At 37.4% G+C, this 576,716-nt stretch overlaps 4 protein-coding genes across 7 annotated transcripts; 2 read left to right on the top strand and 2 right to left on the bottom strand.

Annotated features, from left to right (window-relative positions):
• Positions 1-22,174: 22,174 nt before the first annotated feature.
• Positions 22,175-218,455, bottom strand: PIBF1 (progesterone immunomodulatory binding factor 1). 3 transcript variants are annotated; one of them, XM_059144436.1, is made up of 18 exons: positions 218,230-218,450; positions 216,888-217,183; positions 210,500-210,600; positions 207,342-207,540; positions 204,934-205,053; positions 177,599-177,732; positions 172,365-172,473; positions 171,921-172,102; positions 170,688-170,813; positions 158,589-158,687; positions 108,784-108,949; positions 102,583-102,733; positions 96,947-97,037; positions 85,392-85,494; positions 57,664-57,794; positions 50,154-50,238; positions 30,728-30,901; positions 22,175-22,468 (listed from the first exon to the last, which is right to left on the bottom strand). In XM_059144436.1, exons 2-18 carry the CDS (start codon positions 217,137-217,139, stop codon positions 22,418-22,420), a joined length of 2,274 nt encoding a protein of 757 aa, XP_059000419.1. In that variant the 5' UTR covers positions 217,140-217,183; positions 218,230-218,450; the 3' UTR covers positions 22,175-22,417. The 3 variants fall into 3 exon arrangements, with proteins under 3 accessions (XP_059000419.1, XP_059000420.1, XP_059000421.1); XM_059144437.1 differs by lacking the exons at positions 22,175-22,468; positions 30,728-30,901 and adding an exon at positions 47,200-47,620 and having other exon boundaries at positions 218,230-218,455; XM_059144438.1 differs by lacking the exons at positions 22,175-22,468; positions 30,728-30,901; positions 50,154-50,238; positions 57,664-57,794 and adding an exon at positions 71,242-71,293 and having other exon boundaries at positions 218,230-218,455.
• Positions 218,456-218,572: 117 nt separating this feature from the next.
• DIS3 (DIS3 homolog, exosome endoribonuclease and 3'-5' exoribonuclease) lies at positions 218,573-249,929 on the top strand. Of its 2 annotated transcripts, none has more exons than XM_059144435.1 (21): positions 218,573-218,987; positions 219,256-219,323; positions 221,334-221,527; positions 222,105-222,178; positions 229,097-229,264; positions 230,251-230,415; positions 231,552-231,665; positions 231,794-231,931; positions 232,469-232,615; positions 233,181-233,297; positions 233,556-233,657; positions 234,574-234,638; positions 234,726-234,810; positions 236,853-236,980; positions 240,393-240,479; positions 242,264-242,420; positions 243,951-244,165; positions 244,277-244,445; positions 244,578-244,736; positions 245,417-245,539; positions 246,185-249,929. In XM_059144435.1, the coding sequence occupies exons 1-21, from the start codon at positions 218,760-218,762 to the stop codon at positions 246,266-246,268; spliced, it is 2,787 nt and encodes a 928-aa protein (XP_059000418.1). In that variant the 5' UTR covers positions 218,573-218,759; the 3' UTR covers positions 246,269-249,929. The 2 variants fall into 2 exon arrangements, with proteins under 2 accessions (XP_059000418.1, XP_059000417.1); XM_059144434.1 differs by lacking the exon at positions 219,256-219,323 and adding an exon at positions 219,605-219,762 and having other exon boundaries at positions 218,576-218,987.
• BORA (BORA aurora kinase A activator) lies at positions 248,598-273,200 on the bottom strand. The gene is made up of 12 exons (XM_059144439.1): positions 272,984-273,200; positions 271,872-272,039; positions 269,467-269,573; positions 267,002-267,047; positions 263,998-264,079; positions 259,713-259,778; positions 258,770-258,826; positions 257,922-258,145; positions 257,229-257,361; positions 254,389-255,002; positions 250,198-250,311; positions 248,598-248,908 (listed from the first exon to the last, which is right to left on the bottom strand). The coding sequence occupies exons 2-12, from the start codon at positions 272,022-272,024 to the stop codon at positions 248,882-248,884; spliced, it is 1,623 nt and encodes a 540-aa protein (XP_059000422.1). The 5' UTR covers positions 272,025-272,039; positions 272,984-273,200; the 3' UTR covers positions 248,598-248,881.
• A 77-nt stretch (positions 273,201-273,277) lies between these two features.
• MZT1 (mitotic spindle organizing protein 1) lies at positions 273,278-293,907 on the top strand. The gene is made up of 3 exons (XM_059144440.1): positions 273,278-273,475; positions 283,472-283,617; positions 292,116-293,907. Exons 1-3 carry the CDS (start codon positions 273,400-273,402, stop codon positions 292,137-292,139), a joined length of 246 nt encoding a protein of 81 aa, XP_059000423.1. The 5' UTR covers positions 273,278-273,399; the 3' UTR covers positions 292,140-293,907.
• The last annotated feature ends 282,809 nt before the right edge of the window (positions 293,908-576,716 follow it).

Below are 576,716 nucleotides of genomic sequence, written 5' to 3' on the forward strand. Positions count from 1 at the left end.
ACGCCAATCCCAAGGAGTTCCATTCTCTTCCTTCTGATAATTTTAATAGATGAAACGATTTGGAAAAAAAATGCATTCCTGTTTCTGAGGCTCTACCTTTGAAATAGATGTAAATAAAATGTGCCACCTTATTAAGTTTGAAATGGCCTGGTACCTGTTTTTCCTTATTAAGTTTGAAATGGCCTGGTACCTGTTTTTCCTGGTACCTGGTACAAGTGAATTAACCAGGAGAGGGAGGTTCCTTGAGGGGGGCCAGTAACACTCTATTGTGTGGGCTTGCACCTAGCAAAGCATTTAGATTAGGCTGCGGAGGGAACAAAGCGAGGTATACCCTCTCCAGCTTCGGGTAAACAAGATTATTGTCCCCCATCCCTGCTGCTTGGAATGAATGCAATGCTGCAAAGCTAATTGCTGCCATAATTAGGAAACACACACACACACACACACACACACAACTTGGAATGTGCTAATTCAATATGGCTTAGACCTCAGAGATAGTCCTCCTGTATACCGGCGTGATTGGCCCTATTCATAGTTTTTAAATGGTAAGTTTAAATGTTATCACGATCCTGGAAAAAAAATCCTCCAAGTGGGAAGGAGTCTCTGGCAGCAGGTGTTCAGTGCTTTGGGGTCTCGAGCAGTCCAGCCAGGTGAGGAGAAAATCCCATTTGGGAGCATAATACGATGTAAGATCACAAGCACAAATTGGTGGAAAGGTTCTCTTCTTAGACCAGGCCTTGCTTGGCACACGGGCTTTGCCTCACACCATTTCATCAAATACGCAACTTTCAAACCACCTCCCCATAAGGAGATTTCTTTTTGCTGTTGAGAAATCCTTCCTCCTATCTAGCTAAATCGCCTGATCTGCATTGTAGCAATCCCATTTCTTCACATCTTCAGCAACATCTAACATTCTATATTAACATGTGTTTTCGTCCAACAACAAAATTAAAATGGAACAACTTAAAAAAAAAAGTATTTTCTTCTCTCCATAATGCAGTCCTATACTGGGATGGGAATCATTTAGTTGGTCTCAAATGAAAATAAAACATTTTAGGACTCAAACATTAAGTGGTGGATTCCCGTGGGGATACGTCTTAAATGTAAAGACTGGAGAGGACAGACTTCTGAGCTCCCAGCAAAATTGTGATGAGCAGGTTAGCCGGTACATCTCAGTCAAGGCCTTACCTTCTGTTGTGTGCTTTATAGGAAAAAGAGGACATTTTAAAGATTTAGATCTTGCTCTTCAATAAGGTAACTATTTTGACCGATGTGCACATTAATCAAAACACTAATAATTATAGCTTTTTACTGCTTGGCCTAGAAAAATTTTTCTACTGTAATTAGATTTGAAGGGGAACTAGAGCAGACCGTCAGTAAAATGCTGTCACAAATTCCCTCCAAAACTGATTGCCTGTAATTAAGGTGCATTTACAGATCTGATATTCCTTAAAAGAAGCATTAACATTACAAAGACCAATTATTCATGGTCAAACAAAGGAGATTCAGATTCTCTGATCAAAGCAGTAATCTCTTTTACAATTGTTATTTTTGAAGTATCTTCAAACAGAACAAACACACATCGACTGTGTAAACAGGGATAGCTGTGGGCTAATCTGCTGTTTCCAGGATCCCATGGTTTTCCCACAAGGCTCAAATTTGGTTGGTATATACCCCACTTTCCATGCTGAGGAACAGTAACTTTTTACGAGGGAAAATTCCAAATATCATTTTGAGGACTGAAACCGTCATAGCATCAAGGTCATCGGACATTGTTAATGTCACCTTGTTCATTTTTCAAAGTTGCTTGCTTGGAGCACGTCAACAAGCTCGTTAAATGATCAAAGGCAGAGAAACAAAGACACTCATGGAGTGCAAGAGAACTGACTTCAGTGTGAGAAATCTGAATTTGTGTTTGGCCCCTTCTCTTGCTGTATGGCACTGGAGCCAATTCTCTTAACCACTCCAGACCTTTCTCTGTAAACGAAAAAGAAGGATCCCAGCACAAGTCTAACCTTGTTGGTTGTGAAGGCCAAATGGTCCCTCAGGCAGGAGGAAGCTTTCGGTAAACCTTAAAGCACTTCCAAAGACAAGCATGTTACTTGAAATAAGAATATATGTTTTGGGGCAGCTGGGTGGCTCAGTTGGTTAAGCAACTGCCTTCACAGCTCAGGTTATGATTCTGGAGTCCCAGGGCTCCCTGCTCAGCAGGGAATCTGCTTCTTCCTCTGACCTTCCCCCCTCTCATGCTCTTTCTCATTCTCTCTCAAATAAATAAATCTTATATATATATATATGTTTTGAAATCTCGTTGTATTTTTGGGTAAACATCCTTGGAGTCCCAAAGAGTAAAAATTTTAAAAAGACAAAAACAAAAAAAAACCCTAACACTTACGACACTTTAAGCCAAATGTGTTTCATGAAGCTCTAGCTCTGTGGTTCAAGAGAGAGGGAGTTCTTTTCTAAAGCGTTCCTTAGAACCCTTGGGATCTCGGACAGAACCTCAGTAGTACGAGACACAAGACGTCTGTCAAACATTTGACAGAACTGCTTTCTCCTCGGGCTGTTGGAGGGACGAGTGCTCCTTTGAAAACACTTTGGGAATTATTGCCTTCTGGTGTGCTGCTGATTTAGTTGGGTGGGGAGTGCTTAGATGCTCAAGCAAATCTACTTTTCAGTCTCAGCAGAGTGTCCTAAAATAAATCACAGCAGAAGGAGTTTGCAACAATCTGCCACTTTGAGACCGTAGAGTTAGCAGTTCCCCCATTTATAACCTGAGCGACTTTAGGTAGGTTTGGAAAGCTCTCCATGTCTTACTAGTTTCATCTGTAAGATAGAGGTAATATTTACTGCATTAAGTTGTGGCCCAAATCAAATAAATCCCTTTAAGAAATGATAAATGGTAGGTTCAGTGTTCTCATTCTTTTCTTCAGAAATGTCTAGGTTAAAAGAGTGACCTTCTCTAGGTCACATAGCAACTCAGTGACATTGTTAGAAAGGGACCAGAAGTTTAGATACTACTGCGTTTGGATTCACCTCTGTTGAAATTCTAGAATCATTTATTAAAGAGGCGACTTGTAAGAAGAAAAGGAATGGTCACTAGGGACCAATATTATTTCAATATAAACAAGCTGGACTCAAGTAAGTGGTGTTATCAGATTCATAGCCAGGGGGGAATGCCAGAGGCAGGAGAAAAATATATCTTTAGTTGTTCTTGTGGATAAGATGGTTATATGTAAAGCAGCCCAGAGTTCAGCAAGATTTATTTATAGGTATTTGAAAAAACTGTACCCAGAGAGTGACTTATTTCAACTTGGAAGGAAATGTTAGCATTTATCACAGGGTTCTCTCTTGGAACATTTTAATCAATGACTTGGAGGAAGACAGGGGAGTCATAACAAGATCTCAGTTGGGAGCAAAAGCTTATACATTGGACGGCAAAATCAGGAATCATGAAAGTTCCAATAGGTTAGAATGATGAGTAGAAATTTAAAATTACACTTAACACAGAAAGAAAGACTTTTGGACAATGTTTATTCTTCCAATCCATGAGCATGGAATGCTTTTCCATCTTTTTGTGTCTTCTTCGATTTCTTTCATGAGCGTTCTGTAGTTCCTCCGAGTACAGATCCTTTACCTCTTTGGCCAGGTTTATTCCCAGGTATCTTAGGGTTCTTGGTGCTATAGTAAATGGAATCGATTCTCTAATTTCCCTTTCTATATTTTCATTGTTAGTGTATAAAAAAGCAACAGATTTATGTACATTGATTTTTGTATTCTGTCACATTACTGAATTGCTGTATGAGTTCTAGGTTGGGGGTGGAGTCTTTTGGGTTTTCCATATAAAGACTTCTCTTAGGTTCTGAAAATTCAATTTGGGAATGCATCCCAGCTCTCTCACTTATATAAGTCCTGTGAATCTGTTTCCCCATCTCTAAAATGTAGATAATAACTACCTCATGAGTTGGGAGAGTTACATAATAAAAAGGGCCCACTTAAGGAGTCTTCCAGTACAGATCCTGACACATACAGGTCAGGTTGACAAGTACTAGCCCTCGTAGGTGCATCAATCATGACTAGTACTACTAGTAATCGTCAAAAAGGTTATGCAGGAAGAGGTTTAAGGGTTTTAACTGACTACAGGTTCAAGAGTAGTGTATATATGTTTTGATGAGGATGACAATTATTTAGGTGAGTTCTAAGTAGTTCTAGAACCCCATATTTAGAGACCCAAGGGCAAATGAGAATGCCTCTGTGTAAACGGGGCTGGGTGATAAAGAGTTGAGAAATCAAATCACATGAAAAGCAAATGACTTTGCGACACGCCTTGGGTAAATTCCTTAAAAACGACAACAAAAACAAAGACTTTATCAAAGTATGATTGGTGTACAAAACGTTGTATATACTTTATACATACAACTTGATGAGTTTGGAGGGTAAATTCCTCTTAAATATATTTATAGTTCCTTTAATCCTCTCTATAACTCATTAGGTATATATAATTGTCCCAGTTTTTACTTTATATTTTAAATTATCCCAGTTTAAAGATGAGGAACTAAGGCTTAGGGAAGTTAAGTGATCACACATCTAGGAAGAATTGGTGCTGGAATATGAACACAGAAAATCAAAGTCGTATTTAGTTGAAGGAGAGTCTACAAAATAACTGGCATGTACTCTTCAAAAGAAAACATCAATGTCATAAAAGACAAAGAATGATTGAGGAACTATTCCGGATTAAAGGAGATTTGAGAGATAGGACAAGTGAATGCAATGAATAATTGGAGATTTTCTTAGCATAAAGGCCATGATTGGAACAATTGCTGAGGTCTGCATAAGGTCTTTAGATTAGATAATTGCATTGTATCAATGTTAATTTCCTGATTTTGATCATTGTCCTGTGCTTCTGTGAAAGAATGTTCTTGGTCTTCAGAGATGTTCACTGAGACATTTGGCAGAGAAAAGAAATCATATCTTCAAAGTATTTTCAAAGGGTCAAAACACCAACACCCCCAAAGATGTAGGGGGAGGATGAAACAAATGTGATGAAATATTAATATTTGGAGAATCTGGGTAAGGGGTAAATGAGAATTATTTGCAGTATTCTTACAACTTCTCTGTAAATCAAAAACGTTTCAAAGAATTTAAAAATAGGGCGATGAAAACAATAATAGATTTAGGAGGAAATATTCCATAGATAGTTGGTAAAGTGGGACTGAAAGTAGAAGACTCCAAATATTTACACAGGCTGCAGAGATAATATGAAAGTCATATGTGATGACAGTTGATTCACTTCTTTCACCCATTTTCTCAGAAAAATACTTTTTATCATTTAGAATGTTGAAAAAATATATAGTTGTACTATTAGATTTTACCAACACCTTTTTTCCCCAAAGTGGTGAGGACTTTTCTAACAAACTTATTATTTTAAAGATTTTATTTAGTTACTTTTTATTTCATTTTACTATTATTATTATTTTTTAAAATTTTATTTATTTATTTGTCAGAGAGAGTGAGCACAGGCAGACAGAGTGGCAGGCAGAGGCAGAGGGAGAAGCAGGCTCCCTGGGGAGCAAGGAGCCCGATGTGGGACTCGATCCCAGGACGCTGGGATCATGACCTGAGCCGAAGGCAGCTCTTAACCAATTGAGCCACCCAGGCATCCCTCATTTTATTATTTTTTTTAAAAAAGGTTTTATGTATCTATTTGAGAGAGAGTACAAGTATAGGGAGGGGTAGAGGGAGAGCGAGAAGCAGACTCCCTATTTAGCAGGGAGCCTGATATAGGGCTCAATTACAGGATCCTGGGATTATGACCTAAGTCAAAGGCAGATGCTTAAGTGACTGAACCACTATTTTAGGTTCCCCTATTTCATTATTTTTTTAAAAGTAGGCTCCTTGCCCAGTGTGGGGCTCAAACTCTCTATCCTGAGATCATGAGTTGCATGCTCTACTGATTGAGTCAGCCAGGTCCTCTTGATCAAATAAAGTGAGTCTTCACTGACTTGGGGAAAACAAGTTCTGTATGTTTGAGCAGAGACCAGAAAGGTATTTCAGGAGGAGAAAGGGTAAAAAAGGGCATTTTACACTATATTATGATATGATTATACAGATCTTAAAAAATAAAAAAAATCTGGGGTGCCTGGCTGGCTCAGGTGGTAGAGGATGTGACTTGATCTCAGGGTGGTGAGTTTAAGCCCCATTTTGGGCCGAGAGCTTCCTTAAAATAAATAGAATACACACATAAATGTTTAATGTTGTGGAAATGTGAGAGGCTCAATGAATAGCTTCTTGTCTGAACAAATAGGTTAGGAAAACAAAAACAAAAGTGGTGGGTAGAGATTTAAAATATGTTTCTGAAAGAATGTCCAATGGAAAAAAGACAGTCTCTTCAACAAATGGTGTTGGGAAAATTGGACAGCCACATGCAGAAGAATGAAACTGGACTATTTCCTTACACCACACACAAAAATAGACTCAAAACGGCTGAAAAACCTAAATGCGAGACAGGAATCCAACAAAATCCTTGAGGAGAACATAGGCAGCAACCTCCTTGTCCTCAGCGGCAGCATCTTCTTCCTAGAAATATCGCCAAAGGCAAGGGAAGCAGGGGCAAAAAATGAACTACTGGGACTTCATTAAGATCAAAGCTTTTGCACAGCAAAGGAAACAGTCCATAAAACCAAAAGACAATTGACAGAATGGGAGAAGATATTTGCAAATGACATATCAGATAAAGAGCTAGTATCCAAAATCTATAAAGAACTTATCAAACTCGACACCCAAAGAACAAATAATCCAATCAAGAAATGGGCAGAACACATGAACGGACGTTTCTGCAAAGACGACATCCAAATGACCAACTGACACATGAAAAAGTGCTCCTCATCACTCAGCATCAGGGAAATACAAATCAAAACCACAGTGAGATACCACCTCACACCAGTCAGAATGGCTAAAATTAACAAGTCAGGAAATGACAGATGCTGGTGAGGATGCAGAGAAAGGGGAACCCTCCTACACTTTTGGTGGGAATGCAAGCTGGTGCAGCCACTCTGGAAAACAGTATGGAGGTTCCCCAAAAAGTTGAAAATAGAGCTACCCTATGACCCAGCAATCGCACTACTAGGTATCTACCCCAAAGATACAAATGTAGTGATCCGAAGGGCCACCTGCACAACAATGTTTATAGCAGGAATGTCTACAATAGCCAAACTATGGAAAGAACCTAGGTGTCCATCAACAGATGAATGGATAAAGAAGAGGTAGTACACACACACACACACACACACACACACACACACACACACCAGAAATATTATATAGCCATCAAAAAGATGAAATCTGGCCATTTGCAAGAACATGGCTGGAACTAGATGGTGTTATTATGCTAAGCGAAATAAGTCAATCAGAGAAAGACAATTATTATATGATCTCCCTGATATGGGGAATTTGAGAAACAAGACAGAGGATCATAGGGGAAGGGAGGGAAAAATGAAACAAGATGAAACCAGAGAGGGAGACAAACCATAAAAGACTCAATCTCAGGAAACAAACTGAGGGTTGCTGGAGGGGAAGGGGGCGTGAGAGATAAGGTGCCTGGGTGATAGACACGGGGGAGGGTATGTGCTATGTTGAGTGCTGTGAATTGTGTAAGTCTGATGAGTCACAGACCTGTACCCCTGAAACAAATAATACGTTATATATTAATCTAGGAAATAATTTTTAAAAAACCTTAAAAAATGAAATATCATCTTTCTTATTAATAAATAATATATTGGAAGAAGTAGTTTAATGTGAAGGTCAAGTGGGCCTTCAGCCCTTACCTCTCTTTTTTTTTTTTTTTTTTTTTTTTTTTTTTTTTTTTTAAAGATTTTATTTATTTATTTGACAGAGAGAAATCACAGGTAAGCAGAGAGGCAGGCAGAGAGAGGAGGAAGCAGGCTTCTCCCAGAGCAGAGAGCCTGATGCGGGGCTCGATCCCAGGACCCTGGGATCATGACCTGAGCCGAAAGCAGAGGCTTTAACCCACTGAGCCACCCAGGCGCCCCCCTTACCTCTCTTTTAACTCTGTGTCTGACTTACCTGCTCTGCCACAAGGTGATGCCTGTGACTTAGAAGAGGTACAGGAAACCGTTCCAACAATAGAATAGGTTGGTGCTTTTGTTAAAAAAAAAAAAGAAAGAAAAGAAAAAAAGAAAGAAATGGAAAGGAGGAGGAAAGTGATACAAAGCACACTCCCTTAAATAAAACATACCAGTCAGGAGGTGGAAAGAGGCAGGAATATTTGGGGAAATTCCTCCTTGTGAAAGATGTGGAGAGGAGGTGGCAGGAAGGCGAGGGAAGATCCATTTATTTCTTTGTGATACTTTTTTTCCTCAAAAAAGAATGGAGAAAAACAAAACAAAACACAAGGCTCTTGAGTGAACATTGAAGCATGACTGTCCCAGGGGCCAGAGGGTTTAGACAGGAAGTAGTAAGAGATAAAAGCTTAGAAATTCAATCATAGGAAGTGTAGTAAACCCTTTTTGGGAGGGAGAGTCTTAATTTGGTGATTTAGGCAGAAAACAGATGGCAAGGGATAAATGAGAGGGAAGGAGGTTCTCCTTTTGGTTTTTCCCTTCTTTTGTCCTATCCGCACATGTGGGTATTTGTCAGTATTTTGCCTCTGGAGCTCTGCATTTTATACTCTGCACTCTTCTTGGACCCTCCTGTGCCCACCCACGGACCTCAATATAAAGTAAAGAGTACAGGTATAATGGTGTTAGCTTGGAAGGGAGAAACACCTCTTCTTTTGAGATCAGGGCAAAAAGAAGATGTAAAGATAAAGAGATGAACAATGACCTGTTTTTCTGGGTAACACGGAAGAAAGGGTATCTAATGAGTTAATAAATTTTTTACTGCCACAGGTGTTTTCCCCAAAATTCATATGTTGAAACCTAATTCCCAATACATTGGTTTTTAGAGGTGGGACTTTGGGGAGGTGACTAGGTCATGAGGGTCAAGCTCTCATGAATATGTTTAAGCCCAAGAGAGCTCCCTAACCCCTTTTGCAGGCAAAGACACAGCAACAACACACAGGTACCCAGGAACCAGGAAATGGGACTCCGCCAGACATTGAATTTGCTGGTGCCTTGATCTTGGACTTCCTAGCCATCAGAATGGAGAAATAAATTTCTGGTATTTATAAGCCACTGTGTATGGTATTTTGTTATAGCAGCCCAAATGGACTAAGGCATTTTTCCAAACAAAATGCAATATGAATTAAAAAAAAAATCAAGAAGCAAATGTCATGTACTTTCTCTTCCTCCTTTCTTCCTAACATCCAACAAAATTTTGGGGGGCAATTTTTCTGTGCCCGGCACTGTGCTAAGTGCTGGGTATACAGACTGTCTGTTTTAGTGGTATGTAAATTCTATTTAGGAGGGACAGGCTATGAACAAATAAAAAATAATTAAGAATTTCAGATATTGCTCTAAATAAAATAAAGCAGAGATGGAATCTAGAATGGCCAATGTGTATGTGATGAGGAAGGGACTGAACCCAAAGCTTCAAAATACAAATTTAAGAAATTATAAGTCTATATACTGTGTAAGCTTAAAAAAAACCCTTGTATTTAAAAATTAAATTCAAGAGTATTTACAAGATCAAAGATCATATCAACATCTGTGTAGTTGTGCTGAAGTCACTAACTCCTGATTTTATAAAACCAAAACAAATCAGTATATATTTTTTTAATTTTTATTATTTTTTATTTATTATTATTTTTTTAAAAGATTTTATTTATTTATTTGACAGAGATCACAAGTAGGCAGAAAGGCAGGCAGGCAGAGACAGAGGAGGAAGCAGGCTCCCTGCCTGGGATCATGACCTGAGCCGAAGGCAGAGGCCCTAACCCACTGAGCCACCCAGGTGCCCCTAATTTTTATTTTTTAATTGAAGAGTTTCATTTATTTGAGAGAGACAGAGAGAGCAAGCATGAGAGGGGGAAGGTCAGAGGGAGAAGCAGACTCCCCGCTGAGCAGGGAGCAAGATGTGGGACTCCATTCTGGGACCCCAGGATCATGACCTGACCTGAAGGCAGTCGCTTAACCAACTGAGCCACCCAGGCGCCCTCAGTTTAAAAAAAAAAAAACCCACTCAGTTCTGGGGTGCCTGGGTCACTCAGTCATTAGGAGTCTGCCTTTGGTTCACGTCATGATCCCAGGGTCCTGGCATCGAGCCCCACGTCCGGCTCCCTGAAACTAGGGAAGCCAGCTTCTCCCTCTCCCATTCCCCCTGCTTGTGTTCCTTCTTGTGCTGTGTCTCTCTCTCTCTCAAATAAATAAATAATATCTTTTAAAAAACAAAAAACCAAGAAACAAAAACCACTCAATTTTGCATGAATATTTCCTAGAACGATTACATGCTAAATTTTATTTCACCTTTATTGAAACAACAGGTATCCAATGAGCCTGCAACTTAGGATCCCACATGGAGATGTGGGGTTTTGGGCCGTATAATTTATTTTGATCAATGTATACATCTTAATCAAACTGATAGAAACCGGACTGTTAATTCTACAATTAATTAAAATACATACATATTTGGGGCATCTGGCTGGCTTAGTCAGCACAGCATATGACTCTTGATCTTGGGGTTGTGAGTTCAAGCCCCACATTGGGAAGAGAGATTATTTAGAAATAAAGTCTTAAAAAAAAGAAAAAAAGAAAGAAATATGTATTTGTGGGCATTCAGCACCACATGAGTAAAGACATAGCTGTTTTCCCTGCTTGTCCACAGACTCATTGATAAAAAACATTCTCTGTTGAGTATTTCTGTGTACGGAAGGGGCTGATAAAAGCTCTGAAGGTACCGGCCATAAGCTTGCCACTGTAAAGATTTTTACTCTCCTCAAGTTCGCTGTAATGGACATAGTGTCTTATTCTTTAGTCACAAAAGGTCATAGCTTTGTTCTAGCTCCAGGTGAAGGCCTTGTGGGGGGAAAGTGCTTTTTAAAATGTATAAAACACTAAAAGGAAGAAAATAAAGTGGAGGTACCATTTCACAGAGCAGACAGTATGTTCCTGGAACTGTACTAGTAACCAGTAATAATAATGATCCAATCACGCCAGTAATAGTAAATCAAGATGATCATAGCAGAAATAAACGGAAGGAACTGGAAGCAAAAGAAGCAGAATATTTACAACTCAGTGCAGTATTGCAGATAAGTGAGGAGAGTAATGAGAGAGAAGTCATCAGTAGTATAGAATGTGTGAACACATTTTAGAGCACAATTTTTAATGTCAGTGACATTTCTGCTGTATAATATGAACAGTTCGCTAACAAAAGCACTCACAGTGTTTAAGGAATTACCAATGCTATGAACTTTGAAGGTTTAGGGGATAGGTATTTAATTTTAGATTCTCAGTAGCTGTTTTAATTGTTCTATGGTTATTAAACAGGATAGAGCATGATTATAGAAAATATATATTCAATAAACTAAAGGAAACAATAAAGAGAGCTTTTTAAAGAAAAAGAATGGCAAAAAAAAACCCCAAACCCAAAAACACTCCCAAAAAACAAAAGGCAAGATGAAGGAGAGGGGGAGGAAGGGAAGGAGGAGGAGGAGAAAACTTAAGTACGTGGCCATGGAGAATTTCACAGTACTTTCCTGAAAATGATGTCAGTAGGACTATATACCAGTAGAAATAAGTCCCATTACTTGAAGACAAAGTTTATATGATGATTAAAATGATTTATATTTCCATTGTATTTATTTTTTTAATTTTTAAAAGATTTTTTAGTTTATTATTTATTTATTTGAGAGAGAGAGAGAAAGAGAGTGAGTACAAAGGCAGAGGGGCAGAGGGAGAAGCAGGAGCCTGATGTGGGGGTCCATCCCAGGACCCTGAGATCATGACCTGAGCTGAAGGCAGATGTTTAAATGACTGAACCACCCAGGCGCCCCTGTTTTGATTATTTGAAGGATAAATTATAATTAATTTTTTTCTTTGCTCTTAATCCATTTATCCACATGAGAGGGCATTTTAGAAAATTAAAAACAATATCAATACTTTTATTCTTTTTCTGTGCTTGAAACTGTTATTTGTTTTTATGAAGCTGTCTGCAATAAGGAACACAACTGCTAAATGGTATGGAATTGGATGATTTAAAATGTTCGGAGCTTAAAACTTTTTTCCCCCAGTAAGTGATACATAAGCATTTCCATTATTATAAGATAAGAAACATTTTATATTGTATCTGGGTTAAGAGGACAGTCATTTTTATTTCATTCCACCTCATTCCATTAAGGACAATATGTGAGATTCTAAACTGCTTAATACAGTTTGGAGCCTGTTTCATTAGTCACAGAAACGTATTAGGTAGTGTTAGGTATGTGAATTGGAAAGTGCTTAACTATAAAATAAGAAAAACAAAGAGTAAAGTGCCAAAGACAAAATAATATATCCATATTTGTTTAAAATAAATTTATGAAGATTTTTCTAAACGACAGATATTCTGAAGCATGACATACTTCTAGTACAAGAGAACTGGCTAATTTAGGAATACTTTTAAGATCTATAGAGGGGGTAATAAAATATATTTTTTTACCCATCTATTTAGAAGCCTTTATCTTAATAATGTTATGTCAACACAGCAATCTTTTTAATTTAAATATATTTTTATTTATTATTGAACTATAATTGACAATGTTATATTAGGTTCAGGTGTACAACACAGTGATTTGACATTTCTATACCTTACTCAATGTTCACCATCAGTCACCATACAATGTTATTACAATATTAGTGACTAGATTTCTTTTGCTGTACTTTTCATCTTCATGACTTATTTATTTCATAACCAGAAGTTTGTACCCCTTCACCTATTTTGCCCATCCCTCAACATACTTTCTCTCTGGCAACTACCGGTCTGTTTTCTGTATTTAAAAGTCTGTTTTTCGGGGCGCCTGAGTGGCTCAGTGGGTTAAGCCACTGCCTTCGGCTCAGGTCATGATCTCAGGGTCCTGAGATCGAGTCCCGCATCGGGCTCTCTGCTCAGCAGGGAGCCTGCTTCCCTCTCTCTCTCTTTCTCTGGCTGCCTCTCTGTCTACTTGTGATTTCTCTCTGTCAAATTAATAAATAAAATCTTTAAAAAAAAATAAAAGTCTGTTTTTCGTTTGTTCATTTGTCTTGTTTTTTATATTTCACATATAAGAGACATCATATGGTATTGGTCTTTCTCTGTCTGACTTATTTCACTTACCATAATACCCTACAGGTCCATCCATGTTGCTGGAAATAACAAGTTTCATTCCTTTTTATGGCTGAGTAATATTCCCTTATATATGCATATACCACATCTTTACCCATTCATCTATCAATGGACATTTGGTTTGCTTCCGTATCTTGGTTACTGTAAATAATTCTGCAATAACCATAAGGGTGCTTTTATCTTTTTGAATCAGAATATTTTTGTTTTTTGGGGGGGATAAAAACCCCATAGTAGAGTTACTAATTAAATGCTATATCTGTTTTTAATTAATTAATTAATTCTTTGGTATTCCTATTTTTAACTTTTTGAGGAGCCTCTGTACTGTTTTCCACAGTGGTTGCACCAATTTATATTCCCACCAAAGTTCCCTCTTCTACACAACCTCGTCAACACTTGTTATTTCTTGCTTTTTTGATGATAGCCGTTCTGACAGGTGTGAGGTGATATCTCATTATGGTTTTGATCTGTGTTTTCCTGATGATTAATGATATTGAGCATCTTTTCACGTGTTTGTTAGCCATCTTATGTCTTTTTTTGAAAAATGTGTATTCAGGTCCTCTGCTTTATTTGTTTTTTGTATGTGTTTTGAGTTGTCAAAGTTTTTATTTTTTTAAATTTAAAAAAATTTTTTTAGGTGGGCTCTATATCCAGCTGGAGCCCAACTCGGAGCTTGAACTCATGACCCTCAGATCAAGACCTGAACTGAGGGCCACCTGGGTGGCTCAGTGGGTTGAGGCCTCTGCCTTCGGCTCAGGGGCTCAGGTCATGATCCCGGGGTCCTGGGATCAAGCCCCTAGTCAGGCTCTCTGCTCAGCAGGGAGCCTGCTTCCTCTTCTCTCTGCCTGCCTCTCTGCCTACTTGTGATCTCTGCCTGTCAAATAAATAAATAAAATCTTAAAAAAAAAAAAAAGACCTGAACTGAGATCAAGAGTTGGACACTTAACTGACTGAGTCAATGAGGCAACCCGAGTTATGTAAGTTCTTTATACAAAAACTGGATATTAACCCCTTACACGATAGTCTTTTTTTTTTCAATTTTAAAATTAAAAAAAAATTTTTTAAATACTATTTATTTGAGAGAGAGAGAGAGAGAGAGAACACAAGCAGGGGAAGGGGAAGAGAAAGAGGGAAAGGCAGACTCCTCCAGAGCAGGAACCCTGATTTGGGGCTTGATCCCAGGACTCTGGGGTCATGACCTGAGCCAAAGCACATATTTAACTGATTGAGCCACCCAGGTTCACCCATGGTGGTCTTTCAAGTTAAGATAATTCTCAGGGGGTAAAGAGGTGGTTCAGATGGTTAAGCAACCAACTTTTCATGTCAGCTCAGGTCTTGATCTCAGGGTCATGAGTTCAAGTCCCAAATTGGGCTTCAAGTAGGGCAAGGAGCTTACTTAAAAAAAAAAATTTTTTTTTTTTTTTTTTTTTTGATAATTCTGGGAACTTGCCTATGGTTCACTGTAGTTTTTTAGTCCCAAACTGCAATTTATCTGCTATTCCAGAATAAACTCATTTTGCTGGAGGGGAAAAAAAAAAAGGAAGAAAGAAAAGAAAATTTTGAACTTCTGATCTGTGAAGGCAAAAGTGAAATACCTTTGGCAACTATTGCAAAAAAACTTAAATTGATCAACATAGTCAATAATTTAAAAACTTACCAATGATGTATGACTTTATCATTAAATCTGTCATGATTGCATTAAATAAAAAATAATTCTCTAACTCATAAGAAATAAATATTTAACATGGGTTTAGTAAAAAATAAGGCTCATCTATCTGGTCATTTAAAATTTTAAATTTAAAAATTTTGAATTAAATTTATTGAAACATGGCACCATGCTCTTAGCTTATAACTCATTGCTTTTTGTTGGTTTGAAAGTTCATGACTTACAAATACCTTATATAAACTATAGATTACATTCTTTAATACTTTTTAAAGATTTTATTTATTATTTGTCAGGGAGAGAGAGCACAGCACGGGGAATGGCAGGCAGAAGGAAGCAGGGTCCCCACTGAGCAGGGACCCTGATGTGGGACTGGATCTCAGGGCCTAAGCTGAAGGCAGACACTTACCTGACTGAGCCAGCCAGGTGTCCCTGGATTAAATTTTAAATAAAAAATTGCAGTGTAAAAAAACCAAAAGATTCTTGTTTTGTGGAGAGTGGTTTGTAGAGAGGCATGAGTAAATATATGGAGATCAGTTAGAAGACTATTGACCTAATTTAGGTAAGAGGTCATGAAGGCTTGAACTAAGGTGGTGACAGAAATTCACATACAGGAAATTAAATACAAAGTGTAAAATAAAAGAAGCTGAAATCTTCAGAAAATCTTAAGTTAAAACGTGTATATATCAAAACTCATGATTTCCCCCCTCCTTTTAAGAATACTTCACAGCTCTGTCAATCAAAATAGCCTACCAATAAGAAAGGCCTAGAAACATCAGACATTTCCAATTCCCAGAATGTTCTACATTTTGGATTTAGTCAATTCCTTCTTCATAGTGTTATTCAGTTTGACCTATTTCTTATTTTGTCTGTAGACTAATGTTTGATCTGAAGACTTGATTTGATTCAAACAACATTATCTTTCCCCCAAGGATACTACATAGGTGGTGCTTTCTACTTCACATGACAACACATTAAGAGGCACATAATTTCTGCTCACCCCACTTTTAGTGATGCTAAGGTTGATTAGAAAATTTAGGGGGTACCTGGCTGGCTCAGTTGGTAGACAATGCGACTCTTGATCTCAGGGTTGTGAGTTCCAGCCCCACAATGGGTATGGTGCCTACTTAAAAAAAAAGAAAGAGGGGCACCTGGGTGGCTCATTGGGTTAAGCCTCTGCCTTCCGCTCAGGTCATGATCTCAGGGTCTTGGGATTGAGCCCCGCATTGGGCTCTCTGCTCGGCGGGGAGTCTGCTTCCCCCCTCTCTCTGCCTGCCCCTCTACCTCTCTTTCTGTCAAATAAATAAATAAAATCTTGGAAGAAAGAAAGAAAGAAGGAAGGAAGGAAGGAAGGAAGGAAAGAAAGAAAGAAAGAAAGAAAGAAAGAAAGAAAGAAAGAAAGAAAGAATGAATTTAGGTGGTTATGGCCTGATACAAAATTCTCTATTATCCTTATATCTTGTTGCTTTAGGATTCACTGGTGATTGATGCCCGAATCATTTATTTCATCAGGGGTTACTAAGTGATGATTTCCCAATTGTTTTTCTTTCTTCTTTCTAAAATTAAAAAAGAACATTTTATTTATGGTTTGTTTTTTTTTTTTTTTTTTTTTTTTTTTTTTTCAGAGAGAGACCTCTAAACATGGGAGCTCACACGTCAGGAGGGAGGGGGTAGAGGGCAAGAAGACGGAGAATTCCAAGCAGGCTCCATGCTTAGCTCAGTGCAGAGCTGGTGTGGCTTGATCCCATGATGAGATCATGACCTCAGCCAAAACCAGAAACCAAGAGTTAGATGCTTAACCAGCTGAGCCACCCAGGCGCCCTCTTTGTTCTTTTTAGACATCTTTATTAAGGTACAATTGACATATAATAAACTGCATATTTAAAAAATGTACAGTTTGATAAGCATTAACACATGTAAAGACCTATGAAACCATTATCACAGTCAGTGAACATATCTGTCTCTTCCTTTGCACCTGCCACTGTCCTTTTGTATATTTGGAAATTTTCATAATCAAAAATTTTTTAAAGGAGAAATATTTATGAGGCACATCAATAAGGTTTGGTGATGGACTGCTTGAGAGTTAATAAGAGAAGGGTCTAGTATGATTCCTGGGTTTATGATGGGAGTCCCTGAGTTAGGTGCTGGTACCATTTATTGAAACTGAGAGAGTGACGAAGAAACTTGAGTTCAGTCTCGTACATGTCAGGTTTGAGGTCACAATGGAACAACCAAGTAGAGATGTCTAGTAAGCAGATATTTAATTAAAAGGAACAGTTTGGCTTTAAGAGGTAAAAATTTGGGAATACTGGCATATAGTAACTAAAGCCAGGGAGTAGAAATTATCAAGACATTAAGTTCAGAATAGGAAAAAGGTTTAAGGGGAAAAAGAAACTCGGAAAAATTCTCATGTGTTATGATCAGCTAGAAGAGGAGGAAGGAGGAAAATGATGACTCTACAGTAAAGCAGAAGCCAAGGAGGAATAAGGAGAGAATCTTCCATCTGCGTTGATCCCAGGGTCACAGTCTGTAGTTTTACATTTTGCTCAAAATACATGATTTATACACCAGTAAGTGGGGGCGTACTCTTCAAAGATGTCACCTCCAATACACTAAAAAATTAAGTTTCCGAGTCTGGAGAACTGAGGCCTAGACTAAGGACTCTTGTAAATCAACCAAAGAAAACAGTATCTAGGGAGGAGTCTTGCTAGCTAAGCAGTTGGCTTTGTCCGGTGACCTCCAAGCCTCAGGAAATCTTTCTTTGAAACATTTATAGTACTTATTACTTTCTAAAATAAGTAAGATTAAACTATATTCCCCCCTTGTTTTTCTTTTGCATATTCTTAGCCTCTCAAGATTTTAGAGTAAAAGGGCATGTGGCACATTAACAGCTTCAACTTTTAAGTGCGGGAATCTTTTTTTTTTTTTTAAATTTATTTATTTTCAGCATAACAGTATTCATTGTTTTTGCACCACACCCAGTGCTCCATGCAATCCGTGCCCTCTCTAATATCCACCACCTGGTACCCCCAACCTCCCACCCCCCACTGCTTCAAACCCCTCATATTGTTTTACAGAGTCCATAGTCTCTCATGGTTCACCTCCCTTTCCAATTTCCCCCAACTCCCTTCTCCTCTCTAACTCCCCTTGTCCTCCATGCTATTTGTTATGCTCCACAAATAAGTGAAACCATATGATGATTGACTGTCTCTGCTTGACTTATTTCATTCAGCATAATCTCTTCCAGTCCTGTCCATGTTGCTACAAAAGTCGGGTATTCATCCTTTCTGATGGAGGCATAATGCTCCAGTGTATACAGGATCTATAAAGAACTCCTCAAACTCAACACACACAAAACAGACAATCATATCAAAAAATGGGCAGAAGATATGAACAGACACTTCTCCAGTGAAGACATACAAATGGCTATCAGACACATGAAAAAATATTCATCATCACTAGCCATCAGGGAGATTCAAATTAAAACCACACTGAGATACCACCTTACACCAGTTAGAATGGCCAAAATTAGTAAGTGTGGGAATCTTGCTTTAAACTTTCTGATGGGTGATTATCCAACCATAGCTGGTGCCAGATAGCGAACTGGACTCTGGGTCACTGTGATAGTTCTTTTTAGAAATTCATATATCAAGGTTGATAAGAATACAATGTGTCCTCTGGTGTTTGAGACATCATAGAGTTCCTTTTTCAAAGGCCTTTGAGAAAAAGATGAGGACAAACAATTCCAAGTTTAAATGCCTTACACATTCTAGGTTTTCCATGCTTGTTGAATAAATGCTTGGATTAATTAACACATAGAGCATTTAGCTGGTTCTGAAAAGTTGACTATATACTATTAACTTAGTAAGAACTGTTAGAAGAACAGGAATTCTTTCGTGTTAGAATCCTTTATCACTGCAACATTATCTTTAGGAATAAATCTTAGGTCCATGAATTTTAGTTGTATGAAAATCCAGCTATGCTAAGTCCTATATATGTATTAAAAAATATGTGTGTGTGTGTGTGTGTGTGTGTGTGTATTCCCCCCGCCCACAAAGAAAGCTGATAAATCAAGATTCCCTTCCTCCCTTTCCATCTCACTGGGGTGGGGACAGAAGCAGTAGAGAATACTGGAAAGAGCATAGCCATTAGAATTAGTCTTGGTTCAGATCCACTTCCACTATTTATTATGTGTCTGATCTTGGGCCATTAAGTTACTCTGAGTCTCAGTTTCTTCATTTTAGAAATGAAGATAATGCTTACTTGGCAAAGTTACTGTGAAGATTAAGTAAATGAAGGAGTAGAAAGCATGTAACGCAGCAACTGGCTGATAGAATGAGCTTGATAATGGTAGCTATTACTCTTACATTTGGACAACATTTCATAAAACATTTAGCAAGAAAAAAAAAGAATTTTATGCTAATTTTGTTTTTATTTATTTTTTAATAAGAAAATGCCAAAGCCAGGAAAGGAAATGATAAAGTTAGGAAGCAAGGAGATTCACAGCTAAGACCTGGAAGCAACCCAGATGTCCTAAAGGGATGAATGGATAAGCAAAATGTAGGATATACGTACAATGGAATATTACTCAGCCTTAAATAAGAGGGAAATTTTGACATATGCTACAACATGGATGAACCTTGCGGACATTACGCTAAGTATAGTAAGCCCGTCACCAAAAGACAAATACTGTATGATTCCACTTTTATGAAATCTAAAGTAGTCAAATTCATAGAAATATAAGTTTTTCCAGGAAAAAAAGGAAAAGTGAAGTTGTTTAATGAGTGTAGTTTCAGATTTGAAAGATGAAAAAGTATAGAGATTTGCTGCACAACTATGTGAACATACTCAATACTACTGAACCGCACATTTTAAACTGGATAAGATAGTCAATTTTATGTTCTGTGTTTTTTACTGTAACAAAAAAAAAAAGTGAAACAGTAAAGATCTGGAAATCTGGAGAAAAGGCAAAGGTTGTAGTAACATTAAGAAATGAGCTATTAGGGGCTGCCTGGGTGGCTCAGTGGGTTAAGCCTCTGCCTTTGGCTCAGGTCATGATCTCAGGGTCCTGGGATCGAGTCCCGCATTGGGCTCTCTGCTGGGCAGGGAGCCTGCTTCCTCCTCCCTCTCTCTCTCTCTCTCTCTCTTTTCCTGCCTCTCTGCCTACTTGTGATCTCTCTCTGTCAAATAAATAAAATCTTAAAAAAAAAAAAAAGAAATGAGCTATTAAAAAAAATCTCTAATTTTTAAGACAATAAAATAAAACTTTAAATCACTGCATCACAACTATGCCCAAATTCATCCAATAAACATTTGCTGCTTAAATTCAAGGCACCGTGCTAGATACTATGGGCCAAAAAAAGCACAAGAAACGATTCTTGCCTTCAAGGAAATGGACAAGTATAAAATAATTATTATAAAATATGGTAAACAGAATTAAAGAGAGATAAAATACAGAGAACTTAATACAGATTATTATGGTAGAACAGACAAGATTTTCTGGAAGGAGTGGCATCTGAATTAGAGATCCACAAAGGCCTTCCAAGAAACTTTCATATCACAATCTATCAGAAGATTAAGGGACAGGTGAAACAGTCAACGAAGATTAAGAGGTACAAATTTACAGTTATAAAATAACTCCTGGGGATATAATGCACAACTAGGAAATACAGTCAATAATGCTGTATTAACTTTACATGGTGACAGAGGGTAACTAGACCCTATTGTGGTGGTCATTTCATAATGTTTTATAAAAAGATGAACTGACTATGTTGTACATCTGAAACTAATACATTATGATAAGTCAAATATAATTCAATAAAAAAACCCAATCTAACTTTGAGATTTATTAATAGATATTACGGTAAAAAACGATAGTAGATTTTTTTTTTTAAGTAATTACATCTAGAAATGACACGAAGGAAAGAGGGAAGAAAATTAAGGATTCAGAGGGGGAGAAGACTTTCTTCATCACTGTAGTTTTTATTTGTTAAACGAGCTCCTAATTTTCTTACTTCTGCGCCCTTGTCCACACCATTACTTTAACCTGGATAATCAATCCATATTTCTTTATATTAAAATACCATATAATAATGAACTGACTAAAGTAAATCATAAAATGCTTTTAGATTAATAGAGTTGAAAATAAAATAAGACATTTTCTTCTATCATTTTAGAAGGAAACAATTTATGTTCACAAGTTAATTTAGTTTTAATGAATTATACATAAGCTTTCTGGATTTTAAATGCACGCCTAAGAAAGGTCATATTCACAAACCTTTGTTGAAGAAAGTCTTATGTTAGAAGATGTTTAGCTAAATGAATAGAGGAGGGGGAATGGATTAGGGTCTTCAGGCCAATGATAGATTTACAAGTATATATTACTATCAAAGGCTTTTTCTCTTCTCTCACTCAACTAATGGTTCTGTACTATTGTGATTTTCAAAGAACACACTGAACAGATGGTATTCTTATTTCATATCCACAAGGATAATCACTGATATCACTGGTTCTTCATTAGGAGGCAGGGGGTGATTTTGCTACCCCAGGGGACAGGATACATTTCTGGTTATCACAACTGGGGGGAGGGGGGTGCTACTGTCATCTAGTGGTAGAGGCCAGAGATGCTGGTAAACAACCCACAATGCCAAGGGCTGCCCCCCAACTCCCACCTCAAGCAAAGAAGTACCCAGCCACTATGTTCAATAGTGGTTGAGAAAACCTGATATATAAAAATACATTTCATTTCTTTTTGTATTTCCTTTCTTCCCCTCTTCTGGTCTTCTGAGAAATGGAACATATTTTGAGAAAAAGAGAAAAATGCTAATCTCTTTAACTTCACTCACTAGAAATTTGGTCCCTCCTGCATCTGAATCAGCACTGTTTTGCTCAATGTAACGATAGACTTTCCACCAAATCTTTACTTGACCAATGGAATAACAGATTTTCTACTAGATTTTACTAATTAATGATCATCTGAAATAGAAGGAGAAACAGAGCCCAAAGAAATAATCAGCAATTCATATCCACCTATGTATATGATATCTGACTACTATTACTGGGCATCTGCAGTAACTTTAGTAGATTTCACAAATGATTCTAGGTTTTAAAAAATGTACAGTGTCTTGGTATTTCTGTTATGACATTTAAATGTAGTATTTATATAGTTAGAAAATATACTCACCAATATGACAATATTTAGCCAAATATTTATAAGTCTTGTACTTTAAAAATGCATTGAGAATTATGAAAACCCTAAAATTTAAATCAGAAGAGTATATATTTATTTTGTAACAAAACAGATAAAACCAAATACAAAGTGTACTATTATTGTTTGCTCTTCATACATTTTGATTATCCTGCTAAAATCTGTTAATTTAACATTCAGTTAAAATAAACTTTAGTCATTTAAAAAAACACCAAGTACATGATTATGACAAACTTTTTGTTCATCAGAGAAAGAACTTCAGGAGAAATAATGATTGAGCAAATCCATCCAAAACACTAGGTCTTCATCTTTTCTTTCTTAGACCACTCTGGTGCTTCTTTTTTGGTCTGTTAAAAAAAACAAAACAAAACAAAACACAACACAAAAATTAAGTAAAATGCTTATAAGGAAAATAAGAGAGGCAGTTCAGAGTACTAAGTATTGGGGCTTTGTATGAAAATTACAGTAAATAACTGCTTTTCTTAATTCAGAAAGACACTTATGGCAAAGATTCTGTCTTTTGTTAGAAATAATCTCCCACCTGGTATGTCTGCAGAAAAAATATACATCTTTGTTTTCTGGCTCAAAGCCTGTATTTAACATATTGCATACAGGTAAGCATTTTTGAACTGACTTTATTTTCAAAGAGACTTATAAAAAAAATTGAGGACTTGGATCTTTTTGTCTTATCTGTCTATATACGGATATTTATTCACGCAATGGATATTTACTGAAGAATTAGTAGATCCAAATCACTGGACTTTGAGCTTCTGAATTGCTAAGGATTTGCTGGAGTCCTTCTTGGCTTTACTGCTCAGTCATTTCAATCTAAAAAGAGCCTTGCTATACAGAGTAGTAACAAAAAAGCAGGGGAGGTGGACGGAAGAAAGCACTCAGAACTCCTTACGTAAGGCACTGATTCAGATCAAAACGTCCTATTTCATACAATATGTTACAATAAATTAAATAAGCAGTTTACTTCTTTTCCACTTAGATCTGGTTTAAACTATGAAGGACCATATTCCTAAATATATATACATACGAGTAGGCATATAGGTAAGTATGATATTTAAAGATAAAAAGTAATTTGATCTTTTTTATTTATTTTTATTTTTATTTTTAAGATTTTATTTATTTATTTGACAGAGAGAGATCACAAGTAGGCAGAGAGGCAGGCAGAGAGAGAGAGGAGGAAGCAGGCTCCCTGCTGAGCAGAGAGCCCGATGCGGGACTCGATCCCAGGACCCTGAGATCATGACTTGAGCCGAAGGCAGTGGCTTAATCCACTGAGCCACCCAGGTGCCCCTAATTTGATCTTTTTTAATATATTGTTTTATAGTAAATAGTTGATGTATAAACTGTTGGAAGTGACAGCAATGATCAGCTCCTCTTGACCTTATTCATGCTGTGGCCAGCTTCATCACCACTGACCAAGCTGATAGCCTCTCCTTCACTCCCGTCTTTCACTACGGCTCTAACTTGAGCTACAGATACTTTCACAGGATGCTCTCCATGGGTGACTGAAATTCAGTATGTCGAATGAACTCTCCCAATCCTCCATAGTCTCTGTCTGGGTGAATAGCATCATACTTTATTCAGTCATCTAAATCAGAAATATCTGATTCTTCTCCATCCTAGATTTCTTCTTTTTACTTACTACACTCATTCTAAGTAGTCTGAAACTTAGCTTTTATTGAAATCTCTTTGTAACTCATTCTGTTCCTATCTTGACCCCACTGGGCCTTCCTCTTTTCTGGCTTGATTCCTGTTAAGACCTTCCTAATTCTGATCGGGCTCTCTCTTCAATTAATCATCCACAATTCTTTCAAGCTTGTCTTTCTAATATGTAAATCTGCATTAAAACACCGCAGTATTTTCTTCTTAAAAAAGAAAGTTCAAAGTCCTTTGTATTAAAGGTAAAAGAGAAGCCTTGGCTGGCTCAGTTAGTAGAGCATGCAACGCTTGATCTCAGGGTTGTGAGTTCAAGCCCCATACTGGGCATGGAGCCTACTTAGGGGGGAAAAAAAAGATGGGGCACGTGGGTGGCTCAGTTGGTTAAGCATCTTGCCTTCAGCTCAGGTAATAATCCCAAGGTCCTGGGATCGAGTGCTACATCAGGCTCCCTACTCAGTGCAGAGTCTGCTTCTCCCTCTACCTTCACCCCGTGTTTGTGATATGCACACGTGTCTATGGGTGCACACACTCTTTCTCCCTCTCTAATGGATGAACAAATATTAAAAAAAAAAAAAAAGTGGCAGAGGCTAACTAAATCTAAAAGAAACCAAAGTACAGATCAGAATGTTAATTTGTAATAGGACATATAGTTGTCATTTGTCCAGGAATGCCTACTAGTTTTACCAGCACACTTTCTTTTCTTTTTCTTTTTTTAAATAGTCACAGACCATAAGAAGTCACAGTAAAACTGAAAAATTGCATGGTTCTCATATAAACAGATGGAGAGGTTTTGGGTGACCGGAAAAGGTGAGCCAGCTAAAGTCTAAGGTTCACACAATCAGTCTCAGAAGCACATATATGCCAGTGTTTTTGAAACTGTAGGTCTCGTCAATTAAATTGCAATAAAAATGAAAGAACAAAGAAACTGTAGGTCCCCACCCATGGGTGAGAAAATCAATTTAATGGATAAAGACCAGAATTGGGAGAAAAAAAAATCAACAGACTAGAATAGAATAGAAAACATCAGAGTACCTGCCCTAGGACTGGGGTAAATTCTGTTTTGAGAAAGTGTGTGATCGTCACGAGGTCACAGTGTGAACTGGTTTTTTAACTGTGGCTCCTGGACCAAAAAATCTGAAAGCAGCTTCTACAGACCAATTTACAGATCTTCAAGCTTAAAGCTAAGCGTAGAGAATCTGTACATCTTGTGTTTTCTCAATCGACTGATAACAAAAAATATTCCTTCTCTGTGTACATGGGGAAGAAGAGAAATAAAACTTCCGATATTAAAAAGGAATTTTATGACCCAAACAAAACAGGACAAGAATTTCAGTGGCCGACAATTCTTCCCGACTCCTTTTATCTGTGTTTGGTTCACTGCAGACCTCCCCTCCTCCCCCCCCTCCTCACAAACACAGTCTCTATCAGATGTGTTAATGAAGCGGATTTGCCCCAATCAATTGTGCCTCTTTCCAGGGATTAGCTGCTTTTCCACTGTATAAATTGACTTTTGAGATATTTGATCTCTTACAGGTTCTATTATATGAAACCCTTTTTATATGTATATATGGCATGTAGCTTTAATTCTTATGTGCTGGTTTAGGTTAACTGTATTTGTGATTTTATAAAGAAACAGTACAAAGTAGAGAAAAACTGGATTATCAGTTGTGTTAACAAACCCTCAAGTAAACTGTATTCCAGATTTAGGGAAGCGCCCTGAGGGCTGTGTTAGAAACCAATGACAGGATTAACTGGAAACTGACCAGGACTAATCTACCAGGTTACAATGTGATTCTGGAGATAAAGAACTGATAAGATAGGTACCTTTGTGTCCTGGAGAAGCAGTCAACTCAAACATTAATATATTACTTGGGGATTCTAACACATTGAGAAAGTATGTTGAAAGGAGAAAGAATGATGATAATACATATATCATAAACCTGGTGGATTAGTCCTGGAATCTAGAAAAAGAGCTAGAAATTAACAATCTATTTGTGTTCAACCACCAGAAAAGAGCCGCTTTTCTAAAGAAAAGAAAGACACTGTCTAGTAGATATAATAACTTTGTTTTCCAAAAAAGATGGAAGCTGGGAATCACAGAAATAAGTATTTAAAGAGTCTTCTCAGGCAGAGCCCTACCTAAGTGAGTCTAAAACAGCTAACCTGGCTCTCCTACCAATTTAAATGAGAGACTGTCCCAAATCATTCCACCTTCACTGCCCTCCCTCCACGCTTACAAAGAAAGGAATAAAGTCTTGATATAAACAATATATATTAGACATCCTATTACTGAATAATGGAAAGAAGCACAAATTAGAAAATAATCTGTGAATACTGTTCTCTTTCTGCCTTTGGAATTTCTCATTTTCTAAGCCTCATTGTCACCTTTAAAATCTTCTTCAAGGCCTGAGCCTCAAATACTCCAGGAGCCCATCAACATCACAGTATCTATTCTTTCTTTAAATTTCTACGGCACTTAGCATTTTCTTTATTTTTAAAGTAGTCCAACCCATTTCATCTATATCAAAATGATCAAATATTCTATCATGTTTAGCAAGAGTGCCTGCATGTAGTCAAGACAAATTTGTTGAACCAAATTGTACTTATTTGAACATTTTTTGTCTTCCAGATTACCACATGTAGCGTTCTAAATCACTTCTACACAGAGTCATGTCATCATAAAGTCATTTATGTAAAAATTACATAAATGTAATACGCCTGTCCAATAGATGACAGCCATTGAGATAGCCAATCTAAGTTAAGGCCTGAACCCTACCATCAACTCGAATTTGGAAGCTTCATTACAATGTACTGGTGCCACTATTCTTACGATGTTTCCTGCCCTCCTGGAGTTTGAGCCTCTTTTTGTTTCAATGCTTACAATCTGCTTGGAGAAAAGACTGAGAGCAGGACTGCTAACATCTGCACTCTTATTGAGAAAATGGTGACAATGATATGAATCTTGAGTAAAAATGCTGGTTTGCAAAAGGCTGGTAGTTAGTCCTATGGAGCTCTGGAACGAAAAGGGAAAGTTGCTCCAAAGAGGATGAGAACAGCTCCAGTTTTTTTTCTAGAAAGGAGCGACTTCAGGCAAGAGAAAAGGGCTAGGATAACTAAAAGCTACCTTGAGAGAGAAAGTAGAGGATGAGCTGGAATGTACTGGGTGTTTATGAATGAAAGGGAAGAGATGGTGCGGGCTGTTGTAGAAGTAGCACAAACCACAGCCTTGGGCACTACCCCCAGCCTGGGGGAGTTGCTGCTTTCCCTCTTCCTGTCCTTTAGTGTAATACTCAAGTTCCCCACCCAATAAAGTTTTAACAGCTAAAAAGGTAAGTAAATCAGGAAGGCACATAATAACCTTTTTTTTAAAAGCCCTCAATTAGCAAATATTTATTGAGTATCAACTTTGTTCAGGAGCTGTGCAAGGAATGGAAACACAGCTCCTAACCTTACAGCACTTTCATTCCGTGACTCAATCAAGACTGGGTTGGTATGTTGAATGCCTAAAAAACAACTCTGCCCTATCTGTAATTTCAATGGCCAGAACTTGAGAAAGGTGTCTATCAAATGCACCTTTGGAGTCCTCTTCATGTATAAATATTATGTGGGCCCTATAAAAGTTTCTTTTGAATATAAAAGCACATAAAGACAAATGTCTCAAGCTCTTATCCTTCATTCTCTTCTATATCACAGCTCTCCTTCTACCCTACTGCCCCACTGACAGTAGTGTTGTTTCCTCATCCTTTCAATGCATATATGATACACACATCCATCCACCTATTCAGCATAAATTTGTTATCAGGGAAAAATATCAATAGCAAATAATTTCAGCCAAAGGATCTGGAAGCAAATTAGAAATGTTTCCATTTTAGTTATAAAACTGTAAGATTATGAAATAATTAGATCTTATTTTTACATATTTGCATCATAAATTCCTTGTTAACAAGATCAGACGAGATGTTAAGAAAAATGTTGCTATGGAAAATTGAAAATATTCAAAATAGTAACTGTAAAAATTATAATGCTTGAAAAGAGTAATAGCATGTTCGTATAAAAAATATCTAGACCTCATTTCATACTATCTTCCCCCTCATTTTACAGATTAGAACCAGCTCAGAGTGTTTATGTGACTCCCTCCAGGTTACCCAGTCAATTCACATTAATAATTTTGCATTAGATCATAGTCTTGATTTGACTGGTTTCCAGTATTAGTTCTCAGTTTTCATTAGTGTATGCTGAGTTCATACCTTTTTTTTTTTTTTTTTTTTTAAAGTAGGCTGCACCCCCGACATGGGACTTGAACTCATGGCCCTGAGATTAAGAGTTGTATGCTCTACTGGTTGAGTCAGCTAGGTGCTCTTGAGCTCATTCCCCTTTTGAAAAATTTTCCCTTATTATAAAAGAAATTAAGTTTATTATAGAAAAAGCCCCATGAAACACATATGGGTAAAAAGAATATAAAAGCCACTCAATTAATACTTTATATTTTGAATCTTCTTAATTTTATTCTCACTGCAAAGACTTATTTTGAGGTACTGGAGAAATTTTACTGTTAATTATATACTGGTTGCAGTCTGGATATCAGAATCAGGTTACCAGCCAAAGTTAGAAATGCAGGAGGTTAGAATCAGAAGGAACAGTTCACTGCTTGGAACAGAGAAGGGTCAGAAAAGCAGCTCAGAGGGTGTACAGGCTTTAAGTATTTGGCTGTGTCTTGTGATTTTTCATCTGACCTTACTTATCCCATCAACATCTATGTATTCAGTCTGCTCTCTTCTGATAGATTATAATATAACAGACATATCATATTGTCTGCCATCACCTTAGCCCAGTTTCTGAGCTATGGTCCTTTGGAATAAATAGCTCTAGGCAGCTTATTTGGTACCATGGGATTCCTGTTCACTAATAAGAGTGGCCATTCAGTGGCCTGGCTAATAACCTTAACAACTCTTGCTACAAAGGCATATCACCTAACAAAAACAAGCTGCACCAATTGGATTCCTGTGTTTGGAAAATACACAGAGAACTAGGTTAAAAGAGAGTCGATGTGGGAAGGAAGCATGTCTCAAGACAAGGGGCCAGGAGCAAATTAATGAGGAAGTGGAAACTGTGAGTAAGCAGAAACTGGGAGAGAAACAAAGAGAAGCTGGTGTACCACCAGAGGAAAAGATCCCAGGACACAGCTGTGGAAACCCGGAAATCCGTATAGCTGTCTTGTTTCCTGGCTGGTCAATCTAGGCTTCCTGTTTTCTCTCTCCTGTCAGCTCAGTCTCCATTACCACCACATGGATCCTTACAATAATTATCCCTTATTCCATCTAAATTGTAACTCACTGTCATTTTTTTAAAAAAGGATGTTGAACCATGTAGTCACCAAGCAATCTCTCATATCACGTTGCTTTCCAGTGGCATTATCCAAATGTATAATGAAGTAGCTTAGATCAGACGCTCCCATACTTGACTGATTATTATAATCATTTTGGAAGCTTTAAAAAACTAAAATTTGGGGTGCCTGGGTGGCTCAGTGGGTTAAACCTCTGCCTTCGGCTCGGGTCATGATCCTGGAGTCCTGGGATCGAGTTCCTGAATTGGGGGTCTCTGGCTAAGCGGGGAACTACTTCTCCCTCTCTCTCTCTCTGTGATCTCTCTCTGTCAAATAAATAAATAAAATCTTTAAAAAAAAAAACCCAAAACAAACAAACAAAAAAACCCCTAAAATTCTGGGGACTCACCAAATCAGAGTATCATAAAGAAAATCTGTATGGTTTTGAGTCTCTGTTCAAATTGTAAAAATTATGTTTCTTCTGGGAAATTAATGCAAGGATGGGAAGCCATGTTAAAGTGTAGTATATATATTTTTAATTTTATTTATTTACTTGACAGAGATCACAAGTAGGCAGAGAGGCAGGCAGATAGAGAGAGAGGTGGAAGCAGGCTCCCTGCTGAGCAGAGAGCCCGATGCGGGGCTCGATCCCAGAACCCTTGGATCATGACCTGAGCTGAAGGCAGAGGCTTTAACCCACTGAGCCACCCAGGTGCCCCTAAAGTGTAATATTTAATACTGCTACTATTTTCATTCTGTTGCCTTTTAATTTTTATTCATAAAAATGATATTAAAAATTATGCATCAAAATTAAAACATCATTTTCAGTATTTTCTTTTTTAATCTAAATTTTTCTGATTTAGTTTTTTGAGTGATTCCTATATATGTACATGTCTATCTAAAAATGTATTTGTTTGGGGCGCCTGGGTGGCTCAGTGGGTTAAGCCACTGCCTTTGGCTCAGGTCATGATCTCGGGTCCTGGGATGGAGTCCCACGTCGGGCTCTCTGCTCAGCAGGGAGCCTGCTTCCCTCTATCTCTCTCTCTGCCTGCCTCTCCGTCTACTTGTGATCTCTCTCTGTCAAATAAATAAATAAAATCTTAAAAAAAAAAAAATAAAAATGTATTTGTTTATGCTAATATAATTTTAATATTATATTAAATATTAATTGTATGCTAATAATATTGATTTTATGCTAATATGATTGGTTCTATACTTATGAAGAACCTCTTAGAACAAAGTATACTAATTACCAATAAGAAGGGGACGGAGATATTTTGCATGTCTTTTTATTCTTAGATAAGTTGAAAAATTATACAAAATGTCCCTCTGATTCCCCTACAAGTAGTCCTGAAGATAAGAGGAAGTAAATGCTAGATTAAGACTCATTTCTGGGCTAGTCCATTATGTTAACTAAAAACCAACTATCAGTTGTAAGGTAGGTAATACATACATTCAGGAAAGGGATTAATATAGATCTCTCAAGACCTTTAAATAAAACTGAAAATTAGTTTAAAACCAACATGAATAAGACGTAAGAAACATAAGTAAAATATATTTATGAAAATCAGAGATATTAAAATTCTAAGTTAATTTTGGTTGTACTTACAAAGAGTGTTGGTTTGGGTATAAATATATTGTCTTCGTGTCCTCTAGGCACATTTAAAGTCTTTGACTTATGATTCTCTGTCATATTTTTTGCATCTGTTTTAGTAAGAAGTAACTGGTCCTCAGAATGCTTACTACGCATATTGGTGACAATCTGTTTCATTACTGCCAATTCCTGTTGATAGACGAAAACAGAAGATAATGGCAAGTATGATTTTAGCAAGCAGACTAAAAATTATGGATGTTAAAAAACATTTATTTTTATTCTTGAAGTAGAAGAAACATTTGAAGCAATCACTATATGAATGAGGAAAGCTGTGAAACTAACAACATGTCAATGTACAGTGATGCACATAATTATCGATTCATATCATTAGTATTTTTAGGATGGTAAGTGATAAATATATCATTCCACGCTCTAGTGGGTCCCTGATTTTTCTGCATATTGGGATCACCTGTGGCACTTCAAAAACTGCTGATGTCTGTGTCCCACCGGCAGAGATTGTGAGTAATTGGACAGGGAGGTGGCCTTGGCTTTGGCATTTTCTAAAGCTCTCCAAGTGATTCTAACAGACAAACCTGAGAACCACTGGCACAGCTACTTTCCACCGAGCTTTTCTATACCGGGTTTGTTGAACAGATGATTTAGGCACTTAATTTTCTCTCTTCTACTTCTTCAACGATCTTATTCCCTTTTGAAGTCTTATAAGAAGATGATAGGGAAGAAGAGTCCAAAACATTTCTTCTTGCCTACTAATCACCAGCTCAAACCTTAAGTTTAATACAATTTCAGGATTTCTTTAATCATGCCATTCCCTATTTTTTTACAAATGAAAACTAGACTTGGCTTTAGCAGTTGCTGTTTGAACTAAGAGTTAATTATGTTGAACTTGTTAAAGAGCTCCGATCACAATTTTCAGGCATTTACTCTTCTAAGTCTGTTTTGTCTTTTATTTCTCCCCACAGTCAAACCTTCTAACACTAATTAGTTGATATTTGTGATTAATTGCTAAATTCGTTCAATCAAATAGAAGCATATGAAGAGAGGACAGACTAAACTATCTCCTTTACCTTAGTATTTGTAGAATAGTGGTGGGCTATGTTGCAAGTCATTTTTTCCCATTATTTTATTTCATTTTCATGCCAAGACACCAAAGCTACGGTGACAGATAGATGTTCTGCTCCCTTCTACTAATCTGTTTATAGACATCAGCTCTGGCTCAGAGCAAGTTCCTACAGGCCTTCCCCCCGCCCCTCCCCCCGCGGCTGTCATTAGTTCTATTTAGAACCATCTAGCTTGAGTGGGTATTTTAAAACAGAGCTGTTGAGTTCAAGCCACCAAGCCTTAATAAATCTTAGGGCAAATAGAGTAGCTGGGAGAAATGGTGCTGGAATCCGTCTTCTCCCTTCTGAAGTCCTGGGGTTGACTGGGCCGCTGCACGTGAGAATGTGGACCTCTTCAGACACGGCCAATCTGACAGAATAGCATCTGAGCCTTTTGAGGGATCTTTTGGCTTTCAAGATTGTGTTATTTCATGTATGTGGTCTCCATAGTGAAGTCCATGATCACCGACTTGAGGCAAACATGGCTGGTATTCTGGCAGACTTCAGCTCCCGTTCTACTAACTGTTTAAGTCGAAGGGGAAGGAGAGATGATGGTCTCTCAGGCTATTGACAAAAAGTTTTTCTATCTTAATGAACCTATGTTTACTTGCCGTAAGTTTTGTATCTTGGCATGAAGATAAAATAATAGGAAAAAATGACCTTTAACACAACATACTGCTTATCTACAGATCAGTAAGGTAAAGGGCATTGTCTGTGCTGGGGAAGGGGACAGGTGCGGCAATGAGGATGAGGAGGGAGAACGGGCAGGAGGTGCAGGGACATTAGGCAGGCAGAGGCCTTTGGCTCCTGAGTGCCCGGGAGGAGGCCGGCATTGCGTCTCTCTTTGCCTTCCTTCTCCTGCCGGTAGAGGAGGAGTTACAGGAAACAGCTCATTCCTGATGCTGGTCAGGAGACAGAAGAGAAATTCACAAGTCTTTGCTTCATCCAGACTAGGATCCCCTCAATTTAGGGTGTGGTCACAGTCTGTTCTCGTTCTTCTGGCTGCATTAGACAATGTTAGCACGGTTTCTGAAATGCAGGTAAGGAATACTGTACAAACAACACAGTTCTATAAAATGCCTACTAAAAAAAATATAGCTACGATGGATCCCAAAACAACATGTAGGAATTTTTTTTCAGTTTTATTATGTTTGGTCACATAAATGATCCATTCCTTTTTTATCAGTGGTAAATCTAGGCAAAGAAAATTCCACTTTAACATCAGAGAGTATCCACAATACCATCATGTACTAAACACACAGAAAGCCAAGCACATGTACTGGAAATATTTTAGCATTAGGTTAGAAGTCAAAGACACATCTATTCCTGACTGTTACTCACTGTGTAAACTTAGGCAATCTACTCTGGTTCAATGAGCTTCAGTTTCCTAATTGATAAAATGTATGCTTGTGTTACCTTTTTGGATAAGCCAGTGTGATAAGCGAGTATGTTTATTTTGCATTTCTTCTATTGTGAGGTTGAGCAGCTTTTCATATATTTAAGGGTATTTGATATTCTTGGCCCATTTTTCTCCTGGCTGATGGTCATTTTCTTACACATTTCAAGGAGCGCTTTGTGTTAGAGATCTGACCCTTTGTAAAATTAGTGGCAGTCTCCCCTGCCCCCTCTACCTGTTTATCTTTTATCTATGTTCATGATTTATTTATTATTATTATTATTATTTTTGGCTATGCTGAACTTTCTGATTCTGATGTGGCTGAAGATCTTAATCTCTCATTTTACAGCCTTCTCTGTGTCTTCTTCATTTTCCTCCAGTTACATTTATGCTTTCTTTTTCTTTTCCTTTTCAAATGTTTAGACCTCTGATCTGTCTAAAGTTTATCCTGGCTTAATGAAGGGTGTGGATTCGACATCTTTCCCCCATAACTATTCTGTGATAACATTATGTACTCACCTATTTCAGATGCTTATCTTTATCGTACACTAAACTTCCATAAGTAGATGATTTATTTCTGGACTTTTCAACTCAATTCCAATAGTCTGTCAGTTCATGCACCCTGTCACACTGTTATGTTTAATGATTTGCATACATTTTAATTCTATCCTTAGAGACAGGGGTGGACTTAGGTTAAATTAAAAGAAAAACTTAGAACTGACTTTTATGATACTGAGTCTTTCTAACCATGACAATATTTTAATAGATCTTTCACTGACATTCTGGGCATAAATTGTCATGTCCTTAATGGTAATAGTATTACAAATAAATGGTTGTAATTATGAGATTTCAATCCTCAGACGGACAAAAATAAATAAACCAACATTAACATATATGAGCTAGAAAACTTACTTTTACTACAAAACAGAATCGTTTGGTCAGATGAAGTCACCTTGAAATCTTCTGGTTTGTTCCTATCTGGTTTGGGTTTTACCATGTTCTTGTCTGGCTCCTGATGGTGGCTCCATCTCCTATTTAAGATTCTGCTCTGATTGTTTGGACTTGACTTTTGCATTTCATTTCCCTTGCTTTTTTTTTTTTTTTTTTTTTTTTAAAGATTTTATTCATTTATTTGTCAGAGAGAGAGAGAGCACAAGCAGGCAGAGTGGCAGGCAGAGGCAGAGAGAGAAGCAGGCTCCCTGCTGGACAAGGAGCCCGATGCGGGACTTGATCCCAGGATGCTGGGATCATGACCTGAGCCCAAGGCAGCAGCTTAACCTTAAGACTGAGCAACCCAGGCATCCCATTTCCCTAGCTTTTGATTCTGCTTTTCCATGTCCTTAAACCATCCTTTTCTGATTGGTCAGTAGAGTTATTTGTCCTCGTATTTAATGACTTACAAATAATGTTCACTGCAGAGCAGAGAGTGTGATTAGATGCACAAGAAAGGATCCTCTGATGTTTGAAGGAGAATATTTCAGTATCATGTTCAATTGAATTCTTTTTCTTACACTGCATCTATTGCTCAAAATCATGCCCTTTACTTAGGTTCCTATTTGTACTCTGATTTTCTTACAGAGATTTCCCTCCTCCTTAGAGTTCTGCCTTTTTTTCTCTCATTGATGGAAATAATATATGCCTTTTCCCATATTACCTAAGATTAGCTTCTTAATCATGCTATTTATTAGCTGCGTTCAATTTTGTAGACTGTTTTTAAGACTGATGCACAGTCATTATTGTGAATTTCTTTTTATTACTTTATTTCTTATCTATCTTGGTAAGTTCCATCATTTCTGAGAGGGTATTGTGAAAGAAAGTATTGTGCTTTCCTTCAGGACTTTGATGGTATTATTCATTGTTTCCTAAGTCAAATTTCCGAGAACTATGGTGCCAAGCTGATTATTTCTTTGCAGGTATTTTTTTTTCTTTCTGTGATCTACATTGTTTACCTTTTCTGCATTAGTTTCCATCTTTTTACCTTTTTCTAAGTTTTAGGAGAGTTTGTTGACCTTTCCTCACATCGTTCTCCTGACGTTTTTACTTATAATAATTTCATGATTTGTATTTTAGCTATTTCTGAAAATAAAATATCACCAATTTTTTTTGCTTGCTATTTCTCATTTTACGGAAATACTACTTTTCAAATTTTCCTGAAAAAATGAATTATAATATCTTGTAAATTCTTTTCTGCTATGGAATTTTGTTTTTGTTTTCTTTGGAGAACAGGATCAGTTTCTTTGTTGTGATTTTTGTGCTAATTATTCCTTTTCTTGCAGTTTCTGACAGTCTTTGGTGTGTGTTCCAAATTACGAACAAAGAACCAGATTAAAAGTTTTCTTTCTGTTTTTCATTTCATTCATGGGAACAACTGAGTCTTCCCTCTGCATATGTGGATGAGAAAATCTGTTTAATAGGCTTCATTGTATTGCTCATGCAACAAGCAGGCTCTCTTCTCCAAAATGACAGAATGGGGAGTTCCCTAATCTGGAGCCCTTTATTCTGGCTGTGTTAGCCTAATCTTGGCAAATGCTCTGTTAATTTCTCAAAATAGTTTTTAAAATTCCCATTTTTAAAAATTATACAAGCAATACTTATTCATTGTAAAATTCACATGCTGTAAAAGTGACATGCCCCAATTCTCTTTCCCTTTAGCTACTAGTTTGAGAATTTTACAGACTGTTTATATACAGAGTCTGATTTATAATATTAGTCATTAATTCTGGCACTTTTATGCTGATTCTCAAAAAACTAATAGTATATATGTCATAATCCAGTATATCAAATACATAAAAAAAATTACAATGACTTCAAGAATGAATGAACCATTCATTAAAATTAACAGCTCTAGCACTGCATCTGGCTATACAATGGAGACTTAGGATACAACTGAAATAAAATGAAATAATAAAAACCACATTGCTGTAAAATAATTACTATTCGGAATAGGAAGAATTAAGGGCCAAGTTCTTACGAAACTTGATGAGGAGGAGAAGGTGATGAGGAGGATGAGGATGAGGATGGGGACAACGGTTACTGCATAAATAATCTCTATAAGAGAGAGGCTGCTGTCTTGACTCCCAAGCACATAGCTCAGCCATTTAATATAAACTCGCGGTGGTGTATTAAAACAGCTCAACTGCCGAGCAGCTGCGTAACAGTACAGCAGAGCTGATGCCAATAAGTTGCTGAAAGTTGTAAACTCGGCAAAGATGTTGGCAAGGGGACACACAGATGGCATTTCTTGATGAAAATAGCTCTGACAAGTATAATGCAAAGTATGTGCTCCACTGGAGGTCAAATGTAATGTTTTTACATAGAAATAACAACGTATCATGGCTAACAAGTCAGAGAATTCTGTGCATCTTTCCCACTTGAGGTAAACAGGAGGTAAAAACCTCCTTGTTTTAAACCAAGTGCATACATATTTTGGATATTTAAACCTCATCAGAAGGGCTATTTAAAAAACATTCTATTATGGAAACTTTCCAATATACAAAGAATAGATGAAGCTCTCAGTTCTACAGCCCCACAGGAACAATGATGAACGTTTTGCCAATATTGTTTTTTAAAACAGCTTTAGTGAGATATAATTCACGACCACACGGTCATCCATTTAAACTGTATAATGCAATGGTTTTTAGTATATTCATGGATATGTGCACATTAGCAAAGTCAATTTTAAAACTTTATTACCTCAGAAAGAAACCGGGATTCCTTTAGAAATTACTCCTCGATCCCACCTTCCTCTCGACTTCCCAGCCTGAAGCAACCACTAATCTATTCTCTCCCTCCTTAGACTTCCCTGTTCCCGACATCTCATATGAACAGAATCATGATGTATGTAGTCTTTTGTTACTGACTTCTTTAACTTAGCATAATGTTTTCAAGGTTTATCCATGTTATAACATATATCAGCATCTCATTTCTTTTTATGGCCAAATAATATTCTACTGTATGGTTATACCATATTTTGTTTATTCATTCATCAGCTGATAGACATCTGGGTTGTTTCCACTTCTTGGCTGTTGTGAATAATGCTTTCATAAACATTCATGCACAAGCTTTGTGTGTGTGTGTGTATGTGTGTGTGTGTGTGTGTATGCTCATGTTTCATTTCTTTTGGGTATATACCTAGGAGTGGATTGCTGGGTCATATGGTAACTCTGTGTTTAGTTGTTTGTAGCACTGCCAGACTGTTCTGCCAACAATGTTTTATCTGTTTCTTTACCAGTTTTTCTGAAATATTTCAAAGCAGATTACAGACCTCCTGATCATTTCACTTACAAACACTTTAGTAGAGATTTTTAATACATGATTTTTGAGGAAGTTAAAATATACTTTGAATGTCAATGCTACTACACCCTATGTATGGCAGAACTGTTGGAGAATAGCCTCAGTAACTACAACTGCCAACTCCTATTTTCCAGCCCCTCCCTCAGTCTTCCTGTCTAAACACTTGTTTCATTTGTAGGCTAACCTTTCCCTGGGTTTGTTCCTTTGCCTCAAGGTGAGAATATAAAGTTTTTAGGTTTGGAGAGAGAAAGAGTGAGGAAAAGAGCTAACGTTCACTGAGTATCTACTATGTGCTAAGCTTTGTGTTATGTATCTTATATGCTAATTTAATCCTCTTCTGGGGTGCCTGGGTGGTGCAGCTAGTTGGGTGTCTGACTCTTAGTTTCAGGGTCATGAGATAAAGCCTCATGTTGCTGTCAGCTGCTTAAAGCCCTCTCTCTCTCTGCCCCTCTCGTCCCCTGCACGCTCTCTCTCAAATAAACCTTTAAAAAAATAGTAATTTAATCCTCTTCTAAATACCAAAAGGTAAATATTACTTTAATTTCGAAGATGAAAAATAAGCTTAGAAGGTTATAAGAAATGTAGCCAAGTCCATTAGTTACTAAAAAGTGAAACCCGTTTTTAAATGTAGATCATTCTGTGTTCAAAGCTGTCATTATTTATAAAATAGTTCATCTATCTTCTGTCAAAGGTTCTGATACACACACACAATTTCAGGTTTGGAAGGGATCTTCAAGATATTTAACTAGGCCTCTATACAAAACAAAACAAAACAACAATAACAACAACAAAAAACCAGAGCAAAACAAAATAAAACATGTCTCCTTATAATTTCTATTTCTACTCTTAGGCTTTAATTCCAGCCTTTGGAGACATGTATAACAAGTCTATTACTGCCTCCTTCCATGCTTGCTTTGAATTTCTTACATCTCTCTAAATCATTTCTTCTGTAAACATCCCCAGTTCATTCATTCCTTTTATGACTGAAAAGAATTCTTGAGTTCTTTCACCATCCTGATGGTTTTTCTCACATTACCTTCTAGTATCGGAAAGTTTGGAACCTAGAACAGAACAGAGAAGTCTTGGCCAGAGCAGAGCAGAGTAAGACTAGCTACTCCTTATTCTAATGCACGGAAGATGACATTCACGTTTTTGGAACCCTACCTTATCCACAATTGAAAGCTTAGCGAGAGCTCTAGTATATACATGAAAGAGAGACAACTGTGCTGTCATAGCCTAAGGGACATAACTAGTCACCTGGTACATTCTTTCCTGAACTTGGATATAATCTTAAGGTCATGCTCAACAGTGATCTAAGTACAGAAAGAGGCTAGTATTAACACAATAAAGTAGGCCCCTGAGTTGAAATCACTGCCGTGGTTGACAAAACAGAAGTGTGGGCCCTTTGATTCTGTTCTGATTGGCTTGTACACACCCTTTACGTAGTCTGATTGCTGGATAGTGTATCTTGGAATTCTGACTGCTCTGCCTTCCCGTAGGCATTCTCTCTTGGTGCCCTGCTCCCCTTCTGTAGCAGTATTTGTTTAGCTGCTGTCTAGATTCTGGCCTTTACTATCTCAGTATAACCTGATAGGTTTTGATGCATATTCTAGCTGATTTCCATGATAGCCATCAGACTCGAAACACTGTGCTCTATCTACTTTGAGGACTGGTTTCCAGAGAGCGGCTCACTCCACTGTCTGTACTTTCTTGCCATGTTGTATTCCCAGCCTTCCCGCAGTGGTAGCTCCCTGATGCGTAATCAGTGACTTTAGTTTATATCAAAATACTGCCAGTACAGTACCTGACAGGATTATGATATAATTACCTCATATCTAACAATTTCTCCTGGCCACCACACATTTCCAGAGACTTATTTTATAGCTATGCAGTTTTGTGTGTCTCCTCATGTTCTAGAAATGTTTGGTTTGTTATAAACTTCTATGATTCCAAGAGAATCATAAAAACAGAGGGATAGATATGATAGCAAGAGGTCTTTACTTGTTCCTTATTGGTAAAAAAAAAAAAAAAAAGGTCAGAGAAATGTACTTACTATTTAAAAGAAAATATGCCAGACTTCTAAAATATAGTGGGAAAAAGTACATATTTCATTCTAAAATACAAATTCAAGAAATTAGATAATAATAGGCCTATATGATACCTAAGAGATGTAAAAAAAGTTAAAAGGACATACATACACATCTAAAATATTATGATGAGATATTTTATTGCTTCAAATAAGAGTTTTATTTGCCAGGTACCACAAAGATATTTGTAATTTTAAAGATGATGAGAAAGACGAACTAAGCCAAAACACTTATGAAAATCAAAATAATTTAACCTAGTTGTACTAAGTGCTATACAAGTCCACATAAACAGAGGCCCACAGAGTACAATCTAAAAGAAATTCATGTGTCTTTTATGCAACTCAAAATCGAGGAGAGTTAACATTCCACAAGATGGACAACTGAGATTTAGCTGCTCCTTCTGTGAAATGGGTATAAGATCATCACCAGTTCCTGTGAGGCTTAAAGAAATCAGTATTTTTTTTAATGAAAGATTCTATTTATTTATTTGACAGAGATCACAAGAGAGGCAGAGAGAGAGAGAGGAGGAAACGGGCTCCCCGCTGAGCAGAGAGCCTTTTGCCAGGCTTGATCCCAGGACCCTGGGATCATGACCTGAGCAGAAGGCAGAGGCTTAACCCACTGAGCCAAACAGGAGCCCTAAAGAAATGAGTATTAAAAAATTCCAAAGTCGGGGTGCTCTCTGCTCAGCAGGGAGCCTGCTTCCCCTTCTCTCTCTGCCTGCCTCTCTGCTTACTTGTGATCTCTCTCTGTCAAAATAAAGAAGTAAAATTAAAAAAATTCCAAAGTCATACATAAATATTAAACATTCTTATTATTAACTGAAAACTCTAGATGGCACAAGCATGGAGGAATAATTTAAAGCTTTTCCTTTCTTTGATTTCTTAGTTCCTAAATATACTTGGTTGAAAGCAATCTATAACTGATTTGTAAGTATGTTAGTATAACATAATTGATCTGAAAATTTTTAAATATTAGGGAAGAAAGAAGCCATAAAAACTCAAGATACTATTATTACTGATATATAATTGGCTTGGTTTTGGCACACTTTCTTATTAAAAAGTTTTCTTAGAAAGATTTTATTTATTTGAGAGAGAGAGAGTCATTGAGAAAGAGCACAAGTTGGGGTGGTAGGGGAGAGGCAGAAGGAAAGGGAGAGGCAGAGTCCCCGCTGAGTAGGGAGCCCAACAAGGGGCTCTATGTCAAGACCCTGGGATCATGACCTGAGCTGAAGGCAGACGCTTAACCCACTGAGCCACCCAAGCACCCCTGGTTCTGGCATACTTTTAAAAGTATAGGTAAATTCGACATTAGCAATGAGTTATTTTTTGCAATATTTTACTCCCTGAATTTCCTTGGACTTGAATTCACTTACCTTTATATGGCAAAAATAAGCATTCTAAAACTTTATAGAGAAAATATGACTTCTCTTGTATGTGCATTTTAGGTTTTCATTACAATAACTGTCTTTTTTTTTTCTTTCTTCTTTTTTACTTGAGAATGACTTTTTAAAAATTATTTTATTGACATAATAATATATTATTTGCCCCAGGGGTACAGGTCTGTAAATTATCAGGCTTACACATTTCATCGCACTCACCATAGCACATGCCCTCCCTAATGTCCATAACCCAGGCACCCTCTCCCTATCCCCCCACTCCCCCTAGCAACCCTCAGTTTGTTTCATGAGATTAAGAGTCTCTTATGGTTTGTTTCCATCCCAATCCCATCTAATAATTGTCTTAAGGGGCGCCTGGGTGGCACAGTCAGTTAAGCGTCCAAATCTTGGTTTTGGCTCAGGTTATGATTTTAGGGTTTTGATCTTAGGGCCCTGATCTCAGAGTCATGAGATTGAGCCTTGTGTTGGGCTCATGCTCAGTGCAGAGTCTCCTTGGTCTTCTCTCTCTCCCTCTGCCACCACCCCCCGACAACCCACACGAGCGGGGACTCTCACATAAGTAAATAAATCTTTTTAAAAAATTCACCTAAACTCACTAAATCAAAACAAATTTTAACTGGAAGAGCATCACTAAGGTGAGAAATGTATAAATCTAAGAAACAATTACATCTTCATCTAAAGAAAAATTAACTTAGGCCATCACTATTTTTTTTTAGTCATGCTGATGTAAAATTTAACTACATAGGTATATAAGAAAAACATGTAAAAGGTATCCTTAAGAAAATGTCAAAACAGTTAAGTATGAACCAAAAGGAATGACACACATATAGAAATATGTAATTTGTTTGAATTCTTTATGAAGTGGATTGCCTAAGGGGCACTTGTGGTGCTGAAACGTCCTGAAACTTTCCGAGAAATCACAAAGAACATACAAGTTAGGATCTGGGAACATAAACATACCATAAAAGAATGATAATTATACTGTGACTTCACTTTTAGGAAACCTGGCTAACCGCATGTTTGTGATACACAGTGCAGTACAAGGCAAGTATTCTGGGCTAATGGGAGCCCAACATTCAGGCAAAAAATGGGGCTTTGCATAGTCTAGAAACCTTAGTAGGAGCAGTTAGTTAATTCTGGTTACATACTAACTGAAATGCCTGTAGACCCTGAAAGATATTATCAGAAGCACTAAGTAAAAGGGTAGAAGAATCTCAGGTCTTAGAAATAGATATCTCTCACAAATGTGTATTATTTTTGAGAGGCTCGCTACCCATAGAGGTTGCTTGTGGGTACAGGTACCATGTCCAGGGTTTTGGAAGAAGCTTTGTTTTAGAGAAACTTGACTTCCTAGTGGTTAGTTTTAGATAAAATGAAACTGTTCTTGGGTATAAAGAGTGTCTTTAGTTAAAATGATATCAGTTGTCAGAGGGTATTTTACTATCTGAGGGAAGGGGATGAGGCTATACTAAAGGTTAGTTCCTCAAGTTTTCTATTTGACTATTCTATTTGACAGTTTCAGGTGCAGTTATAATTGAAGATGGTAAAGGACCATAACAATCATTCAACTGAGTACTTACTACGTGCTAAATACTGGGCTAACGGCTAATATGAAAAATGAGGCACTTTACTGGCCAAGTCATATGCATAATTATATAGTGATGTGAACATTAACAAATATTTTAAAAATTATTGGAAAGAAGTAGAAAAAAGGGATGAATTTTTCTTTGTCGAACTTTGAGAGAACTTCAAAGAATACATAACATTTGAATTGACTCTTGACACAGAAGGAAAAGAGAAAAAGGAACCATGACCATTAAGTTATGTGTTGTTACACACCAGGAATGTTACTATAGTATTTAATTCTCATATAGTCCTGCAGAGTAGACATTACCTTTACACACAAGGAAATGGGGTTTAGAGGGGGTAAATTATTGTCACAAGAATCCATAGCTACGAAGTAGTAGAGCTGTGATAGGACAGCTGTGATAGTCTTCTTGTCTGACTTTGGCTTTTCTCACAGTATTTAATATGGAGGTGACATAAAGAATATAAAAATTATTCCAACCTTACAATTTAACAAGTGCCCTGAACACATACATACACATATATACTAGAAGGTAGAATGTAATTCTGGACCAATCCCATTGTCCATCTTCTCCATGTTTATACCTAGCACACTGAATGCTACTGGAGAAAAATTGCTCAAAATGGTATGACTATAAACACATGGTGTTTCAACTTGGTTGTTATTGGATATTTCCATAATACATATCACTCATTTACTGTGAAGCTGTTTTTTTTTTTTTTAAGATTTTATTTATTTATTTATTTGACAGGCAGAGTTCACAAGCAGGCAGAGAGAGAGGAAGGGAAGCAGGCTCCCTGCTGAGCAGAGAACCTGATGCGGGCTGGATCCCAGAACCCTGGGATCATGACCTGAGCCAAACAAAGGCAGAGGCTTTAGCCCACTGAGCCACCCAGGCGTCCCACTGTGAAGCTGTTTCAAAATTCTATTTTCTTCAAAATTCTGATGCTAGCAAATCTGTCATTAGAGCACAGCCATTGGATGGGAACTGCCTAAATTCTTACCACCAAACCTAGAAACTCATTTTTATCTTTACATAATCTTTATTTCTATCTTCAAAATGGAAAAGGCGCCCTCCTGTCTAAAATTAAATCCCATAACTTGCACTCTGGATCTCCTCCTCCCCCAACACTTTGCTCAATTGGTATCTTTCTCTTGCTTGTCCCTACAATGTCTCTCTCCACCTGGCTCCTTCCCATCACTGTTTAAATTGGATACTCCCTAATGGTGAGAGGTTAAAGCTCTTGACCTCATGCCCCTCCCCCCATCATCCTATAGTCTCTGATTTAAACAACTTAAGGTTTATCTATCTTTCCTATGACCACTTTTCAACTTCTATTCATTCATTAATTCACTGCAGTCTGCTTTTTGGCTCCAGGAAAACTGATGTACCATCTCGTTAAGTTCAGTTGACACTTCCTTTTTCATCTTTGTTTGATTTGGCCCCTTTACAGACCATTGTCACTGGTCAGATTCTACTCTCATTCTGATGTTCTTGCCACTTCTCTGGTTATGGCACCTTCTAATCTGTGTAAAATTTTTCCTCTGCCCATCCCTTAAATGTTGGTGTTCATCAAGATTCTGCCCTAGACCTTTTTCTGCTCTCATTCTATGTAGTTCATTTACCAGTTCATTTAATTCCTTCCACATAAAGCACTATCTTTACTGGATATATCCACTTAGATATTTTTTTGAGCTTTTCTTCTCCAACTCTATTTCTCCCACATGCTTTGTGGCACCACCAGAAACCCAGGATGAAAGCCGAAACCTTGGGCATCAATCCTCATACCTACTACTCTTTTCAGCATTCCCTAGGTCCAGTCACCAAGCCCCATGATTCTCCTCTCTTTCTTTCTTTCTCTCTCTTTTTTTTTTTTTTTTGGATTTATTTATTTGAGAGAGAGTGAGAGAGAGCAAGAGCTCTCAGAGGCAGAGGGAGAGGCAGACTCCCCACTAAGCAGAGAGCCTGATGTGGGCTTGATCCGAGGACCATGGGATCATGACCTGAGCCGAAGGCAGATGCTTAACTGACTGAGCCACCCAGGTGTCCCTGATTCTGTTTTCTAAACAGCTTTCAAATTAGTCCATTCTTGGTGGGCACCATCATCACCAGTCTGGTTCAAGACACCATCATAACTCACTGAAATACTGGAACGGCTTCCTAATCGGGGCTCTAACAATTACCCTTAATACAGTTTCAAAAGAAATCACAAAAGGGCTTTTACATTAGCTTCTTAAAATTAAGCACAGTATTCTAGTAGACATTTGGCTGATTAAAGATCCTTTTCCTACTCTTGAAAACTTATATTCTGAAGGCACATGATGAAATATATACACAGAAAAGCAGAAAGAGAATTTCTAAATCAGCAAATCTTACTTCAAAAAAGCAAAGATGAGTGGATAAAAATGGATGAAAAATGATAGCCACTTAAGAAGATTCTTGAGAGGTACACTCAACAAGAAAGAAGACATTTTAAGGAATTACATTTCTTATATTCAAAACTGAATGCTGAACTTGAAGCTCTGCTGCTGTTCTCCAAGAGCAAGATCCTATCAGTTGCTCTTTGGCTTTACCTCCTTTTTACCTTATTATTTAAGATTTATATTATTTTATATTTTTATACCTAAGGGGTCTTAGCATAAGTGAAAATATGTAAGGGTAAAAAAGATCACAACCTGCTTAAAGGAAACCGAAAAAGTTATTTGGAGGCATCAAAAAATGAAAGGAATAAAATAGACTATAACACCTGGATAAGATATTCAGCTCTGAGGTTTTTTGGCAATTAAGATAAAAAGGAAACACATTAAATTACATAGTTTTCACTTTCTGACAAAAAGAAAGCATATAACCTTCATCTACAGAGGCAAAAACTTTCCTGGAACTAATGCAAGCAATAATTCATCATGAAATTCTTGTCTAAATGGGACTAAGGAAAAAAATCATAAACTTTTGCTTCAGAAAAAAAAAAAAAGCATTTGCTTTTAGTTTTGACAGTAAGTATGTAATCATGGTTGAGCTCCTTAACTCTTATCAGCTTCAGTTTTATCTGTAAGAATGGGGACAATAAGATTTAATTTTGTGATATTTAACTTTGCTACTTTTAAAGTGAGTAATTAAGCACTAATATAGAAAATAAAACCCTTTAAGGCCATGCCTTAATGTCCTAGAACTGTCAACTTAGAATTATCTCCTGTTTTTTTTTTTTTTTTAATTTAACACATACTTGATAACTATGTAAATGAGTGGATGATCTCATTTCCTATTACATGACCACCTAAAGTCTTATCAGAACTAGATGACACTGCTTAAAAAGGTAGAGACAGTGGTGTCCAGTGCAAAGAAGACAATAAAAAATTCAAAATTTTGCATTTGATCACATGTGGATTTAAACTCAGAAAAATTTAGCTGATTAAAGCAGTGACTCATATTAGACAATTTTCCCAGGGACCTGCCTAGTGTGGGGCAAGCTCTCATGTGCACTGTGCATGACTCTGAGAATGGGCCTCTCCTACATTTTGTGCCCTAGGTGTTTGCTTGCCTCAGCTTAGTCTCAGCCCTGATTTTCACTTTTAAAAAAATTATATTTATCAGAGGTATTCTTATTCAACTGTTATTGGCTATTTTAAGCATTTGACTTTCAGAGCCATAAAATGAATAAATTAATTTTGCAGACTCCTCCTTCTCCTCCTCATGACCTGAGCCAAAGTCAGATGGTCAACCAACTGAGCCACTCAGGCACCCAGACTCTCCGTTTCAGGTCAGTACTTAAGTGAATAGTCAAGCACTGTCCTGGGTCATCTACCATTCTTTTTCCATAAAAGCAGTTTACACTTGCTTTTGTAGCTGCATGTTCTATTTAAGTTGGCTTTAAACTGTTTCTTGGAAAAAGATAAAAAATTTGTATTAAGTTTGTTTTATTAGACTTTAATTTTTATTTTGCTTTGAAAATAAAAAAGCTCCTTTTCTTTAGATGTACGGCATTAAGAAAAATCACAATGTTAGATTATTAAAATATAATTGTCAAAATGAAGATACTATCAAATATATGAAAATTAACTGATAATTAGATATGCATCCTTGCAAATTTCATTGATGTCATTCAGTAGATTTATCTTGCTAGTACTTAATTTCCATGTTTAAACATACTTCCTTCTAAACTCATGTAATTCTCAGCCTACTAAATAGAACTTTTAGTTTTTATTTGGACTCATGAATAATGTGATTCCAAGCATGATGCACAAAATATAGAAAGTTGCTCATATATTTTTCAGAGTCTAGCACAATCTTCTAAAAACAAATGAGAATTGCCACTCTAAAAAAATACTTGTTACGCAGCTTTAGAAAAAAGTTGGTATGCCTGAATGGACATCAGCAGTTTCTTTCTATCTATCTATCTATCTATCTATCTATCTCTTTCTCTTTCTCTCACTCTCTCTCTTGCTTTCTCTCTCTGTATCTTTCTTCTCTGAGAGTGTGCGTGAGTATGCGTGCAAGTGGCGGGCACGGGGGAGAGGCAGAGGGAGAAAGAGAATCTTTTATTTTTTTAAGATTTTATTTATTTATTTATTAAAAAGATTTTATTTATTTATTTGGCAGACAGAGATCACAAGTAGGCAGAGAGGCAGGCAGAGAAAGAGGAGGAAACAGGCTCCCTGCTGAGCAGAGACCCTGATGCGGGGCTCAATCCCAGGACCCTGGAACCATGGCCCAAGCTGCAGGCAGAGGCTTTCACCCCCTGAGCCACCCAGGTGCCCCAAGAGAGAGAATCTTAAGCAGGCTCCACACTCAGGGTGGAGTCCAAGATGGGGCTAGCTCTCTTGACTCTGAGATCATGACCTCAGCTGAAATCAAGAGTCAGAGACTTAATTGACTGAGCCACCTAGACGCTCCTGTGATTACTGTTTCTTAAATATTCAATTTTTAAAGCATCTGTGAAAATCCACATAGTGAATGAATCAGGCTTCCCCAGTGAAGAAATAATTATTTGAGGGCAGAATCTTAGGGTCCAAGTGGTAGCAGATAAGGCCTGAAAGTCAGAGAAAAAGAATAAGTATCTTCAGAGAAGCTCTTCCTAGTTTGTATCACCTGTTGTTAGATCTGGTTATCTATGCAAAAGTCATCTCTCAAATCTAGTCCAGGGACACCTTCTTATCCCTTTTGCCTGTCATATAAAATACACCTTTAAGAGAACCTACTTCAAAGGCAATTTCTAAGACAGAGACAACCCTACAATTCCCTTGACACCATTTCTAGGATATGCACCTTTGAACTGCTTCTAGTAATATTCCCCAGTTCGTTTCTCTCAATAATATCCTTCCAATAATTTCTTCCCAAATTCCCGATATATCTTTCCCAGTCTAGGAAACAGTGTCTTCAGGATACTCATAAACAAATGATCTGTTTCGAGCATTTCTTTCTCTGTTAGGATAGCAAAATGGTAAAAACATTGCCAAGACAAGGCGTAAAAATGCACGAGACTAAAAAACTAGGCTTCACAATACCAACTGCTGGTGAGGATGCTGAACAGCTGGAACATTCATTCACTGCTGACGGGAACGCATAATGTATAGTCATTTTGGAGAACAGTTCGGCAGCTTCTTATAAAGTTAAATATACACTCTCCATAGGACCCAGAAATCCTGCTTCTGGGGTATTTACCAAGAGAAAAGGAAACATCTATATCTCTATCTATATAGATAGTGATATAGATATACTTTAAAGATTTTATTTAGTTGACAGCGTAAGAGGGAACACAAGCAGGGGGAGGGGGAGAGGGAGAAGCAGGCCTCCTGCTGAGCAGGGAGCCCCATGTGGGGCTCCATCCCAGGACCCTAGGATCATGACCTGAGCCAACGGGAGACGCCCAATGACTAAGCCACCCAGGCGCCCCAGGAAACTTATATTTACACCAAAACATGCACACAATCATTTATACAGCTTTATTATTTATAGAGGTCTCCAAATGGAAACAACTCAAATATCCATCAACTGGTGAATGGATTAAAGAACTCTGGTACATCCATACAATAGAATATTACTCAGCAACAAAAAGGAATAAATGACTAATATTTGCAACAATATGGGTGAATCTTTTTTATGGTAAGTGAAAAAAGTTGAGTCTGAAAAGACTGGTAATTTCATTTATACAACACTCTGGGAAAATGTAATATGGTTTGTTGGAAAAGGCAAAACTAAAGGGATAGAAAACAGATCAGTGGTTTCTAGGACTGGAGTTGGGGAAAAGAGTCAATATTAAAGGGGCATGAGGGGCACCTGGGTGGCTCAGTCATTAAGCATCTGCCTTTGGCTCAGGTCATGATCTCAGGGTCCTGGGATTGAGGCCCACATCAGGCTCCCTGCTCAGCGGGAAGCCTGCTTCTCCCTCTCCCACTCCCCCTGCTTGTGTTCCCTCTTGCTATCTCTCTGTCAAATAAAGAAAATCTTTAGGGGCACCTGGGTGGCTCAGTGGGTTAAAGCCTCTGCCTTCAGCTCAGGTCATAATTCCAGGGTCCTGGGATTAAGCCCTGCATCGGGCTCTCTGCTTTGCGGGGAACCTGCTTCCTCCTCTCTCTGCCTGCCTCTCTGCTTACTTGTGATTTCTCTCTGTCAAATAAATAAATAAAATCTTTAAAAAAAAACTCTTTAGGGGCACCTGGGTGGCTCAGTGGGTTAGGCCACTGCCTTTGGCTCGGATCATGATCTCAGGGTCCTGGGATCGAGTCCCGCATGGGTCTCTCTGCTCAGCGGGGAGCCTGCTTTCCTCTCTCTCTCTCTGCCTGCCTCTCTGCCTACTTGTGATCTCTCTCTGTCAGATAAATAAATAAAATCTTTAAAAAAAAATCTTTAAAATAAAATAAATAAAATGGGCATGAAGGAATTTTCTGAAGTGATATAACTATTTTACATATTGACTGTGGTGATGGTTATAAACTGGGTGTGTTGGTAAAAAAATCATAGAAATGTATGCTAAACAGGGCATGAATTTTACTGTATGTGTATCATATTTCAGTAAGTCCGCTTCAAAAAATAAGAAAACTGGGGTTATCTCCTATTTACTAACTAACTGGCTTTACTCAAGCCACTTGAAACACATTTCGCCTTTTATAAAATGAGGAATTTTATATTAGCTCTAAAAGATTTCTAGGAGAAATAAGAAAAAAATGCTTCATGGACTCTAAGCATACATAGAACATATGGGCAATACAATGATGAATAAGACAGAGATACACTAAAGAAATTTACTGTCTAGTGAGATAAGGAGGTAAAACAAATCATTATTAAGTAATATGGAAATTCAGTGACAGAAATTGAACAAGGCAATAAGGGGGCAACAAGAAGGGGCATTCCAGGAGTAAGAATTAACCCAAAGAATAAAGTATAAATTAATTCATAAAGAATAATGAAGCATATCACATATTCAATATAAAGGACCAGATGACAGTGAGATGCAAACATGAGAAGTCATTAATGCACACGGACAACTGGGATCTAGTAACCTTAATGCAATATGGACTCTGAAAAAGCTGAAAGTAAAAATTATGACAAAATGAAAAAAGTACCTCACGATGATTTAGAAGTTGTTCTAAATCTAATGCCATTTGGTTCTTCATCTGTAATAGAGCTGACTTTTCTTTATTTAAATTGCTGAAAAAAAAAAACACCAAGTTTTTAAGAAGTCATCATATTGGTGTAAATTTCATTAGTAAATAGTAAATAGCAAAAGGCTAAAGACAAATCTAACAAATCTGTTTGAATTAAAGAGAAATTAAATTTATAGTCCATAAAGATAGCAGACCAGCCACCATAATGTTTGATTTCATCAACAGCTAATTATTTTCTAAGAAGACTTTTTCTTTTAATAATCATTTGACAGTGCAAATGAGATATGTTCTGAGAATCCTTTCCTGCCTGGTAAGGGCATAAAAATTGGTGTTTTAAAGATGATTATTTACTCCTGAAATGTAAAAATGATGAAGTGGGATTTATACAAAAGCTAAAAAGTATGTTTGGGGAAAATATTAAAACTCAAGACACTGGAAGTCAAATTAAAACATTTATCCTTAAAACAAAAAGTAGCATTTTATAATTGACCATGCACTAAATTACAAGGCATATAATTAAGTTAGACAAATGAATCAGATATTCAGTCTGTGATTAACAATTTTTGCCTCCAAATTCTTAGCTCTATCTTTAATTTCTAAGTCTGTGTCAAGAGTTTGCCTTTGACAGGACCGATTTTCTGATAGGAAAGGGTAAGAAGCCTAAACAGAAGAACACATTAGGATTTTAAGAGAGAAATATTTGAGGCCTGTTTTGTACTGTCTGGAGTTTTATTATTCAACATATAAAAATTAATTAGAAACACTGAATGAAATACTCTTTGAAAGTCACTGGAATGAATCTCCTCAGCACCACATCAAGACTTAAGAAAAGCAACAATGAATCAAAACAACATAATTTCATAAATATCAAAACAAAATCTGTGAAGGTAAAATTAGTGAGGATTGTTTTGTTGAATAGGTAAGATGTTTTAAATTATTCTTTAAGAAAATGGAAAGCCACCAATTTTTAAAATATCAGGCAGTTTTTTTTAATATTCAAGAACAGTATTAAGTATTCTGAAAGAACTGGTAATTCTATGGACTTAAGAGGAAAAAACTCACATTCTCCTTTTTCCTAGTAACTGAACTTCCCCAAGGAAGCACCATAATTTGTCCTCTGAGAGAAAAACAAGATGCAGTTCTGACTTCTGCTTCCAACTGTGACATTGACTCAAGTGTGTGCTATAAAGCACAGCACACAACCACCCTACTAAGCCTCAGTTTTCACATCTGTAAAAGTGGAAAACAATACTCATGTATGTCAAAGGGATATATGAATTACCTAATGAATGAGTAAATAAAGAATCAAACATATAAAACACAACATAAATGCCAAATGGTATTACTAATTTAGATGAAATACAGGTATTGGAGAAAAACAGTAATTAAATGCCACATAGGTTAGCAGCTCAGCAGAAAAACAGACTGACTTTCAGAATTAGGCATCAGAGAGCCTACTGAGCCTTGGACTTGAAAAGAACTAAATGACATAAAGGTAACTGAGTATCAGATTCTGCCAGAGCACTGCAAAGTATGGTAAAGATCAGATGTTTCTGAACTGTAGCATTCAAATATTTTTAAAAATTAAATTAAACATCCAGAACAGAGGAATAGGATTTTTGAGGAACAGAAATGTATTAACAATATGCATGTATACATGTTAATGCTCATATACATGTTACATACATATACTACGTAAACATACACTCACAGGCAGTACACACACACACTCTCTCTTTCTCTCAAATACCAATAGGACCGTAAAGAAAATGTGTGCAGGGGCTTCTGGGTGGCTCAGTCCTTAAGTGTCTGCCTTCAGCTGGTGATCCCCAGGTCCTGGGATCGAGCCCCACATTGGGCTCTTTGCTCAGTGGCAAGCCTACTTCTCCCTCTCCCACTTCCCCTACTTGTGTTCCCTCTCTCACTATGTCTCTGTCAAATAAAGAAATAAAATCTGAGGAAAAAAAAAAAGAAAATGTGTGCAATAGGAACGGAATGTTGATGAAATAAAGGATCTGACTAGGTAATCTGTTAGAAATGCTTCATATGTAGTGCTTAATTTTTTCCAGGATAAAGGAAGTATTCCATATTTAAATAGCAAAAATATCTGTACAATACAGAATATAAGGTGGGTGGATAAACTGGTTCACAGAGCAACTCTGTTCTATCTGTAAGACGTGGGTTTATTGCAAACAGTACAGACGCCTCAGACAGTACTTGGGTATATATTTTCAAAGTCTCAGCCTTCTCTATAATACACTCTTAAACCACAAGGGAGACCATCTTCAGCACGCGGGTCTCTAAAACTGCATATGATGATTATTATACTCTGTGTTCTTCCAGTGTGTATGTAATTACTCAACTGAAGTTTAGTCTCCATAAGACGTATTTCATAACAGTGGAAATTTACCTTTAAAAATACAAAGCTTCCATGCGTGACTCATAAAGCAACTACAAAACAAATCTCCTTATAAGCACATCTACCGTGAATGGTATATTACACCCATAACTGTTCAATTCACTGTTAATTATTACTCAGAAATTCGTCTTTATGGCTCTGTGTCACCTGCTATATGAAAACATATTCCTGATATAATGTACTTTAACTTCCTGGATCAATATACCCTGGCTTAGCCTCACAAGGCTAAGTAGTCTTTTCTTCTTAAACTACTAGTTAAGAATAAACTGAGAACTGACAATGGGAAAAGGAAATTTATGCTAAGTATTCTCTTTCTGTGCTTCCTTCAGTTCTGGGCCATAGATCAAACTACATAACTCAGACGGTCTCTGGTGGCTCGGTAGAGGAGAGTTTAACAGTACTACCTTTAGAATGGATTATTACTTTAATGATAGGGAAATTTAAAGTACTTCATAGTGATAACTCAAATGCTAGCTTTTAATGTGTTCATAATGATTTCATTTTGGTACCTATTTACTCTAACCTTTCTAGACACTGAATATAAATAGGTAAATTTGCAAGTTGGGGTTGGTATAGTGGCATTGTTTTATTTTCTAAGACAATGATAAAATTATTCAGTTCCTTAAAGAGCTTCTATTGTATAAGCTAGAGACATATTTTAAAGAGTAATCATTTAACTGAAACCATAAAACTCCTAAGAGAAAACATAGGCAATAAACTCTGGGACACCGTTTTTTTTTTTGGATCTGTCTCCTCATATAAGGGGAGCAAAAACAGACATAAATAACTGGAACTATATCAAACTAAAAAGCTTTGAAATAGTGAATGAAACCTTTGACAAAACAAAAAGGCAACCTATAGATAGATGAATGGATAAAGATGTAGTGTGCACATACACACACACACACACGGGAATATTAGTCTGCTATAAAAAAGAATGAAATCTTGCCATTTGCAAGAAGATGGGTGGACCTAGAGGTATTATACTAAATAAATTTAGTAAGATAGAGAAGGACAAATACCTCAGGATTTCACTTTCACATGCAATCTCCAAAACAAAACAAATGAACAAACAAAACAAAACAGAAAGACTCATAAATACAGAGAACTGGTGGGTGCCAGAGGGAAGGGTGGGTGGTTTGGACAAAACAGGTGAAGGGGATAAAGTGGTGCAAACTTCCAGCTATAAAATAAATAAGTCATGGGGATGAAAAGTACAGCATGGGGAATACAATCAATAATACTGTAATAAGTTTGTATGGTGACAGATGGTAACCACACTGGGGTGAGCATTTCATAACATATATAAATGTTTAATCCCTGTGTTGCACACCTGAAATTAATATAATATGGCATGTCAATTATACTTCAATTTAAAAGGTAATCAATTCATGTAAATATTCCTTACAATTAAAATCAACACCTAGCAAGAAGGATAGGCCTTTTTAAGACATGATTACTTGGTAATTGTTTTGAATGGGACATCTGATGTTTAAATTTCAAATTAATGAAGGGCAAAAGGAAAGGAAGTAATATTTACTGAGTTTCTCCCATGCACCAGAAGCTTTGCATATGTTATTTCATTTAAATTTCACATCTAACCCTTGATGTTCATACCAGTAGCTGTAATTTACAGGCACATCTACCATGAGAATAGAAACTGGCTGATGTGTATTCAAAGTCCAGGATAATTCCTCTACATTTGAAATGTCATTGGCTCCAAGTAAGAGAGATGGTAGACAGACTGTGGACTGTCAGGTAGACTGACTTGTGGACTGGGCTATTTCATTCATGTCATGTGGGTACGTTTAACAGCATCTCTAGGGCCATAATTACACTACTAAAAGCACCTTAATTTTTCACATTAAAAGGTAGTTGATTCAATTAAGAGCAAGATTTCATATCCTGTGACATACTAGTTCAGAATCGATTAAAATATTTATATAGCGAGTTCATGAAACGTAGCTTTAAAGGATCCAGATTTTAGCACAAAAATATTTTTTATAGTTACTTTTGTAACTGACATAGCTTTCATGATGATGTTGCTGTTATTAAGGGAGTCTTAATTTTTGTCAAAATTCAAAATATTTTGAGAAATGTAATTTCTCATTTTTAAGATAACTTTCAACATAAACATTTGTTTCATGTAAGATAAATACTAATAATAGCAAACATTTACACAGCATTCACAATGTGTAGGCACAGTGCTATACATATTACAAAGATTACATTGTTTAATCCTCAGAATAACTATATGAATTAAGTGCTGCTAGTACTAGAGTATCACTCGCATTTCACAGATAAGAAAACTGGCTCTACTGTCCAATAACAGAGCCATTAACTGGCCACAGGTGGCAATTAAAATTAACTTAATTAAAATAAAAAATTTAGTTACTCATATGGGTAGTGGCCATACTGGACAGTGCAGAAGACATGGAGTATTTTTACTATTACAGAAAGTTCTATTGAACAATGGAGGTTTAGCGAGTTTAATGGACTGGCTTTAACTCAAAACTAAGTATTGAGCTAGATTTAAACCCATGTAACCTATCTATAGAGCCTGTACTCCCTTTTAAAATCTGTTTTTTAAAAACAACTTTATTTGGAATATTTCGAAAGAAGAAGGAAAATATAACAAACCCACAATTATCTACCACCTACCTTTAGCAATTATCAATTCATTAAAGCTCCACTTAAGGCACTCTTCTACACTATTTTTTTTTTTTTCCTTCTCTTCCTCAATCATATGAGTTAATGAAAAATTCTCCCTTATTCAGAATAGAACATAGGGAGGCAGTATAACATAATGGTTAGGAGTATAGAATTAGGAAGCAGACAGACCTGGATTCAAATTTTGACCCTACCACAAAGCTGTATGTACATTCTTAGATAACAAGTTGCTTAATTTCTTTAGGGCTGAACTTCATCTTGTTTCCTCCTATAGGTATTATTTTTCTCTATATTAAATCTTTTCAACTCTTAAGTCTTAGTAAAATAAATACTCAAATTTATTTGAAGGTAACTGTGAAAAGGTAATTTTATCACAGGACTTTAATGTTCCTGCTCCAAGATTAAAAAAGTAAAAGGAGATTCTATCCAAAATTTCAAATATATTATAGGAAGAAATACATAATATAGGAAGCAAAATTTCTATTTAGGGTTCTTCCCTCAATTTCCTTAAGATAACCAAGTGTCTAGTGAGTGATAAAACATAATTTCTATTGCCCCCAATAGCTACTTACAGAAGAACTGCTTAAGTGATTCACTGAATTATTTTAATTAATTTCTTAATTTGGTTTATTTACTATTTAATAAATTTAATTAATGTAGGTTATATATATTCTAAATCTAATTTTTAACTTTAAAATTAATCCAGGAGTAAATTATTATTTATATTGACATTTGCAGAAATATGATTTAAAAGTATTTTATCATATCATCCTGAAATTAAAAATTAGGAGTAAAGTTTTGAATCAATTATTTTGGTTGGGTTGAAACAAGAGAAGGTAATTATTCTGATTCTTCAGAGAGAACACCCACTCATACATGGTTATATACCTTAGGAAATCTGAATTTAATAACTATAGTCTCCTAATTATTTTTCAGTTCCTTAATTTAACAGTTTCTATTCCCATCTATTTCTCTGCTTCTACATTTATGAATTGGTTAATAATTTATCTAAGTTATTCTAACAATCTTAAAATCCAATAACTGAGCCAATTAATCAACAACCCATGAGTTAAAACATCTTTCTGTATAACATCATTCTTTCACTTCAACTTAAAAAGACTAAAATGATTATATAGGTGAACAGGTAAGGAATCTGAATGACTATTAAATGGAACAGGTCTTTTGGGTAAGGGGTCATGTAAGAAAACAATTTCAGTTGAAGGAAGTGAAAGGGATTTATTTACATTTAGGTAATTCATGGGCTACCTCATGTAGAGTCAGGGGAAGAAAGGCCTAAAAAATTGCTTGGCGAAGTCAACAGAATCTAAGCAAATGTGTATATTTTGTGTGTTTAAAAAGTCATTTTTGGGGGTGCCTGGGTGGCTCAGTGGGTTAAAGCCTCTGCCTTCGGCTCGGGTCATGATCCCAGGGTTCTGGGATAGAGCCCCACATCGGGCTCTCTGCTCAGCTGGGAGCCTGCTTCCTTCTCTCTCTCTGCCGGCCTCTCTGCCTACTTGTGATCTTTCTCTCTGTCATATAAATAAATAAAACCTTAAAAAAAAAAGTCATTTTTTGGGGGGGTGCCTGGGAGGCCTAGTTGGTTAAGTGTCCAACTCTTGGTCTGGCTAAGGTCATGATCTCGGGGTCCCTGTTCAATGTGGAGTTTGCTTGAGACTCTCTTTCCCCCTCTTTCTCTGCTCTTTCCTCCTGCTTTCTCTCTCTCTCTAAAATAAATAAATAAATCTTAAAAAATAAAAATAAATGTCTCTGTAGAGAAGACTCAGGAATTTTTACTTCCTATAAAGTTCCCTAAATGATCCTGATGTATCTTCCCTCTGCATCTCCCCCACCCAATGTGCGCGCTCTTTCTCTCTCAACTATACAAATCTTAAAAAAAAAAAAAAGGTCATTTTTGGGGTGCCTGGATGGCTCAGTCAATTAAGTTTCTGACTTATAAACTCAGCTCAGATCTTGATTTCAGGGTCATGAGTTTGAGCCCTGTGATGGGCTCCACACTGGGCATGGACCCTACTGAAAAAAGAAAAAAGTCATTTTGACTCCACAAATGGTATCTGATTATATTCCTCTTCTTCCTTTGGTCAAGAATTCTAGGGAAACGAGGACAGAATAGCTGCTTATATTTGAGGGCTGGTGGAGTGCTTTGTTAATAAGCGCATTATTATTTCCAGGCTAAGACTTCTGATTACAAGGTGGAATGTGAATAACTAATGTGACCCAGTTTCTCGAAGATAAATTACATTTAAGACCATGTTCACTATTTACATTTTTTCTTCATAATTCACAAACTTAATTCATGGATAGCAGTATTATGCTTACATTGCCTTTATAATTCAAATAAAAGATTTATAAACGATTTACCTGACATCCTTCTCAAGTTGTGTAATACACTCCTTCAGGGAATCAATCTTAGAATCTCTCTGACGCACTGATTCAATGAGGTATCTGTAAGGCTGTTGAGTCTGGTTTAACAGAGAATTGGCCCTGTTAAGCTAAAGAAAAACAGATTTCATGAAAATCTAAAAAATTTTTACAAGAAACTAAGGTTATCCAAAATGCTGTAGCATGGACACAGTACTCCAAAACTCCCTTACACGAATTACTCAGAAAAGTGTTTCCTATGTAACTTTGAAGGTTTTAAAACTTATTAATCAATATAACTATTCTTTATGATAATAACAAGTAATAAATTAATAGGAAAGAAAAATTTTATTTTATTTTATTTTTTTTAAAGATTTTATTTATTTGACAGACAGAGGTCACAAGTAGGCAGAGAGGCAGGCAGAAAGAGAGAGAGGAGGAAGCAGGCTCCCTGCTGAGCAGAGAGCCCGATGCGGGGCTCGATCCCAGGACTCTGGGATCATGACCCGAGCCGAAGGCAGAGGCTTTAACCCACTGAGCCACCCAAGCGCCCCAGGAAAGAAAAATTTTAAATAAAATATGAATTATTACCAATTTTAGGGATGGGTCACCTCAATGTTTTGCCATTTTTTGGTGTGAGAAGATATGTAACATAAAATTTCTCTCTTTTAATAAATATTCTTTAGCTAAAATAAAAATCTTTTATTTGAACTTTCTTTATTAAAAATAACATGACATTATAATTTAGCATTTTTCTCATGTCTTCATATTTCCTTCCATCTTTATTTATAAAATTGAAGAACTGTAGCTAAATCATTATGTATAATGAATTTTCTAAGAAATTATAGTTAAAATATAAATAATATAAAATTTAGCATTTTAACCATTTTAGTGTACACCTTCAGTGGCATTAAGTACATTCACAATGTTGTGTAACCATCACCAGTATCTATTTCTGGAATATTTTTATCAGTTGCAACAAAAGTATCCATTAAGTAAAAACATGCCCCCCCATTCTACTATCTGTCTCTATGAGTTTGCTTATTCTAGATATATAAGGGGGATCATATAATATTTGTCATTTTGTCTGCTTATTTCATTAATGTAATGTTTTCAAGATTCATCCATTCTGTACCATGTGTCAGAATTTCATTCCTTTCTATGGTTAAATAATATTCCATTGTGTGTTTTTTCACCTGTTGATGAATATTTGGGTTGTTTTCACTTTTTGGGTATTGTAACTAACGTTGCTACAAATAGTGTTGTATAAATATTTTGAGTTCCCACTTTAATTCCTTTGGTGTTCTACTCAGGAATGCAATGAAACTGCCAGGTTCTATGGTAATTATATATTTTTTTCTATATTTTACTTTCTGAGGAACTGGCAACTGTTTTCCACAGAGGCTGCCTCATTTTACATTCCTATTAACAATGCACTTGGTTCTACTTTCTTCACATCCTCACCAACACTGTTATTTCATGTGCCTATTGGCTGTTGTATAGCTTATTTGGAGAAATATCTATTCAAGTATTTCACCTATATTTTAATTAGGTTGTCTGCTTTTTTGTTGTTGGGTTGTAGTAGCTCTTTTATGTTCTGGATATTCCTTATTTGACATATGATTTGCAAATATCTTTTCCCATTCTGTGGGTCTTTTGATCACAAAACTCTTTAATTTTCATGAAGTCCAACTTTCCTAGTTTTTCTTTTGTTGCCTGTAATTTTGGTGTCTTTTTTTTTTTTTTTAAAGATCTTACTCATTAATTTGAGAGAAGAGAGAACATGAGCAGTGGAGAAGGGCAGAGGGAGAGGGAAGCAGGGAGCCTGAGGTGAGACTTGATACCTGAGCGGGAGGCAGAAGCTCAACTGACTGATCCACCCAGTTGCCCCTTTTGATGTCAGTTTTAAAGAAACAATTACGAAACTCAAGATCATGATTTCCTCCTGTGTTTTCTTCTTTGAGTTTTATATTCTCAGCTCTGAAATTTAGGTCTTTGATCCACTTGGAATTAATTTTTGTATATAGTGTAAGGTATGGGTTCAATTTCAATGTCTTACATGTAGATATCCAGTTTTATCATTTCTTGAAAAGACTGTCTTTTTTCTCATTAAACGGTCTTGGCAATCTTGTTGAAAAACCATTGACCATATACATGAAGGTTTATTTCTAGGCTCTATTCTATTCCATTAGTTGTATCTATCTATTCTTATGCTAGTACCACACTGTTTTGACTACTGAAGTTTTGTAGTAAATTTTAGAATCTGGAAGTGTGAGTCCTCCAACTTCATTTTTCCTTTTTAAGATTGTTTTAGTCATTCATTGTCCCTTGAAGTTGTATATGAATTTTTGGATGGGTTTTTCTATTTTTGCAAAAGATGTTGTTAGGATGTTGTTAGGGATTGCATGGAATCTGTAAATTGTTTCAGGTGGTATTGTCACTGGGTCTTCTAATCTGTGAATGTGGGATGTCTTCCATTTATTAGGTCTTTTTTTTTTTTTTTTTTAAAGATTTTATTTATTTATTTGACAGAGAGAGAGATCACAAGTAGGCAGAGACGCAGGCACAGAGAGAAGGGTGGGGGGAAGCAGGCTTCCTGCTGAGCAGACAGCCCGATGTGGCACTCTATCCCAGGACCCTGATATAATGACCTAAGCGAAGGCAGAGGCTTAACCCACTGAGCCACCCAGGGGCCCCCCTTTTATTGGGTCTTTTTACATTTAAATTTCTTCAGGAATGTTTTGTAGTTTTCAGTGTACAAATATTTCTCCTGTTTGATTAAATTTATTCCTAAGCATTTTTCTCTTTTGGATGCTATTACAAATGGAACTGTCTTCTTAATTTCTTTTTGGATTGCTTATTGCTAGTGTATTATGTATAACTTTATATTATGTCTTTTCACTTTACCTTATATAATTATTCTCCTCAGCTCTGAGAGTACCTTAATATATGATTTTCGTGGTGACAAAACTGTCTAGGAAGCCAAGGTCCCATAATTATATTGCTTATAGTAATAAACATTTAGGATGTTATCCATTTTTGACTAGTTTAATATTGTAACAGACTTCAAAATTAATTTTTTTATTTAAGTTTTCCTTGTCAAGTTTTTTCAGACATAAGTTGCACTAAGGTTAAGGACTATGTAATGCTCTCAATATGTAAGACCAAAATTCTTTCCCTAAGGATTTTATTTATTTTTTAAAGATTTTATTTATTTGTTTAACAGAGAGAAAGAGAGAGAGAGAGCACATTAGCAGGGGAGAAGGGCAGAGAGGGAGAGGGAGAAGCAGGCTCCCTGATGAGCAGGAAGCCTGATGTGGGGCTCGACCCCAGGGCCCTGGGATCATGACCTGAGCCTTAGGCAGACACTTAACTGACTGAGCCACCCAGGTACCCCCCCTTAAGGATTTTATTAACTTCTATACCCAACCAACCTTAGTTCTTTAAATTTTTTTTTATTGTGTTTGCTCTTTTCCTAAGCAAATATAAAATGTAGGTCAGTATAGGACTAAACACAGCACTGTCAGTATCCGTAAGCCCATACTTTGGTACCTAATCTGTTCTCAGTAAAAGTATTCTGAAGTTTGATATGTGAAAACTGAATAATCTCTATGAAAGTGGTGGATACCTATTTTAAAACTGGGGGGTAGAGAAGGGAGTATTTTAACACAGAACAAAAATACTACAAAATTCCTACTTTATGACCTTAACATGGTCTTTGACAATAAAATTCTAGCCTTTTATATGTTTAAATATTTTTTTCTTCTTTCCTTCATAGTCACTAACAAGTTCAGTGGAGGCTAAAAAGATTTGCTCTTTTTTTCTGGGACAAGAAATGATTTCTATTTTTTTTTTCAAGTGAATTACATTTATGATATATATATATATAGAGAGAGATAGATATTATATATATCTATATTATAAGATCTTAATAATATCTATATATATAGATAATAATATCTATATAATACCTATATATATATAGATATTATTAAAATCTATACATAAAACTTATTTTGTTACTGCAATTTTTTGGTGTTCTACTCACATAGAAGAAATGAACGATTAGCAACCTAGAAGCTGAAGGTGTAGAGAACAGTAGGAAGGGTATAGTGGAAGGTACAGTGGAAGGCAGGAAGAATCAAAGGCAGAAAGAATCATTGTTAAAATCATCGGCCATGAGATCTAGGTGGGCAAGGAAAAAAGGGAATCCAAAAGGTGATTGACCAGCTAGCTGTTAAAGAATATCTGCTTGCTGATTGAGGACTACATTTTAAGTTACTCAAATGATTCAACTAAATTATATTAGAACACTTCCTTTTGGTTACATTAGCCCAAGAAAAAAATTCCTCAAAGAAAAGGAAATGAACAGTGAAAGAAAAGACGACTTCATTTTTTGGACATGATTCATTACAGCAAAAGCAAAGCCATAAAGAAAAAAAATACCACAAATATTTTCTATAGTTTGGGTTTTAGTGTCTTTTTTCCTTGCTTTGGTAATCATTCTTTTAAATCTATTACAATGTCACCGGAATCTTATTACTTACTCTACTAAGTTACTTTATGAACATTCAAATATGCAGCTGGATAAAAATAAAGCTAAGTTCTACTTACCTGTATAACCAGTTTCACTAGTCAATTAAATCAAATAATTGCCTTGACTTTGTTTTCACGGAACTGACCTTAACTGAATAAACTGAACTGACAAGTTGCTTTGTGTTTCAAAGTGCAGAATAGTGGGGGTAGGGTGGGGAGAGCCGTGGTGGGCTGGTGTTGCTTGGGGTACAACTTCAGGGAAGCACTAAAGGCATTTAGAAATTGTAGTTAGCTGTAGTCTAGGATGAGCTATGCTTGAAACTTATCAGATCTAAATTCAACTGCATAAAAAGCGTAACAGCAGTCATTAGTATTAATTATTTTGGTTCCATTTTTATCCTCACAGCAATTACATATGTTAGGTTTTAGTATTATAAACAAAATTAGGGGCCCCCACAGCCTTACTTTCAAAAGGTACCTCTAATACACAACCTACAAACTCCTCCCTCTCTGGATAATAAGGACTTACTATAGTAATGCCAGTCTTATGAACCTATTTCTCTATAAACCTGCAAGATTTTAAATTCCAAAATTTATTTTTATTTTTTAGGGAAAATACATGTCTGTCAATGAAAAGTAATGCTAATACTGATTCTTGAAATAACTGTAATTTGACATAATTTAATTCCCATGTATGGTTTTAAAAAGTCTTTCTGTAACTATAATACTTAGTATTCAAAAGGTTACACAATCATTCCCTTTGCCTATTGTTAGTAATCTTTTCCTTATAGGAAAGCCTTAGTAATTAGTGACTCAAGAATCATATACGTAATAAATGACTCAGGAGTAAACCCATGACACTACATTTTACAGAATTGTTATCCTTTGTTTCAATAAATTGTACATATGATTCAGAGAAATGCAACACCTGACTAAAACATAATTACATATTTTGATTCAAATTTTAACTTACTCTTGGATGATAATCTAAAATGATATATTTTCTCTTAAAATTAAAAAATATATATACAGGTGACCATATTTCGTTGTAATTTTCCTAAATGTGGGATTTTTTTTTTCTAGTGGAGATTATTTTTAAAGAAACTCCTAGAAAAGGAGCTCTTTCTTGCTAGAGACAAAAATGCATTTTGTTGAATAGAATTTAACATTGAGTTAGTTTCTGTGGATAAAATATATACAAGTGATATTTTCTAGTACTGGTCCTGATTTTTTTCTTTTTTTTAAAGATTTCATTTGTTTATCCAATAGAGAGTAAGCAAGAGAGAGAGAGCAAGTATACAAGCAAGGGGAGCAGCAAGCAGAGGGAGAGGGAGAAGCAGGCTCCCCGCTAAGCGGGGAGCCCCAGGTAGGACTTGATCCCAGGACCCTGGGTCCATGACCTGAGTGAAAGGCAGATGCTTAACGACTGAGCACACAGGCACCGCTGGTGGTGGTTTTTGTGAAGAAAATTCCACATATCATTCTCTAATCTTTTTGATTGTGCCACGGAATGTAAAATGTCTATTTGAGGTCCAATATGGAGCAACACTTTGGTACTAATTCTCTGTGTTCTCAATCTGTAGGAGTAGTTCTCACACCTAGTTAAATCATCAGATCACTGGGGAAAATGTTAAAAACCAGTGATTTCTGGGCCCCACCCCAGTCCCAATGAATCAAAATGTCTCAGGGCTAGTCTTAGATTCTGGTAATCAGTCAAATTTGGAAAGGACAGCTGTTGCAATCTTGGACATGCTGCAGGACACTCCATCCAACTATTTTAGCAGACTTAACACTACACATAAATCATCTTATCTCCTGAATTTACCATCCTTCCCGTTAAAACCACTTTCTTATCCCATGTCTCACATGGTGAATAACATCATCATCTTTAAGAGGAATGATATTTAAGTGACACAAATCAACCAATTAAGATGCCAGGTTTGCACTGGAGCAGGTTCCTGGAGAAACTGTGGTCCACAGGTATCTCTTTGTTGGTGGATGGTGAGGAGATCCAGGGGCTTTCAGGAGAGGCACAAGGACAGACAGGAATGATATGCAGGGGCTTAGGGCAACAGCCGTGTACGGTGTTCTTGCAAATATTTTATTTTATTTTTTTTAGGTTTTATTTATTTATTTGAGAGAGAGAGAGAGCAAGCACGTGCTTGGGCAAGTGGGTGGGGAGCAGATAGGTTGGGAAAGAGACAAGCAGACTGTGCAATGAGTGTGGAACCTGATGCAGGGTTCGATCCCAGGACTCCAAGATCATGACCTGAAACTAAGAGCTGGACGCTCAACCAACTAAGCCACCCAGGCACCCCCAAATATTTTCTTGTTTTAATAACCAACAGCAAGGGCATGCTAACTGATCACCAGCCCTGCTCTGATCCTGAGACTATCAAAGTATGGTAATAAGGTGATATTAACAAGATAAAAGGAGAAATAATAGATAATAAGAGGAAATTCTTGAGTAGAATGTTAAATATTTCAGAGTAATCAGCATGGCTGTGACAGACTATTTACTCATAAGTCACAGAGTACACAAGACTGTAGTGTATTATTTTTTTCAAAGTGTGGCCATGCATCACTTTTATTAGAGTCACAAGAAGAGCTAGTTAAAAATGCGGGTTCATGAGTTTCATTCCAGACCTACTTCATCACAATCTCTGAGGGCAGGATCTAGAAACCTACATATAAAACAAGAATCTTTGGTGATTCTTATAGTCACTACCGTTTGAGAATCCCTAGTGATGTGTCTGAACAGTGCAAAGCGGCAGATACACGAGGAACACCTATAAACCAGGGTTGTAAGATGAAGACATCTGAGGGAGAATGGTGTCGTCATTCAAAGAGAAAACAGAATTTCTAGATTATCTATAAAATCTATAATGTCATGCCACAGATCAGGAGACCAAAAAGAGAATACTGACAATTAGGAAGTCAATGATGATCACTGAGGATAGATGACATTAGTGATCACGGAACAGATGATAAGGGAGGATAGCAGAAGGAATTAGGTACAAAAGAGAGGGGTTTACTTTAGAAAGTTACTGATGTCCACCCACCCAAAGACAACACCCACACATAGTCTCTCTCATTTTTTTTTGGAAGAGGGACCAAAAAGGGTGGGCAGGGGGCAGGAAGAGGAAGTGAAGATACTAAAGAATCCCTGGGTGAATGAGATTAAAGGAAAAGAAATTTAGATGACCTAGTTGTAACAATGAAGCTATGAAGATGATAGCAGATGATGGACCTGATGGTTTTGAGGAGTGAAAGTGACCTGCAGTAGGGATAATGAGAAATAGGACAAATACAGAGAAATAAAAACACTGGGCCATAGGAATGAAGGCCTGGTTGATGTTCAACAACATGAATTTGTAATGCTTTCAAGCAGCAAAAGTAATAGGTTTCCACAAGAAATTTTCAGCACATGACCACAACACCAAAGAATTTTCTCTCCCTCTCTCCTTCTTTCCATTAAGCATTTATAGGGTAACTATCAGATTGTAAGGTAATACGTGAAAGGTAGGGAACGTCAAGAAAAGCCTGATGGATGAATTTAGTGACCAACCAATCTGGGGTACTGGTGAATGTTGTGATTCGATGGTTGATAAGGCTGGGGAGGAAGAAAAGTGAAGCCAAGAGGGGTTTGATTGGAAAATACGAAGTGTTTATGAATGTGGAACACACAATGAGTGCAAATAAAGCGCAGAGTTAGTGGGAATGAAAGGACTGGGAGAGCTGGACGGACAGGAGATTAGAGTCAGAGAATGGAATTTTCAAGTTCAAGTGTTTTAAATTTCTTGCCCCTGAGAAATTCATTTTAATGTGGTTCAATTGTATAACAGTCCTGACAGCAGTGGGGAGGGTGTTGCTGTGTGAGTTGTAATAGCTCTTAAAAAAAAGTGTAGTCATTCATGAGTTATCAAGGCAAACCAGTAAGGTAAAAAGTTTAAACAATTTGTTTGATGTGTAAATAGGATACAATTTATAGATAAATCACTGTTTTCCTTTACTTTGGTGGTGGCCGGCATTTGGTACCTATACACACACACACACACACACACTCTCTCTCTCTCTCTCTCTCTCTCACATGAACTGGTATGTGAACCTATAAAGTGCAGGCTTACAGAACAAATTCTAGTATATTGTCTTGAATCCATGTAATTGAGTTTTTTCCAGAATGAACCATACAAAGACTTCTTGGCTGAAGCACTTGGCAAGGTTAGACACAGAGCTGTTAGAAAAATGAAAGTGAGTGTTTTGTCCATAAAACATTTTGGTCATTCATATGGTAGATAAATATATGCTCTTCACTAAAATAAAAAGTTTAAACCTTATAGGATTCCACATCAGAACCTCGAAAACTAAGAGACAGAATGGCAATAATTAGCCTCTTCACAGTAGGTCTTCTTCACAAACTTTCAATTTAATTTTCCCTCACATCCAGTTACAGGATATCTCGAGCCTCCACAAAATACATGAGAACTTCTACTAACTTCCCAAGGGGTGAAGCGCCACATGAAATACACAGTAGCACAGAGAAAATGAAGTCTATGCCGAATTTTTCAACATTACAAAAAAGCAAGTTGTTACCTATTTCAAAAAGTTGACTTCTCACTAGACCAAGTTACTTTCCGGGGGGGTATTTTCCTGCTCCCAACAAAACCAGCTGCATGGACTGCCAAACTGTACCAGTGGCAAAAGGTGGCCCGAGTTATCTGCAGAGAAAAGGAGCCACTGACATCGTCTCCCTCCTTTTCCTTTTCATCTATTTCTTCTCCGTGGTATTCCGATTTCATTCCCTTTCTCATCTTGGTTTTTAAGACTCTGTTATAGCAATTTTAGGTTTGCAGCAAAACTGACTGGAAACACAGGGAGATCACATATACTTCCAGCTTCCCCATCCCACAATCTCCCCCAGCGTCAGCGTTTGTGACAATTGATGAGCCTACACTGACACCCTGTTGTCACCCAGAGTCCAGTGTTTACATGACGGTCCACTCTTAGTGCTGTACATTCTCTGCGTTTGGACAAATGGATAAGGACACGTGTCCACAGTTACAATATCACAAGCAAAAGTCGACCCTAAAAGTCCCTTTGCTCTATTTATTCATCCGTTCCTCCCTCCTAGCCCCTGCAACTGCTGATCTTCCTACCGTCTCCATTTTGCCTTTTCCAGAATATCATATAGCTAGAGTCATACAATATGTAACCTTTTCAGATTGTCATTGCCTGTTTATAAAAGCTATTTTTTCACCTTCTGCTTTGCTTTTCTGTTTCTTCTACCAAATATAAAACATATTGTTTTTAAAATGAATGAATGAATGAATGAATGAATGAATTTATTTATTGTGTGTGTGCACACAAGCGGGAGGGGCAGAGGGAAAGAGAGAACTCTGCCCTGCTGAGGGCAGAGTCTGACTCCCAGGGATTGATCTCATAACCCTGAGATCATGACCCGAGCCAAATGCTTAACTGACCTCGCCACCCAGGCGCCCCGAACATACTCTGTTTTAAAAACTAAAAGTAATCTGCTCATTTGGTTGGAAAATATTTCGATGCAATTATTTTATTTGGAACTTTTTACAACTGAGAACACTGAGGCACAGAGAGGTTAAACAACTTATCCAAGTTTACACAGCAAGTAATTACCAGAAATGGCATGTCTGGCTCCAGAATCACGTGCTTAATAGCCAATATTCATTACCGCCTCTCAGTAACAGGAAAGAAAGCAACAATATGTAAGAGTAGCACAAAATGTGAAGAGCTAAGAATTCCTCTCCCCTCACAATAATCAATGTGCACTAAAGGCATGGGTGTACATGACAACACACAAACACTAAAGAAACGGGACCACTTATCTACACAGAAAAATGCCTCATGGATCTTCTTCTGTATTAAAGCTATCTAACTGTACCTACTGAGGTGCTGTGTTCCTGTGGGACTTACGGGTTCTACAGCCCTTCCCTTGCTGCTTTGGTTACTTTCAGAGGAGATGTAAGAACAATGGTGCTCACTCTGCACCTTCTGTGGGGTCATTTGGCTGGGAATTACAGGCAGTGATAATTGGTTGTTATCCTCTGCCCTGCTTTACTTCTTTCTTAAAACTTATCAAGTTCTAATTGAGTATATATCTTACTTGGGGAAAAAAAAAAACACCTTTTTTTCCCTCTAATTAGAATATAAGCTCCAAAGGGTAGGTAGGAATTTATGGCTGTGTTATTCAATGATTATCCCAAAAACCTAGAACAACACCTGCCACACTGGTCCTGAATAAATATTGACTCAAACACTGAATTTCATATCAGTACTACCTAACACTTCACAAAATTTATTTTCTAAGTATAATTTATTTCTTATGCTGAGTTAAATGATACAGCATGGACTAGAACTAAAATTTTATAGACTGTTCTTACCCAAGGTCTTTCTGTATGAAGAGCCAATAAGGAAATAAAATTTATTTGGGAAAAGTGACATCGTTTCTACAATGGGAAATCTTGCTATTTACTGGAGTTCCTCAAGAATATGTCCATGTCGGGGCGCCTGGGTGGCTCAGTGGGTTAAAGCCTCTGCCTTCTGCTCAGGTCATGATCCCAGGGTCTCTCTGCTTAGCGGGTAGCCTGCTTCCTCCTTTCTCTCTGCCTGCTTCTCTGCCTACTTGTGATCTCTGTCTGTCAAATAAATAAATAAAATCTTAAAAAAAAATGTCCATGTAATGAAGTGATAAAAATATTAACCCAGAGATTTCAAAGAAACTCAATACAGTTGAAAACAAGATTTCCTTAAAAAAAGGAATCACTACAGGGGCACCTGGGTGGTTCAGTCAGTTAAGTGACTGCCTCTTAATTTTAGCTCACGTCATGACCGCAGGGTCGTGAGAATGAGCTCTACATTGGGTTCCATGCTCGGCCTGGAATCTGCTTGAGATTCTCTCATTCCCTCTCCCGTTGCCCCTCCTGCACCTTGTGCACACTCTCTCAAATAAGTAAATAAATGAGAACTAAAACAAAAAGGAATCACTATAGAACTAGAGGGATTTTTGTGAAGATGAGGCCTAAACGCTTTCTATAGATGAAGAAGAAAATAGTAGAGTTCTCAGACTCTTACTCATATATAGATACATATTATAAATAATTTGCAGGATCAGAGTTACAGACTAAAATTATGCAGATCTGTAATGGTACTAATTCCAAACAATGGGAGAAACCACAGTAAATTTGTTCAGAATTGTTCAGTGGAACAGAAAAGAAGCACGACAAAAAATATGGGAAAATAATAACATTTGCTTCAGCAGCACACTGTGTTAATTCAGAATGATAAAGAGGTAGGATTAACATTGCTTCTATATATGGTAGACACAACTGGGAAGCATTATAGGTTTTCCCATGATAGTCATACCAGAGGACTGGTATGACTTTTCTCTTTTCAATCTCCATGCTGATTTCTCAAGAAGGCTTCCGTAAGGAGAAGAAAACATGTTACCTATTTGTCCAGCTGAGTGTTTCCACACTGTGGGTTGCAAGCAGTATTAAAAAAAAAATATGCCACATGTCATAACTAAGAGAATATGCTATATGTCATAAGGGTATTCATTCCTGTGAAAATTACTTCAAACACACCCCCCCATAGATCTACACACACACAAATATACACACATGTATATATTCAGTTACTACGTAAGGTGTACTTCTTATTGTAGGTAGTGGTAAACAAACAAACAAACAAACGTAAAAGCTGTTTGTCCAGGTGAAGTTAACATTTTTAATTATAAGGGACAAAATTTACATTCAAAGCAGTCCGTATTCAAATCAGCCTCAGGTCAATTTTGTGGCAATTTTTCTGTGGGGTTTATCACCTGCTGAAAATTTCAGATCTGAAGGGTGGGGGTATCCTTTATTATAGTTTTCAATATATTAACTATGCCAATAGTACATCCATCAAAAACTTAAGAGCAGACTGAGCAGAATTTGCATCTGAGTCATTTTTTTTCCCTTTGATTCTTCCCTGATAAACATGCCAATCTAATGGAAGCCCACTCAAACAAAAGAGCTTCCTTTAGGCCTCAGGAAGCCTGGGCAGCTGGTAAACTCAGGGAACTCACACTTTTAAGAGCCCAGTTAGCCCTAGCAACATTCCTATAGTTTCATAAAGTTGTATGACCGGTAATTAAGTAAGCACTCAAAACTGCTAGCTATTATTAATGTCATTTATCCACATAATTTTGATTTTAATGAAATATTTACTCAAAAATTTGAGACTATGTTATCATTGATGTTAAATAATGTTTATCTTTGTTATCTTATTGCATATTATTATTGCTTACCTTTTGCTTTTCAATACAGATTCAACAAATTAGTTGAATTTTATCAGTAATTCATGTTCTCTAATTTAAATATAATAATTCTGGTTAATTTGAAGTTTTTATTCATCTTAAGATATCCAGGTTTCCACACTTTTCCTAAAATGCTTAGTTTGTATGCAATTAAACATACTTTTACATTTGAAAACAGCAGGTGACTACTCTCCAGAACTGCAGTTTGACTATGGAGTTCCTTTTTAGAAAAATCACTTAAATTGCTATTATAAAATCTTACTATATTGTGCTAAAATTCATTTGGATAGTTCATTCTGAATATTTCCACATAAGCAAAATAAGCATCATTTATTCCAATTCTGAAACTACTTTCTTTAACATGCTGAGTTTGTTAATAAAAAATACTTATGATACTATTGCCATTAGCAGAAAAATAAATGAAATGTAAGACCAAAAAATCTATCTGCATTTATTGAGTGATTAGTTTCTGCCAGTTAGTACAGTAAGTGCTTTTCTTAGATTAAATCATCTCTAATTCCTGAGGCAAATATGTATATAATACTATTACTCCCACTTCACAGGTTGAAAAATTGAGGCCTACAAAGGGTAAAGAACTTGCCTAAAAAGTCATACGAGCCAGTCTGCCTAACTTGAAAATCCAGTTTCAGATCCCAGCGGTTAATGACTATAATAACATATGATTAAGTGCTACACACATGTATTCTTACCTTTATTATCTCCTTTTACTACTCAACTTTGTTCTTAGGGTTTTCCTTTACACTAAAATAAAATCAAATAAAAAAAATAATTCAAGTATTTCTGGGAAAGGCTGATGGATCCTACTAATTCCATGTAACTAGAATTTTTTTTTTCATGGTGGTGGCAAGTGGCGCTAACACGTTCCCTGAGCTGGTTCCACATGTGACCTAAAGCATATGATTGAGTCTCTGACACTTAGAAAGAAACTAAAGCTTTCTTTCTAATTAGCGGGTCTGATTTCCTCCTCATCCTCAGCTCCTCTTAGTTGTGACTTTCAATTTGCTTCAGGTTCATTCTAGTATCCCCCACTTCTCATATACTTTGACCTATCACAAACAGAAGTTATTCCTTCAACTAACATCTATTTACTGTGTACTAGAAACAGGCAGTGTGCTAAGCAGTGAAGATAAAAAAGACCAATAAAAAAGAATTCTTGTTCCTAAGAAGCATCTAAATAGCTATGCCAACAAACATCTCTCTCTAAATATAACTTGGTATATATGGTATCATGGGGATAAAGAAGTCATTTTTTTGCCTGGGGTTCATAAAAGCCTTAATAGAGTAAATGACACTTGATATTAAAAAGACAAGTACCTCTGATGCAAACATGGGCACACTGGGCAAAAATATCGGAGTGTGCAGAAGCACAGAGGCATGAAATAGCACAGAGTGCTCGGAGAATTCAAGTACTGCACAAGAAGTTATGTATGTGAGAGAGAAGCACAAGTAGTTGTATACATGGCCGTGTGTATGTGTGTGCGTGCGCGCACGGCGCATAATGTAAGACGGAACTGGATATGCAGGCAGTAGTATGGTAATAGAAGGTCTTATATATTATTATTCTTAGCAAAAAGAGATAAGGCTAACTGTGGGAGAAACAAAAACAGATTTGTATTTGGAAAGGTTATTTGGGCAACAAGGAGGATTAAATAGAGATGATGTCAATCAGCTGGTTCCTAATTTATTTCACGTGATAGATAAGAGGCTGTACCAAGTCAGTACCACTAAGGCAGGAGACTGAGGAGAGATGCTCAGAAGGTGGTATGAAGACAGTAGGGAGCACCTGGTACTTGCTGAACACTCCCTTTGCCCTCTTTGAATTCTGATGATAGACATGCTTACTGCTTACCATGTAAATCTCGGACTTACTCAAGAAAGGCTACCACGAGAAGCTACTGTAGCTGGTAGTTGAAGCTATGGGACAAGATGAAGTAAGACACAGTAAGAAGAGAACAGGGCCAAGATAGATGGGCATGTCCACACTGATGGAACAATCAACAACTCAACAATGGAGACTGAGAATAGGGGGGGATAACAAAGTGGTGGAGCAGGAGCAAAAGACACACTACTTGGTGTAGGAGGGGTTGCAAGTGAGGACCTGGGGAGAGGGGAGGTGGAAGATGAGGACAAGAAGTGGGTTAGGATCAAACTGGCCTTCTCTGCCATGCCAAAGAATATGGGCACTGTCTGGTAGGCAGCAGACCTTTTAAAATGAAATCATGATCCACATTATGGAGGACAGTTTGTGCTAGAAGAAAGAATTGTGATGGACTGATAAACTTCACTTGCCAAATTTCAAAAATATTAGGCAGCATAGTAGTACCCTATGTGTTTATGTTTTAAGCCTTGTATTTTTAATGGTGAAATAAAAGCACTGTTGTTTATTAAAAGAATTCAAGCATCAACAAACTTTTAGGAAAATACTTTGGAAGGCAAAGGGACCCCGTAAATCATACCATTTTTCATCTTTTCCATGAAAATGGATGCATCTTACAATTGCTGTTGATCAAGTTTGCACATGTAAATTTGATCTTAGCTGTTTCTATTCTGATTTCAATTGGGTTCTGAGTATGGCTAATCTGTCATAAGTTAAGTTTAAGTGCCATTTAAAATGTCTCCAAAAAAACTCCAATGGGATTTGGCACATTCAGCACAGTTTGTGTTAGAAGGATAGAAACGGAGTTAAGTAATAAATGATAAAAATCATTGCCTAAGGTCTAAAGGAATGTGTGCTTAAAACTAAAAAAATTAAAGTGATAATAAAGCACCATAGCAAAGTTTAATTGGAAGCATTCCTATTCTTCTATTCCTTGGTGGCACACCAATAGTGGATTTTTTTTCCACATCAATGAAGGCTTAGAAATATGGAAAGGAAGATTGGCTTTGAAGTTGAAAAAGATTTAGTTCTTTTAGGGTTTGTGGCTGGCAAGTGAGTCTCTATTTAAAATACCAAGATGAAAAAAATAAAATAAAATAAAATAAAATACTGAGATGGAGTTGTAGGTATTGTGGGCTATAGATTCCTTCCCAGAGACTGGATACACTTGTTCAGGTCAGGTAAGTCAAAGGACAAAGGCACACGTTTTACTCATCTAGATACTTCTACTATGATTGCAGAAATCATGTATCCCAATATCACTGTATACAGTAGAACATACTGGCAAGTATTTCAAAGACTCCATCAAGCAGAAAGTCCCGCCCCATCTTTTCTCCTTGGCTATGCATATTGCCTCCTGTTTGCTTTCTCAGTCCTAAAACTTTCAAACGCATGTTATGTTTTCAGAGGCTTCTGAATTTTTCCCATAGCAAATCCTTTCTCTGATATTCTGGAACACTTCCATATTCTTTTAAATACCCGCTCCTGATAATGAAATGGAAGGAAGGCAATGAAGAAGAAAGGGAGGGGCGAAGGGAATAGCACATCACATACTAGGTAATCTAAACTATAGAGAGAGAACATACGCTGAAAGGATCTCTTCCATCTAGAACTTCAGTGTCCCCTCCACAATGATAATCATCAACAGTGATGATTTCTTGTCTTTTATTATTCCAGTCATCTCTATGCATACATCGAAGCATACATATAGATCTATGCATGGGTATCCATGTATATATATGTCTATATTTCCTTGGCAATAAAATTTTGGGTACAATAAATATTGCTGGAATGTAATCTCTGTTTATAGATATATTTTAAAAAATACCATTTTGCCACTTATTTCCATCTTTAAAAATCGACCTAAGTTTGGTGGAGTGGCTAGGTCAATGATTTATCTAATGAATCAACATTTACTTTATACATACTATGAGTCAGATACTGTGTTGATCACCAAATCTATGCCTTTAAAAAGAAATCTCATGTGAGTTGGAATAAACTTAAGCAACTAAAAAATGCATTAAGGCAAAAATTAGTCATTCTGTTCTTCTCTACTCCCAATCTCAGAGGTAAGCAGTTTGCTGTTAGATAAATATGGATGGTCCTGGGGGCTCATTTCCTATTTTCTAGAACAAGCTCATAGAGATTAAAACCTCCAAAGGCTCCTGTTCCCATTACGACTTAGGCAACCAGATGTTCCTAAACCTTCTCTTTCAATGCGTACAATGTTTTGGTGTAGAGTCCCTCCCTCTACCAGATCCCTTTCCTTGGCACATCCAGAGTGCCTATGCCAGGCCTAAGCACACCTTTCTGAGGAAAAAGAACTTGGGGTTGGTATATACTCTGATAATTCTTTGTCTGTAAGTTTACTCCAGTCAAATGTGTTTATACTCATGTGACAAATACTAGTGGTATTTGTGTGCCCTTGCCATGACAGTTGCACATTATGTAAACTTTTTTCTCTATGCTTAGAAACACAATCCCAACTCTAGAAAGACAGACAGACAGACACACACAGACACACACATTTTCTATCTTTCTCTCTCTCTCAAAGCCAAAATTGAGAAATACAATACAAATTATCCTGCAATTTTCCTTTTTAGAAAAAAATCTATCAACATCGTATGGGTGTCTTTTAAGGTTAGTACACAGAATTCTACTTTATTCTACCCATGCATCTTATAGTCTCTATCAAATCTGGCAATCTAAAGTTTTGTAACAAATTACCTGGACTCTGCTAAATGCCTCCTAGCTAGAGAATTTCATGTAACTAAAACCTTGCCACATGGTCACTTGAGATTGTGCATACCTCATTTTCTAGATAAGTTTTCTAAAATTAAGTTTTAACAGATAAATCTCTAAATGCTTATACTAGAAGACAAGGCCTTTGTGAACAAGGTGTCCATGTTAAAAGGGCAAAAGCATGCCTCTTTGTTCATCAGTGGTTAAAGACAGTATAAGTCTGATTAATATTTACTGAATGGCTATAAATAGAAAGAGCAAACACCAAGATTCAAGATAGCTAAGACATAGCAATTCTGGTGGTAACATGGTATGCTTCATGATGTAGCTTGGATTTTTTACCCCAAATCAACACTCCTTCCCCTCTTTTTCTTTTTAAAAATTGAGATATAATTGACATACAATGTTATATTAGCTTTAGGTGTACAATGTGATGCTTTGAAACTGGTATAGACTTTGAAATAATCATCACAGTAAGTCTAGCTATCCATCTGTTACCATAAAAGGTTAAAAATTTTTTTTAAAAAAAGATTTTATTTATTTATTTGACAGAGAGAGAGAGAGAGATCAGAAAGAGAATAGGCAGAGAAGTAGGCAGAGTGAGAGGGGGAAGCAGGCACCCAGCTGAGCAAAGAGCCTGATGTGGGGCTTGATCCTAGGACCCTGGGATCATGACCTGAGTCGAAGGCGGAGGCTTAATCCACTGAGCCACCACTGGGCTAATCCTTTAGCCCAAAAGGTTAAAAATTGTTTTCTTTTGTGATGAGAATTTTCAAGATTCATTATTCTGGCAACCTTCAGATATGCACAGCAATACCAGACTATAGTCACCATGTTGCACACCACATCCCCATGACCTACTCATTTTGTAACTAGAAGTCTGCACCCCCTGACCTCCTTCACCCATTTCACCCACCCCCAACCTCCCTTCTGCTGCCAACTAACACTCTTTCCCATACGATGTATTTTTGTTTTGTTTGTTCATTTGTTTTGTTTTGTTTTGTTTTTTTTTTTAGATTCCACATGTTAGTGAGATCATATGGTATTTGTCTTTCTCTGCCTGATTTATTTCAAGTAGCACAATACCCTCTAGCTCCAACCATGTTGTTGCAAATGGCAAGATTTCATTCTTTCTTATGGTGGAGTCATATTCCATTGTATACATATCCTATCTTCTTTAACCATTCATCCATTGATCAACACTTAGGTTGTTTCTATATCTTGGCTATTATAAATAATGCTACAAGGAATATTGCAACCCTTTTTGAATTAGTGTTTTCATTTTCTTTGACTAAATATCCTGAAGAACTGTTGAATCACATGGTAGTTCTATTTTTAATACTCTGAATAAACTCCATACTGTTTTCCATAGTGGCTGTACCAATTACCAACAGTGAATGAGGGTTTCCTTTTCTCCACACCTTGCCAATACTTGTTATTTCTTGTCTTTTGATTCTAGCCATTCTGACAGGTGTGAAGTGATATCTCATTGTGGTTTTGATTTGCATTTCCCTGATGATTAGTGATGTTGAGCATCTTTTCATGTGCCTCTAGGCTAGCTGTAGTCTTCTTTGGAAAAATATCTATTCAGATCCTCTGCCCATTTAAAAAAATTTTTTTTTTTTTTTTTTGTATTGGAGCTATAGGAATTCTCTAAATATTTTGGATATCACCTCTTATTGGATATATGATTTCCAAATACTCTTCCTCCTTTAGTAGGTTGAATTTCTATTTTGTTGATGGTTTCCTTTGCTGTGCAGAAGCTTTTAGTTTGTAGTCCCACTTGTTTTTTTATGCTTTTGGAGTCAGATCCAAAAAAACATCACCAAGACTGGTATCAAGGAGCTTACTGCCTATGTTTGAATACTCCATTCTTAACCCATTGGTGGTTTCTTGAGAATTAGGTGGTACACACATACAAAAAAGAAAGTCAGTAATTTTACTCTTTTATATTGAACCAACTAAAGAAACTACAGTCTGAAGACACTGTACATCAAACAATAAAGAACAGTTAACCCTGAGGCCCAGGAAACAAACAAAGTGAGCCCAACCCTATAAGTGTCCTACTTGACTGTATGGAAAGAGTTTTCAGGCACTAGTTCAGGAAGGGGGAATTGTGGCCCAGTCTGCCAAGCTCCCTGAGTTAAGGATCTGTAGAAGTAGAAACCAAATAGAAACTAGAGTTGTTATGGCAGAGTACTGAAGAAAAGAGTTGTACACAGACAAAACTCTCAGAATTCCTCCTTTAGTATGCACCAGGGCACTGAACAGCGCATGTATGTAAAGAAATTACCAAGACAGAGATCGAACCACTGAAAAGATTAGAAAGAACAATCTCTGAAGATCACATGGACCAGGAATTTACCTATTGCCACAAGCCAAAGTAGAAAACTTAGTAATTCATAGGACAGGGGGTAGATTATTAAAAAGGCATTGGTTCCGGTAGGGGAGGGGAAAAGTGACCTTAGGATGAGCCCTTCTTTACTTATAAAAGCTAAAAGCAAGACTTGAAAGAATGAAAACTTTTCCCAGAAACTTAACCATGTCTGAGAAGAAAGCTAACAAAAACTAAAAGTAATTCAAAAATATTTAGGGGGTACTTGGGTGGCTCAGTGGGTTAAAGCCTCTACCTTTGGCTCAGGTCATGATCCTGGGGTCCTGGGATGGAGCCCCGCTCTCTCTGCAGCTCTCTCTGCCTACTTGTGTTCTCTGTCAAATAAATAAAATCTTTAAAAAAAAAATTTAGCAGTAAGATAAAATTCATATCTGGCATCTAGTAAAAAATTAGTAAGCATGCAGAAACATAGGACAATATGATACAAAAGGAGATCGATCAATTTAACTGAAACCAATCAGAATGTAAAACAATAATAAAATTAGTAGTCAAGAATGTTAAAATAGCTATTGAAATTGTATTTCATATGCTCAGGAAAATAAAATTTGAAAAGGTTAGGTAGACCTGGAAGATAGAAAAGAGACCCGAACCGAACTAGAAATGATAACTACAATATCTGAGATGTAAACCATACTAGACTGGATTACAGGCAGATAATACACTGGAGAAGAAAAGATTAGTGGGCTTGAAGACTTAGTAAGAGAAATTATTCAAAAGCCTCAGCAGAAAAAGACTGAAAACAATGAAGAGAAGAACGTTTGTTCTGTTGTAGGGCAACTTCAAACAGTAAAATACATGTCTAATGGAGTCTCCAAAGGAAAGAGAAGTAGGACAGAAACACCTATAAAGACATAAAGGCTGAAAAATTTCCAGATCTGATGATCTTACATATATGTAAGAAGCTTGACAAAACCTAACAGGAAACATGAAGAAAACCATAACAAGCCACATTATAAATTGCTTAAAACTATTAAAAAAAAAAAATCTTAAAAGCTCCTAGAGAAATAAGACACATTACCTAGAGAGACACAAAGATAAATATGACAGCATATTTCTTGACAGAAACAATGCAAACTAGAAGAGAGTGGAGCAACATCTTTCAAGTACTGAAAAAGAGAGAGAGGAAGAAAAGAGTCAGCCTTTACTTTTCTGCCCTGGGAAAATTCTCTTTGTAAAACAAATGTGAACTCAGCAATTCCACTCTTAGGTGTTCACTCCACAGAACTGAAAGAGGTAGTTAAACCTAACGCTTGTACTTGAATATTCATAGCAGCACTATTCACAAAACGTGGAAAGAATCCAAACACCCATCAATGGATGAACGCATAAACAACACATGATGCATCTGTACTACGGAATATTATTTAGTCATAAAAAGGAATTAAATACTGACAGGTGGTATAACAGGAAAATCTTGAAAACATTATGCTAAGTGAAAGCAGCCAGATATAAAAGGTCACATACTGCATGATTCCATTTTTTATGAAGTGTGCTGAAAAGGCAAATTCACAGAGACAGAAAGCACAGAGTGATTGCCAGGGATTGGGTGCGGGGAGAATGGGGAATGACAGCTTAATGGGCAGAGTTTCCTTCTGGGTAATGAAAATGTTCTGTAACTAGATAGTGGTGATAGTAGTACAATATTTTAAACACACCAAAAACCACTGAATTGTACAATTGTGTGTTTTATGTTATGTAAATTTTACTGTCATAGAAGAGTGAACCCTTAAGTGTATACTTCCAGTTTCTTTGGCCTGTCAGAAATATATTTCAAATTCTTAAATTTAAAACATATCTTAAATTCAGCTAAGAATTATAAGAAATGTAAAAAATGTAAAATGTAAAAAATAAATGTAAAATGTAAAAAAAAAAAAACCCAAAAAGAGATGAAATAACTTTTTGCAACATATAGAAGCAAAAAGGGACGCCTGGGTGGCTCAGTTGGTTAAGCAGCTGCCTTCGGCTCAGGTCATGATCCCAGCGTCCTGGGATCGAGTCCCACATCGGGCTACTTGCTCCGCAGGGAGCCTGCTTCTCCCTCTGACTCTGCCTTCCACTCTGTCTGCCTGTGCTCGCTCTCACTCTCTCTCTCTCTTACAAATAAATAAATAAAATCTTTAAAAAAAAAATATAGAAGCAAAAAGACATCATCACCTGCAGACCTGTTCTGTAGGCACAGTTAAAAGAAGTGCATTAACCAGAAACTATAAGATAGCAGATGGAGATTCAGACCTACACAAAGGAGTTAAGAACACCAGGCATGGTAACTAGTTAAATATAGTATCTTTTCTTCATATTTTTTTATCTATTTAAAAAACTGTCTATTGCTGGGGTGCCTGGGTGGCTCAGTCTGTTAAGCATCCGACTCTCAAATTCAGGTCAAGTCATGATCTCAGGGTTGTGAGACTGAGCCCCTGGAGGGTGTCCATGCTCAGCAGGGAGCTTGCTTAAGATCCTTTTTTAAAAGATTTCTTTAAAAATAAAATATTCCCAATTTTCCATCTTGATCTATAGATTCAATGCAATCTAAATCAAAATCACAGCAGCTTTTTAAAATTATTTGTAGAAATAATTACAGAATTCATACAGAAGTGCAAAGGACACAAAATAGCCAAATTTGAAAATAAATAGGGTTGGAGGACCACTAGTATCTAATTTTAAGACATTGTAGTTTCAGTAATCAAGAGAGTATAGTATTGGCATAAAGATAAACACGTTAGATAACTGGAAACAGAATCCAGAAACAGATTCACACATTTATGACTGATTTTCAACAGGGTCTTTTCAATAAATAGTGCACAAATTATTTGATTTTAATATGCAAATAAATGAATTTCAATCTATACCTTGCACACAATATACAAATTAACTAAAAACAGATTATAGACTTGAAACTATGAAACATCAAGACAAAAATCCTGTGACTTTGGGTCAGGCAAAGATATTTTAGATTCAATACTATCAATGAAAACCATAAAAGAACGAACTGATAACACTGGATTTGATAAAAACTGCTCTCCAAACACTGCGAAGAGATGGGAAAACAAGCCAAAGAGTGGGAGAAAGTATTTGCAAATCATATCTGGTAAGGGACTTGTATCTAGAATATATAAATAATACTCAAAACTCAATAACAGGAAAACAATGTGATGAAATGGGAAAAAATTTGAAGACGTCCCAGCAATAAGAAGAGCAGAGGGCAAAGGAGCACATGAAAAGATGCTAAATATCACTAGTCATTAGGGAAATGCAAATTAAAACCATAATGAGAGATCACTATACATACCCAGTAGACTGGTTAAAATTAAAAACACTATGTCAAGTCTTTTTATTTATTTATTTATTTATTTATTTATTTTACAGAGAGAGAGAGAGAGATCAGAAGTAGGCAGAGAAGCAGTCAGAGAGAGGAGGGGGAGCAGGCTCCCCACTGAGTAGACAGCCTGATGCAGGGCTCCATCCCAGGACCCTGAGATCCTGACCTGAGCCAAAGGCAGAGGCTCAACCCACTGAGCCACCCAGGGGCCCCTATATCAAGTCTTTTGCAAGGTGGTAGAAGAACTAGAACTTTCATACACTGCTAATAGAAATGTAAAATGGCACAAACGTTCAGAAAACAGTTTGGCAGTTTCCAAAATGTTAAGTAGACACCTAACCATATGGATATGATCCACCTGGTTCACTCCCAGGTATTTACCCCAAAGAAACAAAAAGCACCTGTTCATAAAAGGACTGTACATGGATAGTCAGATCACCTTTACTTGTAATAGGCAAAAACGGAAAGCTACCCAAATGTCCATCAACAGGTGAATGAATGAACAACAGTGGTATTTCCATAAATGGAATGTTCCTCAGCAATGGGAAGGAAAGAACTATGGATGAATCTTGAAATAATTATGCAGAGTAAAAGAAGTCAGATGAAAAAGAGAGTACATATATATATACACATATATGTATATGTATGTACGTGTATATATATTTGGTAATGGTTTCATAGGTATACATATGTGTCAAAAATTATCATATTAGACACTTTAAGTATGTGCAGGTTACTGTATGTCAATTATATTTCAATAAAGCTAGTATAAAAGAAATATTTTGAATATTTTTTATCATTCTCATTTTGGCACTTCATTTATGTTTAGTTTTAGATATATTCTCAATAACATATATAACTCAATGGTTATACCTCTAGTAATTTGTTTCATCTGTGTATTATATTCTTAAAACTCCAAGCTAGTTTATTTTTAATTTTCTAAAGATTTTAACTAATTAATTAATTTAGAGAGCATGAGTGGGGGGAGGTGCAGAGGGAGGAGGAGAGAGAATCTCAAGCAGACTCTGCACTGAGCATATGGGGCTTGATTTCACCACCCTGAGATCATGACCTAAGCTGAAATCAAGAGTTGGACGACCCTTAACTGATTGAGCTGCCCCTCAAAACTCCAAGCTGCGTTAAATAAACTACTTAAAGACTATAGATCTTAAGGAAATTTCCTTCTCTCAATCTCTCTCTCTCTTTCAGCTAATTAGTTTATATAATTATTTTCAATTTAAGCAACGTAACTTTCATGGGCAGAAAACAGATTTTTAAATCCATGGACTATTTCAAATGATAATACTTTATTTTCAATCTTAAGGGAAAAGTTATATACTATTATAGCAATAAAAATTTCAGTATACGGTTATTGATTTTTTTCTCCCAATTCTTATGAAAGATTTTCAAACATACACAAAAGTACAGAACTGAATAACAAACCTATACGTAACCTTTACACAGCTTCAAACATGATCAATACTTTGAAATTCTTCTTTTATCTATGAGCCCTATCCCCCCACTTTTTATGGAATATTTAAAAGCAAATTCTAGGCATTGCATCATTTCATATCACACATATTTCAGTATTTATTTTTTAAAAAAGATTTTATTTATCTATTTGAGAGACAGAGAGTGTGAGAGAGAGAGAGAGAGCGCGCGTGAGCAGGGAGAGGGGCAGAGAGAGAAGCAGGCTCTCTGCTGAGCACGGAGTCTAGTGTGGGGCTCATCCTGGAACTCTAGGATCATGACCTGAGCTGAAGGCAGACCCTTAACCACTGAGCCACCCAGGCACCTCCATATTTCAGTTTTTAAATCCTTTTTTTCAATATAAGCCAACAGCTTATTTTAAAATTGTTTCATAAAAAGTCAAAAAGTTAAATTATATTTCATTACAAGAACACTTAATTTAATTTCTTACATTTACCTGTACAATTTTTACGGGGCTGTGTGCCATTTAGAAACTCCTGTTTCAAAGGAAAAGAAATTCCTATTTCAATTAGCTGATGTGCTCAGGAAGGTGGTTTTATTTTTTTTAAATAATATTATGATACACAGACACACACATCCAACACAGGTCTATATATAGTTAAGGATTTTTTTTAGAAATATTTTTGATATGTCATTAAAAGAAATATGAGGGATATGAGGGATCTATAAAATATTAGCAACAGATATTTCTTTAACCTCTCATTTGTTTCTCTAACTATTTATCCTTCCATAGTGTGCTGGAGCTGGCTTACCACAGTTAGTGATGGCTAACCGGCCAATTTTTAGGAATTTCGTAAGCCGGATGTTAAACACAACCATTATGAAAAATTATTTAAATGCACAATAAAATCAATTTTATTTAAAAAAGGGAACAAGTACTCAAACTCACTGATTTTTAGTTATTTTACTATTAGCTATGCTCTTGAGTTTATCCACATCTGTCATACTTGTGCAGTGGAAATTTTATGTAATGGTGTGTTACTGAGCATCTTTACTTTGTGTTCAGTACCATATGCTGGCAGCTCAGAGTTAGTCACAGGGGCCATAGTTATCCCACTGACACAAGCCAATGCAGCCAATCAGGGCTGTCTCTCACGCTCCTGCCTGGAGAGCTGGTGGTTAACATCCGCCAGCGCCACACTGCTTCCATCCTGAGTGTAACTACGTGTCAGGCACTGGAGTGACAGGTAATATTTTGGGTCTTTGGGAATTTAAGCATAAAAATCCTCCTAATGTCGCACTATTAAAAGTGTTTTAATATGATAAATACGAACAGGTTCTTCAGAACACAAAGAATACATGATATATATTAATAGTTTTTAATATACGTCTTTAAAAATCCCTTTATTTATAAGATCCAAGTTTTAAAATATTAACATAAAAAAGCTGTTATTCTGAAACTCAGGAAATAAAAGGAATCCTAATGAGTTGGCATCTTTGGTTTGAATTGTTTTGTTACTTGAATTTCAGAAGTACAAAAAAATGTAATCAGGTTAAATAAAAGGATTAAAACCACCATGTAAAAATGTATTTGTTTTTTAAATGATGTAATATAAGACTGAGGGAAGTAAGAAATACGAATCTGAATTTTAGAAGATAATTTGGGAACTATCATGTAGCATATAATGTGAGAGCTTGAGAACAGCAACTTAAGTATGTTTAATAGAAAAGTAATTTAACCTATTTAAAACTGAGGTTTTACATGGTGCTCTGAAGGGGCACGTGCACCCGAATGTTTATAGCAGCAATGTCCACAATAGCCAAATTATGGAAAGAACCTAGATGTCCATCAACAGATGAATGGATCAAAAAGAGGTGGTATATAAACACAATGGAATACTATGCAGCCATCAAAAGAAATGAAATCTTGCCATTTGCAACGACGTGGATGGAACTAGAGGGTACTATGCTTAGCGAAATAAGTCAATCGGAGAAAGACAACTATCATATGATCTCCCTGGTATGAAGAAGTGGAGATGCAATGTGGGGGGGTTGGGGAGTAGGAAAAGAAAAAATGAAAGAAGGTGGGATTGGGAGGGAGACAAACCATAAAAGACTCAATCTCAAAAAACAGACTGAGGGTTGCTGGGGGGAGGGGGGACGGGAGAGGGTGGTGGGGATACGGACATTGGGGAGGGTATGTGCTTTGGTGAGTGCTGTGAAATGTGTAAACCTGGCGATTCATAGACCTGTACCCCTGGGGATAAAAATACATTATATGTTTATTAAAAAAATAAATAAATTTAATAACAAAACAAAATAAAACAAAAAACAAAAAAACCCTGAGGTTTTAGGGTTGCCTGGGTGGCTCAGTGGGTTAAAGCCTCTGCCTTCGGCTCAGGTCATGATCCCAGGGTCCTGGGATTGAGCCCCGCATTGGGTTCTCTGCTCAGCGGGAGGAGCCTGCTTCCTCCTCACTCTCTGCCTGCCTTTCTGCCTACTTGTGATTTCTGTCAAATAAATAAATAAAATTTTTAAAACAAAACAAAACAAACCCGAGATTTTAAACTCATGGTTACCAGAGGGGAGGTGGGCGGGAGGATGGGTGAAACAGGTGATGGGCATTAAGAGTACACCTACCATGATGAATGCTGAGTAACATAAGGAATTGTTGAATTACTATATTGTACACCTGAAACTAACATAATACTGTATGTCAACAATGCTGGAATTAAAAAAAAATTAAAAATGAGGTTTTATTTAAAAACTCAAAATGCCATCTGAAATTGCCAAACTTGTTTTGCCAGTTGATATTCTCAGAAATCAAAGCTTTGCCTGTCTAGTCTGCATTTATATTTAGTCTGGGTATTTAATCTCTTTTTTTGATCTTAGTTTTGCCATACACTAAGAGCTGTTTTATAAGGCTTTAACATTAAGTTAGTTTCGTAAGTTGTAAAATCATTTTGTACTAGCAAACAGCTTATTTTAGAACTGCTCAGAAAATATACAAAGGAGTGACAAAGAACTAAAATGAACACTGTGATTCTTTATTTGAGTTTCTTTTGTTTAAGTTATTTACCTCTTGTGAAAGCTGTGTTACTTGCTCCTTTTGATGTTCCAGGTCTTTTAAAACCAACGAGTTTTGTTTTTCTAACTGAAGCACTCTTCTTGCCAAGTGGACACTAGGTAAGTGAAATAAGAAAATGAATGCTTAAAAAAGAAGAATGCTTTCTAAAATATTAATAATGTGTTTGTATGCCTTAAAACTGACTTACCGTTTCCTAGTAATACTGCAATATTTACAGAAAAAATATGGAGTCAAATATTTTCAGGTGTCAACGTGGAAGACCAATATCCCAACAGCTCAGAATTTTGAAAGTAACATTAAAATCTCCTCAATAATATAACCGTGATATATTGATTACTACAGTAATGGTTTCTAGCCCTTGCTATAAAAGTAGAGAGTTACATTATTACTTGCTTGAAAAGACCACAAGATAGCAATTTACAGTTTTTCTCCATTTTTATAGAAATTTCCCATTTACAAACAAATCAGGCAATTAGTTGAAATAATAATAAGCCTGCACTTAGAAAAGCTTCAATGTTTGCCTCAGACAACAAAATGCATTTTATAAGGCAAAAAACAACTGAATACATTTTCTGTTGAAAGTCATGCTGGAAAAGATGCATGAAGAGTGGGAAAGTCTATAGTAAAGTCAGCTTCAGTACTAAACAATCACACTTGGACCATCTAATGATGATCACGACTTGTATTGAGTGTAACCTCCAGTATTTAACATCACATTAAATGTGAAATAGCCCAATTCCACTTTAAAGACACACACACACAAAAAAAAGACTCAGCTATAAAAATCATTCCTCCTATCTACTAGGGAAAGAAACATGGTATAATTCTTTAAAGCACTGCTAATAATGTTGGGAAGACATGATGTTCCAAAGACCTTCTTTGTGATTCCAAAAAACTAAAACTTCCCTATTTATAATATCTTCATGTTTGAAGGAGTTAATCTATTACTGAGTTGCAAAATCTGTGGAATCGGGGGAGACAAGATGTTATATAATGACATGGAGTAAAATATTTTCACTTTAAATAAAATTACCTTATTTGTTTATGGAGCAGGAATAATTCCATTATATTTTTAATATTTCCTAACAGTGGATAAAGGAATGCAGATAAAACTCAGGAAGTAATGCTAAATATCATCCTACACATCCATTTCTTTCTTTCTTTTTTTTTTTTTAATTTTATTTATTTGACAGAGAGAGATCACAAGTAGGCAGAGAGGCAAGCAGAAAGAGAGAGAGAGGAGGAAGCGGGCTCCCTGCCGAGCAGAGAGCCCGATGCGGAACTCGATCCCAGGACCATGAGATCATGACCTGAGCTAAAGGCAGAGGCTTAACCCACTGAGCCACCCAGGTTCCCCCTACACATCCATTTCTAAGAACTTGTTATCCCAAATGAAAAAGAGGAGTTCTGGTAAAAGTTTATGTAGTGAATTGCTCAGCTGGTGTAGATATGCTCATATCTACATTTCTACTGGCATAAGATTTTACCTTAATAATCAGCTGAAATAAGAGATGGAAAAGATACTTTATTTTTTGACAATCATTTTTTGTAAAAAACAGCTTTAATGGTACAGAATTTTATTGCTATGTCATTTATATAGCACAAAGTCCACCCATTTGAAGTGTCCAATTAAGTGATTTTTAGTATGTTTAGAATTATGCAACGAATACTCTAATTTTAGAATATTTTCATTCCAAAAAATCTTTCTCCATTAGCATTGTTCCTCATCTTTCTGCCCAGCTGTTGGGAATCACTTATCTACTTTCTTCTATAGATTTTTAAGATATTTACAGTTATGGCTACCCCATTTTCTGTCTCCCAATCTAAGATTAATGCTAAGTTCTCTCAAATTTGACCCTAAAATAAGATCACTACAAATAAGTTTTAATACTAATTTTATGTTATGTTTACAGTTTTAACCCGCTGGATTTATTGTATATTTGTAAACAGTAATATTTTATTTCATGAACTCTTTTTTATGAAGTTAATATAAAATCCTTTGAGTTATATTCACTCATATTTTCATTTTCTTTCTCATCCTTCATATATGTTAGGAGTAAGTCTTTTCATCTTTCTCTCACAGAACTCAGCACAAGGGTCTTCTGTGTACACAGTAATTTCTCAGTGTATGTTGAAGGTACAGACCATGTCTGTGTAATGCTCAGTATGGAACAATGAACACAGTCAAATGCTATTACACTGAAAACAGTTGCAAATGATACAATATGGAAGAAAAGGGGATGCAAGAAAATAATCAGATGCAAAGGTCACCCATTACCAACATTTTGAGGAAGATAATGGCTTGAAGACAGCATGTTTAATGAAAGTAAGTAGCTCATCTGATTTGGGTGCTTTTGTTTTGTTTGGCAATTGCATAACGCTCTTAGGCAGATATGGTGTGCTACCACTTATCAATGCCAAATATCACATGACATAAACTAGTGAATTCAAGAAATTCTTGGTATGTTGGTGCTTATGCCCTAATACCAGGGTTACCTCCTTCTAAGAATTGCCCTGATTTTAGTTGAGGATTCTAAGAAAGGAAGATCAACTCTACATAGAAGGAAGTTATCTTATGATGCCTTGAAATGCTCATAATGTGTTTTATGGTGTTCTAATTACTAGTATTTCGGAGCATTTTACTGAGAAGAACTGTCTAGGAACTGACGCTGACAAAAATGACTGACTTTTATTATGAATGTTGATCTCATTTATGATACATGATGCTTATAATGTAGAAGACACTGCCGTACAGTCGGTCTTCAATTGATGCATTTTTATTCCTAAAGTCACTGTACAGACAGCAAAACACATCTCTTCATAGACATTTCAGAAATAGTATTAAGATCCTCGGGTTGCCCTAAATGACCCATTCAGCCCATGGATTATAGATGTTACAGAGAAAAAGGGGAAAAAGAAAGAAAAATTAAAAATATTGTGAAGTCTAGAACACACAGGAAAAACAGGACATATAATTTTTCATCATTATCATATTGTAATTAAACAAAAATGATTATAATATTAGCATTTTTTTCTTCATCATAAATATCAGTGACTACTAGAAAAGCAGGATGAATTAGAAGAAACATTATTTATTAATTCATTCAACAAGACATCCAAGAACATTTTCTTTTAACAGAATTTATAAAAAGTCCATAATCTATATAGGCACTGGGAACACACAGTTTCTACCTGGAGGATCTAATAGTCCGCGGAAGAAGATGAGCAAGTAAATTACCACGCAGTGTGCTGAATGCTAAGGAGCACACCGAAGGATGAAAACTGAAACTGATGAACCTGATGAGGAAGCAGAGAAAGAGCATTCTGGGTAGAGGGAACAGCATGATGTGTGGGAGTGTGATATGGTCTGATAAAGCACATGGCGCGTGGTGAGAGCTGAAGCTAGAGACAAAGGCAGGGATATATGATGAAAAGCCTTAAAGGTTAAGCTGAGTTTGGATTTTACCCGTAAATTGGTTAGGCATGACATGATCAGATTTGCACTTGGGAGAGTTCTCTGTCAACACTGTGGAGAAGGAAGAAGACTTGAGCCAATTATAAAGTTAAGATCACAGTCTACAGTGGTGGTCTCAAAAAGCAATTATGGGCAAAATAATCCATTGAAGTATGAGAAATTTTACTGACATTTATTTTAATATTAAATGTCTTTAAAATTTTATTATTGTTTTAAGATTTTATTCATTTGACAGAGACGGGGGGTAGAAATAGAAAGAGAGCACAAGCAGGGCAGAAGTGGCAGAAGCAGGCTCTCCACCAAGCAGGAAGCCCAACATAGGGCTTGATCCCAGGATCCCTGGGATTATGACCTGAGCCAAACAACGCAAACACTAAACTAGTTGACTGAGCCACCCAAGAGTTGCAAGTGTCTTTAAAATGTTAATTTTCTATATAGGTTTTCTATTTCAATGTACATAATATGTTATTCATATGATAGTACATATATGTAATTGATAAATAAATACATGTACATGGATTGGTAGGTGAATGCTCATGTTTTTTTCCCAATAGGGAGTCATTAAAAAGTCTGGAGACCATTGGTCTAGGCCAGTTTTTTCCAATAGAAATATAATGCAAGCCACACATGTAATTTAAAAATTTTAGGGGCCACATTAAAAATATTACAAAACACTTACCTCACATGATATCAAAAATTAACTCAAAATGGATAAAAGACCTAAATGACCTAAATGTAAAAGCTAAAATATAAACTCTTAGAAGAAAACACAGGAGTAAATCTTCCTGACCTTGGAATTTGGCAAAGGATTCTTAGATATGGCGTGAAAAGCACAAGCAACAGAAGAAAAATTAGATAAACTGCACTGCATCAAAATTAAACAGTTTTGTGCCTCAAAAGACACCATCAGGAAAGTGAAAAGACAATACATGAAACAGAAGAGAACTTTCCAAAATATGTATCTGATAAGGGACTTGTATTTAGAAAATATAAAGTATTCTTAAAAAAAAAAAAAAAAGGTTTTATTTATTTATTTCAGAGACAGCGAGAGTGAGAGAGCACAAGTGAGATTGAGGGGGAGTGGCAGAAGTAGAGGGAGAAGAGGCTCCTTACTGAATAGGGAGCCTGATGCCAGACTTGATCCCAGGACACTGGGATAGTGATCTGAGCTGAAGGCACAAGCTTAACCAACTGAGCCACTCCAGGTACCCCTTAAGAACTCTTACAACTCAGTTATAAAAAAGACAATCCAATTACAGCATTTACAACAGTGCCTTATGCTACAGAAAATTCTAAGTGATTACATAAATGTATCTTTGTACTCCTTGTACTTCCACGTCCTCTGAAAGCATAATGATAGGGTCAGACACATATATATCACAGATTTTCAGATATTCCTCTTGAAAGGTTGGTACAAATTTTAATTTTCATGAACTAGAATGAAAGTCCTCCAAAGACTAGGATTTTTATTTATTTTCTTCTTGAATGTAGTCAAAGTACATTGAGTAATACCCGGTACAAAGGAGGTGCTCAGTAATAAACCACTGAAAGACTGAACTTTATATAAGACCTCCTGTTTTGGGGCACCTGGGTGCCTCAGTGGGTTAAGCCTCTGCCTTTGGCTCAGGTCATGATCTCAGGGTCTTGGAATCAAGCCCCGAATCAGGCTCTGTGCTCAGCAGGGAGCCTGCTTCCCCATCTCTCTCTGCCTGCCTCTGCCTACTTGTGATCTCTCTCTCTCTGTCAAATAAATAAATAAAATCTTAAAGAAAAAAGAAAAGAAAAGACCTCCTGTTTCTTCATACCCTAGCTCACCATGGGCATAATCAATCTTTAAAAGTTTTGCTAATATTACCTTTTTTAAACAATAGAATCTTACTTTAAATTTTTTCATTTGTGAGGTTAAACATATTTTCATATGTCTGTCAGACATTTGTATTTTTTTAAAAGATTTTATTTATTTATTTGACAGAGATCACAAGTAGGCAGAGAGGCAGGCAGAGGGAAAGGGGGAAGCAGGCTCCCCACTGAGCAGATAGCCCCGTGTGGGGCTCGATCCCAGGACCCTGAGATCATGACCTGAGCCAAAGTCAGAGGCTTAACCCACTGAGCCAACCAGGTGCCCCACATTTGTATTTCTTATTTAATGCAGTGATGTTTATTTTCTTTTCTTATCTACTTCAAATCATAACTACATGGGTAATTCTACTGTGTCTAAATTATTTAAAAATATCAAGGTCTTCTGTAATCTCAACTGAACCAACCTTATTTTCCACCAGTCTACTCTACTTAATGTCCAATGAAGATGCTTTGTATATTTCTTCCTCTATACCTCTGTTGGTCCCCCAGTCTGAAGAAGACAGGTTACTTCCTTGCTTGACAGATTCAACTTCTTCTTCTTCTTTTTTTTTTTTTGAAGTAGGCTCCACCAATGTGGGACTCAAACTCAAGACCGAAGACCTGAGCTGAGATCAAGAACCAGATGCCTAACTGAGCCGCTCAGGCAACCCAGACCCAACTTTTTCTCAAAGTCTCTCTTCAAGATCCGCTTCTTCCATTTCTGACCATTCCAGTCTTCACTGATCTCTATTCCTCTGACTGATACAGTCTGGCATACAATATGGCATTAAATTACATACTTTTTGATCTTTTTTGATATTCTTTCACATGTGTTAATCGTTTCTTTAACGAGAGATGGAACTTACATGGAGACCCGATATTACCCCCTGTGGTGTATGCTAAACAGAGTAGACACTTAATAAATCCTTCTTTGATTTTGTTTTAAGTGAATTTTGTTCCTATAAACACACTGGTAGAAACCATATTCTTAGCTCGCAGAGTTTCAATATTAAAGCGTGACAATGCTCAGAATCTAAGCACTGAACTTGTAATAAAAACGTGCATGAAGTTAGTAAAGGAAGGCAAATATTACAGATACCCATTCATCTCCCCTTCTGTATCTTTAAATGTGGCATATTGTGGTGCATGAGTGGGTGTCATAAGTGGATTCTGTGTAGAAATCTGGGGTGTTAGAAGTGGGAAGAAAGAAATTCACTTTAACTGAAATCCAAAGCAAGACGAATGAAGAATTTCTCATCGATGTTGCTGAGTTTCTGTCTCTTTAAGCACAATGCACATAGAATGAAAACAAGTCCTTCCCAAGTTCTCTATAAAGCGCAACTATGACTATAGTCAGGAAAAATGACTCCTGCTAAAGGTTATTATTATTATTTTTTGTACAGAATGTACTGAACTCAAGAAAGCACTGCTTTTACTGGCTATCTGTTGGACATTAAGGTAGGTACAACAATATTTCTTTGTAATTATATTTATTGCCATGTGATTTTTACCTGCACCAAGATTAAGTTCAACATCAACTAGAAACTACTACTACAGGAGTGCAGTTTTGTATCTAAATATTAAATAAAAATTTCACCTGTTATCTGGTAAAATTTTCCCATCTGAGTTTTCTCTTAGTTCCCTCAACAACTTCTCGACTCCAGATAAAAGTTATTCTCTTAGATCTGTCGATGGAAGTAGCACTGCTCATTCTTACATATAACTTCATAATAGTATAGCCCCACCAATGTGGACATGAGAGATTTCCATCTCTATTGGAGATGTCAAAGCAGAATGGAGAAGTGATGTTCTGTCCCAATTCCTTCAATCTTGGGTATGATTTTCTAAGTACTATCAAAACTTCTTATAAGTAAATATTTACTTAGTGACTTGCTAATTAGTTACCTGTTTGAAATGACATTTGGCTTTTCGATCTTTATCAATTTTAGCAGTTCAGAGGTCTGTCTCTACTAGTATGGCATAAAAAAATAAATTGTTCCAAAAAAAGGGCACTAGTGCCAGAATGATTCTGGCTTCAGAGCTCTTCAGGTTGGTGATGCCTGTACTGCCTGTTCTGTTGGTAATTCTTGAGAACCAAATAATGGTCTCATGCTGATGACCTATAGTCATATGAAACTTGCCCTAGTTTCTTCTATAGGTTTCAACTTTCGAGTTGACCACGAATAGAACATCAGTAACTTTTTAAAGGGCTATTCCTAAAACCAACCCAAATGAAATCAGTACAACTTTCCCCAAGGACAAAAATGATACTTCATCTCCATGAGAATAACAAGAGAAAAGCAAATTTTCATTATGCACCAAAGTTTACTAAAGGAAAAACAAGTTTCCTCTGCTTTAATTTTTTCCTTTATTATAAAGCTCCGTCTACTGTGAGACTTTCAACTTTCAACTCTTTATAAAACTAGACGGAAACTAAAACAAAAGGTCTATAGTATGCAGTAAATCTTGCAGTTCGAAAGGTTTAAGAACCTTCAGAAAAGGCTACCCATTCAGATCTGCCAAAGCAAACAGAGAAGCACACACTGAGACCATGTTACTGCCTGGGTGTTACCCATTTAAGTTGCAGGTTAAAGAGCATAACCAAAATATGTAACCAGAAAATCTTGTTTGCTATTTTCAAAACAGTCATGACCGAAACAAAAACATTACTTCAGATTTTCAAGTTTCATCAAGTCAAGAAGAGCCCATTTCATTTTAATTTACTTTCATTATGTAAGCCCTTTTCACCTACTGTAACTTTGTCCCAGAAAGAGTTTGATGTGATATTTCCTTATTGTTGATTATCTCCACTGAAACTCTGAAATATAAATAAGCTGATTTGAGAATTATAATGTGTTTAAGAGACATTTTGAGGAGTTACTTTTCAAAGCACAAAAATTAACTTTGCTACTTTTTTATAGGAAATTGGCATTACAATATGTCTTAATACTAGTAGCAAAGAAAGTGCATCTCAAAACCGGTTTCATGTCCAGGGGAGTGTCTTGACTAATTAAGAAGTCTCATTAAAATTCTCAAACAAAATTGTTTTAAGTGAAAACTTAAACTGGGACTAAAGTTTTTGGAACACTAGCTTTTCCTTTCAAATCAACTATGTAATGTACTCTAAGAAATATTAAAATATTAATCAGTCTAACAAACGAGCCTTTACTGAATGACCCGCTACATGCCAGGTGCTGTGTGATGAGCTCTGCATTCATGTTCTCACTTTCATTTCATAACATACCTTGAGTAGCAACAGGCAACCTGTGAAAATTTTCAGTGACTATCGAATTTATTAACATGAAACTCAAAAACCAAAGGTCTAAAAATTAAATTTTTGGATAACCATTAAAAACTATGGGGCATCTGGGTGGCTCAGTTGTTGAGCATCTGCCTTCAGCTCAGGTCATGATCCCAGGGTCCTGGGATCGAGTCCGACATTGGGCTCTCTGCTCAGCGGGGAGGCTGCTCTCCCTCTCCCACTTGACCCTACTTGTGCTCCCTCTCTCCCCGTGTCTTTCTCTGTCAAATAAATAAATAAATAGAATCTTAAAAAAAAAAAATCTTTTTGAAGACTATTCCATGACATAAGAAAATGTTCAAGATGGAATTGTAAGATAAAAAATTAAGCTTCCATGTTACATATAATAATACCCTAACTATGCAGGAAAATACATGTATCTATATAAATTCTGAATAGTTATCTTTGGATGGTAGGATTACCAGCAATTTTCTAAAGTAAACATATTATTTTTATAATCAGAAATTTACTTCAATTAAGCATTACTCTAATGTACCTAAATCTGATTGTTGAATGTATAAGATTTTATATCAAACACAGTACGAATGGAATGTATAGTGTAGCAGTTGAAAATAAGTTCCTTTGAAATTTTAATATAGTTTGGTATAGACTAACACGTAATGAAAACTTTATTACGCAAACATTTCATGTGCGGTTGACTGAGTTGTTTTATAATGTACCTTCAGTTTCCATTGCTTTAATTTTAAATGTGAAGAATTCAATACAGATTCTCTTAAAAGCTACATTGCTTTCATCTTAAATAAGTTAAACTTAAACAGAGCATGAAGCCATTGACTTCTTTGCAAATATCTACTAAAAAATGAAATACAGACTTTGTAAACTTTGGAAATGTCTCAGACCCTGAAAGAGGGACCCTCTTTGCTACTGCTCAATTTCATGCATACAGCAGGCACTCAATAAAAGATGTTGAATGAATGGATGAAGGAATGCATAAATGTCCTCTTTGGATATGTAGACTTACTTTCCCTTCACTTAGTTTAGATGACCTGAGAAGCACTTCCTCAAAATAACCCTCTGGTTCACCATGAGACGAATGCCTGGCACCAGCTGGTAGGAGATATTAATAGTATGCCCATTAGGCACTTGTTCAAGGCACATAGATAGCTCAGTGATAAAATCTTTAGAAATATTTGGATAGTTAAGATTATTCAGAATATGAATCAGTTGTGGTTCCTTAAATCTTCACTCTAAAATTATTAAGAAATCAACATCTGTTTTGGGAAATTCTTAAAAAAAAGTAAGGTAACAGCAATAATTACTTTCAATTTTAGAGGAACTCAGCATTTAGGGCTAAAGAAAAAAGCTTGCAACAGCAAAATTCTTTTTCCCCCTTGTGACAAAGATTCTTTTGAAGGATTCATATTGCTAAAAAAAGAAGAGAATAGACCTTTCCCTTCAAATTTCAATTTTTAGTATTTACCAATCATTTACCATTGACAAAGAAGTTTTACCCACAAAAGTACTTTCTATTCCTCCCTAAGCAATAGAATGCTCCAAAACAGTGATATGATGATAATTACAAAATAGCCGAGGTCACCCTTAGTGACCTGTGAAGAGAGTGGGCAGAGAATGGGAATGGGACGGGGCTATAACTGATTTTTCAAATAATACTTAATTTAGAAATACGTGCATCTTCACCAGACAGAATTAACCATTCCAGCTAAAAAATGACACTTGACAGTCATTCATCCTTGATCTAAAATTTTTCCAAATATTTCTTTAACCAGTAAGGGAAATAAAGTATCCATTTGTTTTGTTATAAAATGGTCTATATCTTACATCATGGCCTTAAAGACATTTTATTCTCTGAGCCATCACCTCAAAGTTTCTATGAAAGTATTAGAATTCAGATAAATTGTATTTCTTACTTAATGTGTAATGTCTCTAAATGTTTCAATCAACTCATACAAAGATAAAAGATAGGCAGCTCTGAATCCTCACTCAGAGAAGAGACAATTCTACTAGGTATCTCACATCATGCTACAAAGAGAAAGAGAATAAACAAGAGTAAGATACAGTTGCTGACCTTGAGAAACCTTCCATCTGGCTGGGGAAATGACATGGGAAACAAGAGTTAATGAGATAAGAGAGATGCTCTATTGTGTAGTATGGAGAAAATAGATGTTTATAGGCATAAAGATATACTGCCCTCATTTTGGGTAGAGAAGCAAAGGAGGCTGGAGAGGTGGGACCACGTGGAGAGGCCTGGAGGTCTGGCAGAAATATTTAGGTTTGATAGAGTAGCAAACAGGGCAGTGAGATGTTTTTGCACAGAAGGATGAACTAAAGTGGAGAAAGGAATTAGGTAAAAAAAAAAAAAAAAAAAAAAATCAGCTAGGTCAATTAGAAAACTGATTAAAATAGATACAATTTTTTTATTAGTGTACTTTAAGAAGTATCTCATGAAATCACGAATGGATCTCCCCCCAAGTTTTCTGGGCTTCACAGTCTTCTATACTTTAAATTATAATACACGTTCAGTCTCATCTCTTTCTCTCCCTGCCTCTCTTTTTCTTTTTCTCAAATATATGTCAAGGAATATACACAGCTGAATTAAAAACAAGAGGAAAAAAAGGAAGCATAATCAATTAATTTTAACCTGAAAACTGTTGGTACAAAAGCATTTGTAACTCACTTGAAATTAACATGAAAATAAAACTAAAATGGTGTCATTATCACTAAATCTAATTCTAGGAAAGTTCTAACATACACTTCGTTTTATTGACCATTAAGCTCACTTAAAAATACATGAAATGCATGATTATAACTTACTGTGCTTTATTCTGTGAGCAATTTAATATTTATGCATACTAAGAATAAAGTAACTTTACTTTGCACATTATCAAAAAAGCATAATGTAATTACATTTAGCTTGAGTAGATAAGTAAAACAAATATATATTGATTTTACCTTTGCTTTAGTCGCCTTTTGGCTGTTGTGGGAACATTAGCACCATAGCCATAGGAAAAAAGAACCCTTTCCGCCTCATCTTCATTTTCAACTGGAAAATATTAAAGTGTATGATGTAAAATAAGTTTTTTTTTTCCTTAAAAAGCACGGCAGAAGTGAAAATAAAAGAGGTCATACTAATGAATCAGGGAGCATAAGAGCATTAAAAAGGGCTAATGCATAATCTCAAACAGTCCATTTGTAAGTAGAAGCGTATTTCTTCAAGTATAGGGTCGCTTAAATTTGTTCCATTTATTTTTAAAAGGTGTAAGGGCTTGCATCATAGTTAAAGTTTCTTCTTATAAAGCATAATAATATAGATGCTGTGTTATTCTGAATGATTCTAAGGCTTTTTTTGTGGAATGTGTTATGTAATTATAAATAAGTAATGATAACATCAATTTCATTACTTCTCTTCTTGATAAAACAAATGATTATTTTTAATTAGGAAAGATGTCCATTATTTTATCAGAACAACTTTATCTTAACTTGCAATCATGATATTGTACATTTAAGTAGGTTACTCTGTGATAAAAAATGCACACTATGAACAATGTATTGACGGCCTTTTTTTTTAAGTAGAAAAAAATTCAGTTTAACTGTTTACTTCTAAATCCCGCCACTGTCACACCACTCTTTTTCAGGAGGAATTTTAACTGACAGGTTAGCATTTCATTGTTAAAAAGTTTGAAGGCAATGGCAACTTTATTGTAGGTTGGGATTAAAAAATAAAGTCCCCAAAACTAAAGGTTTACTAGCTCAAATTAAGGCAGTCAGTGATATATAACAATTTTTATAACATTATTCAACAACAACCATTATTTTAATATTAAAAAGAGAAACCTTTCTCTTTCTTTTTTAGAAGATTTTATTTATTTATTTGTCAGAGAGAGAGAGAGAGAGCACAAGCAGGGAGTGGCAGGCAGAGTACGCAGAGGGAGAAGCAAGCTCCCTGCTGAGCAAGGAGCCAGATTCTGATCACTGCCGAGGGCCCTGGGGTCATGACCTGAGCAGACGGCAGACACTTAACCGACTGAGCCATCCAGGCGCCCCCAAAGACCTTTCAGAAGTGTTCCAGATTTAAAACAAAGCCACAGAGTTCACATTAGTGAATGAAGCTATTTGCAGGTCCATTACTGTAATATGCATATATTTGTTGACTGATCTTTTTATGGCATAATAAGAATTTTAAATAAATTTTCCCTGTTTTCCTTTAACTTTATTCCTATTTTTCATGGTGAGCCAGAGTCCATCTTCAGAGGTAGATTTATTAGTTTTCAGGTAAATGTGGAAGCAAGAGATGACATATGCCATTGCCAATACTATTATCAGCTGTCATGGCTCCAGATCCAAGATGAGTTCTTCAATTTGGCTCTATCAGAATGGTAGAATGGCTCTCCAAGAGCTGGTATTTACTTTATTTATTTATTTAAAAGATTCTGTTTATTTATTTGACAGACAGAGATCACAAGCAGGCAGAGAGGAAGGCAGAGAGAGAGAGAGAGAGAGAGAGAGAAGGAAGCAGGCTCCCCGCTGAGCAGAGCCTTGATCCCAGGATCCTAGGATCACCATCTGAGCAGAAGGCAGAGCCTTTAACCCACTGAACCACCCAGGCACCCCCTTGAAAGTTGGCATTTTGATACCTATCTGACTCTTGTCTCTAAATTCAGAAGGAAGAAGGTAAATGTAGTTAAAATCTCAAAAACCCATCAGTTAGATATTAATGGACATCTTAAATTTGAGGGTTTTTTTTAATTGTTCAAATTTTTATTTTGGTGCACAGTATAAGAAATGAACTTTTAAATCAACTGAATTTTATGGAAAATGGAACATCAAATAAATTAGACCCATGTTAAAATAGAAGGTCAGTTAAGTGTCCAAACTTAAGGATTTAAGAGCCACAGGTAAACTTCAATTCTATAATCTTCTTTAAAAGGTCAAAGTCTTTCAAACACAACTTTGCTATGTACTGCACCTAATAAATGAAGTCTAACCATCTTCATCTCAGCTGAAATTTCCTGTATTAGATGGTGATCCTTTGAAAATTGTACACAATGTAGTACTAAAAAAGAATGTTTTTTTATTCTTTAAAGTTTATTTATTTATTTGACAGAGAGAGAGAGATCACAAGTAGGTGGAGAGGCAGGCAGAGAGAGAGAGAGGAGGAAGCAGGCTCCCCGCTGAGGAGAGAGCCCAATGCGGAGCTCCATCACAGGACCTGGGGATCATGACCGGAGCCAGAGGCAGAGGCTTTAACCCACTGAGCCACCCAGGAGCCCCCTAAAAAAGAATGTTTGGTACTACATCTTTGAAATTTTTGTTACTAAGTAGTCTTTAAGAATATAAATATTCTTTTTTTTTTAAAGATAAGAATATTCTAATTTCCATTGTGAATGGATAGAGATGACCCTAGTTTCTAGATCTTCCAAGTATAAATATATTTTATTCTAAGATGATTTTAATATGATTTAAACAAAAGCAAAGCAAAAATTTATTTCTGCATTTTTCCTAAAGATTTTATTAAGAGGGATGCCTGAGTGGCTCCGTGAGTTAAGAATCTGACTCTTGATTTTGGCTCAGGTCATGATCTCAGGGTGGTGAGATTGAGCCCTGCATCTAGCTCTGTGCTGGGCATAGAGCCTGCTTAGGATTCTCTCTATCCCTCTCCCTCTGCCAGCACCCCACTCCCATTTCTCTTGGGTTGCATGTCTGCTAACTCTCTCTTAAAAAAAAAAAAAAAAAAGATTTTATTCAGAAAATATTTACACATACGGAAAAGCTGAAGGATGTTTATAGTGTACACCCATATAGCTCAACATCTGGATTCTAAGTTAAACATTGCATTGTACATAATTTATTATACATCTATCACTTCATACGTTTATGGATATATCTTACATTTCTGATGTTATTTTCAAGTAAGTTGTAGACATCTGTCCTTCACCTTTTAACAGTTCAACATGTAAATTATCAACTATAGTTCAATATTTATTTTAGTTCTTCTTAAAAAAATTAAATTTACATATGGTAAGGGGTACAAATCTTAAATCTACCATTTGGTGAGTTCTGAGAATATACACATATGTGTAACACAAACCCTATTAAGATACAGAATTACAACACCCTGGAAAGTTCCCTAATACCTCTTTTCCCAGTTAATTTTTGGAGACAACCATCCTTAGAGGCAAACACTGTAGTGCATTTTTTCACTATAGATTAATTTTTCCTCTTCTAGATTTTTCCATTTTTTTTTTTTTTAAGATTTCATTTATTTACTTGACAGACAGAGATCACAAGTAGGCAGAGGGCAGGCAGAGAGAGATTGGAAGCAGGCTCCCCGCCGAGAAGAGAGCCCGATGTGGGGCTGGATACCAGGACCCTGGGATCATGATTGGAGCCAAAGGCAGAGGCTGTAACCCACTGAGCCACATAGGCACCCCTAGACTTTTACATTTTTACATTTAAGGCTTCTTAGATAAGCGTAAAATTTTTCAGATTCACCCATGTTGTTGAAGAATCAGTAGTTTGTAACTGTTTCTTTTTACTATGGGGTAGTATTCTAGAATATAAAATGTATTATGGTTTGATTAGCCATTTTCCTGTGATAGTCACCTGGGTTGTTGCCAGTTTTTGACTATCATGAATGCAGCTCCTAAGAATATCAGGTAGAACTCTTTTTGTGTGCATATGCTTTCTTTTCTCTTGGACAAAATACATAGGAATAGAATTGCTGTATTATCAGATAGGTTGTTTGGTTTTATAACAAATTGCGGTTGTTCTGTATTCTCACTAACATTGCTATAACCAGTCTTTCTAATTTCAGCCATTTTCGTAGGTGTGTACTAGTATTACTGAATGTGGGCCTTTTAATAGGTCTTTGCATTTCCATATAAATGGAATATGAAAAGTATTTTATTTTATTTTATTTTATTTTATTTTTTTTTTTTAAAGATTTTATTTATTTATTTGACAGAGAGAAATCACAAGTAGATGGAGAGGCAGGCAGAGAGAGAGAGAGGGAAGCAGGCTCCCTGCTGAGCAGAGAGCCCGATGCGGGCCTCGATCCCAGGACCCCGAGATCATGACCTGAGCCGAAGGCAGCGGCTTAACCCACTGAGCCACCCAGGCGCCCTGAAAAGTATTTTAAACTGCATTAAAATGTCACATATGTTATAAAAATAGAAATCTTTGCTTTGTACTCACTCTCTCTTAAAGAAAAAGCATTTACTACTTCATCATTAGGTATCATATTAGCTGTAGGTTCTTTGTAGATATCCTTTATCAGACTGAGGAAGTTCTGTTCTACTCCTGATTTATTTAGACAGAGGGACATGCACAAAATTCTGAGGATAAGAAGGAGTAAAATAAGATGATATGACAGGGAATGGCAAGGCATGAAAGACAAAGGAAAGTATAATGAAAAAAGTCATGCTAAGGAATGTGACTTTATGCTGTCTTAAGATGACAGGCATTAAAGCAGGTGTATGGTACAATCAAATCTGTATTTTATAAAGATTCCTCTGACTCCAGTCAAGACACTGGCAAATTTGGAAACTTGCAGTTATTGGATACTGACACTAGATACGGAAGAAGATAACTATAGGAATTAAATGAAAGTTTTCCTTAAATGGGCCTACAAATACAACAGAGTATAAGAAAATGTGCATAAAACAAATTCAAATTCAATTTCAGCTTCAACTGGAGTTTAAACCCACTTTATAAGAATGTCCCTTTCTGATATTTCTGACTTTCAAACAAAAATAATGAATGGTGAAAGTTAATTTAAAATATTCCCGTAACACCTAGGATAACACAGAAAAGAGAGCATATTGAGAGGAAACAGAAGAGGTAGAAATTGAAGGTCCAGCATTATTACCAGGTAGAGCCAAGGAATTTTTGTTTTTTAAGACTCATTCAAAGTGTCACCTCCTCTCCTAGGTATTGTATTCCTCACCTCCAAGGTGGAAATAACTTATCATCACTTGTGTATTTCCACTGAGAAATGCCTATTTCTTGCTACTAGCATGTATCTCACTACTTTAATTATCTTTAATATGTTTGCTTCTTCCAGCGGTATAGGTAAGGAAGTCTAATCAGCAAGTATTATCACAGGAACTCCCCATGCCCGGATCCTGGCACTGGAAACATTTAACCGCTCCATGAGGAACTGAATACATGAAAAGATAAAATCTATCATGGTTAACCTATTTTTTAAGTGCCAACTACTGAAATTAAGATTAACTAATTTTTTGGGCGCCTGGATGGCTCAGTCGTTTAAGTGGCTGCCTGCAACTAGGGTCATGATCCCAGGGACCTGGGATTGGGTCCTGCATCGGGATCTCTGCTCTGCAGAGGGCCTGCTCTCCCTCTCCCTGCCGCTCTGCTTACTGGTGCTCTCTATCTCTCTGTCAAATAAATAAATAAAATCTTAAAAAAAAAAAAAAGGAATAACTAATTTTTAAAATATAAGATATATATTTTTTGAAAGTCACCAACTGGATTTTAAAGAAACAGACAAATGCAGTTTTAGAAATGGTATCAGGTTTCCTGTGCTGCCAGAAAAAAGAGCTGTGTATGTGAGGTAGTGGGCGACTTACTTTCTGCAGTTTGCATTATTATTTCATCGAGCTCTTTTTCCAATTTCTCATAAATGTCTAGCCTTGCCTGATGCTCAGAGTTCTGTGATTGAAGTTCAGTAATGCGTTTTTCAGAAGAGGCTTGGAGACTATAAAATTCTTTAGTTAAAACCTAATAGTAGAAGAAAAAAAAAATTGCAAAGGCAGGATTAAACAAGGTTAACAGTTAAGACAAGTATGGGACACAAAAATACTCTGACTTCTTTCCCCCCTCTTTCTAATGATTTTAATATGAGGAGAAAGTAGCTCAATTGAGATGACTGAGCAGGTAAGATAGATTATCTCTAAAGTAAATAATTCATTTGTCTGTAACTGAAAATTACGAAGCACAATACTGTAAGAAGTGAATAAACAACAAAATTAAAACTTGGAAATAGTTACCGGAGTAAGATTAGCATTTATTTATTGGAACTAAGAAAATGCAAGAGTGCCATACTTACCAGAAGGTCATTTATTTGGCAACTATAGCTATTGGAGAAAGGCTCACAGGCTTATAAAGCTCTGTGTAAAAATGATATACCCATCCTCCAGCTTTCCAACAGAGCTTATTTCATCCATGCTGACCACGGTTTTAATGAGATTTCTGGTTTCTTGAACAATCATAAATTCAAAGCAACAAATCACAATGATAAATATGAAGTCCCACTTGGGGCAGTAACAGAAAATGCCTTTGTATAGAAAGGAAGGATTTTAAAAAATTATAAAAAACAGATATGGAAATTTGAGTTATTTTGTGTAAGCATAAAAAAATCCTACATTCTCCAGTGGTGACACGTTGAGGGAATCACTAAGATGATGAATTCACTAAAAAAAGGAGACATTTCTAGTGGCAAAAGAAATGTTTTTAATACTTAAATTACATTCCAATTATCTAGAAAGTCTACTAACTAGAACAGGCTAAATTATGCAGTGGTATTACACGTGCTTCCCAGTACAGCATAAGCAAATTACTATTTCCTTAGAAGCAACAGAATATTATGGCTAAGAATATGGGTTTGTAGCCAGAAAGATTTGGATTTCAATGCTGGCTTTGAAACTCATTAGTTGTAGATGGTAGGCAATTACTTTTTCTAGGCCTACGTCAAGACACTGTTGGAAGGAATGTCAGAAGATGATATGCTCACAGTGCTTAGCACGGTGCCTAGAATACAAGTTGGAATGTGTCTGAAAAATACTATTACAACTATAAGAATTATGAGAATATTTTATTAAATGGCTTGTAGAAGTAGAGATCCTGAATTTTCTATAATGATAAATAATTTTTAACATAATTATTTTCTCTCATAACATAAAGTTCACCTTAACAAATATGTGATTGTACGCTTTCTGTGATGTGGAAAAAGGAAAAGATGCAGATCTATTTCCAGTTTTTACAAAGAGAAATGACATTTTCCTTAACATATTTTATCTTATTTTCCTTCAATTATTTCCATCAAAACTTCTCCCCAAAATAAACATTATTCCCTCACCTTCCAAATTTATTCTATTGGAGGATAAAGAAAGAATAACACAGGAATATCGATGATTATGACGATGACTATTATAATGATGGTGATAATGATGGGATGGTTTTAGTGTCCCTGATTGGATCAGAAAAAAGAAATTCATCTTGCAGTATTATTTCTTCTTTACTCTTGCCAGCTGGGAATATGTTTTCCAGAGACTTATTTATTCATCATAACTAAATTGCTAGTCAGTGAAGTGATGTAGAGCTTTCATAGAATTTATTATATTGACATATAATTCATTAAGACTCTGGTGGCTGATGACACTTACTAATTCCACAGTCAAAAAAAGGGATCAGTAAGGATAGTGCTAAATAACTATTCTCACAGCACAGCTGATACTTTTCATCTGTACTCTACATCCCTCAATAAAAACACCACACAATGAACACAGTGAACCAGAATGAAAGACTGTAGAAGTGGATATCTAAAGAGATAAACAATCAAAATGTAGAAGATGGGATATTTTGTAAAGTATTATTTTAATAAGAGATTTAATAAGTGGTATTAAATTGAGAGATACAATTTAAAATTCTCTCTTCATAACACAGAGGAAAGATGCCCAGAAACCCGTAACAACTCTGTACTCTATGGTAGAGAATTCCTTTTACTATAGATTTATCTCAGTGGTTGCTATAAATACATTCATTACTGTTTCTGAAAAGCCGAAGAAGATCTTGTTTACAGGACCTACGGAAGGCTATTATATTAAAGATTTTTTAGGAAAAACCAATATATGAACATTTGAATTTGAACATGAATGCATAAAATAGATCAGCTGTTTTCAGAAATCCATTAGATATTAAACTTTCACAGTAGCTGTTTCCTTCCTTTAAATAACAGAATGATAACACGAAGTTATATAAAATTATATATATGCAATTACATATAAAGTGGATGAAAATACAAAACTGTAGGTCAATAATAGCTTTAAAAAGAGATAAAAATATAAAGCCAGTGTTTGGGAGCCTTTGCCAATTGATAATTAAAAGTACAACAAGTTGTCTCCAAGCTATAAATCGAGGAAAATATTAGGTAAAAGCCAAAGAAAAGTATGTACATATGACAATCTTTATCCTTTGCAAATTTACTTCTCTCCAAATTCATTATAAATAAGAATTGTCTTAGAAATACCTTCCAGTATTTCAGAAAAATGGATTTGAACAATAGTACTGTAGTAATGTTCATCAAACCATTCATGCACTCGTTATTTATTGAGCAGCCACCATGAGCAAAGCACTGTGTTAGGTAAATGAATAGTCCCTGTCCCCCGCCAAGGCTCCCAGTTTAATGGAGGAAAAAATGTAAAGAAATTCCCCTAAAGCCTTAGTTTTATCAACCAGTTTTCAGAATCATAATATGTTTTATAAAGGTTTCTCCACAACCTTTACACAAAATAACACGATAATTGCTAGTCAACTGCATTCACTGACCAAGTGAGTAGGTCTATGGGAGAGTGGTTTTCACACTGCAAGTTGTTACCTAAGAGGTCATGACTGCATATGCATATGCAGTATATAGATATATACTGCATATGGACTGCAACCAGCTAAAAATAATAAAATAGAATGGTTCAGGAAACATCAGCATGCATGTGTTGTAAACTATTATGGAATGAAATGTTGGTTTCAGAAGTACAGAGAGGGAAGTGCTTCTGGGTCTTCCTGTATATACCTCCCATCCCCCTTCCACCTGCCGCCAAGACACATCCTCAAGCACAGTCAACCAAAGCGAAGGGGAGAAAAAAAAAGGCATTTTGCTAGGAATTCTGAAATTTAAACCATGGAAAATATAACTTGCAAAAGATGAATTCCAAATTAGAGCTGATCAAATACGATCTAATTGAACATGCGTAGTAAAATCTGCCGTTGCAGATTATAACTGCACTAGGCTCCCGAAGAAGGTCTTTTAAAAAGTTTTTAAATGCCAAATACTGGTTTAGAAATATACACTATCTATAATTTTCGCTTCTATTTCTTATATGTATTTAATATCGTTTTTATATTTTTCCTAAGTCTTTATTTTCTGTGAGAACCTTTATCTTGTTAATCTTAGTTTTACCTATCAGAGTACTTTTCAGAAATGTAATCTCTGAGAAAGTACTATAATGAAAACTTACATCATTAGCTAATTAACCATGTTAATGACATTGCTACATTTTTCAATTTTTCAAATGAGCACTTCCCAAAAATCTAAGATATTCAGGAACATGACTACATGGAACCACAGAAACCATGAATGTAGCAAAAAATACAGTTTATAATATACTAACTGAAAATTGTTTAATTATCAACTATTTCAATAAACTCCAATTTTTAATATAAAAAATAATGCTGTGATACATTCCATTAAGATAAACCTTTATGAGCATTTCTTATTATTTCCTCAGGTAAAATTCCTTTAAAATTACTGGATCACTTTTTTAAAAGATTTTATTTATGTATTTAAGATAGAGCGCACAAGTGGGGCAGATGCTTAATGGACTGAGCCTTCCAGGCACCCCATGGGATCAATTTTTTAAGGACTTTAATACAGGTCACCATATTATCCTCCAGAAAAGATGTTCTATTTTCTAACTGCATGAGATTTCCCTTTTAAGGGTACTCCTGCCAGCAGTTTCAAAACAACAAAAAGACCTAAGTAAAAGTAGAAAAGAGTTTAAATTTACATTTCTGTAATTATTAGGGAAAATACATGTTTTTGTTTATTTCTTGGCAATTTGTATGTCTTTTCTTGGGAAACAGTTCATTCCTTCTTTCCACCTATTCTCTAGAAGAGGAACATAGGTCCTTTTGATAAGAGATCTTTTAAAAGGAAGGAGACAAGCCTTTTCTCTTATATAACATGAATATTATTTTTCAGTCTTTATTTTGCCCTTTAATATTACTCAGACTTTTTTTTAAAACATGGAAGAATTAAAAATTTTATTTTTCCTATATGATTTCTTTCCCTGCTTTTAATCAACAGATCATCAGACTTAATCCCCAAAGTTACATAACACAAAACTTCATCTGTATGTAGTTTTGATGGTTTTATAGTTCTGTATTTACATTTAGCTAGGATCCATTTCAGTTTTACTTTGGTATAGAGTGAGAAGTATGTAAGTATCTTCTCTGAATACTCAAATGATTTTCACAGCACTATTTGTTGTCCAATTCACCCTTCTCACCTGATTTGTAATATAACCTTTACAATGAATACATTCTTAAATTTATGTAATTATGGGTCTTGAGTTCATACTTGATACCACTTGTGGATTTTTTTTGGGTGGGTTTTAACGTTCTTACCTCAGAATGAATTTTAAAATGTGATACATATTTCTCCTTATTATTATTTCCTTTTTTCCTTTTTTTTTTTTTTAAAGATTTTATTTATTTGACAGACAGATCACAAGTAGGCAGACAGGCAGACAGAGAGAGAGAGGAGGAAGCAGGCTCCCTGCTGAGCAGAGAGCCCCATGTGGGGCTCCATCCCAGGACCCTGGGATCATGACCTGAGCCGAAGGCAGAGGCCTTAACCCACTGAGCCACCCAGGCACTCCCTTATTATTTCTTTTTAACAATCTTCTTGAAATATTTATTATTCTTGGGGCACCTGGGTGACTCAGTCAGTTGAATGTCCAACTCTTGGTTTCAGCTCAGATCACGATCTCAGTGATCACCTTATGGGTTTGTAGATTGAGCCCCAGGCTCAGCGGGGAGTCTGCTTGAAGATCCTCACCCTTTGCCCCCCCCAACCATTCACACACGTACTCTCTCTCTCTATAATAAATAAATTTTAAAAATTGCTTATTCCTTGTTTTTTTCTTCTAGTTATACGACAGAATTACTTTGTTCTAATGTTCTAATTACTTAGCGCATGCTAACATTTGATTAAAAATATGTAATATCACTTGATAAAAACAGAAAAATTTGTAATGCTGCATATTACCAGAAAGATAGTGTTGCTTATATATTATCAAGTTGTATGCTTTTCTTGATACAGGCTCTGTACTATTCCTATTAAAAATATTGCAAGTAATTATATATATTTTAGTTGCTATTGTGAATGAGATCTTTTTGTTTCTTTCTTTTTTTCCCCTGACAATTCCAGTCCTTTTTATTAACATATCTTTCTGACATATACATATCTTGTGTGTGTGTGCACATGTACATATGCAGGGCAGTGCTGGGTCCTACAGGCAAAATAAAAATAAAGCTCAATATAATATGGACTTTCTACTTATTAAAAGTATATGCTATGCTAATTTTATTCTATTTTTAAATTATTTTTTAAAAATTAAATTCTATGCCCAAAGTGGGGCTCTAACTCCTGACCCTGAGATCAAGAGTTGCATGTTCTACTGACTGAGCCAGCCAGGAGTCCCATGTTATGCTAATTTTATTTTTTTTTTAAGATTTTTTTTTTTTTTATGAGAGACAGACAGAGAGAGGGAGGGAAGGAAAGTGTGAGTGGGTGTGGGTAACAAAAGGGGTGGAGAGGGCGGGGAAAAGAATCTCAAGCAGACTCTGTGCTGAGCTTTAAGTCCAACATGGAGCTCAATCTCACCACCCTGAGATCGGGACCTGAGCCAAAACCAAGAGCTGGACGCTTAGCCTATGGAGCAACCCAGGCACCCCTGTTATGCTAATTTTAAAAGAAAAGTCTGTATATGTACCTCTATTTTTTTCTGATATTTTTCACATTCCAACTGACACTGTGTGAGATTTCTTGCAGTTTCCTCTTGGATAAGTTGAACACGCTCACTTTCAAAAGATTTTAATTTACTCTGATAGAGATATTCTGTTACTTTGCTTTCTGTACTAAGTTGCAGTTCTCTGTACCTGAAAGAAACAGAATGGTTATGAGACTCTACAAAAATCTCAATGATTTCTATTAACACAAACATTACTTGTACTTTTTCCACACCCCCATATTATTATGTAGTTAATAACATATTTATATAGCAAAGCTTCTGTAAATAATTTAGATAGGCATATGTATGGAAATACACAAAGTCTGGAGAACAAAACATACTAACTAAACTACCTCTATTGTTCCCTTAGCAATGAATTCCTTTTGTCCCCAAATAATTATTGCCGATTATTATTATTTCGTAAGACATTTAAAATAAAAAAATTGTAAGAGCAAGTTTCAGTTTTATTGCTTAAAATGATTTAATTTCTATACATTTCAAAGGCTGACTTAAATCTACAGCAAAATTGATTCCAAGCCTGCTGTTTCTTTCTGAGTGTAAGTAACGTCAGATGGAAGATGGCAGGAAATATGCACATTGGACTGCACATTCTTAGGAATTTTGTAAAATAAAATTTTAAGTTAGTAAATATGTATAGATGGATATTACAAGAAAACATCATGCACAAATTACCAAGATAAATAAGTAACAAGTAGTCTATTATAACACAGATAAGGAACATTTTCTTCATTCCATAGGGCTAATCTGTAATAAAACCCTTTCCATATATACATCACCACCTATTATAAATTTGAAAATGCTTCAGGATGATTATGTTCTAGAGAGGAAAACATAGGAACATTATACTGTTTGAGGGAGCTATTATGAACCCAGTATAATGCTAGATTATGTTATTAAAATTCATTTATTCAAATATTTATTCAGCTAGTCACTATGCTAGATAAATGTATATATAACGGTAGACAAAATGGTTTCCCTCCTCTTAAACAAGTTAGTTTCCTGGAAAAGATAGGCAAATAAACATGAAAATTCAACAGAGTATGGCAAGTGCTTCAGTAGGGTAATCCCTAGGTACCATGGGAACACAGAGGAAGGAGACATAATTTGGTTTGTATGGATATGTGTGCGGTGGGCAATGTACAAGGAGGTTTGGGGTGGGAAGTGCTGTAGAGAGAAGAAACGAGAGTATGTGTACAGCAGGGAAGCAGAGAGAACAGTCTTATTTCATTCAGGGTATCTCATGGAATCCTTACGACAACTCTATGAGGGATTTTGCAGATGAAGACCCAAAGGCTCAGAGATGTCAGAGAATTTCCTTAACAAGAAGAATCTGCTAGTAAATTTTGGGTTGGGTCTCAAATCCAGCTATATTTGACTCTATAGCAAATGATGTTTCCATGACTATTATGATATTCTTAACTGACATTTCTGAGGTCAGATAAGCATTTTTTTTTTAAGATTTTATTTATTTATGCGACAGAGAGAGAGAGAGAGATCACAAGTAGACAGAGAGGCAGGCAGAGAGTCTGGGGGAAGCAGGCTCCCCGCTGAGCAGAAAGCCCGATGTGGGGCTCAATCCCAGGACCCCGAGATCATGACCTGAGCCGAAGTCAGAGGCTTTACCCACTGAGCCACCCAGGTGCCCCTCAGATAAGATTTTTTTTTTTAAGATTTTATTTATTTATTCGACAGAGAGAGATCACAAGTAGGCAGAGAGGCAGGAAGAGAGAGAGAGAGGAGGAAGCAGACTCCCTGCTGAGCAGAGAGTCTGATGTGGGACTCAATCCCAGGACCCTGAGATCATGACCTGAGCCGAAGGCAGCGGCTTAACCCACTGAGCCACCCAGGCACACCTCAGATAAGATTTTTAAAAGTCATTTCACTATGTGACAGTAACAGTAACATTCAAAGTATAATCAAAGAAGATATACATTAGGTATTAGTTCTTGGCTCCTTCACTCTTGACACTTTTTTTGTCTTTGATAAAAACATTCCACGTTCAGATTGGTGGAAGTTCAGTGGATACTGGTATACACGATTTAAGATAAAGCAAGGCTTTCAGGTAAATGCCAGCTTGTGTGTTTAACTTTCTGGAAAGTCCTGCCAGTAGGACACGACATATGTATCTGTAAAATCTTTTACAATTTTGTTAAAAAAACATCTTTTTATACAGAAAAAGAAACACTGAAAATATTTTTTATTGAGACATAATATATACACTGTAAAATTAACCCTTAAAAGTGTATAATTCACTTTTTATAGTTTTTGGTATAATCACAAAATTGTGCATCACCACTATCTAATTACAAAATGTTTCTATCACCCCAAATAAGAAACTCACCTTCATTTAGCAATTACTCCCCATTCCCCTCTCCTGCCAGGCCCCTGCAACCACTATTCTACTTTTTTACTGTATGGATTTGCTTACTCTGGACATTTCATATAAATGGAATCATATAATACGGGGCTTTTTGATGTTTTCAAGGTTCATCCATGTTGTACCACGTATGAGTACTCCATTCCTTTTTACGGCTGAATAATATTCCATCGCACGGATATACCATAATTTATTTATCCGTTCATTAGCTCTTAGACGTATGGGTCATTCCCACCTTTTTGGCTATTATGAATAATGCTACTATGAACATTTATGTAGAAGTTTTTATGTAAACATGTTTTTGTTTTTCTTGGTTTTATACCTAGGAAAAGAATTGCTAGGTCAAATGGGTACTCTATTTTTTAACTTTCCGAGAAACTGCCAAACTGCTTTCCAATGTGGTTGGATTACTTTACTTTCCCACCAGCAGTTATGAGGGTGCTGATTTCTCCACATCCTTATCATCACTGTTTTTCTTTTATTGTAGCCATTCCCATGGGTGTGAAGTGGCAAAAAAAATTCTTTTACTCAAACATTTATTAATTCAATGTTTTACTGACCTGAACGTGTCCCTGAGTTAGGTTGTTTTATAAATATAAATGTATAAAACATGTGTGAGATCAATATCTATTTTGTATGCTAAACCCAGGGAACACTCTAGACTGCATTAGCCAAATAAATTCTAGTAAGTCATTCAGAATGTGATATTGATCTTTAAAATTGCTTTGAAAAGATTAAACTGCGAAGTTTGCCTTCCTATGGATTCAAGACATTGTGGGTAATCAATGCCAACTCCAAATAGGAAATTACAGGCTCAGCTTTTAGCGCCACCTGTTCTTATGCATTATACAGCACTTGAAAGTTACTTTTAGCGTTATACTATTCCCCTATATTGAAAAGTTAAATAACAAGTTATCTCCTAGAAATTTGAGAACACTAAGTTTAATAAACTGACACTTCTAGAAGTCAAATGATAAATCTAAAGGACTAATCTATTCCTGCATTGTTGATACAATTAAAGAATCTGCCTCCAGTCATGAAGCCTGTGTGATCATTCTGAATTTGTTACAGTGAGCTGTGATAATGCTGAAGAGCGTTAGAGCTGCAAAAGCAGTACTGCCAGGACGACCGGAAGATGACAAGAGCGAGTGCCACAGACTCAAGTAATTCCTGCTTGCTTGTTTTGCTAATAGAATCTGTCATATTTTACTTTGTTGATTCTGACTTCTCGTCTTATTCTTATCATGTGAACATCTTATTTGAATGAAGCTATTATTAGCCATCTGTTAACAACTTTATGTTTCACATTCTAATTCAGCATAGTAACACTAAGAGGCGAAATTTCCTATAAAGTTAGAAGGATAATCAGAATCTCCAACTATCCTTACAGTGATCTCATCCCAGGTCCCAATTTAGCTAGATTACGCTACATTTGTAACTGGGTTTTTAGTTTTCTTAAGATTCACCCATATATCACAATAGTGCTTTAAAAATAGTAATACAAAATTCTAGAATTAATCGTTTCCTTGTAAGGAATACATTACAACAAATTTTTAAAGCTGGAGATATAAGGAGACAGGTTAAAAGGTGAAAACCACCTATTAAATAGGGAGCTACAGACATGCTGACCATAAGAAATGCTCTCAGGCTATGGCGAATTAAATCCAAGTAGCATCGCACGTTCTGCAATGCTAAGAAATAACTGCAGGGGAAAGATCAACGTGGCATTCAATTCTCAGAAATGGTAGAACTCATTTGAACAAAAGCACTGCATAAAACACTAAATAACAACAGATGTTTAGTTTTTTTAATAAATAAGATATATTTATTTTAGAGAGCCAGAGCATGAGTGGAGGAATAGAGGGAGAGGGAGAGACTCTTAAGCAAACTCTGCACTGAGCATGGAGCTGGAAGCTGGGCTCGATCTCATGATCCTGGAATCAATGACCTGAATGGGAACCAAGAGTCGGATGCTTAACCAACTGTGCCTCAAAGACAACAGGTTTTTTAACAATATTTATATGAGCAGTCACAATATATACACTATGGTGAAAGTTTTCCTCAAGACACTCTGATTATTAAGCCAAGAAATGTGTACGGCTTATTCCCAACTCTATCAACAAGGTTATCATTGGGTAAAAAGGTGAAGGACCTATATACTTATTAGTCTTTTATTTAATCTCAGTTTTTTTTATTGCAATAAGAAACAGCAACTGATCTTTGAATTTTGTCCACAAAATGTTCATGGTTATCCCAATATTAAAATTGGATATTGTATCTAATCTCATTTGGTAGAAAGCCATTCTAAGGTAAAATACCCAGAACAGATTATACTCAGTAGTGAAGTTCCTGTAATCACCAGGACCAGGAAGTGGTCCCTCCACTAACAAACTTTAAGAGCTGGTCCACTCTGGAAGATAGGCCCGCAGCAGTGGAGGTTGGGCGTTCGTGCGCCAGAGGAGAGCTGCGTGTAGAGAGAGCACAGGAAGTAAAATCTGCACAAGGAAGACTGGCAAAAGAAGCTAAGCAGAGTAACAGGATTTCCAGTGATTGGCAAGGATTCAGGGAAGGAATTTTAGTAGTCAGGCATTAGGCAGAGTAACTGAGAGTAAGGACTGAAAGGTATTCTGGCTCAATACAGAGAAAACACTGTGGGACTCAGAAAAATACAAAGGAACAGACAGTCATGGCTGGACCACTACATCCTTTGTGTGAGGAGGATAATCTAATTCTAAATTTCAAAATCAATGGGGCAGAGGCGGCTGATAAACCTGCCACATATAAAAGGCGTGCTTTGAGACAGAGATGCATCTGGGTCTCCAGATAGGAAGCCTTTGGTGGATTTTGCTGTGGGAAATTGGAGTTGACAAGCGCTGACATTTCTTACCAACTGAGAATCAATCTTACATAGATCGGCTATCAATCCCATTTTACTTTGCTATCTCTGACTCCTCTCGCTCCTTTTTTTTTTTTTTTTTTTTTTTAAGATTTATCTGTTCAAGAAAGAGAGAGACCCCAGCAGACTCACACTGAACTTGAAGCACAACATGGGGCAGGGGACTGGGGAATAGGGGAGGGAATGGGGAGGGGGTGGGAGAAGAGGGGTGCCAATCCTGTGACCCCGAGATCACCACCTGAGCCGAAACCAAGAGTCAGTTGCTCAACTGACTGTGCTGCCCAGGGGCCCCTTCTTCACTATTCTTTTAATAAGGCCTCACTAAGTTGATGTTCCTTTTCACATTATTCATTTTGGTTGAGCTAATAAATGATCTATAGCTTAACTAATCTTTGTGCCTGCTATTTCTAATTCCCAGGGGATAAGACTTAGTTTCATTCTGTGTACAGAGAATTCTGGTTGTGTTTCTAGACCTATGTATGTATTTTTAAACTTGTATCACATGATCAGAATGCCTCTGGATAGATTACTGAATAATTAACCAAAGCCTAAGATTCACTTATTCCAATAAAGAAATGAGAAAAAAAATTTGTTTGTTTGGATTTTCTGTTTCTGTGGCTGAGAAAAAGCTGTCTCTTAGGTTAAAGAAACAAAACCACTGAGTTTTTAATTATGTCTAAAGCTTTTTTTCTGGTTCTCAATAGTATGTATTTACCTGTATATTAACTAGTACATTAACTAGTATTCTACCACTGATATATTTATTTATTTTAAAAAGATTTTATTTATTTGTTTGACAGAGATCACAAGTAGGCAGAGAGGCAGGCAGAGAGAGAGAAGGAAGTAGCTTCCCCGTTGAGCAGAGAGCCCAACATGCAACTCGATCATAGGACCCTGAGATCATGACCCAAGCCGAAGGCAGAGGCTTAACCCACTGAGCCACCCAGGCACCCCCAACTACATATTTAAAGCATACTGAGAGTGAGGCACTAGAAGACAAAATACTTTTTACAAAAGTAATGTACTTTCTTCTTTTAAAATTGCTATTTTTCTATAGAGCTAACTTTCCATTAACCAAAACATTTCATTCATCAACATCTAATTCATTTAAAAATACTTACTGCATACCTGTGTTAGGTATTACTTATCAGATACTGGTCAAACACAAATAGCATCACTACTCTTCAAGGAACTCACATCTGATGTGGGAGATAAACAAATGTAAGGTGATAATGCTAATAAATTCTAATAATAATCACACAGAGTAAGGGAATAGAGAATGAGAGAGATGGTGGTGCTATTTTAAAGACGTTGGGCAGGGAAGGCATTTCTTTTAAGGTGGTATTTGAGCAAAGACAAGTATATGAGCGTTTACTAAAACTTGTATTTTAGAACTTAACTGATAAGTAAGAAAACACTTGTGGGCCATGTATCATATTTAAGATTTATATAATATAGACATTTTCTGTTTAAAGAGATACAGTATCAAACCTAGAAAGGCAAAAGAAGTCCTTCACACTTACTTGAGACTTGGTACCTTAAACCAGTATTTAAAATTATGTGCCAAAACTATACTAATGGATTTACTAGAGAGTCTAATCTACAGGAATTGCAACTAGGACAAAGAGGACTGAATTTTTAACAAATGCACTAGTGGTATCAGGATAAGTGCAAGTATTTTACAGACTGGGAAATAGATACTTATTTGAACAAATAATTCTGTTATTATTTAAAAAATAATTTAAAGGGGGCGCCTGGATGGCTCAGCTGGTTAAGTGTCTGACTCTTGGTTTCAGCTCAGGTCATAATCTCGTGGGTCCTGAGATAGATCCTTGTGACATGTCAGACTCTCTGCTCAGTGGGGAGTCTGCTTGAAGTTTCTCTCCCTCCCCTTCTCCTCCCACTTGTACCCACTCTCTCATGCTCAAATAAACAAATCTTTAAAAAAAAATAAAATAATTTTGATTCATTTTTATACTGACATAAACAATAAATCACATAAGAATTCTCTTTTCACCATTTAAAATTGATGTCTTTTTAAAAAAGTCCTTTGAATGTTTGTACTGATTATATAATAAAAGAAGAAAAATATCATTCATAAGCTCATAGTGACAGCTGCTGTTTATATCTTTATATATTTCCTTCTTGTCTTCTCTACACAATTAAACATTTTCATATTTGCTTTCAATTCTGTAAGAAATTTATCAATTCCATTCTTAGGGTAAAAATTTCAAATATTACAAATAAAGATTGAAAATCTCTTCATCACCACTCTCAACTTTATTTCTCCTTTTAGAGAAAAACACTTATTAATTTTCTGTGTATGTTTCTAGATTATTTTTTAAACAATGTGTACATATTATATACAGAAGAATATATTATTCTCCTTTTTTCTTGTTTCTTTCTTTTTATTTATTTATTTATTTTTTTTTGAAGATTTGTTTATTTGACAGAGATCACAAGTAGGCAGGGAAGCAGGCAGAGAGAGAAAGAGAGGAAAAAGCAGGCTCCCCACCAAGCAGAGAGCCTGATGCAGGGCTCGATCCCAGGACCCTGGGACCATGACCTGAGCCTAAGGCAGAGGCTTTAACCCACTGAGCCACCCAGGCGCCTGTTCTTTTTCTTTATTTAAAAAACAAAAAAACAAAAAAAACCACCATGTCTCAAATACTCTAAATTCTTTTTTTTCCCCACTTACGAGTATGTTTTGGGATATTTCCCTGTCTGTACCTCGTATCTTTCATTTGCTACCCAGGAGATCACAATGCAAACAGAATTATTTAATTAATTTCAGTCCATTTATTTAATTCAAAGCTGAAGAATATTCAGATTATTTCCAATTTTTTATTACATACGGTGTTTTCAAGACCACCCCAAATAATGCCTCCCATGTACAACTGAATGTTTCTCAGAGAGATATGAAATGGAACTGTTGGGTCAAAAGACTTTAAATTTTGGTAGATTCTGTGCATATTCCTCCTAAATAGCAATATAAATTTAAAATATTACCTACCAGAAGTATATGAAATATGGTTTCTCTACTCCTTACCAATCTTTGATATTATATATGAAATGCTTACTATGAACATTATGTACGTAAATCATACTTCATATAGAATTTGCTATCCTTGTTTTTGCTAATTTAACTTAAAAAGCTCTTACACTGTTAAATCCCTTTCATAAGTATTATTATTGGCCCTGTAATTTTCCATTAAGTATTTCTCTATTGTTAGACATTTTGCCTCTCCCCAATTTCTTAACCTCATTTTCACACCAAATAGCAGCAGCCAGTTTATTCACCCACACAATGCAACATGGGTTTTACTCTAAATAAAGTCTGAATTTCCAAACCAAATATATCTTTGAGGGCATAAGGCCTTTACAATTGACGGCTGCCCCAAGGACTGCTATGACGCAATCCTGCTAAGCACTGCTGAGATGGTAGGGAGAAGTCTGTGAGGTATCCTTAGTCGGATCCATATATTCTGATGTTTCTTTAAAAAAATATAAACAGAGCGCCTGGGTGGCTCAGTGGGTTAAGCCGCTGCCTTCGGCTCAGGTCATGATCTCAGGGTCCTGGGATCGAGTCCCGCATGGGGCTCTCTGCTCAGCAGGGAGCCTGCTTCTCTCTCTCTCTCTCTCTCTCTCTCTCTGCCTCTCCATCTACTTGTGATCTCTTTCAAAAAAAAAATATAAACAAAAAATATAAAAAAGATGTTTCTTTAAAAACATATAAAAAATAAAAAAATACAAGTATAAACTTGACTCATTACTGATGTACATATATAGACATGATTATGGATATATCTAAAATCATATAAAGATATTTACATTAATATAAAAAGAAAAAAGAAAAGAAAATGTGTAAATCCTAAAAAAATGGTATCACTACAGGTAATCTATCTGGGAAGAGAGAAGCTGGAGAAAAAAGTTAGTTGTTTTCATGTTATATGATTTGACTTAAAAGTAATCTTCCTGGGCACCTGGGTGGCTCAGTGGGTTAAAGCCTCTGCCTTTGGCTCAGGTCATGGTCCCAGGGTCCTGGGATTGAGCCCCGCATCGGGCTCTCTGCTCTGTGGGGAGCCTGCTTCCTCCCCCCTCTCTCTGTCTACCTCTCTGCCTACTTGTGATTTCTGTCAAATAAATAAATAAAATCTTTTTTTAAAAAAAGTAATCTTCCTAATGGCAACTCAAAGTCTTTGAAATAGGCAATTTAAAAAAGGAAACATTAGTTTCAATATAAATAATTCTGGCTCAAACATATTTTACTTCACACAATAAAGTGTTATTAGCCAAATAAGGGACGAAGTACATATTGTCAATGTCTAGTAGAGCAAATCTTGGTTGGTTAGTTTCTTAATATTCTGAAAATGTTTGAAAGATCCTGAATCCAAGAATAAGCACTGAGGTTCTACCATACCCAATCTACAATTTCTAATCGGTACTTCAAAAAGCAAAAACAAAACAAAAGCCAAAAAACCAACCTCCTCTAAACTTCTGAAGCAGACAAAAAAAACAAAACAAAAAAACCCCAAAGAGAAAACAAACCCTAGAACAATTAATATATATTAGAGTATATATCTGAAATTTCTTTCTTTTCACTGCCATTAAAATTAAAAAAATGTTATTTTAGAGAATTTATTTTTTTGCATTGTTACATGTTGGTTCTGCCAAATGTTTTCTCTGTTTTTATAATCTTGATATTACTGTATTTTAAAATATACAGCTTGATATTGAATGAAAACTGTAATGAAAATTAGGAGAGCAATTACTTAAGTTCAAAAATATGAATATAAAATTACAGAGAATCAGGATTTTGATCCTTTCCTTTCAGTTGTGAAATTTTCTAAATCGAAGAGAAACCAGATAGAGAAGACTTATAAAAACAACCATCAATGTTGCAACAATGGTTACTACAGGACAAGAGAAAGGAATTTAAAAGGTACTAGGGTTATTTCTCCAAATATTTCTGCCATTTCAATTTCTTCAACAAGTTCACTTCTCAGCTGTAAGACTACATCTGTCATTTTTGGCTTACAGGCTAATTCTTAAATGAATGTGAGAAATCTTTTTTTGCTGGGTTAAAAACGCTGAGTATGTTTAACAACTGCACCATGGATTTATAAGAATTTCAAGCATCCATTTAGAGTAATTCAATGCATCTATCATATTATGATCAAATAAAATATGTAATGTCATTAATAAATAATATGTAGTAATATTTGGCCATCTTATAAAGGCAAAAATAGGTGCTGCAGGTATGTGGGGATAAAAGTACTTAAGTGGAATAAATGAGAAGAATGTTGCCTTAAAATAAATCAAAGCATGCATGAGATAAAATTAGAGTGAAATATTTTATAATAGTGCTTGAATGGATAGCTATTTTCCCTTATGTGGCAACGTGACAACAAACACTTAAAATTCAGCTTGAATCATCCTCTGATCCAAGAGTATTTATTATATCAGCGCTTTACAGCACTCAAACTATTTCCTGCTGCCTTTAATATATGTACTGCGGAGTGTTAGGATACATTTAAAAAATCAAAATATATAAAACTGAATCTAAAATAGTTATAAGACTCTGTATTTTCCTCTCGATTTTGCTGTGAACCTAAAAACTGCTCTTAGAAAAAAAAGTTGTAAGAAAAAAGCACTTTTAGAGGATGTTTTTATGGAGTAATGTCAAGTATGAACAGTAGTGGGAAGGAGGCTAATCATAGTTTTGTCTTATTTTTCCACAACATATAGCTCAAAGAAAGGAAATCAATTTACTATGGTTCACACACAAAGTACTGAATAAGACAAAAAGGGATGTAAAAGATATTTATTTAGACCAACTTCCTATTAGCAGGCAAATGTGATAAATCTTAACAAAGAATTCTGAGAATGGGCTATAGAATTCCACAAGGACTCTAGGATAAACTCTACTGAATAGGGATCTAGAAACCAGAGTCCTAGGTCTTCAAACCCAGATAGTTGGTAATAGAACTGGACCATTAGCAAGATTTTTTTTCTTTTCTAAGGGTCAGTAGGACCCCCAAGCGTAATTTATCTAGCCCAACCAGGAAAACCATCAGAACCCCTTGTGACACTTCTAAGATCTCTAGATGTGATGGCTCCACTTTAGACCTGCTCAATCAAAATCCCCGAGGACATACCTGGGGATGTTGAGTTCTGAGTGATTAAATGGGCTCATGTATGTAAAATGCTTACACAGTGCCTTGTACAGTTAAAAAAATAGAAGTTGCTTGGGTGCTAGTATGTTGTTTAACACGTCTTTGGTTTCTTAGGATCTATATATCACCTGGTACAGCATAAACTTTTTTTTTTTTTTTAAGATTTTATTTATTGGGGCACCTGGGTGGCACAATCATTAAGCAACTGACTCTGGCTCAGGTCATGATCCCAGGGTTCTAGGATAGAGCTCCTCATGGGGCTCCCTGCTCAGCAGGAAGCCTGCTTCTCCCTCTCCCACCCCCCCCCCCCGCTTGTATTCCCTCTCTCCCTGTCACTCTATCAAATAAATAAATAAAAGTTATTTATTTGTTAGAGAGAGAGAGAGAGAGCATGAGTGAGCACAAGCAGGGGAGCAGCGGGCAGAGAAGCAGGCTCCCTGAAGAGCAAGGAGCCTGATGTGGGACTTGATCCCGGAACGCTGGGATCATGACCTGAGCTGAGGGCTGACGCTTAACTGACTAGGTCACCCAGGAGTCCCTATCATAAGCTTTTAATGAATATTTACTGAATTAAAGAATAGATTCCTAAAAAATAAAAAAAATAGATTCCTATTAGCCATTTTTAGATGTTATAAAATTTAAGTTACCAAATAGGTTCAAGCCAGAGTAAAAACACTTAAGTATCATAAATTAATTTAACAAGGAGCAGTCTTTTCTGTTCTATGACAAAACTAGTGAATTAACATGATTACTTCCATGATTAGCTGTCAGCATAAGATGAAAACAAATTATAGGGAGTGAAGGAAAAAGAAACCAAAATGATTATAGGATAGGTATGGCTGAGCTACAAAAAAGATTAAGTTTCTAAAAAGGTACAGTTTGGTTAATGACTAAGGTGTAGAAGGAGACATGACAACATCTAAAAACATTTTGAATACAGAAATGCCAAAGAAGAAGCAAAGTTAGTATGATATGATGTGCAATACTTAAGCTCTGTAATGAGTTAAAGTAGTTGCAAAATGTACACATAATTTTAGGAATGTAAGTGCAGTTCACTAGCCTGCCCACAAGAATGTAATGAAGTCTAGTATGAGGGCATGTAAATAAAACAGAAATGAAGAAGAGAAACATAAGATAATAATGAGAAGAACAAAATCACTTTGTTAGGTGTACTTCCTCATCTTTAAATTTTTAAATATCTACTTGCTAGTTTTCTATAAATCACTACCTTGGGGTTTTCAAACAAGCATATATAAAATGTAATACTATGCCAGTTTATAGCTAACATATCATGTTATAAACAGATTTTCATTTTCTACAGCCATTTATCAATTGAGAAAGCTTATAAAATTCCAGAAAATGTCTATATCCCTAGATACCTATTTAACAATCTGTTTATTGCTTTTAATTTTATTCAGAATAAAAATGAAATAACAAAGTACTCAATATAATCAAAGACACCCAATAAATACTAATTGAATGAAAAAAAAAACATTTTAAGAACTTCCGACTATTATTTTGAAGAAATGCCTTTTCTTCTTAAATATTTTCTTAGCCTTCACTCTTCTCCCTATATTATCCCTATGTTTTCCCATCCCAGAAGGCATTACTCCTTCTCTTCAGGCTGGTGGAAATTTGGTGCTTTTATTATTGCCCTGCTTCCTCTTTCTTTTCTCTCACTTGGCTTTTGTAACCAAGACCCAAAGAAGTAGTTGTGAGAGGCTTGTGATCAAACATCAGAGATGAACCCTAGAGCCATTTACGAAGAGAAACATGAATTGGCATGACTTGTCAGCATGCATAGAGACCAACACAAAGGAACAGAGCCTAATATTTTGGAACCTTCGGTTTATATCTGCTTTCCATCTATGTTTACTTTTTATTTAACCATCACCAAAACTCTAACACAGAATTTCGCATTATGTGAAATTTTTAGAGATAAACAGAGACTCAGAAAAGTTAATGACGTGCCCAAGTAAGTAAAAGTGATGGAATCTACATCCAAGACTGACTCAAATTTCTGGGCTCTTACACTTCAACATACTGTATCCAAGAGAGAAAAATTTTTATGAGTTAAAATAAAGCATTTTTAAAAAGTTAAATAAAATAAAGTTAAAATAAAAGTTTGAAAAGTTAGGGACGCCTGGGTGGCTCAGTTGGTTAAGCAGCTGCCTTCAGCTCAGGTCATGATCCCAGCGTCCTGGGATCGAGTCCCACATCGGGCTCCTTACTCAGCAGGGAGCCTGCTTCTCCCTCTGCCTCTGCCTGCCATTCTGTCTGCCTGTGCTCGCTCTCCCCCTCTCTCTATCAGATAAATAAATAAATAAATAAAAATCTTAAAAAAAAAAAGTTTGAAAAGTTAAATAAAACTTCTTAAAAAGTTAAAAGTTAAAATAAAAAGTTAAAAACATTTTTAAAAAGTCAGAATAAAATATGTGAGCCAAAAACACACATACAATGTTCAGCAACACACTGAAGGTAAATGTGGTAGGTAAATGTGGACAGAGACAACTGAAAAGAGAAAAAGATTAGAGACAAAGAACAAGAATGAAAGGTGAACAAAGAAGAGGAAAACCGGTCCAGGCTCCACAGGTCCACAAAAAGAACAAAACACTCAAAGGCTCTTCATGGGCAGAGGAAAAGTTGTGTTTTATGTCAGCAGAGGCTTAAGGAGGGTTGAAGGTCATTAAGGGTGTTATGGTTCTCACAGAAGGAAGTTGAGAGACGTTACTTCCCTTTGCTTTGACTCTGTATCTTACTGATATGTAGAGTTGGGAGTGAGCAGAAGATAAGGCCTTTCCTTCAAAATTATCCTGAAGACAAAAAGGGTGTCACTTTTTTGAGTTCTTATAGAATCTCTTTCACTGAGCATTCTTTCAACTACTTTATTTTGAAGCATAAAATCCTATTTGGGGAAGACAAATTGGCTTGCCAAAACCACCATCAGTGCAGATTTTGAATGCTGATATTGTTCATTTGAAGGGATCTATCAGCATGAAAACAAAACATTTAACACAGATTTAATAAATATTTCTAGGAATCAGCTTCACAACTACACTGAAAAGAGGCTTAGAGATTATTTTAAAAAGACATCTAAATCAGTCACTTTTTGAAAATCACAAACATGCCAAAAGAAAGAAAAAATTTTTTGCCCCCAATTATTTAAATGGATACTTGTGGCTAAAGATAAAAATCCAGTGGCCGTATTATTAAGGGATTCAAACAGTGAAAAAATTGAAAAAGCAGTAAAAGTGATGTGTTCTGGAAAACTGTATGTAGGATAATTCAGAAAGTGCCTCTGGTGATCTTGAAGGCTCATGTGATGAGACTGAAGAGTATTTGTTTACATAATGTAATTTTAGATGTTTACTTTTTTTTTTTTAATTTTAGATGTTTACATATGACTATATTAAGCAAGGATTCTGAAGCCAGATGTATGGGTTTAAATTCTATACCTGCCCCCTACTACCTGTCTGCCTCAGTTTCCTTATCTATAGGAATAATAACAATCTCATCATACAAAGATTAAATGAATTAATGTTAGTAAAATGCTTAAAACTGCTGGTATAGTATGTACTACATTAGTGGTTGCTAAATAAAAATAAATATTCAAGACTGCCAAATCTTTAAAGAAAAAAAAAAAAAAGCCTTTTGTGGACAAAATGATAGGTGATCTTACATGCTCTCCTGACGGAGCTGTTCCATTTTCACCCTACAAGAGGTCTCATCATATTTCTTATTTTTCCTATGAACAGTGACATGCTCTAATTGTTTAAAATATGAACATTTTGGAAGCACAGAGTTTTGTTTTTCTTCCAGTCAATGGAATGTTAACAACTTAAAACCTTACAGAGAAATAGAACTATGTCTTCAAAGTCAAATAATTTCCCATTTGCTCAGCTAAGGAGAATGAGAAAATCACTGCTGATATCCAGGAAGGAATCTATAAATGTTGACCTACCTCCTCAAGTTTTTGAATCTCTATAGAGAAAGAGATGGGTAACTGGTTAGGGACCACTGCTACTTAATTTAAGCTGCTGAAAAGCTGGTATAGATAAAGAAAGCTGGTTTTACATAAATGGGTCAGCAAGCTTTTTCCGTAAAGGGTCAGAGAGTAAAAATTTTAGGCTTTGCAGACCATATGGTTTCAGTTGCAACAACCCACCTGAGCAGGTGTTAGCACAAAAGCAGCCATGTATATATATAAACCAATGGGTATAGTTGTGTTCCAATAAAACTTTATTTATGGACACTAACATTTGATTTTAATGTAATTTTCATGTGCTATGACATTATTATTCTTCTTTTGATTTTTTCCCTAATAATTAAAAAAAATATAAAAACCATTCTTAGCTTGTAGGTTGCAGAAAAACAGATGGCAGGCTGGATTTGGTCTGCCTCTCGTTTGAATTGTGAACTTATGTTTTGAATTAAGAGAAGCTGTAGAACATCAGTGATAGCATGCGGACCAAGGCCATGACCTGGCTCTTACTGCTGTTTAGAATAAACTTGTTCAAATCTACCAGACCATTATATTCTCTGTAGTGATTGTTCCAAAAGTTGTGTATTGTTAGGGCTCTCCGGGCCACCTTCAGTCTCATTTGATGACTTTCTCTTTATTAAGATGAGGTTCCCTCATCTCTACCTCAAAAGTTCATCTTACCCTAATTTTCTTTCTTTTCCAACACTCCTATCTGATAATGTTCCTTCTCTGGTTCAAGGATCGCAGTTCTCCATTTAACCTCTTGATGCTAAAAGACTTTAGCTCAGTGATCATTTCTTGATTGCATTTTCAAACCTTTCCTTTCAAAGTGCCTCTCTTCTGCTCACAAACATGCTTAGTGCCCTTGTGACCCAAAGAAGGGAAAAAAACTCAACTTTTACCTAACTCTGTTATCCCCTTAAGCTAATAGTTCCTCCCCCTTTCCCATTTGTTTACAGCTGCTGCTTCTGTACCTTCACAACTCAACCTCTTAGAAGCTAGTTTCCACTTCCAAACATCATCTGAAAATAGAAATCTTAAATTTTCAATGACTTTTTGGTCTGGCCCTCCAACCACTGCCATAAAAGTAGAGAAGTAGACTTGAATATTGGTACAACCATCCACTATCACCTCCCATCCCCCACTTAGAAGCTTTATTGGGACATGAGGTACACATGCAAAATTCACTATTTTTAGGGGTGCAGGTCTATGAATTTTGCCAAATATCTACAGTCATGTAACGATAGCCATCAGCATGAAACACAGCATTTCCACCATGCCCCCTAATTTTCTGTGCTCCTCTTAAGTCAATTCTGTCATCCTACCTCTTGCTCCTGACAACCTCTGATCTGCTTTGTCATTAGTTTTTGCCTTTTCTAGAATGTCACATAAATGGAATCAAATAGTATGTAGTCTTTTGTGTCTGCCTGCATTCATTTAACAAACTGCTTTTGAAAAGACCTATCCATGTTGTTGCACATAGGAGTAGTTCATTCTTTATTGCTGAGTAGTAGTCCATGGTGATGTGTATGTGCCAAGATTTTTCATTCATTCACTAGCTGATATACATTGGGTTGTTTTCAGTTTTGAGCCATTACGAATAAAGCTGCTAATGCAGTTTTATACAGTTGCTTTATGGACATGTTTTTCTCTTGGGTAAATAACTTGAAGCAGAATTGCTGGGTCATACAGTAAGTGTCTGTTTATAAAAAATTACCAAACTGCTTTCTGAAGTGACTGTATAAATTACACATCTACACCAGCAATGGATGATGACCCCAGTTGACCTGCAATCTTCCCAACATCTGGTATATCAGTCTTCTAAAATCTAGCCATTCTAGTGGTTGTAGTGGTATCTAATTGTGATTTTAGTTTCACTTTCCTGTTGATTAATAGTGATGTTGGGCATTTTTTCTTTTGTAAAGTATCTATTCAAACCCTTGACCAGTAAAATTTTTTTTTTTTTTTTTTAAAGCAGGCAGTTTGACTTATGTTGTAAGAGTTCTGGATAGTTATTATTTGTGTTTGGCAGATATTTTTAAGTCTGTGCCTTGCCTTGCCTTTCTGATCAGAAGAACAAAATTTTCTTATTTTCATGAAGTCCAGTGTAACAAGTTTTTTCTTTATGGTTCTTGCGCTTTGTGTCCTATTTACGTAATCTTTAATTGACCGAAGGTTACAAAGATTTTCTTGTATGCCTTTTCTAGTTTTCTAGTGTTATTTCGTATATTTAGATCTATAAATGATTACAAATTAATTTTTATATTTTGTGTGAGGGAAGGGTTGAGGTTCAATTTCTTGCATATGGATATAAAAGTACTCCAGCATGTTAGAATCAATAATTCCTGTTGCATTATCTTGGCACTTTCATTCTTAAAGATTGTTTTGGATATTCTGGGTCCTGTGAATTTCCATGCATATTTTAGGTTAGTTTGTCAATTCTGCAAAACAACAACAACAAAACAAAACAAACAAAAACACTTGTGGAGTTTTTCAACAGGATTGCACTAAATCTGTTAATCAGTTTGGGCACAATTGATACTTTACCAATACTGAGCGTTCCAATCTATAAACACAATTTCTCTCTCTACTTATTTAGGTTGGCTTTACTTTTTCTCAGCAATGTTCAGTGTGTAATCTGTGCTTGCTTCTTATTTGTTAATTTTGTCTTCAAGTATTTAATATTTTTGATACTATTACGAATGATATTTTTAAGAACTTTTACTTTATAATTCTCAACTGCTTATTGCTAGTATACAGAAATACAACTGGCGTCTTTCATAATGACCCTATATCCTGCAACCTTTCTGAAGTCATTTATCAGTTTTAGTAGTATGTTTATAGGTTCCAGCAAAGATATTTTAAGAAAACAACCCCTCTAGCCTTAATTTCCTCATTAAAAAAAAAAAGTACCTTGTGAAAAATAAAGTTGGAGAATAGAATAAAATTACTCAAAGAAGGGGGAAAAAAAAAAAAACCCTCAAAACATTAGCACAGAATCTGACCCACAGCAAATATTCAGTACTCATTATTCCTTCCCAAATCTTTTTGTTCAGGCCTGCTCTTCTACCAGGCTTGAGATCCTTATTTGCATTTATCAACTATATTTTTATATGTGAGTGGTGCTTTAAAATTCAAGTCCTAAATCAAAATCATAACCTTCTTTCACCCATGAATCACTTCTGCTTTCTGGAGGAATGATTCTTCTTCTGAGTTGTCATCTCAACTACTTAGTAAATTCTGTAGGAATCACTAATAACTCTCCAAACATACACTCAAATCTAGTATCTTGCAATAACCACAATAGCTAATATTTAATGCTTATGGGACAAGCACTATGCCAAACACTCATTTGGTCTTCACAACAATTATATTAGTTACTATTATTATCTTTATTTTATACATGACGAAACTGAGGCACATAGCAGCTAAAAAACCTTCCCAAAGTCAAGCACCTGGTAACAAAAGAGCCGGTATCATAACCTAGGCAATCTACTGCCAGGAAGAGTAATCTTTTTTTTTTTTTTTTTTAAGATTTATTTATTTAGTTGACCAAGAGACAGAGAGAGAGGGCATGAGCACAAGCAGGTGGAGTAGCAGGCAGAGAGAGAGGGAGACGCAGGTTCCCTGCTGAGCAGGGAGCCCAATGTGGGGCTTGATCCAAGGACCCTAGGATCATGATCTGAGCCGAAGGCAGATGGTCAACCGACTGAGCCACCCAGGCAACCACAGGAAAAGTAATCTTAAACTATATTGCCTCTAATGCATGCAGACTGCAGATTCCTCTTGTTTGTGATGATAGTGGGATTGTGTGCTATTAAGTGATATTTAGGGAAATCCACGAAATGTCTAATGCTTCATTAAAATAAGAGATCTCACCAAGATGTTCCTGAAAAGACAGGTAGAAAGGGGTCAGTAGTAAACAGGAAATATGATTATGTTAATAGCTGGGCTTATAGTGAAAACCCCAAGTCTGGTAGAGAGGGACAGAGAATGTGATAGGTCTAAAAGGGCCTGTTAAGCCCCAATCCCATTTTAACCCCAGCTGACTCCTGGAGAGTACATTAGAGTATACATATTGCAGAAAACAAGTGAGCTCCAACCTTCATGAGTACAGGAAGGTATACTCATGACTGTCACCATTCAGTTAGAGACTACCCAACTAGAAACGTGGCCCAAACTATGTCTTGGAATATGGCCCAAATATATCAAACATTTTTTTTTTTCCTGTGGGAGGGGGTAGGTAAATAGAGAGAGGGCAAGATCCACACCATTCATCATCCCACAGTTGTATTTCTGAAACCAAATCTCCCATCTATTCCCTATGACATCACACCAATTGAGGCTATTCTTACTTAACTCTCATCCAGACGTTAGGAACTCCTATTCAGGGTATCTTATATTACTCTCAATCTACATCATATATTACTACCAAGATAGCCCTCTGTGACTTTTGACATGATTTTTATCATGTCACCTCTTAGTTCTCACTGGAATAAATATAAGTTCTTTTTTCCCGATATGCCAGGTGTACCAAAATATGAAAACACCTCCCTACTTGTACATTCCAAATGAGCTAACTGAATTATCTGCTGTTTCCTGACAATCCTTTAATTTTTTGCCCCCTATATTTAGGTTTACGAAGTTTTTGGAATGCCCTTCTCTCAGATCTGGGTATCAAATGGGCGAAACAGATAAAGGGAATTAAAGAGTTCACTTATCGTGATGAGCACTGAGTAATATATAGAATTGTTGAATCATTCTGCTGTATACCTGAAATATAACACTGTATGTTAATCATACAACTTAATAAAATTCATACCTCAAATGCTTGTATCATATACCACCTGCTCTAAAAGGTCCTTCCTGATACTCTCAACATAGAGACATTTATAGACCAGTATGGACACTGCAAGATATATAATATTTTGATTTAAAATACAAATATGTATACATGTTTATTCTTTCAGCTCTTTGGAAATAGAAATCATGCTTTTTTTTTTTTATTCTTCTAAAAGTCATGTCATGCACAAAGGTTCAATGCATATTGAGCTGAGTAACTTCTAGCTCATGATAGGGAAAATTTAGAGAGAGATTTTAGTTCCTGTTACTCTTAATACAGTCCACCCTCCATCAAGGAGAAATCTGAACACAACACATATTTTTCTCTATACCCTCTGAAACTGTGGGGAGAGATAGGTTTCTCTGTTGCCTTTTGATGTATTTCGTAAAGTGCCGAGTTCTCATTTATAATAAAAGGAAGTAAGGCAAGCAATGTTAAACATTTGGAACTCACAGGGAGGAAACCTTAGGTTCGATCACACATTAATGAATTAGGGAAATCAGGGAATGGGTCATAGAATTGAGCTATAGAGTCAATTCTGACAGGGAAGTCAGTCATAGCAATTGATTTCTGTTAGGTTCAGTTATAAAACGATAAAGGAAAATGAGCTTATCTATATGGAATTTTACTTTATGTACAATTATGTAGTTACAAATCTATATTCAGATGGTATCTGCAGTTAAAAATTCCTAAGTGTTTATAAAATTAAATTATAATTTTTAAAAATAAAATTCATAAAGGATTCCTGGCTGGCTCAGTCAGTGGAGACTGTGACCCCTGACCTCACGATTGTGAGTTTGAGCCCCAGCCACACTAGGTGTAAAGATTACTTAAAAACCAAAAATAAATAAATAAAAATCATAAGAAGAAAAAAAATTAGGTATCTTTTTCATAGTTCTATCCAAATGAGCCCCAAGAAGTACTACTGTTATTCTTTTTATTGAAAAATCATGAGAAGTTTGGGCCATTTATTTTTTTTTTTTTTTTTTTTTTTTTTAAAGATTTTATTTATTTATTTGACAGAGAGAGATCACAAGTAGGTAGAGAGGCAGGCAGAGAGAGAGAGGAGGAGGAAACAGGCTCCCTGCTGAGCAGAGAGCCCGACGCGGGACTCGATCCCAGGACCCTGAGATCATGACCTGAGCCGAAGGCAGCGGCTTAACCCACTGAGCCACCCAGGCGCCCGAGAAGTTTGGGCCATTTAACACTGCTCTAGCACCACCATTAAAAAAATATGTATGGCTTAAGAAGCCATAAACTTTAGCTATACTTTGCTATAAATTATAGTTTGTAAATGCAATATTATCTAAAATTTGTAAGATAAATACAGAAGCCTGCAGAAAGGCAATCAGAGCTTACAAATTGCCCAGGGGGTCTACTGATAGTGATGGGAAGGGGGGGGGTTTCTATAATGAAGAGAGGCATTATTGGCTATACTGAATCCCAAGTGGAAGAATATAGCAGCAAGAGATATGGAAAACTGGCTAACAAATTATTTTCCTTTAGAAGCATCCCGTTAATACTTTTCATTTTAAAAAGGTAGACATTCATGCTTTAGTTAAAGAATCTAATTTATTTTACGAATGTTATAACTTTGGACTAACAAAATCTGTATTTACTATATATGAATGATTGAATTTCACAACACATATTTCTCATTTAAACATCTGTTGACTTATTTCTGGATCAAATGCACAGTGTAACCAATGGCAAAAGATGACAAATGAGTAGGAATAGATGTGTTTGTGGCACAAGCATACAGAACATTCCATTCTCATAAACCATACCTTGATTTTCCTGTAAACTACTTTAAAAAATTATGTGAAAGCTAACATTTCATTGTCATTTACAGGTACATAAGCTCTTTTACAGGTTTACATATGAACAGCCTATCTGACTAGAATGATCTGGGTGTACTCTTGCCTGGAGGCAGGGAGTTGTATTCTTTTGGTCATTTTCCATAACTGGACAAAAAGAATTTTAGAAATGACAGCCATCATTACATTTGGAGTACCTATAAATAATCTAGCCATAGAAATTCGCATTTCGGGGCCCAGTGAATTAAAAGAAAACATTCGAGTTCTAATAATAGATACGTGAATGTCAGTTAAGTTTTGCTGTTTAAAGATGCATTAATTCATTTCTTACCTTTTACAAATATATAGACTTTCCTTTTAAAAAAGGAAAAAACAAGGGTGCATGGTTGTTTCTGTCAGTTAAGCATCCGATCCTCAGTTTCCGCTAGGGTCACAATCTCAGGGTGGTGAGATTGAGCCCTGGAGCTCAGACTCCCACTCAGCCCGGAATCTGCTAAGCGTCTCTCCCTCCCCCTCCTCCTCTGTCCATTCCCTTGCACTAGCATGGAGCATACGCTCTCTCTCTTTCAAATAAATAAATAAACTTTAAAAAAGGGGAAAAAACACTGCCTTTAAGTTTAAAAAAAAAAAAACCACCACATCCATTTAAAAATGCATGTATATATATTTTTTAAACTTAAAAAAATGCAAAGGAAATATTAATAGTATAAATTACTAATAATTAAACAGTAAGTTGAAGAAAGGGTCCTCTTTCTTTAGAGAGCTTTTTAACAGTGAAGATTATCTATTTGCATGAAATTTGTTTTACCAAGTCTGGTCAGAGCCTGCTCCTAACCATTTATCTTTACCAAGCTGAAAGAGAACACAGATATATCAACTTAAAAATCAATATATCAACTTAAAAATCAACTAACTGGATGATGACAATAAATAATAGTTAGCATTTATTGAGAACTTAAAATTGTATATGAGATTTCAGTTTATTCTATAAAGCAAGGCATTATATATTGGTTATGGTCCTTCTTTTACAGTAACACACTTTGATGGCTAAAAGGAATTGAGACTATCTGTATATCTAATAATAATGACTTCTACAGGAGAAACTAAATGATGACATATCTGGCACATACCATAGAAATACACATAAACATTCACATAAACATTTATTAAAACCAGAAAGGGCTAAAAGTTTGCTGAATGAAAAAAGTAAGTGGAACAAAGATAAAATATGAAATAGTCCTTATTGAAGCACTCGAGGTCTTATTTAATAAATCTCAAAGACAATAAAGCAAAATTTAATTGCTATATAAAAATAGTCTAAATGAAGTTAATACAGTTTACCTTAGAGCTGTATTTTTACACAGTGTCTTAAAAATGTCCAACTCTGTTTCTTCAACTCTGTGTCACTGCCATGATGTTCCTAAAAAATCTTACTAAAAATCATGTCGAATGACTTTTATTTATAATATATGTCATATATCATATGGTACAGAGTCTAGAATCTCTAAGGAACTATTTGTTCAAGAGCTGGTAATTTGCTTAATGTCACATTAGAAAGTTAAAATAGTAATCCAACTTTATAGAATTTTAACAACTTCTAAAATTAGCTAACACCTTATAAAATTCTGGTTGGAAAATGTAAAAAATGAAATGTTACTCCCATTAAGAAACCTGAGTAAATACTAAATTAAGTGACTTAAAAGCATTTTTTAAAAAAATGTAGTGGGTAGAATGGTAGCCCCTCCCCAAGATACATGTCCATGTAGTTAGTAGTCTCTAGAACCTGTGAATATTATGTTATTTGGAAGAAGAAGTTTTGCAGATGTGATTAAGTTAAGCATCTTGAGTGGAAGACTGTGGATTACCTGGATGGGCCCTACATGTAATCATACGCATACACATGAGACCCTCAGAGAAGGTAATGTTAAGACAGAGGCAGAGATGGGAGTGGTGTGGCCACAAGCCAAGGAAGCCAATGAAGCCACGGAACTCCTGGTCCCCCTAGAAGATGGAAGAAGTAAGGAACTGATTGCTCCTAGAGCTTCTAGAGGGTGTAAGGCCGTGCAGACACCTACCTGAGGATATTTTATAAAACCTCTTTGTATTTTGCAAAATGTTGAATGTTTTCAATGATCACAAAGTTTTTCCCAACTTTAAACTTTTGGGAACTTTCAAAGTGTTAAAAGTAATAAGGCACAGTATAAAAATCACAACAGAAATAAAGAATATTAAAATAGTAACAATGGACAGGTTGGTTAACTGAAATCTGCCAGATTCACAGGTCTGTACAAATTTATAAATGGTATTGATAAGTATTGTTAAATACTTATCAAGCGTTGGCAACATGTAAAATTCTCCATGAAGTCATTAGCTTTTAGAAATAGTCATATAGCTCTAGTTTTAAGTCCAGAAATGTGCTAAGCTCCATGTATTATAATAGAAACAAAACCTGAAAGGTTTATAGAAAGTAAACAATACTTATTATCTGGGCATTAAAAAAGTTCATACATGTAAAATACTTAAATAGTGCTAGGCATACTAAGAGATCTGGTAAATACTCATTTTACTGTCTGGGATAAAAGTTATTTTTTTCTTCTTTTAAGTATCTTCTATCCATAAAAAGGTTCTCATAACTACAACTTTTTAAGGTAATGTTAAAAGAGTTTATGTAGTAACAAAATTTTTAAAAGCTTAACTATCTGACTTTTATTCAGTGGTAACCATTTTTTGCTCCTCTAAAACACATACTTCCAATCAATCCTGTTTCCTTTTTACTGAAAGAACTTTTCATGATGACTGCAATACTGAAGTATAATTTAGAAGCAGTCTCTAAAACTGGAAGTAATGTTCATCTAAATATGCCTGCCAAGTTTAAAAATGTATTAGGAGTTAAATTGAAACATGTTGAAAATGACTCATTGTGGACCAGAATATACACTGTAGGAAATAAGAGCTCATTTACAAGTGGGAGAAATACACTCACACTTCATCTGTGGTAATTCTCTGGACTTTCCTTCCAGTAAACATCATATTTTAAAATAATCGTGGAAAATATCTTACTTTTAACTGAAGTTTTTATGAGTTGATTTAGTTAGCTGGCATTCCAATTTTTATACATATCTTTTTTTGGACATGGATATATTTACCAAATGTAAATCTATGAAAATTTCCCCCAAAGCAACAGAGCAGCAGCCTATTAAAAGAAAAAAAAAAAAAAATAAAGCTGTATAAACATACACACACACACACACACACACACACACACACACAAACACACACACTCTCTCTCCCTCTCTCTGGTCCTCTGGTCTAATTGACGTGCATAATGACCAACTATGACTCTAGACTTCCAAGAAAGCATCCTAAAAATTGTGTAAACATGTATCAATGTGCTTTCCTTCATTCATAAACATGATGTTATCGATAAGTCACCAGGAGGGCATGTGCTTGAGTTTCTTTGTAGTAGTACTTACATATTTGTACTGATTCTATCTACTCTTTCCACTTTTCATATGTGTAAGAGGCAGCTGGTTAGACTAAAAAAAAGGCCATGGAGTTCACCAGTCCATCCACCCCTGCCACCTTACCAAAGGTCTGTAAGATGAATAAACCTGAAACCTTGGTCTTACTACCAACATTCTCTTTAAGCTAGTTAATGAGATACATACGTAAATATATCTTTGATCATTAACTTTAATGTGCCCTTAAGATGGATTCAATGAAGAAGTGCTTATGAATAGCAGTTTAAATTTTCCAAGCTCTGTTTCCTTATTTCAGCAATTATTTATTGATTACTATAGAAAATAATTTATTGTAGTTATCTGTTCAGCACCTTTTATTTAGGAATTTTATCTAGAAACTACCCTACACACCATGGTTTTGAAAGGTGACCATCACCTCTGGCAACAATAGAGCAGTCTGGGCATGAACATGTAACCCAAATTGGGAAACAGTACTTTCCTTTTGGGAAATTCGATACATAAAGGCTCTTGAGCATATCTTCATTGTGTACACATTGTCATTAAAGATTTATTCTCAAGATGAATTCTTATTTTAAAAAAATTCAATAAATCTATTGTAGAATAGTTTTAAGATTCTGTGTTTTCTTTTTTTATCTTTTTCATCTTTAAAGATCCTTAATCACTTACTGATATGATTTTGACCCAAAATGTATTTTTCTTATACAACAGTGTTTATTACATTTATAATTATTGTTAGAAAACATATATTTCAATCTTCTGCTATCTTACTTTTTTTTTTTTGCTCCTCTGTTTGCTTTGTCAACTATCTTTTGTTATAAGGTCTGTGCTTTCTTGGGGCGCCTGGGTGGCTCAGTCGTTAAGCTTCGGCTCAGGTAATAATCCCAGGCTCCTGGGTTCAAGCCCTGTACTGGGCTCCCTGCTTGGTGGGAAGCCTGCTTCTCCCTCTCTCATCCCACTCCCCCTGCTTGTGTTCCCTCTCGCGCGGTGTCTCTTTCTGTCAAATAAATTAAATCTTTAAAAAAAAAAAAAGTCTGTGCTTTCTTGTTGCCAGAGGAATGTACTTTCTATTGAAATGAAGACCCCCTTGTCTTGCAGAATGTCACAAAAATGCTTTTACAAACTTCAGTTTTAGAAGTCCTCCATTAATTTAACATTGCAGAACGCTTTTGAATTCTTTTAAAGGCAAATCACTCTTTAGATCATAGGTCAGAGTTTCTTAGACTATGATTTTATACAAAACTAGCTAACTTAGCATTCCCCTGTAAATCACTGGGAATAGGAGGAGGAACATCAAAACAGGGTATGTGACAGGTACAAGATACTCAATTTCTTACATTTATTAACTAAATGAAGGTGTGTTTAAAGTGTCAAAATTGTAAAGAATTACCCACTGGGCTCAATGTGAAATCCAGGTTTAACCAATATGACTTAACCAATAACTAGTTAAAAAATAAATAAAAAGTCTGAAAGCATTTAATCTGTAATGTCCCCCTAGGCTGATCTACAATCAACATTCTTTGAAACGGATATTCAAACTACTTTCAATCCTCATTTATTTACAGTGTTATTATTTTCACTTTTTTCCATGTGTCTATAGAGATATTTTTAATCTTGATAAAATGTTTTGCTGAAATTGGAATACAATACCTTCTATCACTGACATTCTCCTCTAGAGGTTCTAGTAAATACCTCAAGAAAGAAATAAAAGTAGTTTGTCAAGACTTTAACAGTTAACTAATGGTGGCTTCTGATTTTCACCATCTCCTTTTCTAAATGCGATCTTTTCAATTATTTTAGAATGTTAATGGTAAATTGTATTCATGTTTATTGGTGTATAGTTTCTGAAATTTTTCCTCCTCAGCCATTCAGAGAATAAAGACATTTGCTTGTTTTCAGACTTCTGGAACTCAGTCTGATAACAATATTTGCACAAGACAACCAACACTTCATCAAGTTCTTTCAAACCCAAGGGTACTAAAGCATTAGTCTTTGAGAAAAAGTTAACACATTCTTTTGAGATTTGTGGTTAAGGCACAGAGAAGGGCACAATGATCAATGTTCATAACTAACATTTCTTTACTATTTACAGTTTACAAAGTGTTTTCAGAGGCTACTACAGCGTGGTGTTCCCCAAACATGTGTTTGAAGAAAGGATACATCAGGATCATTTAGTGAACTTCATGGGATGTATAAATTCTCACGAAGGGAATTTAAACCTCCAGAGAAGTTTATTTTTATTTATTTATTTTTTAAAGATTTATTTATTTGAGAAAGAGAAAGTGCATGAGGGCAAGTGGGGTATGGGAGAGGCAGTGGGAGAGAATCTGAAGCAAACTCCATGCCCAGCAGAGAGCCTGATGAGGGGCTCAATCTCAGGATCCTGAGATCATGATCTGAGCCAAAACCAAGAGCCAGACACTTAACCAACCACACCACCTAGGCGCCCCTACAGAGATATTTATTTACTAAGAGCAGAGGGAAGGAAAAAAAAAAAAGGAAGAGCAGAGGGAAGGAAAAAAACCAAATTCTGTAGGTGACTGAAATTCATCTATATTGGGGAACCACAGATGTAGTAAAATGAGGAAACACACTGGGCACTCTTTTCAGCATTCAAACTGCTTTTACATTGGAAAATTTTAAGTCAAAATGACTCTTGTCATTTTGTCATTTTGTCAAAATGACTCAAAATGATTAGAAAACACTAATCAATTCTAGCTGATAGATATTTATTGAGAACTGTTTATCAAAGACACTGAGTAGAGGCTTTTCAAGAGAAGCAAGGATGGGGAAGAAAAAAAAAATCTCTGGCCTCAAAAAAACCCAGTACTTCACAGGTAGAGATTTGTAAAAACACAAAATTGTAATATAGTGGGTGGAAAGCAGAGAGAAGAAACTTCAATATTTCTGAAAGTTGCTCAGAAGACACAATCACTGAGTTCAGTCCTACCAAATGAACGGGTATCTACCCAGTAGATGAATGGTAAGACACATGAACAAGGGAAGAGGAAAGGCCATTCCTAGCAAAGGACACATAAAAAGGAGTAAGAGAGAAAGCACCATATACTTACAAATCTACAAGAGATCGATTTGTCTTAAGTATGGAGGAGAATAAGAAAAAGATCTGAGTCTGGGAAGATAGGCAGCATGTCTGTGAATAACTTTAAATGTTAAGCTGTGCAGTCTGGATGGCACACTGTTGAATGACAGGGTCAGAGTTCTCAGTTCTACAATAATTACTCTGGAAAAGAGAGTGATAAAACAAAGAGAACTAAACCAAAAGCAGAGAGAGAGTTCTGAGACTATCAGAAAGAGTTCAGGCAGAGAAAATACAGACTGGACTAAAGTGGCGGCACCTGGGATTAAAAGGAGGGAAATGATTCGATATATTTAGAAATGGAAAATAATAGGGATGCCTCGGTGGCACAGTTGATTGCACGTTGGACTTTTTGTCTTGGCTAAGGTTGTTCTCTCAGGATCGTGGGATCGAGCCTCATGTTGGGGTCCATGCTTAGTGTGGAGTCTGCTTAAGACTCTCTTCTTTTCCCTCTACCCCCTCACTGTGCGTTCTCTCTAAAAAATAAATAAATAAATAAATCTTAAAAGAAAAAAGAAATGGAAAATGATACGACATTTGCGTATATTAAGTGTCAGAGAGTCCTTTCTTGATTCTTGTACCATAGTACGCCCTGCCTACGCCATTATATTTCCTCACAATACCTAGTTCCTAAAAATCATGAAAGCATAATTTTAATAATTAATATCTAATCACTTGTTTACTTTCAGTCTTTCTCAGTTGACTGTCAGCAAGGGCGATCTCTATTTACTAATGTATACCAGCATCTACCACATATACCAGCATAACCATATATGCTAGTTACAAAAAAAAATGTTTATTAGTTGAATATATGGGAAGTGGGGTGAGATGAGGGGAAAAAGTAGTTGTGAATCACCAGCTTTCTTGTTCAAGTGCCTGGGCAAATGATGATGTTAGTCAGAATGCAAAATTATGGGAGGAGGAACAGGTCTGGGCAAGAGGATTAACTGAGTGGGGAGGGATGGAGCAACCAATTAGGAGTTTAGTGTACGCAATTTCAACATGACACCAGTCAAGAAGTAATAAGAAGCTGATTCAGGATGGTGGCAACAACAGTGAAGAGCATTTTAGAGATACAACTGGGAACAGAATGTAGTAGGGGTAGGAAGACAAACTATTACCCATAGGAGCAAGGGGAAAGGATTATTTTGAAGGCTCAAACAGAAAGGGCTTTAAAATGGTGGTGCAATCACAGATGTGAAGACAGCTGAAGCAAATTTTTGTTTTGGGAGGAATGAGTGTGGGAGGGAGTTGAGTCTGTTTCAAAAACACTGAGTTTAAAGTTCCAGAAAGACATTTAGATAAAATTGTCAACAGGTAGCTAGAAATCTGAGACGCAAAAAAGGTATGGTTTGAGCTGCGAAACACGGGTGGTCATTTCCTAAAGTTACAGTCTGAGTTGAGCAGAAGATGAGATCTCAAAAGGAAGCGATATATGGTGGATCCCTGAACAACGTGGAGGTCTGGGCTGCTCATCCCCTGTATTGAAAACCCGTGTGTAACTTCTGACTCCCCCAAACCATAACTACAAATAGCCTACTGTTGACTGGAAAGCTTACTGATAACAGGCACAACTAATTAAGACATATTCTGTATGTTATATGTATTATACAGTGCATTCTTACTAATAAAGCCAGAGAAAAGCAAATGTTATTAAGAAAACCATAAAGAAGAGAAAATACACTTAAAGAACTATACTATATTTATTGAAAAAAATCTGCATGTAAGTGGACCTGTGTAGTTCAAACTCGTGTTGTTTTAGGGTCATCTGTGTGTATGGGGGTTGTGTATATAAAATTAAGAGAACCAAATGTCATCAAAATGAAATAGAAAAAAAAAAACCAACCTCTAAAGGCTGTTTCAGATTAAAGAAGAAAGAAAGGACATAATTAAACATAATACATGAATCTGAATCAGATCCTGTGCCAGAAAAAAACTGTTATAAAGAGATATTACCAGGAAAACTGACAAAAAATGGATGAAAGTATTGCTATCAATGTTGTGCTGCATTTGGTAAGTGTACTGTGGTTATATATAAGAATATTCTTATTCCTAGGAAATAAACTCTGAAGTGAAAGCCTATCATCCATTCAATTTCTTAAACCATTCAGAAAAAAAAATTTACATGTCTCTGTGTGTGTGTGTATGTGCTCGGGTGGGAGAAGAGAAAGAATAAGAAAGATAAATAAATGTAGCAAAATATTAAAAAAGAGTGAATCTAAAAAAAAAAAAAAAGGGTGAATCTAGATAAAGGAAATGCAGTTGACCTTTGAACAACACAGAGGTTGTTCTGCTGTGCAGTTGAAAATCTGCATGTATGTTTTGACTCCCCAAAAACTTAACTACTAATAGGCTACTATTACTGGAAGCCTTACTGATAACAAACAGTTGAGTAACACATTATTTTGCGTGTTTTATGTATTATGTACTGTATTCCTACAATAAAGTAAGCTAAAGAACATGTTATTAAAAACTTCATAAGGTAGAGTAAATACATTTACAGTACTGTACTGTATTTACCAGAAAACAGCATATAAATTGGCTCCTGCAGCTCAAACCTTGTTGTTCAAGGGCCAACTGTATAGAATTTCTTTGTACCATTCTTGTAGATTCTGTGCATGTATGAAATCTGGAAGAAGCTAAAAAAGAATATGAACCAAGACAGAATATGAGAACACTGCTGATTTTATAAGATACAAAGGGAACTGATGCTCTGAAAGTGACAATCATTCAATTATTCAGGATTGAGAAGAGGTTTATGTTGGCAGGTATGGAAAGAGCACTTCTCTATAGCAATTCTTCCATTTACCAACAAAATATGCTGACAATTCTAGTTCATTATTATATAAAGATGTTTTGTCCCACAAAATTTCAGATAACAACATTGGCACTCATCATTAATTCTCTTGATATAGACTTGCATATCCTTTTTTTAACCACAGAAGTGCTTGGTTCTTTAGGAAAAAAGACTGACAGAAAACAGTATCAAATTGCTCAGTGTGTGTGTGTGTGTGTGTGTGTGTGTCTATGTTTTGACGAGCTGCACAAAAATATTCAAGATACGTTCTTTTAAGGTGAAGAATTGGCATATCATTTTAGAACCAGTACCTTTATAAGCAATGAATTATCCATGAATGGCTCAAGGATTCCCTGGGCACTGTTCCTAGTGGGAGAAGGAATGTCAGATCAGACTAATACCTAATAAAGAAAAAGGAAGACTGAGGAAAGGTGGCATAAAATAAAATTCATACACTGTGATGTCAATATGAGAGTTTCTTATCAGTTCCTTTCAGAGCCTTTAGTCTAGACTAAAAAGGAATAGATATTTTACATCTCCACAATAAATTCCTTAAAGCTTTCATGAACACTATATTACCACTAATTCCAAAGCCTTTACTGGAAAAAAACAAAACAAAACAAAACAAAGCTAAGATGTAATGAGTCCCGCTTGAGATATAATCCTATGCAAATGGACGGATATATGTTAGATGGAATAGCAGCTCAGAGGCAAAGAGAAAATTTTAGAACAACATAAGGCTAGACTATTTCAGTATAAACAAAGCGAACCTATGGGCAAAAAGAATTCTGCAAAGAATAAAAGAAATTAGGTAACAAAGAAAAGATAATTTTTTAAATTTTGGAAGTTATTAGAGAGGTCCATTAATGAGAGTATTCTGTAAATTATCAAACAAAAAAAAATCAGATACTAAAAAATTTCACTTACAAAGTAGAAACCTGGTGCGCCTAGGTGGCTCAAGCCTCCGACTCTTTCTCTTTTTTTAAGATTTTATTGATTTATATCAAGGAGGGAGTGTGTGTATATGTGTGTGTGTGTATGTGTGTATGGGCAGAGGGAAAGGGAGAAAGAGAACTTCAAAGAGATTCCAAACAGAGCACAGAGCCCAATGCAGGGCATGGAGCCTAACATTAAAAAAAAAAAAAAAAAAGAAAAGAAAGAAAGAAACTTAACTGTATTATTCTTTCTTCCATAAAGAAGTAAGACAAAAGAGCTAACTTATTTTAGGACTGAGTTAGAATATTTCCACTCAAATTTGATGTATGTATGAATGATGCGGATTACTTTGTGTAACCATGAAAACTAAGAATATTATGAATAAAGTTATTGTAATTTATAAGAAAAAGAGTTTAACTGCAATACCAAAGCTTTTATTTCAAACTTAGTATCTTTACTTCATTAAGTTTGTTTTGCAAATGACTCATTTACTTGCCTGCTGAAGAAGCCAACAGGAGATAAAAGGCAGATATAGATATAATATAGGAATATGAAAAAAGGTAGAATAAGGGAGACATGTCAAAAACTGTTCTACTCTTGGAAATAAAGCACTGAATGGATATTCTGGACAGCTGCTACACATGAAGCTTTAAACTAGCCCAGTATGACACAAAAATCACAAGCTCTACTCACCAGATCCCCTATTCGCTCTCTTACCTTCTATGAGTAAAAGAGTGAGGACAAAATCCTGCTACTACCAGAGAAATTGTAGGGTCTGAAAATAATTTCAAGTAATATTCATTTAAAAATGTTTATGGACTGAAAATGATTCCAAATATATTTCAAAACATGGAATATATATTTTAAAACAGTTAAAATGATCATAACTTAAAAAATACTATTAACATTAATTCTGGGTTGCAAGCTTTCTATTTAGATTCATATATAGACCTCTCATGTAGGCTCCCAAAATCAACAGTATATTCAACTTGTTCTTCTGTTCCCATTGAGTTTTAATAAAACTTCCTCATTTTGGTAGAAAGAATCCCCAAAGTGTGTGCAGATTCAGAAGCAACAGAACATGAGATAATAACTGTTTATGTATTTGAAAGATGGACATTTGTTATTTATTATTAAACTGGTGAACTTGAATTGCTAGACACAAAGGTCTTATATATGCCTGAGAAAAGTAATTTTTTTTGTAGAAAAATTAAAGTCCTTGAGTAAAAACCCTTTTTTTCATTCATGTTTGAAAGTAGCATACTACTTCCATACATTTTCTTTATAATAACATAGGACATTTAACCATAAAAGAAGGAATTTCACAAAGAAAAACTTTTAACATAAATGAAGTTGATATAATTACGCCTGACTAGAAAACTGTGTATAGGCATGTCTGAAGCTTTAGCTGATTAAGCATGACTCAGGGAAATCACAATCCATGTAAGGACTGAAACACATTTATTCTAATTTTTGATACAAAGGAAGTCAGAATCATGTATTTGAGTATTAAAAACTTAACCTCTGAAAAATAAAGGAATTTTTCCTTGGGTTTCATTATATACAAAAAATAAATATGATACTCTCATAATATATGAGTTCAAATATTCCTAGACAATTTGCACTCAAAAGAATTTTAGTGGATATAAGATATATATAGTCCTTTTTCAAACAGTATCCTAAACACTAGGCTTTAATTTTGAAAAAAACAGGAACGGCAGAGATATTAATATAACTCTCAAAAATACCTTGGGTTCACCATTCCTTTTGTAAGGTAACAAAACCAATGTATTAACTCTTCTGAGGGGCTGTAACAGATAATTTCAGAACCCAAACAGACTTCAAACTCATCAAGCTACCCATTTGACGTTTCAATACTTATGGGCATATTACTGCTGAATACTTGGCCAGCTGACACCTAAACACTTTTTTTTAATGCTTAACTACTTCTGATGGAGAACATTATTAGATGCTAAGGTATTCTGAAGAGTCCTATTAGAAAGTTTAATTTTACTCCTTTTTGTAACATTTATCCAGATATCCCATTCTACTACATTAGGTCTTCCCAAGTAAGAAAATCAGATCATTCATATGAGAAACGTTCAAATACTTGTAAACAATTATAGCACTAAAAGGAATTTAAAAAAAATTCCACCATTCTGGTCATTTTCTTCTTAAGCCCTTGGGTTTAAAGCTTGGGTGCCCAGTGCCCAGCATGATTTTATAGATAAGGTAATCACAGACCACATTCTAGTTACAGGCATACCTTGGAGACATTGTGGGTTCAGTTCCAGACTGCAGCAATAATGTATCAGAATAAAGCAAGCCAAGTGAAATTTTTGCTTTCCCAGTGCACATCAAAGTTTATACTTTACTGTAACCTACAAAGGGTTCAATAGCATTATGACTAAAAAACCACAATGTGCGTACCTTAATTAGAAAATAATTTATTGCTAAAAAAATGCTAACCATCATCTGCACTTTCACTGAGTGGTAATTTTTTGCTGGTGGAAGGTCTTTCCTCAAAGTTGATGGCTGCTGACTGAGCAGGCTGGTGGTTGCTAAAACCTGGGGTGACTATGGCAATCTGTTACAATAAGACAAGTCTGCTGCATTGATTGACTGTCTTTCATGAATGATTCTCTGTAGTATGTGATACTGTTTGATATCATTTCACCCATAGTAGGACTTTTCAAAATTGGAGTCAATCCTCCCAAACCCCACCACTGCTTTATCACGTTGATGAAAAATTCTAAAATCTTTTTGTTTACAATCTTCACAGTATCTTCAGCAGGAGTAGAGTCCTTCTGAAGAAACCACTTCTTTGATGGCCACAAAAACTTCTCATCTGGAAAATTTTACCATGAGATGGCAGCAATTCAGTCACATCTTCTGGCTCTGGTTTAATTTTCTTGTTCTCTTGGTATTTTACCACTGAAATGACTTCCTTGAACACCTCTACGTCTTTCACGAGAGATACTCAACTTTTTCCAAACTCCTGTGAATGTTGATATTTTTACCTCTTCCCATGAATGACGAGTGTCCCTAATGGCATCTAGGATGCTGAATTCTTTCCAGGTTTTCAATTTACTTTACCCAGACCCATCAGACGAACCACTACTTATAGCAGCTATAAGCTTTACAAATGTATTTCTTAAATCAGAAGATTCTCAAGTCAAAATGACTCCTTGATCCATGGGCTGCAGAATGGATCTTGTGTTAGCAGGCATGAAAAGAGCATCAATCTCATTGTGCGGCTCCATCAAAGGAGGTGTGTGTGTGTGTGTGTGTATGTGTATAGGCCAGGGACATTTGTGAAGTGCCAGGGGCACTGTCAGTGAACAATAATATTTTGAAAGCAATTATTTTTTCCTGAGCAGTAGGTTTGTAGAGTGGGGTTAAAATACCAGTAAACTATGTTGTAAATAGATGTGCTATAATCCAGCTGTGTTGTTCCATTTATAGAGCACAGAGTAGATTTAGCTTAATTCTTTAGAGTGTTAGGATTTTTGGGATGGTAAATGAGCACTGGCTTCAAATTTAAAATCACAGCTGCATGAGCTCCTAACAAGAGCCTATCCTTTGAAACTCTGAAGGCAGACAGTGACTTCTCTTCTCTAGCTATTAAAGTCCCAGATGGCACCTTCTTCCAATAGAGGCTATCATCTACATAAAAAATCTGTTGCTTAGTGGAACCATCTTCATTAATGATCTTAGCCAGATCTTCTGGAGAACTTGCTGTAGCTTCTACATCAGCACTTACTGCTTCATATTGCACTTTCATGTCATAAAGACAGCTTCTTTCTTTATACCTCATAAACCAACCTCTACGAGCTTCAAACCCTTTTTTTTTGCAGGTTCCTCACCTCTTCCAGCCTTTGGAGAATTGACGAGAGTTAGGGCCCTGTTGTGGATCAGGCTTCAGCTTAAGAAAATGTTATGGCTGGTTTGATCTTCTATATAGACCACTCAAACTCGCCCCATAAAAGCAATAAGGCTATTTGCTTTCTTACCATTTGCATGTTCACTGGAGTAGCATTTTTACTTCTTTCAAGAACTTTTCCTTAGCTTTCACAATTTGGCTGTTCATTGTAAAAGGCCAACTTTCAACCTATCTCAGCCTTAGATATTTCTTCCTCACCAAGCTTACTCATTTCTAGCTTTTGATTTAAACTGAGAAACCATAAGACTCTCTTCCTTCACTTGAAGACTTGGAGGCCATTACAGGTTATCAACTAGCCTAATTCTAGTACTGTTGTATCTTAGGGAATAGGGAAGCCCAAGGGCAAGAGACAAGAGAATGGCTGGTTAGAGGAGTCAGAACATAAGTGACATTTATCAGTTAAGTTTGCTGTCCTATATGGGTGCTGTTCATGGTGCCCCCAAATAATTACAATAGTAACATCAAAGACCACTGATCACAGATACCATGACAAATACAATAATAATGAAAAAGTTTGAAATACTGCAAGAGTTACCAAATTGTGACACAGAGACACAAGTGAAGAAATGCTGTTGAAAAGATGGTGCTGATAGAAATGCTTGATGTCGGGCTGCCACAAACCTCCAGTTTGGAAAAAAACACAGTATTTGTGAAGTGCAATAAAGTAAAGTACAATAAAAGGAGGCATGTGTGTATAACTTCTATTAGTGTAGGATAGTATCTCCATATTGAAATCTTTCAAGTTATTTGCATGTTTCAATTGGAAGTCCATATTAAAAGCAAACTCAACCAGAAATCAGAAAAGAATAGCTGAAACTCTGTAAGTAGAAAAGTGACTACTTTTCTGCAAGGTAGGTCGTGTGGAGTAAATCTGAGGCAATATATGGGGAGATAAACCTTGCAGGGAGGGAACCTCCATCAGCTGGCTACAGGAAAGTGAAATAGCAGCAGAGCAAAAATCAGAACTTTTAAAAGTCTGCTCTGGTGAGGGAATTCCAAGCCTGAAAGTCGCTCGGTGGCAAAGTGGGACAAAATCCTAGGTGAGACAGTGTGGTCTCTAATCTCTGGTTTCATGAAGGCCCAGGGTGCCTGAGTATGGCAGAGCTCTCAGGAGTTGGAATGGGGACGCCAGTTGCAATCAGTGAGCCAGTTTGGTGTTGCCATAAACCATGAACCATGGCATGATGAGGTGACCACTCTCTGAGCTAGGTCCCAGCAAATGGCAGAGCCATGGCAAGACCCCTATCCCAACCCTGGGAGGAATAACACGGGTGCGTGTTGCAGGAGTCGTCAGGGTTTGGAAACTTGAAACTGAATTGCATGGAAGAGACAGAAATGCTTGATCACAGATGCTCAAATGCTTGAACACAGAGGGTGGACCAGAGAGACAAGAGTGACTGATTGACTTTCCCCGAGAGTGTAGTGAGGAGTTGGGAGGTGTGAGCTTTCAGCTCTGGTGCTGGAGATTGGGAAGCAGCCATTTTCATTCTCATCCTCCAGAGTGGTGTGGAAAGCCTTCAGGGGCTGAAAGTCACATAGAGCAATCCAGAGCAGATTACTTAGCCTGGACCCCTAGTAAGGGCAGTGCAATTCTACCTGGGGAGAAGACACCTAAGAATCAGCACAACATTCCCCTCCCCCAGAAGATCAGCAGCAAGATCGAGATAAGACCAAGTTTACTGACCACACAGAACTGCAAAACTGCAGTGCCAGGGGAAAATAGTATACAGAATTCATGCTTTTTTTTTTTTTTTACATGTTTCTTTAATATTTCAATTTTAATGTTTTTCTCTTTCCTTTTTCAACCAATTTCTTATTTTATCAACTCTTTTTAAAAAATCTTTTTAAATTGTCATTTTTACAATTACATTCTATCTTTCATTGTATTTATTTTTACATATACCTAAGTTTTGCTTTCTTTACAATTTTGGGATGCAGTTTCCTCTAATAAACAGAACAAAATACAACCCACGATATATTGTATTGCTCTATTCTCTTCACCTTTCTGATCATATTCTCTTTTTTCTTTTTTTTCTAAAGTCTTCTTAAATTTTCATCTTTACAGTTGCATCTATCCTTTTAATGTATTTAATTTTATTTTGTATATATATATTTTTTTCTTTCTTTACAATTTTGGGTTGCAGTTTCTTCTAGGAAACAGACCAGGACACAGTGTATTGCTCTGATCTGCTCACCTGTCTGTTTATTCCTTCTTTGCTTTTCTTTCTTTTTTTTTTTTTTTTGCCTTTTAATTTTCATTTTTGCAGTTATAGTCTATCCTCTCATTGTACTTAATTTTATTTTTGTACATAAGTAAGTTTTCCTTTTTTTATGGCTGGGATCTAGTTTTCTAACAAATAGACCAAATACACACACATTGCTCTATTCTGTTCACCTGTCTGATAATATTCTTTTTTTTTTTTTTTTTCTTCTGGTTTTGGGTCTCTTCTGATTTGTTTAGGGTATATTTCTCAGGGGTCATTGTTGCCATTTTAGTATTTTGTTCTTTTGTTCACCTATCCTTCTTTGGACAGAATGACAAGACAGGAAAAACTCACCTCATGAAAGAGAACAATAGGCAGTACTGACTGCCATGAATCTAATCAGTCTGGACATAAGTAAGATGTCAAAATGAATAATAAGTAAGATTATAAAGATACTAGCTAGGCTTGAAAAAAGCATAAAAGACATAGAGAATCCCTTTCTAGAGAAATAAAGAACTAAAATCTAATCAGGTTGGAATAAAAAAGGCTTTAATGAGAAGCAATCAAAAAAGGAGGTTCTAGCTGCTAGTATAAATGAGGCAAAAGACAAAATGATGGAGATTAAAGAAGCTGACAAAAGGAGAGATAACTATTGGATCAGGAGGGTAAAATTCAAGAGACAAGTGATACCACAAAGCAAAACAATATTAGAATAATTGGGATCCCAGAAGAAGAGGAGAGAGAGATTGAGAGAGGCAGAAGGTTTATCAGAGCAAATTATAGTGGAGAACTCAGGCATTCAAGTCCAAGAGGCACAAAGAACGCACCTCAAAATCCATAAAAATAGGTCAACACCTTGATATATTACAGTGAAACTTGTAAATCTGAGACAAATAGAAAATCTTGAAAGCAGTCTGGGGACAAGATGTCCTTAACCTACAAGGGTAGAAACATTAGACTGGCAGAAGACATAGCCACAGAGACCTGGCAGGTCAGAACAAAGAGGCATGATATATTCAGGGTGCTAAATGAGAAAAATATGCAGCCAAGAATACTTTAACCAGCAAGGATGTCATTCAAAACAGGAGAGATAGGGGCGCCTGGGTGGCTCAGTGGGTTAAGCCTCTGCCTTCGGCCCAGGTCATGATCCCAGGGTCTATCCTTGGCGGGGAGCCTGCTTCTCCCTCTCTCTCTCTCTCTGCCTGCCTCTCTGCCTACTTGTGACCTCTCTGTCTCTCTCTGTCAAATAAACAAATAAAATCTTTAAAAAAAAAAAAAACAAACAAGAGAGATAAAAAGCTGCCAGGACAAACAGAAACTAAAAGAATTTGTGATCACTAAACCAGCCCTACAAAAAATATTAAAGGGTCCTCTAAGGAAAAAGAGAGCTTAAAAGTAACACATACCAGAAAGGAACAGAGACAATATGCAGAAACAGTAACTTTATAGGAAATACAATAGCACTAAATTCAAATCTTTTAGTAGTTACTCTGAATGTCAGGAAACAACAGATGTTGGTGAGGATGCAGAGAAAGGGTAACCCTGTTACACTGTTGGTGGGAATGCAAGCTGGTACAACCACTCTATACAACAGGATGGCGGTTCCTTAAGATTGAAAACAGAGCTACCCTATGACCCAGCAATTGTATTACTAGGTATTTATGCAAAGGATACAAATATAATGCACTCTGATGTTTATAGCAGCAATGTCCATAATAGACAAACTATGGAACGAGCCCAGATGTCCAGTGACACATGAATGGATACAGCCAATGGAATACTACTCAGGCATCAAAAAATTGGAATCTTGCCATTAGCCACGATGTGGATGGAACTAGAGGGTATATTGTTAAGTGAAGTAAGTCAATCAGAGAAAGACAATTATCATATGATATTATTCATATCTGGAATTTAAGAAAAAAAAAAAGAGGCTCATATAGGAAGAAAGGGAAAAATAAAACAAGATGAAACCAGAGAGGGAGACAAACCACAAGAGACTCTTAACCTTAATCTTAAAATTTGTTAAATTTCTGATTCAGAAACTCATTTATTTAATTTTTCCATATAAATCATAGATTTAATGTCTGGTTAAAAAATTTTTGCTGTAAGATGAAAAAAGTCCGAGGATCTAATGTATAATATCGTTACTATAGTTGCTAACACTATATTGTGTAATTGAAATTTGCTAAGAGAGTAAAATTTAAATGTTCTCACCGAGAGAAAAAAAAAAGGTAACATGTGAGCTAAGAAATGTGTTAACTTGATCTTTCCAAAATGTATACCTATAACAAACCATCAGTTTACATACTTTCAATATCTTATAGTTTTATTTGCCAATTATACTTCAATAAAGCTGGAAAGAAAAAAATTACGAAGATTCAGGAACACATCACATCAGTAACCCAATGTCTGACAAACTCCAGGGCATCTCCTCCAAAACAAGATATTATTGCATCTTGCATATCCTCCATAAAGAAAGAAGGCCTCATTCCAGTAATGGTAACCTAAGACATATTCCTGGTTCTCAACACTTACGGGGGTTGGATAGATGGAAAGGATAATCCTGAAGTGGGGCGCCTGGGTGGCTCAGTGGGTTAAAGCCTCTGCCTTTGGCTTGGGTCATGATCCCAGGGTCCTGGAATCAAGCCCCACGTCAGGCTCTCTGCTCAGCAGGGAGCCTGCTTCCTCCTCTCTCTCTGCCTGCCTCTGTCTACTTGCAATCTCTGTCAAATAAATAAATAAAATCTTAAAAAAAAAAAAAAAAAAGAATAGTCCTGAAGTCACTGCTAGTAAGAAACGGCTGGCAATAATTTTACTATAAACAGAAATTACTGTAAAGCACTTAATCTAAATGCATCCCTAACTCATTTCCCCTTATTAAGATCCCAAAAGCTTGTGCTTTCTAACACCAACCAACACAAGAGGAAGTTAGACTTAAAAACAAAACACAAACAAACTTGCTGATATTTCTACTTGGATCCCATTAAATGTATAGTTTAACTTAAAGAAACTGACATTTTCGGGGCGCCTGGGTGGCTCAGTGGGTTAAGCTGCTGCCTTCGGCTCAGGTCATGATCTCAGGGTCCTGGGATCGAGTCCCGCATCGGGCTCTCTGCTCAGCAAGGAGCCTGCTTCCCTCTCTCTCTCTCTACCTGCCTCTCCATCTACTTGTGATCTCTCTCTGTCAAATTAATAAATAAAATCTTAAAAAAAAAAAAAAAAGAAACTGACATTTTCATGAAAAATAGATTAGTTTTCTATCTATACCATACCCAAAATGAACTTGGGATCATAAAAGGTATAATGTGAAAAATATAACTATAAAAATTCACATGGAAAAAATGAAGGTACAAGGATAGGCAGGTACAAGAATAACCACAACAACTCTGAAGAAGAATCCTAGTCGTTTTGTCAAGTTTCACTAATAATTTTTTTGGAAATTTTTGCCATGAATTATACTCAATTTACAGATTAATTAAGTAAGAATTAAATTGCAGGGACATCAAAAATCCTACTTTTCTGACTTTATTCAGCAACATTATATCCCTTTGCAGGGGGATTTTTTTCCAGCTGTTACTGTGCCACAACGGCTGGGTGAACACAGCTTACATATGGGAAACCCCATGAGCACCTGGCTTGGTGAGCAGGCGGGACTACAGTTCTGGATCCCAGGGGACATCTATAAAAAGTCACTCCTGAAGACAAGGAGAGGTAGCCAATTTGCCTAATACACAGAAACAAACACAAAAATCAGGCAAAATGAGAAGACAGAAAAACACAATTCCAAATGAAAAAAACAAGACAAAAACCCAGAAAAAGACCTTAATGAAAGAGAGATAAATAATCTATCTGATAAAGAGCTCAAAGGGATGGTCATAGAGATGATCACCAAACCTGGGAGAAGAATGGATGAACTTTAACAAAGAAAAAACACAAGAATATAGCAACCAGAGCTGGTTTATATAAAAACAACCAGAAAACAATGAACAAAATGGCAATAAATACCTACCTACTAACAACTATTTTAAATGTAAATGGACCTAGTTTTCCAATGAAAAATACAAGAGGGAATCAAGGGAGATCAGATGATACAGAAAAATAGACTAGTGGTACAAATCACCCCATCAGAAAAGAAAAAAAAAAAAAAGAATTCTTAAAAATGGGAATTGTTAAAGGGACCTCTGGGACAAAATCAAATGTACTAACATTTGCATTACAGGAATTCCAGAAAGAGAAAAGAGAGAAAGATGCAGAAAGCTTATTTGAAGAAATAATATCTGAATATTTTTCCAACCTAAGGAAGGAAACAAATACTAAAGTCCATGAAGCACAGACAGTCCAAAACAAGATGAACCCAAAGAGATCTACACCAAGACACATTATAATTAAAATGCCAAATATTAGATAAGGAGATAATCTTAAAAGCAGCAAGAGAAAAACAGCTAGTCACATACAAGGGAACCTCTGTAAGACTATCAGCTGATTTTTCAGCAGAAACTTCACAGGTCAGAAGAGAGGGGCATGATATATTCAAAGTGTTGGAAGGAAAAAACTCAGAATGAAGAACACTCCACCCAGTAAGGTTATCATTCAGAATTGAAGGAGAGATAGTTTTCTAGACAAGCAAAACTAAAGGAGTTTCCCACCACTTGACCAGCCTTATAAGAAATGTTGAAGATTCAGATGTCTTTAAGTAGGAAAGGCTGTAACTAGAAATAGGGAAATAAATGAAAGAAAAAATTCTCACTATTAAAGGTAATTATAAAGATAGTAAATTAATGAGTTATAAAGCTAGTATGAAGATTAAGAAGAAGTAAAATCAAGTATAACTATAATGATTAGTTGAAGAATATACAAAATAAAAAGATGTAAAATATAACATCAAAATATAAAACATGGTAAGGGGCAGAGTAAAAATGTGCTTTTAGAATGCATTTGAACTTAGGCAGCCATTGACTTAAAATAGATTGTTATAAATATATGTAGAGAGAGAGATGGTAACCACAAACCGAAACCTTATAATATATACAAGAAAAATAGTGAAAGGACTTATAAACATGACACCAAATGAAGGCATCACACCATAAAGGAAAAAGAGTAGGAAAAGAAGAAAGAAATGGAGATGAACTACAAAACCAAGCAGAAAACAATGAACAAAACCTACTAACAACTGCTTTAAATGTAAATAGACCTACTTCTCCAATCAAAAGACACAGGGTGGCAAAAGGAAATAAAACAAAACAAAACAAAAACAAACAACAACAACAACAGCAGCAGCAGCAAACCAGGATTTAAATGAACTAGAAAATTAAGAACAAAGTCCAAAGTTTAAGAAGGAAGTAAGTAATAAAGATCAGAGTGAAAATAAATGAAACAGAGACCTCTCCCACCCCCCCAAAAAAGAAAAAGATCAATGAAATTAAAAGCAGTTTCTTAAAGATAAACAAAACAGATAAACCTTTAGACAGACTCATCCAGAAACAGAGAGAGGGTCCAAATAAATAAAATAAAATAAAATTACAACCAACACCACAGAAATACAAAGGGTCACAGGAGACAACTATGAACAAGCATACACTAACAAATTGGACAACCTAAAAGAAATGGATAAATTCATAAAAACACACAATTTCCAAGATTAAATCATGAAGAAATAGAAAACTAAATAGACTGGTTTACTAGAAATGAAACTAAATTAGTAATAAAAGAAACTCCTAACAGAAGACCAGGGCCAGATGGCTCCTTAGGTAAATTCTACCAAACATTTAGAACAATTAATACTTATCTTTCTCAAATTATTCCAGGAAATTGAAGAGGAAGGATGTTCCCAAACTCATTTTATGAGGTCAGTATTAACCTGATACCAAAACCAGACAAAGACATCATAGAATAAAATTATGGGTCAAAATCCCTGATGAACACAGATGCAAAAATCCTCAAAAAATATTAGCAAACCAAATTCAGCAAGGCATTAAAAGGATCATACACCATGAATAAGGATTTATTTTAGGAATACAAAGATGGTTCAACACCCACAAATCATTCAACATGATATACCATATCAACATAATGAAGAATAAAAATCCTACAATCATCTTGATAGAGAAAAACCATTCAACAAAATTCAACATCCATTTATGATAAAAACCCTCAACAGAATGAGTATAGAGGTAACGTACTTAGATATAATAAAGACCATGGATGACAAAGCCACACCTAATATACTCAATGGTGAAAAGCTAAAAGCATTTTCTCTAAGATCAAGAACAAGATAAGGATGCCCACTCTCACCACTTTTATTCAACATCTACTAGAAGTCCTTAGCTACAGCAGTTAGACTGAAAAAAAAAAAAAAATGGCATCCATACTGGAAAGGAAGAAATAAAACTGTCATTATCTGCAGATGATGGGATACTATATATAGAAAACCCTAAAGACTCCACCAAACTAATAGAACTAACAAATAAATTCAGTAAACCTGGAGGATACAAAATTAATACACATGAATTTGTTGCATTTCTGTACACTAATAACAAACTCTCAGAAGGAGAAATTAAGAAGACTATTCTATCTAAAATTCCATCAAAAAGAGTAAGATATCTAGGAATAAATTTAACCAAGGGGTTAAAGACCTGTACTCTGAAAATTGTAACACATTGATGAAAGAAACTAAGAACAACTAAGTGGAAAGATATACAACATTGAAGAATTGGAAGAACTAATGTTGGTAAAATATCTAACTTAAGGCAATCTACAAATTTAATGCAATCCCTATCAAAATATTAAGGGCAGTTTCATAGAACTAGAACAAATAATACTAGAATTTGTATGGAACCATGAAAGGCCCTGAATACCCAAAGCAATCTTGAGAAAGAAGAGTAAAGCTCAATTATCACAACCGTTTTTCAAACTATACCATAAATCTAAAGTAATCAAACAGTATGGTACTGGCACAAAAGCCGACATAGATCAATGAACAGACTAGAGAGCACAGAAATACACCCATACTTAAATGGTCAATTAATCTATGTATGACAAAGGAAGCAAGGATATATACTGGAAAAAAAGAATCTCTTAGTAAATGGTATTGGGGAAAACTGGAAAGCCACCTATACTGGACTACCTTCTTATACCATAAACAAAAATAAACTCAAAAACAGATTAAAGACCTAAACATAAGACCTGAAACCACAACTCCTTGAAAAAAACACAGGCAGTAATTCTTTGACATTGATCTTAGCATTATTATTTTGGATCTGTCCCCTCAGACAAAGACAACAGCAGAAAAATAAACAAATGGGACTCCATCAAACTAAAAAGTTTTTTTACAGCAAAGAAAATTATCAACAAAACAAAAACACAACATACGGAATAGGAGCAGATATTTGCAGATGATATATATAAATAGAGATTAGTATCTAATTAGAAAAAGAACTCACACAGGTTAAGGTTAAAAAACAATCTGATTACAGAATGGGCAGAGGACCGGAATAGACATTTTTCCAAAGACATACAGATTGCCAAAAGGCACATGAAAAAAATGTTCAACATCACTAATTATCAGGGAAACACAAATCAAAACCACAAAGAGGTATCACCTAACAGCTGTCAGGATGGCTATTACTGAAAAGCCAAGAAATATCAAATGTTGGTGAGGATGTAGAGAAAAGAGAACTCTTTTTAAAAAAAAATTTTTTCCAAATTATTATTTTTAAAATTAACATATAATGTGTTATTTGCCCTAGGGTTACAGGTCTGTGAATCGTCAGGCTTACATACTTCACAGCACTCACCACAGCACATACCCTCCCCAATGTCCATATAACCCAACCAAACCTCTCCATACCCCCCTCCCTGCAGCAACCCTGTTTGTTTTGTGAGATTAAGAGTCTCTTACAGTTTGTCTCCCTCCCAATCCCATCTTATTTCATTTTTTGCTTCCCTACTCGTGAAACTCCCCATTTTACCTCTCCAATTCCTCTATCAGGGAGATCATACAATAACTGTCTTTCTCTGATTGACTTATTTCGCTCAGCATAATACCCTCTAGTTCCATCCTCATTGTTACAAATGGCAAGATTTCATTTCTTTTGATGGCTGCACAGTATTCCATGGTATAGATATACCACCTCTTCTTTATCCATTCACCTGTTGATGAACATCTAGGTTCTTTCCATAGTTTGGCTCTTGTGGACATTGCTGCTATAAACATTTGGATGCACGTGCCCCTTTGGATCACTACATTCTTATCTTTAGCGTAAATACCCAGTACTGCAAATGCTGGGTTGTAGGGTAGCTCTATTTTCAACTTTTTGAGGAACCTCCATGCTGTTTTCCAGAGTGGCTGCACCAGCTTGCATTCCCACCAACAGTGAAGGAGGGTTCCCTTTTCTCCGCATTCTCGCCAGTATCTGTTGTTTCCTGACTTGTTTTAGCCATTCTGACTGGCGTGAGGTGGTATCTCACTGTGGTTTTGATTTGTATTTCCTTGATGACAAGTGATGTGGAGCACTTGAGAAAAGGAACTCTTGTGCACTTTTGGTGCAAATGAAAATTGATATAGCAACTATGGAAAATAATTTGGAGGTTCCTTTAAAAAGTTAAAAATAGAATGACCATATGATCCAGCAATTCTATAGCTATAGATAACTATAATTCTGTTATCCATAGAAAACAAAAACGCTAATTTGAAAAGATACAAGCACTCCTATGCTAATCAAAGCATCATTTACAACAGCCAAAGTATCAAAGCAACCCAAGTGCCCACAGACAGATGAATGGATAAAGAAGATGTGTTGTGTGTGTATGTGTGTAAATGTATGTAAGTATGTGTGTACACCCCCCCCCAAGAATATTAGTTCTAATAAAGAATGGAATCTTGTTATTTACAACAGCATGGGTAGACTTCGAGCATATTATGGTAAGTGAAATAAATCAGAGAAAGACAAATACCTTATGATTTCATTTACATGTGGAATCTAAGAAGCAAAACAAACGAACAAACAAAAGCAGAAACAGACTCAAATACACTGATGGTTGCCAGAGGAGAGAGCAGATGGAGGGATGGAAGAAATAGTTGAAGGGGATTAAGAGGTACAGCCTTCTAGTTATAAAATAAATAATATATGGGGATGTAATGTACCACATAAGGAATACAGTCAATAACATTTTAAAAACTTTACATGGTGACAGATAGTAACTTATTGTAGTGATCCTTTTATAATTTGTATAAATACTGAGTCACTATGTTGTACATCTGAAATAAAATATAATATTGTGTATCAATTAAACCTTAATGGGAAAAATGAGCTGTTCCAGTTTATTCAAAATTCTAGTGGAAAATTATTTTAAAAGATCAACTTTTAAATAGCAAGAGTTCAGAACTAATTGAACAATTATTTTATAATAATAAAAACAAACATTCCTATATTACTAGTTATGTGCAAGACACTGTTCTACATGCTTTACAAACTTTAAATGATTGAATTCTCAATAATTCAAAAGATCCCTTTAAGGACTAAAGCATCCCACGGCCTTTAGGATAAATACCAGTTGCTAGTATATGGGCAAGTAAGGTAAGAAGGATTTTAGAGAACCAGAGTTTAGAACAAAAGAGAGGTGAGAAAAATATAAAAAAGCCAATGTTAAGGTCATATTTACTATTCTCTTTTCTCCAAATTCACAAAAATGAAATGCTAGTAAGTTATAAAATTCTGCCCGAATATAACAGTTCTGTTTTACTGGCTAAAAACTTGTACTTTCTTTTGAAGTTTGTTAGTTTGTCCATCAGTGTTATTCTAGACCATTCCTAAAAAGTCACATTAAAAAACAACATCAACAAAAAGCCAAATAAATCTTTCATGTATAACATATAGTTTCATAAATGCAAGGGTTATACATAATAAAAGATCTTATGGTAGGTTATAACAGCAATCCAATAAAAACTGTTGATTTATAAATGTATTTTATATTAAAATGTTTGGATTTAGATATACGTTCACAATACAGAAGAGACTCCTCTAACATTATTTTTATTAATGTGCCAAGTTTATAAAGTTGATGTGAATTCAGAAGTATAACAATTTGAGCCACTTCTAGAAGATCTCAGTAATAGTTTAATTATATGAAGACTTACCTCAACTTTTAGTGTCAGATATTGCTTAAATCACAAATGAATCTGTAAGTCTTCATTTAATCATTAAAAGCTTCACTGAGTTATTTTCAAAGTTTATCAGTATGTGAAAGGTATATGGAAACTTGACAAACTAGTTTAGCAACTTTTCTCTCTGAAATTATTTTCAAAATAAAAGTTGAAATAAAAGGGTAATGATTCTGTTTACTCTGTATGTAGTCAAACCACTGATAATCTAGAGTGTTCAACAGTATTTACCTTAATACTCATCAATGATTTTCCTATTAGCTAGATTACTAAAAATAAATACACTTTTCTATTGATAAATTAAAGACAAATCATTTTCTTTCTTTCCCTTTCTCCAACACATATGAGCCAGAGCATACAGATTTTTAAGAAATGATCTGGGGACATATAATGTTATTAACACTTTGGACTCAAGTTCAGTAGGTTCTTTTAAAGTAAAACTCCTTCCACTTTATGATTAGCAATTCAACTCCTAGCGAAAATTTACCAAAGATAAATAAAAAACCATATACCCAAACAAGACTTTATAAAAAAGTTCACAGTAGCTTCATTCATGATAGCTACAAAATGGAAACAACCTAATGGAAACAACCTAAATGTCCACTGATAGGTGAGTAAATAAAACAAACTGTGGTATATTCATACCCAGCAACACTAAGGAATGAGCTACTGATATAACAACAAAATGGATGAAAATATAATGTTGAATGAAAGAAGCTAGACACAAAAAAGTATATACTATACAATTCCATTCATTTTCAATCCAATACGAGCAAAACTAAGCCATGGTGACAGAAATGAGACAGTGTTTACCTTTTGAGGAATAGTGGTTGAGATGGATAAAAGGCATACAAGGAAACTCTGTAGGGTGACTGTAATGTGCTATATCTTGTTTTAGTATATGCAATAATTACATATTACAAAAACAATGCATGTAACTATAGTTCAATGGAATTAAATATTATACTTCTATTAAAAATATTTTTCCTTAGAAGAAAAAGTTAAAGCAACGAAAATAAAAAAAGAGTTTTTAACATTTCCAGATTTTTAGAATGCTTACCTGTCTAAGAGCTGATCATGTTTTTCTAAAGCATCCTTTTCAGCCATCACTGCTCGGTCCTTTTCTGCCACAGCATTGTCCCTCGCTTCTCGGAGATTTCTAAAATTTAAACATATACTCATTTGTTCCAAAAACAAAATATCTATCTTTTAAAGTTTCACAAATGTGTTTGCTTAGAATTATCTGACACTTTTAAGGACCCACTGGAGGGTGGTGACCCAAGGTGCATATTATATGAATTTGCCTGCCTTGGTGTTTTTCTGTAGCAGGACAGTAATGCAGGTGCAAACATGGTCTATCTCTATATCTCACATTATCTTTCTCCATAACTTATCTCCACATGGGGTGAAGGTAGGCTCAACAATTTATATATACAGTAACTTGTTTAAACCTTACCATAATCTAGTGAAGTAGGTATGATTATAAAATATCCGGAAGAAACCGAGCTCTTGAGAAGTTAATAAATGTTCTCTAAAACATTTTAAATGAAAAGTATAATATAGAGATCGCAAGTGTCAAAATGGGAACAAAGTTTGGGATATGAGTAAATTGAAGTGATGGCCCTTGGGATCTCACTTATAGAGGAATGGAAAAGAAGAGAACTCAAGAACTCAAGAGAGCTGATAGGTTAGGACAAAGTAGAAGGGGCAAAGGACATGGAGTCCTGTTAAGATGACAAACAGATAAATGTAAATAGTGTACAAGCAAGATGGAAGATTAGAGATTGCTGTTAAAGGATGGTAATGTGGAGGCAGAACAGTACTTTCAGTGACATCATTTTAGTTGATCCCAAGATCCAGGGTGTGACCAGTAAAGTAGCTAAGTGAAGGAGAGATGAGATAAAGGTCAATATTCAGGTAGGGGTCAAGAAAGCATGAAGCCAGAGCATTAGGTTAAGTCCTTCACTTATAATACTGATGACAGCAGGAACTGAAATTGAGAGAAAGATAAATTTAGTGACAGTTAAGGATAATGTCCAAAAGGCAGAAGGTAACAAGAGTGCCACAGCAAGATATGAGCCTTTAAAGATCAAATCTCCTTTGTTTTTTTAATCAAAGCGGAAGTCTGGATCAAGAAAAAGATCAACAGGAAGCTTCTTTCAGAGAGCCACTTAATTTTTAAAAAATCCTCTTCCCTAACATAGTTGTAAATAAATGTAGAGTGTAACATAAATGATTGTGCACACCCAATTTCTACAAATTCCTTATGTTTTATTTTCTAACCTGTTTCCTAGTGGAGTAAACTGGAGTTCAAGAGCTCAAGTACCTACTTCAAAGTCAAATCCCATGTTAAAGCCATAATTTGAGCCCAATGATGTCTCTACTGCAAAGCAAATGGTTTTTTACATCATATCATCACGTCCCCCATTAAGAAGTGGATTGGGTATTAGGATTTTGTGTTTATTATTCATGGAGAATGTCAGTAGAAAGCCATGAAAACCCACATCATTTGAATAAATCTATGTAATAACTATTGGATAGGAATGCTTACTTGCTGTGCCACTATGAAATGTCATCTTTTACACTGTGATGCTAACAACAAAATTAAAATTGGAAACACATCAACCAATGGAGATTCATCAGTCAAATGGTTTATGAGGCAGAAATAAAATAGTTAAAAAAAAACTGTAGTACAGATAACACTAAAAAGGAAACAGCTTTTGTAAATATTATCCAAATGGAAGTGCATTTTAAAATAGATATCACAAAATGTCATGTCATTATTTTCTGATATTATCCTGATTGTAATGACCTTCTAAAACTATTCTATCAAACTGAAACATGAAAATTTAGTTTTATACATAGAATTAAATTCTTTAAGCATATTAAATATTTATATATTTTTCATTCCTAGATGATCTATAAATTTTAGTCAGTAAATCATCACAAAATGGTTGTAATTTTCATTTCTCAAAGATAGCTTCATTATTCTCTGAGTTATTTCAATAGTAAAATTCCAAGTAGACTGCAATTATAGTACTATTAATCAATGCTTCTTTAGTAGGTAGAGAAGTTCAGTCCCTAACAATATTTCGTTTCTGGCAATAATGGGCATTAGAAATAAAAGTAAGTCATAGAGAATAAAATGAAAACCAGAATAAACTAATAATAGGGCTTGAGTGGAGGTATGATTAGAAGGTTATAATGGATTCAAGATGCCACAATCTATATCATCCAGTTAACTATAATTAGTGCTATATTAAGGCATAACAAAATTTCAAGGCCACAAAGAAGAGGAGTTGATTATTTTTTAACTGGAGGAAGAAAGATGAGTGAATGAAGGGAAGATATGTATGTTGGATCTTGAAGGGCAAATAAGTAAAGGTAATTCAAAAAAAGAAAACTAAAATGAATCCGAGAAAGTGCTAGAAGTTGAGGTTTCTATCAACAGGTCCTCCCACAGATGTCTGCTGGTAGGATTTCTGTATGAACCTAATTTCCTTATCAGTTACCATATCTTTCACATCTCCACTACAACCTGCATACAAGAAGCCATACAATTCCTTTTAACAGAAAGATATACTTTCTTTAATATTATCAATTAACCTTTAAGGTTTCAAATTAAATCGGATATGAACTGAATCTATTTCACTGACAATAATAGTAGTAACAAACATATAAAGTGCTTGCCATGTGCTAGGAACTATTTTAGGCATTTTGCATATAATAATTCATTTAATCTTCACAACAACCCCACAAAATAGGTTGCATCATTATTTCCTTTTTACAAAGGAGAAGACTGAAACACAGAGAAGTTAAGTATTTATCTAAGGTCAGAAGTAAATAAGCTATGGTGTCCAAATTGTCTGGTTCTGGAGTCCAGGCTCCTTGTCAAATTACGCTGCTTTTCTTAAGGGCACCGTTTCTCCTTGAAATCGAGGACTTTTTGTCTCCCTTGCAGGACTTTTTTCCTCCCTTGGTGCCCGTAGTTCTAGGTCATGCCACTTTGAAGAATGAAGAGGTAGAATGGTGGGCAGCAAAGCAAGGTTTATTGAGTGATAGCAAAGTGGTAGTACAAAGCTGCCCAGGAGGGAGGGGACCCGAAGGCGTTGCCACTGGAGTTTTCTAAGTCTAGGGGCTTGTTGGTGGGCTGCTTTAATCTGATTAACCCTTCCCACACCTGTCATCCTATTAGGTTTTTGTCATATGGGAGAGGGTGGAAGGCTCCTTCCAAGGCCGTATAAAATCCTTTTAAGGGTTGTTTCCTCTTAGGGCGTCAGCCCCTCATCCCTGCCTGTGTGCCTTCCAATTATCCTTCATCAATTTCACAGCACAAATGTTAAATCAAAAATAAGTCTTGAAAGAACTGTGATTATATTATATATACAATTGTTTTTATAGTCCATGCTCCTTCAGATCCAATTAGACTGGTTTGCTAGAATACCAGATGGATTATATTCTGGCCACAGATAAAACCCTAACTGCCATATAACTAATAAATTATCCATTTCAAATGTTAAATACATTAGAAAATGTAACAACATACAATTATGGAAGAGCAGGAATTCTAATGTTCTTCAAAAGAACAAACTCAAAAAATTGATAGACTATCCACAGCATGTAGAAGGTAATGAATCTAATGTTTTAAAAGTCCAAATTGACTGTATAATCAAATGTAATTACAATAATAAAGAGAGATGCTGAGAGTTGGCCAACTGGTCAGCATTATAACAAATGTTTTAAATACAAAATTAAAATATTTCATCCTTTAAAATGCTTTTAAAAAGGCTTAACATTTGAGGGGTGCCTGGGTGGTTCAGTCAATTAAGTGCCCGACTCCTGATTTTTGGTTCAGGTCATGATCTCAGGGTCATGAGGTCGAGCCCTGTGCTGGGCTCTGCACTGAGTCTGCTTGTTCCTCACCCTCTGCTCCTCACCCTGCTCATGCTCTTTCACTCTCTTTCTCTCTCTCAAATAGATCTTTAAAAAGCTAGCATTTGATTTCAAAACCATTTTTCATGATTCTTTCATGTTGCTTCCTACAAACTTCATCCCCCACATACACATACTTATCTCTCCTATCCATCCTATATTTGTGCATGGAAGGTAGAGAGGAAAGATGGCAGAAAAGGAAAAAGAAATCTGATCAATCCTATGGAAAGTGCAAAAGTAAAGTGACCTAGTATATATTATAACTCGTATCCAAATAACATATTTTTCAACTTGAGGCATTTTTGAGTGAAAGAGGGTGTTATTAATAATCATGCTAGAGAAACAGGCATAAACCAGGACTTCAGGGGACAAACAACTGGGAGACAATGTCATTTAAATTATAACATTCAAACAAGAAACTTAAAAAGTTTATTTCTCTAGGTAAAAGGATTTTAATATTATAATAAAATAGATGTATTTCATATGCAAACTAGTGTATCTGTGCAGAGATGATTTCATGTATATAAAGTTTAGCCAGAAGTATCTTACAACCAAAACCTGAAGCCTCAGTACAAACCTAACAACAGATTTCTGTACATGGAATGTATCTTCCTACAACTAGAAGATAAATTTCATGGTACCAGTATGCCAAATCTAAATTTATACCTGAAAAGTGGCAAGAAAAATGTTGGAAGAATGAGAAAACCTTGAGAACCTCTGAAATTCTAACAGGAACAAATCAGAGCTTGCGAACGCCAATGGCATGCTTAGCTGGAATAAACATCACTAACAACTCAGAACTTGAAATTTACCAGGAATAAAAAGTGAAAAACCATGGTTGTCAAAAGAGCTCAACAGGCATAAAACTAACCAACCCATCTTCCTTCTTCCTCTATATAAAAATATTTTTGGTTAATAAAAGTGAATACATCCTTTCCAGTTGGAACGAAAAGAGACTAAAAAAGGCTGTTTATATGACAAGCTTATTTATAGGGAAAGTGTTTGAATTAATCACCTACCTCTACATTATTTTCCGGGACAACACATAAAACTGCTCATTTCCACGCCTGATGCCTTCGTTCTAAAAATGGCATAGACAAGAAGGGCTACAAGTGGATTATCTACTGCTTATAATTAAGTGACTAGTAATTGTTCCTTTAATTAAGGAACAATTATTGTTGAAAATGAATGAATATGACAAAAGGCAAAGTGGAAATTTTATGTAACACAATTTCTTGGGAGAAGCTATGCATTTTCAGAGGAGAAACTTTTTGAGATTACTGTTGCCTAAACATACTATATTTTCCTATCATTTTATTTTAGTTGGTGGTCAGGCAGATATTTTTTCATTTTATAGATGTGAAAACTTTATCCCAGAGGAGGTATCTAACCAAACCATGGTTTAAAACCAGTTATGAAAAGTTTGAGCATTAAAATGCAAAAACTTATTTAAAATCATTCATGTGTTGAGGTTTAAAGCTGATAAAACACAATGTAATATATTAGAATGTAATAGGATAAATCCTTTTTTTTACTTTTTTATTTTAATTCAATTAATTAACATATAATGCATTATTGGTTTAAGAGGTACAGGTCTGTTCTTCATCAGTCTTATATAATATGCACTGCTCATTATATCACATGCCCTCCTTAATGTCCATCACCCAGTTATTCTATGCCTCTATCTACCTCTCCTCCAGCAACCTTCAGTTTGAAACTGGGTGAATCTGGTGGATGGTTAACTGAGTGACTACTTCATTAAATCCATCTCATAAATCCATCTCACACGTTTTCACCTAAACCAACAGTTACCTGATTTCTCAAAAGCAGTTCCAACTAATTCTCTCATTCAACAAATATTTACTGAGCACTTACTATGTACCAGGTATTGGTACCTGGGAATCCAGCACTGAAAAACAGATGAAATTTCTACTTACATGGAGATTACATTCCAATACAAAAGAACCCAAAGTATGTTAGCAGGTGCTAAGTGCTCTGGAGAAGAATAAAGCAAAGAAGGGGCTAGTGGGCAGCAAGCATGGCAATTTCACCATTTTAAATAGGGTGGTCAGGAAAGATACCAGAAACAAGTAAGTCAGCATTTTATGTAGAAATTTAGACTGACACAAATGACATTCTGATCCTTCATGTTTATACTGTAATTTTTAAAATACTGCATAAAGGTAAAAGGTTATCAAATGACTACCATTTATATATAGCTTGATAATATATAATCTATTTTTCACATACATGATCTCATTTAGACCTTACAGAACACCTCGTGCAATAGTATTAGCTCATTTTCTAGAAGAGGAAATCAAACTTCAGGGATATTAAGTGAGATATTCACTCAGCTAATTTAGTGGCAGAGGCAGAATTTAAATTTAGTCTTTTAATCTCTTTCATAATATACTCCCTGTTCAGGTAATAATGCTCTTCTTCCAAATGTGTAAGAGAGTCTGTAAGTTTCAGTCACAAAATACCTACTAAGCAAGAAGTTATTTATATAACAAATCTCACCAACAGAGTGAATTTCACTCATTCTTTCCCACAGCTCCAAACTGGATTTTAAAGCAAATATAAAGTACAGAAGAAGAGAAGAAACGTTAACTCATAAATTGAGCAAAAGCATAAATACGGGGCGCCTGGGTGGCTCAGTGGATTAAAGCCTGTGCCTTTGGCTCAGGTCATGATCCCAGGGGCCTGGGATGGAGCTCCGCATCAGGCTCTCTGCTCATCGGGAAGCCTGCCTCCCCCTCCCCCTTCTCTCTGCCTGCCGCTCTACTTGTGATCTCTGTCTGTCAAATAAATAAATAAATAAATATTAAAAAAAAAAAAAAAGCATACATACATGTTATAACCCCAACTAGAGTATCTGTGATATACCCAAATACCGAAGTTCTTTCTTTGCTGATCTCTGCCTTTTCTAAAGTCTTTTATCTCTTCCACTCTCTTCCCCTTCCTCTCAACCTCCTAACTTCACAAACTGCTGGTATGATTACAAGGGCAAATGCCAAGATCAGAAGGCACGAGTTCCATCTTTCTTTTCCACATCTAAGAAGAGAAAATAAAAAGTACTCTCTTAATATTCCCCCCTCCAGTGTACAGAAAGCCAACCAAAGGTATAACATGTTTTTCTAATCTCATTTAATTTTCTTCTAAAAATGTTAATTGGGGGAGGGGTAAGGAGACTGAGTGTAAATACTTCATCTATTTTATTAGCTCATACTGTGAAATTTTAAAATAATCTATAATTTTTACTTTATCAAAGACCAGTGAGATACAAGCTCTAAGAACAGTTACCTCTTGCCATAATGAAGAAAATGTGATTCAAAGAGTTTCAGCCATAAAAAATACAGGGTTGGATTACTGTGAGGTTAATAAATGGCAAAGGTGAGCCTATGCAACTAGCTGGCTTGGGGTCTCTGAGCAACGCAAATCCCTCTGGATCTGGGCTGCAGTTTGGCACCACCTGGTGGCAACTGCCCATCTTAATGTCAATATCCATGGGGTCATTCTGCATCCAGGGCCTGGCTGAGGCTTCCAGGACAGCAGCCCCAGTTCCAGAAATTTCCTGGTTAGGTGGTATCCATTTTGATGTACATATGGAGTCAGAACAATACTGGAGAGAAGGAAATCTGCTTTCAGTTTCCCTGCTTCCAGTAATGATTCTGTCTGCTGTTTCTCAATTGACCTGCATCAAGCATCCTACAGAAAAAGGGCTAATTTGTCTAAATCTGTATTACTATGCATTTTAAAGGATTTTTTTTTAAAGAACAAAAGCTAAAAAATCAGGAAATTCTCAAGTTGATTATAATATCAAAGTTTATGTGGCTATGCGGATTGTTTGGAAGTAATTATGCATGTTATCATAGAAATAATCCCATGAATTTTAAGATTATTAAGTCAGTCAATAAAAGCCTATAAAAGCCCTAACAGAATCGCGTCACAGGACTAAAAGTACTTACTTGTAAAATAGAAATAATAACCCTTATGCCACAGGTCTATCTTATGTCCAAAACTTTCTCTTCAGATTTAGAACCTTATACAATTTTTCTGCTTGCCTATTATACAGAAACTTCAAATAAAGCTAATTTTATCATGGTTTCTTATTAAAGCCTTGTTTTTCTCTAATGTTTTAAAAATGGCATCACCATCCACATTAGCTACCCAATCCAAAAACCTGAGGACAATATCTTCTCATTCCCTAACCCAGTCTAGTCACTGAATTCTCCTGCTGGTTCCACCTCCTACACTGGTTTCCAATCTGGCCCATTACTCTCCATCTCTATTGCTACTAACCCAATTTTATCATCACTTCTCATTCTGATAACAGAAACAACCTCAAAGAATAGTCTCTATGTCTCTAGCCATATGCTCCACTTCTCTAATCTCTCCACACTGCAGTCGCTCTCTCTCTAAAAAAAGGAGAGAGCATGCAAGGCATGATTGTGTGTGTAGGGCAGAGGCAGAGGAACAGTAGAGAGAGAATCTCAAGCAGGCGCCACACCAAGCATGGAGTCTGATGCAGAGCTCGATCATGACCTAAGCCAAGATCAAGAGTCAGATGTTTAATTAACTGAGCCACCCAGGCACCCCTAGCAGTCTCTTTTTTTATATAAAATCAAATCATATAACACATATTCTTAAAATCTTTCAGTTGTTTCCCACTGGTCTTACCTAGACAATGGTCCAAATGTATGATCTGTGCCTCTGTTTCCCTTTTTAATCTGTAGAACTCTCTGCCTCTCAGTCTACACTCTAGCCATACTGTATTATTTTCAGTTTGTTCAAAAAGTTTCATATTGTCAGATTAATCTCCAGCTTTTATCCATGCTGGACATTCATTCCTCTAATTCCCTTCCCTCCCCTAACTCAGTCTTACTCTTAGTCATCACGCAGGTCTCAGCATGGGTATTTCTTCTGTCAAGAACTCTTCCCTGGTTCTATATGGTCTCATCCTGTGTTTCCTGTCATCTTCTCTATTATCATCATACTTATAATTACTGTTTCTTTATTATCTTTACTACATCTATTAGACAACCAACTTTGTGAAGATAGAGGTCACTGCTATATCTATGGCATGTATCTAGCATATGGTGGATCACAATAAATCTTTACTCAGTAAGTGGATATGCTGGGGTGCCTGGGTGGCTCAGTGGGTTAAGCCTCTGCCTTCAGCTCAGGTCATGATCCCAGAGTCCTGGGAACGAGCCCCACATTGGGCTCTTTGCACAACAGGGAGCCTGCTTTCCCCACCCCTGCCTGCCTCTCTGCCTATTTGTGATCTCTGTCTGTCAAATAATACCAAAAAAAAAAAAAAAAAATCAATAAAAAAAATAAGTGGATTTGCGGCTTGGAGAGCTCAAATGTAAACTTTTCAAACATCAACCTTAGTATATATAGTAGGCTTATTCCTCTTCTTTTGGTCTGCATTTTGAACCTTAAGAGCAAGTTTTGAAATGAGTACAGGGTCCTAAATTCTTACCTAATACAGGTTGGAGCTAACCAAAATTTTGAAAGATGGAAGAATTTGTCATTCTTTAATCTCTCTTTATGCATATCTCTCTAATCTCCTAATGTCCCTGCTGTCCTAAGCATGAATTCATAAAAATGGTGTACTTCAGTTATGACAGTGAAGTGCAAAATGTAATAGCATATGAATCTTAAAATCATAAGGCTATAGGAAGAATCACATAAAGCCACAAAAGAATATATGCAGCATGATCCCATTTATGTGACACGTGTAATATGAAAAACTAAACTACATTTCTCAGAGTTATATATTTACTGGTAATTTAGATAATAAAAGTATAAGGAAAAGCAAGAAAGTTATTAGCATAAAAATCAGAATAGTAGTTCTCTTTATGAAAGGAAGAAGTTAAGCAGGAAGCTCTCGAGGACATTTCTGTGGTGCTGACACTGACTTCTTAATTTGGATGGTGGTTAAACAGGTATTTAATTTGTAATCATTCATAAATATACAATTAAATATATACTTTTCTCTCTTCCTTAATTGACAGGAGAAAATAAATATACAAATGAATGGAAAGATATTCCATGATCATGGATTAGAAAGACTGGTGATGTATCCATACTACCCAAAGCAATCCAGAGAGTCAATGCAATCCCTATAAAAATTCCAACAGCATTTTTCACAGAACTACAACAAAAGATCCTAAATTTGTATGGAGCCACAAAAGTCCCTGAATAACCAAAGAAATCTTGAGAAAGAGGAACAGGGCTAAAGGCCTGATTTCAAATATTACAAAGCTAAAGTAATTAGAACAGTATCGGCACTGGCATAAAAATAAACACAGATAAATGGAACAGAATGGAAAGCCCAGAAATAAAGGAATCTTTTCAGTAAATGGTGTTGAGAAAACTGGACAGCCATTTTTGCTTTTGTTGCCTATGCTTTTGGTGTCAGATTAAAAAAATGATTGCCAAGACTGATGTTGAGGACCTTACTGCTGATGTTTTCTTCTAGAAGTTTTATAGTTTTAGATCTTACATTCAAGTCTTTATTTTGAGTTAATTTTTAGGTACAGTGTAAGTGGTCTAATTTCATTTTTTTCCATGTGGTTGTCCAGTTATTTAACTTCTCAAAAGTTATTTCATCATTATCATAAAAATCTCTCAATCTGTTTTATTAAAATAACAATTTAACAGTGATTTTTAAAAAAAGATTTTATTTATTTATTTATTTGACACAGAGAGAGAGATCAGAAGTAGGCAGAGAGGCAGGCGGGCAGTGGGGGGGAAGCATGCTTTGCACTGAGCAGAGAGCCCGGTGCGGGGCTCGATCCCAGGACCCTGAGATCATGATCCGAGCCGAAGGCAGTGACTTAACCCACTGAGCCACCCAGGCGCCCCTAACAGTAATTTAAAAAAAGTGATCTTTGTTGGTTTTCTACCCAAAGGATAATTCTGCACATGTAGTTATTACATATTTTCCTCAGTAGAGACCAACTACATTAGTAGAGATTCCCCACCCCTAAAACTGAGGGGCGGAACTCTCAGACTTTTTGCTATTGTACTTCTAATAGAATAACATGTTACAGTGATAATTATAGAATTAAGTCTGATTTAAAGTCTTGCTTGATGACAAACTTCAAAATTTTATATACTCAAATCTGTGCTGACAAACTATAATTTCAAAATAATAAATTTCAAAATAATTTTCCCCCTAAAATATAAACTTTCAAAAGTCATATGAAGCATGATAGTATATAAAAATAGATGCTATCGAAATAAGTAGTATTTATTTGCCCCTAATACTACCAGTCACCAACTAAGGAAACCTAATATATACTAATCTTTTTTTTTTAATAGATTTTATTTATTTATTTGACACAGAGAGAGAGAGATCACAAGTAGGCAGAGAAGCAGGCAGAGAGAGAAGGGGAAGCAGGCGCCCTGCTGAGCAGAGAGCCCGATGCTGGGCTAGATCCCAGGACCCTGAGACCATGACCTGAACCGAAGGCAGAGGCTTAATCCACTGAGCCACCCAGGCACCCCAATATGTACTAATCTAAAAGTGATTAAAATGAATAAAATTGATCATTTTCATGATTATCTAATATAACACCTGTCAGGGACAGCAGATAAATGAGGTATATGTAATACTTCATATTATTATTCTAGTTTTAAAAAAATTTCTTGGAGAAATCATTTATATGTTTTGGGAAGAACTACTGATATATCTTACTTCCTTTTTTTTCTTTTTTTTAATAAATATTTTATTTATTTATTTGATAGACAGAGATCACAAGTAGGCAGAGAGGCAGGCAGGCAGAGAGAGAGAGAGGAGGAAGCAGGCTCCCTGCTGAACCCGATGCAGGGCTCGATCCCAGGACCCTGGGATCATGACCTGAGCCGCAGAGGCTTTTAACCCACTGAGCCACCCAGGCGCCCCTCATCTCTGTTTTCAATCTGAACTGCCATAAAGGCAAAAAGAAAAGTTACCAGGGTAATAAAGAGATAACGGGAATACCAGAGTGAAAAGGCTTAACTTAAGGTCTGATGAACCTTGTTCTGAGCTAGTTACCAAAGATCTTAGAACTTTAATGTTTCATTATATTTTAATTTAGATTTGACAAATTTTCTTTAATGAATTAAAGAAGAGAGTGTCATAGAAGTACTTTAATTTCAATAAAATACACTTTCAAACAAAGAGAAATAAATTTCCTACTTTTACCTACAAGTTTCCTTTTTTTTTAAATACCTGTTTTCCCGTTCATACATTTCCCGAGAGGCACTTCGAAGTTGATCAATTTCTTGATTAGTTTTCAACCTGATTTGTTCCAATTCATTATGTAGCTTATTTTCATATTCTGTTTTATAATGATCTCTGCAAGGAGTCAAAAGTAATATCCATGAATTTTGCTTTTGTTTGCCCTTCATGTAAGATTTATTATCTTATGTTGAATATTCAATATATTCAATGTTATTTGAAAAACATAGCTGTTAGATATATTGCCCAAAAGGCTTAATTAAGGCTTAATTACTATATAAAATGTTAATTAATGTTGAATAACCATGAATTTTCAAAAATATTTTACTAGTCTTTAATGCATATGACCAGAGACTTGAAAACTGATGCATATGGAATGCCCACCATTTAAAAATAATGTGGTGTGTTATATGTTGAGATACAAATAAAATTAAAAACAAAAGCAAAATGACTCTAATAGACTCCTTATAAAATCTTTCCTTCTAAGCACAATGACCATAACCACTGCAATCTCTTAGCAAAGTCACAAAATATTAGCAGGAGCACAAACTGATGAAAAATGCCATAGCCTAGGGAAAAAGTTACAAATGTGTGAAGGGTTAAAGGATAACATTTTAAATTTTAGTTTCTGACGTGCTGATAAAAATGAGTATCTCAAGGATTATAAGGGGTATTGGTATAAAAGAACTCTAATAGCTTAAGCACCTAGTCGAAGAGAGAAGACAGGACTGAAATGCAGGAGTCTCATTTCAGAGCTTGTATGCAGCGCCGTCTCCTCATTCTTCTCTTAATGTTTTACACAGTCAGGGAAAAGTCAGCTTAGCTAGGCTCCACAATCAGGTTTTTTCAAAAAGATACTTCTATAGAGATACTTATGTGCTTTCTTTCAAAATATATTTGTATAGAGACCTTAGTTGTAGGAAATTAAAAAGATTATGTCATAAGAAAACACAGTAGTTATAGCATTTATATGCTGACCTAAAAGAAATAGGCTTTTCATTATTGGGAAAAAAAACCCACTATGTCTTAAGAAAAAAATCAACTAGGATAAGAATATAGTACAAGGAAATAAAATAAATTATTACCTTAATACAGTCCTATTAAAAAAAAATACAGTCCTATTTACCTTTAAAAAAAAACCTGTTTTTCCCTCAAAGAAGCTGGTGTTAATTTATACCTAATTTATATCTTATATCTTTATGTGAAAAATAACATAAATCTTGCCTGGATGTTACATATTTTTCATACATCTCTTCTCTAGCCTTTTTGGCTTCTTCAAGTTGAACCTGAAGTCTTTCAAGGCGACCTTCTTCATGGGCACAGCGAACACTAAGCTCCATGTTTTGGCGATTGAGATAGTCTTTATCTTTTTGCAGCAAAGTAACAGTCTGCTGTAAGGTGGTTACCTACGTAGGTACAGAGACAGACAGTGTCCAAAGCAACTTCCTCTGACTCTTCAAGGTTTACTGTATTATTTTCTTTCACTTGGGCTCTTACTTATCACATAAAATGCGCTCATTCTTATTTTGCAATTTTCCATCCAAACCCCTACTCAAGTCCCTTTTTTTGTTAACTACATCAAAAAGGAAAACTGTTCCTCCCAAAATTTTGCCCTGGACTATGTCCACAATCATTGTAGATAAAATATACGAGACTCCATAAGCTTACCTCTTTTGATAATTCACTTCTTTCTTTAGCTTGAGTTATGTGAGAGGCTTCAAGTATTTCATGTTTTCTCCGTAACTCAATTACTTCCTGTTCAAGTGCATCACGCTCACTATAAAATTCAAATATATTGTTTATTTTTACTAAAATAAAATTCAAATACATATATATTTTATATCCCATTTTATTTTTTTATATCCAATTTTACAATGAACATTTAAAATGCACTGACTATGTTTCAGGAAACTTAACAGAGATAACCAGCAGTGGGGCTTTAGTGTCATTCTACGAACAATAAAGTATCTGCTTTTCAAATTTAGGAGACTCTCTGTTCAAGACTGTTCAGCTACATAAATATAAATTTATTATCTTTAAAAAATAAGTATGTAAACTACATTGGCCAGTAAAATACTTAATAAAACCTTCCAAGGTACACTCTGGTATCTTTTCACTAATCATCATCCATCTTATCTTGAAGCCAAAACTTTTAAAGAATTTATATATGGCTCTAGGCTTTCAGTTAGCGTCAAAAAGCCCTTAACTCATCACTCAGATTGCACAGCAGATACACAAGGAGGCATTCTTGTGACTATTTCATTCACAAATTGTTTATGATTACCCAGAGATTCTAGTTTCCATTTGCAGATAAGCTCTTAAACCCAAAACAGGGAAACTAAGAATTGGAACAAACCTACAACAGGTATCTTAAAAAGTGATCAGAGAAATAGACTTACTAACTAAATTTATCCTGTCCAGTCAGAATCAGTTTCTTTTTCTTGGTACTTTATGTCATCTACCTACCTGATGTTTCCATGCTGATGGCTGTTAAGAATTGTTTATCTTTTAGTTAGATTTTCAGTAACTGGTTTAGAAAAATGTTTTTCTTCTGGTTAACAAAGTTATGTTTATTGAAGAAACGTGAGCAAAGCACAAATTATAAAATAACAATCACCTATAAACCCTCTAACTAAAGATGACTGACTGTAACAATATTTTGGTACATATTATTTTATGTGTTTTGTGTGTTTATATGTAAATGTTTGTATTCTCAAATGGTAATAATCATGCAACTTTTACTATGATTTTTCTTATGTAAAAAGAAATCCATATAAATCATGATATAGCAAAACATTCATGATCTTGTTATCCACAGTTGACAAGAGTTAACATTGGTCTATATGTACATTAAAGTTTTATTTTGCTTTTCAAAAAGATAAGAAACTACAGGTAAACTTAAAGTTGCCAATATTTTCCTTACTGTTCCTGTATCATCCTCTAGGTATAACAATGAATTTAGCGTTTCCATATTGCTTTTTAAAATATTTTATTCACCAAGTCTTTACATTTTGTCATATTTACTTTAATATTTAGTAAATAATACAGTGTCATATTTGTTCCTTCCCTCTCTGTTGTTCATATAGGTGAATGAATATATACACACACACACATACACACACACGTGCAGTTTTTCTCCTTAATTATTTAAGAGATATATACAGACATTAAGTCCCTTTATCCCTAAATAGTTCGGTGTGAATTTTCTAAGATTAAAGGTATTCTCTTACATAATCACAGTACTATTAGCCCTAATACAGTATCTAACATATAATTCATTTTCCAATTTTGTCAATTGTTCCAGTTGTCATTTTTCCCGCCCGGTTTAGGATCCAATGTATTATCATGCATTGCATTTCGATATCATGTATCTTTAGCCTTCTTTAACTCAGAGCGCTTCCTCAGTCCACTCTGTAAAAGATATAGAAAGGCTATTTGTGGGGCGGCGGGGGGAGGTGGAGTCTCTTTGTAGAGTACTGGCCAACTCTTTTATGGAATGTCACTCAATTTTCATTTGTCTGATGTCTTCTTGTAATTGGATTGAGGTTAAGCATTCGGGGCAGAGATATCAAGTGATAATGTGTCCTTAGTACGTCCCATAAAGTAGTATATAGTCTCAGTACACAAAAAGGCACATAATGTCACTATCTCCCATGACTGGTGAAAATAACCCTGGTCACCTGGTTAAGCTGATATCTCCAAAAATTCAAATACAAAAGTACCTTTTTGCCCTCCACAATTAGAAAGTAATCTATGGGAAACATACTTTGAGACTATATAAGTATGTTGTTCCCTAATATCCTTTTATCCAATGGTTTTAGCTTCCATCGATAATTATGAATCAAATAATATTAAAAGGTTATAAAAGGGTAACTGTATTATGCATATATATTTATTGGTTGGCATTCTTCCGTAAAAATCCTCTTTATTATTAGCATGCATTCAGAGTTCTCATTCTAGTCAACAGATTATAACTCGTTATTATTATTCATTTTGATAATCAAATTGTACCATATTTGGACAGTTGGAATCCCCTTCAACCAGCTACTATGGCACTGAATTAGAATTAGAGGTAACAGTATGATCTTACCCAGAGTGTGTTAAGCCATCATTCCTATTCTCTCTCCATTATCTCTCTTTACTGAAAGGGCCTAGAAACGATGACCAATGTATCAATTACCAGCATCCAAATATTAATTTCTAAATAGTATTCCCCACTAAAAGGGAGCAGGACTCATTAGAGAAGGGGCTAAGCAATGAAAATAGAAAATAAACCTGAGAAAATTATGTAAGCAGAAATTAATGAACTGCTTAAAAAAAAGATGGACACATCTTTCTAAAATAAAAAAAAATTTTAAAGTTGGACACACTTTTTAAAGTATAACATGTCTGACTTATTCATATAGATACAATTCAGATCTAATTTAATGATTTTAACTGCCACATTGAATTACTCTGTAGAAATAAATTCTAACTGATTTCCCATTCCGCTGTTGAAAAGCATCTGAAATCTTTCTAATAATGGTATGATTAACGTCCACATACCTGTTTCCTTTTTGCACATTTATAAGACTTTATTAGGGATGTAAAAGTGATTCCCCCCCAACCATTTATCTTATATGTTAGTAACCAGAACATTTCTTAAAACTATTCTATTGAGTGAGCCAAAGGTTCGGTCTGAGCCCTCTTGCTTATTTGTTTTTCTGTTCTGTATCTAGCACATAAAGTTGTTTATCATGTTTTTGATTAGGGCTATGTTTTTCATTCCAAGGTTTTTATTATAGAAAATAAAACATATATATAAATGGAGATGATATACTGAACCCTTTGTTCTCATCACCCAGCTTTAATAACTACCAACTCATGACTCATCTTGGTTCATTTATCCTTCATTCATGGCCATGCTGGTTATTCTAATGATTAGGCTTTTTAGTTTTCTCTTTTCAAGTTTTAGCTATTATTGCTACAGATTTATAGTGGTAGAGAGGACATCAAAACACCAATTCAAAACATTATCTTACTATCCCAGTCTACTTTTGAAATGATTCTTTTGAAATCTAGCTTTATTTAAGAGCCACGGATTTCAAGCTCCAATAATTACCATAGTTTGACATTAATACATGCAAAATAACATATACTGCATGTCAGTCATGCTGGAGTAGGAGTACCAATCTGTTTCTTGAAATTTACTTATGTTGTTATATAATTTTGAAAATGCCCATTCATTTAATATATATTCATTAAGTGACTACTATATTTCAAGAATTATTTCAGGTGCAGGTAGAGACAGCAGTGAACAATTAGTACAATGTCCTATCTATAAATACTTTCATAAACATTCCTTTATTTGATTTTTTTTGTTTGTTTTTATAGAACATTTATTGGTATCAGCGCCCTCTCATGGCTGACAAAATTTTGGCTCAGGATAGTAAGAGCTGTAGAGTTAAGCAGTGCCTTGACAAACAAGAGAGAAGTAATGTACAAACAAGAGAAAAGTATATTCCAGTAAAAGGAAAATTCTTTGCAATAGCTATTTAGTAGCCATGGAAAACCTTCTCAGAAAGTATTTTTTTTTTTTTTTAAGATTTTATTTATTTATTTGACAGACAGAGATCACAAGTAGGCAGAGAGGTAGGCAGAGAGAGAAGAGGAAGCAGGTTCCCTGCTGAGCAGAGAGCCCGATGTGGGGCTTGATCCCAACACCCTGGGATCATGACCTGAGCCAAAGGCAGAGGCTTTAACCCACTGAGCCACCCAGGCGCCCCTGTGTGTACACTCTTTGTCAGAAAGGAATAGCTAAAAAATACTTGAGATAAAATAAGTATTTAAATTGATTCCATAAAACAAAAATAATCACCAAGTGTGATGTAAAAAATATTTACACTCATGGGACTTTACTGGGTCTCTATCTTCTAAGATACTACATTTTAAAATACAGCAGCAACTTCCAAATAAAATAAAAACCTATATAAAAATACAATCTAAACCCAACAAACTGCCAAAGCCACATGCTTTTTGTGCAATGCAGATTAAGGTATATGTCAAGAGAATGAAAAGACAAGCCATACACTGGGAGAAAGTATTTGCTAAAGACATATCTGATAAGGACTGTTACTCAAAATATACAAAGAATCTTATAACTCAACAATAAGAAAACAAATAACCCAATTAAAAATGGACCAAAGACTTAACAGACCCTGACCAAAGAAGATATACAAATTGAAAATAAACACATAAAAGATGTTCCACATCATGTCATCAGAAAAATGCAAATTAAAAAAAAGAATGAGATATCCCCACACACCTATCAGAATGGCCAAAATCCAGAGTGCCAAATACTGGCAAAGACATGGAACAAAAGGAATTCTCAATCATTGTCGGTGGAAATACAAAATGGTATAGCCACTTTGGGACAGAAAGTTTGGTGGCTTCCTACAAAACTAAAAATACTCTTATCATAAACAATCGTGCTCCTTAGTATTTACCCGAAGGAGTTAAAAACTTATGTCCAACAAAAATCTGCACATGGATGTTTTCAGCAGCCTTACACAGAATTACCAAAACTTGAAAGCAACCAAGATGTCCTTCATCAGGTGAATGGATACATGAATGGTGGTACACCAAGACAATGAAATAGTATTCAGCAACAGAAAGAAATGAGCTATCAAGCCATGAAAAGACATAAAGAAAGCTTAAATGTACATCGCTAAGTCAAAGACACCAATCTTAAAAAGGTCCCATACTGTGTGATTCCAACTATATGACATTCTGGAAAAGTTAAAACTACAGACACAGAAAAAGAATAAGACACAAAGTGAAATGAATGATGTCAACAGTAAGAATTCAGAGGACTTTGATGCATGTGAACAAGGAGAACTACAGCAGCCATCTTCACAGCTTACCTTTTGACTCTATCATAGTTTTCTTGACGGTAATCCCCTTGCTGAACTAACTGTTTTGTGTCTGCTAATTCTAAAGCCAAACGTTGACATCTAATTTGAAGGTTGGAGTAATTTCTTCGATCTTCCTCATAAGTCTAAAATCAAAACAATAATAAACATTTCAAGGTAAACAAAGTTGAACAAATTTTTTATTGTGTTCTTCTGTTATGCTGTGAATATCCTTGTAATTAAAAAACAAACAAAACAAAACTTCAACTCTTTTGGGTAGTAATTTTCCCTAATCCAAGAGAGATGATCTTAAACTGACAGTAGTTTGTAAGTTCATTTGTTTAAAACTTGAGCTCTGTTTTTCATAGAAAAAATAGGTCAACTATGCTTTGGTTACTAGAATTGACACATAAAATGACTATCAATGTTAAACAGCTTTTTTGTTTGAGAAACTATTAGATGCTAAAGACACAGAGATGAACAAAACACAGCCCCTGTTCTTGAGGAATTCACAACTTAGAGATGAAGGGCCATCTGAATATCAAATATCCACAGTGAAAAAATAGTTACTGAAGAGATTAATCATGCAGTTTCAGTTATGGTATTCAGCATAAATAAATGAATAAATAAATAAAGGAATTTTGTGGCACTTGGAACATATTTCTCCACTGATCTTCTTTCTACTCACCAGACCAACAGAAAGGAATTACAGAGATAATGGGCGGGGGGGGGGGGGGGGTGTGTGTAGAAGGGAAAACGGTCAAAAACCACAACCTAGCTTGGCTTACCACAAACCTCATTTCTCACCATTTCTCATATTCACATACACCCTGCAACCCTAAACAAGATCTAAAGTTCTTGAACATACCATACTTCCTCTATCTTGTTCTCACTGCCTAAATAGCTGTGTATTATTGGAATATTTGCTTACCATCAGATTAGTTTTCTATATACCTCACGAGAGTCTAAACATATTAAGGACAGGGACTTTGTCTTATTCACCATTGGATCTCTATCACTTTGCGGAGTACTTGGTATACATAGGAAGAATCAAATAAATGCTTTTGCATAAATTAAGGAGTCAGTAAATATGGAAATAGGAAAAACAGGACACGGGGACAGAGTTCCTCTTATTTTTGCCTTTTGAACTCATCAGATTTTGCAAGCAACTGTCAACTTCACCCTCAGAACCTGTCATGTTAAATACATCTTGTTCCAAGTCGTTCATTCTTTAGTAACAGACCAGGTAAGTGTGGCCACACTCATTCCACAGATACTGACTGAATTATTTCTAAGTGACTGGCCCTGGATTAGAAACTATAGATACAAAGATGAGTAAGATACTGATTTTGTCCTTTTTATTTTTTATTTTTGTTTATTTATTTATTTATTTATTTAAAAAACTATTTTACTTATTTATTTGTTAGAGAGAGAGAGAGAGAGAGAGAGCGCAAGCACAGGCAGGCAGAGTGGCAGCAGAGGCAGAGGGGGAAACAGGCTCCCTGCCGAGCAAGGAGCCTGATGCGGGACTCCATCCCAGGACACTGGGATCATGACCTGACCAAAGGCAGCTGCTTAACTGAGCCACCCAGGCATCCTGATTTTGTCCTTTTTAAACTATTAAACATAACTTTGAAATGTTAGCTCCCAAATTTCTATCCAAGGGTTGTTTGAGAAATGCAATTATGGAAAAACTATACATATTACACACACACACACACACACACACACACGCACGCACATACGGTGTGTCTTGTTTTGGTATAATGTTATGCTCTCCTACTGAGAAGTTCCTCCTAAGAATGCAATGTTACTATGGTATTTATTATAGGATCATAACAGGATACTCTAGCATCTCCCTAAAGGATCATCATATATATCATTTCAGGCCTAAGTCCCAGAAGACCCTTTCGCTCCCCTAAAAAATGCTTTACCCTTCTAAATACTACTAATCACGGAGCAGATTTGGAACAATGTACAGTGTTATAGTTAGGAAGGCAAGCTCCAGAATTCAATGGTCTAGAATTAAATTGTCTGCAATAAGACTTTGGGCAGGTTTACCTCTCAGTATTCAGTACTCATCTACCTCACAGTGTTGACTGTATCAAGTAATATCTGTAAAGTGCATATAAAAAATGCCTAAGACATTGTAAATAATCATTAACTGTAAATTAGTGTCATAATACTTCTTCTTTACTTTGGCTTCTTGAGAGATTAGAGGCAAATTGATAGATCAACTTTAATAACTGCATAAAGACCAAGACAGAATCCTGAGGAATATAAATATTTAAAGGCGGCCACAGGACAAAGTGCATAAGGCACCGGAGGGAGCACTCACAGAAACAAGGGTAAGCAGGGGGTGTGTTGGAAACAACTGCTGAAGAGAGTGCCCTGGGCAGACTAAGTAGTCCGTGGTATTGACTACTATTGAGAAAAAAACCTAGTAAACAAATGCATTAAGTATTCAGGGATAGGGACAGAAAAGACTGCCACAGACCGAAGCAAATATATCTGAATACTCGTCTAAGCATGTTCTTGTTTTGTGCTGTTTTTTATGCATTCTCTCCCTTAATACTTACTCTTATGACTGGGTATAAATGTTACCCACATTTTTACAGAGGAGGAAACTGAGGCTTAGAGACAGATGGCAGAAGTTTCAAAGCTCATCAACATTAGCGTAAGGACTCTGATCAAACTTTTGTCAAACATCAAACCTGCAGGCAACCCTCTCTTTAGTTAAAATTTAAGAGTGATAAAGGATAGTAGCTAGAAAAGAAAATAGGGATAAATGAAGGTTTTAAAATACAGGACAAGCTTGAAAATGTTCAAATGTTGGTGGGGAAGAAAGACTAGCAAAAGAGGGATGGACACCGGAGAAAACAGGCATATTCTGGCAGGGAAAGCCCTATAAAGGCCAAAGGGAACAGGATCCAGAGCTCGAATGTGGACATTAGTCTTGGGTCACCAGACACGTTCATTGTGGCAGGCTTTTCTCCAGCTGACAGGGTTATACTAAAAACTTAAATTTGATGTCCTTAGATAGCTCTGATGAATTTGTTACAATCCACAGAATTACTCCTTACCCTACTGCTTCATATGTTTATATATTATCCACTTGATTTCTAAAGGCATGTGTTTTTTCCATTCCTTGAAAGCAAGACTCCTCCTGCTATGAACAGTAAGAACAAATAAACAAAACAGAGTGAGTGCAGATGTAAATAAGTTTGTATGTTTCGTGGCAGGAATTGTGGGGTTCTCATTTGAGGTTTCCAATATCTCTGTGAAATGAAATACCAACTCATGAGTGGTGAATGTCTAAAATAACTGTGTAAAAAATGAGAGGACCAGAAAAAATAGAATTACAGCATAACTGTGTGGGCCCATTTGAGGTTGGTTAACAATAAACTTGTACAGTTGTTACTGCCTATGTGATTTTTTTTTTTTTAATCCAGTAGTGCTTAGAAAATGCCGAGTTAAGATTTTGTCCTGTGGGTTTGATAAAAAGACAGTTGGGAAGAATTAAGAGAATCTTGGCAAGAGAAATGTTTAAGACTGATACCATGATGAAGATGCAAAAATATAAATTTAGGAAGGGATTGATAAAGAAATTATATGAATTGGAAATTCTGTTGAGGCAAAAAAATAAATTTAGGAAGGGATTGATAAATTATATGAATCCGAAGCAGAGGATTAAGAAACACAAAATAGAGGAAGTAGTATGTTCAGTGATCAACCTGAACTGATAACTGCAGAAGTAATGAGTTCTGGGTGACAAGGAACAGAATGTGGGCTATGAGAGTGAGTGCTAAAGTGGAAAAGAGTTAATCACTAAAGATGAGAAAATTAATAAAATGTCAAGGCCAAGGTTATGGATAAATCACAGAAGTAACCCAGGCAGGAGCAACGTTTTCACTAAAAAAGGAAGAATCTCCTTAATGGTTTGCAAATGAGGAAAGTTATGAGGTGTGGTGCTCAGATAACATGGTGGCCAAAGAAGCAGGGGTTTTTGTGAGTGGAAATGCTAAGATCTAAAATCTGAAGCTCTAGAGAACATCAGCAACTGGCCCTGAAATATACGGAGCAAAGACTCCTGGTCCAGAGAGCAATTCCATGGGTGCAATAAAAAACTTTGTTTAAATATAAATACCATATGACCAAGAATAAGCAGAAGTTCAGGATAGAAATGTATATATTCTACCAACATTTTCCTTAGGACTTTTCAATTGAAAAATTTCCCCTTAACCAAAATTAATAGTTTATATTTTGAAACAATATACTTCCCTTATGATTAACAACTAAAATAGGTTGAGGTATAGTACTGGAAAACAGGAAAAGTAGCATCTTCCTTCAAAATGACTGAAACCTCATGACTGTGTAGAACTACTGGGTTAAGGCTGAAGAGAATAGAAAAGATTATTCCTATATTTGTATTATCCCTATACATCCTTCTGTTTTGAACTCAAAATCAACTTATCTGGGAAGACTCAAGGTCGAAATCTGAATGTGGCATTTGTCTTATAATTTGCCATAGCACCTGGTTCTTTCTGTCAGAAAACATATCATACATGTGCTTTGAGCAACCATTACTTGCCTCCTACACCACAAGAAAAAAACTTAAGAAGGTTTTCTATAACCCTAGGTCCTAGCTAGTACCCTGCCTATTATATAAAGGTTTGCAGTTAATGCCTGTGGAAAAGGAGGAGCAAAACAGGATATTAAATGGACTAAAACAAAAGTAGTAAACATAATCTTTTCAAACATAAAGACAGGGACACACACAAAATTTCCAGTCACCAGCCCTAACAGAAAATTTCTACATTAACAGTAAACAGGTCCACAGCAAGTCTCAATATTCTTTTATAATAAAGAAAAAAATTACATAGGGAAAACAAGTCATTGAGAAGATTTCAACTATTCGCCAATTTTCTACATATCTAGAATGGACATGACTGACTGCCAGTGTTACTGGTATCTTTTCCATCTCCTAAATTATTCATATCAGGGAATAACAGAAGGCTATCTCCAGTCTGAAAAAAGTAAATCTGTTATTGTAATTTCATGTTTTCTTGTCTTGCCTATAACCCTCATCTTTCCCCATACCCACTTGAGGCCCAGAGCTCCTTGAAGATTTGATTTATCTCTGTATACCCAGTAACCCTTACCCAGTGGTTGCACTGGAAACGTCTGCAAAAGGAACTACTGTTGAAATATAAATCGACCATGCAGCACTAGCATTTAAACTATAACTAGCTCCAGGTATAGAAAAAGTGACTTTAAAAATTAAGTATTTTATACATTATCAGTTTTCCAACTGAAATTAAAGATTACTATCATAAATCTGTAAATAAAACATATCATCTGAAACAGTGATATTTGTGTAACATACATACATAATTTTCTCAAAGATTTTGAGAAAGACAGCATGAAAGCGGTTTATTCTTCTTGTTTTGGGTGATGGGTGTGTTCACTTCGTGAAAATTCAGTTAAGACATCTTTATGTATGTTACACACTTATAAAAAATGAAACAAGAGGTTTCAACCAGGAAAATGCTAACTGGGCAGAAGTTCTGCAGGGATGCTTATAATAGGAACAGAAAGTGGGAGATGTGATAATCACATCAAAATGGAAGGACAGCAGGATGAAAGTGGGTAGCGAAGAGACACTTTTTTACTCTATATTTCTCTACAGTTTGACTGTTCGACTTAAGAAACTGGAAATTTCATATTACACACTGTTTTGGCAAAGTTATCAACTATTAGACTTTCACATTTATAGTTGTCCTTTTTCCTTTAAGCTCCTTGTTTCCAAACATAGCAGTCTAAATGTTTTAGATTTATAGAATTTCAGAGACGAAAGATATCCTGGAGATAATCGACTATGATCTTCTTATTTTTAAGATAAGAACCTTAAAGCCTAGAGGGTTTCAGTGATGTGTCCAGGATTCCAGGGCTAGCAGAGATAGAACCAGAATCTAGGTTCTCGAATTCATACATAGTTCATGCTTTTCTTAATTTCAAGTTCCTCTTTTTTGAAGAATCAATTCGGTGGAAATTATAAAACCATTGTTGGAAGTTAGTAATATTATTTACTCCTCAAATCCAGCGTGTTAAAAGCATATTAATTACAAATTTTATGGGTTTAAGTATGCCACAAGCATAAATCACAGTTAATTTTGGACTCCTTTCCTTTAAAACAATTACTAAAGTTATTCCTTAAATACATCATAAGAAAAACAATTTGAGAAAATAACATCAAATCTAAGTGTTTCCTACAAAAAGTTAAAAAGTATTCAAAGATGCAATTAAATAGGCACATTTTAAACAGTCAGCAGCTGTGTAAACCAAAAGGCAATTACTTTAGGTATAATGGATTTCTAAGCATCATTTAAATCTTTCGTCTCTCACACCATGTAAACTGAGAAGAGAGTGGTAACCTATGTGTCAAAATAAATCTTTAATAAATGAGGCGATCTCCTGCCTGTGGGGAGATAGAGCAGCTAAGGAAATTGGAAAGGTGATATAGTGACATTTACCTAAGGTCAATGGTTCAAATCAGAAGCCGTTTATATTGGATAGCAGTTCAGTGAATGATAAGAAATGGCATGGTTAGCTATTCTGGGAAAGTGAGAATTCACTCCTCAGAATTCTCACAAGTTTCACCTTATCTATAATCTAGTGCAAGCAACTAAATCCAGAAAAGAATAAGAAACCTAAGGAACCTTTAATTGCTACACACTGACCTTTAAGTAATAAGAGAGTCTGTTTTGCTGCCAAAGGCCAATCTTCATCGTTAAGATCCTTAAGAAATATTATTTAAGGGGCGCCTGGGTGGCTCAGTCAGTTGAGCGTCTGCCTTCAGCTCAGGTCACGATCTCAGGGTCCTGGGATAGAGCTCCCCATCAGGCTCCTTGCTCAGTAGGGGGTCTGCTTCTCCCTCTCCCTCTGCCCCTCCCTACCTCATGTTCTCTCTTACTAGTTCTGCTCTCGCTCTCAAATAAATACAAAATCTTTAAAAAAAAGAAATATTAATTTTTTAAAAATTTCTTTTAAAGACTTAATAAAACTGAAGTATTATAAGTCTACTATTAGTTAAAAAGAAACAAGGAAATTTATATTTTTTGCATTACATGATAATTTTCAAAAATACCTATTCTAGTTAGTTAATGTGAATTCAAACATAAAAATTTAACCTTTTCTAAAAGGAAAAACTAAAAAATTTAGAGGAATGAAAAAAAAATTTAGAGTTATGAAGAACTTTTCATTAAGTTTGGTCGACATTAGAGAACCCAGAAATGGGCCCTCAACTATATGGTCAACTAATCTTTGAACAAAGCCGGGAAGAATATCCAAAGGAAAAGAGTCTCTTCAACAAATGGTGTTGGGAAAAGTGGAGAGCCACATGCAGAAGAATGAAACTGGACCACTTTCTAATACCATACATAAAATATATATTCAAAATGGATCAAAGACTTAAATGTGAGACAGGAATCCAACAAAATCCTAGAAGAGAACACAGGCAGCAACCTCTTTGTCCTTGGCCAAAGCAATTTCTTACTAGACACATCTCCAGAGGCAAAGAACACAAAAGCAAAAACAAACTATTGGGACTTCATCAAGATAAAAACCTTCTGCACAGCAAAGGAAACAATCAACAAAACTAAAAAGCACCCAAAGGAATGGCAGAAGATATCTGCAAATGACATCAGATAAAGGGCTAGTATCCAAAATCTATAAAGAACTTATCAAACTCAATATCCAAAAAAGAATAAATCTAGTCAAGAAATGGGCAGAAGACGTGAACAGACACTTCCCCAAAGAAGACATACAAAGGGCCAACAGACACATGAAAAAATGCTCAACATCACTTATTATCAGGAAAATACAAATCAAAATCACAGTAAGATACCATCTCATACCAGTCAGGATGGCTAAAATTAACAAGTTAGGAATCAACAGATGTTGGTGAGGATGTAGAGAATGCAGAACCCTCCTACATTGCCGGTGGGAGTTGCAAGCTGGTGCAGCCACTCTGGAAAACATGAAGTTTCCACAAGAAGTTAAAAACAGAACCACCCTATGACCCAGCAATGGCACTACTAGATACTTATCCAAAAGATACAAAAGCGTGATTTGAAGGGGCACATGCACACCAATGTTTATAGGAGCAATATCCATGATAATCAAAATACAGAAAGAGCCCAGATGTTCACTGACAGATGGATAAAGAAGATGTGGTATATGTATACAATAGGTTGCTCAGCCAACAAAAAGAATGAAATCTGGCCATTTGCAATGATATGAATGGAACTAGAGTGTATTATGCTAAGCGAAATAAGTCAGAGAAATACAAATAACATACGATTTCACTCATGTGTGGAACCTAAGAAATAAAGCATGAACACAGAGAGGAAAGGAAGGAAAAATGAAATAAGATAAAAACAGAGAGAGAGAGAGAAAGGCATACCATAAGAAACTCTTAACTATAGGAAACAAACTGAGAATGGCTGGAGGGGAGATGGTTGGGGGTATGGGGTAACTGGGTGATGGGCATTAAAGCTGGGCACCTGATGTAGTGAGCACTGGCTGTTATAAGCAGTTGATGAATAACTGAATTCTGCCCCTGAAACTAATAATGTACCATATGCTAACTAACTTGAATTTAAATAAAATCTAAAAAAAAAAAGTATGGAAGACATCAGACTGGGATAAAGACATATTGGTTCAAATCTGTCTCTGCTCTGAACTTTTAAAGCAATTCAGCTTCTCTGAATCTTAACTGTTGCCTCTGCAAAGTGAGTACACTAACTCATTCAATGGCTCATTTATTTTTATGTGCCTACTACTGTAGTACACCTTATATTACTATTATTGATAACTAGTTCATGGATCTAGCAGAACCCTCCACCGCTGAATAATATGTTGTGGTGGGAAGCAATTTTTGTAGCTTACATTTTATTTAGAAAACTACTGAAATAAATTTGAAATATTGGTCTTTCTATAGGTATTGACCCAAATACAACTGAACATAAACAAGTTTAAATCCTAACATTTTCAATGAGACCAGATTGCTAAATTATCTTTAAAATCTCACTTACTATTCAAAGAATTTAAGTTTATCAATGTAAGAAAATATGGCTTCCCATGCCCTTCAGGTGATATAGATATGCTTTAAAAGTATGAACAAATGTGGATAAGAAGGATAAAAGATTAAAATAGATTCACCCAATTTATAGTCCTGTTCAAATAACTGTTTCAGCTCTTGAAGGAACAAGGATGTATGGTGAACAACAAGTGACTTATTAATGGCAAAAGAATGTCATTTTTTTTCTAACTGGTAAATTATTCTAATTTGATAGTATTTAAAATGTTTTTATGCTTTAGACACACATAAGCACAATTTTATATAAATAAAAAATATACAGGTATATGTCTGCATATAAATATATACTGGAATTATCATACACAGATTTAAGAGCAGGATTTTTATAATTTTTGATCTCTTTCCACCCTCTTTGAAACAGCCATGTAACTCATATTAAGTGATACCTATCTTTACTCTTCTCCATATACTTCTCCATATGGAATTGATATACTATAGTACATACACAAATGGTAGAAGGGGTTGTTGGTCATTCTTTTTCCTGATTAAAAAAAAAAAAAAAAAGGACTCAGGGTACCTGGGTGGCTCAGTTGATTAAGCAACTGACTTTTGGTTTCTGCTCAGATTGTGATTTCAGGGATGAGACTAAGCCCCATGTCAGAACCTGCACTCAGCTCAGAGTCAGCTTAGATTCTCTACCTCTCCCCCATTGGCCCCTCCTCCACCACATGCATGGGCATGCACGCACACACATGCACACACACACACTCTCTCTCTCTCAAAAAAAAAAGTCATATTAAATATTCTTTCTTGTATTGTTTTACTCACTTAGCAATTTATCTTGTGGAAATCCTAAATTAACTGATATTATCCAATTCATCCTATAAATGCCTCCAAAATATTCCATGGTGTAGCTTGTACCATGGTGTAGCTTGTACCATGGTTTATGCAACCATTTCCCTGCCTTTGTACCGATGGGCATTTACTTTGTTTCCAGTCCACCCTTTCCCCTTTCAGAGCCTGTTGCCAGAAACTGCTGCTGTAAACCTTCTATGAATAACCAGATGTGCTAGGATTTTACTCTACTGGCTTAGAGTCTCAGTAGTGAAGTTGCTGTATTGAAGGATGCATACATTCCATTTTAAATGATGTTGCTAGATTTCTTTCTTTTTAAAGATTTTGTTTATTTTTGAGAGAGAGAGAGAGAGCATGAGAGGGGAGGAGTAGAGGGAGAGGGGGACAGGCAAGCAGACTCCCTGCAGAGTGCAGACCTTGATTTGGCCCAATCCCAGGACCCTGAGATCATGATCTGAGCCCAACCAAGTGAGACGCTTAACTGACTGAGCCACCCAGGTGCTGCACTGGATTTCTTTCCAAAAGGCCACAGTTCATTTTTCCATCAGCAATAAGTATCTTTTTCTTTAGAAAATCATTCATTATTAGATCTTTTCTATTTTTGTCAACCTGAGTTCTCACTGTTGCTCTGTATTTCCCCAATGCTAGTTAGTTAGAGCATCTGGCTATTTGGATTTATATTTTTTGTGAAATGCCTATTTATATAGTCTTTGCCCATGTTTCCTTGAGGTTGTCTTTTTCCTGTTAATTTATAAGAGATTCAAACAGTGCTAGTATTAACTTCTGATCATCTGTTCTCCAATTTTTTCCCCCTAAATGCATTCTTTATATATTAAACTTTGCCTGTGGTTTTTTTTTTTCTTTCCCTGTCTTGGCTGAGATTACCCAACCTCTAGGACAGCACTGTCCTATTCAATAGAACTCCTCTGCAATGATGAAAATTTTCTATATCTCTACTGTCCAATATGGTAGTCACTAACCACCTATAACTATTAAGAGTGAGGAACTAAATTTTAATTAACTTAAACTGAAATAGCCACATGTGACTGTGACTACTAAACTGGACAAGTCACTTCTAGAGTTTAGCTACTCCCAGTTCAGTCTATAAACTGGCACAGGCCAAAGAGCACTAGTGACACCTGGGAATGTGCTGTGAACAGTCTTAGGCCTTATACCAAACTACTGTGTCATTTCATTTTAACAAGGTCCCCATGTGATTTGTATTCACATTAAAGTTTGAGAAGGACTGTTAATAATCATTTAAATTAGTAAATTTTTTTGTGCCATGGACTCCACTGGCAATCTAGTGATGCCTATGAACCATTTCTGAAACTAATATTTCTAAAAGCAAAAATTTAATATACAGAATTATGAAAAAAACAAATTATACTGAAATAAAACTATCAAAATATTTTAAAGAGCGATACATGTCCTTCTTTATGAATGCACTAAAGATAAACTCAGCAAGGGGCCAGTAACTACAGTGACCTTGGAAGTAGTGATGGGCACAATTCTAATGTTGACAAGGCAGTCATAGGTAGTGGCAGTCCTACTGTGGTGTTTCCTTACATCTGTTATTGAAGAAAGTGTTAAATATTATTTAGAAGTGAAAGTAATTTTTTTCCCATACCACCTAGAGATATCTTGACCCTAAGAATCTGTGTTATTGTTCAAATAATGGCCTAGATTTTCCTCTAAAAATTTTAATCCAATAGAATTAGTATTTGTGTATGGTATAAAATGTGAGGACAAACTTTTTTTTTTTTTTTTTTTTTTTAAAACAGAATAATATCCAATTGTGCTAGGACCCTTACAGTAAATAACTATTCTTTTTCACCTGAACTGAACTACCACTATTGTGGTACATAATTAGATCTGGTTTTACATTCTGTTCCATTGATGTTTGTTTCTATGCCAGTATCACATTAGTTGATTTATTAATTTTGAAGTATACAATGGGATCTTGGTTGGACCAGTACCTCAACTTTCCCCACCTCATATCTTTTCTTTATCCCCACATTTTTCTTGGCAATTCTGAGACATTTATTTTTTCAACTTTATTTATCCAATCACAATCCTTGTATACAACTTCTCCTCTTCACCAAAAAACAAAAAACAAAAAAGAAAATTATGGGGAATATAAAATAACTGTATTTGATTAATATATTAATATAGAGAAAATCACTAGTTTTCTTTCTTGTCTCCCTCCTAAAATATGGTGTTTCCAAGTTCAACACTAAGATTTTAGAGTTTTCTTCACAGAAGTCCATTACCTTCCTTATGAATGAAATATTTTTATCCCAAAGTCCATCTACAGCAGATAGTGAGCAGTTATTTCTCTCAGCCTAGAGAAATGCTACTCATTATGTATTTATCTTGTATTCAGGCACAATATCAAATTATTGCATTAATTTTAGCTGCTTTTCAAAATTAGCATAGAAAAAATTTAAAAATCTTTCAAATTTTTATATGGACAGTTTTTTTCTCAGTGTATCTGCTAAGACCCTCCAAGACCATGCTGGGTAAAAATGAGTGACCCAGTCCGTGTCTGGTTACTTATTTTAACAGAAAAAGGTTTTATTTTTTTCCCATTTAGGATAATTTTGGTTAATATTATACTTGTATATATTTAAATGTCTTTAATAGGAAGAGTTGCCAAATATTATTTTATCATCTTTTATCATCTACTGATACAAACATACAGTTTCTCTCCTTTAACTTGCTGATATAACAGATTATTTTCTCTATTCTAGAATATGCTTTAATCATAACGTATTCTTTTGCTACAATGCTACAATTCATTTTTGAACATTTTGGTTAGAATTTTTGCATATGTAGTAATAAGTAAAACTGACCCATAGAATTTCTTTTGTTTTGGTTTTGCACTATCTTTTTCACAGCTTTCCATCTTTTTCAATAGTTTGGTGCAGTTTAATTAACTGTAATCAGCTCTCCTTGTGGAAATCAGCTATGAACTCATCTGGGTAATCCGTCTGTGAACCTAATAACTTCATCAGTAGTACATCTTTATTCACTTTATAATACCCCTATGGTTATTACTCTATTCAGGTTCTTCACTTCTCTAAAATTTACTCATCTACACTTTGTCAGGACATTTCATTTTTCTTTCAGTTTTCAAGCTTGTTACCACAGAGCTATATTTCCTTAAGATCTAATTATTCCATACTCATTTTTATTGTTTCTTTTCCTGCTTTCTTAAAATAATTACTACATGTCTTGATTTTTTAGTAAAGCCATTTTTAAGACCATACATTTTCCTCTGGCACAGCTTTAAATGTCTCAAGGATTTTGGTATAAAATATTCTTATGTTCATTGCTTTCTTGTTTATTTTTGTCTCTCTTTGATCTAAAAGATGTATTTCTTAATTTCTCAGTAAGTTTATTTCCCTCAACTTTAAATTATCTCTAGATCTACTAAATTATAACAAAAAAGTAACTATAAAATCTGTACTTAAAAATTTATTATGGAGCATCTGGTTGGCTCAGTTGGTGAAGTAATCAGAGTCTTGATTTCTGTTTAAGTTATGATCTCAGCGTCATGAGATCAAGCCCACATCAGGCTTTGCGCGGAGTATGGAGCCTACTTAAGAGTCTCTCTCTCCCTCTCCCTCTACCCATCCTACGTAACTTGCATGCCACCCACAAAAATAAATAAGTAAATAAATAAATAAAATAAATTACTATTTTACTAAGTGGTCAAGTTTATACATGATTGCTTTGGAAACTTCCCACTGACATGTAAAAATATTCTCTGGTTAAAGAACGTTAAACTTTGTATATGGAAACTAAATCAAAATTATTTACTGAGTTAATTCTTCCAGTCTTTACTTTCTTTATCTATTAAATCCATCCAGTTCTGAAGGAATTAGATTATAAACTTCCCCAGGATCATTATAATTTCATTAAGTTCTTCTTGTTTTTCTAAAATTTTTTTCTTTACAACTACCATTGTTTGATGTGCAAAAGTTGGTGACTGTATCTGGAAATAAGCTAAGGTAAGGTCTCTCATGCGTGATATGATGATACACCATCTTGGCCACTGGGTTCAAAATTGTATTTCAAATACATGAAGCTCAAATACTAGAATCTTAGGATGCTTATTAAAACTGAGTTTCTTAGTTCTGTCTTGGACCAAAATAACCTATGGAAGTATCCATAAATCTAAATTTTAAGAAGTGCTTATATACTTTAAATTTAATATAAAGAGACAAAATTATTGTTTACTAATGAATTTGTGAGATATTCTAGGATAATTATAACTGATAAATATCATCATAAACATGTACTTTTAAGAGGAACTTAAAACTCACCAGTTAAGTAGGATAAAAAAGAAATTTCAGAAAATAATTAACATCCCTGAGTAAAAACCTGAGTAACAAATATGTGTCATACCTCATTTTCGTACAGCTAAAATCAACCGAATTACTCACACATGAATACCTAAAATGAGCCTCAAGGTAATCTTGCAGAATTTTTCTCAACAAAAGTAACTAAGTTTCTAAACAAGGAAGTTATCTTAAACAAAACACTCTTCTTGCTTCCTAGTTACCAAAGTTCTCATAAGAAAAAAATATTTCACCATTTCCTCATGAAACTTTATAACTTCATTAAGGGCAAACTCACTAATGCCCTCATAGTACTGTTAACATTTTTTTCTTTTGAAATTAAAGAAACATATTGAAATAATTCTATAATAGCAAAACAGCTCACACAGTTTAGCTATATACATTAGACCAAAATTCTGACCTGCTATGAAGAGATTTCATAAATAGAATGTAAAAGTACAGTACATATGAAAACACTAAGTACTGTACACAAGTTTATACATATAATACAGCTGAAAATATGCTAAAATTAGACTAATTATTTATACTTATAAACAAACTCTAAACTTGGAGAAGATAAGGCCTATTTTCTAATGTTAGTATCTCAATATTGTTTATAAATTTAATTGCAGATGTGAAAAAAAAAAATTATGAAAAAAGGTCTCAGAAATCCACTTCCTGGCATATCAGGAAGAGTGACTTCTTTTTTAAAGATAGAAAATCTCTTTCTACTAAATTTCTAAAGTAGTTTTCACATCATATCTGCCTGAATAGATTATATAAACAAAAACAGAGTTAACTGCATATTTATGGGGCTTTAACATCTCTGAATATTTTTGTTAGGTATAATTATGAAATCAGTGTAATAATTGAGATATCCTTGATCTGAAGAATACAGGTTATGCCAAGAAAGTTTGTTTTTAAAATTCTTTCTTTCAGTTACAAATATGAATTTTATTAGTTAAAATAGTATTTGATTGGTTTTAGGCAGTGGATATGAAGTAAGGAATATAAATGAAAATAAGGTAACAATGTAACACTTTGGCCTTCAGGTCAAAAATGGCAAGACTTTGAGCAGAGGAAAACTGGTTAAAGACATAGATGGATATATGCTGCCACCGTGTGGTGAAAAAAATTAAGATCATTTTCGAAAAAACTAACCCAATCCAGGAAAAGTCTTAGTTAAGTACAAAACGTCTTCTGAGCTATCAGTCTCAATTCAGAGACATAACAAGTATCTTAGTTTCTCTTAAAAGAAAACCACAGGGACGCCTGGGTGGCTCAGTTGGTTGGACGACTGCCTTCGGCTCAGGTCATGATCCTGGAGTCCCGGGATCGAGTCCCGCATCAGACTCCCAGCTCCATGGGGAGTCTGCTTCTCTCTCTGACCTTCTCCTCGTTCATGTTCTCTCTCACTGTCTCTCTCTCAAGTAAATAAATAAAATATAAAAAAAAAAAAAAAAAAAAAAAGAAAACCACAGTGGAGTTGTCATTATTGCAGTCATTTTGAAGCTATATTTGTTGGCTGCTGTTTTCTTTTTTAAGTTTCCATTAATTTACTACTTGTTCTATGACATAATACTTTCTTGCATTTGTCTCAAGTTTATATTCTTGCAACTCAATCCTCATCTGTATTGTCATTTTATAAATTTCAGTCACATTTTTTCCTAACTGTTGGTGACTTTATCAGGAATTCAATAATTACTAATAAATAAAAAGTACAAACAACCAAAGTAACAGTGTTCAAAACTGCACATTTTGTTAAAGGTCCAGCAATATGTTTTATTCTGCTTTTAATATTTTTCTTAATATTTTAATAGTGCCTGACACATCATCATCCATGTCAGTACACAGACAAATATGGTGAAAAAAAGAGTCTCCCATGGAGCTACTTCTTTTTTTAAGGAGTAAGGGGATCTCGAAGTCAAATATTCTACATTCACAAACTAGATTTTCTCTTTCCTCACTTATGCTTAAAACAAAATTGTAAGGTGGTTCTGCTTCTGGTAATGGCTCTGTTAAGTACAGAGAACAACCATAAGTTCTGGACAAAATTTAAAACAACTACTTCTTCAAGTAGTACAGGAGAGTGACCCAAGTCAGGCAGATTCTGGAGGGGGAGCCCGTTTGCACAAAGAAGGAGGGAATAGCACTGGATTAGTCTCCTGATCTTACTTCTTTTTGTTTGTTTTGTTTTTATGGCTTTTAGCTTGAGGGTAGGCCTACTCTATGCCAAGTTGGATGTATAAACATGTAACAGAAAATCCTTCGCCTTTTTAGCTTGAAGAACCAGAAGACACAGATTGGGCCAACCTAATGTAAGAAGAGAATTCCAGACAAGTAGAGAAGGTAACCTTGACTTCCATGGATAATCTCTGCCAATCTCTGGCTGACCTCTAAACAACACACATGTTAGGAGAGACCCAAGAAGCCATATACTAATGCCAAAAATACTGAACTGAAATTTGCAATGCTGCCCAAGAAAAAGAGTATGCACTTTGAGTACAACCAAGTTAATTTCCTGCTAAAGCAAAAACAATGTAACTGTCTAGGGGAACATAAAGCTAGTCTCTACAACATAAAATCATGTTAGAATCTAAGTTTACTCTATGTTTAAATAAACAATTTAAAATTACTTGACATCTTAAGAAGCAGGAAAATGTGACCCATTTTTAAAAGACAACTAACAGAGGGACACCTGGGTGGCTCAATCAATTAAGCATCTGCCTTCAGCTCAGGTCACCATCCCAGGGTCCTGGGACTGAGTCCCATGTTGGGGAGTCTGCTTCTCCCTCTGCCTGCTGCTCTCCTTGCTTCTGTACTATCTCTGACAAATAAATAAATAAAATCTTCAAAAAAATTAAAAAATAAATAAAAGGCAACTAACAGAGATCAACTTTGAGATGACCCGGATTTTGGAATTAGCAACAATGCTTCAAATGAAGCAGCAATTTAACTATTCTCAATGGTGTAAAGGAAAATATCCTCACAATGAATACACAAATAGCAGAGAAATAAAAACTATAATAAACTGAAGGGAATCTAGAAGTGAAAAATTCCACTTTCATTTTTAAAAATTTATTTATTTGAGAAAAAGAGCACATGTACACACACAAGTTGGGGGGAGCGGCAGAGGGAGAAGAAGTGAGAATCCCAAGCAGACTTTCCACCCCGCCCAACTCGGGGCTCAATCCCATGACCCTGAGATTATGACCTGAGCCGAAATCACGAGTCTGACACTTAAATGACTGAGCCACCCAGGCACCCTGAAAAATTTCACTTTTAAGCATTTACTAAAGAGAAAGAAAACAAGCCCACACAAAAACCCATGTTAAATTTTTGCAGCACCTTTGTTTATAATGTCTCCAAGGTGGAAATAACTCAAATGCCCACCAACTGGTTGATGAATATATCCATACAATAGAATATTATTCAGCAATAAAAAGAAACAAACCATTGATACATGGAAAAAAATGGTCTGGCAATTTCTCATAAAACTTAAGTATGACTGGTGACTGGATGGATAGATATGTGATTAGAACAAGTATAATAAAATGTTAATGGTAAAATTAGGTCATTGATATACTGGTGTTCATTGTAAAATTCTTTGAAGTTATCTTTGCTTGAAAATTTTTATAATGAACTAGAAATACAGTCTTTAGGGCTGGTGACCAATTCTGAATGTGCTAATTTGGGAAATATAAGCTAGGAGGTTATAGAAAACACATAGGTTATAATTAGTCTTTTTATTTTTTGGGATCATCCTCCGATTTGCCTTATTAGTTTTGTATTCGTCTCCCCCCCCTTTTTTTTTTAGTTTTGTATTCTACTACTAAGAAAAATTTCACTATCTCCAAACTCAAGGTTCTCCTCTAGGCTTCCTTTCTAATATAACGTGTTTTTTGTTTTGTTTTGTTTAAGGAGTAAGTTTTTATTGTTGTTGTTGTTGTTTTTAAGATTTTATTTATTTATTTTAGAGAGAGAGAATCAAGCAGACTCCATGCTGAGCACAGAGTCCAACACGGGGCCTGACCCCACAACCCTGAGATTATGGCCTGAACTGAAATCAACAGTCTGACACCCAACAGGCTGAACCACTGAGGTGCCCCTCTAATATGTTTTAAAAGGTTAAGTACTGAGGGGCACCTGGATGGCAGAGTTGGTTAACCGTTCTTCAACTCTTGGTTTTGGCTCATTCATGATCCCAGTGTCGTGAGATCAAACCCCAGGCCAGACTCTGTGCTCAGTGAGGGAGTCTGCTTGGGATTCTTTTCCCTTCCGTCTCCCTCTCTCTCAGCCCAGCCCTCCCTTGGGTGCATGCTTTCTCTCTCTCTAAAATAAACAAATAAAATCTTAAAATCTTAAGTACTGAATAAGATTGGACTTAATAGTTATCTCTGGACAATACTTCTTTTTTCATTTTTCAGAAAGTTTCTTTTATTCCTACTTTCTGGCTTTCATCTTTCAAACACTGAAGAGAAAGCAATTCCCCCAAGAGCTCATGATAATAATTCTTAAGAAGTCTGTCAAAATTTTTAAAACTGGAGCATCTAGGTGGCTCAGTGGGTTAAGCCTCTGCCTTTGGCTCAGGTCATGATCTCAGGGTGCTGGGATCTAGCCCCACATGGGAGGCTCGACAGGGAGCCTGCTTCCCCCTCTCTCTCTGCCTACTTGTGATCTCTGTCAAATAAATTTTAAAAATCTTAAAAAAATTGTTTTAAACTAAAATTTGGAAGTCTGCGAATGGCTTTTTAGAAGTCTACATATTCCATTTCCTATTTCCTCCTTATACACATTTGCAGTTATCACCCAAGTGAAATATTATAATACACAATTTGTTCATTTATATTCATTTATAAAATTATTGTTTTGACCATCTCCTATAGGTTTACACTTGCATAAATATTCAGTATCCTAATCTTCATGCATTCCAAAAGCTCAGTAAGAAGAGCAGTGTGGTTGATCAGTTCGTAGTTATCAAGGTCCTTAGTTTCTAAGGACAGGTAGACAATTTACCATCTCTCAAGCAAATAAATGTACTCTAACTTCTCTATTTGGATAACAAGAGAATACATTTGCTGCACTGTGAAATGCATCCTTGAGGTCTTTTTAAAATTCTTGGGTGAATACTGCCTAGTAAGGTTTTTTTTTTTTTTTTCACATTTTATTCCTCTTCAAAATTGCACAGCACTGTGTATAAGACCCATTTACCTCCCTTAAAAATCCAACTTTAAATATATAAAGACTAAGATGTTTGCTGATTACTATATGAAGATATCATTCAAATAGTATAAAAATTCTGAATTATGACTTATTGAGTATCAGTAACTTCATAGTGATTGCAGCCATTAATACCATGACCTTGTCCCAAGGCTTACTGTGGCACTGTATCGTATATTGAATGAAATAACAGTGCCTTTCTTTGTCAAATTTAGGACAGTTTAGAACCAATGGGCATATTTCATTGGATGCGTTTTCAACCTGTCCACTAAAAACCAAAATATTTATTCCCCTTAGGAAGGAATCCAAGTTTTCTCTCACAATAGTCCAAAAGAATATTTATATTTTTGAACGGATTTAAATTAAGGACACCATTAGAAAAGTTAAAAAAAAAAATCGCCCACTCCATTTGTATGTGATGGGCATTTTTGAGTTTCTCATTGCCTGCTTTTGGCCACCAACAACCCACCTTCTAATTCAATAAATTTTTGATCAACTTCTTTTTTATAAACCTTCCTTTAACAATCATAATTTTCTCTCTCTTCCTTATACATGTTTATAATCATGTTCTTCAGCTGTTTTTTAAATTGAGTTCTGCCTTTTGGTAAAAAGATCATATAAACCACTCAAACCATTGAGAGATAAATGATCGCACTTACAGATAAAATAATTATTATTTTAAAAGCCATTTTGTGCGATATGAAGATAAAGTTCTTTAAAACTCACCAGGAGTAATTAAACCAACAAACACCTCTGTGTTCTAATACTTATTCTCAAATATATAATTACAGAAGCCTAGATTATGGGCTATGCCCCAAACACAGATGGCTCTTTTTATCATATGGAGCACACTGAAGCGGTAAGCCTTAAACACAAGTACATCTGGTGTCCAATAGCACTGCTTATGCTGCTGGTTAGCAATTAGATGAATGTCTTTCTAATGTTCTTGACAATGAAAAACTTTCTGTGGTTTACAATGTAATTTTATGTATATTAGTTGTGATTTCTCTCACCTTAAAAACAAAACAAACCCTGGGGCAGCTTGGGTGGCTCAGTGGGTTAAGCGGCTGCCTTGGGCTCAGGTCACGATCCCAGGGTCCTGGGATGGAGCCCCGCATCACGTCAGGCTCCCTCTCAGTGGGAAGTCTGCTTCTCCCTCTCCCTTTGTGTGCTCACTCCCTCTTTCTCTTCCTCTCAAATAAATAAATAAATCTTTAAAACAAAACTAAAACTCTTTCCCTTCACCCTGCTTTCCCTGTCATCTTCAGCCCTAGCCCTTCGTTTCCCTATTCAATCAAAATCCCAGAGAAAGAGCTGCCTAGAATTGTTTCCAATTCCTTTTCTTCCATTTACTCTTAAACACACTCTTGTAATCAAACTTTTGATCTCACCAACTCCAACAAAACTACTCCTGACAAGGTTATCAATGACTCTGTTAAATATGTGATTTCTCAGACTTCATCTTACTATACCTGTGGATAGCATTTGAAATGACTTTGGACTCTCTTTCTTGACAGTTTTCTCCTTTGGCTTCTGGGACATTGAAATTCTCTTGGTTTTCTTATCTCGGTGATAAATCCCCCTCCCTCATCCCACTGGTTTAATACTGAAGTGCTCTGGAGCTCAGGCTTTGGCCCTCTTCTCTGTATTCACTCTCTTCTGGTAATCTCATCCTGGTTTTAAATACTATCTTTATGTTAACAACTTCCAAATATATAGCTTCCAAAGTTCAGACTTGTATATCCAAGTATTTCCAAATGTAAATCCAATAGATTTCTAAAACTCAGTGTGGCTAAAATTTGAACTCTCTTTTAACCCTAAATCTGCCTCATCCACAACCTACCCATTTCAACTGAATGCAAATCCATCCTTCTAGTTATTCAGTCCCAAAACCTTGGAGTTAATTTGACTCTTATCTTTCTTTCATGTTCTCCATCCAGTTCAGGAATCCCAATATTCATCCATCCATCCAATGATTTTATTTATTTATTTATTTAAAGATTTTCATTTATTTACTTGACAGAGAGAGAGAGCACGCGCATGAGCACCAGAGAGGGAATACAAGCAGAGGAAGAGGAAGAAGCAGGCTCTCCACTGAGCAGGCTTGATCTTAGTGGATCACAGGACCTTGGGATCATGACCTGAGCTGAAGGTAGATGCTTAACAACTGAACCACCCAGGCACCCCTCCTGTCATTCTTTTTTTTTTTTTTTTAAATCTTATTTATTTATTTGACAGAGATCACAAGTAGGCAGAGAGGCAGACAGTGAGAGAGGAGGAAGCAGGCTCTCAGCAGAGCAGAGAGCCCGATGTGAGGCTCGATCCCAGAACCCTGGGATCATGACCTGAGCCCAAGGCAGAGGCTTAACCCACTGAGCCACCCAGGTGCCCCCTTTCTGTCATTCTTACGAAGGCAAAGTTTGGCATCAGGAAGAGCATATGAATTTAGGATGAGCACCAACAGGGAATCATCAAAAGCCCTGATTTTTAAAAATTGTATATATTTGACATATAACATTGTGTATATTTAAGATGTACAATGTGCTAACTTGACATATTTGTATTATAATATGACTGCTTTTGCAGCTATAATTAGCACCTATACCACATTACATAATTACCCATTCCTTTAAGTCTTTGGGGTAACTACATTTTTGTCTCTTAGTAAGCCTGATAATGTAGTACAGTATTGTTTATATTTATTATACTGTGAGATCTCTATGACTTATTTACTACTCATTGTAAGTTTGTACCCTTAAACAACATCAGTCTTGTCCTCTCACTCCCATCCCCTGGTCTTACAGGATTTTTTTCTCCATTAGTGCCCATGGTTCTTGGTCATGTGCTTCAAAGAATAAAGAGGTAGGCCAGACAGACTGGTAGGAAGGAGAGAAAGGTTTTTTGAGCTAAGTGATAATACAAAGCTCCCGAGGAGGGAGGGGACCCTAGAAGGTTGCCTCCAATGGTTCTACTTTTAAAATACATCCAGGATCCAACCAGTTCATAGCCCATACACTTCTATCACCCTGATACAAAGCACTATCAGCTCTCACCTAGATTACTACAAGACGCGTAACAAGTCCCTCTGCTTCCATCTTTATAGCTCTATAGCCTATTCTCAGCAAAAAAAAAAAAAAAAAAGAAAAGAAAAAAACATGTTCTGAGACATTAACAAAGTTCTTTAATACTCTTTAAGGGTCTACTATGTACCAGCCAGAATGATCCTTCTACAATATGTCAGATCATGTCACATCACTTCCCTAAATCCTGCAATACTTCCTTTCACTTAGGGTTAAAAATCAAAGTCCTTACAGTGACTTCAAAAACCCTTTACCTCTCTGATCTTACCTAACTGTTCTCTCACTTCAGTCGTTCCAGTCATATTGGCTTCCTCGTTGCTCCACAAACATCACTCCACAAAGAGGGAACCCGCTTAACCTTTGCACGACCGTTCCTCTGCCTGGGACTTCTTCCTTGAAAACTTCATTGTCTCCCTCAGCTCCAAGTCTTTCTAAACTTCTAACCTCCTCAGTGAGGCCTACTGGCTGACCCTATACAATTCTGAATATGATTTCTTCCCTGCTCTCCATGCAGCACTGATATTTTCTCTTTTATCCTTTGCAGTTATCAACTTCTTCCTCTATGATACACTTATCTATAACGCTTACTATTTGTTTCCCTGTACTCTTTTTTTAAAAGATTTATTTATTCTAGAGAGAGAGAGAAAGAGTGCTCGTCCACGAGTGTAGGGAAGAGGCAGAGGGAGAGACAATTTTCAAGCAGACTCCCCACTGAGTGTGGAGCCCATGAGATCCTGAGATCATGGCCTAAGCTGAAATCCTGAATTGGACACTTAAAACTGAGCTACCCAGGTGCCCCTCCCTGTACTCTTTTCAAAAACAGAATCTCCAAGAGGTCAGGAATCATTGTTTTGTTTGCTGTAGTATCCCAAGTTACCTAGAACAATGCCTGCCACATAACAGATGTACAACAAATATTTACTCCATGAATTTCATTCTAATAATGACTGTATTAGGAGGGTGTTATATATTCTCATCCTATTTTGTAGATGGAGGAGTTGGGGCAGAGAAAGTAAGGAAGACTAGGGGCTGAGTGGGTAAAGAATAAGTTTTCCATCCAATATCATCATGCCACTGTCAAATGCACAGATAAAACTTGATGACAGGTGAATTTTCCAAATATCAGAGCAGTAATAATAAACCATTTAAAAAAAAATCCCCCCGACAAAAATCCTCATAGTACACAGTTAAGCAAAATTTCTTTTACTATTAAATATTATACTTATTGTTCACTATATCCTTATAAGGAAGTCTTTTAATTTAAAAATATTCCTCAGTGTTGGGCAAGCTGACCTGAATTAGCCCTTGACAGACCAGAGGAATCAAACTTTACAGGAGACTTTAATATAAAAGTAATTCTATTCTGGGACGCCTGGGTGGCTCAGTTGGTTAAGCAGCTGCCTTCGGCTCAGGTCATGATCCCAGCGTCCTGGGATCGAGTCCCGCATCGGGCTCCTTGCTCCACAGGGAGCCTGCTTCTCCCTCTGACTCTTCCTTCCACTCTGTCTACCTGTGCTCGCTCTCACTCACTCTCTCTCTGACAAATAAATAAATAAAATCTTTAAAAAAAAAAAAAAAAAAAAAAAAAAAAAAGTAATTCTATTCTGTCTATATCATATTCTCTGAATTTCTAAGACCTATTATTACGTAGACAACACACTGCTTAATTTCTTAATTTCTTTTTTCCTGATTGTGGTTCAATTCTCTGTTTATTAATAAATTATGGAAAGGTTTAAGACAGAGAATTGTATTTTCAGCTGAGAGGTGATAAACCTTTAAGAAACAAACTTGCACATGGGAAGGGTTCAGTGATGGTTAATTTTGTTTTGTTTTTAAATATTTATTTATTTAGGAGTACCCAGGTAGCTCAGTGAGTTAAGCCTCTGCCTTTGGCTCTGGTCATGATCTCCGGGTCCTGGGATCGAGTCGGCCTCGGGCTCTCTGCTTGGCGTGCAGCCTGCTTCCCCCTCTCTCTCTGCTTGCTGCTCTGCCTACCTGTGATCCCCCTCTGTCAAATAAATAAATACAATCTTTAAAAAAAAAAAAAGATTTATTTATTTGAGAGAGACAGAGCACATGCAGGTGAGCTGGGGGAGGGGCAGGTAAGAGGAGAGGAAGAGAAGCAGAATCTCTGCAGAGCAAGGAGCCCAAGGCGGAGATCAATCTCATGACCCTGAGATCATGACCTGAGGCAAAATCAAGAGTCAGACGCTTACCCAAAATTGAGAAACCCAGGTGCCCCTGTGCTGGTTAACTTCATATGTCAACTAGCTATATTGGTCAAATACTATTTTACTTTATTTTTATTTTGGTTGAGAACTATTTAGATCTTTCTGCAAAGGTATTTTTTAGATGAGATTAACACCTTTTAAAGAAGATTTTATTTATTTGAGAGAGAGAGAGAGCACACAAGCAGTGGGGAGAGGGAGAAGCAGTCGCCCTACTGGGCAGGGAGCCCACTGTGGGACTCAATCCCAGGACCCTGGGATCATGACCTGAGCAGAAGGCAGATTCTTAACCAACTGAGCCATCCAGTTAATTCAGAGATTAACACTAAATTAAAAAAAGTCAGGGGGGAGGCAAACCTTAAGAGACAGAAAATTATTAATGACAGAAACTAAAGTGGAGGGGTGATGGGTGGGGAAGGGGCATTAAGGAGAGCATATGTGATGAGCACAGGGTATAAGCCTTACATGTAAGGTAATGAATCATTAAATTCTACTCCTGAAACCAATACTGCACTGTTATGTTAACTAGAAATAAAAACTCGAAACAAAAAAACAAATAACATTTAAATCAATAGACTTTGAGTAAAGTCAATTACCCTCCATATTGTGAGGGTCACATCTAATCAGCTGAAAGCCATACTAAACCAAAGACTGACCTCGTCCGAGCGAGAATTCTGTCAGCAGACTGTCTTTGTACTTCAACTACAACTCTCCCCTGAATCTCCAGCCTTCCAGCCTATCCCATCAGATTTTGGACTCATCAAGCCTCCACAATCTTGTGAGCCAACTCCTTAAAACAGATCTCTCTCTCTCTCCAGATATCCTATTGGTTCTGTTTCTCTGAAGAATCCTAGTACAGGTTTACAAACAAAGCTGCTTCTTTGTTCAAGAGTAATTAGTTAAAAAAAAAAGTTATTAGTCACTAAAAACACTCAGGAACCCAGTGAGTCAAACCAGTGTTACCTATCTATGTTTTCTTATCAATAAAATACTAAAAATGTTATGAGCAAGGCTGAAACAAACAAAAATCTGGAATACAATGTCATTACTGACCCTTCAGAGTTGAGAGATTTGCTCTACTGCACAGTAAAACTATATCACATACTAATGATAATTCTAGAATTACAAAAGTTTTTTTCTCTTTGGCCCCAGGAATCCTTTGTTTAAGAGAAACCAGTCTTAGAATTCCCAATTATTAAAGTCATTAAAAAAGAGGTAGTTTGATATAAACAAGGTTAGGAAACTTTTCCAGTCCTCCTCCTAAAAAATAAGAAATCCTTGAGGGAAGCTAAGGTACCATGAGATGCTACAGAACCAAGTCTGAAAACTCATTTAATTGCCTTGTCCTCAATAAACCCAATGAACACGTCACCACGACTACCACCATCCTGGGCACTTTGCAGAAACAGAGAGTAAATGATTTGGCCAAGGCTATAAAATTAGCTACTAGTTACACTGAGGCCTTCTAAGTTTGTCCCTTACATTTTTTTGCAAATTTTATAAAAATTAAAAGTTATCTTTCTAAAATATGCAAAACACTTTACCTGCACAATGTGGCAGGTTAGCAGAAGAAATAAAAACCCACAACAGAACTTTGTAGAAGGGTTCATATCGGCACATCTGCCTCTTTGGCATCACTCCTGGTGATTTCATCACTCCTATGAGGAGAGGAAGGAAGATGAGCCTTCATTTGCTTTTAATATTGGCTCTACATTAATGACCTAAATAGATTTTGTCCAGCACTAACAGAGTAGCAAATTAGGGTATCGAAATGTAAATTAAATTATAATTATTTATTTTTGGAAATTAGATCTTCGGTAAAAGCTGCCCTTGCAATATGACATAACAGTATTTACATGCAACTTTGCTACAAATGACATTTTTACTTTGAAACAGAAACATGAGCAATTCAATAAAATGAATAGACAAGCAGAATTAGTTCCTCTATTTGACAGAGCAGGAAACATTAAATGACTTGTTCAATATCACACAGAAAAATGAGTGTCAAGACATCATCTAAGGTTCTGAGCCTAATCTATGGGAGTTTGAACTCTAGAAGGGCAGACGCTCCCTCCCCCTCTCCCTCCCTCACTGCTGCCAGCACAGGGCACGGCACCATGCACATCACTGAGGCTGATGCTTACTTACATCAGTACTCATGCTTCAAACAAACATTAGGAAAACTAATGTACTTAATGAAGAGGCAAAATGGCAAATGGACAGTAGCTCCCCGTTCATATCACAAACAAGGCTAATCTGTAATGAAGAACCAAGAATGAAGGAGTTACAACAAAATGCTCAACCATGGGTTAGAGGACAATATCACAGATCTACCCTGTCAATCTTTAAGATGACTATTTCCAATTTAACCTTCACACTGCCTGAATAATAGTGTAGTCAGCATCCCCCAGTCCCATTTTGTTATCACTGACTTTTATATTCCTGCTCACAAATCTTGAGGAACTCCCTAGAATAAAACATGGAGCTTCTTCCCACCAGTGATCAAAATCATACAAACCTCTGTTAGTTGTTTCAAGTGGCCTTTGTTTTCACTTAATTCCTCTGATAGTTCATGCTTTTTCACTTGCAGTTCAGAGATTTCCTTTCTTAATGGATTCACTAGTTCATAGAACCTCATCTTTAAAAACAAAAATCAAATTAATAAGCAGTTTTAGAATCCCAAGTTGCAATTAAAGTTTACTAATTTACAGTACCTTCAATTATGAGTAATAAAAATATTAAGGAAACAAAAGGAAAGCATTAAGTTTTACATTATATGCCTGTATAATCAAGTTTGGTTTGTAATTAACTGACCCTGACTACTAATACTTTATTAAGGCTTAATGTTCATTAAGTTTGCTCAAAGCCCAGATTATCTATACTTCACCCTTGACACAGTCTCTTTCTTCCCATCTATACTCCATTTACTACTTACTTCCCGTCTTCCACCACTGCCCATTCCATCCTAGCTTCTTGTTACTTCCTGAACACATTAAGTGCTTGAGTTTTGCTTGTATTTCCTCTGACAGAAGAATTCTTCCCACATACAAATGAATGGCTCATGTTTTCACTACCTTTAGGTCTCTGATCAAATGTCACCCTATCAGTAAAGGCCTAATTCCTCTGATTAGAAATAGCACCCCCACCTGAAGGCAGTTCCTAGTTTCACTCCCACAGGATTTTCTCCATAGGATTTATGACATTCTACATTTACTTTTAATTTATTGTCTGTCTTGCTCCACTTGAATGTAAGCTCACGAAGGCCAGAATTTTTGCCTAGTTTGTACCCTGCTCTATCTCTTTTGCTGAAACATATGATAAGCCTACATCCTGGGCTCCTGCTGAAGCCCTGTGGCTATCATTGCTGTATAAGGGATAATCAGAAGGGATCTTTCATATCACTACTTCCATTCAGTTCAGATCTCTCCTTCTCACTCATAATTCTCTCAGAGGAATCTGTCTGTCCTAATCTAGTAAAGTGTTCCATCTGACAAATTCCTATAAAATTAAGAAGCCATGAACAAATTAGGAGAGGGTAATTATGTCTATTTATTATAAAGGTATGCAGTCTGCAATTCCTTAATACATTGCTGAGCAGCAAAAGTACCACATCTGGTAAGAGGTAGTCCTCAATACAATGAATTTGTATATGACTGACTAGTTAGGATAATACCGTCTGTAAAAACAAAAGGTAACAAAAAACCTTAACAAACCAGAGAACTGTGTAACTGTAATTTGTAGGCTACTTGGTACCTACTATGGATAAAGTCACGACGACAGCATGTGAGACATCTCATTTGTCTTGAACAATGCACTTTAGACAGAAACAAATATATTTGAGCTATTTGAGGTACTATTATTATTATCAATCCTTTTACATATGAAAAAGTTCAAGCCTTTAAGGGTTAAATGACATCAATAGATCACAAATCAGCAGTTTTCATGTGAGATCCTCTGAGGGAATTCATAAGATTAAAACTATTTTCCTAATAACTAAGAATTTTTTTTTTGTCTGTCTTGCTCTCCTTCTCTTATGCTGTTCAGTGGTATTTGCCAGTGGCTATCTGATATGTGATGAGATCATCGCCTTTAAGGCTAATGGAATGAGTGCTTATATATTCTTGTGTTTTAAAAATGTCTCAGTGCTAATTTTTTTTTTAAGATTTTTAATTTATTTATTTGACAGAGATCACAAGTAGACAGAGAGGCAGGCAGAGAGAGAGAGGGAAAAGCAGGCTCCCTGCTGAGCAAAGAGCCCAATGCAGAGCTTGATCCCAGGACCCTGGGATCATGACCTGAGCTGAAGGCAGAGGCTTTAACCCACTGAGCCACCCAGGCGCCCCTCAGTGTTAATTTCTAATACGGTAAATACTAACAGATATAGCCCAAATATACTTTTCTTCTGTTTAGAAGCTCCTTGGGTTCCTCAGTAATTTTGTGAATGTAAAGGGATGCTGACATCAAAAAATTTGAGACTAAGGCCATAGATAACTCCTATGTGTAGCTGTATAACCAACACGTGACAGATCCTGAAGTAGACCACAAAGATCTCCTTCATTAACTCCTTTTCCATCACACCAACTCCTCTCTCCTCTACTATCCCCACCCCTCGGCAACCACTTATCTGTTATCTCTACAATTTAATTTTGAAAACAATGTAAACTATCAGTTTATGATAAAATGATTCATTTCTATGGACTATGTAGCCATTAACTTCATAGCCCTATTTATTGCTTGACTTTGGAGATCAAAGGTCAAGACCCTTTAAAATTTGGTGATCTGAATACCATTCACCATTTCCAGATCAGGGCCAGAAAATAACAAAATAATTTATTAACTGGGTACTTTGAAGATTATGGCTATTACATAATTAACAAATCTAATTTGAAAATACACACAGTTTTTTAAATGATGCAACACACTTACAGATACATATTCGGGAATAGAAAGCTGGTCTTCAGGAAAATCTTTTAGTTTCACATATTGCTCTTCTGTCAATTCAAGGTCACGCAAGTTTCGGCGAATATCTCCCGCCTTCTCTCTTAGCTGAGTATTTGTCTCTTCTAGTTGCTTCTGTCTCAATAAAATAGTTTCCATTTCTTGTTTCATTAGTTCTTGATATTTTCTACATTAGGAAAGAATTTATGACAAACTTAAAAACATCTTTGAGATTTATTTTCTCAAAATTACCTTTTATATTAACATAAAAACATGAAATAAGCAACTCTCTAGTGCTTTTGGCTCCAGGTAAATGCTTATTTATGTAAGCAGTTAAAAACAAAATGATTCTATACTCATTACTAAATGTGCAACCACATAAATTGTTAAATAGAAAATTGATATTCTTAAAGAGTAATTTTTCCAAAATTCAAATTATAAAATCATACATTTCCCCTCTTAAGATTTAAATTTTATACATCTATCTTGGACCCTACTCATCGAAATAACTTTCATTTCTTTCTATCCAGATACTTTAAGGTATACTGCTTGAAGACGGCAACACTGAACCACTGTAAAAAGTATTCATTCAACCAATGAGGTGATGAAAGGAGTAATCTGTACATAATCATTCTTAACGAATACATGTAGCAGACATTGCTATCATTAGTTGCCTATTTGAAGATTTTGAGCAGGAAGGGACAACTGATTCTCTCCCCTTCCTACTGTATCACATCCATCAACATATGAACATGTTACTTTTTCTACCTTAAAAAAAAAAAAATTGACCCTATTTCACTGCCCCCTCCCTGCTCCTCCACACAGCAAAACTTCTCAAAAGTTGTCTAGACTCACCATCTGATGCCCTTCCTCTTAAACCCATGCCAATTAGGTTTTTATCTTTCTACTGAAATCTCAAGATGGCCAATGACATCCAGATTGCTAATGATCAATTCTCAGTTCTTTTCATCCTTGACCTTATGATTATTTAACACAACTGATCTCTCCCTTTACACACTTTCTTCACCGGACTTCCAAGTCATTATACTCTTGTCATTCTTCTCCCATTTTTCCAGTGGTGTTTTCTCAGTCTCCTTTTCTGATTTGTCTTAATATTAGTACTTGGCTCTCTTTTCTCTCTGTATTTACTACCTTGGCCAAGTCATCCAGTCATATGACTTAAATATATACTCTCTGTATATAATGCCTATATAATGCCTGTATATAATGCCCCCCAGACTTGTATCTCTAGACCAAACTCTTCCAACACCTACATGCAGATATCTAATATGACAACTTGAACTGAACGTGTCCGAAACTGAACTCTTGCTCTTCACTCACAAACCTTTCCCCCTGTGGTTTCCTTATCTTAGTTGACAGCAATTCCACCCTTCCATTTATTTGAACCAAAAATGTTGCCACAATCCTTGATTCCTTTCTCTCTCTCTCTTTTTTAAAGATTTTATTTATTTATTTGACAGAGAGAGACATCACAAATAGGCAGAGAGGCAGGCAGAGAGAGAGGGGGAAGCAGGCTCCTCGCCGAGCAGAGAGCCTGATGCAGGGCTCGATCCCAGGACCCTGAGATCATGACCTGAGCCGAAGGCAGAGGCTTTAACCCACTGAGCCACCCAGGCACCCCTTTTTTCCTCTTGAACCCCACATATAAGACATCAGCGCAACCTTCAAATTATATTAAAAATCCAACAACCACTTTTTACTAACATCGATATCAAGGGTATTATTGCAATATCATCTCAACTGCCTTCTCAGCATCATTTAATCTGAAAACTGCCTTAAGAATTACAGTAGAAGCCCTACCACTGAATGCACTGGTTCCCAAAGTATTGTCCCCAGACCACTGGCATCAGCATCACCTGAGAACTGGTAGAAACACAGATTTTTTGGGATCACCCCAAATCAGAATATCAGAGGGTGGGACCCAACAATCCTTTTTAACAAGACCTCCACGTGGTTCTGATACATACTAAAGTTTCAGAACTGACGGTCTAATGTTATAGTTCCTGGTCAATGGTTAGATAATTTTTTTAAGTATCAGTTAAATAGTGAAATCTTACAAAGAGAAAAGATAAGCACTTCACACATTTACTTCTAATTAGCACACAGAAAGAAGCAATCACTTGTCAGATTTTCTACACAGGGTTCAAATTTTTTAAATACAAAGGTATGCTTTCTTTTTGTGTAAATCATTGTTCCTGGCTGCCAAATTCAATTTATTTACTTAAAAAAGACACTTGGGAAGAAATCTGAGAGGATGCTTTTCTATGGATTTGTTTGTTTTTTTGTTCCCAACTTTCAAATGTCTTGCTTTAACTTAATTTGATGGGTTTATTTTTTTTAGTCACTCACTTTTATTACATTGTTTCAAAGAATTCCTTATAGATTTCATAGAAGGAGCACATCTTTTTTTTCACTCATATTTCTTTGTTTACATAGTTCAGTAAGGATGACTATCATAGGCACATTTGACAGTAAACAAAATGAAGTCTCTGTAAATAATCAACTGAGCTGGGAGAAAGAATGCAAGCAAAATAGAAGATAATTTAAACATGCAGAGTTAAAACGGGCCATGAGATTTAGTGTGCTTTACAAAGGAAATGAAGAAAGGTAAATCCAGACAACAGGTTAAGTGGTGGTGAATTTAGAGAATTTCCATTGTCATTTATGGATCACTTACATCAGCAATGTTTCCTGAATGAATGTTGAATTTTGACTTTATATATATATTATATATAATATATGAATTTATTTATTTATTTTAAAGATTTTATTTATTTATTTGAGAGACAGAGAGAGATCACAAATAGGCAGAGAGGCAGGCAGAGAGAGTGGAAAGCAGGCTCCCTGCTGAGCAGAGAGCCCGACATGGGGCTTGATCCCAGGACCCTGGGATCATGAACTGAGCCAAAGGCAGAGGCTTTAACCCACTGAGCCACCAGGTGCCCCAAATTTTTATATTTTGTATATTGTATCAAATAACCTTTTTTGTTGGTTTGGATATAAAAATTATTACCATCGCTGACTTAAAATTGCTCTATTTTAGCTTACAATTGTATGCATAAATAGGTAACAAAATTACTTTTAATGGCTAAATAGGTATTGCTGTTTTTATAAAACTTTCTTACCTGGCATCCTTTTGTTGAAAAGTCAATTGACTGTCTAATCTCAATGTTAGTAGCTGCTTCTGGTGAAGTGCATCATTAAGTTTCTCTTCTAATTCTTCAATCTTAACAAAGGGAATGAGGTCAATTATATGGTCAACTTTCAAATTTATCACTACAAGATGTCTGAAAAATACTAAACGTTAAATAAAAAAAAAGAAAGCGCTTAAAAGCAACGGGTTAAAATGGATATGGTTCCTCTGCAATGGTTGTATTAACAAATTACAGTCTGTTCATACAAATGGTTTAAACTGCTGCCACATACAAGGGTTTTTTGCCAGGCTGTCATTAAGACTGCTTTTCCTCATAGCCCACTCACTGAGAAGCCCACTAACAACTGGGATTTTATTTTGGTGCCTTACTCAGGTAATTATTTCCTTGTTAGACCCTGCGTTTGTCCTCTTGATCCATACATCTGCAAATGACTACTCCATGAGTGATGTCACAAATGTCCAAGAAACACTAGCCCTCAGCCTCACCTAATCGTATGCTCCTTGCACCTCCCTAGTCTCTGACGCAAAAAATACCTAAGTCATGGTTGATGTCCACTTCTCCCTCAGAGCTTATTCTGATCAGACACCATTTTGTTGTGGTTGTTGTTGTCAAGTCCACTTCATAAATAGCTGTCAAAATGGCTCCATCCCCTTTGTGATCCACTGATAAGTCTTCAGTTAGACCCCTACCATCTCTCACCAGAGTTGTTTCCTTGTGTGCAGTTTTGTCAACCTCCAAATTTATCTTCCTTAATTTCCTTTTAAAAAAATGTTATCAAAAATTTATTTCCCCAGTTTTAAATCCTTCAGAGGATCTTCACTGTTTTCAAAATAAATTTGAACTTCATGGCATAATGTACCAGTACTTCTTGATCTGGCCCTTGCCAGCTCCTTCCTTCTCTGGTCGCTAGCTTAAAAGGATACTCTGTTCCAGGAAAAATAAGTGTTTGCTATTCTTCAAATATGATGTGGTCTCTCTTAAGCCCCCATGGACTTGGGTTTTGTTCTTAGTCTAATTAAAAAATTCTTTTCTTTTCCTTTCAACCCAGGTAATTCTTACTCATCTTTTAAAAATTGATTAATTTAACAGCCAATCTTTAATACATTCAAGTGGATTCCTCTTACATCAATAAATTCCCCGTCTCTACTGGATCATTCCTATCATTAAGTAAACTACTTCTATCAACCACTGAAAAGACTAACAAACAATACTCCCTTGATCACGAACCACTCCCTTTGCTAATGTACCATTTCTCTGCTCACCATCAGAGCAAAACTTCAATATTTTTTCCCGTAATATTCTAGTAAAAGTATTCTGCATCACCTCTTTTAATACTCAGTCCACTCGTAATTTCAGCATATTTATCTAACTTGACAGCATGATTTGACACAGTAGACGACTCTATCCTATTTTGGATTCCATGTTATTTTTCTTCGGTTTTCCTCCTAACCCACTGGCCACTTGTAGGCTTCTCAGGCTCTTCCTCTATTCTATTTATTAATGTTGGACTCCACTTCATGTGGTTTGGGGCCTTCTGCTCTCACTAGATAATGTCATCTAATCTTATAGCTTTTAGTGCCATCTATATGCACCACACCACACAGACACATTCAAACACACATACAGAGTCATAGACTCACCCCTAAACTCTGACAATTCCATTTAGGAGTCTAATAGGAATCTAAAATTTGACATGTTCAAAGCATAACTTACATCTTACCTCCTAGATCAGTCTTCTCCCAGCCTTCCATTTCTCAATAAATGGCTCCAGTAGGTGAAGCCAAAAACTTAGATCTTACATAAGACAATAACCTAATTAACTGTCTTCTACTTCTACCTTATCTGTCCTTGGTCTATTACTTCAGTGCCATTTTGAATACAAATACTAGAACATGTAACTCTAATTGCCTAAAATCTGCTAGTGGGCTTCTCTGATTACACAGTCTAAAGCAAGGGATAATAAACAATGGCAATGGGCCAAATCAAGCCTACATCCTGTTCCTCTACAGGCCATAAGCAAATAGATTTTGTGTTTGTAAAGGGTTAAAAAAACAAAGAATATGTGATAGGCCACATATTTCCTGCAAAGCATAAAATCTTTACTGTCTGGGTCTTTAGAGAAAAAATTTGCTGACTCCTTATCTAAAGTAGAAAAATCCCATTGCTAAGTGATGCTGTGTCACATGACCTTGAAGATCTCCCATTTGTTTTGGGATCATAAATCTCAGTTGAAGTTCATCTACATAAAAAAGGGACCCTGCCATATCCAGTTATATTCCCAGCAACATGCTTCAATAAATGTCTTAAATCAACAAAAGACAACCACATTCCTCATAATTATTATTTTGCATCTCAAGAATGCTCTTACCAAAAGGACAGAAACTTCTACTCTTTCCAGGGTTACAACTTTCACAATTTGAACTGGCTTCTAACTTAGGCTCCTTAACTCAGAGATAATCAAGCTGGGAAGATGCACCCCTCTATTTACTTCAGTAATAAGGAACCAATAGATCTCAAGCGAAAGATAAAAAGACTTTCTGGCATTTAAAAATTAACAGGCATGAAGACTGAAGAGGAAAGGAATGAAGAAGTAAAGCAAGGAAGGAGATTTAGGCATCGATGGGCAGGGGTAAAAATGGAAAGCTAACAATTCTCTACAATCAGGACGCTTGGCCTAAGCTGTTAACCTGTTAAATTCTCTCAGTGAGCAAGAGGGAAGTAGGACTCAACGCTTTTGAGTTCCCTTGGAGAAATGTGTTCTTATTTTTAAATATGGCGAAATCAAATCAACATGGATCAAGACATTCACAGTAAAAAACTCTAACATAACTAATAAACTTTAACAAATGTGAAAATTGTATTGCCACCATGCTGTTGTGGAAAAGACCTTAGATTTCATAGGTTCACAGACTTCCTAACTTAAAAAGACTGTGATGAATAGGAAAAAAACCTGCTACTTGTCTGCCAACACCCAACTCTTCTCTTCTTTCTAATGTAACTCTGAAGTGACAATAATGTATCCAGTTAAATATATACATTTCTCAGCTTCCCTTCCCACTCCTTGCAGCTAGAGTGCTCATGCTCTATAGTTGTAGTTTATTGAGGTCACTGGCTTGAACTTCTGGGAAAGCTTTTTTTTTGTTGTTTAAAGATTTTATTTATTCATTTGTCAGAGAGAGAGGGAGAGCGAGCGAGCACAGGCAGACAGAATGGCAGGCAGAGGCAGAGGGAGAAGCAGGCTCCCCGCCGAGCAAGGAGCCCGATGTGGGACTCGATCCCAGGACACCGGGATCATGACCTGAGCCGAAGGCAGCCGCCCAACCAACTGAGCCACCCAGGCGTCCCCTGGGAAAGCTTTTTAAAAGGGAATGAGTCATGGGGCTTCTGGGTGGCTCCTCTGGTTAAGAGCCTGACTCTTGGTGTTGGCCCAGGTCTGGATCTCGTGATAGGGAGATCTAGCCCCGCATGGAGCTGTGTGTTTAGCTGGTAGTCTGCTTCAGATTCTCTCTTGTCTTGCGCTCCTTCCCCCTCTGGCCCTCCACCTTGTAGCACAGGCTACAAGTAAATAAATAAACAAGTAATATCTTAAATAAATAAATAAATAAAGTCTTTAAAAAAAAAAAAGAGAATGAGTACTTTGGCATGTGCTCCATTTTCCCATTACTGTTCTACTTATCTTTGCCTGTAATATTGATATAATACTGGAGGGAGATCAGCCATCTGTGACTTTGAGGTGAAAAGCACATGCTTAAAACAGCTGTGTGCAGAAGGTTAAAAGGGGCCTGGGTTTCTAACAATATCAAGGAGTAACCACCCCAAATCTAAATTACCTACTTTCAGATTTCCATTAAACCAGAGAAACAAAATCCTTCTCCTATGTTACACAAGCAGCCACCACCTTCTAAGCCTCTGGTCCTAGCAGCTGAACTTCATGTCCAGAACACTGCACAGCTGGTTCAGCCACTTTCCACAGCAAAAATACCTAAATCATGACACTTGATCAATCAGGACGACTTTAATGCTTCCAATGATAGGAAGCTCATTAACTTAAATCAAGCCATTTAAATGTTAATTGCAAGAATAGATTTATAGTCAGCAGAAATCTACTCTTCCTGTGACTTTTATTATCTATAGTCTAGTGAGGGAAATTTATTTTTAATAATGTCAGATGTAGCACATATATACGATGGAATATTACTGGGCCATCAAAAAATGAAATCTTGTCATTTGCAATGATGTGGGTAGAACTACAGGGTAATTATTATACTAAGTGAAACAAGTCCATCAGAGAAGAAAATTATCAAATGATTTCACTTATATGTGGAATTTAAGAAACAAAACAGAGGATCATAAGGGAAGGGAGAGAAAAATAAAATAAGACAAAAACAGAGAGGGAGGCAAACCATAAGAGACTCTAACTATAGGAAACTAAGCATTGCTAAAGGCAAGGTAGGTAGGGGATGCAGTAAGTGGGTGATGGACATTAAGGAGGGCACTGAAGTAATGAGCACTGGCTGTTGTATGCAACTGATGAATCACTAAATTCTACCTCTGAAACTAATAATATTTGTTAATTAAATTGAATTTAAATAAAAATTTTTAAAAAACCATCCACGTTATGATATATAGAGTTTGAGAATATGGCACAGTAAGAAAAAACACTTCCTATTCTTAGGGCAACTCACACAAACGTTTCAATTTCACTTGCGTAGAGTATGGGCTTCAGATCTCTCAGTCTGAATCCTACCTGGCTCCATCACTCCCATCTAAATGGCCTTGGTATGCTATTAACCACTTGTGATTTTGTTTCATCAAGAGCAAAATATGGTTCAGTCCCTTATTTAAGGTATTTGAGCACTTACAATGTGCCAGGAACTGTCCTGAGTGCTGGAGATACAAGAAGTATAACCACAAAGAAACCCTCATGAACCTCACAGTCTGCTGAGTGGGACAAATACCACAACAAAGTCAGGTAGTCCTATGAACACGTATATAAGGCACAGAGAATAAAAGGAATGAAAAATAAGGATAATATTTTAGTAGACAGCAGCAGTGATAATTCATATTGTGTGCTTACTAAATGTCAGGAACTACTCTTACTTCTATTGATTCATTCAATGTTAAAGGGTAGAGAAAATCCCACTAAAAGCACTTATACTTCACAGAGTTGTTGTGAAGTTTAATGTGAGAACACATGAAAAGCTCATGGAACAGTGTCTAGCTGTAAGCATTCAATAAATGTTAACCATTAATATTTCTAATAACTTTATCCAAATTATTTCTTTACTTCATTAAGACCTTGAACACTTAGGACTTAGGACACTTCATTTTCTTAGAGAGACATGGTCAATGATTTTCTTCTAGTGGCAAAATAGTAAAGTATATTTCTATGACTGGCAAAAGCTAAAATAGGAGACTGACTTAAGAGAGAAAGTATAACTGAAACAACAAAAGGCAGGGGTTGGAAGAGGTGGGATCAAGAGCAAAAGTGGAGAATCTAGTATTGGAAAGAAAAAAATTTCTCAGAGACAGAAGTAGTAAGAGTTAAGAAGTGTCTCCTGTTCTCTCTCTCTCTCTCTTTTTTTTAAGATTTTATTTGTTTATTTCACAGACAGAGAGAGTTGTGCCCAAGCAGGAGGAGCGGCAGGCAGACAGAGAAGAGGCAGTCTCCCCACCGAGCAGGGAAGGATGCTGGGATCATGACCTGAGCCTAAGGCAGACACTTAACCACTCAACTGACTCGGCCACCCAAGCACCCCTTGTCTCCTGTCTTTCTGAAATCACTATAAATTTCTCAGAGTTAGTGACTCTACCAGATCTTATATAAAATACTCTTAAGTATAACCACACAAGGCAAAAACAGACAAAACAAAACAAAACAAAAAACCAAGGACCAGGACATTCCTTCCTATTTGGCAGAGATACCAAAGACACTGAATCTCCAGGGCAGAGGCCTACACTAACTCAATAATATAATTATGATCTTGATTCTCCCTATCAAACTAGTCATAACAAGAGTAATTCCCAATGAAGCAGAAAACATCTTGGCTAGAAAAAGACACCTAAAAAGATATACCTCACCCATGCTATATTTTAAAAATTGGGCCTACAGAAGCAATTCATCCTTGTCCCAACTTCAAATCATCCCCTTTCAAGATATTTTATTTAATACCCAGAAGTATAATTCACTCTCCCTCTCCTTCTAAAAAGTTTTTTTTAACTATCCAAGAAAATACAATTTTCTTTTTGAAATGATAAATGTATCATTTCGAGTTCAGATTACATACATAAAATTTTATTTATCTTCAGTTTGAAGACAATAACGCATAAAGGTAACAAAAATTACACTTAATCTTACCTTCGTAAGATAATCCACTTTCAAGTTGTCTATCATCATATTTTTCTGGGACAGCTCTATTTTCAGTAACTGAATATTATGAAGTAATTCCTTGCGTTCGATTAGTTGCTGGGTGATTTTGATTTTACCATCTCGCTCTTCTGATGATGAAATATCATCCGTAGGAACTGTTGTTTCTAAACTAATATCTTCAGATTCCAGAGAGCTAGAGATGTTCACTTTTTTTGATGCCCTGGCAATTTTTCGAGACATTTTTTTAATGGCTCAGTTTTCTTCTCCAATTCAATTTCAATTTTCTGCGGGTTAAAAATATTAAATGTATTCAAACATTCTCTATGGAAAGCTTAAGTATATTAAAGAGATACTAATGAATGCCTCAGTAGTTATTAGACAATCTAGAGGACCCCTCATCTAGGACAGATTAGTAAATTACTGCTCAAATCAAACATATTAAGCCAAGCTCATTAAATCCTACTATGAATTTGCTCTTGATGAATAAAAAGCCCGGTTCCTGAGGACAGGAATCTTACTTGTAAGAAATAAAGAAATGTTCGAGATTAAGGATAAAAGCTCCAGTCAGTAGTATCCAGGAAAGCTACTAATAAAAGCAGCACGTGTTCAAGGTTAGGGAAATCACTACTGAGTTGATCAGGAGAATGTCATGTCTATGTAGAATCTTGAAGGATTTAGAGCAGCAACAAGAGAAAAGCATGCAAGAAGTAATGTTGGTACAGAAGTGGCGAAAATGCACAATAGCAGAAGATAATGATAGTCTTGCTAGCGCCAAGCCTTTGTGATATTGAGTAGGACTCGCCCTATCTCCCATACCCAAACACCCATATAACTTTAATAATCAAGACCGCGAGAGCTTTGAATGTCAAAATGTGTTCGCAATTTATTCTGCAGGCAATGAGGCGTCACTTAAGATGTTTAAAAAAGGGAAACAGTGAGACAAAAACATTCTAATAGACTTCCAGAGAAAATGAGCACAGGAACGTAGAAAAGATAAACTCAAGTATTCTAAATCGAACTTCTTACCCTTCGACAAGAATTTTAGCAATTCTCGTTTCAACACTACGTGACATAATAAATTATATACGGTATTGCAGACATCAGCTTTTCTAAACTAAATGATTAGAAAAGCGTGTGGAGGGCAAACAGCATCCCTCCTAAAGGGAAAAAGGGTAAAGAAAGGTGAAATCTGAGAGAGGCAACATCTTGGTTATAAAGGATCGGGGGCTGGGGCAAGCCCATATGTGCGGAGCGAAGAAAAAAAGCCAAACTTGGCAATGTAGGATGATTCCCTGCCCCGCGTTGAAAGGAAGGGATAGGCGCGAGCTACCTGGAAAGATTCAACTACTCCACGTCCAAGGCTGGACCAGCCACTACCGCCGCCTCTTCAAGGAGCTGAAAGTGTCCCCCACACAGAAACTCAGGTTGCAGCTCCTCCAGAAGGAATTTCAGATTGGGGACCGTTAAGACCCGTAACCAAGACAACTACTCCCGCGCCCCTAGGAGGACCAAGGAAGAGACTGCGCGCAAGCGCCCTCGCCGCCGGAACTCAGCCTGGATCCACCCCAACGCGGGAAGCAGTGCATGCTGGAAGTTGTAGTTGAGAGACCAGCCCCGCCCTGGTTCTGTGGGAAATAGCTCCGGGCTCCGCCCATCCTCCTCCTTTTCGCCCAATTCTCGGAGCCCTCAGAGAGCCAACAAACGTCAGCCTCGACGTTTTCCCGCGAGAGCTATTTATTAATACCCTGGAGCGGGAAGGGCTGAACTTCGGGTTAAAGTATAGTTGTACCGCAGGGCTTCTACTTGGCACTTTTCACCGGAAGAGCGCCGTCGGGGTCAGGATTCAGTGCTACAAGCAAGATGCTCAAGTCCAAGACTTTCTTAAAAAAGACGCGGGCGGGCGGCGTGATGAAGATCGTGCGCGAGCATTACCTGCGGGACGACATCGGCTGCGGCGCGCCCGGGTGCGCGGCGTGCGACGGTGCTCATGAGGGGCCAGTCCTCGAGCCGCAGCCCCTGGATCCGGCGAGCAGCCTGTGCCCCCGACCACACTACTTGCTTCCGGACACCAACGTGCTACTGCACCAGGTGCGTCGGCCGACGGGCTGTCTGTGGTCGTCTCGGCGTTACCAGGAGAAGGCAGGGTGTGACAGACTAGGAAAACTGAGGCCCAAGGAGGAGAGTTTTGGACGTACTTAGGGAGAGGCAGACCCCATCTCGGGACCCTTGCCTCCTGTCTCCCAGGCCGAATTTATTTTCTTTGGGAAAAAAAAAAAAAAATTTTTTTTTTTTGAGTTATTGGAGTCATAAGAATTTTAGATTAATTTTCTAACTCCTGGTGTCTCTTCTGCCTTAGATTTTAAGTGTCTGGAGGCCGGGGACCTGGGCTTCTGTGGCCTCCAGCCTGCGACTCCCAGGCAGCTTGTAAGTGCCTACGAATGAAAACTTTGTGGGCCAGCATACTTCATTATTAGTGGGCTTAATTGTACGAAGTTATGTAATTAGTCTGTTTATATGTAATGTTCTCTAATAGACCTGAAAGGTTTTCTGTAGCATAAGAGCGCCTTAGTTTAATGTATACGTGCTGCTTTGATTTAAAAAAAAAAAAATGGGCAGGGTTTTATGTTTGGCAGAGACCGTTTATCAGTGAATATGGGAAAGCTTAAGTTTTCTTTCCTTATTTTATTTTATTATTATTTTTTAAGATCGATGTTCTTGAGGACCCTGCCATCAGGAATGTGATTGTACTACAAACAGTTCTGCAGGAAGTGCGAAATCGGAGTGCTCCGGTATATAAGCGAATCAGAGATGTGACTAATAACCAGGAGAAGCATTTCTATACGTTCACTAATGAGCACCATAGGTAGGGGGAAGATTATGTTAATTACCAGGAAACCATAGAATTAGCTAAATTGGGGGAAGAGTTCCTGGCAGTAATTGTGACATTGTCAGAAGATGTCAAAATGTTTTCATTTTGAATTGGTTTCAGCATGAGTTAAGCAGTAAAAGCTTGGTAGGTGAGGTTTCCCTAGGTTCCTGGAATACCGTATTATTTGATAGCCGACATAAATTGATAAAATGTAAGAGTTTATGAAAGAGAGGTTTAAAACTGTAAAGCAGATTTATTATTAATGGGCTTTCAAAAGTTAAACTAATACTTTTTAACTGATCACGTTGAAGAAGATAGGGTTAAGAAACACTTCTTTGTTGTGTTTCAGATTGATGCCCTTTGAACATAACGTGTGTTCTTAGAAAATATAGTGCTATTTCTTATGTTACATAAATGATCTGTGACCAGTTCTATATACTTTTATTAAATTGCGGCTTCTCAACTTTGGTACTGTTGACATTTTGGATTGAATAGTTGTTTGTTGTGGGCAACAAATACGTCATATGATGTACTGTCTTATATGTCATAGGATGTTTAGCAGCATCTTGTGGTTCTCTACTCACTACATGCCCGTAGCAACCCCATCTTCCCCTTTCCACAGAGTTGTAACAATCCAAAATGTCTCCAGTCATTGTCAAATGTACCTGGGCAGCAAATCACCATCAGTGGATTAGACAGTAGAATTCTGGTAATGAAATTTCATTGAAATATGCGTATTTAAAAATATCTAATTTTTCGATTTTCTCATTATTTCTGTAGCCCCAATTTAAATATTATTCTTAGAAAAATCATTGGTCATGTCATCTTTTTCTTTACCTTCATGAAATTCAGAAGTAGAAAGTTGTTTTTCAGTGCAGGAAGATGCAAGTTTTTGTGGAGCCTTACCATCAGATTCTTAATGAGAGGTTAGCAATTTTTCTGCTTAAATGCAGTGAATAGAGCTTATCAATACTGGTATTGAAGGACACTTGCATACATCTCCTCCCAGATTGTATTACTCAAGTCACGCCACAACTAACTCACAGTTTAATGATAAGTGTCCGACTGATAAGCTTAAAGCTTTAGCAGGGGCATTTAATGGCGAGGAATGAAGCCGTTCAAAAAACTTCTAATAAGCTTAGGATTCTAAAGTTGAATCTCTTAAGCGTTGAGAGTTTTTGTACTGAATTCTGTTATTTTACTTAAATTTGGCTATGGAAAAATAGATTTAAGAAAGTAAAGTATGCTGACATATTCAGGACTTTAGTGTGGATAGACTATGAAGGAATATGCAGTCATTATTTGTTTTTGGTCCTTCAGTCTTGAGCATTTACCACTCATGATTTACATGTATTATGTATTTAATGACTATAGAATCATATCATTAAGCATCATCCTATTTGTAGCTTTTGGGAATTACCCTTAATCTACGGTTCAAATAAAATTTATCAAATCTGCGAAGCTTTATTATAGTTCAGTGGTTATTAAGCATTTATGTTCTAAGACTTTTTATATATTCTTATTTCTATTGATTTTTTACTTATTACTTTCTTTTCAATATTTAGAGAAACTTATGTAGAACAAGAACAGGGAGAAAATGCTAATGACAGGAATGATAGAGCCATTCGAGTAGCAGCAAAATGGTACAATGAACATTTGAAGAAAATATCAGCAGAAAATCATCTACAAGTTATCTTTATAACAAATGACAAGAAAAACAAAGAAAAAGCCATAGAAGAAGGAATACCAGCTTTCACCTGTAAGTCTAAATGTAGAAGCTGTTAATTTTTATAAGCATTTCCAAATAGGAACTACCATCAGGTCCTTGATCAGATGTTTACTTGAACATTTAACAGTTTCATATTCCTATGTAACTCCATCTGATGTTAGCATTTCTCAGCCAAGTGAGTTGTGGTGCCCAGTGGCTCTTAATTTCCTCATCACCCTTCGAAATCGGCTGAGGAATAAAAACTCCTAGAGGGAAGCCTGGGTGGCTCAGACAGTTAAGTGTCTGCCTTCAGGTCAGGTCATGATCCTAGGTCCTGGGATTGAGTCCTATATTGGTGAGTGGGGAGTCTGCTTCTCCTTCTGCCTGCTTCCTTCCCCTGCTTACGCTCATGCTCGTGTGCGCTTTCTCTCTCTCTGTTAAACAAATAAATCTTTAAAAAAAACAACTCATAGATATGCTTGATCCAATACTTCTGCTTTTTTTTTTTAATATTTTTTAATTTCAATACTTCTGCTTTGATATGACCATATCAACAAATGCAGGTTTAAAAAAAAGAAAAAAGAAAAGAAAACACTTAACTTTATCAAGAACAAAACTTATTTTTCAGGTGAAGAGTATGTAAAGAGCCTAACTGCTAACCCGGAGCTCATAGATCGTCTTGCTTGTTTGTCTGAAGAAGGGGTATGTTTGAATTGTTTTATTTTGTTTTTGAAACTTGAAAATATTAAATTGCTGCTTTGGGATCTTGTTTATAGTTAATCCAATTTAAAAATTGGAATATTGGTAGGTAAGCTGGAATTGAATAGGACTTGGGTTATAAGCAACAAGAGTGGCTATAATAGGCTTATCAAAATGCCATTCCTAAAAGACTTGACTAAAATAACAGTGTTCACTCAGAGACCCTCAGCAGCCTGAGTTGGGCCTGCCACATGGTGGCACCATTTGTTTGATGACTGAATAAAGGAATCTGTGGCTTGTTTGTGAATAAGGTGTAAGTATTTGACAAAAAAAGACTTGGTGGGCATTGGAGATAGCATAAAGCTGTAGCATTAATCCTGAAGGAAGAAAGGAGGGAGTCATAAAAGGTAGAGCAAGAAGGGTAGGGGCCAGCTAACGAAGATCTAGAATTTACTCTATTGGTCAGTAATTTTTAATCTTATTCCAAAGACATGCTATGAAGAGAAGGTAGCAGGTAGGATTCTGGGCTCCATACCTTATAATGGCACGCTACAAGAAATAAAGGGTGGATGAGAGTGGGCCTGGGAGGAATGAGGGAGAACGATGATAAATGTTTATTTGAAAGACCACTTTAATTTCAGTTTGTGAGTTGATGCATTTTATCAAGGGCAAAGTTAGGGGCAGAAGGAGGAGTAAAAGGATCCATGCAGTAGTAGAGAAGAGAGGGCTTGCTAAGTGAGTCTATAAACCTTGGGCATTCGTTCCCTACATGTGAAATGTATTTAACAATATTGACTTCATAGCATTGTTATGAGGATCAAATGAAATAACGACAGTAGTATTAATAAAATGCTTACTCAGTGCCTTGCTCATACCTACAGTAAATGTATAGTATGTGTAAACAGCACCTATCGTTATTATAGAAACAGGTTTTATGGGATAGAACATTAGACACATATCCAGTCTTTACAAAATTTTCTTCATCCCTGCTTATCTTCAATCAACTACAAAATTAAAAGGAAGTGAGAAAATAAAAACTGGGTTTGACTTTCAGAATAGAGATTTAGGGACTGTTCTCACAGGCAGTCACTAGTTGCCTCTGGCTGTTTTGATTTAATTCAGATGAAAAATTCAGTTTCTCAGTTGCATTATTCATCTTTCAAGTGCTTTAGAGTTGCTTGTACCCAGTGGTTACCATATTAGAGACCATAAAAACAATATTCCCATGATCACAAAGTTGTTTTGGATAGCACTGGTTTAGAAGAGAAGAGAAGAAATCTAACGTTGGTAGTATATATTTGATTGAGGACTGTGGTGGGTAGGGTAAGTGTAAGACATGACGAAATTACAGGTGGTGCTGTTCTAATACGACACATATGGTCTTCAGATTCACTGTGACCTGCAAAATCTCATAATGAAAGCCGCAGAGCTAATGGGAAAATGTGGTGGGACACACTGAGAAGCTTTGTGAAGTGGTAGAAATAGGGTTATCTAAATTTGGACAAAATGTTATAGAAGTTAAAGATTGGTGTGGCTCATGAAACACATGGTAGTCTGGGGTGACAGATGTTTGAGAGGTGACTTTGTTTTGAGGGTTCCTCTGTAGCTTTGGTTCAGCTAGCTGCAGTTTTCTGCGTTCACCTAGTATTTTTTTTTTTAAGGTTTTTATTTATTTATTTGAGAGAGAGAGATCACAAGTAGGCAGAGAGGCAGGTAGAGAGAGAGGGGGAAGCAGGTTCCCTGCTGAGCAGAGAGCCCGATGCGGGGCTCGATCCCAGGACCCTGAGATCATGACCTGAGCCAAAGGCAGAGGCCTTAACCCACTGAGGCACTCAGGCGCCCCCACCTAGTATTTTTTAATATAGCATTTGGATTAGAACAAATTCATGTTTTCAAAACAAGCATGATGGGAGGACTTAGCCCCTAACCCAGATTTGGGATGTCAAGGCAGAGATGTGAAGGATGTTAACCAAGCAAATATGCTTCAAGACAAGGACATTTTAGCCAGATTTGTGAGGGAGTTAACCGTCGTAATAACTAGGGGAAGAGCATTTTACATGGCGGGAATCAGCAAGTAAAGGCTCTGAGATTAGAATAAGTTGGCGAGATCATGGAACAGCTGGAAGAGTGCCCGGGAGGGAGTAAGCAAGGGAGAAAACATTACACACAGGAAGTCAGAAATACAGAGACCACCAGATCATGTAGGACCTAATGAGATAGGGTGAAAAAATTGGATTTTAGTCCATGAGTGCTGGGCAGATGTTGAGTGGGAAGACAATAAGATCCATCTGGCTGCTCTAAGAGAATAGATTAGAAGCAGGGTCCTCCAGTTAGGAAGATATTTTAGAACTCCATGGGAGACAAGACAGAAAAATGGACCAGACCATGGTAGGACCAGTTAAGATAGTCGGAAGTAATCAGACATGGGGGTGTCAATGTTTTAAAGCATGGTGATAGATTGGAAGGGGCTGTGAGGAGTATGGATGACCTTCGGTGTCTTGCCTGAGTGACCATGTGAGTGGTATCCCTTCATTTACACGGGATGAAGACAGGGAGCAGGACTGAGTGGAAATCACAAGTATGATTTTAGACATTTAAGTTTGAGATAACTGTTAAAGCTCTCAGTGGCTTTGTGGTATGAGCAGTTAGTTGGATATGCAAATCTGTAGCTCATGAGGGAGCTTAGAACTAGAGATGTAGGTATACTAGAGATAACAATTTGGATCTCATCAACATATAGGTGGTATGTAAAGCCGTAAGACCAAATGAGAATATGTGAGGCAGGGATTGATAGACTTTTTTTTTTTTTAAGTTTTATTGAGGTATAATTCACATATCATACAACCAAGCCATTTAAAATATACGGTTTTTTGTATAGTCACAGGATTATGCAGTCATCACCAAATCTAATTTTAGAACATTTTCTTCCCTTTCAAAATAAACCCATATCCATTACCACTCAATCCCAGTCTGTCCCTGCAATGCTCTTGCTTTAGCCCTAAGCAACTACTGATCTTTCTGTCTTTGTAAACTTGCCTATTCTGCATGTTTCGTATAAATGTGATCATGTAATATGTGGTCTTTTTGACTGCTTTCATTTTTCTTTGGTACATACTTAGTCATGTCTGAGAGGACTTGCTCCATCATATGGTAATTTTATATTTAACTTTTTAAGGAACTGCCAGACTATTTCCCAAAGTGTGTGCAGGAGTTTACATTCCTCCCAGCAATGTATGAGGGTCCCAGTTTCTCACCAATACATGCTGTCTGTCTTTTTCATTGTAACCATTTTAATGAGTGTCAGGTGATACCTCAGTGTGGTTTTGATGTGATTTGCATTTCCCTAACGGCTAATGGTGTTGAGCATTTATTCATGAGCTTATTGGCCACGTGTATATTATATGTAATATATACCTGTATATTGTAACTTATGTGTATGTGTGCATATGTCTTTTCAGATCCTTTGACTGGTTTCTAGTTGTGTTGTCTTTTTATTATTGAGTTATGAGAGTTCTTTTTATATTCTGGATTCAAGTTCCTTATCAGATAAATGATTTGCAAATATTTTCTCCTAAACAAACTTTGTGAGGAATCAGAGTGTAATTTTTTTTTTTTTTAAGTTGTGCAGGCTTTATGGTCTTTTTTTTTTTTTTTCTAAGATTTTATTTATTTATTATTTGACAGAGATCACAAGTAGGCAGAGAAACAGGCAGAGAGAGAGGAGGAAGCAGGCTCCCTGCTGAGCGGAGAGCCCGATGCGGAGGCCTGATCCTAGGACCCTGGGATCATGACCTGAGCAGAAGGCAGAGGCTATAACCCATTGAGCCACCCAGGCGGCCCTGCAGGCTTTATAGTCTTAACACAAGTACTCGCCTCTGCTGTTGTAGCATGAAAACAACCATCAACAATAGATAAATGAAAGAGCATGGAACATAAAACTTAATTTTCCAAATACAGGCAGCATGTTGAACTTGGTGCATGGACCTTAGTTTGCCTAGCCCTGATTTAGGGAATTGAATATAGATAGAAAAGAGTAAAGGTCTAAGGGCTCAGCCCATGGATACTCCAGTAGATGTCAGAAACATGAGGGGAACCAGCAAATGAAATGTAAAAGGAAAAGCAGGTGTAAAGTTCTTGGAAGCCAAGTACAGAAAATGTTTCAGGAAGGAAGGGCCGATCATCTGGGTCAAATGTTGCTAAGTCAGAGTAATGAGAACTGATCGTTGGATTTAGCATTATGACATTTGCAGGGGGTGGGTACTATCCAGAGTAGTTTTGATGGTAGGGAGGCAGAAATCTGAATAGAATAGGTGAAAAATAGGAAGAGAAAAAGTATAGTATGGTAACACTTCCTGTTGCTACGGTGGGAAAGGAGAGAAATGAGGTGTTTGTCGGAAAGCAAGAGGGATCAAGAGGTTTTGTTGTTTCAAGTGGGAGAAAATGACACAAGAGTAAACGTGGGTAAGGTAAAGAAACCGTGGTAGGTAAAGAAAAGGGCCTATAACCACTCTTGGGATACTCCAGTAGTTAGAGATCGGGAAAAGGAATATGGGCAGAGGAACACAAGGAGGGGCTACGGTGAAGTAGGACAGAAACCCACGGGATGATGATTTGGACGCAAAAGTGTCTCAGGGAAGGAAAGGTCATTAAAAAAAATCCTGATAAGACAGAGAATGGAGCACTGAAATAGCGAAGATAATATTAGCGACTTCAACGACAGTGGCTTTGGTGACTGACAATGAAACTTGCTTACAGCTATTCCTGAGAGAGGCGTAGTGCTGTGTGTGGACACATAGCAATTACAGATATTATTTTTGTGGCCTGTTGGTGTGAAGCAGAACAGAGGATCAGCCAGGAGACCCAAAGTTAATTAACTGTATTTATTTCTTTTAATAGGTCATGTTATTGCAAATTTATATGATGGTGTGAATGTTGTAGTAAGGGGAAGTAGGGAGTTTGTATCTGGAGAGAGGAGATGATTATAGGACAAGTTCTTGAATTGAGAAGAAGAGATGGTAGGTAGTGCCCACTGGAAAGAACAGAAACATTGTCTTCGTTGTTGCATGAGAGCTCAGCAGAAGGCTGAGGTGTTTTTGTTTTTTTATTTTTTATTTTTTAAGATTTTATTTATTTATTTGACAGACAGAGATCACAAATAGGCAGAGAGGCAGGCAGAGACAGGGGAGGCAGGCTCCCTGCTGAGCAGAGAGCCCGATGTGGGGCTTGATCCCAGCATCCTGAGATCATGACCTGAGCCAAAGGCAGAGGCTTAACCCAATGAGCCATCTAGGTGGCCCAGGCTGAGGTTTTGATACAGATGCGGGGAGGAGGGCAGATTCAGGGTCAGGAAGATGAAGCAGGTCTCCAGTGACTGCTTTTGCATCTCAGTATGGAGGTTGCGGTCACTCATCTGAGAGGGAGACAGGGAAATGGGAGAGTTAAGGAAAAAAAGGACTAATCTCTGTGGAAGGTTGTGGTAAATGAAAAAGGCAATTAAAGGAGCCAAGCAGTAAGGATTTTGGATGTTGAGGTCTCTAAGACCTGTGGTAGACCTAAAGCAGTTCCTTTCCTACTTCTATCTCATATTCTGAACTGTGTAATATACCCAAAATAAAAATAGATTTTCTTGTACTTTAGTAGCTACACTCTTTCCATGGAATTGAAATTTCAAAATACCCTTCACTTACCTACCCACCTGCTCACCTGACCTCCTTAACTACACACCTTCTTTATGAAAGGCCCGGGGTGGGAAGAGGGGGTGTGCAGAGTTTATTAGAGACATATCTATGGCTAAATGCTGAAATGTAATGAAATTGAAATATTTGTATAAGTTGCCCTAAGAATAGAAAGTGCTTTTTTTTACTGTGCCATATTCTCAAACTCAAAGAGTTGTATATATCATAACGTGGATGGTTTTTAAAAATTTTTTTATTCAAATTCAATTTAATTAGTATATACTATATTGTTAGTTTCAGAGGTAGAATTTAGTGTTTCATCAGTTGCATATAACACCCAGTGCTCATTACTTCAAGTGCCCTCCTTAATGCCCATCACCCAATTACTGCATACCCTGACCCATCTCCCCTTCAGTGTTTCCTGTAGTGAAGAGTTTCTTACTTTATTTTTTCGTTCCTTCCCCATATTCATCTGTTTTGTTTCTTAAATTCCATATGAGTATAATCATATGGTATTTGTCTTTTGGGTTTTTTTTTTTTTTTTAAGATTTTATTTATTTGTCAGAGAGAGAGCGAGCGAGAACGAGCACAGGCAGACACAGTGGAAGGCAGAGTCAGAGGGAGAAGCAGGCTCCCTGCGGGGCAAGGAGCCCGATGTGGGACTTGATCCCAGGACGCTGGGATCATGACCTGAGCCGAAGGCAGCTGCTTAACCAACTGAGCCACCCAGGCATCCCTGTTTTGTTTTTTAAAGATTTCCTTTATTTATTTGACAGACAGAGATCACAAGTAGACAGAGAGGCAGGCAGAGAGAGACAGAGAAGCAGACTCCCTGCTGAGCAAAGTGCCCGACGTGGGACTCGATCCCAGAACCCTGGGATCATGACCTTAGCCGAAAGCAGAGGCTTTAACTCGCTGAGCCACCCAGGCGCCCTTGTTTTGTTTTTATGAGAGAGAGCATGTTTGTGCGCAGGGGTGGGAAGGGACAGAGGGAGAGGGAGAGAGAATCTTAAGCAGATTCCCCACTGAGTGTAAAGCCCAATGTGGAGCTCCATCCCACGACCCCAAGATCATGGCCGAAATCAAGAGTTGAACAGTTATTTCAGATACCCCATGGATTTTTTTTTTTATTTTTTGTTTTTTGTTTTTGTTTTTTTTAATACCTGATAAAGATAATCACAGTTGTTTATTGAGTGTACGGAAGGTTTATGTACTAATGACATCTTGTGGTTTACTCATTTCACAGAATGAAATAGAAAGTGGAAGAATAATATTTTCAGAGCATCTTCCTTTAAGTAAGCTACAGCAAGGCATAAAATCTGGTACATACCTTCAAGGAACATTTAGAGCAAGTAGGGAAAATTACTTAGAAGCTACAGTATGGGTTCATGGAGACACAGAAGACGATAAAGAGGTAAGTTTTGTGTACATAAATTCCATGTACAGTAAAACACTTTCTCTTCTTGATTTTCTTTTCATAATTTTCTTTCACGAGTGTTTAAAATTTTGTAGAATTTGAACTTACTCTACCCCAGCTTAAAGGCAGTTATGTGAGAGGTCATAGATAATAGAATGAATCACTTTCTTTGAGAGCTGCTGATGGAAGAAGAGAACTTTTTATTTACCCCACTTTTAAGAGAATAAAAATCTTCAACAATTAAAAAAATAATAGGATGCTTCTATTTTCTGTATTATGCCTAGTTATGAAAAATGCTGTTTATATAACATACAAATGCTCCAGAGGGCTTCACACACTTTAGCAAATAGGAATCATTTTTGGGTGCTCACTGTTTGCCAGATACTCTTCTGACTGCTTTGAATGCTGCATTTCATTTAACCTTCAGCCTGTGAAAGTGGGTACTCTTTTTTCATTCTACCCAATCAGGACCCTGAGATTTATTTTTTATTTTATTTTATTTTTTTAAAGCTTTTCCCACTTTTTTTTTAAGATTTTATTTATTTGACAGAGAGAGAGAGATCACAAGTGGGCAGAGAGGCAGACAGAGATGATAGGGAGCAGGCTCCCTGCTGAGCAGAGAGCCCAAGGTGGGGCTGGATCCCAGGACCCTGAGATGACCTGAGCCAAAGGCAGAGGCTTAACTCACTGAGCCACCCAGGCGCCCCAGGACCCTGAGATTTAGAGAGAAGTTTTCCCAAGGTCTTTTGATGCTAATGTAAGAGTTGTGGTGGAGCCATGTATACAACCGTATTTTCTAATTTGTTTTCTCTACTTGCTATTGAGAAATTAAGGGGCGGGACACTAGAGAAGAAGAAAAAATATAAAAGAGAACTAGAGATACATAGAAACTCTCAATATAGCTTTCCTTCTGTTAGGAACCTTCCCATTATTATATTGCCATTAAAAATATCTGAGCACCTGCTGTTTGCTGTTGTACCCAGATAATCTTACAGGGACTTAAGAATTTAAACCGAGCTGTTCATGAAGATATTGTTGCTGTAGAACTTCTTCCCAAGAATCAGTGGGTGGCCCCATCTTCTGTGATTTTACACGATGAAGGTCAAAATGAAGATGATGTGGAAAAAGAAGAGGAAAGAGAATGCCTTGTATGAAACCAAGCAGGTTTATCTTTTGTCTGTGTAGCTTTGTAGAATTCATTAATGTTTTGGCTTCAGAGAAAATTAAACAAATTTCACTGCTTTCAGGTTTACTGAATAAGACTATAGTTGTGGGTTTAATATATTTCATACATAGTTGATTATTTTCCCTCTTAAATATCTAAATAGTTTTCTTTTGAATTATCTTATTTTGCTCAATAAACAGGTTTAAATATAAAAAGACTGGAACTTGAATATGAAACTCGAATTCTGATGTTCAGGTACATGATCTGTCTGAATTAGGTTTGTCTGAATCAGTGAGGTTTAAGTAAATACAAATTGGAAATTTTCTGCATTGTTTTTATGTAATGCTAAAATCCCATCAGCATAATAGATATACTTTGAGGCCCTTACATAAAAGTCTGTTTAATTCCTTCTCTTCCACCATATTTATTATCCTTTCAGATTTCTTATAATCTAAAGTCTGTCTGATATGACCCATTTATTTCTGTATTTTAGGATTATGAGAATAACACAAATAGTTGGAATTCAGACATTAATAGTTCTCCTTTTTATATAAAAAAGAATTCTGTTCAGTGCTCTGGAGTCTTACTATCATATCATCCTTACAGAGGCTAGGCCATAGGAGTGTTGACGTGAAATAGCATGAAGTCTTTAAGCTATTTCTAATAAATACTCTTTTTATATGGGTTTTTATTTTGGATAAGGAATAACTTCTAAGATACAAGTCTTTTTAGTGAATTAATAAATGCCACATGGCTATTTAAGTGCAAGCTGCTGCTAAAATCCTAGTCTACTAATTCCCAGACACACACGTGTGTCTGTGTGTGTGAGTGTAAATCCTCATCTTTAAACAGTTGAATTCTGACATATTTATTCAGTTATATTTATATTTTTTCTGTTTTTTGATTATAAGTTTCTGTAGTGTATTACTATGGAACTATTTCCATGGCTTGCTTTGGCATATTCTGACCTAGAATTTTGAAAGCATCAAGATTCTGTAACTGTGTCATAATTAACTACGTGGAAATATTAGTATCCATATTCATATTCTGATTTTAAAGAGAAATTGTCTCATTATACTTAAAGGAAGAATAACTGAAGACTTTCTTTTTAAATCTCAGCTTAAGACTGCTGCAAATGAAAAAATGTTAAAGCCCACAGGTAGAGTTGTAGGAATAATAAAAAGAAATTGGAGACCATACTGTGGCATGCTTTCCAAGTCTGATATTAAAGAGGTAAGTAAAGCACATGTTGCTATGTAATTAAAAAATGGTAGCCGTTAAATAGAACTTAGAGCCCTCCCCATACCCCAACCTCAGATTTGTTGTCTGTGTATAAAATCTTCTGTCCTAATTTTCTTTAGTCAAGAAGACATCTCTTTACCCCTGCTGATAGGAGAATCCCTAGAATTCGAATAGAAACCAGACAGGCTTCTGCATTAGAAGGAAGGAGGATTATTGTTGCCATTGATGGTTGGCCCAGAAATTCCAGATATCCAAACGTAAGCTTGAATGATTTATTTTGTTTTAGAATATTAAATTAAGAATTGAGTATAAAATTTCTTCTTTTGGTAAAAACAGAATCTGATTTTGAAATAAAATTTATATTGAAATATAGGACTGTTTCACAATTACCTAATAAGTAGTATATCTTATTTGAAAATTAATCTTATGAAATTCCGGTGCAAATTGTTTATTTTTACTCGTTTCCTAAGACATAAGTTTCGATAGTGGTTAAAAATAGTGTTTGAAACCTAAATAGATTGTAATAAGTTCTGAAGCTACTGTGTTTGAAGTAACATTTTAAATTTGAGAGATCATAGGAAATAGACAACACTTTGCTGTGTAGGAACTGAGCCCTCAGGAAGTCTCCATCATAAATCACTTAAGATTTATGGACTCATTTTTAAGAAGCAGCATTGGAAGCATTTACAAATACTGAAGCGATATATAAATGTTCAAGAATATAGTGTCATAATAACATACACTAAACAAAAATCTATAGAATTCACCTTTCTAATAAAACCTTTCGGTTTTAGGGACATTTTGTAAAAAACTTAGGTGACGTTGGAGATAAAGAGACTGAAACAGAAGTTTTGTTGCTTGAGCACGACGTTCCCCATCAGCCTTTTTCACAGGCTGTTCTTAGCTTTCTTCCAAAGATGCCCTGGAGCATTACTGAAAAGGTAATTTGAAAACAATGTAGAAATTCCTATATCTGAGCTAACTTGGTTTCTGTATGTGTTTTTAAATATGTAGAACCTGGGGCGCCTGGGTGGCTCGGTCAGTTAAGCATCTGACTCTTGGATCTGTAGCTCAGGTCTTGATCTCAGTTTGGGAGTTCATGCCCTCCTTCATGTGAGTTCATGTGAGTTCATGTGAGTTCATGGACTCCTCAATGGGCTCCACATTGGGCATGGAGTCTACAAATAATTAATTAAATAAGTAGAAACCATAGTCCCTACTTTAGTCCTCTGCATTTAAGTTTGTTACAGAACTGTTAGGTCTTACAAAAATCCTTTGTTTTACTGAAAGATACCTTTTTCTGGGGAACCAACACTAGCTTATGTCAAATTATTCAAAGGTGAAAAAAACCACAATTTACAAATCATAACGTGTGGTTACTATGAACAAATAAAACAAAGTTTATTTTAAGATATATAGAGAGAAATTGTTGATTTTCATAAGAGCCGTATTTTATTTAAACTACTGAAATAGTTTTTTATTTCTTAACAATGTGGCATTTTCTAGGACATGAAAAACCGAGAAGACCTGCGACATCTGTGTGTTTGTAGTGTGGACCCTCCAGGATGTACTGACATAGATGATGCTCTACATTGTAGAGAACTGGAAAATGGAAATTTGGAGGTATTCTTGGTGTAGTGACATTCTTATCCAAATATGTAGTTCTGTTTTTGAGTTTATTTTCTTTTGACCCATTTTAGAATTCGTGAATTATTCATGCCTAGTCAGTTGCAGGTACAGAGACTAATGGACATTGTGACAGAAATTGAAATGGGAAGTGTGGCCATCCTTTTTCAGTTTTGCTCAGTTTCTTCTCGGATCTCTGTTAGGACATTTACCCAATTGAGCATGTTGACATCCTTTCATTTTTATCTTTTTCAGGTTGGTGTTCATATTGCAGATGTTAGCCATTTTATTAGGCCAGGAAATGCTTTGGATCAAGAGTCAGCCAGAAGGGGAACAACTGTTTATCTTTGTGAAAAGGTAAATGGGTTATATTTAAAATGGAATTTTGACATGTGCTTGTAACTTTTTCATCATCTGTTTTATTTCTAATAATAAAATCATCTGAGGTGTTTTCTGAGAAAGGTGTTTTCAGCCTCAGTATTTAGTGAAATATGAGGAATAAGTATCATGTGAGTGTGCATTGTTAGTTTGTAAAAACCGTGAGAACTTTTGAATTCTTGCACAGTCTGGAATAGCACATGAATTAGCCAAAAGACTTAGGTAGAAGAAGGTGGCAATAAATCAGTGAAAATAATGCAGAGTGTTTGGTTATTGAGTGGCCCAATTAACAAGTAGATTTGGTTGATATAAATTGTTGTGTAGCATTTAACTTACTAGCTCTGAATAACTAGTGTATTTTCTGTTGCTTCAAAAGTTTAGTCATGAATCCATTTTGTCATGATGTACCATTTCTTCTTTTAGAATCTCCCATAAACTTAAAGAGAAAAGTTGTGACAGTAGAAGAGAAAGTTAAACTTAGTCTATTATGAATTCATTGTCAGAGTTCTTCCATGTAGCTTTTTTCTGTAAAAATACCGTGGCTGTCTTTTTCAGTATGTCTAAAACACCATGTAGTTTGTGTTAGGCATTGGAGAAAGATCCAGTCATAGAGCCGTTGAGGCTTGAGCAGAGATTGCAGACTTGGAGGACAGCTCGGGGGCTGTGGAGGGGACTTAGTCTTAGATCCACTGACATGAAGTCTGGTTTCCTCTCGGGTGCTGTTGGTAACAGTTGTGTGGAAATACTTTTCTAGAAATAGATTTGTTTCTTCTTTTCCCAGTTCTGTTCACAGACACCTTTCCTCCCTTATTAAATTAATGCTATTGAGAATGAAATGTCAAATAAATGTACGGATATAGTTAAGTAATCTGTCACTCTCTTTTTTCTGTTCCAGAGGATTGACATGGTTCCAGAGTTGCTTAGCTCTAATTTATGTTCCTTAAGATGTAACGTTGACAGGTATTGATGCATGTTTTGTCATAAGGACATAGTATTTATTATTTTAACAGATTCCCATTAACAAACACTATCTGTTTTCCCCCATAGGTTGGCATTTTCGTGTATTTGGGAAATGAATCACAATGCTGAAATCTTGAAAGTGAGGTTTACCAAAAGTGCCATTAATTCAAAGGTTGGTTTCATGGTTAATATAAAATGCTTAAAATCTTTGGTACTCTGTTTTAACAGTGTTACTAGACGGTTTTGAAAAAGTCAGGTTTACTAAATTAAATTTTTCCCCAGTGTCGTAGCAGGATCTAGCTTTTTCCATTATCTGCTTAATTTTTGATGTAGTTGCCTTGTATTCAGAAACTCACAAAGCCTGAATACTTGAGAAGACTCAATAGATGACTTACTGCCCTAATACAGAAACACTACTATTTGAAATTATTCCAGTATATAAGGTGGTCAGTATTTTCAAAGTTGGCATGTATGCCATCTTGTAATATTCACGAGTTTTCAGAGAAATGATGTCATAAATTATCGTTGGATTTCAGCAGAACTAGCCTGAGGTTTCACATCAGACAGCATGGAGCCAGGCTTACTTCTCATCCTTCTCTCTTTTGGAAAGCTCCCTGGGTCCCCTTATGTTCTCACTTTGCCCTTGGCCTTTCTCTGAGGTTTGGCATCATCTAGTTGGCTTTCAGCAGTTTCGGATGAACTAATGTTTGGAAAAGACAGCAGTGTTGGACCGACTGTGATGTATAGCGATATATGAATGACTTAAGCATTCTTTCATTTGTATTTTTAAAAAGGATGAGTTTATTTTTCTCCCACATTTGTTCAGTGTAACCAGGTCATATGAAGAAAAATTCAGTGAACATAAAACAGAAAACATTTTTGGAAGGGGAGCTCTCAGTCCCTAGTAGATAACTTAGCTCTCCTAAGAATCTGACCTGGCCTCCTGCATCATCTAAGCCTCTTATCCTTTTCCTGATTTTAACTAGTTAAGCTATTTATTTATTTATTTGTTTGAGAGAGAGAGAGCAAGGAGGAAGGCAGAGAGAGGGGGAGTGAGTCTCAAGCAGAGTCAGTGCTGAGCCTAGAGCTGGATGTGAAGCTTGATCCCATGATCCAGAGATCATGACCTGAGCTGACTCCTAATGCTTAATCAACTGCACCACCTAGGCGCCTCTCCTTTTTTTTTTTTTTTTTTTGATAAGCTAAAAAAATGGTAGTTTTCCATGAGGTGCAAAATAGGAACAGAAGCATTATTTGTATGTTTGGATTATAATTGGAAATTACTTGAGATCTTTTTTACTGTGATTGGTCTCTTTTTTAGATACTTAATTTGGGATATTTCATAGGTTTTTCTGTAAGACATGATGTTTAGGCTATTATAGTATTCTTATTTGTCATTGAGTAAGGAAGTAATGATCATCTGGCGAGGATTTCACTTTACAGTCATTGTTGGAAAATAACTTTCCTTTTTACTTTGTTTTAGTGTTACTGAAGTATTTATTTGTTAACTATGAAAGTAAAGTTTAAGCAAATTTACCAATAAATACTGCCATTTTGTTTTGTTTTAAAAGATTTATTTTTAGAGGGAGAGCGTGAGTGTGGGAGAGAAACAGAGGGAGATGGAAAGAGAATCCCAAGTAGACCTCCTGCTGAGTGCAGAGCTGGATCCCATGACCCTGAGATCATGCTCTGAGCCCACCCAGAGTTAGATGCTCAACAGACTCGGCCGCCCAGGCACCCCATTTTGTTTTGTTTTAACATAAGCTTTTTGATGTTATGTAACTTATCAGATACAAATTAATGAACCAAAAACCATAGGTCTGCAGTATAAATATTATAGCTAGGAATCTCTCTTTTGTTACTGATTTTAGATTTTCCAAAATAATAAATTGAATGTAGTACAACTATGCAAATATAGTAAACCATTTTTTTGGTTGTTTGTTTTGTTTTTACATTTTAAAAAGATTTTTTGATTTTTAATTTTTTTTAGAGAGTGCAAGAGTTGGGGGGCAGGGAGGGACAAAGAGAGAAGGAAAAAGAGTCTTAGGCAGCCTCTACACCTAGCATGGAGCCCCGTGTGGGGCTTGAGCTCACAATCCTAAGATAATGACCTGAGCCGAAATTAAGAGTGGGTCACTTAACCAACTGAGCCCCCCAGGTACCCTAGAAACCAGTTTTTATAAGAATTATATTAACATATGGTTTTCCTTTTAGGCTTCCCTTACATATGCTGAAGCTCAGATGAGAATTGATTCTGCAGCCATGAATGATGAGATTACCACTAGTCTCCGTGGACTAAACAAACTAGCTAAAATTTTGAAAAAAAGAAGAATTGAAAAAGGGTACATTTCAAAAATATTTATTAAGAAGTGTCTTAATTTATTTATCTTGGTAATAAGATAACCTGTGAACTCTTCCAAGTGTTTTATCATGGACAATTGACATTATTTAATGAGCTGAATAGAAAGGTAGAGACATTCTTTTTCTTTTAGCTCTGTCTTTGTAATATATTATGCCAAAGAGTCGAAGATCTTAGAGATAATTTCGAGGGAGGCAAGAAGAGCTCCTTAAGACTTTTCTATCAGTTGTTTCTAATTGCAGTTAGAAATGAGTTTCCATACTGAACATTGGTTTTCACATATTTAAATAAATAGATGAACTTCTTGCACTTGAGAGTTTGAAGCAATTTTAGAGATTGTTTAATCCAACACCTTCATTTCTTAAATGATTCGAAGTTACACAGAAGCAGTCTTCCCAAAGATGTGATAGCTAGTAGCAGATGTGTCTCTTTCAGCTATTATATCATGGGATTTGCCTAACTGCAATAGTGTAAGATAAAAAGGAGTATCCCAAGTCCCCAGACTTGTTGAAGTAAAGTAGTTAAAAGAAATTTGTTTTATAAAGACATAATCAACTGTCCGAGTAAAGCAAGTGCATGAACCTTTCCGATGTTGGGCTTGGGTTCCGACGCCCATCCAGGGAGGGGTCACAGATGGTCACTAAAAGTACTTTTGTTGCGGAGTATGAACTCTAGATCTGTGCTGTTTCATAAGATATGCTGATTTAAATTAAAGAAAATTAAGAATTCAGTTCCTGAGTCACACCAGCCACATTTCGAGTGTTTAGTAGCCACTTAAGGCTAGTGACTGCCATATTGGACAGTGTAGACAGAGAACATTTCCATTGCTGCAGAAAGTTCCACTGGATAGCGCCCTTCCATGTAGTTACACTGAGCCATCTCTATCTCTCCTCATGGGTCAATTTTCTGGAATATTTAGTGCGATCCTAAATGTAAAACTTGCAACTATGTAAGGATAATTTGGGTATGTTAAACCCAAAGAAACTTAAAAGGACACAAAACAACACATGTTCATCAAAGGTTTACAGTATGCAAGACATCAGAAGAAAGTTTGAAGATAATTTTTAGAAAGTTTGTTTTATTTGTATTTTTTTTTTTAAGATTTTATTTATTAGAGAGGTAGAGAAAGAACGAGCACAAGCAGGGGGAGCAGCAGAGGCAGAGGGAGAAGCAGGTTCCCTGCTGAGCAGGAGGCCTCATGTGGGACTCAGTCCCAGGAGCCTGAGATCATGACCTGAGCCAAAAACATGCTGAACCAACTGAGCCACTCATGCTTCCCTAGAAAGTTTGTTTTAAAAATAAATGAATAAAATGCAAAAATAAATGAATAAAATACCCAAATTCATTTTGGTAGTTTTACAGTAAGAGAAAATTGAATTAGTAACTAGCTTCTCCTATTTAGTATAGGAAAGATTATTTTTAACTTCAAAAACTGTACCTTTTGTAACCAGAGTCATCTACTGGTAAAAACAGGTCATTGAGTCTTCTTAGTCTTAGGTGGAAATTAAGAAAACAATCAGTAAAAAAAATTGGTATTTTTTACCTTCCTAAAGACTGTGTTTTGTTTTATATTTTATGTTTTTTTCTTTTAAGATTTTATTTATTTGACACAGAGATCACAAGTAGGCAGAAAGGCAGGCAGAGAGAGAGGGGGAAGCGGGCTCCATGCTGAGCAGAGAGTCTGACATGAGGCTCGATCCCAGGACCCTGGGATCGTCACCTGAGCTGAAGGCAGAGGTTTAACCCAATGAGCCACCCAGGCGCCCCTATTTTATGTCTTTTTTAAAGGATAAGTGTTAAGTCATGGTAGACATAACATTTCAGGTGTTTTATGAAGAAAAAAATGATCAAAATGTGATTACTATACCTTGCTTTTTAGGTCAGATGTATTGATAAACAGACTAAGTCTAGTGTAGAGTCTTGTAAAGACTGCATGGCAAGAAAGAATATTTGTCAAGATTCTCTGTCTAGTATTCCTTTGGTAGTTCTAACAAAGCTGAAGAGTTGAGGGAAAAGATGAAGAATTAGCTTGTACCGTCTCATCATTTTTCTTCCACTTTCCTGCCTCCTCCATGATTGTTTAGGGTTACCCAACTTCACTGAAATTCTTTAAGTTGGTTTGAAGCTAAACTGATGAAAATAGCACCAAGGTGTGAGGAAACAGGGTGCCTGGGTGGCTCAATGGGTTAAAACCTCTGCCTTCGGCTCAGGACATGATCCCAGGGTCCTAGGATCGGGCCCCACATTGGGCTCTCTGCTCAGCGGGGAGCCTGCTTCCTCCTCTCTCTCTGCCTGCTTCTCTGCCTACTTGTGATCTCCATCTGTCAAATAAATGGATAAAATCTTTAAAAAAAAAAAAAAAAAAGGGTGTGAGGAAACATAAGACTCGCCTTGTTGGAATTTACTTATCACAGGGGAACTTTCCACCTCATGAAGTGAACCGTTCCATAAAAGCCTTGGTCTAGTGTGTTAGCTGGTACGCAGCCCTCCATATCAGCAGCCGTCAGTGTGTGTACATATCAGGGTAGGAGTTTATCAGTCTCTACATTGGCTCAGCGAATGTGGGCATACTTTTGAACTGTAGATCTTCTGATGGTACTTAATCTATGTGTGGCAGCTTCCCTTTTGCCTTTTCATCATCCCTCACCCCAATACATTGTTTTCTGTAATAAATAAAATACTGCCAGTTACCTTCTTTATTTATAAAAGTAATTACATGGGGTACCTGGGTGGTTCAGTGGCTCAGGTCATGATCCCAGAGTCCTGGGATTGAGCCCCACATCGGGCTCTCTGCTCAGCAGGGAGGCTGCTTCCTCCTCTCTCTGCCTGGTTCTCTGCCTACTTATGATCTCTGTCTGTCAAATGAATGAACAAAATCTTAAAAAAAATAAAATAAAAGTAATTATAAACCCATGTAGCTTAGTGAAGACTCAGTTTGGGTGCAGATTTGCAGAAGCACAAGGACTCATATTTTGTTGTGTTACTGTTGTCCTCTCTCTCTCCTTTTTAAAGATTTTAAAATTTATTTGTGAGAGAGAGCACGAGTGGAGGGGAGAGGCAGGAGAGGGACAAGCAGCCTCCCCGCACTGAACAGAGAACTTGGTGTAGGTCTCAATTTCAGGAGCCAGAGATTGACTTGAGCCCAAGACAGAGGCTTAACCAGCTGAGACACCCAGGTGCCTCTGTTGTCCTCTCTTTTTAAATGCATTTTAGATCCGTAAGAGGCGAAGCTGTCAATGAAAATAGAGCATAAAGCTTAGCAGATGGTCTTAAAGCCTTCAGAAGAAAAACTATTACTCACTTGCTGTGATCATTTTCTAATTTAAAAGCATCACTTCCAGAATTTTATGTTATTGGCTCACTTTACTAAATTTACATCTGTAATTTTTATTTAGGGCTTTGACTCTTTCTTCTCCGGAAGTTCGATTCCACATGGACAGTGAAACTCATGATCCTATAGATCTGCAGACCAAGGAACTTAGGTATGTAAATTTTTCCTGGGCAATAGATAGGATTTTTATTTAAATGTAATATCTAGTATCTGTATTAATAAACAAAACTTATTTGTACCCCAAATACCTATTTCTAGTAGGATAATGATTTCTCTAGATCTTTTTGACTTCAGATAGATAGAAGTAAATGTGACTTTGCTTTTTTTTTTCTTATATAAAACTAAGGTAAGTATTATAATAGAAGAATTTCCAATTCAAATTGGTTTTGATATGTGGTGTGTGGGAATGTGACTAGTAATAGTTGTGGTAAGTAAGAGATTGCCCTAGTTAATTTCTTAAGTATTTAATTAAGAAGAGCGTGGTGTACAAATATGTACTAGACCTTGTGCTTTAAAGCCAGACTGCCTTGGTTTGGATCCCCTTTCCAGTAACTCCAGACAAGTGATCTGACCTTTTTATGCCTTTGTTTGTTGATGAAGCAGGGCTGATTATGGTACCTACCTCACTGGGTTTTATGAAGAGTGCTCAGATGTTATTTTTGGTACCATTGTAATTGATTTGGTTGAGATTTAGAAAGCAAGATTATTTTTGGTTAAATCGGGCCTCTTTTCTATGCCTTCTATAAGGTAATTCTGAAATGAATGTGCATTTATACTTTTCTAGTAGATAACCAAAGATTAAAAATGAAAATATACTCATTTCTTTGTTAGGAAGTGTGTGCTTTATACTATTAGAGATAAAATTTTAAAAATACTTTTGGGAAAACTTTGTACAACTAAAACTAATGCTAATGTGAACAATGAGCCTAATATGAAGAGGTTTTTTGAGGAAAATGTCAAATCTAACTCTGCCAAAGTAAAACATTACCCCTTCTTACCAAGAAGACAACATATTTCTAAGACGTTGTCTCTTGTCTTAAAGGTATGACTGGGGATCTTCCTAATATTTAAAAAATTAATATGCTTTAAGAATCTAGTCAAGAAGTTTATAAGATGTTTAAAAATGGAAACATGAATAAAAGATTAATATGATACCAATTCAGTGACTTGGGGGTAAGAAAATAGTACATCGTACACAGAATACAGATCATTTACTAACCTAAGTTTTAAATAGACACAGACTATAGAGAATGAAGAGCAATATCAAATTGGTTAAGAGTTTGAATTTAGTTATATGAGTTTGGGTCTTGATACTACTAACTTCGACTCTTAGCAAGAGAATATTACAGATCGTTAGTTTTCTCATCTGCAAAACAAGACTAACCTATCTCTCTCTCTATATGGATACAGATAGATCAATATTTAACAACATAGTGCAATGCCAGTCAATAATAAGTACCCAGAAGAGCTATTACAAATATAATTTCTTCATCTTGGTGATTTATTGGTGAAAATTTTAATTTTTAGCCCAAATTTATATGACCTAAATAGCTTTTAATTCATATTAGTAAACTTTATTTTTATGGATTTGTAGTTAAATAAAAATCTCTTTAGACTTAGTAAAAGAAGGTGAAGAAAATGCTTATGGTATAGATTTTATATAAGAGTAAAGCTTCTGTTATTTAAATGCAGTTTAAAAGTCTCTTGCATGAGATTTACTCATGCAGTAGATGCAGAGTAAGAGACTGTCAGCGTAGCACCTGAGAAATGAACGAGTTAGGTTATAAAAAATACGCATGTGCACACAGGCATACAGATATTTACGTAGGAAATACTTCTATTGTCTCAGTGGTGGAAAAGGTAGCCTGGGAATAAATGTGACATATAAAAGCCTCAGATTCTTTTTTCATTGTTTAATGATTTCTCCGTTGACAGGGAAACAAATTCCATGGTGGAAGAATTTATGTTACTGGCCAATATCTCTGTTGCAAAAAAAATTCATGAAGAATTTTCAGAACATGCCTTGCTTCGAAAACACCCAGCTCCTCCTCCATCAAATTATGAAATTCTTGTTAAGGCAGCTAAATCCAAGGTGAGGTCACATAGTTTGCAAAATCATCAGTATTTGAGTTGTGATCTGTCCATTGTACTAAATAATCTGTATTCGCATCTGCATGAAAGTTGCATTGTTTTTTGATGCAAAAATAGTCTAGTTGTACTTTTGATTAAGGAAAAAAACCATCTAACTTGGATACAGTCATCTTTTCTCACATTGAAATCATTTGCTGAATAAAATCCTTTAATGTCTTTAAAGAGCACTGTTTGCTATAGCCAGAGGTTCCAGACTAAGTTATTTGCAATATCCCGAACATATGAAGCTCTTCCATATCTCTTTGCCTTTATATGTGTTCTTTATGCCTATATTATTTCATGCCTCCTCTGAGATGCCTAACTTCAGAGACTTAGAAATAATTGTTTTCCCTCTTATCTTCAACTCAGTTAGGCCCCCTTTGTATCATGTCCCTAAGAGAGAAATCCATTTACTGCATACACAGAGGAAAAGGAAAAACATAGGAAGGGGGTTCATATCCTCGACTTCATTTAGGCATAATTACCTTTACCCTTGTGACTATGGCTTACATTGGTTTCTTTGGATCACTTGTTCGGTTCCCATCTCTCCTGTCCAGAAGACAGCTGGAAGTAGTGTTGGATCTCAAGGTATTTTTCTAACAGAATGATGTCGGTTTTGATTTTTCAGATCTTTATGGTGGGCCTACTATCCCTATCCATCAGAACAGAATCAACTTCTTCTCTAAGCTTACACTGTAAATTGGGCAATTTTTTCCTACTATCTTATTTCTTTCTAAGACCTGGATAAAGGAAGGAGGATCTAAGTATTTTTGCCTCCTCTCCCAAAACAGAAGACCGCAGTTAGTTTGGCGTGTCAGCATATTGAACTGTAGTGACTAGTACAGTGTTAATTTGCCTCTGGCCTTTACTTCTACCTTGAATGGAAGGGAAAGAATACCTACAGAAGAAATCCAGGCATACTAGAAAGAATCCAGATCTGCTTTGATTTGGTTTTTTTTCCTACCCCACCAAAGAATAGGCAAGCACAAATTGGGCTTTGAGAATAGTGCTTTTTTTTTTAAAGATTTATTTGTTTGACAGAGATCACAAGTAGGCAGAGAGGCAGGCAGAGAGAGAGGAGGAAGCAGGCTCCCCGCTGAGCAGAGAGCCCAATGCCGAGCTTGATCCCAGGACCCTAAGGTCATGACCTGGGCTGAAGGCAGAGGCTTAACCCACTGAGCCACCCAGGCGCCCCCTGAGAATCGGTGCTATTGCTACCGCAGTCCCTTTCCCCTTTGAAACTTCTTCAGAATGTTGATACTTCAGTACCTTTAAATGTATTCATAAAATTTTAAGCTTTGATGTTGCATAAAACAATCATGACTTTTTACAAGCTCTTTTTGGTTCTCCTAGATTAAGGACAAAAGATATAAATACTTATTATCTGGTCAAAAACATCATAAATATTCTGTTTGACTTGTATTTTGAAGACATGATGGTACTGATTTTAAAACGTTTAATAGGGTGCACTTCCCCTCTTCTTTACTCTCAGAATTTGGAAATTAAAACTGATACAGCCAAGTCTTTGGCTGACTCTTTGGACCGGGCGGATTCTCCGACTTTTCCGTATCTCAACACTCTCTTAAGGATCTTAGCCACTCGCTGTATGATGCAGGCTGTGTACTTCTGCTCTGGAATGGATAACGATTTTCATCACTATGGCTTAGCATCGCCGATATACACACATTTTACTTCACCCATCAGAAGGTATTTTTTCCTTGTAAAATTATAGGGGATAGAAAATAATTAATTTTGGATTGTAAAAAGATATTTTAATGTTAACATACCATGATTGTTATTTCTCCTTCATGTTTCTAGATATGCAGACATCATCGTCCATCGATTGTTGGCTGTGGCTATTGGGGCTGACTGTACTTATCCAGAGTTGACAGACAAACACAAACTTGCAGATTTATGTAAGAATCTCAATTTCCGGCACAAAATGGCTCAGTATGCCCAGCGTGCATCAGTGGCTTTTCATACCCAGGTATTTGCCTTCTGTCAGTAATATTAGGGGAGATGAAGTTTTGTTCACTTTCAATTTAATTTCAGAATACTTTTTGTTAATTTCAAAAATATTTTAAGATAATCCTTAATAAGGCTGTATGTTATTTTACAGTTGTTTTTCAAAAGCAAAGGAATAGTAAGTGAAGAAGCCTATATTCTGTTTGTAAGAAAGAATGCTATTGTGGTGTTAATTCCAAAGTATGGTTTAGAAGGTACCGTCTTTTTTGAAGAAAAGGACAAACCAAAGCCAAGGCTTATTTATGATGATGAGGTATAGTATTTCTAATGTTTTGATTTTGGGGTTTTTTGGAGGGGGTTTTCTTCAATGGTACCTAGAAAGGATAAAATTATTTTTGTATCCTGCAGATGTGCAGATATATTTAATAAGCTTATTCTATTTGTAATTTCTCATTTCAGTATATCTTCCCACATACAGATGTTGTCCTTGATTTGTTTTACACCATGTAGTTTCCCCCCTAAGGAAAACTTAAATTATGCTTTGCACAGTTGGACAGATGCATTAAAGTAAAGGAATACATGGCTGCTTTTAGCTCAGAATTTTTTAGAGTTATTTCCAGTGTCTCTTTTCTGATAAACTGTCTACTTCCCTAACTTTAATAGAACTACAAAACAGCAAACTTTGCCCACAGTACCTTCTCCTCTGGTAGACCAACAATTTGCTAATTAATGGGGTGAGAATCCTGAGATTAATTAACACATATATCAGACCATCTTACTGAAAGGGGGAAGTATACCCATAAATAGGTCATATGTATGTGAAGCTGTTATATTGTTATATTGCATTGTTATATTAATACACACTTAGATGTGTATTAAATATGGAAATAATTTTTTAAATGTAGACTTTTAAATTAATGGGAATAGTAAAAAACTAAAACAAACGTTAAGTATTAGATAGCAATTTAAAATTATAAAATGTGTTTTGTTTAGATACCTTCCCTTAAAATAGAGGATACAGTGTTCCATATATTTGATAAAGTTAAAGTGAAAATCATGCTAGACTCATCCAATCTTCAGCATCAGAAAATCCGAATGTCCCTAGTAGAACCGCAGGTAAGACCGAACTTCAGTGTCTATGTTGTGATGGTATAAAAGGTACATATTGTGTGAAAGAGAACGATACAATTTTAAGTTATTTCTGTTCAATAGAGAAATCTTACAAGCAGTGTGGGAGCCAGATACTTAACGTAGCAAATTCTATTTTCTCACTGATTTCCTTACGCTGTGGGATCCAAAATGTCCTCAGTGCCAAAGGCAGAGAGCTGTCTGAGATCGCCTGCCTGGTCCCTTTTCATTTGTATGAGTTTTAAAATCTGCACTTTTAAAGATGAGGATAAAGTATGTATCACTCTGAGATACTACTTCTTAACCTTGCTCAGTATCACCAGAGGCCTCTCTGATACTGCCTGCCGTAGTGGCTCAGCCAGGATAGACTGGATCTCTTCTCTTTAAGCCACTCTCCACATGACATGTTTTCTCCCCCCGTTGAGATGGTGTCTGTCATTCACGTTTTTGAGCCACTATTTGTGTGTGACATATGTATACCTGGTGTGGAAGACCTCTGCTAACCTCCTTTCGCCCTCTCTCAGACATCCTTTTAAACTTGAAGTGTCAGTGGGGAAGGAGATGATGAGAATGAGATTTATTCCTTATTTTATGCTTTTTCTCACCTTATTTTTTCTCTTTGCATTACTTTAGATACCAGGAATAAGCATTTCGGCTGATACTCCAAACATGGACATTGATGAACCAGAGAGAAAGAAGAAGAAACGTGAGAAATAGCTACCCTCAACAAAAAAACTTCAAAGACTGGTTTTCTTTAAAAAAAAAAAAAAAAAAAAAAAAAAAAAACCTTGAGAGAACACTTTTAAACCTCGGAAGTGTGTGATACAGTTTGTTACTTTTAAATACATTATAATGGTTTTAAAAATTTGCATTTTTATTGAACTGTTTGTTGACTGTGTCTGGCCCATCATGCTTGCTACTTCATTTCTAGATTGAACTGAACTATTTATGCATAAAAATTCAATTGAATATCCATCACTTAAATAGTGACAAGATAGCAACCTCAGGGATCTGTAAAGATCATTTAAATGGAGCATTCGTCTGCTCACTAAAGAACAGATTAATTTTATATAAGTAATTTGATTAATATTGATAGAAAAAAAAAAACCCTATCATTTTCCTATGGAGGAAAATAGAACATTTTCAGAAGTCAGGAACAATCTGTTCTTTCTAAGTCTTGAAAGATGTCCATGTTTGATATAGTAGTTTTTAGATTTCAAGACAATGACATCAAGATTTGTCAAGGAATTCAGTCCTTTGCCATCTTTAATGTACCTAATTTATATGAAGTGTTCCCTTACTGTTAAAAGCTTCCTGCATTTTTATTAGTGGTCCTGAACAGCTGTGTTTGGGATGAATGTTGTAGGAAGGCAAGAAGGATATTTGGAGCTGCCTAGAATAAGTTTTTTTTTTTTATACCAGATAATAAGTATGGTGATCATCATCCTTGACCGTTAGCTCACATCTCACCCAAAATAAGGCATTAGGGCTCAAAGAGCAAATAGAGATGGCACTTTGAACATCTGCATCATGTTACTTATAAAACACAGGTCATGAATGGCTTTTAAACTGTGTATGTATCAGGTTCTATAGGAAAAGGGGGGATTGTGTAAGAACATATTAAAGGGAACAGTCTTAAGTAAATATTACAACTTGGTGTGCCTTGTTCATCACAAAGATTAGTAATTATTTTGTTTTTTTAAGAATGTTTTGAGATAGTTATCTTAAAACTCTTTACTTTGCTTATTCAATTTCTAAAGTACTTAAAACGTACCAGGCTCCGCAGAGTCAAGTGAACTGTCTCTGCCTTGAAGGAGCTTGCAGTCCAGTGAGAAGGACCAGCAAGTGAATCAAAGGTCTACTAAATGGGAATAATGACCCGGTGTACAGTCATTTAGGCCCCCAGCGATTGCTGAGTGACTGTTCCAGTTTCCCCCATGTTGAGCCAGAACTTGTTTCAGTTGAACGAAGATGGCTTTGGTCTCGGTACCAAGTAGCGGGCTCACGTGCAAGAGTGTCCGCACACCTTTTCTGTGAAGGACAGCCATGTTAGACTCCGTGAGCCATGCATTCTCGGTTACAACCGTCGCACTCAACTCTCCTTGAACAGCGTGAAAGCAGCCGCAGACAGGATGTAAGCACGCGCAGCTATGTTCCCACAAAAATTTACATTTCCTAACTTGAATGTGTCACAAAACCCATTTGACTTCCACCTCTCCACCATTTAAAAATCCTTTGCTGACAGCCCATAGTTTACTTGCAACAGAAGGAAAGGGAGGCTTCTTGGTTAAACAAGGCAATGGCTAATCTTTGGTCTTCCCATGTTTGTTTTCTTGGTTTCATTTAGGAGGAAAGCCTAATTCAGGCATTAGTTCTTATTGGATAGGTCAAGATGACCAGAATCATTATTTTCATCCAAAGCCTTGTCTTCAGTAATTTAAAAGGCTTCTAATGCCAGTTTTTATGCTAAGCAGCACATGGAATATTACATTCAAAAAGCCCTGTTGGGGGGTGCCTGGGTTGTTCAGTGGGTTAAGCCACTGCCTTTGGCTTGGGTCTTGCTCTCAGGGTCCTGAGACCCTGAGGTCCCTGCATCAGGCTCTCTGCTCAGCAGGGAGCCTGCTTCCCCTCTCTTTCTCCGCCTGCTGTTCTGCCTACTTGTGATCTCTCTCCCTCTCTCTGCCAAATAAATAAATAAAAATCTTTAAAAAAAAAATGAAGTAGTAACTAGAACAGAATTTGTACACAAATGAACGAATCAAGAATTAAAAAATTCTGGGAAAATGCTTAATCTCCTTCGTACTCTTCAAGTTCATTTTATATCTAAGATTTATTTCTTTCACAAAGATTATAAATGTAAATTCATCTGTATAGTCACATATTTTTATGTAAAATAAAACCGTACCCTCACAATTCTACATGTTCTTAAAACTACTGCTAAATTCTGTCCTGTTGGTAAGGTTTACTATTAGGCAGTTCACTAACCCTGTGGGATAGGAGCAAAGTCCTTGTTCTCAAATTTTTTTTTTACTGTTAAACACATCAATCAAGGTAAGTACAAAAATATTTATTAAAAAAAATACAGTTGTACTTCGATGAGTTGAAAGTTCCAGGAGCTTTTCTGTTCCCGTGTCACTAAGCCCTTGATTTTTCACATTAAGGGGGGAAAGAAAAAAAGCTAAGCATGTTAGTTGAAGCACCTTTTTCCCAGTCACGATCCCATTATTGATCCTCTGCATAAAAATTATGTGAGGAGCCACTGAGTGATGGACCTCGGCTTTGAGAGGTATTCTATGGACTGCTGCCTTGATGGGAAGTTTCTGTGTTCATTCAACACCTCTGTGTTACACGGTCTTCCTGTGGGGTGGGGAAAAAGCAGAAAATACCTTATTTGCTGCATGAATAGGACCATTCAAGGGTGCAGGGCACAACTACCATGTTTTAAAACCTAAATGCAGATTTCCTTATGAATTCTAAAAGCACAGTGAAGATAGGAATTTCTATAAATCAGTGTTCTGCATCAAAAAGTCCTTTTCCTGTACCCTACCTGCTTGCTTCTAAATGAACAACTACAACCAAACACCTCAAGAAAATGGAGGAAAAGGAAATTAAGGTAGCCTCCATATTATATCTTAATATTCATTGGGAGAGAATTATGTTCAGTTGCACAGTTGCTGGTGTTTATTGTGTTTATGAACAAGTTGACATAAAAATGAAAGATTCTCCTGATCAGTGCCTATAATTATGATGGCTTTTCCTCAAATATGCAAATATAGTTACAACCATCCTATCAAGAAGGTACAGTAAATGTCCTAATCAAAAGCATACCTCTGTACAAATACTTAGTAGGTAAGGTATGTTATTTATAGTCTTGAAAGGCTTTTGGATTTTAAAGAAAAGAGCCCTTACTTTTGAGAGTTCTTATTTTGATGTGTGGTCTCTCAGTTGTATCATTTTCTTAATGATCGAAATTCTTTATGTTTAACTTTGAAATAATGTTAGAGGCCAAAAAAACTGTCTTGGCACCCCTTATTCCCATTCCTCTTTAGTTTTAAGAAAAGGAATTCAGGTGCCTGCTCCAAAGTAGGACTAGCTCTCCCTCTCCAACCTCTTAACCTCTCCCATAGCCAAAGAGTTATTTTGGAAAATGAACTGTTTTGATTTAAAAACCACCATACTGGGGCACCTGGGTGGCTGAGTGGGTTAAGCCTCTGCCTTCGGCTCGGGTCATGGTCTGAGGGTCATGGGATTGGGCCCTGTGTCGGGCTCTCTGCTCGGTGGGGAGCCTGCTTCCCTCTCTCTCCCTCTGCCTGCCTCTCTGCCTACTTGTGATCTCTGTCAAATAAATAAATAAAATCTTAAAAAAAAAAAAAAAAAACCACCATACTCTGTTAAATGAACCAAACTAGGATGAGGCATAAACAGATGATGATTAACAAAGTTTTAAGCAAAATGGGTGGAAAATACACTGAAAAAATTTTTTATTTTAAAGATTTTATTTTTAAGTAATCTTTACACCCAAGGTGGAGCTCTAACTCACAACTCTGAGATCAAGTCACATGCTCCACCAACTGGTGCCCCTGAAAAAAGTAATATATAATAAATACTTACACAACCATATCAAGCTTTCTCTGTCTTTTCCATACCTTATTAAAAACTTGAGATTTACTCTCAACTTCCAAGCTTTGTGCATCACTATCTGCTCCAACCGTATCCATAATATTGCTCCCACAATTCTGTGTGTTATAGCCACTATCCATCTGCCAGGGAAGAGGAAAAAACACTAAGGATAACACTGCAAACTAACTCAGCCACAAAATTAGAGGAACTCTTATGTCTAAGTAAAATTAAAAATATTTATATAAAATGTATTTCTGAATTATATACTCACATAAAATACCAGTTAACAGTTATATATATAAAATAAGTAGAGTTATATATATAAAAATATATAAAATATTTAAGTGAATATTTAAGTGAATACTACCATTTGCAAGTAATACAATGTACTATTTAATATTGGTCATATTTAATAATACTATTTAATGTTGATTATAATGAAATTTAAAATATAGAACTATAAAAGGTAATTCTATACAGAACTGGTTGTTCTTCAAGGTTGTCACTGTATTAAACTATTCCTTTTGATAAAATACATCTTGTAGTGTCCTTTGTAATCTGTGAACGAGCCACTATGAACTTGCTTTCCTGTTACTTTCACAACCGTTAGATAAAAGTCAGGATTACAATAAAACTCAAAGAAGCTCTCAATTCCCGAAATTGATAAAACTAACTGAGCTAGGAAATAAATGGAAATCTGCCACTTCACTTTCCCAAGCCCAAGCTCCCTAAACCACGCTAGACCCCAGCTACGAATATATATACCCGTGTCCATCCGTCACCTCTTGGTCCCCTATAAAAGTGGAAGGGTTACTTGTGTTAATCCTCTTACCTCTTACCAGAGCTCTAGATTCTATCCCATCTCACAGACCTCAGTTCCCTATGTATAAAATTCATTACTATTTTATATATTATATTTATTCTATCTGCTGTAAGGCATCATGAGGATTAGATTCTAACTGTAAAACCATAAAAGACTCTTAATCTCACAAAACAAACCTGAGGGTTGCTGGGGGTAGGAGGGTAGGGAGAGGGTGGTGGGGTTATGGACACTGGGGAGGCTATGTGCTATGATGGGTGCTGTGAAGTGTGTAAGCCTGACGATTCACAGACCTGTACCCCTGAGGCTAATAACACATTATATGTTAATTAAAAAAAAAAGATTCTAACTAAAATACTTGCCCTGATCTCTGGTACATGAAAAGGATACATAGTTGATACCTATTATTATTAATTATCCTGCCCAATTTCTAGTTTTCTTTGTTCTTTTTACTCTTCTCCCTCTCAACTTAAATATGCTAGTTTCTCCCATCTAAAGTAAAAACAAAGTTAAAAAACTACAAAAAGATCTTGGATTTGAACGTTCTTTTCTGACTATGATACCCCTTCCCCTCACAACACAGTTTCTTCAGTTTTCTACACATAATTCTTCACTACTTCACCTCCTTTACCCTCCTTCCACTCACTTTTCATCACTCTACCCTGGCGTCGTTCACTCACCAAATTACTTCCGTTATTAACTCAACAGCCACTTTTTAAGCCCCATATCCCTTGCTCTTACTTTCACAGCAATAACCATTCTTTGGTTAAGATGTTATATTAACACTATGCTTTTCCTCATGTCCCTCTCTCTGGCTGGTCCCTCTCAGTTTCCTTTGGGGGCTCTGCTTCCTTTAACAAACCCCTGACGTCTCCTCAGGGTTCCAAACATCAAATGGCTTGTGTTCTCACTTTATACAGTCCTTCTGGTTGAACTTACCTATACATTTATTCTGTTTTCATTCCAAACATTTAACAAATAGCTATTACACATAAGTTCTGGGATAAACAAAAACATATATGACTGCTCGATAAATGGTCTGAATGGAAAGAAGGCAAAGTGTACATGGAATTATGAAAGCATATAATGGGATCTAGCTTGGCTAGTGTGATCACGGAGGGCTCCTTTGAGGAAGTGATTATTAAGCTGTGAACTAAAAAACTAATAGGAGTTAACTAGGTAAAGTGGGAGAGACAGGAATTCTAAGCTGTGGAGGGGAAAGGCTCTTTGTTTAAAACTCTGGAAAGCTAATGTGACTGAACGAAGAGAATAAAAGGAAACAAAATGAAGCTGACGAGTAAGGTAAAGGTCAGACTATTAGATGCTTTGCCAGCCATGCTACAGATTTTTAAATTAATACCAAAAGCAAAAACAAAACAACCCCCTCCACCCACAAAAGGCCTTAGAAGTTAATGATGCACAAACAAAAATGAGATAAAAAATATAGCGGAAGGATTTTTAAAAATTGGAGAAGTACAAGGAAATTCCAGAAAGAAAAGTGAAAGTGAGAGAGGAGAAATCTAAGATATTATTAAAAAAAAAAAAAAGATTGAAGAGGTGAAGGGCATGAGTTTACAGATCGTTAGGCTCTGCTAAAAGCCCAGTACTGTGGACAAAAAGATACCCACGCCGAAGAATCGCTGAAATTTCTGAACACTGTAGACAAAGAGAAGATTTTATACATGTCCAGGGGTGGGTAAAAAGAGACCAGATACAAAAGATTAAGTATTAAAATGGTTTCAGATCCCTCACCAGCAATAATGAAATAGAATCAATGAAACAATGCCTTCAAAGTCTGAAGGACAATTATTTCCAAACTCTCATGTGAGAGAATGAAGAATACATGATCAGACATGCAGTATCTAAAATATGTACTCCTTTTCACACAGCTTCCAGAAAATATGTTCCAGTAAAGTAAGAGGTAAACCAGGAAAGAGAAGAATGGAATGCAGAAAACAGAAGACAGAACATAGGAAAGGTGAAGAGAATTCCCATTGTGAAGGGACATTCTGGGATGACAGCTTATACCGCAGCTGGAAGCTAACCAGCCCACAATAAAGCAAGTCAAAAGGCCCTGAGAAAATATGGCTATCTTCAAGTGGTTAGAAGTAGCCTTTGTGGTAGGAAAATAAGAATGTCTGAAGTTTCTAAACTATCAAATGCTCTACCAATGGTAAATATTATTACGATATGGCCCAAAGCGTCAAACTGAAACTGACTGGTAGATATCCCAGACAGCATATTTTAGCTCAATATAAGGCAGAGGCCTGTAATGATAAGAGAAGCCCCAAAATGGATTATATTCCCCTGCAGGCACTCAAGCATAGAGAGGATGACAATTTAGTAGTGATATAGGCTTCTGATGGGTAGTTGAGTTAGATGATTAAAGTGTATTTCAATGAAAGCATTTTGATTCTTTTATAAATGTTCTGGAAAAAAAAAAAAAAAGGTAGTGAGGAAAAGTTAATACCTTGAAGGCTAAGTTTGATGTAAGTGCTCTTTCACTTAGGAACCAAATTTAGAAGCTACCAGATATAAAAGCAATTCTAGTGTATTTTTCTGAGCAACGATCTTGGAAGTCAGGAGAGACAATATAGACATAAAAACATGAGCAGATGATTATATTTAATTTTGGGTCATTTAGAATCCTCTTGTGAGTTTCAAATTTTAGCATTCTGAAAAGGTGGGAGAATTATGATGGGAAAATTAAATGACTGACTACATATAATGTGGTCGGAAAAGCACCTGACACACTGAACACCACGTTCATGTCAGCTATTACCATGAGTCAGTACAAACTCAGATTCAGGAACTTGAGCTCTAAAGCCATACATACTGCAGGATTCAAATCTTGGCACCACTACTTGCTACCAATGAAGGTAATTTACTTAACCTCTCTGACCCTCAGTTTCCTCATCTGTAAAATGGGGATAACTGTCCACTTATTTCACAAGAGCGTTGTGAAGATTCAATAAATTAACACATGTAAAGTACAGTGAATGTGGGACTCCTGGGTGGCTCAGTGGGTTAAGCCTCTGCCTTCAGTTCAGGTCATGATCTCAGTGTCCTGGGATCGAGCCCCGCATTGTGCACTCTGCTCAGCAGGGAGTCTGCTTCCCCCCCACCTGCCTGCCTCTCTGCCTACTTATGATCTCTCTGTCAAATAAATAAAATATTTAAGAACAACAACAAAAATACCAGTGAATGTGATTATTAAATATACACCACCAGTCCCAATTAAAAGAAACTAACCCTCTTAGTATCATCGTGTATTGATACTTCTAAAAAGTTGTATAATACTCTAGTCCTTACATTTAACCCATTTTCTTAGTATAACCTCAGAAAAAGAAAGAATAAGGGAGAAAGTAAAGGACTCCAGAGTATTAAAATTTCTTACCTGAATGTTACTGTTTTCACAAGGAATGACACTGCTCTCCGCAAGAGGTGACATGCATATATGAGAGTTTTCAATACTGAAGGCAATCCCATTCACAAAATCAGTGATGGGCATACTCCCATTATCAACTGGCTCCTTAATCCAAGTGTTCTCATCTGCTATTTCTATGGGATCAACCATATCCACAGTGTTGTTCTCTTTCTCACTTTCAATATCCTGCAACAGTGCTAATTCTTTCTCAGAAGTGCTGGACTGATTCTGTGTAATAGACATGGCGGTCACTACCAAATGTGCGCCATGGGCAGCAGTGTCACTCTTCACCTGCCGCAGGGGTACTCCACCCATGTCCATGGCTGGTGACGAGGCATCTGCGCAAGGAAGATTCAGCTGATCTTCTTCGTCTTCCCCGTGAGCTTCAAGAGCAAAAGGTATCTGAATCAGGGACGTCCGACACTGTGTACCACCTGTGCACATCTCGAGTCTCATGGGAGACCAATTCTTAATTGGTGAGCAGCCATCAATATAAGGACTTCTGATGCATGGATTGGTAATTCCATTAGAATGTGTTGTTCCAGACGAATTATCAGGGGAATGAAAAGTAAACTTTCTTTGTTCTAAAAGATTGAAAGGGAAAAATTCCATCATAAGAACATGCAAATGGAAAAGACATTACTAAGGTTTTAATGCCCGAAAAACTGGATTTCTAGAAGAGTGTACTGTTTACTGAAGTGAAGTTTTGGGGTTAAAAAAGAATAGCACAAATGATTGTGTCTCAATAAGTAGGATAAGACTCTTCAAAAAGAATTCCTCGGGCACTTCCATTTAATTAAAAAAAATAATTTATTCTCTGAGAATTATTTCCTCATAAACACATTGCTCCTATAGTAATAGTGCTCATATACAAAGAAGATACTGGACAAATCAGCAGAGAGCTACAAGTTAATAGCTATACCTGGTAAATGAAGCAGGTAAATACCTTGCAAAAACAGTATAAGCAATGTTAAAAGGCATGCAAAAAATTGTAAAATAATATTTGCAACAAGAAAGAGCTTAACAATGATAATCAAAATGGTAAAGGTGCTTTAAAATATAATGCTTCTTATAACTTCACTGGCTTAACAAAAACAGAAGTTTAAAAAAAAGGGCAAGGGCCCAGAAACAATCCTCCCAATGGCAAATAAACATGAAATGGTCAGCCACACAAACAATAAAAAAATACAGAAGTTAAAGCAATAAGAAAGCATTTGCTTAACAAAACAAATGAACTGTGAAGTATGAACTAAGAATCCCTACCCTCAAATAAAGGAAAGTATTTGGAAAGAGTTCAAAAGCATCATAATCAAAGACACAAAAATTAAAGCAGTAAGAAACTCTTTTGTAATACAACAAATTAAGAAACATCACAAACGGGGCGCCTGGGTGGCTCAGTGGGTTACGCCGCTGCCTTCGGCTCAGGTCATGGTCTCAGGGTCCTGGGATCGAGTCCCACATCGGGCTCTCTGCTTGGCAGGGAGCCTGCTTCCTCCTCTCTCTCTCTGCCTGCCTCTCTGCCTACTTGTGGTCTCTCTCTGTCAAATAAATAAATAAATAAAATCTTAAAAAAAAAAAAAAAAAAAGTTAAAAAAAAAAAAAAAAAGAAACATCACAAAGAATGGTAATACCAGTACTTCTAAATGGGAGAAACTGGCTTTTCTATTGATAAAAATTTCAATTGATGCAACCTTTTATGAAGAAAATTTGACAAAATTCATCAAGATCCTTAAAAACGTTCACCTCCTTTGACCAAATCTACTGAGAATTTAAATACAGTGTATAAACAAAAATAATTATTTTAATAAAAAATTAGAAGTAAGGTTCATCAGTGGTTGAAAACAAATGATATATCCATGATCAATGATTAAAAATCACCGTTTCATACAATAATAAATGATTTGAAAGACCTATGAAAATGTTCACAGTACAATTCTTTGTGAAAAAAACAGACCACTTGGGGCACCTGGGTGGTTCACGGGGTTAAAGACTCTGCCTTCCGCTCGGGTCATGATCCTGGGGTTCTGGGATCGGGCCCCGCATCGGGCTCTACGCTTGACGGGAAGCCTGCTTCCCCCATCTCTCTCTCTGCCTGCCTCTCTGCCTACTTGTGATCTCTGTCAAATAAATAAATTAAAAACAAAACAAAAACAAAACAAAATAAAAAACAAACCATAGAACTATGGGGTGTGTGTCTATCTCCTCATAAAAGTACACATGTATTTATGCAAAAAAATATATATATACATACACTAACAAAAGTAGTTTTCAGGTTTCCAATTTTATTATGAATAACTCTTTTAACTTTTTCAAAAGGAGTTACAATTTTTTTTTCTGAGAAACTAACACATTGCAAAGAGAAACACGTAAATTTCCACACACTATATTTACCTTAAAAGTCTGACTCAAACAAATATATCTTTACAAAATATGAATACCTGATTACCAAATTCTGAAAGTACAGGTCAGAAGGCACACAGAAATCAACTTAACTCTAAATTTGCCATCTTTCTTTGATTCCCTTTACAAGAACACTTGATAATAAATACTGCTAATCAGATGGCCGTATTAAACTACTCTAGTTTAATACTAGAGTAGAACTTTGTTGAGAATCCAGGTTTTGAAGGTAAACTGTTCCTTTTGTAAAAAACAAACAAACAAACAAACAAAAAAACACCAGTTTTTAAATTTTTGAAGATTAGTAATCATTTAGAAGCTCTACAGTTAGAACAAGTTAAAGAAGAGTGTCTTTAATAACAAATGTTGGTAAACGTAAATACTGAAATTAGGGATTTTCTTATGAGACATACCTGAGAGTGGAGTCTTTCCTATTTGAAATGCAATTGGTGAGAAAGTGGGTGAAGTAAGAGGTGAAGGGCTGGTTATACTTCCCAAGCTGTATTTTTTTGCACTGTCCTGAATAGGGCTGGAAGAAAACTGCCCCTGTGATAAAAATAAAATTATACTATTCTCTTTCTCAGTTTGTTATACCATATGCTATTTACTTTCATCTTCAAAACACGTTTACAAAGTAGGTCATTAAAAACTTTGGTCATTCACCAAAAGGCAAAGCATCTTATAATGAGAACAATTAAGAAGACTGTTAGAAACATTTTGAAATAGAGTATGTTGGTTAAAATAAAATATAAATGCCATGTTTTAAACAAACCATTCTATTTCATAGGAGCAGCTATTTATGAGCACCTTTAAATTAGATTACTCAATTAATGTCAATCCAGTTGTGGTGTACTGAAAACCTTACCTGTACTGAAAACAACTTACACTGAAATTCCTTGAGACTCATGACTAATCTGATCCTGTATACACCTAAATATAAAAATGGAGTCTCACCAAAACATTCCTGACTAATGACAAAATGTGAACTAGGCTAACCCTCATGAGATATAAAGTCTAAAGGCAACCATTCGGTCCCTGAGCACAAAATGAGTGTCCAGGTCCATCTATAGCCAACTACACAACACACTTCAAGCACAACGTCTTACCGAACTTGGTGTCTGCACAGGGCTCCTACACCGTACAGGAGATAAATCTATCGAATAAAAAACCTCCAGTGAGGCTTGAGCACCACAAGGACTTCTGGGAGAAGCTGGAGTTAAGGAGTCAGAAATACTTCCGTTGCCATCTAAAAACAGCTTTCTTCTGAGGGATGAAGAACTGAGGTTTCCAGGAGACTGATCTGAAAATTCATCAGCTCTAAAATAGTCACCTATATTTAATAATAGCAGAAGTAAAGACAAAAGTAGTCATTTTAAAGAGCAATTATTCTTCAGTTACGTGATTTTTTAAAAAAACAGCATGTTGGGGCGCCTGGGTGGTTCAGTGGGTTGGGGTCTCTGTCTTTGGCTCAGGCGTGGTCCCGGGGTCCTGGGATTGAGCCCCACATCGGGTTCTCTGCTTGGTGGGGGGCCTGCTTCCCCTCTCTCTGACTGCCTGCCTCTCTGCCTACTTAGGATCTCTGTCAAATAAATAAAATCTTTGAAAACAAAACAAAAAACCCAGCATGTACTATTTATCTGAATTTTGTTCAAAAAAGAGGGCAAAGTTTAATTGCATATGTGACATTTGAAATATGAAATTACTCCTTCTTTTTTGAATACTTCATTATTAGTGTAAGTAAACCAATAAGATGTGCTGATGAATAGTTTATGTCTACAGCAAAATTCATTATGACAAAAAGGCTAATCAGGCCAAGTTAAAGAAAAAGAAAGTTTAGGACTATATCCCCACTTCTTTAGAAAGAGACACTGCCACCTACTTCCATTTACAAAAAGCCATCAAAACAAAACCTTCTGTCTAAGTTATTAAAGGTTTAAACAAATACAATACTTACCTAATACATTTTCTAAATTAAAATCCACAGGAAGAGATAGCAATGTCTGACAAGCAGCTGGAAGTAAGCAGATAAATAAATACAAACACGGATAAATCAATGCAAGCATATTACATGCAATTTACCATGTGCTTCCCAATCAACCATCTCCCCATGCTGTTCCAGACAAATTGAATTATTTCATTTATGCATTCTATTAAAAACATGCCACCCTTCTATAAGCAGTTTGCCACCCCTTCAAGCTCTGACATAAACGTGTTAGTGGTAAGAGTTAATTTCTGGTTGTACTGCTGGCTCTGAAAAGAAGCCCATCTCCATAGCTGACCCCCGAAGAACATGGATTTAAACTGCATGAGTTTACTGAAATGTCCATGTTTTTCAATAAATACAGTACAGTACTATATAAATGTAGTTTCTCTTCCTGACGATTTTCTTAACGGTTTCTTCTAACTTACTTTATTGTAAGAATACACTACATAATACATGACGTACAAAATACCTGTTAATTGACTATGTTATTAGTAAGGCTTTCAGTCAACAGTAGGCTACTAGCAGTTAAATTCTGTGGGAGTAAAAAAGTTATATATGGATTTTTGAGTGCATAGGGGCTGGTACCCTTGCCCCCCATGTTGTTCAAGGATCAAGTGTATTGGGTACAGATATCCTAATTATTCACAAATATTCAGAAAAATGCTTTCCAACACCAGAAATCGACTCACATGCTTCAAATAACAGTAACAACACACACACACACTACTGCTATTTCTAAAACATGGAGGAATATATGTATTCTAATTTTTAAAAAAAAAATTAGCTCTCCTATGGCTCATTCATAATTAAATAATTTTGATTTCAGAGTAAAGTGTTATCACAAAAACTGAATTTAAAATCAAATGTAGCTTAATGTGGAACATTCTTCATTTCAGATTATATTCACACTCACCATTGTTTTTCTCAGAATGGATGGTCAGTTTTCGTCCAACTGGAGATTCACTAGTTATATTAATACCTATAAAACATTTTAAGTGTCAAATCTTACATTTCATATTCTCCATATACTTTAAGGGTGACCTTTTCCAGAGTAAAAAAACAAAAAAAAAGGTGAAAACTTTCATTTTATAACAGTTTTAAAATAAGTATCTGAACATATAATAATTTGGCATGCTTCTATTAGTTTTTTAAATTTTGAAGAAGCACAAAGATAAAACTTGAAGAACTACCACAGCAAATAAAGAGAAACAAATAACTCTTTTTAAGGAAAGTATGGTTACTCTGTATTTATGTCAATCTTAAAAGACTGAGGATGCACGTTAGTCAAACCTCAAAGTCCTCAGACAGATCTCTGTTGCTTAATGCTTTTGCAAAATGGGTTATATAAATTGTCTGAATTAAAATGCCAGATCATTTCAACAAAACCTAAAGTTTGATAAAACTATGTTCAGTTTATTTTCATAGCAGGAATCAAAGGTAGGGCTGCAAAATTTTTTTAATAATTTTTTTTGAAGATTTTATTTATTTGACAGAGAGAGACAGTGAGAGAGGGAACACAAGTAGGGGGAGTGGGAGAGGCTTCCCACAGAGCAGGGAGGGCTGATGCGGGGCTCGATCCCAGGACCCTAGGATCATGACCTGAGCTGAAGGCAGAAGCTTAATGACAGCCACCCAGGCGCCCCTGCAAATATTTTTTTTTAATTGAAAATTAATGACTACTAAGTTTTATAACTTGAAAATCATGAGATTAAAAAAAACCACAATGACTAAAATGACTAATATAAACAAAATTAAAGGAAGGAAAAGGCAAGGAGACAAAAAACAAAAAAAATGCCAGAAGGCTTAAAGAACATTATAGAATAAAGTCTAGTAACCTAATAAACTTAAATAAGTAAATGGGTGAATGAGTAAGTGGGTGGTGGGTAAATAAATTAGAGTATCCTAGTAAATAATGTCAGAATGAATAAAAAAATAAATAAATAAAAATCCTACATTTGAATGCTTTCTTTGCTGTAAGCAGTGTGACCTATAAAGCAAATGTAACCAAGGCACTCTGCTGCAGAAAACCCTACAATGTCCTTGATCTTCAGGCTAGAGTCCAAACACCTCAGCATCGCAGAAAGCCCTTCAAAACCTTGTCTGTCTCTAGTACAGTTGTTCTCCAACTAAACACTATTTATTTGAGCACCATAAAGAAACCAGGTTCTCTCTCACATTTAGCTATTTCTCATACTATTTTGACTTTTCTCCCTTATTTGCTTAGTCTGGTTAATTAGGTCTCAGCTGAAATTATCTTCTACCAGCATGCCTTCCCTCACCTCCTTAGATCAGAAAGACACCAACTGCAACATTACTATGCTTTTTAACTCTATTGCAAGTGTTTCCTTGGTTGTTTCCTCCTGGAAGGACTTAAATAAGCTTAAAACACAATCAAATGAGAAAAAAAAATATTTATGCACTTGACTACATCAAAATAAAAATTTCTTTGCAATCAACAGCATCAAGAACAAAAATGGCATACCTATGACAGAATGGGAGATGGTATATGAAATGTTTAGAACCAATATAACTTTGTTAAACAAGGTATCTTAGAAATTACCAAGAAAAATGAACAGACATTTCTCCAAAAAAGATATACAAATGTACAACAGACACATGCAAAAATGCTCAACATCAAAACCACAATGAGATACCACCTCACACCAGTCAGAATGGCTAAAATTAACAAGTCAGGAAACAACAGATGCTGGTAAGGATGTGGAGAAAGGGGAACCCTCTTACATTGCTGGTGGGAATGCAAGCTGGTGCAGCCACTCTGGAAAACAGCATGGGGATTCCTCAAAAAGTTAAAAACAGAGCTACCCTATGACCAGCAATTGCACTACTAGGTAATGACCCTGAAGATACAAATGCAGTGATTCAAGCATACAATGTTCATGGCAGTAACGTCCACAATAGCCAAACTATGCAAAGGGTCCAATGTTCAATGACAGATGAATGGATAAGGAAGATGTGGTATATATGCACAATGGAATATTACTCAGTCACCAAAAAATGAAATCTTGCCATTTGCAACGATGTGGATAGAACTAGAGGGTATTATGCTAAGTGAAATAAGTCAATCGGAGAAAGACAATTATCATATGATATCACTCATATTTGGAATTGAAGAAACAAAACACAGAAGCATAGAGGAAGGGAGAGAAAAATAAAACAAGACAATATCAGCGGAGACAAACTAAAAAAGACTCTTAATCTTGAGAAACAAATTGAGGGTCACTGGAGGGGAGGTAGGTAGGGGGATGAGGTAATTGGATGTTGGGCATTAATGAGCACTGGGTGTTATATACAACAGGTGAATCACTGAACTCTACTCCTGATACTAAATAATACACTGTATGTTAATTAATTGAATGTAAGTAAAATTAATTTTAAAAAAGGAAAGGCAAGCATTTGAAAGCTGGATAATGCCAAGTGCTGGCAGGGATGTGGGGATGTAGGAATCCTAGACACTGCTGGTGGTCACATAGACTGTGCAGTCATTCTGGAGAAGGGGGCCACTGCATAGTCAAAACAGGTAAACACACAGTCTATGTGCTAGGAATTCTCAGTCTATGTGTATATGCCAAAGCAATTCTCATTCATGTCCATAAATAGAAACACACTGAAGCACCTTGCTGCACAAGTATTAATAATAGTAAAAGTTAACAGCATAAGCCACTGTGAATAAACCAAAGCATTTCTGCCTTTGCCTACCAGTAAAAAGACCACATCAGAAGGTAGATTCACCTGTTCAAAAATCAACGTGAAAGGAGTTGGGGGAAAAAAACCAGTGTCAATGAAAATGTCACCCTGGATAGAAATTTTAGATCTAGGAGAGACAACTACATAGTTCACCTCCTTTATTTTACAAGCTGAGGTCTAAAGAGACTGAATAATTTGATCAAGATAACCCCTATAGGTGATATATATAAAGTATACATATAAAGCATATATATATATAGAGAGAGAGATAGAGAGAGAGAGGGAGAGATAGATTGGGAAGAGCAGGAGGTCTCCAGTTCTGGTCTCCATCCACTACTGCATGCTACCTTCAGTTTGTTGTGGCTGAGAACAGACTCCAGCTGAGAACGTCTAGCTGTGAATCCAGGTTCTACCACTTTTATTCTTCGTCATCCTGAACAAGTGCTTCAACCTTTCTAAAACTAGATTTTCTCATCAAGTGAGGCCCATAAGAGTACCTCCCTCAGGTGAGCTATTATAAGGAATTACTGAAAGCACTTAGCACTGTCTGGCATATGGCAAGGGCTCAATCCATTTTACCAATTAATTGTATTTTTGATAAAGAATGGAACAGTCCTTCTTATGCTGAGAGCATAATTAATGTATACTATATAGGAAAGTGGGCAATTTCACTGAAATGTACAAGTGAAATACACAAGTGATACTTGAACACTGCTCACAACTCAAGGGACAATGAGAGCAAATAAAAGATAACTATTTCCTGAAGTCAAAAAAATAAAAGATTACTGGTTTGTCCTTCAATTTCCTTATTAATTTTGTATATAATCAGCTATATTATACTGCCCTAGAGGTCAAGTGTCCACATTTCCTCTGCCTTTATAAGAAATCAGCAAATTAGCAAAAAGCAATTTAAGAACTTCATTTTAAATATTAACCTTGAAAATTAGGCAGAAATCACCAACAACTCAGTTCTTGATTCAGTACCAACTATTTCTGCATCAGTGGATCCTCTATCACCATCATAACTGATATTCACAAAGGTCATGAAGAAAAAACTAAATTCAGAATAAAACAGCCAAAAGTAAGAATTCTGTACATTTTATTCACATTTTCAGTTGTAACCTCTAAGCAGTTTTTTGTTGTTGATGCACAATGTTATATTAATTTTATGTGTACAAAATAGTAATTTGACGACTCTATACCACTCTGTATGTTATACTCTGCTTACAAGTGGAGCTACCCTCTGTCACCATACAGCACTATTACAATATCACTGACTATATTCTCTATGCTGTGCCTTTTATACTCATGACTTGTTCATACTTGAAAACCAGACCCTTAAAAGGTTAAATCTTCTGGTATCCAAAAATCTAGCATGTATCCTTATCAAAGCAGAGAAGCTGACACTTCACTATATATTGCTTTACATTCACTAAGTTTTACGACTATATGATTTTTACGATTTTTATTCATATGATTTTTAGTACACTCACATTTACTGGAATGATACTCTGAAAGCTGTTTCCCTTCATGATCAGTCCAAGGAGAGGGTACAATGACATCTTTTGTGAAAAACTAGAAAAATTAAAGTCATACAATTAGGCATAATTTCCCCCCAAATACAAACAAGTACCCATGTTATTTTCAAAAAAATCATTAAACATGTTACATAGACTTTATAGTAACATTTAAAAATTTTAATACTTAAAAGCACAAATGACCAAAAGTAAAATAGAAGAAATGTAAAGTATAGATAAAGAGAATTGTTAATACTTCAACCACTGGAACTTAAAACTTGCAAATTAATCTAAGGGCATTGATCATAGAGAAATATTTTTAATCCCTTGCAATTTGGGGAGGGTGGTGAAGATAACAAAAGGGAGGATGAAGAAAGCAGCAATAAATGGAAATAGATGTATACAAGCAGGTGTGAATGGTGTGCTGGAAAGGGCTTATCCTGGCTCTCAAGATCTAATTATTAAATTTTCAGGAATTTTGTGCATCACTTGTTAAAGTCAATGCTAAAAACTTGTAAACTTACAATATATAAAACAAAAAGGTAACAAACGCCCTAACTCATTATTCACTAATTACTGAACACTTCCCAGTATCCATGCTCTTGAGATTCATAGTGGCTTTTGCAACAGCCTGGTGGGACTCCCACATATACTGTGGGCTGTGGCACTTCCTTTACAATTGGGTAACGTCCCAGCACTCATTTGAAACTGGCCATGGCTGGGTATTTACATTAGAGATAGCAGCAATTGCTAGAAATCATACTCCTCCTGCAGAGGGCTAGCTGTTAAACCAGTACACCAGTATACTCAAATGGAGATAAGAGCATTTGGATACAGGTCTTTCCTTTTTGCATTCCAGTATAAAATAAAGTCTAACACAGTATTTTTCCCTTTCTTCTCTCTGTTTTGGAAGGAACTCAAAACAATTTCTTTTCTTCCCTTTCCTTCCTTTTTTTTGGAAATGTGGGGCTTGAACACACAATTCCAAGATCAAGAGTCCTCTGTTCTAAGGACTGAACCAGCCAGGCATCTCCAAAACATTTTCTTTATATTTCGCTATTCATATGGTACAGAACAATTTCCTTGACACAAGGAAAGATGTAAAAGAAAAAGGGGGGAGCGGCAGAGATTACGATAAGTACAATTTCCAGAAAAAAATATAAAGGACCCACCAACTAACAAAGCAATATGTTTAGTTCATTCAAAATGAAAAACATATAAATCCAAATTAACAAGATGAAATTTTTAAAGTGATAAGAATATAAATTAAGAAGCTGAATAATAACCATTATTGCAGGCATGAAAAAACAGCATGTATCAGAACACAGCCAGGAGTAAAAACTGCTATAACCTTTTGGGAGGGCGGTATGGCAAAATTTACCAAAACTGAGAACGCAAAACTGAGAACACAAACCTCCTGACTTAGCAAGTATGTTGCCATTACACAAAGATATAAGCACAAGTGTGTTCACTGAAGCATTATTTGTGATAGCAAAACACCAAACACAACCTATGTATCTATCAGTAGGGGCTGAGTTAGGTTATAACACAGTCATTCAAAGGAATACTATGCTGTTACTAAAAATCAGTATGTGTTAATAATAATAAAAAAAACCCTATGAAACGTTATTAAGCAAAAAAGCGAGATGCAAAACAATATGAGAATGATAATCCTATTTGTTAAAGATCATTTATTGTTATATACATAAAATTAACCTGAAAGTATAAAAGTCACATAGTTACTTTTAGGAAGTAAGGGGAAACAAGAAGTTTTTCATTTTCATTTTGTAATTTTTCTTTGAAGTCTAAATTTTGTTTTCTTTTGACTATGCACATAATTATTCTTTCAAAAATTTATATATTTGAAAATATTTGTTTCTGATCATTAACTTGTTTCTGATACACTGAGACTGACCCTAATTTTCCCTCTGACTTCATTTTCTTAAATTTTCTGCTGAATTTCCCTTTAAAGCTGAGGATTCTAAAGGGAAAGCATATTTTCTAAAATGTTGGGAAATGCGATCCAGTCTGAGAATATTCAACTGTGGTGGAAACAAGTGATTAGATCAGAATGAAAATTCTGAAGTTACTATATAAAGAAGTACAATGTTTGAGAGGAGTAAAGCACATGCAGTGGTTTTTGAAGAAATATGCTGTATCTGCAACCCAAGCCAACACTAGAAAAATAAGTGCAGGAGGGGCCAGAGCATCATTTAATCTCTACATAGTCCATAGTGGAAGTCTTCTGGCATGTAGAAGAGCCAAATATAGCTAAGGAATAGAGATGGGTAGAGGGGGCTAGCAAGGGAAAAAGGAAAAACAGATGTTGCCATGACATAAAGATTTTCTGGGCAATAATTAGATAAATAAGCCTGGCTTGCACTCTAAGAGGAGATTATCAAAGGAGCAAAAAGTGAAAAACTTAATTTATTATTTTTATTAAAAAAAACCCCTACATTTGAAATAAACTTTTTACTATGTTTTAGTAAGGTATTTTATTTCATGAAATATATTCTATGCCTTAAAAATTCAAAGCATTAACAACAACATTGCTGCCAAAGCCAATCTCGATTTTCAAGGTCTGAAAAGATTCAACTTTCTCTACATATAAACTCCAAGATGAAACAGAAGTTTGTGCTCATCTGTATGCTGAAGGCACAAGGAAGAGACAAACTGGCTAAACCCTGAAAATGAAAAGATAAATAAAGCGTAACACTGGCCAAAAAAAAGAATGTAGCCTAGGGGAAAGAAGCACTAAACCAAATCATTACAGTATCACAAGAGCACTATGACAGGCGCTGGCATAGCTGAACATCGGTTTTATGGGAGCACAGAAGGGCACCAGACACAGCTGGGGACAGGCCAGGCTGGTGGCGATCCGGAAGAGTAAAGGATTTGAAGGAAGTCTTCCTAAAAGAGGTGATGTGCACGCAGGATTGATGCTTAACTGGCTTTATGATCAGTAACAGTTTTAAGTTACCTCTTCAATGGCTTTTTGTCTTTTGTCTTCCACATCTTTATCTATTCTATACAGAGATAAAGAAGAAACATAACCATGCCATTACTTCAGCTGATTGAACATTTAAAATAATAAGCTTTCAAAGAAATAATTTCATTCTGTTGAAAACTGGCAAATGTTAGTCTTATTTTAAGAGCAAAATTGGTATCTTATCACATTCAGTAAATGACAGTATTTAGGTATTTGACATTGTGCTGTTAGGCTTACCTCCCTCTTTCCCATTCAGTTTGAATGGAATAGTATTTTCTGTTAAAGGGCTTACATTGATAAAATTTTTAAATTACTATTAACAACATAAAGTAATTTGAATGAACTTTGTCCTTTAACCATCGTAAATTAAGAAGTATTTCATTCCACAGAAATCTAAAAATTGTCCGGATTCTCTTTCTTCAGTTATAGCAAGCTTATCATAGCTATAATTTTAGAATCAACTCTTACTCTGAAATAGAAGAAAAGAAACTATCACCCTTACAGTTCTGAATAAAGATGAAAAAATATTAATTATGAAATAATGACAATATAGAATTCTGTCCAAATGATTTTTTTCCCACTTTGATACAATTTGCAATTATAACAACACAAACTTATTAGCTACAAGATTTAACATAAAATGTTGGGTCTCGAGCACAAGGCATAGATTTGCCAAGGACTAAGCAGCTAGCCTTGGAGGACCACTTCAATCTATCCCAAGGAAGATTATTTGCTTTCTGTTAATAAATTGGTAAAATACTTCTTCTCACAATTCAAATGATTGTCACTCAAAATGTTTCACATATGTATTTGTGGCTTTAACAAACCTTATCTAAGAATGTATGTTTCACAAATTAAAATCAAATGAATTTTTCAAGTAAAGGAATGATGAGAAAATACGTTACAATGATAATCCATGTATCTCAGCTTGAACAACAGCCATTTTGGGGACAAATAACTCAGTTGTATCTCATGTACATAAGCCAGGTCAAAATAACAGTGCATAATAATAATAGCCTATAATATTTACTAAGCTCTGATTTAGTATCACCTCATTCAGAAACATTTTCTGCTTCATCAGAGGGACTTTAAGAACCTGAAATATTCAGGCAATTGCTAGCAGCACTGAAAATTAGTTTAGACAAATATTATAGAACCTGATCATTGAGGGTTCTCAGAAGTCAAGGAGGACAGAGTACCCCGACCATTACATCCAAGAACACCAGCATGACGCATACCCATTACAGGAATACCCTGAATGGATCCTGAGTAGGGGAGGGCCTTTTCAGGATCGCTCACCTTCCGTATGGATGGACTCATTTGTTTACACCCATCTGCCTTACAGTTATCATTTTTTTATGTGGAGCAGTAATAAAGAGTGGGAAGCACTGAAATTGGAAACTCGGATTAGATAGGAAGAGACACTAGAAGTCACTGCTTGTTTCTAAGAATGAATCGGAATGTTTTGTTGAGAATGTACTCACTATCCACTGGGGAAGCCGTAATCATTTACTGAATTACATTAGTTAATTAAAATTAGGATCTTTCTCACTCTTTTCTCCTCTTTTGTATTACAAATCTACCTACTGAAATACACCAATCACCCATTATTTTGGACTGACAACATGTACCTTGGGATAAAAATTAAAAGCTGGTCACACCAGTGTTCAATTATTTCAAATATTTAAAACATCAGACTATACAAATGACATCAACAAGAATTCCCCAAACTATTAACAAACACTGTTACTTATAATTATAAATTACAGTAATATGTAATCAAAAGCTAGGTCTGTTCCACTGAAGAAGTGCAAGTTCTCCCTACACTGGACATCATCAAGCAGACTGCCACCAGTCTGAGGCACACCAGTGCTTGGAAATCTACGTAACACATCAAAAAGTTAAGGCTGCTCTGATTAATAGATTGACTTCAATACAATGTAGTTTAGATTTCCTAAGGGTGTTATATCAAAGTTGGGTGATATCTAGAAAAGCTCTCTCTGTTGCTAATGAATACCCTTTCATTCAATGTGTTTTTGAGATTTTAGGCTTCCCCAAACATAGATGGCAATGAAAGAGCATTTTGCTTTACCCCATACCACCATAAAGAAAAATAAAAAAATTCAGTGGGAGAAGCCACAATCATGTAGAAAGGTACAAATTTCAAAATATTCTTCCCTCTACCAAGTACTGGAAAGCACAGCTATCCCATAATCCCATAAGTAGCAGAGGAAAGTTATCTCTTAAAAAAAAAAAATTCCTACTAAGGTTTGCAAGGAAATCTCTTTCTGGATAGAGCTCTTTGAACTCACTCTTCATTTAGATACAATAAATCTGTCTCAGAATTTTTCCTCCCCGATATCTTTACATATAAATATATCCAACCTTTGGAATTTCCCATCTCTCTTCACTTAAGAATATCTTATTATACTTAGATACAAAAAAGGAAAACTTACCGAGAATGACTTAAGTATAAAGCTTGACGATGAATGTCTTCTGGGTCTATTTCTACAGGATTTATTACAGCTAGTTGATCAATAGACCATCTAAATTTCCCTGGAGTCTTAACAAAAGAAAGTGAACTTATGAGTAAAAGCAAACTAAAATAGTTCATCAAAATGCTAACAGATGTCAGCTTTGGAAATAACGTGACTGGTTATAATGCAAAAGTATTTCAAACCTTGTATTTTAAAATTTGTCTTTACCACTAAATTAAATGGTAAATGGTAATCAAATCACACTAAATCAACTTACAGGACTGTATTTTAAAATATCCAAATCTTCCATCTGGGTGATTTTTGTTTTTTTTTAAACTATTTTTTTTAAGATTTATTTGTCAGAGAGACAGAGAGCGTGCGCACACAAGCGCATGTGCACAAGCAGGGAGTGGCAGGCAAAGGGAGAAGGAGGCTCCCTGCTGAGCAAGGAGCCCAGTGTGGGACTTGATCTGAGCCAAAGGCAGATGTTTAACCAACTGAGCCACCCAGGTGTCCCAACTGGGTGATTTTTTTTTTTTTTGACGGAGAGAGATGACAAGCAGGCAGAGAGGCAGGCAGAGAGAGAGGAGGAAGCAGGCTCCCTGCTGAGCAGAGAGCTCGATGCGGGGCTCGATCCCAGGACCCTGGGATCATGACCTGAGCCGAAGGCAGCGGCTTAACCCACTGAGTCACCCAGGCGCCCCCCAACTGGGTGATTTTTAAAATCATGTAATAATGGGGAAAAAAAAATCACAGGAGAGTATAAAGGTATAGAAATTCCTCATCAGTTAATGAGAAATTGCTCATCAGTGACGCAACATACCAAAGTAAAAGTAAAAATCTCTTATAGAGTTATCAAAGTTCTTTACTCTCACTAAGAATGAACTGAATGAAGTCCTAAGTACAGAAGTGCCTGCAAAAGCTCATAAAACAGTTGATACTTAAAACAATTATGAAAATGGTAATCACAGCTGCTTTTCTGCATTCAACTATCCAACTGAACCAAAAATTTACCCAAATCCTAATCTGTAATTCCTAATGCATTTTTAATAAAATCAGGCTTAAAAATCCAACATTCCACACATTCTGGCTTTGAGGATTATTTTGCAGCTAATCTATTTATTCTAGATTACCAGATAACTAAAATTTAATACAGTTCAATCAAAAATCATGAGGTCAGATTTATGACAATATAAAGTCCGTAACTGTAAAACTTTACTTGCTCTTAGTTTAACAGATATGAAAGCATAGCATAAACAGCAATGCACTTGGCAGTTTTTCCAGGTAATTTACTAGGTTAAAAGATCATACTTCAAAAGAACTCCAGTGTAGCAAATAACAATAAAAATAAGCTAAAGCTACAAAGTCTTCCCTAATCTACAAAAGAGCACTTTCCTTTCCATATCACCCTTGATCGCCCTAACCACTAATACCACATACATTGTTTTGAAGTTGCTAGATTAGTTATGTCTTTTCCTTTAGAGTATATGTTGGCTTCTTTTTATACAACTGCAAGCTAGAGTTGGGGGAAATCAGAGGGGGAGACAAACCTTGACAGACTGTGGACTCTAAGAAACGGACTGAGGGTTTTGGAGGAGAGGGGGGTGGGGGGGTTGGGTGAGCCTGGTAGTGGGTATAACGGAGGGTACATATTGCATGGAGCACTGGGTGTGGTGCATAAACAATTAATTTTGGAACACTGAAAAAAATAAAATAAAGTTTAAAAAAAGAAAAATTAAAAAATTATTATTTTATGACATGTGAAAATTACATGAAATTCAAATGTCCATAAAGAAAGCTTATTGAAACACAGCCACGTTTCATGCTTTTCCTATTGCCTATGGCTGCTTTTGTGATACAAGGCAGAGGTGACTAGTTGTAACAGCAACAAGATGACCTGCGAAGCCTGAAATATTTACTTTGTGGCGCTTAACAGAAGAAGCTTGCTGATTCCTGCATTAGAATACAAGCTCCTTGAGAGTTTGTGTCTAATGACCCTCACTACTTCTCTATGCCTAGTACTTTATCTAACACAACAGCATTCAAATAGATTTGCTGAATAAATGAGAATAGATAATTAGATGACACAGCTTCTTCTCAAATATAGTATTAATAAACATATCACCAATCATAGTATCTAGCTACACCCAGTTTCAGGAAGTCAACACGTTATCCACTGAAAGAAAAAAAAAGAAAAATTCTAACTCAAAAAAAAAAAAAATCTACTTAATTTATATTTAGCCCAATCACACACTATAGTGAACATTACAGCTAAAAGAGCACATTTCAAACATATGTGCTCCAGGGGAAGTTTCTCCCTTAACTTCCAAAGAAAGATGTTTACATTTAAAATAATTCGTATACACTAGTCAAGAATAACTTACTGGTAATTTCTTTGATTTAAAAACAGAAGGGCTGGAGAGAGTTTGTTCATGGAGATTAGAATAATCACCAGGGCTTTCAAAAGGATTCAAAACTGGGATCCTTCCTGGAGTTTCCGGTGTTATCTGCATCCTTGATTCTTTGACATCTCCCATAGCAGAGAGAGAAAACTAAAAAGAAATAATTATGAACACTAAAACCACAAGGTTCCACATTGATTTTTGACAACTAAAATGTATTCAAGAAACATACTTCGCAAAAAAAAAAAAAATCCTCAAAATCTAACGCTTTGGGGGTCTTATTGTTATTATTATTATTTTTACAGTTCACAAAGAGGCCTCACATACATTTTCTAAAGTGACCCTTGAAATAATCTTAAAAGCTAGAGACGTACGCTACTTGTGATATCATTTTGCAGAAGACTTAGGCTCAGAAAGTTAAGTGGCACACAGGCAGCAGTCAACCACATATGAATAAGCTCAGGTCTGCTTTCGAGGCAACTCAAGGAGCAGACACAAAACTCTTCAACGAAAAGACTTCTACCTATAGTTTCTTTATTCATTACTGCAAGTCTCTAAAGACTCTAAACATCCTTCGGATATCCCAACAATTACCTCTTAAACTACAGTTGCTAAACAACAATGACTGGTAGCAAGCAAATACGTGACGAGGAAGCTTGTGCACGCGCGTGTGTCCTCCACTTCCACTTCAGCCCCGCTTCAAGAAGTGTGACTGATTAGAGCAGGGAAATTAACCGCCTCCTTTGGTTGCCTCTCCTGAAACCTCCTCTCTTCCGCTAAAAACCCAGGGTAGCATGCGAGACTGCACTTACTTTCAGTCAAAGGGGGACAAGACTAGGGAGAAAGAATCTACTTCTTGGAAGGCTGAAGCAGCTGGCTTCCTTGGGAGAAGAGAAGAGGTGAACACTCACGCCAGTGTCACTCCCAAGCCCACACGATCACTGCTCGGCGCCCCCCACCCCATCCCCTTCCGCACCTATTCCCTCGCTGCTCCCATTCACCCCGGGGACAGCCGGCAGGTGGGTCGGGAGAAAGGAAAAGTGGGCTCTCCGGTTCAAAACAGGAGGAAAGGCCAGGGACGACAAAGAACGTACCTAGTGTTGTGTATAAAAAGGCAGCCCCCCAAACAGGCGACTCCTGGGCGCTCCCGAGGGGCCAGTCCAGCTTCCACGACAGGCATAGACTCTTTAACTCCCCGCTTCCGCGCTGTCTTAGGCCAACCAGGGCACGGGCCCTGAGGGGAACTGGCCAATCGCGTCGAGCCGCTGTCCGCGAACCAACCAATGACATCGAGGCCGCGTAGTAAGTTCGAATGGCAACTCCTCGCTTCGCATTCCGCGCAGAGTAACGAGGCTCCAAATTTAAATCAACGCAGCCTCACGCCGGCGACGAGCGCGAGGGGCGGAGCCTGCCCGGCGTGAGCGGGGTACGCGTGGTGTGATTGCCCAGGAGAAAGGAAGGCGCTCCAGTTCCGGGTCAGGCCCTTCTCCCGCCTCCCTCGGCCTCCGCCATGGCGAGTAGCAGCGGTGCCGGGGCGGCGGCGGCAGCGGCGGCGAATCTGAACGCGGTGAGGGAGACCATGGACGGTGAGTGCCTCTTTCTCCCCCTTTACCTTGTCTCCGTGTCCCGCAGCCAGGGCGCCCAGGCGGCGGTAAGCCAAGAATGACTTGGGGTACACTTCCTGCCCCAAGGGGCATCCTTGGGGGTCCTCCCACGGGACCCGTCAGGATCGTAGTGCGGATGATGCCATCCTTTGAGAGTTGTCTCTTCGCTCTTGCGTAGTTTGTCGCGCGCACGACGTTCCAGCCCTCACGTCAGCCGGGCGCGCGCCTCGTGCCTCCCGCGCGGAACTCGCGCGTCTCCCGCTCCCCGCGCGCCACGCCCCTCGGCCGCGGCGGAGGCCGGGCGTGCTTTCCTGGGGGCCCGGCTTCAGGTGCGGCGCGGCGCGGGGTGCGGAGAGCGCCCTTGTCTCTCTCTATCCCGAGCGGGAACCCCTCTTCAAGACTGTAAGCCTCGTGCGGACCGTAGCCTCGTGTGTTTCGTCGCCGCTGTGTCCTTTGTCTCTGGCCCTAAACTAGGCTCTTCTTTTTTTTTTTTTTTTTTTTTTTAAATATTTTTTTTTAAAGATTTTATTTATTTATTTGACAGACAGAGATCACAAGTAGGCAGAGAGACAGGCAGAGAGAGAGAGAGGAGGAAGCAGGCTCCCTGCAGAGCAGACAGCCCGACGCGGGGCTCGATCCCAGGACCCTGGGATCATGACCTGAGCCGAAGGCAGAGGCTTTAACCCACTGAGCCACCCAGGCGCCCCTAAACTAGGCTCTTCTTAAATAAGGGGCGAGTGAGCAGGTCGCCCCATCTGTGGAATTGCTCCGTTTCGTCTTGGAGCCCGCGACGCCGGTGTCCGAGGCTGTAGGTGTATTTACTTGTGGTCGCGCCCCAAGGGTCGCGGGTGTCAAGCCCACGCACACGTGCTAGAAGATGGAGTGTCCTGGAGTTACCCTCTCTCTACTCTCTGATGCTGGTTCCGCCACTTTCACTCCTGGGGGTGAGTTTGGACAAGCTACTACGACTACTCCAGTGAGCCTGGGTCTCTCTTTTCTATAAAATGAGGTCACTTCCTCCTAAGGTTCTTGTGGATATTAAATACCCACAGACCAGGTAAAGGCATATCGAAGATAATGAATCAAAAGATAGTTATTATTACCTTTGTGTTATATTACATGTACGTCCCACTTGCAGACTCCTTTGTCTCCATATTATTCACATCCACTTAGATGGTTTTGATGGGTGTTAAATATTGCCTTTTTTTTTTTTTTTCCCATTTTCCAGGGGATATTGACATTAGTCTCCATCTCTATTGAAACGTAACTGCAATTCTCACTCGGTAGTGTCGGCCTCCCCGCTCTGTCTCCCGGTCTGTTTCACTGTAGGCTCCACTTACTGATTCAGCCACTCCTTATGGGGCTTCCAGTAAGACTTTAGGCTTTTTCTGCAAGGGTTGGTGCTTTCTTTTTCCAGACCTACTTATATTATTGGAACATTTGCATCTCATTTTTTACATACCAAATATCTATTTTGCTGTTTCTCCAAAAGTAGAATTTAATTGTTTATTTTATTCATTAGTTTTAGAAGGGGTGAGGAACAGAGGGAGAGGTACAAGTGGACTCCGCTCTTGGGGGGCGGAGCTTCATCCCACCTCCCTGAGATACGACCTGAGCTGAAATCCGAAGTTGGACGCTCAACTGACTGAACCACCAAGGCGCCCCAGATTTTATTCTTAACACCATATTAATCCTGTTTCTCTTCCTTCTTGATGTACCACATTATACGTTTCCCCAGTATCTGAAAGCAGAGCATTTCCATGAAATCTTTCCTAAAGCCAAAATGGTGTAGAGTGAAGCAGTTAGTATTGATTCATATGGAAAAAAATTTTTTGAGTGTTCTCAGACCAAAAAAATAACCTTTCTTAGGTTTTTCTGATATCTTCGGACATATCTTGTTAACAGATGCACAAAATAAATACAGATAAAGCACAGATGCTCCCAGACACAGTTCAGAGCTCTGGTATCTTGATGGTGAGATGTTCAATGTAGTTCCTGGGGAAGGAGCTTGGCAGTGACACTCTAAGTGCTACGGTCATGCCCTGTGATGGCTTACCACAAATAAACACTGAACACTATTTTCATTTTTGCCTTTTTTCATAAAAGTGAAAACTCGGATTGCTTTTGGAGCAAAAATATCTACTAATATAAATCTTCTGTACAAGCAGAGTGGAGTAAGACAAACTTTCAAAAAGTGGGTGATGGTTGTATTGACTTACACCTTTGCTTGGAAGTCAGTGTTTGTTTTAAACGAATGGAGAGTATGAGGCCTCACTTCTGTCAGGTTTTGTTAGCTATGCTCAGCTTCCTTATTATACGGCCATAGGATCCCATTTGGATGGAAACTCCCATTTTAATCTCTGGTGGAACTATTGATGTACAAATGAGGACTGATTGTATTGGTTGGATCAGGATTTTTACTGAGAGAAGTATATGTAAAATGAAGATTATTGAGTGTAAGAACATGACAAAGTGAAGAAATAACAGATTTAAAACAAAATTCAATGAGAGGCTGTGTTTCTTAGAGAACACTGCTCCTCTAACACACAGTTCACCTACAAACCTCAAGATGGGAAGACCCCAGTTGGCAGTGAATCATCATTTGTTAAATGTGGCAGCTAGAGACTATCATGTCCATTAGAATTCTGAACTTCTAGAAAATCCCTGCTGTCATGCCATAATTGAAGTCCAGGAGAGTCATATAAAATGAGAAGTTGAATTACTCCAAAGTTAATGGATGTTCCATGTTGTCTATAATAATTGAAGCCCAAAGGTAGACACAGAAGCACACTGTAAATAATTGACCATACACTGAACTGGAAAAATTCTACATGTTGTCATTTTATTTTATTTTTGAAGATTTTATTTATTTATTAGCACATGCACAGCCATGCACTAGTGGAGTGGTGCCCAGAGGGAGAGGCAGACTCTCTGTTGGGAATGGATTCCCTTCTCCGGGGAACCCCAGAATCCTGAGATCATGACCTGAGCCTAAGTCAGATGCTTACCCGACTGAGCTACCCAGGTGTCCCCATGTTATCATTTTATAGTCCCAAGTTCCTCCACATTCATTCCCAGAAATAAAACTTTAGCGCAGCCAAGGTGCTAGACAGAACTACCTAAATAACATTATTATTTGAAATTTTGTCAATGCGGGGTTTCACTCTATTTAAATCTAGCCATGAGAGTCAGAAGTTTGAGTCTGACTCTGCACTTTCAAGATTTAGTATATTCTCATCTTCCTCACTACTTCTCTCCCATCAGTACTAGAGTCGGCTAACAGTAGTTTAATCTTTTTGGTTTTAAAAGATTTTTATTTACTTCAGAGGAAGAGAAAGAGTGGGTAAACACAAGCATAAGTGGGGTGAATGGCAGAGGGAGAAGCAGACAGCCTGCTGAGCTGGGAACTCGATGCGGGGCTCCATCCCAGTCATGACCGAAGCCGCAGGCAGATGCTTATCCTACTGAGCCACCCAGGTGCCCCCATAATTTAATCTTTTAATGGATCTGAATGATTTCAGGGTTGTAAAACTCAGCTATAAACACTTATATTTTTGTTGTGAAATGAAAGCATTTTGATAATGATATTTCAAAAATAGGTAGACTTTTTAATATATCTGTGTGGCTCAGTCTGAAAGGAACCTGACTCATCCTAGCCCTGATTTAGTATAAGCTCTTGTATCAATCCCCTGCTCTCATTTTTTAGTCCTCAACATTCTCTTCCAGATTCCTTCTTTAAAATGTTGGTCTTTTCTACTACCTCTCTCTCTGTTCTCCAGTGTACTCACTTGCCTCTTGTTTTTCAAAGTTTTGAAATTTTAGATACTATATTAATAGTTTCATACTTTGTTATTTTTGTATATTTTAAAATTTTCCTTGTGCCTCCAATTACTACTAGTAATCATGTTCTTTATAATTATAATAAAAATGAACCTCTTCCTTACCAGAGGGTTTCAGTGTAGGGCTACTTTATTATATATCAGGTAGTAAACTAGAAGAAGGAGTTAAGAGAGTTCACAGTGTATACGGTGGTGTCGGTGAAACAAATGTATGGTCCCTAGGCTGTCAGTCTAGTTACTCATGGGGGAAGGAAAGCTAGGAATCTTTATTGCTTTCTTTTACCTCCCCTACCTTCTGTTTCTCACTAAGCCCTTTCAGTTCTTGCTTCATCTCAGATTTGACCACTTGTCCTAATCTCTCCTGTCCATGCCATCTACTTATCTGTCCCCAAGATGGCAGTAACTTAACGACTCCCTCTCCGTGGGTTTTCTGTCTCTTTTCAAGATCCATACCCTATTATGCAACCAGAGTCTTTTAAAAATGAAAATCTGATTGTCATACTCCCATTTTTATGTTCATTAATAGCTTCCTAAAGTTCTAAAATCTTTAGTAGAGCCTTAGTGGGTGTTTGTGTCTTGTCTTTTCTCATATTTTACACTTACGCTGCTCCTGTAATTACATTGCCTTTACATGAAGAACCTTTTGGATCTATGAAAGGTTCTTTACCAAGTTCTTTTTAGTCAGGGAACTTTTGCACAAACTGTTTTTTTCCCTCTCACTCTTCTAGCACTTCTTCCTACCTCTGCATTAGGTAGGTTGATTTCTTGTCACTCTTGAAGTGTAAACTTACTTGTCACTTCTTCACACAAGTCTTGCCTAAACACTATCTTTCACAACTATGTAAGACACCCTTCTAATTTGTTTTGGAGGTGTGCTTTTCTTATCCCTCTTTCCCATTTAAATAGGATCAGTTATTATTTAGTATCTCTCTTTTGTAGAATGTAATTCCATGAGGATTGATTGGGACTGTATCTGTCTTTTCCACAACTATATTCCCAGCAGTAGTGTAGTAGGCACAGAATACACGTAAGGGCCAATTATACAGTAGGCACTGCAGAAGTACTTATTATAGATGGCTTATGAAGTTAGGAGGCAAAGATCTACATACATTTTACAAGAAAGCTTAAAGGAAGGAAATACTAGTCCTGAGATGGACCTGAAAGAGAGCATGGAGTTACATGGAGAAAAGAGAAAAGACACAGGAGAAAAGCATGAACTAAGGCATGAAGTCGGGAATAAGCAGAGCATTGATAGATGGGGTCTACCATGAAGAGAAAACTGGAAAGGAGAATTTTAGCAACAGATAATGGTGATGCTGATGATGGTGATAATGTTGGAGACCTGGAGTAGGGTCAGAGAGTACATGTTTTCGTTTGCTGCTGCATAACAAACCATCCCAGACTTGTATAAAGCAACAATTACTTGTCTCTCATGGTTCTGGGTTGACTAGGCTTACCAGGGTAATTCTCATAGAGGGCTTCTAATGCATTGCAGTTAATGCTGAAGCTTCCTCCCTCACAGTCTTCTAGTTGACATGCCTGCAGCAGGGGCTGTTGTCTGGAACATGTGGGTTTCCTCCCACTTGGTGGCTGGGTTGCAAGGGAGAGTGCCTCAACGGAAGCTCTATCGCCTCTTTAAGTGTCAGAAGTCCTGCAGTGTCACTGTTGGGAGATGCAGCTTGAGCCCTGATCATACCCGTACGTTCTTGCTCAGCAGGCCAAAAAGGCAAGGCCCTGGCTTCTCTTTCTTCTTCTCTTTCTCAGCAGTCTATTTACAGTGAACAACTTGAGGGATAAGGTAACAGCTACTTCCATATAAAGAGCAAGTTTGCTAACTGCTGACTTTAAAAGTAGGGATTTCCCATGCTCACTGTTCTTCAGCTGTGAATACAGTCTGTCAGTGTAATGTGTTCTTTCATTCCTGTCAAAGGGAAAAAGCTACCTGGTTATTTCAGTGTTTGATGAAAAGGTATTCATAACACTCGGTACTTTTTCTCTAATTTTAAAGTGTTAGCAAAAGACAATAGTACATTGTTAACACGCCAGAGGATAGCTGTATGAAATTACCATCATCCTTAATGTTAGTGTTGAAAGCATTCCAAATAAAATTAGAAATGCTTACTTTCACTGAATTTTTTCTAACCACTGATATGAAAGTTTAAGCAAATAATGCAGGATTATAAAAGGAAAAGACTGTTAGGAAGGGTATGAAACTATTATTTATAGGTAAAATGATTATCTAATTAGAAAACGAGAATTAACTGAAAAACTTCAGTAGAATTTGTTAAGGTGGCTGGTTACAAAATAAAAATAAGTCATATTCTAGAACATTTACACTAATCACCTAGAATATACCAAAGCAAGGTAGAATGCATTTGTGAAGATAGAACTCAAAATTAAAGAAATCGGTGGTTCACTACCAGAATTGATGATGATGGAGCACTTGGCTAAAACCTTCTGCTCGAAACATATAAAAATGATAGGAAACAATACAAAAATGCAGTTATTGTCGCAGCCATGTTCAAAAACAAGAAAGGGAAATCTCCTGGTTAGAAGGGGAGAGGTTTTCCCCCAAAGAGGAGCAGATGGGAACCACAGTAGGAGACTGGGAATGGAACCTGACAAACCACTTGCCCTGCCTGAGTGAAGCTGGGGCCAGAAATGTACCATCTGCCATGGCCAGGAATTGGGAAGTACCGTCCGCATGTCTGTGGCTCTGGAGCCAGTGTGCTTCCGCTAGGTCTGTGCCAGAGGCCTGAGACCAGTGTGAGACTGCCCATCCAAGGATGCTTCACCTGTTCAGAACAGCAAGAATCATCTCCTGTTGAAGAGGAGCTTCCAGGCAGAAATCACTAAGTACCTAAGGTAGTTGAAAAACAAACAACTCGCATGAGAACTGAAAAAAGAGAAGGTAGTAATAATAGCTGTTTCTTTGTGCACTAGATGCCAATGGACACAGCATTCTGAGTATGTCTTATAATCCTCACAATGATCCTGTAAAAGAAGTACTATTAGCCCTATTTCACAGTGTGATAAAGTAAAGGCACAGAAAGGTTACCTTTTGAGACACCCAGGTGGCTCAGTTGGCTAAGTGTCTGCCTTCAGTTCGGGTCATGATCCCAGGGTCCTGGGATTGAATCTCAAATCGGGCTCCTTGCTTAGCCAGGAGTCTGCTTCTCCCTCTGCTGGCTGCTCTCTTTCTTTCTTCCTATGTAAAGCTTTAAAAAAATAAATAAAAGAAAGGTAGCCTTGCCTACCAAGTAATGAAGGTGAAATTTGAAGTCAGGTGCTGTAGAGAGCAGACCCTTACCACTCTTTTGGTGCTTGCTTGAACTTGAAGAAACAGAAAACACAGATCTCAGAAATGGCCAAAGATAAGAATATAGCTTCAGTAAGTAAAGGCAGAAACAATAGCCACAAAATAAGTGGTTATAAAAAAGCATTTAACTGAAATAAGGACAAGAAATTAATGGGGGAGGATTAGAAATCTTAAAATAGAGTTATTGAAATAAATTCAGCAGATAACATGAATGACCGCCTGCATATAGCTGAAGAGCAGTATTGATATGTCGGCTTGTCAAAACTGAAGAAATGAAACAGAAAGGACTGTCAGCTTCCAGCCAAGATGGAGTAACAAAACTGGATTTACACTTCTACCTGGAAAAAACAAAAACAAAAACCCAGACAAAATAATGATTTTCAGGGCACTGGACATCAGATGGTAAAGGGCAGTGATCCCAGAGACAGTAAATGAAGAGAGCCCAGTCGTTGCCTGCTCTTGGTACCTTCAGAAAGTTTCCAGGCCTTAGCGCAGTTGGGGAGTGGTGTGGACCCCCAGGGTTAGCAGAAGGAGTTCAGAATCCAGGAAGACCAAAGCAGGTAGAGTTTGTAGGACAGAATACCTGAGAGGAAAGAGCTTACAGAGAGAGAATTCTGGAGACCAGTCGGAGGGTCCCCCTCAAATACTGAGCAGAGCTTTTGATTAGCACATGTGTGTGAGGAAAGTACCTACAAAGCTAGGAAAGGCATCCGGAAGAATTAGAGGGAACAGTACACAGTGCTCACCAAAGGCTGAAAACTGCTTGTATCTACCAGCCAGAATGAAAGACTTCGTAATTCATGAGGCATTTAGTAGAGCACTCAGGAGGGTGTTGCCTCAGTGATGAGAAACAATTAGCTGTATGCTAAACAGAGCTCTGATCCTGACTATATAAATCTTAAGAGACTCAAAAGTATCAAACGTCATGAAATAATGAGATAACTGCATCTCATTACAAAGCTCAAGAATATGTTTGAAAATATTCTAAAAAAGAATATAGAAATATAAAAATAGCAACCAGCAAGGTAAAATTTACAATGTCAAGCATCTAATTAAAAATTATTAAGTATGCAAAGCTGGAAAATACAAGCCATGATAGAAAAATCAGTCAGTTGAAACAGACCTGAAACTGACACAGATATTAGAATTAGATGGACAAGGGCATTAAAACTGTATTCCCATGTATTCAAAAAGTTAAGTATAGGCACAGAAGACATTTAAAATAAAAAAAAAAACCTTGAGATTCTGGAGATGAAAATAAATGTCTGATAAAAAGTGAGAAGGACCCATCCCATAAACATCATGGGATGGTTTTTGTTTTTTGTTTTTCTTGGATGTTAGTTTTTTGAAGGAGTTGGACTTCATGTATCCTTCAAAATTGTTAACTTTCCCATTCATCCCAAAATAACATAGTTTTTATGCAATTCAAGTCAGAATCCAAATGGACTTCGTGCTTGGAATTGATTAAGATTTTTAGAGAGGGAAAGAGGCAGGGGGAGGAGCAGAGAGCGAGAGGGAGAAAGAGAATCTTAAGAAGGCTCCGCGCCCAGGGAGGAAATGCCGAAATGCGGGGCTGGATCTCACAACACTGAGATCATAACGTAAACTGAAATCAAGAGTCTGATGCATAACCACCTGAGCCACCCAGGTGCCCCTTGATCAAGATCTTTTAAGTTCGCTGAAAGAATAAAGAAGCTTGTGAAAGGAAAGATAACAAAGAATGTTTAACCTTCTGTATGTTGATAAATGTTTGTAATTACAATCATGGTTCTGACATAAGATAGAGATGCAACAGATCCATAGATAAATGGGAATTTACTATGTAATAAAAGTGACATCTTAACCAAGTAGTAGAAGGAAAGATCACTCAATAAATAATGTTGAGGAAATTGGCTTATTTTGGGGAGGTGAGGTTAGATCCTATCTTCTACCCAAACTCCAGGGAGTTAAATGTTTATAGGCAGGCAGGAAATAAACTTTGAAGTGATGGAAGGGAATACTGGTGGATAATTATATAATCTTTGCATGGAGAATAACTTTCTAAGTATAATGCCAAGGGAAAATATTACAGGAAGCCATAGATAACATGTTGACCATTGACTTTAACAAATTCTAAACATGCTCTGGGGACCAACCACCATAAAACAAAATTTAATGAAGCCGATGTATTTATATTCTGTGCTTCTCTTTGCTAGTGTTTCTTATGTCAATTATTTTTATAAACTATAGTAAAATGAAGTATTATAAAAAATGAAGTTAAAAAATAAGCTTTCATTTTTTACTATTAGATTTTAATGGACATGATTACTTTGTCAAATTGTAGAAGATTCTAAGTACTCTTAAAGGCTTAAATATGTATATTACTGAGCAGTTCCACTTTTAGGAATTTATCCTAATGAAATAAAATGAAGTTATCATGTACAGATGCTTATCATAGGATTATTTCAGTGGGGAAAAATGAGACCCACTTAACTCTTAAAATAGTAGGATAGTTAAGTAATGTATGTGTTTTCATAAAACGGGATGTTATGAAACTAAATTACATTGTAAAAGCGTACTAAAAATGGAGAAATGTTCAGAATAATCCTGATTATGATGCATATATTTAAGTAGTAAATGGTAGACTATAAATCAAAGTGTAAAAGAGCAGTTATGTGGAGGTAGGGTATAAGTGTATTTCTGTATTACATGACAATTTCAAAATCTAGTGATGTTGTGCTAGTTCTTTGGTACTGTGCAGTATTCTATGAACAACAACGTATTGTTGTATACATTTTTTTACTGTAATTTTTTTTGAAGTTTCTTCTGTGTCTTTTTCAGTTCTGCTGGAAATTTCAAGAATTTTGAATACTGGCTTAGATATGGAAACTCTGTCTATTTGTGTACGGCTTTGTGAACAAGGAATTAATCCAGAAGCTTTATCGTCAGTTATTAAGGAACTTCGCAAGGCCACTGAAGCACTAAAGGTTAGAGTTTGTGTGTTAGTTCATTCTAAAGAAAGATTCTTTTGTTTAGAAGGTGGTTAATGAGTTTATGTGAAAGATCCTACTCAAATACTATTAAACTAGCTTTTGTCACCATCAGAAATTCTGAAAACAGAACTTAGTAGCAGATGTTCAGTTACAAAAATTGCTACTATCATGGACCACATTTTCTCTTCACAGAAGTCTCCAGGTATGTTTAGAATTTTCCTTGTGAGTAAAATTGTGTCTGTGCCCAAAACGATTTGTACAAGGCTAGTACCTGTGAATGTGACCTAATTTGGAAATTGTTTATCAGCAAGTATAATCAAGTTAAGATAAGATCATAATGGATAACGGATGTCCTTATACGACAAGGGAAATTTGGACAGATACACCCAAGAGAGCACCATGTGGAGACCCAGACACAGACACAGCCTCGTGACAGTGGAGGCAGAGATTGCAGTAGTGGCCTAGGATTGTTGACAGTCATCAGAAGCTACGAAGAGGCAAGGATCTTCTGCTAGAGCCTTCTGACTCTAATTTGGAACTTCTGGCCTTTAGAACTGCGAGAAAATAAATTTCTGTTGTTTTAAGTCACCCAGTTTATGGCAGTTGGTAATGGCAGCCCTAGAAAGCTAGGTTTCACTATTAGCAAGTGAGGTGCTGTTGTAACAGGTATCTACAAGTCAGGAAGTGGCTTTGGAGTTAAGTGTTGAGTAGAAGTTGGAAAATTTTACATACTTAATAGAAAGGACCCAGATTTCATTGAAGAAAGTGTTGGTAGAACTCGGGACATTAAAGGCAATTCTGGTAGGGGCTCAGAAAGGAGAGAAGAGCAGTAGGGAAGGCTTTAATTGGCTTATTGTGTTGTACATATATCATGATGAGCAGAATGTTGCTGGAAATAATGGACATTAAAGGGGCTTCAGGTGAGATCTCGTAAGGAACATATTATTCAGCAGTGGTAGGAAGGTTGTCCTTATTATAAAATGACAGCACATGGCTGAATTATGTTTTACAAGTGGAAGAAAAATAAAACTTGTAAATGATGAACTTGGACATTTAGCTGAGGAAATTTCCTAGCAAAGTGCGGAAAGTATAAGAGCAAAATTTCTCCCTGCTACTTAAAATAAGATAGAAGATGAATGAGAAATCAAGGAAGGAACTGGTAAGCGAAAAGGAACCAGCACTTGATTTGGAAAATTCTCAGCCTTGCCTAGAGAGCATGCTCTAGAGAGAAAACCCAGAGGTGTGGCTCTGGTGAGGAGATTGGATGTGTGATTTATCAATGTAGTCAGCCGTCTTGGACTTGACTGAAAGGAACCCAGACAAAATAAAGGAAAGCTGGGATTCTGTACCTGGATTCTGCAGGAAGGAAACTGGCCAGTAGGCCTACATGTCTGTGATCATGTGTTTCTCCTTCAAGAAAAGGGAAGAATTGGGGTGCCTGATTGGCTCAGTGGGTTAAGTCTCTACCTTCGGCTCAGGTCATGGTCTCAGGGTCCTGGGATCGAGCCCCTCATCGGGCTCTCTGCTCAGCAGGGAGCCTGCTTCCTCCCCTCTCTCCACCTGCCTCTCTGCCTACTTGTGATTTGTCAAAAAAATAAAATCTTTAAAAAAAAAAAAAAAAAAAGAAAGAAAGAAAAGAAAAGGGAAGAATGGCACATCGTAGCTCTGAGAAGAAGGGACTGCTGAGGCCAATTGGCTGCACAGCCACTGTGGGCCCAGAGGACCACCTTTTTCCAAATACAAACTCACCACTTTTTAGTTGCTCACATTGGAAACAGGAAAAGTATATTCTCTCTCTTACTCTGCTTTACATGATTTAAAATCTTGGGTGATTTTATTTCCATGTTTATATAACAGTAACTCACTACAGATACTGATTCAACTTAGTTCCTCTGAAAACTTGTGCAAGGACAAAGTGACTTTTCTCCAGCTTTTTTTTTTTCCTTTGAGAAAACAAAACTATAATACATGTAGTTTACCCATCTCAAATTTAGTCAATCTCTAGTAAATTCCAGTGATTTGGATTGTTTTGAAGAATTTTTAAACTTTATTTTTTTAAAAGATTTTTATTTGACAGAGACACAAGAAAGAACACAAGCAGGGGGAGTGGGAGAGGGAAAAGCAGGCTTCCCACAGAGCAGGGAGCCCAATGTGGGGCTCGAACCCAGGACCCTGGGATCATGACCTGAGCTGAAGGCAGATGCTTAACAACTGAGCCACCCAGGTGCCTCAAGATTTTTAAAACTTGAAACACAGAAAGGTAAACAGAAGACATTTACAGAGCAAAACTCTATCATAAAGAGAATATCTGTACAATTTTCATTGCTAGAGCCCTACAAGTTCCCTTGAGCTCCCCTATCACTGTATCACTAACCTCTCCTGCTCCCCCTTCCAGTAATTACTACCCTGATTTTCATGGTAGAAGCCTTCATATTTTTAACAGTTTTACTGACTAAACATGGGTTTTTAAATGATGCAGTTTAATTTTGTAAAATTTTAGAATGTGGTATAAACCGGAATCTTTAAAAAAAAAAATTTATTTTTTTAGTGTTCCAAGATTCGTTACTTACGCACCACACCCAGTGCTCCATGCAATACATGCTGTCCTTAATACCTACCACCAGGCTCACCCAGCCCCCAACCCCCCCCCCCCCCACCGGCAAAACCCACAGTTTGTTTCTCAGAGTCTATAGTCTCTCATGGTTCGTCTCCCCCTCCGATTTCCCCTAGTTCATTTTTCCTTCTCCTAATGTCCTCCGTTATAAACCAGAATCTTACAGCCCAGTCTTGACTGGGTTCTTCATTTAACATTATGTTTGAGAGGGTATTTTTTTGTTCCTCGTTTTTTTGAGAATAGTTGACACATGAGTTTTACATTAGTTTTAAATGTACAACTTAGTGACTTGACAGGTTTATATATTTTTTTATTTTTATTTTTTAAAGATTTTACTTATTTATTTGACTGAGAGAGAGAGAGGGAACACAAGCAGGGGGAGTGGGAGAGAGAGAAGCAGGCTTCCCACCAAGCAGGAAGTCTGATGTGGGCCTTGATCCCAGGGCCCTGGGATCATGACCTGAGCCGAAGGCAGCTGCTTAACAACTGAGCCACCCAGGCACCCTATATATATAATTTTAAAAGATTATTTATTTATTTATTTATTAGAGAGAGAGCCAGCGAGAAGAGGGGCAGAGCAGGGAGACTGACACAGGGCTGGATCCCAGGGCCCTGAGATCATGACTTGAGCTGAAGGCAGATAAGCTTAACTGACTGAGCTACCAGCTGCCCCAGCAGGTTTGCTGCCGGCTGCCCTGTAACTTCACTATTAAAATATTACTGACTGTTCCTTATGCTGTGACTTCGATCCCTGTGACTTATTCTGTAACTAGAACCCTCTCTCTTCCTCCCCCCTTCACCCATTTTGTCCATCCCCCTCTCTCCTCCCCTTTGTGGGCCATCAGTTTTTTCTGTTTTTATAGGTCTGATTCTGCTTTTTGTTTATTCCTTTTTTTTTAAAGATTCCACTTCCGAGTAGAGTCATGTAAAGTTCTTTTTTTTTTTTTTAAGACTTTATTTGAGAGAGCGTAAGAGTGCCTGCAGGTGCACACGGGAGCAGTGGGAGGGACAGAGAAAGGAGGAAGAGAGAGAATGTCAAGCAGATTCTGTGTGCAGATCCCAGGCACTCCGGAGATTTGTTTATGTTGTGTGTGGCTGTGATACAGTCCTTTTCACTGAAATAATGCTTCATTGTACAAATATACTACTATTCAGTTATCCTTTCTTCTGTGAGTGGATATTCGATTGCTTCCAGTGTGGGGCTGTTAGGACTATGAGCTATGAGCCTAGTTGTGCGTGTCTCCTGATGCATCTGGGCCTGCGTTTCTGCTCAATGGTGTGTATCTACAAATCAGGTTGCTTGGGTTTTAGGTAATCTTTATCTTCAACTTGAATAGATAAAGCCAAACTTTTCTAAAGTAGTTGTGTTTCTGTTTCCATGAGCAGCATGTGAGTTTTCCTTTCTTGCCCCAAATCTCACCAATGCTTATTGTGTTTTTAATTTTAGTCATTTTGGTGGGTGTGTATGGGTTTCTTAGGTGGTTTTATTTGTATTTCTCCTAGTACCAATGAGGTTGAATGTGTTTTTTTACATGTTTTTTGGCCATTTTCTCTTACAAGATACTTTTCAAGTAGTTTTTCCATTTTTTTCTGGGTTGTCTGTTTTTTCTTTTGTATTGGTAGTCTTAAATATTCTGAATGTAAACCCTTTGTTAAATGTGCATATAGGTTGCTAATTTCTTTTAGTAATATTTTTTAATCTTTATAGGAACTATTCAAACTTTGTTTCTTTTTAAACTCAACTGTGCTTTCATATGACAGAAAGAAAAATAGCTGAATACTATAAGAATAAATAATGTTTCTGGGTACTTTGAGTCACAGCAATGATAGTGTACTGCTACTGCTGTTAGAAGTTTACTGCTGAGGAAACTGAAGCTTGTGGTGGCCAGCTTCTCCCAAGGACTTACTGAGAAGGAGTTGAGCTGAGATTTGAACTTGGACTCTGACTTCAGAGCTGTTAACTACTAAGTTTTTACCTACAATAGGTTCTAAAAAAATATCTAAGCCTGCTTTTTGAGAAAGGGTAAAATGTGATTAGAATAATGGACTGATATATGGGAACACTCCCTGGTTTAGTATTCTCTCATAATCCTGCTATTCAAAATAAAATGCAACGTCATAGTGTTTGATCAGTAAATTTCTGAAATGCTATTGGAAAATAATTTATTTAATAAACATCTCACACAACTGCTTGAATTTTTGTTGTTTATGTTGGAATTTGTCAGAGCAGAGGGAGGCAAAAGAGCATGAAGTTTTCATATTATAATGCATTTTCAGTGCCATACAGGAACCAGAGATAAATAACCTAGCTGATGGGATAAAAGAGAAACTGACAAGTGCTTTGGCATAGCACTTCCTTCCTCAAAATAAACTCAAGGTTTTAGGATAGGAGATTCAGAATTTACTTACTTGACATAGCTTTTTTAGCTTTGAACATGCTAGTTACTCCATAGTGAGAATAGTGGACCATAGTGAGAATAGTGGACTGTAGTGAGGTACAGGAGGCAAAATCAATAATTAAGATAAACAAAATCAGAACGCATTACCCGTTGAATGGAAGATTAGTCTCACAGACACACACAAACATATTTCTCCATAAACAGCAGCCAGTATGCCAGTTTCTCATTAAAACTAGATGGGGAGGAGAATTCTGAAAAGTGCCTAGCAAAGAAGAAAAATCTGTTAATTTAGAACTTTTTTCTTTAAAGGAATTTTTGAAATCTGTTTATAATTTTTATTTAAAAGTGCTCATAATTTTAAAGTATTTAAATACCAAAATATAAAGAAGGAAATAAATAATTCAGAACCACCCAAGAGATAATCAGCAACATTTGGTGAACACCATTCTGTCATGCTACTTTAAAAATAAAAAATAATACACTTCATGGATTAAGGAATAACCTTTCACATGTGCTTATTTTCTCTTACTTGCTACTGGTAGGTTGGGATTGGGAGCTGGTTAGCTCTGAGCTGCACTGTGAACCATACCTAGCTTTTCTTGGCCACCCTTTAGACTTTTAAAGCAGATGGTGGTTTTCTCCTTTTTGGGTATGCTGCTTAATTTCTCACTTTATTTTTTGTCTGGTTCTTTCAGAACTAATAATAGAGTAAGGAAAAACTGTCCCTGTTGTGTTCTACTGCCTTTGCCTAGAAATCCTAGTGATTAGAATTTCCTTACATGGTACTTAACCTCTCTTTTAGAATGTGTAAAATAGGGGCATCCGGGTGGCTCAGTGGGTTAAAGCCTCTGCCTTCAGCTCAGGTCATGATCCCAGAGTCCTGGGATTGAGCCCCCGCATCGGGCTCTCTGCTCAGCAGGGAGCCTGCTTCCTCCTCTCTCTGTCTGCCTCTCTGCCTACTTGTGATCTCTGTCTGTCAAATAAATAGAATAATTCAAGGACATCCTGAAATATTGCAAGGGGCTATTGTTCTAAAATATCCAGTTTTTCCTTTGTTCTTTAGTTAACTATGTAGAAAATTGCAACAGTTTTTCATTAATTGTTTTGTCTTCCTCACAGTTTGTATATTGATATTGTTAAATCATTTATACTAAAAGAAGCTGATTGTGTGTCACATGCGTCAGTTTCTTTGCATCAGTAGATGTGTCACATTGTATGTATCTCCCACAGCATAAGTAGGACTGTTAATTGAGGTACAGTTCTTAAAAATAGACTATCTTTTTTTCGGTTTCCATGTCTTTTAATGAATACATTTACAGGTAAAATAGGCTTTATTTTTATGAATTATTCTATCAAACACTGAACTTTAGTATTGCCTTCTCAAGGCTAATATTTATGTATAGGCAATCATTTACATATTGTGGCTTCAGAAATTTTGGGCAAAACCTTCTTCATGTATCTTCTACTTTAGTACCAAGGTGCCTTGAAATGGACTATTATTGATGCACTTTACACTAATAAGCCTTGCCCTTTCTCTTGGAGCTGTCCTGTATGATCACTGTTCCTAGGGGCAGTGATGCATCTCCGCGCTGTAGGAAGGTTTGAATGGTGTGAGGACACTGGAGCTGTACAATTTGGAGTTGGGAGAGAAATAAGGGATTTAATAAGTCTTGTGTCCCTACCCATCCTCCCATAGGAGGGAATAAACTTCTACAGGAAAGCAAAGTGTGTGAAGACTGCTAAAGTTGGTTTTTCCCAGGGCCGATGCTTATGAAATTTTGGAGTCTAATGGTAACTGGAGCTCTTTAGGAAGCCCTTGCTTTCCTTTCAAACAGAGGAGTGCTATATTCCTATAAGAGGAATGCTGTACAAGGTTGATGGCTTTCTTAGTTTAGGTGAAAATACTTGTTTCATTGTCTGTTTCTTGGAGGAGAATCTCTAAAATTAGTATGAAAATGGAATGGGACCAGACAAATTAAATTGCATTAGAATTAAGGTATTTTAATTTTTAAAACATTCTAAAATTGTTTATATTATTTCAAGTCTTCTTTGAAGTAAGTAATACTGAGAATGGGGTTAGGAAGGAGACTAAAGGTTTGCAGCTAAAGCTAATGTAAGAACCTTTAAGGGTAGAAAGAAATAAGAAGCCTTTGGAAAGAGGGAGATTTTCTCCAAACTAGTTTCTAATCCTTGTAAATAATAAACCCAAAGAAGCAAAAGGCTAATTGGAGTAGCCAACTATATGGGCAAACAAGGTAGGTTCTGCTGATTGCAAAGAGAATGTTTCAGATTGAGTTAACTACAATTTTCCCAGCATGTTAAGGGATTTTCATGAAAGGGCTCTGAATTTAGGCTAAACTTAAAAGTATTAACTTAAAAGTTTTAATTAAGAAGTTGAAATGTAGGGCGCCTGGGTGGCTCAGTGGCTTAAAGCCTCTGCCTTTGGCTCAGGTCATGATCCCAGTATCCTGGGATCGAGCCCCCCGCATCGCGCTCCCTGCTCAGCAGGGAGCCTGCTTCCTCCTCTCTGCCTGCCTCTCTGCCTAATTGTAATCTCTCTCTGTCAAATAAATAAATAAAATCTTAAAAAAAAAAAAAGTTGAAATGTAAATGAATTAAAAGTTTACTGTGTATCTCTAAAATTAAACTTAGCTAAAACCATCATATTCATATTTGGCATTAGGAAATTACTTGTTTAAATCCTTATCTTTTAGAAATATGTATCAAGGGGCGCCTGGGTAGGCTCAGTCAGTTGAGCATCTGACTCTTGATTTCAGCTCAGCTCATGATCTCAGTGTTGTGAGATCAAGCCTCCACTGGGCTCCTTACCAGGCTAACTAAGCCACGCAGGGAGTCTGCTTCTCTCCCTCTGTCCCTCCCTGAGCGCATATGTGTGCAGTCACTCTTGTCTCTCTAAAATCAATAAATAAATCTTTTAAGAGGGAAAAGAAATGTCTCAAATCATTTACCGATGACTTACATGGTGTCTGAAAATTTCTGCAGAATAATCAGAGAAAGTATAATAGTTCATGGTATAGGTAAACCAGGGTTAGCCCTGTGCCCATTATTCCCTTTTCCCCTTTTTTCTTCTACTTTCTAACAGGTTTTTTTCATTCTTAATCCCCTTTTCACGCTATAATGAAACATGCAGAAACAGACAAGCCAATAAAGACTGGATAAGGTGGATACAGTGTGTGGAGAAGGTCTGCTTGGGTCAGTTTTTCAGATAGCAGTGTATTTTTATATTAATTGTATTATTTAATACGATGCAACAATTTTCCACTGTTAGCCTAGCAGTCAGTTCAAGAGGTAGTTCTGATGTACTGCAAAAAGTGAAAACCTCACTGCATTATCCTCCTAAAAGTGGATATGTGGAGGAGGCATCGTTTGTTAATGACAATGCAGTATTGACAAATATATCTCCATGGTTTCTCTTTTTTCGTGGTTTTATTATAATGAAACTTACTTTCTTGTTCTAGGCTGCTGAAAATATGACAAGCTGACTTTCTGGAGAAATCCTGATGAGATACGTCAAGCTCTTCAAGAGAATTTGAAGATTGCATTGTAGTCAGGAATGTACAATGAAATTACTGCATGCAGCATTGTAGAAACATTTTCCTTTTTAAAAGAATTATAAAACCATAGCTTTATAAATCAGTGGAAAATAGCTTACAGAGAGAACTATCAGATGTGTTTATATCACATCCTACTTTTTTTTAACAGCTCTAATGCGTTGGCATCGCTGTATTCATATTTATGTATTCCTTATTTATAGCTCTGATAGCTTTAATTTTCTAAGCAGTCTGTCTATCAGATGTGCACATCTGCTGTGCCTGGTTAAAGTATAGTGGAACCCATCAGAAGTAATGTAGTAGTTATGACTTGTTGACATTTCCATTATAAAATTTAATTTTGAATTGTTTATGCAAAATAACTGTGGATTTGTGTTGTATTGGGCTAAAAGTTGACAGAATTTCAGCCACCATTTGTGAAATTTGATTTAGATTTACAGCGTATATCAGAATCTTTTTTATAAGAGCACAGAAATCATTTGTTTTAACCTGTTCTCCTTAAAGAATATTTAGTTTTTTAAACATGAAAGTTTTCCTGGCCCTTAACAATAAGAACCAGATCATTTTTTGTATTGACTGAAAAATAAAACTTAGAAACTTAGATTTTAAAAGTAATGATAGTGCTCATTATTGTCATTTGAACCATTTAAATTTAATGAAAATATTAATTGGTAATATTTTTCTTTCTAAGTTCTATACTCTGTAAATGATGGCCTAAAAAATAATGCATAATGAAATATTTCCAATATGCATAATTCTTTAATTTTATTACATAAAAATAGTTTGAGTAGTTACCTAATATATCCCAATATACCTAATATATTATTACCTAATAATCACTAAATAGGAAGAATCTGTCAACAAATAATATTTTCTGAAGGAATAAAGAGTCTGTTCATTAAACAAAAACTATATAATCAAGTGTTGTGTATCAGGAATTATAAGTATTCCTTTCCAAGGTCACGTTTTGTGTCATTATTTTTTCCCTGAAAGTTTTAGATAAAGCGATGGTTCAAAATGAATTTTGGAAAATGAAGGATAGTGTTAATTCTGTTCTGTAGCAAAATCTCGATAGAATATTTTATCCAAGAGTGATAGGATTTTAATCTGGTTTTATTTTAGATTTTGTTAGCTTCCATTTAAATGATAGTACAAGTTTTTACTCTTTAGCAGCATTTTTGTACTTCAGACAAAGTAAGGCTTAGTATTAGTAATTAAGTGACAGCCTTCTGTTGTAAAATCTAGTCGTGATTATTTAGACTTTGTAAGCACCTAGCATCTTTACCAAGGACCCTGGAAGGTGTATTATTGGCAGACTCAGTTGGGAGACAATAATGACTTGTGGTAAGTCATTTATTTGGTAGTAAACACTGTAAGTTCTGTATGTTGTTACCCAGAAAATCATAAAGAGAACATTTTTGTCAAGCTCCAGAATTGATATATACTCTTAGGCCACAAGAGTTAATAGTTTTATTTATTATTTTGTAGGTTATTTATGTATGATACAAAGCAGGAAAATATATTGAGAAGGCATTATGTTTACAGAGAGTTTCTTTAAGTGTTAAATGTAAACATATATTTTTAATGCATACTTCAGTACTATTTAAAAAAATCAAAACAAATTGTGATGATACAATTGGCAGTTGATGATACCATTATGCATGTTGTCAGTGACAAAAATAAAACCATTTTGGTAGTATTGACATGTACTTTTGGTTTAATATATACTTTATGAACATAACTCGTTTCTGTAGGTATTCTGTATTTAGATAAATACTTAGGATTATTTAAAGGCTCTATAATTTACAATGTAAAATTAGGCTTGAGGTGTAAAATATGCTTTTCTCCTGGTAGTGAAAGGAGAACGCTACATTAACATTGCCCCAGTCTTGGAAACAGCTGGCATTTCAAATATATGTGAGGTTATATTTTCCTTTACTTCAAGTAACAGATTCTTTACATAGTGGGAGACTACAAAATTTCATACATGTATCAAGCATACTTTAGTGTTTTTGGTTTTTTTTTTTTAAGATTTTATTTATTTATTTGACAGCAGAGATCACAAGTAGGCAGAGAGGCAGGCAGAGAGAGAGAGGAGGAAGCAGGCTCCCCAGGGAGCAGAGAGCCCGATATGGGGCTCGATCCCAGGACCCTGGGATCATGACCTGAGCCGAAGGCAGAGGCCCCAACCCACTGAGCCACCCAGGTGCCCCACTTAAACATTTTCTAATAACTGAATCAAATATTAGTTTTTATTTTTTTTTTATTTTTTAAAAAATATTTTATTTATTTATTTGACAGAGATCACAAGTAGGCAGAGGGGCAGGCAGAGAGAGAGAGGAGGAAGCAGGCTCCCTGTGGAGCAGAGAGCCCAATGTGGGGCTCGATCCCAGGACCTTGGGATCATGACCTGAGCCGAAGGCAGAGGCTTTAACCCACTGAGCCACCCAGGTGCCCCAAGTATTGGATTTTAAACATACTTTAATTAAACTTAAAAATTCAGTTCTTCACACTAGCCACATTTTTTTATTGTAAAATATATACAACAGAAAATTTGCTGTCTTAACCATTTTTAAGTTCTGCAGATGAGTAACAACATTCACACTGTTACACTACCATCACTACTATCTAGAACTTTACATCCTCCAAACAAACTAGCCATTATGCAGTGATTCCCCACTCTCTCTTCCTTTAGCCCATTTTTCTAGGTAAATGTTTTTCTGTTTTCTGTTTCTAAGAATTTTACTGTTCTAGGTACTTCATGTAAGTAGAATCATACAGTACTTGTCCTTTAGTGCCTCTTTTTTCACTTAACATGTCTTCAGGATTTGTCCATATTATAACATGTATCAGAATTTTATTCCTTTTTAGAGCTGAATAATATTCCATAACATGTATTTTCCACGTTTTGATGATCCATTCACCCAGTGAATATTTGGGTTGTTTCTGTCTTTTTTGGCTATTGTGAATAATGCTGCTTTTAATATTGATGTATAAATACCTGTTCAAGTGCCTGCTTTTACTGCCTTTTGGTATGTACCCAGAAGTGGAATTGTGGTTCTCACGGTTGCACCTGAGAAAAGCACAGGAGCCAGGAGACCACACTGCTAAGTAGCCAGGCTCTAGTTCTGCCTCAACGATTTGGGGCAAGTTACTACTGAGATTCATTGTCCTTCTCTGGAAGATGGGGAATCATCCCTGATTCACAGACTATGTATGGAAAATACTTAACCCAGGACCTGAAACATTAAATGCTTATTTTTGCCCACACCTTCCATTGGGCCAAGAGTGAAGGGCTATTTAAGAATTAGGCATAAAACTAGGATAGTCAAGCAAACTAGGTGCTCATGAACAAATGTCTGATTTCCAGGCAAACTTTGGACTTGGATGCTTTTTCCTCATTTGATCTATAGGAGCCTCACTTATTGACAAAGCTACTTGAACACCTTTTCCAAAGATAGAGCCAAAATCTTTTAAGTCATCATAAATTACAAGTTTGGCTGTCTTTTTTTTTTTTCCTTAAGATTTTATTTATTTAAGAGAATGAGAGCAGAGAGAGAGCACAAATGGTGGGGAGGAGTAGAGGGAGAAACAGACTCCCCATTGAGCAGGGAGCCCAATGTGGGGCTCCATCTCAGGACCCCAGGGTCATGACCTGAGCCAAAGGCAAACGCTTAACCGACTGAGCCACTCAGGCACCCAGTTTGGCTCTCTTTGTTAGGAAACTGTTAAAGAGCTGATTTTATTTTCCCTAAATCCATTTGTTGAAGCCCTAACTCCAGTACTTTGGAATATGTATATTTTTGGAGAGCCTTTAAAAAGGTGATTAAATGAGTCCTTTAGGGTAAGTCCTAATCCAAACTGACTGCTATACTGTATAAGAGGCAATTAAGACGTGCAGAGGTCTGAGGGATGCATATGCTTGGAGGAGAGATTGAAGAAGGAGCAGAGCGCAGCCATCTGCAAGCCCAAGAGAAAGGCCTCAGAAGGAAACAGACCTCCAAAAACCTCGATCTTGGACTTCTGACCTCCAGACTGTGAGAAAATAGATTTGTTGATTAAGCCTTCCAGTCTGTGGTACTTTATTATAGCAGTTGTAGCTAACTAATATATAAACATAGATATAAAGTACTTATAGACAAAACATTATAGTTAACACTTGGCTTAGTAATGCCTATAGACTAAATAATTTGGGAGGATGAAATAAACTAGAGGTTTTTGTTTGTTTCTAAAGAACGTGATGGGCTGCATTAACTCGTCATTAGTAAAGAGTTTCTGTGTTCAGTCCTACTCAGAACTGAGTTGAAAATAACCCAGTGATCAGGCAGATACTTGGGAAGCCAGAAATCTGAAAAAAATAATGATTTTGGTTGGCGATCTTCTGAAATAATGTATTTCTTATTTTTGAGGTACATGGACTTGTGGTTCTAGAGACTGACTCATTGAAGGTTACCATTTAAATTAGTAGAAACCTTTGGGGAAATCTCCATCTTATGTGGCAGAAATGTGTGTCTCGCTAGCATTGAAACCCATATAAAGTGGTAGAAATTGGTTGAGTCATTTATATGCAGGTGAGTTGAAGAGTCAGAAGTGAATTGTATCACTGAGAAATCAAAATGATAGCCTACTGTGGCTTAGGACCTCATAGAAGGAAATGGATTAATACAAAAGTGCTCTGATACTCACCAATGGCAAGAGTACTTATACATTAATTCCATAAAATGAACAGTTGGATTCTTTAATATAAGAAGAAAATGGATTTATTTTATGAATCAATAAAACATTTGTAAATGTAAACAAAATTGTCTCTATGCCTATTTTAAAAACTGGGCCTTCAGTTATTTTTACATAAATTATTGTCACAAGAGGGAATCCTCGGCAGAATTAAGGAACAAAGGACAGAAAGGATTTGCAAGTGAGGACTGAAGGCAGGCAGTCTAGAAAAAGTAAATCTTGTTTGCACGTTTTTGGCAGTGAACTAATTAATTAGTTGGTATTCTGTCTTTGAGTAGGCTTGGTAGTAGCAAATAAACCCATTTTCATGGTTTGTGGATTCTCCAGGAAGCAGTGAGTCCTTGCATCGGCACCTCCACTTTGTTGAAATCAGGTCTGCATGGTTTCCCTCATGAGGATATCTCATTATATGGGATTTTATAAATTCTCCAGGGAATTTTAATGAAATTTCGAGCACTTTTACAAAGAGAAGGAGAAAACTGACAATACAGTGTTAGAAAAGAAGCCAGTGCATTGTGTAGGTGTGTAGGAAGGAAGTCACAGTGGCTTATTCTGGCTGAAATGTAAAGTTTTATTTAAGGAAGAGTAGGAGAGGGCTTGGAAAGGCAGGCTGAGGCCACATTATGAACATCGCTTCACAAGTCTTTTTATTCTGTAGATAGCAAAGAAAGGAAGAGACATGATTAAGCTCTGTTCTGGGCTTTGCTTTGCAAGCGAATTACTAAATGCAGGATGGACTGGAGCAGGGAGAAACTAAAAGCAGACTAGGAGGCCACCACAGTAACCCAAACCCAAGTGCTCAAGTCAGGTAGATTCGAGAGACATTACAAAAGAAAAACATGGGATATAATGGTAACTTTTATGGGGAAAATAGAGAAGAAATCGGGTGACTGAATTCTTTTTTTTTTTTTAAAGATTTTATTTATTTATTTGATAGATCACAAGAGGCAGGCAGAGAGAGAGGGGCAAGCAGGCTCCCCGCCAAGCAGAATCCGATGCGCGGCTCCATCCCCGGACCTCGGAATCATGACCTGAGCTGAAGGCAGAGGCTTTAATCCACTGAGCCACCTAGGTGCCCTGGGTGATTGAATTCTTAACCCCGATACCAAAGATTAAGTATCAGTAAATGGAAATCAAAAAGGGAATCTAGGGTCATCTGAATAGCTCGGTTAAGTGTCCAACTCTTGATTCAGCTCAGGTCTGGATCCCAAGGTCCTGAATTCCATCCCCACATTGGGCTGGGTGTGGAGCCGACTTAAAAAAAAAATCTGGTTTTACTGGAAAAGTGAATTTTTTTCTTTTATTAACATGTAATGTATTATTTGTTTCATGAGTACAGGTCTGTGATTCATCAGTCTTAGGTCACAGCACTCAACATAGCGCATACCCGCCCCAGTGTCCATCACCCACTCCCTTCCCCTCCAGCAACCCTTAGTTTCCTGAGATTAAGAGTCACTTACGGTTTGTCTCCCTCTCTGGTTTCATCTTGTTTCATTTTTCCCTCCCTTCCCCTATGATCCTCTCTCTTGTTTCTCAAATTCCCCATATCAGTGAGATCGTATGATAATTGTCTTTCTCTGACTTAACATAATACCCTCTAGTTCCATCCACATCATCGCAAATGGCAAGATTTCATTTTTGATGGCTGCATAGTATTACTCTGTGTGTGTGTGTGTGTGTGTGTGTGTGTGTGTACCACATCTTTATCCATTCTTCTGTTCATGGACGTCTAGGCTGGCTCTTTCCATAGTTTGACTAAAAGTGAGTTTTATTTTAGACATACTATATTGAGCATATATATTAAATTTCACCCTTGCCTACCCTTCTGATTCCCTTACCAACTTCATTTTTTTTCCCTCACAACAGTTACACTCTAATGCAATTTATTTCTACTTATTGACTATTGTCTATCTCCCTCTGCCTGAAAAATCTGCACAAGGCAGGGATATTTTTTGGTTTTGTTCATTAATGTGTCTCAAGGATCTTGAACAGTTTCTGGCACATAATAAGGGCTCAATAAATATACATTAGATGAATGCAAGGGCAGAGTTGACATCCAAGACAAGATCTACCATGTGGCTGAAAAATAACAAGATTGAAAACGTCCTATGTGTAAAGCACCAAAGCAAGACACTGTGGTGTTCTACACATATCAGGTTGCTTACAGCTACCATGGGGGATTAGATAGCATTCTCCCATTGCAGATCGGGAAACTAAGGCACAGAGTGCTAAAGAAATAGATCATCAGGAGAGTGGTAGAGTCAGGATTCAACCCTAGATAAACTGGTTGTAGAGCCCGTGTACCATAGTGTCTCTCACTGTATATCTCCATCTCATGCGGTGAAGGGGCAAACTGGGAGAAGGGACCAAAAGAGCTTGGGAATCCGATGCCCACAGGTAGTAGTTGACACCCTGGAACTAGACTGTGGAAGTATAATAAAAGACTAATGATAGTTGCTTACCTTGCCCAGGATTGTCCCATTCTTTTCTTAACCATGCTACTGCTGATGGTGGTGGGTGGTGAATTTTTGTGGCATCTCTGCAGATATACGTAATAATTTAAGACAAAGTAAACAGATTAAAGCCATTCATTTTCCAGAAATACTGTACTTGAATTTCAGTGTTGGGCTCTATATACCAGAAGCTGGTACATCTGACAGCCTTAACTAGCAGTCGAGAAGTATATCTGTTAACAAATAACACTGTGTCCATTACAATAGAGCAGAATCCTGGGGTATCTTATGGGTCTATGGGTCTCCCATAGCTGAATGGAAATACAGGCAAATTCTATCAGAAGCAGTCTCATTATCACTTCTAGTTCCTAAGAGCAATAAATTGTCAGATACACACTTGGTGAGTTACATCAAAAGCCTTTAAAAAGATTGTTCTGATAAACTGAGGGTTGATGGAGGGAGGTGAGTGGGGATCAGTTAAATGGGTGACGGCTGTAAAGGAGGGCACTGGGGGTGAACACTGGGTATTAATATGTATGTAAGTGATGAATCACAAATTTAAAAAAAAGATTGTTCTGATAATTATGCTTTCAAGAAATATTGGAAAACCGCTTCATTTGTTAAATTTTTTAGAGTTTATCTGCTCTGCCACCAACACATGGCCTTTTTATTGTTAAGAGCTACACTTTATACTTGAGTTTGTTGACTGCTATGTGTGGAAATATCTAAATAAATAAACTAATGTTAAGTCATAAAAACAACTGCTCTGGAAGAAAACAGAATTTCTAGTTTTTTTTTTTATTTTTTTTTATTTTTTTATTTATTTTTTATTTTTTTTATTTTTTTTTTTAAAGATTTTATTTATTATTTATTTGACAGAGAGAGAAATCACAAGTAGGCAGAGAGTCAGGCAGAGAGAGAGAGAGAAGCAGGCTCCCGCTGAGCAAAGAGCCCGATGCGGGGCTCGATCCCAGGACACTGAGATCATGACCTGAGCCGAAGGCAGCGGCTTAATCCACTGAGCCACCCAGGCGCCCCTCTAGTTTTTTTTTAATTCTAATTTGCATTTACTAGTCAGAAGATACCTGATGCTCTATCAGGAAAAACAAGTAGAACAACAATGGAAATTGACCTGCTGGTGGGAAGATCATGGCATGTTTTAAGAGGTAGATGATCATGTTTCAGCAATTCAGGAAACTTGGAGGTCAAGGACACTTAAACTACGTCTCTCTAGGTGTTCATTTCTTCAATTGTGTCATGTGAGTTTCAGTCTAGAATCTCCAGGTCTGTGTCCCCGAAGTTTGCATTTCCTATAACATCTTCATGATTTTTACCACATGTATATGCCACCAAGCTATTATTTATAAACCCCTTTCTTTAAATAGGCTTACTTAAAATCCAAATACACTTATTTTCAAAATAAAAATCTACATGGCTACTAGCATGGAAACAGCATCATTTTCCATAGCTAGAAGGTATCTATAAAAATAATTACAATGAAAAATAAAGATATACTTACACTTTGCTAAATATTGTCTTTAAAATCTATGATTCTGGGGCGCCTGGGTGGCTCAGTGGGTTAAAGCCTCTGCTTTCAGCTCAGGTCATAATCCCGGGGTTCTGGGATCGAGCCCCGCATCGGGCTCTCTGCTTGGCTGGGAGCCTGCTTCCCTTCATCTCTCTGCCTGTCTCTCTGCCTACTTGTAATCTCTTGTCTGTCAAGTAAATAAATAAAATTTAAAAATAAATAAATAAAAATAAAATCTATGATTCCAGGGCGCCTGGGTGGCTCAGTGGGTTAAAGCCTCTGCCTTCGGCTCAGGTCATGATCTCAGGGTCCTGGGATCGAGCCCGCATCAGGCTCTATGCTCAGCAGGAAGCCTGCTTTCTCCTCTCTCTCTCTCTCTCTCTCTCTGCCTGCCTCTCTGCCTACTTGTGATCTCTGTCAAATAAATAAATAAAATCTTAAAAAAATAAATAAAATCTGTGATTCTGAGACATGCTCTTGCCTTGATAGATGAGCAAGTTTTTGCAACATAGAACTGAATTACGAGAAGGATTACAAAAGCTTCGAAAAGAAACTGGCATTTATTGCATTTTGAATGTAATGTCCTATGTACCACACCCCCTCTGGTACCCATCTTACACTTTGGAAAACCATTATCCTAGAACATTTCCAAGATTCCTTTCTGCTCTACTATCCATATAGTTTAATAGAAAGCTCAGGCTTTAGGATCAGGCAGGCTTAATTTGTGTGCCCTCTCCAAATCTCAGTTTTCTTATCTGTAAGATAAAGATAGAGCTCACAGTGATATGAAGATTAAGGGGACAGATGTAAAATCCATAGCATACCACCTGGCATCTAGTAGGAGCTCCGTAAATGTTAATCTTCTCTTCATATTTTGTATTATTGGACTTATCCAACCTCTTATTTTCAGGAATGGTCCAAAGATTTTGAAAGGACTTCAATTCGAAATGCACTTTTTCTCACCAATGGAATTAGACCTTATACATTCATAAATTCTTATTTTTATATACTCTTTTTTGAAACATTGACAAAATGTATTTAAATAGAAGCTTATACTGTGTTCATGTTGACCCTAGAAGAACAAAAGAGCCAGTTTATTAGCAAAATAAGTTCGGCAATAACAGGAATTGGAATTCAGGATGAGCAAACTATGGTGAACCATAGGCAAGTCTGGAGAACAGGAGAGAGGAGTTTGCATTTATTTGCTTGTAGGGGAAAGAAGGAAGTTGGGAGGGAAACTTGCGGCTTCTTGAAGTTGGCAGTTTCTCCCAGACTACATTGTTCTGTTGTGGGCAAGGAGAAATTCTTCCTTCCTCCTGGGGTATATAAAGTAAGGTCCCCGTTTGGGAATGCAAGGTATGCTTCCTATGGCAAGTGGTAGTGTGAGAAAGCTCCCCCTTTTGGATTTCCAGACTCCATTTTAAATTATGTTATCTCTCTCTCTCTTTCTCTCTTTTTAAGACTTTATTTTTTTTTTAAGATTTTATTTATTTATTTGACACAGAGAGAGATCACAAGTAGGCAGAACAACAGGCAGAGAGAGGGGGAAGCAGGCTCCCCGATGAGCTGGGAGCCCAATGCGGTGCTCCATCCCAGGACACAGACATCATGACCTGAGCCGAAGGCAGCAGCTTAACCCACTGAGCCACCCAGGTGCCCCAAGACTTTATTTTTAAGTAATCTCTACACACAATTTGGGGCTCGAACTCACAAGCCCGCAATCAAGAGCCGCATACTCTACCGAGTGAGCCAGGTAGCCGCCCCTTAAATGATGTTTTCTTTCTTTATTTTCACATTTATACAGGGAGGAAAATCAAGACATCTTCCCAAAAAAAGACAAGATTCATATGTAGCTAAATTTTAGTGTAAAGACTAGCATAGGTAATTAGTGAACGGACCCCACAGGGATGCGGATGTGTTGGGAGAAGAAGCAGGATTATGAATAATTCTAAAAATCTCTATTTTCAACATGAAAAGAGCTCATTGTTCCCACTTGCTTCTGATAAGCCTAATGGGAATATCAGTGATGTTTGTTCCTGCCGAACACTGAGAACCCTCCTGAGAAATCGGCGCAAACAGCTGGCTAAAGGAAACCTTCCTGAAGTGTGCTCACAGGGCATTGTGGGGGAGGACGGGCAGCCAGGGAGCGGGAGCTTGCTAAGGTTTAATTCCAGCCTGCCCTCGTCTGGCGTCACCTAATAGATGCGGAAGGGACTTTATCAATGAGGGCCAAGATCGGAGAGAAAAAGACCAAAAAAGCACATTTTAAAAAAAATGATTTTATTTATTTATTTGACACAGAGAGAGACAGTGACAGAGGGAACACAAGCAAGGGGAGTGGGAGAGGGAGAAGCAGGCTTCCTGCGGAGCAGGGAGCCAGATGCGGGGTTCGATCCCAGGATCCTGAGATCATGACCTGAATGGAAGGCAGACACTTAAGAACTGAGCCACCCAGGCACCTCCAGAAAAGCATTTTGAGTGGAACAAAGACAAAAGTGCTTTAATTTCGCAAAAATGACACTCTCCCTACCTCCCTGTTCTTAGGCTGAAAGGCTACTGCACAAGGACTTGGGGGCCCTGCAGGCTCAGGAAAGACTGGTGTGGGCCTGACCTTTCGAGGCAGCAGCCACTAGCGTGACTCCGATAGGAAGAGGGCTGTTGTGATGGATTGTTATGACTCCCACACTGTCACTTTCATCAGTTCAGAAAGGTTTGAGAACCCATGTTGGGATTTAGCTGTAAATCTGGTTAACAAGGGAGCCCCGAAGGAAAACAACGTGTGGCGGAGAGATGTTTCTCCCCTGGGGCTTCTTCAGTCTTTTCTTCTCTCACTTGCAGGATTTTGGGCCGTCTTTCTTGTTTCTCTCACACACTCAGGTCACGACAAAGGAATCTATACTGAGATGTTGCTAATAATGCGTCCCCTCCTCTCTGGGGAAAAGCAGGTCCTAGAAGTATGATTTAATCTGAAGGAATGTAGCCAGCTAGACAGCACAGGGCAGCAGAGGAGGAGGTGGGACTGGCAGCTGGAGAGTTCTGAAGGTCCTTTGACTCATTTGACTGCTGGACCCAACATTCTCCTCAGCCGTCGGCTATAAGGCCAACTCTTAGCATTGGCTAAAGCCTGCCTCGTGACCCGTGAGTAATTAAGACTGAAGATGGAGCATGGCTCTCTTTGGCTCTCCTTTCACACCCTGTCCTCGTCTTCTCGTCTCAAATGTAATTTACTTCTCCTCCTGGTTAGCCCCCAACACTCAGCGCCCAGATAGCGTGAGCATTTTTCATACTCCAGTGTAGTGGGTAGATTCTAAACAAATAAGTGGAAAGTGGCCTGGAAACAAGGTAGGAAAGATGTACTATTACCACTAGTACCAAAACCAACCAGAGATGTCCTTTCACATACTATTCTAATGCATCCAACAGACTTCACCTAGTGGTTGAATTATCAGGCCCAACCCCCCAAAGTAGGGACGGTTGTTATAACTTTTATCTTTCGAAAAATTATTTTATTACCATTAAATATTTGATGCATGTAGTCTATAACAAAAATTGTGTATGCTCTCCACAGAAAGACATTTTAACAACTTCCTTCTCTCCTAATCAAGGTCTAATTTAGGATTGTCCAATGAATTGATAATCCTATCATCTTTAAGTTGAATACTGTATTCATACTATTTCTCAGATTCTCATGCTTTTCTCCATCTATATATAGATAAATGTTGACACCGACTTATGAAAAATCAATCCCTTGTCCCTTGGGGGCCAACTCACTCTCAAGAAAGTTCCTGTTCTTGATCCTTGAATTCTAGCACCTATCACTATAGCATTTGGTGAATGCTCAGTACATATTACCAAATGAATGAACTATTGTGCATCGGTGACAATAATGTCCACATGAAATCTTCCTGCTACAGCTATTAGTATTCTTTTTTCCCCAAAGATCCTGAAACAGCCTGCTGTTGAATGGTGTGTGGCATCACTGAACTTTGACTTTTCATTGCTCTTATTTTAGGTTTATGCTCCTTCTATGTCTCAATAATTAATTCCCTGGCTTCATGGTCAGATGGAATTGCCATAAAACTTTGGAGGTATATTTTCTACAAGCTTGTTTGGTGGAAGCAAAATAATTCTACTCTCTTCTGTCTATTTCCCCCTCAAAGCAGACTGTAAGGTTCAAGGAGAGCAAGCATGGTCTCTAGCCTGGCACCTGGAACAAAATAGATGCTTAATAAAAAGTTTACAAATGGAATGATTAAATGCTTCCATTTACCCTTTTCTTAAAGTCAGAGCAGGCTACAGAGTCACATCCTATACATTCTGGGGGAAATAGAAAAGAACTAACAGTTTGGTACCTGCTGTGTGTCAGTCACCCGGCTGGATGCCATATATAGATGACCTCATGCAATTTTTATAGCAATCTTTTGAAGGAGGTATTCCAATTTTACAAATAAAAAACTGAGGCACAAAAGGATCTGTCAGGAAATGAATATGTGCCCATGAAATTCTTCCCTCTCCTAGAATATCTCTTCTCTTTCTATTGCTTAATCAAATCACACACAACCTTCGAGGACCAAATTAAGACTGTTGGAAGTACATTCTCTATGGGTGTCTTGTGTTTCTGTCCATCTTCTGAGTAAAGGCATTGACAACCTTTGGTCTGAACTACAAAGGATGTTTGTGGAGCATGCAGCCTTCAATAGAGAGATAGTATCTCCCTCTGGGAGAGGACAGATTTGTTTTCTTACCAGGTTAATAAGGATAATGTCTCCTTCCAGTGCAAATATTGGACAGGTTTGCCAACAGCGCCTTTGGAAGATTGGGGTTTCCTTAACTCGGGTTTCCTCAGGTGTGATACAAACCTGCAGAGTGTGCAGTGCTCCTCTGGGCTCCTCTGTGTCAGCCCTATGGGATTTGGAGGACCCATTCATCAGGGTGGACACAAAGTTCCCGTGGCCTGCTATACTCTGAGGAAGAAAGTCTATTGTCTCTGATCTAGGATTTTGGGTCTCCTTTAAGTATCTAAGAAAATGTAATAGACTAACTTTCAGCTTGCAAATAGAGTGCAGTTTTAGCCTTTTCACAGTTCTTGACAAAGACCTTTCTTCCTTTGGAAAGCCTTTTCTAACTAACCCAGCTTCTAGTGATATGTCTAACACAACTTTGGCAGGAAATCCAACCTGCTGAGTAATGTATTTATGAACATTTTTATTACTTCTTGCTTGATTATTTTCTCTTAGAGGACAGAAACAACTATTTATACCTCTTGATAAGTATTTAGCATTTTTTTGGGGTGTAGACATTGGCTCTCGTTTCATTAATTGTAATTCATTAAAACGTATTGAATGTCTATAAAGTGTAGGACATTATGGTTGGAATGGTTAGGTCATTATTTCCCTGTCTGGTGCGTAAGCACCTTGAAGATGGACATAATATCTAATAGTTCTTTATCCATTATAATTCTTTCTGTCTCTCATTCCCATTCAACAAATATTTATTGAATGTCTGTTAATGCAAGTGGTATGCTAGTTGCTGAGTATACAAGTGAATAATAGAAGTCTACCTACAAGGAACTCATGGAAACACGTACATGCAGTACAAGAAGGAAGTCCAGTGACAGAGAGGAAAAAAGCACAGATCATTATGGGTACAGAAAAAGGCCACTCAATAGGACTTTCATTTTGTGGTAGGGGCATTTGGCTCTTGCACTTCTTGGTATTTTCAACAGCATACAGTGCTCAGCAGATATTGAAACAAAGTGTTTTCTTTTCTTCCTTCCTTCCTTTCTTCTTTCTTTTTTTTTTTTTTTTTTCATACTGTAGATCCCTCTCTGGTGCTCACAGCCCAACAGTGAGGAATCTGGCCAATGGTTCCAGGCTGCACTCTCCTCTGGCATGGAGGTCCTATGAGAAGCCCACAGAGAAGGACCTTCCACCAGGGCATCACTATGGGCTGAAACAAAGTGTCGATATAGGGACTAATAATTCAAACTAGAAATCTGGGTCAAATCCCTGCTCTGAAACTTGTGTATATACTTCAGAATAATCCATCTAAGATTGGCTGGACTGTAGAGAAAAGGATTGCCAGCAGGCTCAGCCTCCAACCTACCTATTTAAATAGATATATGCAACAAGTGTTTAAGTCAATGAACCTCTATCAAACACCTAGGGACTAGAAAGATGTGCAAGGCAGGTTCCTTGCCCTCAACATGTTCATCATCAAGTGAGACAGACACAGAGAACCATAATCTAAAACTGTGCAGGAAAGCCTAAGCTTTGAATAGAAACTAGGGATTATCATCAACAAGCTGTGGGAATTTATTCTTCTGGCAACCAAGGGAATTGCTTGCAAGAGATGGTTTTGAGTTGGTGTTTAAAGGGTGAAAAGAATTTCCACAGACAGAAAACAGAGAATATGGCAGCCCAGGAAAAAGCTCAAGCAAATGCACATTCTTTAAAAAATGAATATATAGATGAACTAACTAATTAATAAAAGGAGAGTTGAGGGAATGGTTAGTAGAACAACAATGGGAACGTAGGGTGTGCCCAAAACTGAAGGTCAGAAAGTAAGTTCCACTCGGCGCCTTAGGCCAATATTTATTAAGCACCTTCTAGGGCAAACATAGTATGCTTAAAAGGAGATAAAGACCCAGCTCACAACCTAATGAGGAGGTCGTTTAATCTAAAATAGTAAATGCCAACAAAGCACTAAACAGAGAGGAATTTGATTGTCACCCTAAGTCACTTGAGTGTTATTCCTTAGGAAGAGAATACAGTGCATGATTTTATCTGACCTGTGAGGAGGAGGTTTAGTCTTGACAACTGTGTGAAGGAAGGTTCAGAGGGGCAAGAGATGGAGTCAGGGAGAGCATTATGGAAGCTTGTGGAATCACCCAGGGGGAAACAGGAAGGGTCCAGACCAGATGAAGGTGGAAAGAGAGCAAAGAAGTCTCGTAAGGCCAGAATTCATAGACCTTGCCCAAGAGGTGCATAGACCTTGACCAAGAGGTGTTTATGAAGACGAGCCCAAGCCTTCTATTCTGGAGATAGAGCGGAAGATGGCAGTAATACCAGAGAACACTCATCAGATAAAATATATAGAACTGATAAGATCTCAAAGGTTTTTTTGTTTGTTTGTTTGTTTTTTAAAGATTTTATTTGTTTATTTGACAGACAGAGATCACAAGCAGACAGAGAGGCAGGCAGAGAGAGAGAGAGAGAGAGAGAGAGAAGCAGGCTCCCGGCTGAGCAGAGAGCCCGATGCGGGACTCGATCTCAGGACCTCGAGATCATGACCTGAGCCGAAGGCAGTGGCTTAACCCACTGAGCCACCCAGGCGCCCAAGATCTCAAAGATTAATTAACTGATCCCCACCGTGTCTTTTTTTTCATTTAACTTTTTACTTGGTCATAATTCTAGACTTAGTATCATATATTTTTTAAGCAGTAGAGGTAAACACCTAGGACTTTTTAGGTGACACATCCTACCAGGGTTTTTCAAACTTCAGGACCATTAGTGGATCATGAAGTCCATTTAAAATGTTATAAAAGAATACCAAAAAGGGTGAAACAGAAAATACAGCAATCCCATAGAAAGGTCATTCCTTCATGGAACTTTGACTTCTGTTTTACGTACACAGCCAACCTTGCAATGTCACATACACGTCTTAGTGTGAGCTGCGGTTTAGAAAGTTTGAAAGCCGCTGATCTAGACAGTGTCCAACAAACCAGCCCTCTCAACCCTCCTTCCTCCGGTTTACAGAATTCGAGTATCGGCATATATGGGCTTGAGGCATCTTTTGTCCCTTTGACAATGAATGACAATCCAATTATGTAAAACAATGGTGCTAGTATTTTGTTTGGAGCCAATGGCCTCACCAATTTTATAGAAAGCCAGAAGCACCCTCTATGTTATTGTCTGTAGCCCCTTTGGCACCATGTGGAATGCTCAATATTACACACATCTGGTCCACCCGCAGATCAAACTTGAAACAGGTTTCAAATAAACCTTAGCTAAATATTCTAAGACAATAGAATTAAAAATGTAAATTGTGAATCCTCCTAGATTTCCTTTTCCCACTAGATGGCAGAAAAAGCACTTGTAATGGACATTACACTGTCATCTACTTAATCAGGTCTGCAGACTTTTTTAATAAAGGGAGGTATATTTCATTTCAGTTTGAACAGTAGAATATGATTATAAGACATTTGATTATTTTTTGACTAATTTAATCATACTAAGCTTAAAATTAAAGAGAAACTTTAAATTAGTTTGTGTTTATGTACATACATATATGCCCACATGTTTCAGTTAAAACACACATGATGGAATTTTATTGGCCTTGGAATACTGCCATGCTCTCTTTTAATGCAAATTTAAAAATAAAAGATAGCATTTAGAAACAATTTTAAATTAATATGGAAACATTTTTCATATTACACAAGGGCATAATTAGGTGTACAGTTGAGATACACTTAATTATGATATATTGCAAATAATGATATTAATATAAGTAAAATGGTGATACATTCATGGTTATGAACCCAAAATACATTTTTTATGAAGAGAATAAAAACTATGTGAGCTAAGGATATATAATACAAGAGTTAAACATGGTATGTCCTTTACTTTCTGTGTTAATAATTCTAATATGACTTTTTTTTTAAACCCTGAATAGATGTGTCAGGTCTCCATTTATTAACAATAAGTCTTCAGGGGCATTTGTAATTAGAACATTTTGCTATGCTCTTGTGAAGAGTTTCACAGATCCTTGTTCTGGTACATTTACCATCAAAGAGAAAATTATTTTATGGGTTTACAAAAAAGCAAGATTGTTACTAGGTGAGCTCTATCGAAGAGAATGTTTGAGGAAACACAGACATAATGTGATAAAGTACTACTATCAAACTATCAAATAAAAACCAGTTCAAAGAGGCTAAGTATTTGGCCCGGATTTCAGTCGCTTCTTTTGCTACTGTTTATCTTATGGCTCGCCTTGGGAGACAGAATAAAGAAAGGATGGAAAAGAAGAGGTGATGAAAAGAGTCAAGTCAAAAAAAAAAAAAAAAAAAAAAAAGGAAAGAAAAGAGTCAAGTCCAGTCATTCATACAGCCCCCAGACTTCCGCCAAGGGCACGTTTTGGGTCAGGCCCTGGCTGGGGATGGGGATGTGGCTTCTTCAATCAAAATTGAGAGCAAAGGACAGAGAGGAGGGGAGAGGCTGGGGGGCCAACCGAGGTATAAAGAATGGCTGACATCACATAACAGTGGCCATGGTGGCCTTGCCTTACCCCGGCTCTGTCCTCTCCCAGCTTTGCTGACCCCTTCTTCCTCAACAAAACCAAACCAAAAGGGGACCCCAGGAGCACACCGGCTCTGCCCACATTCCTCAGGAACCTAGAGAGGGGCCTCTGGTGGTAGGAGAGGGTGGAGGTGGGAACCCCAGCGGGCCTGGACAGCATGCTATCTGTACAAAGCCATAACCAGTCCCAGAGTCTCAAGCTGAGAACACCCTGTGTTGTGTTGTGTGTGGTAAAGATGCCTGATCTTGTTTTGAGTCAAGGGGGATAAGTGAGTTTTTGAGAATAAGCAAATCACAAGGTGCCATAAGCTAGTTTCCAGGACAGTGGAATATCAGAGTATAGGATCTCCCCTGCTATAGTGAGTGGAAGGCTATTTTTATATCAGTTTCTTAGTAAAAGCAACTGTGGGTTGAAAGCAAATAAAATAAATTTGAAAATAAAAGAGAATATGATTTGGGTTATTTTTTCTTTCTTTTTTTTTTTTTTAAAGATTTTATTTATTTATTTGACAGAGAGAAATTACAAGTACACTGAGAGGCAGGCAGAGAGAGAGAGAGAGGGAAGCAGGCTCCCCGCTGAGCAGAGAGCCCGACGCGGGACTCGATCCCAGGACCCTGAGATCATGTCCTGAGCCTAAGGCAGCGGCTTAACCCACTGAGCCACCCAGGTGCCCCTATTTTTTCATTTTTAAATTAAAAAATCTTACATTAAATTTTCAGGAACCTTGGGGCACCTGGGTGGCTCAGTTGGTTAAGTGTCTGCCTTTGGCTCAGGTCATGATCCTGGGGTCCTGCGATTGAGCCCTGCATCAGACTCTCTGCTCTGCTCTGCTCATTTCCTCTGCCTGCCGTTCCCCTGCTTCTGTTCGCACTCTGTCAAATAAATAAATAAAATCCTAAAAAATTTCCTTAAAAAAAAAGATTTTCAGGAATCTTCCCTTACAAAACCAAAGTTTACAAAGTCCCACTGGCCCTAATCCAGGCACCGTGGGTCCTGCAGCCTGCTAAATGCGGGGGCCTAGTCAGTTGCCCCATCTCTTTAACCACAGATCACAGAGAGGGAGCTAGACTCCCTGCTCTAACATTTTCTACATGAGAAGAACAGACATTGTGATAGCCCACCATTTAACTGAAATGAACTGAAAAGAACTCCAACTCTGAGGTCCCAATACCAACCTCCCACTTTTTAGGTCTTTGGCTCCCCTCATGCTCTCCAATTAAAGACAGAGAAATTTTGAGTTTTCTCTTTTTACTTTCCCATGTTCTGTTCTTTCCAGTGGTGTCACTGCAAATGTCTTTATAAATCTACAACCTGAGCTACAGAGTAAGTCCTTTAGGCTGTATGAATGGCTCTCTTTTGCCCACCCAGCTCTGAGGAGTCTCTGCCCCCCAAAACGTTGAGTGTTTTTTTGTTTTCCTGCTGAAACCCGGAAGAATGTGTAGCGAGAGCCCTCGGAGCAGACAACCCTGTAGATCTCCACTCAGCACATCTCTAATGGGCTCAGCACGGTGACAGCTGTGACGAATACCATGGCAATTTCCCAGATAAGATTGTATCCGAGTAGGGGCTACATTTCCTTCAGAGTCGCAGAGGCCATTATTATTCTTTGGAGAGGAATTCTGAGGAGGAAATAGCTGATTTAAATGCCTGCTGTCAGTTGCCAAAGAAATTGTTACAAAATACTGCTATAATGATGTGGAAAACTGCCCATTGCTTTGGATCCCACATTTTTTGTACTCCCTCCATTCATCATTCAAGATTTCCCTTTTAGCCAACCAGGTACATCATGACTGGTGTGCTCTAAAGCCTCATAACTTGGAGTCTCAGGTTGGGGTTCTTTGACATTTCACATTATGGCTGCTCGATCATTTCTTGTGACCTCTTAAACTCTCATGAGGTCTTCGAAGAAACTGTATGTAGCCTAGAAATACCAACCCAGCTGGTCTATATATTAAATTTCATCCATTCAACCAGTACTTACCAAGCGCCCATTATTTTTTTTCCACACAGGAGAAGGCAGCATAGAGTAGTTGTTCCATGGAGGGTTTCTAGACTCAAACTGCCTAGATCCTAGTCCTGGCACCATCAGAATTCCTAGTAGTGTGACCTTGTTGTGTCAAAGTTGGACAAGTTACCTTAGTTTCTACATCTGTGTAATGGATCAATAGTCTAATTTGTATTACCCTCCATAAGGGTAGAAATGAGGATTAAATGAATTAATATTTGTAAGGTGCTAAAAATAATAATAGCTCATAATAAGGGTTCATTAATATCTTCATTACACCTATAAAGACGATAACATTATTACCATTAAGGAATTGACAGTATAAGGTCTAAGAGGAGACCTGTACAAGATGTACATAAAACAAGATAGACTTCACCCTAGAGTGACCCACCAACTTAAGCCAAAAAAAAAAAAAAGTTTGAAACAAAAAAGGAAAACTAAATGTTGACAATATATATATATATTTTTAAAGTAGGCTGTATGCCCAACATGGAGCACAACGTGGGGTCTAAACTCATGATCCTGAGATCAAGACCTCAGCTGAGATCAAGAGTCAATCGCTTAACCGACTGAGCCACCTAGGATCCCTGAATAACTTAACAATATAAACGTTTCAAACTTTCAAATGCACACAAAAGTACCCTCAAAATCCAGAGGCAATGAAACAGAGGAAAAATTACTTACCGTGCCTTTGGTTGACAATAGATTAATATCCCACTTCTAGGACAATTAGGAGGAGAATGTGGGCAGAGGAATTTCAGAGCTTGAGAGGAGGATGCTGATTGCAAGCTAAACTGTTTGAGTTAAATTAAATTAAAAAGAGAGAGTCACTAAAGTTTTCTAGCAACAGAATTGTTCCTAAGGAAGATTAATCTGGCCGCAGCCTGTTGGGTTCCTGGGAGAGCGAGGACGAGATAGGATATTGAAAATGGCAGGTGGAAGGTAGTGTCAGCCTCCCTTCGGAATATAAAGGAGTGGGTGGTCCTGAATGTTCACAATGACTGAAGTTTCCTGAGGTTAGGGAGCCCACATAATTGGAAAAACCGTGGTTAGTAAAGTTAAGGAAGATGAGCGCCCAAAGAGGTTTGATGGGAAGGTTTGATAGGTTTGATAGGATTTATTTCTGAAACTGTGTTTAAATGTAAGGCATAGATTTAAAATTAGAGAAAGAGGTTAATAATTGCTTGGAAATGCAAATTTTGACCCTGAACGAAAATGTAAACTGAGAAATATAGAATTGGGATTCATTCCAATGGAAGTTGAGGCCAGGGATGTAGATAAGGCCACTGCTGGAGGAGATAATCTAGAGGATGTGACTGCCAGTTGACCCTTAAACTGACCTCATGCAATCAGAAGCTCCTTACCTCCTCCCCATCTTGGGAATATACACTCTGCTGACCAGTTCCACAGTGGGAGCTATTTCAAGGATGTGGCCTGGAGAGAGGAAGGTGATATTGAGACCATCAGGACTGATTACATAATCGAACCCAGTTATGGCCTTCATATACACTTTCAAGTTTCTTTTGGGCAGGTACAGTGGTCTACTGGGCTTGAAGCCACCCAGGACAAACTTCATATGTAAGTTACCTTGCTAATGAAACCACTTACCAATCTAGGGTGGTCTTCCTCTTTCTTTCCTCTTTCCTCTCCCTGCCCTCTGTGTATGGGGCTACTTTGTGAACTGACAGTCACAGAGTATTTCCCCAACTGAGAGTGAAGGCCTGAGGACCACAGCAAAAAAGGGTTTGTTGGGGCACCTGGGTGACTTAGTGTGTTAAGCCTCTGCCTTTGGCTCAGGTCATGATCTCAGGGTCCTGGGATTGAGCCCCACATCGGGCTCTCTGCTCAGCAGGGAGCCTGCTCCCCCCTCTCTCTCTGCCTGCCTCTCTGCCTACTTGTGATCTCTCTTTCTCTTTCAAATAAATAAATAAAATCTTAAAAAAAAAGAAAGGGTTCGTTGAAAGTACTGATGCCCAGCCCCCATTCATACCTATTAGATCAGCATTTGGGGATAGCATTAAGAACTTTATATTTTTAACATTTGTCAACATTTTTCTTATAAACATCAAAGTTTGAGACCTACACCTCAGGAGGTGAAGGACAATGAGGAAAAACTCAAAATGGTTAAAAGGTAGCAAGTAAATCTGGGGTGGTGTATCTAAGAAAAAATGAAATCAGAAGAGTGGGAATCAAATCTTCAACTGGAACAAAGAAGTGGGAAGAGACTATTGGTTTGTATAATTGGAAATAATTAAAGACTTTCTTTCTCCCCTAGGGTGAGTTATTTCAACAATGGCAGTCACTAAACCAAGTATCAAAAAAAAAAAACAAAAAAAAAAAAAAACAAGCTTAGATCACCTGATTTTCCTTCAACCTAAAGATTACCATATTTTGTTTATACAGTGACTCCAATAAACTTGAGAATGAAGCCTCTGCTATGAAGCACCCCTGTCAGTGCTCTGTGCTCTAGATTACCTCCCCACAACCTCCTCACAGGACACCTTAAATTCTGGTCATGTCATGTGACACTTCACACATGGACTGAGGAAGGTACTGCTGTCAATCCATGCATGAAATACCCAGTAGGGCGATGGGGCAAAGAGAAAGTGGAGATAATTGGAGACATCAATTTCTTAAAATTGGTCACTGGGAGAAAGGAGTAATAGAAAATGTTGACTTGTGGCTGTAATAGAATTAAGAATATGGCTTATATTTAAGTAGTAAGTGGGACCTAATTAGACTTGAGAAAGAAGAGGAGCCAGTGGAAAGGGGAGAGGAGTTACGGAAGAAAGGGATTGTTGAGAGTGCAAAGTCACAGCAGAGATAGAATAAGCTGGCCTTCAAAAAGAGAAGGAACACTTTCTTCTTGTTTCAGAAGAAGGAACATGTGTTGAGATAGACAACAGAAAATTCAAAGGCATTCAAGGTGATGGCCTTGATATTCTAAGTAAATTGGGAAAGGGTTCAAGAGATGGGTCTGTGAGGACACTAGGTGGTGTGTAAGTCACTAAAGGCATTCTTGCCAAGGTGGAGAACTAGCACACACTTTTCTTCCCGTCTCTTCCTTTCAGATGGCCTTGGTATCATCAACCTATCTGTTCTCCCTAGAAATCTTTAGCCACAGGCTGGACCACTGGTGCCTAAGGGCAGTAATCTTTAGGTTATGGCAAAATCAGGTGTGCACTGACCAGCTGCTCTTGGGCATTTTCTCCTTAATTTCTCTCTTCATTTTCTTCAGACTGTTGGATCTCTAGCTGAGGGGGCTATCTCCTCCAAAGCCACTTTTTCCCATGAGCTCAAAGTAGAGCTCCTTACCAGACATGTTGCCTGGCAGGGTGGCATCCAACCAGAGACTTCAACAGTGGTCTTCATGGTGTCTTGGGCTCTCGATGTGAATGAATACAGAGCATTATTTTTGAAACTTCAACTTACCCCTTTGTGATGAAATAGTTTGAAGGTCTGATTCTAAGTTTTTTTTTTTTTTTTTTAAATACTTGGTTTAACGACTGCTATATTTGCTATAACTCACAAAGATACTATCTCATCATTGCAGTAGTGCAGGAGTAATTAAAAATCATGATCTCCATTTTAAAATCCCATTCAAAAAAGAGATTTTTCTTTCCACAGTTTGGCGACCGTGGCCATTGCTGCTATAAACATTGGGGTACAGATGGCCCTTCTTTTCACTACATCTGTATCTTTGGGGTAAATACCCAGGAGTGCAATTGCAGGGTCATAGGGAAGCTCTATTTTTAATTTCTTAAGGAATCTCCACACTGTTTTCCAAAGTGGCTGGACCAACTTGCATTCCCACCAACAGTGGAAGAGGGTTCCCCTTTCTCCACATCCTCTCCAACACACGTTGTTTCCTGTCTTGCTAATTTTGGCCATTCTATGTGGTCCATATACACTATGGAGTATTATGCCTCCATCAGAAAGGACGAATACGGGGCACCTGGGTGGCTCAGTGGGTTAAAGCTTCTGCTTTTGGCTCAGGTCATGATCTGGGGTCCTGGAATCAAGCCCCTGCATCGGGCTCCCTGCTCAGTGGGGAGCCTGCTTCCCCATCTCTCTCTGCCTGCCGCTCTGCCAACTTGTGATCTCACTCTCTGTCAAATAAATAGATAAAATTAAAAAAAAAAAAAAGAAAGGATGAATACCCAACTTTTGTATCAACATGGACGGGACTGGAAGATATTATGCTGAGTGAAATAAGTCAAGCAGAGAGAGTCAATTATCATATGGTTTCACTTATTTGTGGAGCATAACAAATAACATGGAGGACATGGGGAGATGGAGAGGAGAAGTGAGTTGAGGGAAATTGGAAGGGGAGATGAACTATGAGAGACTATGGACTCTGAAAAACAATCTGAGGGTTTTGAAGGGGTGGGAGGTCGGGGGAGCCAGGTGATGGGTATTATGGAGGGCACGTATTCCATGGAGCACTGGGTGTGGTGCATAGACAATGAATTCAGTTACACTGAAAAGAAATTTTAAAAAAATCTTAAAAAAAAAGATTTTTCTTAAAATGTAGCAAAACATTTTAGCCTTTTCTGCTATTATTACGTTGCGTTTGCAAACACGGGTCTCACTGGGCTAAAGTTAAGGTACTGGCAGAGTGGCATTCCTTCTGGAAGCTCTAGGAGAGAATCTGTTTCCCTGCCTTTTCAAGCTTTTAGGGGCCACGTGTACTCCTAGGCTTGGCTTGTGGTCTCTTCCTCTTTTCAGAAGGTGTCACTCCAGTCTTCCCTTCTGTCACCACTTCAACTTTTCTGATTCTGCCTCCCCCCTGTCCCTTTTATAAGCAATTATGATTATATTCCCCTGACCCCTCCCCCCCACCATGGATAATTCAGGATCAACTTGTCATCTCGGGATTTTTAATTTGTTTACATGTAAGGTAACATAATGACAGTTTCTAAGGACAAAGCTGTTGATGTCTTTGGGGAACTTCTGTTTTGTCTACACAGTGGCTCAAGTAAACTTGAGAATGAAGTCTTTGCTGGCAGGGAGCCCTGTCAGTGCTCTTGCTCTAGATCCCCACCCACCTCCTCACAGAACTCCTTAAATGTTGGGCATGTCATGTGATACCTCACATGTAGACTGAGGAAGGTACTGCTGTCAATCCATGGGTGAAATACTGGTGAAAATCATTTTGGGGGGGTTAAACAAATATTAAAATGTCCTGTGTTAGGGTGCCTGGGGGCTCACTGGGTTAAGCCTCGGCCTTTGGCTCAGGTCATGATCTCAGGGTTCTGGGATAGAGCCCCGCATCGGGCTCTCTGCTCAGCAGGGAGCCTGCTTCTCCCGCTCTCTTCTCTGCCTGCCTCTCTGCCTACATGTGATCTCTGTCAAAAAAATAAATAAAATCTTTTTAAAAAATGTCCTATGTTTAGTTCCCACATGCCATTTAATTATCTAGAGCATCTTCAGGAATACAGTCATCCCACTTTGGTGATCAGTGAGTGTCGTGGTTGATGTTAAGGGTCACCTTGGCTGTCTTATTGTTACCCAGGTATTTGGTCAAATACAAATCTAGAGGTTGCTGTGCAGGTATTCTTTAGAGGTGGTTAATATTTAATCAGTTGACTTTGAATAAGACAGATGACCCTCCATAATGCAAGTGGGTCTCATCCAGTCAGTTGAAGATTTTAGAGAAAAGACTGAAGTTCCCCAAAGAGGAAAGAATTCTACCTCCATGTTGCTTTTGGATGCAAGACTCCAACAGCAACTTCTGGCAGAATTTCCAGTCTGTTAGCTTGCCCTGAGGATTTCAGATTTCCCAAGCCCCACCATTATGTGAGTCAATTCCTTAAAATAAAGCTCTGTCTCTCCATATATATATGGGTGGTGTGTACCCTCTTCCAAATATGTATACACACACACACACACACACACACACAATTTCTGTTGTTCTTTCTCCGAAGAACTCTGATTAATACAACACGTTAAGGAAGCACTTTCCACCTGTGACAGGGCAGGATTTGAGGCATTATAATAAATCCTAGGCTCAAGGATGATATAAATAAATTTAGAATTCCAAAGGAAAAAAAACCTAGGCTCACTTATACTTGGTCTAACGTGGTTCTGCCTTTTATCAAGTGAATCTGAAATATGAATTCAGCAGGAAGTCTTGCTAGAGAGGCCTCAGTTCTGGCAAAATACCTAAAATATCACAGGTATTGGGAATGGAGTAGAACTAGGGAGTTTTCTGATTTATCACTCTTAATGATCTTACTGGCTTTAAGTATTATAAACCAATTGATATCAATGTTATAAATACCATATTTCGTTTCATACAATCGCTTTATAACAATTAGTTAATTAAAACTTTAAAAGCTTCGATATTAAGAAAAGAGAGCCCATGGCTGACTGGCTTCTGGAATTGAATTTGACATTCACAGTAACATCGCATTGTTTCAAGGAAGAAAGCAAGAAGAATGACATTTGAAATCATGGGAGGAGTATGAACAGGTATAATATAATTGCTTGGCTTGGAATTTTGCCAAAAGACAAGTGCTAATAATTTTTGCCATAAAAAGTGCCAAGGATGCTCTTTAATGAAAATCACTATTGTGAATTTCTGGGTCTCCATCTCATCCAAAAATGATATTGCTATCAAAAAGAATCTACTTATATTTGAGCAGCTGTTAAATATTGACTTATAAGTGGTTTTCTGGATCTTTGCAACCAGTGGAAATATGGGCAAAGTATGCTCTAATCCCTTAAAATGAAAGATGAGAAAGAGATATGCAAAACAGACACTTTGGGATTTTTCTAGAGCACTTTGCTTTCTTTGGGCCAGCACATATATTGTTTCTACCTTTTCTGCTGTGTGCAGAGGTGAGATTTGGGGTAAGAGGAAGGAAAAAGAAATTGTAGACATGGGGACTGGGCATAAGGAGGAAGAGGGCTTCCATTATTTCACATATTTCATTACGTGGCCCAGGATGAAAGGAAACATCCATTTGGAGCATGTTTTCTCATGGTAGATGAACAGAATGCAAATGGAAAGCCAAACCCATGAGGCGCATTTAAGACTTTTGCTCATGTCATGTCTGCTAACATTACGTGGATCCAGGGAGTTGTATGGCCAAGTTCAATATCAAGAATGCAAGGCAGTCTACTCTGGACAGAATGGAAAGGGGAGAGGGTATTTGCTGAACAATAATTTACACATTCCACCTGTACTTGAATAAATAGCTTAATCTCAACCAGTTTCAATGTCCTCATGTCTTGTCCAAAAACAATAATAATACTAGCTATCTTTAGGATTATTGGGAGGAAGAAGATATAGTCTCTAAAGAAAGTAGCGCTGCTTCTAGAATGTAAAGAGCACTCAACAAATATTAGCTCTTATTACTATTTTCCCTTGCATGCATATAAGAATGCAAGAAAATGGAAGAAGCAAGATAGTGTGGACTAGAGAAGAAATTCAGTCTTGACATCAAAGGTAGTAAGATTAATTTAAATTCTAAATTCATAAAAATGGTACAGGAGAAGGGATGGTTTGTGTTTATCTAAATCAATGCACAGTTATGGTCACCAATGTTATTATTATTTGTTGGCCATTTGTTCCTACTCTTATGCTATGTTGAGAGCTATATGCACATCACACCACATAAAAAGATAGAAAAATGTAGTCAGAATCTGACAGCTTACTTATTAGGCAACTGGGCAAACATGATAAAACAATATACTTGAACAAAAACACATAACATGGGAAAATGTCAGTAATTAAAAACATCAGCCATAGTGAATATGTTTAATAACTAATTTCTAGAAAGCATCTGTGGTTTGCAGAAATCCTACATTTTGAATATTTTAAAAATATTCATATTTAAAAATTATAATATATATAAATATTATTAATATTAATATTTAAAATTATAAAATATTTAAAAAATAAATCTTTGAGAGAGGTTTTGGCCTGTTTAACTGAACCTTATAAAATTTTATTTTATTTATTTTTTGAAGGACCTTTTTCTTTTATTTGAGAGAGAATAAAAGTGAGAGAGAGCACAGAGGGAGAGGGAGAAGCAGACTCTCCAATGAGAGGAAAGCCTGACATGAGGCTCGATCCCAGGACTCTGGGATCATGACTAAGCCTAAGGCAGATGCCTAACTGACTGAGCCACCCAGGCAGCCCTTCCTTATAAAGTTTTAAAAGGAAGACCAGAGACTCTCAATTTATGATTATAACCCAAGTCACAAGACTGTAGAGCTGAATCGGCTGTTTCTTGTGAGTTAGATAACACCCCAGTTGACATGGCTTGATCCCTGCACTGTGGAGGCCACATGGAGGCCACAAAGTATATTGACTTCTCTCCACTTTGGCCGATGCGATTGCTATGCAGTTACAGCCTTAGTCTTGACAGCTAATCTCCAGATTCTCCAACAGTACTTCCTTCCATCTGATAAACCCGAGTTTAAAAGCTAAGAATTCTTTAGTTCTATTGAGGTAGAAAATTATCTCTTTGAGTGGCATTTAACTTCTCAGCTCTGATCTCCATAGCTGGAATATAGTGGTACCCCCTTCTCTTTAATTCTGAGACGAACTACTTCCCTTCAAATACTGAATAACCTAAAGCTATTTTAGCAGCAATAAGGCCAATAACTTGCATATTTCCACAGGCAGAGCTCGCAGATGGCCCACCTAGCAGGTGAGAGAGGACTTACCCAGAGTGCCCAGCTCACTTTCTATAATTAGGCTCTCTCCTTCCTTATTCCCAATTCACACTTACCTAGTGTGTGTCGGTAAAGGACAGATCTGCCCTCTGCAGCAGTGAGCTTTAATTGAGTGGCCACTGTTGGAGTTTTCATTCCTCTATTTGATCAATACCTGTTCCTCTGCCTAGTTCTATGATTGCATTCCTTAAAGACACAGGAGGCAGAGGTTACTGTAACTGGATGTCAGCTTTTTCCTGGGTAGGGATTTTGCTTTGATACTTCTGATTTCTTGATCCTGTCAACTTGCTTGGCTAGCATGGAAACCACCGTGCTTTCTTCCTCTCTCCTTTTTACAGCCTGGACCATAACTAGCTCTCAGCAGCCAGCTTCTTGTAGTTTTCAGTCTGGACCTTTTGTTGGCTCCAGTTCATCCTATGAGGACAAAGGATATTGTTCAGTCAGTTCCAAGTTAAAACAAAACAAAGAACATGAAAGGACTAAAGAATCATCTTTCCGCCTCCCTGAAATTCCTGCTTTTGTTCATTCATTCATTCAGCAGCATTCAATGAGTAGTTCCTACGTAAAAGTCCCCACGTAGGACAATGCAGATGAAAGATGACTAAGGCACTCTCTCTACTCTCAAGAGGCTCCCAAATGAATCAAGGCTAAGAAACAAGCCAGTCCAGTCCAGGGCACAGCTGCTATAATGGATATAAACACATACCTGGTTTGGCAGGATCTGGAAAGTTAGTTTCTGGAACCAGGGATTCCTAAATAAAACCTGAAGCCCAAGTCGGCCATATCCATGAAGATTTGATTTGGAAAAAAACAATCCAGGCAGAGGATACAGCATGTGCAAAAGCCTAGAAACTTCTTCATTTCTCAGCTGCATCGTATGTCCTGGTCTGTTGTGGCTCCTTCCTGAGGAGAGAGATGGAGAGAGAGAGAAGAGTTTCTCTCTTCTTCAGAGAGAAACAGAGAAGGCAAAAGTGTATGCTTCATGTACAATGCCCAGGACAACATCTTCTCACAATTTCAGGTGGCAGAGTGCCAAACCCAGCAGTTCCTCAGCCTCTCCCTCCTTCTCCTTTCATTCATGATACTGTTTCAAGTCTCATTGTCTTTCAAGAAACCATGATCCTGCCACCATTTAACCTCTTAACCAGAATGGAAAATAGTCTTGGTTGGGCCTTTTGGCCTTTATTTTTCTCATCTTGAAGATTATAATGCTGCACACAGTTGAGTAAATTACATCTAAAAGTCATTGAATATGCTACCATACTTGTAACCTGGAATCTTTCCCAGCAATTGTTGGGACATTGTTGGAATCTTGAGCCTCAAGCCTTCTTTGAGCATCAGAAAGAAGAGTTCTCTTGCATCCTTTTGGAGTTAGGTAGCCCCTCAGAGCCTCCTCCTGCATCTTCTCCAAACCTCATGGTCTTCCCTGATGTGGCTGGTGCCCTATTCCTACCATACTCTATAACTTGCTCCCTAGAACTTAGAGGGGCTCAGGGCAGGGGTTGGGAGTATGGTACAATCCCAACTATATCATGGGGGCAAGTGATGTGTGTAAGCTTCTTTGGGTTCCTGCTCACCATTGGCAATACTGTTTCTTCAAGGCAGTGCACACTGCTTTGCAAACAAACCTTTGGAAACCTGCCCCTCAAGTTAAATCTGCTTATGTTAACCTTCCTCGTAAGTTAGATGTAAATAATAATGATACTGATAACATCTATCAACTATAGAGGGACTACAGCACATGCAAGATGCTATCCTAAGAGTTCAGTGGGTGTTAAATCATTTAATCCTTACAAAAATCTTACAAAGATATATACCATTATTATAATCACTCCCAAATTATGAATGAGAAAACTGACAAAGAGAGGTTACATAATTTGCCTAAGGTAACTGGCTGGGCTGGGATTTGAATCCAGGCAATCTGGATCAGAATCTATGTTTATAAGAAAGGAGGCTGTACTTTGTCAAATGCTTTTTCAGAGGATGTGGAGAAAGGGGAACCCTCTTACATTGTTGGTGGGAATGCAAGCTGGTGCAGCCATTCTGGAGAACAGTATGGAGGTTCCTCAAGAAGTTGCAAATAGAGCTACCCTACCACACAACAATTGCACTACTGGGTATTTACCCTAAAGATACAAATGTAGTGATCCAATGGGGAACAGGCACCTAAATGTTTATAGCAGCAATGTCCACAATAGCTAAACTATGGGAAGAATACAGATTTCCATCAACAGATGAATGGATAAAGAAGAGGTGGTATATCTATACAATGGAATACTGTGCAGCCATCAAAAAACATTGAAATCTTGCCATTTGCAATGACATGGATTGAACTGGAGGGTATTATGTTAAGTGAAATATGTAAATCAGAGAAAAACAATTATTATATGATTTCTCTGATATGAGAAACTTGAGAAGCAGGGTGGGGGTCATGTGGGAAAGGGAGGGAAGAATGAAACAAGATAGGATTGGGAGGGAGACCAACCATAAGGGACTCTTACTCTCAGGAAACAAGCTGACAGTTGCTGGGGAGGGGGAGGGATAGGGTGGCTGGGTTATGGACACTGCAGGGGGCATGTGCTATGGTGAGTGCTGTGAATTGTGTAAGACTGATGATTCACAGACCTGTACCTCTGAAACAAATAATACATTATACGTTAAAAATAAAAAACAGAATCTATGTTCACAAACACCATACTGAACCTCCTCTCCAGAGAAGATACTATAGACAATTTTAAAGAATAGTATCTTGATAAAATAGTATATGCATAAAAACACCAAGTAAAAAGAAAAACCTCCAGTAGGCAGAGGGAAGATTAAATATTAAATGTTTCTAAATTCCCAGAAAGATGAAAACTTCTGTTTGTGTGTTATTACAGCCCTAATAATAATCACTAATAATACTGTACATCTCTTGCTGTAGTTAAAATGATTAAAAAGTCTCTCCTGAATTGATTTATGCATATATATCACTCATTACTTACTAGATATTCATCCATCTCAATTTGCTCTGGAGTAATGGAAACTGCTTACTAAAAATATTATCAATCTAACTATTTGGGAATTACACAAAATATTTGCATAAGGTATATATGTTATCTTATATCAATTGGTGGAGACTTTTTAAGAATCCCAGATAAGTATATGAGACACTTTGCCCATCACTTGCCTTTTTTTTTTTTTTAAAGACCTCTGTGGTATATATAAATTTTATTTTATTTTTTCACTGTGGTAAATATAAGTGAGCTTGTTTCTTCATCTGTAAAAATAGGGTTAATAATGACTACCTGATTGCGAGCGTTCCTTGAGTGTGTGAGTACAGATGTGGTTTATAAACTGTAAAGCATTCTGAGATGCTGACTCCTTTTGCTCAAAAGTTTGAAAAATAGTCTTTGTTTTTGATATTTGAAAATTATCCTCTCTCTCCTGCTCAACTGAAATGAAAATAGATTCATAGATTTCAATATTTGACAACATCTAAAACTTTTGCATTTGTTGATTTCCTTGCAGAGGTAAGCAAAAGAGACACACTCAAGTTACTACTCCAGGTTTTAGGCTTCTGTTGTGAGGACCTGGAGAGTAGGAGGAAAAACAGACCTATTAGAAGCTAGCAGAGTTGGTCATCATCCAGCGGCTGCGCTGGTGATTCCATGACTCATCTCCCTAGTGATCATTCCCTGTCCAATGAATTCATGTTGCTTCTTCCTCTGGGGCTCACCATTTTGAGGTGAAGAACTCTCTGTATTACTTTTGCAGCAACTAATTAACCAGCTGATTGTCTCTTTCACCATCTCCTGGCTCTTAAACACTGTGGGTACTGTCTCAGTCTTTTCCTTTCTGCCTTTTCCTTGCATTCCTCTGCACTTCACAGCTCCCCAACACTGAGCATGGGCTGAGAAGTGAGCTGGTTCACACAGCCACTTGGGGCACTGATCTTTAAGTTTTAACTATTATAGCTCTGAGATAAATCATAGGTGTGATTGCCTATTAACTCAGCTTTTCACAAAAAAATTCTTTTTTTTATTTTTTAAAAGATTTTATTTATTTATTTGAGAGAGCATGAGTGGGGGAGAGGGGCAGAGAGAGAAGAGAGAGAGAGAGAGAGAGAGAGAGAATCTCAAGCAGATTCCCCACTTAGTGGGGAACTCAATATCAGGCTCCATCCCAGGAGCCTGAGATTATTACGCAAGCTGAAGATGGAGGCTTAACCGATTGTGCCACCAAGGTGCCCCACAAGAGATTTCTTGCATAACTAATGAAATGTTTGGCTCTGATTTGTCTGAAGAAGATACTGGTACTCAAGTGGAAACTAGAGCAGCAATAACATTCCTCTCCAGGGCTGACACTACTTGGAAGATAGTCACGTTTCATTTTACATCACATATTCCTGTTCACTGAAGTGACTCTGAAGAAGCAGTAGGAAGAGGGAGATGGCTGTACCAATCTCTGAAGCTGATATTTACACAATTGGTTGATACCAACAACCCTATTTTAATCCAGACCATTATTGGTAAAGAAACGTTCCGTGACGTTCTTTGTCCTGTAGAATTCCTTTTGAAGATTGCTTTACCCATTTAAGCTTGCACTGCTTTTAAATTCATTTATTTATATTTTTATTGAAATACAGTTGACACACAATTTTGCATTAGTTTTATATGTACAATACAGGGATTCAACAAATGTATGTGTTAAGCTCACTACAAGCATCTGTCATGATACAACGCTGTTGTAGCACCATAGACTATATTCTCTATGTTTCCTATGTTTCTACATTTCATCCCTGTGACTTATTCATTCCATACCTGGAAGCCTGTATCTCCCACTCCCTTTCACCTGTTTTGTCCATCTCTCCATCACCCTCCCCTCTGGCAACCATTCATTTGTTCTATTTATGGGTCTGTTTTTGGTTTTTGTTTGTTTCTTCGTTTGTTTTCTAGATTCTACGAGTAAGTGAAATTATTTGGTAAGCTTGCACTATTGTTAAGGCTAGGAAAGATCAAGAAAAGAAGAAAAAGAGAAAATTTTGATGCGTTCATTCTTTTCAGAACTTCATGATTCCAAATTTAAAAAGAGGACTTACATGATTTAATGGCAATGCTTAGTTACTTACATAAATGGTTTCAATGTTAAGAACTGCTTATGTCAAAATAGTCTGAATATCTGTGTTTGACAGAGAGATAGTTATGAAAATTTTTGTAACCAAAATTACAAAATAAAGGTTAAAAATTTCAAATTTATAGCTAAATACATATTTATGTGATGATTTAAATAATTCCAGGGCCCCCATATGCTAATTAGCAACATATTCTTGTTCATTTTATTTCCTGGAATATAATTTTATGTTTTAAATTATTGTAGCAGGTCATGGCTGTTGCTGTGATTCTAAAGAAACTTGCTCATAGTTATAATGTGTTCAGCAAAGTTCTGTGGAACAAATATATATTTTCCTGTCTGTTGTCCCTGAACACAGTTATAATAAAGGTATTATGAAATATGGTCTGCTTTAAGAGGATACAATTGGAATACATTTCCTAGAAATGCACAGCTTTGGAAAGTAAGTATCATTAATATTGGATATAATTTTCCTTCAAAAACCAGGCCATTGCTTCTACCAGCGCTGTTTTTGAGTTCTTGTGTATGCTTCCGCCATTTGTTCTTTTTCCTCAGTGTGAGAAGTTGCTATTTCCAACATCTGAAATCATTATTTTCCTTAAAAAATCATGAATTTCACTCCTTTACAATACTATTACATGCTTACTGCAGAAAAAGTAGAAATTAAGCAAAAGCAAAAATGAGTCACATGGAAAATTAATATCACCCTTAAAAGTAATCTTTGCTCACTTTTTTCATATCTGTAAATCCCTGTATGGATTCACCTGTGTATATGGGTAGGCACATACATACATACACATACTATCCTTTCTTTTTTATGAAAAGACAGATCTTACTTTGTACTGTGCTTTTTCCCCCTTAAATATATGATTGGTATGCTACTAGGTATGTTTGGTTATCAGTGTCTCTATTTCTTTTTTGAAAAAAGCACTCATGTACTTGTTTATTGCAAAAACCCAAATAATTTTGAAATGTGTATTACAGGAAGTTAATATCATTATATTCTCCTATGGTGTCACTGTAATCCTATTCCCCAGAGAAGACTGCTTATATTTTGCCAAAAATACCTGATCTGAATGTCTAGTCCAGATTTCAACTTAACTTTTGGTTACAGAAAGCACAGGAGATAAATGAATCAGGTGTATAATACCACAACTTCAATGACCCAGAAGTGGGGCATTTGAAAGGACAAGTGGTACAGGGCTCTTTTCAAACACTTTTAGAGGATCAATTACTAAAAATAGATGCTAGGTCACAGAAAGTTCATATTTTTAAAATTTGTAACCATATTTGTTTCTTCTGAAATGTGTTTGTTCTTGTTTTAATGGTCTTTCATATAGGTTATGAAACATTTATATAGCTTATGAAATGAGCCTTCATTCATATAGCTTCATATAGTTTATGAAACATTTCTCCCAGATTATTTATTTATTTAAAAAGATTTTATTTATTTATTTGACAGACAGAGATCACAAGCAGACAGAGAGGAAGGCCGAGAGAGAGAGGAAGGGAAGCAGGCTCCCCGCTGAGCAGAAAGTCTTATGCAGGGCTAGATCTCAAGACTGGAATCATGACCTGAGCTGAAAGCAGAGGCTTTAACCCACTGAGCCAACCAGGCATCCCATTTCTCCCAGATTTTTAATTTGTAATTTATCTTTTAAGTTTGTTGAGGATCTCTTTTGACATAGAAAAGTTTTATGTTTTCATGTAGTGAAATAAGCCACTCCTTCTCTTTTTTTGGTTTCTGGGGTTTGTGTTGGTGTATTTTCTTATACAGATAGTCTCAGACTTAAGATGGTTTGACTTATGACTTTTCAACTTTATGAAGCTTTGAAAGCAATACACATTCAATAGAAATCAACTTCAAAATTTGAATTTGGATCTTTTTTTAGGCTAGCGATACATGGCATGATCCTTTCTTGTTTTGCTTTTTTTTAAAAAAGATTTTATTTATTTGAGAGATAGAGATATACCTGGGAAAAGTGCAGAGGGAGAGGGAGAGAATCTCAAGCAGACTCTGCACTGAGTGTAGAACCTGACTCTGGGTTCCATCTCATGACCTTGAGATCATGACCAGAGCTGAAACCAAGAGTCTAGGGCTTAACTGACTGAGCCACCCAGGTACCCCAATCTTTTCTTATGATGTTGGCCAGGGACAGCAGCCACACAATCATGAGGGCGAATAACCGGTATACTTACAAACACTCTATTTTTCACTTTCAGGACAGTATTCAATACACTACATGAAATATTCAGCACTTTATTATAAAATAGGCTTTCTGTTAGATGACTTGCCCAACCATAGGTTAATGTAAGTGTTTGGAACATGTTTAATGTAAGCTAAGCTAAGCTAGGAGACTCAGTAGGTTAGGTGTATCAAATGCATTTTTAACTTACGGTATTTTAAATTCGCAATGGGTTTATTCAGATGTAAACCTGTTGTAAGTTAAGGAAGATCTATAATTTGAAAATTTAATCTGTGATTATAGTTTCTGATTTTTAACATCATATTTGTTTTTTTCCCCCTCTTCCCCTTTTTCTTGAATAGACTTGCCAAAGTATTATCTATTTTACTGATATTTTCCAAGTATTAGCTTTTGGGTGAAGTTATCAATTCCAAAGTTTTCTGTCTTCATTTATTAATTTCAGAATTTATGTTTATTAATTCCTTCTTGTACTTTTGGACATTTTTGCTTTTCCTCTAACTTCCTTGGTTGAGAGCTTATTTAATTTGTATTCATTTTTAAAAAATTCCTTGGATAAAACAAACATCCAGAAGTATGCTTTTCTTGTGAAAATCTGCTTTGAAGCTATCTCATTAATTTTGATCCATGATGGTCTCATTAATTTTTTTTTTTCTGAAACAGGATTTACTTGGGATGTTTTTAAGAATTTCTTAACTTATTGAGGGTTTATGTAAATTTTGTTATTCATTTCTAATTTTCTTATATTTTTACCAGATAATATATGTTAAAATTTTTCTGCTTTTATGACCTCACAGAGATTTACTTCACTGTCAAATTCATGAATAATTTTTGTAAAGTTTAGGGAGAACTGGAAAGTTTATTTCTTAGACTATAAATATTGGCATTTATAAACTAGCTATTATTACCTACATTATTTGTTTTTTAAGATTATAGAAGGCTTTGAATAATAGGAAATGAAAGAATATCTGTGATAAATATAAACATTCTGTATAATAGAAATTCCCCAAATAACTTCTTCCTAATTATATTTTAATCAAAAATACATACTTCAAAAAAGTATGAAACTCTAAAGTATACAGTCTGAAATCTACAAATTTAAGATTTTTTATGTGTCTCCATAAATATCTTTAAAAAGAATTTTTTTTAAACATATATTATTTGTTTCAGGGGTATAGGTCAGTGAATCATCAGTCTTATGCAATTCACAGCACTCACCATAGCACATATCCTTCCCAATGTCCATAACCTAACCACCTTATCCCTCGGCCTCATCCCCCAGCAACCCTCAGTTTGTTTCCTGATATTAAGAGTCCCTTATGGTTTGTCTCCCTCCCAATCCCATCTTGTTTCTTTTTTTCCCTCCCTGCTCCCCATGACCCCCAACCCTGCCTCTAAAATTGACCTCATATCAATGACAGATGATATGATAATTGTCTTTTTCTGATTGACTTATTTCACTTAGCATAATATACTCTAGTTTCATCCACGTCATTGCAAATGGCAAGATTTCAGTGTTTTTTGATGGCTGCATAGCATTCCATTCCATATATATATCACCTCTTCTTTATCCACTCATCTGTGGATGGACATCTAGGCTCTTTCCATAGTTTGGCTATTGCGGACATTGCTGCTATAAACATTCGGGTGCCTGTGCCCCTTTGGATCACTCACTTGTACCTTTTTTTTTTTTTTTTTAAGATTTTATTTATTTAACAGACAGAAATCACAGGTAGGCAGAGAGGCAGGCAGAGAGAGAGGAGGAAGCAGGCTCCCTGTGGAGCAGAGAGCCCGATGTGGGGCTCGATCCCAGGACCCTGGGATCACGACCTGAGCAGAAGGCAGAGGCTTTAACCCACTGAGCCACCCAGGCGCCCCCACTCACTTGTATCTTTAGGGTAAATACCCAGTAGTGCAATTGCTGTGTGGTAGGGTAACTCTATTTTCAACTTTTTGAGGAACCGCCATACTGTTCTCCAGAGTGGCTGCACCAGCTTGCATTCCCACCAATAATGTAGAAGGGATCCCCTTTCTCTGCATCCTTGCCAACATCTGTCACTTCCTGACTTGTTAATTTTAGCTGCTGTGACTGGTGTGAGATGGTATCTCACTGTGGTTTTGATTCGTATTTCCCTGATGCCGAGGGATGTGGAGCACTTTTTTATGTGTCTGTTGGGCATTTATTTGGATGTCTCCCTTGCAGAAATGTCTGTTCATGTCTCCTGCCCATTTCTTGATTGCATTCTTTGTTCTAGGGGTGTTAGTTTGCTAAGTTCTTTATAGATGTTGGATACCAGCCCTTTAACTGATACGTCATTTGCAAATATCTTCTCCCATTCTGTCGGTTGTCTTTTGGTTTTGTTGACTGTTTCCTTTGCTGTGCGAAAGCTTTTGATCTTGATGAAGTCCCAATATTTCATCTTTTCCCTTGATTCCTTTGCCTTTTGTGATTTTTCTAGTAAGAAGTTTCTGTGGCTGAGGTTGAAGAGGTTGCTGTCTGTGATCTCTTCAGGGATTTTGATGAACTCCTGTCTCACATTGGGGTCTTTTATCCATTTTTTAGTCTATTTTTGTGTGTGGTGTAAGGAAATGGTACAGTTTCATTTTTCTGCCTAGCTGTACAATTTTCCAAACACCATTTGTTGAAGAGACTGTCTTTTTTCCATTGGACATTCTTTCCTGCTTTGTCGAAGATTAGTTGACCATAGGGTTGAGGGTCCATTTTTGGGCTTTCTATTCTGTTCCATTGGTGTATGTCTCTATTTTTGTGCCAGTACCATTCTGTGTTAATGATTACAGATTTGTAATAGAGCTTGAAGTCTGGAATTGTGATGCTGCTGATTTGGTTTTCTTTTTCAGCATTCCTCTGGCTATTCAGGTTTTTTTCTGGTTCCATATACATTTTAGGATTATTTTTTCCATTTCTTTGAAAAATATTGATGATATTTTGATAAGGATTGCATTAAACGTGTAGATTGCTTTAGGTAGCATAGACATTTTCATGATATTTGTTCTTCCAATCCATGAGCATGGAAAGTTTTTCCATTTCTTTGTGTCTTCTACAGATTCTTTGCCTCTTTGGTTAGGTTTATTCCTAGGTATATTATGGCTTTTGGGTGCAATTATAAATGGGATCAACTCCTTAATTTCTCTTTCTTCTGTCTTGCTCTTGATGTATAGAAATGCGACTGATTTCTGTGCATTGATTTTATATCCTGACACTTTACTGAATTCCTGTATGAGTTCTAGCAGTTTTGGAATGGAGTCTTTTGGGTTTTCAACATATAGTATCATATTATCTGCAAAGAGTGAGAGTTTGACTTTTTCTTGCTGATTCAGTTGCCTTTTATTTCTTTTTGTTGTCTGATTGTTGAGACTAGGACTTCCAGTACTATGCTGAATAGCAGTGGTAATAGTGGACATCCCTGCCATGTTCTTAACCTTACAGGAAAAGTTCTCAGTTTTTCCCCACTAAGAATGATATTTCCTGTGGGATTTTCATAGATGGCTTTGATGATATTGATGTATGTGCCCTCCATTCTTATACTGTGAAGAGTTTTGATCAGGAAAGAATGCTGTACTTTGTCAAATGCTTTTTCAGCATCTATTGAGAGTGTCATATGGTTCTTATTCTTTCTTTTATTAATGTATTGTATCACATTGGTTGATTTGTGGATGTTGAACCAATCCTGCAACCCAGGAATAAATCCCACTTGGTCATGGTGAATAATGCTTATAATGTACCATTGGATCCTATTTGCTAATATTTTGGTGAGAATTTTTGCATCTGTGTTCATCAGGGATATTGGTCTGTAATTCTCCTTTTTGATGGGGTCTTTGTCTGGTTTTGGGATCAAGGTAATGCTGGTCTTATACAATGAATTTGGAAGTTTTCTTTCCATTTCTATTTTTTGGAACATTTTCAGGAGAATACTATTAATTCTTCTTTAAATGTTTGGTAGAAATCTCCTGGGCAGCCATCTGGTCCTAGGGTCTTATTTATTGGGAGATTTTTGATGACTACTTCAATCTCCTTACTGGTTATGGGTCTGTTCAGGTTTTCTATTTCTTCCAGATTGTCAGATTTGCTGGTGTATAGTTGCTCATAATATGTTCTTATAATTGTTTGTATTTCTTTGGTGTTGGTTGTGATCTCTCCTCTTTTATTCATGATTTTATTATTTTTAGTTCTTTCTCTTTTCTTTTTGATAAGTCTGACCAGGAGTTTATAAATTTTATTAATTTTTTCAAAGAACCAACTTCTAGTTTTGTTAATTTGTTCTACTGTTCTTTTGGTCTCTATTTCATTGGTTTCTGCTCTTGATCTTTATTATTTCTCTTCCCCTGTTGGGTTTAAGCTTTCTCTGCTGTTCTTTCTCCAGCTCCTTTAGGTGTAGGGTTAGGTTGTGTACTTGAGACCTTTTTTGTTTCTTGAGAAAGGCTTGTATTGCTATGTACTTTCAGGACCACTTCTGCTGTGTCACAAAGGTTTTGAACAGTTATATTTTAATTTTCATTTGTTTCCATAAAATTGTTAAATTCTTCTTTAATTTCATGGTTGATCCATTCATTCTTTAGTAGGATGCTCTTTAGCCTCCATGTATTTGAGTTCTTCACAACTTTCCTCTTGTGATTAAGTTCTAGCTTCAGAGCATTGTGGTCTGAAAATATGCAGGGAATGATCCTAATCTTTTGGTATCTGTTGAGACCTGATTTGTGACCAGGATGTGATCTATTCTGGAGAATGATCCATGTGCACTAGAGAAGAATGTGTATTCTTTTGCTTTGGGATGGAATGTCCTAAATGTATCTGTGATGTCCATCTGGTCCAATGTGTCATTTAAAGCCTTTATTTCATTGTTGATCTTTTTCTTAGATGATCTGTCCATTTCAGGAGGGGGTTGTTAAAGTCTACTTCTATTATTGTATTATTGTGGATGTGTTTCTTTTCTTCTTCTTCTTTTTTTTTTTTTTTTTTTTTTTAGATTTTATTTATTTATTTGATACAGAGAGAGATCACAAGTAGGCAGAGACTCAGGCAGAGAGAGAGAGAGAAGCAGGCTCCCCGCTGAGCAAAGAGCCTGATGCGGGGCTTGATCCCAGGACACTGAGGTCATGACCTGAGCTGAAGGCAGCGGCTTAATCCACTGAGCCACCCAGGTGCCCCTGTGGATGTGCTTCTTTGATTTTGTTATTAATTGGTTTATATAGTTGTCTGCTCCCATGTTAAGAGCATAGATATTTAAAATTGTTAGATCTTCTTGTTGAACAAACCCTTTAAGTATGATATGGTGTCCTTGCTTATCTCTTATTATAGTCTTTGGCTTAAAATCTAATTTATATGATATAAGAATTGCTACCCCAGCTTTTTTTTGATGTCCATTAGCATAGTAAATTGTTTTCCACTCCCTTACTTTAAATCTGGAGATGTCTTTGGGTCTAAAATGAGTTTCTTGCAGACAGCATATTGATGTGTTTGTTTTTTTTTTAGTCCATTCTGATACTCTGTGTCTTTTGTTTGGGGCATTTAGCCCATTTATATTCAGGGTAACTATTGAAAGATATGAATTTAGTGTCAATGTATTGCCTGTAAGGTGACTGTTACTGTGTATTGACCCTGTTCCTCTCTGGTCTGTTACTTTTAGGCTCTTTTTTTGCTTAGAGAACCCCTTTCAATATTTCCTGTAGGAAATATTTGGTGTTTGCAAATCCTTTTAGTTTTTGTTTGTCCTGGACCCTTTTTATTTCTCCTTCTATTTTCAGGTGACAGCCTAGCTGGATATAGTATTCTTGGCTGCATATTTTTCTCATTTAGTGCTCTGAATATATCATGCCAGTCCTTTCTGGCCTGCCAGGTCTCTGTGGATAGGTCTGCTGCCCATCTAATATTTCTACCATTGTATGTTACACACCTCTTGTCCTGAGATGCTTTCAGGATTTTCTCTTTGTCACTGAGACTTGTAAGTTTTACTATTGGACAATGAGGTGTGGACCTATTTTTATTGATTTTGAGGGGGAATTCTCTGTGTCTCCTGGATTTTGATGCTTGTTTCCTTTGCCAAGTTTTTAGGGAAATTCTCTGCTATAATTTTCTCCAATATACTTTCTGCCACCCCCTGCTTCTGGGATCCCAATTATTCTAATATTGTTTTGCCTTATGGTATCACTTATCTCTCAAATTCTCCCCTCGTGGTCTAGTAGTTGTTTGTCTTTTTATCAGCTTCTTTATTCTCCATCATATGGTCTTCTATATCACTAATTTTCCCTTCCAACTCATTTATCCTAGCAGTAGGAGCCTCCATTTTTGATTGCCCTCATTAATAGCTTTTTTGATTTCAACTTGGTTAGATTTTAGTTTCTTTATCTCTCTATAAAGGAATTTTATTTCCCCAGAAAGGGGTTCTCAATTATCTTCCATGCTTTTTTCAATCCCAGCTAGCACCTTGATAATTATCATTCTGGACTCTAAGTCTGACATATCACTAATGTCTATATTGATTAGGTCCCTAGCCATCGGTACTGCCTCCTGTTCTTTTTTCGGTGGTAGTTTTTCCACCTTGTCATTTTATTCAGGTAGGAATAGGTGAATGAGATAAAATACTAAAAGTGTAGCAGTGACCCCAAAACAATATACACTAAGCAAATCAGAAGAGACCCAAAACCAGAAGGAGAAGAAATAAGGAAAAAAAGAAAAAGAAATAAAAAAAAAATATATATATATATATAAGACTGGTCAATAGAACAGAGTCACACACTTGATTTTGGATGTATTTTGGTCTGTTAGAAGAAACTACCACCCAAAATTTTAAAGAAGGAAAAACACACACACACACACACACACACACACACACATATACATATATATGTATATATATACACACATATATATTACTTATATTACTTACATATATATACATATACATATACACACACACACACACACACACACATATATATATATATATATATACACACACACACAAATAAGGGTAAACACAATGAAGGGAGGGAATATGACAGTAATGATCAAAATTTTAAAAGATTCTAAAACACAATTGATCACATAAGAAGTTGGTTGAAAAAATAAAAAAAAAAAAAAGAGGAAAGAATGTGATTAGGTTGGAGACTAGAACAAAGCCATGCGCTGGCTTTAGGGTTTATTTTGATCTGTTAGAAGAAGTTGTATCTTAAAATTTTAAAGAAAGAAAAACTTATATGTATACAAAAAATATACATGACAAAACATGGCTCTAACAAGGAAAAGTTAAAAAGATTTTTAAAAAGGTATTGATAACAAAATAGTTTAAAAAGCTAAAATAGGAAAGAACAAAAATTTTTAAAAAATAGAATAAGAAAAAAATAAACTTCAAAAACTTAATTTTGAAAGACTAAAGAATCATGAGGGAAAAGCCATGAATTGTATGTGTTGCTTTCCCCTAGCTCTGGAGCTCCTCAGTTCTCATTGATCTGTGAACTTGGTCTTGGCAGGATGTTCTTGTTGATTCTCTGGGGTAGGGGCCTGTTGCAATGATTCTCAAATGTCTTTGCCAGAGGCAGAATTGCACTGCCCTTGCCAGGGGCCAGGCTAAGTAATCTGCTCGGTTTTGCTCTCGGGAGCTTTTGTTCTTTGAATGCTTTCTGTACCACTTTGGAGGTTGGGGATGAAGATGGTGGCCTCCCAATCTCCAGGCCCATAGGAGCCAAGAGCTCAGGGCTCTACTCCACAGTGTACCCTCAAAGAAAAGCAGTCAATCACTCCCATCTCCCTGGTCTCTGAGCATGCTCTGTGCTCACCCAGCCTGTAACCAAGCATTTCTATCTCTGGCAGGCAACCTTGTTTGGAGTCTCCAAACCCGGCAGATTCCTGCTACATCCTCCCATGTCATTCCCCTTGAATGAGGAAGGAGGGGATCTCCCCACATCTGCCTCCTGTGGGATCCCTGCTCAAAGAGCAATGGCCCAACTGCCTCGGATCACAATTTAAGATATCCCAGACCTGAGAACACACTCTTTGGCTTCATCTCTGTAGCTGGCTTCCCTGCTCTGATATGTGGCAGCTCTGTGACACTCAGACATCCCTGGTCTCTTTGTGACCCTCCAGGTCCTGAGACCACACTGTCCCTGCCAGGAATCCACCTCCAGTTTAGCCTCCCGAGTAATGCCTGTCAGTGGAGCAGACTTCTAAAAGTTCTTATTTTGTGCTCTGCTGCTCCATCGGTTGCCGGCCCTTCCCCCCATGATCTATCTTCCCGTATGTCACCTTTGATTCACTTCTTTGCATGTCCTACCTTCCAGAAAGTGGTTGTTTTTCTGTTCTTAGAATTACTGCTCTTCTTCTCTCTCCTGTTGAGTTTGTAGGTGTTCAGAATGGTTTGGTAACTATCTAGCTCAACTCCTGGGACATGATGATACTTAGGTCTCCTACTTCTCTGCCATCTTGCTCCTCCCCAGGTGGATATCTATAAATTTCTAAATGACAATGTTTCTATCCTAATTCAGAAAATATCTCACATAACTAAGTCAAAATTCATCTTTTATTATATTTGTACATAAACCTGTTTGTCTTCTGTTAGTTTCATTAGACCTCACTACATTCAGCAAATCTGAATATTTGTGGGTTAAAGAAAGAAGTAAATTTATAAAGCATGTATACTGATGTAGTTATTCCCAGTGAAGTATTCTAAAAGGACAGGTTGACTTTGTTTTTATTTTTTTCTGTGATTTTTTTCATCACTAAATATCTCAAGTAGAATTGGATTTGAAGTGTTTTGTACTTCAAAATGTTAGTGGATGTCACTGAGCAGTGAATTTCTGTGAAAAGCTACTACCTTTCATGATATATGAAAGTGAAAAAAATTAATTGTGATAATACATTATTAAGAACAAGCATTTATTTCAAAATGGTTATTATTTTGTAGTCCTGGATATTGTATAAATCAAAATTGAAGTAAAAATAGAAACATAAATTTATGAGAGTTAATATTTGAATACTTATTTTCTATTACTACTATGACAGAGTGAAGTTTCTTCAGTGTTTCTAAATAACCAACTGAGAGTCTTAAATAAAAAGAAAACCACCAATCTAGAAAATTTAAAACTAGAACTGTGTAGATTTTGTAATGGAAACAGCACTAAAATTCAATTTGCTTTTTCTGGACTTTTTCCCAGTTTTATTTTGTTTGAGAGGAAATAATATTTTTCTTAATACTAACAAAGCCATTTTTTTTTTTTTACTAAAAAAGATAATTATAAATAAATGTCAGAACAGTTTGTTGATTAAAAATCTCATTAGATAGGAAACATGTGGATTCTTACAAAGCTTACATTACAATCTCAAATATAATCTCAAATAGATTTAGATCCTTAAAACTTCTTTGCCAATGAACTTCTTCAGAGAGTTCATATATTATAATATTTCAACTTATACAATTAATTTTCATTTAATTCTATTCTATTAAACTTTTATTTCAAATTTTTAATTCATTTCTTGAAGTGTAAAAACAAAAGCCCTTATGTTTGTCTCTCCAAATAAAAGTGTGCTTAGAAATTATGAAAGCATCTTAATCTCCTGGGTTTTTCTTTCTTAGATATCTCATTTGGAACTAATAAGAGAAAAATTAGAAATTAAAACACATTAAAAAACATTGTTTGTACAAAGAAACAGAACAAAAGTAAAAATTCCCCACACTACCTCATCATTCAGTGTCCCAAGCCAAGTGAAATATGTTATGTGAAAAAGAATGTGGGGAAATGTGTCTAAAAATCGAATGAAATGATACAGAAAAAGTTTAAAGATGAAGTAAAATGGAAACTGCTCTTTAACTGTTGGTTTTGTGTCTGAATGTGGGAAATAAAGAAGTTATGTAACTGTTTTTCTAGCCCTCTTTCCCTTTCTCTGATCTTTGAAGTGTGTCACTCTTTCATTTTGCCATTCAACAGTCTGACATGCAAAAGCTTTGTTCAGACAGTTTAATTTAATCACTGCCACTGGTTCAACAAGATGATAAAATCCCCTATGCTGTACAACAGCCAACATCCAGCTCACTGTTATCTGATACTGTTTGAAGCTTCTCTCATGAATGCATGCTGATAACACAAGAACTCCAAACATGTCATAAACAATATATTAATGCCCCAGTTGGAATTCCATTAGAATAAGAAGTATATGAAGTTAGGCCACTCAAGTGGGCCAATGTAATAAAATGTAATTTGGACTAATCTTCCCAAAGAATGTCCTGTTTTTGAAGCTGACAGTCTCCTATCACATGCGAAAGTAATTGCTTGTTGACTGCACTGCAGACTTTTGAATCATGGCCTTTGTGCTTCAAGCACCTTCCAGGTGTCTCAGCTAGAAGACAATCTGTCTCTTTGTTTGAATGGAAAGACATCTCAACTATAAATAATAAAACAAGAAATGAGTATTTTAATGAACATTGCTCATCTAGATTGGAATTTGTGGAAATCTGAGACAGGAGTAGTTTAAAGTCAAAATACAACAGAACACTTATTCTTTGAAGTGTTCGTTTCAATGACCATGTCTTTAAATTTCACTAATTTAGAAGGTATGGCAATACTACAGATATTTATGGATAAAGTTGAGAAAATGCAAAACTCTTGGAGGAAAGATGAAATTGTAGCTTTGCAATTTAATAAAGTATCCATAAAATGTTTTTTCTTCTTTTAGTATTAAAAATATTATGCATGAAAGGATTGCTGATATGATTAAATTAAATGTTACTTACTCGAGAAACTATTGGAAGAAGCAGGACACTGCCCAGTAAGCTACCATATTGAAACATGTATGTACTACTTACTCTTCCAGGCACTGCTCTAAATGTTAGTTTAGAATGGTACAGGTGGTGAAAAGTCAACAGATTATGGATAGATTTTGAAGGTAGAGGTAACAGCCTTTCCTGATGGGCTGGATAGAAGTATGAGAGAAAGAGGAGTCAAGAATGCTTCTTAAGTTTTCTGTTCTATACCCTTGGAAAGATGGAGTTGCTGGTGATGCAGACAGAGCAGCTGGTGGAGCAGATTTGGGGGAAAGAATGGAAGTTTGGTTTTGAGCGAGTTGATGGGCACATTCTGAAACACTCTTTACAATTTTTGTTATCTGGCAAACTTCCATTTGTCTTTTAAGAATCATTTCAGGCATTCCTTGATCATCGCCCCCTTTCCTAGGTAGGGTCATTTGTTTTCTTCTGGACCCAGTAGGATTTGCTGTAAACCTCCTGATATACTTGACGGACATTGCCTTTGCTATACACCGTCATGGTTGAACTCTGTATCCCTGGAACCAGCACTTAGTACCTGGATTAATTAGTGTGTATAGAATAAAAGAAAAAAAATGAAGTCATTTTATCTTCACATAGTGATCTTATAATTTGTGAAAATCAGAAAACTTAGAGAAAACTAGGGCTTTGATTTAAATGAAGAAAGTTCTACTTGATGCTCTTTTTCTAAGTCTTCCCAGATAGTTGATGAATTGCAAGGTCATTCTTACAGTTTTGTGGACCCACAAGAGATTCTACCAGTGCTTAAGATAGGGAGGGTACTCATGTTACAAATTAAATTGTAGTTTTCCCACATCCTTTAACACTACTGCCTGTTTCTTCCAATTATGGGTTGAATTATGTTTCCCCCAAATAGAAATGTTGAAGTCTTAACCTCCCACTACCTCAGAAAGCGACCTTATTTAGAAACAAGATCTTTACAGAGGTAATCAAGTTAATCAAGTTAAAATGAGGTCCTTGGGGTGAGTCTTACTAATGTGGCTGGTGTCCTTATACAAAAAGGAAATGTGGATACAGAAGACATTACACAGAGACAAGATGGCCTTATGGCTGAAGTAATGCATCCCAAGCCCAGGAATGCCAGCGATTGCTGGTAAATTCCAGAAGATAGAGGAGACAAGGAAGGCCTCTCTTTGAGCTATTAGAGAGATGGGGTCCTGCCAACACCTTAATTCTGGACTTAGAGCCTCCAGAACTGGGAAAAAAGAAATGTCTGTTATTTTAAGCTATGGAGGTTTTGATACCCTGTTAGGATAGACCTAAGAAACTATTTCTCCTCCTCTTCACATTTTCCCACTGGAAGATAAATTATCACATGACTATATACTTATTCTATAGTGAAGCAATATAGCATGTGTATAGGAACATGTATCCTAGTATCTGACAGTATGAGTTCAAATCCTCACTCTAGGGCTTACTGGGTGTGTGACCTTCAGAAATTTCCATAACCCACCCGAGCCTCAATTTCCTCTGTTGTAAAACAGAAATAATAATGACATATACTTTAAGGCATTATTGTAAGACTTAAGTGGAATAATACATATTAAGCATTTGAAGTCTGCTTGACATATAGTTCATATAGAATGAAGATTAGTTTGCTAAGTTTTCTAGATGCACAGAGAACTGTAAATTCTACTTGGGAATGTGGGACTGGTAATGGGGGTGCCCCTTCACAAAAAAAGTTTAAGATGTCAGGAACTCAGATTCCATTAACAAACTGGACTCAGTAGTTTATGATAAAAAGATTATTTTACTTATTTATATTTTCCTTTGCCTAGGAGATTCCAGTAAAACCGAAGAGGGCCACACAATTTTTAAAAAAATGACTTTATCAAGGTATGATTGACATGCAAAAATTACATATATTTTAAGTGTAGTATTTGAAGATTTGACCCATGAAACCATCGTCACAATCAAGATGCTGAGCACGTCCATCATGCCCAAGCATTTCCTCATCCCTCTTTGTAACCCCTCTCACACCTCCTCTCCAAAACTCCCACTGCCTCACCGCTGGCCCAGGAGGTCACTGCTCTCTGCGTTCTCTTACTACCTATGAGTCTGCATTTTCTAGAGTTGTGTATACATGGAATCGCACAGCATGTACTCCCTTTGTCTGGCCGTTTTTACTCAAGTATCTTGAGATTCATCTATTCTGTTGCATGTATCAGTACTATATCTGTTTGTTGTTGATTAGTGTTCCGTTGTATGGATAGACTACAATTTGTTGACGGGCACTTGGTGGTTTTGAGCTCTGACTCTCACAAATAACACTACTATAAAGAGTCATGTACAGATTTTTTTATGGACACTGTTTTTCTTTTCTCTTGGGTCAATTGCTAGGCATGGAATGGCGGATCATATGGCAAGGGTCTATTTAACATTTTAAGAAACTGCCGAAGGGCTGTGCCATTTTACACTGTCACCAAGTGTATAATAGTTCCAGTTGCTCCACATTCTTGTCAGTGCTTGGTTTGGCTGATTTGTAAGCTTTTAGCCATTCTAATAGGTAGCCATTCCAATAGTGTTTAATCTAGTAATGTTTCTCACTGTGGTTTTAGTTTGCATTTCCCTAATCACTAATAATGATTAGCACTGTTTCATGTACTTATTTGGAATTAGAATTACTATCTTTGGCGGAGTGTCTGTTCAAATATTTTGCTTACTTAAAAAATTGGGTTGTTTTCTTCTCTTCTGAAGGTTTTAATTGAACTATAGTTGACATATATTGTGTTAGTTTCAGGTGTACAGTATAGCAGTTCAATAATTATATGCATTATGAAATGCTCACCATAGTAAGTACAGGTACCCTCTGTCACCATACAAATTTATTACAATATTATTGATATTAATATATTAATTATATTATATATATTAATATATTTCCTATTTTGTATTTTTCATCCCCAGAACTTACTTACTTACTTACTTTATAGCTGGAAGTTTCTACCCCTTGATCCTCTTCACCTATTTCACTCAATCCCCCACCCCCTTTGCCTCTGGCAACAACCAATTTGTTCTCTGTATTTATGAATCTGTTTCTTTTTATCACAAATGGCAAGATTTCATTCTTTTTTATGGTTGAGTAATAACTTATTGTGTATGTGTATATATATATCACATCTCCCTTATCCATTTGTCTGTTGATGAGCATAGAGGTTGCGTCCACATCTTGGCTAGTGTAAACCATGCTGCAATAAGCAGACGAGTATATATGTATTTTTCAAGTTAATGTTTTTGTTTTAGATAAATACGGAGAAGTGGAATTACTGAGTCATATGGTATGTTTTTGTTTTTAATTTATTAGAACTGAATCATTATTGAACCCAGGTTCTGCTGCCTGATGCTGGAAAAGCGATAAGAGAGGAGTTTTGATTGGAAAGGAGATAGAGCTTTATTCAGGAGGCTGACAACCTGGGGAGAAGGTGGACTCCTTTCAAAGGGCAATCCTGGGGTTTCTACCTGGACCAGGGGTTTTTAAAAGGGCTTAATCAGTTAAGGGAATGCAGTGGTCTGCGACATTTCTTGATTAAATACAGACTCCACGATGATAGCCACAGAGTTATCTTGATGCTCAGAGGTTGTGCAAGAAGTTCTAGTCCCTTGGTAAGGAGGGGAAGTTAGAGGGGGAAGGCTGTGCAAGAAGGTCTGGTTCTTAGTACCCAGGAGTCATGCAAGAGGGCTCTATTCTTTCTGCAAAGGAGGGCAAGGTCTACAGATGTGCAAAGGGAGGTCAGTTAAGTCATTTGTGCCGCCTTAAAAGAGAAAAACATTTTGCTAAAAAAAAAAAATTGCTGGGCTAATCAGAAAGCTGAGGCTGCCTCAAATGCTCTTGCTGGCCTCTGTGTTCTGCTCCCTCTTTCCCTGAGGCCAGTGGTCTGCAAATCTCAAAGAAAGTTAATTAATTCTGTTACAGATCAAGGACCTTAGGTCAGCCAGCAATTAACCCTTAAGATTGGCTGGAGTGCTGTTACAGAACCTCCACACTGTCTGGCATAGTGGTTAGACCAATGTACTTTCCCACCACTTGTACAGGAGGGTCTGTCTTCTCCACATCCTCGCCAACACTTGTTATTTCTTGTCTTTTTGATATCAGCCATTCTGATCGCATGAGGTGATGTCTCATTGTGTTTTGATTTACATTTCCCTGATGATTAAGCATCCTTTATATGTCCTTTGGTCATCTGAATGTCTTCTTAACCCACTGAGCCACCCGGGCGCCCTTTCATCTGAATGTCTTCTTGAGAAAAATGTCTGTTCAGGTCCTTTGCCCATTTTTAATTAGATTATTTGTGTTTTTTGGGTGTTGCGTTGTATCAGTTATTTATACATTTTGGATATTAACCCCTCATCAGAGATATCACCTGCAAATATACTCTTCCATTCATGAGAATGCCTTTTTGTCTTGATTGTTTCCTTCGTTGTGCAAAATTGGGTTGTTTTCTTATTATTGTTTTAAAAATTCTTTAGGTATTCTAGATAAAATTCCTTTATCAAATATATAATTGGCGAATATTTTCTCCAGCTCTACAATTTATTTTTTCCTTAACAATGTCTTTCAAAGAGCAGAAGATTTAATCCTGATAAAATCATATTTATCAATTTTTTCTTTTATAAATCATGCCTTTAGTGTCATATCTAAGAAATATTTGTGACCAAACCCAAGATCACAAAGATTTTTTTTCCTACAGGTTCATTTTGAAATACCATTGTTCTAGTTTTCACACTTAGGTCTATGATTCATTTTGAGTAACATTTTTTATATAATAATGAAAAGACATACTAATTTGAATAACTAATTTACTAATTTGAATTTTCCTCTTTGTCTGTGAAACCCAGTAAAACAAGAAAGGGTGGGATCTTCCTTTCAATTTAAGACAGAGAAAGAGAGAGAAGGGAGAGAGAGAATGGGAAAGAGCAGAGGATAAGGGAAAGAGAATCCCAAGCAGGCTCCACATTCAGCATGGAGCCCGTTGCAGGGCTTGATTTCATGACTGTGAGATCACGACCTGAGTCAGCCAACTGGACATAATACAAAAAAAAAAAAAAAAAAAAAAAAAAAAAAGAAGAAAAGAAAAGAAAAGAAAGCCAATGGCAAAGTAAAAATAAGAGTCAGATGTTTAACCCACTAAGCCACCCAGGTGCCCCTTTCCTTTTATTTTTAAGTCCTACTGTTGCACAGGTGAGCCAATTTTAACTATTTTTTTTCAAACACTGGTCTTTCACCCAAGTGACTGTTCTGTTTAAGGTTTCAGTTCTGTGTTTAATAGGATGTAACTCAGACTGTGGTCAACTGGCATTTTCTCCAGAGAAAGCATGCCTCAGAGGAACTCTTACTGACCAAGGCACTTCTGGGCTCTATGTTTTTTGGGGTTAAGTGCTGCCTTAACTGTTACTGTAATGTTTCTGCAACAGCCTAAGTGATAGTGCCTTGAAAGAGTTTAGGTGCCTTTCAAAAAGTTTGAATGATGACTGGGAAATAGTCAGGGAGAATCGGGCTCAGGTATGTTTCCCCAAAGCACATTGTATTTTCTCCTGCAAGTTAGTTACTTCAAATTTTATTGGCGTGATGAGCACACCTGTCTTTAATTCATTGCATTCTCATAATGGATGAACGGCAACTTTGGGTTAAATGGGAAATAGTTCTAATTTGTTCTGTATATTTCCTTGAGTCTTAGACTTCACTTGGCTATCTCACTTTTCAGCTATTTTTTGCCCTTACTACTGTCCCTGGAGCATAAGGAAAGAGCTTTAGCGTTACTAATTTCAGCAATTTTGAGTGAACAGAATTAGTGTTACATATAAAGTCATTAGAATGGCACTGTTTTACCTAATTTTCGCTTCCTTGGACTTTATTGGCATGACTATTACTTTGTTATATCTTAGTGAACAAAACAAACCACCTAATATATGTGGCTTCCGTCTTCTGAAATTAATAACATATCAGCAGCTATAAAAATACTTTTCAGGAAAGGATTCCAAGAGATTGTTTTGCTTTCTCTCTTAGGAAAGTGACCAAAAAAAAATCAATCACAATTGCTTTATAAATATGCCTACTATGCACCAATTTCTTGCTTCCTCTTTTAACAAAATTTATCCATCCATTAAGTCATAGACAAGTAAACAAAAATGAATTGTCATTTGTGTTATTTTATTAGTGTCATATGAGATTATGGCATATTATTGACTTCTCCAAGAATATTTTACTTGGGGAGGCACAGTTTAACATGCACAAATCAAGATCAATATTGGATATGCATTAATTTTTCCAAAAATGCTGCAAGGCAATTTTTCTCTACAAATCCTTTGTTGATATTTAAAGTTCCATAAAAAATTATCATTGTGGGCAAATGATAGTTTAGCTAAGCTTTAATTATAAGAAATGGATTGTTATTTGCATTGCTACTTTGCATCCCAGATTTATTTACTGACCACTTAATTTATTTGCTCATGCTTTCCCAAAATAAATCTGGAGAGTTTGAAACATTTTTGCCAACTCAATTTATTTTTTAATATCATCAATTTTTTTCAGCAGATGTCTTTAATGTTAAGGGGTTGTTACCTTTTTACCTTCAGTGGATATGCGACTTGCACTGATAGACTCTAAAGTCTGGTCAATAGTGTGAAATGAACAGCCATTGCTAGCTCTTAGGTTATTTAAATCATTGCAGAGGATTGAACTTTAAATATAAATATCCTAATATTCCCAAATCATATTTTAGGTTTCATGATTCTATGAAATTCAATGTTTAATTAGTTAATTAGTTTCTATGTCATAGAGCAAATCGTCTCATGACAGTAGATGCTTATGATATTGCTTTTGCTGTTGTTAATGATGAAAATAAGAGAACATGTTTAAGTCAAGCTAATGTCACAAATACATCCTTTAAAATTCCTTTGTGCTTCTCATCTAGCTCAAGTTAAGGCTTTTCATTTTTATAGGGGCCCACTCTCCTCTTTATCTCAAATGTGTTCTTTAATTCTGCTTGAACGACAGTACTTTTTAAAAAATCTCTCTTCTCTTTGATTCATTTTCTCAATCAATTTAAATTTTGGTATCATATTTAATGGCCTTCATATTGCTAATTATAAACACTTTCTTTTTTTAAATTGAGGTATAACTGACATACAACGTTATATGAGTTTCTGGTGTGCAGCATATTGTTTTGATATTTGTATGTATATATATTACAAAATGATCACCACAATAAGTCTAATTATATTCCATCAGTGTATATAGTTATAGTATTTTTTTCTTGTGATAAGAACTTTTACGATTTATTCTCTCGAAAACTTTCAAGTCTTCAATACAGTCTAATTAGCTTCAGCTACCATGCTGTCCATGATATCACCCTGACTTACTTATTTTAGAACTGGAAGTTTGTGATTTTGGCCCCCTTTACCCATTTCATCCAGCCCTGCCTCTGGCAACCACCAATCTGTTCTCTGTATCTATGAACTTGGTTTAACACATTCCTTCCCTAATTAGAAAATGAATTTCCCAAGGGCAAAGACCACTTTTTATTCTAATTTAAAAAATGCTTTATTGAGGTATGAATGACATACAAGAAACGGTAGGTATTTGATGTATACAACCTGATGAATTTAGAGCTAAGCATATACCTGTGAAACCATCACCACAATCAATGCCATAAATATATGCAGAATCTCTAAATGTCTCTTCTTGAACTTTAAATTTATTTTTGTAGTAAAAATGCTTACAATATCTACCCTCTAAGCAAATGCTTTATGTATACAATACACTATTATTAATGATAAGCCTATAATGTACTGCTGATCTTTAGGACATATTCACCTCTCATAACTGAAACTTTCACCTTTTGCCCAACAATTCCCCATCCCTCCTCCCCCCCCCAACCCTTGGTAATTACCATTCTACTATCTGCTTTTATGAGTTTGTCTCATTTGGAGGCCTCATACAAGCGGGATCATGTCATATTTGTCCTTAGCATAATGTTCCCCAGAATTATGTATGTTGTTGCCAATGATAGGCTTTCCTTCTTTTCTCAAGGCTGAGTAATACTTCATTATGTGTAATGGAGTACCATAGTTTCTTTATCCACTTATCCATTGATGGTCCTAGGTTGCTTCCATGTCTTGGTTATTGTGAATAATGCTGCAATAATCATGGGAGTGCTTAAGTTATATCTTTTCAAGAGTCTGATTTCAATTCTTTTGGATATATACCCAGAAATGGGATTGGTGCATCATATAGTCATTCTATTTTTAATTTATGAGGAAATTCCATACTGTTTTTCATATTAGCTACACCAATTTATATTCTGCAGATAGTGTAAGAGTTCCCTTTTCTACACAAACTCACCAACACCTTCTTTCTTTCTTTCTTTCTTTCTTTCTTTCAGTCACATGAACAGGTGTGACTCACTCCCATTTGTCTATTTTTGCTTTTGATGCCTATGCTTTCCAACAAATAATTGCCAAGGCCAACATCAAGCTAAGAAAGATTTTTTCTTTGTCTTTTCTTCTAGGAGTTTTACAGTTTAAGCCTTTTATTTGGAATTGATTTTTGCATAAGGGTTCAATTTTATAATTACATGTGGATATCCAGATTTTCCAACACCATTTATTGAAGATACTGTCTTTCCCCATTGTGTATTATTGGCACCCTTGTTGAAAATCAGTTGACCATATATGTGAGGGTTTATTTCTGACTCCATTGGTTTAAATGTCTGCTTTTATGCCGGTATCATATTGCTTTGATGACTATAGCTTTGTAATACATTTTGAAGGCAGGAAGTATGAGGCTTTCAACTTTGTTCTTGCTCAAAATTTCTTTACCTATTTAGGATCTTATGTCATTCCACATAAATTTTAAGATTTCTTTTCCTATTTCTAAAAACAGCCTATTGGGATTCTGATAGAGATTTCACTGAATCTGTGGATTGCACTGGGTAGTACAGGCATTTTGACCATGTGATTTTTTTCTGATTTATGAGCATGGGATGTTTTTTCATTTATTTGTGTCTTTTTAAATTTCTTTCATTACTGTTTTGTAGTTTTCCTCATTTGGACATTTGTTCACATCTCATGGTTTCAAACAACTCCATCTTTCAGAGTTATTTAGAAATGCATATGTCCACGTGCCAACCCTTCTGAGCTCTAGTCCCACCCATTAGGTATCCCCACTGGACAGTCTCTGCCCCATAGAATGTAGCATGTCCAGACATGAAGGTCATCCTTTCCCTTGAGCTTTATTTTTGCTATTGTGTTTTCTATTTTGAATAAAGCCTCAATAGTCCCCAAACCAAAATGAGTTTAAGCCCTGAATGTTTTCTCACAACATGTAATTTGTTATAAGCCTTGATAGCTTCTAGTTCATACTGTTTTCTGAATTTGTCCTTTTCATCCAATTCCTTTTAGGTCCTGATTATCTATCTATCAGTTTGATTGCCATAGCCTCACAATTTCTATCTCTAGCTTGTCTCTTCTTCCTTCTATTTGGCATTTTTACAAGAAAATATCTTTCTGAAACCTTCACTGATTTTTCAGTTCCTAAAGAATTCCATTCAATCCTTAGCTGTTATTCAAGGCCCTATAAATGGGTCTCAGAGACCATCTTTTCTTGCTTTGCAGTCCTCCTCTTCACACATTCCCCTTTCATCAGCCTGTCTGAACTCTGAACGGCAGTTTCCACCCTTTTGTCCTTGGTCAGATTTGCATTTTCCTTATTAGAACTTGTTGAAATTCTTCTCCTACTTCAAATTCCAACTCAAATTCTACTTGTTTCACTAAGTAGAAATATTCTCTTCCTCTTTTAGTTCTATTTAGCTATTCTCTGTATGTCTTATATGGCATGCACATTCTTCTGTCTTGCATTCTATTTACTGGGCTATACGGCCTTTTGACAAGATCAGAGGCTGTACTTGTGTATGGGATCCATGAATAGCCATAATTTTAGATGATCAACAAAATAATAAAATTGATTATGAGTTCTTGAGCCTCCTGAGTCTCTTATATGAACTCTGTGAGGCCCACCAGTTAGTGAAAGTCTTTAGCAATATGAATATTGAAGCAGAAGTGAAAATGAAAGCACTTTACAAATCTACCTTTTCACACCCAGACTGGAGGAGGGGTTAGTTCATTAAGTATATTACATTTGCCAGACCATTGTAGGGATATGCGGTTAGGTTCAAAGGCAATGTGTGAGGCCCTCTTGTTACTCCATAATATTCTCATAGTCTAAATACAGGTTACTTTCATTCTTCGCACTCCTATTAGTTTGTTGGGAAATAGAGGTATCGATACGTAAAATCACCATCTCTTTTAAAATACTCTAACACAAGGTGAAAGCAGTCTTCATGTCTTCTTTCCACTAACTGTGTGACCTTAAATAAGCGACTTAATCTCAGAGGCCCTCAGTTGTCAAAGAAGCATAATAAGAACACATAACCTCATAGAGCTGGTGTGAGGAGTACATGAGCTACTTCATGTAAAACATGAAAGTAGAGATTGTTATAACACAGTGATTGTTGCATACCTTTCAACTGTTATTATTGTGTTATTATTATTTGTCAGGTGATTTTCAAATCCTTTAGGAAACTACAAAAGAGAAAAGAAATGTTGGAAGTGTCACACTTTAAGATTATGTTTTCAGTCTTAAAGTTTAAGATTTGAAATAAAAAGTTTAGGAGGAAAATATCACTTTAAGTCTCACTTTGGAGCTTTAATTTTCTGTAATATATATCCGCTCATACATATATGAGAGAAATAAATAATGAATTAAGAAATATAATATGAATGGGATCGCATAACTCACAAATTGAATCTTTCATTAGGAAGTTATTAAGAAGGGACAAAATGTCCTTCATTCAAAAATAAAAAATTAATAATTTGGGGGACCAAATTTTTAATAGTGATAAAGTGTGAATAACAAAACCTCCATCATTCATTCACTCTCTCAGAAACATTTGCTGAGCACTTACTGTGTGCCGGACACTTAGCCAGGTGCGGTGGATAGAGACTGAGTAATGTTGATCCTCAAGGAGCTCTGCGGGAATGAGACAGAGAGAGAGACAGGGAGAGAGTCTAGCCAACAGTTAGGACACAGAGTGGTCTCTACTAGTAGAAATGTGTGGGAAGAAGTGAGTAATGACAGGGATGTTCACTATGGGGAGCTAGGAAGAGAGGGTGCTTGGGCCAACATGTGACTAACAAGCAGAGGGGAACAGGACAAATAAATGAAGAAGGGTCTTTCAACCTAAGGGAATAACAGGCTAAGCATGTGTTTACCTCATGATACCCGTCATTTAGTATATGGTGGAAAAGGTAGTAAAAGATGCTCGAGATTAACTCAGTGTGTGGTTCCAAGGCACTTTTCACTTGAATGGGGATCAAGAAGCATAGTGGTTAAGTGTACAAATCTAGAATCCAACTGTCCAACTGTAGTAAGTTCTTATGCTGTTGGTTCTTTTTACTTAATGGCTGTGTAAAAATTTGGGCTTACTACTTAGGCCAAGCCTTAGTTTCCTCATTTGTAAATGGACATAATAATAATAGCTACCTCATAGGCCTTTGGTGGAAATTGAATAAAACCTTCTACGTAGAAAGTGCTTAAGTGCCTGACAAAAAGGCAGTTCTCAATAAATATTAGTTATTGTTATTATTAGAGCAGATAAATTTGCAAAGCTTGAGCAGAAGGTGTGATTCATTCTGCCAGTTTTGTGCCAGAAAGTGCTTTATCATAGCCGTTTGCCAAAGCAGAGAAAGGGAAGGGGAGAAGTGCCACCACATCAGAGGGGACAAAAGGACACTAAGGAACAAGGTGTGAAAAGTTTGGGGTGTTCAAGGAAAGATGAAAAGTTTTCTGTGGTGAGCACAAAGAGGGGTATTGTAAGAAACAAGGTAGAAAGGTAAGTTGGGGCATGCTTTCAGGCAGGTGTGTGGCCATGTTAGTTTCTAGCTTTAGGAAGACAGCCTAGCTGACCTTTGGGGGAACTGACGCATAGGCTAGTGGAGGGCAGGAGAAATCTGAAGGCAGGAAGACCAGTTGAGGTGTAATAGTCTTAGTTTGAGACAGGGTCTCGCTTACCAGGAACTGTGGGGAGGAAAATTTTATTCATTTTTTTGGACACTACTTAAAGGTTTTCTGCTCTGAGAACCTTCAGTTGATTCAAAAAAAAGTATGATTTCTTCTTTCGTGCCACTGCTGTTCCAACTTCTGTTCCTGCACCCAATCTCACTGTGTTCAAAGAATTTTTTTTTCTGTTTCATCCATGAAAATGTAAGCTTCCTTCTTATTTACCATTGCATTCTTGGTGCTTAGAGCATAGTCGAACTTAGTAGAACAGTTACAGAACTTAGAATAGTAGAATAGTAGTAGAGAAGTGAAATAAATGTGTGGGTTGATAGGATGCGGAGAGGGGATAAGATGGAGAAATTAAGAATCGCTCTGAGTTACCTAGCTTGTAAGACAGAGTACCAACAAGATACATTACGCTTTGCTGCAGTAACAGATCTTGAAACGTTGGTGACACAACACAACAAGGTTTATTTCTTCTTCTGGCAAGTTATGAAGCTGGTCAGGTTGATGTTCCAGATCAGCTTTTCTCCATGCAGTGACCCAGGGATCCAGGGTTCTTCTGTTTTGTGTCTCTGCCATCTCAGCTGTGGCTTTTATGATCACTGCTGATGAGGAACGACAGCTTGGAGATTGCACACCTGCTCCTATTGCCTCCAGGGGGATGGAACACACGTCTCTTATATCCATCATGCTCATACTTTCCAAATCCAGTCAAATAGCAAGAAGGAGATATATAAAATTGCTCTAAAAAAAGAAATGTATGTAATACCTACTGAAAGATTAAAATATGATTTTTTTAGAAAATATGACCTCTGAAGAATAGTTTGTTTTTCAAAAAGTTAGACTTATTTTGACAGCTTTAACTTACTCTTTCTCCTTTCTGAATTAGCAACATTTGATGGTTCTAAAAATGCTTTTACTATTGACAAATGTTGAAGTGGCTTTTTCTCCCCTGGCTTGTTCAGATTTCTATCAATATAGCTCAGAAGCTTCTCTCCCTTTGGACCGATTTCTTGTGTCTTCTTGAGCACCAGGCAGGATTTTTGCTTGTTAGCTCTTGACTTTAAAGGGCTAAGTATTTTGAATATTTTATTGTTTATCTCTAGGGTAATAGATAGGTTAGTAATATTCAAAGATCATATAGAACAGAAATCATTTGGCAATTTAGTACAAGTTTATTAATTTAGAATACATGAGAGAAAAGCAAATCTGTCTTATTGAATACTCTTAACACAGAATATTCTAGTTGAAATGCGGTTTTAATATCTTATGGACACACTATATATTATAAACCAAACCACAAATGGATTATAATGAATCTTGGAGGTTAAAGAAAAAAATTACCATTTGCACTATGTCTTTAATGTAGTATATGGTAAGTACCAAAAATATGTCTTTCAATAATTTCTAAAGTACATAAACACTATTATAAAATTTGTGAGACTTTGGAAGTGCTAGGATTTATAAAGAAAAATTATTTTTGGGACACCTGATGGGCTCTGATGGTAGACAGTGTGACTCTTTATCTAGGAGTTGGGAGTTCAAGCCCCACATTGGGCACAGAGCCTACTAAAAAAAAGAAAAATTATTTTATAATTTTTGTTAAATTAGAATCACATGCTTCATATTAGAACTAATACAGATTACAAGGAAGTAGACATTTTTACTATATTTGATCATTCTTTCAGTTACATTCAGGATATTAAGTTATGTTTCATTTTGAGAAATCTAATGTCTCATTTCTTTCATATTAAAATAATTTTGAAATAAGAAAGATTTTTTTTTATTAAGACAAACAGTTGAATAACGAATCTCTCACATGACACAGATATTTTATTTCAGCCTTTTGGAGTATACCATTGATGATTCCTACTATAGCTAAAGTATGTGTGAAATAATAGTTATTCAACACCATAATATTTTCATTCTCTTGTATATATTTGAGCATTTTCAAAAGTGATTTTTGCAGTACAATATCAACAGATGGAAATTGGAACTTGGTATGGTTCTTTTAGGAAACTAACAAATAAGTACAGTATCTACACTTAAAAAATCATGTGTAATGTCGACGCACTTCTCAAGGTAGCTTGAGCTAAGTGGATTATTCTGAAGTCTAATCTGGATTATCTGAATTTCTTTCTTATATTGACCCGATTCATCACATATGGCTCTATTCTCCTTTTAATAAAACTACCACTGTGGCTTTTGAAACATGTTAAGTTTTAGACAACCTCAGAAAATTAAGGTGAATCATAAGAAATGGAAGCTTTATATGGGGAGCTTTTTAGCTTTTTCAAATGGGAGCTTTATATGGTTGAATACAAATGTTAGAGATTAACAAAAAAATTAGTCAGTTTGTCTTTTGTGTTGGATTCGGGTTGGCACCTTGACTCAAAATTCCCAAAAGGTAGAGCCCAAGTGAGTTTCTATCCATTATTTTAATGGGACAGACAGCAATATCGGCTCTGTAGTTCACCAAGACAACATTGCAATTATAGCAGTAAATGGTGTACGACATTAGAGAAACAAGGACTAAGCCATAGTCATCCTTCACACTTCATATTTGCTAATAGTAATCTGGGTGCCCTCCCCAGCATTAATACTGAACGTAGGTAGGAGGGAATCTGTCAAGCGGACTCACTCCTCTGCTGCACGCAAGCGAGTGAGTGTCTATCAGTTGTGGGCGGGGCGCGTCCTAGAGCAAACCTCTCCTGGCCAGTCGGAACTCATCTAGAAAGTGAGCCCAGGCAGTTCCAGCCTGATTCCTTTTAATGTCACAGTTCATTTGCAGAACCATAACTGGAATCAAGAATTAAAAAGCCTTGTATAAAAGTCAGTAACATTAAACCTTTAAGACTCATGTTTCATGTGTCATAAAAAATCTATGAAAGGATTTTATATTCTGTACAGTGTTTTAGCACTTTCAATCACTTTTTTTCAACATAACTTTTGTGAACACTTTTATAGCCTCTAAATGAAAAACTAAACTATGTGTCATTCAAAAAAAAAAAAAAAACGTTTTATGGATCACAGATTTTAATAAAAGTTCTGCACCATAACAAGCGCCTGATAAACCTTTATTAAAATTCATTAAAAATATTGAAAAATATTTTAACAGAAATTAGACCTCACATTTTAGTAAACAAGGCAAATCACTCTTCAAGGAGTCTACTTATTTGTTATCACATATGTAGGTTCTTCAGCAGTGAAATGAAGGATTTGAGGAATAAATAACTCACTCTTCCCCACTGGGAAAAATTTCTTTGTATATTGTGAGGATAATCCTCCTAGCCTCTTGTCTGCAAAAATGTTCAATAATTATGATGAGTTTACTATATACAAATAAAAACAAAAACAATAGGAAAATTTCTGAAAATACTTTTTATGTAATCTGGTATCTGTGTATTATGAACACAACAGGGCACTGTCCTTTTGCTGTTCTGAGGGACCAGAGAGCAGATATGACTGCACTTTTCAGATACATTTAAGAATTCATGCTCTTAAATACATTTTTTTGTATGATTTTTTCATTTTTTCTTTTTAAATTAATTTTATAATGGGTGCATAATATTTCACACAGGTCTGTAGCTTCCATTTCATCTTGTAAATAATACTGCAATAAAAATGTGTTTTTCTTGTATTTTATTTTTTCCTTAGGATATTGCCATGAGTAATTTTACTGGGTCCGATTGTGTGAACTGTTAAAGATCTCATAAAGCACATTGCCAAATTACTTTTCAGGAGGGTTTGGTAGATTTAAGTTGCTCCTTCCGGGTATTGGCTACTAGTTTAGAAATATTTTGGCCAAGATAAGAGATTTTCACTTAAATATTTGTTAATGTGGCATGTGAAAAACAATACAGTTTCTTTTTTTCATTTTTTGGCACACAGAAAGCTGCACATATGTAACGTATACACTTGATGAACTTGGAGATAAGTATATACCCATGAAACCATTATCACAATCTATGCTGTAAACTTATTCGTCACTTCTAATAGTTTCCTCCCATTTTCTTATTTATTATTAGTAGCTATTTTTGGGATATATGGGTGGCTTATTTGGTTGAATGTCTGCCTTTGGGTCAGGTCATGATCCCACAGTCTTGGGACTGAGCACAGCACCGGGCTCTCTCCTCGGCAGGGAGCCTGGTTCTCCTTTTCCCTGCCACTCCCCCTGCTTGTACTCTCTCTCTCACTGTCAAATAAGTAAATAAAATCTTTAAAAAATAGGTTTTTGGGGTGCCTGGGTGGCTCAGGTCATAATCTCAGGGTCCTGGGGACCGAGCCCCAGCATCTGGCTCTCTGCACAGCGGGGAGCCTGTTTCCCCTCTCTCTCGCCTGCCTCTCTGCCTACTTGTGATCTCTCTCTCTGTCAAATAAATAATTAAAATCTTTAAAAAATAGGTTTTTTTTTTTTTTTAGGATATAACAATTTTATTCTCTTTGTAGGATCAAGTGTATATAAAATCTCTGATACACTGCTAAATGGATGTCCATAATTTTGTTTATCCATATACTTGTTTAGAAGTATATGCAAAATACTCAACAATCTAAAAATCATATAAATATATGCACACATCTTAAATATAGCCTACATACATATAGAAATACAGTTATAAATAAGTAGATCTAGACACACCCATACAAAGGAAAACATCGCGGTTTTGGGGGGGCAGGTTATTATTTTGGAGTGTCAAAGTTTTCAGGGTGTGTGTGTGTGTAGATTTAGAAACTTCTGAGGTATGGTAATGTTATCTATTCTAGCCCCTCAAAATAATCACGGATTTCTACTGCAGCGCCCCCAATGGAGGCGTTAATCACCCTCTGCTTGTGCACACTTAGCCGTCGAGGGTCTCTGTTGATGAGGCCCATCATGTCTAGCAAAAGCATGTCTGCTAAGGATCCCCAGGGCTAAAATTGTACTCGAGCTTCTTTCCTCTAAGCACACTGGTCTTGAAAGCCTATATTGAAATTTTGGTTTCGAAATTGAAATCTTGAACCACGTTGGCAATGGAAGAACGGCTTTCTGGAGCTCAGTGTTAGGCTGGCTTGACAGGACGATGTGTAATGGAAGTAGGGGTGCCTCTCCATCTCATGATGTTAAAGGATTGATGCAGCTGTGATTCACTTAGCAGATGGTAGCTGGAGCATCCTGGTGTTTTTTTTTTTTTTAATGTGTTGTGTAAGATCTCTTAGAGTTTGTACAAGGTTAGAGATTTTGCTTAGTCATATATTCATAATTTTGTTGGTTTTTTATGACATCTAGTTTATATTAATATCTTTCCCAATATTTATTTATTTATTTATTTATTGAGCACGAGAGCATGAGTGAATAGGGCTAGAGGAGGAGGGAGAGAGAGATGCAGGGTCTCTATCTCACAACCCTGAGATCATGACTGGAACTGAAATCAAGAGTCAGTTGCTTAACCAATTGAGTCACCCAGGTGCTCCTCTTTCAGTGTTTTTTGATACATTCCTACAGCACCTCTTAATACCAGTGTGGTGTGTATCAAGAGAAGAAAAAGACCCGCAGAAGAGGCAATCTGGGGTGATTCACCTCGTTTTCTTGTTTACAAAAATGTAATAACTTTGGGGTGGATTATTCGTAGAGAAAGCTTTCAAGATTCCCAGTGATTTCAGGTAGCATAAACCTAACCCATCCTGCATTATGTTCTAAGTTTCAGAGTTAATGTCTGTTGTTTTGACAGCAGCCATAATTTATGCTTTTAATTATACTTTTTCAGCTGTAAACTCATATTGTTTCTTTACAGTAATGAAGTCACTATGCAGCAAAGTCATCGTAATAAAATGATGGGACATAATGAGAACATGATTGGAAAAAGATCATGGCAGAGAATAATAGCATATTTAAAGGTGAATGAGGAAAATTCTGTAACTGGATAAAAACAATGTAAGAAGATATGATGATAAAATGTACATATGATTAAAACCTTAAAAATACTATATATTATTTCTGTGCAGTATAGTGTTTGCTTTTTGGTGTTCTGGAAATCAATGCATCAAAAGAGTAGGATCAATTCTTGACCAAGCCCAAGCCTTCAGCTACAAAACAGATGGTTGTATCTCATTTCTGAAAACCTCCAGGAAAGAAGATTGTGTGATCTTACTTGGTAAACCAGTTATAAACATATTTGTAATAAAATCTCTCTTAAGCCTAAAGTACTCATATTGCATTTTCTTCCACTCAGTTTTCTTTTCTTTTCTTTTTTTTAAAGATTTTATTTATTTACTTGTCCGAGAGAGAGAGGGAGAGAGAGCGAGGGAGCACAGGCAGGCAGAGGCAGAGGGAGAAGCAGGCTCCCTGCTGAGCAAGGAGCCTGATACGGGACTCGATCCCAGGACGCTGGGATCATGACCTGAGCTGAAGGCAGCCGCTTAACCAACTGAGCCACCCAGGCATCCCTCAGTTTTTAAAATTACTTAACATCCTTGTCATTTTTTTTCACCCAAATACCTTCCCAATCTGCCACCTCCTTCCTATTGGTCGGCCTTTCCAAATTCTTTCCATTTTGTTCTTCAAACTGCTATGAGAGAAGTTTTTTATTTTATTTTATAAAGAGTACAGATGTCTGCGTGAGTGAGGGTAGCAAGGAGGGATAAAGGAAGAGAGAATCTTAAGCAGATTCTTTGCCCAGCACAGAGCCCCAAATGGGGCTTGATCTCATGATCCTGAGATCATGACCTGAGTCGAAATCAAGAGTCAGATGCTTAACTGACTGAGCACCCAGGTGCCTGAGGAAGAATTTGCTTTAAAATATAACACATACCATTCATTCCTTTATTTAAGAGTCTATCAAGTTTTACCTTGCCTTTAGATAAAATTTAAACATCTCAATACGGCACAAAGGTCCTTCAAAATCTGGCTGTTACATACTTAAGATTTTGTTTTCTAGAAAATTAATTTTTGTTCTTCTTATTTTTCTTTATATAAATAATACCAGCTGACCTGTGCTGACCGCTAACTATGTGGCAGGCAGTCTGCTAAGCAATTTTATATCTTCTTGGACTTTTCTATGACATATAAGTTGTTATTAATCTCCCAAAATGAAAGGAAATGGAGTTGTCTTTTTTTTTTTTTTCTTTCTTAGCAATATATCTGTCTGACTACTCTTTGTCAAGCAGCAGGGGTAAGAGAGTGAATAACGAAAATGAAATTCCTGCCCTGGTGGGGCTTCCTGGGATCGAGTCCCACATCGGGCTCCTTGCTTGGCAGGGAACCTGCTTCTCCCTCTGCCTCTGCCTGCCACTCTGTCTGCCTGTGCTTGCTCTTGCTTCTCTCTCTATGACAAATAAATAAATAAAATCTTAAAAAAAAAAGATTACTATAAAACTGCGTGGCCTTAAAAAAAAAATGGGGCGCCTGGGTGGCTCAGTGGGTTAAGCCGCTGCCTTCGGCTCAGGTCATGATCTCAGGGTCCTGGGATCGAGTCCCGCGTCGGGCTCTCTGCTCAGCGGGGAGCCTGCTTCCCTCTCTCTCTCTCTCTGCCTGCCTCTCAGTGTACTTATAATTTCTCTCTGTCAAATAAATAAATAAAATCTTTTTTTTTTTAAAAAAAAAGGTGGCTCAGCATGGTGTTTGAGCCTGAATTTTTAAGGGAAAAAAAAGAAAAGAAAAAAAAAAGGGGGCATCTGGGTGGCTCAGTGGGTTAAGCCTCTGCCTTCGGCTCAGCTCATGATCTTAAGGTCCTGGGATCAAGCCCCGCATTGGACTCTCTGCTCAGCGGGGAGCCTGCTTCCCCCTCTCTCTCTGCCTGCCTCTCTGCCTACTTGTGATCTCTGTCTGTCAAAGAAATTAAAAAAAAAAAAAGAAAGTAATTCCCACTAAATGTTTATCCTTCAAAAAAAAACAAAACTTGTCTGATTGTTCTCAATCAGACAAGTTGGGTAATTATCAGTCTGCAGATGAACAGGGAAATTTTCTCTGGGGGGGAGGATGCACAATAAGGAAGATGGATTTGAGTGAAGGTACTAGGGGGTCACGGGTGGAGGGAAGTGGAAGGAAGAATCACGTAACTCAATGCTTCAGTCTGAGCAAGACTTATCTGAAAACACATCCTATTCCATAGGATAGATGTGGTTCCCTAGTGCAGGATATTCCGGTGGTCTGTGAACTGAGAAGAGATGTGAATCTCCACTTTACCCCAATATGTATTTTCACGCTCAAATTACACAGAATATATGCAGTTGTCCAAACTCCAAAAATCTCTTGACCCTCCCTGCCTCTCTGCGCCACACTGTTTATGTCCATCAAAACTCCCCTCCAAGTCACACCCTGTGCCAGTTTCCTCAGGAGCTTGTCCACCCATCGACCACGCACGCTCACATGGTCCAAACCCCTGGCATCCAGGCACGAGTCCATCTACAAATGTGACTTTTCAATTGGCTTGTCTGTTTCTCTTAGCAGATTATAAACAACTTAACAGAAGAAGATACGTATTCATCTCCAGAACCCTCCCCGCCCCCACTCAGCTGACTGTCACTGTGTCCCTTAGTCCTCACAGGAAGGCAGCACAACATAGGACTTGGAGCATAAACCTGAACTCTAGGCTGCTGGGATTTGACTCCTGGTTCCAAGGTATGAACATGTGACCTGGGGTGAGCTATTTAACTCTTTGTGATTCGGTTTCCTCATCTAAGAAGCTAAGAAAAATTCTTGTCTCATAGAATTATCATGAGGACTGGGGGTTAATAGTTGCAAAGCCATCCGAGCAGGGCCCGAGAAGTGTGAGTAGCAAATGTTTGTGACATAAATAGTCATTTTATAGCTCTTTAACTATTATAAGCTCTTTAACTATTATAACCATTATAAGCTCTTTAACTATGGCTCAGGACCAAACTGGACTTGATAAAAACCATTACTCATTTTATAGCATATTCCCAGAACAACGGAAAATAATGGAATTATTTATTTACCTTTTTCCCTGACTATAACCATCATATATTTTTATCTGCACAGAAAATAGAAAATGCAGAGATCGAGGAGGAAATTAAAACATCTGTAACCGAACTCTTGTTGATCAAGGACAAGCAAATCTTTGCTGTTCAGGGTGAGATATTAAGTATTTAAGTTTATAAGCTGCCTTATCTATGTTTAGGTTTTCAAGTCATAGAGTCGACAGACCCAGCTCTGTTGTTGTATTGCCAAAGCAGTCACACAAATGTTCATGGCTGTGTTCCGGGAAGATTGTACAGAAACAACCTTCAGTCAGATTTGGCACCTCGAGCCATAGTTTACTGGCCCGTGCTTTCTAACTATTGCTGACACATTAATAAATTTCTTTTTGTATCTTTTTTCTATGTGCACCTATGTCTAATTCACTGGGAATATAAGTTGTAATCCTGCCTCTCACCGAATATTTCTACTGTAAATAGAAATGATGAATAACTTTAATCATATATTTGGTTTTGATTTCTGCTAATTCCCTAGGATAGATGAAGAGTAGCAATGTGAGTTCTGTGGGAGAGCACTCAGAAAGGGAGAGGCAGGCGGGGTGTTCATGGGGGTGTCATTGTGAGCTGAGCTCCCCCTGCTCTGTGCAAGGGACCACCCCTGTCTTGCTGTTTGCTCCTGTGTCACAGCCCTGCTCCCCATCAGCACTGAGGACAGCTCCCTGGGCTGGGGCCTCAGGGTGCAGGGTCCCTGCATCATTGGCTGAGATGGGTGTGGTTCCCTAGTGCGGGATATTCCAGTGGTCCGTCTGTCACACCCACAGCAGAGAGCATGCTGGGAGCTGGGCTTTGTGTCACTACAGCAAAGAACATGCTGGGAGCTGGGCTTTCTGTCACTACAGCAGAGAGCATGCTGGGAGTGGGGTTTCCCCCCACCGTCATGACTGGCAGTAAACCAGTCTGACAATGTGGTGCTTGGTAGAGGTAGGAATCTGAGATTAACCATGCTGGGGCTCTTCCCTCAATAACCTTAACTTCTTTGGCTCAAACGCCATCTTCTCCATGAAGCTACCCTTAACTGTTCTATTTAAAGTAACCATACACCTTTGCTCTCTTCCCTGCAAATTAAAATAATTTTTCCATTGCTCTTACTGACATCTGACATGCTGGGTATTTAATAATTTGCTTGCTTATTATCTATCTCTTTCCACCAAAACATCAGTTTCATGAAAGCAGGTCTTTTCTTTTTGGCTTTTTTTGTTTTGTTTTGTTTTTTGTTTGTTTGTTTGTTTTTTTTGGCTCTCTGTTCACTGTTAGGCACAAACTAAGCACTCATAAATATTTGTCGAGTGAAAGAACGAGTGGATAATGTTGCCAAATTCTTTACCAGATTCCTGCTTTCTGGAATAATTTTCCAAAAAACTGAAGAAATGTACACTTCCCTCAGAGAATGGGCATGTTCTTACTACACCTTCACGAGCAATAAGTGCCATGGTCTCCAACATTTTTTGGGGGGGGAGGTGTTGATGTACTTCCAATTGCATTCTTTCAAGTACTATACATTTCTTTAAATTGTTTCTTTATGTTCTTTGCCCATTTTGAACAAATTTTTTTTTTCAGCATTGAAAGTTTCACGTTAGATCTCCTTACTCACCTCAGTTTGTCTAATGAGCTTTACGCTGCATTTGTTGGGAGAAGAACACAGGTGTTCAGCGGCTGTGGGGGGCAGAGTTCATTCTACCCAGCTTTGAAAGTCCATTTTGGATCTGGCTATAAAGGTTATGAATATTTTGTTTAACTTTATGTACATGTATTAAAAGGGTGGGATTTGGGCAGTTTTCCAGAACTTTCAAATGCGAAAACTATACTGGCTTCAATTTTTTGACTCACGGGGTGCCCCTTAATGATCTGAACAAAATTTCCACTTCACTTTGTGACTATTGACTGGTGCCATATGTATGTGCTGACAGAACAGTTATAGAATATGTTGGCTATTTAAGTGATCACAGTCTTTCTCTAAGCATATTCAAGTTATGACACAAATACTGTTTATACTGATAAATCCATTCAATTATTTCTCAAATGTAGTCTCAATCCCTACCCAAAGATTCATTGCCAAACCAAGGGGTGTATATAAAATAACCATTTACAATGTATATTTTAAGGGCACAGCTTCAAGAACATTGCAAAAAAGCTTAGTAGGGACCTATCTGGATTTATACCAGAAACTCTAAAGGTGAGCATTTCTGCTTCTATGTTCATCTTGCTGTATCTTAAGTTAACAAAACACACTCTTGCAGAATAGGGACACAGGTTGGATGGGAATGAAAGCAGGTATTTATGTGGGGTTGTATTTTTTTTTCATCCCCAAAGTCTACCTTATTTGTGGGCAAATCTCTTTTCCTTCTTTTGCTAATAAGCATGCTGAATAATAGAGACTTGTAATTGAAGCTTGCAAATAGCATTATAAAAGAAATACGTGTTTTTGTTTTTTAATACCAAGTATCATATTTCTATAACTCAGATACTATATATTTTTATAATAGCTCACTCACTCATCCATGCTTAAATTTCCATGCCTGTTGAATTTTTCCTTAAAGATAATCAAATAAGGCTCTTTGCTTATAAATTATACATTATCCTGCAACTGATTAAAATGATTTTATCATTTATCCTAGAATGTTAGTTGCTTCTTTCTGATTCTTTTTAACATATCAGGAGATGCTTTCAGTCAAACACTAATGTGTTTTTCTTTGTTTAACCACAAAATATTCATTTGGAAAGCTATTTCTAACCTGAGCATTACTTTTAAAGTGACTTGTACACATGCCAGTTTTTCTGCATGTTTTGACAAATGACACATTTCCTTTGGTGCTTCCTTGTGGGTAACAGTGTGTGAGGATGTGGTGTTGGAAAAATTTATTACAGTTATTTTGTAGTTGATATTAAAGAATGTGATGTATTATACCAGGTGTCTGACCTTTAAAGATCTTAGGACCTAATTCATTACAACATAAAATTTACATATTATTCAACTTTGCTGCAGATCTTTTATGAACAAGTCATGGTGTGTATGTATATCAGGATGGAGGGGGAAAAAGTCAAAGCTCACACAAGGAGTTGAGGTCTGAACCCCAGGCTCGAATCTGTTTGTGGCTTTTCTGTGAATTTAAATGAGGGCAAGGAGACCATCTAACGGACTAAATTAAATTGAGGAGGAAAGAGCATGGAGTACGAAGTGGAAATTCTGTGAATTAGTGAAGCACATTTTTTTTAATATTCCTAACCTAGTCTCCCCTGGTCTGAATTGCAATGAAAACAACATATAAGAGACTGAAAAAAATGACAGCCCTAGGAAGTTATCTTTAAGTAGTAACATCTGTGATACAGCCAACAAAATGATACATACATGATTATTTTTCATGTCTGATTTAAAAATACAAGATGAGAAGTGAAAACCAAGAACTGTTATGAAATACTTCCCAAAGAAAATAAACACATTTAAAATAGTGTTTTCTAAGAGTTTTTGAAAGAACAAAAATTTGCTGCACATTGTAGCAAAATAGGAATGCACATTAAAAGATTATGGGTTATTAGAAGTCAAATAAAGCTATTTTAATCCTTTTAAAAGTATCCATTATTTCCTTTTCAGTAACTGCTGGAATATCCTCTTGCTCATAATTTACTTTCAACTTATTTGAGTTTTGGATCAAATAAATATCCACTAAATCAGAAAGCCCCACTTTAAAAAATGCATATATCTGCACGATGGCAGGAGGAATATTTGTTTGTAAGGTCCTGGTCCACTATTGTTTCACGTCACTCAAGGATTCACAAAATAATTGATAGCATTATCTTTCCTTGAGGACAGCACAATATCATGCCAGAAAAATAAGTCTAAATCCCCCCTTTTTTATAGAGACTATAAAATAATTTGAGTTAATGCAGATGGGTTATTAATATCAATATAATCCAAACACTATTTAAAGATTCAGTTTGCTATCAAAGATAGTGTTTCCTTACTCTGCAGTTTAATTAGCAAGGAGGAAGCATTTTATCTGAAATACTGATTTTCTAAATTAGTTTGCTGGAAGGTATAGAAATATGCTTGAAGTCTTTTTTTGAATTTTGCTAATTTTTAATAAATGTGTGGAGGCAGTTGAAACAGGACGAAATTTAAAAAGCCATAATTATCGCAAGGGTGAGTTGCTTCCAGCAAATGCAAACCAATCACTCCGACTGATGGCACGGGAAGAGGAAATGCTGTGTGTTTGCAGTAGAGGGCGCTGTCTTCTAGGTCTACCACAAGCTAAAATAGAAGGTCACTCAGTCTATTGATAAATCACACTGCCGTGATTCCTAACTGACAGCTCAAACTAACATCAAGCTGGATGAGGGAGAACAAAAGGCCATCAAGCAGCCATTTTCTTGACACTTTTATTCAATCACCAGCAGATTGCTTACGACAGCAATAGCAGCTGTTTTGTCTTCATCTTTCCACATTTGATAAAAGGTGTCAACTCAAATTTTTGTAAATAATTCACTTACCCCTACTGCACACACCAGCTCTGTTCAGCATATGTATTTTGTGTGAGCAGATCACTGAGGCAGGTCAGAGCTCAATGACATCAGCTGAAGGTCATCTGTGATCTAAAAGGAAGCCTCGATAAAGCTATACCGTCCCTCAAGGTCAGAGATAAGAACTACAGTGGAGATATTTGTGATGGGAACAGAAGGTTAAACAATAGGGAGAAAAAGTATGAAAATGCTTCCTTTAATATACGAGTGCTTCTCTTTGTTTAAGAAACCTTATTCATAGCTCTTTGGTCAATTATCAATGTAGGGTGTTTGTAAACCCACCTAAGAGATTAAACATCTAAATTGTTCTTTCAAAAGTTTGAAAAAAAATATTATTTGTAGCATGCTATTCATCATGACTGTACGGCAGCCAGAGCTGCAATCCGTTTCTATGTTCTTTTTAAAAGAATCATAAAAAGAGTGTCAAAAATTAATACAGTTAGATAGAATTTCATTTATCTAGTTCATTTAAAATTCTACCCTGAAATGCATTTAGGCTTGAGAGCTGAGAAAAAAATATAGAAAGAAGGTGTTTTATATCATAAGAGCTTCATTTGCTCTAAGGGCTTAGAGAAACTAATAGAGAAATCCTTGAATTATTGCAATAAGATACTCTATCTGGTGTTGGCAGTAGCTAAAAGTGCTGAGATTAAAAATGATACATCCTTCAATGCTGGGTTGTTTTTTCAGTTACATTACTCACAAAATAAATCTAAACAACAAATAGTCACTATTTGGTTTCTGTTTTCTAATAGGAAAAGTCCATGTGCTTTTGAGATCCTGTCTTAGCGCCAACTGCAGGGGGATTTATTATCTGGAATTGATGTGTGTGGAGATCAAAGAGCAGCTTCCTTACATTTTCTCCTATTCTTTCTACCTCAGAAATGGGCGAGGGGTGGGCAATAAGTCTTCCAATTGCACTGGAATATGTGCAGAAGAGTGCAATGTGCCTGGGTAAATACTGCCACAGTCATGCAGGGCATTGAGAACATTTTAAAAACCCAGAAAGGGGATCCAATTTTTGGTTGAAAGTTGATTGCCCCGGGCTCCTGGGTGGTTCAGTGGGTTAAAGCCTCTGCCTTCGGTTCAGGTCATGATCTCAGGGTCCTGGGATCGAGTCCTGCATCAGGCTCCCTGCTTAGCAGGGAGCCTGCTCCCCCCCCCCCCCCCCTCTCTGCCTGCCTCTCTGCCTACTTGTGATCTCTCTCTGTCGAATAAATAAATAAAATCCTTAAAAAAATAAAAAAAAGAAAGTTGATTGCCACAGGAAGAATGAGTATTTTTGACAATTTGAACTTTAACGAAATAGGGGACAAACTAAGATTTGGAATAATGTATTTAGTCTTCTGAATTTTGAAGCACAATGTTGCCTTTTCACATTTTCTCTCTCTACACATCTTCTTTCACTTAGCACAGGTCATTTTATATTGTGACTTGTCTTCTTAAGGACATTTCTTATCTTCTCAACTAAATGGTAGGATCGCAAGGTCAAAACCATCTCTTAATAACTGTATAACATTGGGTCTTTAAATATTTTTATGAAGCATATAAAGCAGTGGCCTATCTTATTTGATCTTCATAATCTCATGAGGTGGTCAGATTAGAGATGATCTCCTTGTTGTAGATGAGGAAATCGAGTTCCAGAAATGCACAAGGTAGCTCTATGCCTATGCTAACAGAGGCAGCAATGGACTCTGGCCTTTAAGTGTGTAATCAGTGCTCTTTCACATAACCTGAGCTTAGACAGAGAAACAAAGAGGGCCTAGCTGGGGGTTTCAAGATGGAGCCCAAAGCCAGCACTCAGCAGACATTCAACATACTGTTGAATAAATAAATGATACCCATATGTGTCAGCCCAGAGATATGTACCAGACATTCAAAAGTGTTTGCTATTTTTATGGGTAGCAATGATTTGGGCAGTAGATCAATTCCGAGGTAAATATCTCTCATGGGCAAGAAAACTGAACTAGAAGCCTGTAATGTCTTTGGTCTGGAGGAGCTTCGGTTTAGGCAGAAACCAGATGTATATTCACGATGAAGAGTTCATTTCGGGTAAAATAGGGATAATAACCACAGCTTTACTATCTCATCAGATCGCTGTGGGGATCAAAAGAGACACTATAAGTGAAAGCGTTTTGCAAGCTGTTAAGTGCCACACATGGGGGAACGGCCTCAGGATGAAGGCAGTGCACGATGACTGCCAGGTGAGGGCGATACTGAGTCCAAAGGCGAAAGGTGGCTTTCTCTAGAGGAGTAAGGGAAGACTCGAAAGCAATGACAGAAATAGAAATTCCGTGAAAGCAGGGAGATCTAAGCCACAAACCAGAGAATAGGGAAGAACAAGACACATTGAAAGGAGGATGAATAGCCTCATAGGTACGTTTATGGACAGGAGCAAAAGGACTTATTTATGTTTGGAAAGATAGGTTAGGATGTATTTGGTGAAGCTTTGTAGACTTGGAACCAGCAGAGGGTCTCTTATCTAAAACGGAAACACGGTTTCTTATGAAAATGGATATTACTTTCCATGGCACTAATTGCATATGAGGAAATCAGAGAAGCCTTTAAGGAGTTAACCCAGTTCCTCAAGAGAAAAATAACTTCCCTGCATACAAGCGAATACGTAACGATTGGGAGAGAATTGGTTCTCTAGATAATTGTTCAATAATATACCCTTATTGAGTGTATGCTGTAGGTCTCATGTGATTCTAAGTAAATTATGTACCTGAACTCAATCTTCACAATCAGGGAAACTGTTACCATTTAACAGGTAATATAACTGAGCTCTAGAGAAGTCAAATAACTTATCCCAGCTCCTATCACCAGGAAATGGCAGAGTAGGAGTCAACCTCATCCGCATCCCGGCCACATCCGGGCCGTGGTCCAGATGCATTGGTAAATTCAGGAGCACAACCAGAGCAGTGATATCGCGTGTTTTCACTTTGTGAAAATTTACAATTTTTGTACTTTTGGGGGTATGTATGCTATACTTCAATAATGAGTTAAGTTAGTGGTATAATAATAATAATAATAATAATAATAATAATAAAGTCAGTAGTCTGTGTACCTGTGGAAGGGAAGATTAGAAAGATAGACACAAATTGTGAACCTGATTATCTCTGATTCTGAGGAATAGGAACAACTGAAATTTTCTTCATTTGGTCTATCTCTACTTTCTAGATCTTTGAAAACTATCCTGTAAAACTTTTGGAAAAAGAAATAATGTTTTAAGCGAACAAGGAGAATTTCTAGCGAGGAAGGAGTGCAACTAACATTGATTTACCAATTACTTTGAGTAGTATTTTTTATTTATCTAATTCTCAAAGTAACGACTTGTAGAGTTTTTGTGCCATTTGTTCCCAGTTAAGCAATCACATACAACACTCAGTGTTCAATTAAAAGAGACAGGATTTGAATCCAGGACTGATTTCTAAACCCCAGGAAAAAATAAAAGACAGATTCGGGGTGGAGAAAAATTCTAGAACATAAATTTTAAATTGACCTAGTAAGGCAGGAGTCAAAAGCAATCATCTTGAAAAATTGCCAAAAGGAAGCAAAAATAAGATTTTCTTTCACACGGAGGTAAGCATAGTTTGAAGCTTAACCAGTAGCCTCTGGATTCTTTAATATAATTTATTGGGAAGAGGTTATATCTAGATTTTTTTTTTAACTCCTCACTGGATGTCTTCCCCCAACAAAGGTGAAGAAATCAACATTTTGTGCATGATCTGGAAAGTCTGATTCTAAGATATTACTTATGCTGATAATGTTTTTAAATTTATTTTTGCTCTAATCTATTTATTTATTTAATTATTAATTGCTTCATCTAGTATCCCTATAATGTTTTCGCCTTTCCCCCCCAGCAATGATGCCCCATTTTTTGGAACACTTTACAGTGACTAATTATATTGGGCATGAAGCAATTTGTGTAACTGCCAAATTTGGAAGAATTAAAATGATCAAAAGCAGTTAAAGATTTTAAGTGTCTTCTGCAGAATTGAGCAGAGAAGTTTAGAAGGGGACAGTGGATTGTAGTGAATACAAGAAGAAGGGTAAGGTGTTAAGTACTTCAGTTTTAAAATAGAGAAAACTAGAAACCATTGGCACATGACTTTGGCCAACTGACTTGAACCTGTTCCTGTGTGAACCAAGTGTGGAGTGACATAAAAAGACATCTATTGGACAATGCAGACTCTATATTGGACTTGAGGTGCTTTGGATAAATGAATGATGTCTTTATTAGTTTGGGCTGGGACAAAAAGGATACTGTTGACTGCAAAAAAATGTTTTAAAAGTTCATCCTGTTTTTTCTCCCACAGTTTTTTTCTTCTGCCCATGTGACCATTTCACAGTTTGTTGCTGAGTTCTTTGGGGCTTGTGAAGCTGGCTTTTAATAGTAATAATAAACACTAATATTTTTGTTTCAGTAGTAAAGGGCACAAAAGGGAAAAACATGTTTCCTAAATAGTAATTTCCATGGTATTTTTCCTTGTTGGAAAACAAATAGTTCTGCAAATGTGGCATTGCTTTTTCTATCTATTTTTATATATACACCGGTGTTGTTGTTTCCTTCCTGGTATCTCTGAAATTACTGATTCTGGGAAAACAGGGCAAATTCAGGAAAATACAGTATATAAGGTTGATGTTGATTTCTAGAAAATTCCAGAATTCCAGTATGGTTAAATATACAGATTTTGAGTAAACTAAAAATGAATGGGTTTTGGTGATTCTTAGAAATCAACAGGACTATGGAAGAGTTAGTGATGTCAAACAAATGTTGTTTTAGCAAAATGTAAGGTGTGTTCAGATATCTCAAGATATATAAATGTTCTCTTCTTAGTGAGCCTCTATTGGTCTCCCTATTTGAAATTGTAACTTTTCTTTACATTTCATGTTCTCCACCTCTGCTTCATTGCTCTTGGTAGCACTCACGCTCCTCAGACACATTATCTGATTAGATTGAGTGTTCCTCTAGAATGTAAGCTTCATGAGAAAAGGTTCTTTCCCTTCTCCTATCCCATTCTCTTAACCACCATACACCCAGCACCTAGAAGAGTTCATGGTACATACCAGGTGCTGAAAGAAGGCATATCTTTGTGAGGGTATTAAAATACAGAGTGAATGATAATAATATTATTTGGGTTGAACCATTAGAACCAATGTTTGATGAGAACGTCAAGGAAGGTCTCAGGTGTACTGAATATCTTAGAGCTCTGACTATTCTCAACAGAGCCTGCTTGAAAATACCAAGGGCAGACAGGAAATTTTTGGTGAACCTAAGCTAGGAAGCATAGCCATATAATGACAAAACCAAACTCAACTTGATTTTGAAGGGCTAAAATGATGGGCTCAAGAAGAAAAGATATGCATAATAGAAAAAAATAGGACCTTATTTATTTTAACTGAAAGAGCTGTATAGCAAGTGGATAATTTATTTAGTTTAGTCCGACCTGAGTTGTAGTTTTGTTTGTTTGTTTGTTTGTTTTTTGTCTTCTATATTAGATGGACCTAACTACACTTTAAATCTCTTGTAGGTACAAAGAAGGCCTGATCTGCTGAAGCTAAGGGAACAAGCAGAAAAATTAGCAGGCAACGTGGATGTCTCAGCTGGTAAAGAGTGGAGGGAAAAGAGGTAGAGGTGGCCATTATGGGAACTGAATGGGGCCTTATAGGCAGCACCTAGTGGAGACTGGGGCCAGTAGTGGTTGAAAGGATGGTTTTGGCTGAGCAAGCTGAGATGGAGTCACAGCAGGAAGAAGCAGAAGAGGAAGGAAGGTCAAGGCAGAGGAGATGATCCTTGTACAACCTACACTCTTGAGATGGTTCTTCCCCCTCCCGGTCATTTCTCTCTTGATGGAAATACTCATTCCTGTCGGGAAGAAAGCAAAACAAAACCAAAGAAAACCGGTGAATGACGAATAAAGGTAGGAATGGACTCTACTAGCAATTTGGAACAGTTGCCTTCAGGAAAGTTTGGTGCTACTGCTTTGAAATTTAAGTCAGTAACACATTCACCGAGGAAGTTGGCATTTCCGTATATGATAAAGAAACACCGCTTGGTGGGGGGGCATGCTCAGATTTTATTAAGGTAGCCGTTGTGCATATAAGTTGTGTAGAACAGTCGTTCTTAAACTTGAGTGGGCAGGAGAGTCACCTGAAAGGCTGGTTAGCGCAAAATGGAGTCCCACTTTCAAATCTAGGAGGCCTGGGAAAGGACCCAAGGTTGTGCATTTCTTTTTTTAAAAAGGTTTTATTTATTTATCAGATAGAGATCACAAGTAGACAGAGAGGCAGGCAGAGAAAGAGGGGGAAGCAGGCTCCCTGCCGAGCAGAGAGCAGGATGGGGGGCTCGATCCCAGGACCCTGAGATCACGACCTGAGCCGAAGGCAGAGGCTTTAACCCACTGAGCCACCCAGGTGCCCCAAGGGTGTGCATTTCTAACAAGCTCTCTGTTGATACTGATGTTGGTCCGGGGACTACAGTCTGAGACAATTGCTTAGGGTGTGTTCTGCTAGGGCCCCTGGCCATGGGAGTGAGTAGGGGAGGGAATCCAGAGGCTGCTTGGCTGGAGGTCACACAAAGGAGCACCTGCCATCCTGCTTTGAGGGTTAAAGACTCTGCTGTGTTTGAGTATGGAAAATGATACTGAACTCATTGTTGATATAGCCCCTAATCTCTTTTCAACTTGGAGAAAGGGACTCAATGTGGAAAACACAAGCTTTGCTCAAAATTCTCTTTGGAAACTGTGCTACTATTTCTCAGTGAAGAGGAAGGGAGGAGTAGTGTTGGCCCTCAAGTCTAGACTTAGATTCTAGACCTTGCATTGACTCTACCCAGGTGTATGGTTGTAGACAAATCACTTAATCTCATGGATTCTGTCTTCTCATCTGTAAAATGAGAATGTCAGGCTAGATGATGTTTAAGATGTCTCTCTGCTCTCAACTTCATTTTGTATGATTCTAAGTCAGAGAAGGCATTTATATCACAATGGCACATTGACCTGTGTATCTTTGTGGTCATTGCATTGCTTCGGAGAGTTGTTCTTTCTAGGTGAAGGAAAGTCTTAGTGACCCAAATTTTCTCTGAAATTCTATGCAAGGTCTCTAAAGTACTAACATAGTAGTCAATGATATTCTACCTTTTCCCTCCCCCCCACTGATGTTAATGATTCTTTGACAAAAATTAAGTCTTTGTTTTTCATTCAGATTAGAAAATATGTCATTTTTGGGGGAAAATGTCATACAAATTAGACCCATTCATTGGTACTCACAATGCCATCACCTGCTCTTGTTGTTTATGTGTTTTGCCACCAGATAGCAGAATTACTCTTGTTATAATCTTCTTATGACTTCATTGGGTTTACTTTTTGGAAGCTCTTTAACAGAGAAATATGGGAGAGGAAGTCCTCCTTACCTTGTTATCTGAGAATAATTTGTACTGTAGGAAAAAGCTTCTTTAGGTGAATCCATTTAAAAATGCTGGCCAAAATGTGATCAGGTAAAAATGGCTCAAGTGGGCTTTTATTATGGCCAATAAAATTAAGAATCATAAAAAGGGATGCCTGGGTGGCTTATTCCGTTAAACTTCTGCCTTCAGCTCAGGTCATGATCCCAGGGTCTTGGGATCAAGTCCCACATCAGGGTCCTTGCTCATCGGGGAGTCTGCTTCTCCTGCCTGCTGCTTCCCTGCTTGTGCTCTCTCTCTGACAAATAAATAAAATCTTTAAAAAAAAGAACTACAAAAATATGTTCAGCTGCTCATATTTTAAACCAAATTTAGATTTTATTTTCAACTATATACCAAGAAGTGTATCAAGTATTTTTCTTTATCTTTTGGGCAGAATCCAGCTTGCATTCTGCTCATTCAGCTCTGTCTCCTGGAGGAGGAGTTGCTGTCTTGACTTATTTGCATAGCATGATCATGAAAGAAATTATTTTTTTAGAGTTATTTAAAGACTCTCAATTTCTTAAGAGGATACCTTAATTCTTTGATACTCAAATCGATCTCTTTGAAAACACTTACTGTGTCATCACACTTGTGGATATTTCTCTTCTTTGGTTGTTGACTGGCTTAACTCTGATTGTTTTTATTATTGACTTTGCCTGTCCTATGGTCTTATGACAGCACTTCCTTTGAGTTCATGGAATCACGGATCTTTTGTAAAATTTGCAATCTCATTTTGCTATTGTTTATAAAAGCACATTAACCTGAAAAATGGGAAAATGTAGTGTTAAGGGAAGAGAAGACTGTTTCTCTAGAAGAAGTTTATTCATTTTGCATTTAAACAATCAGCCTAAAATCAGTGTGTGTGTGTGTGTTCAAAGAAAATACAGACACTTTCAACATAGCTTTGTTTTATTGTTTAAAAGGATTTTTAAAGGGTGCCTGGGTGGCTCAGTTGATTAAGTGTCCGCCTTTGGCTCAGGTTGTGATCTCAGGGTCTTGGGATCGAGCCCCGTGTCAGGCTCCCTGCTCAACAGTGAGTCTTCTTGTCCTTATTCCTCTGCATCTCTCCCTGCTTGTGCTCTCTCTTAAATAAATAAAGAAAATATTAAAAAAAAATAAAAGCGTTTTCAAATTTGAGGTTGTTGCCATTTATTGAAAGCATACAAAAACGCTTGTTATCAGTAAGCTTTTGTTATAAGAAGCCATCCCAAAACTCAGTGGCTTAAAGCAACAATCATTCATTCTCATGGATTTACGGGTTGTCTGGGTATTAGCTGATACAGAGTTGAGTTTTGCTAGGGTGGGAGGGATTTTTGAACACGGATTAGTTTTGTAAGAGGACAGTTCATTTGGGAATTTCTTGTAGTGTGATATATTTTCTTTCTATGAAGCTAACGTCAACACCATCTGGGTTCTAATTCAAGTTCTGCTCCACGCTAACTGTGTTATCTTGGACAATTTACTTAAATTTTATTTGTTAAACAGGGATAACAATAACACCAATCTCACTAGTTTCTATGAGGACGGAATTAGATAATTAATCTAGCACGTATAGAGTGGTTACTAAACTTTAGCTTTTCTTGTTATTAAGAGAAAGAGTACTTCTGACTATGATTAAAAGCCCAATGAGTTGGGCAGAAGGGGAGAGGGAAGTATGTGGAACTGGAGCAAGAGGTAGGGTGTGAATTCATCGTTAGGTCTCTGATGATATAAATCAAGGAAGCTGGTCAAACCAGGATTTTACTTAATTTAACAAATACTTACACAGTGCCATTTACTATGTGTCAGCCTCTTTCCAGGAGCTTAACAAAAAATATTAACTCATTTAAAGCTCATATAAATTCTAGGAGACAGATATAATTATTATCTCCTTTTTATAGATGAAAATATCCAGAACCAGAGAGGTTGTGTAACTTCCCCAAGGTCACACAGCTAGTAAGTGGCAGAGCTGGGGTTCAAATTCATGGCAATGTGGCTGCTGAGACTGCGGTCTTAAGGCGTGTTGTGCTTTTCCGTTCTAGAGAGCCACGCAAAGGAGGCCAGACTGAGGTGAGAGATGGTCCCGAACATAGATAATTTAATTTATATGCCATGTTTTGAGGATTTGAATTTATTGTTTCCTTCTGAACTGGAAGGTTTGAAGCAGAACTCTCTTCCATGTCCATTTTGTCTAGTGTTGTCTAGGGAGCTTATTCCTGGATGGAGAGAGGTTCCAGGAGTGCTAACCGCAGGCTGCTGGAGAATCACTTCATAAAGATGTGCAGCCGTCCTGGGCTTGCCCACTTCTCCCTCTCCTTTATAGAGGGGAGAGAAGCAGGATCACTCTGTCAGGTTGTTTCTGCTCTTCAGTAATAGGATTTTTATTGCTAACTCAGAGGATATAGGATGAGTGAAGACAAGCTGGGTTTTTACATCTAGCTCTATCCTGTGCAAAGAGAAACACGCCATGCTAATAAATCTTCCATACTAAAAATATATCCACACAGGGCAAAGGATGATGTTTGTAAATCTAATTGAATTGAATTTCACTTTTGTGCCTTTTGGGGGGCATAGTTCAAGCACGTGGAGTATGCAGTTCGGAAACACGATCCTGTGGGTCAGCATTACAAGTAATTGCCCCTTTTTGGCTCTAAGATGATGACTTATAATAAACTTAGTTGAACCTCTGAAATGCTCAGTCACATAAAACTGCAGTCATCGTGGGCAGGCTGGTCACCATGCGCTGCGACGCTCAGTACTTGGAATTATGTATTTTTATTTGGTTTTGTTTGTATCTCGGCTCAAGCAGCTCTCTGATCCAACAAAGATAGGGTGATTTTATTAAAAATTTAACATGTATCTCGTAGCAATATTTACTTTAATGTGGTAAATCAAGAAATTCTTCCTTTTCTGAATGAGATATGTTGGTAAGATAAACTCAATGCTCTAAGATAAATATTAACTTTATAATGAAAACCAGAGAATGCCTTGCCTGGTACATTGTAGCTGTATTTCTCTAAGGAGATGGAAGCCATCCGTGCTTCTTGCTCTATGTTGTGTGAGAGGTAATGGTTTAGATTTTCATCCTTAATTATCTTTATAGTGACATCTTATCCTGTGTGTTCTTTGACTTCTAATTTTAAAAAATATTGAATATGTTTGCTCATGCAAAAGACTAGCTGATTCGAGAATTACAAAAAGTACAACCAGGCACTTTTTCATGCAGGAGTCCACGGAGGCAATGTTAACTCTCGTAGGCAAATTTCATTATTGAGAAGGAGATTTTGCAAGTCTCGAAGTTAAAGAAAAAAAGAAAAAAAAAAAGCAAAAAGAGGAAAGAAAGGGAAAAAAAAAGCTCTTCCAGGGACTCTGGTGAACACAACCTAGAATCCAATTAGAAAATGTTTGAGTGGAGTTCAAAGGACACCTGTGATAGTTTTGATAAAGTTACTGCCCTGGAAAGAACTGAGATATACTACTTTTCGCCACGGTGATTGTTCGTGTCTGGGTACCTTCACGCAGTGGCACTAGTCATGAATCCTGTAAGTGACCTATTAATAACCGCAATATGAATGAAATGTGCTGCCTAGAAAATGAGGTTGCCTGGCTCTCATAAAATACCATTTTCTTTTCATAATTTACGGGATGTGTTGTCCAAGGAGATGAAGTATTTCATGTTGGTCAGTTTGGGCTCTGCATAGTCCTAATACCACGGGGGATATTTTTAATGGTTGACTGATAAAACATTGTTTCCTGCAACTCAGCCTTTTTCTGATTACAAACATCAAGGCTACAAACACAATTTCTTACTTGCTTTATCTCTGGAGTAGTTACGAATATGATCAGAGACCTCAATAAAGCAACCAAGCAACTTTTTTTTTTTTTTTTTCTGTGTGCTGTTTAACCTGTGCAAAACTTAGAATTAAAGGTGTGGTCCTTGCTTTCAAGAGGCTGATAGTCTTGGAAGCAAAAGGTTAATTCCCTGTCTACATTATTTTTAATTAACCAGTTTTATCACTTTTCTAATCCTTAATCATACTCAGAGATAAATAAGTTTCCAATCTTCCCTCAAGGCTCATGTGTGTTGAGTTACTGGCGGAACCCACGGAATGGGAAGGATGGAGGAGAGGGGCTTTGATGATGTGGGGCTCATCCACCATGCACAAGAGAAGAGAGGAATTTTCCATCTTTTGAAAAAAAAGTTATTTCTGTATTGTCAAGAACATGTGGATGCTCATATTCTATCTATTTTTCGAGATTTGCAAGGTGCGTTATGGAACACAAATCATACGCTCAAGTTTATAAATAATCTGTGTGAAAGAATGTTGCAAAAATCCATTAGATGTCTTCTCTGTGCTTGGCCTTGGTCTCCTTTGGCACATACCAGCTCCTCTTTGTCCAGGCTAGTTGCTACTTCTTCTGTGGCAGGGAAAATATTGGCAATTTTTTGTTTGTTTTTGGTTTTTGCTTTTCAACCACAGCCTATAAGAGTTACAATGAGTGGTTGGAGTCTCAGTCAGAATGAGATCCTGGAGGACATAGAAAAAGAGGCCATGATGTGCTCTCTTGCGTCTGTGCTGCATTTTGGGTGGGGGCAGGAAGTGAAGAGATTTGGACTCACAGGGAAGGGCACAGAATGGTGGATGGCAGGGTTGGGAGGAGGCTGGGCATGCTCCCCTGGTGTTGTGGGGATTATCCTCCTGCAAATCATCTCTTATTGAGGTTTATGTCTGTCTTTCTGTCTTCGCTATCATACCCTGAGCTCTCCTCGGGAAAAACCATGTTGTGGGTCAAATAATGGTCCAGCATCAGCCATTTCAAATGGTTCCAATGGCATATGATAGGCTGCTTGAACCGGACACAGGATGAGTTCCACCCCCCCCCCCCCATCGCTACCCCTCTCCAGCAGTGTGACCTTGGCCAAGTCTTGTCATCTTGATTCGTCTTGCTTTCCATGTAAATTGGGGGAAAGCATACTCTTCCTCATTGGGCCGCTGGGAATAAGAAATTATTAACAACTAGCGCATAAGTATTTGTGCAGGTAATAAATACTCTTTAAGTGGTGTCTCTGACATTTCTTATTTATTGCTTAGATTTCTGAGCCTAGCACCATCCATGCTTGCACTAGTCACTCAATAATGTTTGTAGAATAGAAAACAGCCATGTTGAAGCCTACGTTATGGTAAATGCCCAACAAATACTTACTGCATGAGCGAGTGGTTCTTGTCCCAGATCAAATGGGCCAGAGAACCACCTGGGAGTTACTCATCTCAGAGTTAGCTCTGAGAATTCTAGCCTGCGGGAGCTCTACTTCAAACAGGGATTCTCATGAAAAGCAAATCAAAAGTGAATTTGAAGGAGAGGCAAAATACATTGTTTCTTATTATGCCTGCTGTTTGATTTTCATTAGGCATCTTGCCTGATTCTTATTAGGACTGCCCCGATTTCTTTTAGGTCCTGGTCATTGAGGGTCAACGCTCAGTGCTCTATAATGATGTCATTATTGGACTTTATTACATACATGATGTAGGTAATGATTCAGGGTTTATTCCAGAAAATAATCCCAAGCACCTAATGCTGATTGGTTTAATGATACAAAAACTAATTTGGAAAGAATGGAAGGTTTCCTGGGGCACAGCTGATGATGTGAATGTGAAATGGCTTCATTTCCCACATTTCAAGAATGGAAACAACATGCAATTACGTGTTCTTCGATGAGGTGTTTTCTTTGAAATGGTAGAACTTGGAAACTGTCCATATGAGAAAGATGGAAAAATTTAAGCAATTGTGCCAAGGTCAGTTTTCCTTTTTTATTTCCTTTATTATTGTTATATTTATTTTTGGCTATAAACATATGCTTTCTCAATTTTTTTTTCTCTCTCTCTTTTTTTAATATGAAAACCTAATGGGGAGACTGATGAGATTGGCCAAGCCTGTGAAATTAAAATGAACTTTGTAATTTTGTTTATCAGCTTGGGGTCAATGACATAGAAATTCTGTAAGTTATAAATGTAAATATGAACATGAATTCCATGTGCTGAATTCATTCATGCAGAAGGCGGTCCCATTCCACGTCTTGCCATCACCCACCTCCTACCGGTTAACAATTAGCTAGTTAAATAAGCCACATTGGGGTTCTTTGTGTCTGTTTTCCTCGGCACCCCGTGGTGCTTTTCCAAGAGAGAGTCTTTAAGAGAGATTTGTGCTTGGATCTGATCCTTGTGATGCATTAAGAAACGTGAGAAACTGGCTATTTCTTCCTTTTAATGCTATTCCTTAGGATGGAATGGAATAGGAGAACACACGGATTGACCCTGGTCGCTCATTCTTAGACATCATTTCAACTACCACCTTCACTGACTTGAGCTTTTAAACTGGCCTTAATTCGGTGAGTAAATCCCCTGCTCTCTCTATCATTTTGATCTTCTGAATCACCCTTATCTCACAATGCCTGATTTCTACCCACTCACTTAACCCACTGCCTGTAGTTACACACTACACACTCTTGACTGTCTCCCTGGCTATTGCTTAATAAACAGGAAAAAGACTAACACTTTTGACAATCTCATTAGTTCCTTGTTCTTTCATTTTCTTCCCCCACGAAAATTTCCCTCATCTAGGTTATTTTTATAACCGAGAGGGGAGATTGTAAATGACGGTTGAACCTAAGGACATGAGTTGTTTCTTCTTTTCACTTCTTTTTCCTCTCTGAAGAGGCGTGATCTGTATCTACTCTCCTTTACCAGATGCCATATTTTTTTTTCCCAGACTTGATCAATTCTCTTCTCACTGGTGTTTCAGCTATGGCATTCTGTCTCTATTTGTGTTTGTCAGAAATTCGTTTTGCCCAATTTCTATGTCTGTTCTTAAGTACTGTAGGACAGACAGAAAGCCAAAAGGCCAAGTGAGCCCAATGGAAAGAAAGGAGAACAGAGTCAGGAAGGCTGAAGTCAAGCACTGACCTCGTTGGTTCACTGGAGGCCCTTGGGCCAGACCAGACCACTTATGCCTCAGGGTCATTACATGTACAACCAGGGACTCAAAATGGAGTATCCAGGGTCATTTATGTTAGCGTGTAGATCTATTTCCTCACCTGTAAAATGGCCATATGAATAGCACCTACCTTCTAGAGACGCAGGATTCGATCAGATTTTATGTATATGTTTTACATGGTGTCTGTCATAGAATAAGAGCTCACTGACTCAATTAATAGCAAACCCTGCAATGGAGCTAATTGGATCTATTCCTCCATCTAGCTCCTGTTCTTAACTAAAGTTCTTTTCTTCCATGGGAGAGAGTGAGGGGAGAGGACAGTGGGGTTGGGTGGGGAAAAGAGGTCTCAAGAAGGTCACTGACAGGGTGGCCCCTCGGTCCCCCATAGCCTTCTAGCCCAATCACCTAGGGTCAGGCCAACAAAACAGCTCCCAACTAAGCAGCAGAGTCCAGAATCACTGCTGCATGCCCTGGGAGTTCCAGCCAGCCAGAGCACAGAGAGTCGGTGTGTAAGACCAAGTGGGCCACTCATTGCAGACAGCAGCAAGGAGCCGCTGAAACAGGATGGATTTGCGTTATGCAGCCAAACCTGGAAATACCCAACGGGCTTTGCAGACTCATCCTAGTCACTTGGCTCATCTTGCAATAACTTGACCCTGCATTATGCAAATTTCAACTTTTTAGACCCTATGTATCACATGTAGTGTATTTCTAGTCGAAGAGTATCTTCTAACATATATTGTATTAGTTTCTTTCTTGTTGTCATGCCTTGTGTCTTAGATTTAGAACCCTCTGAGGACATTTTGGTTTCAAGTAATAGAAATCTATCTCAAACTGGCTTAAGCCTCTGACAATTTGTTAGGTCCGACATTTGAAAAGTCAGGCCTACCTGCATCCCAGGGACTCAGAAAAAGTCAGTTAGGGCTCGTCTTTTTCTCTTGTCCTCTGGCACACCCATTGTCTAAACTTCTTTCTTCTTTATTAAAGTCTCAGACAAACTTGGTCATGGCCTCTTCACTCAACCACCTTCAAATTGGGCAGAGATAGAACTTTTCTCTGATAATTGTGTCTCACTGTAGTGCCTGGGTCACATGACCCTCCCCCGCCTGCTCAGTTCATCTGAGGGGATGGGCTATATGGATTGTTCAGTCCAGTCACTGGCCCCTCCTGGCTTGAGGTCATCCCGACCTGAAGCAAATGGGCAAAGGTAGGGATGGGCTGGCATTCCAAAAGGAAAGAGGATTCTTCTACCACAGTCCTCTGATGAAGGGGGAATGAATCCTGGACAGGCAAGAAGAGCAGAGGCTCATCACAAATCTCTTACTGGGATTTGGAGCGTCACAAAGAGGAAAAAATGCTTTCAATTGTTCACTTGAATCTTTAGCATAAAGCCTACTTCCTAGGTGGAATACCTTGCAGATGCTAGCCTTGAAAGTGGGAATTATAAACATGGAAACCTGCATATGGTATAATGATAAGTAGAAAAATGCACAATACAAATCTTATGTTCACAGAGGTCACAGTTACATCAGTAAAGTCTGGAAGGGAAGTTTAAAATGAAAATAGTTTAGATTAGAATGTTTGTGGCTACTTTATCCTTTAAAAATATCTTTAGTTTGTTTACATGACTTTTGGGTAAAGAAAAGAGAAAGCGCAGTGAAGGAGTGGTGTGTGTGTGTGTGTGTGTGTGTGCGCACACGCGAGCGCACAGTTTTTCTTCACATCATGACAACTGCCTTCAGCATATTAGTAGTAGATTTGAGAAAGATTCCCGTGTCCTTCATACCATTGTGCCTGGGTCAAATGTTCCACTTTCTCTTTTGCTGAAGACTGGCCCTGCATTTCACTGATTTTATACATTACCAAGATAATACACTTTTATTCAATCTTACTAGGTATTAATCCTTCACATTTTCTAACCTTGATATCCCTCACTTTGATTTCTGTTTTCTCCATAGCATAGAATTAAATTAGCCAATCGCTTCCCTATACCCTTGCTTCAGGGTTGCACTACTCTGAGTGAGTCCTGTGTTAGGAGCAGTTGGGGGTCGGCAATCAGGCTTAGACTGGTACTCCAGCAATACCCCCAGGTTCCTGGGATCGTTATACTTTTCCATTCTGCCGTCCTCACTTAAGAGTTATTTTGGAAGGCCTGCCTAGTACTTTTTGGTCATTTGGCTATTTATTTTTATTAAGGGTAGCTAAATGGGTCATTACTTATTTTGAAGAAGAAGGCAGGTCAACTGATTTTATGAGTAAGCCATAGTTAAGAACTAAATTGCTAATATATATATATATATATATATATATATATATATTCAGGCTACTTTTGTGAGGTAGTAATCTATGTCGTTTTCTTTCTGTTCTGCTTTGCTGGAGGAAGACACCTAAAGAGACCCAAAGTTTGTGATTATTTGTTGTTTCTCTATTATCATCTTCACGTTGAATCTCAGTCTGTATTCTTTAGGTACAGTTACTTTCATGGATTCCTCTCTAACTTCATCTGTCCTCAAAACCTGTCTCTGCATGTATAGATATAGACGTGACAGTGGCTCTTGGGTGGTTGTTCAGAAGCTGGACTCCACCACTTCCCCAGGTATCTAACCGTGGCCTAATTACCATCATTCGGTCTTAGTTTTCTCAGCTGTAAAAGAAGGATGATCATGTCTACTTTCCAGGGTCATTGAGGGTTGTTGAATGAAAAATATTAGATCGATCACAGGGAATTGCCTGTGGCTCAAGCTCCTGATTGTAAGGTCTAATCCCAGAGCCATAGTTGGGTGGCTCCATAAATCATATTTGTTACAGTGATAGGGGAAGGGGTTTCATACAAATTTAGGAAAATAAGATGTCTACTTGGCAGTTGCAATACACAAATCCCCTATATAGTTCAAATCAAGTTAAATGGGACAGTTCATCTTGGTTCTAGGCCGTGCTGAGGCAATATTCAGCGGCAAGGAGCTCTTAGCAGTTTAGCAAGTTGGAGGGCACAGGGGGAGGCTTGTCTTGGATGAAAGACATCCAGGCCTTCAGTCTTGGATGAAAACCTTGAGTGGTAGATGAAGGCTTCTCCTGAGCTATGCCTCATCATATCTAAAGCTATAGAGTTCTCCCAACTCTCTCACCACAGCAATATCAAGGTCAAAGGTAATTTAGAGGTCATTTATATGCATTTGTGCATTGGAGGAGTCATGGGGTTGTATGTGAGAAACTTTTATGGTTCTTGCTCTGCACAGATTCTTTCTACTGAGTTAACCCAGAGGTAGTGAATGAGATGCAATTAGTAACTCTGTTCAGAGAGAAAAATTGTGCTTACAGTTTGAATACTAGCAGACAGAAAACTGACACCTCTTCAATGTTAGAACATCAGCATCAACTTGGAAGGGAGTTGGCCGGCATGAGATGAAGAAGGGAACTGTGCCAGGTAAAGAAGGGAGGCCAGGACATGGGAAATGAGCGCCAGATCCAACAACAGAGATAGAACCTGAGTGTCTGCTGGTTAGTGTTTCCGTAGCTCCCCACGTCTGAAGGGTTGGTCATTAACATCAAACCCACACTGCAGTGATGCTTGAGTAGCTTGTAATTATATGTACATTTAAAATTAACTGTTAGGTAAGCTCTTTGTGGGTTTTTGTTCTAAAACTTTATAGCTTTTTTTCTCAAGGTTCTGTTTTGAAAGAGTTATATACTCTACAGATAAACTCAGCCCACATTTGCGGTTCATATCCAGGTGTGTGCTCAGTCTGCACTCCTCTGTCTCTTCAAAGGAATTCTCAATTCATTGATTAATGTCAGTGATCAGAGGCTAAAGTCAAGAGTTGTAACAATGATTGAATGAAGCCTTATAAACAATCATTAATAACGAGTTGACAGTCTATTTGCAGGGGTGTATTGGGGCATAGACTTAGGCATCTAGGAGGAAAAGGGATGGATGTTGGACATGGATAAGGAACAGAGATGATGGAAATTGAGAGTCCCTTTTCTTGCCACCTCTCTTTATCCACAAAGCCTTGTCAAGAAAAGACTGAAAATAGAAGAAGAGAAACCCAGAGAAAAAATTCTTCTCCCCACTCCTAAACTTTGATCTGTTTGATAAAGAGCATTGTCACCAATTCCTCATTTGACCTATATAACAACTTAAAAATGTAGACTGAATAAAAATTATTAATTTCATGCGACAGATGAATAAGCCTCGAGAAAATTTAGCAATTTGCCTAGTTTGAGCTTAGATTGTAACTTGGATCTTCCATCTCCCAGTATGTTTCTGTTTTCACTAAGGCATTTTATTCATTGTGCATTATTTGACATTGAACTACTCTTTTTGTTACTTTGTGCTATTAATGTCTATTAAAAGGAAAATTGGAATCTGGGCAGTGGAGCAGTATAGGATTAGAAATCAAACAATATATGTCTAATTAATTCAATGAATACTTGATTAATATTTGGCAGTTGCATTTTCATTACAATATAATTAATTAGAATTTCTAGATAAACAACTTCACGCAGTTGCTGTGAGAATTAAATGTGATAATGTATGTGAAAGTGTCTACCACAGTGACTGGCAGTTAGAAGGGACTCAATTAGTTGAATTTGAATCTTATCAAGACTAATTTTCATGAGGATATCTTTGAGGTAAAACCTTACTTTATGGTAGAACACTAAAAATGGAGAAATACCATTTAATGCTATCATTAGTTATCAACTAACTTCTGAAAAGTGAGCCCCAGAAATTCAATTTGGAATTTATATCTATATACCTCACCATCATCTCAAAATCAGCATCTCCAAATTGTCACTTCTTTTTCTCCCATATAATTTTTTATATATGTTGACTAGTGGTCAACAAGGGTCAAAGTCAGGACTCTTCATTTCCTTCAAATGCCTGTCACTACATTCTTTCAAAAATTTTCTCTGAAATATTGTTTTGTCTTTTTTCTTCTCCATTTCTACTACTATTAATTCACCTAGGTTTATGTCAACTCATAGGTAGATTGCTACCTCAGAAATGGTCTCCATCTCCTTGATCTAGTTCACTCTGAAAACCTTTCTTGGACTAATTTTCTGAAAATCCCATTTTTTTATATTAATCCTGTGATTAAGAAATTCCCAGGCTTTCCAATACCTCATGTATCAAGTCTAACATCCCCTTGATTTTCTTTATAATGTAGCTTCTTCTAATTTTTCTAAACACTATCTTAAGTCCTGCTTCATCCAGAAGCATGAATATTCAAGCCTACATTTGGTTCCTTTTTTTCATTTTCTTTTAGGCTTACTGTTTACTTAAACACTGTTCTATATTATTTAAGGACCCCTCCCCAAGCTTTATTGAGGTGTAATTGACAAACAAAAGTTGTATATAGTAAAAGTATACAATTTGATATTTTGATATACATAGACATTATAAACTAATAAATCAAGCTAATTAGCATTTCCATCAACTCACATAGTTGTCATTTTCTTTTTGTGTGTGTTGAGAACACTTAAGTTCTATTCTCAGTAAATTTGAAGTATAAAATACAGTATCGTTAACTATAGTCACATTAATCTATAGAATGTATTCATGTTGCATAACAGAAAGTTTGTACCTTTTATTTTTATTTATTTATTTATTTTTAAAAAGATTTTATTTATTTGACAGATAGAAATCACAAGTAGGAAGAGAGGCAGGCAGAGAGAGGAGGAAGCAGACTCCCTGCAGAGCAGAGAGCCTGATGTGGGGCTCGATCCCAGGGTCCTGGGATCATGACCTGAGCTGAAGGCAGAGGCTTTAACCCACTGAGTCACCCAGGTGCCCCAAGTTTGTACCTCTTAACCAGCATCTACTCATTTCCCTATCTCTCTACCCCTGGCAACACCATTCTACTCTCAGCTTCTATGAGTTTGACTACTTTAGATTTCACATTTATGTGAGATCATATAGTATCTGTCTGTCTGTGTCTGGCTTATTTCACTTTAGCATTATGTCCTTCAAGTTCATCCATGCTGTCACAAATGGCAGAAGTTCCTTCCCTTTTCATGGCTGAATAATATTCCATTGCATGTGTATACTACATCTTCTTTATCCATCCATCTGTTGACAGACATTTAGGTTGTTTCCATTCTTGGCTATTAAGAATAATGTTTCCATGAACATGGGAATGAAGATATCTCTTTGAGATACTAAATCCATGTCTTTTGAACATATACCTAGAAGTGGGATTCCTAGACCATAAGGTAGTTCTATTTTTAATTTTTTGAGGAGCCGCTATACTGTTTTCCATAATGGTTATATAAATTTACATTACCACCAGCAGTATACAAAGGTATACATCCTTCACATTTTCTCTATATCTTTATCAACATTTATTTTTTCTTTTTGATAATAGCCATAAAAAATGCTTCTTTTACTTCTCTGCTCTTCCATCTCAATTGTAACCATCTTTAAGATAGATGTGCCATACTTTTGTGTTCCTAACATAACTTAAACCAGTCTTAATAATAGAATAGTAACACAATAGTAGTTTATTGAATTAAATTGGATCGAACCAGACTTTACTAATGGGATTTTATTTCAATGTCTGTAGTAAACTTACACAGAGCTGTCACCAGGTGGCGGTAAACATGGAAAAACTGCCTAATGCCTGACTTGCTCAATTAAAGAAAAAAATGCTCTTTACATGATTTGCACATAATTTTAAATTATGATTTTATATTTTTTTAGCCTCTCCAGTTTTTTTAAAATTGAAGTACATTCTAAATGATATGAATGCATTAGCAATTGTGTAATTGTTATGGTTGGAAAAGATATTATATAATCTCTCGAAAATTAGAGATTCCTCAGGGGCATGATGTTAAATAAATGTATTTTGGATTTAAAATGGGAAAATAATGCCAATTTTTGTTGATGTTTTAAAATGGGGAGTGTGCCCTCAATAGTCGAAACTTCTGTGAAATTGGGGATCAGGTACCTATTGTTACAAGCTATGTAGAAACCTTACCATGGTATGATTTTTGGCAAAATTTCTGTCATTGGTCCTTTTCATGAATATTTATTTAAATCCCAGTGGAAATCATTGCTCATCTGAAAGGGAGTTAACAATCCTTAATAGCCTCTTCTGATTTGATTGATGTTTTTGTCACTTTCCTTGAAGTAAATAGGTTCCATTAGCATACCAAATATGCTATCTGTCCTTTTACCTCCACAGGCACTTAACTGACCACTCACTTAAGATTTAAATATCCCACCTAGGGTTTTGTTGTCAGTTCAGGGTCAATCTTTACGGGAAGAAAAGGAAAGAGCGTTAAGGTCTTCGCTGGTGAGTAGTTTCAAAATGGAGGAAAAATTGTTTTCTTCATAATAAGATTTTCTCTATTTGGACTACTTCTTTATTCTGCCTCCAAAGTATCTACAATGCTGAAATAGCTGAGGTCATTAAAATCAGTGTGTATTGAGCAAAAAAGAAAAAAATACTTGGGATGATTAAGAAGTGGTTAAAGTGTTCAAGAAAGAGTCTCAAATCAAAGAGATGAAGATAATTTTTGAAACTAAGGCATGGTATACAGAAATCAGTAAGTCTGAGTAAAGGACCCATTCATACATACTCTTCCAGCATGTAAATGAATTCCAGGGAGACATATGTGGGGTTGTGGTTACTTTTTCAGGTCACTAAATTTCATAGTTAATTAAACAGTGTGGAGTGGCCCATAAGACATCACCTTGAGAGAACCCCAATTCTTCCCAGGCATTTGGGTACCTTCAGATGTGTTCAAGGCCATTAAGGAACTGGAAGTGTTTTACAACTTCAATTTAATATATTTCACTTTTTCCCCCCACATTTACTTTTTTCATCAGTTTGCATGGGGAATCCGAGGATCTTTGCAATGGTCACGTACCTGTCGTGCCGGGCCTTGATCCAGTGCTCAGGAAGGGGCTGTGGATGGGTGTGAGGAAAGGTCAGGGGAAGTTCAGAGGGGCCCAATAAAGCGTTGTGGAAAAGGGAGACTTTTGATTATTTTGACACTTTGGGGTATGGAGAAACAAGGGTAAGTTCATATATTTGAACAATTATTTACAAAAAATATTCCTTAATAGTGTAAAACTCTTAAAATGCCTCAAAGCAAGGAATAATTTTTTAATTACATAGCAGCAGAATGTGTTGTGGGACAATTAACTCTGTGCTTCAGGTTGGAAGCCTTTGATTCCCAGTGCTGATACCTTAATAATGTACACAATTTTCTTTTCTTTTCTTTTCCTTTCTTTTTTCTTCTCTTCTCTTTTCTCTCTGTCTCTTTCTTTCTTTCTTAAAGATTTTGTTTATTTGCCAGAGAGAAAGAGACAGAGCACAAACTGGGAGAGTGGTTGGCAGAGCAGGAAGAGGGAGAAGCAGGTTCCCCACTGAGCAGGGAGGCCCATGCGGAGCTTGATTCCAGGACTCCGGGATCATGACCTGAGCCGAAGGCAGTCGCTTAACTGACTGAGCCACCCAGGTACCCCTGGTATTATAGATAATTTCTGAGTTAGTTTCCTTTTTTAGAGAAAAAAGAAAAATGAAAACCCAAAAACTGTGAGGATAATTCAGTGAGATAATCTAGTAACTTCATAAATCATAAATCACCAATCGAATGAAGACTGCTATTGAAATAAGTTTCTAGGCCCAAGATGGAGTTGTTCCTGCATGGGATGCTGCATCAGCAAACAGAAATTTAGATCACTCTCATGTGCCTGTAAATGCTTTGCTTGTCCAGAAATGCAGTATATCCAGTCAACCAGTCCGCCAATGCCAAGCCAACTGGGCTCTATACTTATTTCCTTTTTCCTTCTTACCACACACAAGATTGACTATGTGGGGCCCCAGCCAATCAGATAGCTTCTGTTTTCCTCATCCCCCTTCTTTATTTTATTTTATTTATCCTGTAAAAGCTCCCCGTCTTCCACCCCAAGTCATGGTTCTCCAAATGAAGACTGCCTGCCTCACCAAATGGTAAATAAAATGTGTTCGTATCATCTAAATTGTCCTCTTAATAATTTTTTAATACTTCCATGTAAAACATTCTTTGTTTTGAAATAATAAATAACTTTGGATTGCATGAAAGTTGCATACATTAGTACAGAGAATTCTCATGTATCTTCCACTCTGCTTTCCCAAATATGAACATTTTACTACATTTGCTTAATTGTTGTCTCTCTTCTCTGTCTCTCTCTCTGTCTCTCTCTGGATACATTTTTCTCAACCATTGGAGAATAAGTTATAGGCATAATGCGTCTTTCCTCCTAAATACTTCATAATGTATTTCCTAAAACTAAGAACATTATCTTATATAATCACAGTACACAATAAGGAAATCAATAGGTAATATTCTACTGTTATTCCATTTATGGGGTTTATTTAAATTTCGCCAATTACTTCATACACCTGAGATTTACTGCTATCAAATGGCCAACAACTTAGAAATGTACATTGAAACACATTTGATTCCTAGGAGTCAGTGAAAATGGTAAGGAATAATAATGAAGAAAACAAGTGTAGTAGTTTTATTCTGAATAAAAGCCAACTTCCTTTTTAAAAAAAAATTCCTTCTAAAAGTACTATCTCCATCTTTGCATGGATTGCCAGCAATGGGGAATGATCATGAATTATTCACTAATTTGTACTTCATGAATTCAGCGAGTGCTTATTGAATAACTAGTCTAGGCCAAATACTCTGCTAAGGTTAGAAAAACTAAAATATGGTTTTTGCCTGAAAGGAGCTCAGAATCTAATTAGGAAGATACTGTTTTCAATATGAATGAATAATTGAGATTAGGGAGATCACGAAGGGGAGAGAAGAAAAGGCAAAAAGAAATCTCTCCATCACATGACTTTAGATGGAAAAGAGAGAATATACCTTCGTGGGTTGTGTTGTTGACACACAGTTGGGACATGGGTGAAGGATTTTTTGTTTCCCTTGCAGAAGGAACACATATGTTTGAAGCCTATAAATCCAGAAATCATGAATTAGCTAACTTTCTATTTCTCTTTTATTGTTGAGAATTATGTACTTATCTCAATTAAAAGACTCAGATTTAAAAAAAAATATTAGATAAAAATTATTTTAAAAATCACAATAAACAACTTAATAGACATGGAAGGCAAATTTTTGAACAAAATTTCACAGTTCTTTTGTTGTTGAAACTAAAATAATAATTTCTTCTAATTAAATTTCCTTAGTCCATAGATGAATTTAGGTAGAGTATAATATAAAAGGAGAAACAGACAAAATAATTTTTTATAATATATGCAGTTCCACCAGTGATACCTACTTTGGAAATAAAGTGTTACAAAATAATCCAATTTTACAAAGAACAAGCAAGAAAGATGACACTGAAATGAAAACTGAAGAAAAAACAAAACCAAAGTCAATTTGCATAGCTTACTAATGCTGATGTCGGTTACAGTAGATTCATTATAGCAGTAGACAAATGATGCATGAAAATGGATAACTGTTCTTTTTTTTTAAAGATTTTATTTATTTATTTGAGAGAGTGCAAGAGCAGGAGCAGTGGGAAGGGGCAGTGGGAGAGGGGTATTAAGACTCCCTGCTGAGCCAAGAGCTGAATGTGGGGCTTGATCCCAGGACCCTGGATTGAAGGCTGACACTCAACCAACAGAGCCACCCAGGAGCCCAGGGACAACTATTCTTTATCAGGTTTGAGGAAATTATGATTATCTTCCAGGTCTGAAGTATATTTGTATCTAGCAGCGGATCTATGGGGCAAATAACACACACACACACAGGCAGAATGATAAATAAATAAAAGGAAATAACCAGATGTGATTTAAGCCTAGAATATAGTATTAGACTTTAGGTACCTTAGAACCAATAATTTGAAGAAAAATTGGAGCTGGGCCAGGAGAAAGCAATTACGATGAGAGAAGAAGGGATTAATTTATGAGAAAGATTTAAATAGACAAAGATATGGCTAGGCAGGTAATGACTATTGGGTATATTATAAGATTCTACAAATATTTGGAAGTTAAAAAGGTGGGAGTAGAATTATCTAAAATGATACAAAAGAATAAGTTCCTGGGAGTAATTTAGTAAGAAGAACTCTTTGACATTAAAAATCATTAGTTTTTTAGAAAATTCTTCTAGTAGCAAAAGTAATCTATTCTTTTTGAAGATTTGAAACTAGACAGGAAGTGATTCTTGATTGTGGGTAGTTGTTTCCCAGTAGGTGGAAAAACTGATCAAGTCAATTGATCCCCCATCTTTTTCTATGAACAAAAAAATCAAAGATATTAAATCTAAGATTGGTTAATACAGTGTCTGGAGTCTAGCAATTGCCCAAGAGTTCATGTTAGTTGCTAGTGCCTCAATTACATTTGTAGATTGTACTATGTAATTAAACTCTGTATTACATACTGACTTCAGCAGCTTATTATCTTTTATTTTTGGGGGGTTAATAATGGTCTTAGGGCTTTATGTTTTTATCCTAAACAGAGCCTGGCAGTGTTGGACACCCATTATGACCTCAACGCATACTTCCATTAGAAAGTTACATTTACTTTGCAAGCAGGGCATTTATGTTTGGATTGATTCCAGAAAAAACCCTGAGGTCCGTATTTGTTCCACTTCAGATTTGGAAGATGTTTCCATGTCTCAATAGATCTTTCCACCGCTCCCTGCTCTGCGGATTGGTTGCCACCTAAAAAGGTCTATCTCTGCCATCCTAGCTTCTCAGTTTCTATTTCTGTTCTTTTCCTTTAGACACTTTTCATTTCCCAGGAGACTGATGTAAGAACTAACCCTCATTCTAACTTCATTGTTTTCCTTTTTCCATTTTTCCTGTACCTGCCAGAGACATCTTTCTAACCCAAATCTGATAGTTCATTTTGTTGGCCCCAATCTCAAAAATTTTCAGTGGATCACAATGACCCACAGGATAAAGTTAAAACCTATCCATCACATCCTTTCAGGATCTGTCCTCATTTTATTTTTTCAGCTCTGTCTTCAGCTACTTCCTGTGCTTCTGATGCCGCAGAGACTACACAGACTGTTTCCCCCTCACTTCTGCTCATGCCGTTCTTCCTGCCTAAATCCTTCTATTTGCCATAGTGGCACTCTGGTGTCGCTTTCTTTATGGAGTTTCTCTTAACGCTTTATATGAGGTTATTTGACTTTCTGTACTTTGGGTAATATTTATGTCACCTACATGGCTCAAATTCATTTTGAGTGTCCTTTGACCATGACAGCACATTTCTTTGAGGACAAAAATCTCTCTCTTATTCACCATATACATTTCTGAGCCTACAGTCTTATGTGTAGTTAAGTTCTCATTGGTGTTCATGGAATGAATGAAAAGACAGAATGCTCATCATCTTCATGTGGAATAAATCCCAGAAAATACCAACATGGCAAAGCAGATGGGTTTTTCCAACTATACTGGATTTTTTCTGGACACTGTAATAACACAAGGTATAATACACATTTTTTTTTTTTTTAGGTTTTCTTAGGAGTTTCCAGATTTGACTTAACTCAAGCAACATGAAGATACAATGTTTGACCACACATTTCATCCTCTACTACACTGTGATTCCTCAGCAGTTTTTTTTTTCTTTTTTTTTTCTTTTTTTTAAGAGTGAGAAAGAGCACCCCAGTGGAGGGGAAGGGGCAGATAGAGAGGAGGTTATAAGCAGGCTCCACTCTTAGCTCAGACCCGACACGGGGCTCAATCTCATGACCTTGAGATCATGAACCGAAATCAAGAATCAGATGCTGCCCATGCAGGCACACCAGCAATTTGTTTCCTTTTCAGCCACTACCACCACCACCAGACATAGTACATATTATAATTATTTAATTAATTATGAATTATTTTTTGTCTTCTAACTCTGTAGTGTAAGTAGTATAAAAGTCGTGCTTTGTTTTTGTTCATCGCTTTATCCCTATTGCTCTCAACAATGCTTGACATATATCAAGTGTTCAATAAATGTTTGTTGAATAAATATATAAACGTACGCTGTGTTGATCAAAGAACTACTATTTTGTTAGTGTCAATTTGGGGGCTACTAGATTTGACATTTTATGAAACACAAAGCATAACAGCAGTAATTCAAGTCATTCAGAAAATTCTCACTGATTATTCAGAACTTAAACTATTACTTAGGAAATGGTGGCCCATTGTCCACGAGTGTTAAGAGTGGTTATTAGTGGCAGACTTGCAGTGCAGAAAAACATCTTATAAAACATCTCATAAACACATCTTACAAAGTCTGATACTTGCTATGAAAATGGTGTAAATGTGAACTACAACTTAGCCTCCCAAATAATTGTCTGACTTTGGGGATAATGATGAATCTGATCTGGTCTAATTTTTGGCACATTGTCATACATCATTTGTTTTTTATCTTTGTTCTTTTCGTGGACTGTCTTTGAAAAAGCTGTGCCAGTTCCTTTTTGAACTGAAATATCCTGCCAACTGTGGTAGAATTTCTAAAAGGCTTTACACGTTTTAAGAGCATGTATGGCTTAAGGAGGAAAAGTCAAATGCATACCTGCCTTAAATTGTGTAAGCCGTGATTGAGCCTTTGATCTTAGATTGGTTTACTGAATATAGTGCTCCTTGTAGCCTATACCGGGTTCCGCCCACCAGTGCACATACGGATTTTGTTAAAGGTCCCTGACGGTGAATATAGTCTATTAGCTCTTTCTTTTTTTAAATTAAGTCAACGCATTTTCTGCCTTTTCTCTTTCTTTTAAAGACCTGAGCATCTAAGGATATGATTATAAACTAATTTTGCTTTGCGTTTGTAGAGAAGTGAAATAAAAATGAGATAGAACTGCTAGTTAATATATAGAAGTGAGCAGTCACATATTTTGAGTTTTAAACTATTTCCAGAGATTGAAGGGTGTTACTGTTTGTCCTCTTAGTATCAGGAGAAAGTATGGAATTTTCTTTAAGAAGATTGCTTGATTTTTTGCTGTCTTACTACCACCTGTGCATATGTGTATGTGTGTGTGTATGTGTGCATGTACATGTGTATTGTTTTTTTAAAAATCATTTATTGGTAATTTGGGGCTTCTCTATACTAAGGTTTCTCCAAGTAAAAGCACTTTCTCAGGATTTACAGAATTTATATACTCATCAAAACTTTAAAGTAAAAGTCAGGTATAGTAAACGCCTAATTGAGGAGGAGAGTTTTATTTTTTATTTTTTAAAGAACAAAGCATTGATTTTTACCATTTTATCGATTTTCTCAATGAAAAAATACCCAATGCATGATGTACACTTCTTGGAAAACGCTAGATTTAGACCATGGTTCTCAGTAGGCTAATTTATAGATAAACTGGCCAAAAGTTCAGACAAATTCAAGACATATTATTAAGAAGAGATTGGAGAGGATTTTGAACTCAAGAAAGCACAAGTTCTGCACCTAGTTTTGCTATGGGGGTTTCTATGATCTTGGCAAGTCACTAGCTCCATTTGTCTTAGTGTTCCCATCTGTAAAATTGTGGTCATTATACCTGACACTTCCTTTCTTAAAAGGGGATGTTATGAGGATGAATAAGGTAATGCGTTGTGGTAAAATGCTTTGAGCTCCTTAGAAGAAAGGTGCTACATAAATACAGAGTATTATCTCACATGAAAAATAGCTGCAATGCTTTAAATATAGCTGCTAAGAGGCACAATCAACTCCTAATATGTTTTTTTCTCAATGTGGAAAATTCCTTATATTAAAAGAAATGATGTTCGTATATTGATTGGCAAATACATCATCACCTCTCTCTATTACTGTGTCACTAATACACTTTTAAAACTTAAATAGTTATCAAACACACGATCAATCCTCCCTGTTCCTCCTGCTGGAAAGTTTGGATTCATCTTCTCTTCCTTTCTCTCTTTGCTCCCTAAATCCTTGCAGCTCTTTCTTGGTAACCTTTATCACCTCTCTTCTCTTTCTCTTTATATCTCCAGCACCCCTAGTAAGTGACAGTGGTTGAGAGACCAGATTCAGGAGCCAAAGTGCTTGGGTTCAGGTCTCAGTTTCTTCATATGAATTGCAAACTTAACCATATAATTTAACCATGCTGTGCCTCAATCCCTTCATCTTTAAAATGGGTATAGTAATGTCTATCTAGAAAGGTCATAGGGAGAAATAAGTAAGTTAATACATGTTGAGCTACTTACAATCATGCTTGGGATGTAGTAAGCTCTCAGTAAACTTTGGTATTTTAATATATGGACAACTGGAATAATCTTGTCATTTATTATTCTTCAGACTTACTAAGGCACTTACATCTTCCAATTGTCAGCCTTTACAACACTATTCGACTTTCTTTCTTTCTTTTTTTTTTTTTTTAAGATTTTATTTATTTGACAGAGATAGAGATAGCGAGAGATGGGACACCAGCAGGGGGAGTGTGAGAGGGAGAAGCAGGCTTCCCACTGAGCAGGGAGCCTGATGTGGGGCTCTATCCCAGGACCCTGGGATCATGACCTGAGCCGAAGGCAGACCTTTAACAGCTGAGCCACCCAGGCACCGCCCAACTTTCTATTTTAGGTAATTCTTTTTCAATTTGGAATAAAATCCCCCCTCTTCAAGCCCCCAATGATCATCTTCAAGTTCCTGATCATGACCTTAAAACTGAACCTCTAACGTTCCTCATGAGCTACTGCATATATCCAAACTATCTGACCTCACTGTCAGTAACACTCAGGCGGGTATGCTCTTAAATCAGGTAAATACCCCTGTCATTCCTCATCAAGGTAGCATCTAGCTTCCACACTTCACACCTCCATTTCTCTTTAAAAAAAAAAAAAAAAATATATATATATATATATATATATATATATATATATATATATATCTCCTTTCCCTGCTTCAAACCTCTGCCTCTCTGTGGAGCACATTCCAACGATTCCTCTTTTCTTCTGATCCATCTAATCACCTCAAGAATAATAACACATCAGCACATTGTGGAGATTACTAATGTGTAACTGAACTTGATTATGTAGTTGGTGTGTTTATATTTTTATGTACCGTATAACTTTATATTGCTTTCTGAATCATGGTGAGGCATTATCCATACCAAAGAGAGGAGTCTGGAGACCTTTTCTCCCTTGCCATGGGTACTGTAAATTAGGCTGCAATGGGTATTCTATGTATAGAGTTCTCTGAAAAGCTTCTGAAATTATCCTTTGTTGATTTAGCAGTTCCGTAGTAGACAGCCCTTGACTTCCTGTTTAGTCTCTGAGGTCCCAAAATTTTAAATGAACTGCTTACTACTGCAAGTTTTGAGCCAAGAGGATATCATATGTAAATACATTATTTTAGGGAGCCTTAGAGAAAAGTTCTAAGCAAACAGTAATAACTACCCTCAGAATCATAGAAGCTCAGGGAGAGAAAGGTCCTAAAATGTCATCTATTTTTCAGGACCAGGAAATCACAGTCACCCCTGTTTCTATTAACTTAATAAGGGAGAATTCTAGAGAATGATGTGATATTTCAATGTCTCCACAAGACAGTAAGTTTAAATATCACTCATTTCTTCTTTAAATATCTTGTATCATATAATTGCAGCAAAACTTAGAATCAGTAAAATTTCTGACTTGTGCATGAGAGTGGGGTGCATTGTGTCTAATGCTGAAGTTGAAGTTTACTCTATTTTACAACATCTGTTCTTCTTTGTCTCAATTTTTCCCTTGGCAACTTTCGTAAAATCTATTAATGCTGTGTGTGTGTGTGTGTAGAACAGGATGGAAGGGGATGGAGGGTCCCATCAAAGTAAAAATTGTGCTGAAAAGAAACAGTATCTATAGAAGAATGTAGCTGAGAGGCAGTGTTATGAGCATAAGACTGAAAATTTGCTTCCCTGCAATATACAGAATACATCGGCATGGCCGGGTCTTGACATTTGAGCCAACTGAACTGGCTATCAAGGGATAGGCCAGTCCCACCTTATATCTGGGTTAGACTTATGTCATTATAATAAGGATAATTTTCATTCAGTACATTTAGAAGTATCATTATTTAGAGCCCCAGGCTGTCTTCAATAGAATAACATGGAATTTTGTTAAAATACTAGGCCTCTGACCAGACTTTACCAAAAGAATCCCCAGGGTTGAGTGTAGAGATTCTTACCCATATTAAAGTTTAAGAACCACTGCCTTCGAAGCATATCTCCTATTTTGTGTATATTTCCCCTTTAGACTATAGGTATCTTGAGAGCCATAATATTTTATATTTTTGCAAAATTTATGGGATTTCTATTTAATTTGTAAGTCCCTTGGCAATCATCCCATCACAAATGCTCAATAAATATTGTTAAAATGGAATGGAATTACAACAAATGTATTTGCCATTTTATACACTTCCAGAAAATCCCACAAGATGTCAAAAAGAATGTAACTGTATAAAAATGCCTGTTCTCTTGTGAGGTTCCTGAGCACTAATACATTAGGTGACGGTTTCACTAGGACTTGGATTGACAAAGTCATGATTGTTTAAGATGAATACAATATCCTTCTATGTCTCCAAGTTTTAAGCAATTGTAAGCTTTCTGACCCTAGGGAATGACCTTTGCCCTGGGCACAACAGTAAAATTTTAAGAAGAGTGAGATGTCACAGAGCTTCACATCCAATAACTAGCCACTCCCTCCACTCCAGACCCATAGGTCCAGATGCCTTCTGCTTTACTTGATGTCTGACAAGCATCTCAGACTCAACCTTCCCTGGTGCTCAGATCAGAGTCCTCAAACTCATTCTCAACTCCTTTCTCTCTTATGGACCTCGTCTTCTCTGTGAGCAAATATTTGGTACTACCGTCACAAAGTGTGTATAGAGGGACACCTGGGTGACGCAATTGGTGAAGCCTTTGACTTTTGGTTTTGGCTCAGGTCATGATCTTAGGATCATGAGATTGAGCCTCTGTGAGGTTCCCACATGGCTCAGAGTCTGCTTGAGAGTTCTCTTCCTTTTCCTTTGGCCCTCCCTCTCGTGTGTCCTTCCTCTCTTTAAAAAGAAATAAATCTTAAAAAAAAAAAAATCCAAGCTTTTTAAAATTCCTTCACTCCATCTCTTGTCCAAGTCCCCATCATCTCCTAACTGATCTCTATGCTTCTGCATGTGTGTCCTTCAGTCTGTTCTCAGTGCAGCAGCCACAGTGAAAAACATGGACCAGATGATGTCATTACTTGGCTCAAACTCCCCAGGGCTTCCCATTTCATTCGGAGTAAAAGCCAAAGTCCTCCCAACAAAAACCAATTTTATTTCAGCAACACAACCAGTTTTATTTTAACAACATAATTTAATTCTATTAAAGGAAAGCAAATGTTGAATCTAGAAACCAATATTTGTTAACCCTCTTTATGTTAGCTCCCATTATATGCATTTTAAAAAAAGAATTACTTGCTATATACAAGCTTTCATTGTACTCTGTTAATATTTATCAAGCACAATATTTATTTATTCGTATTTATTATCAAGCATGGGCTCAGTACTGGTCCAAGCACGATGAGTATCCAAGAGGCTGTGAAACACATGGTTTATTGCAGATCTTTGGAGAATTTGATAGAATTGGCACAGTAAACCATTGTAATTGCAGAAAGATCTTTGTTTCATTTAGTATTTATTATTTATTACCCAGAAATTGCCATCTTTGGTGATATTTTTCTTTGAAAGAAAAGATTTTTTTCTCTTTTAGTATAGCTGTAGATATTTCTCTTTTCCATAATGTAGTATCTCTTGAACCACTTACAATTTTAATGGTAGATACTGTGTAGGTGAGAGTAGAAGAAGAGTTGAAATTTGGACACAATGTCTTTATAATTTTTATATCATTTTGTGGTTATTCCTCACCCCACACACTGAGGAGAACCTGAATCCTGAAATTAAAAGAAAGCCTGCCAATTTTAACAGATCAAGAATTTGAAACCAAATAGAAAAAATATGTTTTATTTATCTAAAAAATTAACTTCAGTCAGTTGAGTTAGTGTTAAGAAGATAAAAACCCAAATTTCTGTCTTTAAAATTCATAGCCTCCTTGCAAACGGCTATTAATTTTAAATTTGGCATACGTGTCTATTGTAATATGCGATAATGTAAAATAGTATGTGACCAGTAACAAAATACTGGTTTTCACGAATCTTTGCAAACATCACCACCCTTTGTTTAATGATGAGAAAACTGTTGATTTCCTAAATTAAACAGAGCTAAAAAACAAAAACAAAACAAAAACAAACAACAACAAAAAAACAAAAAACGAACCCAGAGCCATGGGAAGTAAAAATTTTACTTTTTTTTTTTTAATCCAGAACTCTCTCTGAGGCCTGCTAGCCTAGAGAAAATGTTTCACTGCCATATGCTTTTCAATAACCAGAAGTACTTCAGCCAGCCAGTTAGGCTCCACTGTATTAACGCTACAGCTGTGCGGCCATATTTTTTTAGGATGTTATTTTCTTTTCAAGGGAAAAATTGGAAAGTGGTACTTAGACTAAAATATAATCCTATCAATTTTACATAAAATATTGATAAGAAATAAAAATTTAGCATCTCTGGTGTGAATTCACTAGACTGTACAAAATACAAGTATATAGATTAAGGAAAGTTAACATAATCCTTTTATGGGAACTAAAATCAATTACATGTCAGCTTTGTAGTATTATAAATGTATTTAGTCAGCATAGAATTTTTCCAGCAGTGTTTCCTGCAGATTGAAATTGACTAACCAGATGTTAAATATTAAATAGAACTAATCAAAGCATGGTTCGAGAGACTTTAAAAACAATGATCAAAGGGAGCTATTTATTACCTGATTCATGTTACTGTTGAAATATTGGGCCTGTGATATTATATTTAAGCTTAGTGTTTTCAAGATACCATTTTCTAGCTTTACATGAACAATAATTAATGTTAATAAATTAACTTATAAACTATGTAATTGGATCATTGTGCATAATCATGGTTGGAAACTTGACCAAGAGATTTAAAGCTTGATTTAAAGAAATAAAACTTTAGTGGGATATTTTGTACCTATATAAATTTTAGTAATAATCAAAATATTGAAAAGTCCTAGGATTTGTTTGGTCCCTGTCCACACACATTCACACACATGCACACACGTACACACACAAATAAAAACAGAAAAGAAGATACTAGCAGATTCATTTCTGAGAGCTCTTAGAACAATAATTTGGTTAGACCTTTTATTCTCCGAGAAGTCTTATCTAATTAAAAAGAATTGGGGAAGAGATTTCTAGAAAAAGGCATTCTGTAACCTCTTATAAGTTTTATTTTTCCATGGTGCCAATATGTTGTTTTTTTTTTTTTTTGCCTATATTCAATAAGAACTTTTCATAACATCTTTTGTGAGCCCATTTTCTCTTGATGTATGTTTGGGAAGACAGCATTGATTGATGTCTCAGAACTTCATGTTATTAATTTTGCTGTTATCACCATATTTTATATAAATCATTTATGTAATTTAAGAATACATCTCTCAAAATTTAAAGGTTCTAATAAACAAATTCACAACATTTACATACCAATAAATACTTTTTACTAATATACAAAGATTTTTTGTTGTTATTTCATGTTGGAGAAAAAAAAGGGAGATGAGGTCATATTGGTAAAACTGTTTAAAATGTTCTGCTTTGTTCTTAAATTTCTGTGCTTTTACTAAGTTGTTTTTGAACCAATGTCCAGTTGATTTCTGCTTGCTTTAAATAATTATATTCTATTAGAAATAACTTTTAAGCTACCAGTCTAACAAATTTTCCGAGAAAAAAAATCTGTTTTGATATAGATGGTATTGATCATTCTACAGAAATGAGAATTTACTATATGACATGCTGACTTCTGTGACTTGAACATGTTAAGTTTTGTTATAGTCTTAGTAACAGATCAGGACAAATTTATTAACTGGAGAAAGAGTGTATATTCAAAAACCGAGCCATACATGTCTGTGTCTTTAAGTTTCGTTCATACACGGTCAGATAGCTTGCTTTAGTGGATTCAGGACTTAAAAAAAACAAGTCTTCTTCCAGACTGGTCATATCCCACTCTTGGAGCTCCCTTAAATTTTTTGTGTCAGAAATTTGGGATATATGATTCCACATCCGTTTTTCTTCTCTTGTTGTTTCCCTTATGTTAGCTTCCAATCAGTAAAAACATTGCCGAATGTAAAATTTTCAAATGCGTTCACATCATGATGGGAATACTTCTTTGTATGCATGCATAAATGCCAACGCAGGTCATTCTGAGATCCTATGTACTTTCTTTCCTGCTATTTGGTGTTCTAGTCTCAACCGCTGACAGTTCTCAGGCTGGGTTATGCCTTTTGGAGCCACCTTGCATTTATTCTCGCTGTTCTCTTAGAACACTCTTCTCTCGCTGCTTTATCTGTTTGACGCACTGTTATCCTTTCAAAAGTAACACCTTCCCTTGGTAGTTGCCTTTGGTCTAGATGGGATCCCTTTCCTGGGTGCTCCCAGGTCACTTCTCACGGTGCACTGCTCACACTGTTGTATTTTCCTGTATCTGGAATTTAGTGCCTCTGTAAAAATAAGAATTTAATACATTTTGGGCTACCTTCGGGAAGTCCCTTAACTTCTTTTGGGTGTCAATTTTCTTATCTATAAAATAGGGATGGCAATAGATCATATGAGATAAATAGACTGCTTGACCCTGTGGCTGACATGTGATAAGAATTGCAAAATGTTAGGTATTTGATGGTTCTTGCATGAATTAAATGATCTAAACTTCTCAGGAGCCTCATTTGTTTTCATTTTGTTTTTCCCCTCTTGGTGTAGGATTTCACAGCTCAGCGCCTGCTGGGAGGGGGATTTACTTCTGCTCAAAAGAAATGCACCTCTCCAAGTTTTGAACTTCCTCACTTGAACATTCCAGGAATGTTTAGCTTTGAAATGAATTTGGATCATAATTCCACTCGTATGTATCTATCTAAAATATTTCCAGTGTTTATCAATATTTCATAATGCATTTCTCTATCCTTTTTAATGTTCAATCCATTTTTGATGCTTTTGAACCCATCAATCAATCTATCTTTATTACTGATCACTCTCATAGATACCATAATACACAAACATAAGAGAGATAGTTACGGTCTAACTGGGGTTTAATACTATATGTATGTGCAGAATCAGCAAATAAGCAATAGTTTCCTATGTGTTTATTTTGTGGTTTACTATATTATTTTTGATCAGGAGAGAAGAAACGTATAAATAAAAATTAAAATAGTTATGAATGATTACATGAAGGAAACGACATGTTAGCTGGATATTAAAAGATGTGAGAAGATACAGCAAGGAGAGGAAAATGCAATACAGACAAAGGGATTAAGAAGGAAAAAGCAAGGGTACAGAAAGTGTCTTTGGTAATTAGAGGATAAACATTATCTTTGGTTCATAGATGTGCACGAGTGACACTAAAACTTCTTAATATCACAATCTAAAACGATAAAAGAATGTTTTTATAAAAAGGGAATGTTGGCCTCAAAGAAAGATTGTTCAAGTAGAACTCACTGCTTAAATAAAGCAGCATACCATTGTTAACCTTAAGTATTTGTAAGTTTTGCTTCCATAATGCTGGGTACAAGGGGCACTTTGGTGGCTCAGTCAGTTAAGTGTCTGCCTTTGGCTCAGGTCATGATCGCAGGGTCCTGGGATAGAGCACTGGGTTCTGAGCTCCGAGCAGAGTCTGCTTCTCCCTCTTCCTCTGCCCCTTCCCTGCCCGTGCGCTCATGCAAGCATTTTCTCTCTCTCAAATAGATAAAGTCTTAAAAAAAAATTACTGGGTGCAAATTGGTTAAATAGAAGCATCCCTCCAACAGCTAGAGCAGGGGCTGAGGACAGAGTGTGGGGTGGTGGGAAGATATTTTATATTAGAATATTTCATGCTGTCTGCATTTCTCCCCATTGTGAGGTATCCAGACTTTTTATTTTTTGCTTTGTAATTGGGATTTTAATTAGCATTCCTGCTAAAAGGATATTAAAACTTCTTTCTTTCCTTCGGGAGGCATTAAGGTGAAGAACGCAGAAAGTATGGATGGGGACACCAAGGCTCAGATAGGCTCTAGAAAGCAGAGGTGATGAGTAGAAGGAATTCAGCCAAGGCTATCTGAGGAATTTGTTCATTTAAAACCTGAACATTGAGAAAGGAAACAAAGACTAAAGAGAAAATGTCCCGACACTATGATGACATGAGTTTGCAAGTGACGTGTGGGGGACAGAAACAGCCTGGACACAAAGACCATCAGTATAACTAGAATAACACAAGATAAATAAATCTTCAAAACAAAATAAAACAAAACAAAACCAAAACAAAACCCAAAACCAAACAAAACAAAAAACCAGAAGAAAGAGGGACACCTGGGTGGCTCAGTCTGTTAAGCGCCTGCCTTTGGCTCAGGTCAGGATCACAGGGTCCTTGGATTGAACCCCACGTCAGGCTCCCTGCTCAGTGGGAAGCTTACTTCTCCCTCTCTCAAACTTCCCTTGCTTGTGTTCCCTCTCTAGCTGTTTCTCTCTCTGCCAAGTAAGTAAACAGAATCTTAAAAAAGAAGAAAGAGAACGCAGGTGTGCCTAGGTGGCACTGTAGGTTAAGTGTCTGACTATTGGTTTCAGCTCAGGTCATGATCTCAGGGTCAAGAGATCCAGCTCTGCTTTGGGCTCCGCGTGGAATCTGCTTGGATTTCTCTCTCCCTCTCCTTCTGTCTCTCTCCCCATCTACCCCCTCCCCCCCAACCTTTTCTCTCAAATAAATAAATCTTAAAAAAATAAAATAACACAAGATAACAAATCCGGATCCGACTTAAAGCAAGGTCTGTTTTATTATCCATTTTGGGCTAAGAGATTTACCAGGTCTTTAGTGGGGAGAAATTATAAGTACAATTAAAACCTCACTTTTCAACATTTAGAGTTTTGTGTATATAATTAAGCTTTAATTAATTGTATGATAACGTCTATACAATTCTCATATTTAAAGGTTGTTACCATTCTTAGCAAATCCTTTTTCTGTCTTCATGAAATTGTCTCAAATTGGGGAAAAAAAACATTTGAACTCTGCATAGGATTTATTTTCAAATTTTGGACTTTATTTCATAAACAATGCAAGGAGGATTTTTCTTTTTTTGAGAATGGCAATGATACTTAATGAATATTTTTTCATCGTTATAATTAAGATTCTCTTGCCCAGAGCAGGGAAAGCTGGGTAGATGATACCACGTGGAGAACTTTGCGTTAGAAAGGCTTTTTTTTCTCACTGGATATGCTACAAATTACAGAAGGAATCTAGGTTTCCTGAGTGGCAGTTTTCTGTATAGTAGAGTTTGTGTGCTTAACGGATTAACTGCCTTTTATGTTATTCTTTCTCCCAGGATTCACGAAGGAAAATGACATAATAGATTTTTTTTTTCCCTAGGACCACAGTAAACCTCCTTAGTCAAACCCGGTTGCTCCTTGGGAGGTAAAGAGCGAACTAACCTATGTTTCTACAAGTTACAAAATCATTTACATTTATTACCCATGCACAGTGAGGCCCCAAAGCCTCAGAGCTATGATTCTCCAAATCACTGCATTCTAAGCTTGACTGATTGGTTTAAAAGCTTGTGAGAGATTTATAATGATTCACTGTGTAAGCCAATGATTTTATATTTAAGGCAGGAGACTGCTTATAAATGACAGAAAACTTGAGATTCTCCTTGGACTCAGCAGGTGACCAACTGTTTTCGTAGGTTTAGATAAAAACAGCATTTTCTTTGCACTGTTTGAACTCAAAAGTTGTAAAGTGCGCACACATTAAAATGTATACAGGCATTATAATGCTAGCATCCCGTTTATAGTGCTACCTACCTCCGGATTATCTGGCTTTATTAATATCTCTGTATATATACCGGAACTTAAAAAGTTCTGTTGCTTTTTGAGAATAAACTTTAATTGCTTCCCCAAATTCCGGATTTGTTATTTCACCAGGAAATATGGCTGTGCTTTACCTTTGGAACAATTACCAGGCTTAGTTCACTGTGATGTTTGACGACAATATATAATAACAGTACCTTTTACTGTTGGAAAGTTTATACAAATAAATTGCCATTATTTAAATCTGGTATTGGTATAGATGAAAGAAATAGGATTAATGGGGTGCCCACGTGAAAAATAGTAAACTTTATATGATGTGTTGCCTTGTTTGATCAATGAAGGAAATTTGAAATTGGCGAGGAAGACCAAATATTTTAATTAGGAAGTTATTAAGAGTAGTAAAGTTATTATGGGTAATTAAAGGAGAGGACGGCAGAAATATCTACTATGTCAGCACTCTAAGAGTCTTTATCAACCCGTCTGTTTACTTCCCACCAGCAACGCTAAAGGTAACAACTGGATGGAGGACCACGGCCCCTGGAGGTGCACTTTCTAGTGTCTTTATTAGAAGAAAATTAAGTCACTCTGTCATTCTAGTTTGCTTCATTACCTGTAATTCAAAGCGCCCCGTTCTCTCTCCGTCTTCACAGTGAAGTCCCTCCAGCTGGTCTCCCGGTCCCTTGCTCCTTCCTCCCACCATCCCTTCTCCCTAATACACAGGCAACTTTCTCTGGTGGCCTCTCTCCAGGCTCCTGCCTGTCCACATGGGACCTGCACTGCTCCCCCCAAAGGGCCCAGAGCTGCTCTGTCTCATTTTAAGTAAATGCCCAGCATTCTCCCACGTGGAGCATGGTGTTGAGGAGCACAGCGCTTATGCTCAGACTCCGCTTCTAATCCCTGCTCTTTCACATGCTGGCTGTATGACTTCGGCCAGGTTATTTAACCATGCTGAGCCTCAGTTTCCGTGTTTGTAAGGGCAAAAATAAGATCCATCTAAAAAGATTTGTGGTGAAGACTAAAAAGGGTAATTTATGGAAAGCGCTGAGCGCCATACTTGGCATGTAGTAAGTGCTAAGGAAATCATTACTATTATTCTTAAGCTTATTCCAATAAACTTAGATTACCATTAGATTAAAATGAGGTGACTAGGATGATTAGGTTACGTTATTATTATTAGATTAAAATTAGACTGCCCTAATTTCTCACCCTAATGGGGTGACCTCTTCTCATACCAAAAGCCACTTCCCTGACATCTCTTTATTATAGGGACCACTCATTCTCTCAAATTTCTATAGTCCCTGTTTCTGGAAGTTCTTCTTCTTCACTGATTTAGCTCATTTATCTCCATATTGCGTCCATGAATATTGTGAGACTTGGTAAAGTTCTACGATACCATGCCCACAGATTTTACTAACCTACTCATATATCTTATTCAAGAAAGAAAGTCATTTTTGGTTACCTCACATTGTCTCCTAAGGGTTCTGAAACACCCTTTTCGACCCCTTGAAGTCTTGCTGTGTTGATAGCTGTCTGTTTCTTTTCTTTTCAGATTTTATTTATTTATTTGACAGAGAGAGACACAGGGAGAGAGAGAGAGAGAGCGCACAAGCAGGGGGAGTGGGAGAGGGAGGAACAGGCTTCCTGCCGAGCAAGCAGCCTGATCTGGGGCTTGATCCCAGGACCCTGAGACCATGACCTGAGCTGAAGACAGATGCTTAACGACTGAGGCACCCAGGCATCCTAGCTGTCTGTTTTTTGTGTCATGTCCAGCAACTCTAGTGACAAGCTCTGGCTTGGTGTAGAGTAGGTGCTCAGTAAATGCTAACTGATTTGATGAATAAATAAAAATGGCCCCAGATTCAGGATTCTCCAACAGATAGTGAACCTTTAAATGCAGAGACCACCAGTTCTGAAGTCTGTATGTCCCTGCCCCAGCAGAGTCCGTGCTCCATGAGGGTTGAAATGAAGTGAGTCAGTTGCTAGGAAGAGCCTCATTTCCTATATACAAAGATTATTCTTTAGAGAGTGCTCTGAGGAGAAGGCTTGTGCTTTCTTTGCCCTTTTCGGGTGTACCATCTTCTCGAGAGTGGGTACAGGTAGACGCCATTTTGTCCACGGACCCTGCCTCCGGGATCTCTGTCCTCTGGTTTCTTCTGTCACAGCTCTGCCGATCAGTTCTCTCTCTGACTTTTAAAAATGTAAAATGCATGTAACATAAAATTTACCGTTTTAAACATTTGAAAGTATACAATTCAAGGTACTTCACGGCACTAAGTACATTCGCTATGTTGAGCAACCATCAACACCATCTATTTCTGGAACATTCCATCAGACCAAACAGAACTCTGTACCCATTAAACAGTCCCTATTATCCCCTGCCTCCTGTCCTACAGCATTTAGTCTACTTCCAGTTTCTGTGAATTTGCCTATTCTAGATACCTCATGTAAGTGAAATCCTACTTGTCCATAAATATATCTGGCTTATTTCAGCTTACATAATGTCTTCAGTGTTCAACCGTACTGCAGCATGTGGCAGAATTTCCTTCCTTCCTAAGGCTAAATAATATCCCATTATATGTGTAAGCTGTGTTTGGTTTATGCATTCCTCTATCGATGGACATGCATCATTTCCACTTTTTGGCTATTGTGAATGACATTGCTACAAATATGGATGTACAGATACTTCTTCAGATCCCCACTTTCCATTGTTTTGGGCATATACCTGGTAATGAAATTGCTGGATCACATGAGAATCGTGTGTTTTACATTCTGGCCAGTCATGCATAAGGGTTCTCATTTCTCCACATCCTCTCCATGACTTGTTTTGCTTTGTTTTCTTTTCTTGGTCTTCTACTTCTTCTTCTTCCCCTCCTTCTTCTTCTCCTCCTTCCTCTTCTTCCTCTTCCTCTTCTTCTTCTTCTTCTTCTTCCTCCTCCTCCTCCTCTTCTTTTTCCTCCTCTTCCCCCTTCTCCTCCCCATTCCTCCTCCCCTTCCTTTTCCCTCTTGGATAATAGCCTTCCTAAGGGTTGTAATGTAACGTAATGGTTGTTGTGGTTTTTATTTTTCACTTTCCTAGTGTTTACTCATGTTGAGGATCTTTTCAGGTACTTACTGGCCATTTGTACATCTTTTTGGATGATCTGTTGTTAAAGCCACTAGCATTGTCCTAGTCAGATTCAGCGCTCGTCTCTTAGCTGCTAGCCTTCTTGACATGTCACTGTTTGTGCATCAGTACTTTTTTTCTCAATTCAGTATCATCTCTCAGTACTTGGACCCTACAGGTTACCATGCCTTCCTCAACAATTACTGTTTTTGTCCTCCTTTGCCTGTGTCTTTTCTTTTTTGTCTTTATTAGACAGAAGGGAGTGACCAAAACTCAGGGTCTTATGGTTCCACTCCTGGTACTTTCTTACTCACTGTATATTTGAAGACAGTCTCAGAACTCTCAAGTTCTGCACAAATAGATTTAGCTGCTTCTACATCCTCTGTCCTTGGGTATCTGACTGCTATTTCCAATTGAGTATATATGCTACTTATGTGGTTATCCTGGTCTCCCCAACGTTCTCCCAGCTCCTGTCACTGTATCGGTTTTCTTTGCTTTATGTTTGGTTTGGTCTTTGTTTTCTCCACCTTCGTTCTCCGTATTCAACTTGTCATCTGCTCTGGTTTATCCTTCCTTTATAGTTTTCAGCTTTATCCTAAGGAGAGGCAAACGAAGACATTCCCATGATTGGTGCACACACTTTCTATTTACTGGGTAATTCTTTTGTGAAAGGATTGATTAAACTGTTTATATCTGAAGTGCAAGTGCTATTGTGTTGTTCAGCACAATGCCATGCACACAGGACATTCAATGAATATTTGCTGAATGCTTTGAGTTCCCTTTGACTATTAAACCTTAGTCAGCATACAAGCCTGTGGTAATTTACGGTTACATTTCATCTTAACATATATTAGGCTTGGTGGGGGGGGCGGATATGTGCGTTTCAGAAAAATACGAAGAATGTACAATGAACTTTTCCTGGGATGTGCCACATACTAATGTCTTAAAAATGTAAATTATATTCTGTGCTTTTAAAATGTTATATTTAATAGGTTTTTAAAATTTAAAATGGGTCTAGTAGTGCTTACATTTGGTATCAAATCTAAGTGATTAATAATTCCATGTTCTCGGAATTCTTGATTTGTTTCCTGTGTCAGAGATTTGAGACTATTAAGAGGCGATTAGGGAGGGTATCCTTGAAGTCTCCTTCACACCAAGAATCTCCCTTTTTTTTTTTTTTTTGGTTCACTTCACTTAATGTGGGAGTTGCTTGTGATATTTTCTACATTTCACCTTCCGAGGTTATGGGCCCCATTCATATGCCATATCTCCCTCTCAGATGAGTAAGTATGACTTTCATGAATTTTTCTTCACTTGTAGAATTTAATTTACATGAATAATTAGGAAAGAACCAGTGAAATTTCCTTCTCCCTAGGCAAACAATCTTGTTAAGAAAATCAACTGCAAACTTTTCCTTTAATATTTTTTTCTTTGCATCTTGAAATTTATTGCTTGCTACAAAGAAGCAAAATAAAAAGAAATATAGGGTACTACAACATACTGCTCTTTTGCATATTGATATCTGAATAATTACCTTAGGGCATATTGAGTTATAATACGACACGCTATTCTCTGAGGACATTATCTTAAAATATTTTACTTATTTAGCATACAGTTCAATATTTTAGAATTATGTAAAGAGTGTAGTTGTTAACCGATATGGAGTGTGCTGGCAGAAACAAAAAATGAGGAGGACCTAACCAGCGAAGGAGCTTGTTCTTAGCACGTTACAGGATTTAAATACTGTGGCAACACAGCTGGTCAGTTATAGCAGCCAACGTAGTAAAAAGAGAAGAAGGCTGTAATTCTGTGCAGATGGCTAATATGTGCATATTTTCCCCCTTAAAGTATATTTCACCTGGAATTCTGTTTGATATTCATACCTGTGATCTTGTCTAAGCCCCATAAGCATACAGTCAGCAGTCCATATTCTTTTGCGGTCTAAAGGCCCCAAGTAGATCCCAGAAAAGTAGTGCCCGAAACTAAGAACTACAGATGCTTGTAGTAAGAATCAATGGCGAGCCAGGGAATTGAACACAACAAACCCGGTGTTCAACGCAGGCTGATGGAGGCTAGGTCATTACCATTGTCGTAATGAGACCCGGTTACCTGCTTCTTAGAAAGTGCTCCAAAGTCTAGTTGGGATGTGCCTTAGTCTGCTGAAGCTGCTGTTAACACAAGATACAGCCTGGGTGTCCTGTAAACAAGAGAAATCTATTTCTCACATTTCTGAAGGCTTAGAAGTGAAAGATTGAAGTACTATAGCATGGCCTCTTTCTTGTGAAGTCTCTCCTTCTGGCTTATAGCCAGTGTCTTCTCCCTGGATCCTCACGTGGTGGAAGGGTCTTCAGACCCCTCTGCAGCCATATATTAAAAAAAAAAAAGATTTTATTTGTTTATTTGACAGACAGAGATCACAAGTAGGCAGAGAAGCAGGCAGAGGGTTGGGGGGAAGCAGGCTCCCCACTGAGCAGGGAGCCCGATGTGGGGCTTGATCCCAGGACCCTGGGGTCATGACCTGAGCTGAAGGCAGAGGCTTTAATCCACTGAGCCACCGAGGTGTTCCTCTGCAGCCATTTTTATGAGACACTAATTCTATTGATGAACTTCTACCCTCATGGCTTAAGCAACTCACAAAGTCCCCCATCTACAAATACCATCACATTGGGAGTTAGGATTTCCACATATGGATTTTGGGGGACACAAACATTCAGGCCATGTGTGTTTCCTAACAACCCTAAGACAAAAGGAAAACGCATGATTGCCAGAAATACTGTGGCAAAGGTGGACAGAGTGAGGCTTTAAGTTTTGCCATCCCACTGGCTGTGTGACTCTGTATCCAAGTCATTTCTCTAACTCCCAGTTTCCTCACCTACAAAATTAATTGTGTGAATTAAATGAGATTATGTAAGGAAAGTATTTTATTTCCTGTGGTCATTACTATTGTTGTTGTTTTGTAATAAGATCAGATCTTACATGCATAGAAAAGAATTACTACCAGTAGACTATTAATTGCAACTGCCAAAATAATAGCATGCATTGCACACAAAAGGGTAAAATGAAGGGAAACAAAAGCAAAAATGAAGTACTGGGACTACATTCGAATAAAAGCTTTTGCACAGCAAAGGAAACAATCAACAAAACTAAAAGGAAACCTACTGTATAGGAGGTTGGAAATGATATACCTGATGAAGGGTTAGTATCCAGTATATACAAAGAATTCATACAATTCCACATTCAACAAAACAACTGCCCAATTAAAAATGGGCAGAAGACATGGAAAGACATTTCTGCAAAGAAGTCATGGCCAGTAGACACATGAAAAGGTGCCTATCATCACTTATTATCAGAGAAATGCAAATCAAAACCACAATGAGATATCACCTTTACACCAACAGAAATGGCTAAAATCCAAAGCACAAGAAACAACAAGAGCTGGCAAAGATGTGGGGAAAAAAAAATGGAACCCTCATGCACCATTGGTAGGAATGCAAACTGGTATAGCCACTGAGGAAAACAGTTTGGAAGTTCCTAAAAAATTAAAAATAAAACTGCCTTACAATTCAGTAATTGTGCTACTGGGTATTTACTCAAAGAACACAAAGACACTAATTTGAAAGGATATATGCACTCCTATTTTGTTGTAGCATTATTTACAGTAGGCAAATTATGGAAGCAGCTCAATGCTTATCTATAAATGAATGGATAAGAGAATAAAAAAAGGGAATAAAGAAAGAATAAAAAAGATTAAAAAAAGAGAATTAAAAAAGAATGAAAGCTTGCCATTTGCAACAACATGGATGAAGCTAGGCAGAACAACGCTAAGTGAAATAAGTCAGTTAGAGATAGATAAATGCCATGTGACTTCACTCATATATGGAATTTAAGAAACAGAACAAATGAGCAAAGGATAAAAAAAGAGAGAGACAAACCAAGAAATAGACTCTTAACTCTACAGAACAAACTGATGCTTACCAGAGGGAGGTGGATGGTAGGATGGGTGACATAGATGATGGGGATTAAGGAGTAAGCTTGTCCGACGAGCACTGAGTAAGGTATATAGGGCTGTTGAATCACAGTATATTGCACCCCTGAAACTAATATAAAACTGAATGGTAGCTATACTGGAATTAAAAAAAACCAACTTAATAAAAAATTTCAAGAAAAGGTAAAATGAAAAGAAACCTGTATTTTATATCTGAAGTGCTTTTGCTTCTAAAATTGTTTTTGATATGCTTTCTTAAGTGTATGAGAAATTAGAGATGATTATATATATTTATTATAAAGTAATTTTCATTGGGAAACTATTTTGTGACCAGGATGTATTGTACTCACCTTATTGTAAAATGGGTTGATTGCTAGGCTTAATGCATTGAAATAGTTAATTCTTATTTTCTGCTCTTTGAGAAGGGGTAGCATTATTATCCTAATTTTATAGGTGGAAAAACAAATATATAGGTCATATAAAGGTCATATAAAGTGACTGATACTATATTCCAGACTTAGTGGCAAAAAAAAAAAAAAAATAGAGTTGAGCTACTTTTCCCCCTTGATCTCACAAGCTTTGCTACTTTTCATGTTGCTGCTATTAAGAAAAAAAAATTAGGGAGTTTCCCAATGGGAAATAAGCGATGGGTTTTTAGCCCACTTGTGTTAACCAGCTAAAGCCTGCATTGACTTCTACTACATTATCAAATCATTTTTATGAAATGGGTCTATTGGACTTTTTCACCTATGAATGCTTCAGCCAGCACCTTCTCAATTGCAGGATTGAGATGGCATAAGGAAATGTGAGTTGTTATGTTTAAAAATCAATTGAAATAACATTTCAACCTTCAGTTGCAGCAAATGAAACGAAATCCTAGGGATATCAGTGATAGTGATGTTGGTCGCTGCTTTTCTCATCAATTAAATGCATGATTCTTACAGCTTGCCAAGTTTATATTTTGCTATCTGGATGTCCCCTTCCTCTGACCTTTCCTTTCTTTTTTATGCTTCATTCTTAGGTACCTGCTTCTTTCATGGCTTAGTTCCTCTCGTCACAGAGGAAATGTATCCCAAATTAATTTGCACTTAGGTTACTTAAACGTTTTCATCCTAATAAGAGACCAAGTCATGCTGGACCCAAAGAAATAAATCCCTAATGGTGTGGGGCACTATTCAGGCACCACAGTTCTTGGGTGGGAAGAATGATTTTCTGCTGCCGTGGTCTTTGGCCACATCTGTATCATATCCACTTTCTTCCTCTCTCAGCTTGTTTCTACTCTTCCCTGTTTCTGGGTAGATATGTCTAGCTGTGATTCTGCAGGGATCCTAATTTGGTAAATGCTGGCAATGTAATAAGGAATGAGAACTGGTTGGTTACTATTTTAGAAGGGTCGCTGAAGTGCTAAGTTCGACTGAGTAGCGGGTGATGAAATCTGTTTGCGGATAGATGGAGAAGGCTTGCTGTATGATAGAAATGGGTTGAAGGCCATGCTCATTCAAGGGTAATACAAGGAGAAGCATGAAATGTCTGATGTGTGTATGGGTGGTTCAAAGTTCGATAGGGTGGTATGTGGGGAGAGAGATAAGAATGACTGATTGGAACCAGATTGTGGAGGGCTTCAAGTGCTAGGCCAAGGAGTTTGGACTTGGGTGTGCAGGCAATCAGTGTCTGCAGAATTTCTCATTCTGTGTCTCCAGGGTCACCTGGTTTCCTCATAGGAGCTCTGCACTGCCCCAATCCCATGGGAAGAGGACAGTGGGTGAAATTAGAGTGCTTGTGTTCAAAGTCTCTTAGGCGTCCTGTAGGATCTTGGGCGGATCCCTGAAATACAGAATTGGTGACCTAGTTCTTCTGCTTAAAAAACCAGAGTTGTGTGTTGGAGTTCAAGCTGGTATGGTCCCTGTTAAATAGAGTGTGACAGGCACACTAGCTCTGGGCTTGGAATGAATCCTTTTCACTAGAGTGAGCCACGGGCAGAGTGCAGGTGCTAGAGGAAGCCTTCTGGTGGGAAGACCAGGCTAATCTAGAAGACGTGGCAATAGCTACAAAGCCAAATGTTGTCTCCTCTGAAAAGTAATCTCCAACTCAGTTATTTGTAGTCACCTCTTGTCTTCCAAAGCTTGTTCTGGACGTCTTTATTACAGTAGTCATTGTCTTAGGCTAGCATTCAATATATGAATATCGTATGTTTTAAGTGTTCTTTTGGTTGGAAGTAATGAAAATCACAGTGGGGGGACTGTGAGGGGAAAAGATGTCATTTGAAGGCTGCTGGGGTGGAAAGGGATGGGCCTCAAGGACCACAAGAGTTGGAAATGAACTGAAGCTCAGGCAGAGACTTAAAAAAGTAATAAAAAGTCATCAGAAATTCAATTTAATTTAATTTATTTTTATTATGTTACGTTAGTTACCATACAGTATGTCATTAGTTTTTGATGTAGTGTTTCAGTATTCATTGTTATAACACCCCGTGCTCCATGCGATATGTGCCCTCCTTAATACTCATCACTGGGGTCAGCCATACACCTACCCCTCGCCCCTCTAAAACCCTCAGTTTGTTTCCTGGAATCCACAGTCTATCATGGTCCATCTCTCTCTCCGATTTCCACCCACTTCATTTTTTCCCTTCCTTCTCTTAATGTCCTCCATGCTATTCTTTATGTTCCACAAATAAGTGAAACCATATGATAATTGACTTTCTCTGCTTGGCTTATTTCACTCAGCATAATCTCCTCCAGTCCCATCCACATTGATGCAAAAGCTGGGTCTTCATCCTTTCTGATGGCTGAGTAATATTCCATTGTGTATATGGACCACATCTTCTTCATCCATTCATTGGTTGAAAAGTATCTCTGTTCTTTCCATCAGCCTCTTTTACTTTGGCAGATTTATTCCTCTTATTCTACAGACCAGTGTCTCTGTTCCCTGCCCCTAGTGAGATATGTGGCAATTCAGAGTTTACAAGAGCTTCGGTTCTCATCACCTACAGAGACTAATTGGCTGAAGTGGAATCTGTTTCAAATTCTCTGAAGAAGCATATCTGGTGGTTTGGTCTTATTTCAGTTGTCTGTCCCTGTGCATTTCCCTGTGTCCAGGGAATGGAGCCTCACGATTCATGTCTAGCTGTCCGGGCCCCCTCTGTGAATGAAAATAGTTCTCAGGGTAGGGCAAATCAGGGCCTAGGCTGGGCAGACGTTTGGAAGGGTTTTCACTATATCAATTTTGTGTTCTTTCAAGGCTAGGGATCATGTTTTATTGATATTTTTGTCACTAGCACTTTGCATACTATTTTACACACACCTAATAATCATCAGTACATTTTTGTGGAATAAATAAGTCCTTCCTGGCTAAAATCAGAAGTCTTTCTAACAGTAAGGAATACTTGCAGAGTTCTAGAATTTTAGGAATTTTTTTCCATCATCAAGTCATTCTGTCTTTTCAATAATCTTGTAAGATTAGATTGACAATCCGTTTTTGAGAGGAGGAAACCGAGACTTTAGACCATGAACTCTTAAGGGGCAGTGAAGAATGGACCAGAGCTGAATAATACGGGTCTGGAGAACCAGTTAGGAGGGCACTAAAATAGTTCAATTGTTAGACTAAGATGGGTTTGAGGAAGATGATGGAGATGCATACGGACTCTGATTTGTTTGGATTCCTCAGTGCATGCACACACGTGGTTGTGTGTGTCCTAACAAGAACAACAGCTGTTCTATGTACTGGGTGCTTCCAGTAGAATTCGGGAAGGAACCTGGGCTTTGGATATAGAAGACCTAAGTTTGAATACTGGCTCTGACCATTACTAGTTAAATAACTTTGGACCAGACTCTGCACTAGCCCTCTGCACACACATTCCCCCCTTCATCTGCACAACACACTCCGAGGCTGGTGCATACGTTATTCTCATTGTACAGACCAGGAAGCTGAGGCTCAGAGAGGTTAGGTGACTTAATTGGTATCACACAGCTAATAACCAGCATGGCCAGAATTGAAAGTAGATTGATGACCGCCTTCTTTTGTTCATCGGAACCCAACATACGTGGATTTAGTCTCTGTTCATGAAAAATTGATCATGTTTGGACCATCCATTAATGAAACCAGAACCTTTCCCATGGAGGCAGTTGTCTGAAAGACTACAACTATCCTTGAGTAATGTTTTTGTTTGTTTAGTTTGCTTTCATCAGAGGTGATGGGAATAATTGGACTTTCTGGGAAATTTACTGAACTTTTAATTTCATTTATGAAATGCTAACTTAGAGTGAAAAATAGATAACGAAATATATATTGTGATTTTTAGACACAATTTTGGAAAAAAGACTTTTAAAATCATGGGCTTCTTTGCATACTTTGAGTTTGAATAATCATTTACAATCAACTTATAAAGTCTTAAAAATAAGCAAAACATTGATTGAGAGGTGAATACTAATATTATTTATCAACTGACTACTGATTGTCTTTGGATGAAGAAGAAAGGATTAAATTGCTATCTCATAAAGATAATTAAATAAAGGTTGCTGAGTCCAGCCTTTGGGAGATTCTGTGGAGCAGGAAACTTTACAGTAAAATGCTAATATTTAAAAGGCATTTTGACCATTTTCCTCAGGAAATAAGACAATAACCATGAAGCAGAGAACACAAATAAACAATGATAAAATAATCATTTCTTTGCCCTGATCACTTGTTTGCATTTAGTAATTTTTAAAAGATTTATGAGTCTCTATCTTTGTACTTCAGTGACAAGTAGATTCATTATGATCATTAGTTTCCTGTGGTGTTGTTCTATCAGGTATATTTTCATCAGGACTGCTTGTGAAATTATCAACCATAATATTAAGATTAGAATAAACAAGAGATTCTTTCCTTATATAATCAATTCAAATTTTCATTTCATTAACGTGTAAGATGGCAATGTCACTAAATTGTTATTTAGACTATTACCATTCTGTGTTAATAGTCTTAATTTATCAACATTTATTTTAACCTTTGCTGTAAAGCCTTGAAAATAAAGATGATCATTATTAATTTTTAGGTAAAAACAAAACTAATAATACTTTGTGCCTGAGTCATTGTATCAGTCTGTTCTCAGCAAAAGGTGAAGTTCTTGAAATCTCTTTTCCCAATGTGTGTCTTACACCAAACTCCAACCAATAAATTATATATATTTATATATATACATAACTTTGTAATAAAAACTCTGATGGGGGGGCGCCTGGGTGGCTCAGTGGGTTAAGCCACTGCCTTCGGCTCAGGTCATGATCTCAGAGTCCTGGGATCGAGTCCTGCATCGGGCTCTCTGCTCAGCAGAGAGCCTGCTTCCCTCTCTCTCTCTGCCTGCCTCTCCATCTACTTGTGATTTCTCTCTGTCAAATAAATAAATAAAATCTTAAAAAACAAAAACAAAAACAAAAACTCTGATATGGCACCTGGGTGGCTCAGTCGGTTAAGCGTCTGCCTTCAGCTCAGGTCATGATCGCTGAGTCTTGGGATAGAGTCCTGCATTGTGCTTCCTGCTCGGTGAAGAATCTGCTTCTCCCTCTATGCCTCCCCTGGCTTGTTCTCTCTTTCTCATGGTCTCTCTCACTCTGTCTCTCTAATAAATGAATAAAATCTTCAAACGAAAAACTCTGATAAAGTGCTATTCTATGTAATGAAGTAGAATTCTGGAAGGAACCTGGGCTTTGGATATAGAAGACCTAAGTTTGAATACTGGCTCTGACCATGACTAGTTAAATAACTTTGGCAAACTTAACCTCTCTCAGTCACTTTCCTCTTCTGTGCGATAGAATAATAACATCTGTCTTGTAGGTGCTCAAAAAATGGCAACACTTATAACTTACCATTTAAATGCAATAGCTAAAGAGAACATGTACTGTAATTTTTTTTTTTATGTCAGTCAGACAGTTTATTTCTCTACATGTGAATAATTCAGTGCAAAGTCTCTAATTTTTTTTTTTTTTCTACAGTCAGTATACCACTGCCATCCTGCCACCCTGGTTCATCAGTCAAAAGGAAGAAAATTAAAATGTTAAGTTTTTTGATGCCATAATATTAATTGTAAGTCTCCATTTCAGTTTACACTCAGCTATGAAAAATTGGAGGTCAGTCGTCATACAATATTTTCTTTAGTCCCTTGTTAATATGGACCCTATTACCTTAACACACTATCAACTATTTTATGGAGAAATAAATGAATGCATAAGGGTGTGGGTGGCAGAGTCTTAATGTAGGTACTGGGTCCATCTGGCGAAATGTTTCAATCCAAACCTTCCTTGGAAGCCATTAAGTTCCATGGGGAGAGGGGTTTTCTAGCCAAAATGATTAATTAGTGTCCTGTGAAGCCTAAAGCTGTTTTACTGTTTCTCTGGGCTGCCTCCCACAATTTTATCCACGTCTTCTGATTGGTCAGTGGGTATAGAGTGTCTTATTTTATGATAGTTAAGTAATCATGTTTATGAAAAATGTGTAACAGATAAAAACTCTAAAGGTCTTTACAAGGAAGGTCTCTTTAGCACATTCTGGCTCCCTGTGCCTCATTTTGGGCAAAGTAGTTTTTTGTTTTTTGTATTTTTTGTTTGTTTGTCTTAAGATTTAGAGAGAGAGAAAGAGTAGGAAGAAGGGCAGAGGGAGAGGGAGAGAGGAAATCTTCAAGCAGACTCCCCACTGAGCACGGAGCCCAACGTGGGGCTCGATCTCAGGACCCCAAGATCATGACCTGAGCTGAAATCAAGAGCTGGCTGCTTACCTTACTGAGACACCCCAGCACCCTTGGACAGGATGAAGTCTTACACTCGCCTGACACTGAAATGTCTACAAGCCAGGAAATCAGGCATAATAGTAGAGACGAAAGATAATGTTGATTTCTAATCATATTTTTACCTTTAACAACTCTTTTAAATGTGATTATATGTTGAAGGTATTCAAAAGATACTTGAAACCGTTCATTCATTAAAACTTTATATATATATATATATATATATATATATATATATATATATATATATTTTTTTTTATGTCTATTATGTGCTAGAACCCAGGCTGGAGCCTGTAAATGATACTGACTTTGTTCTCAAATGCAATAAAAATACGTAATTATGTAATACTACTACTAATGATAAAAATAATACACAACAAGGGATGGAGTTTTATATATCATAAGAGAGAAACAGATGAAGTACTCTTGGAGTTCATGGACAAAGAACCACACACCGTGCCAGGCACATGCTAGGGGGGATAGTCAACAAAATGTAGTTTCTTTCCCTTCCTTTTGCTAGTGAGAAGGATTATTTTGTGTGCATAATGGTTGTGCATATGTATCGATATATGTAAAGGAGCAACGAAATACTTTATAAAAAAGTGATCTACTGTATCTGGATTTTAGAAGACAGTGTGTAGAAGACAGTCTAGGCAAAGGACACAGCACATATTAAGAAATAGAGGCAGGAGATTGCATGAGGGAAAATCTGCTTGTTTGCTTTCTCAGGGCACAGGGTTTGTGGTAGGAGTTGTGAGGAATAAGGTCAGAGGGAAGTTTAAGAATTGTGGGTGTGTTAAGGGGAGTGCTCCCTGGATCACCTTGCAACAGCACTTATTCTGACAATATTTCTAAGTTTTTATGTCTGAGAAAAGCTTATGCTTTAAGGGCTTCATTCATTAAAAAAAAGTCTGGCTTCCAATTGTTGTTTGTCAAAAATCCAGGGTACCCTATATCTGGTGAAAACCAATAAAACATGTAACAGCCTTGTTACATGTTACAGTCAACATCATTGGGCAATTTCTTCTGAGACAGGGATGCTGACCATTTTATCAATCGGGATAAGTCAGGTTTTGCTGCAGTGACCAAATCTTCAGTCTCCATGGCCCAATTCACTATAGTTACTTTCTCACTTACACAAAATGTATTGTCCCACAAGTGTTGGCCTAACCTTCCAGATTGCTTTGACATTATGACTTTTCCCTATTTAAATATTCTCCCATGGCTTCCATAGCAGGGACCGAGCAGGCTGGACAATGAAGAGCCAGTAATTAACTGTCTGCATATGGACACATATCGCAAGTCTCTTCCACCTAAACTGGATTGGCCAAAGCAAATCATTTGGTCCTGCCTATCTTCTTTCGTGTTGTTTATGTCTGGAAGGTACAGACTTCATTTTGTTTGTATTTTCCCCCCGATGCCTAGCAAATGGTAAGCATTCTTTCCCCCATTTTATTACATAAATACTTTTTCCCATTTTATTTTCTTTTCCCCACTTTATTACATAAATACTTCATAATCAAAGAGCATTAAAATAACACAAAGGTGAATAAAATGGAAAGTGAAAGTACTCCTCAAACGGGTTCAAGAATAAGCAAATCAATTTTGAACTCTTTAGAAAACCAGGTAAGATCTTTTACTATCTGGCCCCAATTTATCTTTTCAGTCTGTTTCTCAGCATTTACTCACGTGGATTATTTTTTGTCAAATATATTTTCAAATGTGTACTTTTACACTATTGGGCCCTTTGCTGTTTTCTTTCTTTTTTTATTTTAGTTAAAATACACACAACATAAAATTGATTATCTTAACCATTTTTAAATGTATGACTTGTTATTTTCTTTGCCTGGAACTTGCATTCACTTTTTCTATACTTGTCAAACTTCTGGGAAGAATTTAAAAATCTTTTTTTAAGTTTTATGTTTGATTTGTAAAGATTTTATTTATTTATTTGGCAGAGAGAGAGAGAGAGAGACAGCAAAAGAGGGAACACAAACAGGGGGAATGGGAGAGGGAGAAGCAGACTTCCTGCTGAGCATGGAGCCTGATGCAGGGCTACATTTGGGGCTCGATGTGGGGCCCGATGTGGGGCCGATGCGGGGCTGGATTCCAGAACCCTGGAATCATGACCTGAACTAAAGGCAGACCCTTAATGACTGAGCCCTCCAGGTGTCCCATACGTTTTATTTATTTAAGTCATCTCTACACCCAACGTGGGGCTCAAACTCACCACTCCTAGACCAAGAGTCACACCTTTTCCAACTAAGTCAGCTAGGCACCCCAAAGCTCTTCTTGACAGTCCTATTCCCTCCATGCTCTTGTGAACACTTCATGCAGAACTATCTTATCTGTTGCAAGTCTCTTCCTATGGGCTCCTTAAAGACAGGGAGGGTCTGACTCCTCTTAAATAGCCTGGACCCATCCCAGGGATTGGTGCAGATGAAGTGCTCCATCAACTGCCCGCCCTCCCCTTGTATCTTCGGTATTTCTCTCCCTGTTTATCTCTTCCCATCAGTGCACATGCACACTCAGTGCTTGCCTGTTCTGCAAACAGTCCTCCCTTGATTTTCTAGACAGCTTTGGCTCTTTCTTTCACTTTTCCCCAAAGTTTTGAAGGAATCGCCCACATTTGCTGCCCCTACTTCTTCATTTCTCTTTGAAACTTTGACATCGTTTTACCTGGTTTATGCTCTTTAACATGACAGATATGATCTAGAAGATTTCACAAATGATCTAAATCCTGAATCCAACTGTAATATTTATGTTCTTATTTTAAATGACCCATCTGATATATTTTGGAAAAATTGAATTAAAGGATTGTTTGTGCATGGTACAATAGTTCTCCACCTAGTCCTTTCCAGCTCAATTTCTTTTTCCAAAAGGGGATTGGCTTCAAATTTTTCAATAATTTCTTCTAGTGATAACTTCTGTATCTAAAAATAACATGCATAGATTGCTATTTCTTGTTGCATAATTTAGAAATGAAATCAATGATATTTCTCTAGAACGTATGTATATTTAGCTCTTCTACTTTCCAATTCTTCTCATATTTCTCTCAAAGCAGTTATATTTTTACTGCTGGTTGTTATTTTTTGGTTCTTTGATTGTTATTTTTGTAACTTTAGGAAACAGGCCTTTACTTGTTGGTCTGTCCATAATAGTTACTTCTTACTCCTACTTTGCTGTATATATCAGTATATTTTTACCCTGTCTACTTGCCAATTTTTGACACATGTATTTAGTTTTTCTTTTCTTTTTCTTTTTTTTTCCTGTCATATTGTGTGCAAGGGACATTTTCATGTATGCCTCGTTATACTCATATGTGAGAATGTCTTGCAGATATATATCTATCTGTATCACTTTATATATATAATAAAATATATATGCTTATATATAATTGCATATATAAATATATTAACATATAAACATGCTTATATATAAATTATACATCTAAATATATATATATAATGATGCAAATATATATATGTATCATTTCTAGGTTTTTTCTTCTTTTACATGAACACCTTCAACTTTAGCTGATACTGTTCTCCAAAGTGGTTGAACCACTTCCACCATTTTTCACTTCCAGTAGCAGAATATGAAAATTCTCATTCTGTGGAGAGCCATGCAGCAGAAGCTGGGAGTCACGTACTAGGCGAGGCTTGAGGAGAAGGGCAGATGAATGTTTATGTGGGAGCGCTCCAGGGAACGCACAACCTGTACTGAAGTATCGGGACTAGTATAAGATTAACCAGGGACCATGGGAACGGCACATGGGAACGGCACAAAAACAGAGTGAACAATAAGTTTCAGGGGCTCACGTCAGTAGGCACGAGCTCCCCGCATGATCTGGATTGAAGTCATCTGTATCCCTTCTGATTGGATGTTATAGTAGTTGTGTTATGTGGTGATTGGTTACTTTCTATCCACTGTATCCTATAACTTGGGGCTGTAATCGATGTTCGGGGTCCCGGGGCTGAAGACTGAATAAAGAAGTTTGCCACCCACCTCGTCTGAGGGTCGTTCTTGCGGGTCGAGAGCGACACATTCATTTATATGTTTCTCTTACTATTAATTTTTGTGAAAATGATGGGTCTGTAATAAAATCTCATTATCTCAACTAAATTTCTATTATTTCCAAATTTGTAGGCATCCTTTGTCCTGTTTTTCTCCTTTCCTATTCTCTTTGATTTTGTATTTTTATAACCTAAATAATTCTTTTACTATTATTTTTGTAGTGGTTTGGGAAGAAATTGACATTGACATTATGTTTTAAATCTACCATGTTTTACTGGAATTGTTCTTGGTTAATTTTATTTCATTGTGATGTCAGCTCTCTAGATGCACAGGATTCTGTTTACCAGGGACTACTCATCCATGAATAATCTCATCTACTTCATGCTTATATTGGATCTATTATGATCTAAAAATTTAGAATTTTCCATGGGTACGTTCTTTGCTCGGCTGCTGTTTTCTTTTGTATAACACAAAAGATTAGATTTGATATTTTTTCTAATATTTTACAGGTCAACAAATTAATTAATCTTTAATTCTGTCTGAGATTTAGGGGAGCAAAATCAAAAGCCTAATCTATCTTTACTTTGACAAAGAGCACTAATGACCTCCATAGCCAATGACATTTTCTTAGTTTTCATTATTTCTGTCTTTTTCACAGCATTTGATAGTGTTTACTATTTTATCTTTAAAATTTTCTATCTCTTATCTTTTCTGTGACACAGTAAGCATGGACAAATAACATACTGATTGATTCATTTACTTATTCACAACATGTATCAAGTGTCCTCTCCATGCCAGGAAAGCATCTTGATTTAGATGAGGCAGTATTTTGTCCCTGTGATAGCTCAGTATCCTTTTTGTTTTGCTGATTTGTTGAATTATACAAGAGAGAGAGCAAAACTTTTTTCCCAAGCTGTACATATTATTTGTATATAGATTTTAGGATTGGCATTTAAAGTCATTTCCTTAATTTTCAAACCCTTGATGCTTATCAAATGCTGGGATTGAGGCAAAGGTCCAGCCTGAGGGAAGCATTGCTGGCAAGTTACAGCAAGAAGAAGTTAACATCTAAATATAATGTGTTGAGTTTGTAAAAACAAGTAAACAAACAAAAACAGAATAAATAGATAAGGAGAAACGCAAGGTTGATGTGAAATTAGGAAAAATGAACAAATATGAACTGATTGCAAGTGTACCTAATATTTAGAGAACTTGACTGAGTTAAATAGTAGCTTATTATAATGGCTTACCATTTAGCTATTACTAGTAATAGCTAAACTCAGCTTTGGCTCTTTTGGAGTGGGGAGTTTGGGAGTGAGAAAGGAGAATAATTAGGGTATAGAGAACAGGTTATTTGCACAGTAGAAGAATCTTATGGATGGTATTCAGAGCAGAAGATATTTGCCCTTTAGATGCACAGGAGAACTGTGATTGTTCCAAATGTCATTCCATGACGACGTGAATTCCCCTTTGGTATTATAAGGAATAGCATTTATGAGGAAAATGGAGTTGATAAACAGCACAAAATTGAGACAAAAAATCTGCATTCTAAAGACTGAACCTAGAGCAACTGGCGACCGAAAGACTGAGAGCTGTCATGTTGTGACAGGAAAAATGGACTAGGATTGGTCTGAGGGCTTGGAACAATGGGATTAACAAACAGGCAAGGTCAACTGAGGAAGATTTGTACTGACATTTCCCACTGCCTCTTGGAAGTCTGATAGAACTTTCTGGTCTTATATTCCCCTGCTAGGCTCTTATACTTCATTGCCCTAGCCAAACTGGGCAGTAAACTTACAGCTTTACTACTGACACGAAGTTCTGAAAATTTCAGATCCTTCTTTTGGTTAAATTTATGGCCATCTTAGTGTTTTCATATTTTTAGAAAATTGGAGTTAACTTAAAAGTAATTGTAGTTTCATGTCTCTGTCATTTTCTGGATGATAATTTGTCTTTGTTTGCTAACTCTTCCTCTTAGATTTCAAGAATTAGTTACTTATTCATTATTATCATTGACATTTCCTGTGCTTTCATTTGTTTCTTTACCACTGACTGTTTCCTCAATTTCATTATTATCAAACAGCACTTCTGTGATAGACTGCTGTTCCCCATCTTCATATTGATTAATTTCATTTTCACATGCATCATTCTGATTTCCAACATCTTCAGAGCAGTCTTCAGAAGATGAGTCATTTGCAAAGACAGATTTTCATTAGTGGAGTCATCCTCGGAGTCAGAATGTGATGGTCTGTTCGCAGGAATATTGTTTGCTCCTCTGTGTCTTTCATTATCTCTTGGAAGGGATGTGCCTGATGTACTTGCTTAGTCATTATCCAAGTAATTAAAATCAAATGTACTTATTTTGTAGATTAAACAAGAACATTCTTTATTATGATTGTTTGCAATTGAAGCTTCAGGGACATTTTAGGCTAGATGTTACATTAAATATTATTTTCCATTTAAATTAAAATATTTAATCAGAAATTCTGAAAAGCAAGATATGTAAGCTAATGCCTCATATGTGAAATTCGTGAAGAGGCAGTTCCACCATAATAGACTTTTGTGAAGTTGATATGCAACAAATAAAAAGTTCAAGAGATTATCAACACTGATGATAGATTCCAGTCATTGGCATTGTTACTGTTCTCTGTGTGTGAGTGTGTGTGTGCGTGTGTGTGTGTATGTGCATGTGCACACACACATAAGTTGTCAAATAGATTATTAACTATTTAGAACTGGGATTCTTTAAAATCTTAAAGGTCCCCCCCCTCACTGTAAGGGTGGGGGAGTAAGGACATTTTGGATAATTAATTCATTAAAATTCCTATGTAAAAATGTGTTCTCTGATAATTAAATTCATGTGATATGTATCAGTTGGTATTGGAAAGAAACAAGAAGAGAAATTGCCTGGTGTACTCTAGAGCTATGAAGTCTATGGAGTCTACAATGTGTGTCTGTCTTCTTGTCTCAGATGATCAGGGGAGCTGGAGATCTCAGGGACCCTGGAGATCATACAAAAGTATATTTTAGGAGCAAGGAAAGTTTAGGGGTCTGTTACAGAAAGCCGTAGGGGCCTGGTACTCCATAGATAACATGAGGAAAGACTTGTCCTTATCGGAGGTAGGTTGGCAAAGTCATTATCTGAAGAATTGAAGAGGCAGAGGAAGTAGGATGGTGAATTTGTGTGTGCAGGCCCTGCTGAGCAGTTCACCTGCCATTGTCTTTGAGGCATTGAACCCCCCTTTGGCTGGACATAAAGAAAGCAAAGCTACTGGGGCGCCTGGGTGGCTCAGTGGGTTGAGCCTCTGCCTTGGGCTTAGGTCATGATCTCAGGGTCCTGGGATCAAGCACTCGCATCGGGCCCTCTGCTCAGCGGTGAGCCTGCTTCCATCTATCTCTGCCTCTCTGCCTACTTGTGATCTTTGTCAAGTATAAATAAAATCTTCAAAAAAAAAAAAAAAGAAAGAAAGAAAACAGAGCTACTAAGGATTCTGGCTTCTTGAAGTGGATCAGAATAAGACAGGACAAAGAGGGAGCTGAGGAAGTGTACAATTTCACTGGAATCAGCAAACAAAAAGCAAACACTGTAGAGGTGTATCCACTTCTTTGTAATGTGGCCAGTGTTACGTCAGGAACCTTTCAGATCTGCTAGCTGCAAGGAGGGAAGGTAGCGCTGTTTCAGAGGAATTGCTCTGAGGTGCCACAGTATGGAGTTGAGACAACTTGAAGCAAGCCCAAATTTGAGCCTAGTGAGGAGAGGGGCAGCCCTGGTTCTCAGCCTTGAGCCCCATGAACACCAGAAGCCATACAGGTCAGGCAGCTGCAGGGAGGGGGGTTTCAGCTAGAATTTGCAAAAGCACTGGGAGAGGAGGATACTGTGGATGTGTGAGAAAGGCACCCAGTACAGGTGTGTCAAACCAAGTGTCTTAGCTCCAGTAGCTACAACCCAAATCCCATAGACTCAGTGGCTTACACAACAAACAACCACTTCTCAGATCTGAAGACTAGAATTTCGAGATAAGGGTGCTGGGCAATTCACTTCTGGTGAGGGCTCTCTTCCTGACTGGGAGACAGCCACCTTCTCATTGTGTCCTCTTATAGCACAGAGAGAGGGTGAGAGAGAGAGAGAGAGAGAGATAAAGTAAGCTCTCTTTCTCTTTCTTCTTATAAAGGCACTAATCCCATCATGAGGGGTCCACTCTCATGCCCCATTTACCTCCTAAAGTCCCCAGCTCCAAATACCATCATACTGGAGTTTAGGGTTTCAACATAGGAATTTTGAGGGGACATGAACATTCAGTCCATAGCACTGGGTAATGTTTCTTCTGACTGGCAGTTTTGGAAGGATTTGTTTAATGGAGAAGAGTTTCTGCTGCCCTCCCCTCCCCCGCCCCCACCAAAGGAAACGTCTATGCTCTTTTCTGTCCTGGGGCAGATAAATGTGGTGGGCCACCATCCTAGAGCTTGACTTGGTCATACTGTGTCTGAAAGCTGGGCTTAGCTCTCATGCCACGGGTGAGGTGTGGTCCTGACACAGCCCAGATCTGCTGCCAACTCAAGTAACAGAAAACCAATGTGACTTATTTCACTTAGCATTAGTCCTTCCAGCGCCATCCACATTGATGTAAAACAAACAAACGCACAAAAAAGAAAACCAATGTGAACTTGAAACTCACAGGGCTTTCTGATTTACTTGTTGGGTTTGTAGACACAAAAAATTACTTGGAGCTATTTACTTTAATAGTAGACAAAAGCAAAACAAATATATATATATTTTTGTTTTTACATTAAGTATGATACACTTTCTCTTCTCTAAGCAAGTTAAGTTTATAGGAATAATTTACAAGTGACCATTGTAGGAACATGGGTTTCTCTTGCTTCCATTATTAGTGTGTGATTCCATTGTTCATTAATGAGAAAAATGAAGTTCACTGAAGTCAGTATCCAAGATCTGTATTGAGACTATTAAAATAAATGGGAGAAGTCCAGAAATGGCCCAAAGAATATGCTCCACACAACCCAGCAATTCACTTAAAGTATTAGCTGATTTGCTTCAAATTATAATAATTTGGGGATATAAAAAGGGACATGCAGGGGACATTTGAAAAATTAAATTCAGCCACTGCTACAAATATTATCTCCTTACCCCTGTTCTCAATCATTTTAGGATAAAATTTATAACATAGATGCTGGTAAATACTATCTCTTTATTTTTAAAAATTACACAGAACTGATAGTAAAGCACTAGTTTTATCACCCATCCCTCTTCACCATCTATTAAAGGCTGTGTTCTTTGTTTCAAGGTCTTGTTGAAATAAAACAGAATGAAATTAGTGACCTTCATACTGACTTCCCTAACCAGCTTCTGGCAACCAACCCAGCCATCAGTCTGTCAATAGCTTGTGCAGTTTTGGATTTCATTTAAAAAAAAAAAAAAAAGAAAGAAAGAAAAGAAAAAAAAAAAGGTTTTAATTCCTTTCCATTAACATCATATTTCAATTGTTTCTTTAAAAAAACGCTGATTATAATTTACACATGTTACATACTAATAAAGACCTATTTTGTGGGTAGGTTTTCTGTAGAAGTAGGGCTCGATTGGAAATGTTTTATTTGAGGCATATGGAGAGAGCCGCAATAGTGAAGCAAAATATTTATAATTCTTCCCTGTTTGGTTTCGATTTGTCAATCTTTTCTCTTCTTTACATAAAACAACATCTTGCATACAAACTGTTTGAAAGTTGAAATAGTGGCATTCCAAAATGTAGTCAGAGAAAGGAAATTATAGTTAAACCTAGGGGGAAAAAAAGAAGGTAAGAAAGAAAAATGCTGTCAGCTCAGATGTGGAAGTCTGGGAAAAGCTTCAAGGCATTAAAAGATGAAAAATTGTAGTTCCTACGTAGAGAACATAGGGCCATTCACACACAATGTTATCTGCACCTTTTAATCTTGTCCTGAATTTAAGCCAGTTGGTTCAGTACCTTATTTCCTCTTTTCCTCTTTCTTGCTGTTTCCATCTTTTCATTATGTTCTTTAAAAAGAAAAAAAAAAATTCCCGTCCTCATGTTTCTCCTTGTTTCCTACATTTATTTTTTCTGTCTGAATTCAACCGCAGAACATTGAAACATTTGTCCCTTTCAAAGAGAGACTCCGTTGTTTCTGCGGAACACTTGTCAGAAATTCGTGCCGTTGCGTCCCATGTAAGTCTTCCCCAGAATCAGAAGCTATTTTGTTTCAGCTGTCCCAACAAATTGTGCCTACTTTCCAATGGTGGATTTTCTATTAGTGAATTCCTCAGGGTAAGACACATTTCCTCAAAGTCAGATTTCCTGAAGTCACAAACATTTTATTATTTCCTTTAATCTTTCATGACTTTGCATTTCAACCCCTGTAATATTTATTATCCCTGGATCCTAGATGTTTTCTCATTGTGACCTTGAAATTGCATATCATCCAGGCTCATTTCCTTGTGTTTGGTCCAGAATGGTCTCATATTGCCATAGTGCTCTGCCCCTCTCAAGATCTGTGACATCGGGGGTTAGAATATTATTCCTGAGGAGAAATGCATCTCCGGGATTATTTCTAACATTTCATTTATATATTTATATAATACTTGGAGGAATTCTTGAGTTTTAATATGTTTCATGTAAAGAAAATTCTGTGTCTGACCCTGTCTACCAAGGTAGGAGGCCGAGCTCAATATATATTTTTCAAAAGCCGGTGACTACTGTGTCTTTGACAGAGTTTTTCTTCTATATCACCTGCAAACTATCGTAGTTACTATTTGCAAAGCAGGGCAAAGATAGAAGATTGCTTTTATTTATTTATTTTCTAGATTTCTATAATCTACTGTGTACACTGATCTAATTTTTTCCAATCTTCACTCAAAGTTGGAAATCTTTGCCATCTAAAATACCCTATCACGATAAAAGGTATTTTTGATACTTTCAAAAATATTTTTCCATACATTCTTCCATCCGTTATGCCCTGGAGGAAAGGATAGTTTTAGTCTATTTAGACTTGTCTATTTAGAAATACCCTCCCAGGAAATCAATGCTGAAAGCCATGAGGCCAAGGATCTTACTGAAGAACAGCTGTGAGAAAGAACTTCTGGCTTTGGAGTTTGAGAGTCCTGGGTGCAGATGGAAGTTCGAGCCTGGTGCATTTGGGCAACTTGCTAAACTTTGTCAAGCTTCACTTTATTCATGCACTAAATGGCATAATAACACCCATGGTGAGGATTACATAGCATGTAATAGAGAGAAAGCTTGCAGCGGGCTTCAGTGAACGGTCACTAGTAAGAGTAATAAAATCGTTATATTTTTATTTAAAGTCTCATTAGACGATGCCCTTTGGGTTTCTCATTCTTGGAGTGTTCAAGAAAAACCACGTCCTGCATCTTATCTCGCAGTCTCGTTTCATGGCATTGATATCACTGAGCAAAAATGGAAACTGTGGTGTTTTCTGCCACCTTCACTGAGAATAGGAAGCTGCCTGTCGAGGTTTACTCTATGGTAACTTAAAGTGACTTGAAATCTCAAAGATTCATAGACTGCCTGAGGATCTTGCACAGCAAATTGAATTGGCCTTAGGAACCCTGACCTATTTCTTGAATAAATCTCCATAGGACTAAGGTCATGTGATAGAGATGACTGATTATGTTCTTTGGAGCTAGCGATATTTGGGTTCCAGTCCTGGTGCTGCCACTGAGACGCCGTGCTGTCTTAAGCAGTCTGCTTTATCCTACCAGAGCTTCCCTTTCCTTATCTGCAAAATGGTGCTAATCGTATTTCCTGTCCAGGGTGCCATTGCGTGGAATTGTGTATGGAGGTTGCTGGGATTATAAGCATAAATGGCCTCAAAAAAGAGTGAAAAAAAAAAAAAACCCTGGGTTTGAGATTTAACCTTAATTTTGCCACCACCTCAGGAGGTGACTAGGACAGATTATGGAATCTTGTTCTCTAAATTAATGTGTTGGGATGAAACCTTCTGAAAGGCATCACCATTTTGGGAGAAGCATATCACGCATGTAGAGGAGTGAAGTGAAATTCCAGAATATTTTTCGCGGATTGTCTTTTGGTGTCACTTTCAGAGTCAGGAGTTGGAAGTAAGATGCTGTCTACCATTCAATTATTCTTTTGTCCTTTTGATGGGTGAGGAATGTGAGGCAAATACCGGGTCTATATTTGAGCTCCTGGGAAGGTAGAGCGAAGAGCTTAGTCACAATTTGTTCCTGAAGTTTTTTTTTCTTTTCTTTTTTTCCAAAATCCAGGAATAATTCAAGCTTGAAGGAAATATTCCCGACTTCTGCAGGCTGACGCGCATTCTGAGAGTTAAGTGGGGTGAGTCTCAGGGTCTCTGAAAACATAACTCCACAGGGCAGATGGCAGACAGTGACTGGCCATTAGGGGACTTTTCACCCCCAGCTGGGATTTAACCCCAAATTGTGTCTTAAGATGATATTCAAGAAAAGAAGGGTTGCGATGATGTGTGTTTCACAAAAGGAACTTGACACTTTTCTCTCACTTAGAATGTTTGTTGTGTTGAACTCGCTTTCCCTTTCCCAGACCGAGAAGAAGTGCCTTTCCAGATGAATCTGCAGCATATTAATTGTATGGGGAGTGTGTATCTCATAAGGCTAGATGAAATAATGAGCAGATAAGAAAGGCCTCATGGCAGCATCTGCATAGAGGTCCCTGACACATTTATCTGCATAAGAATGCTCTCCTTACTTCTGAGGAGTCGTAAAGACAAATAAAAAACCCACACTGGGTTGCATGACAAAGGCAATAGTAGTGCCCCCCGAAGGTTTGCGCTGGACCCCGGTGGCCTGAGGGCTGTGACAGGGACTGCTAAATAGCAGGCAGGAGCTGCACTTCTGCTGTCACGGCTTCAGCAATCGTCACTGTCAAAATGCAGCACATTCATTATTCAGGTACAAAACCATAATTAAGAACATTGGCCAAGAAAGGGGGAGGGGAATTGGACGGTTCAGGGAGTTGGAAGTACGATAAAGAGCAGTTCTCCTCTAGGTCACCAGTTCAAACTTCGCCCATATTGGTAATGACTGACAGTCATTAATATATGATGGCTGTTTGATGGCCTATAGGAGTAGGTGCCCATATCAGAAAAGTCACCATTGTAATTGGCATTAATTGGCACTTCTGTTGGCAGCGTCAGCTGAGAGGCTGAAGATTGAATGGGCTATAGCGAGTGAATTATCCTCTCATCCTGAGAAGTGGGCCTCCCAGGGCCGAGATGAAGCACCTGCGCGGTGCACCATGGGCGAGCGGCTGCTGTCCCCGCCGCTCGGGCTCTGCAAGCAGAGGGCATCCGTTTGTAGGGCTCTCTCTTTGGCACCTTGCTTGACGGGTGCGCTGAATCTGCTCAAAATCCGGCCTCACCGAAATGAACGATGGGCCCAAGAAAAGCGAAAGGGCCAAAGTGTGAGTTAATGAGGGGGTCCCTCTAGGGCATCGTCGTCTCCTGGTTTGTTTGCTGTTAAACCACACTTGGTCAGACAGCCAAGCGGCTTCCTCTGTGATCCGCAGCAGGGACTGACTGTAATACACACACACACACACACACACACACACACACACACACACACACACATATATATTTTAAACCAAAACCCTACTCTTTTTGGAAATGAAAAAGCAAAAGGCTCTTAACGGCCTGCAGTAAAACACTGTTGAACAAGCCACCATGTTGACTTTTTATAGTTGAAAATTAAAGGTCCACTGTAATCATTTTTTGCTCTTCATTGATTTAAGGACCCAGTCGAATAATAATTTAGACTCAACTTTTCATCTCTGCATAGATTCATGATTTGTAAGCTGTTTCTGGCAACTATCTCTGTAATACCAATGAAATTTCTTTTTATTCCTCTCACTTTTTGGCTCAACTCCCTCATAATTAGCTTCTAGGTCAAAGGAACAAGTATTTAAGACTAAATTTCTGTGGTTATCAACTCCTAAAGGACATTTCACGGCAGCGATACCAGCCCCAGTTTCCTTCGCGTTCTTCATTTATCTCCCATTTATGCTGAAGGAAGGTATTTGGACAACATGTTTTCTGAAAAATGAAACATCAGAAAAGAAGTTTCTTTATTTGTACTTTGAACGTTTACTGTTTTCAGGCTTCGAAAAGGCAGATAGCCTAAAGTACAGTTAACAGAAAAGCAAAATAGAAGAACGTTTAAAGAAGAGCAAAAAGTGTAATGGTTTTGTTTGAAATATTATTTAAATTACAAGAAAAGCTATTTGTGTGTTTTAAAATATCTGCAAAATCAGAGCTTTCTCTTGAAAGAAAAAGTGGTGTCTTATAATACCTGTATTTTTACTAGAATAAGTTCTGCACAATTTAAGTTTTGAGGTGGTTTGGACTTATAAACGAAAACATCTCATTTCCTCCATATTTTCTAAGTTCTCTCTTGCAAAACCTAGTAATTTTCTGGCTTTTTAGCGTTCCAAAATAAATGTGGAAGTTTTCCTATAGGTGGCGCTCCTGCACACATCTTGCTCTCAGAAACGTCCCTCTATATAGAATGAGTTTGGCAGGCAAGTTTAATGGAAGCTGCTTAATAGTATACATTATATATCATAAATTCTACTTAATGATTCTGCCCAGATAAAGAGCCATGAGCCCATTCTTCAATGATTAATATGCTTGTTTCATCCAAATTACCACCATTTGGTATATTATGACTTTTATTAGCAATCCAAGAATTTTAACAAGTAGATCATGGCTCACCCACATTAAAGTGCGAGAGAAATTTGGACCTTTCCATTTTCTCCCCAACTGCAGAGATGGCACCATTTATGTTTCCCATTTTTAGAATAAAAATTTCAGGACATGATTAAAGGAAGGCGGACAGTGTACTGAAAGAGTAAGTTCACTCACTTGGAAGGAAGAGAATGAAGGCAGGGTTCTCAGGCTGACCCAAACTAAGGGAGTGCCTACCATCAAGATGTTACCCAATGACTTGACAAGAGTCAGTAGGTGTGAGAAAACATTACTCAGTATACATATTGTCATGTATTTTAGGTGGGGGGGAAGATACCATGAAATTTTAATTTTTGATAAAGAGATGGAACTGATTAAGAAAGCTCAGGTCGTGGGGACCTGCCTGTGTGCCTGAGAGAGGGGACAGGAAGAAAAAGAGCAAAGTAAGGAGAGGAGAGTGTGTGTTGGGGGCAAGACTTTTTTTCACAGGGAGTGAGTGGATTGGGGTTTCACTGGGATGGAAGTCTCCTTCCTCGGGGTTATAGCTCTTTTCTGCAACTACTGGGATGCTGGTCTTCTTCCCAGCGGGATCTTGTAATCAGATTCACATCTAGTTTCCAGGGATGATAGTTTGTTAATTGGTTAAATATGTACTGTGGTTTAGCCACACACAAATATTCCACTTACAAAGTATCTCAAAGGCGATGTTTAGGAAAATACATCATTCCCGTTCTGTAAATCTTTTCACGCTATTTTGGAAAATTTTGGGATAAATTAATTCTCTCTGATCCATACATATATCACCTTAGTACACTAAGAATGTACAAAAACCTCTTTCTGTTTGACGTTTCATACTCAAAGAGATCTCCTTGATTTTTTTTTCTAAAGCTTTTACATAACAAGTTAAAAATAACCTTCCTTGATGATTTAGTGGCATGAACTGAGATTAGAACTTCAAAGACAGTTGCACACAAGATGCACGTATTGTTCTTGTGGTCCCCTTAAATATTCTAAAATGTCATGTTAAAAATGTCATTGCCATTTATTTACCTCTTCTTGTTCTGTATTGGTTTGTATGGAATGAAAATCCTTTATTGTGCCATTTTTAAGACCTTCACCTTTCCACTTAAAATAACAACTTACATTTATTTACACAAAACCAAACTTTCTGTGTACAGAGGGGAAGGTCATAGGTCACAGATCATAATTCTCTAATTTTTTAAGAAACAAAATCAGCAGTTTGATGTTCAATCTTGAGCACAGCAGAGAATGCTCATTTACTAATCAATGAGATCTATCTAACACATCTGATTATTCTGAAATAGTTTTCTTTTTAAATGTGTAAATAGATTAACATCTCTTTACCCTCCTGCTAACCGGCTACAAAAACAAAGTAGAAATGATACAGAGACTCTGAAAAAAATGTGCTATTCGTTATCTACATATTTCCCTCAATGTCAGTATTTTAGCAATAATGCAATTAACATTGGCAATTCAGTGAGATGGTCCCCACATCAGCTAGGGAAGTTGGTTCATCAGCAAACCCTGATCAAACACCTCTGGGCCGGGCCTGAAATCTTCAGAGGTGGGTCTTATCACCCCTCATCTTAAAGATGGAAAACTGAGACCCGGAGAGCTCTAATAACCAAGGAGAGGTCCTTCAGAGGACCTCTAAGTCTTCCTAGGGAGGCCTTAGGGAGCTAGGGAGCCACACTTCCAGGATTGGATGGCTCCCATCTGATCAGCACATCCTTGCTCACTCTCGCATGTGTGGCTTCTTGGGTGCTGGGCTCCTAGCGAATTTCTCTGTTTTCTAAACACGTGGCCGTAGCAGACTTTTAACTAGGACTTGAGGCTCAGAGCTCAAGAGAAGCAAAGGGAGTGTCAAGTGAGTGTGAGATAAGAAAGGGGAATTATGGATTTTGCATATAAGACCAATTTTGGAAATAAGACAGGACTTTGGAATCCCACCTTTACGTTCCTGTGGGATTTTATACATTTCCACATTTTCTCACTTGTGGGAGGCCATGAACCCACTTTTAGAAGTGGAAAGGAGTGAAGGTAAGGCAGGGAAGTATGAACCAAATATATTATTTTCTGCTTGTACTTGTTGCACTACAAGGATGGAGACAAAACTAAGAGATCTCCAGTAGGAGTTCAGGCTGGGGGAAAATGCCCTTGTCTTCCTCAATATCATTACATTATTTGCTGTGAGTGCATAAGAATTCTCAGAACACCAGATACACAGAGAGCTGAAATTAGAACATGCAGTTGTTGGGAGATCTCTCTGGGTCTCTCTGTCTCTCTGCACTTTTTGCAGGAGGGGTACCGAGTGTTTTTGCTCCGGCTGACTTTCCAGGTGTGTGTATGCAGTGAATGGCCCTAAAAGCTAGAGCTAGTTTTTTCCCTCAGGAGGAAAGAGCAGGTGTGCTTGCTGTCCATTACCCAAAGCCATTTGGGATTTCTAAGCTCAGGGTTTCTCTCTTCTCTGCCACCGACGGTACACGCACATATCACCTGGTCCTCTGTGCATCACCCTGTGGGAACTAGGGCCGGGAAAACCAAAGCAAAAATAATGGTTATCATCTGGCTGCTGCTATTACTGATAGTAATAACATCCTTTCTCTCTGAGCTATGAGTATTGTGTCTTCTGCCAGCCCCGATGGCAGGCTAACTTGTTAGCAGCAAATGGGGTAAAACCTTCGGCCCTTTATACTTCTTGATTAGTACATACCATTATTGAAAGTTATTTCAATTATTCCTTGGATGATAATCTCATTTCTAATCAAACTTTAGCTATAATTTCTATATGTTAATATAGATTATACAGTTTATTCTCTGAAAATTTTCTGTTGCAAATCTACTTATTTCTACCTCACGCTATCCTCTTACTTCTTCTATGTACATTCTTTAATACTCTCTTACTTTAACAGATACATATTTTAATATCCATATCAGAAAAGAGAAACTATGCATGCGGAAATGTTAAGAACTGAGAGAAATCACCTGGAATATGATATGGGCCACAATTTGGAAATCATTGTTTTAAACAATTACATCTCTGCAAGATGATCAAACATTTCCCCCCCATGAGCACAGGATATTTTATTCATCAGAGACCTTCCGTTTAGTTTAGTAGCAAAGTGTTTTAACAGAGTTCTTGATTAGTACCAGGACACCTAACTTCTCGTCTTTACTTGGTCAAGATTGCTGTGTCAGCAAAGTGTCTCATTGTCTCCTTTTAAAAAAAAAATGGGGATAATAAACCTTGCCACCTGCCTGCCTCACAGCAATATTGAGCATACTAATGAGAGCCTCTTGAGAGATTTTGAAATCTGTGAAAGGAATATGTTATATAAATACGCAGCACCAAATCATACCATTTTAGAACTGAAGAGCTCATAGAAAGCACTAGGGCTAATCCCCTCATTTTATAGGTGACAAAATGCGGGACCAGAAGGGTTCAGTCGTGAGTCTAAGGTCATATAATTGATTAGTGAGTAACAAAGTACAAGAAGTTCACTCATCCAGTTGTCCTTTTCAAGAGAGTTGCCTACTGATAGAAAAGATGAATAATTCCAGATATTTCTGGATACACAGTGATATAACTCCCTTAGTGGCTTGGCATAAGGCAGGCTGCTCCCCAGAGGCAAGTCAGTTTGGTAATTGCAGTTTATCAAGGATTTTACTTGCATCAGTTGCATCCTTGGCTCTTGGCAGTTGTACCAACTCCCCCTGGGTGAACGATATTCCTGAAGATAACCCTTGGAATAGCTGGTACCCCAGGTAAGTGTGGAAGGAGTTGATGTACTCTTTCGAATGACTGGAATAATAACTCCGGCTCAACATGAAGCATATTCATGCAAGTATGTTGCCATACCAGACTCCATGTTTTTTCTTTGGTAGTTTAGTTGGTGTGATTGGATTTCTCCAACTGTTTTGAATGTTTACTAGTGTACACTTGCCAAGGAGTGTCAGCACCTTCCCTGGGTTCTGTAGTGCCAATGACAGCTGAGAGCTGTCAGAGAGCCAAGACTCACTTTCGAAACTGTTTACCCATATCCAGGTACAAACACTGGGGCCAGAACATGCATTGCTTGTCGTGTTGATGCTCTTAATTAGGCACTGATGAAATACTGTGGCTGGAAACGTCCTTTTTCTATGGTATAGAAGACAAGTTGGAAGCAAATGTATGACCCAAAGCATCAGGAATTTTTAGGTGTCTTATGCTTTAAACACATCCTTATCTGATGTGTAGGGCACACAGGTTGTAGTAGGTTTGTTAACATACTATTTGGAAATATGTCCTTATTCTTGCTTTTTTCCATTTAGGTTAACAGATTATTTTTTTTTAAAGATTTTATTTATTTATTTGACAGAGAGAGAGAGAGATCACAAGTAGGCAGAGAAGCAGGCAGAGAGAGGGGGAAGCAGGCTCCCTGCTGAGCAGAGAGCCCCGTGTGGGACTCGATCGAAGGACCCTGGGATCATGAGCCGAACCAGAGGCTTAACCCACTGAGCCACCCAGGCGCCGTAGGTTAACAGAATCTTGATCTTTATTTATCTTTTAATTCAGGAAATTTTGATAAAGATCATAGGATTTGTTGAGACTGGCCAAAACCACATTCTGAAACATTACACATGTGTTTTTACTGAATGTACAATAGACACTATAGGAAATACAGTGGGTTCTGATATCAATTTCTAGTCCGTCTACTACAAAGAACAGATAGGAAGGACCTTTAACCCGTAGCTGGCAAGGCGAGGGGAAGAGCCTCTGCTCTGGTAGCCTGGAGTTTCTTCACAGCCCAACATAGTTCTTGCCTTACACCATCCATCCCAGCTCACCAATCCCTGCTCCATTTGCTGGAAGTTCCCTTTAAAATTGCACTTTTTACAAGTTGTTGTAAAGGTCTTATTTGCTGGATCTGTCAGCTCCTGGGTGGTCTCGGTGATGCTGCCATGATGTCTTTGCAACTCGAGTGTCTCTTCTCTCTCTTGTGTTCTCCCTCTTTCATGCCTAGTAATGTACCTTGTGTGAGAAAAACCATTCTAATACACTTTAGTAAGAACAGTGACCCACTCGCGTCCTGCTTCCACTCCTGATTCCCCAGGAGAGTGCCATGGTATTTCTAGTGGGACGCCATTAATCATTGCCTGAAGCCTATAGCTCGAAACCATTATGTGTTTCCTCACTTGGGTTCTGAGAGCAGGTAGATACATATATACTGCATTATTTATTTATTTATTTATTTATTTATTTAATTTTCTTTGGCTGAGCTGATTTTTTTTTTATTTTTTATTTTTTATAAACATATATTTTTATCCCCAGGGGTACAGGTCTGTGAATCACCAAACGGGACACATAGATAATGGTCTTTTGCCTCTAAGGTCTGCCTGCCTTATTTGGATGAAATAAGAAACATAATAGTGATATTATCATAATGATAACAACTCACATTTATTGGACGCTTAAATAGGGTGCTAAGACTGTTTTAAATGATAATTAATTTAGTCCTCAAAATATAGAGAATATTCATCTGTCTACGTTCTTACCCTACTGTCTTTCTGGCATCAATAGGGGGAAAATATACAAAGAAACTATTTTAGGCTAAAATATGATAACTCTGTTGTGCATCCTACATTATAATAGAGGTAATTCACGAAGTGTTTTGCGTTGAAATTATATATCAGTTAGTGATAACTGCCACGGGAACTCTTGTACTTTAAGGAAGCTTATCTCAGGTAGGAGAAAAGAAATCTTTTCCCAGTACTTCTTCAGTCACTGAAGAAATACCTTCTAAAGATGTCAAGAATAAATGTGTAATTTACCGGCATGATGAAGTAAGACTATACCTGGACATCTTGTGATTGAGTAGGTTTACATTGCTATATACTTGTTAAAACAGAATTCATTATCTGTAGGCCACAGGTGGATGCTTATTTGCAAGAACTAAGAAAACAGAGCAGATTTTTAAAAAGTATTAGTTATACAGTTATTGTGCGGTCAAGGATCCGTCCTTATTGAGATAGCTGAGACACTATTAAACAACATTTTTAGGCAATGGTATTAAGTTAAAAGCCTTCTTTCAAATGAAAAAAAAAAAGCTATAAAAATGGTACCAGTTTGTGGTTTGACTTTCAACATCAGGCATGTTAAAAAAATCCTACAGAGAAAATTTTACATGGTCAAACAGCTCTTATGATTTCCATTTGTTGTGACATGTTTAAAAGACTTCTATTTTAAAATTGGATTACAGCTCATCATGGTTTTTTCTAAAAGTTTATTAGGCTTTGTCTAGAAATTCAAATATTTGATTCATCTGGAATCAAATGACTGAGGTCATTATCGAGCATATATTTATATATTATATATTATATATATTATATATATATATATATTTTACAAACAATGACAATTTGTCCTAGTGTTATTTATTGAATAGTTCAGATTTGATTTAAAATGATACCTTATCAGATGAGAAATCACTTATGTACTTCCCGGAATATGCATTCTGTTTCATTGATCTCATCACGTACTTCTCTGTTAGTACCATGTTGTTTTAATTTCAATAGTTATATAATACATTTCAATATCTTGAAATACACCATCATTCTCCTCCTCCTCATTCTTCTCTTCCTCCCAGTGTCCTCCTATATCTTTCTAGAATTCTCCTGATTATTCTTAATAGTCTTGCACACTTATTAATTAGAAAGCATTTAGAAACCTTAAAAAAATCCTCTAGGATCTTAAATGGGATTCCACTAAACATACAAATTCATTTAGGTAGAACTGCCTTTATTACAACATTAAATCTTTATATCTAAGGTGAGGTTTATCTTTCTATTGATTCAAATGTTGTCTTTGTTTCAGTGGAATTTTATTGTTTTCTTATAAGACCTACATATTTCCTTATCTATGTTTTTGGAAAATAAAAACGTTGAAAATATATATTAATATACAATATGTTAAATGTTTCAATTGCTTACAAATGGGCATCTTATTTTTTAGAAATTTTTTTATTTCTTAAAAAATGTTTTTTTCATTGTCTAGAAAGATTGCCAGTGGGAGAAGATACCCACGTTCCACAAAATAATGATATGACAAAATAATGATATGACAATGTTGCAAGTGTTCACATTGACGGACAAGGTAAAATTTGCTAATATGTATTAGTGAATACAATATGGCAATGAAAATGATGATATAGATCCACATTTACAGAGATAAAAAGGATGACCACAGCATATTGTTGAGGGTAAAACACATTAAGGAATGCCATTTGGCATGATGTAATTAATGTAACACCATATGTACATAATTCATGTGTGTATATAGGTTTGGAGAGAGGTCTAACATGGTATTTTCCAAGGTATTAACAAAGATTATTTCTGAGTGGCAGGTTTTTGGATGATTTTTATCTTCTTTTGTGCATTAGGTAATTTTTCAATAACACTTACCATTTTACTGAAACAACAGTGCAGTAAACTACAAATAGAAAATATTAGAAATTTCATAAAGTTTAAAAAGGAAAACGTAAAATTCATGCTTAGCATCTTTTTTTCCTCCAAAGGAATTTTATGCAAAGAATTTAAAATTCAATTTGATCTACTGAAATCTATTCAGCCTCCAAAATTGTTAGGAATTCTGTTTACTAAGGCTTACCAATCACACGGATAATGACACCATGGAAACATCTTCACATCTGAAGGACAGGGTGACTTGCACGAGGTTCCCATGGTGGAGCCACTCCATGGCTGTCCACCCCTGAGTTATTAATAATGTGCTGCTTCTCTCAAACTCAGAACTAAATTATATAATGTTTTATTAGTTATTTAAAAAAAATTCCATGTGAAAACTTAAAAGGTGTGGATATTTTAATAAAACATTTTTAAATGAAAGAGATAAATTTGATGGATAAGTTTTTTACTTTCATATTTTTTCATAAATTAAATATGGTACACCTGACTACTGAAAGAAGGAATTAAGTAGAGCTAAGTCTCACACCATGCATTTTTGTTTTTAATGCCTACACCCAGGAAAAGAGTGAGCTTTTATCATATTTTATTTTATTATTTTTTAATTAACATATAATGTATTATTTTCTTCAGGGGTACAGGTCCATGAATCATCAATCCATAACCCAGCCACCCCATCCTTCCCCCAACAGCCCCCAGCAACCTTCAGTTTGTTTCCTGAGAGCAAGAGTCTTTTGTGGTTTTTCTCCCTCCCCAGTCCCATCTTGTTTCATTTCTCCCATTCCTTCCTCCCATGACCCCCTGTCCTGCCTCTCAAACTCCTCATATCAGGGAGATCATACGATAATTGTCTTTCTCTGATTGACTTATTTCACTTAGCTTAATACCCTCTAGTTCCATCCACGTTGTTGCAAATGGCCAGATTGGATTTTTTGATGGCTGCATAGTATTCCATTGTAGATACATACCACCTCTTCTTAATCCATTCATCTGTTAATGGACATCTAGGTTCTTTCCATAGTTGGGCTATTGTGGACATTGTTGCTAGAAACATTCTGGTGCACGTGCCCTTTCGGATCACTACATTTGTATCTTTAGGGTAAATACACAGTAGTGCGATTGCTGGGTCGTAGGTCACATCATGCACTTAATATAATATTTGTAGTTTTTAATAATTTTGTAAGTTGATAGGAGAGTTAGTTATATCATCGCTGAAATTCCTCAAGGACATCATGCTCATCATTAACCCCATCGCCCCGAGAACTCTGCTTAGTACATTTTTGCTTCATGCCAGACCTGTGTTTTACATGCGCAGTCTCATTGTCAACTACTTGACAATGAGAGGGAGAACTGCTATTAAACCATATAGAGGGGAGACTGCTATTAAACCATATAGAGATGGGGATTGTGAGGCTCAGAGATGCAAATGACGTCATCAGGAGCATAATGGTAAGGGAGAAGCTGGGATCTGACCGAGGTCCAACTACCTCCCAAGTTCAAACTCTGAAGTACTATGATCCCACTAGCAGTTTCCTGGGATCTAATTCCCAAGGAACCTGTTCTTATTTTTTGTTTGTTTTTTTGTTCGTTTTCCCCCTTTTCTGCCTCTCTTCTTGTATTATGCAGTTTCCTGTTCAAACTGTCTCGGAAAAGAAGGACTCAAAATCCACCTATGCAGGAATCAAACCTTGCCAACAGATTTAAAGGTAGGTATTCTGTAGTTTTAAGCATTTGAGTCATCAAACTTTAAAGTGGAGTTTAGAGGTTGTGCAACCGCTTCCTATTATAGGGAAGGTAGTAAAGGCCCAGACAAGTATCATGTCCAAATTCACACAGTTTGTTTCACTGACAAAAAGTTATCCAATATTTCCTTTGTGCCAGACATGGTTTTATGTGCTTTATAACTATTAACTTAATCTAGATGATAATTCTATGAGGTATGTGCACTTACTATTACCCTCATTTAACAGATGAGAGAACTGTCATGAAGTTGGGTGACGGGGTCACTGTCACCTACTTAGCGAGTGGTAGAATCAGGATTAGAACCTTTGATGATAGTGATGCCTTTGTTCTTATCACTCTGCCATGTTTCCTGGAATAGGAATCCAGGACTATGGGTTTTCATCCATTCTACTGCATTGGCCAGAAACTTCAATTTGTGAATAAGAAGAAAGGTCTCTGGAATCTGGCATCGAAAATTATTAAGTTTCTTCTTCTTTCCCCCTACCTCCAAGTACTATTTATTTATTTATTTATTTATTCGCTCATCTCCCCACTTGCCTCCCTTCAGGCAATCACGAGTTTATTTTCTATATTTAAGAGTCTGTTTCTTTGTGTGTCTCTTTTTATTTTATAATTATTTTACTTCAAAAATTTTATTATTATTTATAATTTTATTTAGAAATTCTTAGTTTTGTACATTTTAGAGATATGGACCTAATGAATACTGTTAAAAAATAATGAAATGGGTCTAGATGAGGGGCTGTGTATATTTTAAAAACAATACCCTGAAGCTGTGTTTATTGTTTTATGGGACTTTCTTATTGATGATGGCTTTTTCACCCTATACCTGCTGATCTTCCATAATGCTAATATACACCCAAACTTGACACTTGCTAGACTGTCTTTGCAAGCATAAATATTAGACATACTGAAATTTGATTTTGGCTCATCTTTTACTTTGAATAAAGAGATCTAAAAATCAATCCTTACAGCTGCCTTTCATTTTCTATGAATAGAGGTCAAATATATCAGGGCAAGGGTAGTATTAAAAGTAATCTATGATGTCAAGGTAAATGTATTAGGTCAGCAGTTTTTAAGATGCTGAGTTTAATAGGATATACAAACCTTGTATATTTGTTTATTTTTCATCATCTCTTACACAGACCTATATGAAATTTGCATTAGTTCCTCCAAGAGTAATTTCATGTTTCTTGTAAATGTGGGCATTTGGGAAAAAGAGCTTGTAGTTCTGAGATCTGAGTTCAAGTTTAATATTTACTAACTGTGCAGCTTTGAGCAAATTACTTTTTTCCATAAGCTTTAGTTTCCTCATCTGTACAGTGGGAATTTTACTTTTTTTTTTTTTTTTTTTTTGAGAAGGAGAGACAAGAATGAGCTGGTGGGGAGAAGCTGGGGGAGAGGGAGAGAGAGAATCTTAAGCAGGCTCCACTTTGCACTGGGAGTGAAGGCTCCATTTCCCAACTGTGAGATCATGACCTGAGCTGAAATCAAGGCTTAACCAACTGAGCCACCTCGGAGCTCCAGGAATCTTCTTCTTAACTCATGAAGTTGTGAATAGGATAATACATTTAGTCTATTTTGTTAATAGTAAATGCAATTTATTTTCAGAGTGTCAACAAATGCTATCAATTCTACTGCCTGTATTTGACTGCATGCAATGGTGAGGCAGAATGAGGCAGTGGGCCATATCCTCCATTAGAATTTACTCTGTTGGATTCTAATCTCGGTTCTGTTACTCCAGTCACTGTGCCTGCTGGGACAGAAATGTCCAGGACTCAGATTCTTGTTCAGTCAAAGGGCTAAAGTAGGACAATTTTAAGGTTCTTAAGAGGTCAGCAGTTCAATGTGCATGATGTTCTGTACCACATGTGTTCTGGTTACCTCAGCACATGCTGGGATCACAAGACTTAGAGTGAAAGTGATCATATTTGACACTGATTTGGTATGAGGATGAAAAAATCACATACCTTTATAAGCTCAATCTTTCCTTTTAAAAATGAGAATTGGCATAACTATGTAAATATTCCCATTCAAATCCAGAAGTTTCCAAGCTGTTCTTAAAGCAACAGAATCACTTTATAAATATAATTATGATGGACCCCAATGTGTAAAATAAATGTTTCAAATATACAAAATATATAAAAATGCTGATTCTTTCCTAAAAATAAATCCCTACCAACTGAATGGTCTTCCTCTCGAAACCCACCCTCCTTTACTCCTTATTACCTAGTTGCTTAAGACTGAATACCTGTGAATGATCTTGGACTCTCATTCATATGTAATCTGATATGCCACTGATCACCAAGATAATTGTACTTGTGAAATAATTCTGAAATAATTCCCTGCCCACCTCCATTGCTACTCTGCTTCATCAACCCTCTTGCTTGGACTATTGTAATAATGATCAGGTTGGTCTTCCTTCCTACTGATCATTCCAAGTGATCGTTCGGATCTGCAAACTTGAATGCACCCATTTTTCCTTCCAGTTACCCACCACAGCTACTCCTAAAGCTCTCTGATAAAACACAGGGGCTCTGATAAAAACAACCTAAAAAGACTTGGAGTCCCAGTCATCTGCATCCATTCCACTGCATTTTCGTAGAATCTTCAAGCGGGAAGGAACATCAGAAATCCACCCCCAGGACAAATTTCTACCCCTGAAACAGTCCAGTTTATAGCATCTCTTTCTTGAGCTAAACTCGACTTTTGTCAACATTCCCCTTACTCTTTTGAAACTGCAGTCGAAGTTTATGGAAGCTTTTGGTTGCCAGCCATCTAGTAACTTGTGTCATAGTGTGTGATTGTGGTCCATTGAATTCGTGTAATTATCTTGGCTTTACAGTAGCTTTACAAAAATACATTTAATATCTGCCAGGGCAAATTCCCATGCAGTTTTCTTTCTAAAAATGTTCTTGGTTAAATGGACACATTATTCTTCCAGATGAACTTTAGATTCACTTAGGCAAAAAACTCTATTGGAGTTTTCAATGGAAAAATCTTGACTTTATAGATGAAGAAAGAATAGACATTTATGCAGTATTAAATCATCTTCATAACTGGCACCCCTTCTTTGTTTTCTTTGCTCAAACACATTTTTTATTTTCCTACATATAGATCTATATACTTTGTGCTTAATTAATTCCTTGATATTTCATGTATCCTGATGCAACTATGAGTTATATTTCCAGTTGAATACTGCTGATATTTAGGACATATACTGTTGTTAGTACGTTCCCTTATCTGATCATTGGTAGAACACTATTGTTAGTTCAAATACACATGGGTCCTTGATGCATATCAAAGGCTTGTTGGTTAAAACATTTTTCCTCCTTCTTCAGGATCAATCCTTACTGTTGGGCAGTGAAATAAATTTTATTTTTTTGGAGTTTCTTCACTCTTCGTTTATTTTCCCAGTCAGAATCTGTGTCTATTTGATCATAACTATATTTTCCCTGAACTTTCTGAATGTAGGACTTAACATTTAGCTCTCTTCATTGTCTTTTTCTTTGAGTCTAGTGTACTCAGAGGATATATTTGATGCCTCTTTCAGACAGCAAAAATGCCAAATTCTATGATTGTTACTCTAACAGTGAATTTGATCTTTTCCTCTTGATGTTTATCAGACTCCCAATGGATGTAACTTATACAACATATCTAAAAGCTTCTAAAATTTTTGTTGGATATTCCTTTAATATCCTTTTCCTTTACCAGAAAGGTACTTGTTCTCACACAAAATGAGCTGTGCTTTATCATTTGTATATATCCAGCTAAATAATTTCTTTAAAAATTATAATTATTATTTATTATTTTTAGAGAGAGAGAGATAGAACATGAGTGAGTGTGGGGCGGAGGGATAGAAGGAGAGAGAGAGTCTCATGCAGGCTCTATGCCCAGCCCGGAGCCCAACACAGGCCTCAATGCCATGACCCTGTGGATGTGAGCTGAAATCAAAAACCAGATGCCCAACTGACTGAGCCACCCATGCAACCCTAAATCATTTCTACAAATAGTATACTCTCAATGATTCATCATTGTAAAGAAATGAGCTATTTGGGTTAGTTAATTTTCTGAGGACATTATCTTTTCAAAGGTCAGAACTTTAAGGTTTTTTTTTTTTAGATTGACATCTTTTCAAAATATATGCAATATTATACATGATATTTATTTTTCAGCCATTGAGGCTAACTTCTTTAAAAACACTGCATTGGAGGAATTTAACCATTAAACATAAAAGAAAATGATACGAACTGAAGTTGGGAGTAAATCTACTGAGGATCTTGGAAACATTTTTACACTAGAACTGGGTATTTAAACAGTGAGTGAATATACTCACTAAACCAGTAGAGAGCTATTAAATTAAAAGATTATTGATAATGTTTTAGAAAACGTTAAGTAAGGAGGGATAATTTGTAGTAATTTTTTGCTTACCATCTTTGTTACTGGGATATCTTCCTTCCTTCCCAGAGAAGGTTAAATACTAATTTAGTTTTATTTTATTGCAGATACTATGTGTTCTAGGTGGTGGCACTTATTTTTCTAACTAGTTGTTACAGGTTGAATTATGTCCATTTCCCTCACCCCACCCCCCAACCCCATCCCACCAAATTCATGTTGAAGTCCTAACTGCCTCCCCCATCTCAGATAGGGTCTTTACAGGTATAAAGCTAAAATGAGGTCCTTCAAGTAGGCTCTAACCCAATATGATTAGAGCCCTTATAAAAAGCAAAAACGTGGAAACACACAGATACAGAGATGCAGACATACACACACACACACACACACACACACACACACACACAGGGAGAATGCCATATATACATTAAGGTAGAGATTAGGGTAACACATCTACAAGCTAAGGAATTCTGATGATTGCCAACAAACCACCAGAAGAGGAGAGAGGCAATGGAACAGAACCTTCTTCACTGTCCTCAGAAGGAACTGATAGCTTGATCTCAGACTTACAGTTTCCAGAACTTTGCAACAATAAATCTATGTTGTTTTAAACACTCATTTTGTGACACTTTGCTAGGCAGCCCTTAGGAATTAATATACTGGTCTTCCACCAACATTAATTCTTGCCTATTTTATGAAGAGGATTGCCAATTTCTGTCTTGTAGGTTCCTTTTTCCATAACTCACCATGGTTTCAAAGACTTACAACAGGCTGACTATAGAAGATGAAAAGAAGTCAGAATATTTTGCAAGTATGTCTCTGTCTACCCTTCAAATATCTGAGACCGACCATCCATCCATCCATCCATCCAGTATTTATTGGCTGGCTCTGTGCATCCATCCATCCAGTATTTATTGGCTGCTCTTTTTTATTGCCGGGATCTGTGCTAGGCTCGGGGGATACAGTAGGTGAAGCAGACATTGACTTGGCTGTGAAACTTGCATTCCAGCCAGTATGTACAGTGTTCATGAAATCTGTCCAGATTATGTTAGTGTACTTTGTGAAAACTGCAAAAAAGACATGGTTTCATCTACACATGATTCCTTCTTCACTGATACAGCAACTAGACTGTAATCATAATGTCTAAGTCTACTTTTTCTCAATATATATATATATATATATATATATATATATATATATATTATGGCATTTACTGTGAAATCTTTATTTACAATTTATAATTTTGTCATTGACTCTTCTGTCATCTTCTCTTTTAATAACCATAAGAATGTAGTTTATAGTTCAACCACTCCTGAAAGAAAGTGATGTGGATTCCAGAAAAAGGACTGTCCAGATAAACTTTCATATAATAGGAAACTCTCCTTCATTTATTCAGCAAGCAAATATATTTTAAGCTTTTCCAATCGATGGTTGCTATGGTGAAAATGTCCATGTGAGTGGGCACATGGAACACAGACATGGCTAAGTACTGAGCCTAGCAGGGGCGCTTAAACATAGTTTCTGGAAAAAGAACACCCTACCTTCAGTCTGCCTTCAGGTCATTTGTTTCTTTCTCATAAAAAGATGGAATGAGGCATATGCAGTTGCAAGACCTCTTGGGCAGCTAGCTGCTTTTCCACAAATTTAATTAATGAATCAAAGGTGAGTTCTGTCTCCCCCAGGTGTTTTCTTGCCCTCCAAATCACCTCCCTCATTGCTCTCATCATTGTGCTCTGCTTCACCAGCAATAAACAAAACATCAGGCATTCCTGCATGCCAACGGTGTTCTTCAGTGACTTTCTTTACCTTCTCCTCTTTGGTTTAAAAAGGGTGTGCTTCTGGATAGCAAGGGGAGATGTCTTCTCTCTCCACTGAACTGGCTCAGTCGATTTTTCCTGTATTTACCTGGTGATAGATACAGAAACAGAATATGCAGGAGGAGCCCTGGGAACTTTCATTTTAAATAAATACACCAGGTGATTTCTATAATCAGGCACACTTGGAAAGTTGCCATACTGTGGCATTTCAAGGTAAGTCAGTACCTCCGTTGACTTACCTTGCTCCATACAGACTTAAATTTTCTAAATATTAAAAACAAAACAGGCTAAAAATAGAGAAAGTCAGAATGTGACGTAGGAGAAAAATCTAGAGATTCTGAGTTTCAGTTTTTGTTTGATAGTAGTCCGGGACAAATGCCTTCTCTATAAAATTAAGAGGTTGAAAGAGATTCATTCATTTGTTCATTTACTTATTCATTTATGAAATATGTGCCAAGATCTTACTATGGTAAGTATTTTCCAGTTCCTGGGAAAACAGTACAGAATGAGTCACTCATTGATTGGCTTTAAAGTCTGCCAATTTCTTAGCACACTGCATGTCTATACAACATTATCATCCCCTGACATCTAGTACATGGTAGAAAAGTATTATCGATACCAAATTATTATTATAGTGCCCTTTCTTCCTCCCAAAGGAACCTTGCAATTCCAGTCATGCTCTGGCTGTTAAATAAAATTTTGTAATTTATTCTCCTGCAAGGAATATTTTCCTAACAGAAGTATGATCCACATTATCCTAAAGACCTTGGTGGAATTATCCTAACTCCAAGCAGTTTCCAACTGGCTTTCAGAATGGAATGAGTTGAGAACTTAGTATTAGATAATGCCATTGTGAAGCCAAGAGGCGTAAATGTACTTATATTTATTCTGAAATCAAATCGTAAAGTGAGGTTTGTAAATACCTTAGTCCAGGGTCCTCTGTTTTTCAGGTGAGACACCACAACACCCACAAAGCAATGAGTACCCAGTCTTAGTTTGAGTCATTGGCAGTTGAAGCTAAGTTAGATGCTGACTTTATCTCCCTCACTTCAGCATTTGCTTCCCTTTCAACAGGACTTCTACACTGAATCCCATCAAAAGTTTGGACCATTTTGTCTTCAAGATTAAGTCTGTATCAAGATCACACAGAAGGAGGGTCCTCCACGCCTGACCCTTCCTTGATGTCTTTTAAGGTTGTAATGCAGATTTTTTGAGATAGCTGGCTAATTTTAGAAATTCCTAGAAGTTCAAGACCCTAGATTTTCAACATCTAAATTCTTTGAGATGAGATCTCATCTTTTTAGATCAACATCTAAAGTCTTTGAGATGAGGGAGCAACACGTTCCCTGTAGCTTTCTTAAACTGTCTCTGGATCTAATTTATGGCTATTTTGTGGGAAACTTTAAATTCATAACTTGCCTGAGTTATGAAGAACAGTGGTTTTAGGTGTCTCACTCCCACAGAGCATCTTCTTTAAGGTCAAGGGAATGATTTAAAATTGGAATGGAGATATGTTAGGAGGGGTCAGAAGCAATTTTGAGGGCTAATTGTCCTTTCTTGGGGGTGCTGTCTTATCCTTAGGCCTTTTAGCCATATGCTATTACTTCATTCACTACAGACCAAGAAAATAAAATCTTGAGAATTGTAAAATGTTGCAAATGAATACGAGTAGGAAAAGAACCACAGTTTCTATTGTTTTAACAAAAGACAAATCCACTGTCTGAAGTAAGGTGGACAAAAACGTGGTCTAAAGCTAACAGGCTTGACTGAGATCTTCTGGATCTGAGATCCTAAATCAGAGTCCTGGGAGGAGACAGAAAGCACCCAGGCTCTGGGCCCCGAGCTACGGCAGAAGGCAAGCCCGTTGCAGCCCTGCCATCCTTCCACGCTGCAGCTGCCATCGGACCTACCGGATTAGGGGAAAAAAACATTCTTCTGATACATGCCGTTTTGGGAAGTCACTTAACTTCCCTGATTCTTATCTTGTCGCCTATGAACAGGAGACAGCAGCATGTGCAACACAGTATGGCTGTGGGAATCAAATGGAAAACTCCAGGAGAATGGTCTTGGGCAAGCCTGGCACAGAGTAAGGGGTTAAATAAATAATATTTCCTGGATCTACGGCCACGTACAATAGAACCTGTAAGGGCATATTTCTTAAACATAGAATATAAGGTCTGAATTTACAGGTTATTTAGACTTAAGATGTGTCTTGTTAGGACCCAAGATATATTGTTGAAAATATGTTGGGTCCATCTCTGACGATACAGGAGTATATCACCGGAGCCTTGGCAGGCTTGGATTAGAGATACTCAGAGGCTAGCCCATGGAATGATTTGAGGTTCCCACCTGTAGAAATGAAAATGCATAAATGTCGTAACTCTTCCTGTGTGCTACTGGGCAGGCAACTCCTGTTCCATACCTCACTCTGCCACCCGCTATCTGATGTGTTGTCACCTCCTCAATTATCTAATCCTTTGCTTTGATTCATTCCCTTACAGTGTGTTTGTCCTCTTGTAAAAGCTACCTGTCGGGCACAGGGTTGGTTATAGACCTCATATCAGATTTCCAGGACCGCAAGATTTGATTCTTCCCTTCTCCTCAGTATTTTATGATGATTTGACATTGGTGAAAAAACAGGCAGCCGTCTTTTTATTACAGATGTTACCATGCTGCAATCGCTCTCTGAGGTTAACACAGCAAACAATTGTCCTTTTGTCTCGGCAGGGCTTCCATCTTTGATAGATGCTTTTGGTGCCTAAGATCACAAAAAATTAGGAAAAATTGCAAAAGAGTGGATAACGGGACTAGTTAATGTTTTTAATACTTTTCTTTGTCTCTTACCTATGTTGTGTCTGCAAACCATGCATCTACACAGTGAATCTATGAAAGTAAATAATTGGACATGAAAGCAAGAAGTTGGAGTGACCATTTTGCTCTGGTATCTATCAAACTGAGAATTTTCTACCTTTGTGGTTCTTGCTAATTGCTAAAAGGATACTTTTATCCTATTTGTGTGTGTTTTGGGATCCCTTCATCTATTATAGCAATAGTCATTATTTATATTTTAGTCATATTTGATCTGAATTCTAATTTGTCTGTATTCTTTGTGTGTTCTTATTATATACACATTGAGAAAAAATATCCTCTATCGAGAGTGTCTCTGTCAGTGGAGATGGAAAAATAATATTTATTGAATACCTACTATTTGCCAGGTGCTTTATATAAATTATTTCGATTAGTCTTTATGGCAACCTTCTAGTTATTATCTTCATTCCACAGCTGAGGCAACAGTGGCTCACAGAAGGGGCAGAATGGAAGTTGAATTTATCTCTGTCCAGCTACAGCCTGTGCTCTTTGCAATGTATCACATGACTCTTCTGATGCCAAGTCAGGTGTGGGGTTCAAGTTGAAAGTGCACAGAAGGGAAGCTGTCCCCATGTGGTTTCCAGCATCCCCCTTCCTGTTAAAGTGATTTTGGAAAAAGTCTATTTGCTCACTTTTGTATACTGGAGAGTGTGTCATTAAGAAGGTAATCTCTAGGGGCATCTGGGTGGCTCAGTGGATTGGAGCCTCTGCCTTTGGCTCGGGTCATGATCCCAGGGTCCTGGGATTGAGCCCCACGTTGGGATCTCTGCTCAGCAGGGAACCTGCTTCCCTTCTTCTCTCTCTGCCTGCCTCTCTGCCTACTTGTGATCTCTGCCTGTCAAATAAATAAATAAATAAACTCTTAAAAAAAAAAAGAAGGTAATCTCTAGATTGTATATCTTTTTAAGGGCACTTCACGTTCAGAGTGAGACTTTGGCATATATAGTGACTGGTGCACAGAAAGTGTGGGGATTCCTAGTATTTGTAGAGATTGGAAGGGATGTTGATACCGATCGGCCGTGGTTGGTCTGCAAAGGAGAGAGCAAGAGTTGAGTGTCCCTTCTTACGTCATTTACACATCTTCAGGAAAGCCCCGGCTGGCCTTGCCATACAAAACAGTGAAGGGAGCCACAAACACCTTACACTGTGTCAAGAACAATCAGTCAAAGGAGATTGGCTAGAAATTATTCTAGACCTGAGTTCCAAGTACAGCTCTTCAATGTGATGGCTGTCTAATCTTGGGAATGTTCCCTGCCCTCTCTGAATCTCCATTTCATTACTCCCAAAAAATAGGTTGATAATACTTTGCAGGACTGGTATAAGGCTTAATGGAGATACCACAACTTCAAAATACACAGTGGTGACCTCGCACATAGTAAGTAATCGATCAGTGTTAGCTTCTTTCCTTCATCTCCTATCAGACTAATTTCAGTCTGGAAAAATAACAAAATAATTTTATGAAGCTTTTGAAACTATTAGAACAGTCCTATTACTCTTTATATAAGATTAGTTTTTTTATGAGATTAGTTTTAAAAAATGCTTTAATCCATACATAATGTTATATGTTGATTATATATCAATTAAAAAAAAGAAATGCTTTAATCTACGTTAAGTTCAAGAGTTTCTCGTACAAGATCCTTTATTTATTACTGTTTCTTTATTTTATTATTCCTGATCACCTTTTGTCTAGCTAACTATTCAAATACTTAAGGATAACACAGGATTACCAAGAACGGACACATGAAATGCCTCTCTGTCTTCAAGGTTCTTGTACGCTAATGCGGAAAAATGGAATACATGAAAAAAATGTAAGAACAAGTAACTGCTGAATGGTAATATTAATTATAACTGTAAAAGAAGTTCAGAGAAGTTTCAGAGTCAAGGATGAGCTGGGCTTGAGAGAAGGAAAAAATTTGGACAGGGAAGGGAAGATTAAAGGCATTTTGTGTGGGTTGGGGTGGAGACAGGATTAGATTGACCAGTGACTAGGTGACTGATCCAATGAACCAGTGACCATTGGAGGTAAGAATGAGCATTGAGTGTGGGAGGACATTGAAGAAATTTTCTTCCCTGGAACTTGGGGCAGGGGTGGAGGGCAATGGGGAATGAATATTAAGTTGGACCCCTGAGGAGGAATGGATTCAGTCCTCGTAGAGTCTCATCATTGTAACTTCTCTCTTCTTCTTGCCTCTTAATTATGTAAGAGTTGAGGCATCTGTGGCAGGATCTGGATCCAGACAAACCTTAAACAAATTACTTATTTTCTGTTTTTCCATTTCCTGTAAAATTGGTACTATAGTATCTATTTTGTCAGGTTTCTCTGAGGTTTAAGTTAAAGCATATAGACACTTAGAACCTTTCACAGAAAACATTAATATATGCTAGGTATTTCTCTTTAAACAAAGGGGAGATTAATTGATATGTGTGTGCATGTGTTTATGTATGTGCCTAAAGCTCTCTATTTGGCCAATGAAAAATGTTGAAAGACTGGGGCACCCAGGAGCCTTAGTCGGTTAAGTGGTCAACTCTTGCTTTCTGCTCAGACTATGATCTGATCTGTGGGATCATGCCCCATGTCAGGCTTCACACTCAGTGGGGAGTCAACTTGAGATTCCCTCTCTCCTCTGTCTTTTCCTCATCCCATCCTCTCAAGTGTGCATATGCTCTCTCTCTCTTTCTCTCTCTCTCCCCCCAAAATAAACAAACAAATAAATAAATCTTTTAAAAAGAAGAGATGCTGGAAGATGAAGGAGAGAAAGTGGATAGCTACCCCTAGTTTTTTTTTTTTTTTTTCATTTATATGAAAGAGAGAGAGAGTGTGTGTGTGCATGCACAGGCAGTGAGGAAGGACGGAAGGAGAGGGAGAAGCAGATTCCCAGCTGAGCAGGGAGCATGAGGTGGGGTTTGGTCCCAGGACCCCGAGATCATGACCTGGGCCAAAAGCAGACATTTAACTGACTGACCCGCCCAGCTGCCCCACCTCAAGTGTTTTGTGGTGGCATCAAATAGTCATAGAATCACTAATTTTGGTAATGTTTCTATAACTTAGTCTCTGGAACTCAAAGAGTATCCTGAAATGAAAGACAAAGTTCTACAAGGATAGCAAAACAATTATATCTTGATTTTAAATTTGGATTTTTGGAGAGGTTTTTTTTTGTTTGTTTGTTTTCTTGTTTTGTTGTTGTTGTTGTTGTTTGTTTTGTTTTTGGATTCTTGAGCAAAGGAAAATACCCTAGTAACAGAGAAAAACTTATACATGAGAAAAATCTAACTTACAGAGTAAAAACAATTTTCCCTGACAGGTCTGAACCCACAGCCTTATTTTTATGGGAACTATGCTTTACTTCACTGGTGTCCAAACCCTTTTGATTGTGTACTCTAATCAATAAAATTATTATTTATGTTTGAAACACATACACACTTACTAGACGTTCATAGTAGTGTACTATCTCCATTCTAGTCAGAATGTCTTGTATAATTCTTCGGTGTATGTTGTTTTATAGACCATCTCTCTGACCAATAGATTGGATTAATCTAGATGAGGCACACTCTTTCTTCACCTTTGGTGTCTTCCTTTTAAAAATATGTTGCAGCCTATTGATAGATGCTCTATAAGTAGTTAGATGTACTGTTGTAAACTGTTCCACAGGGAGTCAGATATAATGGTTCTGACTTTAGGAGGGAGGTCTGGACTGGAGACTGATGGGAAATGGTGATGGGGTGGTGACAGCATGAGAATGATGACTTGCCCCCAAGGAAGGTGTGCACAGTGAAGAGAGAACTTTCAGGAACTCAACCTTTAAAGGTAGGTAAAGAACCAGAGTTCCCCCAAAAGCCTGAGAGATAGAAGTTGTACAAGTAGATTTGGTGTGTATCAAAGTAAAGGAAATAAAGAGCTTTATTAAAACGAGGACAAACACCAAACTTTTAAATCCAAGAGTGGGTCAGTGAGGTAAGGCTGGAAAAGGATTCTTTGATTTGACATCTGGGGGAGGTGTCACTTACCTTTTAAGCAGGTGCAAGTGTGTCAGTAGAGCGGTAAGCTGAGAAGGAAGAGGGAGAGCAAAAAACACAGACTAGTCTTTCAAGGAATTTGCAAGAGATGAGAAGTTGGGAGAGAGAGGAAGAGAGTCAGGAAGTCAGAAGATCCTCCCTCTCCATCTCCCTATCTATCTATCATCTACCTATCTATCCGAAGGAAAGGGTGACTCTGTGTGTTTACTTTATTATTTGCTCTGTCTGGATAGCCTTTCCCTCCCTGGTAAGAGTTTGCAGGGTTCAGCTTTAAGTCTTCTCCTTAGGAGGTGTTAATAACAACTTCAACCGAATACCTACTACACTTTGTGACTATGTGTGTGCAGATTTATTTTAGCACTTACCACTCTGCTAGTTATTTTTGTGTCTGTCTCTCTGGATAGATTTGAGCTATTTAAATGAAGACACCATGGTTCTTCATCTTTAACTTCCCAGTCCCTACCATGGAGCTCAACGTGTATGAATGTTGACATGCTCCTTGAATGCGGATGAACTAAAAAGGCAAACAGGCAGGGAAGGAGTCTGGTGGGAAGTTCCTGTGGGACAGTAGTCTGGCAGGAGCACTGCAGATGTACTGCAGTGTTGGGGGAGGGTCAGGGTGAGGCTGGGGCCAGTGGAGCCCCCTTGAGGGCCTGAGGTGACCTAGTCAGAAAGACTTTATGCCCTAAAGCAGGAAAAAGAAGGAGCTGCTCTAAGAAACACTTTAAAGGGAGACATGCCAAAGTCTGGATTTTTTTTTTTTAATCCAAAGAATAAAAGAATTAAAGATAATAACACACGTCTAATCTTTAAAACAAGAAGAATAATGAGGAAAGTAAAGTCTAGATCATGGTGGTTGGAGGAAGGGAAAGGGCGTGGTAATGGGAGATGAGTTTGAGTTTTGGTTCGTTGGGTGGTCTCCTGAGAAGTCTTTGATTTTTGTCTCCATGTCTTGTTCTTGGAACTTTCCCAGAAGCATGCAGTTGTCCCCCCGCCCTCTTTTTTTTTTTTTTGGTATATGTCAAGCAGTCACCTCTTCTTTAGTTATTTCCCTCCAAAAGTGGAAAAACAAAAACCACAACACAATTCTTCCATAAAGACTTTCAGCAGTGATCCTGCACTTACATCACAAACATGTCAGAACAAAGAGAAACTTCCAGCCACCGGGATCTAACAAGCACAGCACAATGTGACCAAAATTGGAACATCTGCCTTCGGAATACTTAGTGTTTTCGAGGAAGGTCTCATCTGTTGGTCAGAAATGATGAATTATGTGGAACGTCAAATGCATCTATCTTCATTTATATATTTATTTTCAAACAAACGTCCACGGTGGGGTCATAACCATCCCTCACTGGTAGAAGCTGAATTCTTCCTTCTAGGTTCGATTAACTTCAATTTTTTTTTTTTTAATCAGCCCTTGAATTCATAGAAATATTTTGAGACAGGTTAGAAACTACTCCAAGGCCTCTGTTACTCTGAAGAATAAAAAAAGCTGAAAGCAAGGCACTCTGAGGCAGGCAGTTGCTGATTTTTTGGAAGGAAGGGTGAACGATTGTTCAACTTTCCTTGCCATCCATTTCCTGAACCGAGCCTCTGTCTGAAGGCCACCTTCACTTCTTTTTTCTCTTTCCTTGCCATGCCAATAAAATCAGTCATCCCCTCAGCAATAAGCATGTAAAATGACTTCTTTTGTAGAACAAACCCTTTGTGTGTAAATAATTTGTTCACCCCCTCCTCCCTCCAAGCATTGTGTTGGAAAAAATACCCAACATAAATTGATTGTATAGATAGCCTGATTGTAAAGCAAGATTAATATGAAAACACAAGGAGTTTGCAATAAAACCTACTAACTTAAATCATTCACATTTGTGTACAAGCATTCATATTTAGCAACAGTCCCAAGGCTGAGATTAAAGCTGTTTGGTAGGTTACTTCAAGGCCTTTTTATTGCTAAATCTTATTATGTCTCTAAAATGTAGAAATTAATCACCTGTCATCAAAGCTGCAGTGGATTATTGACTTCTAAATGTCTCTACAAATTGATTCATGACAGAATGAAACAGGAGACTGAACTAGCATTGAAATTCTTTTGCATGTGATAAAAAAGGTCTATTAAAAGCATTTCAACAAATGCTGCCTATTAGGTAATCATCACAAAGTACTTTCCTATCAAAATGAGGTGCTTCTGGAATAGTTTTGATGAGATACTTTATTTTTTTATTTTTTTATTTTTGCCTACACTGATATGGTAACATGAAATTATTCCGAAACCCCAGGAAGCTGATTTGGAAATCCATTTAATTTTTATATTACAGAATGCACAATTTATTTCTTAGGATTAACACAATATAAAGACAGTTAGGAAAAACCCACTCCGTGTGTGTGTGTGTGTGTGTGTGTGTGCATGTGTGTCAAAGAGACCCTGAAGATTATTCAGGTTAGGAATCTGGGGGAACATTTATGATCTGCAAAGGGGGACTACAATAATATGTGCCACAAGCATCCCTTCCATTATCTCATTAAATCCTTTTGAGTATGTTCTGTTTCCTTGTACCTGTTAAGTCAGTGGTTCTTGAAGCAAGTCGCTTGTGTTCTCCATGGGACATTAGGCAACATTTGGAGACTCTTTTTTTAGTCACAACTGGAGTGATTTTTTTTGGGGGGGGGCGCTTCTCCTGGCATGCGGTGGATAGACATCAAGGGTGTTGTTAAATGTTCTGCAATGCATGGACCAGCCTCCGTGACACTTACACAGCCCTAAATGTAAATCGTGACAAAGTTGAGAAACTTTGGTTTAAAATAAGAAGATTTAAGAGCACCTGTGTGGCTTAGTCAGTTAACCTTCCAGCTCTTGATTTCAGCTCAGGTCCTGATCTCAGGGTGGTGGGATCAAGCCCTGCATTGGCTCTGCACTCAGACTTGGCACAGAGTCTGCTTGAGAGTCTCTCCCGCTCCCTCTACCCCTGCCATGCGCATGTGCACATGCTCTCTCTCTCTCTCTCAAATAAATAAATGAATCTTTAGAAAAAAAAAGTAAGATTTCAAGAAAACATTCTTTGAATGGGGGCTAGGAGAGGTTTTAAGTAGAATCCAGAACATTTCTCTTTAGTCAAATTTGCCTCCTGATTATTGTCCACTAGTTTCTCCTTCTCAGTAAGGATTTAATTGCCAGAGATGGTTTCCTTCCTTTTCAGAATTTTCTCACAGGGAATTCCTGTAGCTCATTCCTTGCCATGTGCTTCTTCCACCCACACCAGTCTTCCCTCCAATTCAGTGCAGCTCTCTATCTTTTTAGCTCTGTAGAGACTCTTAAAGGTTGAAAGAGGGAACAGTCATTGAGCTAATCACTGACCAAAATACAGTTTGGTTTTCAATTAACATTCAAGGATAAGAATTACTATTTTTGATTACTATTACTCTTCTTGATTAAGCAGAGAAAGAATATTACAAGTAGAAGCAGTAGATTTCTATTTTGAGTTTCTGCCTTGTAAGATTTTACTCAACCCAATTACTCAAAATAATTTTAAGACTTTTCACTTAAATAAATAACCAGCGTTACTATTTGATCATGTTGCTTTGGACAACATGTACATTTAAAAAAATAGTGCCTCTGCCAGACTGTGAGTCCCATAAAGTTGTGTATTTTATCTTATTTGTATTTCAGTGCTTACCTCATCAAGTAAGTGAGCACATCTTATTTTCATCTTTAATATTCAAGTATAACTTAAACATAAGAATGCAGTTTAGGTGTGAAGTTGTATGTATAGACCGCAACATCACACACATGTCTTGTATGCAGAGAATATTAAGAAAAAAATTTGTTCTTACCCACCTTGTGTTCTTTGTAGCTCCAGGGATATAGCAAGCTCTTCCCACTTTGGTCTTCTATTAAAGCTATTTCCTTTGCATGGGAGGCATTCTATTGTCGCCTGCTTACTTGCCTATTTCTTGGTTCTCTCAGACATCAGATCCTCTAGGACCCCCTTTACAGGGCTGAGGTCCTTTTTCTGAGCTCTTGTCCTAATCAGGATGGACTACACCTGCCTGTTTACTCACTGAGATTTTGCTCTAGACAATCAGCTCCTGGAAGAGAGGTGTTGTGTCCTAATCACTACAGGTGCCCCTGAACTTAGCAAAGAACATACAAACATGTTAGAAACTGACATACAGTTGTCACCCACCAAATGTATGTGGAATGAATAGAGGGTAAGTGGAATGCATCATTTAGATTAAATTTAAAAAACTCTTGCATCCGTTAGAGGTAGTACGATTGATATGTGAGAAACCTGTAAAGTGACACACAGGATTGTGCTTCTACCAAGACATGCCACAGAGTCCCCAAACTGCAGCGCCTGGGGGGCGTGGCTGCTGGCATTCTAGATACTGTCTCTTTTCCTAACCTGAAAAGGAATACAGGTGATAAGTCTTCCAAAGTCACACGCTCTTGCTGGCTCTATCTTGACTTATGCTTTGTATTTCAGGAAGGGGGATTGCGTTTCTTCTTTAGGATATCAGGAAATGAAAATATCCTTATTGGGAAATAAAACCAATGACAAGGGCTCGCCAGAAAAATCAGTTTTGCAGAGTTAAGAGCTGTCCCAAAGTGAACGGGCTGCCCGCATGGGGGCTAGAAGGTTCCCTGTCTCCACCCATACAGGCTGCGTGTGCCTTGAGCGAACGCATTGGAGATGCAATTTGTGCATTCAAGAGGATGTTGAATCGTTTCCTGGGAAAGGCACCCTCTTTGTGTGAGATTCTGCTGTGGTGTGATATGCGCCTGTACATGCATTGTGTAAGAACCAAGTCACCCATTCTTTAAACCCTTAGCAAACCCCTCCTGGATGCCAGAAATGTATTTATATCTCTCACCTGGAGAAAGAGGTGGGATCCCTGGAAAATACTAGAAGCCCTGCTCAGCCTCTTCTCTCAGGAGGAAGTCATGCCTCTCCTGTCCATAAGAGCTCTCCACACACGAAGGGCTTCCTTCGTGGGAGGAGCTACTCTTTACCATCAGTTTTACTGTTGATGCAAGGCTGGCATGAACAGGAAGGGAATTCCTTACCTAAGGACACCCAGCAGCATTCACGAGGAACTCTTGCCTCTCGCTTCTAGATGAATGTCTAGTACAATGTGCAAGCACAATGAAGAGGGGTAAGGAAACTAACATCGTCTCTACGGAAAATTCAAATACAAGCAATTAATTGTTAGGCAACTGAGGCAAAAGATTTGAGATGGAATTTATAGAGATTACCCTGCTGTATAAAGGGGGTTTCAGACTTAGAGGCTGATTTCTCCGAGAGCCCGGGATAAGCCTCAATTCAGGCGTAACAGCCTGCGGTAGATACTTACCTGCACTGCTGTTTTAAGGACAGCGAGCACTTATCATTGCTTCTACTACAGTCCTCTTGGAGTCCTCTGAGAGGTCTCTCTGGAGACATTTTTGGGCAAATGGTGGTGGTAACCTTGAACTCTCAGCCCCTTGCAATCTGCTTGCCACCAGCCATTTCTCTGTGTATTTATGCCATGGAGCTTTCTCTAGTTCTAGTTTTTCTTGCAAAACTCCTAGGTTATTTCTGGCACTCACATAACATTTACAGGGAACTAGTTAAAATTTAACTGATACTTGGGGAAAACTCTTGTTAGCAAAGATTGTTTATGCGAAACTACATCTCGTAAAGAATCTCCAGTCTTTTTGAAGACCGAGAACTTAAAAGCCAGCTTTGGAGCTGAATTTATATATCTTTGTCTCTCTTTCAGTTGATCTTGGCAACACCTCACATATAACCCAAGACCAAAATAAAGTTACATTCGGAAGGCAGTCACGATTCAGTGATCTTATCCTGCAGAACGCCTTCTCTTGGCGTTTACATCATATAATTTGGTAAGCGGTTTACACGTTTTCTCCTGTGATTTTCAAGGGGCTTTTATGATCTGCCAAGTGGACAAATGTCAGCAGGCTTTAAGGATTGATTTACCAGGATTTCTGTCTCTTGTGAACAGATTACTGTAGCTCAGAATAAAACACATGTAAACAAGCCCAGCAATCTTCGAAGAAAATGCAGTTCCCACTGGACGGGGCGGCTCGATCGGGGATCCTAGTGGAGTCGCTTCTGTCACTGTTCAGTCTTGGAGGAGAAGCCGCTTTCCTTTTCACACAACTGCCCTGGAAATGTTCCCTGAGCCCGCCCTGCTTTGCTGCAGCCAGAGAAGCGACGAGCAAGGTGTCAGCACCCAGGAACCTGGTGGCCCCCGCGTGGCAGGTCTCACCAAGAACTCCTGCGCTGCTTTCTCCCGACATTCACCGATGGGCCTGACCCTCAGGACCTTGAACCCATCTGCACCCTCAGGGATGATGCCCTCCTGTGGGCAAGAAGGCTCGGACCAGGGCAGCAGACATGGAGTTTTCAACTACAAGTGGAAACTGAGTTGAAAGCCTCTGCAAATCTGTTGCAATTTCCAATGCATTGTTTTTTGTACAAGAAAATGTTATGTCATATCATGGTGCTTATGTTTTTTAATTACCAGGCTGGAAAGTCCTTGAGCCTTTATTCTGATTCTTTTTTTTAATTTATCCATGATGAAGATCAAATGGACAACAAGGAGAAAGGCAAGGTCCTTGGTTTCTCCAGCCTTGCTCTGTCATGTTCCTCACCACTTGATCATAGAAAGTAGGACCACGGTCTCTGTGGCCTCCAAGGACTGCAAGAGAGGACTTGGGGTTGCAGGGACTGGCAGGGAGGAACTAGAGAAGCAATTCATGGGGACCCCCCTAGAACTAACACTTGGGTTGTTTTTAGCCTCTCCACCTCTGTCTCCACAATGAGGGACCAGCTAAGAGAGCCTAATTAGCTTCTTCCTTGCCATCTTGGCTCTGTGTCTTGAGTCAAGACAGGCCGAGAAATCCACAGTTCTCAAGGGTGAGCTGAACGCAGAGCTCCCTAAAATTTCCATTTGCTTCAGATTTGCATTCAATATTTATATCTTCCACTTACTGGCTTTTTAATCTTAAGGAAATGGCTTAATGTCTGTTTGAAAGGGCGGGACCAAGACTAACATCTCTCTCATAAGCTTACTGTAAAAATGAATTAAGAAACCTGCATGAAAAGGCTTGCACAGTACTGGCACACAGAAGACACTCCAAAACCCTTACCCCCTTGCTTCCCGTTCCAGGGAACCTGGGGTATCGGTCCCTGCCTGTGTGGGCCACCGGCAATGCACATTGGCTCTTTCACATTCGAAGCCCGCTGGACCGGCCCCAGACATGTGACACGGGCTGATTGGATTGAATTGGAACTTTCAGTTCTGCCCTGAATTGGTTCCCCTGTGTAGATAGTCTGTGTGATATCAGCCCTCCAGTTCAGGGAGAAAGAGGCTGTTTGGGCATGGGTATTATTTTCTTAAATGCAGAATAAAACGGGATCAGCAGGATGTTTCAGTGAAATATCTCGTTTGAACTTTCCTATTCATTTGCTCTTTTATGCATTCGCAGCTAGGGGTTTCCAGCTGATCCATTTGATTGCTCTCATGTACAGAGTGTAGAGACAGCAAAGAGGGGATTCCTGTAGATTCTTAACTTGTTAACAAAGGCTGCTGTGACTGTGGCAAGCCCCAGAGCTGACAGCCAGTTTCAGTCCTTTGTAGGGGTTAAGAGAGGGAGACAAGGCAGGGAGAGAGGAGTAGGAAGTTTTAATAGAGATACTGAATCTAAAAAGCACCAGGGCATAGAGAAGCGCCAGGAGGAGGGAAGCCGTGAGTCCTGGAAACGCCACCAGCAGGACTCTGGACACGGAGACCCTCAGCTCAGTCCTGCTTCAGACTCCCACGTAGTAGATATTCTGTGAATCAGCTGCCTCCCTTGTGACCCAGAGTGGCAGACGAAGCCTCAGGACACCCAGGGCTAGGCTTGGGACTGTCTGCTGCGTGGCCAGTCCTGCGTGGGCACATCTCACAGCTTTCCCGTGGCTGTTTATTTTTTTTAATTTGTACAAGTCACTTCCCCAGGGTCATAAACAGGATTGCTTCGAAGTTCGGAGGCAAAAAAGAGATCCTATAAATAAAGTGTTATTAAATAAATGGTAGCACTGTCGGTTACTTTCATTCAAAATCTATCATGTGAAGATTCTTATCATTAGTTTCTGGTTGGGGAGCATTCTGGGCCTGAGATAAGGGGAGGGAGGGGGGAAGGGATGGAATGAGGAAGTGTGGACGCTTACCCTACAGTCCTTTTAACTTAAAAATGGGCAGCGAAGTCCGCTGGGTTATCGCTGTCCTGTGCTCAATCTAAAAGGCTCGAGTACCGTGGACATAGCCTTTCTGCAACGGCTGCAGAGCTAACAAGAGAAGACCCCGGTTTCTTTCTGTGCCTCAACATCTCAGCTCACCCCGTGCAACCGCACAGAGCTACTTACCAGGGCTTTGTTTTCCGGTTTGAAAGGCTTTCATCCGGGTGGTGTATGGGGTTTTTGACGGATTGAACCGACGCTTGCAGAAATCACCAGTGGCCTCTGGTTCTCTTTGCGGCTGCTCTGAACCTGCTTAAGATGCCTGACTTCTGCTTTTCTCTTTACTTACCCTGAAGCCATTTCCGAACCGCAAATCGCCCCTTCCGCAAACCAGAGTCTTTGACAAGTGCGGATAACTGGGAAAGGTAAACCAACAATAACATGAGTTAGTTCACAAAAGGCACTTTTTTTTTTTTTTTTGGGTATACCCCCAAGGACTTCCAGTCGGCAATCTCTAGGCTGTTTTATAGTTTGCTTTAATTTATCTAACTAATGACATGAAAGATGTAAAATTGGTGAAACTATAGTGTTTGGCTTGCTTAAATTAAGTTTATGAGTTTTGCTTAAGCCTGCCAAACAAGTTAAATATTTCATGGCTTTCACAGGCTACAGTTCTAATATTTATAACTCTTGTGTACAGATTTCAAAAAATTATAATTACAACTCCCAGGATCCCAGATATAGCAGATGTTCAATATTTTCTACAATGTTGGCAGAAATGCTTCTCATGCTCTTTTTGATCCCCAACCCATGTATTGTATCTGTTGGAACAAGCTGTTGATAAGAAAGTCTACTGTCATTCTTTCATTTTAACGACCTTGGAAAAAACTCTAATGTGAAATAGGAAGAGAGATGGAAAAGGTGATTTCTACTCTCCTAAAAATATATTACTGCATGGAAATAATGTTTTACCTAAAGGAGAATGACATGAAAGTGCATTTTGCCTTGAACCACATTTTATTTATTTTACGACCACAATATTTTCCTGTATAATTTCCATCTTCCTTTAATTAAAAATGCAAATTCCCTTTTTTGACTGGGACTGACTTTCCTTGACCTCTTTAACAAAAAGTCTTCTCCATTTGCCCTCCAGAAAATGCTGAAAACCCTCTATCAGTGACTTTCTAAGATTTTGAAGGTTTCTATAAAATGGAATTATGCTATGAGCCCTGGTCATCATTAATTCTGGTACACAAATGTATTAAACCTTTTTTTTTTTTTTTTGGTGTTACATACAGAGAGAAATTAATGGGCACAAGAGAAATTAATTTTGTGTTTGGAGGTGTCTGGCCTATGGGTTCTAGAATACCTTCTGGTGGGATGCAGGTTTGAAAGCCTCTGAAATATTCAACTTCCTCTACTTCCCAATTTGCCTAAGGCCTGTCTTGGATACAAGGAAGACGTGCTAATTCTACAGTGAACTAGAACTGATTCTACCCCTCACTCAGCTTATGCACACAATTAATAAGAAAGAGAGACATATTTTAGTTGATTTTCTTAGCGTTTATATGTAAATATTTGGTAGCCTTCAAAATTAACACTCTTTGTAACATTATTTGTACACATAATCTATGAAGTATGTTCTAAAACACAAAAATTTTATTGAACCTCGAAATGTCAAATGTGGGATCATGGATTTCTCTTCCCAAGGCACAGGTGACTTCTCTGTCTCCATCCTTAGAATCAAATTGTAAAAATCCTCTGTGATTGAAATAGGATACGTCTTCCAGTGGAGCTTCTAGTCTGAGGAGATGCTGGAGGACTATGTCCAGGAGGCATAACTACCAGAAATAGAAGTTTGAGCAGATGGACTTTTAAGGAACCAGGAGTTATCAAATGCACCTGGTATGATACTATGATGCTCAGGAACATGAGCTAGTTTTTAGGAGCCCATAGGTAGGGAACAAATGTCTTCTGAAGGGCACAAGGCAACGCTGTCACAGCCGGGCCATCCAGGCGCATGGAGGCTCCCCATGACATCTTTGTTGAGCACACATGAGAACATCTGAGGTGAGAGATCTAAGCTGAACTTCAAGGGTACAGGCTGAGAGGGCTCCATCGGCTTTCCCTCACTACCTCCTACTCTCCAAGGGTGCCATCTCCTCAGTTCTCATTTCCTTACCCCCCTGGACCTCTTAAAGTGACACGGAAGGGACGGTGTGAAGAAGCATCAGCTCTGTTATCTATGCTGCTGTTGAGGATGGGGAAACTGAAAGAAGCTCTTTCTAGATGCTGTTAAGTTTTCCTCAGGGTGGCCCTGAGGAATGTTCCAAGCCAGCTGAGGACAGGTGTTAATGCTCTGGCTGCTCTGTGGGTATCAGCGTAGGAAAATGGCCTGGACCACAGGCCTGGAGGGAGTGCACAGGAAATCCCAAGGACTTTACATAAGGGATTATAAAGAGTTCATCGATGAAACAGGGAAACTAATCATTCTCCAGAGTGTAAGATTCCGATGAGCACACAAGTGCCAGGCAGCTAACCTTGTTCCCCAGAATTCTCTTCTCCACAGAGTTTAAGGACCATGAGAGACATCTGGAGTGACATTTGGAAGATGTGAGTGAAACTGCAGCCACAGTTCTTGGAGTTGGGCAATCTGCACAGGGCACGGGGTGCGGCCGCAACTCATGAATGTTGTCACCGATCTGTTGGCTCTCCTGGCTGGTGTGGGGCAGCTTCCAGGCCTGCTGGCTCTCCTCCTTCAGCTTCTCACAGCCCTGGGCCAGGTGTGTGTTTAGCTCCCTGATGAAGAACAGAAGCTTCACCTGTAGGACACCCTCATCGTCAGAGGCGGGATCTCAGACCGGGTGAGGCGCCCAAGCAGGTTCTGGCCCACCTTGGCAGATTCTAATGACCCCTGTGGTTCCATCTTGTCCTCCTTTCTCCTCTTCATGTCCGTGACCACCTGCCCTGTCGACTTCAGGCTTCACAGCGCCCAACACAAAAGCCACAGCCTTCACGTACTGTTTAACCAGCCCCCACAACTGAGCAGAGCCGAAGCCCTGTAATAAATCTCTTCGTATGTATGTATTTCCTGGTGGTTCTGCTTCTTTGTTTGAACTCTGACTCATATATCTGTCAAAATCCCTAACATAGGCCTCTGCCTATAGCAGGCATCTCATTCATTTCACTCCATTCATGGTATTCGGTGGGAGTTAACTCTGCTGGGCACGTGGGGTGCGGAAATGAACAAAGCAGGATCTGGGCCCACATTGCACCCGCTCCGGTGCAAGAGACTAGAGCTTCTGTGTTAATGTGATTAGCTCCTGCCAACTCTGCTCTTGTGGACTTTGTTGCAAAGAAATTGTATGGGACAATTCTCTTTGGTGAGAGGGGCTTGCTGGTGGAGGGGCTTGCACATCTAGATTCTGGCCATGAGTTGATTTCATCATAGAGGAAGTCCTGAGTGGTGACGGTGATTTCCCAGGTATTAATAATGACAACACGTTACATGTCTAAAGTGCTCACATTTCACAATCTCTTCCCAGTTCATTATCTCATTGAACCTCACAAAGACATTATGAAGGCGGCAAAGGCAGGTATTATCATAGTCTTTTATAGATAAAGAAATTGGAGTCTGGGGCAGGATTTGAATTCCAAATTTCTGACCCCTAGGAGAGAGTGCTTTCCGTGATGGGTACAGATTTTCTCTTTGACAACAAGATCCAAATTAGGATCTTGTTTAGTAAAATGAAAAGCCCAGAGACTTTGAGGACTTATGGATTGTCCTATAAAACGTGTGTTTATCTATAGGATCACATATACGCCATATTTTCAGTTTTGAGTAATGCCTAGAGCCAAGTCCAGGACCTGGAGAGATCAGTGTTAAAATCCTTATGTATTTCTTTTGGATACCACCTGGAATTCATAAATAATAGCCCATTTCTCAAAACCCAGCAGCCTACATTCTCATTAGGCATGCCTTATGTGTGTTTTCCATAACAAAATCCACTTAATAGCCCACAGAGATTTGTCACATTGGATTTATCTTGCTGCCAGCTTCCAGAAATGTGTAAATGCTACTATCTCTCTTTTCCCTTTTTGGATTAAATCTGATTCACTTTCTCGAAGTTGAAATAATTTATAAAGCGTTTTTAGGCTAGGCAACCTGAAGCAAAGATCACTGCTGTTGGAGAGAAAGAAGAAAAAGAGGCATCCTTAGGGGAACATTAAGGGCTCTGTCTTACCTTCTAATACACAGTATGCGTTATCACGCATTTTGGAAAAATCAGTGTTAAGCACGTGCTTGCAAGTTTTAGTAGGTGATTGTTCAAATTAGGAAGCACTTTGCACCAACTGCTCAGAGAACAAACAGCACCCTGAGTTGTAGAATTGATTTGCAAATTCACAATGCCCGAGATGATCTTTTTGTAGTATTCTCTCATTTAAATTTAACATGACATATTACCTGAGAAATCTCGGGTTCTTAAAAAATATCCAAAGGCAATTGAATGTCATCGAATGCCTACACGATGGCTATCACTGGTCAAAGCCAGCATTAGGGATGGTGTCAAAGAGGGAGACACAATATGAAACATTTCATAATTCTTCCTAGGATGTTTGTCATTGTCTCCACAATGCATTTCTTAATGTTAACCTTTTTCATTTCTGTTTTCCTTCCTTAAAATCATTTTAAAGTTTGCTCAACATATCAGAAATGTTAGAGAATGTCTCCAAAGTCACTAGAATGTAAGGTAACATTGCAAAGGGTGATAATAAGGTTACTGTCTTCCTGTAGGGCTGAGATGCATTTTTCGTTGGTGTTTCTGCAGCACACAAGAACATACCTTTTCTTCTGCGCTGTAGTGAAGTTACTGTGCTCATCGATATAAGTGAAAATTCCATGTCGCCTCGTAAAACAAGGCAAAACTAAGCCAAACAAACAAAAAATCAGAGCGGGAGAGTTGACATGTTGGGAAATGCTGTCCTACAAATGTTCTGCGGATCTTAATTCTCAATCTTTATTCTTCCTCGGAGTGGTTTATCTCTACCAGCCGGATGAGGAAAAGTCACAAACTACTCACCGCTCTCTTAAACCTACTGCTTGGCTGGCAGGATGTCTTTGAGAAATAACCTTGGGAACGCGGGGCCCCTTCGATGCAGACCTCGGTCACAGCCAAGTCGTCCATGGTGCAGGTAAGGGCCGCCGTGGACCCTGCTGCTGGCAAGGAGGCCCCCGGGGGCCAATGAGCGGGAAGCCCAGGGGCGCCCCGGGGTCACAGGCGGGCGACTTTCACCCCGGCTCCCGCCAGTCTTACCAACACTGTGCGCAGACAGCGTCTGGCATCCAGGGTTTTATTTCTCTTGCGCGAGAAATTATTTTCCAGATCTGAGAAGGCCAAGAACAAGTTGGGGATTAAGGTGCCAAAGGAAAAAGCATTGGTTTCCCGGTGGTACCTAAAAAACAACCACCACTAGCAAATGCTTGCTTTTACGGAAAGGTCAGTTTCCAGCTTTCGCCCTCCCGCCGCGGTGAGCCCCAGCACCTGTCCGTCCGGGACGGGGGCGTACTCCTCGCTGGGCGGCCTTTGATAACTTTTTAGAATTTTGTATCCTCCACAAGCGTTACCTCCTCAAAAAACACTTCCTGTAAAATTTGAAAGGAAGGCTTAGAATAGGATGATTTCAGCGAGTAAGCTTTAGAGCAGGGCGCTCATGTACTTATATTTTCAACACTAAAGGAGTTTTACTAAGTCCGTTGGGTTTAATCTACCAAGCAGCTGCTTTGTGCCAAGCTCCCGGGCGAGGACCGATGGGTTTGGCAAAGAACTTGCCGTCAAGAAGCTAAACACCCCGACCCGCGTTAACAGAAGCGAAAGTGAACAGAACTGGAGCTCAAGACCTCTGTTTGCTCGGACAAGGGTCTCATCTGGCGTCCGTTTTGTACATTACTAGCAAGACGCAGCTCTGTTCTTTGTGGACCAAAGGGGTGTCGAGACTGGGGAGAAGGTTATACACAGGGGTTACAACTGGGGCGAGTTCTGCTCCTCCTCCCCACCGTCCGACAAGGAGAGTGTCTGCTGTGGCACGGTCTGGCAGCTGATGATGATAAGTGTGCCCTCAAGCTGGTACCATCTGGGGGTGCCTGGGTGGCTCCGTGGGTTATGCCTCTGCTTTTGGACCAAGTCATGCTCTCAGGGTCCTGGGATGGAGCCCGGCATCGGGCTCTCTGCTCAGCGGGGAGCCTGCTTCCCCCTCTCTCACTGCCTGCCTCACTGCCTACTTGTGATCTCTGTCTGTCAAATAAATAAATAAATTTTTTCATAAGTTCTACACTCTTTAAACACACACACACACACACACACACACACACACACACACACAGCTGTTACCATCTAGTTGTGGTGTAGACTCAGTTCTGAACTTCCCTGTCTCCAGATGCCCGAGAAAATGCACTTGGGCTACTATATTAAAAAAAAAAAAAAGTGACCTAGGAGATTTCTGTTGTTAGGGCAACACAAATTCAACAACGTTTAACATTCCTGCATTCTTTCTGGAAGACTTCCTTGGGGAAAGACACCAATGCATCCTTCCTAAAGCCTTGGTTTAATGCATTAATAAGAATATTTCAAATCTGTATGGTATCTTTTAGATAAATCATTCCATGATGTGGGGGTTAACAGATAGAGCACCAATCAGGGGACTGGGCTGCTTAAGTTCTACACATAGCACCCGTTGGAAGGATCACACCTTTTTCCACAGGTAGATAGGTGGTGGATTAGGCAATGAGACTTGTTAATAAAGGCAAGCATGAAAGGAGATAGCAGGAAGTTTTCCATCACCTGCAATGAAGAAAAAGGAATCCTTTAAATCCTATAAAGCTAAGAGAAATGTAAATGCACAGGAAACTAGCGTCAAGAAAAAAAAAAGACAGTAATGTTTTGTTAGTAAAGGCAGCACTATTGGAGGAAGAAGGTATTCTCTTGCAAGGGAGACAGTACTTTGAGTTCTGATTCATTGGTGTGAGAAAGATACTATCTTTTCTTGTTTTAAAGTTGATAAGAAGGAAGACAGACTGTAAGGCTTAAAAAAATAATTCCTTCCAAAACATTTCCTAGGTTCTAATGGTTTACTTCTTTGTTTTTTACTATGTCTTCACCTTTAAGAAAGAACTCACATATGAAAACTTAAAAAGTCCATGAGTTTTCATGTTCTCATTGTTAACATAACATATATATTATTGCCCTAATAGTTCCATTATTAATATCACTTGTGAGGGGTAGTTCTGAAAGTCAGAATGTTTTCTTATTGCTTATCATCACTGTAAATCTTATCATTGAAATGATATCTGCTGCCTTGCGTAGTTGTGGACGAAAATAAAGTCGTAATTCTAAGTCTCCAGCAAGGTTAGGCCTTATATGGCAGAATAGACAAATCGAATCTTAAAAGATGTAATCTTCATTGCCTTTTTCTTTTGGTAGCTATTCTTTTTCAAAAGCTAATATAAGGCTTTTGGAGCTTGAATTGCTTTATGTTGTATATTTGTCTTTGTTTTTATAAATTTAATCGTCTATAAGTTCATCCTCCAACACTAAACCACTACATGGTAGAGATGAAATCTGATTTGAACCATTCAGCTCTGCATTGCCAGTGATGTTATCAGAGGAGCTACAAGAAGAATTTCTCTAAATGGTCGTATAAATCTCACAAATGTGAAGCTGGCACTCCGATTTGTATTCCACGTAATGGGAAGCCTTCTTTGAATGAAGGGGTTGCTGTGATGCTGAGTTGATATTAGATCATTGACACTTAACCCACTGACTCTTTAGCCTAAAGGAACTCCCTTAATGGAAATGCACTTGGCATTCGCAGCTTGCTTTGCTTTGGACCAAAATTCATTACCACCACCAAGTTCACAGAAAGGAAACAAGCACCTCTGTGGGAAATATCAGGAAAGTCTTCTTGGGTTGATAGGAAAAAGAACAAGGAAGGACCAAAGAGATCATCCTCTAAGGAAGCAGAATTCGTGTTAATAGTGAAAAGATACTGTAGCATTGTTCACCTCTGCTCCTCGATGGGTCTGGCACCCAGCAGTCTGGCACTCGAGCCGTGGGAGTAAGTCCCTTGTCTGATGAGCACAGATGCTTCCAAGTGATGTGTGTTGTCAGTTTCAGAAACAGGACTTCTTGGGGGGAATGCCAATGCCAGGAACCTGGATTTTTGTTGTTTAGATTGGGGAGCTCTTCTCAAAGCACCCCATAACAGATTTGCACACTCTTCCATTGGATCCATTACCTTCGAAAATGCTTTAAAGCAGAGCTTCTCAAACTTTAATGGACATACAAATCACCTGGAGATCTTGTGAAATGCCAGTTCTGTTAGCAGGATGGGCCAGCTCTGCCAGGAAAGTCTCAGTGGGTGTCTATGACTAGTACGCTCTGGGATGACGCCGACCCTGCTGGTATGTGGACCACGGAACCACGAGGCTTGATTGGAATTTCTCAAGTGTGACTCCCATGCCAGCTGCATCAGAATTCCCTGGTTATCTGTTAGAAATACAAATTCTTCTTCTCTTCCCCCGATCCACTGACTCAGAAACTCAAAGGGCAGGGCTTAGCTGTTAGTGTTTCAACAAACTCTTTTTTTTTTTTTTTTAAGATTTTATTTATTTATTTGACACAGAGAGAGAGATCACAAGTAGGCAGAAGCAGGCAGAGAGAGGCGGGAAGGAGCCTCCCCACCGAGCGGAGAGCCCAATGCGGGGACCGACCCCAGGACCCCGAGATCATGATCCCAGCCGAAGGCAGAGGCTCAACCCACTGAGCCACCCAGGTGCCCCTCAACAAACTCTTGTAGGAGATCCAAATGCACCCTCAAATTTGAGAACCAATGCTCATTACTACTATGGTCTCCATCCTGTAAATGAAGAAAAGCGGGCCAGGCAAAGTACCTGTCCGAGTGTGCACAGTTAACAAATCAAGGTGCAGGGACTGAAATCTAAGACTTTCTGTCCTGGAGTTCCTGCTCCCCTACCCTGTCTGCTGAGGGCATTTACAGGATGGAATCCAAAATTGGAGACTCTGTCGTTTGTACTGTCCTGCCTACAGTCTGGGCTGAAAAGCCCATCAATCTGACTTCTTCCAAGCGAACGTTATTCTATGAGGTCCTTCACATCACTTGGCATTTCTCCCGATCAGTCACCAAGCATACACTTAATTTCTTTTTAAAAGCCACCTGGTTTTGTTTTTTGTTCCTGCGTATGCCTTTTTGTTAAGTGGGTGAGGGATGTGTAATCTATCTCATGCATAATTTGTTTAAGACAAGTCATTAAAAATGCACTAAAGTTTAATACGCTGTATATGTTCCTGCTAGAATTCTTTTTCCCCATGTAAATGATTTTGAAAGTTTTAAAAATAGTTTTTCAGGTTTTATTGCACGCCATTGTTTGCAATGCCTCATTTTAAAGCTCTAAAATTAACATTTCTTTCCTATCAATTTTATCTTCTGTTTGCCTGCTATTGATTTTTTTTTTTTTTTTTTTTTACCCTCTGTGTGTCTAATGGAAACAGAGCTAATGGGTCTTTGCTTTGTTTATTCCCTTGCTTATGCAGCAGCATTGTTTTGATGCGGTCAGCAGAGCTCTAGGAATAGGGCTTTGAGTGGCTGTGAAGGGAGTTCACCAACGCACTCCGTTTTCTTCACGGAGACTCTCAAAGAATTCTCTCTGTGGTCCTCTTCTTCGACTGCCTCTGTTCCTTTTTGTTTGTCTCATTTCGTCGGGTCCTGGTGAGGCGGCCTCATTTTCCTTCAAGGATATCCTTGTGAGTGATAATCACAAAAGATATATAACCTCCCAGAGTGGCCGGGAAGATCAAAAGAAGTGGCACCTGTGAGCAGCTTCACCTGATTCATGAGGCAATCACGACTTCTTACTAATCTGCTACCAACAGCACAGGCTGTTTAAACAGGGAGCATCCTTGGGGGGAGGGGGTGGCGGGGTGCTGATTGCTGGATTTTATCTACTGACCCACAGAGAACACGGAACAAGCACACCTTTCATTTCTTCCTTAAACACAGGGAAGCTGTATGTATCGAGGTTTCTTTACTAGGGGTGGGAAATGCAGAGTTTAAAAACGTGAACATTGCCAAAATCCATCACGCTGATGATTGTGTCTTTTGTCAAATTTCAATTATCTGTGATAATAAGCATCAGGTATAGAATGAGAGACAAGTGGATACGCAGAGTCAAAGACAAAAAGGAGTGGACCTTCCCCTGACAAATGAGCGATGTTATCATTTGTTACTGAGTTCAACTACCTAGTCTAATATGGATGGATTAAACCTTAAGATAATCACTAAGTTTTACACAGCATACCATGGCTTCTGTCTCTTTGCCCACCAGATCGCTTACTAGACTCACCAGCGTAGAAAAGCAGCAGATCTAGCCTCTGATGCAAATATTAATGAGCAGTGAAATGGCTCAAAGGCAGGAAGCAAGGAGAAGGAAGGGGCCTTCATAACCACAAATGGATAATTATTCTCCAGAGAACTAAGAGCTGACGCCCTGAGAGGGACACAACTCAAAATACTGGTAACATGACAAAAAACATTTCTTGTGGAATTTTCTTCCAAACTTTGCAGACATTTCACTTATGGAGTTCTGTTTTGAACATTCCAGAACGGGGAATGTTCCAGAACGGGGGCCTTTGATCGAGTGATTTGCAACTCCCGAGCACCGTCTTACTGCTCTTCTTGGGAGCATGGGCTGCGGTGGGATCTTGAGCTCTATCTCGTTCTCTGATTTTTTGCGAGGCTTTAAACCAGTCACCTTATCACCAGCTCTGTATTTTCTTATCTGTTTAGGTGGGATGATGTTGGCTGCTCACCCAGCAAATATATTTAAAAGATTAATGGAAGAGTGCTTGCATGGTAACTTTGAACTCTTTATGTCAAAGTGATACACTATTCTTGTTATACCATTAAAATAATAAAGAAATATTGAACTCACTTTTATCTAAACGCAGAGCACCACCATCCTAAGGGCTGTATTTGAAAGACCTAAGCATTTGGTTTCAATATTTGCTAGAGGCAAGGAACAGGGACAGTTAAGCATAGTTTCTGGTCAGTATTTCCTCTTAGATGTCTGTTGCACACACCACACATCTTTAGGATTTTCTCCAGGTCAGCTGATTGGACTTTTAAAATGTTCCTTTCACTCTCTTTCCTCCATCCAACCCAGCATCCCTGTTCCTGGTTGTTCAGACCTGAAAATTGGGAGGATCTTCCTCACCCCATCAACTGTTTCTGTCCCTGGCTGCTACTCTTTTGGTAATTTCAGTGATCAATGACAAGAGAGGACAGGTTACCTTAATTTGGCCCCTCTATGGTCTATAAGGAGTTAACTAAATACAAGAAATAAAAGACTAAGAGAAAAGAAAATAGATTAAATGGTTGTGATCATGGATGAATAATATTGTTTATTTGGGCTAAAAAAATAATTCAGCTGTGCCAGTGGCTTTTCAAGATTTTTCAAATATGAAAATACATGACTGTGCATTGTACTACTAGTTGGTAAATATAAATTGGGGACATACAACGTAACCAGCATTGCCTGGGCCCTGGATAAGATGCAAAATGACTAGGAGGCTTTATCATCACAAAGATTATGGTCTCATGGAATAGATGAAATGACCTGAAGTTTAGAAATGTACTGATCTCTTGGGATGCCTGGGTGGCTCCGTTGGTTAAGCGGCTGCCTTCGGCTCAGGTCATGATCCCAGCATCCTGGGATCAAGTCCCACATTGGTCTTGCTCCACAGGGAGTCTGCTTCTCCCTCTGCCTCTGCTGCCACTCTGCCTGCCTGTGTTCTCTCTCTCTCTCACAAATAAATAAATAAAATCTTAAATATATATATATATATATATTAAGAAATTAGAAATTTACTGATCTCTTTAGTAACTAAAATGTCAACTAAAACCCATGGCAAAAGAAGATTTAAAGTAAAAAATACATATATAATGTGTAAGCCCTTGTTAATTAATGCTTGCCTTCTCATATTTAAAGTATTTTTTAAGCCTGATTTCTTCCAAATGTGGTATAAACGCCATTAATTATATGTGCATACTGAATATCAGACCATATTAAAGTTAGCATTAAGGTGCAGGTAGCTTCGAAAGAGAAGGGGACAAGTATTTAAAAGTTCTTCATAATTCGAAAGCGCCTTTTAGGTCAGGAAATGAGGACTGTAACATCTGGTTAAAACTAAAAGAGAATTTTAACTAATTGTTCAAGCTGGACAATAGCCAAAACCCTGGAGTTAGCACACCTGGATAATATCCATATAATGTTTCTAGAGAAATATATTCTGGTAAGGAAGCAAATAATGGAACTTTAAAGACTAATGAAGGGGAATGGAGAAATTTTAGGAAACAAATCTGCAGAATGATGCTGTATAATCGTGTTTGAAGCTTTAGAAGACAGCCAGGGCTGTACACAGAACAAAAGAAAAAAGAAATACTGTGGAATCTGTGCTGTTTAAGAAAAGAAATCCTTAAGGTTCTGTTTACACAAACAGGCTAAGGAGGTTTGATACTCCGGTTTTCTTCACACATGACAGATAGTCGCCATCTAGTGAGGTAGATGTAGGTTTATCTTTCATTTCAATTTTGATAAATATTTCAATTCCCCTAAAAAACAAAGAGAGTGCATTACATTTGAGGGAGTCACATTTAGTGAAGACGAAAGAGAAAGAGGAGAAATTTCAAGTTTTAGATTACAAGTAAGAAAAATGAAAATCCTTAGAAAATGTGTTTAGTAACCCTGTGGCGCTCCTGTTGCTCAGCCAACCATCCTCCTCATGCCCTCAAAAACGTCAAAGTATTTAAAAATAAGCCACTGGGTGACTGAATTAATAAATTCTAACATTCATGGCACGATGACTGCACAAATGCATTTCATATTCTTGTATGGGATTAAGAGGTCCAGTTGTGCTAATGGTGTAGATCATGACCTTCTTGGTAAGATTGTCTCTGATTCTTTGGCTCCGTTCTAACTAGTATATATAATGATCAGCTCAGACTGAATGCTTTGACTTCACATTCGAAATTTGAAGACAGAACCCCAAATTTTGGCATAGAGTTGTGAATTGGAAAGGAAGACTGACACTAGGTACAGTAAACTGAAGCCTGTGGTTGCCACCACTGAAATCACAGTGTTAATGAAGGGAGGTATGACTCAGCTCTAATTGTAGACACTAACTTGCCCATCTGTATAAGATGCGTAAGCAGTAGAATTACTGAGCCAATACAGGTTGGGTTTTAAACAACCAGTATGAAACTTTTGATTTCTAAGTATAAATCAAAAAGCAATGTCTTATGGGTTTAAAAGATGAAAGAGTCAAGTAATTCTAGGTACTAGATTTAATTAGTTTAATTTCAACTAGAACATTGAAATAAATATTGAGAGGGGAAAATTACTAATCAGCCTCTAGATAATAATAGCAGAATGATGAACACAAAGTATTTAAAAAAGAATAAATAATGATAAGAAAATCTGATTACTTTCTTGATAGGATTCTGGAAGATTAAGTCAATGAAATTGCTATATTATACTTTGATTTTGGTTTTACAGATCATGAAATTATATTTGCAAATTTTATGCAAATTTACTAAGAGATTAATGTTGTCATGTTCTATAGACTTAGGACAAAGAAAATCCTGCTAAGACCATTGGTTCAAAAATGTATTAAAGAGATTCCAAGGTCATGGATTCTGTGTCTAGAAGAGCTGGCTAGTTTCCTTCTCTTTTTATAGCCACATTTCTCACTCTTTTTCAGATTGCATATATTCTGTAAATGCTTACGGTCGAACACAAAAATGGGCCAGAGAGGGAAGCATACCTAACAACGAAGGTTTATGTGGTATCATCATTATATCATTCATTCTTTCAATGAGTATTTTTTTGAGCACTTACTGCCCAGACACTGTTTGAAGTACATGGGTTATATCACTGAACAAAACAAATGAAATCCTTTCCCTAGTGGAGGCTACATTATGGTGGCTGGAGGCAAACAATAAACATGATAAATATGCAAATTATATAGTATGTTGGAAGGTGATTCGTGTCATAGAAACAAGAAAAATTAGAACAGAAAAAGTGTTTTGAGTACGTGGAGAAAGAGTCCAGTTTTAAATAGAGTGGTCAGGGTAAGTCTAATTGGGAAGATGACATTTGAACAGACTTGAGTGCCATCAGTGAGTCAACCACATTTGGGGAAAAAATGTTCCAGGTGGAGGGAAGAGACAACACAAAAATCCCAAGGAGGGACTGTGGTTCTGGGGAACTCAGTAGCAAAGAAGGTCAGAGAGTTGACAGTGGCAAACATAGGAAGTCCTTTTGGCCTTTGTAACCACTTCAGCTTTTAATCTGAGTGACGAGGGAGTCATCAGACAGATTTGCAAAGAGGAATGAAACAATCTGACTCATGATTTGAAAGGATAATTCCAGCAGATATTGAAAATAGACTCTAAGTGGACAAGGATAGAAGCAGCATGACCTATTAGGAGGCTCCTACTATTATACAGGGTTAACGTTATAGACTATAATTATTTTAGGAATTGCAGCCTTCAATTTTATAGCCTAAATTCCATGAATACGAATATTTTTATTTCAGTTATATATTTAAGATGAAGTTATTTCCAAGAGTCATTTATGGAAACAATATTTGATCTTCAAATTTTCAAGAACATAAATCAAATACATAATTTAATTAGTGTAATGATTTATGTGTGCAATATTTTACAGCATTCTATATGGTTTCACAGGCAAGAACTTATTTCAACCCTTATAAAGACCCCGTGAGATCGGAGAGCTGATGGTCATCATTGCATCTAAGGCAGAATTAGTTGATTCAACTAGTTAGTGGCATAACCAGGACTGGAAAGCAGGCTTTCCTACTCCAAGCCCAAAGCACTTTCCACTCCATCACTTTGTCCAGACAAGTCTTTGGAATTTGTTATAATAGGACATGACCTACATTAAAATTACTGTTAATGACCTACAACTGAAGGAAATTTTCAGAAAGTATTAAACCGGAGGGGGGGGTAGTGCACAGGCAATTAATGGAAAATAAATAATAAAAATCAATCCTGATAACTCTGGTACTTTATTTCCTGACCTCTTACTTTCACCTGAAAGTCACTTATTCAAATACTACCAGATATTGGAGCACACTCAAGGTTAAAACTTATGGTGGTGTGGCTACTAGCCAAAGCTAACTTTCTGTCAAAAGTATCTTTAAAAGAGGCTAAGCTGAAGGTGCCTTCTAGGTCAAATATAAAGGTATTTCAAAAACCTTGGGTCAAATACACTTCTTAAAAAATTAAATGATGTGAGATTTGTCAAAATTTAGTGAGGTCTGTGAAACTCCATTTAAGAAGTTAAACTATCATAGATCATCATGCTGCTTGCCAGCCTTTTAAGCTTTAAAACTCTTTCCAAATCAGGTTGAGGAGACAGTCAGATTGTGACTTTAACTTTCATTCCCCATGGCTTTTCTTTCCCTGTCCTCTTTGCATCTCCAAAACGAAGCAAACTTTCTTATATTTGCTGAATATGAAATATTTCTTGATATGTGATTTCAAACTCTAACAAATCTGACCTTGAGTAAGGGTTTTGGAACTTTGCCCCACATCTCTGGGATTCTACCAACGTCATGTAACACTGATCAGTCTTAGAAGCTGCACTTCTTAGGTTGATCAGTAGGCTCACTTTGTTGGGCTCTGGTAGGATTCCAGAGACGTCAGTTTCTTTGTGTTTGCTTTGCTTGAGAGGGGGAAGCGCTGTGAAGAACAAAGTTAAGAAAGTTAGGGTGTGGAATCTTTCCTTAAATTTCGTTAAGCAAAGTGACTAATAAACCTAGATTGGGTGCAAATTTACTTTAATTGAGTTCCTACAGCATGTCAGGCACTAGGTTGGATGCTTTTGCATTCATTATCTTGTCTATTTCTCCTCAATCTTGAGAGGGAGATGTAAAATGTATATGTAATGTTACAGAAATTGAGTCTCAGAGAGTGTAAGTAACTTCTCTGGGAAAGAAGATGCCAAGCAAAGGTTGTTTGACTCTGTATCTCACAGGGTATTTTTTATTGTTGTTGTGTTTTGGCCATCCTGACTCTCATAATTAATCTAATCTCAGATCTTGCACACAATCCTTTGAGCCCCACTGCTCACGAATCTTTCACATTGAGTAAAGATGTGAAAGCCTCCAGGTGTCTGGAGATGCTATGTTCACACATATTGTGACTACAGATTAAATTCATTCAGTCACTGCGAAGATATTCATGGGCTTGAGGACAACTCAGTCCAAGAAAACTGTAGTGAAAATTAAAGTTAACTAGCTGAATAGGTATCCATCTTAGGACTAAACATTAATCGATGACATCTACCCTATAAAGTGTTCTTTGTACAAAATCAAAGACTCCACTTGACATCAAGAATGAAGACATAGCTAAAAGTCAGAATCCAAGTTTGGAGAGCTTCTTTTTCCAATTTTTGGTTTGGCTAAATGTAATTATGAAAATGTAATATTATTAAAACTGGAATTAAGTCACAAGAGAAAGTAAAAAGATTATGATGTATTCATCCAAGGAAAATATCAATGATTTCTGAAAGGAATGCTGACAGACTATAGGTGAAATCTGATTAGAAAATTAATGTCAGATATATTAGCCAGAGATGATCTTTCCATATTTATTTAAATCACATCACCCCAAAGAAGAACCCCTCCTAAGGTCTGGTATTCCTTCGGCCAAACTCACCTAGATTCAGAGCAAGAATACTACATTTTCTTCTTCATTGTCCTTAGGAAGGTATCCTGGAACCTATTTGTCTTTCCTTCCTTAAAGTCCAAAAGTTTGCTCCCTCAAGATCATTATGCTTTCTTCAAATTAAAAAGCAAATGACTTATTTTTTCCCCACTGATAAAAATCACATATCATGTGCCATTTACATCATTTTAGAGACACATGATCAATTCTTGAGATGTGCTTGGCCATCAGTAAGACTCTGCCTTGTAGAAGTTTCACGAAGTGAATTTATGAGGAATAGTATAACATAAAACTGGCCCAATTTTCTTTTTTCTACTTGTTTAATATTTGAACTTAATTTCATGGCAGAAAGACATTGAACTTAGCCACAAACTATCAGATGGAGGCAATCTTTTCCAGGTTAAAGAGTTAAAATCTGGAAGAATCACAAGAAAAAAATTAAAATGTGCCCAAACGATAGAGTCCTTCTCTCTCTCCTTAATTTTCCTTTCTTCTCTTCTTTTTCTTCCCTTTCAGCTCCTTCCCTTTGTTCTATCCATTAACCCCCTAGGCAAGAACCTGGGCAAGGTACAGCAGAATCCACACGTATGACCCATTAGCACCACAGCATAAAGAAGAGATCAACACTGATAAACACATATGTTGTGATCCACACAGATATTTCAGCAGTTCTCTGGAACAACTGCGTTTTATTTCATGAGAAAATGCACTGCTCATGATTTTAAATAAAGATATTTTAACTAAATACAAGTTACTGTTTATCATCTTTCTTTCTACTGCTTTCCTTAATCTGAAGGATTGTATCTTTTGTTATTCAGTTAATCAAAATGTTCTGGGAATCAGTTTCTTTATAAGTAAAATGTTGGGTGCGACAAATAAGGTCTAATGTTGTTTTCTGTTTTAAAATACTGTGACAAGAAAATATCTTAATGAACCATCAGGTTTGGTTGTCTACACATTCTTTTTTTCTTTTTCTTTCCTTTTTTTCTTTTGCATTGTGACTCCATCTTTTAGCTCACAAAAGAATTTCCTCTACCCCCAAATCTTAAGGTTTTCAATTTGTGTTTCCTCAGGGATGAAAGAGCATAGATTCTTTTCAGCTTTAGGTCTTCCAGGTTTCACTGAAGATATGCTAAGTGCCTAGTTCTTGGTGGACATTTAGGTTTTATTGATGGGTAACAATGAGCCTGAACTCTACTATTAGAGACCCAGTGCCGCCATTTCCCTCCACGGAAGACTGCTCACAGAGGGGTGTGAATTGGACTTAAGCAATACGGCTACTTTATCCTGTATTAGATTTGGGATGGCTTCCGGACATCTTGTATTTACCTGATGGGAAATATAACAGGGCAGCTATCAGTAGAGAAGGCTACCTCAAAAGAGATTTAAAAGACATAGTTGTGTTTTCTTTCTGTACTATGTTTACGAATTCCTTTAAACTTCTAAGTGATAGCATACTGCATGGATAATAAAATCTAATCTTGCCTGTTTCAAAACTGAGGGTTTTGGAGGGGATGGGAGGTTGGGTGAGCCTGGTGGTGGGTATTAAGGAGGGCATGTATTACATGGAGCAGTGGGTATGGTGCATAAACAGTGTATTTTGGAACACTGAAAAAAAAATTAAATTAAAAAAACCCTGAAATAAATAAATAAATAAATAAACAAACAACAACCACCACAACAAAAACACTCAAGATCCTTTACAGAGTTAAAGATTCAGCAAAGTGAAAAAGACATTTCAGTAAGCATTTTTCTCTTAATTGTTAAGCATAGATATCCACGACATTTTTTTGTTCACTTAGACTAAGTCATCAAAATTCACTTTGTAGGATCCCTTTAAAATCTAAGAAGGCTTGTGAGTTCGTTTTCCCAATACCAAACGAAGTATTTTCACTTAGAAGCCGAAACACAATATTTTTCCAAGAAATTAATTCTATACTTAGAAAGTTCTGCTGAAAACAAACTATGGTTTTAATAAGGGTCCTGAAATTCAATGACATGCGAATGTTCCCATATTAGAGTACAGCTTACATTCATTAGGTGTGTGAGTGAATTTCCTGTTTAATTTTAGGTTAATGAAATAAATACTTTAATATAGCTGTCTCTCTATTTTTTCTAATCCTAATATTTTATGAATGAACAGGGCAGCCATCCAAGTTCGGGGCTTAGTTTCTGCCCCTCACACGGGGTCAGAAGGCTGGAAGGGCTTACCAGGCTATCTCTCCCACTCGAAGACAAAGGAAGTGGTAGGAAATCTTTTCATAATAACAGAAATGCAATGAAGAATTCTTGAATGGCGATGGCAGCGTTTTCTTCAGTGAAGGGGTATTTCACCATAAAAACCAAGAGGAGGCTGCCAGATGGGTGCAGTTATCTTTTGGGGGGACTTGAGAATCAGTGGCCTCACTAAGCTCTGAGGGCAAAGCGAATGATTCCTTTACAGTTTCCAACGGCTCCGAAAACTCCACTCTGACATTTCATTTTACCTTGGCAAACAACTGCCATGAAAAATAGCCCAGACCCATTATAGGATATGCCCTTATGCATGATATTTTGTATCAGATATATCAGTCACATTGCAAAGGACTTAGATCAACTTAAAAAAATAAAACCCAATAGAATGATTACAGCCGCTGCCTAGAATGACAAGTATTATCAACAAAAATTAATCAGGCGCATCTTTTAGTGAACTCAATTAATAATGTGCAACAACAGGGTCTCTTTTCTTAAGATGAAAATTAATTAGTGGAGGGAAGGTCACTTGGAGATGCTGACATCACTCATCAGAATGCTTTGGCAGCTCTAATTATTTGTCTTCCAGGCTTGGGTGATCAGAAATTATTGCAATACCTGAGCAACATTTTGAAAAAGCTTTGTGCATGGCTCTTTTAATTAGACCTGGTATTTGATTAATGCAGTGGAAGCGTTTAGATCAGCCTCTTATCATTGAGTGACTTAGAAGTTTTAGGGAATTATACTGTGTGAGACAGGGTCACTGAAGAGGTTTTGAATCTATATATTTTTATTATTAAAAGAGTTATAATGTTAAATTAGATTTATCCTTCTCTTATAAGCGCTCCGTTCATTGCCGAGCAGGATCATGCATGGGATAGAATTTTATGAATTCATCTTTCAAGCATTTTTTTTTTTTTTGCCTCTCCACTGAAAGAATCATGCTTGGACTTTTAGAATTGAACAAGTTAATTTGAAAATCTTTAAGAACTCCATGTAGGACAACATCTCAAAAGATGAATATAATCATTATGTCAAAATTTAACGTGAAAAAATGCAATGAGGCTTTTTTATGTACAGACATTGCAAGCTCATAATGTGAATAGAGAGACAAATTATCTTGGAAAACTAGACCAGGAGAAAGACAGTGCAATTGACAATGTTGATATAAATGTATTTATTTCATAAGCTGAATAATCGCATGTTCACTTTTTGAGGATTAAAAAAATTAGCTGTGATAAAATTCGTCTGAGTTAAATATGCAATGGCTCATATATGTCTTTTGGTTTTTCGTGCAATTTACAGGCTATTCATACCAACAGTACCTTTTTAGCTGGCCCTCAGATACTGTATGAAATGTCAGCTAGGGTTCAGCTGTAGGTTTTTTTCAAAGACCATGGGACGAAGTGGACCTAGGGTGAATTCCGTAATAACTTTCTTATCTGTAGTGGGACAAGTTCAGATCTTTAAAACTATGATCTAAAAAACACATGTAACATTGTACCTGACTTTCAGTGGTTGAGGATCCTTTTACTTGCAATTTTCTCTTTAAGCCTGGGTTTGGTGGGGGTGCAGGTAAGGCTCAGCAGTGCTGGTGTCTCTGGGGGGGCCCTGTGAGAGGGTCATATGCAGAACAGTAACCTCGGCCCGGAGCTCGCAGCCTGAGACAGTGAAGGTGAAGTACCCCCTTCTCTTTTCCCTCTCTCCAAACTCCGGAGAGGCACTCCTATGCTGGAGACTTTCCAAAGGGTGAAATGTGTTTTCAGGACTCTCATAACAATGGAAAGTGCTACTTCATACTATGAAAAGAAACCTTCCCAACATTCTGTCTTATGTTTGTCCTCCCGTATTTATTTATTACAAATCTCTGAGTGCTTTTGATTCCTTTGGATGCCTGGGATTACAATAGAAAATCTAAGGCAGATAAAAGACTATCTAGAAGGCAGAACTCTGTCCACCCACCATCTCATGGGCCCCAAAATGTCAAAAGCCCTTCTGGCTGGAGGAAAGAATTATAAAGTAGTAAATGTTTTTGAGAGGCTGGCCGAACTTGCTGAACAAAGGAGAAAGTAGCTAATAGACCTCAGATTTAGGCCTTACCATTTTGCTGCCCTTTTAGTCACTGACCTACTCGCATGGGTATACATATACATGCAACTCTTTTTAAAAAATGTCCATTTGTTAACCGGATTAGAGAAGTAGCATGGGGGTAGTCAAAGGAATTGATTTTAAAGATTTTATTTATTTATTTATTTGTCAGAGAGAGAGAGAGAGAGAGAGAGAGAGAACAAGCAGGCAGAGCGGCAAGCAGAGGCAGAGAGAGAATCAGGCTCCCCGCTGAGCAAGGAGCCTGACATGGGACTCGATCCCAGGACCCTGGGATCATGACAGCAGCTTAACCAACTGAGCCACCCAGGCATCCCAGGAATTGATTTTAGATCCAAGAAATGTAAGATGAAATCTTGAGCCTACCATTTAATATCTGTGTGCTCATGGGTTTGTTACTCCATCTCTCTGGACCTCAGTGCCTTCCCCTGTAAATAGAGAAAACAACTCTAATCTCACAGATGACTGGGAAGATTAAATGAGATAGTGCTTACTACAGTGATCAAAATATTGCAGAAACTCAGTAAATGTTAATTGCCATTCATAATCTTAGGCATCAATATTTTGTTTTATCTTTTTGCTAACTGGTTTGCATTATTTTCAGTTTTATAGATCAACCTCAAAACTAGATGGACTATACTTCTAAGATAATAAATATCCTAAAATCAACAACTTGCTGATATTTATCTTATATATATAGCTTATATAGTCCATATAATCTATATTGGAATTGTCTGGGATAGAGCTATGATTTAGATATTAATGAAAAATAAAGTAACTTGTCCTACACTCGCTGGTAAAACATTTTGGATACTTATTTCTATTGATGAATTACGCATGCAAAGGCCGAATGGGGCGCACTGATTTATTTTCCCTCTTTTATGCCTTGATTTTCAGGCTGTGTGCAAAGCAGTGTATATTTTTTCTGTCCTGCACTCCCACTGGCTATATTATGCTCATGGGGCTCTTCAAGTGGAGGAGACACGCAGCCATGCTCACAGACGGCGGGTCAGCCTATAAAGCCAAGGTGGTGAGCAGGCATTTGGGAGAAAAGATTTTTAAAATTAGTGTCAGATGTGGAATTGTTACGCCAAAGTAGAACATCTCTGCTTAGATGAGAATTCCATTCACACCCCTACTTCTCAAAATCTTGCCGTTCAAGAAATCTATGCACAAAAATCTTAAAAACCTAAAATTATGGCCACCGAGTAGATACATAAAATAATGAACCTGTGTAACTTTGAAGTTTTCACACATATTTATGTCGCACTTATTACTCAAATACTCAGGCTCAATTCTGGGTCCTTCTAAGTATTAACGAGAAAAAAACCCCAGAAATTGAGAAGAGTGTGCCATTTTCTGAAGACAACAGAAAGCAGTCAGTAAGAAAAAAAAAAGTCTTAAAAACATGTATTTGACTGCCTTATGTATTAATTGGTCTCATACCTCAGAAAGATGAGAAACACCTCCTCGCTAGCTAGTCGCCGCCCCCTTTCAGATTTTCTGCGTAGGGGACCACGATCCACAGTGAAAGTGGTTGTACCTGGTGCTGTCTGATGCTCAGGTATGGATTCGTAGGGCGCCCGCATACAGCGGTCGGTCTCTAGCATCCCACCTCTCTGGTTCCCATTAGCTGCCAGAGCTGCGGATCCAGGCAGATGTGGGAGGCACAATCGCGGAGAAGCCAGGTCACAGGTTTAGGAGTCTGGAGAAGTGGCTTCTAGTTCTGCTCCCGCCACACATCCCCTACGAACTCCTTAAGGACACATCTAGCTCTGTGCTCCTAGGGATGTGTCCCAAAATGGTTTGGGAGTTTACCAACATCAGCTACTGTATCTATGTCGTGTTCGTATCTCTAGTAACAAAGGAAGAAAGGGTAGGAGATAAAATTTTTCTCACCCGGTGAAATTTCCTCCTTCCTTTTCTCACCCTGCTTACTTGATGTAAGCTTCGTCTTCAAAGGGTGGATAATTCCCTGAATCACGACAACAGACTCATTTTATTATTAGAGAAATTAATACACAAAGAGCTCATCAACCTAGGGTACTATGACTAACCCCTTATTTAAACACGGTGATTGAAACTTCTTTCAACATTCTGTTAAGTAATTTTCCGAAAATATGATCTCCGTTTGTTAAAAGTGGGGAAAATATTTTGTTGGCCAGTGTTTTAGTCATTTCACCGTAGAAATCACTTCTGATACTTGCAAACCGTATGAGAACATATATGGTACTCGTGTAACTGCCAGCAACGGATTGGCTTCTAAGAGTATGGACTGAAAAAGGAACTTCCAAGTACTGTTAAAGGTAGAAAAGTTTGAAGTTTTTGTTGGGAATTTAAATGTCCTACTGTATTTACAGATGTGTTACCCTCTCTTCCGTTCCCTCCCTACTCATGTGAATGACAATGAAGAACCATTTCCTTAGGATTATTTACCTAGCAGACCTACATTTATCCACCTAACTTGCCTGCTAAGTTTTAAATACATTATTTAAAGTTGGATAGACTTGCGGTGTTTTCAGATTTGAAGTAAAATATCGTGCTTTCAAAAAGATTCTATCATCAGTTGCCCACTGAAATTTGTATTAATTTATGGCATTTGAATCCAATTATCATAAACAAGCCCTTTACGTCTTAGCATCATACATCTTATTGTCTACATGATCTGATGAGTAACTGGTTAAATTAGCACAGCCTTCCTCTGCACTGAGGCACTGGGTGTTATTGGCAACAGTATATATCATTTCTTAACAAATTTCTCGGTGTTTTTCTTAAGCCTGTTAGTTTGATTCTATTCAATCAATAAAAAATGTTCACAAGAAACATATCGCTAGTAAATTCTTCTTCTTTCTCAGGACACATCATAGTTTCAGTTGTCAGAAATATTTCCAGGTACGCACAATAAAACCTTTCCGTCTGAGAAATACGAGGGTACTGAGGTTGTCATTGTCAAATGTACCACCTGAAGCTGGACGGCTAATGATACGCATTTGATCAACTTGCCAAATGCTTTATATCGGAGAAACAAAGGAAACTACACATGTATATTAAAACTGATTAGCATTGTACCCTAAAGCAATTAAATAAATATTAGAAGAAACTCCCACAGCCCTTTGTTTTGCTATAAGGGGCTCAGCTGTGCTCTTTCTAACCCTAACTACATCACTTCAAATTACCAGTAAATTAACAGAGGAACACTTTCAACCTCAGAGCAGATTTGATCCAAATAGTCTTTAAATGCCATTTCTGTTCCTATTAACCTAAAGATCGGCGTAGCAGATATTTTCACGAGGCTGCCCAGCAGTCCAGGGCATTAACGGGGAAGTTGTGACAGCACTTTTCATGATGATTTATGATTCCGTGTTTAACTTGATTACGCCAATGCTGACTCTGAATACTATTTCAATTAGTGCACAGAAGGTCACATCGCAAATATTCCTCTATAATCTATTCCTATTAACACTAATACACAGAGTAACCAAATCTTTTCACCCTTGTTGATTCATATCATCCATAGCCCTAACTGCAGGCTTGTTTACCAGTTTACTGCTTTGGACACTTCCGAAATGGTAATTTTCACTCCTTTGAGTATCATTAATAGCTGTACTATGACATGGGGAATAAAGCATCTCGCTGCCAGCGTTTGTGCATTAATAATTATCAAAGTCTCAGATTTATTAAACAGGAGGTATGCTTTCTAAAACGCCTGTCTGAAGCATTATTTCATGACCAATTACTAAATAAATATACAAAAGATTTTTTAGGGAAATGAAACTGGCTTCCGCCTAAAATCAATTTCAGCAACAACTTTCTCTCATTATTGCCCCCTTAACGACTTCGGGGAATTGTTCCTATATATGTGTAACCAATCATAACCCAGCTTCCTTTTTTTTCTTTTTCTTTTTGTTTTCTTCCTTTTCCCCTCCTCCTCCTCCTTCTTCTTCAACTAATTTCTGCATCTAATCATTGGGGAAAACAGAGAATATTGGGTCATCAGGTCTTTCTTTTCTACCTGCAACCTGCTTATTAAACAGTCCCTGTGGTGCGAAATTAAGACTACAAAGAAGAATGGAGTTTTACGGGAAAAAAAAAAAAAAGTTTTCAATTTGTCCAAAGGTTAAAGTGAAACCAACTGCTAGAGACAACATCCACACGTCATTTAAACAATTAGTGAAGAATGTTCAAAGACTATGTTCAAAGTGCATACAATTTGTATTTTAGGTCGTATGTGGATGGGATCTAGATTTCAAGTTAATTAACAATAAACCAAGAGGGCTGCATCGGAGACGTTTAACTCTGCACGGAGAGGCTGGCGTCCAGCGGGGACCATGGTGGGAAGTGTGAGTGGGAAGCTGGAATGTCACTGTGCTCAGTGGGTCCCCAATAAATGCCTTATTAACAATGATGATGTCAGCCTTGCAAAATATTAAAGGGCCTTTTCTCTGTGGTTTGATTTTTTTTTCTTATTTTTAGAGACCTGAAAAAAATCTTTTATAATAAGGTATTTACAGAAGGAAAAAAAAAAGCAAAAATAGTAGAGTGTTGTTTCACAAGACAGTGTTCCCCACTCTTGCAGTCTTGTGTTGAGAGATTCTCCAGCAAGCAAAAGTCATATTCATATTCATCTCACGCCATTTTTACTGATCTTTCATGATATAGTTGATATAAGCTTAGTGCCTCTTGGAGCAAGAAACTGTTCTTTTTTTGGTGGGAGAGACTGAATTTGCATACGTGATTAAATCACTTTTTAAAAATCGAAGTAGCCACTAGAATTTATAGGAATATCTTTTGACATGGCCTTATTTCTTTTCAGCATTTTTATATAATTGCTCCATAGGCCCCTTCAGGAAAATGTAGATAACTAGCCAATACTGATTATGTATCAATCCATGCCTTTGCCTGGACACACCAGCACAACTACTTCTCTTTAGATTTTCTTTTGGGCCATCCATCCTTCTCCTAGACTGGGTTCCTAGGTCATCTCAGTGCATGGCTCCATCTACAGATATGGAGAACCTAAAAACAAAACTAAAGTGGTAAAGTGATGTGTGGTGGGGTTAAAATTTGTGGACAGTAGTGCTATTAAATATATGCTCTCTTGAACAGAGCAAAGAAGAAGGTATCTCATTTGTAAAGTTACAGATTTGGTTTTTTTGCTCATTGGGATGCTAGAGAACACAGATTCTGGCCCGTGGAGCTACACGGTCTAGGAAGAGCAGTCTCTGTCTCTGAGATGCATGTGTCTAGTCTCATATATAGAGGATCCTGAAGCTGAAGGGAAATTCAACTCCAAGCTTATAAATTTCCAGCTGTCTGTTGCTTTTATGTTACAAAGCAACCTCCCAAACCCAAGAGGCTGGGAGGAAATTTTCCCTTATGATAATACACGTGAATGTATCATGTACAATGCCTGACCATAGTAGGTACTCAAGGAAGATGAATTTTCTCTCTCCCTTCCTCTCTGTCAACTTCCTAATCTCTCCCCGCCCCCACTCTGGACTTGACTTTCAAAGGTGAATTGGCCAAAAGATGGAAATCAATTATTTTGGATTTGTGCTCTGTAAACCCTACCCTCCACCCCAACCACAACTGTTGTCAAAAAGTTGGAACAAACAGCTATTTGCAAAGATTTTCACATAAATGAAGGATTAACTTTCCATTCAAAAGCTGGAATGCTAATTGAAAATTTATTTAGTAGAGGGAAAATCCAGAAGGGGGAGAGTGGGGATAGAATTTCCTGCCAGGATAGCAAAGGGAGAGAGAGAATCATCTAATTTCTCTTAGTTGCCTGAAGACACACTTAAGGGGGCTTAAATATGGACTGACAAAGATGAATGAATCTCCTTATTGTTGCATTAATGGGATAGCTAGAGTTCAGCATCAGTGAACATTTATTCTTATAATAAAAGCTTTCTTTAGTTTTCCATATAAATGCACTTCTTTGTATAATAGTATCTGTGTAGTAATCATAAGTGATGCTTAGCCTACACGTCTGAGTGATTAGGGAATAGTTATAAATTTTTATATGCATATATCTATATCTCCACATGGATATAGCCTTCCTTCCTTTTACAGGTGGTTCATAAAAGGGTTGTAATAGAAAAGATCCACTTCAAGTGAAAGGTTGAGCTGTTACGTCTAGATTGAGAACGATCACAGAGATTAGCCCCTTGCCCTGAGTAATTTATAAAAAGCAAACGAGGGACCGGTGGCCATGAAAATAAATACAATTAACCCACTTAGAAAAACCTTCACCCTTGTTACGGATAGTTTCTGCTTGATCAGGCTGACTCGAGCAACACACAAATAAATTAAGAAAAAGATTCCAAGATTTTAAAGTTCTCTCTAATTTCTTCATGAATAATTGGACTGTGGAAGAATAGCCCCATTTTTCAAACTCTGAATAAGCACCTCATGTATATGAGTCAGTTCATAATTTTTGCACAGATGTCACACTCCACAGGATATAAAAACAAACTAAAGATAGCTGGCCATAGAATGTGTAGATATATCATTGTTACAGATGCTCAGTAGAGCTTTGTGCATTTCTTTTTCCAAAACAAATCTCTAATCTACATATTTTGAAGATATAAATTTCTCATTTGTTATTCTTGGACATGCTCTTAATTTTTTTTTAAGTGAATTTTTAAAAAGTTGCAGACCCACCAAACTGGCATGAAATTGACATGGCTGGAAAAGCATCCCCTTCCTACACAAAGAAGATACAACAAAGAGAGTGTGTTTTTCAGACACCGCCTAGAGATCCTGCTTCGAACAGGGTCTGAAAACCAACAGCGACCTCGTCAATTAATTCCAGCTTTTGACTCAGTCATTTGAGGTCCTGGACCCTGAGGAAGAGCCTGTAAATGTTACTGACACATGTAATATACTGGAAATCTTTTAGGGCCCAGAGCCCACAATAGTGCATCCCTTAGAACTGGGGGGAGCGGGGGGGGGGGAGAAGAGGGGACAATCTTTCCTAGACGGTTCCTCCAGTCTACCCACCGGTGATTCATCTGAGCAGAACCGCTGTCAGCGGGCCGATGAACTTGTATGACCATTGCTCCCTCTGTTTCTATAATCCCCTAAACAGAGAGTTGAATAAGATGAGGTTGGTTGTCTGGGGATGCTGGGGACAACGGCTTTGTGAAAGGGACAGTGTCAAATAGCAATCATAATGCTTTCTTTTGTCAACACCCTCAGAGGGAAATGGCCAAGTGGAAGTTTCAGTTTGGTCCCATTTCCTTATGGAGGAGGGGGACGTTGATAGTCTGAGTTTGAATCCTGACTCTGCTGCATCTCTGGTGTGTGGCCTTCACTGAGTTGTTTAATTTGCAAAGTCTTGGTTTTTTGCATCTGTAAAATTGAATGATAGTAGTACCTAGCTTTAAGTTACTTTGAGAACATTTTTCCTTCTTTCCTTCCTCCCTCTTTCTTTCTTTCTTTCTTTCTTTCTTTCTTTCTTTCTTTCTTTCTTTCTATGAGGATTAAGTAAAAGAATATGTAAAAATTGTCTGGCACATAGATCTTAATCTTTGTATTTACTGTTGCCCTCCTGTGCCTTATGTGAAAGGAATCACCACGAAAATCCTGCCGTCCTCCTCTGTGGTTGATCCTCAGGTCATGATCTCAGTATGTGTGATGGCTGAGGGACTTAGCTCTGATCTCTGAGAACGCTCTTTCCTGTCATGGTAGCCTGAGGGATAAGAAAAGGGCACATTGATATAATAGTAAAGTCTATTGTAAGCAATTTTTCTCCTCATCTTTTGGTACCCTCTTCTAACGTTTCCTTTTCTCTTTTCCTCTTTTGGGTAAAATTCTCAAGTGTCTATATCTGCCGTATAAATGTACCACAGAAACTATATACCTACATTAGGGAGGAAGCCCTGATAAGATAGTGACAACGGTTGATGTTGTATGTGGACAGGGGGCAGAGGAGTGCCATCTGAAGACAGACCAAGAAGACTGAAATGACTCTCAGGCCTGGCAAAGGCAAATCTCCTTCTTCTAAAAGTAGGATGGACAGAGATGAGAATGCAAATAACACCTGAGGTAGAAGAGGCGAGGTGCAGAGTGGGAAGATCTGCATCTCAGTTAATTCTCCACATTCTGGCATATGACCTTGGACAGGTCATTTACCCCTTGTGGTGTTTCCTCTTCTCATGTTCATGACCATAATACCTACCTCATATTGTTGTTGTTAGCGTCTAAGAAATGATTTTATTCTGCATGAAAATCTTTGAAGGTTATGAACACCACCCACATGACACTTATTAGTAAAAATAATTTAATAATGTATTTTTAAAGTTCTCCAAAACTGTGGAAGAATGATAAGGTGATGATGGACAAGAATGAGACAGCATCCTTTGAAGTTTCAAATGATATAAATATTGAAGTAGCCAACTAACCTAACAATTTGGTTTTAGAAACATTATTTTACAAGGTCTGTAGGAAATACAAGAAACAATAAAGGGAAGAATTACTTCAAATGGAAGGAGGTAAACCTGGGGAGTTCATTCTTTCAGGGGTGATATAGTTTGAAAAAATATTTAATAAATATCTTAGCAATAACAACAAAAATCAGGACAACAATAACAATATTGTCAGGGCAATAATGATAGCTAACATCTTCACAATCTCGTTTGCTTATTAAACTGAAGGAGAATTTGTGGAATGGCTGCACTATTGAAATGAAAAATGAACATTTTAGTTCTGAAAAATATTTGCAAGCATTCTTGTCTGATGTCAATGTTGGTGGAGTCAGAGGGGCAGGAAGAACCATAGAATGAACACCTTCAGAACTGAATTCCATCTTCTGGACAATTAATGTTTGCAAGTTAAATCCAGACGCAGGAGAGGGCGTGAGGGGATTGGGAGAAAGAGCTAGCATGGAAGCGGGGGAGAGGCTGATATTTTTTAGGCACCTACTATGTGCCAGTACTTACGGAGTACGTTATGTGCCCATATATTATATTATTGTAAAGGATAAAGAGAGATTAAGTAATAGAAATTAAAGACAAATAGGGGCATCTGGGTGGCTCAGTCGGTTAAACGTCCAACTCCTGATTTTAGCTCAGGTCATGATCTCAGGGTCATGAGATCGTGCCCCGCATTGAGCCCTTTGTTGGGCTCCACGCTGCGTGTGGAGCCTGCTTAAGATCTTCTTTCTCGGGACGCCTGGGTGGCTCAGTTGGTTAAGCAGCTGCCTTTGGCTCAGGTCATGATCCCAGCATCCTGGGATCGAGTCCCATATCGGGCTCCTTGCTCCGCAGGGAGCCTGCTTCTCCGTCTGACTCTGCCTTCCACTCTGTCTGCCTGTGCTCGCTCTCACTCACTCTCTCTGACAAATAAATAAAATCTTTAAAAAAAAAAAAAAAGATCTTCTTTCTCCCTCTGCTCCTCTCCCTACTCTCTCCCTCTCTTAAAAAAAAAAAAAAGGAAGAAATGGAAGACAAGTAAAACAAGGGTTTCCCAATACAAGTCCTAAGCTACTTCTATAATTTCGAATTTTGGGTGGGGGAGACTAGAAATTCAACCCATTATGTTTTCTTTTGTACTTTCTTCCCATTCTGCAGTTCTCACAGAAGTTAGTAAATGAATCCCTTTACCATGTATTTTAGGGAGCATGCCTTCTCTGATGTTAAGATTTCTGGTTTATTATGTTATTATAAATGATAGCTCAGGAGGAACATCATGAAACATGGATGTGTTAAAACAAATCCTCATGTATTCGAGGGCACAAGACACTTACATCCTGTACTTTCCTCTTTCTCTTCTCTACTTTTTTTTTCCTTCCTTCCTCCCACCCTCCCTCCCTTCTTTTTCCTTTCATTTTTCTCTTCTTTCTTTTCCTTCCTTTGACATCTTCTTTCTGGGTTCACAAACTAGATAAAACGCTTTCCCTGTCATATCCTTCACTGTGTTGATCACGCTTCTTGCAAAACTTGATCTTTTGTAACTAGTCATTATTATTTTCTTATTACATATAGCTATACTTCCTAATCAGATTCAGTTCAAGGACACTGAAGCTGCATTGGCAGAAACAGAATTATGAGCGTGGTGGCCATATTGCTAGTTTTTTTGTGCAGCCTCCTTCCTCTGGTACAGCGTCTGGAAGGACACATACACAAAATGACTGCAGTGGGATCTCATTTCTGAGGTAAAGTTCATTTCTAATAATCATATCACTGTAAGACATAGATTCTTATTTAAATTAAAAATTCCCCAAAGTGAACCATTTCCCCCCAAAAAAGTTTTGTCTAGGATACTCCTAAAAGACTCATTTGTTAGAGAAATTTTTCTCTTAGTATTATAAATTTCTTGGAATATAGGAGTTAAGCTTAATGGTTAATCTTAAACCTTGAATTTGGGAAAAGAACTCCGGATTTCTTTTGCCTAAACTGACTTGACCCTCGTTGAATACTTCCTATACAGAGTGACAACGCTTGTGGTGTCGACAGCTAGAGCCTCTTGGGGCTGCACCAGGCTGCAATAAATGAAAAGCTCTTTTCAGACTGAATTTTAGTTGTGTATTGTTATTTGTCTTAGAATCCATTTATTAGTCCAGAGATAATGTGACAGTTGACTCTTACAGTAACACAGTACTCATTAGCTAGCTTGACAGGGAGGTGCCAACATCGGCTGGAGATTGTATTTTATTAATCTTCATGGCTCATTTGGAAGCCTGGCTGGCTATCTTGTAATGTGCCCTCGCGCTGACTGGGACAGGGATGTGTAACCATCCTTACGACTACAGAATATCAACTTGCATGATAGGATCTTTCCCTTTCCTTGACCTGAAATGCAGAAATCTAGGGAAGCCCGAGTGGAATGCCTCCATAGTCAGTGAAATTTGCTTCCTAGAAACGTGTAACATCCCTTCTAGATGCTAAGAAAGATTCAAATTTAAAACTGATCAGAGCTTGGTTGGTATATATGTTTAAATCGCAGAATAGATTTAATTTTAAGTTTAAGGTGAGTGTTGAAATGCCTTGAAATAGTATAGTTCACCATCATATCTTTGTTTCCTTGATTTGTTTTTGTATGGTAATAAAAAATGCTCTTTTGAGCTCATCTGATATTTTTTTTTCTGGCTTATTGAATTAGCATATATCATGCTCTTTAGGACTGAAAAATCATAGCTTGTGTTTGAACAAACTAAATTAAACATCATGACTCATAGCTTCCAATGTTCTTATTCTGTTGACTTTCTGTTTGTAGTTGGATTTTTGTTTTGTATATTTGCTTGGGATTTTATATCCTTCCCCAATCACACAGAGATTTCTTAGAAGGTAGTTGCTTATTTAAAAACAATGATTTTGATAATAAATATTTTGCAAGAAGTTTGAAGAATCTCCAAGTCATCACATTTTTGGTGACTTTCTGGACAAATAAGCTATAATTTGATTTCTAAACCTCTACATACAGTGTCTTGACTATATTTCTAAAAGAGTTTTCACTTATTTCTTACCAATTCAATATGTTTTAGCCCATATTAACTGAAAATAGATTTGATTTGGATATTTTCTTTGGCACTACACTAATAAGGCTAATCAAGATGAGATTCCAAGCCTTAAAAAAAAAAATGAAATCAACATGTGGTTTAATTCTCACTAGTAGTACTACCCTGAAAGACTGTTAAGCTTCTGATAGAAAACAATAAAAAACAAGGAAATTCACTGTTAAAATGGCAACATACCATATGTCCTTTAATACCTAATTACAACAGGGGCACAATAAGAAAGTCATTAAACCTGCACCCTATTGTGCATAGGTATCAGAGGACATATGGTGCATTTCAACCATTAGTATGAATTTGATTGCATCTGTGATTTTCTGTTACAACTTTGACTGTATTTTCCAGAAGAAAATGTTGGTAGACATATTGGTCATTGAGAAGAATTGCCAACAATGAGAAATGGGACCATTTTTACCCCTCCAGAGGTAGGTGATTATAAATTGCATAAAGGCCTACTAATAACCTTGTTTTTCTCTTCTGACTTCCAATGTCTTTCAGTACATTATTTTCCTAACTGAGAATTTCTCACTCAAGCAAATTATTTTTACTTGCCAGGTAAGGAAATTTGACCCAAGTCCTAGTAAAATGTGCATTTCTCACTAAATATTCCCTGAAATATTATGAATTTATGTAACTGGATACCAAAAACTATAGCTGATGAAAGGTAGTACTATATCTGTGCTTTTTCTTCCTTCTCTTATGGAGATGGAATTAATATTCAAAATTGGTAATATTTTCTTGAGGACTTGGCTTGTTTGTATATATGTGTGTGTGTGTGTGTGTGTGTGTGTGTGTGTATACACATATGAGAGACTGAAATATACACACACACATCTTTAAGACAAATATCAGGCATGAAGAATATAGAAAGAAGGAACCAGTTCTCATCTTTAATCTTTGTATCTCTCATCCTTAACTTATTTATAGCAGCCTAATCATATAAGTGCCTAACACCCTTAAAAACATGATAAATATAACTTGATTTAAATTCAATTCACAGGATATCTTGGGTTTCATTCATTCATTCACTCCTATATTTATTGAGCACCTGTTATTGGCTATAAGCTATTTTAAGTGGTTGGAATACAATAATGTGAAAAACAGACAAGCCCTCACTAACCATATATTCTAGTGGAGAGAGACAGTGAGACAAACATAAACATAGTTTTTCAGATGAGATACATGCTATGAAGAAAAACAAAGCAGTGAAGGGGACTGTACCAGGGGGTGGGGATAGGGCTTTGTTGCTTTTCTGCTCATGAGCCATAGGGTGGTTGGAATGCAGGGGGTCAGGGACTAGTTGGGAGCCCTGGGCTTCATGTGATCAATGTCAACAAGAATGGAGGACAGAGACTAATCCCAATGATCTCAGGCAGATAGGCGAGGAAGTGGTGGGTGTTGGGGTACAAAGTGTAGGATCTTGCCATGGGTCCCTGGAGTTCTGAGTCCTCTCTCCCTCTCACTCCTGGGAGATGGTGAGCTTATCTGGAGTTTCTAGAGCACCTGGGCTCTCACCGCCCCCCCTCCCCGGAGTTGTGGGGCCTAAGACAGGTTTGGAGACTCTTCTGTCTAACACAGGTTATTTAACTCTCTTATTGTCCCAGAACTAGACTAGAGACTTAGCAAGAAATGACAAAAATCCTGAGGATATTTACTACTGTTCAGATTTGGTTTTAAGTATATTTTTCCTATAGTTGGTAAATCATCATTTACTTAGAAAGCTTGAAAAAAAAAAAAAAACCCTAAAAGTAAAGTTTCATGTTCCATAAAGTTTTAGTAATTGAGAATGTTATCATGTATTAAAAATTTTCTTAGAAGTGCAATGGATTGTTTAGACTATAAATATCACATATTGTCTTTGACATAAATTACTAATTTTATCACTACTTACACATGTCTGCTTAATTGGAACACATGTCTTTTTCAAAGGAGTTCTACCATTTTGGTTTAGGGAACTTTATCCATGAAGCTTGCTGCCTGTTAGGGACTAGAATGAGATTAGAGCCTGGTCCTAAACCCAGAGTAACTAGAACTTAACTCCTTGAGTTTAGGAAATGACTACAGTAAATGGTATGCAAAAGTGAACGTGGTGAACACAAGACTTTTGAACACAGAGGTTTCATTGTTAGACAATTAACAGGAAGTCTTGTCAACCTAAGTTTATATACTTCTTATAGAACTTTTCAAGCTTATAATTTTTAAAAGAGGGTAGAAAGGTGGAGGGGAATCTTTCTTAAAAAACTGATGTTGATAAGTAAAAAAAAGTATTATACAATGGGAAAGAGTCACTATTCATCCTAATGAATACATAACATAGTAACCTAATTAGTGACATTTAAATATTGTTCCATTCTCTTACACCATACACAAAGATAAACTCGAAATGGGTAAAAGACCTCAACGTGAGACAGGAATCCATCAGAATTTTAGAGGAGAACATAGGCAGTAACCTATTCGACATTGGCCACAGCAACTTCTTTCAAGATATGTCTTTAAAGGCAAAGGAAACAAAAGTGAAAACAAACTTTTGGGACTTCATCAAGATCAAAAGCTTCTGTACAGCAAAGGAAACAGCCAACAAAACAAAGATCAACCTATGGAATGGGAGAAGATATTTGCAAATGACAGTACAGACAAATTCAACACACATAAAACAGATAATCACATCCAAAAATGGGCAGAAGACATGAACAGACACTTCTCCAAAGAAGACATACAAATGGCTAACAGAAACATGAAAAAGTGTTCATCATCATTAGCCTTAAGGGAGATTCAAATCAAAACCACATTGAGATGCCACCTTACACCAGTTAGAATGGCCAAAATTAACGAGACGGTAAACAGCATGTGTTGGAGAGGATGTGGAGAAAGGGGAATCTCCTTACACTGTTTGTGGAAATGCAAGTTGGTACAGCCATTTGGAAAACAGTGTGGAGATTCCTTAAGAAATTAAAAATAGAGCTACCCTCTGACCCTGCAATTGCACTACTAGGTATTTGCCCCAAAGATACCAATGTAGTGAAAAGAAGGGCTATATGTACCTCAATGTTCATAGCAGCAGTGGACACAGTCTCCAAACTGTGGAAAGAACCAAGATGCCTTTCAACGGACAAATGGATAAAGATGTGGTCCATATACTTTATGGAGAATTATGACTCCATCACAAAAGATGAATACCCAACTTTTGTCTCAACTTGGATAGAACTGGAAGAGATTATGCTAAGTGAAATAAGTCAAGCAGAGAGAGTCAATTATCATATGGTTTCACTTATTTGTGGAGCATAAGGAATAACACAGAGGACATGGGAAGATGGAGTGGAGAAATAGGAGGGGGAGACAAACCATGAGAGACTGTGGACTGTGAGAATCAAAGTGAGGGTTTTGGAGTGGAGGGGAGTGGGAAGTTGGGTGAGTCTGTGGTGGGCATTATGGAGGGCACGTATTGCATGGAGCACTGGGTGTGATGCATAAACAATGAATTCTGGAACACTTAAAAGAAATTTAAAAATGAATAAATATTAAAAATAATATATCAGTTTATTCTTGATCCTCATCTCACCAAAAGCATTAAAGGCCAACCCACTGGGAAATAATTACAAGTTTAAGATACATGAAGTCAAATACCCATCTGACCACTAAAATAGAGTTAAATTACTACTTTAATTTTTTTTAAGGACTGACTTTTAACAAGCATTAAAAGGGATGCATTTTACTAAATTTTTGGTGGGATTATAAACCAGGAAGTTTTCTAGTGTGTATCAGTAAATATAGGTCTTTATTTTTCACATTTGTTTAAGCCTGAGTAAATTTCCCAAACTGGCCATTATATCTGGAGCCATCATGCCAAGATGTTAATGAGTCTGGTGATAATGGACTGAAGTTCTTTTTCTCAGGTTTAAGCATTTCCATGAGCAGAGTAGAACTTAATAAATTAAGAGTTGAGATTTAACATTTGCAGCTGAATTGGAGGGCTTGACCCAGCCATTTTTTTCCCTCTTCACTAATTTTCTATCTATAGCATTGTGAATATAATTCTTGTTGCCTACTTCCCAAGGCAGTAGTCAATTGGTTGTGGATAGCATCCAGTGAACTAAGATAAAAATACAAAAATATAGTTAGCATAATTAACATCACTGAGATATTACATTTAATCTACATTGCACTTGTCTCTTAACCACTGATGGTGATTCCTTAGCACCTTATGGACATAATTCTATGCCACTTAAGATATGATAGATTATCCATCTTTCTCTGTTCTATAGCCCCTCCCTATTATAAATACTGACCCCCCCACCCCGCAACTAGTGAGTGTCCCTGTGACAGGAACTGTGGTAATTGCATCTGACTCCTAGTAGGTGCTCAATAAATGTGATTTGCAGGATGGAGGACAGTAAATACTTATTCAATGCTGTTATGATTGAACTGTTGACAAGATAATTATTCACTAAGAAATCAGATTTTAATCTGTTTTCCCCTGTCATTTATGCCAAGAAATTCACCAGAACTTTTGTTCCCTTATCTTCAGCCTATTGTTTTGCAGAGAAAAAACAGAACAAAACAAGACAAAAAAAACCAAACTCCCCTCCCCCAAAAAAATTTGCTTGAAGATACTGCCAAACTGCCTCTCCCGCATCTGACTCATATTTACTACTGTTCTTGGAGGACATTATGGCAGAATTTACTAGAGGGCACAAGAGGAGAGAAAAATGTTTGGAGATAGAGGAGGGGGAGATATGGCTGCATCTGGGTTAAGAAGTTTGTCCTCAAGTCTAAGAAGGATTATATTGTACTCCTGGGGCCCTCTAAAAGATGTAGGACTTGGCAGGAAGGTTCATGATGCACTTCAAGAGCTGAACTTTTGCTAGGGCTCCAGGGTCTGTAAGAACTCCTGTGCCCTGGTAGCCAAGCATGAATCCCTCCCGCTTCCCAGCGGGGAACATTCAAGTTGAGAGAATTGCAGCGAGTGACCAATGGTCTTGAAGACCAGAAGACACGTCTCACAATCATTCTGCTTGCTGAAGATCTCTGGGATCCTCAGAACAAGTGGGTGACAAAGAAGACCCTGGAGCAAAGGCTTAAAGGCTTACCTAAAACATGGCACCAAGAGTGGAGCTGTACAGACAATGTGATAAAAAAAAAAAAAAAATAGGTGCTGTGGAAATGAGATCAAGAAAGACATTCCCATAGGGAGATGTTGGGAGTTAAGTCCAGACCCCTACCAGACGATCTCAACATTTTTCTTGAAGTATATTCCATAATTTTTCTTGGGGGCATTGTTTGGTTACCACAGCTGTCCCTAATCTCCGTTTGAAGTTTTATTTCCAGTTATGTTCTTCCCACATTTGAGCACAGCGAAATTTGGGTATTCTCCATTTTCCCTTGCAAGTTAGGATCTTTGAGTGACCACACTGGGATTGTGTGGTTTTGAGGGCTTTTGTACCTTGATAATGTTGTGATAAATCTGAATCAAGTGTCTTGACTACACAGATGTGGAGCAGAAGAGTAATTATCTTTATGTTTGAGGTTATTAGTAATCCTGAAAAACTTAGTACCATTCATGTAAAATTTAGGAATTTGACTGAGTGGTTAAGAGATAGGAGGAAGCAATGGGAAGAAGTGGGGACAAATAGAATATTAGGCTGGGTTAGGGTTAGGGTCCCCCTCTTCTGGCTTCTTATTCACATGTGCTCATTCTCAAGTATGAACCCTTCCAAAGGAGAAAGTGGCTGAAGCCCAAACAAGAGAAAGAACAACAGTGTCTCTCTTGACAGGGATGATTAAAATACCCAGAGCTGCTCTGGTTTTCTGGGCATGTGACAGCCACTGCCCCAACTGGGCACTGCACATCAGGGACCTCTCGGCAGTCAGTGTCTCCAGTGACTTTTGTGACTCCTTCTACCTGAGAAGAGGGAATTTTATTTTATAAAAAGATTTATTTATTTATTTGATAGGGAACACACTGGGGGGAGGGAAGGGCAAGGAGAAAGGGAGAGAGTGTCCTGAGCACACTGCTTTGAGCTCAGAGCCCAAGGCAGGGCTTGATCCCATGACCCTGAGATCATGACCTGAGCTGAAATCAAGAGTTGGATGCTTAACCGACTGAGCTACCCAGGTTACCTCAAGAAAAGGGAATTTTAAAACCTCTCTTCCCACACCCGAGTGTTTTAAATATAAATATAAGAACAGGACACACTGTGTTTTCAGATGCACAGAAATAAGTCTGAAGTAGCTGTTCTAGTTTTCTGTTTCAGGCCTGGTGAGAATTTAGAGAGATGGGACCCCATCCTTCTCTGTGACTTTAAGGTCCATGTAGCTTGTTGTTCCTATTGAAAACATGGGTTTATTTAAATTAGGTACTTGATTTCAATGCAACCCTTCTCAGGTTTTTTTTTTTTTTTTCTTAAATATGCATTATTCAGCATGAGTAGGAAATAAATTCTACATCATCTATGGGTGTAGCCCTTTGAATAACATTTACTTAGGTCAAGGAACTACTTTTAAAAATTATATTGAACTTCCATGAAGACTGTAAAAAAATTCAGTTTCAGTGCACCTTATGAACTTACTATTGTTGCTATGCTTGTTAGAACTAAGTTTTTTAAAACCATAATTTAATACAGGGTGAATCAGGTCACTATGCAGACACGCTTATCAATGATGCAGAGAGAGCTGAAATACAAAACATAAAGTCAGAAATTTATTTTGCAGACGTAACAAGGATATACTGGTATGTTACTCTTCAATTTTGAAAGGAATGGAGGGGGAGATGAATCGGGGTCCAGGAACGTGCATTAGTTTCTTGACAACACAGAACAGCTACATAACCGCGGCCTCAGATCTTTAAACTCTCTTAGCCTCAGCTTCCTTTTCTGACAACTGAAAAATGAGCACTAAGTGAATTCTAGTTGTAGAGTTTATTGCCATCCATATTGCTAACCCATGTATTTTTTTGAGGCCAAATGTTATTTTAAGGGAAAATTCTGACTAATGGTTTGATATGGCATAGGTGAACTGTAGTTGGAATTTTAATTCGATTTCATTTAGAATGTTAAATTTTATTTCCTTGGAAGAGAAAGCATAATTGTTGAAGGCCATGGACTTTTATCAAACGGAAGAGATGAGAGAGGCATGCCATCACCACTGTTTCTCTTCTGCATTCATAATCTGTCCAGGTAATGAAAGATAGGTTATAAAGCAATTTAGTTTATGAATGGTAAGATGAATATATAACATCAAAGATAATAAAACCATATAAAAGTTTGCAATTATTTATGAGATCTTTCAGTGGAGCAAACTTGACACTGAAAGAGTTTAAGGTGGTTTAAGGTGTTGCTGGTCACTTTCACTCTTAGGGTCATTTAAATATTATGCTAATGAAAAGAAAATGGAATAAAGTATTATTCTGTTAATGAACTTAAAAGTAGACCCTGGTAGAACTATATGATAAATAAATACAATGTCAAGTTAGAAAAAATGTTGTAGTTTCATGTTGTTGGTTTGCAAATTGAATTTTTACATAAAATTTACACTAAATGGAACCTCATTATATAGTGATGAGGTCCAGTATGATCCAAATCATTAAAATCACTGTACTGCTTAATGATTCACTAAGTGGTACTGCAGTGCCATAAATTTAGCACTAGTTTCATGATTCAAAACACCAGACTGAGACACCAGCAAATCGTATGTGGATCATTAAATTTACAATGAATGTCAGAGATGAAATAAGGGGGAAAAAACACTTTGAGAGATAGGGATAATATGTGCTCTAAGGTGACATACATCAAGATAAATGATCTTATACCACTTGTGCTTGGATAATAATGGGGGGTAGTTTTTTTTGTTATTCCTCATTTCATAATTTCCAGAGGGGCTGGAAGTCTAAACTCCTACGAATTAAAGCAGCTGTCACTTTTTGACTACCCTGTGATCTGTTTCATTTATATTTATAATATATACATTTATATATGCCATTACATTTTAAACTTAGCTGATTTTGCCTAGACATTATGGCTCATCTAATTTCCTATCATATTAGTTCAAAATGATTTTTATGGTTGGATGAAATTTGGACTGGAATTATACAAAAGCTACTAAGAATATAAGGTTTAATTCTGAAACCCTTAACAATGTTTTAAATCACACCCTCCCTGAATTCTGAGCATTATCTTAGTATTGATTCTCCAGTAACTATTTGTGTGAAAATCTGTGCGCTGTAACTTACAAAATTAAACATGTTAAGTATATGCTAGGTTCTCACAGTCCACAAATTTCACTGTTTGGAGAGCCGAGGAATTCACACTTGAGAGTAACTTGCTTGTGCCTATGATTTGGAACAGGAGAGGCAAACATTTCCTTGGTTCATAAGCAAAACTTCTTGCAGGCCTTTTTTATAGAGTAGGGTAGGCAATACAGTGTGGCTTTTCATAGTCGGCTTAACACGATGAAGCACAACCAATAGCCACATGGTATCTCAAACACACTGTGTTACCCAATGATGCCATTCCTTTGTCAGGAAGACCCTGCGTAGTGCATGATAGAGATTGAGAGATGCTGGCTGGAAATTGTCAGGCGTGTTATACAACTAACTTCTGGATCTCAGACCATTTATCAATCTTATGATATAACTCAGCTTCTCTACTCATCAGACCCTGTGGATTTGCAAACGAGAATTCTGCCTACACGTTACTTTCATCAGTTAAGATGTATCAAATAGCCTCTGTGGGTCAGGAAGTTGTAATTTGCTTGTTTGGCTGTTTATATCTATCAGAAGAATGGTATGAACCACAACAATCAAAATGCAGATAGGACGCAAAACAGAACTGCAGACTCTGGTTGAGGGCCTGTGAGGGACCGTGTCCTTTGTTTCAATGATATAGCTGCTGAAAAGTCACAAGCAAGCAAAAGCTGTGTGCTGGAGAAGACAATTCGTGGACATCGTACGGCAAACGCAGCTGTTTTTTTCTAGTTCAGCATGGAGGACGATGGGCTTTTTCCTTAAGAGTCAAGGATAGTTTGATTCTGGCTGAGGGGCCCTGGAGTGGAACCCTGAGAAGAGATTATTTATTCCTTCCTGTAAAAATATAAAATTGCTTTTACGTTCTGCTTTTGCTTGGAGGGGGGAATCTAATTGAAAGATAAGAAAAGAGGAAATGGGTTCAGTGAAATCATGTAAGATTGATTCGTCTACTTAACCTCTGGGGTTTTCCCCACTTACCTCAGGGATACAGAATTTTATTCCAGTTGGCCAAATACTTAAGATAATTTCTTCTTTCGGAAAGAGTAGTATTATTAGCAACCGTACAAAGGAATTTGTACCGCAACCCCCCTGGTCCAACATTTATGAAGGCCCTGGACTATCCAAGTCAAACATGGGACAACAAACAAATCAAACACCAAGAGACCAAAGGGAACTATAAAAAAGAAATGTATTCACTTTGTCCTTGAAACTATGAAAACAATTTCTAGAATAAACAGGTTATGAAAACAGGATAGGGTATTCTGTCAGCCCAGGCCGGGCCTGTTATCTAGAAATTGCTTATAGCAAAGGCCTACAGATTGTTAGAAGAGGAGATAAAAGGGCTATTGTAGTCTTCCATAATAAGCCTTAGGACAACACTGTAAAATGTGGCAGTTTAGTAAGGTTCTGAGACAAAACAAATGGTATATAGCATCTCGCTGCTTGTTTGGAAATCCACCTCTGGTCGAATGCTGGGCTCTGAAAGAATTTACCCTCGCTCTTCTCTGTGTCTGAGATTTCTGTTCAATCTGTATAAGAAGGATAATATTTCATAAGCTCTCTTGATTTGTATTCCCTTAATAATAAACAAATTTCACTCTATCAGGACCGGGTCCAGGTAAGAGGGAAAAGAGGCCATCATTTTTATAAAGAGAAAGCTAGGATATTAGGGAATGTTCTCTTCAGTTAGGCAGAGAAAGTGAATCCCTCTCACTCCCCCAACTCCCCTAATCTCAGATCTGGTTATTTGGTGTGAGATGATGAGAGGCTAGGGAAAGGAGGTTATTAGAAATGTGTTCCAACCTTCCCTCTTTATGGCCTCAAGGGCTCAGTGGAGAGGAGGTGAGTCAGCCGGGCTAAGATGCAAACAGACAGTAGAGGGGCTTTTGTTCCACTGTTTCCTTGCTTTTTGATGTGTGTGTGTGTGTGTGTGTGTGTGTGTGTGTGTGTTGGGGGGAGGTTGCTCTAAAGAGTGCAGGTTTTCTGTGCATTCATATGGGGCAGCCCATGTACTGTAAGGTAGTGGAACAGAGGGTTCAGGCAGATAGAGGGCTTAGTTTGCACCCCTGAACTTCCACTGGTTACAGTGTAACATGAATAATGAGACAAGAGGTGGTGGCCATCCCTGGAGCTTGACTCCTGAGGCTGAGAGGGACTCTAGAGGGTAGGGACTGAGAGAGATGCAAGGAGGGGCGGTCTGTGGCATCAGCAAGAATGGAGGAGTTAAGCAGAAGTCAAATTGTTAAGAAAGGCCACCAGGTGATGACCCAGCCAAAGAAAGAATCAACCACGAATTCACCAGCTGCTGTTATTAGCTGTGGAGTATAAACGAATGTTTAGGGGCACCTGGGTGGCTCAGTGGGTTAAGTGTATGCCTTTGCCTCAGGTCATGATCCTACAGTCCTAGAATTGAGATCCAAGTTAGTCTCCCTGCTCAGGGGGAAGTCTGCTTCTCCCTCTGCCCCCCTGCCCTGCTTTCTCTCCCTCTCTCAAATAAATAAATAAAATCTTAAAAAAAAAAAAAAACAAAAAAGAATGCCAATTAAGTGGGAATGAGTCAGCCATTCTGCGGAAGATGCCAGATAGACAACGCAAAATCAAGAGCCTGTGCAAGGTGAAAGGTTCCCATTAATCCCAGTACCTTCAAGTTTTGAAGACAAGACACTGTTTTGAATCATAGCAGTGACTGAGTATCTTCCAAAGACCGATTTAAACCAAGAGAGAGACTTCTAGTTATAGGTTTAGACTTCATTTTAATACAGACTGGACTAAATTTAATTTTACCTCCATTTTCTTGATTGGTTGTAGGCCTTATGAGTAAGATCAAATCAGTGACACAGGAGCCATGTTTTCCTTGCATATTTGAGTTATAATGTGATAAACATATGTAATGGGGCAGAAAATTTAATCATCTCAAAAGTTGTTGGTTCTCTGTGGGTTGAAGCTAGGAGGAGCTGCCCTTCCTTGAGCCGGAACAAAGCTGGAGAGACCAGGGGCATGGAGTCTCTCTACAACTAGGTCATTAGGCTAGGGGCCAACTGAATGTGCTGCCCAGACAAGGCCTCGAGGTCCCATAAAGGAACACATATGTCTAGCTTGCAGAGTATAGGCAACAGCATAATTATTGAGCCACTGGTGGAAAATTTCAATCTGAAAATAAGAGCATCTGGGATGAATGACTTCTCTGTAAATGTCTGGCGTGCGTCTGAACGATCTGTTTCTTCACCATTGTGAACATTGACTATCCATAAAAAGCTCATCATAGTCAGAAACAATGTTCGTTCAGCTGTTGGTCAACAATATAAACAGCCTTGTTTGGATTAGGTCTTCCATCTCTTTAATGTGATTCCAGTACTTAATATATTTTGCATACTAATGCCCTTTGACTAGAGAAATATCTTTGTTGTGATCTCTCTTTTGAATTGTGAGCTGTTTTTTGGCTTAACACAAGATGCCTGCTATTTCTTTAGTTTAGGGATGAGAGGTTGTGCTTCAATCATTTTATGAAGAATTTTAACTTAATCTGATTTTAAGTGGGTTGGTTTCCTCTCTTTTGTGAGTACAGTGGAGAATAATGAAAAGAATGAGGTAGAATGGAGAAAGAAGGCAAAGAAATGTATAATTATTTTCCCTTTTTAGCATTGCATATACTAATTTATGCAAGGATCTATTTTTACTCATATCACCAATTTCCTGAACTTCATAGAACTTTGAAAATTTGTCTAAAACTAAGACATAGAAGTTCCCTTTAAGGATGTCATCTAAATAGCCACATTCTATCTAACTCCCTTTAAGATGGGAATTCTGAAAATATCTCTTCTTTTTCAGGTCCCTTTTCAGATAACTACTATTGTAAATCATGAATCAATGTGTTCTGAATATCTATGATGTATTAAATCTACACAGGGATTCCATCTCCCACCTCATGGAAGCTTCAGACAACAAAGAACAGCAAAAATATTTATTTTGGGGTTGGAAGCAGAGTTGGTTGTTGGGAGGAGTGTGTGCGGAATGGTGGAGAAATAAAATATTCCTTTCCACCATATGTATTGGACTTTGAACAAGAAGTTGGATGTCCTGGGTTTCCAGCCCTACTCTGCCTCTAATGCCACGGGTGACTTTGACTATATCCACTCTAAAGTGATCAGATTTCACAGAGTTGGTGTGGACATAAAAAGAGTCAAGCTTGTGAAAATACTTAAGTCATTATAAAATACCACACATTCATGAAATATTAAACATATTCTAATTACTGAAATTATCTCGTGTTTTTGCATTTTATTCTCAGATAAACTTCAACACATGACCATCTTCTTACTCTCATTCTTTGTTCAAAATCCTAGAGCTATGGCTTCTAGGGTGTCTTCCTTATTTGGGTGAGGACTTCTGGTTTCCTTGTCTTTCATAAGTACAAGGAAAGCCATATCCCCATCGATGTCGAGCATGTGACAGTTGATCGACTGTTAATAACCTTGACAACGTTATTTTTCTTAGAGAAAAAGGAGACTTGATGACTTCTTTGTTCAATTTCACCTAAAGAGTAGTCTTGCCCGGTGCACACTAAGTGTCATTGGTAGGGAATTGTCCAGGAGGCATTCAGTATGTAAATGTTCTAATTAGATCAATGTAAAAGAGCAGTCGTACATTCTGTTATAGCAGTGTGTCTGGTTCCATTAATAAAACCTCCCGAAGGCATGCACTACTAGTTTTCTCAATTAGTTTGTCCCAGATCATTTCATCTTAGGGTAGGGAGGGGAGGAAGGGTGGAATGAGAGGGTGAAGGGAGGTGGCAAATTACAGGTATTTTCTCCAGCTCAGAGAGCTGTCCTGGTTTGTCCCATATTCTGCCTGGTCATTATATTTGTCTTCAGAAAAACACATACCTACACAATATTTGGGAAAATGAAAAATCAGAACAACTTTTTCTCTTCCTCTTTAGCTAGTGAAACAATTGCCACCACCACCAGCACCACCTTTTCCTCCTCCTTCTCTTCTACCCTTCTCTCCCCCCACTTCCTCCTCCACTTCCTTACTTTTACTCTCCAGAGAATTAATCTCTATGTAAAATTCCTAGCACAGTGCCTGGCCCACAATAGTGATTTGATAAAGTATTTACTTCTTCATTTTTTTTCTCAAGCACGTGTCCAGCCTCTCAAAATGCCAAACACATATCATAACTACAGGATGTATAATAAGGGTCCCCAATTTCTAATTTCTGGAAGGACTGCTATTCTTTCTCTTTACATGGGACTAAACTTATGGGGTTGTAGATCTGGTTATTTAAGAAGGCTCTGAAAATTTTTAATGAGAGTTGTATGCATAGGGGTTCTGGAGGAACAGAATGAGAGAAATGTATGTAAACTCAGCACAGAACATGTACGTGTTGGGTTATTGGCTGTTATACTGTGCTCTTCACCTTCCCTTTATCTTGTTTTTTTCCTGCAGTTACTTTCCTCACCATTTGTGGGGAGGCCTTGATTCAGCATTATTTCCAAATTCTTTCCTTCCACTCTTTTCCTCACGAGTTAAGTCATTAAGGAATATGGAGAGTAGTAAGAGGTTGACAAGTGGAGTAGGGAGCCAGGACAAGGGCAGAAATATTAGAAAAACTGGTAACAGAGAAGAGGTGAAAATGCCTACGGGCTTTGAGAAGTCCTAGTTTCCCTCCTTAGTTTCCCTAGTTTCCCTCGTCTACCTATCTTACCTGAGAAATCCAAAGAATTTGCTTTCATAAGGTGTCCTGACTCTTTTTACTTGTCCCTCCCATCCCTCTTAAAAGACATAGAGCAAAAGGAGGTAAGGTGGCATGGGAATATCACAGAATTAAAATTGGAAGAAGTGAGCACTAATATGACTTTACCGCTTCCCAACAGTCTATATTATAGTCACCTAAATCTCTGAAACTCAGTTTTCCCAACTGTAGAGTTGAGAAAACATTATCTGCCTTACATAATTTACAGAACTGGGCCTCAAATGTGATAAAGTATGTGAATATCTTATATAAATTTTATTACCTTATACACCTTTTAAAACAAGATTTATTTATTTATTCAAGAGAGAGAGACTGGGTGTGTGAAATCAGGGGGAGGGGCAGAGGGTGAGGGAGAAGGAGGGCAGGGAATTTCAAGCAGACTCCTCACTGAGTATGGAGCCCAATGCGGGGCTCCATCTAACCCATCCATGAGATCACGACCTGAGCCAAAATCACGAGTCAGGAGCTTAATCAACTAAGACACCAAAGTGCCCCACCTTATATAATTCTTTGTTCATTTGGTGCAGGAGCCACCATTATGGTGCTATTGGAGTCCTCTCAGAGTAGCTGTTTTGATGAGAATGACAAAGAAAAATAACTAAATAATAGTTTATCATCTGCAGGGCTATTCTATAGAAGAGATGAAAACACCTTCTTATTATATTGTTTTTTGAGGAAAACTAGGAATAGGTTAGATTTAAAAAAAAAGAAGTTATTGTTCATGGAGTAGGGGGATGGGTGGCTATTTTGATTACAAAAGCTTTTTCCCTGGAAATCTCAATGACCAAGAAGGGTACATATAGTGCAGGGTTTCAATAAACATTTAAAGGAGATACACTAGCCAGAAGTGGTCAAAACGATGGCCTATTACCAGGTAGATTTACTCAGTAATGTATTTGTTTAAGCCATTTGAAATTCCTGATATTTACCAGCCCATGATCTACAAAGATGGTGATTTCTTATCACTCACTTCTTCTAAGAGCAAGAGATAATAGAGTGAATTGTGGGGGTGATATACCGTGTATGGTTGAGAATGGTTGGGTGGGTTTGGAAAAGGTAAGGGTTGCTCTAAAAGCCACATTAAAATACCTAACCCTGGATCCAGGATGGAAAAAGTCCAGAGTAGCCGTAAAAGGATGTTGAGATGTTAGGACAATTGTGATGGATTGAGTGTTAGCCTCTCCTCAGAATGCTCTCCTAACACCTTTCCATCTGGCTCACCTCTACTCATCTCAGGTCATATCTCAGAGAAGCCGACCTCAGAGTCAGTTTTCACTCTCTCTCACACATGCTTTTGTAATGCTCTGTGATATTTCTCAACAACAAGTAAGAAAATTGTGTGTGTGACAGTGTGTTTAAATTTCTGTCATCTCCACTAGACTGTGGAGCTCCATAAGGACAGGGGCCATGTTTTTCTTGTTCATTATTCTATCTCCAGTGTTTGGCACAGCATCTGGTGCTCAGGAGTTTCAAAATGTTTAAGAGAATAAGGCTGAATAATGTCAAGGAGTTTGAAGGGTAATCAGCAAGAATGGTGATTTGTTAAGTATAAACTGGATGGTACAGTGGAGAGGAAGAATGTGAGTCAGAGGCCAAGGAGGACAGAAGAAATAAATCTGGTGATATGAGCTATGAGTGAAGAGGCAACCAATAATGAGTGTGCTTTGAAGAATTTGGAAGAGAAAAATTGACTTTAAATCATTAGAACGATGAAAAGGGGGTAGCTCCAGATATAATTGTGCAAGTGTCCTTAGTAAATGAGAAAGCTACTCCCTCTCCTGCCATGGCCCTACTCTGTAAGCTGGCAGATAATGAGATAAGATGGTCTTCATGACAGAAGCCATTGGAAGACATTGTGATTTCAAGGAGTCAAGTGTTTGAAGGGACAAAATGTGAGAAGTGATGTAAGATAAAAGACAGTGAATCCACAGTTGGGTTGTGATCTCAAAGGACAAGAGATAGGAACTGAGGGACAGTGGGATGTTAGGGAGGTTGGATGAGTGAGAAACCGAATCTATAGTGGCAGGAGTGGATCGTGTAAAATGAGAAAGTCCCTGAGGAAAAAGGTGACATGAAGTAGAGGGAAAACACGCACTGTGATGAATATACCCAAGCAGGGCTGTGGAGCCGTTGCTAGAAGTCTCACACTGTTCAACAGACCCATTTGCCAAGATGGCTGGTCAAGCAGTGTTTCCACAGACTTCTTCCTCAGCTAATTTAAGATAGAAATGGTAGAGGGGTGAAGTCCCTGCCTAAAGTTTAGTATTGAATCAGGAGAACAAGCAAATCTCTCTCTAATTATTCAAGTTGTTTAATGATATGCTTTAACAGTTATTTTGCTGCATGGCAATTAGATTCAAATGGTAAGTCAGTCACATAAATGAATATAATTAGAAGTGTTTTTGCATAGTTAAATCAAGCATTTAGAGGCCTGTTAGGCAAATGGTGGTCCAGGGAGAAGGAGAATTTGTGGCTCTTATCATCACTTCCCCTGCTAAAGGGAAGGATTACTGCTTACTCCAAAATTCCCTCCTTCTCATTGTCCTTAGGAAGGTGGCTGCCTGCTTTCTAGTCAGATCATCATGTGACTCTATAGTTATCCTTGTCCTTCTCCTCAAAGTGAGGCACAGAGGAAGAAGGAGGGATGGAGAAGGGGTGGGGGCTGGGTGGGCAAACACCTTTCCTTCAGGGGAGTACAGCAAATTCCTGACTCTGGGAAAGTATTTTGTCATGTTGTACCTCCACCCCCCCCAATATATATATATATATATATATATATATATATATATATATATATATATTTTTTTTTTTGCAATATTTGAAACACACACAAAAGGACAGGGAAAGAATACAAGTGTCCCCACATATTATGAACTTTAACGTATCTTAACATTTGGTATATTTACTTCAGGATTAAAACTAATGAAATAAACAGTACATTGCAGGTAGAGATGAAGCTCCTTTTTGTACAACTCTCTGATATAATTTTCCTCAACCCGCAGGAGCCACTAGGTTAAAGTAGGTATGTAACACTTTTATGTGTATTGTTATACTTTTACTACATATGTATGTTTTCTGAAGTGAACACAAAATTTCTGAGTGTTTTTAAATTTTAAATGAATAATCTACTGTACTCATGAGCTTAAAATGTTTTTTGGGGGAGTAAATTAGAGAATATCCCAAAGTCAAACTTAAGCCACATGACTGCAGCATTAAGAGCTTCAAGTACATGTAATTATCTTATAGATCAAGAATTCCGGAGATGGCTGATTCCAGGTCAGGCATTGCAGTTCAGTAATAACATCCAAGGCTGGTGCTGTTTATATCCTGCTCTGCCCCACTCAAATATTGCATTTCTTACCTTAGGCTTGTTGCCTCAGGGTAGAAAGATAACTGCAACCAAAAATCACAGTTTTGAGGCGTCTGGGTGGTTCAGTTGGTTAAGGGTCTGTCCTTGGCTGGGATCATGAGGGATCCAGCCACATTGGGCTCACTGCTCAGAGGACAGTCTGCTTCTCCCTCTTCCTCTGCCCCTGGCCCCACTCATGTTTGCTCTTTCTTTCTCTATACATACATATCTCAAATAAATAAATAAAATCTTAAAAAAAAAGTATCACAGTTTCACACAACTACATTCAGGGGAGGAGAAAAAGGGCAGAGAGGAAAATATTTCCTGTATTAACGATGTTAACTCCAACCCCCGCCCCTCCCCCACCCCATACATGTATTCTGTATAGTCCCTGGACTATAAATAAAATGAATCTAACTCCCATGAATAGGTGGTGTTTTATGGCATAGCTCACCTTAAAATAGATTATTTAGGTGGTTCTGAGCTAATCCCAAGAGCCCTTTAGAGGTTTTTCCCAGCTGGTCACAGAGGAGGAAGTCAGAGATTCAATGCAGAGAACCATTCAAAGCCTTTCTGCTTGTGTTAAGATGGAGGGCGTCATGTGGCAAGGAATGCAGGTGGTCCTTCAGAGCTGAGATAGACTCCGGCTGAGAGCAAGCAGGGAAATGAATACCTCAATCCTAAAGTCATAAAGAACTGAATTCTGACAATAAGAATAGGCTTGAAAGCAGATTTCCCCCTAGAGCTTCCAGATGGTAGCTCAGTCTAGTCAACATCTTGATTTCAACCTTGAGATACCCTAAGCACAGACCCACCCAAGCCATGCCAGATTCTAACCTATGGATGGTAAACTAATTAATGGGCATTGTTTTAAGCTGCTAAATTTGTGGCAATTTGTCATTCAGCAATAGAAAACTAATACTATTTAGTCAATAATATTGAGTTAAAATAGATCCAATGAATAAAATATTGTATTACTTCTAGAAACTGTTATCAAAGCACATTTAATGACATAAAATACTCATGGTATATCAAACAAAAACAAAAAGCAAGATACAAAACTTGCAACTACATGTAACTACATATAACTGTATTTATATTATGTATTTATGATACCAAATGTGTATTTGAGATCTTACTAGCCAGGGGCCTTGGTAAAGTTGCTTAACCTCACTGAACTTCAGGGTTTCATCTGTAAAGTGAAGATTTTACATTTCTTATGTAAAATAAAAATTTTATATGTCCTCCCAAATATCCTAATATAATTTTATTAACTATTTGGCTTCCCTCAAATACGATCAAGAAAAGCAGATGAATGCTTGATTTTTTCCCTTTTATGTACTAAGTTTTAGAATAATCAATTGGTGCCTGATCAAACTGCAATATCAACCAATGAGGTTTTAAAAAACATTGTTATGAACTTGTAGATTTCAAATATTTTGATTCATTTTAACATTTTAATTCAGTGGATTATGATTATTCTGTTTGATGCTCGAATTGTTCCATCTTTGGCTAGTGAGAACACCTCCAAGTTGGCTTTCGTGTTTTTAATGACTATATCTGTCTTTGGTAACTTTTCTTTCAAACACAGCCATATATTACAGAGGTAGCTTAGTAGTGTCCTGCCCTAGCATGGCAACCAACCACTTCTCCAAGGAGCTCTGGCATATTTTAGTAAGAAAAGGTATGGAGACACTAAAATTTAAATGACTGAGATAATCTATGTTACCTAATTCATGTGGTATCTAGGCCTTTCTAGTGTATACACCAAGAAGAAAATCTTGTTTGAAATGACATGAAGATAAAGCTTATTTGCTCGTTTTTTTCTATGTATATAATAGTTTAAATAGTAATAATATTGCCAGCAACAACAAGACTACTGAATGTCATTTAAGATTTTTCTGTGCCTTTTTTGTGCTTACGGTATATATAACCAAGAATGTATAGTCATCATCTTATGTTTTAAAATCTTGTGATATAATTATTCTGTGTGATTATGATTCTAATTCAATATATAACTAATTAATATTCTTTTGTTTTGCTTTTTGATCATTAGAGATTGCTTAATTTCCTTTCCTATTTTAAAATTTTTCTATGATTTATTCTTTTCCAAAGTCAAAATTATAAACCCAGGTGTATTCAAAGGGGTTTAGCTACTTGGTACTATAATGGTGACAATGGACTTCTTTCAATATAAACACTGGCAGTGATTCCTTCTTTCTCATCAGAATGTTGTTATAGACATGGGTTTCCCTTCTTTGCCTGCACAGGATCTCCCAGAATCACCAAACTTTAAGAAAATTTGCAGAATGCTTGATATATATTTATATCCTATAAAACATTATTTCAGGCTAAGGAGCCCATTTTATAGAAATAAAGACATGTGAAATTAGGCACCTAAATTTCATCAACCTAAAAAGATGGTGGAATGGCCTGGTAAGTTGTTGGTGGAGGTGACAGCTTAGTGATAATACTGCTGGAGTTGGAGTGCTATCCTCTCAGAAATGATAAGTGCCTCAAATCCCTAACTTGGTTCTGAGTCCAATGATTAGAATATGAGTCTAGAATAAAAGTAAGATTGGCCCTTCCCCAATTACTACCAGTGACCCACTGTGGAATTTGTACTTCCTATCCTTGTGAACTGGTTGTGCTGGATTAGAAGTTCTGGTTTATAATAAGGTTGGGAGAACACTTCCTTCACAGTGTACTTGAAGCTACTACTACCAGTAGTAGGTGCTTGGGACTCTTTATGCCAAAGAACCAGCAGTAAAAACAAACAACAAAACAAAACTGTTAGGATACTGGTGGAAGAAATTGAATCTTATTTTCACATAGAGTTAACTAAGGTTGCTGCTACATAAAAGGGCAGAGAGGAGTGTGCCTGAAGGGAAAGGTTCACTGGAGTATCACTTTGAGTTGCCATGCCTGGTGATAACAACAACTAGTTGAAGCAACTTTTTTTTTTTAATAAAGATTTTATTTATTTATTTGAGAGAGAGACAGTGAGAGACAGCATGAGAGGGGAGAAGGTCAGAGGGAGAAGCAGACTCTCCCTGGAACTGATCCTGGGACTCTGGGATCATGACCTGAGCTGAAGGCAGTCCCTTAGCCAACTGAGCCACCCAGCTGTCTACAGCTGAAGCAACCTTAACTAGGGCAAGTGAAGTAAGGTCCTGGGCTCCTTCAGGATGATAGGTGGGTTCTCCCCTAGGCATGCAATCTTCAACACTAAAATGCTGCTCACAAGTGAAGAAAATTCAGAGTGGGTAATGAAAAAAGAATTACAGATTCAGGACCAGTGGCAGCAATGAGAACTACAGATTGTTCTGTACATCTTCTTGCATTAAATCCTTACATAAAATACAGTAGGCCACCACGGTAAAGCTGGGAGAAAAGAGTTACTTTTAAAACATTAGGTAGCTTGTGCTAGAGCTTGAAGGCATGTTAAGAACATCAGTATCTGTACAATGAGGTTATTTAGTTTGAAGTGAGAGTGAACACAAAGAAGTGTCCTCAAGGGATGGGGCCATATTGGAAGATTACCTTTGGTCTTGGTTGCTGGCAGATCATTCAGCAACCGCAGAAGTTGGATCAGCCTTGATGGAAGGGAATCTGTGCACTCTTCCACCTCTGTCACCTTGACTACTCTTCCAGGACTCCGCTGGGCTGGAAGACTACAGTCAGACTTCAGCAAATGACAACTGGCTGAGCTATAACCTTTCCACTTTGTTATTTGGTGTTTAGTCTGCAGTAGATGCTTTCAGATATACAATCATGTATTAACTGATACAAAATTCTTTCTGTTTTCAAGCTATTCCCATAAGTTCATCCATAGGTTTCTTTCCCAGATCTTCTTATCTCCCGTGTTTCATCTTGTTCCTTCCAGGTCCCTCTTCAACCAATCCAGTTGTTTGTCACTGCTCATAAGTTGAGGCATTCATTGTCTTGGGCTACCTTTCTGTATACAAGGGAGAAGGTCAAGTATGCCTTTGAAGTTCTGTCCACTGGGAGGATTTTCCTACACCACTTTCTTTCAAAACCACTCTGTCGTTGGAACAGTCATTATTTTGAGGATTGCACCCGTATCCTGTGAGCCAAACTTAGGGTTTTTTCCTTCCTCTGTCAAAGTCATAGGGAAGTCCCTCTGAGAGCACATTTGTATCACTGCAACCATGGTGGGTGGCATGAGTGTCTGTCTGTCTTTCCGTGCAGCTTAGTGATGTCTTCAGGATTGTCTGGAGCCCAATCCTGGTGCTTCCCTGCCCACCCAACATGGTGACTTTGCGTGCTTGGCATAACCAGCTCATTTTGGGTAGTCATTGCTATAATATGGCTGTTTGATATCCTGAGGTCTGATGCTCCTTCTTTATCAAGACCCAGTAGTGTGGCCAGAACACTATAAATGATGCATAGTTCTCTCCTGTAGATGCCATCGTCCTCCTTTAGAACTCCAGGAACCTTCTTGTGGGCTTGTTGGGGCTTGCTAGAGATACCACATGGTAGCTTTTCCTAGCACATATTTCTCTGGCAGCATGCAGTCTGCTGGCTCATAGGGCCCAAGTGCTAAGGCTGCTTGGCGCACACCGGATCTGCTTTAGAACACTTCTATCAACTTGGGCTCCACTCAAAAAGTAACAGCCTTTGTATCACCCCATAATTGGGTCAGAACATTAATCTGAAATACCCCTCTGGTATCTAATGAAGCCCAGTAAGTGTCGTGTACCTCTTTTAAGGTATGAGGTGCAAGGTGCGGTAACTTTGCCCTTCATTCTAGGGAGGAAATGTCCTGACATATCGTAGTTCACTGAACCCCTCAAATCCTTATCAATAAGTCAGACTTATGAATGCTTTCATGTTTCTCTCCCCCTGTCTGGAGTGCATTTTACCAAGATATCCAGAGTAACTGTCACTTCTTCTCATAGGTATAAATAACAGAACGTCCTCAATATAGTGGACAAGTGTGATGTCTTGTGGATCGTTCAGGTTGTCCAGGTAACTACAGGCAATATTAACCTGATCCTGATCTTTTCTTTCTACAAAGCATCTATGGCAATAGCCCCCTAATTCCACAACCTTTATAGTCATTATTTCCCTTGTTCCTCTCAAACCAGTCAGTTGCATGAGCCAGTGTTTCTCCTGTTGGCCATATCCTGCCCCAGTAATCACAGGTATAATTTTGTTACACTATGGTAAGGATTTTCTGTGTTTCACCTGCCACCAAGAATGGGGTCCTCAGCCAGCTGGCTGGCAAGGGACTTGACTTTAAAATCTTAATGTTGGACTTTGCTTCATAAGAGCACTTCCAGTAGCAACTGGTTTAGGTTATGTTTCCTAGAAGCAGGGTCTGAGACAGGATTCAGATGAATACTATTTATTTTCTCAAGAGAAAAGGAGAAAAAACAAGGTAAGCAGTGGAAGGCGCTTATGACAGGATGCAGGTCCAGATGGAATCTGGCTTTAGCCTATTCCATAGAGAACTCTGGGGTATGAATTGCAATTTCAGTTTGGTTTTTGAAGGAAACACATCCCTGTCCCCAAGGAGTTACTGGCTGTCATCTGTTCCCAGGAGTGGAGATGTAACATAATCTTCTAGATTAGGCAACTCTTGCTTGGTTGAGGTCAATTACCTGGATAAATGCCATTAGAAACCATTCCCAACCCCAACAAGGGAATAGGTACGCCAGTCCTAGTCAAAGAGATCTGGCCAGGACACCAACAGCATTCAGTACAGCAAGAAATATATTTTCGAAGCAAGATAGAGCATTTAACCAAATGGACTGAAATACCAGGTATGTGAAAATTTCAGGGATACTTTATTTCCTAGGTGGGCGCAATCCATACCACCTTTGCTCATGAAATTGAATGATGCTGAGAGTGTAGACATTTGCCAGTGTAGACACATCTGGATAGTACCTGTGAAACAATACAGACATTAGCATGATTTGTATTCAGTAAACCCTATGAATTTCTTCTAAAATTATGATGTTATTTCCATCCATTGAAGGATTAATTAATTCTGCAAGTCTTCAAAATCTGAATATTTTGAGCTCAGAATGTTCAGGCATGGGAAGCGAGGACCATCCCCAGTTGCCATCTGCTCAGTCCACATGTCCACATGGAATCTGCTTACTCGTACTTTGAGCAAATCGGCAATGCTCTTTTGTTCCCCTGCAGTCTCAGGTTCAGGGTGTTTAGATGTCTTGTCATATTCACAAGGATGTACATCTTTCTGAGCCCCTGGGGGGCTGACAAGTTGGGTCTCTCAGAGTCCATTAATTCCAAAAAGTCCTTCATCTGAGGTAGCAGCTCAATAAATATCTTCAAGTTTCTATGACTCAGTCATCTGAATGCACTACCATAAAAGAAGTCCAAAAGCTTTATCTTTAGAAAGTACATAAACTCTTGATGATTTAGGGCATACAATGAAGAAAATTTAGTTTTGATCATTTCCACATCATGCAATGAACTTGAATTGCACAGTTCAGAGCACAACAGCTCTTTGGAAGCAGAACATGCCATCCTTACTTTTGGACTTGAATAAATTGCTGAAACCTTTCTCTTCCTTTTCACTTCAAGTACCTAACGGTGCTACCTGAACTTAACATTTCCTGCTTAAATTCTGCTCCTCAAATTCCTTAGACTCAAAGCCCTTAGATCTTATTAGTTTTTGAGTGCTAGCTAATTAGGTAAAATCTTTGTTTTCCTTTCTTCTCTTTTTTATCCCTTTTCTTTTCTTTGTACCTTCCTTCCTCTCTCTCTTTCCTCTCTTTCATTTCTTCCCTCCCTGCCTCACCCCCCCTTCATTCCTCCCTCCCTTCCTTGTTAAAATATTTGATTGTAAGTCTCCTGGCCACTGGGTGAGGGGGAATGGGTGGGTTGAATATGACTTTCAGGGCTCACTTTTACTTTGCACCCAGTGAATGACCTTTAATTTTATCCAACAGAAAGTTTCAGGAGGTTAAGAGTAATATATAACCTTCATGTTTTACAGAATGAAAAAACACTGAACCTAAAATGAAACTTATTCTTTGGAAATTTCATGCAAAGAACTTTCAAAAACTTAAATCATTCCTTCACTTCCAGGACAAATTTCCTGTAGTTCTGTGAAAAAAATTATATCTTCCTTTAAAACAGTTAGCTTTGAGGTTTGAAAAAACAAATAAACCAGCTCCCCAGATAGAAAGCACTAATAACCAAAACTTCAAGGATAATATGTATGTATGTGTGTAGAGAAGGATTGCAGAGACAGAGAAGAGGGGAGAGATTTTTTTTTTAAATAGTATTTTTTAAATTAATTTATTTATTTTCAGAAAAACAGTATTCATTATTTTTTCACCACACCCAGTGCTCCATGCAATCCATGCCCTCTATAATACCCACCACCTGGTACCCCAACCTCCCACACCCCCGCCACTTCAAACCCCTCAGATTATTTTTCAGAGTCCATAGTCTCTCATGGTTCACCTCCCCTTCCAATTTACCCCAATTCCCTTCTCCTCTCTAATACCCGTTGTCTTCCATGATATTTGTTATGCTCAACAAATAAGTAAAACCATATAATTGACTCTCTCTGCTTGACTTATTTCACTCAGCATAATCTCTTCCAGTCCCGTACATGTTGCTACAAAAGTTGGGTATTCATCCTTTCTGATGGAGGCATAATACTCCATAGTGTATATGGACCACATCTTCCTTATCCATTCGTCCATTGAAGGGCATCTTGGTTCTTTCCATAGTTTGGCGACTGTGGCCATTGCTGCTATAAACATTGGGGTACAGATGGCCCTTTTCTCACGACATCTGTATCTTTGGGGTATATACCCAGGAGTGCAATTGCAGGGTCATAGGGAAGTTCTATTTTTAATTTCTTGAGGAATCTCCACACTGTTCTCCAAAGAGGCTGCACCAACTTGCATTCCCACCAACAGTGTAAGAGGGTTCCCCTTTCTCCACATCCTCTCCAACACATGTTGTTTCCTGTTTTGTTAATTTTGGCCATTCGAACTGGTGTAAGGTGATATCTCAATCTGGTTTTAATTTGAATCTCCCTGACCTTTCTTAAGCAGGTTCCATATCCAGTATGGAGCCCAATGTCTGGCTCAATCTCGTAACCCTGAGATCATGACCTGAGCTGAAATCAAGTTAGACACAGAACCAACTAAGCCACCCAGGTGCCCCAGAATTCATTTATTTAAGTAATTTATTTAAAATAGTCTTGACTTCTCAAGAAGTCAAAGTACATAGGAAATAGAAGAGGATAAGATGTACACTGTGATTGCATTCTGCAATGTTTTCTGTGATTTTTTTGTTATTTTTATTAAAGAAAAGGATCTAGAGAAGTGAACTGATTACAGATATGTTTTTCAGATACAATGGACAGGACTTGGTTGTGGGTATGAAAGAGAAGTGTCAAACATTTGTTTACAGAAACTGGATGGATCATAGTACCATTTCCTGGAAGGAAAGGCTAAGAGTGGAACATTTGGAGGATGTGTAGAATTTTAGAATCTACGAGAATGTGTAGAATTTTAGTTTAGGGCACATTAAATTTAGATGCTTATGAGAAATCCAAGTGGAGAAGTGGAGACGTCATTTAGGCCAGGGCTAAAGGAGTTTGGGGTTTAGCAGAATGGTCCAAACTAGAAATGAAAGTTTTAAAAGTTGTTCACATAAAGATGGTGCTGGGAATCCTACTCACATAAGGGGGTATAGAAGGACAGATGCACAGTACTTAGAAGAATTTCGATGTTTGGAGGCCAGAAGAGCAGAAGCTGGCCCAAGACACCAAGAAGAACTTGTAGCCATATTTCCAAGAGATCAAGTACCAACTATACTGGCGGCTGGTGAGAATTCAAGGCAGAGGAGGTCAGAAGAGTACCACTTAGATCTGCAACAAAGAAGTTGTTGCTTTCCTTGACAAAGTTAAGGGCAGTGTGTTTGCTAGGATGGAGATTGAATAGGTGAGGATTTTGATGTGGAGTTTGGAGTCAAGTTTTTAAAGACAATTGAGTGTGATAGGGAACAGAACAAAGGAGTCTCAATTGGAAAGGGGTGAATGATGTCTTTTAAATATGTTAGAGAGCTAGAATGCATGCGTGTGCTAAAGAAGAGGTGGTATGCATGTTACCCAGCCATAGAAAAGAATGAGTTCTTACCATCTGCAACAACATGGATGGACCTAGAGGGTGTAATGCTAAGTGAAATAAGTCAGTCAGAGTAAGACAAATATGATTTGCCTCATATGTGGAATTTAAGAAACAAAACAAATAAAGAAAGAAAAAAGAGATCAACAAAAAAAACAGACTCTCAAATACAAAAATAAAGTGGTGGTTGCCGGAGGGGGAGGTGGGTGGGAAGATGGGTTACAGGTGTGAAGGGGATTAAGAGGACACTTGTTGTGATAAGCATTGAGTAATGCATAAAATTGTTTAATCACTATATTACACACCCGAAACAAATATAAATCTGTATGTTAATTATACTGAAATAAATAAATAAAATAAATATTTATAAAAAAAGGAATGACTCGTTCTAGATGGAGAAGTTGAAGATACAAAAAAGGGAGGATACTTGAAGAATAACTTCTGTTAAGATGAGAAGAGTAAGGGTCTGGAGCTTATGTGGAGGGATTGATCTTTCATAGTAGAAGAGGCATTTTCTCTGATGCAACAGGAGGAAAGGAAGAGTTGACAGAGCGGCAGAAGATTTGTGGACTATATGAAGATTTTGCTAATCTCTTTGATGTAGAGTAACTTTCCCCTTAAGGTGGAAAAGAATCATGCCCTGAATTTTCCTAGGTGTTCTTGTAGCCAAATATTGCATCAAACCTCAAAGCTCCCTCTAAGTGCTCTGCTTGTCATCATTCATAATTCCCCTTTTAACACTCACATTCTCCTCAGAAATTCTGCCAACAGATCTATATGGCTTCCGGAAGTTCAACCCTCTCAACCGCTGCACTTTTAAACCTTTCCTAAAAGTTCAACGACTGGCCCATTAACACAGCATCTTGCCTTGACCTTCCCCAACGGGTTGAAAGAAGGTTGCTCTTACTTCTCTTGAAGCTTATTATAGATGGAAAAAAACATTTCTCCTTATTCTGTCTACATTTTCTTCCAACATTTCATTTCTTTTCTTGACCCCAGGGTAGAGAAATAAATACATAGTAACTAATATGTGCAGTCGCTGAGATGTTCCAGAAGCATTTAGTCTAAAAATATTCCTTATAATATCTAAGGTAGAAACAATAGACATGAAAGGGAAAATTTTTGATCTGTGGTACAAACTTGTGAACAATTTGTAAATTCTGATAGCACTTACATAGTAAGCCTTGGGTATTATTAAGTATGTGATATTTTTAAGGATAGTTTTTCTTGATCATTGGAACAATGTGGCAACTCTTACATGTCACAGAAGACAGCAGATTGTGACAACTGACCCCAAAGAAAGACTGGGGAAGACTAGAATTGACATGATACTTTACTACATTATCTTCTCACCTCTTACTTTTTCTTGCTTCTTTCCTGAGGTGAGTCTGTATATGGTGAAAATTAGATCTCCTAAATACCTATGCTAGGTCTTCTTCTATGTCTGATAATAACTGTAGCATTAAAAAAAAAGAAAGAGAAATTCAGGGTAAAGTATCTTAAAGCGTGATTAAGACTTTAATCAAAATGCAACAAATTGTAACATCCCATACTTGGCTTTGAGGTAAAGGAACAAATTGCAGGACCAAGATACCATCTGAAACTTACAAGGGGAAAAAAGCCCAAACCTGTTTGCTTAGCTTTCTTCATTCTCCTTTTTTTTTTTTTAAATATTTTGTTTATTTATTTGACAGAGACAGACACAGCAAGAGCGGGAACACAAGCAGGGGGAGTGGAGAGGGAGAAGCAGGCTTCCTGCTGCACAAGGAGCCAGATGTGGGGCTCGATCCCAGGACCCTGGAATCAGGACCTGAGCCGAAGGCAGATGCTGAATGACTGAGCTACCCACGTGCCTGTCTCCTTATTCTTCTTAAATCAACTCACAGTCAGCTGAATTCCTGGTCTGGCCCTCCCTAGTACCAGGAAGGCTTACCTTCTTACCTATTTCAAGGCTCTCTCCTTGCTGGGCTATGGAAATAATTTTCTCCTGCCTCCTCAAGTGAGCTTAGGTGGCAGATTTTATTTCCAAAGATGGCAATACATATATGTCCCAAATCACCGTGATATGGTACGATATCACATATACCATTGTGGTCTTCCATTAAAAGAGCAAGTCAGTGTTCCCTCTTCCTGAATCTGTGTGGTCCTATGAATACAGTAGAAGTGACATTATGTGAATTCGGAGACTAGGTTAGAAAGTACAAGATATCCTCTGCCTGGTTCTTTCTCTTGAGGTGTTTACCTTTTGACTTAAACCCTGTAAGGATGAACCAACTAGCCCGTGCAGAGAGGCCTCATGGAGAGTGCTGTGTAGAGAACTGAAACACCCCCCCAGACAAAAGCCAGTATCAACCGCCAGACATGTGAGGAAGAAAGACTTTGGTTGACTTTGGTCCTTAGCCTTTGAGCCTTTCCAGCTGACACCAGGTGGAGCGGGGATGAGCTGATAACTGCCAACCCTTGGACAAATGGCATATCTGTCCACAAAATAGATGTGATCACTGAGTAAGCCGCTAGGTGTTGGGAAAGTTTACCACACATCAGTCATAACTGAAACACTTGGCTACAAAAATATCTCTTCTTATGGTATGTTTATTTATCAACTCCTTCTCATCACCTTCGAATTTACTCAAGTGTCTCATTAAAAACAAACAAACAAAAAGCCCAATCCTTCCTCTTTATTCTACACCCCCTTCCAGTGACAGCCCTAAATAGCTCTTATTCTTGAGTATTTAAGTATTTGGAAAAGAGAACCAATTCGCCAAAAGTCAGTTTGCCAGAAACAAAATTCATGAATGTCTGATTTGCCACATATCACATGTGCCACATCAGTTGTCTGGTATAGACTGTAGGTCCCAGGGAGGCCGTGAGGTGTCATGGTGCTCAAATTGTTCCTTGGCCCTGGCCCTTCTTCTTCACTCTTTCCTTGGCTGATTCCAGACTTGCTCTCTGACCCTCCGCTTTTCCAATTTCTTCTCCCTAATGTTGTCTGTCCATTCCATAATCTCTTCTCTCTGCCCCTTACTCTCTGCCTGTGGTCTTCTTGAGCCCACCCTCCCTGACTCCCACACTTTAAGAAACTCTGTCCTGAGGCGGAAGCCCAACCTCTGTTGAGAGCTGGACCACCGTGTGCTGCTTCAGCATTTTTTTCTCAACATTACCCCCTTGTGTCTTTTGGAAGCTCTGGGAATATGGAACTGACTGATTCCTGTGAATACCTCGCTGCCCTGCTCTGAGCCCTTACATTTGCCTTTTCTTCTGTTTGCAACACTCCATCTGCTCTTGACCCCTTGGCAAATGTCTTTGGAAGTTTCAGGTCTGTGACTCCCCCAGTCTTAGACCTTTCAGCGGGCCCGTCCACCATCCCTGTTGCTGTATTTGCACAAAACTTTATCACCAGAAGGGTGTTCCGTGACAAATGCATTTCTCCACTGGACTGTTAGACCTATGAAGACAGGAATCATACGTTCATCTCTGAATATTCATGACCTAGCAATCATACGTTCATCTCTGAATATTCATGTCAATATATTGACACATAGTAGGCTCTCAATGAATCTTTCTTAAAAGAATACCATTTACCTAGAAAATATTACCCCAGCCATCTGCTGTTTAAAGATAATTCCTGCACAAAACCAATTTAAAATTACTCCCTCAGGCTATATAATAAAGACACATATAAAGAACATGTCTGCATTTTGTTTAAGACTTCTACTAAAATCAGAGTTCACTTTGTGGTTTAAAGCCCCTTGTATAAATATCCATATTACTAATTTCTCTTAGTTTTAATGGAAGGTAAAAGCTTGTATCTACTGGCCCAGGGCACGCTTCCTTTTATTAGATATTTTATCAGATAACAGGAGGTGGGTCCCCTGCTCCCCCTGCCCCTTCCATTTTTGTCTCTACTTGTAGGGAGTTCAGAGCTAAGTTAATGTGTATGTGTGTATATGTGTGTGTGTGCTTTTCACCATACTTGACTTCAAATCTTAGCTATGTTCCTCTTCGGGCTTTAATTTCCTTCTATATAAAGTTGGGTTATCATAGCTGGACTCACAACATTTTTGCGAGAATCCAATGAAACTTTGCAGGGAGATATATATTTTTAAAATATTATTTATTTATTTGACAGAAAGAGACACAGCAAGAGATGGAACACAGGCACGGAGAGTAGGAGAGGGAGAAGCAGGATTCCCACTGAGCAGGGAGCCCGATGCAGGGCTCAATCCCAGGACCCTGGGATCATGACCTAACTCAAAGGCAGATGCTTAATGACTAAGCCACCCAGGTGCCCCTGTAGGGAGAACTATTTTGGAAAGTCTTATCCAATGCGGTATAGAAACAATGAATTTTAGACACTGAAAAAATTAAATAAAAAAAAAACACAAAGAACAACAGAAAAAAAAATTCTTACCCAAATATGTATCATAACAGTTAGCAATAATAGTTAACAATATTATTGTTCTTTTTAAAGAAAATAAAACTTTAAGAATTTAAACTTTTCAGTTCCTTCTCTTGCAGTCAGGAAACACAGAAAGGATTCAACTATAGTAATCATATTCACCTCCATTTCCTATGCTGTAGGTTAAATTTTCCCGTTCAGGTTTTTCCAACAATACCGAACACATATTTTTAATTCTAAGTGACCTCAAGTCCTCTTATGGAAGTAGATGAGGTATGTGAAATCAAGTAGAACGTCAATAAGAAGGAGTTAATCTGCTACTGAAAGGTAATTTCATAGGACACTAGAGAGATTTATTAACTTTTTCTGTGAACAATAATCTCTGATTTTTACTGAATTCTTATTGTGGGCCAATTCTCTGCTAAGTGCTTAAATGTGTGGTCTCTCTAAATCCCTACAACAAACCTATTCAATAGATACTCATTATCTGCATTTTTTTTTTAAATTTTTTATTATTTATAAACATATATTTTTATCCCCAGGGGTACAGGTCTGTGAATCACCAGGTTTACACACTTCATAGCACTCCCCAAATCACATACCCTCCCCAATGTCCATAATCCCACCCCCTTCTCCCAAACCCCCTCCCCCCGGCAACCCTCAGTTTGTTTTGTGAGATTAAGAGTCACTTATGGTTTGTCTCCCTCCCAATCCCATCTTGTTTCATTTATTCTTCTTCTACCCACTTAAGCCTCCATGTTGCATCACCACTTCCTCATATCAGGGAGATCATATGATAGTTGTCTTTCTCTGCTTGACTTATTTCGCTAAGCATGATACGCTCTAGTTCCATCCATGTTGTTGCAAATGGCAAGATTTCATTTCTTTTGATGGCTGCATAGTATTCCATTGTGTATATATACCACATCTTCTTGATCCATTCATCTGTTGATGGACATCTAGGTTCTTTCCATAGTTTGGCTATTGCGGACATTGCTGCTATAAACATTCGGGTGCATGTGTCCCTTTGGATCACTACATTTGTATCTTTAGGGTAAATACCCAATAGTGCAATTGCTGGGTCATAGGGCAGTTCTATTTTCAACATTTTGAGGAACCTCCATGCTGTTTTCCAGAGTGGCTGCACCAGCTTGCATTCCCACCAACAGTGTAGGAGGGTTCCCCTTTCTCCGCATCCTCGCCAGCATCTGTCATTTCCTGACTTGTTGATTTTAGCCATTCTGACTGGTGTGAGGTGATATCTCATTGTGGTTTTGATTTGTATTTCCCTGATGCCAAGTGATATGGAGCACTTTTTCATGTGTCTGTTCGCCATCTGGATGTCTTCTTTGCAGAAATGTCTGTTCATGTCTTCTGCCCATTTCTTGATTGGATTATTTGTTCTTTGGGTGTTGAGTTTGCTAAGTTCTTTATAGATTCCGGACACTAGTCCTTTATCTGATATGTCGTTTGCAAATATCTTCTCCCATTCTTTCATTTGTCTTTTGATTTTGTTAACTGTTTCCTTTGCTGTGCAAAAGCTTTTGATCTTGATGAAATCCCAGTAGTTCATTTTTTCCCTTGCTTCCCTTGCCTTTTGCGTTGTTCCTAGGAAGATGTTGCTGCGGCTGAGGTCGAAGAGGTTGCTGCCTGTGTTCTCCTCAAGGATTTTGATGGATTCCTTTCGCACATTGAGGTCCTTCATCCATTTTGAGTCTATTTTTGTGTGTGATGTAAGGAAATGGTCCAATTTCATTTTTCTGCATGTGGCTGTCCAATTTTCCCAGCACCATTTATTGAAGAGGCTGTCTTTTTTCCATTGGACATTCTTTCCTGCTTTGTCGAAGATTAGTTGACTGTAGAGTTGAGGGTCTATTTCTGGGCTCTCTATTCTGCTCTCTATTCTGATCTATGTGTCTGTTTTTGTGCCAGTACCATGCTGTCTTGATGATGACAGCTTTGTAATAGAGCTTGAAGTCCGGAATTGTGATGGAACCAACGTTGGCTTTCTTTTTCAATATCCCTTTGGCTATTCGAGGTCTTTTCTGGTTCCATATAAATTTTAGAATTATTTGTTCCATTTCTTTGAAAAAGATGGATGGTACTTTGATAGGAATTGCATTAAATGTGTAGATTGCTTTAGGTAGCATAGACATTTTCACAATATTTATTCTTCCAATCCAGGAGCATGGAACATTTTTCCATTTCTTTGTGTCTTCCTCAATTTCTTTCATGAGTACTTTATAGTTTTCTGAGTATAGATTCTGTGTCTCTTTGGTTAGGTTTATTCCTAGGTATCTTATGGTTTTGGATGCAATTGTAAATGGGATTGACTCCTTAATATCTCTTTCTTCTGTCTTGCTGTTGGTGTAGAGAAATGCAACTGATTTCTGTGCATTGATTTTATATCCTGACACTTTACTGAATTCCTGTATAAGTTCTAGCAGTTTTGGAGTGGAGTCTTTTGGGTTTTCCACATATAGTATCATATCATCTGCGAAGAGTGATAATTTGACTTCTTCTTTGCCGATTTGGATGCCTTTAATTTCCTTTTGTTGTCTGATTGCTGAGGCTAGGACCTCTAGTACGATGTTGAATAGCAGTGGTGATAATGGACATCCCTGCCGTGTTCCTGACCTTAGCGGAAAAGCTTTCAGTTTTTCTCCATTGAGAATGATATTTGCGGTGGGTTTTTCATAGATGGCTTTGATGATATTGAGGTATGTGCCCTCTATCCTTACACTTTGAAGAGTTTTGATCAGGAAGGGATGTTGTACTTTGTCAAATGCTTTTTCAGCATCTATTGAGAGTATCATATGGTTCTTGTTCTTTCTTTTATTGATGTTTTGTATCACATTGACTGATTTGCGGATGTTGAACCAACCTTGCAGCCCTGGAATAAATCCCACTTGGTCGTGGTGAATAATCCTTTTAATGTACTGTTGAATCCTATTGGCTAGTATTTTGTTGAGTATTTTCGCATCTGTGTTCATCAAGGATATTGGTCTATAGCTCTCTTTTTTGATGGGATCCTTGTCTGGTTTTGGGATCAAGGTGATGCTGGCCTCATAAAATGAGTTTGGAAGTTTTCCTTCCATTTCTATTTTTTGGAACAGTTTCAGGAGAATAGGAATTAGTTCTTCTTTAAATGTTTGGTAGAATTCCCCCGGGAAGCCGTCTGGCCCTGGGCTTTTGTTTGTTTGGAGATTTTTAATGACTGTTTCAATCTCCTTACTGGTTATGGGTCTGTTCAGGCTTTCTATTTCTTCCTGGTTCAGTTGTGGTAGTTTATATGTTTCTAGGAATGCATCCATTTCTTCCAGATTGTCAAATTTATTGGCGTAGAGTTGCTCATAGTATGTTCTTATAATAGTTTGTATTTCTTTGGTGTTAGTTGTGATCTCTCCTCTTTCATTCATGATTTTATTTATTTGGGTCCTTTCTCTTTTCTTTTTGATAAGTCGGGCCAGGGGTTTATCAATTTTATTAATTCTTTCAAAGAACCAGCTCCTAGTTTCGTTGATTTGTTCTATTGTTTTTTTGGTTTCTATTTCATTGATTTCTGCTCTGATCTTTATGATTTCTCTTCTCCTGCTGGGCTTAGGGTTTCTTTCTTGTTCTTTCTCCAGCTCCTTTAGGTGTAGGGTTAGGTTGTGTACCTGAGACCTTTCTTGTTTCTTGAGAAAGGCTTGTACCGCTATATATTTTCCTCTCAGGACTGCCTTTGTTGTGTCCCACAGATTTTGAACCGTTGTATTTTCATTATCATTTGTTTCCATGATTTTTTTCAATTCTTCTTTAATTTCCCGGTTGACCCATTCATTCTTTAGAAGGATACTGTTTAGTCTCCATGTATTTGGGTTCTTTCCAAACTTCCTTTTGTGGTTGAGTTCTAGCTTTAGAGCATTGTGGTCTGAAAATATGCAGGGAATGATCCCAATCTTTTGATACTGGTTGAGTCCTGATTTAGGACCGAGGATGTGATCTATTCTGGAGAATGTTCCATGTGCACTAGAGAAGAATGTGTATTCTGTTGCTTTGGGATGAAATATTCTGAATATATCTGTGATGTCCATCTGGTCCAGTGTGTCATTTAAGGCCTTTATTTCCTTGCTGATCTTTTGCTTGGATGACCTGTCCATTTCAGTGAGGGGAGTGTTAAAGTCCCCTACTATTATTGTATTGTTGTTGATGTGTTTCTTTGATTTTGTTATTAATTGGTTTATATAGTTGGCTGCTCCCACGTTGGGGGCATAGATATTTAAAATTGTTAAATCTTCTTGTTGGACAGACCCTTTGAGTATGATATAGTGTCCTTCCTCATCTCTTATTACAGTCTTTGGCTTAAAATCTAATTGATCTGATATAAGGATTGCCACTCCTGCTTTCTTCTGATGTCCATTAGCATGGTAAATTCTTTTCCACCCCCTCACTTTAAATCTGGAGGTGTCTTCGGGCTTAAAATGTGTTTCTTGGAGGCAACATATAGATGGGTTTTGTTTTTTTATCCATTCTGATACCCTGTGTCTTTTGACAGGGGCATTTAGCCCATTAACATTCAGGGTAACTATTGAGAGATATGAATTTAGTGCCATTGTATTGCCTGTAAGGTGACTGTTACTGTATATGGTCTCTGTTCCTTTCTGATCTACCACTTGTAGGCTCTCTCTTTGCTTAGAGGACCCCTTTCAATATTTCCTGTAGAGCTGGTTTGGTATTTGCAAATTCTTTCAGTTGTTGTTTGTCCTGGAAGCTTTTAATCTCTCCTTCTATTTTCAATGATAGCCTAGCTGGATATAGTATTCTTGGCTGCATGTTTTTCTTGTTTAGTGCTCTGAAAATATCATGCCAGCTCTTTCTGGCCTGCCAGGTCTCTGTGGATAAGTCAGCTGCCAATCTAATAATTTTACCATTGTATGTTACAGACTTCTTTTCCCGGGCTGCTTTCAGGATTTTCTCTTTGTCATTGAGACTTGTAAATTTTACTATTAGGTGACGGGGTGTGGGCCTATTCTTATTGATTTTGAGGGGCATTCTCTGAACCTCCTGAATTTTGATGCTCGTTCCCTTTGCCATATTGGGGAAATTCTCCCCAATAATTCTCTCCAGTATACCTTCTGCTCCCCTCTCACTTTCTTCTTCTTCTGGAATCCCAATTATTCTAATGTTGTTTCGTCTTATGGTGTCACTTATCTCTCGAATTCTCCCCTCGTGGTCCAGTAGCTGTTTGTCCCTCTTTTGCTCAGCTTCTTTATTCTCTGTCATTTGGTCTTCTATATCACTAATTCTTTCTTCTGCCTCATTTATCCTAGCAGTTAGAGCCTCCATTTTTGATTGCACCTCATTAATAGCTTTTTTGATTTCACCTTGGTTAGATTTTAGTTCTTTTATTTCTCCAGAAAGGGCTTTTATATCTCTCGGGAGGGTTTCTCTAATATCTTCCATGCCTTTTTCGAGCCCGGCTAGAACCTTGAGAATTGTCATTCTGAACTCTAGATCTGACATATTACCGATGTCTGTATTGATTAGGTCCCTAGCTTTCGGTACTGCCTCTTGTTCTTTTTTTTGTGTTGAATTTTTACGTCTTGTCATTTTGTCCAGATAAGAGTAAATGAAGGGGCAAGTAAAATACTAAAAGGGTGGCAACAACCCCAGGAAAATATGCTTTAACCAAATTAGAAGAGATCCAAAATCGTGAGTGGGGAGAAAGGGGATAAAAAGAGGTTCAAAAAGGAAGAAAGAAAAAAGAAAAAAAAAAAAGAAAAGAAAAGAAAAGAAAAGAATATTAAAAAAAAAAAAGAAAACACCTAAGAAAAATGTAAAAAAAAAAATATATATATATATATATTAGATAAACTAGTAAAAAATCGTTAAAAAAGAAAAAGGTAACAGTTAAAAAAAAAAATTTTACCCGAAGGCGAGAAAAAAAAAAAAAATGAAAAAGAAAAAATTAAATTAACTGCAAGACTAAAAAAAATCACAGGAAAAAAGCCATGAGTTCCGTGTTTGGCTTTCTCCTCCTCTGGAATTCTGCTGCTCTCCTTGGTATTGAGACCGCACTCCTTGGTAGGTGAACTTGGTCTCGGCTGGATTTCTTGTTGATCTTCTGGGGGAGGGGCCTGTTGTAGTGATTCTCAAGTGTCTTTGCCCCAGGCGGAATTACACCGCCCTTACCCGGGGCCGGGGTGAGTAATCCGCTCGGGTTTGCTTTCAGGAGCTTTTGTTCCCTGAGCGCTTTCCGTAGAGTTCCAGAGGACGGGAATACAAATGGCGGCCTCCTGGTCTCCGGCCCGGAGGAGCCGAGAGCCCAGGGCCCCACTCCTCAGTGCGCCCTCAGAGAACAGCGCCCAGTTACTCCCGTCTGCCTGACCTCCGGCCGCGCTCCGAGCTCACCGAGCCTGCGACCGGTTCAAGGTAACACGGAGCTGCGAGCTTACTGTCGGCTCTGTCTCTGTAGCCGGCTTTCCCGTTCCAATACCCGCAAGCTCTGCGACACTCAGACACCCCCGATCCTTCTGTGACCCTGCGGGACCTGAGGCCACGCTGACCCCGCGTGGGCTTCGCCCCGGTTTAGCCTCTGGAGCGATGTCCCTCAGCGGAACAGACTTTTAAAAGTCCTGATTTTGTGCGCGGTTGCTCCGCCGCTTGCCGGGAGCCGGCCCCTCCCCCCGGGGTCTATCTTCCCGTCGCTTTGGATTCACTTCTCCGCCGGTCCTACCTTTCAGAAAGTGGTTGTTTTTCTGTTTCCAGAATTGCTGTTCTTCTTCTCTTCGATCTGCCGATGGATTTTCAGGTGTTTGCAATCTTTAGATAAGCTATCTAGCTGATCTCCGGCTAGCTGAAGCAGTCTCAGCTTGCTACTTCTCCGCCATCTTGACTCCTCCCCTCTCATTATCTGCATTTTTTAAAAAAGATTTTATTTATTTATTTGACAGACAGAGATCACAAGTAGGCAGAGAAGCAGGCAGAGAGAGAGGAAGCAGGCTCCCTTCTGAGCAGAGAGCCCCATGTGGGGCTCGAGCCCAGGACCCTGGGATCACGACCCAAGCCGAAGGCAGAGGCTTTAACCCACTGAGTCACCCAGGTGCTCCTCATTATCTGCATTTTGTAAGGAAAGGAAACTGGGGTAGAAAGAGGTTAAAGAGTTCACATGGTTAGTTAATGCTGAGTTGAGATTCTAACCTAAGAAGCCTAACTGCTAAGTCCGTGTGTTTACTTGTCTCCTTTGCTACAAAACATTCAGGCACATTTCACACATTTAATACATTAGAGTCAAGAGACATTCAGAAAGCCTGGAGACAAATTATTTTGAAATGTTTTTATTGCAATGATAATTTCTTTTCCAGGATTTTCTTCTTTCCTTGATATTCTCTCTAAAATGATCTATTCTATGCATATCTCATTACTCTTATATTTTTCCTACAGAGTCAATTACTGTTGATTTTTACCCAAGTCTGTTTCTTTTGATACTATGTCCAGTTTGAGTATTTTTAGTCCTATGTGCCTAATTGTATTACTTTTTATTATTATATTTTGAAATTGATTCCAGTGATTATCATTCTATTTCCCTACCTTTTTTGTTAATTGAATTTTTAATATCTTGTGATATTCTTGAACTACAAATTGAAAGCAACCCTTTACATGAGATCTTACCTTTACACAAAGATTTTATTTCAAGTTACCCTGCAATGTTAAATCAATCAGACTGAATAATAATAAATAAAATTAAAATGTTTCTTTTTTTTTCCTTTTTCTCTTTGAACTCAAATTCAGTCAGTTTCTTGAGTGGAGGACTTACAAGATGCTATAGATATTCTTTCCTTATTATAAAAGCTTCAATTTCTGAAAACAAGTAAAATCACATCATGAAAATTTCTTCCAGATTAACGAGTTGTTACAATTTATAGATTCACAACAGGATTTTTTTTTTTTTAAGATTTATTTATTTATTTATTTGACAGAGAGAGAGATCACAAGTTAGGCAGAGAGGCAGGCAGAGAGAGAGGAGGAAGCAAGCTCCCTGCTGAGCAGAGAGCCCGATGTGGGACTCGATCCCAGGACTCTGAGATCATGACCTGAGCCAAAGGCAGCGGCTTAACCCACTGAGCCACCCAGGCGCCCCACAACAGGATTTTTTTTAAAAAACCATCTTCCCTGGATCATCAAGATATTGTTTGATTTATAAACAGGCAAAAAACATGCACATTAGTGAAGTGTGAGATACCTGACTAAATGTTGGCCAGTGTTAGGAAATATGTCAAAAGATGTTTGATCCTTTTTTTCTTAAAAAAAAGATTTTATTTATTTGTCAGAGAGAGAAAGAGAATAGGCAGACTGAGTAGCTGGCAGAGGCAGAGGGGGAAGCGGGCTCCCTGCCAAGCAAGGAGCCTGATGTGGGACTCAATCCCAAGATGCTGGGATCATGACCTGAGCTGAAGGCAGACGCTTAACTGATTGAGCCACCCAGGCATCCCAAGATGTTTGATCCTTTTAAAACCTTGTGTAAACTGTTTTGTTTTATGGGACAAAATCATATATATATGCATGTATACACACACACACATATCTTTTGTAGATGTATAAGACATATGTTTACACGTATGTATGCATGCATGTGTTTGTGTGTATCACTGATAGAAAATGAAATATGACCTGAGTCTCTAAAATCTCTAAAGGAATATAGATACACCTGGATAGATGTTCCATCATTCTTCAAAGATACTCCCTTTGAATGAGGAATACCTCACTGTTCATAACATGATCCTAGACTTAGCTTGACCTGTCAAGGTTTCGGTCAGTCAGAGGTCCTTTGTTTCACACTCATACACTCCATAGCACCTAGTGGTGTGCTTGGCTCTTAGGAAATACTTGACAAACCAACTATTCATCATCTCTGCCTTCTCATTGCACACCTCATATCCACACCATTTCGGTTTTTTGTCTATTATCATCTTCTCATGCATCTCTGCTATGATCCCTTTCCTCTCCAACCTATAGACAGATACCAGAATAATAATTTAAAAAATAAAACTTGACATAAACGTGCTTCTACAAAGGGCTTTTGGGGGCTCTGGGTAGCCGTTCAAATGCTTTCAACTTAGCACTTACTTACTTTCCCACCTTCTTTCCTACCATGTCCCCTTGGATCCTCGTTGAAACATGAATGTTCTATTCATGGTGTCCCCAGACCAGCAGGTCCGGACCATGGCTTCTTCCCCTTTGTCTGTAATTCCCTCCTCTTTTCTCCATGTCCCTCAGTGCTCTCTTTCCTTTTGCCTCCATTTCCAAATCCTTAGCGATTACTGATACTCTAGTAAGTATTCACCCACTTTGCATTTTTTTACAAAAGATTTTATTTATTTATTTGATACACAGAGAGAGATCACAAGTAGGCAGAGAGGCAGGCAGAGAGAGAGGGGGAATCAGGCTCCCTGCTGATCAGAGAGCCCGATGCAGGGCTCGATCCCAAGACCCCGAGATCATGACCTGAGCCGAAGGCAGAGGCTTAACCCCCTGAGCCACCCCAGTGCCCCCAACCCCTTTACATTTTAACTGAGCCTTTTTCATACATGCCCGACTCTCCAAAGAGATGGTGTGTTGCTGGCAGGCAGGGATCACCTCTAACTTTGCCTTCTACTTATCAGGTCATCCATAAAGTGTGAGTAACAATGATGTCTCCTTCTCACCGGAGTCAGACATCTTGGGACATACAGAGCGGTTGTAACCATCTTCGGATGTTGGCTGGCTTTCCCATGCGGATGACCACCTGAGCACGCTGGCTTCATCACACTGGGATACACAGAGTCCCCTGAAGTCCTTGCTTCCCTCTCGGGGCGGCTTAGGTCAGGCTTGGGCTCTACTCCTAGAGCCATCTTTTTACCTTGTGACCTGAAATGCCTGTGAGGTTAACTGGGTCAGTAGCCACAGCTTCTTTCTGTCTCCTTTGAAGAACTCTGTCAAGAACTGCCTTTCCCTTACCTTTGTTGTCTTTGTTAAGGATTTTTACTCTTCTCTGAACTCCTAATTTAGGTTTTACTAAGCAATTAAAATAAAATTCTTCCTTCCTTTCTGAACCCTGTCAGCAATTAAAAGAGAAAAAAAAAAGGTTAAAACTACTTGGAGGGACTTTTGAACAGTTTGAACGGTTTCATTCACCATCACTCAAGAAAATGTAGCTGAATAGAAAACACAGTAAAATTTATATTTGCAATAATGCATCCCTCTTCCCCCATCTGTTTGGTGAAACCAGACACTTTGTTAATTATATCCAGTTAGTTTACTGGGAGAAACATCCAATTTAGAAACATTTGGCTTTATTAAAAGAAACAAAATACAACTACAAGGGAAGACAAAAACTGTTTTAATATACTCATGGACCTTTATTGCTTCAGTGAGTAGGTAAGGAAGAGAAGCAATTCTTTATATCCAAATTATAAAGTACGATCAAATTTGAAGCTGTGAAAATATTGAACTTTTGCAAGAAAAAAAAAAAATAAATGATTTGAAGCCCTGGTGATCACACAGAGAATCCAGACAATTTGACAGCTATGAATTTATCTCACTTGTGAATGAATAACCTTTGTAACTCACTTGGGACTTAAATATTCCAAACACATTTCCCTGGAAACACTTCAAAAGGCATAGTTCATTTCTGTCTTTACCAAACAGCTCCTTTGGTTACCTTTAGTTTGCTGGCTTTGTGGTTTGAGTACAGACTTGAAAGTTTGAAAATTAACATAGTTAAAGCTTGCCAGTGGGTTTTTACCCCTGTAAGAATGAAACAAGATTAACTCTTTGATTATTTTATGGTGTAAACAGCTCCTTTTACCTCTGTAATAAGGGAATTTCATTGATATTACTTAAGAAATTTCAACTCTGTCTCTGAGCTAAAGTTCAATGTATTTCTATTTAGAGAGGAAATCTTTCCACCAAAGTTCATGTAAGACCAGAATTGCATCTGATTTGGTTGAGTTCCGTATAGTTCTAAGGGACTTGCTGAAAGCAAATTATTTTTTTTAAAGTTAGATCCAGGGTTTCAGGTCAAGGGTACTAATAGTTTTAGAGAGTTTCATGCATGTGTTTTATCAGGATCAAAAAGTACAAACACATCCTCAGCTCTGTGCTAGGTTCTGAACACTGCAAGTCAAGCAGTCCTGCTTCTTGGTACTTGAATGGGCTTCTTTATTTTTTTCCTTGCCCCACTCCATGGAGTGGGCACAATGAATCGTGTTGATGGAGGAACATTCCTATCGGCTGACATGTCAAACCTGTTCCTGTCCAATGGTAATATTGCAAAATACAGCAGAAAAAAAGCACAATTAAAACACTAGTATTCCAATGTCAAAATACGCTTACTTGTGGTATCATGTTTCATGTTTAAGGACTCTAGACTTCACGACTTTACTCTTATCTCTGGGAAAAGGAGGGATTTCAGCTTAAGTGGGAAAAGAGATTTGTCCATTTTAGATTTGAAGATGTTTATAGAAATAAAAAGATAATAGTCAAAATAGAAGTTTAATCTTCAACTTTTAGAAGCTGAAACTTAACCCACGTTTACTTTTTCTGTCCTCATTAAAAATAGTATTTACTTTAACAAAATTTGTCTTGTAAGTGTCTTTGATTTCAAAGTAAATGTGCCTCGTGTCTTTAACAAAGGGTAAAAGAAAGACCTGAGGATAAGCCCGATTCTTCTCCTCTCCCAGTTCAGCTTGTTTTTTAAAAAGAGCCTTCACTGGAAATCTGGCAATCTCTCGGACCTCTTCTACCAGATTTTCTGCTCCTTCCTGGCAAGGGTCTCTGTCTTCCGTCACACATGCTCACTGGAGAGAGAATTTCAGCCATTATCTTTATTTAACTGACTAAATCAACATTTCCAACCCCTGCCCTAGCTTCACTCCTGTTATTCCAGCACCGCGTTCAATGCATAAACGTGTTTAAAACTCTACTCCCTGTCTCCCTGCTGGCTACTCCTAAAATCAGCTTTTTCTCTAGGCTGTTCTCTTTCAGTTTATGATACCCTGAGGTAATAGAGCGAAATTTTCTTTGCCAGGATAATTTTGTTGTGAGGGACGGACAGACTTTCAAATTAGCTTAAGAAAAAGGAGACCCTGGAGGAAGGAAGGGTACAGGGCACCTGACTGACCCATAGGCAGCAGGGGCTGCTGGGTCTCCCTAGGGAATCAGGAACCGGGCAGTAAGCCCAACCAAGGCAGATGCTTTCTTATTCCCCTCTAGGTTTTTTTGTTTGTTTGTTTGTTTTAATGATTTATTTATTTGAGAGAGAGTGACAGAACAAGTGGGGGAAGGGGCAAGAAGAGACGGGGAGAGATGTGGGGCTCAATCCCATGACCCCGATATCACGACCCCACCTCAAAGCAAATCCATCACTTCACCGACGGAGCCACCCAGGCGCCCCTCCCTCCTTAGTCTGAACGTGACTATCCTTGCTTTTCTCTGCCTATCTGCCAATTTCTCCTATGTCTCCTTTCTTTTGTCCCTGTCCTTTCCTGGAGACTGTTTCCTTTTTTACAGATCTACATGGTAACTTTGTAGATTCTTCAAAATGGGTCTCTCAGCCCTGAATTTATTATCACCTCAGCATTCCAGTGCCTGCAGTCATCAGTCTTCCCAGATTTCATTTCCAAGTGTCTGGGCTTGGATGGCCAAATAGCGCCATGTAGTCTCTAGTGCTTAGCCCAGTTCAGTGCAAGCTTAGCCAAAAGAGGAATAGATGGTTTGATATAAATACGAGGAGTTATCAAGGACCATGCTCCATAGCTGTGAAGAGCCATTTTGAACAGGGGAGCGTGAGCCAAGTAGCACCCTCCAAGTATCTACCATGAAGTGGGAAGGAAAATTTTGTATCATACTCTGAAGGAAAAAAGGTTACAAGAGTTTCCATTTCTTTATTTCCAATATGAACATGTTCTGGAAATTAATTGTAGTATATGGCACAAGTGAAAGGTGACACCGTCTTATTCATCCAGGCTTTAAAATCTGACGTCATAGATGCCCTTCTTTGTCTCCTAGATCTTACCAGTCACCAGCTTTTGCCCACTGTTTCTTCAAATGTCCTTTGTTCCATTTCTTTCCCTAATACTCCCACTACCAGAACCTCCATTCTTTGAGCTTTATCGTCTTTCTCTATTTCTCCTATTTTAGAAGCTTTTTAATTTAATTATTCACCCTGCTTCCAGTCCCTCTTCTTGGCAATCCATCATTCATATTACTGACAAATTGGTCATAAAACACTCTTTCAATCTTATCATTCTCTGACTCAAAGACTTCAGTGACTCCCCATAGCCTACCGGATGAAATCCAAATGGCTTATTCTGACCATGTAAGACCTTGACCATTGAGCTGCAACCTTTGCCGACAGCTCTAACTATCCACTTCATTGGTACTGTACTCAGGCTAAACTGTGCCCCAAGCTGCCTTGAACTTTCTGATTTTATGCTTTTGCTGAAACCGATCCTGCTGGCCTGGAATGCACACTTTTCTCTCTGCCTCCCTCAATGCCATCCATCATTCAAGTCATAATGCAAGTCCCTTCTTCTTTGTGAAGCCTTCCAAATTCAGGCCAGCCCAACTAATTTTTTATTTCTCGGATTCACTACAGTTTTACTTTCCTACCTCATTCATTTAATTAGTACTCTACTTCCAAAAAATAGAGTTTGGTTTTTAAATCGAATTTTAAATCTTTTAATGGTTTTGTTTCTTCAGTTAGATTTTGTATGTCATGGGGCAGAACAGACAGAGGAGACATTTTTACGATTTTCCTATTCCTCCTTATAACACCGGTTATCATGTCTTACACATTGTAAGAGCTCCCAAAATACTGCTATGACACCAATGTCTGAGGACACTTTGCTACAATGCGGTAGGCAAATCAACCTGGTAACAAAAGCATCGCTGATTTTCTATTTTAATTAATTCTTCTCATTACGAATAAATCAAATTAGTGAATGTGTTAACTTATCAATTGAAGTTTTAGAGTTTTCAGGTTGTAGGATAATATATTAGGTGGCAGTGTGGGAAGTGAGAATATGAGATTGTTGAGCAACTCCAAATATCTTATTATCCACGCAATGGAAAAGAGGCGAAGAGAATTGATTTCCAGGCATGGGAGACTGTGCTGTGACTTACAGGGCTGGGTGAAAGGGAAGGAGTATGTTCAATGCTGAGATGAAATTACCTGTTTCCAAAAGACATGCAAAACTTTATGAAGGAAGCATTAGTTGATCTGAAGAGTGACCTGCTTCTTCTGTAAGTTTCTACTGGCTTGGGACAGGGTTTTTGTCAAAGAGAGAGGCTATCCTTTTTCTTTTTCTCATCAGAAATTCCCACGTTCCCTGGGAACTCTTTCCTGTGGGAATAGATCTTTGATAATATATTTGGAGTAAACGGAAAAATAAGATTTATTTAGAAAAAAGCTTAGCAGTTAATTTGCTTGTTTATTCAGTAAATTGAAGACTTGGTGGGCTAAATACCAACGATACAATGCAATTATAGATAGAGTTTCTTATCTCTCATAGGGAGAAGAGTATAAACCTAAATAATTATGAACATAAGGCCATAGAAACCAGATACGGGAACTGAGATATTTCTGGTGCAGTTGGAGGTAGGTGTGTTTATTTTTATTTTACTTTTTTTTTCCCCCCTGGAGACTTGTACCTATTAATCCCTTTCACCTATTTTTCCCATCCCCCCACCCTCCTTCCCCTCTGGCAATCACCAGTTTGTTTTCTGCATCCATGAATCTGTTTCTGCTTTTTTGTCTGTTCACTTTTTTGTGGTTCTGCAATTAAGTAAAATCTTACAGTATTTGTCTTTCTCTCTGACTGATTTTACTTGCATAATACACTCTATGTCCATCCATGTTCCTGTAAATGGCAAGATCTCATTCCTTTTTATAGCTGAGTAACATTCCAGTGTTCATATGTACATGTACACATACACACCGTATATAAAATAGTATGTATATATGCCAAACATACACATATACATACTATATATGCAAAATATACATGTACTAAATACATTTATGTATATACACCATATATACCAAATATATATATTTATATTACATATATCTATTCACACACACAAACACTAAATATATATATCACATCTTTATTCCTTCATCAATCCATGGCACTTAGGTTGCTACCATATCTTGGCTATTATGAATAATGCTACAATAAACACAGGAGTGCATATGTCTCTACTAATTAGTGTTTTTGTTTTCTTTGAGTAAGTACCCAGCAGCGGAATTACTGGATCATATGGTATTTCTATTTTCAATTTTTTGAAGAACTTCCATACTGTTTTTCAAGACAATTGGACTGATTTACATTCCCACCAACTGTGCATGAGGGTTCCCTTTTCTCCACATCCTCACCAATACTTGTTATTTCTTGTCTCTCTGATAATAGCTATTCTGACTAGTGTGAGGAGATATTGCACTTGGGAATTGATTTGCATTTTCCTGATGATTAGTGATATTGGACATCTTTTCTCATATTTGCTGACCATCTGTAGTTTTCTTTGGAAAAAATGTTTACTCTGGTTTTCTGCTCATTTTTAAATTGGGTTTTGTTTTGTTTTTTGGTGTGGGTTGTATGAGTTCATTATATTTTTTTCAGATATAAACCCTCTATCAAATACATCATTTGCAAATAACTTCTCCTATTCTAGTAGGCTGCCTTTTTGTTTTGTTGATGGTTTCATTTTTTGTGTGAGAGCTTTTTATTTTGGTGGAGTACCAATAGCTTATTTTTGCTTTTGTTTCCATTGCCTGAGGAGACAGATCCATAAATATGTTGCTATGGATGACATTCAGAGATTACTGCCTATGTTTTCTTTTAAGAGTTTTATGGTTTCAGGACTCATATTTAGGTCTTTAATCAATGTTGAGTTTATTTTTGTGTATGATGTAAGAAAGTGGTCTAGTTTCATTCTTTCGCATGTAGTTGTCCAATTCTCCCAGCTCTATTTGTTGAAGACACTGTCTTTTCCTTTTGTATATTTCTTTTGTATATTCCTCTTTGAAAGAATCTTCAGGTGTTAACATCATGTTTATCTCATCAATTGAAGTTCTTCTTTTCCTCATTGAGTCTGTCATTTCTTTGGGATTCTTGTCTTAAGGGCTTTTTGGTTTTCAAAACTTTAATTGTATTTGGATCTTCTTCTTCTTCTTTTTTTTTTTTAAAGATTTTATTTATTTATTTGACAGAGAGAGAGAGAGAGATCACAAGTAGGCAGAGAGAGAGGAAGGGAAGCAGGCTCCCTGCCTAGCAGAGAGCCCGATGTGGGGCTCGATCCCAGGATCCTGGGACCATGACCTGAGCCGAAGGCAGAGGCTTCAACCCACTGAGCCACCCAGGTGCCCCTTAATGTAACAAATTTAACATTTCTTTACATTTGTATCTTTTTAAAGTCATGTAGATCTGAGAATATGCATCCTGGTCATGATTCATTCATTCTGCATTCTACAGAGTGTCCGCTATGTGTCAGGCACAGTGTTCTGAGGATAGGATATGAATCATAGATTCACCGAGTTTTAGCATCAGGAGGGATTATTTTCAGGGTCGAGAGTCTTCTCTTCACAATAATGGTATAGGCAAGTTGAAGAGCTTGTTTCCAGTGGTCTTAACTGTGGACTTATTCTTTCTTGAACTTTTTGAGCCAATGAAAGTTTTAAAGATCTTTTTGATAGCTTTTGCCAGCCATCTCTTTCAGCTTTACCTTTCCTGTTGGATGTATCTCTTTAAAATTAGAGGTAGGGGCGCCTGGGTGACGTCAGTCAGTTAAGCATCTGCCTTTGGCTCATCCACAATCCCAGCGTCCTGGTTCCCTCCTCAGCAGGGAGTCTGCTTCTCTCTCTTCCTCTGACCCTCCCCCTGCTTGTGTGCTGTCTCTCTGTGTTTCAAATAAATACAGTCTTTTAAAAAATAAAATAAAATAAAATAAGAGGTAATCAGAAAACTGCCTCTTCATTCATACAAATGTCTTTACATAATCACACTTTTTAATTTTTATAGAAAATTAGTACAGTTGTCGCCAAATTTTAAATTATAATGGAAAAATGCACATACATAAAATGTCATACAAAATGAAAGATGCTATCATATAGAAAGGAAATAAAGCTAACAGGCACCAACCAACCAAACCCAAAATATGTTGTTTCTACTTGTTTTTGCACCTGGGAAAAAAATAATGCCATTATTTCTACAAATAAGTAAACAATACTGTAAAAAGAAAACTATAAAACATCCAAGGAGTCACTTTTTAAGGCTGAAGCATCAAATATAATAACGAATATCCCAAATGCTTAGAAGAAGATTGTGAAGACACAGAACCAGGCTTCAGAGGTTGGACCATGGCTGACAACAACATAAACAAGGTGAAGAGCCCCAGGAGAGGCCTTGGGGAGGACTGGCTGGGCAGGTTCTTTTGTTCTGCGTGTTGTGTTGAACTTCCTACCTCCTCAAAAAGGAGGAAAAGGCATTAATAGTTTTTGATAGAAATGTTTCCCTATTTTATTTATTTATTTTTAAAGATTTTATTTATTTATTTATTTGACAGACAGAGATCACAAGTAGGCAGAGAGGCAGGCAGAGAGAGAGGGGGAAACAGGCTTCCTGCTGAGCAGAGAGCCCCATGTGGGGCTTGATCCCAGGACGCTGGGATCATGACCTGAGCCGAAGGCAGAGGCTTTAACCCACTGAGCCACCCAGGCGCCCCGTTTCCCTATTTTATTGACCAAGAAAAGTAATTTCTGATAAATTAAAATATGAAACAAGATCACAAAACTGGTGAGATGGCAATGTGTGTGTGTGTGTGTGTGTGTGTGTGTGTGTGTATTATGATTTGACCTCAGATTTTCCTAAAAACAAAGACCTATGCCTTTTCCCTTGGACACCACACCTCCCAGGGAGCCACATTAGGAGAATTTACCTATCAAATCACCCGTGTGTTATTTACTGTTTTGGGAGTTACAAACTTGTGATCTTCAGACCCATGTGTCTCCTAGAATTCTTTTATAGGCAGACCGAATGTGATAGCACATGTTCAAAATACTTAGAAGAAACTTGTGTGGACATAAGGTCTGATAAGTGGTGGTAAAAATGTGATCGTCGTATCTAAGAAAGAAAAAAAAAAGGAAAACAACCTTCACTCAAAATCAGGAAATCCTTCAAAATTTATTTAGGTCTAAGGAGAATGGTCAGCTTTGCTTATATTCATTTAACTGATTATAGAAAATACAGTTCTGTTTTCATAGTGCAAAGAAAGCTTTGATCACTTGGCATGGAAATGATTGTTGCTAAGATTTCAGAAAAAAATATACAGCATTTGCTGCACTGCACTAAATATATATATATATATATATATATATATATATATATATATAATATATATATGTATTTTGCACTTGGAAGGTGAACATTTTTAATGAAAGGTCAATGGAGGAGAGAGCATTTGGCATCATTTCAAGATCTGAAGAAGCAAGGTCTTATTCTTTCTGCCAAAAATTATTTAGGACTGATTCCAACTCATTTTTTTCAGCCAAACAACTACATTTTAAATTTTTTAATATTTTCAGTTCTTTAGAGCAGGTATGAAATTACCATGTTGATAACCTGGTACATTTAACTAAAACATCTTTATATTTCTCAAACAGATGTGACCCCTGTAGGAGAATGGTTCTTTTTTTTTTTTTTTCCTTTTTCTTTGCCTATCTTCTCCACAATTTGGAAAGGAAAGAACAACTTGATCAGATTCAGAACCATGTAGAGAGATTATTTTTGGCTCACAACTGAATGAAAAAAAAAGACGTAAAGTGAGAAGCATAAAAATGAAAGCTCTAGGGGGTGCCTGGGTGGCTCAGTTGGTTGAGCGTCTCCCTTCTGCTCTGGTTATGTTCTCAGGGTCCTGGAATTGCGCCCTGCATAGGCTTCTCTGGTCATCGGGGAGTCTGCTTCTCCCTCTCCCTTTGCCTGCCCCCACTCCTGCCCCTGCTCTCTCTCTCTGTCTGTCAAATAAATAAATAAGAACTTTAAAAAAGAGAGGAAAATAAAAAGAAAGCTCTAGTTCTTTCATTCCTATATGGTCACTATATGGTTCTCCATCTACCTATCCAGGTAGAGATGATCAGTTTTGGTACATTTGTTGGTCTTTCTGGACTTTATCCTATTTAAAAAAGGCAATAATATTTCAGTCTCATTCTATAGCAATATATCCAAAGTTAGTTATCTAAGGTAAATGAGTTTAAGAAAGTATCTAGTAAAATACTTATAGCTCCTTTTAGATTCCCAATAGACATATTATATAATGCTGCAATTTGTAAAGCTAAAAATATTTTCTTCCTGTTCTTCAACTTCCAAGTATTTGGGTGCCTTTTTCTCTGGTAGAAACCTCAAGGGCATACAAGCTTCAGGGACCATAAAAGAAATGACTTGGAGGGTGTTAAGAATAAATTAGTTTTTTTTTTTTAAAGAAGTAAATTAGTTAACTTATCTAATTGATTTTTTTCAAAGATGACTTAGAAAGTTCAGAATATCATCATCCTTTTTTATTGCACTAGATTTTGTGCCAATAGTTTCTTGAGTGATCATTCTGATGGTGTAAGAATATATTTTATTTTCAGGCCTAATTAGCCCCTTTCTGTTTTGAGCACTATGAAAAATTTCACGTAATTTTTGGTGATGGGGTTAACCTTTTACTCTCCCTTCTGATGGTTGATATGAGAACTATCTGTTTTTATATAAAGCACCACTAAGTAATGTCTGTTGTCTTTAGGTGTGTCTACCAGAAGATACGCAGCATCATGAATCTACATTGCCAGAAGCTTCAGTTCCTTATCCCCCAACAAAATTTCCCACGGGAACATTAGAATCCATCCTCTAAGAACCATCCATTTTTCTGAATTGAAGAGGTAAAGAAGGCATTCCTCAGATACATTTTTATTTAAATTCATTTTACTATAATTTTTAGTAAGAGCTTTGATGAGATATAATTTAAATGCCATATAACTTACCCTTTTAAAGTGTACAATTCTGGTTTTTTTCTTGTATTCACTGAGTTGGGTAACCACTACCTCAGTCTAATTCCAGAACATTGCATCTCCCCAAGGAGAACCCCACCCACGTAAGTAGTTATTCCCAAGTCTTCCTTCCCCAGGTGCTGGCAACTGCTAATCTACTTTTTGTCTCTGTGGACCTACCCACTCTGGATATTTTCCATAAACAGAATCATAGACTATGTGACATTTTGCCTCTGACTGGTTTCTTTCACTTAGCTTAATGTTTTCCAAGTTCATCCATGTTATTGCATTTATCAGTATTTTATTCCTTTTTATAATGACTAATATTCCATGGAATGGACATACCACATTTTGTTTATCCATTCATCAATGATAAAATGGTTGTTTCCACTTTTTTGGCTAGTGTAAATTATGTTGCCATGGACATTTGTGTACAGGATTTTTTGTAGATGTATGTTTTCAATTCTTTGGGTTGCACTTGATCTTAGCCAAAAGGCCGAGAAATGATTCAATTCTTTTGGCTAAATACCTAATGGTACTCTCTGGGTCGTGTGGTAACTCTGTGGTTAATAATATGAGGAATGGTCAAACTGTTTTCCCAAGAGGTTGTACCATTTTATAGTCCCATCAGCAACATAGGAGTTTTTGAATGAGTATCCTAGCCAACACTTGCTATTTTTTGTACTTACATTGTTTGTGTCTGTGGAGGATTAGCCCCAAATTACATTGATTATTTCATAAAGAAGTTCTGCTTTTCCTCATCTCTGCTTCTCTGACTCTAGTCCATTTCAGCTTCATCTTTTCCTTGGACAATTTTAGCAGTCTCTTATTTGCTTCCCCTTGTTGTGGCCTCCTTGTCTGTTCAATGTCCACAGTGATCCTTTAGAAATATATGTGGCAAATATAAATGTTATTTCAAAAAGTAAAAATGCTAGAATTTGTGCTGTGGCAACTTCCATATCTATAAAAAAAATCAGTAAAATCTAGGTTTTTTACATGCCCTTTGAATTGAGACATATTTCTTTTCAACACATCTCTGTGTTTTGTTTTAACATTGGTGAAAAGTACCATGCTTCATTTTTTTTTTTTCTGTAAGATATGTAGATTAGAACAGCAATGAAATTTAAGGGGCTCTAAGATGATACTCATAACCATCTTTCATTGAGTGCTTACTATGTACCAAACAGTTTTTTTAGTACTTTCCATGTTAACTCATTTATTCATCACAACAAAACTTTTTTTTCTTTTAAGATTTTATTTGTTTAAGAGAGAGACTGAGATAGAAACAGAGATAGCAGGAGAGAGCACAAGCAGGGGAGCAGAGGGAGAAAGAGAAGCAGATTCCCCGTTGAGCAGGGAGTCCAACTTAGGGCTCAATCCCAGTACCCTGGGATCATGACCTGAGCCAAAGGCAGAGCTTGACCAACTGAGCCACCCACACGTCCTACAACAAAGCTTCTTATAAGGTAGATAGGACCACTATTAAACTCATTTTCACACTATGAAATAGAACTGCAGAGCAGTTAAGCAAATTCCCCTAGGTCACACAGCTAGTAGGAGGAGAGCCAGGATTCTAACCATGGAATCTGGTTCCAGAACCCACATACGTAGCCATGAAGATGTAGTGCCTTTCTGTCTCATTTATCACCTGAAAAATATAAAATTTAAAATAAGAAGTTCCCCATTTTTAGATGTTCAATATGGTTTAGTATAGGTTAAATAGTTTCACATTTTTATTAATTCTTGTATGGTATCATTATATATAGTTAGAAGGTTGTATATTAAAAACTTCCTGTTTTTACTAACTAGAGGTTGACAAATCAGTTCTGACATACTTAAAAAAAAAAAAAAAGCAGTAGCTCGGGCAAAAAAGTACTGGACTACTTAAGGGATAACTTCCAAAGACATTCATAGAAGAATAACATTTCTGGAAATTTTTCCGGTAGTCAATGTCCTATAATTATATTGCCTGCCAGTTTATGTGCTCCTTCCTCTTACAGCCAACCTCTTTCTAACCACCCAACAGAGCATTTTGTGTTTCTGAACATTTACATTCAATTTGTTAAATGTCACCGAAGAAAAATAAAATGGAGAGGACATCAGTTAATAATGTACTCTTATATTCCGTCATCCCATGGTTTCATGTCTCATCCTGGTGACCTAATTTGCCATGACAGGAACATGGTCCTGGTTTCAGAACATTCCAACTGTAGCGATCACTAAACCTTATGTGGAATTTTGGTCCCCTTAGCAAATTGAACCAGATTGCTTTTCTCGGGACCATTTCAGATGGGTATCTGTGACAAGGGGTATCTGTTGTAGAGATTTGAAGGGGAGATCTTTTATATATAAACATACATTGAAGTATAATGTCTATAGGTATCATTACAGAGTGCCTGAGTTTTCCTGTTAAAGTAGATTTGAGGAGCAAAAAATTTAAAAGCATATTTTATTAACCCTTCCTAGCAATGTGGCCTTGGACAAAGCTCTTAATTTCCTCAACTCTAAGATATAAATAATAATAATAATAATAATAATATCTCTATATAATAACAGTAAGATCTATGTTTCAGACAGTTAGTTGAAGATTCACTCTAAGTAGTAGCATTTTGAACAATACACAGTGCTGAAAAAATATTAATTCTAAGTATTATAATTTCAACTTTAATGCATTTGAAATAAGTGTTCATTCTGTGTTTGTAAGTAATTTCAAATTTTTTGTCAGGGTCAGAAACTATATTTCTGTATTTCTATATTTGTATTATATTTCTATCACAAATTCTGGTGAAGCAGCACTTGGTCATAGGTATGTGCTTGTAGGTATGTTCCAGGTTTCACCGGCCGACTGAGAGAAGTGACTTTTTTTTTTTAAAGATTTTATTTATTTATTTGTCAGAGGGAGTGAGCACAGGCAGAGTGGCAGGCAGAGGCAGAGGGAGAAGCAGGCTCCCCTCTGAGCAAGGAGCCTGATGTGGGACTCGATCCCAGGATCCTGGGATCATGACCGAAGCAGAAGGCAGCCGCTTAACCAACTGAGCCACCCAGGCGTCCTGGGATGTGACATTTTATCAAGATTAATAGTTGACTTGTGACTGTCTGGATCACACATATTTGACCCAAGGTGTCAGCTTCCACCCTTTTGCATTTCTTCTGGGGACCCCAAGGGTCGGGAGAGTTTTGCTCTTGTTCTACTCTTTGGCTTCCTGATAACGAGGCCGACCAGAGCCCCAGTCTGGGATCCCCAAGGAACCGTCACCTGCTGCCCCATCAGGTGCATACCTAGAGCAAGAACGTCTGCTCCCCAACTCTTGGTCTCCCTTTGTCACTGCAGTCCCTGCTAGGATACTACCTGAGCCCAGAATCTTGGTTATTGTCTCTCTCATCTTATCATAGAAAAGCATTGCATATAATACCTTGCATGTGTCCAACAGGTACTTGTACATCCCCCCCGCCCTTGAACCACATTATCTTCAACATTTCAATATTTTGCTTTCAAGTTTGAACCACAGGCTTAGGAGAGGAAGAACGCTGATGTGGCCCGGAACAGGACCATTCACGTTAACAATGATTGATTTCTGAGCTTCTAGTGAAGCTATGGCTTTGTGGAGGAGACTTGAGAAGCACGACTCAACTTTTATTCTCAAGATACCTTTTCACTCTCAAAGACTATTTGAGGCTGTCCAAGAACTTTGGTTATGTGACTCACTGATATTGACTTATTAGAGCTTAAAACAGGAATTTTAAAGGTATTTATTTAAAAATTCATTTTCAATTGTCCATAATAAACCCCTTACATGTTAACATAAATAACATATCTTCATTTAAAAAATGATGTCCCAAACCAGAAAAATTAGTGAGAAGAGTGGTAATGTTTAACATTTTTGCAAATGTCTGCTTTAATAGAAGACAGCTGGAGTCACATATCTGCCTCTGTGTTCAGGCTTTAATGGAATCACACACGACATAGCTTCTGGAAAACCACAGTGTACACTTGTAAAAGAATGAGAATGAAAACGTCAAATAATATGTTAGTGTCTTGAGTATGGTTTTGATCTTGCCCTGGAGCAGGGCTCATTAGATCCCACTGGGAGAAGGCCTTAGCTACAGCTTAGGGATTTGACTTTATGGGGATATCCCAGAATAAAATGTAGACAAGAGCTGCCTTTGATAGCCTTGGGGATTGCGGGAAGAATAAGGTGAGCAGCCAGTTAGGAATGGCAGGGCAGGGATAGATCTGATCTCCTGTTGCAGGAGCCAAGTCCTGCCTTTGTGGCTTTGGGAGCTCCTTCTACCCAGGGCTATCCCTGGGAAGTTCCTCACAGGAGGGCAGGCACGCTTTGGTGAGAGCAGTGTGAGGGTAGCTTTCTCAGGTTGTACCTTGTACCCAGGGGGACCAGACCAGATGATGAAGGGAGATGGATGAGTGGGAAGCTCTCAGGGGAAATCATGTTGGTGGGATGAAGCAGATCTGTCGCTGTGGGATGTGGGCCAATCTCCCCAGACCAGGACCAAGAGGAAGTCACAGCCACCTCCCAGAGCCACTCAGCATCTGTAGGAACCAGGCAGGGACCTGACTGGGAGGGACAACTGGAGGCCCTGACCAAATTACAGGAGAATTGATGAGACATACTAAGGAAGGGGCGGGAGGTAGTGGCTAACAGGCAGCCATATTTGTTGCTGGAGGACAGTGAAAAAGTCCTGACTATGAATCCCCCCATCTCTCTCTGTCACAAACCCTTTAGACTCTACTTCCCCACTTGCCCAGTTGCCATCTTGGAGACAAGTAGACTGTAGGGGAAGAAATCAGACAGGTTGACATTTATGTAAAAAAAAGGTCTAAATTACCTTTGTTAAAAAAAATGTGGAATCGATAGATTGACAGAAATTAATGTAGTATTATTATAGTACTCAGTGTCCTTGGTTTTTCTTCCCCTACTACCTAATTCATTGGGACCTTTTAAGTCAGCTCAGGTAGGCATAGAAAATATAAAGACACTACATTTCTTTGTAGATTAGAGTGAAGTGTGCTTGACTTAGTAAACCCACGACAGCTTGAAGGAGAGAGGAAGGACATTGCACTTTTTCTCTGTTCCCCTCACCTCTCCCTGTCTCACCTCCTTTTAGTCTCAGACAAGATACTCATGCATATTTTCTTTTGTATGTTGATACAGCCCAAGTTACTGATCTGTTAAACTTTTTGAGTTTGTAATAACTAGAATACTTTGCTATGTCTCCACAGGCAGGTATAATCTTAAGAGTATGGTCTATTCAGTCTTCGAATTGTCAGAGTTGTAAGACTCTAGCACCAAAGTACTTTTATCAATGTAGTAAGGAGTTTGAGTTTTTCCCCCTGCTGTTGTTCTTTTTTCACAAATTTTCTGTTTGCAGCCATGTACTGCATGGCTAATGTGATGTTCTGCGTTTTTGCTTTTAGCTCCTCTAAACATTCTGTCTGTCTCACTTAGTGGGGTGCACAGAGGGAGGGTGAAAATGGGGTAGGTGTTTACTTCTCTGCTTCCCTTCCTGTCGAGTTGCCCAGGGCTGGCTGCATACCTTCATCTAAGTCATGGACTCTGTCAGGTGGCCCTCTCCTTACAGGCTCTCTTGTTTCCTTTTTCCTAGAGCTGGGATGATAACAGCCAACCACTCCTACCAATCCTGGGTACTGGGTTCTCCCCATGCCTTCCCTGCATTCTTCCCAGAGCTTTGTAAACAGTTTATTCAACTTTCTTCTCCATGCCTAGTGAGCCATTTGTTCCTACCAGGACCGTGACTCATAACGTGGGGTCCTCAGTTCATCTAGCCCAGATTTCTCAGTAGTAACATAAGCCCCTCTTATTTATAAATGTTGCATCTAGAACCCAGAGTATGAAAAGATCTCGAAGCATACTGCTTGATTCCTAAATCTAGAGCTTGTATATCCACTTCTTAAAACCAGAGAAGGGGGAATCCTTTTGGATTCTATTTCTGGAGCTTGTGAGTGCTCAGTTTCTTTCTTTTCCTTCCTTCCTCCTTTCCTTTTCTTTCCTTTCTTCCTTCCTTTTTCCCTCCTACCTTCTTTCTCAAATCTAAGTTTCAATTAGATAATAAACTCCGTCTCAACAATCTTGTAGATTGGCAGCAGTAAAAGGGTTTTGAGACAGTTAATGTCATCGAATAGGTTTTTTTTTTTTCTTTTCCCATTTGAACCCAGATAGAGCTTTTAAGAAAGTTCTTTCTTATCCTGGATGATAGGAATTCAGTGGCTACAATATTTCAGAGGTCAGGCCCCATACATGGCGGAAAGGTGATGAGAATAGCTCTTGAGTTAAATTGGGGGTAAAACTGGTGGTGTAGAACAGGAATTGATAAGAATAGGGTTTTGGCTAGGAGCATCTTACGTTTACGGTCAGTTAAAGATAGTGAAATCTGCCCAGGAGAATTCTGAGTCTGAGTTGGCTCACAGCAGAGAAAGCATCAAATCAAGTTAATCATCCCTTAAATAAAGAGCCCGCATTAGATCTCAAGCTAATATTATAACTGAGACTTTGTAAAAGCTATCTTGAATATTACATGAAGATGGTTGTCAAGATAACTGTGTATTCAATAGCACATCAAGGATTTCCCTATTGACAGGATAAAACACTGCGGCTAGAACCGCTGCTAGTGTGATGCTGCTGCTTTCCGTGCGCGCGCTTGGAGTGAGCCCACCACATGTAGTCTCATTTGCATTGTATTTCAGACAGGAGTTCCTGTTTCTCTGAAGGCCTACAGTGAAAAATCTTCAACATATGGAACCTTAACTTACACTTTCTCCTCATGTAAACACTGGATATTTAAAATCGGGATCACATCTATGGAGACTATTCATTTCACTACAAGTGTTTTAGTCAATCACCAAATTACTAACAGTCGCCTTACTATGCTTATTGAGAAGTGTACATTCAAGCTTGGGCTTCATTTCCCATCTCCAATGTCAATCCGAAGCAGTTGCTTTTAAGAAATTTTGATCTGAGCCCACCCCTGAATTGGAGTCCGGGAGCTAGAGCTGTCCACTTCCCCGATTTTCCACTTTTCAAAATCCGACCAATCATTCAAACCAAACAAAAATGACAACTTCTTAGGAAGCTTTACAGGTCCCCTAAATCCTAATTAATTGCCCCTGGATGTGTTTTTGCATAAAATAGTACATGTACCTTGACTTAACCCTATGTCCTTCTACTTTATAGTATAGGAACATGAAATGTAAGTTCTTTAAGGCAGCTTCTTTCTTTAAAAAGAAATCTAGTACTTGAACAGTTTCTCATGCTTCATTAGGCTTGTTCATAAATGAATTAGATTTGGTGGAGAATTATTTTATTAACATATTTCTAAGGTCTATGCTCAATGATAAAATGTTCTGCAAAAGGTATGGCCAGATTATAAAGGCTTAGCATGGCACAAAGAGAACAACTGAAAAAAAAAAGATGCTCTTCTCTTGGTCTGACATTAAAAGAGAAAGCTTTGGGGCTGAAATAAAAAGGAATCTCTCCTTCTAATTGGGAAAATTTCCATGTGGGCAAAAGGAATTTTGAAGTTGATAGTCTTTGTCTATGCAAGGGAAGATTCTTTGGATTCCATTTATTTTCAACAGGTGGGGGAACTTGGAATTTGCTAATGATAATACAGATGAGAGAATTCTGAGTAGCAACAGTATCCTTGTTTGAAACCACTCTTTGGCGCAGGGTTTTCACGCACAGCATGCAAATGCATGTCATGTTCATAAATCCAATCACAAATGATGGTTTTACGACCAAACTGTATTTCTTCCAAACAAAGTGGTGGTAATATTTTTAAAAATCTGCAAGCCCTTTGAGAGTCTTCAAAAAGAATTTCATCATCTTTTCTCATTGAAGTGAAGATATTTATAACGGAGAGGATGCCGTATTGCCACTATGGGGAAGAATTGCATTCCCCACCTAAAATATAGCCACCAATAGTGTACATGTTTTGCATTTAGCATTCAAAATATATGAGGAATAAGACCTAAGTAGATGCAGTAGGATCTAGAAATTAGCCTAAGTCAGCTCTGGAGACCAGATTTAGGGAGGACTATAAATCATACCCTTAGAGTAGAACATTACTGTTTAGAATACTCTAAAATGTACCATGGATCAGAAACCTTTTTCTAGTTGTTTGTTCTTCAGGCTTTATCAGACTTTCTGTGGTTCATAGAGGTCAGCTACTCAGGTGTGAATGGTGTTTTAGAATTTTTCTCTAAACTTTGAGTCCGATAGACACAAAGTTCCCCGAGGGTCTATCTCTGTTTTCATAAAGGTTACGCTTAAATAAAGATTGAAGAACTCCAAGAGGCGTTCCTCCAGCCCACTTCCTTGTAGAATAGCAGCTTTTAAAGGGTGTTTCTTTGCTTTTATTTTAGTCTCATGTAAAACTAGATTGCACTTCTCAATGAAACTTCTAGGAACATTTACGCCGTAATTTGGAGGCACTCACAGTGATTTCAACACTCTGGTGCAGGGCTCTGTGAAGCCGTGTTTTGGAAGACACCATTGATTTATTGACTAGCATCACTTTAACTCTGTCTTCACCAGTAACTTACAATTTGGGTGAGCCCTGTTGTTAATGCAGTAGTGCTGTGGAGCCTCCTCTCAGGGTCCTGAGATTCACTCTAAGATGAGCCTTTCTGTCTTAGCTTCTGTGATCTGTGTCCTGCAGTGCACGAGTGGAGCACGGGTGCGAACTTCACACGCAAGACAGATAATTTGAATGTCTGAACTTCTCTACCCATCTTCAGGTGCACTCAGGTTCTGTGTTTAACTGTCCTATTGCAGAGGGTGTCCCATCATTCATTTGTTCCAAAGATACTTTTTGAGCATCTGTTGTGGGTCAAGCATGTTCTCATGCTGTGGCTGCTTCAGCCAACAAGACAAGCCCTCCTGGGGCTTGTTATCTCGGGGAACAGGGAGGCGGTATGTGAGGTAACAAACACCTGATGTTATTCTAGAGAATGCTTAAGTGGTACTGCGGAAAAGAAACAGGCACTCATGGGAGTTGTCTCTGATGATATACAACATCTATGTCATGGTCATATATTTTATTTGAAACCACTTCTTTAGGACACGCGGGGAATACCATCTCAGTGCTGAAGGGGTTTTCTTGGTCTGTTGCGCACGTCCACTTTGGCGCCTGTCCGGAAGGGCCTTTGGAACGCTCTCAGGAAACTCCTCACACATAAATGTCTACTGTAGCTTTTGGGAGGCTAGAGATGCAGCAGGTGCCGTGGTTTTGCTGTAAAAGCACCAATATTCTCCTTAGGGCTGTTGATTTCATTTGTGACATGTAAATCTCTGAGCAATGGCTCCTGGCAATGGCTTGCAATGCGCTCTCAGGATCTTTGATGAGAAATATGCCTTTCAAGGAGTCTTGAAAAGATCAGGGGAGACTCTTTTCTCTTATCCAGTGACGTGATTCTTCCCAAGGCAGTGAGACAAAACGGTCAGATTTCTAGGAGGCAGATATTATCCAAAGGGGTTTTCACAACTGTCCCTTTTGTTTGCTGTTCTAAGTGATGTGAACTAGTGATAGAGTAAGACTCAAGACGGTTTCCTCAGCTTTCTGTCACTGGGGTCTTTTTCTTTTTTTGTGAAGGCTTCACCTGCCCCCTTCTCTCTGCTCTAGGGCAACCAGTGGTCATGACCTGAAGGCTGCTTCTTTAAGAGCAATCACCTGCAATCTGCGTGGAGGCCGGCAACAACATCCAATTACCACAAAGAGGGGATATCTTTATTTTTGATAGAAATAGTATTTGCATATTCATGTCTAAGCATGCATTCTCTGTATCCAGACAGAAAACACGACATAGGAACTTTGTAGACCATCTCCTGTTTCCTTGTCTTTCCCTCATTACAACTTATCAGATAGCATCTTTTTGGATGGAAAGGTCCTTCTGGCATCTTCTGGTACCAAGTTTACAAGTCATTAGTAATAGTTTATAGAGCTCATCTTCTTCCAGATGCAAGTACCCAACCAAGATCTTTGGCCTACAAGCCAGGACACTTCATGGTTTCTAAGAATGAGGTTCCCTGAAAGAACATTTTACTGTTTTGTTTAGACTTCATAGAGCTTCAGGGATGCAACTGGATGAAGCTTCTGGATGCTAGCAGAAGGTTTCAAGGATATCAACATTTGAAGTGCCAAAAGCAGAATGGCTGACATTAACTTTTCAGCTTCCCCAGAAACATTATTTAAAGCTCTTCGTAGAACCGAGTTTTAGAGTAGAGGCTGTAGTCATGTGCTTTCCTGGTTGGGTTGTTGTCAATAAATAATCTCAGCCATTGACATGCATATTGTTTTCTCTTGCACTGATTTATTTGCCTTCATTATTCCGGCTGATTCCATCCTTACTCCATCAGCATCCTTGTAAGATGAGAATAAGTTAAGAGGAAGCTATCAGAGAAATTAAATGAGTGGAGCCTCAGGGTGTGAAACACTAGACCACTGGCATGGGACTTTGGTCTCATATTCTCCAAAGACATCTATTGTCTCTCTAGTGTACCTCCATAGTTTAAACTGTATTGCATTGAAAAGCTACTTATTCAGATTATAACTGAGATACTTGTACTTCCTAAGAGTTTTCTCAAATTCAGGGAAATTTCCTGACAAGTACGTTGGGACGTACAATAGACTCTTACACAACATTACACAATATTGTCATGCTTTCCCTTTTTCCTTATGATGAAAAGAACACTGAAAGAAACTCAGGATTTTGAGAGGGATAATTGCAAACTCCCCTCTTAAGATATGGTGCCAAAATAAACAATATATGGTTCGGAAATCCATCTGGCAACTGTAGAAGTTTAATATTTTTGCCTTTTGTTCAAACATTAGTACTCTGTGGCAAATAGGAAATCATGATGGCAAACATTTTCATTTTGGGAATCGGAAAGAGGCATCTCAAAATCTTTCATAATGGTAAACTGGCATCACGTGAAGCTTATATGAGACATGAATATGACTATGTTGTATTTTCAAACTAATTTTAAGGAAGAGACTGATTTAAATATATATACATTTATATGCTTAAATTTTATTTTAAAATAATTTCTAACTTACAGAAAAGTTATACGAATCCCCAAAAGAATTCTGTACACCTTTCACCCAGAATCACCAATTTTTAACATTTTGTTACATCTGTTTTATCATTCCCTGTGTGTGTGTGTGCGTGCGCGGGCATGCTTTTCTAAACTATTTGAGAATGACTTGGAGACCTCATCCACTTTACCTCTAAATATTTCTTAAGAAGAAGAATATAACCATAGCACCATTACTGAGATCAAGAAATTAAGATCGATACAGTGCTGTTTTCTAATATACAGATTCTATTCAAATTTCACCAATTGTCATCCTTCAGGGCAAATTTTATCCTTGGGTCTACCATCCAACTCAGGATCAGGCATTGCATTTAGTTTTGCTTATTTTTAACTTTGATATAATTTGAAAAATATAGAGAAACACAAAAATATAAAGAACTTCTATTATATCCTTTACCTAGATTCACTGATTGTTTTATACCTATATTATATATAATAAATATATTGTTTAAGTAACATATATATAATGCATATATACAAATAAACAGGCTTTTGCAGGATAACAAGGTCAGATGAAATGAGCTAGAACTATGTGAGGCAAAAATCAGAGTACGTACTTACGGTGATGAACACTAATATGTAGAATTGTTGAATCATTATATAGCACACCTGAAACTAATATAACACTGTATGTTAATTATACTGGAATTTTAAAAAGTGAAAAAAATTTTAAAAGAAAAAGAAGTATCTCATAATCTCTGAATGAATTCACCTTACTAGAATTTATTCTACATGAGATTTTCAATATTCTTCCCCTTCTTTTGTGAAGTTCTTTGAGCCAAGGAAGCAACTTTAAGAATGTCAACAGGCACCCATGGCTCCTGTTGGGCAGTGGAGCCATTGAAGAATGTTGTGATTCAGCCTCTGCCAACTTGTGTCTCTAAATTAGAGACTACAGCAAAAAGAGCCCTGAGAACATTAGAATGCTGCATGAAGAAGTCTTTTTGGACTTTTTTGGTGTATTAAAACTTTTTCACAGTTAATAAGTGAATTCATGAATTCAGAGAGGGCACAGAGCCTTGGTGTGAAGTATTGGAGCAGAGATTCAAGACTTTTGGGTCTAGTCACAGCCTCAATTAAGGTCCAGGAGCCTTCGTTTAAGCAGCTTTCTGGAAGGTCATTTTCTCCTGCTGACAATGGACAAGAGTCTGAATAGTGAAGATTCAGCAGACACTGCATCTGGTTATGTGCTAATTTGCTGGAACTATATGATCTGATCTCATCAAGAAACTTTGGAATTTGTCACCAGGCTGATTCTGATAAGCTCATTCCCTTTAGCGAGGCAAACGGGGAAGTCGTTTATATAAGCAGAGCTGCATTTTAGACTGACCCGGTTCTCTGAGCTGAAGGCGAGTACTTCGAAGATGCAATTTCCACGGAACTCAACGTGCTGAATCAGATACTCGTGAAACAGAGACTGACACATAGTAGGAGCTCAAGTCAGTGTTGTTGAAATTACCTCCTGCTGTTGAATCACCTTTAGATCTGTTCCCAATTTTTTAGACGCTAATAACAAAATCTGTGAACTTGGTAAGATACTGACTGTCACTCCGACTGCTTATCTATGTGATGCTTTCAGTTTGCAAAGGTAAAGAAAAGTCGAAGGAGATGCAGCCCCAGCCTGCCAACGTTTTATTTGCCAGCAAGCTGAATTCATGACTCAGTGAGGCTTGGGTTTTAAACAGTTGTTTAAAAAATGCCTTAGGTTTATAGGTGCATTGACTTTTGCAATATCTGCTCTGTCAATGCCTGGGATAACAGAGAATATATTTTGTTTGTGGTACTCAATTACTTTAATTCAGTTAAAATGTTTTATGATCTGTGTCATTTTCGCCTGCTGGAATTTTTTTAGAGTATTTGTTTATTTCTGCCACTTCTTTTTCTAGACTTTTATTATTTATTTATATTTTACATTACATAGTGAGGTTGTCTATAAAAATTTAACCACTTCATGACATGAAAGAAATCATGCAGAAAAAAAATATACTTCTACAGAGCTTGGATGGAATCTTCTGTTCGTTATAGCCCTAAAGCATCTCTAAGTTCTCGGTCTGTAGTTGTTAATGACTACATATGTAAATCAACATGTGCCAACCATAGACCATGAGAATGACAGATACTAGGGTGATTACTAATGAAGTCCTTTCATGATAGACTTATTCTATTATTTTCCATAGGAATATCTTTAAAGTGAAAGAAGAACATAGTTGCTATGGAACTGAGATTTTTTTTTTTATTGGGAGCCCTTCTCACACTTAGAGCCTAGAAAGATTTCTAATTGTGGATGACAAAGATGAACTACAGTCACCCAGGGGACATGAGGCTTAAATCCAATTCTGTTTTCATTGTAAACATTGAACATGGTCACAAATATTTAGCTTTTTAATATGCCAAGTGTCATTCCAATAGAAAGGTAAATATGAAATAGCATCTGTCCTCATACCAGCAATCTTATAAAGATCTCCAAAATGTCCTAAAGTTCCTGCCTAAAAGTCTTACACTGTTAGAATTCACAGCAGCCATCAAGGTTTACCATGAAGTAGAATGCATAACAGTGACAAGACCTCAAAATATAAAGATATTTCTAAAGTTTAAGCCCTCACATTTTATAATTTTAATTCAATAAAATAAAAGCAGTATATCTGCATGATCTTTGATCTTCAAGGAGTCACTGTGCAGATGGACTCTTAAGAAAAGACAGTTCGGGAGGAGTCAAGATGGCGGAGAAGTAGCAGGCTGAGACTACTTCAGCTAGCAGGAGATCAGCTAGATAGCTTATCTAAAGATTGCAAACACCTGCAAATCCATCGGCAGATCGAAGAGAAGAAGAACAGCAATTCTGGAAACAGAAAAACAACCACTTTCTGAAAGGTAGGGCCGGCAGAGAAGTGAATCCAAAGCGACGGGAAGATAGACCCCGGGGGGAGGGGCCGGCTCCTGGCAAGCGGCGGAGCAACCGTGCACAAAATCAGGACTTTTAAAAGTCTGTTCCGCTGAGGGACATCGCTCCAGAGGCTAAACCGGGGTGAAGCCCACGCAGGGTCAGCATGGCCTCAGGTCCTGCAGGGTCACAGAAGGATCAGGGGTGTCTGAGTGTCGCAGGGCTTGCGGGTATTGGAATGGGAAAGCCGCCTACAGAGACAGAGCCAACAGTGAGCTCACAGCTTGGGGGTACCTTGAACCAGCCTCAGGCTCAGTGAGCTCAGAGCGCGGCCGGAGGTCAGGCAGACGGGAGTTACTGGGCGCTGTTCTCTGAGGGCGCACTGAGGAGTGGGGCCCCGGGTTCTCGGCTCCTCCGGGCCGGAGACCAGGAGGCTGCCATTTGTATTCCCGTCCTCCGGAACTCTATGGAAAGTGCTCAGGGAACAAAAGCTCCTGAAAGCAAACCCGGAGTGGATTATTCAGCCCCTGGTAAGGGCGGTGCAATTCCGCCTGGGGCAAAGACACTTGAGAATCACTACACCAGGCCCCTCCCCCAGAAGATCAACAAGAAATCCAGCGAAGACTAATTTCACCTAACAAGGAGTGCGGTTTCAATGCCAAGAAGAGCAGCAGAATTCCAGAGGAGAAGAAAGCAAAGCACGTAACTCATGGCTTTTTCCCTGTGATTTTTTAAGTCTTGCAGTTAATTTAATTTTTTTCTTTTTCATTTTTTTTCTCTTCTTCTGTTAAAATTTTTTTTAATTTTTACCCTTTTCTTTTTTAACATTTTTTAATTAGTTTATCTAATATATATATTTTTTCTTTTTTATATTTTTCTTTATTCATTTTCTTTTTATAAATTCTTTTCTTTTTTCTTTTTTTCTTTCTTTCTTTTTGAACCTCTATTTATCCCCTTTCTCCCCCCTCACGATTTGAGATCTCTTCCGATTTGGTTAAAGCATATTTTCCTGGGGTTGTTGCCACCCTTTTAGTATTTTACTTGCTCCTTCATATACTCTTATCTAGACAAAATGACAAGGCGGAAAAATTCACCACAAAAAAAAGAACAAGAGGCAGTACCGAAGGCTAGGGACCTAATCAATACAGACATTGGTAATATGTCAGATCTAAAGTTCAGAATGACAATTCTCAAGGTTCTAGCCGGGCTCAATAAAGGCATGGAAGATATTAGAGAAACCCTCTCAGGAGATATAAAAGCACTTTCTGGAGAAGTAAAAGAACTAAAATCTAACCAAGTCGAAATCAAAAAAGCTATTCATGAGGTGAATCAAAAATGGAGACTCTCACTGCTAGGATAAATGAGGCAGAAGAAAGAATTAGTGATATAGAAGACCAAATGACAGAGAATAAAGAAGCTGAGCAAAAGAGAGACCATGAGGGGAGAATTCGAGAGATAAGTGACACCATAAGACCAAACAACATTAGAATAATTGGGATTCCAGAAGAAGAAGAAAGAAAGAGGGGAGCAGAAGGTATACTGGAGAGAATTATTGGGGAGAATTTCCCCAATATGGCAAAGGGAACAAGCATCAAAAGTCAGGAGGTGCAGAGAATGCCCCTCAAAATCAATAAGAATAGGCCCACACCCTGTCACCTAATAGTAAAATTTACAAGTCTTTGTGACAAAGAGAAAATCCTGAAAGCAGCCTGGGAAAAGAAGTCTGTAACATACAATGGTAAAATTATTAGATTGGCAGCTGAATTATCCACAGAGACCTGGCAGGCCAGAAAGAGCTGGCATGATATTTTCAGAGCACTAAACGAGAAAAACATGCAGCCAAGAATACTATATCCAGCTAGGCTATCATTGAAAATAGAAGGAGAGATTAAAAGCTTCCAGGACAAACAAAAACTGAAAGAATTTGCAAACACCAAACCAGCTCTACAGGAAATATTGAAAGGGATCCTCTAAGCAAAGAGAGAGCCTACAAGTGGTAGATCAGAAAGGAACAGAGACAATATACAGTAACAGTCACCTCACAGGCAATACAATGGCACTAAATTCATATCTCTCAATAGTTACCCTGAATGTTAATGGGCTAAATGCCCCAATCAAAAGACACAGGGTATCAGAATGGATAAAAATACAAAACCCATCTATATGTTGCCTCCAAGAAACTCATTTTAAGCCCGAAGACACCTCCAGATTTAAAGTGAGGGGGTGGAAAAGAATTTACCATGCTAATGGACATCAGAAGAAAGCAAGAGTGGCAATCCTTATATCAGATCAATTAGATTTTAAGCCAAAGACTATAATAAGAGAAGAGGAAGGACACTATATCATACTCAAAGGGTCTGTCCAACAAGAAGATCTAGCAATTTTAAATATCTATGCCCCCAACGTGGGAGCAGCCAACTATATAAACCAATTAATAACAAAATCAAAGAAACACATCAACAATAATACAATAGTAGTAGGGGACTTTAACACTCCCCTCACTGAAATGGACAGATCATCCAAGTAAAAGATCAGCAAGGAAATAAAGGCCTTAAACGACACACTGGACCAGATGGACATCACAGATATATTCAGAACATTTCATCCCAAAGCAACAGAATACACATTCTTCTCTAGTGCACATGGAACATTCTCCAGAATAGATCACATCCTCGGTCCTAAACCAGGACTCAACCGGTATCAAAAGATTGGGATCATTCCCTGCATATTTTCAGACCACAATGCTCTGAAGCTAGAACTCAACCACAAGAGGAAGTTTGGAAAGAACCCAAATACATGGAGACTAAACAGCATCCTTCTGAAGAATGAATGGGTCAACCAGGAAATTAAAGAAGAGTTGAAAAAAATAATGGAAACAAATGACAATGAAAATACAACAGTTCAAAATCTGTGAGACACAACAAAGGCAGTCCTGAGAGGAAAATATATAGCGGTACAAGCCTTCTCAAGAAACAAGAAAGGTCTCAGGTATACAACCTAACCCTACACCTAAAGGATCTGGAGAAAGAACAAGAAAGAAACCGTAAGCCTAGCAGGAGATGAGAAATCATAAAGATCAGAGCAGAAATCAATGAAATAGAAACCAAAAAAACAATAGAGCAAATCAACGAAACTAGGAGATGGTTCTTTGAAAGAATTAATAAAATTGATAAACCCCTGGCCAGACTTATCAAAAAGAAAAGAGAAAGGACCCAAATAAATAAAATCATGAATGAAAGAGGAGAGATCACAACTAACACCAAAGAATTACAAACTATTATACGAACATACTATGAGCAACTCTACGCCAACAAATTTGACAATCTGGAAGAAATGGATGCATTCCTAGAAACATATAAACTACCACAACTGAACCAGGAAGAAATAGAAAGCCTGAACAGACCCATAACCAGTAAGGAGATTGAAACAGTCATTAAAAATCTCCAAACAAACAAAAGCCCAGGGCCAGATGGCTTCCCGGGGGAATTCTACCAAACATTTAAAGAAGAACTAATTCCTATTCTCCTGAAACTGTTCCAAAAAATAGAAATGGAAGGAAAACTTCCAAACTCATTTTATGAGGCCAGCATCACCTTGATCCCAAAACCAGACAAGGATCCCATCAAAAAAGAGAGCTATAGACCGATATCCTTGATGAACACAGGTGCGAAAATTCTCACCAAAATACTAGCCAATAGGATTCAACAGTACATTAAAAGGATTATTCACCACGACCATGTGGGATTTATTCCAGGGCTGCAAGGTTGGTTCAACATTCGCAAATCAGTCAATGTGATACAACACATCAATAAAAGAAAGAACAAGAACCATATGATACTCTCAATAGATGCTGAAAAAGCATTTGACAAAGTACAGCATCCCTTCCTGATCAAAACTCTTCAAAGTGTAGGGATAGAGGGCACATACCTCAATATCATCAAAGCCATCTATGAAAAACCCACCGCAAATATCATTCTCAATGGAGAAACACTAAGAGCTTTTCCGCTAAGGTCAGGAACACGGCAGGGATGTCCATTATCACCACTGCTATTCAACATAGTACTAGAAGTCCTAGCCTCAGCAATCAGACAACAAAAGGAAATTTAAGGCATCCAAATCGGCAAAGAAGAAGTCAAACTATCACTCTTCGCAGATGATATGATACTATATGTGGAAAACCCAAAAGACTCCACTCCAAAACTGCTAGAACTTATACAGGAATTCAGTAAAGTGTCAGGATATAAAATCAATGCACAGAAATCAGTTGCATTTCTCTACACCAACAACAAGACAGAAGAAAGAGAAATTAAGGAGTCAATCCCATTTACAATTGCACCCCAAACCATAAGATACCTGGGAATAAACCTAACCAAAGAGACACAGAATCTATACTCAGAAAACTATAAAGTACTCATGAAAGAAATTGAGGAAGACACAAAGAAATGGAAAAATGTTCCATGCTCCTGGATTGGAAGAATAAATATTGTGAAAATGTCTATGCTACCTAAAGCAATCTACACATTTAATGCAATTCCTATCAAAGTACCATCCATATTTTTCAAGGAAATGAAACAAATAATTCTAAAATTTATATGGAACCAAAAAAGACCTCGAATAGCCAAAGGGATATTGAAAAAGAAAGCCAACGTTGGTGGCATCACAATTCCGGACTTCAAGCTCTATTACAAAGTTGTCATCATCAAGACAGCATGGTACTGGCACAAAAACAGACACATAGATCAATGGAACAGAATAGAGAGCCCAGAAATAGACCCTCAACTCTATAGTCAACTAATCTTCGACAAAGCAGGAAAGAATGTCCAATGGAAAAAAGACAGCCTCTTCAATAAATGGTGTTGTGAAAATTGGACAGCCACATGCAGAAAAATGAAATTGGCCCATATCCTTACACCACACACGAAAATAGACTCAAAATGGATGAAGGACCTCAATGTGCAAAAGGAATCCATCAAAATCCTTGAGGAGAACACAGGCAGCAACCTCTTCGACCTCAGCCACAGCAACATCTTCCTAGGAACATCGCCAAAGGCAAGGGAAGCAAGGGCAAAAATGAACTATTGGGATTTCATCAAAATCAAAATCTTTTGCACAGCAAAGGAAATAGTTAACAAAATCAAAAGACAACTGACAGAATGGGAGAAGATATTTGCAAACGACATATCAGATAAAGGACTAGTGTCCAGAATCTATAAAGAACTTAGCAAACTCAACACCCAAAGAACAAATAATCCAATCAAGAAATGGGCAGAGGACATGAACAGACATTTCTGCAAAGAAGACATCCAGATGGCCAACAGACACATGAAAAAGTGCTCCATATCACTCAGCATCAGGGAAATACAAATCAAAACCACAATGAGATATCACCTCATACCAGTCAGAATGGCTAAAATCAACAAGTCAGGAAATGACAGATGCTGGCGAGGATGGGGAGAAAGGGGAACCCTCCTCCACTGTTGGTGGGAATGCAAGCTGGTGCAGCCACTCTGGAAAACAGCATGGAGGTTCCTCAAAATGTTGAAAATATAACTGCCCTATGACCCAGCAATTGCACTACTGGGTATTTACCCTAAAGATACAAACGTAGTGGTCCAAAGGGGCATGTGCACCCGATGTTTATAGCAGCAATGTCCGTAATATCCAAACTATGGAAAGAACCTAGATGTCCATCAACAGATGAATGGATCAAGAAGATGTGGTATATATACACAATGGAATACTATGCAGCCATCAAAAGAAATGAAATCTTGCCATTTGCGACAACATGGATGGAACTAGATCGTATCATGCTTAGCGAAATAAGTCAAGCAGAGAAAGACAACTATCATATTATCTCCCTGATATGAGGAAGTGGTGATGCAACATGGGGGCTTAAGTGGGTAGGAGATGAATCAATGAAACAAGATGGGATTGGGAGGGAGACAAACCATAAGTGACTCTTAATCTCACAAAACAAACTGAGGGTTGCTGGGGGGAGGGGGGTTGGGAGAAGGGGGGTGGGGTTATGGACATTGGCGATGGTATGTGCTTTGGTGAGTGCTGTGAAGTGTGTAAACCTGGCGATCCACAGACCTGTACCCCTGGGGATAAAAATATATGTTTATAAAAAATTAAAAAGAAAAAAAAAGAAAAGATGTTTCATACTACTAACCCTATCTGGTGCCAGAGAATATAATGGAGTTTCAAGTAGTTATTATGAGGATTCTTGGGAAATCTTTTTTTTTTTTTAAAGATTTTATTTATTTATTTGACAGACATCACAAGTAGGCAGAGAGGCAGGCAGAGAGAGAGAGGAGGAAGCAGGCTCCCTGCTGAGCAGAGAGCCTGATGCGGGGCTCAATCCCAGGAGTCTAGGTTCATGACCTTAGCCAAAGGCAGAGGCTTTAACCCACTGAGCCACCCAGGCGTCCCGATTCTTGGGAAATCTTTGAAGAACTTCTTATTCCGTGACAAATGTGTAATTATTACCTGTCACCATGTTAGATGTGGGATAGAAAATGGGAAACAGTGGTATGAAAAATTAAAGGAAAAGGCCTGAATGTATGTATGACAGGTTTTGGGAAGTGCATGGAAGAGCTGAGCATTCTAGCAAGCATGGTAATTTCAAGAATTAGTGAGTCATGATTAACCATAAATCAGTGCTATCAGTAATACAACTGCACAGCACCACCACCACCATTGTCATCGCCAAGAAATCGCAATCACCTGGGGGATGTGATGAGGGTCGAACATGTGTGTTAGTTTGTTGAAAGAATAGGTAGAAGGAACCTGTTGGAAGGTTGTGGCTTTCCTGCCTGAATGATTTGTCACATTCTAAATAGTGCTCTGTCCAGATGGCACTGAAAAAGAAAGGTGATAGATAGGTAGACAGACAGACAGTCAGCAGACATGTGTTGGCTATTATTTGTCTAGATCAGGTTCGCCTGTCTTCTTTGTGCAAGAGAAATTTAATCTGTGGAAAAATCATTCTGCTTATTTCCGTGGGTGGATATCAGAAAAGACTGTGTTTGAGTTGTTCCTAGAAGTGAATAAATAATTCCGCTAAGGGTGTACTTGATTTAGGAAAACCTCCATCTTTGTGTCTCTTACCTCCATAGGTACAAATACCATTGACAAAAAAAGATTAAAAAAAGTTGGAATTACACTAGTTTGCTTTTCAAACTGTCTTCATTAATTATAATTCTAATTTTACTTTGTCTTGGCAGGCTTGATTTAAAAATCCAGTTGCTTTTTTTTTCCCCCCCAAAAAAAGAAAGAAAAACAAAGGAAACCATTTTAGGAACTCAATGAGAGTTAAACTCTTCACTGATAGTGAAAAAATGTTTTAAGAGAGGGAATGGAGGGTACCCAAGTGATGTAGTCACTTAAGCATCAGATTCTTGGTTTTGGCTCAGGTTCTGATCATGGGGTGCTGGGACTGAGCCCTGAATCTGACTCTGTGCTCAGCAGGGTGTCTGTTTTATATTATTTCCCCTCTCTCTCCCTTTTCCCCTCCCCCCTGCTCACTCTCTCTCAAATAAATAAATAAATAAATAAATAAATAAAATCTTAAAAAAAAGAGAGAGAGGGAATGGAAGAAAGCGTTCCCTTCACCAAACTCTATTTCCAAATTATGATTATCTAATCTACCTATGTCAGAGAAAGTGGACAACTTCCTCTGTGTTCTTATACTTCATAGTTAGAATGTTTCTTAAACAAGGAATTTGAAATAAAATTACCACTTATAATTTATGTTTCTTCTAGGTGGTAGGAACAGAAAGAACAAGTAATTACAATCAACATAAGAGTACAATTGTAATATAAATCAAGAAAGTCTTCTTTGCATAGATAGGAAGAGAAACAAGTGTTTAAGTTATGGTTCATTAAATATAGTTTTCCTAAAAAATGGAATTTGCAAATGAAATTTTAAGTGAAAAGCTTTTTCCTTACCATCAAAACTACTAACACTTCTCAGCATAATGATCTATGTCAGGCCTTTTTCCCCCCTCTGTAGTTAAAGTGATCTGAACATACAACAGATTGTACAAGTTAGGCCAATATAATCATGAATAATGAAAATAACAAAATATGAATAGGTAAAGAAACAGCTAATAGTGAGTGACTGACACAGGGTAATAATACAAAGAGAAATATTTTTTCTCCTATTCAGTTAAGGGAGGCTTCATGGAAGAGGGCAAAATTAAGACGTAACAAATGCCATCCTACAAAGGTGAAATTTAGCAACCAGATTTTTCTTATGTTTATCTTTTTGGAGATTTGTCTCACTACAATACAGACTTAAACATTGTTCTTTTCCATCCCCCTACCTGACACTTTTAGAAATAAGAATGTGGCTCCTATTTTAGCCCATTCCCCTTTTACCCCTTTAGTTGGTGTTTTCCCCACTTTGTGCCTAAATGTGTTTATCACCCATTTTCCAAGCTCAGTCAAGTGCAAAAGTGATAATGGTGAAAGCAACCACCACCACTATGTCAGAAACAGCTTTGACAAGCCTTCAAATTATAAACCATTTCTTCCTACCCTATTTCACTTGTCTTACCCCAAGTTCTGTGATGGGGCTGGTGTTACCATCTCTTTTTTAACATATGAAATTTAGATTGAGAAAAGTTAAATGACCTTGGCCAAGGTTCTAGGATTCTTCAATTAAGGGATCGGAGCTGAAGTTTCAAGTTGGTTCTTCAGTGAAAGGGTGAATGAGAGATAGTGTGGAGTGGGCAGGACCCAGGGCCAGTGGTGAGCCCTCTCTTGTCACCATCCTTGGAGCTGTGCACATGTTCTCCCTTGACTAGAATGACTGGTGTGCTTGGATGGCATGTCATTGAGAACATGCTGCAAGACTGAGATCCTGTAATGCAATTTATTATTTTGTTATGTACCCCCATCACCTAGACTAGTTATAATCATTAATTTGGAGAGTTTTGTCATGCTGAGTGGTATTCATTGATCTGTATAAATATATCATGTTTATTGACTACATTTGCTATGTGAATCAATCTTTTCAGAGTATTTTCTGAATTTCAAGATGACATAGGCTCCCTCCCAAAGTATTCTAGGTTCATTTTCTAGTGTGATCTTTAATCCAGCCTCAACAGAAGTGAAAATTATTCTGTCTTGAGTGGAGAGTTTAGGGTGTTTACCGGGACATGCCTATCCACAGGTAAAATGGCATAGAGGGCAAAGAAACTCTAGATTTCATTCCTACTTAGTAGCTTCTCCCATGCTCAGAAAAAAATACCCTATACTTCATGTTTTTACTCTTTTATCACTTTAGTTTTTCCATGGGTCATGTCATTTTACAGGTACATGTATATATTTGCACATACAAATTCTTTCTATATTTAAATACACTCTCCTTCCTCAATGTTCGAGCTCTTCCCTTTTATACTTTTGTCTTCATTCCCCTAGTTCTCTTATTAAAAATGTTGTTTACAAATTAAGCTCTCACTTTCATGTCCTTGACATAGAAGACTCTGAGATATTCTCAGATAATTGAGGTCCTTGCCTTCTCAACATATGAGCTGTCACTGAGGATAGTCTTATTTTATATTAACTTCTTGAATTTTAGTTTATCATTTTCTCCTTCAATAAACTGGTATAAAATATAAACATTTTCTATAATTTTCAGTGACCTTTCAGTTTAAGGTTTATAACAGTAATATAGTGGGTTAGTCCTTCATCCAGTAGAGTAGAAATTATTTCATATTATCCCATTACAGAGTGGTTTCCAGTAGGATAAACTGTAAAGGAGGCACTATTATCTCTATTCACTTTAAAAAGAATTACTTGGTAAGTACAAAGTAATTAAGCAATGTGACATGACAGGCATTGCATTTGCAGGGGGGAGGATTATTATACATCTCAGATGTCTTAAGAGGTTTGGGCCAAAGGCTGAGTGGCTTCAACCACCCAAGAAGTATAATAAACCCTCAAGAACTACAGCACCTGTCATATCTTATTGCTGTTATGAAGTGGAAATCACAAAACCAAAACAGGGGGAAAAGGTTAGATCTGTGCCCTTGCTGGGGATTACTTACATGCCTATGACATCACTGACAGTTCTATCTGTGTCCAGAGAATTTTAAAGCCATTGCATAATTATTGCACAAACAACACAACTCATTTGAAACTGCTGCTTCAGCATTCTACAATGCCAACTTTGTCATATACCAGTCCCCCAATGCCCTCTTTTTGCAGAAATCATATTGGTGCTCTTAATCCCTAGCTTTCCTCTTTCACTGATCATACAGCTTCAGGGGCAAGGGAGGGTAAGTGGGAGGAGGTGGAGATTGTTATGTAGAAATAATCTTGCCCCCTAGAGGATCGGAGGCATTTGGTTCCTTGTATGCCTTGCAACACCCCAAGGTCATTATCTCATGATAATCACATCTCCTGGAGTTGCCTTATTGCTTAAGTGTAACACTAAATTTTAATTACAATGAAATAGAGCTCTTCTGGTAGTTTATACAACATCTTGTGTTCTCATTGCCAGATGGAAATAATGCAGAGCTTTTACTGTAATCGTATGTGGTGGTCCTGGGCTCCAATGCAATAAACACATATTGTTGGTTTGTTGAGAAAAGCACTTTGCTTCATGGAACGATCTACATTCACTTGGAGTATTTCAAGTCGACAGTTTACAAAAAAATTTCCCCTTTGTTTAAAAATATTGAAACCCAGCAATGCTTTTTCCTCCCAAAATTGGCTATAATGGGTAAATTTAATTAAGAAAATCAAAATAGAGTGTTGCCCATTGATAGATGAGACAGATTGTTTTATGTGTAGGATTTTATTTTCATGGTTTTCTGTTCAGTTGTTTGTGCCATTTTGACAGTCAATGGGCTCGAATGCACTTTTTTTTTTTTAAACCGTGTATTTTCTCACAAATTTACCACATTTTTTTCTAGTGATTACTGTGCATCTTTTCATTCTAGCATTTGGTCAGCTTCTTCCCTATCATTTGGGCTGATGGTAAAGAAACAATTATTTAAGACACTTGTTACAGAATGGCAAGGCAGATTGTATCCGAGGGAGGGTCATCATAATGGAAGGAGCTACCATTGCAACAGGGTCTTGTGGTAGGGGAGAGAGACTGGACTCAACTCTGAACACAACAAGGAAAAGTGGGAATTTATGGCCAAGGAGCAGGGACGGAGTCAGTGGATAGAAAATGACTCAGAGGAAGTGTCTGGGGAAGGTGGGACTCTGGCTAACTCACAGGCTACCTGCTGAAGGCAGGTCACTGTGATCAGACACCCCAAGTGGATGGCGGAGGATGTAGAACCCAATTTGCTATCAAGAGTGATCAGGGGACACCTCGGTGGCTCAGTGGGTTAAAGTCTCTGCCTTTGGTTCAGGTCATGATCCCAGAGTCCTGGGATCAAGCCCAGGAACCAGCCCCACCTCGGGGCTCTCTGCTCAGCAGGGAGCCTGCTTCCCCCTCTCTCTCTGCCTGCCTCTCTGCCCACTTGTGATCTCTGTCTGTCAAATAAATAAACAAAATCGTTAAAAAAAAAAAAAAAAAGAGTGATCAGATCTGGAGAATGAGGGATTCTGGCTAAACGGTCTTCTCAGGACTCTTGCTAAAACTGGGCAAGGCAGAGGTGAAACAGGAAGGCCAAAAGGTGAGGACGTGGTGGAAAACATTCTTCCAGGAGCCAGTTAGAGGTTGGTCAGGGAGAGAATCTTTATCATTGTCTCATGAGCAGTGTTTGCTTGTCAGACAGAGGTACAGTCCTTGTAAGACTGAACTAAAGCCTGAGCACTTCCGGGTCGCTAGGGAGATGGTGATGTGACCATCCTTAAACAATGATAATGATAATAATAATAATAATAATAATAATGAAAATAAATATGAATTTTGAATAATATAATATTTAGAATACTTTTGTATTTTTATTGATTTGTGACAAGAATTCTAACTAAAACACCATGCTTGCTGTCAACATGCAAGTTCAAAATAAGTTTCCCAACCACCATTCCTTTCTTCCAGGTAGCTGCTAGGGTTTCCACTTTATGGGCACCAGAGAGTAAAAAACGACTCTCTCCCCTGCTCATGCTGTCACTGCCATGCAAGCCCCAGCTGTTCTTCCGAAACAGCAGGCCTGTTTTCCTCGGGGCCTGACCAGAGTGCTCTCCCCTCAGATGCTTGGCAAAACCCTCACCCATTTCCAGTCAAGTCTTTGCTTAGAAGTCACCCTTCCAAGGAGGCTCATCTGATCATTCTACTTAAAATCGTAATCCGCTCCATGCCTCCCTCCTGGATCTCCCTTATCTTGCTCTGCCTTATCTGTCTTCCAGGACATTTATCATTTCTAAACTACTCTATAACTTAGTTACCTAATTTGGCTAACATCTAACATTTGTCTCTTACGGACAGACAGGAAACTCTCTGAAAGCAGCTATGTTTTGTTGCTTTGTTGACTGATGAATATCAAGTGTCTAGGACATTGCTCAGTACAGAGTAAGTGCTCAGTAAAGAGCTTTTGAATGGAGGAGCATATAAACAATGACAGTAGCTGTGTAATGTCCCAGAGCTTTGGGCAGTCTCTGAGACCTCAAAGTAGGATGGGGGCAGAACTTTTCCCTGCGGAGGCTTGTCTTAACATAAGGGGAAAGGTAAATATGATGTAGCTTCTTCAAAACAGAAAGAAGCCTGGCAAGCAGAACCAGAAGATTGGGACTGGTAAGGTTATTCTAGAAAGAGGTCCAAATCATTATGCCCTTAGTATTTGCTTGTCACAAAATACTTTAAAATATCAATATCATATCTATAATATTTTTTATAGTCAAGTGTTTAAATATCTATTATTTCATCCACTTTCCTGAATGCTGGTTATTTGCTCAGATCCTCCTGCTACATAAAAACATACTATTCTGAAATTTCTGTAACACTTTCTATAAATTTGTAATCATTCCACTGCAGGCTAATCTATACCCGAAAGATGTTATTGGCATTAAATTCTTCACTTTAGATGTTGAATACAGGTATAGACCCTCGAGTATTTATTAAGCAGTGTGGAATATAAACACCCTGTTATTCTGACATTACAGTATGAATAAAATATTAAAGGTAAGTAATTATTTCTGAAAGCAGTGATTTAAAAAATCCATGCAATAGTTGAAAACAAATAAAGAGACTGTATACAATATGTTGTGTTTGCATCCAGTTTCATTCCTTTGAAGGTAGAATTTCAATTGTTTTATCAATGCTGTGATTATAACAAAACTCTGTCTTGGAATACTTAGGTTTGCACATTTTTATCTTATAGAACGTATGAATATGTTTGAAACTGCTGTTTTATTAGTATTATGTGCCCAGTGTTTGCTATTGTTATTATTATTATTTATTTATTTTCTATGACAAGCTAGTAATACTTTTTTTTTTAAAGATTTTTATTTATTTGACACACAGAAAGAGAAATCACAAGTAGGCAGAGAGGCAGGCAGGGAGAGAGAGGAGGAAGCAGGCTCCCCGCTGAGCAGAGAGCCTGATGTGGGACTTGATCCCAGGACCATGAGATCATGACCTGAGCCAAAGGCAGAGGATTAACCCACTGAGCCACCCAGGCACCCAAGTTAGTAATACTTGTCACAGGAATAATTTGCAAAGTTTCCAAGATATTGGTCCAGGTTAAAAAAAAAAATTTTTTTTAATTTTTAAAATTTTCATTTATTTGAGATAGAGAGCAGGTAAGAGGGCACAAGCAGGGGACAGAGGAGGAGGGAGAAGCAGGTTCCCCACCAAGCAGGGATCCCAACATGGGGCTCTATCCCAGGACCCTGGGATCATGACCTGAGCTGAAAGCAGATGCCCAACAGCCTGAACCACCCAGGTGCCCCTGGTTTTCACTTTTTTTTTTTTTAAAGAACACACAATGTATTACACTTTTTAAAAACCTTTTTTTTTTTTTTTTTTTACCTTTAATTATTTTTCCTCTTAGTCACTTCATAGTTTTAGTGTTTTGCAATTGGACTTACTCTCGTCATGTGCCATCAAAGACTGCTTACAATTCTTAATGACTTTAGAATAAAATCCAGACTCTCCTCAGGCCTATAAGTCCTACACATTTGGGTTGATTCTTCCATTTCATTTTGCAAACCCTGTCTTTGTCATTAAGTGCTCAGTTGCACTGGCTTTATAAATTTCCAAGTTTCTAGAATTCTCCAAGTACTTGGTGCTTCCTCAGCAAGAAACACCTTTCTCCTTGTTTTCAGATTATTGGCCCATCCCTTCTCCTTCTAGGTATTAACTCAAATACCATCTCCTCAGAGAAACCTGTCCTAATTAGTTTGTTTCATTACGACATCTGGTTTATTTTATGTATTGCATATTATGGCCTGTTATTGTTGCACACTTAATTTTTCTTCATTATTTTTCTCTCCCATCATAATATAAACTTCTTGAAGATAGGGTCTTGGTTGTCTTGTTGACCAGTGTTTCTTCAACAACTCATAGATATCAAGAGTTCAGTGTCTGGTAAATGAATGGATGAATGAATGAATGAATGAATGCCAGATTAAAATTTGGAGTAGGTTTGCTAAATATACAACTATTGCTGCAAAATCTCCTTATATATCATTAACAGTACTTTCCCACCCCACCCCCCAGGACCATTGTTTGTATTATAGGCTAGACAAGGACAGGATATCTGGGCAATAAATGTCTGTGGAAGGGAGAGGTTTAAGATTTGGTAAGGTTTTTTTGTTGTTTTGTTTTTGTTTTTGTTTTTTTTTGGTACTGTCTAAAGCCTTCCTAGCAACCACCTTCCTCCTTGACTATCCCTCACCCCATATAGTAAGGTCAAAATTTTGTGCTTTTAAACGTCCTATACTAATTTCACAGATAATCATATTTTGATCTATTTTGTTTGTTTGTTTGTTTTTTTAAAGATTTTATTTATTTATTTGACAGAGAGAGATCACAAGCAGGCAGAGAGGCAGGCAGAGAGAGAGAGAGAGAAGGAAGCAGGCTCCCTGCTGAGCAGAGGGCCCGATGCGGGGCTTGATCCCAGGACCCTGTGATCATCACCCCGAGCCGAAGGCAGCGGCTTAACCCACTGAGCCACCCAGGCGCCTGGATCTATTTTGTTTTATATTGGGTTTTGTTAATATGGTTAAGGCAAATAACAGAATTTAAAGAAATTGTCTCTTAGCTATTCCTTCAATTGGTGCACAGTAGGATCTATGCAAAGTGGTTCTTCAGACACTTTAATTTCAGTGAGAAATCATTTTGGTCCTTGCCCAGCTTAATAGTTCTTAATACTTTCTTTAAAGCTGTCATTTATACCATGAGAACCCAGATTGCCACGCTCTCCAATACCATGAAATTTTATCAACTCTGTTTTTCTAATTGGCCATATGAAATAATACAAGGTGTGTAGGATGCCTCAAATTTATTGTTTCATCTCTGGTAGTTCAATATCAACTAAACTGGATTCTCCCCCTTAGCATGACCAAGTGAAAACATAAAGAAAACATTCAACCTCATTTAGTAATTGTCTGGAAACAGGAAGCCAAACCATGATCTATAGTACAGGGCGATCCCATTGTGGAAATTTCACCCTGACTGTAACCTCTTATCTTGTTCTGCTCTTACATGTGGGTCATATTATGCACTGCTTTGTGCTAGTTTGACAAGAACTAATGTGGATGCTTAAATATTTTAAAGGCTGAACGCTTCAGAATGATAAAATACAGAGCTGATCAACCCTTCCTGTTGCGTTTGCGGTTAATGATAAAGTAATTTAATACTTTCTTTCTTTCTTTCTTTTTGGGGGGGGTTGTCTATTAGTAGTTTTCATAACGAACATTAAAGTTCCTTGAAGGAAAAATTTTCAAATAAGGCCATGCAATGACACTTTTTAACTACAGTTGTTTTTTATTCAGCCATAAAATCTATCTTTCATAAAGAAACCCACTTACATGTCTTACTTCAGTGAAGGTTATTTGTAGACTGAAGGTCTTTTCTTGTCAAGATATGATGAATACCATGTGTGAAGACAGAAGAGCATCAGACCTGTATTAGCTGGAAAACCTACTGATCTGTGAATAACCTAAAAAAGAAAACCTGAAGATTAGCAACGTCGCTTTTAAGAATGATCCATCAAATTCAACAAGCAGATTCACAGAGATGAATCAT

Source organism: Mustela lutreola, chromosome 13, assembly GCF_030435805.1.
Source record: "Mustela lutreola isolate mMusLut2 chromosome 13, mMusLut2.pri, whole genome shotgun sequence".
Taxonomy (NCBI): Eukaryota; Metazoa; Chordata; class Mammalia; order Carnivora; family Mustelidae; genus Mustela; species Mustela lutreola.

What these genes read in the sequence shown, in the direction of transcription:
- PIBF1 (XM_059144436.1), bottom strand. Translation starts at nt 217,139, where the DNA reads ATGTCTCGAAAAATTGCCAGGGCATCAAAAAAAGTGAACATCTCTAGC. An exon ending in AAGTGGATTATCTTACGAAG is followed by an intron (nt 210,601 to 216,887) that starts GTAAGATTAAGT and finishes CCCTTTGTTAAG; the next exon opens with ATTGAAGAATTAGAAGAGAA. An exon ending in ATGTATGAACGGGAAAACAG is followed by an intron (nt 158,688 to 170,687) that starts GTATTTAAAAAA and finishes TTTAAATTTTAG; the next exon opens with AAATCTCCGAGAAGCGAGGG.
- DIS3 (XM_059144434.1), top strand. Translation starts at nt 218,760, where the DNA reads ATGCTCAAGTCCAAGACTTTCTTAAAAAAGACGCGGGCGGGCGGCGTG. An exon ending in AGGAATACCAGCTTTCACCT is followed by an intron (nt 221,528 to 222,104) that starts GTAAGTCTAAAT and finishes CTTATTTTTCAG; the next exon opens with GTGAAGAGTATGTAAAGAGC. An exon ending in AAAGTGCCATTAATTCAAAG is followed by an intron (nt 234,811 to 236,852) that starts GTTGGTTTCATG and finishes TTTTCCTTTTAG; the next exon opens with GCTTCCCTTACATATGCTGA.
- BORA (XM_059144439.1), bottom strand. Translation starts at nt 272,024, where the DNA reads ATGGGAGATGTCAAAGAATCAAGGATGCAGATAACACCGGAAACTCCA. An exon ending in TTATACTTAAGTCATTCTCG is followed by an intron (nt 267,048 to 269,466) that starts GTAAGTTTTCCT and finishes ATCTCTGTATAG; the next exon opens with AATAGATAAAGATGTGGAAG. An exon ending in CCATTCTGAGAAAAACAATG is followed by an intron (nt 258,827 to 259,712) that starts GTGAGTGTGAAT and finishes GCTTACTTCCAG; the next exon opens with CTGCTTGTCAGACATTGCTA.
- MZT1 (XM_059144440.1), top strand. Translation starts at nt 273,400, where the DNA reads ATGGCGAGTAGCAGCGGTGCCGGGGCGGCGGCGGCAGCGGCGGCGAAT. An exon ending in GGTGAGGGAGACCATGGACG is followed by an intron (nt 273,476 to 283,471) that starts GTGAGTGCCTCT and finishes TGTCTTTTTCAG; the next exon opens with TTCTGCTGGAAATTTCAAGA. An exon ending in AGGCCACTGAAGCACTAAAG is followed by an intron (nt 283,618 to 292,115) that starts GTTAGAGTTTGT and finishes TTCTTGTTCTAG; the next exon opens with GCTGCTGAAAATATGACAAG.